This window comes from Lagopus muta, chromosome 15 (assembly GCF_023343835.1).
Source record: "Lagopus muta isolate bLagMut1 chromosome 15, bLagMut1 primary, whole genome shotgun sequence".
NCBI classification, from domain to species: Eukaryota; Metazoa; Chordata; class Aves; order Galliformes; family Phasianidae; genus Lagopus; species Lagopus muta.
The window spans coordinates 10,813,333-11,369,839 of NC_064447.1; the positions used below are offsets into that span (position 1 = coordinate 10,813,333).

General features: G+C 50.3%; 23 protein-coding genes and 3 long non-coding RNA genes across 69 annotated transcripts in view; 15 read left to right on the forward strand and 11 right to left on the reverse strand.

Moving 5' to 3' along the window:
- The first annotated feature begins 14,125 nt into the window (after window positions 1-14,125).
- Window positions 14,126-40,416, forward strand: LOC125700803 (ATP-sensitive inward rectifier potassium channel 12). 2 transcript variants are annotated; one of them, XM_048961988.1, is made up of 2 exons: window positions 14,126-14,837; window positions 36,669-40,416. In XM_048961988.1, the coding sequence occupies exon 2, from the start codon at window positions 36,827-36,829 to the stop codon at window positions 38,114-38,116; it is 1,290 nt and encodes a 429-aa protein (XP_048817945.1). In that variant the 5' UTR covers window positions 14,126-14,837; window positions 36,669-36,826; the 3' UTR covers window positions 38,117-40,416. The 2 variants fall into 2 exon arrangements, with proteins under 2 accessions (XP_048817945.1, XP_048817946.1); XM_048961989.1 differs by lacking the exon at window positions 14,126-14,837 and adding an exon at window positions 30,210-30,442.
- Window positions 40,417-57,802: 17,386 nt separating this feature from the next.
- On the forward strand, window positions 57,803-75,242 carry LOC125700815 (uncharacterized). The gene is made up of 4 exons (XR_007380066.1): window positions 57,803-57,858; window positions 60,668-60,780; window positions 67,380-67,635; window positions 74,464-75,242. It is a non-coding gene; the product is annotated as an uncharacterized LOC125700815 (long non-coding RNA).
- A 9,299-nt stretch (window positions 75,243-84,541) lies between these two features.
- Window positions 84,542-85,845, forward strand: ATP5MF (ATP synthase membrane subunit f). Its single transcript, XM_048962007.1, has 4 exons — window positions 84,542-84,656; window positions 84,733-84,840; window positions 85,211-85,327; window positions 85,671-85,845. Exons 1-4 carry the CDS (start codon window positions 84,542-84,544, stop codon window positions 85,697-85,699), a joined length of 369 nt encoding a protein of 122 aa, XP_048817964.1. The 3' UTR covers window positions 85,700-85,845.
- Window positions 85,846-86,976: 1,131 nt separating this feature from the next.
- CPSF4 (cleavage and polyadenylation specific factor 4) lies at window positions 86,977-93,344 on the reverse strand. Its single transcript, XM_048962002.1, has 8 exons — window positions 93,039-93,344; window positions 91,837-91,887; window positions 91,274-91,426; window positions 90,394-90,489; window positions 90,147-90,240; window positions 89,656-89,728; window positions 89,092-89,184; window positions 86,977-88,026 (listed from the first exon to the last, which is right to left on the reverse strand). Exons 1-8 carry the CDS (start codon window positions 93,139-93,141, stop codon window positions 87,958-87,960), a joined length of 732 nt encoding a protein of 243 aa, XP_048817959.1. The 5' UTR covers window positions 93,142-93,344; the 3' UTR covers window positions 86,977-87,957.
- Window positions 93,345-93,444: 100 nt separating this feature from the next.
- Window positions 93,445-98,588, forward strand: PTCD1 (pentatricopeptide repeat domain 1). The gene is made up of 8 exons (XM_048961985.1): window positions 93,445-93,941; window positions 94,877-95,017; window positions 95,217-95,435; window positions 95,694-95,795; window positions 96,168-96,926; window positions 97,105-97,221; window positions 97,498-97,680; window positions 97,884-98,588. Exons 1-8 carry the CDS (start codon window positions 93,498-93,500, stop codon window positions 98,076-98,078), a joined length of 2,160 nt encoding a protein of 719 aa, XP_048817942.1. The 5' UTR covers window positions 93,445-93,497; the 3' UTR covers window positions 98,079-98,588.
- Window positions 98,589-98,683: 95 nt separating this feature from the next.
- Window positions 98,684-100,870, reverse strand: BUD31 (BUD31 homolog). Of its 2 annotated transcripts, none has more exons than XM_048962005.1 (5): window positions 100,742-100,870; window positions 100,266-100,411; window positions 99,703-99,825; window positions 99,303-99,469; window positions 98,684-98,943 (listed from the first exon to the last, which is right to left on the reverse strand). In XM_048962005.1, the coding sequence occupies exons 2-5, from the start codon at window positions 100,357-100,359 to the stop codon at window positions 98,893-98,895; spliced, it is 435 nt and encodes a 144-aa protein (XP_048817962.1). In that variant the 5' UTR covers window positions 100,360-100,411; window positions 100,742-100,870; the 3' UTR covers window positions 98,684-98,892. The 2 variants fall into 2 exon arrangements, with proteins under 2 accessions (XP_048817962.1, XP_048817963.1); XM_048962006.1 differs by having other exon boundaries at window positions 100,632-100,747.
- A 112-nt stretch (window positions 100,871-100,982) lies between these two features.
- Window positions 100,983-108,804, forward strand: PDAP1 (PDGFA associated protein 1). Its single transcript, XM_048962003.1, has 6 exons — window positions 100,983-101,108; window positions 104,256-104,347; window positions 106,224-106,328; window positions 106,717-106,838; window positions 107,604-107,755; window positions 108,448-108,804. Exons 1-6 carry the CDS (start codon window positions 101,096-101,098, stop codon window positions 108,504-108,506), a joined length of 543 nt encoding a protein of 180 aa, XP_048817960.1. The 5' UTR covers window positions 100,983-101,095; the 3' UTR covers window positions 108,507-108,804.
- Window positions 108,805-109,248: 444 nt separating this feature from the next.
- Window positions 109,249-115,663, reverse strand: ARPC1B (actin related protein 2/3 complex subunit 1B). 2 transcript variants are annotated; one of them, XM_048962100.1, is made up of 10 exons: window positions 115,523-115,663; window positions 113,447-113,520; window positions 112,713-112,817; window positions 112,159-112,381; window positions 111,661-111,768; window positions 111,363-111,569; window positions 110,986-111,061; window positions 110,718-110,914; window positions 110,553-110,643; window positions 109,249-110,380 (listed from the first exon to the last, which is right to left on the reverse strand). In XM_048962100.1, exons 2-10 carry the CDS (start codon window positions 113,508-113,510, stop codon window positions 110,342-110,344), a joined length of 1,110 nt encoding a protein of 369 aa, XP_048818057.1. In that variant the 5' UTR covers window positions 113,511-113,520; window positions 115,523-115,663; the 3' UTR covers window positions 109,249-110,341. The 2 variants fall into 2 exon arrangements, with proteins under 2 accessions (XP_048818057.1, XP_048818055.1); XM_048962098.1 differs by having other exon boundaries at window positions 113,447-113,553; window positions 115,523-115,662.
- A 2,416-nt stretch (window positions 115,664-118,079) lies between these two features.
- On the reverse strand, window positions 118,080-133,287 carry ARPC1A (actin related protein 2/3 complex subunit 1A). The gene is made up of 10 exons (XM_048961908.1): window positions 133,193-133,287; window positions 129,925-130,001; window positions 129,255-129,359; window positions 126,424-126,646; window positions 124,359-124,466; window positions 121,296-121,508; window positions 120,445-120,520; window positions 120,065-120,258; window positions 119,273-119,363; window positions 118,080-118,477 (listed from the first exon to the last, which is right to left on the reverse strand). Exons 2-10 carry the CDS (start codon window positions 129,986-129,988, stop codon window positions 118,439-118,441), a joined length of 1,113 nt encoding a protein of 370 aa, XP_048817865.1. The 5' UTR covers window positions 129,989-130,001; window positions 133,193-133,287; the 3' UTR covers window positions 118,080-118,438.
- Window positions 133,288-133,543: 256 nt separating this feature from the next.
- LOC125700851 (uncharacterized) lies at window positions 133,544-151,962 on the forward strand. Its single transcript, XR_007380073.1, has 5 exons — window positions 133,544-137,981; window positions 138,459-138,520; window positions 141,077-141,176; window positions 150,165-150,319; window positions 151,562-151,962. It is a non-coding gene; the product is annotated as an uncharacterized LOC125700851 (long non-coding RNA).
- A 12,041-nt stretch (window positions 151,963-164,003) lies between these two features.
- Window positions 164,004-171,182, forward strand: KPNA7 (karyopherin subunit alpha 7). The gene is made up of 11 exons (XM_048962076.1): window positions 164,004-164,026; window positions 164,778-164,888; window positions 165,277-165,411; window positions 165,936-166,021; window positions 166,682-166,950; window positions 167,250-167,332; window positions 168,346-168,609; window positions 168,960-169,193; window positions 169,529-169,711; window positions 170,212-170,361; window positions 170,979-171,182. The coding sequence occupies exons 2-11, from the start codon at window positions 164,823-164,825 to the stop codon at window positions 171,057-171,059; spliced, it is 1,551 nt and encodes a 516-aa protein (XP_048818033.1). The 5' UTR covers window positions 164,004-164,026; window positions 164,778-164,822; the 3' UTR covers window positions 171,060-171,182.
- A 1,980-nt stretch (window positions 171,183-173,162) lies between these two features.
- SMURF1 (SMAD specific E3 ubiquitin protein ligase 1) lies at window positions 173,163-213,378 on the forward strand. Of its 4 annotated transcripts, none has more exons than XM_048962402.1 (18): window positions 173,163-173,376; window positions 197,627-197,665; window positions 198,314-198,422; window positions 199,029-199,162; window positions 199,282-199,347; window positions 200,233-200,308; window positions 200,627-200,880; window positions 201,673-201,757; window positions 203,973-204,119; window positions 205,150-205,354; window positions 206,049-206,152; window positions 206,462-206,576; window positions 207,233-207,411; window positions 208,239-208,376; window positions 208,726-208,846; window positions 210,310-210,511; window positions 211,288-211,372; window positions 212,099-213,378. In XM_048962402.1, the coding sequence occupies exons 1-18, from the start codon at window positions 173,322-173,324 to the stop codon at window positions 212,196-212,198; spliced, it is 2,214 nt and encodes a 737-aa protein (XP_048818359.1). In that variant the 5' UTR covers window positions 173,163-173,321; the 3' UTR covers window positions 212,199-213,378. The 4 variants fall into 4 exon arrangements, with proteins under 4 accessions (XP_048818359.1, XP_048818360.1, XP_048818361.1 ...); XM_048962403.1 differs by having other exon boundaries at window positions 211,297-211,372; XM_048962404.1 differs by having other exon boundaries at window positions 200,642-200,880.
- A 120-nt stretch (window positions 213,379-213,498) lies between these two features.
- Window positions 213,499-221,027, reverse strand: LOC125700996 (urotensin-2 receptor-like). Its single transcript, XM_048962407.1, has 3 exons — window positions 220,917-221,027; window positions 218,519-219,787; window positions 213,499-215,023 (listed from the first exon to the last, which is right to left on the reverse strand). The coding sequence occupies exons 2-3, from the start codon at window positions 219,459-219,461 to the stop codon at window positions 214,890-214,892; spliced, it is 1,077 nt and encodes a 358-aa protein (XP_048818364.1). The 5' UTR covers window positions 219,462-219,787; window positions 220,917-221,027; the 3' UTR covers window positions 213,499-214,889.
- On the forward strand, window positions 220,962-283,871 carry RNF216 (ring finger protein 216). Of its 9 annotated transcripts, none has more exons than XM_048962397.1 (20): window positions 221,057-221,165; window positions 224,320-224,431; window positions 224,527-224,580; window positions 225,510-225,612; window positions 229,060-229,188; window positions 230,252-230,385; window positions 231,302-232,153; window positions 233,445-233,521; window positions 237,013-237,115; window positions 237,733-237,897; window positions 238,955-239,069; window positions 239,347-239,486; window positions 240,140-240,190; window positions 241,206-241,343; window positions 242,347-242,495; window positions 242,926-243,004; window positions 271,681-271,778; window positions 274,208-274,430; window positions 280,686-280,755; window positions 281,168-283,871. In XM_048962397.1, exons 5-20 carry the CDS (start codon window positions 229,122-229,124, stop codon window positions 281,485-281,487), a joined length of 2,781 nt encoding a protein of 926 aa, XP_048818354.1. In that variant the 5' UTR covers window positions 221,057-221,165; window positions 224,320-224,431; window positions 224,527-224,580; window positions 225,510-225,612; window positions 229,060-229,121; the 3' UTR covers window positions 281,488-283,871. The 9 variants fall into 9 exon arrangements, with proteins under 9 accessions (XP_048818358.1, XP_048818354.1, XP_048818357.1 ...); XM_048962400.1 differs by having other exon boundaries at window positions 225,513-225,612; XM_048962396.1 differs by lacking the exon at window positions 224,527-224,580.
- Window positions 283,872-285,580: 1,709 nt separating this feature from the next.
- FSCN1 (fascin actin-bundling protein 1) lies at window positions 285,581-291,769 on the reverse strand. Its single transcript, XM_048962406.1, has 5 exons — window positions 290,914-291,769; window positions 287,133-287,289; window positions 286,523-286,644; window positions 286,267-286,434; window positions 285,581-286,152 (listed from the first exon to the last, which is right to left on the reverse strand). The coding sequence occupies exons 1-5, from the start codon at window positions 291,734-291,736 to the stop codon at window positions 285,950-285,952; spliced, it is 1,473 nt and encodes a 490-aa protein (XP_048818363.1). The 5' UTR covers window positions 291,737-291,769; the 3' UTR covers window positions 285,581-285,949.
- Window positions 291,770-303,048: 11,279 nt separating this feature from the next.
- On the forward strand, window positions 303,049-307,235 carry ACTB (actin beta). The gene is made up of 6 exons (XM_048961588.1): window positions 303,049-303,154; window positions 304,007-304,135; window positions 304,463-304,702; window positions 305,223-305,661; window positions 305,971-306,152; window positions 306,502-307,235. The coding sequence occupies exons 2-6, from the start codon at window positions 304,013-304,015 to the stop codon at window positions 306,643-306,645; spliced, it is 1,128 nt and encodes a 375-aa protein (XP_048817545.1). The 5' UTR covers window positions 303,049-303,154; window positions 304,007-304,012; the 3' UTR covers window positions 306,646-307,235.
- A 3,998-nt stretch (window positions 307,236-311,233) lies between these two features.
- On the forward strand, window positions 311,234-333,837 carry FBXL18 (F-box and leucine rich repeat protein 18). Of its 5 annotated transcripts, none has more exons than XR_007380027.1 (6): window positions 311,234-311,464; window positions 312,352-312,552; window positions 313,355-314,895; window positions 317,667-317,885; window positions 329,028-330,635; window positions 333,820-333,837. XR_007380027.1 is itself a non-coding variant. In XM_048961799.1 (6 exons), exons 1-5 carry the CDS (start codon window positions 311,258-311,260, stop codon window positions 329,182-329,184), a joined length of 2,325 nt encoding a protein of 774 aa, XP_048817756.1. In that variant the 5' UTR covers window positions 311,234-311,257; the 3' UTR covers window positions 329,185-329,214; window positions 329,298-333,722. The 5 variants fall into 5 exon arrangements, 4 of the variants coding, with proteins under 4 accessions (XP_048817756.1, XP_048817755.1, XP_048817757.1 ...); XM_048961799.1 differs by lacking the exon at window positions 333,820-333,837 and having other exon boundaries at window positions 329,028-329,214; window positions 329,298-333,722; XM_048961801.1 differs by lacking the exon at window positions 333,820-333,837 and adding an exon at window positions 311,632-311,780 and having other exon boundaries at window positions 311,364-311,464; window positions 329,028-333,722.
- Window positions 333,838-348,569: 14,732 nt separating this feature from the next.
- On the forward strand, window positions 348,570-393,071 carry TNRC18 (trinucleotide repeat containing 18). Its single transcript, XM_048962144.1, is given in 29 exon segments — window positions 348,570-348,620; window positions 348,623-348,785; window positions 357,379-357,504; window positions 358,234-360,039; window positions 362,196-362,298; window positions 362,391-362,596; window positions 362,775-362,921; window positions 363,359-363,543; window positions 364,313-364,736; window positions 365,245-366,192; window positions 366,796-366,968; window positions 367,655-367,791; window positions 368,269-368,397; window positions 370,144-370,318; window positions 371,379-371,742; window positions 374,213-374,494; window positions 381,406-381,645; window positions 383,440-383,882; window positions 384,408-384,569; window positions 385,415-385,556; window positions 385,958-386,075; window positions 386,359-386,434; window positions 386,728-386,836; window positions 387,678-387,794; window positions 388,070-388,234; window positions 388,425-389,713; window positions 390,068-390,304; window positions 390,751-390,825; window positions 391,339-393,071. Coding segments are annotated over 29 exon segments (8,787 nt in total). The 5' UTR covers window positions 348,570-348,581; the 3' UTR covers window positions 391,546-393,071.
- A 1,178-nt stretch (window positions 393,072-394,249) lies between these two features.
- Window positions 394,250-410,364, reverse strand: SLC29A4 (solute carrier family 29 member 4). 17 transcript variants are annotated; one of them, XM_048962162.1, is made up of 13 exons: window positions 406,781-410,364; window positions 406,213-406,468; window positions 402,421-402,487; window positions 399,757-402,072; window positions 398,366-398,562; window positions 397,751-397,882; window positions 397,563-397,676; window positions 397,357-397,485; window positions 397,155-397,229; window positions 396,464-396,729; window positions 396,253-396,388; window positions 395,832-396,019; window positions 394,250-395,566 (listed from the first exon to the last, which is right to left on the reverse strand). In XM_048962162.1, exons 5-13 carry the CDS (start codon window positions 398,523-398,525, stop codon window positions 395,159-395,161), a joined length of 1,608 nt encoding a protein of 535 aa, XP_048818119.1. In that variant the 5' UTR covers window positions 398,526-398,562; window positions 399,757-402,072; window positions 402,421-402,487; window positions 406,213-406,468; window positions 406,781-410,364; the 3' UTR covers window positions 394,250-395,158. The 17 variants fall into 17 exon arrangements, with proteins under 17 accessions (XP_048818119.1, XP_048818114.1, XP_048818120.1 ...); XM_048962157.1 differs by having other exon boundaries at window positions 405,497-406,468; XM_048962163.1 differs by lacking the exons at window positions 406,213-406,468; window positions 406,781-410,364 and adding an exon at window positions 402,789-403,152 and having other exon boundaries at window positions 399,757-400,609; window positions 401,934-402,072.
- Window positions 410,365-410,476: 112 nt separating this feature from the next.
- Window positions 410,477-431,672, reverse strand: WIPI2 (WD repeat domain, phosphoinositide interacting 2). Of its 4 annotated transcripts, none has more exons than XM_048962176.1 (12): window positions 431,424-431,672; window positions 423,760-423,842; window positions 419,200-419,369; window positions 417,881-417,977; window positions 417,338-417,435; window positions 416,825-416,917; window positions 415,977-416,047; window positions 414,933-415,040; window positions 414,025-414,189; window positions 412,990-413,097; window positions 412,068-412,165; window positions 410,477-411,215 (listed from the first exon to the last, which is right to left on the reverse strand). In XM_048962176.1, exons 1-12 carry the CDS (start codon window positions 431,495-431,497, stop codon window positions 411,103-411,105), a joined length of 1,278 nt encoding a protein of 425 aa, XP_048818133.1. In that variant the 5' UTR covers window positions 431,498-431,672; the 3' UTR covers window positions 410,477-411,102. The 4 variants fall into 4 exon arrangements, with proteins under 4 accessions (XP_048818133.1, XP_048818132.1, XP_048818131.1 ...); XM_048962175.1 differs by having other exon boundaries at window positions 412,035-412,165; XM_048962174.1 differs by lacking the exon at window positions 431,424-431,672 and adding an exon at window positions 431,034-431,245.
- LOC125700896 (uncharacterized) lies at window positions 426,244-431,018 on the reverse strand. The gene is made up of 3 exons (XR_007380081.1): window positions 429,533-431,018; window positions 426,743-426,846; window positions 426,244-426,369 (listed from the first exon to the last, which is right to left on the reverse strand). It is a non-coding gene; the product is annotated as an uncharacterized LOC125700896 (long non-coding RNA).
- Window positions 431,673-434,127: 2,455 nt separating the features above from the next.
- On the forward strand, window positions 434,128-445,426 carry MMD2 (monocyte to macrophage differentiation associated 2). The gene is made up of 7 exons (XM_048962177.1): window positions 434,128-434,634; window positions 441,210-441,291; window positions 441,769-441,929; window positions 442,119-442,193; window positions 442,479-442,580; window positions 442,991-443,060; window positions 443,389-445,426. The coding sequence occupies exons 1-7, from the start codon at window positions 434,588-434,590 to the stop codon at window positions 443,590-443,592; spliced, it is 741 nt and encodes a 246-aa protein (XP_048818134.1). The 5' UTR covers window positions 434,128-434,587; the 3' UTR covers window positions 443,593-445,426.
- A 483-nt stretch (window positions 445,427-445,909) lies between these two features.
- RADIL (Rap associating with DIL domain) lies at window positions 445,910-464,787 on the forward strand. Of its 5 annotated transcripts, none has more exons than XM_048962147.1 (16): window positions 445,910-445,994; window positions 449,693-449,787; window positions 451,427-451,979; window positions 455,236-455,498; window positions 456,394-457,053; window positions 457,171-457,208; window positions 457,845-458,005; window positions 458,311-458,423; window positions 458,846-459,083; window positions 459,975-460,147; window positions 460,226-460,376; window positions 460,632-460,822; window positions 461,138-461,519; window positions 461,789-461,928; window positions 462,263-462,402; window positions 462,641-464,787. In XM_048962147.1, exons 2-16 carry the CDS (start codon window positions 449,752-449,754, stop codon window positions 462,744-462,746), a joined length of 3,345 nt encoding a protein of 1,114 aa, XP_048818104.1. In that variant the 5' UTR covers window positions 445,910-445,994; window positions 449,693-449,751; the 3' UTR covers window positions 462,747-464,787. The 5 variants fall into 5 exon arrangements, with proteins under 5 accessions (XP_048818104.1, XP_048818103.1, XP_048818102.1 ...); XM_048962146.1 differs by having other exon boundaries at window positions 460,226-460,822; window positions 462,641-462,758; window positions 463,044-464,740; XM_048962145.1 differs by having other exon boundaries at window positions 460,226-460,822; window positions 462,641-464,740.
- A 65-nt stretch (window positions 464,788-464,852) lies between these two features.
- AP5Z1 (adaptor related protein complex 5 subunit zeta 1) lies at window positions 464,853-474,557 on the reverse strand. Of its 3 annotated transcripts, XM_048962150.1 has the most exons (17): window positions 474,428-474,557; window positions 474,215-474,352; window positions 473,699-473,885; window positions 471,754-471,898; window positions 471,231-471,343; window positions 470,595-470,763; window positions 470,040-470,180; window positions 469,683-469,720; window positions 469,440-469,602; window positions 469,003-469,181; window positions 468,360-468,502; window positions 467,478-467,627; window positions 467,128-467,239; window positions 466,633-466,730; window positions 466,301-466,433; window positions 465,907-466,121; window positions 464,853-465,584 (listed from the first exon to the last, which is right to left on the reverse strand). In XM_048962150.1, the coding sequence occupies exons 1-17, from the start codon at window positions 474,466-474,468 to the stop codon at window positions 465,314-465,316; spliced, it is 2,436 nt and encodes an 811-aa protein (XP_048818107.1). In that variant the 5' UTR covers window positions 474,469-474,557; the 3' UTR covers window positions 464,853-465,313. The 3 variants fall into 3 exon arrangements, with proteins under 3 accessions (XP_048818107.1, XP_048818109.1, XP_048818108.1); XM_048962152.1 differs by lacking the exon at window positions 474,428-474,557 and having other exon boundaries at window positions 473,699-474,068; window positions 474,215-474,303; XM_048962151.1 differs by lacking the exon at window positions 474,428-474,557 and having other exon boundaries at window positions 473,699-474,068; window positions 474,165-474,264.
- Window positions 474,558-476,879: 2,322 nt separating this feature from the next.
- On the reverse strand, window positions 476,880-525,862 carry FOXK1 (forkhead box K1). The gene is made up of 9 exons (XM_048962153.1): window positions 525,466-525,862; window positions 503,231-503,428; window positions 493,718-493,874; window positions 492,357-492,503; window positions 490,443-490,636; window positions 489,192-489,358; window positions 488,217-488,501; window positions 486,641-486,865; window positions 476,880-484,383 (listed from the first exon to the last, which is right to left on the reverse strand). The coding sequence occupies exons 1-9, from the start codon at window positions 525,840-525,842 to the stop codon at window positions 484,163-484,165; spliced, it is 1,971 nt and encodes a 656-aa protein (XP_048818110.1). The 5' UTR covers window positions 525,843-525,862; the 3' UTR covers window positions 476,880-484,162.
- A 21,250-nt stretch (window positions 525,863-547,112) lies between these two features.
- LOC125700893 (cytochrome P450 3A9-like) overlaps window positions 547,113-556,507 on the forward strand; it is a 9,833-nt gene continuing 438 nt past the window's right edge. The window contains exons 1-13 of the mRNA XM_048962171.1: window positions 547,113-547,276; window positions 549,844-549,937; window positions 550,243-550,295; window positions 551,388-551,487; window positions 551,975-552,088; window positions 552,344-552,432; window positions 552,905-553,053; window positions 553,545-553,672; window positions 554,368-554,440; window positions 554,773-554,933; window positions 555,356-555,582; window positions 556,036-556,198; window positions 556,316-556,507. The exon at window positions 556,316-556,507 is cut by the window's right edge and continues 438 nt beyond it. Coding sequence (XP_048818128.1) covers window positions 547,206-547,276; window positions 549,844-549,937; window positions 550,243-550,295; window positions 551,388-551,487; window positions 551,975-552,088; window positions 552,344-552,432; window positions 552,905-553,053; window positions 553,545-553,672; window positions 554,368-554,440; window positions 554,773-554,933; window positions 555,356-555,582; window positions 556,036-556,198; window positions 556,316-556,408 — 1,515 coding nt within the window. The 5' untranslated portion in view covers window positions 547,113-547,205 and the 3' untranslated portion in view covers window positions 556,409-556,507. The remainder of the gene's footprint in view (window positions 547,277-549,843; window positions 549,938-550,242; window positions 550,296-551,387; window positions 551,488-551,974; window positions 552,089-552,343; window positions 552,433-552,904; window positions 553,054-553,544; window positions 553,673-554,367; window positions 554,441-554,772; window positions 554,934-555,355; window positions 555,583-556,035; window positions 556,199-556,315) is intronic.

The following is a 556,507-nucleotide window of genomic DNA, read 5'->3' on the forward strand; positions in this document are numbered from 1 at the left end:
AACATTACGGGGGTCAACTGATCTGCTGCGGGACATGGGAGGGCTGGGAGGAGTTTTATCAAGGTGTTTTCCTTCAGGGTTGGGCCTCCAACAGGGAAGGAATAATGGCCTGGGGGTTATCTCAGTGTCTGTAGGGACATAGGGTGGTTTCTTGGCTCAGTCTCTGCGTGGGGATTTTATTTCTTGGCTGAGCAACAAGGCACCTGCTTCGGGGCAAGCATTTCTATGGAGGATTTCCCTTGCTCTGCTCTTTCCCCAGCTCACATGCAGCCCTGCTGTGCCCTTCTCCATACAACCCACGTATAGGGTTATTTCTGATGAGACCACCTGGACTTACAGTGGTCAACAGAGATTTTTGCTCTGTGTACGGGCAAGTCACCTTGCAGCTCCTCAAACCTGCAGGGCAGGTTGTCCCGGGGCCGGTGGATCTCTGTGGATCCCAACAACTGCGTCAATGCCAATGAGATGCTTGCATTGCTGGGGAGCTCAGATTGAGGTGTGCTGCTATGGGGATCTGACTCTGGGAAGGATCCATGGGGCTGTGTCCCATCTCCAGGACGCTCTTCTCAGCGTCCTTTCTGTCTCCTGTTTAAACTTTCATGACCAAATCAGCTTCTGCAGCAGAGCAAACATCCTCCTGTAAATAATCCGCGCAGATGGGGCTTTATTTGAACAAGCTGAGGTGTGCTGTGCAGCAGGGTGCTGGAGTGGGGGCACCTTGCTTGTCCCACAGCCGGGGGACACCTGGCACCTCACAGCCCATGCTCAGGGCTGAGAGGTCCATGGGCTTTGGCTCTGATGTGGCAAAATGGGTCTGGTGATGGTGTGACTCCAATGGAGCTGGGGAAGAAGGGAGGCTCCCGATCCTCTCCAGGTGCTTCTCACCTTCACGACCAGTTTCTAAATGGAAAATGGTAATACATGGCAGAGGTCTCACCTGGAAAATGTCAAAGCAAATGGGCACTTGTGCTTCCCAAGAAACATGAGCCTTTTAGAAGCACGGAAATGCTCCAACACCCTTGAATATTTTTGCCCTCTTTCTGATGATTTGTTTACTGTGTGCTGCATTGGCAAAGAGTTCCCCCTTCCCCAGAACCTCATTTTTTGGCTGCATCGCTGTTAGCTGACATTTCCCAGCTCTCTGACCTCACTGCATCCTGAGCCCATTCCCACCCTCCGGCCCAGCAGGGCCCTCCAGGACAGCATCTCCCCCCACCACGTGTGCTCCATGGGTGATGGATGTCACGGGCAGCTCCGTGTTTATAAATCACCGCAGAGCAGTGCTGCACTTATCAGCCATAAACCTCAGATCCTTTTCCATCCACCTGGCAGCCAGCCCTGAGCCTGAGCTGCCCTCAGCCCCTGGCCTGGGTTCTGCTGCGCTGCCGGCAGTCGAGGCCGGTGTTATTTTTAATAGAGCATTTCTAGACTACAGCAAGTGGCAGGAGAGTGATTTGTGATGTGTCAGGTTTCCTGCCCTTTCTCATATAGCCCCTGCTTACAGAAATATGCTCCCGCTGGGATTGCTCCGGTTACATCTTTGTTGGCCAGTGCAAATTCCTCTTCATTATTTGTACTGGGGATGTGCCTGGAGGGCTCAGGAAGGCTTCTGCCTCATGGTACCACTATGGGAGGGCTGCTTCCACCCCAGGAGAAGACAGGAGGTATTTTGAGCATACAGGAAGGCGTGAAGCCCTTTTTGGTGGTGCTAGGTGTGGGGCTGTGGGCACCAGAACCTCCACAGCACCCGGTGTGCTGTGGGACCAGGACTGATCTGCAGCACTGGGACCCAATGGCACCAAATCTCTGGAGTCCTTTGCAGCCATCACCAAATCAAGCTTTTAATGGGCAATCAAGGATGTCTTCGCTTCCCAGACAGGGAACCAGGAGGTTGTGGTGGAGCTGATCAGCCCTGTGGCAGAGCTGAGCCCAGCTGCAGCATGGCTGCAAATCCTCCTCTTAATCTCTGCTTTATTGAAGAGCACCGGGGGATTGTTAGTGGCTGTGTTTAGATTACTCATTCATTTCCCTCTCCTTAGTCCCTCTCCACCTCGGTGGAGTGGATTTCCTTTATTAGCTCTATTCTTCTGCTGCTGGAAGTCCCTTTCCTCTGCAGGCCAACCTCTTAAACACTAAGTAAAGCATAGTTTGCTCACGCAACTGCATTTCCTAGTGGCCAAGGTGCCAGCTCATCCCACTGAATGGGAGCACTTCTAGCACTGTAAGGGTTACAGACCTCATTGATAGCTGAGTATTTCAGGGACCTTCATTAGGAAATTAGTCCTGGCTGGGCTGGGCGTGCAGATCACTGGCTGTAGCCTCAGGTTGGCTGGAGGGTGGAGGCTGGAGCTGGATGGAGCCCAGTGCTTTCAGCAGAGGGAGAAAATTGCCTGGCAGATGAACCAGTGAGAAGCAAAGCGCTTCTTGCTTGGGCAGGAAATGACCATCTCTCTCTGATCTCCCATAAAGGTACGGGGCAGGCATCCCCTTGGGCAGGGCTATGTAGACTGCAATGCCCATCATTGCCCAAGGAGCTCATAGAGACACTGGGGAACACAACGTGAGGCCATTGCCAAACGCAAGAGAATGGCACTGTGGTGCTTGCAGTGAAGCAGCATCCATCCTCCCTCACTGGCTGGCACCAAGTGTGGCCACGCAGCAGCATTTTGGGTGGCTGAGGCAATTTTGCAATGGCAGGGCTTGAATTTGGGTCTGATCCTGGTCTGGCAAAGCTCTGCTAATGCAGCTCGTCTGGATGAGAGCCAGCTGAGCTGGGAGTGGAATTTCACCTTTATCCAGAGAGATGCTCAGAGCCTTGGATATGTGCACACAGCAGCTCTCTTCTGCTCAGAAACTGCTTTGGTTCTCCATGCCAATGGCTTGGGAATTGCTTGCCCAGCAGAAGCTGCAGGGTGGTGGTGGCCCATGGGCCAGAAGCTCAATCTGAGTGTCCAAGCTGCATAGTTTACGTCAGCCCCTTCTTTCTCCCTGCAGACAAAGGGGGTTAGCAGAAATGTTTGTGGGATGGAAGGGGTCTGGAGAGACTTTTCTCCAGGTTCGTGATGATGAATGACCCAGAAATGTCCCAAAACACCGTGATCAATCTAGGTGTCCCACAGCCTGTGGGGTGTGACACTGCAGTGGTGGGTGGCAGTGGCACAGGGGGAGCCTCTCTGATCCCTGTAGGAAGTCAGGACCCCAAAACAGCTTTCACTCCTGCTTAAGCGGAAGGAGAAAATAATAAAAGCACCGCGTTCCATCAAATATAATTAACAGAGCAAAAAGCAAAAAGAAGATTTTTCAAAGTTTGGGTCCTCAGAAGGGATGTTTTATTCATGGCCCAGCAGGGAAGTGCTCACAGTACCATTAATTATGGGAGCTGCTGGGTGCTGTGCCTGCTCCTGCCAGCTCAGCTCACCTTTGTCATCCTGACATGGGGAATGAGGCCGGGTGTGCAGGGTGAGGGCTGTGCACCCCCCAAGGTTCAGAGCTCCCCCAGAAGCATTGCAGATCTGAGTGTTTGCTGTGCTGGGAAATGGCCCCAGCAACTTTCCAGAGAGGTAATAAAATAGCTGGGATTAAGCAAATAAGAGCAGGTGCAGAAACAGCACTGGGGGGGAGACAGATGCAGGAGTGGTCCCGAAGGGAGAAAGCTGCAGCAGGGCTGGGCTGAACGGGGCCAAGGAGAGGGAACGGTCTGGACACCACATTTATAATATCATGGGAAAACAAACAAGAACTTATCCCAGACTCTTTTTTGTAAGAGGAAAATGCTGAAACAAGGCTGGGAAGAAGTGGGACGAGCACCTGGGTGAGAAGCAGAGGTGACCGATAGCATCGTTAGCTCTGCAGCAGGGGCACGGATATGCTCCCAGGCACCACACAGAGCAAAATAGCTTTTGTGTGTCTGCAGTGCCTGAAAAGGCAGCTGACAAAGAGGGAGATGCTTTGAAAGGGCAGGAGCATCCTCCATGGAGCGAATGCTGGATTAATGAGAGAAATGCCTGCTGGCTGCCCGGCAAGGAGGGCCGGTCCCCAGCAGCATCACCCCGCAGTGCTCAGCGGTGGCCAGGGGACCTGGTGCCCATGGGGAGCTGAATGCAACCCTGGGGATCTGCTCTGCTGGGCACTGAGCGCTGCATTAACGCATCGTTTTTAATCAAGGTAATGCTCCCTTGTGCCCGAGCCCAGGCGGTGTCGCGGGGGAGGATTAATTGCTGAGCCATCGTGCTCCAAACCCTGACCACGGCTCTGCTCAGACAGCCCCACCGTCTGCCTGCCCTGACGCAAACTGCACGGCTCTTTTGCTGGAGATGCAGCAACCAAAGGGAATTCAAATGGCTGCATGGAAAATCACGACTTTTCCACAGGAGTTCAATGTCTGTGCGTTGTTTTAGAGGTTTCGGGTTGCCAAGGTGTGCTGCAGCTTCCTCCTGCCACAGCACAGCTTCATAGAACAGAACCAGAGCGGGAAGGATCACTGAGTCCAACCCCTCATTCAGCCCCAGGCAGGAGGTGCCACAAGGCTAGTGATGGGGGTTCCATCCCCAGGTTGCTGAACCCCAATTGTTGCTGCTCCTCTCTGGAGCCCTCTCTGCTGCAGCAACATTCGAGAAGGAGCAAGGAGCAATAATGTGCCTAAAGGGTTTTAGCCTCATCCTGCACTCAACAGCCTCACAATCCTCTAAACTGCAAAGAAACCCAAAGCCTGCAGCATCGGAGAAGCAGCATCAGCTACCCAACGGGATGCAATTAGCTTAATTGCTGAGAGCACCTGGGGGAGATGGTGAGCTCTGCCCAGCTGGGTCTAATGAGAGCAGAGGCACTCTGCTGCCCAACGTGCGGGATGGGTGGGTTATAAATAGGGGAAACGAGGGGGGGATGAATACTGGAGTGTCGTTTGGGGGTGTGGTGGTTGATGTCCACCCAGGGGGCACCCACCAGTGGAATGAGTCGTGCCGGTGCTCAGCCCCTCAGCCGCTGCTCCTGTGCGGGGTCCCGGCGCGGTGCTGCGGGGGAGGCAGCGTGGGGCAGTCTGTCACCGCGCTGGGCTGGCTCCCAGGATCATCGGCTCCATCTGCTCCTGCAGAATAGCCCTCCTGTTCAGCGTCCCAGTCCAGCAAAGGTAACTCGTAACCCTTGCGCAGAGCCGGCTCTGTGCAGTGCTAGGCACTCTATAGAAAGCCGCTCTTCCTAGGGAGAAAATCTGCTCTGATTTTGAGAGGTAGCTAATACTGAGCGAGCATCCGCTGTGGTGTGGGATGGATGCTTGTGCAAAGCAGATCTGAAGAGTTCTGGGAACACATCTGTGGTGCTGAAAGGGTCTGTCCACGGGGATGGATGGGCAGAGACCTGCACTGTGCGGGGTTAATTAGTGGCACTGCTCCCTGAGCCTGCTGCCTCGCTCCTGACCTGTCAGCCCTGAAACTTTAATGTCTCCACGCTGGTGCTTCAATTATTAACCGGCATGGTAATGGAGATGCTGGGCTGGGAGAGGCTCAGGCGCTGTGCATGGCTCCGAGCATCCTGGGGCTGCTTAGTGCAGCTCAGCTGTCGATTTGGACCCTGGCCTGCTTTAGTTATAGCCTCGGTACTTTAGGGAATTTCCCCCCTGCAGGGACCGAGGGGAGCCCCGCTATCTCGTGCTCTCTGCCTGGATTGTGTTTTTCTTGTGAAATTTGCCGGAGGGGACTGCTGTCCTCAAGGGGCTGATGGCGATGTCTGTGAACCCTCTGCATTTAAATTGGTAACTGGGTTGTCTGCGACCTGGGGAACATCTGCAGCTTTTTCCAGGGTCCTCCCCCGTGACACAAACAGTCTGATGGAGGCAGTGGGGTATGAATTTGCTGGGCAGAAAGTGAACGTATTCAGCGCAGGGATGGGGCTTATCTGCTGTGGCTGTGCTGGGGAAGAGCCTCCCTCTGGCTATAAAATGTGTTTGCCAAAAAAGCCTAAAACCCCTGTGCTAACAGGCTAATTAATTAATTACAGCTCATTAACAGCATTACAATCCCATCAGTACCTCGGATGATGGCTGGGAGGGGGAAACTGATCCTGGGAGGATGCAAGCAGGGGCATGGCAGGCTGCTGAGCCTCACTGTGTACGCTGGGGTGCTTTGGGGCTGATCTGCAGGAAGAGGATCGTGCTTGGGCAGCCCCTCTTGGGAACCCCTAAATGACAGCTCTGCTTCTTGAGAAGCCTAAGTGGAAGTTGCTGCTGTCTTCCCAAAATGGAATGGCATTTCCTAGCCAACTGGGGTGTCATACAGTGCTCCACCCCATCTGGCTCTCCCAGGTCCTTTTTTGGGGTTGGGTCACAAAATGTGATGTAAATGGAGGGAGAACAGATGGTGGGGTCCTAGTGTTGGTCTCTCTTGGAGCAAGGTTCCCTCCTGCCCTACTTCTCCCCTTGAAATCTTATTAGCACTTCATTTATTCTTTGTTCTCATTGTTGTCACTCATCTCTTTAATCCCTTTCACTTATTATTTTTATTTCCTTTTTTTTTTTTTTCTTTCTTTTAAAATGGCTCCATCAGCAAGATGAGGTGAGCAGGGACCTCGGGGACTCAATATAGCAGAGAGATGTGCTGATCAAAGCACTGGTCTTAGGGGTGCATCTCTTAGGCCCCTTCTTCTGGCCCCCAGTGGCAGATAGGAGTGCTGGGTCCTGTCCCATCCAGATAGTTGCTCCAGACCTTAAGCCCTGGCTGGAACAAGCCCCAAGTTTTCCCCTAATTTCTGCTCCCTGATGCTTAGGATCTGGGCGTTTCTGTCACGCAGCAGCAACACACCTCATGAATAAAGATTAAGTTGATTAAAAAGGAAAACCCGGAGCAAGGCAGAATAAAAGTGATTTGCAGAGATTAGACGCTCTGGCACATCAGGAGTTCCCTGAAGGGCTGAGCTAACATGTTCAAGCATTTAAACTCTTCTCCCTGTTTTGTAACTAATGGCTCTGGGTTGGGATGTTGAACTCTAGTGTGATTGCCATCTCATGGGAGAGCAATGAGCCTGTGCTTTGAGCTACCAGCCCGGCCCAGGATGCTGGTGTGCCCTGCCACCTTCATGGGATGGGTTTTGTGGTTGCACAAACAGCTCTGCCAGTGGGATGTTCCCTATGGCAGCAGCCAGACGGAGCAGAGGAACCCTGTGCAGATAAGGGTGTGAACCTTGCACAGCCTCTTCCACCTTCCTGCATCCTGAACCCCAGTCATTCCTTGCTATCAGGTGTCCAAAGAGCAGATTTTCGTGAATCAGTGTAACGGGAGAAAGAAATTAAAGTTCTTCCTGTCTGCAAACGTGAAGCTGAGAATGGAAGCACCTCCAAAAGATACTCCAGTGAGCAGCGCCCTGTCCCGCCTCAGCATGATGCAACCTAAATGATTTGTGTGAAGCCTCAGGGGTGACAAGTGTTGCAACCACAAGGAAGCAAAGGAGAAAAAAACCAAATACACGTTTCTGTCCCTGGGGTCTCTTTCCCAGGAGAGCCCTGAGGCTGCTGCCTTGTTGGTGTGCCCCTGGGGGTGAGTTCCCCAACCTACAATGGGGAACAAGCGTGGTGTTTTATTTAATGAAGTGGCAGGGAAAGGAATGTGCACATGTAATCCAGAAAATCCTCTGGCTGGGATTTACAGGGATGGCTATACGGGCAAAATTCAGCCCACTTCAGTTTCAGTGACTCAACCTCTGTCTTCATCCAAATATCTTTGCTCTCCGGTCTACAGAAACATCTTTACTTTGGGCCAGGACCTTGTCTCATTAAGCCCTGTTTGTATGAGCAAAGACCATCCCTGTACCCAGGAGATTATAAAGTAATTGGCCTTTTAATTCCAGCCTGACAACACCGTGCTCTATGCTGCAGTTTTTGCTCTGTTTTTGTTCCTCTCTAGAAATGCTGTCATGGAGTCAGCCCTGAGGCCGTGTATGCCCCAAAATATGGGGTGAACGTGGCCTTCCTGGGGTGGGTCTGCCTGGAGCAGAGCATCCTTGTGCTGTCGGGAGGGGGCAGCTGTGGAGCAGCAGATGCTGGCAGTGGGAGGGCAGCAAACGGAGCTCATTTTAAGATTTCCATGATAGATTTCCGAATTGGATTACGCGACGTGGCTGCCGGTGATGGCTGGGTCTGCAGCTGATGATTGAGGGCCCCTCTTTCCTCCTGCCTGTCCCTGCGTGACCCACAGGGCCTCAACTCCCACTGTAGTGCTTTCTATGCAAGCCAGATTCCATCACGGATAATCGCACCCCGTGTCTTTGAACTCCCTGGGGAGCAGAGATGTGATTTGCTTGTTCTCTCCTCACCAGAGCTGCGGCCCCGGCAAGCAAAAAGTGTTCTGCTCTGAGTTCCTGGAAGCTGATGGGAGCTCTGAAGGATGCCTTTGGAGCATAATTGTGGCCACATGCATCAGGCTGTGCTTGGATGCTGGATGTTGTGTCAAGAAAATGGGAAAAGCTGTGAATCCACAACTGCAGTTGACAGAGCAGCTCCTCCCTGCAGTCACAGCCATCCGTCCCCAGCAGTTGTATCCAGTGTTTTGGCAGGAATGACCAATCCATCCAGACAGCTACTTCTTTTCACCCTGCAGTTCGGAAGGGAATAAGTATGAGCAATATAAATATTGAAATGCTGGGGGGGGAGGGAGTTAGCGACTTGGCAATGGAAGTGTTTGACCTACACCCTGTAGAGCACCAGCAAGGTCAGACAGAACCATCTTTCCTACCAAAGTTCTGCCCAATGGAATTTTGGTATTGTGGCTCTTTCTTGTTGAGCGTGCCACCTGTTTCCTATAGAATATGAAGAGACTGGGGCCATGGGGCTGTGGGGGGGCTGCACCCCCCCCCCCATCACTGTAGGGGTGCTGGGATGCTCAGGTAGACAATCTGCTCTACAGCCCTGAGTATTTCTGAATATATTTACAGGACTATTCCTGCAAACACGGCGGGGAACAAGCAACTCTTTTTGTTCTGAGCAGAGCTTGTACGTGCTGAGAATCCTCGTCGGAACAGATGAGCGCTTCTTTCTTCTTCCAACAAACATCACTGATATATATTTCCTCCCTCTCTCTTTTTCACGTGTTGTTCACTCTGTTCTACAAACAATGTTCCCTTCTGCTCGGGCAGAAAACTCTATCTGTCTTCAGAGCATGATGTGATAGCAGAACGCAGCAACGTCCACTTGGCAATGAGATTAAGTGGAAGTCATTCATAAAGGTCTTCTGATCCTGAAGCAAGGGAGGGGTGGAACAAAACAAACAAAAAAAAACTGTAAGAGCACTGTTTCATTTGGATGGCCAGACATGCAGCTGGGATTACAGGGATAGCTCATAGACACCCCAGATCTGCTTGCACAAACCTCTGTGGTTTTCTGCAGCAGTGAGTGGGTGTTGATGCAGGAGGATCAACCTAAATGGTTCCGTGTCTGTGCGATGTGGAGCTGTGCAAAATCATGGAATGGTTTGGGAAGGAAGAGAACTTCAGGATTATCTGGTTCCAACCTCCCAGATCCACCCAGCTGGGCTGGCAGGAGGCTGCTGACCTCCCTGTCCCTCCCTTTCCTGACCTCCAGGTGCTGTCTTGGAGGTGGAGCCCCAGGCCATCCTCATCCCCATTTCAATGCTCAAGCTGGAGCCCAATGTGAGTCTGACCCAGGTGGGATCACAGCTCCTGGTAAACACCCAACCCTGATGTTTCTGGGTCAGATGTAGGGCTCAGCCAGCAGGTTTATCCAATGGGAATGAGGTCCAGCTTTGGCAGAGGAGTTGCTGGCTGGGGAATCATTGGTTGCTGCTATGAGCTTGCTTTAGAGAGGTTCATCATTACTTTGTTTGCAATTTTGCTGCCTGTCGGAGTCCTGGTGGGCTGCCCTTGTCTCCCAAGGCTTTCTCCAGGTGGGCTTTGACAGCTCATTTTTATCAAGTATCCTTGGCATTGCAGCCCACAGCAAGCATCTCTTGCAAAGATATAAATGTCTTCAATTCTAGCAGCAGGGAGTGGGGAATTGCTGAGTTTGGGTAAATTTTTCGTTAGAGACAAAACAAATTCTCCAAGTTCTTCCCAGAGTAATGCATGACTTCAGAATAGCCAACACACACAACAGTCTGACTTGAAAGAAAAAGCGCAATTTTTCATTCAGCATATTTCCATGCTCTCTGGTTTTCTTTAGAAAATGAACTTCTGGCTAAACCTATTCAATCTTACAAAGCATTTCAGCTCTGATAGCAGTGCATATTCTGGAGGAACGTAGTTCCATCAGAGTTTCTTCAGCCAGCTCTAATCCCAAACACCTTGCTGTGACTAAACCTCATTTCTATGTTAAGTACCTTGGCTTGCCTGTAAGGACCAGGTAAAAACTCAATCAGTCAAGTAGCCTCCCTGCAGCTGTCTTGTTAAGCACTGGATTTTTAAAATGCTGTTTCCTCTCTTTCTTTAATGGAACAGTGGCAGAAGATCCCCAGGGAGAGGCACAGTTTGCTCCCTGACAAACAAACTCACAATTCTCCCTCACCATGGGGGAAGAGATGGATGTGCTGTGGGGAACAGCCACTTCTGCACACCCAGGGCACCCCCTGGGGGTCCAGGCTCTAGAAAGCCTTCTGCTGCTTTGTCTTTTCTTATCCAACATCCAGAATGGAGGAAAAGAGAGGGGAAGGTTCTGTTCTGTGCTTGGGCAGTGCTGGGCTCTGTAGGTTCTATCTCCACATCCCACCCAGCTATCGAGTTCTGGAGGACAGAAAAATATGGGATGGAAAGGATTTGTCGCTATGACCCTCTTTCATATTTTTGTGCCATTGTAGGCTTTTCTCCATACCCTTGATTATCTCCTTCAGCAGAGCAGTGGAGATGGGTCACCAGGAGGTCCCGTGGCCGTGCAGTGGGTCTGTGTAGGAAAAGCGGCTTTTCCTCCAGACCCTTTGTGTCTCCCTATGCAGGAGGACATCATGGGGCTGAACTGGATTCGACCCCATCCAGAGGTGGTTATATAAGATGCTTACTGTGTGTCCCAAGACCGCGTTGGTTGGAAGCCAACGTGCTGATTAGGTGACGTCTGCTCAGGACAGGGTGGATTTTGTCCTCACAGCAGCTGGTGGTCCATGGGGTGCTGTCCTGAGGCCGTTTATGTAAGGAAGCAGCTGCAGAGAGCCCTTTGGGAAAGCTTTTGGGTTGGTTTTGTTGGTTACTTTTTGGCTGCTGGCTCCCTGGGGTGCCCAGTCCTTGCTCTGCAATGAGCATCGTTGGTCACTGCAGCTCTTTGCTCCTCTCTGTCCTAAAATAATCTGTGCTGTGGGTGAGCAGAAGGGAGCTGAGCGATGGTGTTGTACAGCACTGAGGGGATGGAGGGCTTTGCTTTTTGGGGCATTTGACAGCACAGAGATGTGCTTGTCCCTGCTGGTCCAGGGCATGAGCTAGAACTGGACTTACGCATGAGGTCTGGTGATCACAGCTGCTGCCCCAAATCCTCGCCCCCAACCACAGAAGGTTATGATAGCTGCAGATAAGCCTCTTGCTTCCTCCTGTATTTGCTGGGCAGGATCGTGGTGTGGCAAGACCCTTGTCCAGATCTCAGGATGTTGGTATGCCAAATAGGGATGCTTTCCCCAGAACGGCTCTTTTTCTGCTGTATATCTGCAGGTGAGGAGTAGGTTACCACCTCTCTGGGGTCTTCTCAAGCACTTATCCCACAGATGTGGCCTGAGCCTCTTTACAGGCACTCTGAAACAAGCTCTGGTGGGTCAGAGGAAGCTGATCACACAAGAGGGCTCATATTGGAGTGCTGAGATCAGTTGGGGATGCTGTGTGATCCCACGGTGGGTGTAGGGGTGCAGAGAGAAGCAGCAGATCCCAGTGCCTGATTTGCAGAGCTTGAGCCCACAGCACAGGGCCAGCCCACCCTGGGGATGCCAGTGCTGCCTTTGGTGCTGGTGCTGGAGCTGGGGACAAATCCGACTGGGAGGTGGATGGAGCAGTGCTTCATTAGCAGAATCTGCAGAGTTTTGCTGGTTGCGAGCAGCACCCCGTTTTGTCAGCTGGTAGAAGGACTGATGTCTTTCTGCTGTGCTCAACATTGTGGGGTAGGAATGGTTTATCTGCTGCATGGCTCTTCATGGGACAGGCTCTTCACAATGACAGCTCCTGGATGCTCTGAACAGGGAGGCTGAATGTGAGCATCTGTCCATGTCCTCGTCTGCTCTCCCTGGATGACACCCCAGTAAGACCCCATCCTTATTACATACATAAGTCTTCTGCAGCAGGTCAGCCCCCTATTGGGTGCCCTCACAGTGTTTGGAATGCTTAAAGCATGTTAATAGCACGGGCAATGGCTGTATTTGGGGTGGGGAGGAACAGGGCTGGCACCCCATGGGGGCGTCCTGCAGCTCCTTGGTGCACTGGCACAACATCACTTTAAGGTTCCAGCCTGAATCTGGGGTGGATCCAGCAGATTGAGTTCCTCTGCAGCGTGTGTTTGGGTACTCCCAGCCCTGCCCTGTGACCCCGTGCCACCAGCAGGACGGGTGACTTAGCATGTTTCACAGCCCACTTCCCCCCCCCCTCCTCCTCCAGGAGCCCTGACACTAATGCAGTGCAAGCACGGGATTTATGGGCAGCAGCCCTCCAACCAGCCCATCCGTCTTGATTAAATTAGCCCTAATGGCTCTGTGCTGACTCGCTGCTCATCACCTTGAGCAGCTGCAGTGCTGGTGCTCTGGGGTGGTGGGAAGGGGCTTCCAGGGAGGAGGGAGCTGCAGGGACCCCACTAGGGCATGCTGCACCCCTTCTCTCTCCATCTCTTTCTTTGATGGCTGGGAAGCTGGCATGGTTGTATCTGACCCCATGGTGCAGGGTGCTTGGCCACTTCTAAGCTGACCCCAAGGGTTGCAGACCCCAAAGGTGCATGTGGTTCCCCTTGTCCCTACATCCAAAGCATGTCCTGCTGGCTTCCTTCCTGGAAAAATGTTCTGCCCCAAGTGATGCCAGAGCACTGTTTCAGGACATGGGGAACCTGCAGCCTATTCTAAGGATGATGCCTTGCCCACCTCCCTGAAGCCAGTTTCCAGGCTAGATAAACTGTATTTGTTGCTGAAGGGTGCAAGGAACAGCAGGGTTAGCATGTGGTTAGCTGAGCATCACTTGGGGTTTGGGTGTGCAACTGCCAGAGCACCTCTTCCCATCCAGGCATTTTCAAAGTATAGGTTAAAATTCAGTGTTTGTGGGGTTGGTGCAATAGGATGAGGTTAGAGCAGTGTGGGGTGGAAAAGGGAAAGGAGGCAGTGTGGCAAGGTCTGGCCTCACGTCTGAGCTTGGGGGTGTTGGAGAGAGAAAGAAACAGCAACAGGAAATGTGAATGTCCTTGGGGCATGTCCATGGAGAGATGGGACCTGGGCAGAGGAGCAAGGGGGTGTAATGCCCAAGGGAGGAGGAGGGGGGATTGGTGATCTCAAAATGTAGGGGAGAGGAAGAACTGGGAGGTGGTCTGGGTCTTGTGGGCAACCAAACATAGAGGCAAATACAGCAAATATTCCAGCTGGGGGCTGCAGTGCATCTCGTGCTGGCTGGGGGCCAGCCTGGGTTGGAGCCCACCCTCTGCCCTCCCAGGGGAAGAAGCCAGAACTTTGACTCTTTCTGCAAAGGCCTTGTTATTATAAGGACAGCGTGACCCAGAGACACCCACAGCCTCCCGTACGGCCTCAAATAATCACTCATCGCCATGAAATAAACTTGGATTCTGACCAGCCTTAAAATATATATATACAATAAAATAATCCCCACCTGCCCTAAAAAGAAGCATCCTTTCAGCCTTGCCCCTAAAGCAGCCAAAAGCCAAGCAAAGGCTGTGGGGCAGCCGTCCCTGCCATTGATTTTTCGTGGAAGGAGCCCAGAAAGGGCGGCGATGGAGTGTGGGGCTGTGAGCCCCCGGGGGGGGGGAGCTGAGCCGGGAGCATCGCTGCGGTGGGGCTGTGTTTAGTGAAAGCAAACGGAAGCATTGAGGTGTGGGAGAGGAAGAAGAAGGGCCGAAGGACTCGGGCGAAGCAGCCATTAGGAAAGTGCTGATGCAGAGGTTCACTTGTGTCTACGGGCTGAGTTGGAGGAGTTGCTGTTCGCGGACAAAGGCGGTAGGAGGGAGTGGAGCTTTGTAGAAGCCTGAGCCTGTCTCGCTGGGTGTCTGCGTTTCATTCCCTGTCAAGCTGCTGGGGAAAAGCAGGGGAGCGCCGAGCTGCAGCGCTGCTCAGGATCAGATAGCGAGGAAACCAATAGCAGAGGGGGAAAAGAAATAATTAAAAAAAAGAAATCAACAAACCACCAACCCAGCGAGCCACCCACCCCGCACACTGGGGCTGAGGCAGGCACATCCCTGCCAACTCCACAGCAGAGAAGTCGTCCCTCCATGGGCAGGAGCGGAGTTGAGCCCGAAGGATATTTGATGACACTTTGGCAGCGATGGGCCCCCCAGCATCTTCCAGAGCCCATCTGAGGGTGAAGGCTTTGAGAGCGCAGAGGGAGTTTGAAGCTAAATGCACCTGAGTCTGGATCTGTTGGCTGCTGGGATTTATCTCTTTCATTATTTTTCTCCGGGGGGGAACCAAAGCAACAAAAAAACGTGATATATTTTTTTCAAACTCCCTCTTTTTTTTTTTTTTTTTTTTTTCCTCCTCCTTTTGGAAGAAATTTTTTTTTTTTTTTTTTTTTTTTTTTTTGGATGATCGCAATGGAAGGGTTGGGTCTGTGCCTGAGGAGCAGCAGCCGAACGCCAGCATTGGGAGGACGCGGCGCGGACGTGGGGTCCCCGGCCAGCTAACTCTGCAGGACCTGCACCTCAGGGCCGGGGGGGCTGGATGCAGTGAGAGGTAAGTGCTGGCCGCAGGCTGCTGAGCTCCCAGAGCTCCGATCCCGACTCGGAGATGAAAACAGCAGTCTCATAGTGAGTCAATCACTTCCACCTCTCGCAGCCCTCACGGAGGAACAATAACACAGGGAAGTTTTGCGGCAGCAGCATCACTGATCAAGTTCTCACCTTCGCCCCCAACCCTGTGGATGGCCGTGCCCGAAATGCTACGATGGGTTTGGTTTGAGGGAAAGAAAGTGGTGTCTGTGTCAATGCTGCGACCCCCCCCCCCCCCCCCCCCCCCCCCAGTGCTGGAGGGTAAGGATTTCTGCTGCCTTTTGGGGAGCGCTGGTGCCACGTTCACCCCCCTGGGGGCAGCTCACCTTCTCAGCCCAAACTTTTGCACAGCGGTTGGGAGATGTCTGTGTGGGGTTGTGCCCTGTGCGTGCCCCTGTGTGATCCTCGTTCCTGGGGAGCTGGGGGGGACTCAAAGCAAACTGCAAAGCGCAGAGAGAAAGCGAAGCAATCCACCGGCAGCAGCAGGATTGCATCACTGTAACAGTATCGGCACCGAGCGAGCCAGGCTGCGAAAATCGTACAGAAAATGAGCTGTGCTGGAGTGCCTCAGTGAGCAGCACCTGCACGCCTTTCTGGGTGCATGAGGCTGTTTGTATTTTTAGAAGTCTCTCTTAATTATAGAGCAAGGGAGGGAGAAAATGGTGTGTATTTAGCAGCATTCATCCCCGGGCAGTTTTGCAGAGCACACAGTCACCAAATGGGGGTTCTTCTCCCCCCCGCCCCTGCAGTTCGGAACCACCTGTTTTGCAGTGGTGCTGGCGAATGAGGGTTTGATTTTTGCATTCCTGTTCTTAGAAAGCACAGCGGGGATTTGGTTTGCACGCGCCGTTCACCTCTGCTGTTGGGAAAGCTGTGGCACAATCCCTGAGCAGCGATTGCGGGGCAGCTTTACCCGTGGGGTCGATCCATCCCTGGGTGTTGCACCCGTGATGAGTGCTTGGCAGCGTGCGGAGTGATGGGAAGTGCTTCATGGCCCCAAATCGGAATGTGGGGACCTCATTGGGGTGGCCCCAATGGGGATAGGGACCCTGTGTGCCCCTCAGGCACTGAAGGACTGGGCTGTGGCACTGCTTGCTTCAAAATCAGCACCAGCTCCTCTGAGCTCCTTCCCCTTCATCCCCTGCTCTGCGCTGGAAAACTTTCCTGGTCCTTTTGTTCTGAGCAGCGGGTGAGATTCCCTTTGTGCATGCACAAAGCGTCAGAGCTGCCAGAAAATAATGAAAACAAGGCTGATATAATTATATATATATGTATATATATATATATAAAAGAAAAATCCCCGTCTGCTCCTTTCAGGCCTGGAATAACGCTGAGCGTTACCCTACGCGCCCAATAAACAGCAGCTGCTCTCCAGCGGACGCCTTAAGGGCCACTTTCCATCTCACCCCTCTGATCCATGACAGCCGGCGTTGTTTCTGCTGTTCTCTCCCCAAAAGGAGGCTTTCCCTATGAATGTAAGGTGGATTTTTTAGGAGCCCTGAGGTGACCCCACTGGAGCTGAATGCTGGTGGCACAGTGTGGGTGTACTGAGCAAGGGGCAGGCACAGCTGCAGCTTGGGGACAGCACGGAGGTCCCTGTCCTTCTGTAGGGGAACTTTGGAGGGACTCCGTAGGGAATGGCACCGTGAGCTTCAAAATGGTGTTTTCTCCTTGGAGGCAGACAGGATTGAGTGCCTCACCCATCCTCACCAGGGAGGAAATAGGACGTGTGAGTGGCTCTGTGTCTCTGGAAGGACTGGGGGAGCTGTCACTGTGTGTCACTGTGTGGAGAGAGGGGGAAGTATGGGTCTGGCCCCCTCTCCATTGTGCTGGGGCACGTGGCACACAGACACCTTATGTAAGCCCCATCCTGCTCCAGCACTGCTGTTCCTGCAGGGCCTTGGGCACCTCTCTGAGCTTTGAGTCCATTTTGGGGTCTTGATGGGTACAGGGTGCCATTGCATCACCATGAAGGTAGTGTAACCCCCTCAGAATTGGTCAGAAGGATGGAGAGAAGACAGGTGCAGCATGCTTAGGGCTTTTCACTGTCTTCTGCTGAGTTCATGCCTGCAGTTCTGCTGGGGTTTGCAGCCCCAGGAGGTGACGGAGGCTTCATTCCACTTCTCCTCTCTTCTGCCCCTCTCTGCTTGCAGCCAGCTGGGTTTGGACTCTCCACATGGGTGATGTGAGCTGACTCTCAGGGAGAAAGGAGAAAACAGCTCTGTTTCACCTATTCCCCATGTTGCGAAACCACTTTGAAGGAGCATCACCCAAGCATGGGGACAGCAGCTGGCAAAGGACTCGTTTCCCCATCTCACATCACGACCCTATCCATCTACCCTCCCCGTGGGTGAAACGCATCTCAGCACAGTGGGAGCTGTCTGCTCCACTGCAGCATCTGAGCTCAGGTGGGGGCAAGGAGAAAGGTGGGATCAGGGGCTGCAGGGAGCTGGGGTGGCCCCACAGCTCTGACTGTGTGCCTGTCACCCCATGGGGACATGCCCCGCTGTCACCGCTCCACTTCCCAGCTCACTCCCTCGCTCCCAGCTTGCAAAAGTGCCAGTGGGCGACGGATTTTTTTGCAGAGCTCTTTCAGATTCCCCCGTTGGACTTTTGAAGCATCTGGTATCACTATCTCAGCGTCATTATGAATTAATTAACATTAATTCCCCGTTCTGGTAGCTCCTATTGCCAGGAGCCTTAGCCTGAGATATTTTTTTTCCCTCCCCCTAAATGGAAGATCTAGACTGCTCCTGGTGGAAAGTCAGGAGGAGGACACACAGCTGGGGGCCATGGGGTCTCTTGTCACTGTCCCCATCCTTCATAACAAGTGCCACCGGGGTTGTGCCACAAGGGAAGAATTTCTTAGTTAGCTCTACGAAACCCTAATCCTGACTCCCCATACTGTGCTGGAAGTCCCAGGGATGCAGACCCCAGGGATGCCAAATGCCAAGAACAGTGTGGGGGTGCTCTCTGGGGGATGCTGACCCTAAGGATGTCCTCTGGAGTGTAGGCTGCAGGTATGCTGTGCCCACAGTTGCTGAACCAGGGATGCTGCACTCAGGGATGCTGGGATGCAGATGTGGCTGTAACAGGTGGAAACAGGCTGGGAGTGAGGCTGGGATCCTTTGTCCTGGCTGATGTTCATCCTGCTCCCTGAATCAGCTCGATGGACATGCAGCTCAGGAACTCCAGCGTGGCCACCAGCTCTGTCCCCTGCTATCACTTGTGTGCTCATGGCCAAGGGATTCAAAGGGGCTCAGTGGTATGTGGGCACAGTGCCCACCACCTGCCCCACTCCTTACCCCACAGTGACACAACTCTCGTGCACACCCGTCCCCCCACTGCTGTCCCCTGCCACCACTGTCCATCCCATGGCAGGGCCACAGCAACCCCAAGCCCACCCTTGCCCCTCCGCACCCTTTGCACCACAGGCAAAGTTGGCAGTGGTCTCCACAAGCCCTGGCTCTGAAGTGGGCTGATGGTGACACCCCCGGGTGGGCTGGGGGACAAACTCCTGTGTCCTACATCCCTGGAGCAGCTTGGGCTTACGTAACGGCCGTGCTGCAGTCTGCTCTGCTCAGCCGCCAGTGCCACCGGCAGAGCTGCAGCACAGCCTGCATCCCTGGATTGGTGCTTTTTGGGGAGGGAGGGGGATGCTCTGGGCCCTGAGGGGGGGCAGCAGCCATACGAGAGTGGTGGCAGGGCTGGGTGAGTGGGCAGCTTCATCTTCTGACCTAGGGAGGTGAAATCCATCCAGGTGGCAGCACCCTGAAGAAGGAGGGGACAGGGAGGGGGAGAGAGGAAAGACCCTGTCCTGGTGTGAAGTGTTGGGTCAGGGAGGGTGGGTGGGGGTCTGCTGGTATCTGTGCTCACTTTTCTGCCTTCCTCAGAGAGCAAATCCCCACTGTGCAGGTGGGGAAACTGAGGCAGTCTGTGAGCAGTGGGATGAGACTTCCCATAGTAAGAATGAGCAGGTACTGGCTTCCTCCTGGATGGGGACATGGGACATTGCCTGCCCCTTGCATACCTTGGGTTTGAGATGCCCTGCTGCAGGCTGAGCTCTGCTTGGGTCAGGGAGTCCGTGGCAGTGTTGTGCAGCATCTTTGCAGCAAGATGCAGACTTGAGGCTTGCTGTACGTGCTGTGACCTGGGGGCACAGGGACAGGAGGGTGGTGGGGACAGCAGATTGGTCACAGCTCATTTCTTGCCCTCAGCTTCTGTGAGCTGCCCTGGATGGTGGCCCTGGTGCTCACGGTAGCATTCACCCAGTGTTCCCTTCTGGCTCTGCTTTGGCAGAGCTTGTGGGAGATAGGAGCAGGGTTTGGCTGTGGGATGTGCAGGGTCCCTCACTCGGTTCTGAATGTATGGGGTCACTCAGTGCTGCAGGGATCTGGCAGGGCTCTGTCATGCCCCAGTGGTGGGGCAGGAGGCCACCACCCCTGGGTGCCACCTTTGGGGACAGCTGCCAGGGAGGACAGGAGATTGACTTAGGCTGGAAAAATGAGAGTGACACCAGTGCAAAAAACATGATGTCCCCCGCCAGTGTCCCCTCGGGGACCACCTGTGACACCCCACGGTGACTGAGTTCATGTGGTGACTGTCCCCCATCCCTTCTGGTGCATGTGTCAGTGTTTGGACAGGATGGAGCCCAGGCGTCATCTGGAGCTGCCACTCATTGTCCCTCTCAGCTGTGTGACACAGGGAGCCCGTGCCTTGAAGCAGCAGGAACAAGGGCTCCTGTGATCGAATCCCTTCTGCCTGGGCCGGGAAAATCATTGCTTTGTCCTCACTGCAAAGGCCTTTGGTTCCCTTTTAGGACGTGCCTGGAAATGAGCCACCAAAACAAATGCCAGGAAAAATAAGCCTTGGGTAGAAGCTACTCCCTTTGTGTTAGTCTAGGCCTTCCCAAATGTGGGTCCCTCATCTTTGGGGGCCCTTCTGGGACCCCCAGGTGCTCGGTGTGCTGGGCTGAGAATGCCTTCCAACTCATCACACTCGGGGCCAACTGATCTCCATCTGACAGCACGTCATCCTTCCCTCTGCACGGAGGGCTGCAATGACAACGTACTTAAAGGGCTGATGAATTAAGTGCGTCTTACAAATGCATCAGATATTAAAATTCCCATATAATTACAGTGCAATGGATTATGTGTGGTGCTGAAGGGGAAGCAATTCAGCGCGGCAATGGAATTACAGTTACAAAGGAGAGGCAGAGAAGCGTAATTGTGTGCAGCTCCACTGCCATGGTGGAGCAGGGCTGGCTGGGAACTGCTGCAGGAGTGATGCTGGTGCTGCCACTGAAGGCTTTTCTGGTTGGCCCTGAAGGGTTAAAGGAGGAAGGGGACTGAGCTCTGCAGTAGGACAGAGGGGACATTGCTTCCCTGGGCTGGCACAGACCAGTGAGGTGCTGGGGGCTGTATCTGCTGCCTTCCCCTATCTTGCTGCTCTCTCTGCTCTGCGTGCACACGCACATGGTCCTGAGTGATATGGAAGTCAGCAGCCAGAACCTGAGCCAGAGTCTGAAGAAGAGAGAAACTGATCTTTCCCTCCCCTACCCCTTCCCTTTCCCTTGACACTCCCATTGCCAGCCCTTCTTGGGGACTTTTCTCCCCAGGGGCCACCTCTGCATCACCAAGACCCAAAAATGTAGAGGAATGAACACGTGAGCAGCTGACTTCCAACCAGTGAAATGTGTGCAGTGTCATTACAGGTGGCATTACAGTTGACAATCCCTTCCTGGGATGGGGCATGCATGGATTCCAGGGGGCCAGGGACTTTGAATGTCTTGTGCCCACAACCCTGCTGTGCACTCCCTGTTATCCCAAAATCTCCTGTCCTCTGAGGGTCTCATCCTGCAGAGGGTTAGATATGATGGGCATCAGCCCCCTGCTCCCCGCTCTCCTTGCCACTGCTGTAGCTGGAGCAAAGCCTTTTGTGCAGCGAGCTGCTACTTTTTACTGTTAATTGTATGGAGCAGTGCCATCACCAGACAAATAAGCAGTGCTGACCCAGGCTGTAATAAGGGCACAGAACAAGCAGGGCATGGTGGCACACAGGAAGGCACGGGGATGTGTTAGGGGGTTACATGCTCCCTGCACCCACCTCGAGGCACCCACACATTGACACCCTTTGCAAACACCCACTAAAACCCTGAGAGCATCCCACAAGCTGTGAGCATCCCCCTCCTCCTCCCCAAAAGCACCGAGCCTCCCTGCTCGCTGTGGGGCTGCTGCCCGCGCTTTGTCGCTAATTAGTGAAAGCTGGCAATGTGCACCATTCTCCTAGTCATTAATTATTATTAATTAGTTGTTATGCAAATAAAGTTGAAGAGTGTAGCACTGGAAGCAGCACAAATGAAAACAGCCCCAGCTCTGCTTTATGTAACTGCTGCTGGGTGGGCACCGTGCAGCCCCTGGGGGCACATTGATGGCATCGGTGGTGATGGGCGCAATGGGGAAATGAGTGATTTCTGGGGATCCCAGCTGAGGAGGGAGATGGGGCACATGAGTGTGAAGGGGGAAAGGTGTCAGATGAAGGGGGTGGTGGAGGTGGAGGGGGCCACTGCTGAGGAACTGCCAAGGGAACTCAGAAAAATGGGAAATTAAAGAGAGGAAAGAATTAATAAGGATCCCGGCTCGACCACAATGGCTTTGTGTCAGGAGAGCCGATACCACACGCTCTCTAATGCCTGTCCTCTGAGGCCTTCGGGAAGAAGTGGGGTTTGGGAGCTGCTCAGGAGCAATTTTGGTGAATGTGAGCACATTTCAGAGCTGTGCTTGCTCTCTGTCCCAGCTGCCAGCAGCTCCATGCCGAGCTCTGGCCCTGGATGGGCTCCTATGCATCAGCAATGCACCCTTTATGTCCCTTCCTATTCCCTGGTGTCATATGATTCCCAGGAATGCCTGTATAAACTTCAGTTCTGTTCTTCCTCCATCCTGGGGTGCTTGTCCTGGATGTTTCCTTTGGGATATTACAAGGCAGGGAAGGCAGAGGCTTTGCCCAAGCCACACTCAGAGCTGTGACCAACATCCCAGCAGAGATAAGGATTCGCAGAGGTTCCCTACCTGCCTTCTGTGCACTGGTGTGTGCTTGCAGCACAGCCATACGCAGAGCTGAAGGATGCTCCCAGTATTGAACCAGAGCCTTTTGCCCGTGAGTGGGGCTGGGGATCAGACATGGCAGCAGAGCACAGCAGGAAGGAAGTACTTGATGAGGGCGCAGCCAGCAGCGTGTGCACGTCCTTACATATGTGCTATTTTCAGCATATGGGGAGCAGGCCAAGTTCTCCAACAGATTGAGTTGGGAACTGAAATCCTCCTTTCCTCCTCCCCCTGCCCAGCACCTGCTGCCCGCAGGCACGGCAAGTCCACGCCGGGCACCTCAACCACTAACTCATTATTCATGTCAGGAGTGCTCACAGCACTGCTTCTGCCAAACCCTGTGTTGCAACAAGGCTGAGGATGGGGCATCTGTCCTTGCTTCCCCATTCAGGCAGCAGCACGAGCATCCCCCAAGCTCTCCAACAGGGCCACGCATCACCTCTTGTCCTTACCTTTGCACACTTATGCATGCTTCCATCTGCCCACTTCTCCCTAGTTCCAAAGCAGAAAAAATCCCTCCTTCCACCCCACCTTATAACCCCATCATTCTCCCCAAACCTCCCTTCTTCTGACCCATCTCTCCCCATACTGCTGTGACCCTTCCCCAGCACAGCTGTTTTTGCGGCCGTGTCTTCACCCTGCTTGAAATGCAGGAAGAAGCCCATGTTCAACACACTGCCATGGCACCCTGTAATCATTTTGTCAGCCAAAAAGCACTGTTGTCAAACCCCCACAGGCAAACCGTGAGGGGACGGGTTATAGAGAGGCACCTGACACCAGCCTGTGCTTTTCTTCCCCTCTTTTAGTCCTGGAGTTTGCTTTACGAATGGGGTGAGCATTGGGTTTTCTTCTCCTTCCCACTTCTGGGTCCTTGGGTGGAGGGAAAGGGATAAGGAAAACTTGGCAGAATAGAGGCATGTGGAGAAGATGCATCACTGTGAGCTGGCTTTACGTAACAAAGTGCAATTACACAATGGGAGCAGAGTGTGGAGACTTTGGGAATTTCCCATGGGGCCCAATGGAGTGCCAGGCTCAGCCACCTTGTATGGCCCCAATGTGTTGCTGCCCCATTCTGATCTGTGGGGCATGAAGCATCCCCTCTGTGCCTCGTATGTGGCCTCCCTCAGGTCTCTCTCCACTGGGAGGTTCACAAGATCCTTCTGCTCTGTCCCCACAGCACATGAAGCAGGTGGCAGCGGAGACATGGGGACGAGGTGTTTCCAAAGGGCTGCTCCATAACCTTTCTGCTAATGGGGAAGGGAACACTGGGGTAGGCTGTGTTGCTGGAAGGTCATCCTGCTGGCATCTTCCTTCTGTTTTAGCAATGGTTTGGGGTGCAGATAGGCAGCGCACTGTCTGGGCATTGTGTCTGTGCTCTGTGCACATCTTGCGCCTGGGCTGGCAGCTCCGGCTGGGAATCGATCAGCCATAAGGAGAAGCAGTCATAGGTTAACGAAGCGGTGGTCATTAGCGAAGTCCTTGCATTTCACAGCCTTGTTCTCTCTGTCTTTATCATGTTTTTGGGTTTGCACCCTGAGAGCACTCCCAGGCAGGATTTGTGAAGGACGTGAGCACCGCCGTTCCCATAAAGCAGTGCTCGGACACAGAAAGACACCCAAAAGCCCACTTGTGACTCTTGTCTGCCTAATTAGTGCACCAGGAAAGACTCATCCATCCTTCCACATCCAGCTTGTCCTCAGCTGCCCACGTGAAATTTGGGCTATCAAACACCCGCAGCCACCATCGCAGCACGGCGCTCCTGGCCGGAGACAGGTCCTTAAATCATCCCCAAGCACCGGGGAAATTGCAGACAGCTCGAGAGCAGAAAATGAAAAGGCGAAATGTCGTTCCTGGAGTTTTCTCCCTGAATTATTTGCTCAGCTTTAATAATAAGTTACACATAAGCAGAGCTGGAGCGGCTCAGCTGACTTTGCTGGGGGAAAGCAGCCAAGGGGATGCTGCAGAGCAGTACCTGGCGCCTGGCTCTGCTGGAAGCCTTGGGGCCGGGGACTGAAGAGGGGACAAAAAGAAGAAATAACCCCTCTGCAGTGCGTTTGGGTTGCTTGAGTGTGGCAACCTGCAATGGAGTGGATGCGGGGGCTGGAACTGGAGCTTTCCATTCATTTTTCTGGAGGTGGAAGGGAAGGTAACTGTGGGGCTGGGCTCTTCTGGTCCCATCTCTCCAGGCAGCAACTCTGGGCTGTCCTCTCTGTGCTATTCCAGGCCGGTTTGGCTAAATCCAGCTTGGTCAGGATGAATCACACCAGCACAGCCGGTGGTGACCCGCTGGCCACCATGCTTGCTGAGCCTCTGCAATTCCCCGTTTATTGACAAAAAATGATAAGTTGCTTTTCTGCCTTTTTTTTTTTTTTCCCTCCAGGATCACAGATTGCAAATAATGACAGCCTGAAGCACAGGCTATTTCACAGCCCACTGGCACTTGGGGATGGGATTGCTGTGTGTTCGGGGATGGTGACACCATGAACCAAATCTTCATCGGCGCGATCCATTAATTTAAGACTCCTCTTTCTCTTCATTATCTCCTTAATGAAGCAGAGCTGAGGCTCTGCCATGTACCATGTGCACTGCCCGGGGGTCAGGCTCTGTGCTGCTCAGTGCTGGGCTGGATCCTTCTCACTGCTGCCATGATGGAGCCCATTATCTGTGGTGCACCATGCAAGGGAGCATGGAGTGCCCATAGCTCAACCCATCTCCTGGATGCGCTGCTTTCTGTATGCTGCTTTCCCTCCCAGTTCTGTGCCATGGGCTATGTATAGCCACTGCTCCTTGCCCTCCTCTCCCCCACCCTCCCCAGGAGCCTGCTACCTGCATTTCAGGAGCTCCTTTCCAGAGCAGGAGCCGACAGCACTCTGCCCGGGGGAAAACACAGGTGGAAAACTTCCAGGAGGAGCAATTTGCTGTGGAAATAGCACTGAGCTGGTCTGATGTGGTGGCTTTCTGGGCAGCAACTGGGAGCAGACTGTGGCGATCTCCCCTGCTTGCTTCTAGCTCCTCAATGAGGAGAGGTTGAACCGCTGATCCTTTATCCTCTGTACTGGAATGGGACCTGATTTGGGAATTTCTGGTGGTAGCCAAGCATCATTTTCCACCAATTTCTCTCTTGGGAGCTCTGAGAAGCGTGCTGGTTTTGACCCCACAGAAGACAGGGAGGTGTCTGGGCACTGCAAGAATATCAATGCATCTGCCTGGCTGCAGGACTGAGCAACCTTTCCCCCAAATTGGAAGCATGCTTTTTTTTCCTCGTTGTTTTTGTTTTAAAATAAAGTAAAAGCAACAACCCAAGTCAGTAGGTGCACTGCCATCTGTGCCTGCAGCATGGCACAGCGGGGGGAGCAGACAGCCCTCGGAGCAGCGAGGTGGATGGCTCAGATGGGTGCCACGAGCCTTCCTCCTCCTTCCTCCTCCTCAGGGAGGAATGTCCTGCTTCTCCTGGGGTCTCTCTCTTTGGAAGCTTTGATCTCCTTTCCAATGGCAGCTCTCCAGCCCCAGCAGCGTGGCTTGGATATTTTCCTTTCTTCTGATCTTGATGTGAAGGAGGGTTGGAAATCTGTCCTGCAGACCTACCCGGAGTGAATGGCCAGACAGATGGATGGGGATGGTGTGTTGCCAGTTCGTTTTCTACCATGGGGTTTCAGAAAGTGATGGGCTGATGGGTTTTGTGCCTCAGGGGGGCAATTTCCCTGGCAGCATCCAAGTTGTGTCACCTCTCTGCTTGGCTCTGTGACGACAGTGTTGATTTGAATTCTTCCAACTTAAGGCTGATTTAAATGATGGTGAAGCTGGGGGGGTGGCATGTGGGAGTAGAGCACTGAGCGCTATTCTTTTTCGGTTGTCATATGCCTCCATAAAGACTTCTGCCTTGGGGATTTGCATAGATCCACGGTCCAGATTGCGCTGCAAAGCCCACCAGTGGTCGGCAGAGCTATGGCAACGGCTCCTGAGTCGTGCAAAAAGTTGAAGGGTGTTTGTGAGTCTCGTGCCGCGGCCATTTCTCTCACCTGGGGGGGCAACAGGAGCCCGCTTCCCACTTGTGACCCATAGCACTCCCCGCTCTGCAGCCCCTGAGGGAAGCATGGTGTTCAAAAGCACTTTCTCTCTCTTTCAATTTGGCTTCATGAAATATCAGTGTTTGAGTGATAACCTCATGGAGAGGAGGCTGCAGAGCTGCCCTCCTACCAGCAAAACCGCAGGAGGCAGAAGGGGGAGAGCTTGCAAACGTCCCAGCCACGAGCAAAGCTTAATTTGGCAGTTGTAATCGCTGAGGACACGCACATCTGTAGGAAAGCAGGCTCCCTTCCTCGCAGTGTTCCCAGAAGGGCTTGTTTGTTTAATTTTATCTTGCAGAGAAAATTATAGAAGGGAAAAAAAAAACTCACCAGAAATTCACAACCAACCACTCTGTGGTTTTGCTCAGCTGCAGCACCAAATGCCTCAGCAGAGCATGGAGAGCGGCGGGGAGTGCAGCCCTCACCCAACGCAGGTATTTGTGTTGGGAAATTGGGCACCTGATGTGGCAGCAGCACAGGATGTCCTCAGTGCTGGACGTACACAGTGCTAGATGTCCCTGCTCCTGCTGGCACATGCTGCCCTCCCACATGGTACTGGGTGAGAAGAGCTGCCCATGGCCATCCCCAAAGCTGCTGAAGTCTGGGCATCATGCTCATCACTCTGCTTAGAAGGCACTGTGGACAGCAAGCAGCTGTCCTGTGCCACCCCACTGTGAGCCAGAGCCCCATACCTGGAGCATTGCATCCATAAAAAAAGGACATCTTCACCCTGCATCAGCTTTTGGGAAGATGGGGTTCACCAAGGAGCCCATCACAGCAGCTCATCCTGATGTGTAGCAAAAGTGAGCTTTGTGGTGGAACAGAAGTGGGCCATGTCTCATGTGGGGGTGAAACACTGGGGCTTTTTGAATGGTTGGTGCTTTGCAGGGCAAAACCCCCACCACAGGCATGGCTGGGCAGTGGTGGTGTAGCTGGGTGATATGGGAATGCCTGCGCTCTGGTTTCAACTCATTTTCTTTGTTGTCATTAGCTGTCATTAGCTTGAATTTCCAAGGGAGCCTGTGCTTGACATCAGATGATGACATCCTTTAATTTAGCAAATGCAAAAATGGGACCTTTTCCAACCAGAGCAATTAGAAAAGTCCTGCTCCGCTCCCATCCGCGGTGCAGGATGCCGGCCAGGCATCGCCCCAATCCCCTTCTGCAGCAGAGACCGCCCACAATCATCACACCGCTGTGCCCCCCCTTCTCACCATCCCCACTCACTCTTCCAGTGAGCCAGCAAATCACACCAGAAAGGGTTGGATGCAGGGCAGGACCTCACATGGGGGCAAAGGGGCTGTGCCCCCCTCTGCCACCCTCCGGCACTGCTGCAATCCCGTCCCTGCACGGATGCCCCTTTGCCCTGCCAAGGCCCTTCTCCACCTCCAGGTTTGCGTCTAACGGCGCGTGTCCCCCCTAAGCTGCTTAATGAGGGTTAAGAGGCTAACAGGCTTATTACCAGCAATTATTTCCATAGCCCTGCAGGTGTCCCTGAAAATGGCAGAGCCTGTGGCTGGGAGCAACCCACAGGCATCGCCACCAGCCTGTCGCGATGCTGAGCTTTTTTGTCCTTTTTTTTCGACCACAATCCAGGCTATATCTTTGGTTGGAGGGCAGAATTGGGGGGGGTGCATCCCTATAGAAAGCTCCCCCACCCCGTTCCTTTAGCTGTGCTTTGAGAGCAGCTCTGCAGCATCCCTGTGCTGGCAGTCGCCTGGAGACGGCCGCGGTGGGTTGCCACAGCGACGGAGCAGCGCTCAGCATCCTCCCTGCTCCGCTGCTGGGCCCAAGTTGGGTGAGGATCAGATACCCCAAGGAAGGGTACCTTGACAGCAGCGGGGCTGGGGAAACTGAGGCATGGCCGGTGGTGGTGGTGGAGGTGAAGGAGGAGGTTTTGGAAGATGTCATTGTCTGTGAAGGGGCAAAAAATAGTGGCAGTGGGGCTGGTATGGGTGTGTGGAGTTGTTGGGGGGGAGTATCAGTGTTCAGAGGGGGCTGATGCTGGTGCATCATCTCAGCACAAAGGTCACCCAGCTCCAAGCCAAAGTCTGGGCTCCCCACCCCACTGTCCCCAGCTGGCTGCAATGCCACGAACAGCCCACTGGAGTTGGAGACCAGCAAGGTCACGGTGATGGCAAAGGTTGATATGCTCCCCCCAAGCTCTGGAGATGTCCTACAGTGAAGGAGAGGAAGGTGAAGACCTTTTGGGTGGTGGTCCTGATGCCTTCTCCAGCACTGCCACAGAGGTCCCCCCAACCAAGGGAGCCTATAATTGTAAATGACAGCAGCGGAGGGCAAGAGGAGGTTATGTAACTTTGGCATTTGGAAAATTCTTTCTGCTCCCTTATCGGCTTTATAAATACCTCCAACTCGGCCCTGCCAGGCTGGGGGAAGGCGGTGGCATGGCCTGGTCCCTCTGCCATGCCCATCCAGCCCCTGTGCCTCAGTTTCCCTCTCCCTATGGACAGACACATCCCTGCTGCCGTGCTAGCAGAGGGCTCCTTGCTGCCAATGTGAATGCTGGGGGATTGATGCTTTTCAACCCCAGCAGCAAAGGAAGGTGGATTTTCTTCCACCCCTGGGAAAAACATGAAGATGTTCTTTGAGTAATGCCCATCATTGAGCTGTGGGTTCAAAGAACCGTTCTCCTCCTGCCACCACTGACACTTCCCACCTCTGCCTCCTTCAGGCAGATCCTTCACCTCCCCACTCCTGGGCCGTGCGTGTGCCTGCAGAAAGCTGGGTGTGACCATCCCCGTCCTCCTCCCCCAGACCCACTGACACAACCCACCCTGCTCAGCCCCAAGCTTCGCCACTGCCCCGTGGAGGTCGGGAGCCCTCTGCTCGTGGGCGTTTTGCATTTACGCCAATGCACAGTTACCTCCCCGCGGGTGATGGAGGGCAGCCGGGGCCACATCAATATGCTGTTGTATAACTGCGTGGCTGCTCGCCGGGGGCATGTCCCTGCATCCCACCCACCACGATGCCACCAGGCCGGCTGCTGCCCCAGCTGCAGGGCACCCACTGCATGACATCTTCAAAAGATGGGCACAGCCAGGACCTTGGGGGTTAGGTAGGCTGTTTTGATATGTCATTGCTTTCGTTCCTAAAATCTTCCCGTTTTGATTTCACTTGCTGGGGGAGCGATACCCTGCACCTTGCAGAGCCACGTGTGCATGAAGAGTAGTGTACAGTCTCACCAACATCAAACTTTGCCTTTGTTTATTGTAAGGATGCTGTTTTTTGTAGGATTGTCTGGAAGAGAAAAAAAAAGTACTCTGGCTTTCTGCTTATGTGATTGTGCTGATGTGATCATGCTGATGTGATCGTGCAGTGTGAGTGCCACCCAAATGGTGACCTGGGCTTGCGTGCTTCCAGTATGGCAGATGCTGACATTGGGCAGAGCTTTGACGTCGTGCTGCCGAGGCCACCAGGCTGGTACCCATGGGCAGGGAATGAGGGGGATTAATGCAGCTGCTGATCCCTGATGGCTCAGAGGCCGGGGAGCAGTGAGCCTCCCCAGCGTTATGCAACTCTTGCATTAAATCTTCCTCGCATCAGATGAAGATGCTCTGTTGTGCCCCAAATACCGTGCCTTGCCTGGGTATTGGGGTATAGGGTCCTTCCTGCAGTTTGGGGGTGCCCAGCAATGGGAAAGGCAAAAAGGTGGCCCTGCTCAGTATTGCACCCTGCCCAGGTCCATGGGAAGGAGAGCTCCTCTGATGGGAAGAGCACTATAAGGGGAACCCTCTGAGGATGTTAAGGAGACTGAGCAGGGGGAAAGACGGGAGTAGCCAAACTGTGCAAAGGCCTCTTTCATCTTGAAGATATCAGGCAACATCCTGTGTGTTTATCAGCCCCAGCGGAAGAGGAGGGTGATTTTCGTTCCTCTGAGAAAGCTTGGAGATGTTTTTTGGGGCATGGCAATCATTAAATCACAGATTCAAAGATCCACTGTCCCGCCTTGGGCCACTGATTGCCTTGCCCCAGTCTGGGGTCCGATTCCCCAGTCTTGAATTTGTTGCATCCTTCATGCTGCTCCTTCCCCTCCCGAAAACCTCCACAATCCCTTTCAAGCTGCTCCTCTCCTGCTCCCCTGAGACTCACTGCATCCTGGGCACATTCCTACTGAAATATCTCGGGCTTTCTACCACTGAAGTCTCCCACATCGCTTCGCTCCCTCCCGCTCACAGTCGCCCCGAAGGTGAGCGTCCCCTTCGCTGCCGCCGGCTCCCCACGGCCGCAGCCGAGGTGCCAGATCCTGGACATATAGGGAAGAGCAGCAGCTGTAATCTGAGCTCGCAGCAATTAGCTGGGAGCGCGGCGAAGTCCCCGCCGGCCGCCGCGTCGGGCTCAGCATCTGCGTCGTCCTCGGCCGCTCGTGCTGTAACCGTGGGGTAAGTAGGGCCTGGAGAGCCCAGCGCGGTGCGTCCTTGCCCATGTCCCCATCCTCCTGGGCTCGAGGAGTGTGGTTTGTGCTCTGGTGGCAATGTGATACTGAGAGGTGTTGGAAACGTGGTCGCTTCTTGGGTGGAAATTGCGGTTTTGTCCCGGCGTGGTAAAGGAGTCGGGAAAGGAGCTGTGCGGTGACGGAGATGCTCTGTGCTTCTAAACAGGGGGTGAGGGATTGCTGGTGCTTGGCTGGAGCAGGAGTGCTTGGGTGGAGGATGCTTATGGGAAAGTGGCGGTGCGTGGGTTGTGACAGTTCATAGCCACAACTTGCTCGTGTCTCCTCTCCATTTGCTCAAGTGATTTGAGCATCCCTGATCTGCTCTTGGAGCACAGAAAGGTAGAGATTTCCCACCAGGAACCCAATGCCAAGCAGCTCAAAGTTGTTCTCCCTGCAGTGGCAGCAGCTCTACCACTGTGGCTGACAGATCCATTGTGCCCAGTGGGATGGTCATGGCACCTTCCCTTGGCACATTCCAGTGGTGCCATCTTTCCCCATGGCACCTTCTTCAGTACTCTGTGTTCAGAATAAACGTTTCCTGGGCGTGGGTTCTGCCCACACTGATTTCCCTCAATCTGGAGATCGCTCCTGGAGTGATTCGCATTGGGTGAGAGCATGGGAAAATCCACCTTGGGCTTTCTCTTAATGGGATTTGAAAGAGACTTTGATGTGAGCCTGAGCTGGACCCTATGGCACAGGCAGTATCACACTGTGCAGTGGCTCTTAAGATAGTCTGTGCCCATGACAGCCTGCGTTGATAGAACCAGCAGCTCCTGCATGACCTCTAGATGAGCAGAGCCCATCAGCGCTGCATCCCATCTCCTTCTGCCAGTGATAGAAATCTGCTTGATGGCAGTTGTCCTTTTGGTCCCATTGCTCCCTATTTTCCCATGGTGCATTTTAGCAGCTGGGTGATCCTCCTGGGCCAGGGCAGGAGGGTCAGTGCTGTCCCTCTAAACCTCTTGGCACGGGCTGGATGAAAACACACCATCCTCCGATGGGAACTCATGTCACCAATGGGTCCCTGGGCAATGACACAACCGGGGCACGGGACAGGCAGAGTTGGGGCTGGATGATTTCACCCATGCCATTATCTGCCCCCAGTCCCACTGGTTTGGGGCACAGCCTGGCTCACACAATGCCCTGGCAAAGAGCCGGGCACGTATCTCGATTTGGGGACAGCGGCACGCGCTGGGCACGCGGGACTGATGGCTGCCACGTGGTAAAGGGGAGTGGATGGGGCGGCTGTGGAGACACCCCAAGGTCACCTATCCAAACACACCCTCTGGCTCATAATGTCCAGGGAGGATTTTTTGGGGGAGGATGGAGACCATTGTGGCTGGGGATTTGTACATCCCACCACGACCCCAAGCTGCCAGCACAGGTTGGATGGCTGCTATTGCATTTCATCTCCCAGTCATGAGTACCCAGAAAGGGGCTTGATCCAAAAGACACTGGGCAGAACCATCACCGCTGTCTCAGCTCCAGGGCTCTAGGGGCAATCCCAATGTGTTCTGCCTGCTGGATCAGATCCCTGAAATGGCTGAGCCCATCCTGCGGGATCAGATCCCTGTGAGACACATCATGCAGTATGCAGGGTGCTGAGTGGGGCTGGGGGCTCGGTGGGCACGAGCAAGCTGGGAAACCTCCCCTCCCCCTGACTAAATCCCTTCCCTGGCGCAGGACAGTAGGTTATGGGACTCAAGCAGAGGTTGGATTTAAGGAGATTACAACTTCTCCCCCAGGATAATCTAGAAATTCAATTAAAACTCTCTGTCTCTCTCCTGGGCTGCAGCAGGGCCACGGGGCACCCTGCACCCTGCAGCCATGGCTGGGGAGCACTGGAGAGACCCCCCTAGGCTCAAGCCAGGTAAGGGCTGACCCTTTACCCCGTGGCTTTCCTAGGGAAGATTTACCAGGGGGGAATTAATCCCAGGATGGAGTAAGGGGGGTAGGGGGAGGGGCTGTGGGACCCCAGGGGTTTGTGTGTGGGTGCAGCCATCTGGATGCATCCCTGGGGTTTCGTGTGTCCCTCAGTGCTTGTTGACCCTGCCAAAGCGTTCAGCACCCCCCACCACCACCACTTGCCCTCATCTTCACCCCTCATCATGCCCCTCGCTATCCAGCACTGCGGATGTGAGCAGACAGACAAACAGCTGAAATATCCGGGGAGATGGGATTTCAGACCCAGCAGGGTGGCTGCAAGCTGGGGGTCACCAAGGGTGATGTGGCATTTCCTGACCCTCCCCTCTTCCCCCCCCCCCCCCAGGGGGCCCCAGGGCCCCCCATTCTGAGTATGGGTACTGTTGTATGCCCCGGTCCCATAATGTCCTTGTGCCTCAGTTTCCCTTGTGTGTGCACCATTTAGGCTCATTGACTGCAACGTGAGGCTGTAGTGAGGTTGGTGAGAGAGGTATCATTTCCCCACCTTGTTCCTGCTGAAACCAAGCAGATATTTCTCATTAGGAATGCGCCGTTGTGGGAGATCCGCCCGTCCTCTCTGTCAGCACGGGGGATGCAGGGGGACATTTATCTTCGGGACTTTGTCAGGGCCTGGCTCGCCTCACATCAGCTCTTAATTAATTGGAAATGCGCAAAGATGGGATGGCAGCGAGGCGAATGATTCAGGCAGAATAATTCCCTCCCCCAGACTGACACCGGGCCCTGCAGGGGAGCCCTGTGACCCCACAGTTTTACAGATTCCCAGGGTTGGGTTTCCACATCGGGACTCTTGCTTCACACTGACATTGCCACCCTGCTGCTGGGGCATGAAGGGCATTGCTGTGGGAGATAAAGACGTTATCTCCTGCTGCAGGGCAGGCAGCAGTGCCCGGAGTGACCTCCTTGTGCCATCCCATCCGCTCATGGGCTGTCACCTCTGCTGTGCCACCTTCATGTCCTGGCTGCTCATCAGGGTAAGGTGTGATGCTAAATCTCAGCAGCTCACTCAGTTGCCTGTAGCCAACTTTTCCCCGCGCGCTCGCTGTCCGTTATTGTAACATTTAGGCCCCTTTTAAGAAAAATAAATAAAATTAGCAGTGCTGTCGGCGGGTTGCTCGAGACGCTCGGGCTCTGCGGGAAGCGGCTCTGCGGTGGGAGCTGGGTGGCTGCAGGCGTCGTTGCTCCTAATGTCAGCTAATGAGCTGGCGTCAGCCATTGCAGTACAGAGCCCATGGGGAGCTGGGGGCTGCCCCTCTTGCTATTAGGGTACAGGAATCCTGTCGGGGTCTTTCCGTGTTGATTCTCTGCGGTGTGTGTTGAGGATGGGGCTCGCGGGTTCTGTTAAGATGTGCGTTTCTTCCCAGGCTGGGATGCTCCAGCAGTCTCGATGCGGTTGCAGCACCAGCGTGGGTCTCAGTGTTCAAATTAAAAGCAAACTCAGCTTTCAGCGAACTCTGTGTTTCAAAACAAAACTGTGCTAAATAAAGTGAGAGCTGCGAGCGAGCGCGTGCTCCGGCACAGCCCCGCTGCGCTGCTCTGTGCAGCTGTGGTTTCCCCGGAGCTCTGCTGTTGTCCCCGGGGCTGGAGCTGCTCCCGGCTGTGGGTTTGTGTCCCCCCCCCTCTCCCCCCTCGATGCTTTGATCCCGCGTCGTTGTGGGGGGTTATGAGGGTTGGCAGTGCCACAAGAGCTGAGCCGGTCTGGGAAAAGTTGGGTGTCGTGGCATTGCTTGCTGCCACAGGGTGTCCCATAAACGGGTGGGGAGAAACACTGTGGGATGTGGGGGGGTGGGGGAGAGGAAAGGAAGGGAGGAAAAGGTGAGAGAGAAAGAAGGGGAGGGACGAAGAAAGGAATAAAAGAGAGAGGGAAAGAAAAGGAAGGAAGGAAGAAAGAAAAGAAGAAATGAGGGAGGGGGGGAGGGAAGGATGGAGGGAAGGAGTGAGGAAGGCAGGAAGGAAGGCAGGAAGGCAAAAGGCAGGAAGGCAGGAAGGCAGGAAGGCAGGAAGGAAGGAAGGAAGGAAGGAGGAGAGTAAAAGAGAAAAGTGAAAAAAAAAGGAAGCGAAAAAGGAAAAAAAAAGGTGAAGGAAGAAAAAGAAAAAAATAAGAAAAAAGAAATAAAGAAATAGAGAAGGAGGGACAGAAGAAAGAAAGATAGGAAGGAAAGGAGAGGACAGGAAGGAAGCAGGGACAAAGGATCAAAAGAGGAAGTAAGAAGGAGAGTGGAGGGGCTGAAGCAGTGCCTCCACACCACCCGGGCACATCTTCCCCCCAGCACTGCTAATCCAGCCCCAGCTAATCCTCTCACAGGTCACCGGGAGCTCATTGCATTTTGTCCACTGCTCAAATGCATCTAGAATTAATTAAAAAAAAAAAAAGCAACAGTAAATTCATCTGGTGACAAAAGCATGTGACATGCTACTTGGGGTGCTCGTACGAGGCTGTGGGGCGAGCTGGGGCGTGATGGAGGGCAGGCAGCCTGGTGTGTCTCCAAATGCTCAGTTCTGTGAAAAGGGAGGAGAGAAAGCCTATGTAGATGTAGGCAGTGTGGTCAGGAGGAGGACGTGAGCTGGGGACCAGGCTGTCTGAGCCACCTGCTCAGTCCTTTTAGCTTACAGTGTCCATGGGGTGGTTAATATTAATTGTCAATAGGAATTGCTAATGATAACCGTCAGTATTAACTCTTAATGTCTGTTTTTCTCTTTTCATGTCTGAGCATTCCCAGCAGCACAGCTGTGCTGAGTTTTACCTCCAGAGCCATCGCTCTGTTTGCTGATACCCCAAAGTGTGAGCAAGGTGCTTGAAAAATCAGCTTTGGGCATAAAACTGCTCATCTGGACAGCAGCAAGAGGAAATAAGGGACTTGGTGTACATGACGTAGGCGGGCATCAACCTTTTACCAGAACATAGGAAGTATGGGTAGTTTGTTGATTTTCCCGCTGGGCTTCTGCAGTTATCCTCAAGTTTCAGGATGGATTTGGGGAGAATTTATGTAAAAGGAAGCCCAGCAGATCGCTGCTATCCGGGCTGATGCAGCCCAAGGCAGGCAGTGCCTGGCAATGCTCCCTGCTGCTGGCAGTGATGCTGGGCTGGCCGCCCAGCCTGGCCTGTGTGTAATGGAAAGGGTATGCTTGTCCCTGCCTGTCCCCAGGGCTCTTGCTGATTGCAGGGATCGAGCGCATTGATCAGGCCAGCGGGTACAGAACAGAGAATGCAGCCATGAGCTGGGCACCTCTGGGCTGGGGGAGTGGGGGTCTCAGGGGGGTACTGCTGGCAGCAAGGTGTCATCTCCCTTGACACATCCCACATCGTTAAATAATAGTGTTCATGATGGCAGAGGCAGTTTGGGAGGATGCTTGGGATGAAGCTTCTTGCAGTTGCTTTTGTAGCATGATGTGCCTCCTGTTGCCACTCCAGAGGTGCTAAGGGATAGCAGGATATATTTGTCTTCCCACACCATGGGACAAGTGCAAGTCCTTAACCCTGCAGCTGGGCCATCCAGATGGGATCAAACTAGTTCCTTGTCCCCTAGCACCACTTCTCCCTTCATTAGACTTGGACATTAAAGCCTATCTGTGACCATAGATGGTTCCATGTCCCAGTGGACACGTTGGGAAAATTGCTCGCCAGGACATCTGCTCAGAGTGAGTGCCTTCCCGGGGCCATCTCCAACCAGCTGCACGTTGGCTGTGTCCTCTCCCACCCCCGGGCCAGGGAATGGAGGATATATCCACATCTCTCTGTGTTTTCCCTCGACCCTAGAAGAGCTGGTGCTCAGGAGGTCGGGTGACTGCTGCTGTGATGTGCTGGGCAGCGGTCCATCTGGCATGGGCAATGTGAACTGATGGAGCCGCTTTCAAGCGTACCTTTATTAATATCTCTGAGGAAGGAGAGCAGCTTGGCCTCTCTGCTCTCCTCTCCAGCAACCTGACCCTGCTCTGACAGCAGAACTCACAAGGAATGCGGAGGGGAACAGTTTTAAGAGAATCCAGTGCAGTCCAAGTTTTCTCATTTGCTGGTGTTGTTGTGGTTCTCAGAAATGCTATGTCTCCCTGCCGTACAAAAGAACAAAATTTAAGACGTCTTCCTTCCTCACATGTAATTCTGGGGAGCAGCCTTACTAGAGAAGCAAGGGAAAGGCAGTGAGGGAGATCTCCGGCCAGCATGCAGCCACCACTTGGTGGACCCCATTTTTGCCACGAGAGCTAATGGCCCTGTCTTTGTTTTCTCATTGCAGAGCCTCTCACGGGAAACTTGTGGTGACGTGGCTGCCAAGACGTGGAAGCCTGGGACTTCTCTTCCACCGCACCAGAATTTGGGGGGTGGGCAGGGGTGGGCCAGGGGGACACCGGGAGTCACAAGACCCTTCCCCTTCACTGTGGGCTTGGCTCAGGGATGACTGCAGGCAGGGTCAACCCTTACAGCATAGTGTCCTCCGAGGAAGACGGACTGAGGTTGACCACCATGCCAGGGATTAACGGCTTTGGCAATGGGAAAATCCACACCAGGAGGAAATGCAGGAACAGGTTTGTAAAGAAGAACGGTCAGTGCAATGTGGAGTTCACGAACATGGATGACAAGCCACAGAGGTACATTGCAGACATGTTCACCACGTGTGTTGACATCCGTTGGAGGTATATGCTCTTGCTCTTCTCCCTGGCATTTCTGGTATCCTGGTTATTGTTTGGGCTGATTTTCTGGCTAATTGCACTCATTCATGGAGATCTAGAAAACCCAGGTGGAGATGATACCTTCAAGCCTTGCGTTCTGCAGGTCAATGGCTTTGTGGCTGCTTTTCTGTTCTCCATCGAGACCCAAACGACTATTGGTTATGGCTTCCGCTGTGTGACAGAGGAGTGCCCGCTCGCGGTCTTCATGGTGGTGGTTCAGTCCATCGTGGGGTGTATAATCGACTCTTTCATGATTGGTGCAATAATGGCAAAGATGGCCAGGCCCAAAAAAAGGGCCCAGACGTTACTTTTCAGCCATAATGCAGTAGTGGCAATGAGAGATGGGAAACTCTGCCTGATGTGGAGAGTCGGGAATCTCCGGAAAAGCCACATAGTAGAAGCCCATGTACGAGCTCAATTAATTAAGCCCAGAATCACAGAAGAAGGGGAGTACATCCCACTCGACCAAATAGACATCGACGTGGGGTTTGATAAAGGCTTGGACCGTATCTTCTTGGTGTCCCCCATTACCATTCTCCATGAGATCAACGAAGACAGCCCGCTGTTTGGGATCAGCCGCCAGGATTTGGAGACGGACGACTTTGAGATTGTGGTCATCCTCGAAGGCATGGTAGAAGCCACTGCGATGACGACACAAGCTCGGAGCTCCTACCTGGCCAGCGAGATCCTGTGGGGCCACCGCTTCGAGCCTGTCTTGTTTGAGGAGAAAAACCAATACAAAGTAGACTATTCCCACTTCCACAAAACATACGAGGTCCCATCCACGCCCCGCTGCAGCGCCAAGGACTTGGTGGAGAACAAATTCCTGCTGCCCAGCACCAACTCCTTCTGCTACGAGAACGAGCTGGCCTTCATGAGCCGTGATGAGGATGAGGAGGATGATGACAGCAGGGGTTTGGACGACCTGAGCCCAGACAACAGGCATGAGTTCGACCGGCTTCAAGCAACGATAGCGTTGGATCAGAGGTCATACCGGAGGGAGTCAGAAATATGACTCTAGGTCCTCTCGTTGACTTTTCCGAGGGTATTTTTTTTCCTCCTCTAATCTCTTCCCCTACAACCCGCTCAAATTATGCAGAACAATGCAAGTGCCATAGGAATGCTTGAGAAATTAGTCTTGTTCCTAGTTTTCAGTTTCATCGCAATAACCACTGAGCGGTCTGCAGGAGGGGACGGGGCAGGCACAGCGCTCCCCACACCCTGGGGGGACGGGGGGGGTCCCGGGGCATGTGTGTCCCGTACTGGCTGTAGGGCTGGGCTCTCCCCATGGGGAAAGCGCGAGCGTCTTCTTGGAGCCGAGATCCAAATAGAGGAAATATCAGGAAACAAACCTTTATCTTTCTTTTTTTCCTTTTTTTTTTTAATATAACTGAGCTGCAACAAAACAAAAATCGCTCTTTCTGGCAGGCAGTATGATTCAGTTGCACAAGAACAACACTTGAAATACCATGCAACGTTAACGTACTTCTTTTTAATTTGGGGAAAGGGGAGGGAGGCAAGAAGGTTTTTAATTTTTTCAACATAACCTTTGGGAGACTGTTTACCAAAATAATAATAACAATAATATTAATATTAGTAATAATAATAATATTAAATCTGAAAGAAATGATTTGGTATTTTTTAAAAGCGAGCAAGGGAATGAATAAGCTGCAGGGGTCTCTTGAGTGGTGATTTGCTGGGTAGATGCAGGAGCTCAAAGCCAAGGCAGCATCTGATTTAGGGGTGGATTTTTTTTCTACTGGCACTGCTTCATAGGCAGAAAACAGATGTAAGTGGCTGCAGGTCCGTGGCAGTGAAAGCGAGTAGCGTAATTACCAGCAAAGTAGCTAATAAGGAAAAGCCAGACTGCTGTAGAGAGAACCCTTGTAAACACAATAATTAGCCACATTCTGGAAATATTGATCTTCAGGGTGGAAATTGGGCCTGGGGCGTCAGCTGCTGAAGTGCTGCGTCTCCAGTGGGGAATTCATAACTTCCACCAGAACTAGGATGAAAAAATGAAAAGCACAAAAGGCAGACTGGAAAGCTCTTGAATTTGGGTATTTTCCCATTCCACCCACCAGTGTGGTATTTTCTCCTTCAAAAAACCATTTGAAATGTGGAGATCGAGGTGAAATGTGTCTTGCTGGGTTGCATCTCATGTAGCCCAGAAGTAGGACGTGAGCATTGTCCGTGCCGCCTCTGCCGGGCTGGGATTTGTGAATTCCCCATTCACTGGAGGGTTCTGTTTGGAGGCGGATTCTTTTCCAAAACCAACAGATGCCAGTCGGGAAACCCACCATGTCCTGCACATCACCCTGTCCCCATGTCCCAGCCTTGAGGTGGATTGTGCCTTAGAGATGCAAACTCACACGCGCTCATCCCACGCCCATCCCACCCATTCCCATCGCTCTGTCCCATCTGCTGCCCTTTGGGCTGGTCTTGTTTGCACGCTGGTTTGCCTTTTACTAACATAGAATCACAGGATCATTAGTGTTGGAAAAGACCATTACGATCGCCAGTTCCAAACGCCAACCCATCTACCACCATGCCACCGAACCTTGTCCCTACTATGCCATGAGGCAAACCGTGCCGTGCATGGGAAGCCTTCTCTCCCTTTGCAAGGAGGGAAGTTGGGAAGATGTAGCTCACTGCTCCCCTCATGCTGGAGCTGAATATGGCTCTCTGTGCTGCAGGAAGGGCTAGGGTCCTGCACCCGGCTTCAGCCATAAGGGCTTGGGAGAGGGGTCTGCAGCAGTGCTTCAGCTCCGTGGGCTCCTGGCACTTTCCTCTCCCCATCCCACTACAGGCAAGCCATGTCCAGGCGTGATAGCCTAGTCTAAATGCCAGCAGCACAGGTAGGATTTGTCCTCAACCCTCATCCCTATCTCATTTTTGCAAAGAGTGTCCCAAATAGGGCTGTCCTTAAAATGGGGGACACACTGGGACTTGCCATTGGGCACCATCCACGACTTTCATCTTTCTGATGAAGTGACACATCGCCATCCCATCGCCGGTCCCTTTGCACCAACGGGGATGGTTTTGCCCCCCGTGTTTTGCCCCACAGCATCGAGGGGGGTGGGCAGGGCAACGGGGAGGGGGCAGAGAGATTTTGTGTGCGCACTACTTATTTATTTTTTTAAAGAAATGCTTTTAAGTGGTTTTAGGTTCTTTTGAATAAATAATAACTCTATTAAAAGGTGCACTTCTTGCTGCTGTAGGATTCTCAGAGGGTTAATTTCTTTATAAATATATATATCTCACAGTAAATATTTGTACAAAAAAAAAAAAAAGGGTGAAAAAAAAAAAGAGAAATAGAGATGTCTTTAAGTAAATTATTGCTTTTAAAGGAACTTATATGATTGTACAGTGTTACCTGAGAGAGTAGAATAATATATACAGAAGTATTTTTAAACTACTGCATAGGGAGGTGGGGGGGTGAGCCCACAGAGGCCAATTTGGGGCTCTCCTCTGCTCGTGTGGATGCGTCCCCTCCCCAAAGCCCACTGTGAGGCTCTAGCTCTGGCGAGTTGTTGCACCTGCACAGTACAGTCCTTGTTCTGGACATGGGTGTGCTGGTACATGGTGTACAGATGTTATTTTTGCCTGTTGTGAGTGCTCAGATCTCCTGGTTGCTTTATGACCACCACAGAGCACAGCGGAGGCTGCCTCAGTTGGTGGTTTTATTGCGTGCGTTGTGAAAGAGAATTGGGGAAAAAAGGCAACAAAAAGCCCCAACGTGGCAGGTGCTCCAAGGAGTGGCTGAAATGCTCTCAGGGTCTGGGTTCTGGTGTGGGAGCCCCCAGAAGGGCTGCTCAGAGCTGAAATGGTGGACTCCCCAATCAATCCTTGTCAAGACCACGGAGTACAGCTGGCATTACAGTGATCCTTGGAGGATGGGGGAGGTGAGGAAGGCACAGCCCCAGTCACCCTCCTGCAGCATTCTATGCTGCGTGCCCGTAGCCCCCAGCAGCCCTGGGTCGGAGTGAGCCTTGGGTCCTCATCACCCAACGGAGTGCACTTCTCTGTCGTTAGGGCTGGGACAATCATTGAGTGCTTCACCTCCCGCGATGCGGTGCCTGCTCAACCTTCAAACCTTTTGTAGGAAATGAATCCAGAGCCACCTTTTCTATCTTTAATAAGGCAGAACAGAAACATTTTATTTTTAAACCCTCCTGCTCTTTTCCTTTCTTTGTGTGCTGACAACCAAAAGAACCCCCTCCTCCCCCCCCCTCCAGCCCCACTCCATTGCCCCATTTCTGTGCTTGAGTGCGTGGCCAGATTCTGCTCTGCCACCCCCCCCCCCAATTCAGGGATGCTGCCACAGGGGGTGGGCGCAGGGCTGGGTCTGGATGCCCTCCAGCTGTGCACATCTGTCCCGCTGCCCCCATCCCCAGGGTGGGTACCACCTCAGAAAAGCCCCATCTTTCCTCTTTCACCCCTAAAACATGCACCTCAGGGCTCCCTCAGGCTCTGTCCCATGCAATGTGGGGACCGAGGCTGGCCCCCAGTTTGACAACTGGGAGCACTGGTTTCCCAGGGGTAAAAGGCAGCATCAGTTTGCTGGGGACACAGTGACGTGCAGCGGTAGCAAAGTGATGGATGCAATGAAAGTCTCTGTACCTTCTCCACCTCCAGAGTTTCTCTGTCTCATTGCACATATATTTGAGATATATGTGACAATGTATATATATATTTGTAAAATGTATTTCAAATGACAAAAAAAAAAAAAAAAAAAAGAAAGAAGGAAAAAAAAACTGGCCAATTTTATGTTATTTTAAATATATTATATATATATTATATATAAGAATCTCCAAAAAATATAAATAGAATAGAGAAAATAATATAAATATGTAATAAATGTATTTTGATCTATTTAAAATATCTCGCGTCATGCTGTGTATTTTAAAGACCATGGAGAACTGCCTGGCTGTAGAGCACTGGAAATGGGATTTGTAGGCTGTCTGTTGTTCTATCCTAAAGTATACGTAGATTTTATATGTGCAGCAAACATTAAGCATGCCTTGGGGCCAGTGGGACTGCACTGCCCCAGGAGCTGGTTTGGATAAAAATGGGAGGCTTGTAGGAGTTTCTCGGCAAACATCCCTCTTGCTGCATCTAGGTAGGAGAAAGAAGCCAAATTTGAGTCTCAGTTGTTGCCAAAGGGAGATGATGGCTTGGAAATGCACTGGGCTCTGGGGTTACTGGGATGGGAAGGATGCTGAGGTTGGGTGTGATTTGGGGGAATGGGAAAACAGGGCTCTGTGGTGTTAAATCAACACAGCCAAGCCCTAAAAGTGAGCTGTTCCGTGCATCCAGCACTGGATGCTGCCCATGCAACCTGAAATCAGCTGCTGACACAGCACAGGGAGCGGATGGCAGCAGCTCAGCCGTGTGGGGAGCCTGAAGATGGAAGCCATGACCAGGCAGAAGGAGCACAGCCATCTGAGGCCGACCCACAAATCTTTCCCAAGCAACCTTGTCTGCCCTTGGGCTGCATGAGGATCTGCTTCCTAAGGGCACTGCCTCCTCCAGAGACACCAAGTGGCTGTTTAAACACCTCTAATGGGACATCCTGGCTACAGGAAGGCAGAGTGAGCGTGCGGGATGCTCTGCTGGGGTTCGTGGCAGGTGGGCAGGATGGGCAATATGAAGAAATTGTTAATCCAGATTTCTCCGGCTGGTCACACAATGTGGGACGGACAACAATTGACCACCGGCTCCCAGCCACTGCTGCTTGGCTGGACAGACCCATTCCTTCCCTCACGGAGAGATTTTTGCTCATAATGTAGAAAAATCACTGCCAGCCACTCACTGCAATCAGCACAGGTAGGGTTGGCGCTGGGCGTGAGGTGGGAGCGCTGCACGTTTAATTTATCAGGGGGAGACTGAGAGGTGACTTGATTACAGCATTTGTCATGGGGAGAAAACATGAGTCCAAGGAGGTAACTTAATCTACCGGGGAAAGGCATAATAACAGCCTCTTCCTGGAAGCTGAAGCCAGACAAATCTGTCTTAGAAACAAGGAGCGATCTTTTAATAATGATTAGCTATTAGAACAAGCCACCAATCTCTGTCTCTTAATGCCTTTAAATCTGTACCAGATGCTTTTCTGGAATCTTTTTTCTCACTGAGGAGCAGAGAAGGAGCGGTTGGGGAAGGTAATGAGAAACCTCCCCAGAACACGGGCTGCAGATTGGCTGCAAATTGCCCCAGGAAGGGCACAGGGAGGCCCTGCAGGGCCCTGCTGGAGATGGGAACCTTGCTCCAGCTTCTGCTCTCATGCAGCGTTGACTCTTCCTGCAGCCGACAAACTCATGGTTTTAGTTGTGGAAGCATTTAATGATTCAGGAGTTGGCAGCTCCCCTAGGGACGGTTTGCACTGCCTTGGTAATTCCTCCCTCAGTGGCTGCTGGTGGCAGAAATCCCCAGGGAGCTGAGCTGAGGCTGCTGCCACAGGGAATTATCCCAGAGCGTTCAGTCCTTGCTTTGTTTCTTCTCTGGCAATCCTCACTGTCAGAGCAGGAGCAGGCAGGGATGTCAGCCATCCTGCAGGGATCCCCGGTGGGCTGGGAAGGATGCTGTGCAGCCAGCAGGAAGGATGGGGCTGGTTCTTAGATGGCAACCTCCACTTCTAATACTCAAGTTGTCTTTAATCGGTAAAACCCTCTCTTCTCTCACCACTGTACTGCCTTTCTGCATCTTTCCTTTAAGTTCTGGGCACTTAGGAAGTTCTCTATGCCGTGCAGAGATTTTTGGTCTTTCCATCTGTGCAGGCAGGAGTGTTGGTGAGGCTCTGCCAGCTCTGGGTTCACACTGGGATGGGACTGAAGTCAGTGCGCTGCGTGCAGGGAAGGACTAGGGGCGCAAGGTCAGCCCCATTGCTCCTTCTCCCAGGCAGAGATCTGTTGAATGGGCTCTGTTGTCTGGCAGCAGCATTACTGCAGCTGCTTGGCTCCTTTGAGTCAGGCCAGCACCAGCCACAAACTCTCTGAACCAAATCCTTGAATTCCCTATTGCATCCTTCCCAGCAGCGCTAAGACGCCACGTTTTGGAGAGCTTTGCCCTGACCCCACTACTAACACATCTCCTGCACACAGCCTGGATGCATCCTCCCTCCTGGCTGCCTTACAGAGCTCAGCCCCCCCAGACTCCTCTGCATTTGCTCCATCACCCACCCAAACTGCCCCTTCACCGGCGCAGGCAGCCAGGAGCAGCTCGGGTACCACAGGGCGATACCCAGGGATGCTCGCTTGTAACCATAGCAACGGAGCAGCATCTCTGCTCTCCTGCCAACAATTTGCTTTTTCATCCTGCATTAAGGTGGACCCTCTCTAACTCCTTCCTCCGGCACTGAAAGCTCTCCCAGTGAGGGGTGTGCTCTCTGTCTCCTTGCACCACGTTTCTCTCCATCCCATGCTGTTTTATCTCCCTGTATAACAGGGGGGAACAGCCCCCAGCATCCTGCAGGGAGACCAGAAGCACAGCACCCGGAGTTTCTCCTTAACACACATTTATGAGTGTCAGTGGGACAAAATAAAGCGTTTCCTTACACTTGTTGTTAAAAGGTCACTGTCAAGGTTAAAATCTTAAATACTGTTTTTTTATTATTATTTCTTAAATGGCCTCTTTTAGCAATAACACACTGGCTTCTTAATACAGCCTGAATGTAATTACCACCCATTAAGTACTTTGTTCACCTTTCACATTTCTCCCCGCTCGGGGAAGGCAAACACATGAGTCAGCGTCCCTTTTTCTGTCGGTTTTAGGCAGTTTCTGTGTGACAAGCTGTCGTGAATCAGCACAACTCTGCCAAGTTCAGGTCACAACCAACTCAGCTCCTGGAGGGACTGAAGGAGAGACCCCCAGCTTAGGGGAACAAACCCCACATGAGCACATTTGGAGGCAAATCAGGCACGGTGGTGCTGCTTTAAGGGAAGAAACGTGGAAAGGCTGCAGAAGGGATGCGAAGGGAAGAGGAGCTACGTCCGGAGCCCCTTCCCCAGACATTTCATGCTTTCCTCTTCTTCCGGCTGGCACATTTATTTTGGCAATATTAATCGGTGTGTAATGAAGCCCTCCCTTCCTTTGCTGCCTGATGACCTCGTGCAACTTGCTTGGGGCTGTCCCCTTCCAGAGCAGTACTCCTGCATGCTGGGCTGCACCACCCATCAGAGGACATTAGGGACAGCATCGGGGTGCCAGCAATGGGGTGACCCCACCACCCCACTCCCTGGGGGCTGCCCCCCACCTGGTGGGCTCGCTGTCCATTTGGGTTCGTGGCTGACTCAGCCCCAGATGGCTGCTGTGAGCTCTTATATAACGGCGTGTTTTGGTGGGGGACGTGGTGAGGAGGTGGGTGTGGGGGCGAGGGAGGGAACAGCGCTAAAGATAAGCCTGGCAATGCTGGCACTGCTTTGCCAGGGGAAAGGCACTGGGGATCAGCATCCCTCTGCCACCACCCCAAATCTGCTCCCAGGTGCCCACCGCCACCACCGCTCGCTCTGGTGCAGGGTTGCCTCCCTGAAGCCATCCTCAAACATCACAGAAACCAACACTCTTCCTTAAAATCTTGTATTCTTTTATTTATTTATTATTATCATCTTTTATTCCGTTGTTTCCTTACCAGGGAGCACAGGAAAATGGTTTTGACTGCAGGGCTGCACCAAACAGCATAGAACATCCTTCATCTCCACCTCACCCTTCATCCCCACCTTTCCCCTCCCTCACCCTCGGCTGTACTGCTGACCAGCACCACAGTGTGCGACTGTACCAGAAATACCATGTTTATTTTTCTTAAAGGGATGCTTTGGGTGACCTTTCACCTCTGTAGAAGTCTTCCTCTTTTGATCAGTTTATAAATTCAATGTAAATGCAGAGATGACCCTTTGGTTTGGTGGGGTTTTTTTGTTTGTTTGTTTGGTCTTTTTTCCTTTTTGAGGGGGGGAAATTTATTTTAGTGCTCTGGGCATTTGCTAAATAAAAAACAATTCTAACAGGAAGGATGTGCAGGGTGATGGCTTTTCTCATGCAGGTGCCTGGGGGGCTTGGGATGTGTAATCAATCTGCAGCCCAATGCACCATGCTGGGTGCAGGTCCCATCCCCCAGCACTGAGGCTGACTATCACCTAGGGGTGGTTCTGATCTGGGTGGAACTGCCCTTCCCCAATCCCAATGGGGACGGTCCTGTGTTTGTTCCCCAGGGCAGACCCTGAGATGGGTTCCCACTGCGAGAGGGTCCCCTGGAGCAGCCCTCTGCCAGACGCTGCCCACTGATCATCCATCAGCACCGCAGCGATGCTGTGCGGAGGCGACGGCGAGAACAGGCGCTGGGTATCAGCAGGAGGCAGTGCTCAGATGGTGGGGGGAAGTCCACTGCTCCTGATAATTAGGAGAAAGACTAAATAAATCTCATTGTGAAGACAATGTGGGGGGTGGGGGGAAGGAAGCTCAGAGCTGAGCTCCTGCCAGTGATGTGTTTGCAGCACGCTCCATCCCATTGATGGATAAGAAGAATAAGTTGAATAAGAAGAGAGGGGCCTTGTCCCCTGGCCAGGTCATGCTAACCAGGCTGTGGCATTGCTGGCCACGGCAGGGCACTCAGGCTGTGTGTTTGGTGTCCGAGTGCCCCCTTCCATGCTGGCCCCAGCATTGCTCCCCAGGGCAGGTATCTATCCCGCAGCCCCCAGCACAGATACAGTTTTACACAGAGCAAGAATCTGGGGATTATGCTGCCAGAGTCTGACCAGCCAAAAATTGTTAAAAATCAGAATATCCATCGCTGAAATCCAGCTTAAGAGTCAAACCAATCATCCATACCATCTGCCTCGCCATTGAAGATAATACTACTTTTATTGTTTCCATAAGCTGCTAAGCAGCTTTTCAGCAAGAAAAACCCTCTCTGCTGGGACATTGGCTGCTATGGGTTGGACCCACAGCCTGAGCAGGGCATTGTGCAGTGACATTGGGATGCAGTGCATAGCAGGGAGCCTGGAGTGGTGGTGGGCAATGGGGAACTTGCTCGGCTGCCGTCACCTTCCCAGAAAATGGACTGCAACACCAGCTTCCCTCCAAGACATCCCCAAATGTCTCCGGAGGCTCTGGCAGCCAAAGGTGATGTGTGCCAGCCCTGTAACAGGAGCTGCCCCACTGCTACCCACCTGACCTTCTCCCTGAGGTATTCTTAGCCCAGGCACAGCCACCGGCTTTCCATCTGCAAGCTGTCCTCAGCCTTGGGCCAGGGGCAGGGAGAAAAAGGGACCTGTGTGTGATCATCCTGCTTCCCAGCGTGCTGGAGGCTTCCATTGCTCTGCTCCTGGAACATGTCCATGCCCCACAGAGAGCAGCCTCTTCCATGGACGCAGCTGCTGCACAGGTTTCCCACTCCCAAACCCTTCCCCTTTCCCCAGGCCTCCCCTCCTGCAGCCTCTCAGGATGAGGGCTCTATTCCCATCATTGACACAAGCATCTTTTATTGTACCCTTAGCTGGCATCCTTCCTGGCGTAGAATTAATGCCCTCCTGGCCCCTGGATTTCAAAACAGGGCACGCATGTTGATGGAAAGGTCCAAGTCACGTTGTTGCCCCCTGTCTGTGTGAAGCGGGACACGTGCTTGGGTTGAAGACATGTCAGGGGTGACAAATCACTGCTGCCTGTGAGTCTGCTGTGAGCCGGATGGGCTCTGCTCTCCATCCTCCCCAAGGACCTTCCTGGCCCCTTGGCTGCTCTCTGTGCTCCCTGGTCCCACCCCTCCTCACTGCCCAGAGCTTGCCCCAGGGACCTGGCTTGCAGCCAGCATTGACTCCTAATTAGAGAAAGCTGCAATTAGTGGCACAGCCATGGAGAAGCCCCAGCCTGTCAGTCTTGACTGCCCCATGGCATTGCCCCACAAGGTCCCTGACACTTTCCTTAACAAGCCAGAAAGTTACAATGCTTTGAGGGGTGCACACCGTGCTCCCAGCCCCACCCCGCTGTGCATGCTCCATTAAATGGCTGCAGGATTTCATCCAGAAGAGCAGCAGAGTCGTTTTCTATATGGAAGGGCTGAAAGGAGGTATCTGCAGTTTCCCATGTGTGTGTTTGTGTACTTTCTGTGTGCAGAGATGTGACACTTGTGCTGGCAGAGCACAGGACAGTGCTTTGCACCCGCGTCCCTTCTGCTGTGTTTCCAATCCTACAGAAGAACAGAAGCCCTTTGATCTCAGCTTCACAGACATCCAAGCAGCTGAAAGGCACCACTAGGGTCAGTCCCTTGGCACTGTGTTAGGCTCAATGCAAGCATTGCCAGAGGGGTCCACAGATTTCCATATGCCACAAGCCATAACACAGAACCTGGAGCCACAGTGTCAACGTACATCATCTGCTGTGTGCATGACAGCACACCACACAACCACGCAGAGCAGCAGGGAGGGCAGGACGTGCACTGTGTTCCTGCTAGACATGGGAACTTGGTGCTGCTGGGCCAGCATTGCTCCCTGCTCCCACCTTCACCTCCCAGCCCCTGCTGCAGGGCGCTTGGCTCCCTCTGACCCATGTCACACCGCAGGGCTCAGGGCCACCCCAGCCCCACACATGGCCCTGGGGTCCTCGCACCCCAATGCAGCTCTGCTTCCCTGGGAGCTTCCTCTGAGTGCTCCCTAGGCTTTGATTAACTGCAGGCTCCGCTCTCTCTGCAGCCCCCTGGGAAATGAATGCCTCTGGTGATGTGCATCATTCCCAGCCACCGGAAGAAGCAGGGGGTGAACCTGATGGTGGCCACACTCATTGCTGAGGCTGTGGACGAGGCTGGGAAGGATTCTGGATGCAAGGTGCCCTGTGATGCTAAGGATACTGGATCCAGTGTGGTGTATGTGAGTTTCCCCAATATGTCCCAGGGATTCTAAACATTTCTTATATGTCTGAGCTAGCTGAGATTTGGCTGCTATGATAAAAGAGCTTGTTCAGGATTATATCAACCAGTAAGCTAATGGTGACAGCATGGGGAACTGGGAACAAACTGGCATCAAACACATCCCAGTATGGAAGCCACACTGGAAGGAGGCAACCTCAGTGATGGTCATTGGGAAGTTCTTTGCATGTCACCTTGGTCACCTCCCTTAACACCCATGATTCTATTTCACCATAAACAAGTTGCCAGGTTCTAATTCCAGTGTCAAAGCAACACTGCAGGTTTTGACCCCCAGATACACACGAGTGCAGGGGGGTGGGAGGATCCCATGAGTATGAGCTGAGCGGAGAGGAGCAAACCCAGGCAGCAGAGCATGGTGCCCAGCCTCCAGCCAGCCTGCTTGCTGCTCCATGAAAGTGCACACACGGCACCGGGACAAGCAGTGCCAAGCGCTCCTCAGGCACCGTCACCTGATCTCTGCATCCCGCTCCAAGCCTGGACAAAAATAAATCCGGCCGTGCTTCCGCGGAGCCACATTGGCAAGGTGTGGGCTGAGCCCACTGTCCCAGCAGTAGTGCTGGTTCCCAGCGAGCGATGGAGCAGTAATGCAGATATCCTCCTTGCCAGTCTCCTGCTGCAGAAAGACCAAGCTCAGCCTCTGGCTGGAGGTGTTCCTGCCCCGCAGCCCTCAGCCAAGCAGAAAATGACATGTTTTTTCCCCCCGTGTGCATTATCTTGTTGATGGAAGGTTCCTTCCTCGTGGGTGAGGCTGAAGTTTCCACATGGGTTGTTTTTTTCACTGCAAGGTTTTTGATTAAGTAGAAGGGAGAAAATGTCTTCACCTTCAGACTGGAAAGAAAAGGCCCAAATCCCAGCTGCTGGTTCTGGCTGGGCACGATGCCCCTCCCTGCTGTGCAGCATCCTCTTGCTTTGTAAAACTGGCACCTCCTTGCAGCTACCACATTGTTACCAAGCACACAAACAAATGGCCATGAAAGGTCATGCTGAGGCCGGCCAAACTTATTGCAGTTGCAACTTATGGTGACACTTGGTGCCAAGGATACAAAGCAATGAGCTGGTGATGGCTTAGGCAAGGACAACAAAGAGTCCCGTTGCAGTAAGGAAGACCGACAATTTGGGATCTTTTCATTCGTCAGCTGAGACATTCCTGCAGCAGGGAGATGCTGCACACTGGGCTGCCACATTCCTTTCTCCACCTGCAGCTCCCCAGGCATGGAGCCCAGCTGAGCCCAACCCATTCCCATCTCCTTTGTGAAGGGTTGGCCACCAAAGCCTCCCTCCAGCAGAATTTGGGATATTGGCTTCAGCTGTACCTCTGGTGCTCCAGGAGGCCGAGTGGCTTCCAGAATAGATGGAGACATCAAAGTCCCATGCAAACATTCTCCCTCCAAACAGCTCAGCGTGCTCACTGCATGGCATGGCAATTAAGCAGGAGACACAGATCTGAGCAGAAAACAAAGAGAGGAGGCTGCAGGGACACAGTCATGGAGAAGACAGGAGCCCAGCCCATTGGCATCCCTTCCCTACTGCTGCCCTTGCTCTTTAGTGTGCCTCCAGCTCCAAGTGGCTCAGCTCTACAAAACGCCCCTCTCCGGGTGCTCACTGAACCCATCCTGGTCACATGGATGATGATTTGAACTTTGGAACATCCATCATAGAGTCTCATGACTCCCATTGCAGCACACTGGGAAACCAGGAGGCAGCGGAGAAAGCAGCTCCCCTCATCCCACTGTGGTCAGGGGACAAAAATCCTACCCAACCCAAGGAGCTGGCTTTGATCCCTCTCTCTCCTAAGCCTGAATCCCCTCACCCTTCCCCAGGCCATACCTGGTTCTTCTGAAGGCGTCATGACTTCACTGCCTATTTATATCCAGCCCACTGCTAAGGAAAAGCAGAGTTGACACACACTGGGTTTAGTAGAGAAAAAAATATATGTATTAAAAAAAGCCCCCAAAATAAAATTAAAAAAAAAAAATTAAAAAAAAAAAAAAAAAAAAAAAGCATTTTTCTTATTGTGTGGGAAAAGATCCACGGGTTGGGTTTTCTTTTTCTTCCCCCTTTCACTTGGAGATCTCCCAAAGCAAACAAGTGCGGTTAACTGGAAAATAGGATGATTCACCAGTCCCCTGGGCAGATGGTACCCGGGTCTTCTATTCTCCAGCTCCTGGCAAGGGAAAATGCCCCCTATAAAACTTAAAATAGACGATCCTATATTCATCACGGGATCTGTTTTGCAAAGCCAGCATGTCTTGAGTGACCTCCTACACGCACCCACACTGCGTGGTGCTCAGTTCCAGTTTGGGGCACACAGGGACCGACTGGGGACAGGAGGATTCCACAGGCTGCACCCCACCCAGAGGTGCCCGAAGCCGGGCAGTGCACGGGGTCACAACCCCAAATAAAGAGATGGAATCGCTTTGAGCAGCCCCGGGATCTGCAGCAAAGCTGCTGCCGTGTGCCGAGGCGTCTCCTCCTCCAAGCATCTGCCATGCAGTGCCCTTGCTGTGGGGTGGTCGGAGGATGCTGACTCATGGAAATGCCGGTCAGGAGGTCCCTGTGGGTGAGTGAGCAGTGGGACCTGAGCAATGAAGCAACGTTTATCTTCCCTGCAGCCTCCAATGTGTGCTACTGGAAGACCATTTGCGTGGCGGTGTGATTCAGATCCCATCTGGACAGTGCAGGGATCAGTTGCCTTTCCCCAAGACAGGAGCGGCCCCCTCCTCCTCCCTCCCACAGGAATGGGACTGCTTGGGTTTATCCATCCTTATTGCATTCCCATTAGACATATCCACACGCTGCACTCTCACTTCAAGGCAGCCTCATCTCAGGGGCATTCTACGCCAGTGATGGGTTTCTGGGGATGTTGGGGCCCCAGAAGCACTTCACATGGGGATGAGTTGCCCATCTCCTGTGCCAGAGCCCTTACAAAGCAGAATCTGTGGTGATGGCAGTGGAATGGTGCTGGGAGGCGGAAAGGCTTAGGAGAGCTGTGTTCAGACTCTGCCTTTTCCTATCCGGGCATCAGGACACCACAGGAACCCACAGCACAGCCAAGAGGCCAAATTCCCAGCACTTGAAAAATTTCCCCTTGGAAGCTTTTTGGCTGTTTGAGGCCCAGGCTATTTCTGGCCATGCTCTGCAGGAGTGTTTTTCTCTTCCTTGGTAGCGAGACAGGGATGAGGAACACAGAGCTCAGCTCTGCCTCCTGGGGACAGCCCTGCTGCCCTGGCAGTGCCACCCCAGCTCTCCTTGCCATGGTCCTCCTTCTAAGAAGACCCTTAGCACAAGAGAAGAAGGATTTTTAAGCAAACCAGAGATTATAAGGCTCAAAACAAGTGGCAGAGGATAGCAGTGTCACCTCATCCACATTGCCACAGCTGCTCAGGGCAGACCAGAGTGGAGAACAGAGTGGGAAAAAAGAGGGGAAAAAAACCCAACAACCTCCCAGGTGTTTTGGTTTGGCAGAGATGTGGGCATCCTGAGGGCAGCTGGAGTTCATCTCTGTGGGATGGGGTGAGAAATGCTGCTCCTCTGACTCCTCAGCTCCCAGTGAGGGGCTGAGAAATGCTGGCTGTACAGCAGGTTCTGATTTTGCACAGATATTCTGCAGAGGCAGAACTGGGCTGGGAGGGTTAACCCTCTGCCCCCAGTCCACCCACTGGAGAGGTCCCTGGCACCTGGAGCAGGGTGGGTAGCCTCTGGTCCCCTGGAAAGGGATGGGATGTCCACTGGGAGCTGCTGCATGGGAAGTTGGCTGAGCTGCAAGCACCCAGGGATGGGACTGCCAGGATCCATGCTGGTCACAGACTTGCTGTGGCCTGGCTGTAGATCAGAGTACAGATCCCAAAGTGCCCTGAAATTCATTCCAAAGTCAGCCCAGGGACTCCTCACCCAGCTCCAGCTCCCAGCTGAACCACAGCAAACCTGGTGGGCATCAGTTAATGACTTTGCAGAGGTGTCAAGGCAAATGGAAGGCCCCTTTGGCCAAGCTGCCGGCTCAGACACTGCTTGAGATCACTGCTGCTGTGACCTCGTTGGAGATAAGGACCATCTTATGTTGCTGTTGTAGCCCTGCACCTCTAATGCAAGCCCCGAGCCTGGGAAATATGGGCATGCAGGACCACCCCACCAAACTGCATCCCCCCACTCCACCAAACTCCCACCTCTTCCCTCCATGGAAATTTGTTATTTTTCTCCCAGTAACAAAGCCAGGGTCTAACTGGAGCTGCCCTGCAGCGCTTCAGCCTCCCATCATCAATCCATCTCCCGGGCTCAGTGTCATGAGTGCATCATGGAAAACAGTATTGATCCAGCAAGGTGGTGACTTAATTTGAGGGATGTAATGAGGCAGTGATTTAACCTCATTACGCAAAGGTAAGGGGCCCTGTGCCGGGGGGAGCTTGGTGCTGCTGCTGCCCAACTCCTCATGCAGGAATGTGCCTCCAAGGGCACAGCAGTCCTAGGAAAGGTCTGGGGCTGTTGTGTCAGCACCACGTCGTAGCCACGGCTGGAACATGCAGACTCTTCATCACGCTCAGAGATGGAGCAGAGAGGAACTCAGATCCAGCATCAGACTTACTCTTCAGTGCTTCCTTCCAGCTCCTGGCTTCTTCATCCCACCTGCTTCTAGGAAGCCACTTAGTGTTGAGTTAATGCACGGTCTAAAAACAGCACATCCTGGCTTCACGAGAGGGTAGAAAACCCAGGGGACAGTGCCCATTAGGCAGACTGGAAGTCTCCACTGACTCCTCAGCATCCCTCATCCAACCCTTTAACTCGATTTCCCCACTAATGCACCACGCTAACAGGATCACCCCCAGCCCAGATGGATTTGCCTCCTTTCCTTCAGGCCACACAGCTTTGATCCACGGACATCTCCTTTGGGCCCCCAGGGCTCTCAGGATGCAGTAGGGCAGAAAGGAGTTTCCCTAGGAGCAGAGCCCTAGCTGGGTTCCAAAGCAGCAGGGAGGGAGATGAATGCTCCTTACTTGTGAGCAGCCGGAGAGCTGTTCTGTGGGCTGGGGACATATCCTTGGTGGCCTGAGGCTGCTCACATTTGCAATTCTTACACCAATGGCTCAGTACTACAGACCATCAGGATGATGACTTTCATTCTGCTGCTGATGACAATGATTTTCCATCCATCCTGGCCATGAGATCACAGTGTCCTTCTATCCCTCTACACCACGCTGAGCCCAGAGCTCTGATCAGGCACCATCACCACCCTCTGCCCCTCCAGAAGCGTGTTTTCTCCTCAGCTGCAGGCAGGTGCAGCCTCCTGATAACCTTTCTGTCCACAAAGGAAACGAGGCATGAGAGCAACTCTGGGCAGTAGCCCTGCTCCCACTGCTCTGAACTGAGACCTGCAAATGGTTCTCTGCTCTCTGCCTGGGAAAGCAAGACACCATGAACAGAAAACAGACACACATATCTCCCTAGTGCAAGTAGAAAGCATTCCCTTCTCCTCACCACTGATAAGTGCAGACACAGGCAGTAGGTACAATTGTTCCAGCCACCAGAGCAGTCCTGGCCAGCTGAAAGGGGCCTCAGCACATGCATGGTGAATTATTGCTCTTGCCAGTTGTGGTATGAGCAGGTGTTTTTGGGACATCACTGAGTTATGCCGTGCTGTGAGATCCTGGTGTAACCAAACTCAGCATCCTGTGCAGGTATTGCCTCTCAGGGCTGGAAGCAACATCGTTTCCAATCCCTACGATTCTGTGATCCCAATGTTTGTACACTTGCACAGGAGTGTATTTCTGGCTCTCCTGCTCCAGATGTGAGTGGTGAATTGTTCCCCAAAGGAGAAACGCAGATTGTGCAGCCACATGTGAAGAAAAAGCACACAGAAGGTTGGAAGGGACCTCTCAGGTCACCCATTATCAACCACGTGTCCCCCAACAGCTCAAGCTGCCCAGTGCCCACCCAGCCTGGCCTCGGGCACCCAGCCACCCAGCATCAGGACACAGACGAGGTCAGTTGTCCTTCTGTCCATAGACTGGAGCCGCTGTGCCCTCCGCTGGGTAACCCCAAGCCCATCCCACCCATCCCTGCACGCTGAAGCAGTCAGAGCTCCGCTTCAGACACGTTCTCCCCACGCCGTCCCCTCACCGCCTCCCCGTGCAGCCTCGAGCGTCACCGCGTGCGGAGGAGAAGGGTGGGCTGGCACCGAACAGCTCTGCGTGGGCAGCTCTGCACGCCGCAGGAGGGGTGAAGCTGACGGGGATGAAACCCCAGGATCTCTCCCACGGTGACTGGATGCTTTAATGCGGCGATAATTCGTTAGCTGCAGAGGAATGCCGAACGGAAAGCATGGGGGAAGCAGGGAGTAAAGGGGAAAAGTGGTTGGAGAGCTGCCGTCCCCTGCCCTTTTCCACTCTTTGACATGCAAATATGCTTTTCCCTTTCAAGGAGCAGAGAAAAACCTCAACACGTTGCCAGGGATGGAGGGAGCTGGCTAAGCCAGCCCCGAATTGTGTGCCCAAGACCCCAACAACCCCCATTCTAAACTCAGTGAGAGCTGGGATTTCTTTGCAGCAACAGGGATTGCAAATAGGTTGCTGGGAGAAACGGATGCCAAGGGAGAAAGGTTAAAGAGACATTGCACTCCGAGGGGAAAATGAAGGATCCAATTCAGCCTCGCAGTCTCATTAAATCCTGAGCAAAGTGCATGCAAGCAGTTCTGCAAGGAGAGACTGAAGTCTTGAGAGGAGTGAGGGGAAAGATGAAGGAACAAAAGACAGGAATGCTGTGCAGGTTTCAGTCCCTGACATTCACCTGCCCTTTCTCTTACTGCCCAAGCATTTTTCTTCACAATGCACCTTTGGGAAAGGTAGGGAATGGGGGTGGGATGTTTACTACTATCAGTTCTCTCAATAGATCCCATTAAATAAAAAGAATGGAAGCAACTAGAAATTCCCAAGGCGAGAAAAAAAATCCATCATTAATCGGTGGGTCCCCAGGGGGCTGGAACGGAGATGTTGAGCTGAATTCAATTACAGAGCCAGTCAGAATCGGGCAGGAGATGTGGCTTCTTTCACTGTGTCAATTAACGAGGTGACTGGGAATGATGGACTCTCTGCCCTGTGAGTCAAAGCGTGCCTCCATCCGGCACTGCCTGATGGCCCCGCTGTGAACAGATGGGCCACGGGCAGCACAGGACTGCCAGAAGGCATCCGTACAGCTTGGGCACTCACTGACACCGAGCCTTGTGCCCTCTGCTGAGATTGCTGTGCTCGGCAGGAAGGTGGCATCGTTAGCGGTAATTAATTTGCAGCCCCCCCATCCTTCCCTTTTGCGTTGCCTGAGCAGAGCCACACACACTGCCTAGCTGTATCCCTGGGCACGGCCTGCAGCTTGCTCCTGAGGTTTGGGTAAACTGCTGCTGGAGCATCTGTTCAGCATCTGCCTTAGGGAACTGGGAATTAGCTGGCCACAATTTCCCACACCCTGTGAAAGGATTCCGGGGGCTCAAGGTGCAGCATCACATCCCACTGATCTTCTTGGGAGGTGGAAGCGCATGCAGCCCCACTGCTTCCCTACTGAAAGCTGGAGGGGACAAGAGCAAAAAGCAGGTGCCAAAGAACAGCATGACCAATCTTTCCCTTCCTAACCCCAGCCCTGGGTTGGAGTATTCCCACTTTCCATGCTTTTATCATTTCCCTTGCAAGACCATCACAAAGCCTTGCAGAGCTGTCCTGACCAAGCCATTATCTCCTGCACCTTGATCCTGTCACTGCAGCCCAGTTTTAGCCTAGAGAGAAGCAGCACTGAGAGAACGTCATAAACCAGCTGCAATGTGCAGCTGGAGCAATGCAAAAGCAAAGCACAGGGATATGATCAGGGATGGGCAGAGAGGAGTCATTTCATGATGCTTTCTAGTGGAAAGCAGTGGACGTCTGTCAGAGCAAACAAACAGAGAAACCACAGAGAAAAGCTGCAAGGAAACTCCAGGCTCAGATGGGCAGGGCCCAGAGCATGGCCTTGCAGCACTGCTGCTCAGCACAGGGCAGAGGTGTGTGCCTGGCTGCAGCCCCTGCTGCCGGTTCCTGCTGTGCAGGTGGCAGGAACGTGTCCTTTGCTGCAGGGCCAGAACACATCAAAGGAACCTCCATAGCACTGCCACATCCTCCTCCTCCCTAGGAGAGCCCTCCAGCCCTCCCAGCACAGCCACCTGCTCTGATCAAAGCAGCAGGACTGTGTTCCTCCTTGCACTGTTATACACTTGAAAAGGATTGTTCTTTCTTCAGATTTCCCTTCAAGCACAGGAAACACCCTTTCTTCCAGTAGTTCCTGCTACTTTATTTTTCCTTTAGAAAACATTTATTTTATTGAACAGCCTCTGTTACAACACACACAGCTGATTTCTTCTTTATTTCTCATCCCTCGCACCTGACCTAGCCCCAGGATACTGCACATCCCCCAACAGAAGCAAGAAAACCAAAGCCACAATGCTCAGGTTCCCTTCTGTCAGCACAGGTCTCCCAGAAATAAGGATGGAGCTGACCCTGAGCAATGCATTTGCTAGCCTGAAGCAGAAGCACTGCAAAGTCAGCTGAAAAAGAGGTGCTGTAAGGGCCCGTGTATCTACCCATACATTTCCACATAGCTGGAGTCTCAATCTTTGCTGGTGCTTATAGTGGCAATGCTGAGTCAGGGCCTGAAGCAGTGATTGAGCACCTGGTGGGAAGGCAGGGCCAACCCAGGGGAGCTCAGGTGTGTGCAATGCATCTGAGTGACTGGAAGGGTAGAGCCAGGATCCACCCCTTCTCAGACCTCATTTAAGGGTTGGCAGTGAAGATGAGAGTATCACTTGCTGGAGATCCTTACCTATCTGAGGTCTTCTAAAGGTAAGCAACTATTTTTCTTTATTTCTGTTGTGGCTGTTGTATTTGGGCTTGTTCTCATTGCTGTAGCTGAAGGTTTGCTACCTTGCTATTAGCATCCCATTACAGTGCTGAAGTGGTATGGCTATCACCTGGGAAGGAGAGCCTCTGGAGGTGGCCTAATTAGTGGTGAATTAATGAATGGCTGCTCATCAGTGGATGGGGCTGAGCAGGGTGATGTGTTGTTAGAAGAACTTCTCTGAGGCTTTAGGAGGGAGGAAGGAGCCAAGAATAAAGGTTCTGTGTAATGTCAGGCGAGGCCTGGAGTGGGAGGAATTTCTGTTTCTCATGTTCTTGGCTCACTTACAAAGATTCCCAAAACTTCTGTAATGAATGGATGAGCAACTCTTCATTCCTTGTTCCCTGTCCTGGAGCATAGGCGCAGCATTAACAGTCAGCACTACCCAGCAGTGTGTGGGGACAGGAGCTCTTTGACTTTGGCACCAAGCGCTGTCCCCAGCCCCACCTTTTAGGCAGAGCCTTCAGGCAAGGCTGAAGCTCTGGGGACCACAACTTGAACTGTAACTCCATTGCTGTTGGATTGGAAATAAGAGGTCTGGCTGTAATGCGGGGATTGGAAACACTATGCTCTTTCTACCTGGAAAGCTTTTTGTTTCACAGATTGTTTTTCTACTCCATAGAGCATCCTCATGCTTCAAGGCACTTTCAGCATATTTCCCCTTTTTTTTCTTCCTGTGCCTTCCTTAAAGCTCAGAGTGTCCTGAAGCTGGAAGAACAGAGCCCCATCTAAGATGCTAAGAAATTCTCCTACTCCTCTCAATAGGCTCAGAGAAGTTCTGGGGCTGAGCAGCACCATGTGCTGGAGCTGTCAGTGGAAATAAAGGAGGGGAGAAAGGCACAGGCACGTGCTGTACCCGCTGGCTCTGACTAAACCCTCAAGCTTTGTTTGCTTGGTCTCTCCAGCCCTCATAAAAGTCAAATGAGCTTCGTGCTGGAGCCGGAGGGAACAGAGAAAGCTGGGATGAGCAAGGCAGAGTGGGCCATCATCTCCTGCCTGCATCCATCTGTGGACCCAGGGGAGCCCTTGCAGTCCTCTTACAGGAATTGGCTTGGGGCTCCTGCAATTTTACCCCTCTATGGCCATAAAAAGGCAGCCAGAATGGATTGGCTCTGAAGAGAGGTGATGCTGAGCAGAGTCTGACAGCCTCGTCATTCCCTTCAGCTCCTGCTCCCTTACCTTGCACCAGGATGCTATGCGTTATCAAAGGATGTTGAGATGAGGAGTGATGGGGCGGGTAGCACAGATCCCCAGAACTGTTCCTCCGCTCTGGCAATTGCAGCTGGAGCAGAAATTTTCCCCATCAGAAGGAAAGAGAGGGATGTGCTTAGCAGGGACATGTAAAGGAAGCCCTATGTTACCAAATCCTATTTTACAAGGCCCAGCTTGTCCTGCTTGCCCCAGGATTGTCACACATGCAGTGCCTGGTGGGTACCAACAGAGAGGTTGATGCCCCATTGGGTATTTGGGTGCTGGGACACAGCTCCCAGATAACATGTGGGGCCTTTTATTTGAAAATGGATTCATTTATTATCTTTCCTCCCACTCCAATAGGCAAAGAGACAGGGAGAGAGTTATTTGACAAGCTGGAAACTTTTTTGGGGGGGAAAATGAATAAGGGGGGAGAATTAAAAGTACAAGACGCTGTGTGAGGAAGGAAGAACAAAGTCAAAAGGCTGAGGGCTGAGTCAGTGTGGTGCAGGGTTTGTGTGGGATACTCTTTTGGAAATCAGTCATCCAAAGGGCTCTGTGCATGAAGTTATTGACTGGCTGCATTATCATAGAATGGCCTGGGATGAAAAGAACCACAATGATCATCTAGTTTCAACCCCCTGCTATGTGCAGGGTCGCCAAGCACCAGACCAGGCTGCCCAGAGCCACATCCAGCCTGGCCTTGAATGCCTCCAGGGATGGGGCATCCATTATACTCACTTATCCCTCATTAGGCAGCAAGCTTTGGTTTGATCCCAAACAACCTGGAATGAGAGTAACTCTACCCTGCTCTTATGGAAAGGTTTCCATCTTCAGGAAACCTGAAGTTCTCCATCAGCCCCTGGACTCAGGGCAGTGGTACAGGTGATGAGGGAGGTGGAGGAGAAACCTTCTAGTGGGCAAAGCCACAGGATGTATTATTATGTGAGCAGAGCAGGAAGGTTTTGCCTTCCAGCCTATCCCAGAACAAGAAGCAATTCCCTTCCCACTAAACTTCTCCCAGTCCAGCTTCAAACGAATCTTTTCTCCCCTTGCCCAAGTCCTGGCTTGTCTCAGAGAGATGCATGAGAACCAGAGGCTCTCCTGGTCAGAAGGGCTGAGCATGCCTGGGTCTCAGCAGAGCTCCAGGAAATTCTCTTGTAAAGAGCTGACTTGCAAAGTTTTTGTTCCTTTCTGCCCCCACTTTGGTTTCCCACCCCCTCAGCTGTGCTGATGCAATTGCTTGTGGATCTGTGGGGAAATCAGATCACACAAATGATCTTATTTCGTATATACACTTTTTTTTTTTTTTAAATACTTGCATCACTTCAGCAGAACAGGTTCCTCACAGCTCTCAGTCCCAGAGCAGCACCAAATTTGGAGATGAGATGGTAATAAACTCTCAGGGGTGAGAAAGAAAGGGGAGAGAGCATCACCACCACTTCCTGCTGCATTACCCTAATGATTCTGCAAGCCAGGCCAGCTCCATCCAGATGTTCCTGCAGCTGGTGTAGGAGACCCATATACTCCCTTGCTGTAGAGTTGCTTTTCTTTGCGTTCCAGGCCTCTCTGTCTGTGTCAGTTGACTTCCAGCACAGCAAAGCCACTTTGCGATGGATCCACTGAAACTGCTGCTTCTTGTGGAGCTAAAGAATGGGACTGCTCTGAAGCACAAGGTAACTGCAGCTTCCTCCAGGGGAAAATGTGCCAGTAGAAAGTATAGGGCTTCTAACTCAGGCCAGACTGGGAGCTGGGCTCATTGTGTTGGAAATAGCTGTGTCTCAACTCCAACTGCTCAAACAGCGATCTGCCAAACTTGCCTGCATATCTCCTGTGCCCTGTAAGCAGTGTATGTGAGAAGCACCTCTTTTATGGGCCTGGCACAAGGTGTGACTTAACCAGCTGTGACAGGAGTGATCCTATTTATAGGAGGAAGTCATCCTCTCTCTCATTCAGTGTGATGTTTGGGAAAAAGTTTCAAAAATGTAACAGAAATGACCCCTGAGTTCCTACATCCTGTAATGGAAATTTCAGCTGCTGACCTGGCCAGAATGGGCAGCATTTTGTTGTTTCCTCAGTGTCACCCAGAAGCTCACATAGCAGATCAGCTTCCTCCATTGGAACCTCCTTCTCTGCTTGGCACTCCTGGAGCATCTCAAGTCTGGACCCACGTCCCAGAAAGTTCAGTGCAGGCTTTAGAATCACAGAATCCTTTAGGTTGGAAAAGACCTCTCAGACCACCAAGTCCAACCTCAACCCATCCCACCATGGCGACAAACCATATCCCTCGGTGCCGCATCTCCACATTTCTTGAACGCTTTCAGGGACGGTGACCCCATCATCTCCCTGGGCAACCTGTGCTGATAAAAACTTCGGCAGAGGTCTGCAAATTAGTCTGTTGTTGTTGTAGTTTTCTCTCTCCCTGTATATTTTTTTTCTATCATCTTGAGGGTTGGCAAGCCACTGGACCACCATTTGGTCATCACCGTTTCAAAGACCTGTAGTCAACCCCTGCCAGAAGCCACCCAAGGTGTGGTTGCTCTGTGTTGAGCTGTGCTGGCAGGCAGCATGTGTGCCAGCCATCTCCATCTCCAGGTGGCTATGATGAGTCAGAGCCAGTCGCCTTTTTCCCTGTGGTGCAATTGTACCAGGCCTTGACAGCATCAGCTGGCTTTTATCACTGCTCCCCATCAGAGCTGTCAGTCCTGAAGACAATGGAAGGTGTGTGGAGGGGGAGGAATCGAGCATCTCTGTGCTCTGCTGGCTTCTGAGGATGATGCCAAAGTGGCAAGCAAAGAGTTTTGATGAGCAGCCTGCTCATGCTGCTGCAGGAGGATCAGTGAGAACATCAGTGAGTGTGGCAGCAGTGCGATTAAAAAGCAGGAGTTGTTGAGCTTCTCTGCTCCTGTTTTGTGGGGAAGGGCTTGGTTGAAGGTAGTGAGAGCTCTGCAGGACAGGTGGGTGCTGGAAGCATGCTCTGTGTGCATGAGGAGCACCAGAGCTGCTCCAGGTCTGCAGAGGGGCAGCACTGCTGCTGTTTGGGTCCCCTCCTCTGTGCAGAGTCACCCATTTGGGGTAGAAGAAACTCTTCTCCAGCTCACATGTTGCTGTGGCAGTGACAAAGAGAAAGAAGGAACAGCAATGTGCAAAGCACAGCTCGGAGACATTTAGAGAACAAACAGAACACGCGAGTGAATGAGAAGATCAAATGCTGCCAGCTGCGATCTCTCAGGGGGTGGCTGTGCCTCCCTCCGGCATATCACGGCTTCTCTGTCCCCTGGGCTCGATGGGGACAGCACCCACGGGTGTTCTCCTGCAGGTGCCCACGGGGTGCTCTGCTCCCTCCTTCCCATCCCTCCCCAGCACAATGCCAATGGAAATGCCAGCAGCATCCAGTGGGCAGTGCCTGGGTTCTCCTCATATTTGGATCTGCCTCATTTTATTGCTTCTTTCGTTCATTTATCCACTGCTCCTCAACAGGCTTGCATCTCTTGCACTGACCACCAAAACTCCCCATTGCAGGGGTCAGCATTCTGTTGTTTCTGCAATACATAGCACAAGGACTTCAGTGTGTTCTAGGCTCCTGTATTCAGCCCCTCCCCTTAAACCAGAGGTAGAGACCAGTCACTGTGTTGGTTATTTTCCAGATTACAGACGTTGGGTTCGAGGCAACCTAATTTGACAAAGGGCTCATGAAATCTGTGGGCACTGTCAGAGCAGGGTCTGCTCTTGCTGGATCTCAAATCAGTGCCTGAAGCAAGAGCTCAGCCCTCCCTCCAGCACACAATTGTGACAGCCTGTTTCCTTAAAGTGCATGGCGCTGAGGCATTATGCAAAATAAATTGGCTCGGGCTGTGCAGGACCGGGTACAATGGGTTTCTAAATTAAATCCTTCTAAATGGAAATGGTAAGACAGGTGTGAAAGGAGATACCTACAGGCTGGAAAGCTTCATCAGAAATGAACATTGCTGAGCAGGCCAGATAGAGTCATTTGGGCAAGAATAGCATTGTGTAGCTGCAAAACAGCAAGAAAATGGCTGTTGCCTTGATCTCCCCAGCAAGCTGCCATGCCCATGTTACAGATGTACTCTTGTGCTGTGTTACGATGTTCCTGGGGACCCACTGCAGTAACAGAAGAAGGTTCTGCATGGTCACAGCATTGGACTTTCCATCTAGCTCCGCCAAGTGATGGCATTTCATTTCCACAGTGCTCCTCTGGAAGTGACACATGGAGGAAAGAACGTGTCCAGCATCAGGGCAAAAGCCATGCAATCAGCAGAAAGGGAGGAAGTTTAAAAATTAATCAGGTTTAAAGTGCTGTCAAATTTTTCCTTTTCTCTCCCTGTACAGACACGCAGCTATCACCAGAGATTAAAACTGATTGACTGACCAGGTCAGGGTAGAGAACATGGGATAATAAGGCAGTTTCCTAGTAATTGGCATAGACTGAGAAAAATCCTCGTGCCAAGCATCCTGTGAAATGAAAAGTCACAGTACATCCATCACCTGTTGGGGTCAGAGGAGCTGAGAACAAACTGCCCTGCAGTCAGAGCACAGCTTGCCCTCCCCTTGGTAGGACCGTATAAACCAAACCTGCCCAGCTTTCAAGGCACGGCTCAGACTCTCCTAGAAAACAATTCACAGATCTCTCCCTCCACCCCCCCCTCCTCTGCAGCTAGTTCTTGTTCCCTCGCTATGAAAACTTTGGTTGTCTTCTCCTTTTTCTGGCTGAATCTTTCCACAGCAGTTAGCTACCATGGTGATAGAAGTTACAGAAATTAGTAAGAAGAAGAGTCATAATTAACAATTGACTGACAGTCCCATCTGACCTGAGACAGTAGCTGAAAGCTGCCTCCCACTTCAATCTGGTTGCCACAAAACAGCCAGGAACACACAGTTTTGCTAGCCAAGGTGGTTTGGCTACTTGGCTGTATTCCCACCATGGCTGTTCTCAGCTGATTTGGTGCTCAGAGCATCAGTGAGGATGTGTCACCATTGCCCTCTTCTGGATCCACAATCCCATCCGCTCCAAAGTTTGGGAGATGTCACCATTGTGAGATGACAATGCATGGGGACTCCATGGGGACAGCTCTGCAGGTCACTGCTGGTGCCTCATGCAGGTGTTTGGCAGGACTTCATCCAAAGGTCTCAAAGTTCTCCTGCATTTCACCTTCTAGCATGGTGACCATGCTGCAGTGTAGATTCACAGCAGCCAGTGGACTCGAATGGATTGTGAAGGCAGAGCTTTGTCACTTAGCCACTAAATGTGTTGCTAACTCAAGGTCTTAGTGAAGGTGTACCACTGCTAGGTAAGATGGTGGTGGTTCCAAACTTCCAGGAAACACAGACATTTCAGGATCTAACGAAAGGAGATGTGTGCTGAAGCTGAAGGACTCCTGGATGCAGGATGCTGCAGAAGCCAAAAGTGTCTGTAAACTTACAGAAGTCTGGGAAACTGTGTGAAGGAGAAGTCCACAGGGAGTTACTAATTACATTGAATTCTAACCATTTATATAAGCTATGCTTCCAAATGAAATGAATATTTATGGAAGAAGAGTCTTCCTGGTCCTTCCTGAGCACTTGCCATTGGGTTACATCTGACAGGATACTAAATCAGATGGCCCTTTGCTGACCCCATATAAGTACACTCCTGTTTTTATGAATATGGAAGAGCACACAGATCTAATCGGGGTCAGGTCTTGAGCTGCTGCTCCCAGGTTTTTTTGGCTTGAGGCAGGCAGAGACTCAGTAATTGCCCAGCAGCACGCTTGGGGCCTGGCCCACCATCAGGCTCTTGAGATCCGGTGTTTTTGTAATGCATAAAATTATGCAGAAACTGCCCTGCTTTATATGGGGAAGAAAATTAGCTGGACTCAATGAAGCATGCTACTCGTGGACTGAGCAAGGCAAATTTCTACATTCTGCTGGAAAGTGTTTCTCCCCTTGTCTGGAGTACTTGCAGTACCGCAACACGGAGCATCACAACTAATCGACACTGGAATTTTGGATGTTGTCAACATAAAAATACTGAAAGTAGGCAAAAATCGGGTACAGAGTTGAGGATCTACAGCAGCTTGACACAGCTCCATAACAGACTTTAGAGTCAAGAGCACGGAGTCTATGGGGACGTGGTGGGAGGACACGTACATCCCCTAGCCAAGGACAGAGGGATATAGTGGGCGTGATGTTGGTGTGTCGGTGGCTGGACTTGATGATCTTAGAGGTCTTTTCCAACCTTAATGATTCTATGAAAGGTGGCACACAGACTTCTCAGTTCAAGGGATGGCTCCGAAGGTTCTGAGGTGTCACTGATACTGAACCGACACGTGGGACTACTCAGAAAAATAAGAATGGAAAGCAAAGTATTCAATTCCAATGTAGTCAGCCCCAGCTGAACCCCTGAGTCTGAACAGTGGGTTAGAAGGAGCCAAGCCCACAACTGGGATATCCCAGTGTCATTTCCAATGTGTCATTGCCTGCCCCAGCAAAACTGCATTCTGCTTTCATGCTTGGGGAGCTCTTGGATAGCAGAAACTGTGCCAGTGCAGAGCATTACCTTGTCAGCATCCTGCAAGAGCACACCAGCACCGTTTAACCTTCCCTCGAATCCGGTGGCAGGTCGCAGCCATTGGTGGGTCTCGCCTGTGTGTGACTGTGAGTCACTGAGTATTACCCATCCTCATCTTCATCTATTGTTGTAAATGACTTGGAGCTGCCTACAGACAATCTTTCAGAATGCAGAACAATGAAGAGCCTGCACATCTGAAGAAAGCCTCCTCTGCATGGCAACTTATTGCCATCGTAACCAGCATAAACAAGAGCAATTAAGACAATTTCAGAGCATCACCTCCTCCCTCTGGGGTCTTAATGAGAGCACGCTCAGAAGGGGGCTGGAGCAGAAGCAGGCAAAGGCAGGGAGTTAGTTTGTGTGGGAAAGAAAGGTAGGAGAGCTTTCGATTCACAGGGCTGCTTCCTCTCCACTCTACTGCATCGTGCAAAGGGCAAGGAGGGGGAGATTAAAGCAGCTTTGTAGTAGATAGAAAAGGCTTAGAGAAGCAGAGGCTTTCTGCTGCCTGACCCTCACGTTGGGTATTAAGACCCTATTTGGGGAGATGGACATTTTTGCTGACATATCCAGCTAACAAGCAGGAGTCAGAATGGGTGAGTGCCACGCACATCACTCCCTGTAACATAAAGTATGTAAGTAGAACAGAGCTCAGAGCCATTGTTCTTGGTGGAAAACAGGCTTGGGTGGACTGATGGACTTTTAGAAGCAGAATGTTAAGGAAGAAACTCTTCTAAAGACAACGATCATCCCAGAAAATAAATGCAAGCCTCAACACTGTGCTGTTGGATGAACGTATTTGTTGCTTGCTGATGCTCCGTAAAGCTGTGCTGTATGCTGGAGGTCTACCAGCATTTCGATGACTGCAAAGCTGTTAGTGGGTGGCTGTGCAGTGAGGAGAGGAGGAAACTAACTAGGAAGCTCTCTTATGAGAAAACCAACAGCAGATGAGAGCTTGTGTATTAGAGGAACTAATAAATACTCCGGGGAAGGAGAAGAGATGGCTCCTATCAGCTTGGTGATAACACCTCTTGTTTTGGCAATCTGGCCCCTCGCAATGGAGAGCAAATGGATGAAGCTATAAAGCAGAGCTTCCATTAAGGTTTTCATATTATCTAATACTGCAGGAGCTTTATTATTTTCAATTGACTCTTTTCACAGAAGTCGGAAGCTAGGCTCCTACATTCTAACAGTACATAAATAGCTCTGATGGAAGCATAACAGGAGCTCAGTTAGGGTGTACAGCAAATGATATATCACAGACTCAAGTATTTCATGGCCGGATAGGATCAGCTATTCAGTCTGATAACCTGTACATAAAACAGCTGCAGGATTTCATCCAGTTACTCTGCAACAAGCTCACGAGTTCCTGTTCAATGTGTGTGGAATGACAGCCACCCATGCCCCAGCTGGATCACTAAACTTACCCCAGAGCCAGAATGGTTCTTTCCATTCTCTCCAGAGACAATCTTTTCCTTTTATCTCAAAATTTGCTATCATAGATTTGATTATCTGCTTAAAGAGAAAAGAAACAAAAGAGACAAGAAAGAACACCTGCTCGCAGAGAGAAGGAGCAAAGAGAGGGGCTACATCTGAGACCTCTTATCTGTACCTTCCCGATGCCTAAGTGCTGGATAATTGGAATTGCTGTCTGAACCATGAACACTGCTTTGCTAACCTCGTGCCGTTTTTCCCTTTCTGCTTTGCTAGCACATCAGAGCCATGGTTCTAAGATCTTAGGAGGTACCTGAAATCTTCTGACCTTCAATGGTGAGAGATTCTGCACAACATTCCTACAAGCCAGCAAGAAGTAAGTGCTTTGCAAGTGGAGAAAATCACTCACTCCGTGGTCAGGAACAGTCCAACAACACAGCTCCACTTGGCCAAGCAGCATGGACCGAATTTGGCTAAGATACGTGACAACTGTAACTGGAACCCTCTCAGCCGAAGGACTTTGTATCCTCAGGTGAGTCTTTAGGATGCACATGTGAAATAGTCACACCACTATGAACAGCAGTTCAGGAAACTGGAGCTACCTGATGTGGTCTTCCTTGTCTCGTGCTGGTCCTGACTGCATCAGGTTGGATGGGTGTGCAGGGATGGTGTCCACCTGCAAAAGTTACATGAGTGCACAAATAGAAATAAGTTTTAGAGGCTGCTGGTGTTCAGGACAAGGCAGTATTCCCCCATGGATATCTTATTTAGGTACTGCCTGGAGGGGAACTAGTGAGCACTCAGCAATTCTGAACATCAGGTTACATATTTAGGAACCTCGTTACAAATGCCTTCTAAAAAAAAAATATAGCAAAAAAGGCCATTTGGCAGAAAAACAGGGAGATGTGAACAGTGGAATCTGTTCCCTACCACTGACTCACCAAGGGACACAGAGCAAGTCCCCTTCTTTCTCTGTGACTCAAATTCTCCTTTGTAAAATAAGGCCACGGGAAAAGTGGGCGCAGTGTTTCTATAGCGCCCTGTTGGTACCTGCTGGTTTGTGCCTGCTGGGCCGAGCTGCACAGGAGTCCGCAGTTCAGCAAAAGGTCTGTAGAGAAACATCAGTGTTAATTAACCAGTGCCTTATAACGTTCTGATATCTGGAAGGGCAGAGCAGCATCATTATGGCTAGGACGATGACCATTGTTTTTCTTGTTAAGAGGAAATTAGAAATAGGAAGTGGTTATAATCATCATTTTGGACACCATTCCAGTGGCATTACTCTCAACGGGGTGTCAGGATTAAAATGTAATAGCCAAGAAAATGTCATCCTACAGTTCCTTTTGTGAGCCAACAAGATCCCTGCTATCTCCCTCATTTCCCAACATGGCTCAGCTCCCTCTTTCTGAGGTCCATTGTAACATGAACACAAGCAGCCAAACGGCACTGCTAGCATCCAAGTGATGGAAGGGGACATGGAAAACCCCATCCTCTTTAGAGATGATGACAATCTGTTTGCATTGTTTCAGTGGAGAAGAGAAAAATTTCCCAGATAAAGATTTATCCCTATCCTCATCTCCTGCTCTAAGGCCAAATGCTGTGGCTTGTTCCATGCCCATCAATTTTTGCTGCTCCAAACAAGGAGGATTTGATATCCACTTGCCTTTTTCTGCACCAAAAACCAAAGGAGCACACTTTGTTTGGGAACGGCTTGCAACGGGATTCATAAAAAGCCACCGTCGACGTGACAGACCTTGTTATTGAGCTGGAGCCAAATCTTGAGGTCCTTGCCTGAAGGATCAGGAGGATCGGAACCCAGGACTGTTATTAGCCTTGACATCATCAGCTCCTGACATGGGATAGTTTCCCAGTGAACTTGCTTGAGATTGTTTGGAAATGTCAAGTGGCCGAGCCACAAGGACACAAGAACGAGGTGTCAGATTCGCCCAATTGCACAGGAGAATTTCAGTCCTCCCCTCTGCTCTCGCTGGTGATGGCAGTGCTGCTGACAACGTATGTCAGGGTTACACGGCGCTATCAGTCCTCCTTCAGCACAACCACCGTTGTCAGCACAGTGCACGAGTGTGCTTCCTGCTAATCAGGAGCAATGGGGTCCCTACGTAACCTCAGAGACCCGTGATAACACTTTTTCAGCACTGTGTCGTGGTGGATGAATCAAACCTGTTGAAGTGGAGGACAGACAACGTGTCAGCTACTTGGCCTACAGAGGCAGCAATCCCTGCTCAGTTTCTCTTACTCCGCAGAGGCAAGACTTCAGCGTTTGAACACCAGCAGAGTGAGAACTGTGTTGAAACCTCTGGCCAAACTCTTCCTCTGCACTGGGGCCAGCTCCTGTGTTCTCCCTCATGCTTGCAGAGCATCTCAACTCACCAGGGTTTAACTCAACCTTCTCATCCTTCTCCTTTCTCCTCTGTCTTTCCTGTTCTCATTGCTGCCAGCTTTCCCCGGGTACACCCACAGCCTGAATTACACAGCCATCTTACTCCTGTGCTCATGAACTCAAACCTCTGTTCTGACATCAGTCAAAGTTTAACGAATAACAATTTATGCCTCCAAAAACCTTCCACCATGGAGATGCCATCATTCATCAATACTCACATTGTTTCATGCAGATAAACCAACGAAACAAGGGGTCAGAACACTTTCCTTACTGATCCTATATCCACCCATCGATCTTGCCATCTCTCCCCAGTTTCTGTAACTCTCAAGAGCACCACTCGTTACTGCATACAGGAACTCGTCCAAAATGCTTTAAGATCCCGAAACCAACCATGGACGGTTCACCTCCCTTTCCATTAGGGAAGACAAAAGTTTGAAATTCAAGGGGAGGGCTGCGTTCTCCCCCGCTGATTGGCTGCACGATGCCTTCTCACCCACACGTCCCTCTTGGTAACATTTCCAAATATTTTTGAGCAAGCTGAAAACAATTGTGTTGGAGGGGAAGAGAGGGCCTGCTAATACCCTATCGGTTTCACATTCTTAGGAGAGTTCCCAGCCCACCGATCTGCCGCCCTATATCAGGCAATCAACCTTCAGCTGGAAACTTTACCCTGGCTCTACCTATTGTCCAACGTTTTCCTTCCTGCCAGATGATTGGAACCGTACCAGCTGTTAATTTTACACCTGCTGTTTGTTAATATCCCTGGGTGACCTTTCCAAGCTAGTGGAGGGGATTTCTTGGTGGAGAGATGCACATACATGCATGCAGCAGCAGACAGAAAGGGAACAGGAAGGGGCCTCCTGATGAATGACGAGGGATTAAAATAGCTCTCGCTGGGGCCAATGTGGGATATTGGACAGCAGGAATGATGAAGTGGATGTTTAAAACAGATCGAGGTGTTGAGCTAAGCATGGAGGGCAAAATAGCGTTATCGGATCCCTTCCTCTTTCTAGCTCTCTCCTTGTGCCCAGAGTGCTGAGCAATGCAGCCACAGAACTCCTTACAAAAGAGGAATGTCTCCTCAAGATGCTGAAGTTAACGTCTGGAAAGTCAGAAAACTTTTCAATGCAAGAATTAGAAAGGCATGTCTGCCCCACGGCCCTGTTCATCTCCTCCTTACCTTGGTGTAACTGATCTTAATGCTATCTCTGCAAGTGATTAATCACCCCAAAGAGGGATGTGTCAGTACAGCATAAGCTGGAAAAACCATTGGCTTGGCAGGCCTGAATTCTAGCTGCTCTGAGGAAGTCGCAGGTGCTCAGATATCACCACAACCAGCTTCAATAGTCCGATTACGTTCAACTGATCTAGCTTACATTAGAACTGCACTCTAGTTATTAAAATTGATTTATCGGGCCAGAGGTGGATCAGTGGAGAAAATGGCCATGGGCCATGGCATCTCAAGATTTCATATGGCAACAGCCTCAGGTTTAGCTGGAACGGAGCTGCGGAGAGTGAAATTAAACAAATAGGAGCAAGAGATGGCACACTGCTCTCTGAAGGAACACTGAGTATGGAAAAAGTGTCAGAACACAGAGCTGCATGTCTGCTGAGCAGTAGGAGATGTTCAGGGACAGGCGGAGTAGAAAGCCTCACAGAGGGGAAATCTTGGCAAGATCACAAGAAAGGATGTTTTTGACTAATTGTTCTGCTATGGACTTCTTGTGATTCCTGGTCCCAAGACTTTCAGACCACCACTTTCCAAATGATGTTGGCCAGAAACTCACTGAAATGCAGAGGTAACTGCAACAGCATGGTGTGCCACAGGCAGTGTTGGAAGTGGTCTCCGTGTCAAGTTCTCCAAACCAGATATGGAAACCAGCTATCTGAAAAACAAACAAATAAATAGATAAGTAGATAGATAGATAGATAGATAGATAGATAGATAACCTCCCAAAACTATACTTCAACTAATGAAACACAGCTTTGAAGATCAAGGACGGCAGATGAGCTTCTCTCTGCAACCTCGCAAATATCCCTCTGCATTTGTGGATCCAGTTCTGTCCTTGGCCAACTCCATTTAGAAAAGGCTTTGTTTTTCTTGGGCTTTTTTTGTTTACAGCCACTTGGCCTAGGCAGAGTTCAGCAGCAGCTGAATGCAGCCCATGCTCTCCCAAGTGTAAGTTCTCCAGTGAAACATCTGGTTATGAGGCAAGGTCATGCAGGCCTGGAATGGAAGAGGGCCACAGAATCAGCCGAGATGCAGCCAGCTGGGAAAAAAACAGGCTTTTCTGGATAAACTTGAGCATTAGGCTGGGAAAAGTAGAAGAAAGAGAAAGGAACAGAAACTTCAAGAGAGCCAGGGATCAAGAGGTTGGCTCTTATGCTGGTTGGAAGTCAAGACCACCCTAGCTGCTACTTGAATTGCTGAGTCTGATTTAGCGAGAGTTGCTTCCAAATATGTAGAAGGTCTCTTCACGTCCCTCATTGCTAGTGTATGCATATTAATTTCTGTACTTCCCACTGTCCTGGAATTGCTGTGGACATGGACTTCAAGGAGAGACCTTCCTATTCTGTTCTCTCTATTATTTACCTCTCATGATTGTGCTAGAGTTGGAAGGATAAAGAAAGACCTGACCTGCAGTGCACTGTACATCTTGACCCTCTTTTCTTTTGATCATGAGTTCCTTAGGAGGACCACCCAGCTGCTCTGTGTTTGTACAGCACCTAAAACTACTTGTGCCTAAGTCAAGGTCTGGTTGCAATAACAACACAAATAAGCATTGTTCATGAGAGCATAAAAGCTACTGAGAAGAAAAGAACCCTTCAGGAAGCACGGAGAATGAATCCTTCCCCAGAGCCCCAGAGAATACTAATCCAAAATTTAGGATTTTCTTGCTTTTAAAAAGAGCCTCTTTCCTCTGAACAAGAATCAGGAAAACTTCCATGTGGACCCAACGAACTGCCAAGCACACAGAAGACCTAACAAGAGAAAGAGCTTATTGAACTGTGACTGATCCGTGGACCTCTAAAAAATAGTGGGAAAAGACTAAACTCACACTATAGCTTTTCTACTGAATAAAGTGACCATCTGTAATCCCTACTCATGATCAGAGAGAAACAGGTGGAGAATAATTGTCTGAGCATGGAACCAAGTACTATTTCTGAGCAGTGTTTCCCTCAGGTACCTTCAATAAATCTCTCAGCGTTTTTGTGCTTGAGCATCCTCCTCTACAAGGATAAGGACAATAGCAGACATTCACCTACTTCACTGGGTAATGAATGATTCAGATGGCTCTCATCGACCTCTTTAAGTTTCATACGCAATATCCGATGTGCCATGCAGCAGCTCACATCAGTCAGAAAGCTATCATCTCTTAATGGGGCTGAGTTCCAAGGGTGTGGACAGGGCAAAGCCTGTGAAAAGGCCTGGACTCGGAAACTGGGGCTTTTGTGCACCAGAAAGAAAGGACTTCAAATGTGAGCTTGGAACTCAACCAAAATACCAAAAAATTATTGCGTTTCTTGTGCACATAATCTGATGCCTAATTGGCATGCACCACTTGCTCATCCTAATCCCAGCTTTCCAGAGGATGTTATCCCATCCCTGATCCTATCAGCAGATGGACTGCATCTGCACAAATGAAAGGCGCAGTTTCGCTCCACACAGATTTTTCCCACCAAACTGCAGCTGTTGGATGCAGTTGGATGCTGGCCCCTAACTTGTAAAGCCTTTGCTCTAAATGCACAGATTTTCTATCACAAGAAGGAAACCACTCCAGTCACCCTTCGGGCTCCTTGGGCACAAGCAAGCTGTGAGCCGGAGCTTGTGCTCCAGAAAATGCAGTCGGGACTGAGCATAGAACTGGTCTGGAACTCACATACTTTGCAAAAACTCATGCAGAACTGTCAGGGATTAAGGCAGTAGGGCACATCTGGATTGGGGCTTCACCCAGACGCGTTTGGGCCTCACGGTGCAGGCCATTTCTCACTTCAACACACTTGGAAAACTTCTTTGTAACCCTACTAAAAACCAACCATGTGATTTTGCAGCTTTCTACACCCCTCATCCTATAGGTAGGATCCAGTGAGATGTTGCTCTACCCCTCTGCTATTTGCAGTAATACTGGTGGTACAATGAAACCTGATCCTGTGCTTTTTCCAGACAGTCTGGGGGTAACCCAAGAAGTGTATTCCATCCCCTAAATAACAGTAATGAGAGCATACAGAAATCCCCTAAATAACAATAACGAGAGCATAAACAATCACTCTCTGCTGCCATTCCTGAGCCAAGAAGAGGGGTACATGTGGGTACCTCTCCATTGCCTTCCCCTACCAATGGCTTCAGAGTGTTGACCAAAAGCACCCACTGCAGCTGGGCAGCTGCCCAATAAGTTGAACGTAAGCTCAGCCACCCTCCTACAGCCCCTCAATTGCAGAATCTTCAGCCAGGAAAACAGTCCCCGTGAGCTTGTTCCCTCTCTGGGTATTCACAGCAGGGATAAGTGAGGCCTCATCTATAATCACCTAAAAACATCACATGATTCATGCTCTCTCAGTACAACAGCTGAGCACGCTGCAGGATACACAGCAACATATATTGGTGATGCACCATTACCCACTTTCCCATTGCAAGCCCTGTTGAAATGTTGCCATCAAATTATTTCAACTGATCAAAGTAGGAAAAAAAATAGAATATTAAAGCCCCAGATAACAAATTAATAAGAATAAAAGCATGTAGGTGAGAATTAAGAAGGCATTAACATTCTGATGGCATCTGCTGCCTAAATTAAACGACAGGAAAAAAAAAAAAAAAACTGGGAAAAAAAAAAAACCGAGTTCAGCTGACGCTCAGGATCAGGACAAATAGTTCTCAAATGGAAATTACAGTTTTGAAAATGATGCACCAAAAAAGGATCCAATTTAGGACATTTCTGATTTGTGAAATTCTTTTTCCAGGTGGAGATCTCAGGCTTGGCTGGAGGGCTGGCAACATGGTTTGGGAAGATGCTGGAGTCACTCCATTCCTGCATCCGACAGCGGTCCCAAACTGGTCCACAGCCTGTCTGGCCCCTCTGTTTCCTCTGGGGATCTGTCCCCTCATGGAATTGGACCACGAGGATGAGATGTGGATCCCAACATGGAAAAAGAAGAGGAATTGGGCCTGCATTTTCAAAGTGCTGAATTATGTGGCTAAGTGCATCTGTAATTTACATGAGCAGTTACTGTGACAACTAATAGAGAACGTCATAAGCAGTCGGTTGAGCATGTAATGACCTGAGTTATGTGCACCATCGTGTCTCCTTGGCACATCAAATTAGGTGTGCACATTTCTCATGCCCTGAAGGACTCCTGCCTCAGCACAGAGCCCTGATTTCCCAGCACAAACCCAATCCCAGCAGCCCACCCCAGCCCAGCACAGTTTATACCATGCAAAGTGCTGGCACAAGCTCTGTGGCCCAGGTTGGAATGGATCCTCAGACAGCTAATTAATTTTTACTGCTCCTTTGTGAACTGTAAATTACCCTTCCTTTCCTAGATTTCTGTTCCATTTTTCCCTGCCTTTCTCTAGCGAAGCACTAAAAAGGGAAAAATGCCAATAATGGGCTGTCGTTGTGATAAAAGCAGCCACGACTCACTCACGCTTTGAACAGTGCTCTGCTTATGACCAGAATACAAAAGCAATTGGGTTTCAAGAAACCGTCCAGAGATAATGACTTTTCCTGGAGATGGGAGCATAGGAGGAATATTTAAAGCAAAAGGGGGGTGGGGGGGCTCAGGGTTTGTTTCTGCAGAACAAACACAGCCAAGTTCCCCTCCCGTACAGGGTTAAAACCAAGATAAATAAGCTTCACTTAGAGACCAAATTCATCAGTATTGCCTGCGCAAGAGCAAAGGGAAAGTGCTTACAAGGCTGAACACTTAACAGCCTCCCCTTCTCACTCAGATGGGAAAGAAAAGGCTCTGTGAGAAAGTGTGACCTTCAGGCCACACACACACTGCAGTGCTCGGAGAGAAGCCCCCTGAGCAAGCAGGGATGGAGCTTTACACTGCTGCTGTGGCCCCGTTCTGTGCCTAGAGAGTCACAGAATGGTTGGGTTGGAAGGGACCTTAAAGTTGATGGAATGGTTGGGTTGGAAGGGACCTTAAGGTTGATGGAATGGTTGGGTTGGAAGGGACCTTAAAGTTGATGGAATGGTTGGGTTGGAAGGGACCTCAGCCCCAGCCCCAGCCCTGCTGTGGGCTGGCTTCCCCTCACAGCTCAGGTGCCCCATGGCACCTCCAGGGATGGGGCACCCACCACTGTGGCCATCAATGCCAGCACCTCACTGCTCTCTGAGTGAACAATTCCCTCTTTATATCTAACTTGAGTATCTTCTCTTTTAGTTTAAAGCCATTCCCATTGTCCTGTCGCTATCAGCCCATGCAAAACTTTTGGCTTTCTCATTGGATCCAGATAGCAACACCAACTAGCACATACAGCATGTTGTTGCAGTATATTTTCTTTGGTGATGCATCTGGTATTGAAATATGTTACCCTCGTCCACAACACCCGCCAGGGGCACAGGGAACAGATCCTAACACACCTGAGATGAACTTTACACAGGCTCTGATGGAACTCAGCACGGTGAGAATCACTTCACCCTTGTGTTAGGACACCAGCATTTGCATTGAATCTGTGGATAACAGAAAGGTATTACAGGAATTTTCATGTGGTTTCATCTACCAAAAGCCTCTTGAAAGGCCATGACCGCAAGAACATATGGAAGATCTCTGGGTCCATGCTGCTGGGATGCTGTAAGAATGAGAACACAGCATTTCTGGGGTGCCTTTATGGGGCCTTCATCCCATTAGATCCCTATATTGCAAAACACCACATTCCTCGGCTCTGACAGAGCCTCTTTTATCTCAGCTACAGATTCCTGAGTCAAAATCGCTGCCAGATGACTGTGCACAGTGAGTTAATGGCCACAAACCTGAGCATCTCTTGCCTCGAGTCATTTATCCATGGCATCAATGACGTTATCCTGTTCAGCCCATATTTACTACAGCTACAAACTGATTCAGAGAAACCTGGAGTACAGGATTAATCATTACTCTTGGGATGTTGAAAATGGATACCAGAACGGACTTCCAAATTAGGTATCTAAAAGTCCTGCATCTCCCAGGAGAGCCCCATTACATCTCTCTCTTCGTTCTAATGGAATCTATAGCATGTGAGCACGGCTTGCCTCCCACAGGCCCTCCCCTGCAATTAGCCCCCAGCTCAGATTACTGTTCTCCGTAATGGCTGGAGAACCATTTTCTTCAGGCCAAGGAGATGTGCAGAGGAAATGCTTATTGCAAAATGCAAGTCAACCACAGCCAGTGGGTCTGGGCCATGGTGGAGGGATACAGAAATGGCTTCTTCTTTTTCTTTTTTTTTTCTTTTTTTTTTGCCTCAGAAATAGAACTCACTAAAAATAGCAGTTCCTCAGGAACAAGACTGCCTGAAAATAGCTGTTTCTCAGGAGCAGGGCTGGCTGCTTCTGAAAGAAGCAGCTATTAATGTATAATTGTCCCTGAGGCTGGTTTCTGAGAAAATGCTGTACATACAGAAGGGCTGTAATGAGATATGTTCACAGGCAGGAAACATAGGCACCCGCTCTTGTCACAGGTCCTGTACACTCCTCTAGCTCACACAAGTGCATGTGGCTCACTGAGCTCAGCACAGCACTGGGAGGTGTTTTCTCTGTACTGGTTAAAGCAGAGCTGTGGGAGGCTCTCATTATCTAGATCAATAAATGACAAAGCCTCCACCAGCTCTAACCAAAATGACAGCAGTTCTTCACCAGGACTTAGAAAGCTTTGCAGACAAGAGCTTTGAAACTCCACCGTTCTCTTTCCACAGCAGAGCTTCGTTGAGCTGCAGATCATGCAATATACTTCTAATTCCCTGCTCTACTCAGTGCTTAGTTTTCCCATGCAGTTGCTACAGGGCCATAAATCTTCCGGAGAACGGTCCTACATTTCCACCCCTCTAGTGCTGCCTAATAATAAGGAAAGAGAACTTCCTTTGGGGGCTGGTTGGTGGGTTGGTTATTCCCTAAAATGTCCCATTCCTCCCTCCCAACTCACTATGCCCGATCCCTGGAGGCATTCGAGGCCAGGCTGGATGTGGCTCTGGGCAGCCTGGTCTGGTGGCTGGCGATCCTGCACGTAGCAGGGGGGTTGGAACTAGATTACCATTGTGGTCCTTTTCAACCCAGGCCAATCTGTGATCCTATGGGTTCAACAGTGCACTTCTTGTGCCCTCCTTTTTTCTTCCAGGCACTGGCAGCCAACCCCTGCACAGAGACCATCTTTTTTTCTCCTTTCCTTATGGAAAACTCCAGATGAACAAAATAAACAGGGGTTACAAAAGGTCCAGGGCAGGCAAATTTTGCAAAGCAGCAGCTCTAATGAAACAGATGAATTACAGGGGGCTCTGGCTGATTGCTCTCATCATTTCACTCCTACAACACCAGTCCTAGAATCCATAGTCTCTTGTGTTGAAAGCATGCTTGAATCCCAAAGGCTGGGTGGGAGTGGGCTGCATCATCACTGGATGGAAATCTATAGACTGCTTCTTCCAGGCTGTGTTTTTAACGTTTCTTCAAGTTGTATCTCTCCTCAGTTCACTAATTATCCGATGCTCTAACATCCTGCTAACAGCAGAAGCAGCCTTGTGGAGGAATTGTAAGGCCACTGAGGAGCCCAAGGCAGTTCTTTCAACTCGTGAAATTACTCTTTGTCCTGACCAAATTCCAGCAAAAGTAATGGCACTCTGTCTGCAATTACAGCAGGCTGTGATTTTCGTTATGGTAACTACCTTTAGTGCTGTGAACTGATCTTCCCCTTTTCTGTTGCTGAGTGGCATTGTTGGTATTGTTATATAATCTAAACTGCAAACATAAAATGAAAAGTCTATAATCTACATGCATATATACACACATAGTCCTTGCCTTTTCACACTGTTAAAATTTCCAGAAATGCCTTGGGACCCTCAAAGCAAACAGCCCATGAAAGATGGAGTGCTTGGCATCATTTCTGCTTGATAGCAGCAGAGTGAGGATATTTTGCAGCTCAGATCGGTTTGATTAAGCGAGCATTTTGTTGTTGCTCATGCAGGGCTCATTAAAAAATACTCTACATTTGTATAACATTTATCATCCAAGAATCTCATCATGTTTTACACAATGTAATTAATTAAACTTTATGGCTCCCTTCGGAGAGGGATGAGGAAAAGGGAGAGTTGCCTTAATCCATCATTGAAATGCAGCAGACCCTGTGTTAGAGGAAAGCAGCTGTTCAACCAAGAGCACGCAGCAGCTCTAGGACAAGAAAAGATCTCTAGGCAAAGTCACCCAGGGAGTGTACTAAACACTTTATGTTTGCCTGCATTGTGTGATTTAACTTCAGGTTAAATCCCATCTCTTGCAGAAAAGAGGGGAATTTCAACACCACCACACTGAGAACCTCAGGTTTATATCTGCCATGAGGCACACCTTGTCTCTGTAAGCTGTATGCATCTAGTGAATCCCCAGCACTGCTGAAAACCAGGGGCACCACAGCCCTGCCCAGAGAGCCAAGGGAGGCAGGAGATACAAAACCATGCACCACAAATTGCATCTCGCAGTGCTGGAACGCTGCGCAAGCTGGTGCTTAAAGGGAGGGAGAGCAAAGTCCCCTTAATCCCTCGCTTACTTCCCTTTCCCCTCCCCACCAGTAAATCCACACCTGTTAAAGGTCACCCTGACATGAAATATTTTGCAGCTCCCTGTTCCAGCTCTGCTCCCCAACCCAGCCTTGCCATCCCATGATGTGCGCTGTGAAGCAGCAATGGGGCAGGGGTGCCTGTGTGACCTGTGTGAATGTCAGAGCCACGGATGAAATCCCACCCGACTTCTAGCTGATCTTTGCAGAGGAATCTTCTCCTCACCCTGGCTCTAAGCCCCTTTCCCACCACGTATACAGGATGACATGGCCGCTATTAGACAGAATTATGCCTCCTCCACCACCCTGCAAAAAACTGGAATCGGATCGGGTGCAAGCTGTGAAGGGGGTGTAAGGAGTTGTTTGGTTGGGAGTGAAGTATGACAACAAAATGCAGAGATACACGTGGGGAGAGAATAAGAAACATGTGTACGTCCACACTGCATCACAGAGCAGCACTGAGAAGAGAATGGTTTGACAAGCAGGTATTGCACTGACTCACCATTTATCCAACATAGCTGCAAATCCTGTAACGGTGACAACATCGTTTTCACTGGAGAATTAAGGGAGAAAGATGCATGGCCTAGCTCTCCAGATGTGCGAGTATCAAACTGAAAAGCTTGGCCTACAGATGCAGTGACAGTTTGATGGTGGGAGCTGAGCTGTGGCTCTCCCGACAACCCAACAAACCTCCCGATTTCTTCGGGTCTTCTAGGAAGATGCTTAGCTCACCCAGTGGTAAAAGAATGAGATGTAAATGAATCACCGTCCTTCTTGGCTCCTGAGTGCTTGTTTCGATCTGACATCTATCTCACTGCTGCTATCTCACTGTCATTAAGGGACCACAGCCATCAGGAAGAAGGAACCCCAGACAGGAGCACATCCAGGTGTGCTCAGTGGGAGACACACTGGGCTGAACTGGAGACTGGCTGTGTTCTGAGATCTGCAGAAGGCAACATCAGTGGGTATCTCTGTGGGGCTGTGGGACTGATAATGTCCCAAATACACGAGTGCTTTTGGTATGAATTAAAACTCAATGTCAGCAGCTAGCAGAGATGTCAATTAAATGTCAGGAAAAAAAAGTCAGTAGCCATTGAGTGCTTCAGCTGGGAAGGCCAGCCAGCCAATTTCCACACAAGGATGTGCAAGTGCTGTGGATTTTCGTCAGACATAGAGGTGGCAAACGGAGAAAGAAAGAAAAGGCACAGGGATTGTGCAGGAGCTACTGACAGTGGCTGCGATGATGGTAACAAGGTGATTATTCAGCCTCTGTCACATTATTTAATTGGTCTCCAAACTCTCTCCAGATAATAGGAGACCCATTTTTACAACTCTCCTGCTGGGCCACTCACACATATTCAAAAACAGGCACAGTGATAAGTTGGAATTCATCGCACTGACCTTCCCCATGCTCAGGAATGCAGGCACAGATGGGAGATGTATTCAGCCCTGCCCTTTGGGATTCATACCACCATCGTGTTCCCAGTGGGTACATGCCTTTCCTCTTTTCAGCATGAAGAAACTGATTTTGACTGGTCCCTGGGTTTATTTTCATGTTTGTCTATGGGAAGCAGGCAGTCTCAGATACAGCTGTCACTGCTGCGGATTTATCTTGGTGAAAATTCCTGCTTTGGTTTTGCAAGTGTTTTAATTAACGTAAATTATTTTACTACACTTTACTATTGATAGCATGTAATTATCTCCCCACAGGTATATGTTTAGTGAACCAGCAGGCTGATCAAGGGCCTACAAAATAAAGTGGTTTTGCAACTGACACGATGTACAAGCAAAGGCCGGCAAGATGGGCTCACAGGAGGTGGGCAGTCCTGAACACACGGCTTACATTTCCCCATTTGGAGAAGGAAATCATAACATTCAATTACACATTTCATCAAAGAAGTGTGAAGATGCCTCAATTCTTATGTGCTGAGAAAGAGAAAAGAGCGATGTACATGCTAAACTATTAATTATTGGTAAGCAGTCTCCTTTGTAAAGTGTTTTGAGGTTGACTACGGAAAATGGCTCTGCAATAACACACAGCAATCCTGTGTTCATTCTCTTAACTGCTTCTGCTGGGTCAGTCTTTAGGTACCGTTGTCAGTGCAAGGGAATTCATTTTCCTGAGGACTTGTGGCCATGGAAGAGTTCCCAAACTCCACACCCATCTCTCATCCTATTCCCCTCAGCAGCCAGCTTTCACTGCAGGCACTTCTTGAGATGAACCAGGTTGAGACCTATGAGACTATGCAGTGCAGCAGCACTGCTCTCACCACATCAAGCTGCTCATGCAGTTTGAAAACAAGATTGGATCAAGCTACTCTTCCCACAAGTTGCCAGTTGATAAAACATGCCGCTCTCCATTGAGCTGCCTGTGTTCCATGATTTCTTTTTCTCCTTGATGGCTGCAGCCACTCAGCCTGTGATAGTGGGAAGACATCGGCTCGAAATAACTGTTTGGGAGCCAAGAAGCATCCTATGCCAAACCGCGTGTGTCAGAACTTTATCTGTCCGCTTGTGTAGGTTTGATCCTTTATTAAAAGCACAGGGTGCTTTGTCATCAGTCTGAGTGGGCGCAGGATCAGGGAGGTAAATCCTCGTCTCTTGACCTTCCTGAAGGCCACTCTGTGCTACTTTGTATGGCTACAGACACTGCGTCTGCATCTGGCTTCTGCATCGCTGACCGTCCCTATCCGGTGAGACCCTGCATTTCAAAGGGTGAAATGCACCCAGGCTGAAAACATGACACAGCCCCTAAGATCTTACAGTCTGAGGGAGGTCGTGTTCTGCTTTATGCTTTGCCTTTTAATCAAGAGTGTTACTTAACTTTTCAATCCACAACTGCATCTTCGGAGTGAAAGCTGCAGTATTATGTGCTATGGTTGCTACAGGAGAAAGGAAACGTCTTTCGTATTTACTGACGTCCTTTGCAAAATACTCTGGGTTTTTTGAATGATGTACTCACTATTATTTCCATGCCATTACTTATAAACTTCAGAGCACTTTCTGGAGGGAACTTGAGCAAGATGAAAACCTCGGGGCAACAATCCATTAGGCTTTTATTTTTATAGGCTGGGTTAAATCTTCTTGAAACTGGTAGATTTAACTGCATTCCTTTATTTGGGGTCGCTGAAGGAGACATTAAATCTGTGTTTCTAACCACAGGCTCGTGCACCTGAAGGCTCAGAGGGGACAGTCTTGGGCAGGACATTAAAAGGAAAGAGATTTTGTGTAGATGGACAATCTGATTCAGGTGGAGAAGACAACAGAAAGAGAGCGTGTTGAAACAGGCAGGGAACGGAAGCTTTTAGCAGCCTGAACAATCACTGATACAAAACCTGGACTGAACGCAAGACACAGAGGGGCTTGGGGTCACAGTGCTGCCGGGAACAGGTGTGGAGCTGGAAGCAAGGAAGCTCTCAGCTGTGTGATTTCTTCTGCATTCAGGAAAGGAGGGCTGGGAGCATTCTTGTTAGCACACAGAAACACAACAGAAATACCTTTCTTCATCACTCCTCCTCCTCCAATCTGAATCAACCAGTGAGACCTTGAACGTTAGCCAGCAACACAGGTCAAAGGGAGGAAATGTGCTGCAAAACCTCCCACACATCTGCACCATTTAACTCTTCCTGCTTGGTTTGGGATTAAGATGGCACAAAGACAGCAGCTCTTCTCCCTCAGTTCACCAGAGCAGGCAGCTCAGGCCGAGGTTTAGGGCACTGCTGTCCCTAATTGCTTTGCAGATGGATCATTTTATGGCCTTCCTTTGCTATCGTAACAAATCAAACTTCCCCAGGCTTTGCTGTAAGCGGTTTGAACAGTGCTGTGTGCTCCGCAGGGAACTCTTTAAAATGAGGCACCTGCCATTGGCTTTTCTCCTGTAGGTGAATTAATTTGCCTTGCATGAGTAATCCTATTTAAAACTACAGGTTGCCTTGCAAGAATGAGGGAAGCAAGTCTAAAGCATGCTTTTATGCATGTGCAGCAAAAAGGCCACATAGCAGTTCATGAGGGGACACTTCTGCAATAAAACTGCAGTTGCCAGTAACTGCAATAATAGAATAAAGGATAATTTAATAAAGGCATTTTTAACTCATTTAACAGTGACTACATTCGGAACACTTTCTCCAAGTGATCAGGCACACTATGCTTTCCTAACTCTACTTTCTGTTAATAAGTCAGAGAAAAAAAGCAGGCGGTAGTCTCCTACTTTTATTGTTACATTGCAGGAGAGCGCTGTTCAATGTAAAGAAATTGATTTGGGTAAGATGAAGGACTGAGACACAAGCTGGACACCCAGGCCAGCCCTGGAGTAACATGAATCACACAGTGCCATCTCAAAACGACAGCAGTCAGCTCCTTGAGTACCAGGTAAGCCTAAGACTAAATGCAAAGATCCTGCAATGACTACAGGAAATCCTACGGGACTCCGCAACCTAAACAAAGTAAAAGGTGCAAAAATGGGTCACACGGTGCTCAGATAGGAGCTGTGCATCTTGAATTTAGTCTCCGCCATCTCTGCTCAGTTGAAGCAGTCCCTTTGCGGTGCAGGTTTAACACCTGGGAGATCTCGCGTACTGGCTGGCTCGCCGCTCCCTGCTGCATCAGTTCGCCGATGGAGCTCAGCACAGCGGAGAACCGAGCCTGACGCTGCCCTGGAGCTGAGCGATTCGATGGGAAACCTCTAGAGGTCGGGCGAGCTCCGAGCCTCGCTGCACAGCTCGCTGCCTGCCAGTGACACCTGCCGGGCTCCTGCGCGTCCCGGAGCCCTCACAGAGCCGTGGTGGCACGGGGCGAGCTGGGTGCCTCCCAGATATGGGCACAGCTGGGAGGGATTGTCCCCCTCTGCTCTGCCCTCGTGAGGTCCCACCAGGAGCACTGCGTCCAGGGGTCCCCAGCACAGGGATATGGAGCTGCTGGAGCGGGGTCTGCAGAGGGCACGGGGATGTCAGCGTGGAGCGCATCTGCAGTGGGCGCGGGCTGAGAGCTGCGGTGTGCAGCCTGGGGAAGAGAACCTCCAGGGAGACCTCGCTGCAGCCTTCCACTACCTAAAGGGAGCCGATAAACAGCAGGAGAGTGACTTTTTACACGGTCTGATAGTGATAGGACAATGGGGATGGTTTTAAACTAAAAGAGAGGAGATTTAGGTCGTATGCAATAGGGAAATGGTTCACTTGGAGGGCGGTGAGGCGCTGGCACTGCTTCCAGAGAGGTAGCTGCCCCATCCCTGCCGCTGCCCGAGGTCACGACTCCGTAATAGGCAGCATCAATGTACGCCCTCCAGCCCCGCCCCGCCCCACCCAACATGGCGGCGCCCCATGCCCACCCGCCGACCCTCCTCCCGTCAGCCCCTGCACCGCGCCCCCTTCCCGTCTCGCCCCGCGGTGGCGCACGGCACGACAAGATGGCGCAGCCGCCGGGTGAGTGCTGCGGGCCGCCAAGGTGACCGCGGCTCTTCGGCGCTCGCTGACCGCGCTCTGTTTCTTTATCCCGCAGTTCCTCTGAAGGACATGAAGCTGCTGGACGTCAAGCTGGGCCAGCTGCCCAGCTGGCTGGCTATGAGGGACTTCACCCCTGGCGGCATCGTGGGCGCCTTCCGCAGAGGTGAGCGAGGCGGGGCTGTGGCAGCAGCTCTGAGCAGTGCCCTGTGCTGTGCGTGCGGCTTGAAAACAACAAACGCAAGCGTATCCGTACTGTGTGTGTTAGCATTGAAGAGTCAGGTAATCCTGAAGTAGCATGAGCTTGTTAGGGCCGTGCTAACGTTTGGGGAAAAAGATCGCTTTTACCTTTTTTTTTTTGGCTTGCACTGACACTGTGCTTCACCAACACACGTTGCTTTCTCTCAGACTTGATTCTGAGACCCCGGGGTGTTTCATCAGAAGCACTTTCCGGAAGCCTTGTGCAATCAGCATCTTTCTTTCTGACAGAAAATCGTGCATCTGGCTGCTGTGCAAACCTCCTTTCTTCTCCGCAGGTTATGAGAGGTATTACAATAAATACATCAACGTGAAGAAAGGGGGCCTTGGTGGTATCAGTATGGTGCTTGCAGGGTATGTTGTCATGAGCTACATCTGGAGCTACAGTCACTTGAGTAAGTAAAAACTATGGCTGAATGTGGGTAGGGCGGCTTGGTGATTGCCTGGGGCAGTGAAAACAGTAAACTTTGTAACTGCTCTTAGAAATGAAGTCAAAGAGCATCTTAAGTGTTGTCACTTCAATCTGATGCTGTCTAGAGAAGCAAATTGAATTCTTCTAATTGTCAGATAACCCACACTTTCTTGGTATTGAAAGAAGTGTAGCTCTTATTGCCTCTTTAACCTGATGGTGCTTAAAACCTACACACTTAGATTTCCCCTGGAGTGCTTTCTTTGTGTGCGTGAAATCCATGGATTTTTTTTCTTCTTGCAACTTCTTGTTGTTTTACTTTGATACAGAGCATGACCGTCGCAGGAAGTATCACTGAAACATGGAATTCAGAAAGTGAAGGTGCAGCTTGTGGCCACTGGGACATTCATCCTGACAGGAGGCAACTGAACTGTCATTCATTAAAAAAAAACTACTGCTGTGACCAATAATAAAGTGCATACACTTTACACTTGCTGAACTGAACCTGTCATAAATGGCTTGTTAATTTGACTGTGTGGGTGAGGTTGTCTTCTCAATTTTGCACCTCACAAGGATAAGTTTGGGAAAAAGTTCCTGCTATCTAGGCTGCATTATGAATTGGGGAAGTTATTACAAATGGTTTACATTCAGCTCTTTGAAAGAAGCAAACAAATGCTTTTTACTTCTGCTGGTCTAACTGTCCAAAGGTTGGACAGCTAGATGAGAGGATATAATATTTTAAAGAATATCTTAGAGGCTTGGTGTGGCTGTGTAATTCTCCATCTGTCTGTCACCTGGGGCCCAGAGGCATTTGGACAGTTTTCCACCATCTGAGACAGGTTCAGGTTTGTTACCTGTTAAACCATTTCTGTCAAAACTATAGCTGTCTTCATTACTTACAGCAGCTGGGAGGGTTTTCTGAATGGGTATCAGCCTAAAGGAACTGTGATATAATGAAAGTCCATTAAAAATTGAAAACTGCTCATTGACTTAAATACAGAATTGCAATTTAAAGGTGCAGCTGTGGATTTGGCCCCACCTGATTAACTTCCTCATGCTTTCCACTGAGCAGGTGCATCTTAAGAAGCCTGTTGTACCTGGGTGCTGCAGGTACAGTCTGCAGTATTTATCTCGTAATAGGAGCAAGAATGAAAACCATGGGCTAAGGAATACAAATCTCTTGAGCTTTATCAGTAAGAGAAAGGCTTTTCAGTTGCAGAAAACATCTTTTCAGGGAGTGAAGACTTTAAGTCTCCCTGAACTACATGGGAATGGTAACTAGACACAAGGGTTTGTTCCCTTTCCACGCACCTAGTTACATGCAGGTGTCATTTAGTTTGGCTGCTGTTCAGCATGAAGGGACACAACATAGTAAGCAAATTCTTGACAGTTTGCTGTAATACAGTCACTTAGTCTCAGAACTTCTATTTTGACTGACTCTGAATGCACACAATGAAACAATGGCTGCCATTCAAACCAACATAGGCTCTGGTCACTTTTCCTAATTTAACCATGTTGACCTACTTAAAAAGAAAATAATCACAGACAGCTTTTTCCATCCGTACATTTCAATAAAAACAAGGTACAAAGGCAGTCAGCAAATGAGGGGGTTATAATCAATAAGGCTCACATAGGTGCAAGTTGTTGGTTTTTTTTTAATTCACATTTTATCATTGGCCCTTTTTGTCTCACAAAACAAATGGGTTTTGGCTTGCAGAGGTACGATCTCAGAAGAATGTTCTACCACTTTTAAAAAGCAGTGTTCCATAAAAATATACAGCTCCACTTCTTGGTCTTCTCTAGGCTACAGAAATACCTGTTTGGTGTGAGCTGAATGACAGGGGTGCTGAGAAAAGGCTCTTTTGTTCCTACACTTTAAACTGTGTTCATTTCCCTGTGATTTTTTGCAAATGGGAAATGAACGCAGATGTGAATTTCCCAAAATCATTTCTTCTCATTATTTGGCCAACTACAGAGATGCCAATTTATTCTTCCCAAATCAGTTCTCACCCAGAAGATTAATTTCTAACCTTCAGTATAGCAAGAAACACAGAAACAAAGTGGACAAGAGTTTTATAGCCTGGTGCATGTGAGGCATTAAGTCAATCACCAGGACAAGCTCACAAGACTGGATCTAGGAACACAACTTCACTTTGTAAGAGCAGGACAGCAGAATTCCTCACTGAAGGGAAGGCATTTCAAGGACTAATTTTCCCAGTCAGTCTTTCTGCTTCCACAGGGAGTGCTGAAATGCTGCAGGTTCTCCAAAGAGAAGTGGCAGGAGGAAAACATTTATAAAAAAAAAACCACCGGGGTCAGCTGCATTTACATGGAATGCTGCACCGGTGAGGGCTTTGCGTGTCTGTTTGCTTTTACATCTGCCTTTCAGCAGGGCTCAATGAAAGTAGACGGAGGCCAAAATCTATTTTAAAAAGGTTAAAACATAAAAAAAGTTGTGGACAATTACAAAAATGTTGCTTAGCAGCAGCCAGCCTCTGACCAGTTCTTTCAGTAATGGCATTAAAAAACCAACCTGATTAATAGTTCAAGAAATAGTGCAAGGCAGAAACCTTTTCTCAGTGTTAATAGCTCCCTTGCACTCTTCTTTCTGCTCTTTCACTGTCCACTGAGAAAGGCCAGATGTCCTTTGGTGCATCTGTTGGCATAATGACCTTTTTCACCACACTAAAAAAAAGAAGAGAGAGAGGAGTTTTTAGAGTTACAGATTTTTTCTCTTGCTGCCTTTAACAAGCAGCTTTTAACAGCTTTTCTGTGTATGGAAGGTGCAGCATTCAGTCAGTGGAGTCAGTGAACTGGTGTCAAAGAGCCACAACTTATGGACTATTTCCACTCCCTGGAGCAAAAGCTGCTTCTGTGCTGGGATCAACCAGTACCACGTTATTGTATGACAAAAGGGACAGGTCCCAGTGCACTGCTGCAAAGAGCTGTGACATACAATGTTAATTTCAGTATTTGAGGCTTCCAAGACTATTCCACTTAACATGTAAACTGCAATGGAGATTTATACTGGGGGCTCAGCTGATCCTGGATTGCACAGTTAAAAGTGCATCTAAACAAGAAATTTGTAACATTGCACCTTAGGGCTATTCAAAGCCAGAGGGAAACATCAGCCTCTGATATTACAGCATTCTCCACTGTAGTGGAAATTTAAGTCAGGGCCTGAAGCAGTGATTGAGCACCTGGTGGGAAGGCAGGGCCAACCCAGGGGAGCTCAGGTGTGTGCAATGCATCTGAGTGGCTGGAAGGGTAGAGCCAGGATCCACCCCTTCCCAGAGCTCATTTAAGGGCTGGCAGTGGAAGCAAGAGGATCTCACTGGAGATCCCTACCTACTGGAGGCCTTCTAAAGGTAAGTAGTTTTTCTTCCTTTCTGTCTGTGGCTTCTGTGTTTGAACTTGTTCTTTCTTATTACAGCCTAGGATTGTGTCTCTTTGTTATTACTGCTGTACTTTCCTTCACGTTATAGCACTACATCCACATATGTAGTTTACTTGCTTCCTTAATTCCTTGCTTATTTACTGGAGAGGAAGTAGCCTTAAACAGAGATATGGCTTCTGAAAGCTGTATTTGCAGAAGACTGGATTTGATTCAGCTTCTTAATATCCTTGTCCAGTCATAGTAACTGCTGCTCAAGCAAGCAACCAGCAGCAAAGCAGCATGAGATACTCCAGGTGATACGTGTTCTTAGTACTTAAATGTGGTACCCCTGCCTTTCCTCCCTTCTGAATTACCTTGTAACAGGTGACCTGTTCCAATGGCCGGGGTCCTCTGTTCCCAGTGTTGTTATTTTGAGATTGCATGACTCCAATAACTTGGGGTGTCCTCTGTTAGTTAAGAGAAGAGTTCTGATTCATTAAGTGCATCAAGGACAATGATTTTTACACCTCTTATTTTCTTAACAAGAGAAAAGAACACCCCACATATTGAACAATCCGTTTTCCTCCTAGTCTGTGTGGGTGATCTGCCAGCTGGAGCACCAGAGAGAAGAAACCAAAAACTAAGGATTACAAAACCCAGCAATCCTGCTTTTCTCTGAAGAGCAGCTTTAGAGAATTGGTTTGGGCTGCTAAAATATCATTGCCATGACTGAGATGTCATGCAGATTACAAAAACTGGCAGATGGTTGCATAACCACACGTGACACGCTTCTCTGCTCTACAGGAGCGTTCTGTGATTAGATCTTCATGTTATATTAGAGCAACTGCAAGACTTTCATTGCTATAATGGCCTCTTCTAAAGGACTGTGGAAAATGCTTTGAGAGTGGGTGTGTGCAGGAAGCAGGGGAGTTGTGTACCTTTTGCTGTGTTTGTGCTGGCTGAGGCAGTGGTGGTTGCTCTGTGGTTCCCATAGGTAGTTCAAATCGAGGGCTGTTTTAGGCAGAAATAAGGATTCTCAAATTATACACCAACATTTTTGCATCAGCTCAGTTTAAAAAAAAAAAAAAAACACCAAACAAAATGTTCAGCTAATTAAATTAGATTTATGGAAAACAGACCTTTGCCCAGTTATCATTCTGGTGCTCAGTATTTATGCTTGCTAAAACAATATGCCAGTAACCAAAAGTCTTATGTAATACAAGCTCATGCAATCCCACCATGGCATCTGAGCACCACTTCAGTGTCTTACTGGTAGCTCTCTGGGGAGGAAAAGCACCACGTCCTCCAAGTGAAAACAGACTGAGATACCAAGTGTTGGCTATCTCTACAGAACCACTGGGCACCCCCATATGACAACATCAGGTTAAGTGGAAGCATCATTAAAGAGCAAGCCTGCAAACATACTCACTGCATGAATTTACAGGTAGGCCCTTCTGGACAGAATCCTACTAGGTAATTCACACAAATGACTCTTCGAGTGTGCCGGTGTCTGCAGAGTGGACCTGCAACACAAAGCTCCATGGTTCATGTACCATACATGTGCACTGCAGTGTTAAATAGCAGCAGGCACACAAAGCAGATCGTGCAAAGAAATAATAGCAATGCCCTCCTCTTCACTTATAGCCATAGAAGCAGCAACTATATGATGTACATACCGTGTTTACAGAAGCCTCTGTCATACCAGGGACAGTCTTTGATCTTAGATTCCGGGTCGATGTGCAAGAATGGACATTCTTTGTTACTGCATTCCCCTGTACCAAAGGCAAATGCACTTCTTAGTAAATGATGCAGGCTCAAGATCAAATAACTCCTAAAATGTTACCTGGATCATGTAGCTCCCACAAAGCTGTTACCAGCATTCATAAGTTCAGGTACAACAGTCTTATTGCCTGACTTAACCTAGAGGATGAACACCAACCACTCACCACTAGTGAGTCCTACTAGACTGGATTATTTATGTGTGCTTTTAAAAACAATGTGGAAACTGATCTTGAGAGTCATGATAACAAAAAACCAACATTTAGTGTACCAAAAGTGTGGAGAAACTACAAATTGCACACTAACCTCAATCCAAGGAAACCTACAAGACTGTAGGTTTCTGACAGCAAGTTGCCTCATTATGTCCAGATCTCCAGAGCTGGAAAGCAAGTGCATAAAAGTTTTGCACCCCCATGCCCTCTGCTGCTCATCAACTCCCCAAAACAAGATTCATGCAAAGACCACCTGCTCATCCTACTTAACTCATGCTAAAAAGAGGAATATAAAGTACAAAACCCAGTAATCAATGTGAACTTCCTCCCTCTTCCCCACAGTGACAAGCTCTTGAGAGAGAAGACATCTACAACACGTGGTGGACTTAGGGGAATAAAAAGATAAAAGAGCTAAGCAGACCTGAAAACTACAACCAAACAGTGTCAGCAGACATGGAAGAACTGAAATATTCTGAAGATGGAATAAGAGGGATGCACCAGGATCTTCTTCACCAGACTCCCACACTTGCAAGGAACACTAAGTAGGAGCTACAACACTTCTTACCAAATTTGGAGTAGAAGTAACACTCAGGCATCTTGGTCATGTCATACTCGTGCAGAAACTCGCACTGGTCTCCCTTTTTGCATAGTCCTCGTAGCCAGTGTTTGCAAACAACAGTCTTTTCCCCACTGATGTGTCTGAATGGGCACATACCTCCTACATGAGGATGGGATAAGGAAAATGAGAAAGAACAATTAAAATCTGCAGCACAAGCAGGAACACAACAGCAGTGCTCCACTTGCCTCTACAAGAATTCAGTTTTTCTTATGACTTGCTTTTAATGCAATGACAAACAAGGACATCCAGACAAGTCCTGTTTTACCCTCAAACAAGCTGAGCACCGTAGTCTCCAGCTTTTAATCCCAGCAACCACAACCCACAGATATTATAGCAGTTACATCCACAGCAAACCCCACACGATTTGTGGAGTTAACCCAATATCCTTCATTTTGATCCTCTTCCTCAGCCCTCGGCTTAATAAAACCCATGATTATCATAGACAGCACTAGCAAATCTAATTCTCCTCCCTGCTACGTGAGTGTAAGTGTACTGGAAATACAACTTGCCTTTCCCACATGCCGCTTTTAAAAAAAATTCACAGACAGCTGCACCTGATTCTGTGGAGAGAAGAAAGATAATAAACATTAACAAACTTTTGTAGGAGCTTTCGAAGTATTTTCTTCCCGAAGAAATTATCAAGTCCTCAAATTCAAAAGAGAAATAGCATTTTGGTTTGAGAAATTTACGCTCCTGCATGGATTCTTTGTTCAGGTCTGGCCTTCACAAATATCTGTATTCTCCTCAATGAATACACAGCAGGGAAATTTGCAAAGTTCATTAGTTCTGTTTATAGACTTTCCGACTTAGGTTCTGCTGGCTGGGCAATTACTATTAAACTAATTGCTGGAGTGAAATGTGTTTAGAGCTCTGGCAACTCCGGTCTTGTACTTTCTCAGCAGAACAGCCTGAACCAATCATTGCTACGTTATCCCTCGCTGACCAACAGGAATCACAGCATTGAAGGGAGCGACATGAGGTCAGCAGCACTGACTCAGAACATCAACAGCAAACTATTGAGTCTCCCAGGACTATTTGTATTGGTTGACAAGTTGGAGAAGACCTCTACGATGACCAAGTCCAACCAGCCCATCCTCTCCATGCCCACCAACTGTGTCCTTCACTGCTACATCCCCACATTCTCCATACCTCCAGGGACTCCACCATCTCCCTGGGCAGCATGTTCCAATGCATTACATCTTTTTTGGAGATTAAATGTTTTCTAAATATCCAACCCAAACCACCCCTGGCACAACTTGAAGCCATCACCTCTCATCCTACCGCTGTTACCTGGGATCAGAGGCCGACCCTCACCTCACCACAACCTCCTTTAGGATCTGTAGGGGTGATGTGGTCTCCCTTGAGCCCCCCCCATCTCCAGACTATCCAGGAAAGCGTTCTGACACCAGACCACGAACCCACCTACAGCTTTCCTGCGGCCAAAACACCTCATCTACCAAAACGGAAATAAAACAACAGCTTGGGAGAGCAGTGTTTATTCACATGAATGCCTCAACTTTGCTTCCATCCCAGCTTGGCACAAACTACAAACTACAGACACGCAGCACCCGGCAGAACCTCGTGGGGCAGCAGGAGCTGAGGGGACACGAGGACGGGAGCCCGGCACAGGGCCCGGGAACCCCCCCACCACCCCGGGACAGGGACAGAGGCACCCCGGAGAGGAAAGGCCGCGCCCTGAGCCCACACGCACTGTCCATGCCGGGAAAGGGCAGCGGCTGCGCCCCCAGCTGCTGCTCCACCGCCAGCTCCAGGTCGAACTTGATGTGGTCCACGCTGGCGATGAGCTCCTGCATGGTGGCAGCCGGGGGGCGACGGCACCGGGAGGGAAGGGGGGGAATGGTGGGGGCCGGCTGCGGCCAGGCCCGGCCTGGCCTGGCCCGGCCCAGCCTGCTTCGTTTCGGCAGCGCCTCAAAGAGTAAAGGCGGCCGCGCGCGCCCCGCGCCGCGCCGCCCGCCTGTCCCGGAGGATGCCGGGAAACCACCTCCGCCTCCGGCCACCCGGCAGGCAGCGCGCCCGCGCGGCTCTCCGCCAATCAGATGGCGGCGTGGCGCTCTAGGCACGCCTCTTCCGGCCGCGCAGGCGCCGTGGCGCTACGGTGGCCGCGAGGGGGCGTTGCCACACGACCGGTGGGTTCCGCCGCGCTCCCGTTATGAGGCCCGCGCGGCTCCTCCTCCCTCTCTCGCCCCTCGCTTGGTGGTGCTGCCGCGCCGCTGCTCGGCTGCCCCTTGGCCCGCTCCGCTCCCCCAGGCCGAGCCTCCCGCCGCTGCGTGGCCTGAGGGCGCTGAGCTCGTCACAGTTGCCCCCTGAGGTGTGCGGTGCGGATGGGAAGGGAGGCGAAGCGGGAGGCCCCGCCAGAGCTGCGGGCGGTGAGGAGAAGAATGATGAGGATGAGGATGATGAGGGCGTGGAGTTCGGGACGCTGTCTACAAAGTTCTCTTCTAGAAAATATTACCGCAAAACCACGTCAGTGTTTCGGAACTTAAAGCTTGAAGAGGATGGGGAAGAAGAAGGGGAAAGGAGGCTGTGGCGCGGCCCCAGGAACACCCCGTACTGGTACTTCTTGAGGTGCAAGGCCCTCATTAAGGAGGACAAGGTTTGCTCTTTGCTTATTTGCGTTTTAATGACTTTTGATCCACGTGAATGAACACTTTTGTGTTAGGATTAGAGTGGCTCGCTTAGGAGGGGCTTGCAGAGATCATCAGGTTCCTCTACCTGACCATCTCGGGGCTGGACTGAAGTCTAAGTTGTAACTGGAAGATGTGGTCTGATGGTGTGCGTAGCAGCTGGGTTCTGGTGCTGGGCAGATCCTCCCCCCTTCCTACTCCTGGCTTCCCTTTACGGTTGACCCTCTGTGCTCAGCACAGTTGAGGCCACACCTCAAGTACTGTGTTCAATTTTGGACCAATCACTAAAAAAAAAATAAAAAAAAAATAAAAAAAAAAATGTGGATGCCCTGGAGTGTGTCCAGAGAAGGGCAATGAAGCTGTGAGGGGTTTAGAGCATGAGTCTTATGGGGAGCAGTTCAGAGAACTGGAATTGTTCAGTCCAGAGAAAAAGGGACCCTGAGGAGACCTCATTGCTTTCTGCTCCCTGAAAGGAGGTTGTAGTGAGATGGGGGTTAGCCTCTGATCCCAAGTAACTGATAGAATAAGAGGTGATGGCCTCAAGTTGTGCCAGGGGAGGTTCAGGTTGGGTATTAGGAAACATATCTTCTTGGAAAGAGTGGTAATGCATTGGAGCCAACTGCCAGGGAGGTGGTGGAGCCACCATCCCTGGAGGCGATTGAGAACTGTGGGAATGCAGCACTGAGGGACTGACAGATAGGACTGAATGATCTTAGAGGCCTTTTCCAACTCTAATGATTCTGTTGTGCTACGTGTTTCGTTATCATCTTTACAAAAAGAAGGAAAAAAAGAATTTATGAGGAATTCTGTGCTCCGTAGGATTTCTGACTGCAGCTGAGACTACTCGTATCCATTGTAACTGATTCTCTTGTTGCCTTATAATGGATTTTCCTTTTCTCTGTAGCTAGCAGAGGCCCTGGAGCTGTTTGAGGTGCAGATGCTGAAGGAGGAGCGAGTGAAGCCAGAAGAGAGCAATTACACTGTTCTAATCGGTGGCTGTGGCAGGGTTGGCTACGTGAAAAAGGCATTCAGACTCTACAATGATGTAGGTTTACGTTCTCTCTTCTCTTGAGCCTTCATTAGGTTTTCTCAGCTACTACATCTGTTTCTAGCATTTGGTCCTGTTTTTCTCTCCAAAATGCCTTTGAGCTAATGTTCACCTTTTCTCAGCCTCAAGCTCTTAAAACCAAAAGATGAAATAACTCTTTTCCTAAAAGCTACTTCCACGTCTTCTCTTCCCTTAGATGAAAAAGCGAGGCTTAACTCCTACTGAGCCCACATACACAGCACTGTTCAATGCCTGTGCAGAATCACCATGGAAAGACTCGGGCCTGCAGAGTGCGCTCAAACTACGGCAGCAGCTGAAGGACAAAAACCAGGAGTTGAACCTGATCACTTACCATGCATTACTGAAAGTCTGTGCGCTGTGCTCGGATCTCAGGATGTGTTTTGACATACTGAAGGTAAATACAGGACTTGTCTTGTGTTCTGCTCTAATTAAAGCTCTTGGAAGTTGCAGTATTGCATTATCACATTGCAGAAATTTTTGCAGTGATAATTACTGACCAGGTGTTTGTATTTCATTGACTTTGGTCTCATTCAATTAAATTATCTTGATACTTACCAAGGTCAAGTACATAAAATGATGCCACACACATCAACAGCTGCGACAGACTGTTTGAGTACCTGGGAAGTCTGATGCTCTCTCTCCTGTTCTTTAGGAAATGGTGCACAAGGGCCACGTTCCCACAGCTGAGACCTTCAGCTTCCTTCTGATGAGCTGCATAAAGGACAGTGAAAGTGGCTTCCGATATGCCTTACAGGTTTGTCTTTATGTGCTAAATGGCAAGAAAAAGGCACTTCTGTACTATAACTTGTCACCGAAATGTACAGAGGGCAGCAATTTCACGGAGCTGATGAAATGAGGTACTCAGCTCCTCCTGGGGCAAGGTCTACAAATCAGACACCCTTCAGGACATTGTGTAAGATGTTGGAGAACCCTGGAGGACCTCACAGGGCTGTACTGGCTTGAGGTGGCTGTTCACTGCCCACTGGCATCTCACCTTATCGTGCTATAAACTTCCTTTTCTGCAGGTAGATAATGTAAGAGTATGCACTGTAAGTATGCTTACAGTCTGCTGGAAATGCTCCTGTTATTTGCTGTTATGTATGTTTGTTCCTTTTTCCCTCTTCAGGTTTGGAAACAAATGACTAAGCTGGGCATAAAGGCCGATAGCCACAGTTACAATTTGATGCTGCGTGCTGCAAGAGACTGTGGAATAGGTGATCCAGCTGTGGCTTCTAAAGTATTGCTGAGACCCACCGATGAGAACTCACCTCAACTAAGGCTTACACCTGGCAGGCAGAAGGTGAAAAATCAGAGAAAGAAGGGAGAAGAGGCTGCACCAGTTGTCCAGCTGGATGTGGAAGCCATGGAAAAGCAGTTATTTCAGGAAAGTTCAATGCAGCCTGAAAAACTGATCGTGCAACAAAACAAAGATGTGAATCAGGCTGAAAATAAACCAGTACCAACTGGTCTTGACAGCCCTAATGTAAGTCACAGCAGGACGGGAGCACTGATGAGGAGAGGCCAAGATGAGGCACAGCAAAAACAAGTTTATCTAAGCCAGAAGCTGCATTTCTGCAACCTGCCCAACCTGCTGGATTCACAGATAGCTGATGCAGATGTGGTTTCCTTGGGGACAGTATCCACACCATCTGATAGACTGTCTTTGATGGGAGATGTGGAGGGTTTCTTGAATAAAATGAAAGAGGACAATGCAGAGCCTGACATCAAAACATTTACTTTACTGGCGGAGCTGGTGGAACCCCAGAGCCCATCAGAATCTTCTTTGCTGGCACTCCTTGATGAACATAAAGTGAAAGTAGATGTGACATTCTTTAACACTTTAATAAGGAAGAAAAGTAAACGTGGAGACCTAGAAGGAGCAAAGGTGAGGAACTCGGAACCAGCCATGTTGCTGTTTTCTTGTCCCAGGCCTCCAGTGGTGCCTGTGTTTCACTGTGAGACCTGTTTCTCTGTTCACGAGATAAACTGAGAATCCTACACTGTTTTTCACTAGCACTATGGTGGAACTTCTTGGGAATTGATGCCACATTTGTATCTTACAGAGCCTTCTGCCAGCTCTTGCAGAGAGGAGAATATCTCCTAACCTCCAGACATTTTGCAACTTAGCGATTGCTTGCCACCAAAAGGAAGATGGACTGCAGTTACTCTCAGATTTGAAGGTAATATAAATAACTAACAGATCCCCTGCTTAGGGAAGAGGCAAGGCCAGTGAAGCATTAATGTTTCCAAAAAGACCTGAGGTTTCTGTGGTGAATTCTCATTCCCTAAAAATGCAGCTGTAGAGCAGCTGCTGGCAGCTTAGGCTCTGTCCTGTAGCTATGCTGGGATAGGGAAAAGGTCATGGGAAGAGTTGGCTGGGACTGCAGGAAGCTGCTGTGCAGGTCATTCTTGAAGTCCTGTGCTAATGGGCAGCTTAACCACCCTTGTTGTTTCAGAGATCTGGAGTAACTCCCAACAAGTTCATCTACAGTGCCCTTATTTCTGCTGCTGTGAAGCAGCTGGATTACAGCTACCTGACTGAGATCCTGCGAGACATGAGGAACAGTGAGGTACCCCCCAATGAAGTTATCATACGCCAGCTGGAATTTGCAGCTCAGTACCCTCCAAAGTTTGACCGGGTGAGTAGCTGTGACTGGCTGCAGGGTGAAGAATGCCAGCATGGGAGGGGAAGTGTAAATGGCTGCCCTAATCTTTTTCCTGTGGTGTTGTCTGATGGTTTCTCCATAGCTATTTACTAAATAGCAGCTTGTAGCTACTGCACACTGGTATTACATGAACTCTGTTCTAACAGAAGCTTGTTTTGTTGGACTTCTATTTTCAGTATAAGTCAAAGAACCCATACTTGGAGAAAATTGATGGCTTCCGTGGCTACTACCACCGGTGGTTAAAAGTAATGGCAGGAGAGGAGACCCCCCACCCCTGGGAAAAATACAGAACAGCTAAACGTTGCACAGATGAAACTAAAGAAGAGGCTGTGCAGGGGCAGGTAGGGCACAATGCTCCAGCTGAGCGCTGAGTCCAGCATACTGCACTGGAAGAGCTTGGACTTTGCACCCTTAAACTGCTTCCTTGTAGTAAAGCTGTGTTGTAGTTTCAGGAACTCAAGTTCTTGTGATATCTACTAAATAAAATATTTGTCCTGTTGTAAGGAGAAGCAAATATACTGTCAGTGAATTTGCTTAAATGCAGAGAATTTAACTGCATAGGCTGTAGTTTAGCAAACTCTATGCTAAACAAGTCTTGTGACAAAAGAGAAACAATTCAAATTTATCAGTGGTTTAGTTCAGTGCTAGTTTTGTCTTTCCTGCGTTGTTATGCATTTGAACATCCAAATGTGTCCTGCAAGTCCATAGACTGCTGGCGTTCCTAACTAGATCTCTGCACTAATTCAAGGTTACAAAGCCTTAGTAGAGAACTGCAGTGAAGCTTACTGCTCATCAGAAGAGATCTTGCTGCAGAACTGTCCTATTTCCTTTCCCCATAAACCTTTAAATTCCCTTATTTGAGGAAAAGGATTTTGTTAAACAAGTTGCATATAAAATACCTCATGGGAGACAGAGTTGCCTTAAAAACCAAACACCTTCTCAACAGGGGTACAGATTTGCCAGAAGATTGGCCCACTCTGTCAGGAAGGCAGTCTTTATTTTAAAATAAGCGGCTACACAAAAAGCAACTCCAAAAGTACAGCCTTTGTGTGTATGACCCAGGTGAATTTGCCATTTTAATTGCAGTACAGAAATATCCAATCGCACAGAAGGTAGCTGTAATTGCACTCACAGTCCATTGTATTGGGTGATATCGCTCAGAGTTCAAAAGGTGGTCTGTCTCTTTCACCCAGAACAGCCTCTGCATCCACAGTGAGTGCATTCAATGATTCTCCCCTGGAAAAGAAACATGACAGGGATATTTCAGGCCAGCTGTTGGGAGCAGGCAGGCCAGCAGGCATAAACCTCAAAGCAGAGGCTGCCTTTTGGAAGAAGCCCCTTTAATGCAGAATCTACAGTCTAGTTTTTTGTTGTTTCCAGTACGTTAACAACTATAAACAACTGCATGCCAAAGCTGACAGTTACTTAAAAAGCAACTAGATGTTAACTACTAGCAAAAGGCAGGAAGCGTTGGAGCTGAAGATGCTCCCAGAAAGAAAAACAACACCTCCTCTGCTGTCCATCAGCTGTGTGAGGCTAGAGTGGCTACTGCAAAGGTCCAGACAGAAGGGCAGGAGCAAGCTGAAAATTCTTACCACTTCCAGCTTGCTTTTGGGCACTCTACAGATGCAGTTGGTTCCGAAGTTGGTGTCCCGCGTCTGGATGCACCGCAGGCAGCAAAGGTTCTCATAACCCTGTTTCTTCCACTTCGCAATCAGGTTTTTGTCAGCGTACCCTTCCTTGATGCAGTATTCATAAAGCTCTGTAGAAGAGCAAACACAAGTAGCTCCCATGAGATGTTAAGATGACTCACTATAAGGAATTTCTAGCTGTACTGACCAGCTGTTAGAGCTGCACAGATGTCAGCCTTCCCTCCACCCTCCCTACCCTGAATGCTAATCCTCCTCAGCACCCCAGTTCCCGTGCCTCTGCAGGCAGATGTCTCAGTATGTCCTGTTTTCCCTTATTCAGTGCCAACCAACTTGTGTTTCTCACCTCTGCTGATAGCTTTTCTTTTATAGAAGAGATCGAAGATGTAACGTGTTTTCTGATGGTGGATTCTGAAGATAGGCCAAAGGGATTCCACTTTCCTCTTCCCTTCGTGAGGCTCAGTCTCCGCTAGGAAGGAATACAAACATGACATTCCAGCTAATTCTCCTAGGCTGCCAAATTACTCCCTCAGTCACTTTGGAATAAACTGTTCTAAGAACATTCCTAACTTTAATAGATTATAGAGTTGAGAGCAGGATATCAGGGAGAAAAATGTGATGTGACTCCTTGAGGAAATGAAAACAGAAAAAAACCAAGGATGACGTGACCTCCCCTGGGATGGAAGGTGATTCTGTGTATGCCCTGACTTGTCAGACCAGTGTGGACAGGAACTACCAGCCCATCCACACATGCCACTGAGCTTCAGTCAGCTTGGCCACAGAGTGCCCCAGAACACCTGTACCCCATTGCTGCAGGCACAGATACAACAAATGCCACTTTATATTCATGGAGGTCCCAAAGCTCATTTGAGGTCTCCACCCCTGACAGCACCCAGCTCTGCTGTGTACCTTCTCTCATCTTCTGATCCAGCTCATCCAGCGTGGGCTCGATCAGCTCCCAGCCGTCTGGGGGCGGCTTCCTGCTGCGCTTCACTTTGGGCATTGCCTTGGAAATGAAGGAGCTTTACAGGGAGGAACCTGGAAGCCTCGAAGTCCTGGAAAACACCGGGACAAAGGAAGCGAAAAGAATTGTCAGGGACATTCTCTCCTAAGATTCCCGTGCCCCTTCACCATTCTCTTCTCAGATGCTTTATCGATGCCCAACCTCACCCAACGCAACCCTCAGGACGCGGGGAGCCGTGCAGCGAGCGCTGACCACCCTGCTCACCGCGTCCCACCACAGATGCCCCCCCGCCTTCCGCCAGCCCCAACCACCCCTGGCAGACGGCCGCGAGCCTTTGCAGAGCCCTCCCGAAAGGCCCGGAGCGGCTCAGCCCGTGCCGGCAGCAGCACAGCGGGGCTCGGAAGGCACCGGTCCCGCTCACCGGCCGAGCGCCGCCGCTCTCCGTCGCGCCGCCTCTGACGTCACGCGGGGCCTCACCGCTCGCCCCGCTGAGGTGTCCGCGATGCTGCCTGAGAAAAAAAAAACCCTCCCCGCCCTGCAGCCCTGACGTCCGCGGCGACAGAGCAGGAACGCGGCAGTGCGGGGAGACGTGCGGCCTCGCTCCGCGCTGTGGATGAGCGGAGGGGCGGCGGGGGCGGGGCAACCCCGCGAAGGGGCCTCGCGGGTGGCGGGGCCCGGGCGGGCGGAGAGCAGGGGGGCGGGGCGGCTTCCGCTTCCGGGTCGTGGCTGGGGCCGGGGGGGCCTCGCTGCAGCTGCCGCAACCGCCATCGCCGCGATGCCGAAAGGAGGTGGGGGCCGGGCGGGGGGGCGGCGCGGCGCTCGGTAGCGGGCGGGGGGAGAACGCGACCTTCCTTGCTTCAGGACGGGGCTCCGGTCCTCTTTATCGCACGGGGGAGAATCCCGCCCCTCGTCACCTCGTGGGGCGCAGAACCGGCCCTCGTTGCCTCTCGAAGGGCCTCGTCCCACCTCGCGTTGGCTGCGGATGGCCGGGAGGAATAGAGGTGTCCTTCCCCCCCCCAGCTTGGGCCTTGGGGGCCGTCTCTCCTCTCTCACCCCTGCCCCACGTTACTGGGGGTCCCGCTTCCCCACCCGGCTTTCAGGTCTTTATGGAGGAGGGATTTGTGCGGAGCTCCCCGCGTTGCAGCCACGCAGAGGCAGCTCCTGTGCTGCCTGGCCGAGCTTTGGGGCCCTGGCCGAGCCCTGGGGCTCCGCAGCCCGCCCGTCTCGGTGCTCTCACGGCAGCGGCCGGGCAGGAGCAGCCCTACGAGGCAGCGGGGCTGGGCCCGGCGTCGGGGGCTCCGAGCGCTCCTTTCTCTCCTTTCTTGTGGCTCCGCGGAGCGGGTACCGACTTGTTCTTGTGATTAAGGAGATGTAATGAGGGAATGACACCGTCAGGTCTGAGCTGGATCCACCCAGAACCTTCTCCAGATGCACCATCTGCATAATTGGCTCCTGTGTGAGCGTTTATGAAATCCCAGGCACGTTCATGAATGTAAGCCCGGCCTCATCATCTTCTCTGTAGTTTTCGCCAATTTATTTCATTAGCATTTCCCAAGCTTTAGTTTCATGAAATCTGCTTCCCAGTTTATATTTTCTTTAAGTTCTTTGTGCTGTATTCACTAGTATGACTTTAGGAGGTGGATCTGAAGCTTTCCTGTATTTTTGTGAAGGCAAATAGCTGTGGTGGGTTTTACTCCTGGTTACTTTATGTAAATACCATGTAGCTGAGCTCCCTCTGCTCTCTGTTTCGTTGTATGTTTCAAGGTGATTCTTTCCAACCTTTCTTTTCTTGGGAAAAGAGGGATCTTTGTGTTTTCTCACCCAAAAAATTAGGAGGAGTTATTGTAATTATATTGTTGGTAGCAGAGAAGTGGACTTCTGCAGTCCATTTAATATAAAATAAGGGGGGTTAGGTAGCTAGCAATACATTTTGTTACAGAATTACTTCTGGTTATTTTGTTCATTTGTTGAACACTTTGCTTCAAGATGAATGCAATTCCTTCACTGTTTTTTTTTTCCATTCTCTCCCATTAAAATTCCTTCACTGTGCTGTTTGAAGCTGAAGACATTTACTCCAACACACGTGCCTGAGACATCAGGCATTTGTACTGCATTGGAAATCTGCAGATTGTATTCAAATGGCACTTTGCAGGGGAGAATGAGAATCATCAGCCCTGTTTTACAAATGGGAAAGTGGGCACGGACCTGCACTGGCACACATGGGGTCTGTGCTCAGCTTGCCTGGAGTGGGGGCTGATTCTTCAACTTATTTCTTTTCAAGCGTTTGTTTTTAAGGTAATTTCTCTGGAGCTGCTTTTCTCTACTGCATGGACATTCACAGAAATAACACTGCTGCAATTCTTCACTTCTGAGCCCGGTGTAAAATCTTTCTGCTAAGCAAGGAGGGTGCCTGGTGTATGTTAACTTTGTAGCACAGCATTGCTTCGGTCTGTTTAGATTTGTGTGGTGCTGCCTGGTTTGTCAGGTACCTCACCGTTGTTGCTTTTAGAGTGATGTCATTTGCCAGGCAGTGATGTAATGTCTCCTGGCAGCTCTCATCCCCATCGTGTTGCTGGTGCCACGTGGGGTGGTTGGGAGCAGGGGAGCTGAAAGCACAGGTGTTGGGCTGCAGCAGAGCTTTGGTTGCATTTAAGGTTTGAGCACCCATGAGCTTCCAAAACAGTACAGAGAATTCTGTTTTCTACCTTTCCTCATTTCATGGAAGGAAAACGCCTGGGAATGTCTGCAAGGCTTTGTAGCAGGGTTTGGAGAGAATTTATTCCATGGCTCAGCTTTTACCGAGCTCAGTATATGAGAGTTTGCTGATTAGGAGAACTGATCAGAAAATGTTGGATTTCTAAAGCCTGCCAAGGCAGTCTGCTCTGATCCGTCCTGTCCTTCCAAGTCCAGCAAACACATCCAGGCTGACTGTGAGCAGCAGGGTGGCCATGGTGGATCTCTCCTGTGTGTCCTGCTCTCCTTTCTGCACCTCTTTGAGGTTTCCTTGTCCCTTGCAGGTGATGTGGGGAGGGAGAGGAGGGAGCACGTGGCTTTCGTGCTGCTTGGCAGATGAGGACCTGCAGGAACAGAGCTCCCTCATCTGAGCTGGTTGTTCTCTGCCGGTCCATGCTCCAGTTGTGCTTTGAGCTCTCCAGCTGGCTTTTACCAGCAGCTTTTTGAGCTGTAACATAAATGGAGCAGCAACCTGCAGGAAGCAATGATAGGGTTGGAAGCAGAGCTTAGCATGGCAGTCTGACCAGCTGAGCTGGCTCTCCTCTCTTCCCGATTTCTGGAGCTTGTTTTCATTTTTCCTTATAAAGCAGTAAAACGTGGAGGCTCCTTTTAGTAGTTCCTCAGTTCTCATTATCATTCCCGAAGCTTTTGTCCAATCGGCTTCCTATTTTCTCTTGGCACAGCCTCAGTGCAGGGGAGGGGCTGAGGAGGCGAGCTTGTTGGGGTAGCTGGCTGTAACAGCTGCTGCCACGGAGCACGCTGCAATTCCTGCTGTGTTGGAAATGCAGAGAGCAGGGCTGGGGCTGAGAGCAGGGCTGGGGCTGAGAGCTGCTCGCCAGCAATCCTTTGGGCAGCCCCTCCTGCCTTGCTCTCTGCAGGGCAAACTCACAGAGTTGAGGTGGTGTGTAGATGGGCTCCAGTGCCTCCAAATCCAACCCGAGTGAGAAGAAGGAATCGATTCTCTGAATGTCTTCCTGTGGAATAGTAATCCCTGTTCTCTATGTAATAGGTTCAAAATTCCTGGAGTATTTCATTGAGACAGGCAAGTCCCACGTGTCTTTGTTTGTTTCGTTGTCAGAGCAGCTGTTTTGGCTTGTCTTCTGTGCATCAGAAAGCTGGAGTGTGTGCTGCAGGAGGAGTTAAGCATCTGGAAAACTTATCACTAAACTATTTATTTTCCTTATTGATTTCTGTTTGTGCAGGTAGAAAAGGAGGCCATAAAGGCCGAGCGAGGCAGTACACAAGTCCTGAAGAGATTGATGCACAGCTCCAAGCAGAAAAACAAAAGGCAAGGGTATGTATCTGCCTTCATTCTGTACTCACTGCTATAAGCCCTGCCTTGTGCAGCACGCTTCATTTGCGGTTCGTGAGAAATGCCAGCTTAATCATTCAGTGCTTACAGCATGGATTCTGAATGCCTGTGGCTGGGGAGACCCCACAGAGTGGTTCAGCCCAGTTCTTCACAGAAGTGAGGCCAGGTTGGTCATCCAGTCAGAGCTGTGAAGGTTGCAGGGTAAGGAAGACAATCGCAGCAGCTCTAGGCATCCTTGCCCTCAGTAATTTGTCATTCTCTAGTGTAAGCTCACTTCTTTATTCCTGTTCTGCAGCTTGGCTGTGGAGAAAAGAGGCTCACACGTTGACTTCTTTTCATATACAGAAATTACCATGTTTGCTCTCTTTCTCTTCTAATCTTACCCAAGTTCCTCTGATTTCTTTTTGTACACACGGTTTTCTCCTGTGGCTCTGACTTGTGGGAAGATGTAAAAGCACTTTCTGGCTTGAGTTCCTTTTTTGTGCACTTCTGTGCCCCAGCACAGGATCGTAGTCCTCCCTCCCCTGCAGCTACTGGACTGGTGTTAGAAAAGGCATGACTACCTCTTGCAGAACTTGCTCTCTTGTGCTGCCAAATTATCTCTGCTATGATGGCACTCACTGCTATTTTACTGTGACTTTCTGAAAGTGCTGCCTAAGCCCGAATGCACTCTTCCAGCTGAAACCTCACAGCACTGACAGCAGCAGGATAATTATACCCTGTGTAGGAAACACTGATGAGTAAATCCCAGAAAAAGATCAGTCCTTGAAGCAGTTTTGAGCTATATTGCTGGCTCCTCTTGGATGCTTTAATTGTGTGGTTTGCTGCTTAGCCAGATACTCCAACTTTGATGTCTTCTTCCAAAGCACAGCTCCTCTTGGTTTGTTTTCTGATTGCATCCTCTTGGTTTCATGCCATCTTTCCAGCTGCAGAAGTCACTTATCATTCTGGCCCTGTTTCTAGAATGATTCCAGCTCCTGCTCATACTGTGTCATTCACAACTTTAAGTTCACTAACTTCTCTTTTTCCAAGCTATTAATAAAAAAGCCAACTGGGAACAGAACAGAACCAGCTCCCTGCAGGAACCCCCATGAGGTGTCTGTCTCATTGTAAATAAAAAACCCCTCAGAGCAGTGCTTTATGAGAAGGGTTTCTTGCTGTTTTCTTTGTGATCATCCATACCATGCAACGATGGTTACATCTAACCCAGTTTCATTGGGGGAAGCTTATAAACACTTTACAGAATTACTTCTCTTTCTGCCTGGAGTTGATCTGCTTTGGCAGTCCCTCTGTTGAGGGATATTTGGTAATGGTAAAGCAAGCCATTCACACCCTTGTTGGTTCTTCTAATCTTATCTTCTAGTGATTTACAAATTAATTCCTAGATTCTGCTTAGTAAAAGCCGTGCTAAAGAGGCTGCCTTCTTTGGGTAACACTCTTTTGGCTGCTGGCTGGCGATTTGCTCTTCCTTGGAGTCTTTATCTAGTGCATCTCTAAGCTCCATCCCTGCAGATTCCAGTCCTTGAGGTGCTGTTCACTGGAAACCCAGGCCAAAGTTATTCTTCATCTGGGGGAAGCAAAGAGCCTCTTCTGTCTTCCAACAACTTTCCAGTCTGGTGCACGGGGAGAACAGCAGAGCTGTTTAGAGATCTGCTGGGGCAGGTGATGCTGTGCTGAGAAGCAGTTCTCGTGCTGCAAGAGCAAGCAAGGCAGCCCTGGTGTTGGGAGGGCCACATCTGGAGCACCAGTGTTCCCAAAGCTGTGGGCCACTCCTCCAAAATTGAGGTTCAGTTAAAAGTCAGGGTGGGATTTGGGCTTTGTATTGACACGTTGTATCTCATTTCATGCCTTTCTGTAGGAAGAAGAGGAGCAAGAAGAAGGTGAAGGAGCAACAGGGGACCCAAAAAAGGACAAGAAGTCTTTAGATTCAGATGAGAGCGATGAAGATGATGAAGATTATCAGGTGATTCTCAGGACACTTAATGCATTTTCACTATCTGGTTTCTTGATGTGTGAGGTAGATGCATGTTCTTGAACTGGAGTTGTGTTTGAGAGCCATCTGTGGTAAATCTTTTATGGAAGAGCCATTGTTAGAAGCCAGAAAAACTTTCTTGACTGCATTTTGTTCTGAAAGTGACCCTTTGTGTATTCTGTAAGTAAAATGCAAAGGTGAGGTGATTTCAGAAGAGACTAAAGATACCTGGCAGCATAAATCTTGGTTTCTGTTTGGTAGTGAAGGCCCTTTGAATGCTACTTCTGGGGTGTGTTGCAGTGTATCTGGTGAGTTCCAGTGCAGGATAATTCTGGGTTTCTTTGAGTTTCTTAACCACCTTCTTTTTCTTGAATCATAGCAAAAGCGCAAAGGAGTGGAAGGGTTGATAGACATAGAGAATCCCAACCGTGTCATTCAGACAACCAAAAAAGTAACTCAGCTGGACCTGGATGGACCCAAGGAGCTCTCAAGACGAGAGCGGTGAGTTCTTCCTGCAGCAGCAGACAGGCAGGGCTCACTGCCACTCCAGCTGCCTCTCCTTACAAAGAAGCTGCCTGTTCTGTGTCACCACTGTGTCCATCCCGAAGGCAGGCAGCTCAGCCGCTTGTGCTGAGTGAGATTGGTTGCTGTGAAGTGGATGCTGTCCATTTCTTGCCTGAAGTTTTATGCCACAAAATGTGATATAACTAAAATCATTAACCTGAGGTCACACTTGGGTCATTTTTCATCCAGCTGCAGAAGGTGCCCCAGTGACAGGTGCTGATCTCCCAGGTTCCCGAGGTCGTAGTGCGATTTTTGTTTGAGCTGGTGAATAAGATGAGAAGCCCAAGTGTGATCTTGTAGTTTAATTTAGCACTCGAGAATTTCAGGGTGAAAAATGTAATGTTGCTTGTCTTAAACAGGTTGTTTAAGATGGATTATTTGGGATAGGCCTCAGCAGAACTACCTCGAGGTGTGGAAAAATGTTATAATGCTGTGCAGTCTGGGGGTAATTCCTTTGACCTCGTTGTGTCTCAGTGCTGTGATGTAGCTGAAGGTACAAAACCTTCTGCTTCTCTCCATCTCTCATCAAACACCACAGCAGGCACAACTTGTGCTTGAAAAGTGGTGGTGGGGTCCCACAGCCTTGGTAGGCAGTCTGTCTGCACTCGCCTTCCATCCCAGTCAGAAAGCCTCCCTTAGAGTACATCTGCACCTGCATGCTTCCCTGCATATTCTAACAACTGCTGTGTTTCACTCAAACAGAGAGGAAATAGAGAAACAAAAGGCAAAAGAAAGATACATGAAAATGCACCTAGCTGGTAAAACAGAGCAAGCCAAGGCAGATCTTGCCCGACTAGCCATCATTCGGAAGCAAAGGGAAGAAGCTGCCAGGAAGAAAGAAGAAGAAAGAAAAGGTTGGGGAGTAATTAATCACATCCTCTTACTTCTCTTTTGCAATAGCTGTACTGCCTGAAGGCACGACTTCTGATATCTGTGCTGTAATCCCTCACCTCCTGCGTGGTGGTGCTGAGTGTCATTGCAGCTCTGTTCATCAAAGCCAGGCTTGGCTGTTTCGTTCCTATAAAGCCATAGGATGTCTGAAGTGGGAGAAGGCAGGGACAGAAGGGAACTGCTCTGACATCTGTATCTGCAAGCTCAGCCTCCCAGGCAGTGCTTGCTGGTATTTGGGGATTTATTGAGTTCCTTGTGCTGGGTGTGATTTATCTGCATTGCCTGCTGGGGATACAAACTGCACAGGAAATTTGCAACAGTCTTCCCCTGCCTGGATTTCCTCTTTGGCTCTGATAAACGTGAGACAGAACTCTAATGAATGTGTTCTTAGTGACTTCCACAGGGAAATTTATGCAGCAGAATCAGGGTAATTTGCAGCAGCCTGAAGAGAGGCACAGAACATAAGGAAGGTGTAGGGAGGGCTGCTCCTGGAAGCCTGGAGGGACCCTACCACAGATGAGTGGGGAGGGTCAGAGTTTTTCCTCTGTTATTTCAGTGTAGGTAGCAAGATTTCAATCTCTGCAGCTATAAGGCTGCCAGCAGTCCCTGTCGTGCACTGTGAAACGATGACATCTCTGTTCTTTTCCTCCTGCAGCAAAAGATGAAGCGGCCATGGCAGGTAAAAGACTGCAGTCACTGTCCCTTAACAAGTAAGCACAGGACATGCAAGAGGAGGAAACGCCAGGGAACCGTGCCTGGTGCCTGCCAGGACCTCTGTCGTGTTGCATACCATAGGTGCCACGTAGGGTGTGCTGCGGCATCGAAGTCACCTTCACCTCCAAGAGACACTGACAATGTGTTTTGTCTTCATCCTGGCACAATTTCCATTTGGGGTTAGGGGCAGCTGCTATCCTCGGTGCAAAACTGTGCTGAACAGCAATTCTCTGTAACAGTTTGAAAACCTGAATGTTTTTGCTGTTTTTAGGTTTAAGAACTCATAGACCGGGGGGATGGGGGGGGGGGGGGGGGGGGGAGGGAGGGAGGGGAGCAGGGTGGGAGGGAGCTGTGTGGGAGGGGAGATGCTTCAAATATTAGATTGCAAGAAAATAGATGGTGGGGTCATTGTGGGGTGGGGCACGCGGGGTGGGGAGCTTTGACTTGCTCATGGAAACCCAAAGGATAACGTATGTGTGGAATTCTTTTGGGCAGACGGCCCTTCAACTTGTACTGCAGGCTGTTGCAGTGGAATCTGGGAGCCTGACTTCATGGACATCTGGAGCGTTCTGTTCCTTCCCATTTTCACCCCTCCTTTCTCACAGCCAGTCTCCCCCTTTTCCCTCCTCTTCATTATTATTTTTCTCTTCACCTGATTAGGGATAGTGCCAGTTTTTAACCACATTATCCTTTGTTTAAAGGAAGACAAAAATATATCATGAAATATATCAGACCCAGATGGAAAAAAAACAAACCCACCTCGATGAAGTTAATGAAAAAAGAAAAGGAAAAACAACAGAACTTGTATATTTGGCTGATTAAAATGTAAATTATCAGCATTGCCTCGTGTAAGTGAACTGCTGGAACACGCAGTGCAGCAGCAATGTGGTGTCGCAGTGATTTTTGTGTCTGCTGCCTTGCTGCTTCTCTCTGCTGTTTACGATGTTGGGTTTGGCTCAGGGTTCAGGAGCCCTAACAGCAGCTGCAGCCCCAAGGCAAAAAGCTTTCTTGCTGTTGTCTGATGGACATCTTGCACAATCTGGTTAGCAGAGAGGAGAAAACAGTTACCTTCAGGCTGCTGTTGAGCTCAGTGTGTCAGAAAGCCATCGCTGTGCTGCTGCCCTGGCAGGAGGTGCTGCAATCTGGTGCCTTGTGGTTGGGATCCCAGCAATTGTCAGCTTTATCAAGAACTGAGGTGGAGCCAGAGGGTCAGGTGGAAATTTGGGGTGAGCCTTGGAGCAAAAGGAGGTGGCTGGGGCCACGCATGGGAGGAAGGGAGAAAAGGGGGCTGGTTCAGGTGTGCTGCTGGGTCACACATCAACATCTCTTCCTGCATTTCCTAGAATGCAGCTCCACTATGGGAGAATGGACCAGAGCTCAGAATCACGGGGTGACTCGAAAGTCATCATCCCAGTGCTGCCAGCAAGGATCCCTCCTGGGGTTGTGGTCAGTGTAAGGGCTGCTTCGCATGGAGGAGCGCTGCCAGGAGCTGTGTTAACCTGAGCCCATGCAATTAAACCCTGCCAACATGCTGTAATCACACGTGTTCACATTAAAATGCTTTAAAAAAAAAAAAAGAGAAAAAAAAAGAAGAAAAATACTGAGTTTACATGGGAAAATCTCTACTTTATTATTGAGTTCATAAAGCGATGTATGACCAGCATCGGTTAGGATGGTAACAAAAACAGTAAAAAAGGAACCAAAAAACAGCCGCCTTTATCTCTGTGTCAGAACAGCCCAGGGCTGGCTGGCAGCCAGGAGCGTGGGGCAAAGGGGTGCAGCAGTGGAGCAGCAGAGCAGGGGCAGCTGCAGCCGGGACCTCCTGGCTGTGTCCTTCATTTGATCCTGAGATCCTTCAGCGCCGACTCCAGGCTCTGAAACAGAAATTGTTCACCGACTGCTTTTTTACTTCCCAAGGTGAGCAGAGCACTGCAGACCCCAGACTGGGGGACCCCAGGGCAGGATGAGCATCGTTCTGGGCATTGATTACACTGAGCTGGGGCTAAGGAGGGACTGATGTGGTTGGGGGGCTCGGGAGGGCCTCACCTTGACATCCCAGATGCTCATGCCGCCGTCCATCCCCGTGGTGCAGAACTGTGAGCAGTTGGCTTTGCCCCCTGCCAGCACGGAGATCTGGCTGTGGAGCACAGAGGTGGGAGGTCAGACTGCAGCCCCAGACCCCCCCATGTCCCCCGGACACCCTGTTAGCACCTGATGCTGTTCTTGTGCACTGTATCCAGCGCAGCGTTGGCCGTGTCGGAGCTCGCCTTCTTATCCAGGTTCTGGAAGCGCTCGCGGGCAGTGAGGCCGCGCTGGGAGCTCTGCTTGGGGACGTCCAGCTTCCCCCCAAAGCTCAGTGTGCCCGGGCCCTCTTCATAGGTGAACAGCATGGGGTAGCAGTCGTGGCCCTGGGGGGGAAGTGGTGGTCCTGCTCAGAATCACCCAGTGTGGTGCCCACCCTCAGCCCAGCCCAACTCACCGCGGCCACCAGGCTGCTCTCAGTGATGAAGGTGACGGCCAGGAGGGGAAGGGTCTCAGTGCACAGGGAGGCAACGCTGAAAGGGAGGGACAAAGCATGAGCAGTGAGCTGAGGCCCTGCTGAACGCGGCGCAGCTCATGACGTGGGAGTGGGGCTGTGATGCTGCAAGTGGGGCTGTGCCTCCTGCACCCAGCTCCACTCAGCCCTTCACCTCCACCCCAGCTCCACCCCTGCATCATTTTGGGGACCGTCCAGGCCACAAAAAAGCAGCTGCCCTCCCAAACCTGGGCAGCCACAAATCACTGTGTAGCTCACCCCATCCCAAAAGCTTTCCCAGGTTCCCCCCAAATCCTCCCTGCAGCCCCAGCCCTGCTTACGCCATCTTCTTGTTGGCATCGGCGAGGCAGAGGGTGCTGTCGTGGCTCACCCAGGCCACACGGTTGCCGCTGGCTGAGAAGCAGATGCTGTGCACCCACCCACAGCTGCTGCTCGACTCAAACATCAGCTCCCCAAAGGGCATCTTGGAGCCCCACGGCGTGGGGCTGGGCCGCTCCTCCACCTCCTTGATGTAGGCTGAGAAGATCCTGGGAAGGAGGAGACACCATGGAGCAAGCTCCATCGCTGCTCGCCCCATGCAGCCCTGTGTTACCCCTGGGGTTCCCCCTTTTCCCTCACCGGCACTTGAAGTCGCAGGAGCCGGCGGCCAGCAGCACGTTGTTGGGATGCCAGTCCAGGCTGAGCACTGTAGAGCGGATGGGCTTCTTGATGTGCTTGCACACCCACCTGCAGGGAGAGGAGTGTCAGTACCCCCAGAGACCTCAGGCACGCTGCAAGGCTCTCAGACTGCTGTGTGGGAGTGGTTGGGGCCTCCACGAACTGCCCTTGGCTACCAGCCTGTGTCAGCAGCCAGGCCATGGGGACAGTGCTGCATCCCCAGCTGTTGGGTCCTGCAGCACCTCTCTCCACCTCTCCATCAGGCTCCTCCTCTGCCTCTTCCTCCATCTCCTCTCTGACTCCCCTATCTCACCTCTACCTCCAGTCCATCATCCATCCACCCCCCTCCACCCTCTCCCCCACCTCCACCTCTCCATCCATCCAACCTTCCATCTCCCCACCCTCTTCCCCTCCATCCATCCCCACCCACTGCAGACTGGTGGCCCCAAGGCCGCTCACCAGTCATTCTCCTGCTCAAAGTAGCAGATGGAGATGAGCCGGGAGCCGCTGCCCACAGCAAACTTGTTCTCCTTGGGGGACCATTTAACGCAGCGGGCGGCCCTGTTGATCCTCAGGATGACCAGGGTGGGTTTCCAGACGTTGCCCTTCAGGGTCCACACGTAGGCATTGCGGTCGGTCCCGCACGTCACCAGCCGGTTGCTCTCAGGAGCCCAGTCAATGCCTGGAAGGCAGAGGGGGGTGGGCAGTGATGTGGGAGAAGCTGTGCGGATGGGGACAGGGCACGAGGGGATGGAGGCCATCTGAAGGTGGAGATGTGGCTGCCCTCTGCCCCCGAGTCCTTCTCTGCTACTCTCCCCCCATCTAATTAGTCCCAACCCTTCTACAATCTTCTCATCCCATCCCTGGGTGCCTCCCGACACACTGAATTAGGACAGGAACACTGGACACAACCCGCTCTTTCCCCTACAACCCCTGTCCTGAGGCCACCAGTGTCACCGAGTGGGGTTGGGACCGACCTCAGGGCACAGCCACCTGCATCCCCAGGCACTCACCTGTCACCTGCCCGTTGTGCTCCTTCAGCTCGTGCACCTTGCTCCACTTGGCCCCGTCCTTGCGGTAGATGTGCACCTCGTGGTTATTGGGGCACAGCGCGATCTCTGTGGGGTGAAAGCAGTTCTGATGACCCCACACTTGCAGGGTCAGCCAAGGCTCGATGCATCCCTGTCACACACACAGCCCTTCCCATGCCCAGGGTCCAGAGGGCACAGGAGGGAGCCATCCTCATGCTGGGCTCTGCTGCAAACGGTGCTTGGCAGAAAGGGCAAACCCCCAAACCCCACAGCTCAAATCCCCTGTGCCCCATTCCCAGGGCTCTGCTGGGAGGGATGGGTTGGGATGGCTGTGGGTGTTTGGCGCCCGCTGGCCCCATCCTGCCCTGCACAGCGGCCCCATCACAGAAAGCCCTTTTTGTTCTCTCCCACATCCCCCATACGTGGCCGGGAAATGCCATTGGCCATGAATCACCGGCTCTGCTCCGCTCCCTCCCCCTGCAGTGGGACTGAGGGGGTGTGAGCAAGGAAACGGGACATATCCTAAGCTGACCCCAAAACCCACCTGCACGGCAACACCCACTGCCCCAAACTGAGCTCTATGGCAGGACCTGCCCCATGCAGGGGACATCGCTGCAGTGGGGATGTTCAGTCCTGGCAGGGATGCGATGCCCACCCCCAAAATTATGCTGTCGGTGCTTTGGGCTGTCCACAGGGGTTTGGGGCGCAGTACTTACGGGTCCGGTCCTTATTCCAGGCATGGCAGCTGATGGGCTCCAGCAGGAAGCTGTGGTAGGCCATGGTGTGCGGGCTGGGAGGATGAGAACGTTGTTGGGACACGTGGCTGTGGGGACAAAAACCCCATGGAGGACCCCTTTTCCATCTCCACAAATCCCTTGTTGGTATCCCTGGGGGCTCCGAGCTCAGAGCCTGCCCCAGCGAAGCTGATGGCTGTTCTGAGGAGCTCAGATTTGGGGTGAGATGTTGGAGGGGACAGTGCTGCCTCAGGGCCAGGCACCCCACAGTGAGCATCCCACAGCCATGTGCCACATCCCGATGGGTGCCACGTCCCAAGAGCACCATCTATGCCCACCCTGATCCCCCCCAGCCCTGGGGCAGGGAGAGGCAGGAGGAAGCCGTGAGTGCACCAGTAACACCCCGATGCAGGAAGCTGCCGTGGGACGGCTTCCAGGGACTTCCTACCCACGTCGACACCCTGGGTGGGTGTCCCAGGACCCCACAGCCACCACCACCCATCGCACCCCCAAAGGCACATCCCTCCCTCCAGCTGTCCCTACAAACCATGCGGGGCCGGAGGCGCTCAGGGCTCGCTCCTTCCCAGCTCTCATTTAGGAAGAGCCAAAGCCTGGCGGCGGAGACGCCTCCATCCCATCCATGAGTAATCCCTTCCCCTGCTGCTGCCAGAGCGCTGCGGGACGGGGCGGCACCGCGGAGCTGGAAAGGGAGCTGTGGGGCTGGGGGAGGAGTGGATTGAAGGCCCCGGGCAGCCTGAACCGGTGGGGGGCAAGCAGCCCACGGCCGGGGGTGGGGTTGGGGGGCTTTGAGGTCCCTTCCAAGCCCAGCATGCTGTGACCCCACGATTGGGCAGCGCGGGGTAAAATCGATGCGTGGGGATGGACTGCAGAGATGTGGAGCGGAACAGTGCGCGCTGTGGGTACCGCTGCGGCCACCGCCAGCGGGGTGAGCGGCATCGATCTCCTGCTCAGACAATTCTGGGCCACGAAATGAGCCGCGGGGCAGCGGCGGTGCTTTTTGGGGTCGGGTTGGGAGCTGGGAGCTGTTTGCTTTCCCTCCCCACGCTCGGTGCTCACCGCCACCCCGGGGGGAAGGGCTCTGTCGCAGCCGTCAAAGCGGGAGCGGAAGCGTTCGGTACAAACAACACAAAAGAAAAAAGAACTTTTTTGGCTGCATTGGGAGCGGTCAGCACTGCGTGCTCCGTTCCGTCTGCCTGCAGCCCTCACGCTGCTGCTGCCCCGGGCACAGCGCTGCAGGGAGGGCACCGAGGCACCGCTCAGCCCCTGGCCCTGTGCCGAGGGTCTGAAAGAAGGGAGAGGGGTTTGGGAGGAGTAGGTGGGAGTGGGGCCGGGGCTGCTCGCTTATCTCCACCCCCAGCCCTGAGCTCAGAGCCATGGGAGCTCAGAGGGGATAACCGAACCCAGATAACTGAACCCAGATAACTGAACCCAGATAACCAAACCCAGATAACCGAACACAGATAACCGAACCCAGGCGGGGGCTGAGTGGAGCAGCACTGGGTTCACTTGTGCTGTGCCTTCTGTGCAGCCATCAGAGCACAGACCCCCCGGGACATCTCTGTCACCCCCAAGCCTCCATCCACCGCTGAGGCCAAAGCTCAGAGCCCGGCGTGCCCTCCTGCTCCCCGTGGTGCTGCGGGTTGTCACCAGCCTGCAGGGGACACCATCCCCATTGCACCCCTGTGTTGGTGCAGGTGCACCTAGAGCCAGCGTGGCCCTTGGGAAGGGTGGCCCATCACCACCCCTAAGAGCACGGGGCAGCCCTGACCTCTTCCTCATACAGAGCAATGCCCCGAGGAGACGGCCCACAGCTCCAGCTCCGTGGCACCACATCCCTGGGCATCGCCTGCAGCTCTTCAGCCTCAGGGCCACGAGAGTAACAGCCAGGCGTGGAAATAAGGACCCCAAACACAGCGACAAAGCCACGAGCGGTGAGCCCACCTCCATCCCAAACCCCATCCCAATGGGCTTTTGCCCCTTCCCAGCTTTTGGCAGCGGGGAGCTGAACGCCCCACAGCCCGCTCTCCCACTCCTTACCTGGCAGAGCAGGGCAGGGCAGTTCGTGGACTCTGGGCAGTCGACACGAACAGCCAAGCCCGGGCAGAGCGCAGTGAGCGCTGAGAGTTGCTGGCTGCCCTGCCGAGGCAGCTCCACTTCCCTTTTCCTCTCTGAGAAATGCAACCACTTCCTTACGTGGGCGTTGGGGGAGCGCAGAGCAGCTCGGCAGCCGCCCTGCCCTCGCGTGCTGCAGGCAGCAGGCCTCCCAGCACCGGGAAGCACCAGCGAAGCGGGGCCCATCCGTGGGGCAGCACCGCCTCCGTGGCCGTGGGACCCCGCTGTGCCCGGAGCTGAGCAGGGACGCCTGCTGCTTTCGCATCCCGCCGAGCCCACGCTCACCCCATGCGTCCCTCCTTCTTCCTCCTGCTCTGCAGCCATCTGGTTTGCATCCCTCTCCCTGCAGAAGCGCAGCTCCTGATGGCAAGCGCCGGGAGGGCTTCGGTTTCAAGGCAGCGAGCAGGGTGATGTCTGCACAGAAGGATGCATCACCCCTCGTGCTGATCACAGCCGTGCCCATGGAGAATAAGGTCCTGTGGGTTTCCCCGCTGCAGGAGGGCTGGAGCTGCCCCTGTGGGTATCTGTACTCTGCCTGCTGGAAGCACTGAGCACCCACTGCGTGGGTTTCTGCAGGGCTCAGCTGCCCATGGAGAAGGAACCCAGTGCCGGGGTGATGGACCAACCCAGCTCATGGCCTGGATCAATTCCCTGGCTGCTTTCCCTTCATTTCCTTACAGGGAAAGTTCCTCCTGCACCCACTGCTGCTCTCAGAGAGCTCGGGGGCTCTGAGAAAGGCTGGAGATGAACCTCAGTGCACCGATATGGGAGGCATCAGCTGTCAGTGCTGGAGGTGCACGGCTCCCCCCACCTGCACACGGTGCAGATTTGAGCTCCGTTTTTCTTTGAGTGGTGGTTGTTTATATTCCCCTCGCTCTGTCCTTCTTTGACATCAGTATCTCCAGCCTGGTTTTGATCTGATTGCTGGTGCACACGTTTCTCTCTCAGTAACCCAAGGCAGTTGCACCCCATGCCAGTGTCACTGCACGGAGCAAACGCTCCTTGTGCTTTCTCAGGCTCTTTCATGCAGAACAAGGCGACATTTAGAGGTCCATTTTCTCCACTCTCTCAGTAGATGCTTTTTTCCTCCCTCCTTTTATGTTGTTTGTGCCACGTATTTCAGAATGTAGATATTTCTTTTTAAACACCACACTTTCAAAAGCAACTTCAGAAGAAATGTGTCTGCAGAGACGAACAAAGCCAAAGCCAGGCTCCTCTGTTAATCCTCCACGGCTGGCAGCATCACTTTGATCCACAAGACATTTAACTCCATTCTAGCTGATAAACCCAGTGCCACCCAAGTCACTGCACACAGCAATCACCGGGCTGCGAGCTGAGTAAGCAGTTAGTCTACATTTATAAGGGAGAGGAAATTGCAAAGCTATGCTTGGCTGCCAGGGGAAAAGGTGGAAGACGAAAGAAAAGCAAAAGGAACTGACAAAAAGTGCTCTGAGTGCAACAAACATTGCACCTGAAAATGATGCACCCCCATAAGGCACAAAGTTGGCTTTCGGAACAGTTGCCAGCTCTGCGTTCTGCCCTTCCTTCTCAGTCGCTCAGAGCTGAGCTGTGAGCAGGGGATGATGCAGCACTCCTGTTGCAGAGGAAGTGGTGACATTTACTCACCGGGTCGTTGGTTTTTTTTAATGCACTTCTGCATTTTCGACAGAAATGACAAGGTCTCAGACCTTATAAAGCAATGCCTCGAGCCAGAAAATCCCCCTCCTAAGCACAGCCTGCACCAAGCTCCAGGCAGTGGTACAGTGAGCCTTAATTAGAGCGTATGAATAAAGGGAGTTATGTGCCAAGGCCTCAGCACGCTGCCCAGGCTCAGAACTGCACTTCAGATGGCTCACCTGGAGATCAGTGCAGCACAGTGTTTGCTGTTACTCCTGTTAAATGTGCTTTGTTACTCCACTGGTCACCACACAGAACTCCATGGGCTGAGCACTCAGCTCCCACACGACATGCAGACCTGTGTAATGTCACAGGCTCACCAAATGGTTTGCTTTTCATTTGCTGTCCCCAAGATCTGGATTTTTGCCTTCCTGTCCACACGTAACCTTCCACACTGCACCCTGTGCTGTGAAAAGGCTTTGTACAAATCCCAAAAGGCAACCACAGATAATTCTGGTCATCTAAAACTATGACCCACTACAATGGAAAAGGCATTCGGGTTAATTTGCTGTCACTACCATTCAGAATGCCAGGCAGACAGAACTCAGAGTCAGCAGGACAGAACTATTCCTCCTCCAACATCACCACCTCAAAGGATCAGCCCTCGAACGAAGCCCAGCTCAGTCTTCACATCCAGACCATCACAGCTCCAGGTCTTCATCTGCCAACTTCAAGCAGCACAGTTAAGATGAACTCTTCCTGTTCTGAGGCCATAAAACACCAGGTCAGGATTTTATGCTCTCTGAGATCATTCTTACAAAATCCCCTTTTTAATCACTCTTAATGGGCACCAAAACACAAAGGATCTGTTTTTCTTTTTTTTTATTATTATTATTATTTCTAGCAGACAATTTACATAAAATTCCCCTTTTAAGTTAGTGATTCATAACTTCCTGCAATAAACTACTTAAGGAGCAGCTTTGGTAAAGAATGGAATGAAACAACCAACCAAAAAATAAAAATAAAACAAAAAAAAAAGAACAATCACAGCTGATTTTGAAACCAACACAATTCACCAAATTTAGATTCAAAAGAAAATCTGCCAAGCCGTTCTTTCTCAGTGTTTCCAAGCATTCCACCTTTCTCCTCCCTCCTCAGGTTTGTGCAGACGTGGGAGCTGCGTTCTGTCAGCAGTTTGTCCTGCTAGATGCTGGCAATCCATCTTTACATGATTCGTAGACCTTGAATGGAGGACTCCAAGGTCTTGGAAGAGAGAAAACCGTAATGACAACGTGCTGAGTAAGCAGTGTTAAGCAACTCCTTGTAAAGGCTGATGTTAAGGAGGAAGGAGCCACACACAAGGCTTGAGATGACTCTGATTCAGGAGCCAGGCCGCACTAAAAGCATTCATTTCCAACTCTCACACGTGGACCAACAGCTCCACCCCCTTCCTGCTGAAGCAGCATTAAAACATTTCACACATGACCTCAGTTTCTCCTTTGGCCTCTACCCCCATCAAAGCGTTCTGGCATGATACAATGTAAATAACAACTGTCCTAAAAGCCAGTGTTGGAGGTTTTCAATACAGTGCTTACTGTATTTTTTAATTGTTTGAGGTAACTATGTACTACCCTGATGAGTTAATTAAGAGATGGCAGGAGCATGTTCTGCAGAAAGACAGTGAGCAGAGTCCAAAGGGATGGGAACAAGGAGAGACACTGAGCCTCACCATATTAAAAGCTGTTCTCCAGCCCCACTGTGGCTAAGCACAGGCTGGAGAAGCAAAGAACACGTGGGATGACTGCAGATACAGCAAGCAATTCATTAAAAAAATAAGTCTGGATCAGTACCATCTGCTAGGCAAAACACCTCTGCATTTAAGCTGGGTCCTGGCTCTGCCTTGCTCATGGAGTTCACTAATGCTCCTGGTATCCCAGCCTGGGTTTCCTATTTCCTGCTAGCAAAACTCAAACTAGGGCTGCGCCCCAGAAACTGATGCTAGAGATTGAAAAGGAATCACTGCAAGCAGTTCCCACCAGCGCAGCAGTAGGAGCATACCTTGAAGTCCCAGATGGTCATCGCTCCATCGATGCCCGTGGTGCAGAACTTCCGACAGTCCCGTTTGTCCACCTCATAAATGGACACCTGGCTGCAAGCAGAGAGCGAGAGCCGTAAGGCAGACACCCATCCCAGAGAGCCAGAAAGCTGGGGCTGAAATCAACTCCTACTCTTCCAAGGGGAGACGTCAGTATAGCAGAGCTTATGCTACATTTTTGGCACGGTGCTTCAGGAAAATAAGCAGAGAGAGGATGCTGAGAGCCCTTATCAGTCAGTGGCTGAAGACTAAACATTTTCCTTGGATAAAGACAGTTTGCTTCAGGAATGCTGCATCTTCTAGGCTCACACACTTTTAAGATATAAGAGTATTTTACTCAATTAGCTTGAATCGATCCTTTTTGATGAATAAATTTATAGAGAAATAACATCAGAAGTAAGAAGCTGAGATGTGAATTCCCATTCCAGGTGAATTCTCCTAACTGTGCTTTGCAGTACTACCAACCTCTTGTGAATTCTTCACATATTTGATAAGATAAACTGCATCCAAGTTGCAGAACACATTAAACACGAGCTAACAGGAATAGCATGCATGCAGTGTTAATAATTAACTTTACCAGCTTTCACAATTCCCAGAAACACACAGGTGTTACTGAAAGGCTGGAATGGATACGGGATACCAGCTGCACCCATCCGGTGTGGCAAATCCGAGCCCTCAAGGTCTGTGGTTCATGCTGTGAAACCAAAGCGATGAGGAGCCCTGCTTGCCCTCACCTCGACAGCCAAGACACTCACGTTATACTGTTCTGGTGCAGAGTCTCCAGGGTAGTGTTACGATCTTCTGTGGTGGCTCTTTTGTCCATATTTCGGAAGCGCTCCATGGCAGAGATGTTGCGCTGGATGCTCTGTTTTGGAATGTCCAGTTTCGAAACGAAGGTCAGCAAGCCACGCTCATCACAGTTAAAAAGCATGGGGCAGCAATCATGGCCCTGCAACCACACAGCGGGAGAGCATGTGAAGACCCAGAGTTTCTCTTGTTCTGCTGTTGTTAATTGCAGAACCGTAACGCTCAACACCATGGAGATGTTGCTTATTGCTAACTTGTCAACTCATGGTGCTTTTCTCACTCTCCAAAACACTACAACACTCTACTAGGAGAAAATAAAGACACTTACAGCTGCCACCACGCTGTTCTCAGAGACAAATGACACGCTCAGGAGTGGAAGGAATTCTGTTTTCAGCTGCGAAACCCTGAACACAAGAGTATTTGTTAAGGACTTCAGTGAAACCTCTCATCTTTGGTTCCAGCAAAAAGTAAGAGACAATTCCCAGACAAGCATTACTGGAATAGAATTCAGTGGAGCTCAGCTGTCCCAAGGTGACACCAGAAGGCTGAAATCCGTAATAATTCCCCTCCCCTTCCAAAAAGAAGGATCAAATTCAAGAGGCTATTAATTGGATCTACAGTATAAAACCACTCGATGTTTCAGTCCTCAGCATCAGCTCTTTAGAAGGAAAAGGTCTGGGTGTTAAATTAGGTCAGTTTTTGTGATTTTTGTAATAAATGGGAAAGGAATTGTAGAGCCATCTATACTTAGTGATATCCTTAGCCAGTTACTTACACAGCTAAGGCCATCAGAACCAAAACTCAAAGCTGAGCACAGCAGTACCTGGATGATCCACCCGTGCCAGCAAAATGCACACACAGTCTCTTCCTCAGTTAGAAAACCATGGAGACTGAGAAGTTCTTAAGATCAAGGAGGAGCTGTTAATTAAATACTTTGATGGACTGGAAGCAAGTGATTGTACCCACACTGAAGATGTCCTAAAAGCAACTTGAATTATACATAATATAGAATTGTAGGAGTCTACCTTATTTATGTAGGCCTCAAAGAGGCTGCTATGACATGCAGTAAAGTGGAAACAGCAGTCCCAGCTCTCCTCTTGCTGCTGCAAGCACAACACTGCACACACTGCTTCCTTCTAATGTCCAACACAGAATAGTTAACAGTAAGAGCAGACTTACATCATATTTTTTGAAGCATCAGCAACTGACACAGTGCTGTCATGGCTGACCCAGGCTAGGCGGTTACCACTGGCAGAAAAGCTGACACTGTGCACCCATCCACCACTGCCAGCACCCCCAAATTCTGACATCAGCTGCCCAAAAGGCATTTTGGAGCCCCACGGTGTACTGGCAGGCTTCTCATCCACTTCCTTGATGTAAGCAGAAAACACCCTGCAAATAAAAGATTTCTACATGAACAAAGACATTAGAAAAGAAACAGCTGGCAGCTGCACACACATTTCACATGGGAAACAACTGGATGCTTTCTAACTCTCCCAAAATAAAGTAGTACAGTGTCTTTTAACAGTAATCCACACAGGCTGGGAAGTGTCAGTACACAGAAGAAAGCAACAGCAGCAGGGTGTAATGCAGGTTGCTTTCTCACAAATGTTTCTCTCTATTCTAATCCACTTGTTTCCAGAAGATGGCACAAAAACACACAACGTCCTTACAGTTTTGCTGTGCTGATTTCCCTTTCATCCCTCTGCAGTGCTATTAGCTCTCAGAGTCAATTTCTCCAGTTAGAGAAAAACCCAGAGCTACCACACATAATAATTATGTTCTCACACAGACCAATAGAAAACCACCCACTTCTTAAGAACGTTCACTGTTTAGCAGGATTTCAAAGAAAGAAAATGGATGTTCAGCTCCGAGCACAGGGGCTCTGAACCACCTCAGTCTGGCTCCTTATGGAAGGAATGCCTTGAAAGCACAAAATACCACAGTGTTCTTATGTTGGTTGGTTGTTTTTTTTTGTTGGTTTTGTTTTTTTTCCCAGCACTACAATTTTCAAGATAGGTTTAAATAGGAAGCCCTCCTCCTTTCATCAGATTCCTTCTGCATGATTCAGACCTGCCACAGCATGGTGCTCCCAACTGTTGCCATGGAAGCTGCCAGCACGTCACACACACAGGATTGGAGTCCATTGAGCAGGAGAAGCAAGTGAGTGGTGCCATACTACAACCAGAGATGTTCCAGGAAGAAGGAAAAGCAGCAATCAAACATTCATGGCTGCAGCCAAACTAAATGAAATTGTTTTACAGTGAATTGAAGGAAAAGTTGCTTCCCATACCACCACCATCCAAAGTTCTACTTTTAATCTTGTCAGTGTGGAATGTGGACTTCAAAAGGTGTCTGTGTTCAGTTCATTCAAATAAAGCTGTTCATTTGGAATGAGAAGGGTTTAACTGCAGCTATTTTAGGTACAGATTTTCAGAGAATTAAGTAAGAATTTATGCTCAGCTCTATCAGTTTAAATATAATTTAACGATAATCCTCCCAGAAACTTAATATTATAGAGCCACCAGAAAGGCTGGCTCTCCTAATGTATGGAAATAGGACAAGATGTTTAAAGCAGCAGCCTTTGACACGAGGCAGAAAAAAATCATTCCTAAGTAGTAAGAGACCCTGAACAGAACTGCTGGCAAAAAAAAATCTTTCCACTTATTGAAGTCTCCCTCTCAGAACCACCTCAGCTTGAAGGCCCCAGCCTTCACAGAACACTGGGAAATGACTTTCATTCCCATAGCAACATTGTTCCAGCAAGAATATACAATTATCACCGATGCTATTCACTCTCTATATAATATACAAGTACGTATTCCTAAAGACAAATGTAAGAGGAGCTCATCTAGGGCCAGCCTCCAAAAAACTGCTGAATATCAACCTGGAGTCTCTTCTGCCCTCCATTTTTTTCCAAGCTCAGCTGCTTCCTAGCTGGCAGTGTCTCCAGCAGATCCATTTCCTAGTCTTCTCCATAACCACCTATCAGAACAGATGCATACTTCAGCCCACCTATGTTTCTTATCTTTAACTGCAGTGTAATTGCATGTTCCCTGGAAGTGGAATTCTGGAGATCTTTAGTCATCATCAAGCAAAGGCTACACTCTTCCTGAGCAAAGCCCAGAGACAAAAGAGCTGAAATCCAAATTACAGGACATACACAGATCAGCTGACATAACATCACAGTCCCAAGATGCTTTATGAACACATATGAAAAAATTTCCACATGTGAACAGCAGCTGCTTCTAGAAGATGAACAAGTCCTTTACACCACACTATTTTGGGAACGGAAGCGAACGCTCACAGTTCATGTAATTAAAACTGGAGATAAGGCAGGAAGGGGAGACAACTCTCCTCCTCTTGCCCAGCTGCCATTGAACATCTCTGCTTACATAGAAAGGTAACAAAGGATTGACTTCAGATGCACGTCTTTCATTCCGAAACCAGGAACGCCACGGTCAGCCCCTCCCCCCTCTCCCACTCCTTAGTTATTCTCAGTATACATTTTGAAGCTGCAAAATTGCACAATTACATAAAGAAATTAAGAAAATAAGCTTTCTTATTATTCAAGGACGAGTGATTAAGTAAAATATGAACTGAAGTCAATCACTGCATGCAGCTCCCATGCAAGTTTCAGTGCAGTGACTCCAGTTAAGTCAGCACAAAGCAACCTGCAGAACCCATCCCTCACGGTGTGCCTTCACAACCCATCCATCTCAAACGTCAGCCTGCTCTGCAAAAATGGTGCTTTGCTGCCCTGAGTTTCAGGTGCATCAATTCCTCATGAGGCCAGATGAGCACAGCCAGGTGAACGGCAGCTTGGAGAAGAGAAAGGTGAGACAGCTCCTCTGCAAGCTGCAGCACTAGGATACTGCTTCTGAAACTCTAATGAGCAGTGGTACATTCCTACCAGATAGCATCTGTAAATCTAATTTCAGACTAAAAGCCCAGTACTCATTACACCTATAACAGCAGCACTTCCATGCTCTGCTAGTAAAGAAACTCACCAGCTTATTAAACTCAGTTGAATCCCCCAGGAGATAAATGTTAGTAGCCCTAGGCATTCATGCAGCAGCTCCAAAGTCAATGTCTCTTAAGCTGGGCATTTTATTTTGGTAACAACATCGTTATGTGATGAGCTGCCTTCTATTCCGATAGCAATCGCACAGACATCAGGCTTCTGCTTCTCACTTGAACCAGTGAGCCAAACTCACTCAGAGATGCTTTATTTTCTCCCACCTGCACTTGAAGTCACAGGATCCAGCAGCCAGCAGAACATTGTTGGGGTGCCAGTCCAGGCTGAGGACAGTAGAACGAATGGGCTTTTTAATGTGCTTGCTCACCCACCTACATTAAAAAAGATGAGATTTTTATGTAAATATTTTACCCACTCCTCAAAACCCAAGAAATACACCTCAAAAGCATCACCTCTTATCAATGACTGAACACAAGCTTTGCTAGAAAACTCACATTATGCCCAAGCCCTGCATATTTTATGCCTTTGGTTGTGCCCATTTCCTTGCATATTTTTACTGTCTATGAACTTCATGTTGTTATCTTAATCAAAGTTTTAAATACTACAAAGTCACATTAAATATGCAACTCTTCCTCTGAATCTAATTCATCTTCTAATTTATTTTTATAATACATCAGACTGAATTCCTTGACATGAATTTTGCACAGTAATTGCTTGGTTCTTTCCTCCTGGTGAACAAGAACTGAGTTTTGGCCACAGCGTAGAGCTGAGCAGCATTATTTTGTTACATCACTGAGTACACTTCCTCTCCTGCTTCTTCCAACTTTTCTAGAGTACAACAGCTATAAAAGCCAACACATAAACGGGTGAACTGCCAACAATAAGGCCAAAGTCTGGATCTCAGTTATCTGTAAAAGTGGTCCTACTGTTGAATGCATGAGCACTAACTTAAACGTGTGCCAGCAGATCGAATTTGTTTGAACTGTTTACAAAGTAGTGGGGAAATCTGTTATTCACTGCATGGCCTTTGGCATGATGGTGGTTTTTCTTTGAGTTTACTTCCATCAGCAGTTCTAAGGATCACATTAAATTGTCTTTGACACAGGAGAATTTTGATTCTTCTACAGACAAGTGAGGCAGAGAAAACGTTAAGAACTGAATAAACTGGAAAGCAAAAAAGACCCAAACAGTCTTTAAAGTGAACTTTGCAGATGGTCTCTGTGTTTAGCATCCTCACATGGACACTGTACACAGAATGGTGGGAACACACACCTGTGTTTTCACAAATGTTAATGCAACCCAAACTAATGGATACCTAACATACCTATCATCACCTACAGGGGATATGGGAAAATGCAGCTCCAATACAGATAGCTACAAATGTAGATCTCTTAAAGATCAGAAGCTCCAACTTTCCAAAGATAATGGCAGAAATATTTATGATATTCCTGTCTCAGATCTATGAACTGTGTGAGAATAAATGACAGCATACAGAACAGGCAAATGACCACCTTGAACATCTGCTCTTGGACCAGCCTGGAGATATCTGACAGATTTGAATTTTTTATTGACAAGAAATGATCCAGTACAGAAGATGCAAGACCGAGTTCTTTATTCAGTCAGGAAGGAGCGTGGGGCAGGAGGAAACAAGTGGCAAAGAGCTATCTGCTCTGCAGAAATTCTTGTGCTTTTAGAAGAGCAACTTCAGTTTATGGCAGTCAACGATACACCTATGCCAACACATATAACCTGAAAACAGACTTAGTCAAAGGCCTTTACGTGCTACACTACAGTAAAGAGGTAAAAGAAAGAACCTTTTCCCTGAAATGTAGAATTCCATGAAAGAACTGTTGAAGCCTATTCCTCTTTATTGCCAGAAGATCTTAGAATTAGTAAAATAGTGTAGTTATGCTAAGTGCAGAAATGCTAAGTCAGGGCCTGAAGCAGTGATTGAGCACCTGGTGGGAAGGCAGGGCCAACCCAGGGGAGCTCAGGTGTGTGCAATGCATCTGAGTGACTGGAAGGGCAGAGCCAGGATCCACCCCTTCCCAGACCTCATTTAAGGGCTGGCAGTGAAGGCAAAGGGATCCTGCTGGAGATCTCTTCTTGCTGGAGGCCTTCCAAAGGTAAGCAAATTTTCTTCCTTTGTTTTTGTGGCTACTGCATTTGGGCTTGACTCCGTTTGCCATGGCCAAAGACTTTGCCATCCTGCTGTGACTGCTGTACATCACATTGTTACAAATAGTAACTTAGCTACTGCCACCAAACTCCAGGCTTTAAGCTTTCCCAGGCAGCCCTTAGAGTACAAACAAAAATCAAACAGCTCACCAGTCGTTTTCAGACTCAAAGTAGCACACAGATATAAGCCGAGCTCCGCTTCCTACAGCAAATTTATTCTCCAAGGGAGACCATTTCACAAAGGTGGCCGCACGGTTGATTCTCAGGATCACGAGTGTTGGTTTCCACACGCCATCCTTCTGACTCCACACGTAGGCGTTGCGGTCTGCGCCGCACGTCACAATGCGGTCGCTTTTGGGAGCCCAGTCAATACCTGCAATCCAGACTTTGTGTTAACAATATTGCCCGTTTGCTTTATAGTAATTCAACACAGTCTCGCAGCCTTCTTTCCCCCAGAGACAGTTGTTAGTCTTATGTTGGCATTCCCCTTGTTCTCCAGGCACCGTTTTAAACTGTTATGGCTATCAGTTCTTCCATCCAGCCTTCACCAAAACTGCAGATTCCAAACTTTGAGGTTCTGAACAGAGAATCTGCTCACTGAGCAAGCTAGCTAACAGCTCACCAACAGGTGGAGCTCTGCAGGCTGGCTGAAATGCAGCCACAAATCACTGACTTCTGCACAAGGCTCATTATGGACAGCAGAAACCCAGCAATACTGAAGCACAAACATCTAACATCTGTTTGATCTAAATGTTCAGCTAACAAGATGTTGAGTTTTTGTCACTTAGCAGGGATTGATCCTTATGTACCATTACAAACCTTTGGGTTATTGCATGCTTATTTATTAAGCTGTGCCATGAGAAAGTCTATCAAGCAAAAGCAGAATTCAAAAAAATCACAGAATGCAACAAATCAAAACTTTGATAAGCTTGCCATTGCTTCTTTCCCTTTCCTATGCAAAGCTTGTTCTCAACTGGAAGCTCTCCTGGCGATGTTATTTTTCATCCCTTCTTTAGAATCCTTCTTTGAGATGCATAGTGCAATCCTTAACTCTCCCACAAAACTGTACTTCAATTATTTTCCCCGTGTTCTGTATTAAAAACATCCCCTAAGTGCACAAACTGAAAAAAAGGATTAAGGGTATCTGCACTAATTTGTATCACTTTGTTCATATACTGCTTCAAAATAGGGTTATGCTTAAGAAGCTCAGTTCTGAAGTGGTTGGTAATCTGAAACCAGAGTTACAAGTCAATCTTGCACTGCTTTTGAAAGGCAGATTACTGTGCCCTTTACTGTCTCTGTCATTCCCACATCTCCCTTGCATTAGCACCAGCATTCTGATTCTGAACTTGCCTCAGATCTTAATTCACTTCTCTTGCGAAGTTTTCTGCTAATCTTCAAGACACCAGAAGGCAACACTAAGAACCTCAGCCCTTATGATGAGAATTTAGAGTGGCAGTGGCCTCCTGTCAGCAACAAGTGGTTTGATAAGTCTATCTCCTGTGTGTAACCACAATTCATGTCCACTCTGTAAGACAGCTGCAGCATTTAGTATTCCAAAGGTATCAGCTATGCTGGAAAGCAGCACAAGCTCTATTGCCAAGTTATGAATATTTGGCTTCTCTCTAACATCAGTAGGTAAAAAGTAAAATGTAGAGAAAAGCCTCTGGTGGAATGGAACATCGCTTGTAAATTCAACCCAAATGATTCCTCACAAAAGAACAAGTACAGTTGTTCTCTGAATGTAAAAACCACATCAACTGAATAAAGTTCCAGCAAAATGCTGTTAGGCAGACAGTTCTGCCATTAGAGAGCTGAGGACAGAATTTTGCTGTTCTGGGGCAAGCTCTTTGATTAATTACTTCCATTTCCTTAGAGGGTAAAGTTCCTCATCGAAGCACCACGTGCACAAAAAAGACTAAACAGGACAATTTCATTTTTAAAACTAACACCTTTTGACTTGTGGAAGCTCTCACGCTTTTGTTGTGGATCCACAGATGGGTCTGCAGTAAAAATGCTCACTGTCTGCCCTCAGTTCAAGGCTGGGCACATCAAATGCAGTTGTACCTCAGAACTGTCCTTTCTCTGTGTGTGGGAACTGTTGAGTCATGGCCTGAACCACTGACTGAGCACCTGGGGAAAGGACCTGGGTCAGCTCTGGGAGCACAGGTGAAGGCAATTCAGCTGTGTGACAGGAAAGGGTGGAGCCTGGCTGCACCTCTCTTAGATCTCATTTAAGGGCTGACTGCCACAGGGAAAGGATCTCTGGTTGGAGATCCCTCCCCTATGGAGTTTCCCTTGTGAGCCCAGATCTTCAGAGACAGGTGAGCACCTTTTGTTTTCCTTTTCCACACTGTATTTGTGGTAGTGCATTTGTTGTTCCATTCCTGTATCACCCTTTCACTCTTTTGATCTTTTGGACTGTAGCATCTTGTAAGACCGAACTACAGCCACCAGTGAAGAAATGTTAAAATATCAGGAATTCAATCTCCTCCTGAGGGTGGCCAAAGTTAAGTTTCTGCTGTCTTGCTTTTTACTTTGCAGTCAAGTCAGTTCTTAAAGCTTTCCTCCTGCATCTGGCTTGAAAGAACTGCTCTTCCTGCTCACTGAGGATGCTACACAAACACTTCTCTGCATTAGCACTGAGAAAGGGAAGGGCTGTTTCCATCAGCATCTGTGGCAACTTAAAACACTTACCAACCTAAAGCCAGAGTACTGTAGGAAAGGGAAAGGAGAAATGTATCAACACAAACTTGGCGAAATGAATCCCTAAAAAAAGATTTACTACTGTCAGAAGCCATGAACCAACAGTTCACTGCATGCAGGCCAGGAAAATGCCACAAGGTTCTCCATAAAGAGGGAATACCTACCTATAAAGAGATCTATTTACTGCAGGTTTCCTGTTCAGATGCTAAGCTGAGGAAAAAAGGGTGCAGGGAAAATTGCTGCACAATGTCTGGCACAGCTTGCTCTTCACTTACCTGTAATGTGGCCATTGTGTTCCTTTAGCTCGTGAGCTTTTACCCACTGGCTCCCATTCTTCTTGTAAATGTGGACTTCATGATTATTAGGGCTAATGGCAATTTCTTGAAGAAGAAAAGAAACAGTCCCTTAGTACAGAAAGCTTCTTTAATACCCTTTTACTTGAAAGAACTTCCCAGTCTAAAGCTTGTACTCTTAAGTTTCAGAGCATTACATAGGTTTTGTAAACCAAAGGCTACCATCCCTGCTGGGTAATATCAAAAAATGATGGCCATAACATGATTGTGAGTACACTGAACAGAAAGACAGCACAGCTGGAATGTAACAATCCAGCTGCAGTAGAAGACTATATAAAAAGAAAAGGCTGGGCTTGGGGCAGGGAAATAAAAGGTTAAAGAGTATGAGAAGGACATGTTCTGAGGGGGTACAGACCAAGAGGCAAAACTTTCTGGGACCCCACTAAGACTGGATTTGCTTAAATGTCCAAGTTTCAAAAAAGGGTCTCAAATCCAAACAGATTTAGGACTGCAGCACGCTTCTTGGATTCTAAGTGTAGTCCTGTGTACTTGACCACATCCTCCTTAAACGTGGTCCAGAACACTTCAGGGTGAACCAATTGACAGCACAGAGAAAAGAGCAGCTGAGAAAGTAAATGAAAACGTCACTTACGAGTACGGTCTCTGTTCCATGCATGGCAGGTGATTGGCTCCAATAAGAACTGATGTAGAGACATTCCGAGTTAATTCCTATGTTGGAAAAGTTGGGGGGGGGGGGAAAACTGAAAGGTGTGAAAATGACAACAAAACACTTCCAAGTTCAGTGGTTGTTAAAACAAATCAGTCCTCAACATCTACAAAGGCTGCTCCAGCTCAGCATGACAATTTATTCAGACAGTGACAGATGCTCAGCAGGTTACGACCTTTTCCCCTGTGCCCCAACATCTTTGGTAGGTCAATGAATTTTGACTGTCCTGCTCACTACAGCTAATTGCAATTGCTCTAAAAGGTTTATGCTCTTGTTTCTTACTGTATCCTCATATGAGGAAACACTGTTATGAAATCTAACACCTAACACTTTAACTGTGGAATTAGAATACTTAAACAAGAAACTTAGTGACAGCTCAGTGAATTGATTTGAAATTCTGGTGTGTACTGAGGCTCACTGCACTACAATGAAATCTTTTTTTCCATCTATCGGGAGGCTAAACTGATGTGCACAGATATGTAACTGTAATCTGCTGATGTATCATTTGATGTAACTGTTTGTAAGTATCCTAGGGAAAAACCCCTAACATCAGTAATGAACTAAGTACTAATTTCTTCAAGTTAATCCTAACACTTACCTGCTTTATGGCTTTCATGCTTGTGAGATTCAAACAGTGGAAGAACAAACTGAATTCTTTGGGTTTGTGAATACTTTTCTTACAAGGCTAGACACTGAGTTTTTCTTCTAACTTACTGCTGAACGTTTGCAGGTGATTGAAAGCTCTTTAAAATATCAGATCATACCTCTGTGTCCTGTGTTAATCAAGGACAGTATAAATGGATGGCAGGTAGCACTGTAACAACTCAAGGTCACCTGTAAGAGCTGAAATGTGCACAGCTCAGCACACACCACTGGGATTTCTTCATGTCTTCCTCCTTTCACGTATTCCACATGTTTTGTAGCAATTTATCCTCGGCTGATAGCAGTGTCTGCCTGCCCCTCCACGTACATCTAACAAGCACCATCTCTGTGATGTCACTCCAAGACATCCACACCCATTGCAGCCTGAAATTACAACATAGCCAAGTATGGCCATGTTAGCAGAGGGTGGAGACTTCAGGACAAGGTAGGAATTTGGAAGCAAACAGGAAATGAATGGCGGTCCCACAGAAACTCAGGAGTGAATGAGAGCTGAGTAACCCCTTTCAGAGCCGAGCAACTGTAGCAGCCCACTAGTTCAAGAAGTATCTCTCCTCAGGACTCTGTGCATGACACAGTACTTCACCAATGCAAATAATTGGACAGATTTTTTCTTTAAAAAATCAAGCCCTGTTGTTATAAAGAGACACGATTTGCAGTTTCATTAAATGTACTTAAAATAGAAACTTGGGCTAAATAAGCTTTAAGTCCAGTTCATAATTTTAACTGCCATAATTTTCTTAGTTCTTCTAGTAATCTTATCCTAAAGATCAAATAAAGCCACTACATGCGTGCAGCCCTAAGAAAAACAATTACTTATTTTTACTGATGTGAGAACATTGACACAATCCAAGTTACCTTTGACCTTGGACAGCTATGGTTTGAGATTCCATGTGTTAACATAAGCAAAACATGACTGCAAATTGCTTTGTCCAGTCTTGCTTTAGTGCATGCCAACAGTTCAGTAGCAGTGCATTTCCATATACAGGAAAAGCTGAAGAGCTCTACTACCAACAGGGAACGCTCAGCCTTTTTGACTCTTTCCAAATAAAATGTGAAACTATCCAATCTCTGCTGCCCAAGGAACGCAGCTATTTCCGAACACTTTCTAACACAGTCCTCATGCTCTCTCCACAGGTTGGCACTCTGCAGAGCACTGCTGTCCCATCCTAACAACTCCTAGTTCAGAGATTTTTGCTCACTACCCTACAGGCTTTTCCCAAAGCTTGCATCTGCACAAGGGACGTGATGCGTTCTCATCTGCTGAGCTTCTCAAGTGCCACAACTGGCAGCAAGCAGCTGGCTTGGGTTTGGTAATGCTCATTAAGAAACAAGTGATGACAATCTCAAAAAGCACAAATATTTCTCATCTGATCACTGCAATGTTATTTCCTTTGGGGAGATAAATATTGTTTGTAAGATCTTATTAAGATTTATTCCTTCTCAGAGACCAGCTGAATGACTTGATACAACCACTGCATTGTAACCCGTCAGCATTCTCCTGTCTGCCAACCTCAGCACCTCACATAGGAAAGGCACTGTTGTGATAACTGTTACAGAATCACAGAATGGCCAGGGTTGGAAGGGACCTCAAGGCTCACGAATCTCCAATCCCCTTCCACATGCAGGGCCACCAACCTCCACATTTAGGACCCAGGGCCCCATCCAACCTGGCCTTGAACACATTCAGGGATGGGGCATCCACAGTCTCTCTGGGCAGCTGTTCCAGCACCTCACCACTCTCTTTGTAAAGAATTTCCCCCTGACATCCAACCTAAATCTGCCTCCCTCAACTTCAAACCATTTCCCCTTGTCCTGCAGTTATCAGCACTTTCAAAGAGTTGATTCCCCTCCTGTTTGTAGGCTCCCCTTAGGTACTGAAAGGCTGCAATGAGGTCACCCCACAGCCTTCTTTTCTCCAGGCTGAACAAGCACAGCTCCCTCAGCCTGTCCTCATAGGGGAGGTCTCCAGCCTCCTGATCATCTTCGTGGCTCTTTCCTTTATTTTTCTTTCAAATGCAAACTAACTGTCCTTGAGCTTCGAAATACAACTTCAGGGCTGGGTGAAAAAAGGACTCCAGCGCGCTCAGCCCGAGCTTTCAGAGCACATCTACAGCAAACACCCCTGAGCTGCTGTCACCTCTCGAGAAGCACGAGGCCACCCAGGATGAACAGCGAGGAGATGCGTCCGAATCAGAGACAGCGAGTGAGGGCGAGAGCCGCCGTTAATCTCTGCCTATCTCCACACCCCGTGGAGCAGCCGGCTGAGCGCCGCCTCCCATCGCTGTCATCCCCTCCGGACCCCCAGCGCTCCGTTCCGTCGGGGCGGCGGCAGCTCGGCACGAAGCGGGCGGTGCCGGCCGGCCCGCACAGGTGAGCGCTGCCTGAAGGACGGAGCCGCCCCGCCCGCTGAGCCGAGCGCAGGGCCGGGCGAGGGGCCCGCAGGCCGCGGTCGAGAGCCGGGGAGCCGCCATCCCTTCAGCACCTGGGCCTGCGGGTGGGCGGATGGCCGCTCCTCGGGGCCGGGACTCACCTGAGGCGGCGGGGGCGGAGCGGGGCTCGCGGACTCTGGGCAGTCGACGCGACTCCGCTCCGGGCGGCGGCGGCGTAGGGGAGGGGTGGGGGGGGCGGCCCGGCACTGACAAGGGAGCCAGGAAACGCGCACTGCGCCTGCGCGCCGCCCGCCGGCCAGCCTCCCGCCGCGGGTTACGCATGCGCCGTGCTGCGGGGGCGGGAGGACGCTCTGCGCCTGCGCGGAAGGAGGGAGGGCGGGAGGGAGGAATGTGGGGTGCGCGCGCGCCGTGCCCGCGCCTCACACAAAGGAAGCGGTTGGGCGGGAGGCGCGTGCGCGGTGAGGGGTTGGCGGAGTCACGTGGCGCCGGGGTGTTGGGCGTGGGAGAGCGTTGTGTGTGCGGGGCTTCGACGGTGTGCGAGGGGAAGCGATGGAAGCTGCTGTGCCTCGGGGGCAGCTGTGGAGGAGCTGCTCCTGAGCGTGCTGAGCCATGCTGGCCTTGGGAGGTGTTCAGCTGGGGGCTGTAAGGCAGGAGCTGCTGTCTGTTGGCTGAGTGAAGGGCCTTCCTGAGCTGCACCGAGTGCTGCCCCTTCCCTCCTGCTGCATGGGGAGCCTTGCCCTGCTCCTCATCCCTGTGAGGACCTCTTGGGGTCTTGTGCTTTGGCTCCTGTAACACTCAGCTTATAAACTTTACTGGCCACGAGGCTTCGTGAGCTGAAGCATGCCAAGTCAGGCATGTGTCTCATGGGGAGATGAGCTTTGAGGTACGGCTCTGCTGCTCCTCGTTGTGAGTTTAATTTCTGGTCTGAAAAAAATCTGTAAGCAACTGCAGGGGAAAAAGGTGAGCTGTGTCCAGGATGGCTTTGTAGTGAATGAATGGAGCTAATCCCATCTCCGTCTCTGGCAGTGTAACAGCTTGCAGATAAGGATAAGGCAACGTGTGTCATATGCCTTGATTTTTAGTGGAACTTCTGATGTTGTTTTGCGGGATTTTCTAATAATAAACTGAAAAACCAGTCTACGTGATACTGCTTTAGCAGGGTTGCAGATCTAGTTGTGGAAAAATGTACTTGGTATCAGCACTTGTCTGGGGAACTACCTTCAGTCCATTACTCATCCACAACGAAACAGGCCTTGTAATTACTGTGTTTGAAGATGAGGTCAAGTTTGAGCTTGTATGAATGCACTGCCAGAGAACTGGAATGCAAAACGGGGAGCTCTATGGATAAAAGTAACAGGTGTAGTACTGTATACTTCATAATTGTGGAGCTGATTGTATTGCAGGAAAGGATGGAGGGGCTGCTGTGGGCTGTAAGCTGAATGAGTATCAACGGCTTGCTGTTGGAGAGGTGAATGCCATGAAGGTCTCTGTGAGTAAGAAAACTGCTAATAAGGCACAGGCATCCTGCTATGCTGAGCTGTGCTACAACAGTGTGTCCAGTACTGGGCTCCACGTGAGAGAAATTTGTATGATTTAGAGAAAGAGGTAGAAGTAACGATCCGTCTTTGAACACATGACTTTTACAGAGCCAGAGAGAACAGAAAGCCGCAGACGTGGTTAGTCTTCAAATAGATGAAAGGATGCTGCCATGAAGAAAGGGACAGTTTGTTCTCTCGTGTCCACTGGGGGTAGGGTGAGGAGCCATAAGCTAAAATAACAGCAAGGCAGATCTAGGTTACAGTGAAAAAATGTTCCGTGATTCTTCTGAACCAGTCGAGCAGTGTTAGACTGACTAGGCAAGGTATGGGCTGTTCTTAGAGGTTTTAAGAATAGATCAGACAAATATTTCTCACGGTGGGTGAAGTACAGTATAAGAGCTTGCATTCAGGAAGGAGACTTTGCTTAATGGGCTCCTAACCCAGTGTTACTGTGGTTCTGTAGCCCTGAGATATGTAATCGTTGCAGCCCTTGTTGGCTTAACGATAAAACTAGTTCAGCTGCACAGATTAAAGATGCTCAGCTGGGCCAAGTGACATTACGTAACGGGAATGAAATGGCGTTTAAGCATGGCTTTATGTTTTCAAAATGATTTTCACCAGATGGGGTGAAAGTATCTAAATGAGGAGCTCTGCAGAGCTTTTAAGCATTAAAGGCTAAGGCCTCATCTTCAGCATAGCTTTCCAGAGAGTGTCCCACCTTTGTTCCTGTGGTATGGCTGATGCAATTAAACTCTGGTAATCCAGAAAGGATGCCAGTGTTTTTGAGATTTAAGGCCTTGCAAGCCAAATCAAAATGATTTTAATAAAAGTAGTTTAGGTCAATACGACCTTAAGATATATCTGGGGGGAACAAAAAAAAAAAAGAGCTGGGACATTGTTTTCATTCTTTTTTTTAACAGCAAGGGCACACAGTTGGTAACAGCTGCTCAAAAAGTGGGTTGCAATATATACAAAGAGGTATTTGCAGATCATAGTGCTTAGTTTGAGAAGCCTTCTAGAAGTGTGTTATTCACCCCAGTATCTGAAAGCAGCAATTTCTGGCACTGAATGTTATATTGCATCTGATGCTTAACAGGGGGATGAGAAAGGCCATTTTTTCCTAATTGAATGCTCTGCCTTTCTAGACCTGCCATTTAGATCACAGTTTATCAAGATCGATTTTTATCAGGAATACTCTTGAATTATGAGGAGTGCTTTCCTTTAGGTCAAATGGAGTCACCAACTGAAATAACTGCAAATTCGGCAATTTTAAGCTTGAAAAGTCAATGTATCTGATTGTCCTATTTTGTTTTTGTTGTGTTTTTTTTTGGGGGGGTTGTTTGTTTGTTTGTTGCAACTTAATACAATGTTATGTGTGACAACTGTTAGAACTTCACATAATTTGTGCAACTGTTGTAATACAAAATAAGAAGGAAGGCAGACTGCTTGCATATTGATCAGACTCACTGAGTGGTCTTCTTGCATACTGGCTTTCTAGATGATGATAAGCTCAATGCTAACTGCTTTCTGCTCCTTGTGTTGGGAGCCTCCATGCTCAAGCTGGTAGGTCTGGGGCTCCAAGTGCCCACCTTTAGAGCTAAGTGTCCAGGTGTGCAATGCTCAGCTGTGCCTGCCCTGCTGTTAGCCTGCCTTCCAGAGATTCTATGCTTGAATGCACTTGTTGCAGTTGTCCAAGCAGTGCTGGTGAATAACAGCAATGATGGTGATGGTGTTTGGATGGTGGTAGTGTTTTACGCTGGCTGCTGCAGAAAATTGGCTCCACTAGAAAAGAAATAGTGGCAGTATTTGTTGCTTTTTCTTTTTAGGTTGACAGTGAAATTGTACACAGGTGTTTTAAACACTCTCATTCGAGACATTCACTAGGAGCCAGTCCTGCTATTTCCTGAGCATGTCTTCACAACCAGCAAAATCTCACGTCCTGCAGCCTGTGCTCTGCTGCCACAGGAGCTGTGCCCACCTCCCAGGCTGTCAGTTTGCTTCTGTGCTTCTCCATCATCCTGTTGCAGCACCTCCTGACATCAGGTTTGAGCACCATCCTGGTACACTGTTTTGCTGTCACACTGTGAACAATCTCAATATTTTTTTTTTCTGTACAATAACCTTTATTAAGACTTTGCATTGCAACTATTATCAAGAGGAATTATTTTCAAGAGAGAGCCCAGATCCCACTTTCTATCTTACAGTCCCAGACCTGTCAGTGCAGGTATTTCTCAAGTACTGATGGTGTCTTCTGTCACTCAGGGTATACTTGAGAACCATACTTTCAGTTGCTGAGATCTCATACAGATAGTTCTTCCATCTGCATGTTGTTGCGTGCTTTCTGTCCTCTAGTTTCTTTCCTGTGTAGCCGTCTTTGTTATCTCAAGCCTGTTAGTGCAGTTTTGCTATGTACCATGCCCCCCAGATTAGATAGGCTTTTCCTTAAGAGAGATTCTTCCTGTACAATTGTGGTGCCCTTGAGAAGATGCCCTTATTGATCATCCCTTTTGGAAGCATTAGGGTGCTGCTTATTAGCCCTTTCTGTTTTACATTGGTGGAAACCCCCCTGTAGCAACCAATTGCCATTTCAGAATTTATCTCCGTGTACAAACAGGTTTGTGGAGTACCTACGTTGAGAACACACCTGTTTTCCTCATCTCTTTTCCACACCCTTTTCTGCTCTAGTAAGTTCATGGCAGATGGCTTCAAACACGAGCTTCAACTTCCGTAGCTGTTCCTGAGCCACTGACATGGTGGAAGAGAAGTTTGGCACTTGGGTATCTCTCCAGAAGCGAGCCCTTTGCTGGCTGAGGATTCCTGGTGTGCAGTTAGAGCTGATTTGGCCGTTCCACCCCTTTCTTCTGCCATCTAGTTTGTGTATGGTCTTCCTGTACTTGGACAGGCTTTGGTCATCCTCCTATTCCTGGACCAGCAAATATTTAACAAGAGAAATGTTTGCACTGGAAAAAAGTGTCTTAGGATATGTCTGATGTGATCCTTCAGCAGATTCACAAGATACAGTTATGTGATGAAGCATTGAGCAGGAGATATAAACAGCTGCTTCAATTCTCAATGTTTTCAGTTCTGCAGCTTCTCCAGCCGTTCTAGTTCTGCACACTGGTTGGTTTTGTTGTCATCTTTTATGGAAGATCACCTCCTTTAGAGGCTTCTTGTGCAGACTGAAAATTCTGCAGAAGAACGTCGTGTTTCTATTTGGAGGATAGCTCTGTATCCATTACTTAATCTGAAAAGGAACAGCAGGATACACAATCACAGAAGGGATTTGAAATGTTGATATGAGGATCAGAAAAAGAAATAGGAAGATGGTATCTACCCCAGGAGTTTGGAGATGCTCATGCTCTTGAGTTTTGTTGCAACACAAAAATAAAGGGTAAGTCCTGCCACTGCTGATAGTTCACTTTGCAAGTTCTCCTTTGTGGGTGTAGATCAGCTGCTGATACCAGTAGCTTGTTACTGCTGTATTCAAGCACCGTGAGGGTTGATTGATATGTTTTGCTCAGGGTGCAGAGAGCTGGAATTCCCTTGTGCTCCAGTGGACTGGGAGCATCCTACAAGCATCTTTTCTGCCCAGTCTGGTTTTCCTCAAGTTAGTACATTTCTTTTGGTACATGTTAACTGTTATCTGAAATGGGATGTTTTCATTTAGTTTTGTTGAATGTGGAAGATCAGGTGCAGGAAGGAGTTTTGTAGTTGCACAAGTCTACTAGAAAGCTCATTCCAACCAAGCACGTTTTTTCTTATCCTGGAGTTTCATGGTAGTTTTTTGTCTTTCCAGGGCTGACTACTCAGCCTATTCAATTTTGATTTACAGATCTTTACAATTTACTATTTCCTTAATATTTGCCAGGTGCGTGTTGTGGTTCTGCTCCTGACGCAGCTCTTTTGCCACGCAGGAGGCTTCTGAGGAAGGTATGGAACAGATTGACAGTGCAGCTATTTGTACAGGGTATTGAAAAGTAGGATGTGTAGACCTGGATGCTGCCCTCTGAGAAAATTTGCCTTATCTTTAATGTTTCTTTATCATTGGCTGCCTTTCTAAAGATTGGATCCAAACTGATGGAGGTAATCCCAGCTGACTTGGGCAGCGCTAGGTCAGACCATAAACCAGGTGGTGGTGTGCTTGCTTAATACTTTCAGAATACTCAAAGGTATTATCCCTATCTGTTAAGTCAATAACTTTGTTCTAGTAACATTTCAGGCTTTGATGTCCACCCTTCAGTGGAAAAATGTGACTTGGGGGCGTGCAGTGGATGGAAGGTGAAGATATTGTCTGAAGGTGAGGTAGCCTTAAACAGAAAGGCAGGACACTTATCCTTACTTGAGGAGGAAATGCTATGCATTAAACCCACATCTAGCTTTGATACTTGAAGTGTCAGCTGTCAGCACAGTGCCAATGGAGCAATCTGCTCAGTACTGGCAACTTTTCTCTCCTCTGTGCCAATGACGAATGTCATTGACTATCTAGAGAGGGAAACTAGCCTCCTCTTGTGTTGGAGACCTGGTAAGTGTGATGGGTGGAGCTGTGGGATAAGTGGAAGAAAGGGTAAAGAGAGAGGAAATGGAGGAATTCCTCAGGGTGCCATCTGTCGTGTAAATTACCAAAGAGACAGAGGGAAAGTAGATTCCTTCTTCTGTGGATTAATTTTGCCAGACTGCAGTCGGTGAGCTAACAAGCATGCTGCTTTTCAGGATTGTAAAAAGCAAAGCAAGTGCTAACATGTTATTAACAGTGTTCTTCCAATAGATGCAGGAGGGAAATGCTGGAAGCCTTAGGGTGTATTTTCCATTTACCAATATAAAGGGCAGAAGGGTGGAGAGGTAACTTGGATCAGCCACAACTTTCTTTCCTTTCTCATCAGCGTTTCAGTGCTCAGGGATGATTTCCTCATGCTTGTTAGTAGTGTGGTAAAAATCAAGGCAGATTCTTTCTAGAAAATAAAGGAGTCCTGGATTCCCAGAATGTTAAATGCTCACCTCTGGGGCTTCTGTTTGTCTCATTAAGTGATTTGTGGATTAATTTTCAGTAGCTTATTTTTCTCTATAAAATTGTGCACTACTAAGTCAACTGGGATTCACCCCCACTGTATCTGTGTTGTGGAACATTAGGACCTCTGTATTTACCTTAATGCTAAATGAAAGCTAAAATGATGATGCACCTCTGAGGCAGAAATAGACCCTGTTGTTTACAAAGTCCTCGAGTCCGAGTCTGTTTTGCTGGATATCTGTGTACATGGATTTGAGTATATAAACCAATATTATTTATTTCAAAGTTAAGCTGCAGTAGCAGCAGCTGGCTTTAGACCTGACTGAAAATGTGTTTGATTGCAATCTCAACAAACAAATATAGTCTCTGCTCCAGAATTTACAATGTGTGTCTTTTTATCTCATGGAAAGTGTGAGCTCCATGGCTTGTTTAGTGCTTACTGATATGAATCACTGGAGGACTCTTGTTGCTGTAAAAAAAAAAAAAATAATAATAATAATAATAAAAAATAAGCCCCACTCTAAGGAAGAAGAACTACAAGGGCTTTAATAGGAAGACTGCATTCTAACAGCACACTGCTCTTCAGCAGGACATCAACTAAATGTACTGTTGTGTTCTACAATGCTGCATAACTTCTGTGCTATATAGGTTTTGTATTAACAAAGCTTAAAACTCCAAATTTGGTATGGAGGTTGCAGTTTACCTGCTAAAAATGCATCTTTAGTCACCAGTCAGTTGCAGGTAAATGTATTGTTTGAGTTTCTAACCTATTTGAATAACAGCTGCGTTTATGACTCAGTTCTTGTAACTGATGTCCCAGAATTGCAGCTGAGAAATGCTTCTCGTGGTGCCAGTCCATTCCAGAACTCGTATTCTTTTCCTTGCAGATGTTTGTATGTGTGGTCTATCCTTCATGGAAATGAACTGCAGACTGTGGTGAATTAACATAAACAGCTCCTTAGGTCTGTGCACGGAATGAAATGGCAGCTATGATATTTCATACAACGCAAAGATGCCTAAAATTTCACTGAAGTAGATGTGGCTGTGGGCTGCATTCCATGGAGAAGTCCCAGCACCATGGAAACAACTGACAAAACTATAGTTTCAGTGCAGGCAGAATTTAATACTGCACTTTTTAAGGCAGGTTTTCAGGAGTGCTCAGCACTGTCTTACGTCTTCCACCAAATCTGCTAGGCCTTGCTAGGAGCAAAGCTGAGCCAAGATAGTCCAGACTTTGTTTAAAATAGATAAAAGTCTTGCCATCCATCAGTATAATTATTCTAACGACTGAGCCCTTCAGGTTCCACAGAATTTCCTTATAGAGCAGTGTTACATTTGTCCATTATTGGCCTAATCCTGCCCTTCCTACTCAAAGTTAAGGTTGAGTGTTAAACCACCTGCATGTAAACTGTCACAATAGCTCTTGCATAAATAACCTCTGTGCATAGCCATTGTTTTCACTATGTCTCTCCACTCTGCAGGAGTTTGGGAAAGCACCCACTGCTCTCTGGGCATTCTGTGCTCCTTCCAGTTCTGTCAGTAGTGTTCTGAGGAGTTGTTCCTGCAGCTTTGCTCATGCTGGTAAGCATCTTCATCCATTTGAATCCAAACATCTCAAAAGCAGGTGAAAGAGAAAATAATGAGCAGAGAAGAAGCTGAAAGATGTAGGAGGTCTCTTTGCAAGGCTTTTCTTTCAGGTGTTGCCAGATTAAAACAAAACAAAAAACAGAACAGAAAAACAGTGCTTTATCCAGCTATCATTTGTGCCTGTGTGCAGTCATTGTAGCCACGTGCTCTGTGAGAGGCTCTCCTGACTGAGACAGATGTAACAGAGGACAGTTAGGCTGGTGTATGTGTATGCACACACGAGGGGGGAGAGTCTTGTTATTCTTTCAGTTACTGAAATTGTATTTTTGGCAGCAATGTATTACTGTTCCAGCAGAGTTTAGCTTTGTCACTCTTTTTCTGAGTTTTCCCTTCTGGAAGAAGTGCCAAAGGAAGCTCTGTGCTTTTACTCTCAGTGAGGTCCTGGTCAGTTTTGTGGCTGTGCTGATGCAAACAGCCCTTGTATGTGATCAGAACAAAAATGTGATTCTAATTTGAGAAAAGCTGATAGTAATGCTTATCTTGTGTAAGGTTTGTTGGAACTGCTGCAGATTGAAATTGGTGTGAGTGGGAGAGCTGGGACTAATGAATATAAATTCTCAATTTATTCAAGTTGTCTAAACAAGAGTGCATAATTTATTACTTTGTTGCTTAAGGTGTAGGATAGAACTGGCACGCTTTTTTATTCAGGGTCCTGCTTGCACCTTCTGCAGTTTAGCTTGACATTCTGTTGCAGTTGATTCAGCATCTTGACAAGCTCATTATTGTCACTGTTGGCACAATCCCCTCAGATTTCCATTTTGTCTGAGTCTGTTTCACCTCAAGCTTGGGAGTTTCAGCATGTCCTGTTGATTCAGTTTCCAGACTCACCTGTGGAGACTCAATTGCATGCTGGTGATTTTCCTGCAGAGTGCAGTGAAGCATATGGCACAACATTCTGTTATGTTGAATCTAATCCAGCCTTTGTATCAAATTATTGCTCACCAAGTAATAAAAACAGTCAATTTCTAAGCCTGTTTTAAACTGAGGTACTAAGATTTTGCACCAAACTATGACTACTTTATTGTAAAACATAGGGCTAGGAGAGCTTTCAAGAAGTCATCTTAAAAATCTATTTAAAGTGGGGGTTATCTCTGTTAAACCAGGGCGTGTTACCAGACTGTACTTAACTTCCAGTAATGGAGGCTTCATGATCTCCAGACCATCTTGTCCCAGGAGTGATTCCCCCTACAATTGAAAACTTACCAAGTGTTTACCTTAAATCTTGCTGCAGTTTTGGCGTATAACTTAATGTCATATTGCTACACCTGATTATTTCAGATTCTTCCTTCTTCTGATCTCTATCTAGTTTCAGCTCTAACCTGAAGCAGTTCAAGCTGAGTGCAAACCTGTAAGGAGAGGTGCAGCAGAAGAACAAACAAAGGTGCTCTGTGGGATTTAAAGCACAGAATCTACCCGGTGCAATGTGGGCAAGCAGGCATCAGGCCTGCATGCAGCACTCACATCTGTGGCACTGGTGCTTCTAGGGAAGGCCGTTTCCTCCAGTGCCACCTGCAGTTCATCCTGATCAGTCTTCAATCTTCTTCTGCAGCTCGTGAACGCGGTGCCCTCTGTTCCTCAGCTGATTGATTAGATCCTTAATTTCCTCCAGGGAAGAAAACGGATATTTCATGTGGTAGGTTTATTTCAGGACTGTGAACTTTACCGAGTGTGCCAAACAAATTCTTTGAATAGGAATGGTGTGAAATGGCTCCATTCACTTCACATTAGCTGCCCTTTTTCTCACTGCTAAATATTATCCTGGATTTCTGAATGAGCCCTGCTGGCTCTATGTGATCATGGAGGCAGAAGAGTGAAGCCCATTAAATCACGAGAAATTTTTTCCAGTTTTTAGCCTAGTCTTTTCCTCTCCTATTTTCAGATGGTTGCTCATACAAAATGAAAATAGGATTCCACATTGTCTCTATGCAACAGAATGAGGCACTTTGCCAGGTGATGTAGGCCAGAGTAAAGGGCTGGGGGAGACAGCCCAGGAAGTGCTGGGTCTCTGCCAGGGACTCCATCACCATTTTCTCTTGGCTGCAGGGACAGCAGATTCTAAATCTGCATCTTCTAAATATTGACAGTGTCATCTTTCAGCCTCTTGGAGGAGATCAATTTTTACAATTTACAGAATATTTTTATTTATTAAAAAAAAAAAAAGCCAAGGCAGCTTGTCTCCCTGTATAGCAAGTAAGGGAGACTCAGGGAGTTCAAGTGACATCCTTGCAACTGATGCCTGGAGATGCCTCATTCAGTCATGTACACTGCTTCTGGAAATATTCACTTCCACCTGTAGCTCTTTTCGTGTTGCCATTCTGCCAGCATCTTCTCAAAGGCTCTCTCCTTCTTCCAGAAGCAGCATTGGCCTGGAAAGATAAAGCCAAGCATTCAGTGGACACAAGTTTTCTTTACACTTCACTTCTCTGTGTCCTGCCAGCTAGTCACAGTTAAATTGGCACCCACTGTAGTGACTGGCAGAGTTTCTCTTGGTTGCTCTGAATGGGTGATTAAAATGTTTACAAGGCTTTCTTTCCTCACCATTAGGAATTTAACAAGCTCCCCCAGTTCCCATCAGTGTGATAGTCCTCCTTGCTCCTGCTGTTATAATGATGCTGCTGTGGAGCACATGTTTTCCACTTCAGATATTCGTGGTGCAGATGTGCTGTTAGTAATTGCCTGGGTTGATTAGTGTGACTTTCTGCTTCAAAGAAGATTCAGTTAGAAACAAGATGTTATTCAAGGCTATTCCAGACTGTTTAATGGCTTGTCATGAAGGGAACGAAGGAACATTTTTTCTTTCCTGGGAGCTTTTAATCACAAATATTCTACGTATTTTTATGATCAGTACATGCAGTCAGGTACCATGGTGATAAGCACGCCACAAACTGAAGAGTAAAGAGCTGCTTCATTAAAGGCAGTGATGGTGAAACAACCCACTGGTACTGCAACGCTGGAGAGTTCAAAGCAGGATCTCATTATCCTTAAAAAGACAATGAATACCTTGCCTTGCTGCTGAGGAGGGCTTTTACTTCAGTTGCACTATTGTTTCTGGAAGACAGCTAATGAGTTTGAGGAGCATGCTGCGTGCTCCTAAGAATTAGCTGTGGCTCAGCTTTGCCTGTCTTCTCTTGGTCATACAGATTACAGTGACATTTGATAGAGAGTCTTAAAGTATTGAGAAATAAGGGATCAGCCCATAGCTGGCTCCTGGGGCTTCCACCACCAAGTCTTGCTGCTCAGGCTTGTGGTAGATGTGTTCTTGAATGGCTGAATTTCTTGCCTTTCCAGGTCAAGAGTGAGGTGCTTCACTTTGGTCTGAAGCCTCTGCTTAGAGCTGCCTGTGCAGACTTGGACTGATTCAGCTGTCTGCTTCGCTTCTTGGAACCTCCCAGCCAACTTTGTCCCTAAGGAATGGGGGCAGGAATAACCCAGTAGTTCATGGAGTGAGGAGTTCTGGGAGTCAGCAGCAGTCATCTCCTTGAGCACTATTGCTGTTTTCACCAGTAATCCCGAAAGCAATCTCAGAAAAGTGACTGTAAAATCATGACTAGGATGTGGCTGGCTCTTCCCCTCCCCAGATACAAACACCGTTCTGGACTGCAGCTCAGTTCCTCATTGCTGGGTTGTTACCTGGTGTTAGACCCTTCCACTTTCTGTTTAGGAATCTCCAGGACAGCGATAATGTCAGTGTAGCTCCACTCCCTGTGACTGACTATGGGACTCAGGCAGAGATAGAACAGCTTATTTTGTCTCGACTTGTTTCAGGCACATGGTTAAAGCCCTCCAGGTGCCTTAACTTCTCTTTCTGCTATGTGAAAGCACCTCTGTTAGCTCTGCTAGAAAGATAATGTTAAAAGACTGCCTTAACTTCTTGCCCACACCAGATCTCAAGGAGCAGATTTCAAGGGGTTTTAATCTGATTCGGGTGCATTCTTTTTTCTCAGGAAATGCTAGTGGCTTTTGTAAGGCTGCTGGAAGAGTAAAGTTCCTGTTGGAGTAAGGAAAGGCTGTCCAACTTCAAGCCTTTACTGGAAAGGTGCAGCATTGGTTTGCTGTTGCCAGCATAAAAGAGTTAGGTCTCAGTAGTCCCTATTATTGCAGGTGTTCTTCTTGGTGGGAGTATTCTCTTTTCTTTGTCTTACAAAAATGAGTCTTAACAGATCACATCTACAAACTGTGATCCAGCAGCCAAAATGAATAACAGAGTACCCTAAGTCTTCTCCCTGAAAGCTGTGATTTCAGTACTGAGTTCAGACCAGACGCCAAACTTCAATTTTGTTCTCTTCCTCCTCTTCCAACTGCTCTTTCATCACCTCCAAATGATTCCTGGTGTTAGCCAGTCTTACCCCAGCAGCAGTACAGATGAATTTGATTGATGTGGATGAATGGTAATGGCTGCACTGTTCTCCTGTTGGAAGTATGAAGGCACTGACCTCACTCCCCCAAGCTGCAGTGCTCCTCTTGAGCAACTTAGCTCTGGACTAGCTAGAAACATTTCAGAATGTCTTCCTGGTCAGGAGCCAAGTGCCTGCTCTCCTTACCTGTTTTGCTGCTGGGTTGTTTTGTTTTGTTGTTTTTTTTGCTGTACTGCAGTGAATTGAATTGAGCTCATATAACTGAAAGCAGAACTTGGCTTGTCATCATCACTGTTTTCTCTGAAAGTGTTTCAAAAGAATTACAGCAGTAAACCCATTTTGTGATTGCTCTGAACGTGGAGAATTCTTGCCAGGCTTTTGATATGCAGGTGCAGCTCTAGAATTATTCTTTGGAGATAAGAAAAATTTCCAGGACAGGCATGTCAGACAGAGACATGAAATGCTGATACATTTTGAGTCAGACATGTGTGACCTATGCAAATAAACTGCAGTGCAATCCACTGAGCAGTGGACTGAGAATGAGGAGGTGTACACACCTCTGCTCTTTGCTTCTGGCTCATGAGAGGTTATCTTCGTATCCTCCATAAGAATCTCATGATGCTCACGCCCTGTGTGCCCTTACCAAGATTAGCTGGTAACAACCCAGAGATTTAGATGAGGAAAACTTTCCCTTGTGAGAGCTGAAAGAATAAGAGATTTGTTGAAGTGGACAGTGAGCAAAGAGCAGGCAGAGCATATCCTACTCCAGCAGCAAGCTGTGAAGGTGCTTAGTGGTCCCCAGTACCCTTAACTTTTCATCTACTTGCCTCTTGGGGTCATATACTTCATGTGGACAACCTAATTAATCTCCATCAGACCTTGTGCTCTGTGCTCAGCTGGCTGCTTTCAGCTGCAGGAGAAAAAGTGCACAGAGAGGCAGGAGAGGAACTAATTCCACCTGATTGAAGAAAGAAGAGAAGACTAGAAGGATTGGGCAGTATTGGTAAAGGAGGCAGAGCTGCCAGAGTTCTGTGGAACACAGGGGAAGAGAAGGATCAGAGGGCTGGTGATGTTGCATGCAGCTATCAGGGAATTTACCTTGGAGCCCAATGGCATTCATTTCAGCTGGGCTTTTCTCCACCTCAACCAGCTGGGCATTGGCTTCAGACAGGTTATCTTCCAGCTCGTGAGCATAAGCAACGGAGTTCAACTGTTAGAATGGTTAGTCATAGGATGCTGAGTAAGGCTTGAAGTGCTACAGTATCCTCCCTCCCCTGCACACTGAGTTTATTCCCGTTGGTTGTAGGTATAATGAGATGACTGTAGCAGGCAGGGACAGTGCAAATTGTTCTGATCTATAGAGAGGAGAGATGCCTGTTTCATTAGCTACTGTGGGCAGTGTTTGGCATCAGCCTGCAAATGGCTGCTCTGCGGTATCAGCTGGCTCACATCTGCCTGGTGCTGTGGATCTTGGTGCTTTATAAGAAAGGCTTCTGCAAGGCTTTTATTTAGCCTTCTAGGCTCTTTATCTGACTCATATCCATCTTTGGTGCTACTGTGCTGCAGGGTTAGCATCTTTCAGAACAGTTAACCGTCTCCACACCTCATTGCTAAAACTCACAGTTGTTCTTTGGACTGAAGATCATGTATTTCCCTTGCAAAACAGCAGAAAATAGACTGAACAGTTCTGCTTTATTTTTAACTGTCTGTGTCTGAATTGGCAACTTTCTAACAAACCTCTGATCAGTTCTGCTCAACCTTAGAGGAATGGCAGAGCCCCCAGCCGATTCGTGGAGCCTTGTGGGTTTCGTGTTTTTGTTGTTTTGGTTTGTTATTTATTTATTTTTAACTCCTTCCAAGGTCCACAGCGTGAGGGGAAGATTGGGTCAGGTCTGCCCTGCTTAGGAGCCTAGAGAAGCTGCTGAAGAAACTTCTATGGAGAGTCCCAGTGATGCCTCATTCTCTGAAGAAAGAACCAAGATGTTCAGGTGTAGCTGAAGGTCTCTGGCCTGGGTGCAGCTGTTGTAACACCGGTGTCTTTCCAAGGAGTCGAGATCCATAAGATCACGAGGCAGATCCCTTCCCTGATTCTCCACCTAGTGGGAAAGAGGGAAAGAAATTCTTATTCCCTATGAGGAGCCCGTGAGTGCTTTAAGGAGCACTGCTACTTCTTGTCACTCTAGCTGTTTTCCTGGCTGCATGAGGTGTCCAACACTGACCTAGCTCCTGATGTGGTTGAGAATTGGCTAGCTAGCATTTGTAGACTGAAATGGAAATGTTAGTTATTATTAAATTATATTAGTCATTAGATTGCGTTCAGAGCATTCTATTAAAATATTAACTTTTTGGATCTCAATTACCTTCAGGACTTCCCGTTGTTAAAAGATCAGATTATATACCTAACATCCGCATCCCGGCAATTTGCAGAGGATTTATTAGAGTAAATCTACCACCGTAGAACTGGACCAGTGGGTGGGGTGGCCTAATGGGTGAAACACAGAGGGCTGCCAGCTCTCACCAGCCTGCTGCACCCTGGCTCTGCATAGGGCTGCCCCTATGGCTGCTTCTGAGGTTTCTGTGAAAGGAGCAGCGCTCCCAGTTTGTAGCACTAAGTCTGCATGGGCTGAAACTAGAGCTCGAGTGTCTATCTTCCAACTCTTCCATGGGGAGTTTTGTTTTTCATTAGCAGTTGAACGCCTTTAGGTCTTTTCAGAAGTAAAATCACTCCCCAGAGAAGCTCTTTGTTTCTTAGAAAGACTCTGTTATCTGTGCTCTCACAGCATTCCTAGCTTCTATCTTTCCTTCCAGCCCTTCAGTATAAGGGCCTGGAGGGTGCAGCAGAAACACAGCAGTGTCTCTGACTGAGAGATGCAGGATAAACTTGTGTGGATACAAACGAGCCTCTATTTCTTCACTCCCTCCTACGTGCTTGCCAGGTCTACAGGATTATTTTTTCCTGGGAAAGGCCTACAGCTGGGAATACTTAGCCAAGGAAACAGGAAAGGTGTGGCCATGTGTCTCAGTAGTCAACTGGTGTTATGTGCAGCATCAGTAGCTTGCTCTGTTGTGTTGGAATCTGGCAGTTGGGGAAATAATGAAGCTGATTTGGTTACTTGAGGGAAATAGGTGCTTGTTCATAGAAACAGCTGCAGACCCAGGTTTGTGGGTCATGATGTTGTTGTAGAAATACTGAGGCTTTGATTAAGTATTCAGGCACCGAAATATGCCAGCTGAAAAACATTTGCTTTCAGAATGGCAGCACTTTGAGCTGTGCTCCCATTTTTGGTTTTATTTACCACCTTCCCTTCTGTGGTGAGTGGAGCAGTACCTTGCAGGAGCTGCTATAGGGGGAGACAAAAAGGCCAAGTTCTACATAGGGAAAGACAAATCCCATATCTCAACTGGTTCTGTTGCTTAAAAGTGTAAAGAGAGATTGGCTCCAGAATCCATTTTATCAGGGTAGGTTTAAAAGGTCTGCGTTGTTCTTCTATGCACCTCAATCTTATCAAAAGATAAAGCTGCATGAGCAGGCTGCTGTGTGTTAAGGAAAGGAAAGTTACCTGACGTGTTGCCTCTCTGTAGCAAACTGGTTAATCTTTGTTCAGAGCAAAGCAGAACCTGGTGTCCTGTCTCTGGCCCTAGAATCCATTTGCCCTTTGTTGGAGCTCTTTGTTGCCCCATCATCAGCTTGTCTGTAAGTAGAGGTGCTGGCACCCCGAGGAGCTGGATGGTCTGAAGCACAAACATCAGCACTTCATGCTTTTGTTTCTATCTGTGTTTAAGACTTCCAATGGCTCTGCTCTAAAGCACAGGTAACCTGTACTCACTAAAAGCTTCCTGTTAGGATTTGTGTTAGCAAATCATGCCAGTGTTTATTCATGGTTTTACATGTTGTGTTAGGCAACCAGATAGATCAGCAGTTTGGATAATATAGAGCTGTAAATATGTATTCTGCAAGGCTTATTTCTATGGGGAGGTTTGTCAGAAGTGCTGGCAGACCCATCACAAAAGTAATTGATGATGACACTAAAATAAATTTAATTTGTGATAATATTCTGCATTTCTAAAGCAGTTTTTATCTGAGGATCATAAGGCCTTGCATAAACACAGAATCAGTTAATCCTCATCACTTCCCAGTGATCATACACGCTTTATACGTGGGTGACTGTGGAAGATGAGTGACAAATATCAGACAATGAGTCAGAGAAAAACTTGGGAACAGAACCATGTATTTCTGATTTGGTTTACCTGAGCAGCTGAACTGCACTTGTGCTTGTCATTGTGTTACTCCTGACAAGGCCAAGGCATGACTGTGGATTTTCCTTTGTGATTTCTAGTTCAGCAACTTTACAGGTGTAGCTGATGCTGTCAGAGCTGTGATGTAGCACAACTGCCCTCAGTAGGATTCTGTACCCTGGAGAATTCCCTTAATGTTGCCACTTCTTTGCAGTGCCTGCCAAGATCAGTTTGGTTCCATCTCATGGAGGTCATCAATTGTAATTTTGGGGTCATCTCTGCTTTATGACAACGCTTCTCTGCCTTACCATGGATGTTTTCTCATTCCCAGTTGCCCTCCAGCTAACTGAAAAGCGTGGAATCAATGTTATCAATAACTCTGAAGCACACAAATCAGCAGTGGGTGTCAGAAGGGCCTGAAGTTTCAAAAGCAGACTGCATGGGACCATTGAAGAAACAGTCAGTTGTAAATACACCCCATGTGTGGTAAGTTTGCTGCTGTTCCTGGCAGTGTGGTTTACCGCCTCTTCCTTCCCTTGCAGTTTTCTAGGAGGGGAGACACCAAGGCTGGTGCATAGAAGTGGATAAGAAACCAACACTGTCCTTAATAAACTGAAAATGAACAGAAAAATACATTCATCTGAGGTGCCTCCTGAAAGCAACGCGAGCTTTGAATGTGCATTTTTCAATAGATCTCAGGGGACTGAGTCCAACACGGAGTGTTTCAGAAGAATGTAGCTCACTCTCAGCAATTCACATCGCTCTCTGGGCAGGGGTACAAATTGGCAGCACTTCACTGTGCTGCCATAAGTTAATACCTAGAAAAACACAGCCGCCTTCCTGTTTGTGGAGCAAACTGTAGTCTCGCAGTATCTAAGCAAGCAGACAATGATTTTTTTCTTTCTCCCAGACTGGGAGAATGGGAGAGAGCAAAGAAAAATGGAGTAGTTATTTCTGCCTGATGAACTTCCTCCAAAGCTCTCCTTTCCTTTTGGAGTTGAGGGACTGAGTCATTCTGAGCAGAGAGATCTGAAGTCAGAGTTTGAACTCTGTGGTCTAATGCCTGCAGACAGGAAAGCAAACATCACACAAGTTCTATGGATCACACAACCAGTTTGCAGCATCAGGACAAAATGTCAGTGGCAACGTCTGTTACTTTAGAGAGAATCTGAGATTCAGTTAATAAATTCTAAAATCTGTGAGTTTGATATCCTGTGGATGTTAATGCTGACTTTAGGAAAGCAGCAGGCAGCCATGTGGCTGCTACAGCGCAGATTGAAAACTTCTCTAGTTACGTTAAATAAAAACCTGCTTAAGTGCAGGAGAGGGAGAAGCATTCCTCAGAGCTGGATGGAGAGGAGCTGTGTAGCTGTAGAGGAGGCATTTTGTAAGTAGACCTATCAGTATTGCCATGTAGCGGTGGGTGTAATTAATAAAGAATTAATAAAGAGGTGTTGCTGTCTTTACGTAGAGGGATCCCTAGAAATTACTGTGAAATTAATATTACTGCCAGGGTAGAAATAAAAAAGTGAAGCATAGAATTAAATCCACCTCAGGTTGTATCAAATATTGGAAAACAGTATCAGAAAGTGGAGAAATGAACTGAGTGAATCTGAGCATCCCAAAGGGTGCTCTGGCAGGAGCTGTAATGGTTGTCAGGGCTCGTTTCCTTGGAGAATGAGTAAGAAAGAACTTCTGTCGTGCCTCATATCTGCTTTTCTTTCTCAGTTTTAGGCAAAGGTGGTCTCCAGCCCTTTCAAGCAGAATTTCAAGTTGCTGAGCTCGTCCTCCAACACCCCTTGGCACTGCTCAGGGCAATGCTTCCATCACCAGGCTCTGGCTCAGTAGAACTGTCCATCTTTGCTCTCATCATTTGGCCTGGGCACAGCTCAGCACCCAGCAAGTTCTCTCATTCCTACTGAAGAGATGGGAATCCAGTGTTCATCCTGCATACCTGCTACACCTTCTGCCTCTGGGAGCAGCAGGCCTCCATTTGCAAGAAGTGGGTTTGCTGCTTTTGTGCAGTTTATTAAAGATTTGGGGTTGGATTAAAGATTTATTAAAGATTTATTAAAGATTTGGGGGCTTGGAGATTCATGATCCTTGAGCTCCCTTCCAACCTCGGCCATTCAGTGATTCTGTGATTTCTTTAATAAAACTGTTGTTGTAATTGATCTGAATCTCCAGGTCACCCAATGTTAAGTCTCCAGCCTCCCAGTGTTAAGCACAAAGCAGTGAGTTTTGTTTAGATACACATACATCTCCTTACCATAAGAACTCACTCTTCAGCAAGTTGACACCTGATTTGCATTACTCCTAGCTGGGCATCAGTGGTTGACCAGAAAGAGAGCTCAGGACTCATGAGAGCAGCTCTGCTTCTTTAGCCATGGAGCCTCTCATTCTCCTGTGTTCTAAGAACTTAACTGCATTTAAGGGAGTCAGGCTGCCTGTGAATCTTATGCATCATCCCCATATGCTCTTTTTGCTTTCCAAATGAGGCTCTTATGAAACCTGATGCTCTGCCTAACTCAGTGCTAAGCCTTTAACCATCCGCTGTTTGTAGCTGTCAGCGTGCAGCTGGATGGTGAGGTCATTCTCCTGGGTGAGGATGCCTGTCAGCTCCTCTGCTCTTTGATGTGTTCTTTGCACCCCTGACTCTGTGGCATGATGTTACTTAGCTCTTCAATTGCAGCTCTTTCTGCTGGGCCACATTCAGCAAAGATTTCACCTGGAAGTAAGGAGTTCAAGCAGTGAGGTTCCTAAAACAAGCTTTTCCTGCTGTGATGCTCCACAAAAGCTGAAGGTGTGCCTTTTCTTTCCAGATTCTAATATTTTTTTGCACACCAGTGAGTGGTGTTGTGGCATTTCCTGAAATGCCTCTTTAGAACAGAGGATTTCATATCTATAGTGTGAGTCAAGAACTGGGAAAGGTTATTTTGGTGCATCGTAGGAGATCTGAGTGCCAGCATAGAAACTGGGACTGTATTCCAGATTCTGAGCTGATATAGATGTAGCATCATTCTCAGAACATTCTAGATTCAGAAGTTCTAATCCCATTTGAACCAGTATGAAAGTTCTTCTAATGTATGGGAGTTCATTTGGTTTGCTCTGGAGCTGGAAAGATGTGTCCCCAGGTAAAAAGGCAGAACTTACGTGTGGAAAATTGCCTTCAACATGAATTTATTTCCCTTAAACTTGAGCCTCTTGGTCAACACTTCCTTTCCTCTCAGCAGAAACCCATCTGAATTACTCATCCTGGGATTCAGTGAGGAGAGGCAGAGCTGGAACTGCTCCTTCATACTGGCAGTGTGGATCTGCTCCATACAAGTGAACCAATGGCTCTGTTTCAGCTTTTAAAAGTCAATGAATAGCATAGGGTTGTATTCCCATGCTCACAACATCACCATCTCTTTCTGTGTTGTTTTAGAAGTGGGAAGTCCAGCTCCTGAATTCCTAAGTTGTTCCTTTTCCGCTCCCCAAGGCTCAGATTTCAGGGCTTTCTCCATTTACTCATTTATTTATTTCTGCATTGATTTGGAGAGAAATCATTCAGCCCTCCTGCCCTGTTAATAATTCACAAGGAATCCGCTGTCTGCCAATGTCTTTACTCAAGTGAACGTGGCCATTGGTTTTCTCCCACTGCTTATCTTCCCTACCCAGTAATCCCAAGTTTCTCACTCTCTGTAATGGCCACTGTTTAATTCTGCAGAACCAGACAACCTGAGATATTTTCCTCACCTTACTGCACAATTTCCACCTGCCTCGGAAATGCAGCTGCAGAAACTTCTGGACATTCCTCTGGCTTGCCAGAATATGCATGCCTTGCAAACAGCTCTGTTTCCAGGCAGTGTGTGAGAGGAGCTCCGTGTCCATCCCTAATCATGCACTACAGCACGCTGCAGTCAGCGTAGTCTAAATAAAAGGGAGTTGGCTCTGATGCCCCTCTGTTCTTTGGCCATGCAGGAGTCACTGCAGTTTGTGGACATAGGGAAAGGGATGGCAGAACTGAAGCTGTGCTGCTGTGAATGTAGAAATGGAGATTTTCATGCACTGGAAGAAGCAGCTACTGCTGACAAAGAGGAAACTGGTGGAAAAGGTGCTTTTTTGCACCCCACTGTCAAGCTGTGGCATTGCTCTGCTGCAGGGACCCACGGTGTGAAAGCAGGGAAGATTCGTGCCTTGCTATTTACTGGAATGGAGAACTGGGAAGTCCTGGTTTCATTTCATGGTTCTTGCTAGTCAATGAATGCCACGAGTGCTTGGTCTGTAATACTGCTGTAGTTTCACAGAATAGGCTCTGATTTATTCCACAGGAATGCCTTCTTTCCAGCATCCTTTTTCTCCTCAGTGCTCATCAGGAAACCATAGGAATGACTTACAGTGTGGCCATGACCTTTTCTTGGGGATCATCTCTTGTGTCTTCCAGCATGGCCAGCTTACCAGCACGGAACATTGCCTTGGCTGACAGCACTCTGCATACATTTACAAACAGGATACATTCTGGGGAGGATAAGGGAGCGTATAGACAGGAGGGGGAATGGCTGTTTGTGAGGGTGGATAGTGATAAGACAAGGGGGAATGGTTTTAAGTTGAGACAGGGGAGCTTTAGGTTGGATATGAGGAGGAAGTTTTTCACACAGGGTGCTGAGGCACTGGCACAGGTTGCCCAAGGAGGCTGTGGATGCCCCATCCCTGCAGGCATTCAGGGCCAGGCTGGATGTGGCTCTGGGCAGCCTGGGCTGCTGGTTGGCGACCTGCACACAGCAGGGAGTTGGAACTGATGAGCATTGTGCTCCTTTTCAACCCAGGCCGTTCTGTGATTCTATGATTTAGGAGTTGGATTGGGCCTTTTCTGTTCCCAAACTTTCTAGCTATGAAAAAATACCAGTGGTTAGATGATAAGAGCAAGCCAGCATCCAGCAAAGCAGGACCAGTGACCTTTTTGGTGATGAAACCCAAATACACCTTGTGCTCTGTTGTGGCAGGAAACATGCTGGTTTCAGTAGTGATGGGAAAAAAGCAACCTGGTGGCTGCTTAAGAATAAGATGAGGGGTTGTCTGTCCCACTTTAATCTCAATTTGTAAGTTAAAAGTTAGGGATGAAACAGTCTGAAGGCGTGATGGATATTGCATAATAATTGTAGAACACAGGAAATGCCGATTTCAGGTCCTTTCAAAGAGCAGGATGCTTCCTTTGCTGGCTGTTGCAATAGATATTCTCATTATGTTGTGACAAAAGCATATGTGCAAATTGGTGATATATGCTGCTAACATCAGACAGCTCCAGCAATCTCTCCCCATTTTCCTTTCCAGTCTTAAATTGGATCAGTGATCAGTTAGTGGGATTTTTGCCTGACTAAGGAATAGGAAAGAGCAAGTGAGATTCATCACATAGCTCAAGGTGCACTTCATTTGCACTATATTAGCTGTACTGTCTGATTAAAAGCCAGGGTTGGGAACACGTGTAAGAGAGAGCATCGTATGCATGAGGAAGCGGGTTGCTGTAGAAACTCTTAACTCGGCAGCTCTGCACCAAAGACGTGCTGAATCATAACTGCCAGCAATTTGCTTGGCCCTGTCTGATAGGAGCGAATGGTGTCGTGTCCAGTTCTGTGCTCCTTCTGCCCCGGGTCAGCAGAGCCAAGCAGCAGCCCTGATGGCTTTTACTGCTCACCGACCCCACAGGGGTTATGCTGGGATTCAATCTCTGACATCTAAAATGAGAACAAGGGGTACGAAGATGAAGGAGCTGCAGTTAGCAGCGGCCCAGAGGGGCATTTTGGGTCTCACAGGCACCCAAGGGTGTTTACAATGATGCCAGTGACATCAGGTGGTGAAGTTTCGATCAGAGCACAGCACCCTTCAGTCAGTTCTGTAGTGCTGAGCTCGGGCAGCAGCACCAGCCAGCCCTGGGGGCTGTGGGAAGCCGGGCAGGCAGAGCTGCTGCTGGCTGTGGGACACTGGGGGCAGGGTGCATGCAAAGGATGGATGGTTGCTAACCCTGCACGAGTTGGAGGTGGTCACAGAGAGGATCCCATCTCTTGCTGCCAGCAGCTAAAATCAGTTCCATCCCACAGAAGATGGGAGGGAGGCTCCTGAAGAGGAGTCACACTGCAGCGGTGTGCTGCAGCCTCCAACATCCGTCTGTCTCATTGGACTTATGTTAGCAGCCCAGTCCTGCCCAGGCAAACTGCTCAGCCAGCAACAACCATGCATCATTTCACTTGCATCCTGCTTGGAATCTGAGGTTGGTTGGTTGTTTTTTAGGAAATTCTCAAAGCAGAATTGAACTCACTCCTTGGAAAATATAACAGGAGAGAAGAGCAGCTGCATTCACAGCCATGTGTTGGCACACACAGGTTTTGTGCTGAGCCCACCTCCTTGCTGGGAAGCTGGTGCTGCTTTCTGCATTTCGAACGGACTGAGATGGAGATGTGCAAAGTAGGAATGGGATCTGACCGTATCTCTTTGATGGCTTTCTCCTACACCGTTTCCTATTCACCTTCCAACCACAGAGCCCTGAGTTGAGCTGATGGCAATCCTCATAAGCAGTAGGTTTTTTTTCAGGCTGGTGGAAAGTTGACATTTTTCTGGGCAGCAAACGGACACTGACTGCCGGGGGTGATGCAGCTTGTTGCTAAGCCAGGACGGCACTCTGCTCCCATCTGTGCACACAGGTCTCTGCAGCAGCACTTGGTGGAGCCTTCACTGAGCCAAGCGAGCGGCGTGCCTTCCTTTGTGCTGGAGGGGCACGTTTGCAAGGACAGGGCTGGAAGCACACACAGGCTGTGAGCTGGGCATGAGCAGCGTCACACTGACAGCCTCACGCCTTGGGACCTTTGCCCCAAGAGAGGGATTGTCAGAGGAAGGAATGTCACAAGATTCTGTTTTCACCTTTTAGGCTCAGGCTTTGGTACTCTGACAGGGGACAACATGGCTTATAAGCTGGTGCAACCAAGTGCAATCAGGGTGTGCCAGCATAACAACACTTTCCAAAACCTGCTTGGAAGCAGGAGAAAATAGCTGCTAAGTGTAAAAAAGATAGAGCAAAGGGCCACGATCCATGCTCCGATCGCGCTCTGTGTGTCTGTGCAGTGGAGTGGTATGAATAGCTGGTGGAGATTGATAATATGCTTAAATACTGCTCCTGCTGCTGGGCATTAGCATGGCTGCTTGGCAGCACGGCAGAGGCAAGTCATGCACACTGGGTAAGGCTCGACAGGCCATGGGGAGCTGCAGGGCTCTGGCTCCTCCAGCAATGTGTCAGCAGCAGAAGCAAAAACGCATTTAATCCTTTGGCTGCTGTGCCTTTGGGGGAGTTTTCCTGCGGCTTTGTGTTACAGGAAACAAGCTGTGGCTTGAGTCTGGGGGGTTTTGTTCCTTTTCAGGCTATCTGGAAGGATTATATTTTTAACAAAGGCGGTGGTAGTGCTGAGGAGTCACGAAGCTGCCTCGCTGTTCTTTGTACATTCAAATGCCCAACAGTTGTGTCACCATCAGGCGATTTGACAATCAGTGTTTTCTGTTGATTGTTACTGAAAAGGATCTCTGAGATGCACATTTCTGGGCGGCAGAGCCAACCTCTGGCTGTGCTGCTTCCTTAAGGCACAGAGATACATCCATCTGCAGCAGGGAAGCACTGCTCCCAGCACCACTGCAGGTGTGAGGGGCTTTGGGTCTCAGCTCTGTCCGGCCCAACCAGCTGTGATGGCAGCTCTGCCTCTCCAAAGCACATCTGTTAGTCTTGTGTTGTTTAAGGTCATTTTATATTCCCTGGAAACAGTCTGGTTTTAGCAGCCTCTGCATTCCTAGCGAAGTGGCTTTGTGCTGGGTTGCCATCAGCAGTGTGAGAGCACAGCTCCCTTCCTGATGTCCACCTCCAGCTGCTCCTCTCTTGGCTTCAGCTGAAACTTCATAGCACCAAGGAGCCCCATATCCCCAGCAGCTCATAAGCACAGAGCTTCTCATTGGGCTCCAGCCCAATACACCAGGGGGTGCCTGGCAGAAGGACATGGTTCCGCACAGGGGAATTCCTCACCTGCTCCATAAGCTGGAGCCAGTCCATCGTGCTACACATCTAAAGCCATTTTCCAGCCCACTGCGATTTGATGGGCTGACATGGGACAGAGCACCTTAGATGCAGTGCAAACCAGCACTGATTTCTGCCAGCCAAGGGCTGTGCGCTCTGACAGCAGTTGTCCCAAGCGTCCCCATGGCAGCACAGGGAAAACGTGCCCTGAGAAGGGAGCATCCAGAGGGGAGCAGTGCCTGCAGACAGCGTGATGCTCACCAGCCACAAGTTGGGACTGCCTGTGGCGGTGGCTGTGCAAGTCAGAGCTGCTGGTGTGCAAGGAGCAGATCGCAGGAGCTGCACAATACCGACAGCTGCTGAAAGGGCACTGTGAGTTCAGCAGCTGGAGAGTGTTTGATCTTTCTGCAGCTCGAGTCCTGCTTACAATAACCGTCTCAGGAGCCAGCAGATATTCCCCATAAGCCCTTTTCGGTAACAGATACTCTTCAAAATGATATTAAAAAGGAAAATGTGCATCATACTCAGACAAAGGGTCGGGTCTTCCTCTTTCAAAAGCTCCTCCTGGAGATACAGCTGTCTGTGGGACGAGCAGGCTCCAACCTACATCACTGCTGCAGCTTTTGCTAAAGCACTGCAGCCGCTCTGTCTGAAACCACACACAGCCTTGGCCAGTGGCTGTTAATCAGAAATGCCAATGCCACACTCAGGAGCTGTGCAGAGCATATTCACATCTAGCCTTCAGCTTTCAGAGGGCAGAATGCATCTCTGGGTTATCTGGGCTTTGGCTGAGGCTGGGAGCTCTTAGGGGCTTGTGTTCCTGAGCAGGTTTGGACAGTGTTCCTTTGGGTTGAGTTGCTCAGGATGCCTGTAAGATTTTGACACAGCAGCTGCACTGAAGCAAATGGGATTGAGCACTCAAACCTTCTCATCGTGTATTGCAGAAGTTGTCCTGGCTGTCTTCCCTGCCTGGGGGAGATGTAGGCAATGGGCGTGAGGCAGCTCACCATTGCTGTCTGAAAATGATCTGTGTTATTTTAGTGGCAGTGCTGCCAGATCGAGTGGGACCTCAGTGAGCACTGAGCGGGATATGGGAAGACAGCTTTCTTCTCCCCGAGCTGCCTACAGAGAAGCTGCTGGTCATACTCCCCAGATAAAAAGCAATGACCCCCTGTTGCACATAACCTATCCCAACCCCTGGCCCAGGACAGCTCCAGTGAGCAGGCTTCTTATTCTAGAAAGAGAGGATGGAGCAGGGCAGCAGCATCATCAGAGGGAGTGAGTAACTACGAGTGCCGTATCAGTAAGGTCAGGTTTCTTCTTGGAGAGGATCTGGTAGAAGATTATAGGATCAGCAGAATCACAGAATCACTGGAAAAGCCATCTCAGATCCCCAGGTCCAACCCCTGCCCTTCCCCACCGTGGCACCAAACCACATCCCTCAGTGCCACATCCCCATGGTTCTGGAACACCTCCAGGGCCAGTGACCCCACCAGGAACCTCTCCGGGCATAAAGACATGAGAACCTCTTTCATCTGCTTGCTGAGAAATGACCTGACTTCTCTAGCTCTATGGGAGAAATGCACCCAGGTGTAAGCACAGTGCAGCCTTGTGTCGGTGGGAAGCAGGTTGGAAGCAGCCCAGCTGCTGCCCACAGCCTGCAGCTTGCCTTGGCCCTCCATCCACAGAGGCAAAGCCACCATATGGCCGCTTGGTGGGATGCAAATCTGGGATGAGTTGAAAGTAGGAGGGATGCAGACAACCCCACATTAAAGAATAACCGATCCGTATGTTTCCTCTCTGCTCTTTCTGCAGGCTCAGAGGTCAGGAAACACAAGCAGTCTTTTTGCCTCTGGAGCTGGGACTCGAGGTTCTCCACTGGGCTTTGGGTGCATGTGTGCAAACAAAGAGCAGCGCCCACTCCCTGATCAGCTGTTCTTAGGATCCTGATTGGAAGACAATCACAGTGTTGTGCTGATGGATGTGAGTAATGGTTGCATGATAATCGTAGAAGGAAAAGCCTGCAGATTTTGGAGGAGGTGGTTATGTGCTCCCAAAGAGCCTCAGAGGCAGCTACAGAAAGAAGAAACACATTTGTCCTCCTCTAAAGTAGTGACTGCGTGTGGAAGTGGGGCCAGACTTTGGTTCCATCCACAGCAATGCAGATCCCTTTGATGAACAAATCAGCTTCAGCTTTTCACGTGCCCAACATCACCAGAACAGGGCTCATCTGACACCAAATGTGAGGAGTTCTGTGGCTCCCTCCTTTCTGGGTGCCAGCCCTGGGTGGGAAGAGCAAAGGGAGCCTGGCAATAGGATTGCAGTACCTGTAGGAAAACAAGCCATGGCTGGGAGGCTCTTTGGGAACAGACAGCAGTGCCTGTAGGGGTGAATTTGCAAGTCAGGGAGAGGAAATTTCATCTTTTCAAAGATCAGATCTGTGAAAAAACCCTCTTTCTTCCTGGATTCTGTGTTAGAGCTTAGAGAAGTCTGCCTTTCTCTGTAGCATATGGCAGCAGGATGGAGCACACAGAGGAATGAGGCTGTGGTGTTTTCCATTTTCACTGTCCATTTCATCATTAGAAATAATGATCTGAAGAGAATATAAAATAAAAATCAAGGCATTGTGAGTCTTTGCAGAGGTAAGATACTGAAAGGGCACCAATTTGGGGTTAGTAGAACTGTTTTATTTTCTTCTGTTGTAGAAGGGATCTTTAAAGACCATCTGGTCCCATTCTATGCACTGAACAGGGAGGTCTGCAGGTGTTCAGAGCCCCCCAGCCAGACTGCAGGGAGACCCTGGGGAAAAGGAAAGGGAAAAAGGGAGGGGAAGGGAAGGGAAGGGAAGGGAAGGGAAGGGAAGGGAAGGGAAGGGAAGGGAAGGGAAGGGAAGGGAAGGGAAGGGAAGGGAAGGGAAGGGAAGAGAAGGGAAGGGAAGGGAAGGGAAGGTTTCCATGAAGCTTTCCATCAGTTTGGTTGACAGTGCCATGGACAAGGAAACATGTCACTGATGATGGGTGACAACACACTGTGGCCCTTGGTCCAAGTGCTGTGTCCCTGCAGGGTGATGGGCTGGCACCTGGAGGAAGGCAACCTGCCTTAGAGGTGGCTCGATTTGCTCACAAATACATGGAAATTTGGCTCTGTTTGATAAAGACCAACTGTGCCATGGGCACCAGCTGCGCCATGGGACATCTCAGCCTGATGTTTTCCTTGGGTGAGCAAATACAGTGTTCACATCTGACACCACCATGACCAAAACATTGGTCATTGCAGGGGGTGCTTCCCAAGGCAAAGGGCACTCAGCAAATACAGCTGTGGATGTCCAGAAGAAGCAGATGCCTCAGCAAACCAGCACGGCCCCGGAGGCTGGAACTGCACTCCGGGCTGAAGGCAAGGGAACTAATTTTAACTGCTGAGCAGCATCCTTCCTGCCAACCACGGAGGGATTAGAGTAACAGTTCTTGAAATTATTTAAAAATAACATCAGACTTAATCATAGCTATTTATTATTAAATCCATTATCCTCTGTCAGCTAGGGGACACTGATTGATTCAGCTGTGGAAGTTCTTAAACCTCTTATGGCCAAAAATCTTACGGCACTTTTTTTTCCTAATGGGGTCCCAATAGCCATTATTCCTTCAGCCCCTGAATCTGTAACTGCAGGAATTGAGACAGAAAATCTGACAGTGAATATGGGGGTGGGGAACGACGGAGCAATGGAGAAACATATGTACCCAAGTTCTGCATGCTGCTCCAGGTGGGCAGGATATCTGCACGCCGCTTCTTTGCCCCATTTCCTGAGGCTCTATGGTAAGAAAGGAAAGGAGGAGAGGTGGAATCTCAGAGCTTCCTATTGCCCCACTATGGGTGTTCCAGCAGATTGTCCTCCGGACACACAGAGGGATAAATGCCTGCAGACAATGGAGCTGCTGACTGCCCATGCCCAGACCTTCCTCCTCTGGGGCCTTTCTGCAAGTGGGGGCTGATCCAGCCTAGAGTTATAGGATCACAGGATCATAGCATTGTGAAGGCTGGAGAAGACCACTAAGCCCAACCTAAGCACTGCTGCACGTTGCACACCAGAGCACAGGGCAGTGCCCACGAGTGAATCAATGCATCCCATGACCGTCTCTAAGAGAACTGCTGGCAATCCTCACTCCCAGATGCAAGGCTTGCAGTAATTGCTTACAAAAGCCCCAAACCACAACGTGCTGTGGATGCTCTGCTTCCAAATGAATTCCCTGCATTTCTGTTTTGTTTTGTTTTTTTTTCTTTTCCCCCATTCATTAAACAGAAGGGGATATTGATCTGTGGCTGCCACAAATCTGCCCTCACACAGAGCTCAGGGGGCCTGCAGGTGCTCTGGAAACTGCAATAAATAGTGGTGGGAGGATTACTGGCGGCGGTTGCAGAGAGCACAGTGATTCTCAGAGAACAGTGCAGCCACCCGGGGACCTTCAGCCAGGTGGGGTTTCCCAGCACAGTGCTTCCTGCCAGCTGCAAAACCAACACAGAGCAGGACGTGCTTCATCTGAGCAAAGCGAGTTGTCCAAGTAACAAGAGAGGTACATGCATCCATAGGCAGGGAGGGAAAGCCTGTCTTTTTTTCACTATAGCAATATTTGCTGTAGAAAGGAGCCTTCTGTGCTGCTTCAGCACACACAGACATTGCAGCTTCTAGGGCTGAAAGCAACAGTCCCCTTTCCCTCCCATTCCCTCCCCACCCCTGCCTTCCCTTCCCCTTCCTTTCGCTTCCCTTCCCTCTCCTCCCCTCCCCAAACCCAGCTGCAGTGCTCAGCTCTGTCATAGCTCAGCAGCAAGGCAGGGATAACAATAAATCCCTTCTCCCACCTTCTTGCTGCATGTCCCCATCAGGCAGACCGTAACGGACAGGGGCTGTCACTTATTATGTGCTCACTTTGTGCTGAACACAACGCAGCTCTGATCGCAGCTCCGATGGGGGCTGCAATGAATCCCCAGGGCTGCAGTGGGGATGATGGTACCGGCATGCAGGGATGGGTGTGGGCTGTGCCAGAAGGGCTCATCCCAACCCACCCAGAGAATTTCCAGCCTCTATCCTACACGAGGCCCTGGGCATGGCGTGCACGGATTCACTGGATTCACATGGATGCAGGGATGCCAGTGCTGGCTTCTTTCCAACCTCAGGGCTAGGCTTATTAAAGAGACATGACAATAACACACGAAAAGTCAGTCCTTTTTGGGGGGGGGCTTCAAAGAGCTGCCACTGGTTGCCATCCCATTGCTGTGCAGTGTTACACTGGGAGCAACTGGGCAAAGGCTTGCGGGCTGCGAAGGAGCAGCAAAGCTCTGTGCCAGAACCACAGCTTCCCTACCTGTCACCACGTGGATTTTCAGCCTGAGCACACACAGCTGAGTTCAGGGGACACTGTCGTGCCGATTTAGGGTTTTATCTCCTTTCCTCTCCATTAGCTCTGATACCCTCTTATTATGCTGCAGAGAGAACCGTTTTCTCCTCCAGCGGTTGTCCCCTTTCCCACTCGGCAAATATTGATCTGCCCGTGTCCTCAGCATGGGGTGAGCTCAGCACAGCCGTGTCACCTTGCATGCCATCACCCATGGGGCCAAGGATGGAGAGGAAAGGACAGCAAGTGATTGCCATGTATTTTTCTCCCCCGTCCTCTCTCTCCGTACAGCAGCAGTGCATGGGGCTGGGAGCTGCAAATGCAAACCAGCTCTGGGGTGAGGCTGCTGGGGACTGGTAATGGAATGATTTCAGCCCCAGCTCAAATCTGAGGGACTTGGGAAAACTGTAGGACCCAGCTGGGTTCTCCATGCTGCCCCAGCCCAGACAGTGTAAGAATATCCCCAGAAAGTCCACTGTAATAATGCCAAAGTGGGCAAAGTGCAGTGCATGGAGAAGATGGAAGATATAGAGGTGATGATGGAGGGGAGAGGAGGAGTTGGAGGAGGTGTCAGGGTGGCCCAGGTAGGAAAGCAACTCAGAGAACGAAGAATGACTGCTGCTCCAGGTGCACCCAAATTGCAGTGGCAGGAGCAGCTGGGGCTAATGAGGAGGTGTGGGGAGAGCCAATGGTTGGGACCAGGCTGGGATGTGTGGCTCCACTGGGGCAATAAATAGGCAGCTGAGGGTTCTGGGAGCAAGAGAGGGAGGGTTGGGGGTAAGTGGTTTTTTTCCTGTTATGGGTGGTGGGGTTCTGTTGTATGTGTTTCAATGTGTGCTCTTAGGGGTATGTGGCTACTGTGGAAGTATTCTGGGTGAAGTCATGCTTTGCTGCCTGCTTGGAGGGCTGCCTTGGTCTCATTTGGGTGCATGTTTTATGTGTGCCTATGGGGTTGGTTTTTTTTGGTTGTTTATGTTATGATGAACTTAGGAGCAATGTTGCCTGTCTTGCTTATGCCTCTCACCTGGGGTTATATTAGATGTGTTTGAAGGGGGTCTGTTTCAGCTTGGTCACACTGTCAGCGCATGACCTGATGCCTCTGCTATGGGGATCTCTGGGCTGTGAGGTGGGATTTGGGCTGGGATGTGACTGCCTCCCTTCAGATGGGGCCTGAGCTGATGCTTCTAGGAGCCCTTGGTGGCCCTGCCAGGCTTAGGCTGTCTAAATCAGTTGGACCTGGAGCTGGGGGAAGGTGTTCTTATCTCCACAAGGAGAGGCATGCCCTGCTTTCTCATGGGGTCATAGCTGCAGCTGTGACTTTCCCAGCCTGGTATTAAGTGGTGGTTTGTGCCCTTACTTAGTTTAGAGGCTGAGGTGTGTGTGGATCTGTCTGAGCTCTGCTGAGGGCAGAGGAGTTGACATCCCTTCTCTGGGGGCAGCAGATGTGTGGGGCTGTTGTGGGGTCCCAGATGCTCAGGGGTGGAGGTAGTGTGGCTGTGAAGCTCACTCTGCCCTGTGCTGCCCCCAGAGCACGTGGAAGCTTTCAGCTGGCAGAAATCCTTGACCTGCCAAGATGCCAGTCGTGCACAAGCATGGTGAGAGGATGAAGAGTTTCAAGAACAAGGGCAAGGACACTGCAGTAAGTACAAACCTCACTATCTGTGGCACCTCCTTCAAGAAACAGTGGAGCCAGCTGGAGCTTATGTGAGGGCTTCTGAATGCTATTTACCCACAGATCTTAGTACAGACTGTCAGGGGTGCTTCCATAGCTTCAGAGATATGGTGTGGAGCTGCTGGGATGTGGTAGGAGTGGGATACAGGCTTTGGGTGAGTGGCTCTGGGCTGTCACTTCTGGCAGCATCCTTGGGGAGAGTGGACAGAGATGCTTTGTTGTTGCCCTCCTGGCCGTGGCAAGGAGCTGGCTCTACTGCCTGTAGTAATCCTGGGGTTGCAGAGTTGGATCTGGCATGGGGATGAGCTGTTGGGGGGGAGCTGGGCAGTGCTGACGTGGTGTCCTGTGCCCCCAGGCCCTGCGCAGGCAGCGGGTGGAGGTGAACATTGAGCTGCGGAAGGCCAAGAAGGATGAGCAGATCCTGAAGCGCAGGAACATTTCCATTGTGTCTCTGGAGAAGAGCCCCTCACCAGGAGAAGAGAAAAACGTGGTGAGTGCTGGGTGTTTGCTCCTGGGTGGGTCAGTGCTGCAGCACATGGCTGATGCAGAGCATTCCATCTGCTTTGGGACTTGGGCCACCACCACATCCAGCTCCAGTGACCTGGGTTAACAGCCAGGGCTGAATGCAGGGACTGGGGAGGGATTTGGGTGCTGCCCAGCCCTCCTCTGTGCTTTTTTGCATGGAAATGTGTATTGCAGCTTCCCTTGATGGCAGGTAGAACTGGGTGCAGCTCCAGGCACTGGAGCAGGGTAATTACTGTGCTCATGGCCCCATTATGGTGCCAGGGACTCCCCTGTATTTGATTACAAGGCTCAGCTGCCTGGAAGGCATTTGTGGGATTCTCTTCCTCTGTCTCATCCTGAAACTACATTGCATAAAGAGCAGACAGCACCTTAGATATGGAGCATTGATTGCCTTGGGTCTAGACAGCTGATTGAGTGTGAGATTACACCTGAGGGAGTCCTGGCTTGGAGTTCTGACTTGCTATCTGACTCTGAATCATCCCAACACAGATTGTTCCACTGTCTCTGGAGGAAATAGTGGAAGCTGTGAATGGGAGCAATACTTCGCTCCAGCTGCAGGCAACACAGGCAGCCAGGTATGCTGCTTGATGGGAGGGATGGGACTGCTGTGGGGTTTGGGGGCCAGATGGCATCGTTCCTGCTTGGGGGGCACTGAAAGCACAATAAGCTGCAATGGGGAAGGAGCCTCCTAGGCCAGGGGACTGGGGTCCTACAGAGTGCCATGCTGGGCTTGGGCAAAGCCAACTGAAGGGTTGGTGGTGCCTTCTGGGCTGTGCTGGTTGCAGACACCTGAGGTGGATGGGAAGGAACCAGGTGTTGGAGGCTGGGTCAGAGGAAGGGCTGCTCTACAGCGGGACGTGGCTGAGCAGGGCTGTCCCCATGTGAATCACCATCAGCAGGGATCTATCCCCAGGGTCCAGGAGAGGCTGCATTGCAGCTGGGGCTTTCCTGGGATCCCTGCTTTGCAGTACAGCTGGCTTTCTGCTTGCTCCAGCTGAGCCTGCCCGTGCCTGGGATGGCATGGCAGCACCCTGAGCTTGCACCATGGTGAGATCTGGTGGCAGCACAACTCTAAACCATGGATTCCCTCCTCTGCCAGCACAGGTGTTGTGGCTGGAATTCAGATCTGGCTGGAAGTGCTCCCTCTTCTAGCTGTTCTTGGCTAGATGAGGACCTTGATAGTATCTTATGCAGGTGGAGCCCAATGGCTATAAAGGTGCTGTGCCCTCTTGCAGGAGGATCCTGTCCAGGCAGAAGGACCCCCCTCTCAATCAAATCATCGAGCTGGGGATCATCCCTAGGCTGGTTGAGTTCCTGTCCCGTACTGACAATGCTGCTCTGCAGTTTGAAGCAGCCTGGGCACTGACCAACATCGCGTCCGGCACCTCGGAGCACACCAGGGCGGTGGTGGAGGGGGGGGCCATCCCTGCCTTCATCTCCCTCCTGTCCTCCCCCCACATGCACATCAGTGAGCAGTCCGTGTGGGCGCTGGGCAACATCGCAGGTGAGTGGGGTCCCCGGGCAGAGCTGGGTTAGGATGTGGTCACTGTCCCAGCTGTGATAAACAGTGCTGGTCCTTGATGGGCCCATCTCCCTGCAGCTCTGCCTCCATTCTGTGATTCTCATGGCCTGGCAGGCTTTCTGTCCCTGTTGGTCCTGCAGGAGGGTTTTGTCCAAAGCCAAACGCAGGAGTGCATCTTGCTAAAGACCAGTGTCATTTAAGGGGGGTCTCTGGCTGCTGTTGGTTGTTGCCTGTCTTGTGACTTAAATACATATCATAAATAACCCTTTTTATCTGTGCAGGTGATGGTCCTCTGTACAGAGATGCTCTTATCAATTGCAATGTGATTCCTCCCTTGCTGGCTCTGGTGTCTCCTGTAACTCCAGTAAATAACTTTCTTGCTCTTGACTTGGCACTCCCAATCACTTGGGTAATGGGTGAATGGTGATGTGATTCTCAAAACAGCTGGATGGGACCCTTGTCTGAACTGCTTTTAATGAACCTAACCCTCAACAAGATGCCAGGCAGATGCATTTCAAGTCAATGCAAAGATCTGGTCGAAGCTTTCCCATCCAGCTTTGACCATCTCAAGCTAGGAGTACGTTGCAATTGGCGTGCAGCAGACCTGCATATGCGTGCAGAGGGCAGAACTTGTCCTTCCTGCTTTCTCCTGCTGTGCCCTGCCTTTCTGCAGCAATGCCTGCCCCACAGCTTTCAGGAGAAGAGGGACCTTTTCAGAGTGGTGTGAGGTAGGCTGCAGCTCTGAGAGATCCAGCAGTGGGATGGATGCACCCAGGTGTCCCACCCTGTGTGTGTGCTCTCTGTAGGCAGAAATTCAGCCTTTCAGGGTAGGGCTGAGGAAAAATGCCCTCTGGGCCTTATTTGAATTTATATTGCAAAATCTGTAGAAGAATTCTCTGGCCACTCCTGACTCAGCTTTGTCTCTTCTTGGGGAGCACTGTGAAATGTCACAAAATGATGGTCCCATCCCCTGCACACCTTGGTGGCTGTGATGCTGTGCATGAAGCTCTACTGCTCTCCTGACTGGGATGAGAAAATTCAAACCCTCCTCTATGATGATGGGCTGCTAATATTGAAGTAACACACCCTTGATCTTGTCCAAAGAATGCTCTGTAATTTGTTCTGGGGACCTGGCAGTGAGCTGTTTGGTGCCTTTGTTAGTCATAGTGGCTTGTCATCCCACCGGATCTGAGGTTATTGGAACTTAATATTGGAGAAGGAGGAGGGGAGGTCTGCTCTTTCATCTCCCTGCTTCAAACAAGCCTCAGCCCTTATTAAAGAGGTTCCTCCTGGCTGATAACATCTGCTGCTGTGGAGCAGTGCTGGTTGCACCAGAGGGCTCTGCAAGGAGGATCTCACAGCTCCCTTGTCTTCCAGGTTGGGTTCCTGAGGAACATCACATGGACTCTGTCAAACCTGTGCAGGAATAAGAACCCATACCCACCTCTGGAGGCCGTGAGGCAACTGCTGCCTGTCATCACCTGCCTGCTGCAGCATGAGGACAAGGATATCGTCTCTGACTCCTGCTGGGCTGTGTCCTACCTGACCGATGGCTCCAATGACCGCATCCAGATTGTGGTGGATACGGGGATTCTGCCACGGCTGGTGGAGCTCATGAGCAGCCCTGAGATGATCGTCATGGTAGGGAACAACTGATTGATCCTGGCCTCTGGCCCTTTAATATAGGGGCATGTGGGGAGAGGGAAGGAGCAGCTCCTTGCTGTCTGTGGTCTGCTGTCACCTCACTCTGCAGTTCTACTTGTTGCTGGTCAAGCCAGTGCTCTGTTCCTTCTTGCTGTGGCTGGGAAGAGCCTGTAAAGCTGCTTAGATCAGAACAGGAGGCTGGTAGGTAGGTCTGTAACCACAGCAGTAATAGTCCATGGGACTTCGTTTGAAGGATCAGGCACTTAGTGAGGGCTCTTGCTGGTCTTTCTGGTGTGTATCCCTTCAGATAAGATTTCTCATCTCCATCTGCTCTAATCTCTGTCTAGACTCCAGCTCTGCGTGCCATTGGGAATGTGGTTACAGGGACTGATGAGCAGACCCAGGCAGCTATTGATGCTGGTGTCCTGGCTGTCCTGCCCCTTCTGCTGCGACACACGAAGCCAGCTATACAGAAGGAGGCAGCATGGGCACTCAGCAACATTGCAGCCGGGCCGTGCCAGCAGATCCAGCAGCTGATCACCTGTGGACTGTTGCCACCTCTGGTGGAGCTGCTCGATAAGGTAAGGGGATGGGGACAGCTCTGTGCACATGGGGCAGTGCTCAGCTTCCGTCTGTGCTGCTTTGTTATGAGGTGCTGTGCCCAAGAGCCACCTGATCAGTGTTCTGTGAAGCTGCTGGTTCAGAGGAACAGTGTGAGCACTGTACTTAGTACATCTGTGTGGGGAAAAAAATCAGCTTGGAGCTGGTCTTGACTGCCCTGCCTTGTGTCCATCCAGTGTGAGGAAAGCAGGCCGGTCCAAATTGCGTGCAGAGACTGGCTGTTCCCACCTGGCATCTCAGTCTGCTCTGAGGGATGCTGAAGTCTGGGAATGTGTTTTCTGTGCTGCTTTTCCAGGGGGATTTCAAGGCCCAGAAGGAGGCGGTGTGGGCAGTGGCCAACCTGACAACTGGCGGCACTGTGGAGCAGGTGGTGGAGCTCGTCCAGTCTGGGGTCCTCAAGCCTCTGCTCAACCTGCTTTTGTCCAAAGACAGCAAAACTATCCTGGTCATCCTGGATTCCATTTCGAATCTCTTCCTGGTAAGATCTTTTGTTGTATCCCCTCACCAAAGGAGCAGTGAGGTGTGAGAGATGCTTGCATGGTGCAGCTGGAACAGATCCTCCCCAGCAGTTAGTCTTGCAGGAGTGAGACTTCATGCCTGCCTTGTTCTTGGGTCCTTCTGGGTTGCCCAAAAGGCTTAGCATGATGAAGTTCCTGAGTGTTTCTCCTTCTGGAAAGGAGAGGATGCAGTATGCTAATCACTAAGCCATATAGAAATGAAGGTCTTGGAGAAGTCAGATGGTCCTGGAATCTTCCAAGGGTCCAGGAGCTGTTTCAGTTGGCAGCAAAACCACAGCACAGTGACCCCAGAGGAGCAGTTCAAAATATACTGCAGCCATATTCCGACATCTCTCCTGAACGCAATGCAGACCCTTGCGTTTCTACTGCAGTCACTTGATCCTTAGGTTCAGGGCCCTGCAGCACAGACCACCTTGGCCCTATTTCTGACGTGGATTATACTTGCCTCCTTTGTTTGCAGGCAGCTGAGAAGCTGGGAGAAACAGAGAGGCTGTGCCTGTTGGTGGAAGAACTTGATGGTCTGGAGAAAATTGAAGCCTTGCAAACCCACGAGAACAACATGGTCTACCGAGCTGCTCTGAATATCATAGAGAAGTACTTCTCTGGTGAGGTATGTGAGCTCTTGTTGCTGCGTATTTGAAAATGAGCTGCTGTGTGCTGAAGTGAAGCACATCCTCTAAAGATGCTGAGATAAGGCCTTAGGTCTCTGCTTGAATGGGGTAGTTCTTATAGCTTACTCCCTTTACCTTCCAAAGTTCTGTAGCTTTGGAGGAGAACCCCAATCTGTCAGCTGACTGTTGTGCAATAGAGATGTTTTGATAGCATCTTGCTGCTCAAATTTCCAATGGCATCAGCTAGCATCACTGCAGTTGCTGATATGCATTCCAAATGTGGGGAGGCTTCCTCTTTCCTGCCTGGCTTGTTGCTAGGAAGGGCAGCCTCCTACTCACTGATAACTGTGCTCAGGTTCCTTCTGGATTACTTGACTCTTCTCATGTTAAGCTTGTGGAAAAAGTACAGGACCTCAGCTAGGAGTCACAAGGGAATTCCATAACTGTCACAGGTCCATATTTGGATCCAGCCTTGTTATCACAGATTGGGGAACACCAGAGTAGAAGCTTACAGTGGTGTGGGAGACCTCAGAGCTGAGGTCTGAGCTTCGCCTGCAGTGTTTTAAACAAGTAAAGATGCAGACTCATTAACTGATGGCTGCTAACTTCCTCTTAGGAGACTTCTGATCTGCAGCCTGGGACCGATGAGGAGGGGCTGTATAACTTCTCAGTGGAGAAGCAAGACTTCAACTTCTGAAGACGAAGCATTGCACAGCTCTGACTTGGTGGGTGGAGGCTGGGTGTCCTGACCAAGAGGAGCAGAGGTGTACAGTCCTTTTACATTTGAAACTTAACAATAAATTGCACTTGTGAATTTGTACTTATTGCCTCTATTCTTCTTGTCCCTCATACTCTGAGATCATAGCTCTCTGGGCCTTAAACATATGGCAGAATATGTATTGGAGTTCTTGGATGTGTTTTGTTTTTCATGTGAGACATTGCCTGCCTGCAGGAGCACAAGGTGTGTAACTTATTAACTGTTTGAGCCAAAAAAATGCTAATAAGCAGAGTGTACCACCAAACCCTGCTTGGCCTTTATGTTTGTGCTGTGGCTCCTGGGCCTCCCTGCAGGATACAGGGCATTTCTCCTCCAGGCTGCCTAGAAAGAAGGAAGCAGAGCCTGTGCTCTGTACAAGGTAACAGCCCTAAGCTTGCAGGGTGTAGCTGATTGAAGTGCTGGAGTTGCTGAACTGTGGAGCGATGCCAGGATTTATTTCCTGGATCTGACATTATGAAGTGAAAATCAGAATAGCACAAAACCTTGATGTGCTCTGGAGGTGAGTGCTTGTGTGGATCCTTCCTTTGCCCTGTGGGTTTGCACAAAGGGCTCTGCTGCCAGCACCACCTTGCAGTGTGCTGCTGATGCAGCATCTGGAACTGATTGGATTTCGGTGGGTAAAAGGAGCCTGAGGTACATGCTTCCTCAGTGTAAATGGAGCTGTGGACCGGAGCTGGCCTCTTGCTGCTGCCCTGCTCTTCCTGTGCTTGGACGCAGGGCTGCTGTGTGCTGATGCTCTGCTACTTATAGCAAGCTAAAAAGGGGAAGGTCAGAGCTTTGGGGCTCCTCTCCTGCTCACCTGTGTGGCTGCTGTAGATAAGTTGCATGCTTTCACCTTTGCAACACAAGATTGAAAGAGATGTGTCCATGGATGTGATGCTGGGTTCATGATGCTCCATTTTCCAAATCCAGAGCATTGAGATGAACTAAAAAAAAAAAAAAAGTATTGCTGTTTGGAGCTCAGTGATAACTGCTGTACTGGAGATGTGGGAAAGATGCTGCTGGAGCTCATGTAGGCTTGTGTGTACTGCATTAGGATCTGATTAGGGAGAAGGAGTTTGTAGAGGGAAAGCAGGTTCTCTTCTAAAGCTTTACTCTTTGTTTCGCACTGCCAGAGGAGCACCCAGGAACTTCTCCAGCACTGTGCAGCTGTGTTCTGCAGGTCTGGCCTTACAGGAGAAGTCAAAGGGGGGTTTTGGTGGAGGGGAGCGGTGTGGCCCTCTGCTTTCAGGGCTAAAGGGTGAGCGCTGGCTACCTGGCAGCATTTGCTGCCCTGTCTGGCTCCGTGTGCCCTGCAGAGTCCTGCCATGGACAGGGTTGGCTCATGGCTTTGCCTCGTGCTGAGTTCAGAGGCTGCTCTATGTTTGGTGGGGTGCAGATTTAATGGGGTTTGGCCTTTGGTGGTTTCATTTCTGGTAGCAAACCAGGAAGGGTGGCTTATGGGATGCTTTTGGGCTTACGCTTTTGTGGCTTATAAATAAAGCGGTGGGCTGGTTCACATCTTATTGTACCCCATTTCCCTCCATTGACTTCCATGCTGCTGTGCATCTGCGTCCACTGCACCACATCCATGTCCTCCTAAATCCCCCCTGTACCCAACAAAGGCTATTCTTTACTTTGCTTCCTCAGCAAACAAACTTTCGCAGGCAAGAATACAGGAAATGAGATAATTCTGGAGACATCCATGTCAGTGAATGTCACTTAAAGCAGCTGTGCATTAATTTGGCATATTTTCAGATCGGTAGGTGGGAAAAGTGTACAGAGAAGCCACATTCGTATATTTTATCCAAAGTAATCCACGGGAGGAGTCCCGGATTTCAGTGAGGTGAAGGTTAAAACGGCGATGTTTTCAGCGCGAGGTTAACGCGCTGCGTGGTCTGCGGGGTCGCGGTCCTCCCGCACGCCAGGGGGCGCCGCACTCCTCCCTCAGAGCCGACCTCCTCAAGATGGCGGCGCCGCGCCGCCTCTCCGCCCGCGCGCTGACGTCACGCCCCGAGACGCGGGGCGGGGCCGAGGCGGAGCGGAGGCGCTGTCCGGGCCGGGTCGGGCTGGCGGCGGCGGCTGAAGCGGGCGGGCGGCGGCGGGTCCGACCGCGGGCGGAACGCGGAGAGAGCGGCCGGAGGTTGAGCGGGCCCGCATGGGGTTGCGCGGGGCCGCGGGTTGATCTCGCCGCGGGGCGCGATGTCGAATCCCGGGACGCGTCGGAACGGCTCCAGCATCAAGATCCGCCTCACAGGTAATAGCGGGGCCCGCCGCTCACGGGCGCTCCTCGGGGCGGAGGGGCCGGAGGGGGGAGGGGCCGCGGGCCGCTGCGTGCCGCCGTGCCGGGCCGTGTGCCGCCGTGTGCCGGGCCGTGGCGGCAGCGCGGTGAGGCCGGGCCGTGGCGGCGGGCCCAGCCGTTACCGCTGCTGCTCTCCGTGCCCCCGCTCCCAGCCCGGCGTGCTGCTGCGTTTCCGAGTTATTTCCGTTTATTTCCCTTATTTATTGTTATTGTTTATTTCTCCTCGCTGCCCACCCCGCCGTTCCCTCGGGTTCCCCCTTCGCTGCCGGCAGACTGTGAACGAGCCCTGAGCTCCTGAGCTCGTCTCGTTTGCCTGATGGACTCCATCAGCTTTGTTGAGAGCCCCGTTGTGCTCTGTGCGTCTCGTTGCTCCGAGTGCTTTCGCTGTGGGTTGGTTGTTTTGTTTCGTGTTTTTGCTTTGTTTCCCTTTTTGCTCTCCTCCTCGCTTGCTTCCTCCCCCAAACCCAACTTCTGCAGTCTTTGCCCTGAGCCAGATGAGCTCCGTGTCTCCTCACGAGGTCTGCGTGCACGCATGGACAAACCAATTTATGTTGCAACCTCCGAGGTCTGCATTAGATCTTCTGAAGGCTGCTCTGGCTGATGCTGAGCTGCACTTCCAATGGGAAGAAGTGCAAGTTCTGCTTCTCGAAGCTGTGGGGTGAATTGTTAATAAATAAGGCCCCGTCCGACCTTTCAAAGGCAACAGGTGGATGCTTGGAAATCTCGGTGCTGTGGTTCATTCAGACCCAGGCGCTGGCATTGATCTCTACGGAGCTGCGGCTGTGGGAGGGTGAGATATTGCCAAACAATGAGACAAATGGCACGAGGTAATCTTCAGTTCCAGGTTAGCTTGCTCCTGGCGTGTGCTGCGATCAGTCAGAAGCCACTCTTCAAAAAAACCCGGTTTGCTTTTAATCCTTTCTTGATCCCGTGCTGCTCGTGCGTTGCAAGGCTGCAGTTGGCGAGGAAAATGTCAGTCTGGAAATCCTTTCGGACACGAGAAGGCTGGAAATATTTGTAGGGCATATAGATGATGTTTGATCTGAAATTAGTTTTGTGGTGCCGTGTGCTAAATGTCAGATCAGTCACTGATGTGCCTTGTTTTTATGCTAGCCAGTCAATAAAACGCTGGGAGTTGAGTAACTCGTGCCGTGGCTGTAGCCCTGCCGTGGCTGTAGCCCTGCCGTGGTTGTAGCCCTGCCGTGGTTGTAGCCCTCCAGAGCGGGCGGGGGTCATTTCAATAACAGATAGAAGCTGTTGGTTTTAGTTTTAAGGAGTGAATGCAGCATCAAAGTGCTTTTTGCCTTTTAGCACGCACTATTCCCTCCTAGCTGAGAGCATTTTGTGCAAGAGGCTGAAGTTTCAGTTTATTGAGCAACTTGGTGGATTTTCTCACTCATCTTTTTTTTTTTTTTTAATTAATTAATTGTATTGGAGAACTCTGCTTGCTCAAACACATTTTTGGTTTTTACAAGCACGCAACCTGGGTGGTATGACAAAAATTGCTGCATTTAATCAAAAATAAATTGCTCTGGGAGAGGTTTCCCTTTGGAGTTGTTAGGAAATGCTGTATCCTCAGCGTGGCTGGGGATTGCTGGCCTGCCTTACCTGCTCCAAAGCACTGCAGCTAGCGTGGCTGCTGTTTCCTCCTCTGTTCTGCTGCCCAGAGAACGTCTTCTGTTACGATTTACTACCTGCATTGTGTTTCCTGTGATTAGAGACCATTTCTGTTTTGCACCCCCAAGGAGGCTGTGGATGCCCCATCCCTGCAGGCATTCAAGGCCAGGCTGCATGTGGCTCTGGGCAGCCTGGGCTGCTGGTTGGTGACCCTGCACACAGCAGGGGGTTGAACTGGATGAGCATTGTGGGCCTTTGCAACCCGGGCCATTCTGTAAAATGCCACTTAGTCTGAAGATGACTGCTAGGAAGCAAATGGTGGTTGAATCTTTCTGCTTTTTTGTAAAGGCATCTTTTTTCCTTTTTCCTTGTTTATTGGCACGGTGTTTGTATGAGAAATGCACTGAAAGTATTTTACTTACGTGAACGTATTAGAAACTGTCATCCAGCTCCTGCAGAGTGGTGTCAGTCCTGTCCCAATGCAAATTGCAATGAAGTAACACGTTCTGCTCAGGGATGAAAAAACAAACCGACACCTGCAACTGCACGTAACTTGGATGATGGATTAAAATGGCTGCGGCCTCAAACGCGCTCATCTCTCCTTGTACCTCCATAAGTATGAGCTGAGCTCCTTTTGGAGCTTTCCCCACTGCTGGTGATGCAGCAGCCAAGGGTGTTTGTGGCCTTGTCTCTCTGCAGTCCTGGGCAAAGTAAGGTAGAACTTGTCACTCTGTGGTCTCTTTGCGTTGGCGCTGTCAGCAGGGCAGCGCAGCCGTGTCAGATGTCTCAAAACAGGGATGGGAATAATGAAATGGCATTGTGAGTGCTTGGGAGTCTGCTCGGGATCTTCTGGGTCAGGGAGGAATGGTCCAAAGTCAAAGGGGCCTTTGTGGAGCATGGCCCTTTTTTTAGCTGCTGTCCTCCTCTGAAACCTTTGTTTGCTGCTGCACCCGCTGCTCCCTGGGGGAAGTTCCAAAGGGTTTATCAACTCCAAAGCTTACAGGCTTCTTCCTCATACTGTTCTATCACCCAGAAGTACACGTGAAAACTGCAGTCTCATTGTGCTGGATCTCAGAGATACTCTTGTTCCAGGTAACTTGTGTGTGGAATTGGGAAGGTTGTGGAGAAGTGGCCTAAGAGTGCAGTTTTCCTAGCAGAAAACCTCGCCGTTGTGTTCTGACTTCACCAGTACGGCTTTTTCATCAGCCTCGCAGCAGAGGTGCTCACAGCAGTCTGGCTTCTGGTGCCGGAGAGGAGCTGAGAAAAGATGGGGAAGGAAAAAGCATTCGTTCAAATGTTACAGATTGCTTCGGAGTGGGAGCAGGAAGGGGAGAGGACCTCGTGTGGAAGTTCAGCCCAGGGAAATGAGTAGGTGACAAAAGCAGTTCATTTAGCAGGGGAGCCGCAGTTGGCATCGCAGGAGAGCGCAGTCATCCCTCAGTTTAAAAGGGCATTCCTCCTTGGCAGTTTGTTATTGTATGTGTGGAGGTCTTAAACCGAGGGCGAGAGGAAGGAGAGCTCGGTGTCAGAAATGCCGAGGAGGAATGAGGAAGGTGATGAGGAGGTGGCCGGTTTGTGTGAGGTGAGCGCATTCACAGGCAGTGTTTGATGGCTGTAGGAAGCGTTGTGCTTAGCAGAGGCAAAGGGCACAGAGGTGGTTTCATTTCCCTGTCCTCAGAGCAGCTTAGGGAAGTCCCATCTGCAAAGTGCTTGTAAATGGCCGGCTTGGGCTCGTTTTGCAGCCATTCACTGGTAATTTAAGGAAAGCATGAAAGGATACAATGGCTTCAAGTACCAAGTAAAATGCTACTTTCTTTAAAAGCAATACGCTTCAGCTTGTTATGAAGGCATACGTTAGGAAGTGTCACAAACGCTTCCCTTTCATGACTAATGTAGTATTGATCGAGTCAGCAGAGTTAACCGACTGATCAATAGCAGCGCTAATATCGGCCACCCAGACAGTTTTACGTCCTGCGCTCAGAAACAATGCCTGTCTGTGCAGGGATCTCTATACCAAAAAGTAGCGAATACCTGGTGGGCTGTTTGTCGTTTGATGTTTTTACGTTAGAAACTGAGTCCTGGCTGCAGTCTGATGGTGCGAGAGGCGGCTAGGCTGGCCGGCCGGCCATTTTAGTCTGCCCTCACATTTGTGGCTGCTCGGGGGCTCGTTGATGGGAATGGCATGGAGCAAGGGAAACTTCATATAAAAATGTAAAAAAATCTCGCTTTCGTGGGGAGAGCAGCCTCTGCAACGGGCAGCTGGCGTCCTGCAGCCGCTGGGGTGGGAACACAGCAGACGGGTGGGCTGCGAGCCGCTGCCTTTGTCCCTCCCAGTGCGCCCAGGCCGTGCCAGCACCATTGTCCCGATGGAGGCAAATTGTCTCCAAAACGTTCCCTCAGGCAGCGAAAGTAGAAACAATAACTACTTTATTCCCAACTCGAAACTTCCCTTTCTCAAACCGGGCGCCTTGCTATGAAGGAACGTAATTTGGAATGTTGTCGTGGAGCTGCTTAATGATTTCTTATTTAATTCCTTACGGCGTTCTCACCCTCTTCCCTAAAAGGCTTTGTCGCGTTGTAACGTTCTGTAGCATTACGCCGTGCTGTCAAACGGAGCCTGCCATCTCGCAGCGAGGAGCTGAGCATCGCGCCGGGCTGCTGGCTGCTGCTCCCGAGCCCAGGGCAGCCGCCGGTGCCCTGCAGGTAGAGGAGGGGCTGCGCTGCCCCCGGTTCCTGCTGCCGGCCCTGGCGCTGTGTGTGCTGGAGGTTTGTCTGGATCGCCGCCCGACTTTAAGCAAGTCCAGTTGACATGTTTAAAGTTGGATTAGTCTGGTTAGATTACTTGCTGCTATTTATGGTCCCAGACTTAAATACTCGCTCGGCTGCCCTGTTCGTTTGGTTGAAATAGCGTGATAGGGGAGATTGGTGTGAAAAGATAAGGTTAGATCAGAATGTTTGTGAAGCTGAGGTGTGTATGCTTCAGAGGAACCCGTTTAAGGTTTGAGTGCAGGGAATATTAAAGAAGGTTTTAAAAAAAGAGGCTGCTCTCTGTGCCAGTGTTTTCTGTGGGTGAGCAGGGAGACCTTTTGATGGTTTTTTCCATCTCCCAAACCGATACAAATGGGACTGTGAAAAGGACCAGATTCTGCAATATCACGGAAAGCTTTTATCTGTATTACTGCCTTGATAATTTGCATTTGGGAGCCAAACACTGATGCTGATTTATGCTCTCAAAGTGAAACAAAGCTGTATTGCCACGATATGAAAACGCTTTGTTCTTTCCTGCACCGTGAGTTGGTTTGGGTGGGCAACCAGGAGTTGGTTTGGGAATGAGTCAGTGAGATGTGAAGTCTCAGGATGTTTGCAGACCCACTGTGTCCTTTCTCCTGCTGTGACCTGTTTCACCATCATGGTACGTGCTGAGGACTCAAGCGCAGCCCTCACTGCTCCGGCCAACAGCAGGGCATCAGTGATGAGAGCAGCACTACAGCTGATTGACTGCCAGCAGTTTTACCTCAATTCCATCTCCCCTTCCTTAGCATGCACATTAGAAAGCCTGCAGTTGGCCATGCAGCTGGTTAATGCAAGCACTCGTGTTACTGCTGGTCACGGGGAAGTTGTGCTGCTTTCAGATAATGATGTTTCAGGTGCTTACAGATGAGTTCCTGCAGGCACTGCTGCAGTAACTTAAGATGTTATCTCCTTGCTTGTCTGCTGACCCCCCTTTGCCAGGAATTTGTCACTCACTGCAGGGAACTGGTGGAGGAAAACCCGGAGATGAATTATGAGCACATCTGTGCAACTTCAGCTGCTGAAATTGAGTCTTTATCAAGAGTTTAAACGGAGAGGCTGGGCTTTGAGAAGCTGGGGTATGAGCGTGTTTGTCTTCTGTTGGGAGGGGGTGAGTTTGGAAAAGAAAAACAGAAGAAAGAGAGCAGTGAGCCCTGCAGCAGGCTTTGCTGGAGGTATTTATTGGTATATATCCATTTGTAAATGATTTATCTAAGTATTTGTGATGGCAGGAGGAACCTGCCTGTTGGTTGGCAAAAGGTGAGCCAGTGGGTGACAGGTTAAGATGTTACGCTGCTTATAAACATTGTTGCACGTCCCTTGGAAAGGAATGGTGCCGTTTTTGAAGGGGATCCCAGGCATGTTCCTCTCCCATTGCCATCCGTCATCCTTGTGGAAGCTGTAAAGTGCAAGGAGAGGATGGTGGGAAAGTGTTGGAAGTTTTTCTTTCGATCAGTCTCATGAACTGGCAACTACACTGGGAATATCAGGGGATCCTGGAGCTGGGTGATAAATGTGACGATGCTCTAGTTGAATTGGCAGAATAAGCTCGCATGCTGTTTGAGAAAGAATCTCTCCACGGGGCTGTAATAGCTTGATGCCTTCCTCTTCACTAAGTCATTTTTGTCAAGTGAAAGGCCAAAATTCAAACTGGCTTGTTGTCAAGGACACTAAGCACAGCAGGCAGAAATCCCCAAGGCTACCCAGTTCATGGCGCAGAGAGGCAGAGCCGGCAGAGCACCATTTGCTCACTCTCCCCTCCCCCATGAAAAATCCTTTATTATTTTTTTTTTTCCCCTTTTTTTTTTTGCAGGATATGGACACTGTTATGCATACTAATAGAACGCAATGGCGAGTATTTAAATGGGGAGTTTGTTCATCTCTCTGGGGGTGAAACAATGTTGGATTGTTGGGGAGCTGCGTTGTGGTGACCGCGCCGCTCGCCCCGCCGGCTGTGCGCACCTCCTGCAGCTGCACCTTGCCTCTGTGCACCTCGCTCCGGGAGGCTCCTAATCTCAAACTGTGCCATTAAAGCTGTAAGAAATGCTGGGAAGCCCTGGGGAATCAGGTGTGCCTTACAGCTTTCTGTTTCGTGCTTTGTTTCCTTATTGTCACTTCAGAATACGCAGCTACGTGTTGGGCGGCGTTAAACCACGTGATTCCCTACTGGTGTTGGTGACCACAGGGATGCTTCAGGAAGGAGCGTTCAGGTTCAGGTTTAGCCATGATTGTTATTTCCTTTCAAACAGTAGATGCTTCTTTCCCAGGAGGTCAAGAGGAAGCCCCACATGAAGCTGATGAGGTGGCTCTATTGCAGAGATGCCCTGACGTTTCTGATCTTGCAGTCATCTTCACTTCTGCATTAACTCCTAGTGGATAGTGATATTTTTGAAGAAGTTGCAGTTCTTTTCCTTCAAGTTGATGAAGTCTGCCTCAGTACATTTTAGTATTTGGAAGAAAATAGCATTTCTTAATGAGTGAATTAGAAGGAATAGCATTTTCTTTGTCCTTTCTATATGTTTGCGTTTCAGCCTTCCATAAAAATCTGCTTATTTCCTCTAATCATTGGACTACAATAAAATACATCTCTTCTTATCAATTCAAAGTTTCCCTTTCTTGTTTATTTTGCAAAATTAAATTTGGGTGTGTTAAAGAAAACCAGTTCTTCTAATTAACCTCCTTCATTTCCAAGACACTCCATCAAAAGCTCTCCATTGTGATTTTTCTCTTCAAAAGCCAGAAGTCCTTTAAGACAGTTGTCTTTCCCTTTATTTTGACTTGAAGACAACTGCTAGCATCACTCTGATCGCATTTCCTCCAGCCCCAACTGCAGGCAGTGTCGCAACTCCAGCATGGGATGGACCTCAGTGCCTCGATCTGTGTGCTCAGTGGATGCATCCTTTAAATGTGTGTGCTCCATTTAGTGCAGAGCATGAACAGTCAGAAAAGTCACTGACTGTATGGGTAGTGCTGTTGCTTGTTTGTTTTTTTGCTTATACTAAGTGCAGTATTAAGAAGAGTGGAGTTTCAATCTGATTTTGCAGTGGTTGATATACTTCCAGTGGACGCTTTGTTCTTTATTCTTGCAGCTGATGTGTTTGGGGTTTTCCCATGTATTTTTGTAAAAGTGTGGGAACTTGGATTTAAACTGAGGAGCAAAAGGCATAGATATTGTACTGAGCAAGTGTGAGCCTGGTGAATGGATACGGCGTTGTGGAACGAGGCTTCTTGGAACTTCTAGCATGAGTGGCAGAGAAGCCATCAGAATTGGGAATCTCAGAGTTGAGCAGCTCAGTGTAAGCTGGAGGTGTGCTGTCAGCCTTTGAAAGAAGAACTTGGCCGATATCTTGAGATGATATTTACCTCCATATTATTATAACAGTAGAAATTACAGGCAGTTTCTTTTACAGCTTTCTTAAAAGTAACTGCAGAGAGGAACGTGTCAAGGTGTGATGAGCACCTTGCATCTCGTATGTGTGTAAATACCCTGTTAGCAGCAGGTCAGAGGGAACAGAAACGGTTTGGTGGCCAAACCAAACCAAAAAGCCTGCAGTGCTGGGGATTTTGAAAATCTGACTTTCAGAAAACCGATTTTTCATCTCTTCTCTTTTTTATATGGCCAGTTCTAATGCTGTAGGGGCTGTGATGTGTTTAACCAATTCCTGAAATATTTTGAGCAGAGAGGAAAATTGTCCATTTGTGTTCCCACCATCGTACAGATGAGCACTGAAGCACGCTGTGGTTCAGCTGCAGGAGGATCCATGGAGCTGGCAGGGAGCAGAGGGGTCTGAGGCACAAAAGGTGCGACTGCAAAGCGTCATGGCTTTGCTCAGCTTGGTGCTCGTGTGATGCAACCAAGGTAAATTTGGTTTTAACAGGGTGCTCGCAATTCATCACAGACCGTAACGTTCATCTTTCCAATGTTTTTAGGGGACAGAACGCTAACAGACTTTTTTCCCAATGCATATCAATGAGAAGCAGCTGTTACAGGTCATTAGCACAGTGCAGGTAGGCAGCCGGCCCTGACTGCTGCACAGCGAGCACAGAGCATCACAGCAGTGCTGCTGCCACCAGCTGCCTTAGCAGTGCTTTTCCCTGGGCCAGGACAAGGCTCAGACAGACAAAAGGAACGTGTACATGGGTGTTCTGCATGTGTCACGTTCTTCAGTCTAAAATTAACTACCTTCTCGGAATTAGACAAGTCTGTTTGCTAACAGAATAAATAATTCTTCTGTGCAATCCAACAGCGTGGCTTCAGCTCGGGCACAAGTGATCTTTTTGCTGCCGTTCAATCACAGAGGTAATTTGACTTGTCTGCAAATACTGTTTTGATAAACTTCCATAGGAATTAGCGCAGCGCCCATCAAATGGGGTTTATAAAAAGTTGCTTGGGAAAATGTGCCGTAAGTAGTCTGCAATTCGAGGCATTTCCTTCGCGGGATGCTTATCAAGTCTGCGTGTGCTACTTCCAAACTGAACTAGGGCATAGATGAGAGCTATTTTTGATGGAAGGGGGGAGAAAAGGAAATAAAGCTGAGCTGAGAAATAGTAGCGGCTTTCCCTTTTTTTTCTGATCGTCGCCTCGGGATGTAAATCGTACACATGTGCAGAGGGAAAACAGACTTTGAAACAGCAGAAGGAATCAGAGTAATCTGCGATGCTCGAGATGATGCTGGCAGCGTAAACGTGACTGAAATAGTCATCGTAGAGCTGGTGGGTAAATATGTTAGAAGCCTTGGGATAAAGTGGCTTCTCTCACATAGCCGCTATAGCAAGGAAAACCAAAACGCCCTGTTTGTTCCTGGGCTGCTTCTGTGCTGCAGAGCAGCTGCCGGTTGTTCAGACAGCCGTGCTTCCAGATGCCTCTGTGGAGCTGTAAAGCTCTTCTTTTTTTTCTTTTATTTAATGATAGCAGCAAAGAATCGTAGCATAGATGAAAATAGATGAAAAGGACGCAGGAAAAATTTCTGTGGGGATTTCTTCTGGATGAGAAGGCTGATACTGCTCTGTTTCCTAAGCGGTTGGTGGTTCCTTAATTCAGCAGTGAAACCTGGCACGCCGAGCTGCCCGTGCATCTCAGAGCCAGGGCACTGCTGCCTCCTCCATCAGGCTGATGAATGAAATGAAGGGACAAGCTTAAGCTTCTTTCCATCCTGGAAGAGGTATAACGAGGCTGCAGAGGGCATCGCACCTGCCAGTGTCCTCTAAATGAGTTTTGGTACTTTATTTGAAGATCTGGAGGGAGTCAGCAGGAGTGGGAGAGCAGCTTTGGGGTGGGACAGGAGGGACGTGTGTGTATCCAATCCACCACTTTTCTCCAGTAAGTTTATCTTCATTCATTTGTCTCGTAATTGAACAAGCAGAGTTGTTCTCCCAGCATTGTCTCTTTTGGTTCTGTTTGTTTCTTAGAGCATAATATTCCCTGGCAGAAACATGTGGATGACTGTATCAATCATTTGTGCTAACCCCTTGCCTACTTTTGTTTTGACTTGGGGGTTTTGTTTTGCTTTTAATCCAGATGAAATTGTGTGTTAATTCCTTGCACAGAGATCCATCTGCGTCCTGTGAGCGTGTTGCTTGCAGCATCAGACAATGCATCAACCTCCTACTGGCATTTTTTAATTAAAAGTACAGCGCTATCACTTCAAATTAATGCCACATAGCTTATTTTAGCGAGGAAGAGAAATGTTGTTTATAGGTTTTTCTTATGAAAATTGTTTATTAAATCTTGCTCTCCTTTGTTTCTCCCTAGCAGTTTGTCATTCAGCGCCTGGACAGCATCAGATTCCTGGTGTGCGAGTTGTGTTAGTGATATGAGTGGAAATAAAGGTTTGCATTTAATATCTTGACTCCTTGATAAATAGGAATCACCTTCTTGATAAAAGAAATAAAATGATGTTCTACAGCTGCTGTAAACAAAGTGTCAGCCTATCTCCTGCTGCATTCCCTGCACTGAGTCCATAGCGGAGAAATAGGTATTTCTAGGAGCTTCTGTGTTATGAGCTGTGAAGAGATGGCTTTTGTAATGCTGTTCAGTGAAATTGCTAGGCCCTGTTATACTAAATTACTGTGAGAGCAAGTAATGCATCTAGTGAGAGCCAGCCCTAGTGAGAGTGTTCCTCACAGAGCATTTCATTTTATCTAGAGTGTTAGCACTGCTAACCATCCATGCGAAATGTAATGTATTGAATCTATTTAATCAATTTAAAATGGAGAGCAAACTTGGTAGGGTTTGTCAGAACCGACTGTCTCTACGTGTTGCTTTTCTAAGCATTACATTTTAGACTTCAGTTGTGTTTTTGTAGTGGTTTGAGAACCTTTTGTCCAGGAGAACTTCATGTTTTTATTGGTATGTGATCCAGCAACCGAGTGTTGTCACTGGAGGAGGATCGTGTCGGAGTACAAAAGGCGTACACGAAGGCTGGAGAGGAAGAAGCATGGCATCTTTTCATCCGTGCTCCATCTTACTTATGTAAGGCCTTTGATCTTAGCAGCAATGGTTTGTCATTTATTGATGTAATGGATGCTGATGTTCTGTACGAGGCAAATGGCGAGCCGTGTCGCAGGCGAAGTGATGAAAGTATGGAACTGAGAAGATGGTAAACATCCTGGCCAGAGTCGTGCAGTGAAGTGTTTTCATCACAATCACAGCCTGCAGATTCAGGTTGGGATTAGCAAGGGAGTTTCCTTTATTGAATAGTTTAAAAGGTATTCTTTAAAAATTGCTGGAGGGTTTCCACATAATGTTGCTGTTAAGCCGCTGTTGAGAAACTGAATTGCAACGCTTTTCTTTTTCATTTAAAGATGTCTTTGCTAGAGCGCTGTGTGCATGCTGTATGCTATCTGTTTCCATTCTAACTCTATTTTTATTTTGCTCTCTGAAGCCAGTCTGTAACTAAAACATTCTTAGCGTCTTTTGGCAGAGGATTTAGTCAAGGACATTTGTCATCCTGCTCTCAAGGCGCTGGTTCCGGCCTTTCTCCAAGCCACTCCAAAGCAAATTTCCTTCAGCGGTGTGCATGGTGACAGTGAGGGGAGTTCCTGCGTGCACTCCAAAGCCTTACTGCTTTCCTCTTGTTGTCATGTGCTACCATTGCTTAATCTGAAAACAAATGTGAAATATTTAACATAGCTAGATGGTACAAGATAAGGCTTGGATTTGTTCTGTGTCCGTGATGTTAGTTATGCTTGAGCTCACAGCTCACCACTCGGTCCTTAGCAGAATGATATGGATAAATGTCATATGGCCACAAAGGGATTGGGCTGTCTCGATGTGTTCAGAGGGAAGGTCCTTCCCTCCCCACCTCACAGCTAAATCAAAGGATATTTGCTATTGTGGATTGCTTTTTCTTACCCCGCCTTGGCCATGGATTTGCCCCAGCCAGGCTGTTTGTTTTGCTGTTCATCCCCGGTGACTGTCAGTGGTGCTGGGCTGAATAAACAGAGACTATTGATCAAATTTGAAGTCATTAGCTTGGCAATTTAAATAGATTCTGTCCTATATAATTAGAACAAGGGAGTAACACATAGGCTGATACGGCTTTATTCTGAATAAAAGCCTCCTTTTCATGAAATCCTGTTTGGTGCTATTCAGTTTTGTGCCTCCCATGGGTCACACAAGAATTACACATTCTGTTTAAAATACCAAAAGTGAAGAAGCTTGCTTTGCTTGTGCAAGAGAGGGCTGATACTGATACAGTGTGGATGTGCTGAACCTTGATACTGATTGGAAATGCCGTTTGGCAGAAGGGCTCGCTAACCCACGTGCCACGTGAAGTTATTGGTTAACCAATCCAGCTCAACCATTCGTGGGGCAAACAGAGGTAAGGGGGCCGGGTAGCAGCAGACCAGCTGTGGCTGTGAGCGTTACCTGAGCTCGAAAGCAGCAGGATGGGATTGTCCATCTTGCTGCTGCTCAGCTGAGCGAAACGCCCGCCTGCCAGCTCTGGATGTTTATACTCAAACACAACGGGTGATTAATTATTTTGGAAGGAAGACGTTTCCTTCTAATGGCTGCTGTTTTGTGATGTGTCTGTCAGCCTTCTACATGAATTTAACATTTTCGGTGCCGTTCAGCGTGGCGGTAAGACACAGAGCTTTCTGTGCCGGACTCCATGGCGATCTGCAAGGGAGGGCTCTTGGTGTGAGCATGGAGTTCAAACACGTGGGCCGTGTGCCTGCAGACAGCCCTGTGCTCCACGTCATGCTGCTGCCAGCCCCTGGAGAGCATGCAACCCCAGCAGCCGGGTGCGTGCTCACTGACCCACATTGTCTCAGGCAGAGTGCAGTCATTTGCCTGCCAGCACCGGGAAGAGCATCTCCTCACCTGCAGATCGGATGAGAACTGATGGAGTTTGGTTCATCCAACCAAAAGGCTTGTAGGGAATTACCACTGGGTGACTAATAGGTGGTTAGGTAGGTTTGGAGTGTGCATGTGTGCTTCCTGCGGACAGGGCTGACTGCAGAACAGCAGCACAAAAAAGTCTCTTATACATTGTTCTCATCTCCTATTGTGATTCCTGGATATGACTGATTGTTAAATCAGATCCTTGGTTGGTTTTTTTTTTCTGCATAGAAAAGCTTTTATTGTAATTCCTAGGCAAGAGCATTACAATGCAGGGGATGTTTTTCCTGCAACATGCAGACGTGTCATACAGAACAAAACAGTGATTCTGTGTGAGGGTTAATAGAGCAAAAGTAGGTGAATGAATGAAAATTTGGCTTCAGCCAGCTATTTATATCTCTATAATTACAGTCTTTTTATGGAACAAGCCTGACTTCTGTCCCATCCTCTTCCTTTCCCCCACTTCCACAGCTTCCTTATTGCTGTCCTCCCTCCCTCTCTCCCTCCCTGCAGCTGAGGGTGCAGCCGCTGTCACCTCCTGCTGTCTGTCCCCACCTCCTGCTGTCTGTCCCCATGCAGCCCTGCAGCCCAAACCACTGCTGAGCTCTGGGTGCTGCTGCTGCCCTCTGCCAGCTGGGACAGACACAGCCGTGGCTCTGGGACTTGCTATGTTTTTGCAATTGTAAACAAGAAGGGTTGAAGCCGAGCTCTCAAAACGTGACAAAATGCAGAAGGACAGTAAAGAGCACTTGGGAGCATCTTGGGCGGATGTTGAAAGGATTATAACAGACTGAATAATATAGGAAACAAACCTAAGATTTTAGAGTTCACTTTTTCCAGGGGCTGATACCAATATCCTGAAACAGCCAATGTACTTTCTTCAAAATCAGAAGCATTGCCAGGAATTTAACTTGAGCAAACAAAATGTTTCTTTCCTTTTCCTGAATTTAAACTTTGCACCTTTATTCATGGTATATATATCACATGATGTGAATGTGAGCTGTTAATGAAGGCAAAGAGAGGGGCTGGGAGGTGATCTCCTGCTTGTGGCTCAGCTGCGTGCAATGGAACAGGCCAGGAGGGCATGGCATGGGGCTCATGGGATGCCTGCTTCGTTCATGGCATGCAGTGTCACTTGTGTGTAACAAATAAAAGTGCTCACTTTGTTTTTCTGGTATAGATTTCCTACAGCAAAGTATCCAAGTAGTATTTTGAACTAATCTGGTGCGCTTTTTGCAGTAATGGCTTTTCTCGGCGAAGTGCTTTAAAGCAAATGCAGTCTTCCCACTTCAGTGCTTCAAACTGGTTTGTATTGACAGCATCTGAAACCAGCAAAAGAGTTGAGGTTAGAATTGCTTGCTGTACATACAAGAACTGGTAATGAGATTATCATGAAAGAGAGAAGTCAGTATAATGCTTGAACTCTATCTATCTTGGGCAAACCCTACAGGTTTTTTCCCCATGGGACACGAGGATGGTTTATAACCCAGTACCAAGGTCCAGGTTAGGATCAAAGCATCATTTATCACGGGCCATTAGGCCGTGCCACTTCTTTCAAGTACCAGCTCCATCCTGATGATCTGCATGCTTGCTATCCTCAGGTTGATAACTGCAGCCCGGGGAGCCATGGGAAGAAAGAAGTTGTTCTGAATGAGTTCCAGCTGGTTCAGTTTTCGGCTGTCCCTTTGCTAAGTAGCCCAGAACAAAACGAACTCATTGCTCGTGGCCTTTGCACGCTCTTGACTCTTCACCGAATATTGACTTTCAGCATCCCAGTTTTAAATCCAACCTCACTCTTGGGTCTGTTCAGAAAGTGCTCCTCCATCTCATCTGGTTGTTATCATGCTTACTGCAAAGCGAGCAGCAGATTTGCCAATAAGGAAGGCAAAGCTGCAAGGACATGAAGCTGTTTCTTTGGCGGTGTGGGGCCTTCAGCTTTGAAAAGCTTTACGTAAGCCTGGAGACTTTTTATCTTCCTTTCCAAACATGCCAAAAAGCACTCAGCATACCTCAGTTAAAACACGAACACGGAGAACGACTGTATGTGTTAGAAGCTGGGGACAATTATAAGTCATCTGTTACCTGAGGTATGTGGTTTTAAAGCGGTGATGCAGTGCCGATGCCTCTCCTGGTACAAATATAAAGAATGCTTTTCATTTCCTTACCAAAAAAATAATAGCGGGATGGTTTGATGGTTTCTATTGAGAAGTCATCCAGTATCCCTCAGAATTTGTTCTGGTGATAGCGAGTGAAGGTGCAGCAGTGCTGGGAGCAGTGCTGGGTAGGTGCTGCTGTTTGCTGAGGATTTCCAGCAACTGCTTGTTGCAAGAGTTATTGAAGAAATACAAAATGAGCTCGAGCAAATCAGCTTTAACCCACTGCATAGTTTTTCCCAAGGTTTGTTCTTTTGGTATTCCGAGTATTAGGTCGGCTAAACTTATCTTTCTGCCAAAATTCTATACTGGAATTGCTCTGATGTTTTAGAAAGAGTGAAGAAATGTGGATTCTTGAATGGTTTGAATGCGGTGGTCACGTTTGAGACTTAAAAGTGCTAAAAAATAGCTAGTGACGTTTGTTGTTTCTTACTTTCAGTGCCTTTAAAGACTTTTTTCTTGCTGTTCATTTTGCTGGCCATTAACGTCAGCATTGGAGGTGTCCTGGGTCACCACAGCCACTCTCTCACCTGCAGCCTTTCCTCAGTTCCCCGTGCAGCTTTATTTCAGTATGGATGCAAGCAGTCCTGCTTTGCTAGGAGCCCAGCTCACAGGTAAAGCTTTAACACAGCTTCCCAACTGAATTAACTGAAATTGCTCTCCTGATGCATTTGAGCCTACATGACTAATAGTTTACGTAGTCTACGACTTACTCATGACTTAGCACCATTCATTTTTGAAACAACAGTGCTGTTGCTTGCAAGCAATCTACTTAGTGTTTGATGAGAACCAGGCGTGAGTTTTGTACTGTTTATTAAAACAAACTAATTAGAAAATTTGGTTCCTATTGAGTTGATTTTGTACCTTATTTAATTGCTGTAAGATATCAAAAATGCTCAATATTGGCTCTGTATACAGAAACAAATCTCAGTTTTCAAATTGAGATTAAGTACGCGTGAAATTGTATTCATTTCTCCTCCCACAGAATAGTGTTTTATGTTCAAACTGTTACGTTCAAGTCTTGATGCTACCTGCGTATGAGGGACTATAAATACCAACTGCTTTTTGGAGACAGAAAATGTGTTTTAGGCTAGAAGTTTAGTGTTCCCATTGAAACGACACGTGTCTATAGACCTCCAGCACGGTGCTTCCTGCTGACACAGGTTCTGCAATGGAAGGGCAAACTTCTTCCTCCTGCACTGCAGGAAGATGGTTTGAAGCAGGCCAGTGAGTGAGCAGAGAGCTGGAGGTGATGCTGGGCTGCAAAATACAGCCATTGCTGTTCCCCATATCCTCAGGTGTAGCAGCTGACCCAGGGTTTGGTGCCTATCATTATTCCAGCAGTGTTTTGCACCACAGACAGAAACCCAAGGCTGTGGCTGTTTGAATTGGTGCAGTTGCTTGGTCCCTTGGCTCGTTTTAGACACGTGGTAGACATCCTCAAACATATTACTTCTGGTTTTGGTCCTTTGTTTTCTGCTTTTCCCTCCTTAATAAAGCAGCAGAGAGCAGTTGTGCTGCTTTTCCTATCGGACTTAGGAAATGCATGTCTTGTAAAAACTCCAAGTCCATTATTGGGTGGTGTTTTGTGGGAGGAAAAAAGCTGCTAATCGTATATAAACGTGCTCATAAGTGGAGTCTCACAAACTGCTTATAAACAACATAGCTGGGCTAATGGTGTGGGTAGCCCCACAGAGAATGTCTGGGAAGAGGGGGGATCTAAATTTCTGTGTTTTATAGTGCACAGAATGTTTATTGGAAAAGACTTTCATGTACTGAATTAGCAAGCAAGTGATCAACTGCAAGGGCGAATCTTTGCGAGCTTCTGTTTGATAATGAAGATGCAGTGCTTAACACTTCATACATTTAACTTAGGAAAGTGGAGATCAGAGAAATTAAATTAAACACACCTAAATTAAATGATGACTTAGCCGTAGGATGCGCTGCAAAGGGCTCCCGTTCTCATGAAGGAGCTGGAAGGTCGTTTCTGCCCAGGCAGTAGTGAAAACCAGCATAGTTTCGGACTCATTTCTAGAGTGCTCGTTGGCTTTTCTCTTGAATTTGATTCATAATTCATTGCTGTTCACCCGGTGCTTTCCAGAGGAACAATTCTGTATTTGTGAAGACTTGGCCAGCCTTTCCAGGACAGACCTGTTGTTTACTGAGGTCCTGGGATCAGGGCTGCTTTGAGCTCGGTCCTCAGCTCCACCTGTTGTGAGCAGCATGGGTTGAGCGTTCCGTTCTCGTGGGTACTTGTGTGCTTTGACAAAGGTGCTTTGAAAGCTCCAAGTGTTAAAAGTGCAAAATATTTTTGGCCATCTTAGTAAAATTCAGTTTGGAATCTGAGTTATGAGCGCATGTGGGTGGAGGAACATGTTTTTCATGCTTTAGGAATTTTTTTCCAGATGCTTTTTCAGCACTTGGGTAACTATAAAAGTGAAGTATTAAGACTTCAGCACAGTTTTTATTTAAATGTAATTTAAGGAAATGGAGCCACATAGCTTTGTGGCAAGCCTTCAACTTCAGAGCAATGCTCTTGCACAATGCATGTTGGTGTCTGTTTCAAAATGCGAGCACAAGTATGTGCAAGCTGTGCAGATAAGCCTGTCTTGATAAATGCTCTTTGCTTGAAAACAGAAATTATTCAAGTGCGTGTGGTTGGAGACACGAGATGTGGAAGGGAAGAAATGCAGAACAGTGTTGTTCCCAGTAACTGCAGCTTGCACAATCAAGTGTGGAGTAAATGTAAAATGCTGGGTTTGGTTCCAGTATGAATCTTGTCATTTGGATTGTTTTAGTTAGCTGTCAGCTACGAGACAGAACAGTATTCTGATCTTGGGGCAAATTAGTGATATTTTAACGGGAATTTTTTGTTCTTTCCAGGTACTTCTGTTTCTCTCAAGCGTATGCAGAAGCTGACACTATAGCTGAAGCCTGAGCATATGGGCTGTTTTCAGGGAGCTGGGAGACCATTTGTGGACGCTCTAGCAAAGCAAAACTTGACTGAGTTTGATGAGTCTTGGCGGCAGAGGACCGAGTTTTAAAAACCATGGAGTGGTTATATATAACTTCATGTTCTGTGAATGTTTTCTCTGGTTAAAGGGTGGTCAATTGAGTGTTTTTTGAGAATGGCTCTCTTTGAGAACGAGCCTTCCAGCTGCCGTGAAATGGGGGTAGCAGTAGCTAACTTAGCTCTTACTTCCAGTTTGCAAAGAACGTGGTTGTGTTCTGAATGTGGTGCCAGATGGCCTGCAAGGAAAAGGTCCAAGGGCGTGAAGGAGGCTCGTGCTGCAAGGGTACTTCTTGATGGCAGAATTACTGTGTTCTTGCCCCAGTGTTCCTGGTTGTGTTCCCTACAACTAAGAAATCAAGGGCAAGGGAAATGGTAAGCTGAAGGTGCTGAAGTCACTTTGAGAGGTTTGCCCTCTATAGCAGCAACAAAAAGGCCCTGGAACTAGTTTGAGTGAGAGGTGGGAGTTCACTGTAGCTGGAGTTTGCCCCATTGTATAAGGGCTAAAGAAATTCTTTGGGTGACCTCTGTTTCAGATCTGGGGCTGGCTGAGGACAGCAGTAACAAACACTGCGGTGGTCGGGGTTACTTGGGTTTTACATCTGAGTAGAAACTGAGTATCAATAGGAGATTGCAGAGAGAGTATGAGAAAGTTCTTGGCCTGCACTGGAGGAAGGCATAGCAGTCTTACAAGAAAACTGATGCAATAATAGGATTTAATGAAAAATGTAATCTGGGAGTTAGCCTTTGTATCAGGCATTTGTTATGGGTGAACAAAGGGGAAAGAAGAGAAAGAAGAGTTAGTATGAGAGATAATTGGATATGCTTATTTCTACTTGTCTAATTTGTGTGCCTTTCTCTGATTCAGCATCGGCATTAATTCAGCTTCCTATTGATCTCTTCATTTAATCCCTGCAAAGTTCTGCAGCTAATTCCATAACTCTTAGTGTTTCTCCAAGGTTTGTATCTCGGTTCACTCTAAAACTTGCTTTACTGGTCGTGATGCACGCAGTCTCAGCTAACTGGAAATGAGCGGTGTTTGTTCTTCCAATAGTCCTGCACTGATTTTTGAGTGATTCACTTTATGGAGGGTTAATCAGACCTGCTGCTGTACACATGCAGGATGTGAAGACCTGCAGCCAGTCAGTGCCCAGGAGGATTTTTTCAGTTTGAGTAAGTTTTAGGAATCTTGGAGATGAAACTGTTGGGTTTTGTCCACTTGCTGTTGTTTGTGCTGCGAGGGCTTCTCTCTCATGCATGACATTTTTATGCTTAGGTAGGATGGAAATCTGATTCTTGGCAAAGTGGATACTTTAATGACATGTTAATGGACTAATAAAAATGGCTTTTTCTGGGTGTGTGGTTTTTTGAAGAGCTCTTCAAAGTTGTCTAGTGTTTGCAACTGGCTGCATGAAGCCAAGTTCCAGCCCACGAGGAAAGCATGCCTTGAAAAGAGGCTTTGATTCTCACTGCAGCCTACACAAAAGGGCCACAAAAAGGCTTCGTGCATCAAATCCAGCAACTCTTTGAGAACTGAGGTTTTCTAATGAAGCATTGCTTTAATCTGGCAGTTAGGTTTGGTTCCAGCTTCAGTACGGGCAGTCTTCAAATGCCGGGGTGTGATGTGTGGCAGCCCCAAAGTCTGAGGGATTGGGCTGGTTTGTAGAGGACTGCAGGTCTGGTTGGCACCGTGGTGCTGAGAGCATTCATGAAGGTCACTCAGTGTGCACATCAGTGGCTGCACGCGGGAAATTAGTTCTGTACAGAGAATTGGTTTCTTTGGCAGAGGTAAGACTCAGTTTGGTTTCTTTTCTGCATTAAGCACTGCAGTGATTCACTTACTGTGAAGCTAAAGCAGTCTGTGGATTTATGCATTGCAGTCTGAAGCAGACAGAGGAAGACTACAAGTATTCTTAAAGCAAACAAGAAAAGGACTGGAATAGAAACCATGGCCTTTGTGGTGACAGCTTAAGCTTCGATTTGTGAATAAAACGGTACCTTTCAGTTCAGTGATGTGGTTTACTGCAGAGAAGCCACATTTTGACACTCGCTGCCTTTACCCGCCTTTCCTTTTCCATTCAACTTGCTCTTGTGCCCTATCAAACATAAATGATTGTCAGCCTTAAAAAAAACAAAGCACTTAAAAACCTTCACGGGTTGCCTGGTAGTAGAAATGGAAACAAACGTTTGATCTGCAGCAAAGTCTCATTTAAGGTTATGTGCACAGAAGAGGGGCGATAAGCAGAGTCCTGCTTCAGGGCGCTGGGGGGAGATGGCTGGGGGCATTTCTCAGCACTTTGCACACAAACTGTGTAGAAGCATTCGGTCAGGAAGTGATTTCCCATCACAGGGCCAGCAAAGGTTTTAACTGTGGGCTGTGGTGCTTTGGGCTGTTAGAGCAGCATGTGGTAAATAGCTGATGCTTGTGCTTTTTCTTTTTTGTGTGAGTCTTTGTTTGTTTGTGGAAGATTTTCTACACTTGGAGCTCATTATTTTTCTGTGCTGTCTTCTGCAGACTTTTTCAAGATGGAAGGGTCAGACAACTTGCAGTGCTTGTAATGCTTATGCTGTGTATCTCCATGATTAAAGATGGTCTGCTCAGTAGTAAATACTAAGTGAAGTCCTTTTTACGTCATTAGCCTGCTGGCCTTGTGTTTACCTTCTGTCAGAAAGTAAAATGAATATATCCTGGAATCTAGCAGCGTGTTTGCACAAGCACAAATGATTAACCTGGAATATCAAAGGGAAGGCCAGAGATGGCTGAGAGGTTTGTTTGCCAGCATCCCTCAGCACGACCTTCCCCCTTTCCCAAGGAAGACGTGGCTGTGCTGCTGGGTGGCCTTGTCTCCCAGTCTAACTGGAGTGCTCAGCTGAATGCTGCTGGCTCAGATCGTAGCCACGTGTAAAAGTCCTTCATTTCAGCAAGGAGGTGCTTACCTTTCACTCAGAGCACGGAGCAAAGTGTGAATTATTGCAGTCCCTAACGCAGATGCTGCTTTGCATTGGTACAGGCTGGCGTCTGCTGAATCTCTGCGTGCTGCAAAACTCATCTACCTGAAAACAACGATAGCAGCATAGCGCTGTGCTGAGGGAGTGTTATGTTAGGTGTGAGCAAATGCAGAGAAACAGCAGAGTGAAAGACCTCCCTGCAGACCAGCAGCTATCCCTCGAGCCCAGTGTGAAGGAGGAACTTGGCACCTGAGCACATTTGTAGGCAGCTCTGTTTACTTGGGGCCGTTTCATTGTCCCTCACCCGGGCTCTCCTCCTTCCCAGGAAGGCCGGTCACGCTCCAGAGGCCGCTCGCTGGTGAAGCAGCAGCTTTCTGATGCAATGCTCAGCCTGGCTCAGCGCAGGCAGCAGAGCTGTGCCGTGCTTCCCTTCCTACACCTGCTGCAGCTCCTACAGATGATTCACTTCTGCTTTGGGAGCGGGCGAACAGCCGGGGGCTGGCACGGAACTGCTTGCCTCCCCCGGGCTGCGCTGAATCCGCAGGGTGAATCCTGACTTTGTCTAAGCCTCATCCTTTCTTCACCCTCTGCCAAATATGCTTTCACATTAATGCTTCACCCAGCTGGCTAATTTGGCCTTTGAAATTATCTCAGTAATGTCAGGTGCTTAAAAAAACATTCCCATCCCTTTATAAATATTATAATAGGGATGTGAAGACATTGCTTCAGTGTTCCTTGGGATCTACAGTATAAAAAGAAGTTCTTGAGTGCTGCATAGCAATCCGGAGTGCAGCATAAACAAATAGTGTGTCAAGCTGGAACAAGTCGGTTGGCTTTCAGAAGGCTTTCAGAAGGCAGAATGCAAATGTCCGAGACAGGAGAATTAGTGCCTTCTGTAACTCTGCAACAAATGTGAGCAGATTTCTCCTGCTGATGGGCCATAAGCCTCGTTTGAAGAAAGGAAAAGCATTTTGCAAAGGCTGGATGCTGGGTTTTGTGCAAAGCCTGAGCAGAGCGGCCGGTTTGCAGATCAGCATCCATCCCTTTCCCTGCACCTCATCCGGGCAGCAACCTCCATGCAGGGGTAACTTCAGTAACTTCTTAAGCTTTTGTAGGTAAACCCAGCTGAGTTCAGGGCTTTCAGTCTGAGGTGGCAGCAGCCAGATCCCAGAGCAGATTCACTGAGGTCCTGTTGGAGGCTGGACATTTGAGAAGCAAATTGGGCACGGCTTTACGGATCTGGGGGTGCTGTGTGCCCACTGCTGGTGTGGTTTCATGTCCAAGCATCCCAGTGCTGACTTTTGTTGCTTTTTGCTTTCCTGGAATTTAGAAACGTATCCCCTCAAAGTGATAGGGCACTTGATTTTCTTAGTGAGTTTCATATGCAAATAGTGGAGCAAAGCCAGAGGTCCCTCTCAGGCAGCCTGTTCCTACAGGTTGCTCCACAAGAGTTTGTCTGCCGCTAGCTGTTATGCCAGTGTTCTTACTAGAAAGAATCATGGTTTTTTGCAACCTAAAATTGAGGGTTTCACAGGCTGCAACTGGCAAATTGGCAACCATGCTCCTCTGCTATGGACTGAAAGCCTGTGGCAGAAAGAAAAGAATGAACTGAAGAATAGAATTCTTTGGTAGCAGCTTTAGAAGCTGCGGCTGCCGGTGAGCTCTAGAAAGCACACCTGAAATGTAAAATAAATGTGATAATTATATAGCCAGAGAATATGCAGATTGTTACAGATGGAGTACTTGTCCAACTTAATAACGTGTTCTTCGCATTGGGGAAGGAAAGTGGGATGAGTTATTTGATTTAGAAAAGAAAAAGCTCCACCACTCAGAGGAACTTCAAAATTCATTTTGGCGAGTGCTGGAACGTTCCGGCTCTGGTTCTGCCTGTACTCATTGCCTGCTCTGCTGGTTCTTTTTCCTGGCTGGGAGGAGGAAATTAAGCTTTGCCCTGTTGTTCTTCCATAGAGCTTCTGTCACCCTGCTCTATTTCAAACCGAATTGCCACGGTCCTGCAGACTTCTCCTTTTTGGTCAGCTCTTAAAATGCCCAAGAGGAGCTCTCTCTGAACATGCAGTTTACCAATCTCAGAAGCACATAATTTTTAATCCATTCTAAAAATAGTTGCATGCAGTGGCTGCTTTAATTATTAATAAAACGGAAGGATTTGTGTATTTTTTTTTTCTGTGTACCTCTGTGTTAAGCTGGGGTGGCTGTGGGCTGTTGGCTTGTCGTGTGAGATGAGACAGTCCTTATTCTGCGGGATGTTTCAGCTGATGGGCCGTTGCTGTGGAATTCCAATGGAAGTGCAAAAGAAATATATATTTATGCACATCTTCACTGCGCCCAGCATAGAGCTACTGTGTGCAAATGCTGCTGGGGCTGCTGGAAGTGCAGGGCCTGGCAGATGAGAAGCATCTGTGCCGGGGGAAAAGACCATCTTGAGTTATCTGTGAGCGTTCATCCTCGTGCTGAAGGATAGAACTTGGTGGGGAAGAGGCTCCCTCAAAGGCTCAGTCTTATAAATACTTTTCTTGGTTGTTTTTTTCTCCTGGTGCTGGGCGAGTCAGAGCTCTCATGTTTTCACGTTTGGCTCTGTAGTTACTTTTTCTGGCCTAAGAGTTTAATGGATACTGAGCTACTTGAATTATTGAGGCTGTGCTGAGCAGCCCTTACTAAACAGCAAAATTTAGGCTTGTAGCTGGTAATAGACCAAGTAGAAATGGAGATTGGTGCAAGTTTCTTGATCTCATTTTTGCCTTAACCTCTCTGTTATTGAGTGGAATTGGAGAGAGGGAAATGATGTCTCAATTGTGGTCCTTGCAAAGGAACAATTCTTGATGCTGTCTTTCCCCTCAGTATTTCTATTTTCTCCTCAATGAAGTCGTGTTCATCTCCAAACCTTTCTGTTTTGGCGAGGTGTTGAGGCTGTTGGAGCAGCACCTCCAAGAGTTGGCTGTACTGCTGCTCTGAAAAGCAGGAGGCTGCACAGTGTCTGCTAGGACCTGGTGCTGAGGTCACCTCCAGGAGCCCTGAACCATTCTTGGTTCAAAACCTGCATTGTAAGATGAGTGAAACAAGTGCAGCAAAATCTTGTTGAAGCACATAAGCATGTAGCATAGAAAACAAGGGGGCTTTGGCACAAAGAGACGTGCAATAAATCTGTACTTTGCAACAACGGAACAAACCAGCAAAGTGCATTTCCAATCACAGATAAAGATGCTCGTGTTTAACATTTGGGTTTCTTACAGGAATTAAGACCAGGCAGTATTGTAAGGGGTGTGATTGCTGCAAGGCTTTATTTCTTCTGAAGATTTCTTACTGTGATATTTTGTTTTGCAGTATTATGTGCCAAGAATCTTGCAAAGAAAGATTTCTTCAGTAAGTATGCCTTAATTGTATAACCTTCTGCTCTTGCTTAATGAGGTTTATCTCTAGACTGTGCTTTACTGTCCTGGCTCATTTTTGTATGTGATTTGTTCTGCGGTTCATGCTTGCATTACTACACAAACACACGTTGCCCTGAACTGTATTTGGGTGATACAGGCTCCAGTGTTGGAAAGACCAAGGATCTCAGATTCTTGTTGAAAGTCTGGCCAGTGACACCACAAGCAGGTTGCTGCTTGCACTTCTCTCTGTGGGTTACCAGTAGCATCCATCTCTTGTGGAAGTATTTGCAAAACATGCCAGTGGTGCAAATAAAGTATCCCAGAGCTGCAGTCTCAATGTTGTGTTAAGGATTGAATAAAAATGCCTACTTTCCAGTATGCTTATAGCATTTAAGCACTGTTAAATTAAGCAGGTTTCGCCTGTTTCCTAAATCGTTTTACTATTTATGGCAGATACAAATGTGTAGGGCAGAAGTACCTCGTTCTTTAAATAGGAACTGCTTTCTCTATTTTCAGTTTGGGGATGATGGCACCTTTCCTTTCTTGAGGGGAGAAAACGTGCAGGACTTGATGATATCATTATCTGGGCAGAAACAAAACAAAAAGCATGAAGTGTAACAGCCCCTTTTCCCTTCCACAGGACTTCCTGACCCGTTTGCAAAAATAGTTGTTGATGGGTCAGGTCAGTGCCACTCAACTGACACTGTGAAGAACACATTGGACCCCAAATGGAACCAGCATTATGATCTGTGAGTTGTTCATTAGCTCATAAGTAAACTCGTGTGTGTGTATAGATATATATATGTATTCCAGGCATTTATCTGATAGATGAAAGGGAAGAATGGCCACTGGTGCTTCATCACGTGTTACCAAGAAGAATCATATTTGCTGAGGAGGACTAATGTTTGCAATGACAGAAAACTGCCTGCTAGTAAAGGTTTGCTTCTGTTGCCTGCAGGTGTTTGAATTTGGAGATATGTGTATGTTAGGTACAGAGCACCACGGCGTGGAGTGAGCAGTTCAGCTTTTAGAACAGATTGTCCTTGCAGTGATTCATTGTCTTCAAAATATTACAAATATAAATTTTAAGAAAGTTTTCTACATCAATTAGTCTGATGCTGAGGTTTTAATGGGGCTGCCTGTGGTTAATTTGTGCTGCAGCAATATCAATTAAATGTGCTGTGTAACTGCAGTAACTCATTAATAACACCATTCCAGGCTTAAGCACTTCTGTGTTTATAATAAAGGAGCGTGACCAACGTACTCCAAGGTATCAGAAGTTGTACCACAGAAATGCTGTGGAGTGAGGTGGTATTTTCTTCTGAAATGACTCTTCTGATATGTATTTTTTGTAGATATGTTGGGAAGACAGATTCCATAACCATCAGTGTATGGAACCATAAAAAAATCCACAAGAAACAGGGAGCTGGCTTCCTGGGGTGTGTGCGACTCCTCTCCAATGCCATCAGCAGGCTAAAAGACACCGGATGTAAGAGCAGCTCCTGCCTGGCACAGCCCAGAACCTTCAGTGCCTTGTGTCTGAGTAGTGAGTAGTGTTCTCTCCCAGCCCCTCCATGTTTTGTTGATGTTTCCAATTCTTGTTTGCAGACCAGCGTTTGGATCTATGCAAACTAAATCCCACGGATACTGATGCTGTGCGAGGCCAAATAGTGGGTAAGAATACTCTTAGTTAAACATTTATCTTCTTAAATACACCATCAGGGCAAATGATGAATTGAAAAAGACACCCGTGGTTACTGCTTCAGAGCCTTTTCTGTGTTGTTTCTTCAGGTTTTAATGGGATTAGGTTACATAACAGCAATTGTTCTGTTGTACTCCTGCAAACGAGTTGATTTGCTCTTATTTAATAATGGCAAACAATATTAAGAAGAGGGAGTGCATTTGGCAAGGTTCCTATTGCAGCTCTGGAAGGGTGAAATGTTACTGTAAAACTAATAGCTTTTGGACCAAGATGGCAGGCAAAAGGGACATCACCTGGATAGGAGGGACCTAAAGAAGGTAAAAGAAATTCTGCAAATTGCTGTTTCGATGCCATCCTTGATTTTTGACTGTTTCTTTCCACTGCTGTCAATGCTAGTTTTGCATCCAACTTAACAACCATGTCACCACACTGCTCTGCCTCCCCCTGCCCTGCCCTGAGCCCAAGCTTTTCAATAGCTGTACATCAATATGTTCAGCACAATCAGAATTCTCACCGTAACGATGACATCTAGTGGTGAGCAATTTCCTCCCAGCTCACCTTCCCGAAACCCCATGAAATGCAGATGTGGGGCCTGATATTTGATATCCACAGGAACAGAATCAGCTTCAGTTTTGATGATGTGATGCCTCTCACGTCTTTCCACCCTTTTTAAAAAGTCAGTAGTGTGTCAGTAGTGTGTCAGGGTTGTGGAGGGAGCTGGGGCGAGTGATGTGCTCTCATGTGTGCTGTATGGTTTTAGTGTTCTGCAGTGTTTTACCCTGTGTAAACGTGGGTTGTCTGGTGTTTTTTTGTTGTTTAGGGAACAATTATTAACTTGCATTTGCTTTTTGTTTCAGTCAGTTTACAGACACGGGACAGAATAGGCACCGGAGGTTCTGTGGTAGATTGCAGAGGGCTTTTGGAGAATGAAGGGTAAGGATTCCTTTCTTTACATTTCCTCAGAAAACAGGTTTATATGTGGGAAGAATATAATGACTGTTCACTTCTCTGGGAATACGTAACAGGTAGTAAAGCTGTAGCTGAATGCTTGCTCAAAGAAGATCAGCTAAACTGACAAGGACTTGATAGTTCTTGTTACCTGTGCTTCTGGCACTTCTGTTTGGCTAAGAAATTTGGTGTAAGGAAATGGCATATCTTGGGCTGGAAGTTACTTGAAATAATGGAGAGAGAAAGGGAGAGAGAGAAAGACATTTGTTTCTGCATTCACTTCTGTGATGGAAAATCTTGAAGTTTCCCCATTTTCAGAACGGTTTATGAAGATTCTGGACCAGGGAGGCCACTGAGCTGTTTTATGGAAGAACCAGCACCCTACACAGACACGACAGGGGCTGCAGGTGGAGGCAATTGTCGCTTTGTAGAGTCTCCTAGTCAAGATCAGAGGCTTCAGGCACAGCGCCTTCGGACTCCTGAAGTCAGAGGTCATGTACAGACACCTCAGAACAGACCTCATGGTCACCAGTCTCCTGACCTACCTGAAGGCTATGGTAAGAATTTTCCAGAACCATTCCATTTAAGTTTTCAAAAGGTTTCAGAGGACATTCTCCCATTTTACCATCCTGATGTGGTTTACCTGTTAGGACGTGCAGTATCCGTGAGCATCTGATGGTCTGCATTTTGGAAAAGGAACTAAGCAGTGCAGCTGCAAGTTTGAGATTGTCTAATTAGCAGTTGTCTACTCCAGGATACACTGAGGGGTTGATGGTAAATTAAACATGAGGTTGTGGTGTGATGCTGTTACAGAAAATTCACTGCTAATCTTGGCATTGTATCTAGGGAGAAACGAATGTAAAGAGCTCTTTAAACTAGAGCAGTAATGCTATTTTTTCCTTCCCCCTTGGCGTATCGTGTAGGTTTGAGCCCACATTTGAGAAGAGATCAGGAAAATATAAAAGCAAAGAAGCCAGTAGTACAGAAGATTAGGAAGGATAAGATTAAGGAGAATTTAAAGCTTGGAAAAGAGCACGCCAAATCTAGGAGGAAAGAAATCCAGTTTGGGGGTTTGAGATGTCTCAAGATCTAAAAATAAAAATACAAACTGAGACATGCTGGATTTTTGAGTTTGAAAAGGATTGCTGAACTGCAGTCAAGTAAACTTGTGAGGACTGTGTTTAAGGGCAAAGCAGTCCGTGCTGCAAGAGATCAGGTGGGGTGGCTCAAATACTGTCTCCAAGCTCTGACAGAAAGGCAGTGTGCTCTAATGGCTTCAAACAAACTGTTTATTCAGGTTGGTTTTTTTAGAGTTGTGCTTTACCATAATCTTCCATCCATCTTCACAGAACAAAGAACAACGGTACAGGGACAGGTTTATTTTTTGCACACGCAGACTGGAGTTAGCACGTGGCATGACCCTAGGATACCAAGGTATGTATTTCTAGCTACAAACTTGGGGCCATGGGGGGGATTCTGTGAATGTACAGATGTAAGCTGGGTCTTTCAGAGCAAAAATCTGTGAAATCTTTAAGAATAATAATTATGAAGTGGACTATCTAAACTTAAAGGAGAGACATGAGCAGAGGGTGATTTTGGATCTCTCCAGTTAGCTTTTTGCCATACATTCAATATGACTTTTTGAAAGGGAGAATTACCTACCAGTGAATCATGTAAAACAAGCAAAGAAAAGTGTGTAGTCTTTTAGGAAACACCATCTGACAAACCCTTCCAAAAATGTCAATGTGACTTCATTATTGGTTTTGTGAAGTTGGATTTCTGAATCAAATATTTTTTGTTTAAAACCAGTTTGGACTACAAATGAAATAAAAAAGTGACTGCTTCCTGGGTGTTGGATTAGTAATTTCTGCTGTAGTAGTGCCCATTCTTGTACAACCCAAGCAGAGAGATTACTTGTTATCTTTAAACTTGAAGTAGTGTTGGGGTTTTTATGCTTCAGACCAATGATTTGCAGCTAGGAAATACGAATCCTCCACATGATTAATTTAGAAAAGCCTCTTTAAAACTTAACCTGCAGTTAATCCAGGTCTTTGTGACTAAGGTCTGTCTGTCTTCCTTGAGGAGCTCTGAATCTGGGCTGTTTCACTGCACACCCAATTCTGTAGTAAAGCACGGCGTTTGTAACTCTTCAGCTGCTGTGTTCATTGTGTGATAGACCAGTGTGGTACAGGATATTAGAAATGTTATATGCAGTAGTGTAAGCAAAAGTGTTGATATAGCCACAGGATATGGGAGGATATGAAAAAATGAGGTTTAGAGAGAGATAAAATAGCTGATGTTAGATTAGCTGGTGGTGTTGGAAGAAGAAATGACAATACTCATTCTTCGTGTCATTCAAGTCTGGCTTGGATGCCCAAAGCCTTATTTCTTCTTCAAGTGATCCTGATTTACTTAATGAAAGCTACTGCTTCTTTTTGCTACAGATCTGAGCCAGATTTTTTTTACCAGCAATGTAAGTGGACACGTTCCACCTACAAAGTGGAGATGGCTTTGCTTTACCACCAAGTTACAGTGCAAAAATGTAACCTTGGCATTTAGCACAGATGTAGGTTAAAACTTGATGTAATCAAATCTTAAAGCACTTTCAGATGCACAGCTGATTGAAACAAATGGCTACAGCTATAATCTTCTTTCAAGGAGCCTAACAAAGGCTCGTCTGTCTCCCTGTGTACCCCATGCTGGCTTATGCCATCCCTTGACAGTAATGAAGCCTTTGATGTACAAAGTGTTCCACCTTTTCTAAAGCCTCTCATACCCTTATGCTGACGTTGGATTGTTAGGTTTAGGTAAGGAAATCTACAGTGATGTCTTCAACCCTGCATAATAGATAAACTCACCTCAGCTGTCCACAGAATCCCTCCCTGCACAGCATCTCTGCCAAAACAAGTCTCCAGATTCCCCTCCTTCTTTTTCTTGCCACTGTTGTATTTTACTGCACGGGGTGGTAGCTCTAAAGCATTTTAAATTCTCGAGTTGTAAATACATCCTGAGTGTTGGATTTCACTGCTATTGTGCTACCTGAAGGTGAGTGATTGCCTTTAGCAGCGCTTACAAAGAACGGCACCTTGAAGCTATCAGGAATGAAAGGGACCAACGGTCAGTGAAGCCTTCCTGGGAGCGATTTCTCATGCTTAAGTTTCTAACCTTGCTAATTAAAGAGATGGATTTTTCTTTTTAGGTGATCTTAGTGTTGGCTGCCTCGGCTTCTTAACCCCCTGCTTATTTGGAGGCAGTGGTTGCTTTGGAGGCCTTTCATTTGTAGGTTTCCTGCGCACGGCTGGCATTAATGTTAATAGGATTTCTCTTTTTGTGTGTGTGTGAATTTTTTTGCTACAAGGAAGATCTCCCTCTCCTTTTGCAGCTCTGCCTAAATGATGATGTTGCGTGTTGAGGTTACTCTTAAGCTGCGTGGCTTTGTTACTTCCAAGGACAGCTTACAAAGTTGCACTGCGTAGATGGAGGATTCTAAAAAGGCAACATTAAAGTAGCTATCGTGTGCTTCTTTGCTGAGACCTTCGTAGCCTGGAGTCTCTGAGAGCCAACTTCACTCCCCCTCCCTGTCCCCTGAATGTAATTGTTTCCACCTTCCCTTCGGCAGTGCTTTAACTTTGTTTGCTTTCCTCCTTAGAGACCTTAACAGTGTGAATTGCGATGAGCTGGGACCTCTGCCTCCAGGTTGGGAAGTTAGGAGCACGGTTTCAGGAAGAATATATTTTGTAGATCATAACAACAGAACCACGCAATTCACAGATCCACGACTACATCACATCATGAAGTAAGAAGCTTGCAGGATAAATAATTCAATCTAAAGTTTGGATTCTTAAACCATTTATTTTTGTACAGTTTTAACTACAGTCTGGGAGTCATGAGGGACTGGAAAAAAAATCAGTGTGTAATGATATTAGGCAACAGATGCAAGGAGGTGGATTTCTGTGTGGGTCTAATCAGGGTCTGAATGTTAGTTGTCAGCCCCAGTTTTGTCTAAACTTCATGCAAAGTCTCTACAAAACTGCTTTTATTATGCTTTGCAGTCCCCAGGGAGGGCTTGCATATTTCTGCACAATGCTGATCTTTTAAGTTGGTTTGATAAAACTGCACCAAATTGTGTTGGAGAAAATAGGCAGTTCTAGAAATGCTGGGGTGTGGGGTGGAGGATCTGCCAGGCATTTCCACAGCACTCCACTCATGTCTCTCTGGCTTAGCAGTTCAGTTCTGTGGTGGACATAAGCTGGCTTTGTGCTCCCTTGAGCTCCAGACAACAGGAATATAAAGCCAACTGGAGTCGGGTCGCCTGGTGCTGTGCACAGCCAGCTCAGGTTTAGCAGGATTTAATCAGTTCAAGCTCTGCATCATGCAAAAGCAGCTGCACTGTTACAGAACTGACCCTGGAAGAAGCCTGATTGTGTGCATCGTGCCTGAGTTCAGAATTTGCCTTGGATCCAATTTGGCTGTGCTTGAAACCCACTGCAGAATCTGTTACCTAAAAAATAAAATGGATCCTCAGCCCAAATAAAGGCATGACCAGTGAGGATGTTTGAAGCTTCATCTATGTGGCACACGTACATATATCTCTTCCAATAACTGTAGAGGCAGTTCTGTTCTACTGTGTTATCTCTACTTTGGGTGGAGCTGGAAAACAAAATTCACTGCAGTTGTTAGATGGTTCCATTTATAAAGCTGTTGTTTCATTAGAGATCTTTTCATGCTCTTCAAGATGTATGGGAGAAGCACCAGAAAGTTTTATTGTTTTCACATCTTCCTTGTTGTAATGCTTCTAGAGTGAATATTTTGCTTTCCTTTCAAAGTCATCAATGCCAGCTAAAAGAGCCCAGCCAGCAGCCTCTGCCAGCTCCAAACGAGGGGTCTGTGGAAGAGGGTGAAGAGTTGCCTGCACAGAGATATGAAAGAGACTTGGTGCAAAAGCTGAAAGTTCTTAGACATGAGCTCTCCCTTCAGCAACCACAGGCAGGTCACTGCCGAATTGAGGTATCCAGAGAGGAAATATTTGAGGTATTTGATGGGCTCTGTACTACTAATATCAGCTTCCCTTACTCAAGTTTAACAAAACTGGTCTTATATCAAGTCTGTTTAATGAGAGAGGTGGTGAACCCAGCGGTATCACATGGATTATCAGAACTCTGATTAAATTAAAGAAAAAGCATTCTTTTAGTTTCGTGTTTTAACGTGGACATTGGTAAGAAGAGATTCTGAGTAGTTTGGGGTTCTTTTGCCAATAGGAATGTTTAGTTGCTGAAAGTCTTTCACCTTACATGAGGAAAGCTAGATTATGTAAACTTCACATGGGTTTTGCTGACAAATTTGAGCATTCTTTTTCATTTAGAAATGACAGCAGTTGAAAACTGCTGAAAGCAGTTGAGAAGGAATGGCATCTGCTTGCTATTACCACTTGTGTATGTAGTGTGCAAGAGGTAACTCTAATTGGGCATTCTTCTATTCTTAGATTGGATTATTTTTAAGTACCTTTGTAGCAAAAGGGAATTAAGCTTTCTGTGGACTTTACACCAACAAATATTAGTGCTGCCATTGAAATGTGCTTTAGATTAGCTCTTTAGCAGAATGTTTTCTGTAGCTGAGTAAAAAATCTGTGTTATACAAATTCTTAGAGCTAATTATAGAAAAGAAATGAAATGTCTAATCTGTTAAAAAAACCCCAACCTATAAATATATGTGTACACGTGTACAGGAATCCTACCGTCAGATAATGAAGATGAGGCCAAAGGATTTGAAAAAGAGGCTCATGGTAAAATTTCGAGGCGAGGAAGGCCTGGATTATGGAGGAGTAGCAAGGTGGGATTTCAGTTTTTCTGACACTTTGTAGCTGTGAAATTGGTGTTTCTTTGTGTGTGTGTTTCAGTGAGTCTTGTTCAGACTTGATTTGTTTAAATATGTCTCTGACAGTGTTCAGGGAATGGCTGAGGAATAGATGGCATTGTCTCATGGCTTACTAGCTATGTTAATTCATGGTAATTTCTTCACTACTTACAAACTAAAACCAAGCTAGAAAACTGATAACTGTGTTAATGGCTCACAATAACTGTGTTGTCTGAAGTTTAAATGCAAGTTGCTTTCTTCTAAAATAACACTTTTTCTTGGCAGAGAATGGTTGTATTTGCTGTGCCATGAAATGTTGAATCCATACTATGGACTCTTCCAGTACTCTACAGATAATATTTACATGCTGCAAATCAATCCAGATTCCTCTATCAACCCTGTAAGTATTGCCTTCTGAGCAATATGTGTACTTCAAGAGCTTGTCTCCTGCAGTTGATCATTGCAGCTGTTTTTTTCATGATGAGAACATCAGTGAAGGGGGGTAAAAACATGTTAACAAGTCTTGTGTTGTTATGGTACAGAGGAGCAGGGTTTGCACAGAAGTAACATGAGAGTTCTCTTTTGATAAGTACCTGAAATCTTTTGGCTGTCATTTGAGACTCCTTGGTGCTGGCTGGGGTGCATGTTGATTCTGGGATAGGTAAAAGTGCTCTTCATTTTAACTACAGGTGTGGTGCAGACACTGCATGGTCTCTGTGACTGCAGGGGCTTGTAAGCCTTGCTTTCCCTTTCTTAATAAGCTCCTGTGTCGTTTGGGTGTTTTCTTCCTCACTATTGGAGGCCTTGTATTGATGTAAGCCCTAAAAGGAGCAGCAATTCTGTTTGCAAGATCTAAAGCACTTGTACATAATTTATTAGGTAAAGTGCAGAGACTTGTTTGATGTGTTTAATCATTAAATGCTTCTTGGTTATGTTATGAGGAAAAAATTGTGGTTCCTTTTGCCCGGAGGGCTGCAGATGACTTATACTTAAATAGCCACCAGATGTCAGTGTTAGAATGCCTTTGTGCTGCCTGATGTTCTCCTCTCTCTGCAGGACCACTTGTCTTATTTCCATTTTGTTGGTCGGATAATGGGTTTGGCTGTGTTCCATGGACACTATATCAATGGGGGGTTCACGGTGCCCTTTTATAAACAGCTCCTGGGGAAACCCATTCAGCTCTCTGATCTGGAATCTGTTGACCCAGAACTGCACAAAAGTTTAGTCTGGATTCTGTAAGTACTGTATTTATAAGTTGTCTTGCTGTGGAGAAGATCGTGCTTTACAGAAAATAGAAGCGTCAGTAATGGGGGAGATGGGTACAGGATTCCTGAGTAGCAATTTCTGTGCCAAAAAGCTCAGGGTATTGGAGGAAAAAATGCTCATGTGAGCTGTGTTAGGCCTCCCTGTAGTAAATTAGGTTCTAATTTAAGTGTTGCATGAGTGTGGTAGAATACTATAGAATCAAAATCCTCAGAACTCTCCTGAGTTTGGAAGTACAACCTTTGGCCATAAGAAAACGTGGATTTAAAATTAAAAAAAAAGAAGGGAAACTAATTTTGATTAAAAAGAAAATAAATTGAATTAATTTGAACTTTGTGCATGTACAATTTAGAACAAAATCCATCAGCACTAGGTGTAGCTTTGGGATTCTTTAGCATTGCTTTGCACTGTCACTTTTTCATAAAGACTGTTTTGAATTTATGTTTAAAGCTATTGGTGTGTTATTGAAAACAAAATAATTGATTTCTTCTGTGCTTCACTGAGTACATGACAGCAAATGGGATCATTGTGTGTGTGTGTTTAGGGTTTAATTACTTATTCATTATCCCAAATACTGCTACAGTCGTAGTGGTGAGAACGACACCTCTGATGGGCTCTGATGAGCAGGCAATAAGCCATACAGAAATCAGTGGTTGTGGCAGCTTCCTCTGGTGGTGTGGAATGCAGGTAGATGGTTACTGGGTTTATCCTGAAGACTGTGTTCAAATAACAAGCTGTCAGCATCGCCCCTGCAAGTGATCAGAAATACAAAGTTTCCCTTCTGTCTTTCATTTGTTAGAGAGAACGATATCACCCCGGTTCTGGACCATACTTTCTGTGTGGAACACAATGCTTTCGGAAGGATTTTACAGCACGAACTCAAACCAAACGGCAGGAACATTCCAGTGACAGAAGAGAACAAGAAAGAATATGTCAGGTATTGCAGAACAAACACATATCCTGCAGTGACAGGAAGGCAGCGAACGCGTTGTGTTTTTTATATGGTGGAACTGATGATATTGGGTATTTCAGAGGGAAATAGCTGAGTCATAAACGACCTGTTCTCATGCCACCTAACATGGTAGAGCCTGGGAAGAAGTTGTAAATTGTACTTTGTGTTGTCTGTTAACGGTGTAAAAATTAAATGCTGATAGCAAAAGGAATTAATAATGACTTCTTTCATACAACAAACTGTCTTTTAAAACTTGCTCTGTAAACTTTTGCAGCCTTGCTCTAAAAAGCCCAGTCTTATCCAGCTTATCACCCTGACTTTTTTCCTCCCCCAGGCTGTATGTGAACTGGCGATTTATGAGGGGCATAGAAGCACAGTTCTTGGCTCTGCAGAAAGGTTTTAACGAACTCATTCCCCAACACCTCCTCAAGCCTTTTGACCAGAAGGAACTTGAGGTACGCGTTTTATCCGCTTGGAGTATCAGTTCCTAACTCGTACGTTCCGTGCCCAAGCACTGATTGGAAAATAAGTAACAACACCATTTATCACCATTTATTTACCAGCAGGCTGTGCATTTGTTTAACCAAACGCTTTCTGTTTTATTCTAGACTTGCTTTGGGTTAATGTTAGTGAGAGGACTGCTTGAACAGGGAAGACAAACACACCGTGTTGTGTAAGCAGGCATAATGCTCAAAGCAGGTGGTCTGGGCAGAGACAGGGAGCATTGCAAGCCTGAAGAGCTGCTGGCAAGACCTAACCTGTTGTTTGCCCCACTGCTTGTTTTCTTCAATGACTGTTTTAATACGTCTGTTTCTATAGACACAGAAGTCATGGTTTACAGCAGCTAAAGTAGAAGTGAGAGAGCACATAGAAAATTAATTTGTCTTTGCGTTTAATCCTGAGCTATAGAGTTCTACACCATTTTTCTTCCTGCTTTTTGTTTATTATTTTAAAGAAGGTAGTAGACTGTTTGAGGTACTGGAAGAAATAGTTTAATGGTAGTAGTTTGTGCACACAGTTGTTCAGGTGAAGTTACTGTGTTCCATGAGTTGGTTGTTTGAAAAGGCAGATTGTAAATCCAATTAATATTTCAATACTGTCCAAATTAGGATGGTCACAACTGCCCTGATACTGTAAATTAGTCTAAGTGGGTTCCATCTTGGTGGCACAAAAAGACAGCTGCTAAATGGCAGCTCTTAGAATGAAATACTCACTGTGGAATATTATGGGAAATTTAGAATATGACACACATTTTGTTTTGAGTGATGATGTCTCCCGTATGCCATTTGTTTGTCGTTGCCAGGGTAGCTGGTTAGATTCATGGCCAATAATGACTTCCTCTTTCAATATTTTGCAACCTGGGTTCATCTGGAAAAGAGATTGAAGCAATCTGTCTAGTCTGTGTCAGACACTCCCATAAACAACATCAAAAAACAGCTGCCAAGTTTTTGTAGTGAGCGGTCAGCTGTGGACAACGGACCCTTAGGATGTAACCATAAGCTGGGCAGCACTTCCCTGTAGTGGGTTATTAGCAACTCTAGGACAAAGCAGATCAGGAAAACGGTTTCTGTGTCAACTCAGTAGATGGCACGCCTTCATCCAAGTCTGTGCTGCATCCTCATGAAGATATACTGTACTTTTCAGGTAGCTAGATTTAAAAAGCAGGTCTTGAATGGGCATTTGACTCTGACTTCTGAAAATTCCAGTTCTGGTGTAATCCTGGGCTTCAGTTTCATTGCAGATTAACTGGGGAGATTTACTTCCTGTTCTAAACTGTTTTGGAGCGTTACTGTGTACCAGGAAGGTGGCTCGAGTGCATAAAGAATGCGGGGCTTTGTGAAATGACTCCATGTATGTTTTCATAGCTGCAAACCTGAAATGACTTTGAATGTTAAAGCATTTTCTGATGCATTAACAGCTAATCATAGGAGGCCTGGATAAGATAGACCTGAATGACTGGAAGTCAAACACACGTCTGAAGCACTGCATGGCAGATAGCAATATTGTGAAGTGGTTCTGGCAAGCGGTGGAAACATTTGATGAAGAAAGAAGGGCAAGGCTTTTGCAGTTTGTGACGGGTTCGACGCGTGTCCCACTTCAAGGTTTCAAGGCTTTACAAGGTGACTGATGTGGAGGCTGAGTTAACATGCAGTGGGAGGAAGATGGTGTGGAATTTGCTGGGCCCTTCTGGAATATCAGCATGTTACTGGATAGCTCGATCACTTGCAAACTTTTCATCCCAAGAGCAGTTCTGCATTTATCAGTGGCTGCTGGTGACCACTTTAGTTGTTGCTGACAAGTCATGCAAGCTGAGCAGTCTGTCCTCATGTAGCACTTAGGCTGGTGTCAATACTGGCTTATCAGTCTCTTACAGTTCTGTGGACTGACATTAGTATCACTGCATGAAAGCACGTACATGATTATAGAGCAGCCTGAACAATTCTTTTTCATGAGAAGTGTATTCCTATTGATGGTTGGCAACAAACCATCAGGCTTTAAAGCAACTTCCTGAAAGTTGCACTTCTTGTCATCAGAAAAGGTAGCAGTGTCCCAGACTGTTGTAAGCTGACAGCAGGCTGATCTTCAGAATTCAAATACAGAGTTCTGTTTTGCAAGGAAAGTCTTCTTACTTCTGAGCCTTTTCATTTTTGAAAGTATGACTATGTGAAGTTTAACTGCTTTCCAAAATACTGGTCTGCAAGTTTGTTGTCATTAAGAGACCCATATTTGTGTTATCTCTTCACCAGCTGCAAGTCTGACCCACAGGCTTTGCCCATAGCATACTCATATCTGCATCTGGAACTGTAGTTTTCTCTTGCCTTTTTATAAATAGCAACATATGTGTGCACTAATGCTGTTTTGTTGAAGTGCATTAACTAGAATGTCTGTTTGTAAGGTTCTACAGGCGCTGCAGGACCCAGATTGTTTACCATCCATTTAATAGATGCAAACACAGACAACCTTCCAAAAGCCCACACTTGGTAAGATGAAACATTTCTGCTTTGTCTTAAAAGAAGCCATCTCAGTCCTGGCTATGGATAAATCCGTGTGACATGCTTAGATGAATCCAAGTCTGTTCTGCTAACTCGGAAATACCTGTACTCTGCAGCCTGCAAAATAATTGACTTAAGTTCTTATTGCTTGATTTATGTCTTCTATACCATCTGTGGTTTTTCTCTGCCCCAGAATTGATTATTGTGAATAGTGAGATGTTAATTTCCACATATTCAGCAAAAGTATTCACTGATAAATTGCTCATAGCAATGAATCTTCATTCAGGATTAGAAAGAGTAGTTTTTAGATGTAAAATGTAAGAAAAGAATGCTATTTGATACAGAACTGAGCTCTCGTATGGAAGCCTCACTCTATCAGGGAAAGGAAATCATTTGACTGGAAGCACAGACTGCCTTCAGGCAGAGCAAGGAGCAGGCCTGCCTGGTGTCTTGCTTTCTATGCAGCCTCCTGCATCTCCTCCTCCCAGACCCAGCCCAAGTAAGAGATTCCTGCTGCAGCAGTACAGTTATTTCTTTGATGTTCCTCCTTTGGCCATTGAAGGGGCTGAGGCTTTGATGTTGATTTTACAAATGCTATCTTTCTGTAGCTAATCTGGGGTTTGTATGTGAGGGTTTTTGTTTTTTTGTTTGTTTTTTTATTGCAGTGGATGTGTTAGATTCACGACCTGCAATGTGTTGTTACTTTATCCCCAGCTTTAACCGGATTGACATTCCGCCTTATGAGTCATATGAGAAGCTTTACGAGAAGCTGTTGACAGCTGTGGAAGAGACATGTGGCTTTGCTGTGGAGTGAAAAAGCAACCAAAGGAAACAGATGCTAGCTCATGGACCACCAAATCAAAAGCTAGAAGAAGCTTGCTGTGACCTTCCTGCTAAGCTGTCTGAAGCACCGGAACTCTGGACAACTTGGAGATGGGTTGTTTCCCTTCCACTCTTGGTGGATGATGGTGGGGGCAGGGGCTTTTGTTGGTGGTTTCCAACTCTTTTTCTCCTTTGTTACAATAAGCCCTTCCCTCTTCTTCCATCCCCCATAAAATGAAATGCAGCCAAGTCCAGCATTTGGCTTTGGATGCACAGGATATTCTGCTAGATTTGTAACACATATTGTGATAGGGTCGATGCCCTGTGGGTTTTGTTTTTTTGAACAGGAGAGTCGCAGTGTAATTCAGAATGAGCTTGATTTGCTGAGGACATGCAGATGGTTCGGTGTGCCTGGTTAGTTTGTCTAAAATCAAGCTTGAACCCCGTAGAGTCCAGTGGGTGCAGAGTGTCTGATGGGCACAAGAATTTGCATTGCACATTCTGAACACCTGATTAAAAAGCGAACTTCTAGCAGAAATTACCTCCATATGAGCATTTAACTGAAAGGCAAAGAAATTCAAGTTCTGCCTTAGCAGGAAGCTCCCAGTGGAAGCTGCGGCTTACCTTGAGAAAAGCAAAAGAATTGGGGACAGCTCAAATGGTATTGTATGATTTCTTTTTGGTTGTCCTGGCTGAAACCTAATTGTTTTGCACATGAAAGCAGTTATTTCCTCCTGCAGAATTACTTTCCGTAGTTTGCTCAGATATAATTACCTTGCAGAGAAGCTTTGTGAGGAGGAGACAGAGGACAAAATTTATTCAATTTCAAAGCTGTGATTTCTGTGCCACTGTTTTACCTGAAACGTTGTTGTGACTTCGTGTTGGAAGACTCAAAGTGGAAGCGGCCGAACGCTCAGTCGACAGAGCTGACTTCTGTTCTGAAGTTCTTGGCCTTGCAAAAGGTTTATTTGGAGGCTGTGGTAAAAGGGTAACTATACAGTGAATGCATTTTAAATGTTATGGAAAGCTATGGAAAGGATTTACGACTTCAGTTCTGTAAGGATAAGGATTTCCCCAGAGAGCCATAGGAGGCTATTTTTTCAAATACCTGAAACTAATATTCAAAGGTTGGTTCTCTAACACATGGCTAAGATAACTTCCCGAGGGAAACAAAAGCAAATCAAATACCTGAATCACTAACATTTTTTCCAGTTTGCACTCCGAGATGAGACAGTATTTTAACAAATAACACGGCTTCAGAAAGACCCAGTTATCTGTCAAACATGTCTAAACTTCACTAAAGCAGGCTTGCTTGTATAGGATTTTTTTTTTTTCTTTGGCAAGCCTGATTTTTAGAGAAATTCATTACTGAAACATTTAACAGATGTTTTTGTTTATGGAATAGTGCGTTGAAATTCAGCTGTGGGTAAGAGATTGTTCTTAGAAGATGTCTACTGGAATACTTCTATTTTGTCTTTTTAAAATTGAATTTGATAATAGCTTTAAACTGTGCTAGGACAGAAAGTAGGCACCCGTCAAAAATTCTGGCATCGTTCTCAGTTTTGTTTGTTTGTTTCCATTCACCATCATTCTTGTGATTTGTGGGTGGGAGTGAGGATTGCATTGGAGGTGTGAAGTTGTTTTGTAGTGTGACATTTGCACAGGGTCGCTCCGGGCGCTCATCCAGCGAGACTCTACAGGACAGAGGATGTTTACACCCGTGTTCTTGTTGCAAATCGGGACCAGTTTCTGCAGTACTGATTGCTGGGACACGAGTGAAATTCTGTGTGTGTTCTGCAGAAGAGAAGGGAAGTAGAAGTGTCTGTAGATGAACGTCTGTGCAGTCTTGGGCTGAGCAGCAGAATCCCCGTGGCCCTGGCTTTTCAAAATGGCTGTGAAGTCGTACCTGTCCATAGAGTGTATTTAATCCTTTCAGTACATTTGGATGTGCAATAAACCAGTCAGATAGGAAAAACACAACGTGGATTATTGCCCAAAAGCTTTGCATGGAGTCTCATGTGGATTTTTCACTAAAAGAGTTGAAAAAACAGATGCTGAAGCCCACCGCTAACAGAAATCCCATCACGCAAGCTCTAAAACTGGCTTGGTAAAAACCAAGTGAGGTGCAGGTAAAGGCCCTTGATTTGGAAACCTGTAGGTCAAGTAGCTTTATGTCAGCGACACAGTTGACATATGATAGTTCCTAATGTCTTTCCTAGGTCAGTGTTTTATGGAATGCACAGAATAAGAATAGGCAAGGATTGTTGTTTGCTGTGTTTAAAAGCCCTCGTCAAGGTACCTCCTCCTTGCTGACAGTAATGAGAATAGGGCACCGTCTTTGTAATTGTTTTAGTTCTTCTTTATGCAGCTTCACCACCTCTCCCATCGTGTTGTCTTCGCAACTTCGTGCCACTTCAGTGATGATAAAGACCTTCTTTTTGTGTTGTTCTGTACACGCGTTTGAGGCAGGCCTTAAAGCTGGATGGATGGATGGTGGATGGGTGGAGGAAATAAAGAAGCAAGGCAGTATGGGTTTTAAGCGATGATTTCTTCTTCCAGTGGCTGGTTTCAAGGCCAGGGAAGGATGAAACGCAAACAAGAGTTTGCGTGGCTCAAGCTGTTGACTCTATGAGCTCTTGGAGGCTGTTCGTATAACCTCAGCTGTCTGAATCTGTGAGTGTGTTCATTCCCACTTGGTCTGCCAGCACTTGAACTGGTTGCTCCTCCTCAAAACTTGCCCAAAGAATAACATGAAGTCCGGTGTTCGTTCAGTCATTCCACGTTCCACCTTGTGCACACACGCGTCTTGGATCAGACCTGAAGGAAACACAAGGGACGATGTGTCCTTCGTTCCTGTCCTAAAGGCAAACCTAAAAGCTGGTCCGTTGGCACAGACCTTCAGTGCTTGCCCTGATACTGCTCATCAGCCTATACTATATGCTCAGGGATGTAGGAAACCACCACTTTGCTCGTGCTTTAAATCGGGAAGAAATGAGGCTGTTGTATGAATGTTGGCATTAACTTGGGCATTATGTGAGACAGGACCCTGCTTCAGAAAGGCTGCTTGAAGCTCCAGGGGGTGAAATCAACGTTTGCTCAGCAGTATGTACTCTGTTCAAGTTGAGGTGGTTGTGAAATCCAATAGGTTTTGTAAATTAGTGATCTGGCCACCAGGGCCCTCTGTAGCTCAGGTTCAGGGCCGCGTGGCACAGCAAGTTCCCAGAAACACAGTATGGATCTGTTTTTAATTTGTTGATTTTTGTTCCTCGACCACTTTATAATGTATTTTTTTAATTTATTATTTTGTAATGTCATGTTTAAGTATTGCTGCTATCCTTGTTATTCTTCCCACTGTTTTTATTGCAGATTTATTTTGTGAAAGTTGTACACTAATGTTTCATTTTATGTCTAAATCAAAGTATTTAAAGAAATACCAGTTCTATTTAATGTGGTTATGGAACCAGCTGGAATAAACAGTGATTGTATAGTAGGCTGGACCCAGGAGGTCATGTTCATTTTTGTTACATATGCAATAAACTCACAACTTTAAACACTTGGTATCCACTGCTTCGTTAACGTATTTATGGAAGCCACAGGGAACTGCTACCCTCATCATGAAATGTGAGGGAGCTCAGCAGGAGATGAGGGTGGGGGACGGAGTCACGGTGTTGAAGGAGGCAACAACAAGAAACTCTGTAGGGTTAATAAATAATGCTGTTTGTTTTACAGACCCGGAGTGCAGCGTGATGAGGCTTTGCTGCTGTTGGCAGTGGCCAGACTTGTGACGGTGAGCGTCGGCGTTGTCTGACAGAACTGCCTCATCCTGTGCTGAGTTCAGGTACCTGCAGGGGGAAGCTGGGGTGGCTCAGTGGACAAGCTGTGAGAATGCAGCTGATTTCACAGCCTACATAGATGGCTCAGCTAAAACTCATCCTTTCAAGAGAGTGTGTTCATCTTATTCCTTCTCTGACTGTTTACCAGCTTTCAGCCATTTCTCCTCTTTCATGTTCTGTTACTTTTCCAAAATTTCAGTTTTCAGGGGGGAAAAAAAAAAAATCTCCTCTTTATGAGAGCTGGGGAAAGATTAATTAATGCTGATGAATCTTTGCTTTCCTGTACTTCTGTGAGCGGAGAAACAGTGGTATGAGTCTGCATGCAGACAGCGCTGGCAGTCAGCACGCATGATTCAGTGCTGCAGCACAGCCTTCCCTCCCAAAGCTGAAAGCTGGGGTTTCCTTCATCTGTGTAGATTCTGTTTTTCTTCATGTTTAAAATATATATTCTGTGAGCAACTTCACAGCATGGCCAAACGCACCATCGCAGTGATCCTCCAGACTAACCTAGCGGTTGGAGAGGGGCTGCTGTGGGACTCCTGCACTACATCAGCTTTTGGGAAACTGATGAACAAATCACCATTTCTCTTAAGAAATGTTACTGAACTTAAGTAATTCACTCTTTTGCAGAAGCTTGGCAGGTCGATTAAATTCCTCAGGTTAAATTTTCCAGTCTCTGCCTCCTTCTTCAGGATGTACAAAAACAGTCTGTGAGGAGTTCTGGTCTAGGAGTGGCGATCTGTGTTCTGATTTATGATGATGCTCCCGTGTCCTCGGCTCCCCGCCTGCCTGGGGGAAGGCAGCCCCTGCTGTACACTGAGAGATGCTTGACCAAGGTACAGCAGAATGTATTTTAATTGATGAATGCTTTCTGCTGACAAACCTCTTTATATTTTCTGTTGGTGGTTTGCAGCTTGATTCCTAGCTATAAACCCTCCCCATCATTTACTTTTTCAGGCATTTTTTTCACACGTGACTTAGGGTAATGCTAAAATCCTACAGCTTTGCCAACGAACACTTACAGACAAAATCCCTTTAGGTGCGGTGGGGCAGGAAGGGATAATGCCTCTCTTCCTGATTTGGCTGACTTGAAATAACATCAAGCCTAAATGTATAACCCCTGTCTGCAATCTTGCAGTTAGTGGCTGAGTGAATAATGCAAACAGTGCCCACGTGTCCTGCGGATCCCCTTCCAGCCTTAACTGGAGCATTATTTCATGGCTTCGATCCCCCCCTCCTGGAGAGCAGGAGACCCTTAACCTGGGACCTGTGCTCTGCTTGACATGAAATGAAAGAGAATCTGCCTGGAGCCCTCGGGGGCTGGCTGTGAGATGACAGAAGGGGGGCTGAGACATCAACAGGTTAAGAATGACTTCTTTTTTCCTTCCACCACAACCTGGCTTTTATGGACCGCAGAAGAGGAGTGTTTAAAGGCAGGGTAAGTGTGGCTTTGCAGACAGCTGCTGCAGTGCCCTGCCAAGTCTGTGGAGCTCTGTCCCAGATTCAGAAGCAGCTGGCAAACTGACCGGGGGTTGGGCTGTGCCTGGAAACCGTATGGCTGAGCTGTGGTGGTTCTGGTACAGAGAGGGGATGGAGGGAGACGTTCCTGGAGGACCCAGGGGACCCTGGCATCACTCTTGGTATTTGGTTGGGTTCTAGAACAAGATCTGCAAGAGAAACCTGGATTTGGTGGTGAGGAGAGAATGAGAAAGCAACGTGAACTTAACCTGGTCTCTTCTACAGAGCTAACTTTGGTCCAAGAAAGCTACAGACATTGAATTGTTCCGGGCAAGTATTTGGTCTGGGAGACTTTGGAGTGGAATGTTAATCGGATGCTGACTAAATGAGTCCAGACAGATGGGACTGACTGAGGACACTGCTCAGAGTCCCCCATAAGGAGCCTAGGGCTCCTTGTGCCTTTGCTCTATTGGATTTCAAAGGGGAGATTTAACCCTTCCCCGGGAACCCGTGGATAACAGAGATACTGTCCCCTGGTGCAGGGAGCGTGGGCTCATCTGAAAGTCTGCCTGACCAACTGGGAGCAGTGCTTCCAGAGCACCTGACGTGGGAGGGGGGCTGGGGCTCCGGCTTCCTCCAGCAAAATGGTTCCTCTAACAAATCTGGTGATAGATTATTTTCAGTAGAACTACTGGTGGAAATGCAACGACAAGGAGCACGTTTATCAAAAGGCTCAGAGTGAGTTCAGTGATCAGAGCCACCCCGCTTTTATCCTTTATTGCTATAACCAGTGTCTTACCAACCTCACCCGGGTAGCAACGACGTGTCACAGCCCTCAGCAAAAGGGCTGAGCCACTGAACCACAACGGAGAAAAAAGCATCCACATCTCTGCCCCGTGGGCACCCACCTCTCACAGACCACAGTCATCCTCTCCGGAGCCCCCCAGAGGTGGGACGGGGGCTGGTGGCTGTGCGGAGGAGCCCCGCTGGGCAGCCCGGTGGTGTCTCCGCAGGTACTCACTGTAGTTCTTGGAGAGCAGTGTGTAGAGGAAGGGGTTGACGCAGCTGTTGCTGTAGGCCAAGCAGGTCACCAGGAAGTTGATGGGGACGACGGTGGAGCTGCCCCGCTCCCCACGCTCGTGCCAGTAGAGGCTGAAGAGCTGCCACAGCCAGAAGGGAACAAAGCAAGCCCAGTAGGCGAGCACGATGCTGAAGATCATGTACAGCACCTTCTGCTTGGGACAGTGGCTGGCGTGCTTGGCGTGAGCAACAAGAGCCCTTTGGGACCTCCAGTAGGTCCTGGCCAGCTTGGCGTACACGCAGCAGATGGTGACGCCCGGGGCAAGGATGCAGGTGTTGAAGAGGACAGTGAGGTACACCTTGTAAGGCCCCATCCGCCACGTGGGGTGGCACATACGCTTGGTCACCCCGTGGCGGTGGCTGGTGCGCAGGTCGATGAGGATCATGCTGGGCAGGGCAAGGAGGAAGGCCACCAGCCATGCCAGGAAGGCGAGCGCCCGCCGACGGTCCCTTGATCCACGCAGCGTGGCCAGAGGGCGGGCAACGGCCAGGTAGCGCTCAGTGCTCATGATGGTCAGGATGAAGATGCTGGCGTGCATGGTGAGGAGGTCGAGGCTGAAGAGGATCCTGCAGCCCAGGTCTCCGAAGTACCAATCCCGCACGAAGTAGGTGCACACCACGAAAGGGATGGTGGACAGGTAGAGGAGGTCGGCCAGGGCCAAGTTGATGATGTAAATGTACATGGAGCCGCTGCGCCTCATGGAGACGGTGGTGACCACCAGCGTGTAGATGTTCCCCGCCGTGCCCACCACGCACATGGTGCCCAGGATGCAGCCTAGGAAGGAGGTGGCCAGGAGGTCGCTGGCACTATCGGACGTGGCGTTGAGGGGGGTGCTGCCATTCTTTGGGTAGCACGGCTCCAGGGAGCATGCGCCCGGCTCCATCCTCACTGCCCCTCTTGCAGCTGGGACGGGACCTCACCAGCAGCCACCCCTGAGGTCACCGCCCTGGAGGGAATCCCAAACTGCAGAACTGCAGCTCCTGGTCGTGTTGTCCCAGTTGCAGCACCGCAGCAGTGGTTGCGCTCAGCTTCAATGTGTGGCTCTCTGTTGCACAGCCTGGAAAAGCCATCCTCCATGCACCCGCCTTCCTGCGGCCGAGGGAGGGCCGAGGCAGGAGTGGAGGTGGGATTTGTCCCTCTGCCCTCAGCGGGGTGGAACACGGCGGCTGCTCCCACTGCCACCCACTGGGATGCTGGCACAGCTCCTCACTGGGAGGGAATTGGGAAAAAAACACTGATTTCTCCATGTCAGAAACTTTTCTCCCTCTTAGAGGATGGAAAGGAGAAAAGAGTGAACAGAGCATCACCTCAACCCCTCCCAGAGCTGATGGCAATGGGAACCTTGCGCTGGCACCCACCCCTGTGGGACCTCCCTTCCCTGTAGCTCCAGCATTAAGGCAGAAGCAAAAAAGCTGCTTTGAGCAGAGACAAAATGAGTGACGCTGCCAGGAAAATGCAGCAGGCTCCTCTGGAGTCACATTAGAAACTTCTGCATCCTTCCAGGTCTGTGCTGCCAGCTGTGCACCCAGGCTGGTTGACTTTGTGCTATGGACTGCACAGAGCAAAAGGGCTCTCCATGGGGCCACGCTCCTTGCAAGAAGGCATTGGGTATCAAAGGGAAATCAGCACTGTGGAATGCTCACAGTGTCCTCCTGCCCCCAGAGCTGCTCCGTCCCCTGGGTACAAAAAGCACAGTGATGGGATAAACGAGAGAGGTGCAGGACTGGGGGGTTTAGGAGTGTGTTGGTTTGGGGAGGGGGGACTAGGTGGGATTCTAAAGTGGGGTAATGTGGGAGTGCTGAGGGCTGGAGAGTGCTTGGGAACACTGTGGTAGCGCTGGAAATAGGAAGGGGGGAGGAGGGAGGCTAAAATGGGTCTAGATTAGGAGGAAAAAAGTCTTGAAAAGGCTCTAAATCAAGGGGGAGGAAATCCTAGAAAGGGTCTAAATCTGGGAGAGCGAAGGAAATCCTGGAAGGGTTCTAATTGGAATGGTGTGACGAGAGAGATGTCCTGCAAAGTCTCAGAAATGGGGGAAGAAGGGGAATCCCAGAGAGACCCGAATGGGGCAGGGGGGCTTGGGGCTGCAGCCTCACTTGGCAGGTCACCCCCACAAGGGACACGGGACCTCCATGAGGGACTTGGTGCCCCCCTACGTCAGGGCATCTCCGAGCATTTCACGGGACGTTCCTCCCTCCAGAGTTTATGGGTCCCCATACAGATCACAGCCCTCCCAACGGTGCGGCCGTTCTATAGGATTTTCCGCGAGCCGGCGCCCCGCCGGGCACCACGTGCGCTCCCGCTAGCCCCGCCCCTCCGCGTTGGCCCCGCCCCCTCTCACCTCCACGCAGCGCCCGGATGGGGGCGGAGCGCTGCTGCCCGGAGGACCGCCCCCCGCGCACTCTATGGTACGTTCTCCGCGACGGGATCGCCGGTCCGCCCTTCTGTCCCTCTCCTCTCATCCCCTTCTCCAGTTTCCGCCGCTCCGCTCTATGGTGCGGGGCGGGGCGGTCACGTGCCGCGCGCAGGCCGGAAGGAGCGGGGCAGCGGCGGCTAAATGGAGCGGGGCCGGCGGGAGGGTGGCGGCCCGGTGAGTAGCGCCCGAGGGAGCGCTCGTGCGGGGCGCCCCGGGAGGCGGCAGAGCGGCGGCGGGCCGGGCGGAGAGGGCTCGTGGCTGCCTCGGCCCCGGCTCCTCGCAGCCTCCGCCGCGCCGGGGCCGTGCTCGGCGCTGCGTGCCCGCTGGGCTGCGGCCCTGTCCCGGGCCCTGTTCCCCGGGCCGGGTTCGGCGCCTCTCTCGTCCCTCCGTGCGGTCGTGAGGACGGCTGTGAGAGGGGAACCCGACCTCCTCAGGGCGGTGTCGCTGAGACCTTTTTGCCCCCGTGCTCTGCGGTCGCGGTGCCGGCCTAGCTCGCAGACGCGCAGTGCTGCTGTGATGGGGGGCTCTGGAGCCGCGCTTCTATGGGGCGGCTGGGGGGAGGCTGGAGGTCCTGGAGGAAGCACGAGTGGGCCCGGCAGGTTGACCCGTGGCTGTGTGGCTGAGCCTCGGCTGCTTCTGCGTGGCTGCTGGCAGCAGCTGCTCCCACTCAGAAACTCAGCTGTGTGCTTCGCAGTTTGCATTCCGTTGTGACCAGAAGCATCATCGTCTTTGTGTCCTCTGACAACTTATCTGGGATCTCACTGAAGTGCTTTCATACCGGGAGCAGAACGCACATGGAGCGTGGAGTCCAGCTGTCCCCATTCCCTTCAGCTCCCCAGTGCTCGCCAGGCAGCGCTCAGCCCCTCTGTGAAGCGTTGTCGTGCAGCCCCTGCTTTGGGGCTGATGGTGTTTCGCATTAAAAAAGCTGATATGGTGCTGCCGTGCACCTGTACTTCTGTTACAACTGCAGTCTCTTCTTGCGTTTGTTTTAAAGCATGCTGAGTGCTGTGCCACGATCCTGAAGGCAATAGCTGCTTGGCTCTGTCTGTTGGAGCAACTGCAGGAGGTTCCTAACAGCAGCAGCGTGAGATGGGCACCCAGACCAGGGCTGGGTTACAGTGTGCTCCTCCTGCTGCTGGGGAGCACAGAGGGAGGTGTGCACTGCCTGCAACCTGCTGGGGAGAAAGGGGCTGTGTGAAACCATTGCTCTGTGCATGCGAGTCTGCAGTGGTTCCTGGTGTGTTCCTGCACAGCACTGTGCTTTAACAGTGCACAGTGCAAACTGTATGGTGAGCCCCGTGTGTGCATTTACCGTTCTTACCTGGCCTCCTCATTTCTAGGGCCGATGCTGCACAAAGCTCTGTTGCCCCTCCTCAGGCCTGTTGTTACAGTGAGCATCTTAATAGGCATCGTGTGCTGGGTGTCTGCGTAGTGGCTAATAAATGGTCATCGCGATGGGAGCTTGTGCCTGGTCTCCTGGGGCTGGAAGGAGGCTCCCCCACTTCCCGCAGCGTTGCAGCAGCATTCAATGCTGTTTCAGTAACAAGCTCCCCTCTGCCTTTTACTTTCCCTTCCTCAAGCGCTTTCATGTCAGCCTGCCTGCAGGCATCCTTCTTGGGCAGCTGTCCCCAGCGCAGTGGCTGGGCCGGGCTCTGCTGATGACTAGGTATGTTTTGGTTTACAACAAGGTGCTGGCAGTCTGTTGCAGCTGCCCCAGAACTCCAAATTCCACGGCAGGCCGATGCTTTGTCTGCTGGGAATGCAGTGGGCATTGCTGCCAGCAGTGTGGAACCAGCACTGCCTCTGACAGCTGGGCTCTTAGCGGCCGTGCCTTGTGCTTTGAAGTTGGTCACAAATTCTAAAAAGTCCCGTGGCAAAACTAGGCGGAGTGCATCTCCAGCACAGCTGGGGAGAGGCAGGAAGTGTGACTGGGGGCTAATTAGCAGCACCTGAGCAGCACAGGCCCCAGTGAGAGGGAAGCAGAGCCCTCTGGGTGCTGCCAGTTGCTGCTGGAGGAGGCTCCCATTCATCCATTCATTTGCAGTGGGTGCCTTTGGGTTTGTTTTTTGGGAGCCATAGTGAGTGGTTTGCTGGAGCGGTGTGGGCAGGTTGGCTCAGCTGTGGTGTCAGTGCTTGCTAGAGCCACATTCTTTTTGGGATGGTCAGAGCTGCACCACTAGTTCTTCGTGTCAGGAGCTTGATTTTTTGCACGTGGGTTCGGTCTGGGGATAAAAGTTAAGTCTGTGTTTTAGAGTATTTGAATTCAGACGTTGGCCCCTGTTCCTAAAGGAAAGGCTCTGATAGCCTCAGTAGTCTGTATGCACGCTGGAGCTTTGTGCACAACACGCCTTGGTCGATGGATAGATGTGTTTTGAGCTGCCCTGTGTGATATCAACTGCTCTCAGCAGGATCTCTCCCCGCTGTGGCCAGCAGCAAGAAGCATGCAGCTGATTTAGGATACCAGCAGCAGCCCAGAAAAGGAGTTCATTGCTGTTCTGCTGTGGCAGTTCCTGCACTGGGATGCAGGGAGAGGAGGGGCACTTAGCATCCTGGTAGCTGGAGTGGGTTCTGCTCTCCGAAGCGTGGAGATGGCAGCTGTGTCTCACTGGTGGACATCATTGTGCCCCCGCTGCTTTCCTGTCACTTGTACAGAACCTCAAGTTTAGTTTGGAAACAACTCGAGAGCGATGTCGTTTCCTCAGAGTTGGTGCTGAAGAGCTTATGGTGAATTCAGATTTGTACTGATTCTCAGGAAAGCTGAATTGCTGAGGAGTAGGAAATGCTGCTGCTGCTGCTGAGTGACGCCGTTCTCCCGATAGCAGCACTGCTGTGGTTCCCTGCTGTGTTACAGAGGCACTGAAAGGACCCGATAGAGCTGGGCTGGAAGCAAAGTGGCCGAGCTGAAATAAACCCAGGGGTGTTTGTTGGTGTCAGCATGCCAGGCTCCTGGCTGACCTCCGTGTGAGTGCTCAGAAAAGGGCACTGCTGTAGTAAACAAGGTGTGAGCTGTGAGGCTGTTCCTTTCAGAAGCCCCCAGTCCTGGGATGTTTGATGCCTGCAGAAGGATGGCTGGAGGTGAGCGTCCAAGTCGATGCACCACCATGGAGCCTGTGGTGGTTTTGAAGCCCTCTGGCTGCTCCCACAGCTCAGGGTGCCTCGGTGCCTTGCAGCCCCCTGCTCTGTGCTGCTCAGTCCCTCGTTACTCATCGAGCAGCGCTGAACCCTTTGAATTCTCTGCTTGCAATAGAAAACCAGGCTGGGCTGGGAACCTGAAGGCATGCGACCCGGCTACTGAGAGTTGCACTTCACTTTCTTTCTTATCTTATAGCTTTTAAAGGTGACATTTGGATTTCCTTAAAAAAGAAAAGAGAAAAGAAAAGCACTACTGAGGATCTGGAGAGGAAATGCTGCATCCTTTCTCCCAGAGAGCTCTGTGAGGTGTAAGTAGCAGAGAATACAGAGCAGAGAAGCGCTCTCACATGCATCCCAGGGCACAGAGGTTGCTAATTTTGTTCTTTTCTGCGTGGCCCCATAGGCTGATAGGGAGGAGGAGGAGGCAGTGCCATCACCACCAGCTGGGCACACACGGGTGCGTGTCACGCCTGCACAGTGTGTCTCTTTCAGATACCAGCACCTCAGTAATGGTGCTGCTCAGAGGGAAGGGCCTTTGGTTGGCATATGTGGGAGGTCAAGGCTTAAAGAAAGAATTGAAACTTGTTCTGGAAGTGACAAAGCTGCAGTTCTCGTGGTGCTGTGTGCTCTGTCCCCGCTCTCAGACCATAAAGGTGTAACGATGTGGTTCTTTAAAGCAATGGCTTGGGAGATGGATGGGCTGTGAGCCTGAGATGTTGGTTCCGTGCAAGTGCTGCCATTGCAAACTTCTTGGAGCTGCCAGGTGTGCGCCGTCACAGCTTGGGAAATAAAAGCACCTGTTTTAAAACCAGCTCACCTTCCTTAGGAAAGCCCACAGGGAAATCTGCTGCCGTTGTAGGTGGATAAAATAAAGCTAGACAGGTTCCTTTCTATTTGTACTTGGTGATAACAGATGAACTGATGGCAGTGGAGCACTTCCCAGGGTTGTGCCTGAGTGATCCTCTCACCGAATGGCTCAGCCACAGGACTGGGGCTGACTGGGAGCCTGGTAAGCAGGGGAAGCAGTAGTGATGTGAGCAGCTCTGGCTGCATTCTTTTGCCAGGTGTACCCAGTGTCTGTGGTTTCCTCACACACAGCAAACAGAGGCTTTTAGCATTTCTGACCAGCCTTGTTTCAGTTGGGATGAGGCTGCTTGGCATGATAAGCACTGCTAAGCTCTCCCTGCTTCTGCTGGGCAGCTGTTACAAGGAGCAGCTCCCAGCAGATTGAACCTTTTGAAATGTTTCACTGAAAGCTTAGCAGTAGGTCAGGCGGAGTTTATTTTGCAGTGCTGTTTTTTTTTTTCTTAAGGGCTGAGTTTTAGCTTTTCGGTTTGCTGCTTGTCACGAGCCATGCATTATTTAAGCAGCTTCTCTTTGTTTTAGCAGCTTGAGAGGAGCCAGAACCTCACCTTGCTCGCAGGCGACCAGAAGCCACGGTGCTGCCTGCAGGCAGAAAGCAGGAATTGATGCTCTTCTGTCAACATAGGTGAGCAGCAGTGGTGTTGCTGTATGGGGGGAGAGGCTGAACACACTTAATGCTGCTGACATCTCTTCCAAGTTGCTCTTTCCCCCCCCCCCCCCCCCCTCCATTTGGTCGGGGTTTCAATTCCAACCTCCCCTGCAGTGCTTCCTGCACATCCTGCTGCCTTGAGCTAGAGCCAGAAAAGAGCACTTTGTGTCTGCTCCCGTCTTGGGTATGTGGGAGTTCAAGATTTCAAATGCTCTAAGTGGGAAAAAGTAGGCTATGCTGTGTCAGGGAGGAGAGATCCCCCTCGACTGTTGCTTTAAATCCCAGCACCATCTGAAGATGCTTTTTACAGCACAAACAGAAGGTGGAGGGAGCCTGCTCGGGTTCTGCTCCAATTCCTGCAAGCCAGAAACTTCTGCCTGTGCTGGGAGTTGGAATAGATGCACCGTGCTGCTGCCTGCTATTTTTAGGTTAGGCTAAAAATACGAAACGTGGTGGTTGTGGGGATTTTGAGTGGGATTGGGGACTCATGTGTAAGCAATCAGCCTGCACCTGTGACCTGCTTTTACATCCCAGCAGCAGAACTGTCTGCTTGGGGTGGCTGGGAGCAGCGCCTTTGGAGAGGGCACATCTGTGTGTGTGTGTGCCTGGGAGGTGTGCATGCCTTCAGCTGTCAGGCCTTGCTTTTAAAATAGTTCTTGTATCCTGCCCTTGTGTTGTGAGGCTGATGGTTGTGCTGGGACTCTGTGATAGGTAGCTTTATAAACAGGCATAAAAGTCACAGAGGTGGTGTGAGATAGCTTCTTCCCATGTGCCTTGCTTGCCTTCGTTGTGTTGTTTACATAGGGCAGCCCCCTGGCTTGGCTTTGATCTTGTTAGCTCACTTTCTTTGCAGCCTGATGCCATACAAGTGAAAAAGTTGTGATTGTGTCACTGGGCAGAAGTGGCCGTGCCAGTGAGTGCTGTTCTGTGGACCTTTGGGTGATGTGCAGGGGGCACTCAGCCTGTGATCCTGAGCTTCTTTACGGAGCATTTCCTGCACCTCTTCTTTGATGCTGAAGGAACCAGTTGCTCTCTGGATGAACCTGAGCTGCCGATGGAGAACGGTGTCTGAGTGCCAAGTGGGAAGGGCAGTGGGTTAGCTCAGCACCTCCCAGTCCTTTGCTCCCTCCCCTTTCACTGGGGTGGGGGAGAGAATTGAAGGGAAAAAAGGGTAAACGCATGGGTTGAGATAAAGACAGTTTAATGGAACAAAAAAAGGAAAGAAAAATAATGATGGGATGTGCAGAACAAATAGCACACAACGTGGCTGCCCCCACCTGCGGAGCGGTGCCCAGCTGGTGCCCAGGTTCCTCAGCTCAGTGTAAGCACTGAGCAGCAAGAGCCAAAATATGGGTGTTGTCAGCTCTGTGCTCAGCCTCAGCCCACAGCACAGAGCTGCTGGGAAGGAAGATAACAGCCCCAGCTGGAGCCAGGACAGCGCGGGGCAGTTGGTGTTGGCCGACCCACGAGCTGAGCTCTGATGCTGCGTGCTGTATGGGGAGAGGATCTGTGCCACTGAGCTCTGCAGAGCAGATCTGAGCAGACACCTGTCTAGCCTCTGTCTGCACATTGGATGCTGCAGGGCTGATTTGTGGCTTTTCCCTCCCCAGCCAGCCTCAGAGCAATCCCTTGCTGTGTGATGACTCGAGCAGTGGCTTTGCCCTGTGCAGTGCATTGCTCCCAGCGTGGTGGGGCTGAGGTGAGCTCTGCAAGGAGTGCTGTGCAGGACCTGCCTGCAGGACTGGTGGGCATGGCTGTGCCTGGCTGGCTGCAGGGGCCTGGGTGCTATTCCTGACGCTGCCTCTCGCCTGCTGGCTGACCTTGGCTGTGCTGCTCCTTTCAGTGCTTCCATTTCTCTATCTTGTAAGTGGTGAGAACAACATTGATCTTGTTTTTCTAAAGCACTTGGAGGGCTGAGGATGGGAAAGTGGCAAGGCAAAGTGATAGATATTCACAAGTGCCAGGCAAATGGAACTGGAATAATGTGGATGTGACCTTTTAAAAAGGACAGTGCTTTCAGCAGGTGTGCTTACTGATAGCACGTGGGAGTGGGGCAGCACTTCTGCACCTCTCTGACCATCAAAGTGCCACTCAGAGCAAGGCTTGCTTCTCCTTGCACATAACGCAGAGGCTGAGGAGCCTTGTGGAAATAACCCCAAGGTCTTGGTTCTGCAGGAGATGTGTGTTCCTGTTTTTTCAGAATGGGGATGAACAGTTCCTGGGGGGGAATACGTATGTTTAAGTTCATAGCGTGCATCTGAACAGGTTTTGTCATGCTGTGCCAGCTGCAAATCCTGCTCCCTGCAGGGGAAGCTAAGCAGAATGATGAGGAGGGATTTACACTGCTTTTGTGTACCAGCAAAAGGATTTTAGAGCAAACCCACCATTTTCTTCCAACGTATGCAGCAGTAAATATTTAATAATACAGATTCCTCAGTGCTTTAACAATGAGATGAATACTTCTCAATACAAAGTGTTTGTGTTCCAGTGACCAAATATTGCTCCAACTTCAGTCTGTAACAACTGGAGCTGAGAGCTGTGGGCTGTCAGAGCACAGAGTGGAAACGTGCTGTTCAGGTTACAGTGATGCATCCCATCCTGGAGCCCTGCATGGCGCCGGGCTGCGAGCGGGTGGCTGGCAGAGCTCAGTCCCAAAAGCTCTGTCCTGGGAAGGAGTCACATCCCTTGTGTGTCTCTCTGGTTTGGGAGCAGGTGGTGTGTCCTGGAACCTCCAGCAGATTGTAATAGAGGAGGGGCTGTGTCATAAAGCAGGCAAGGCTGTTCTTCAGAACAGCAGATGATGGTGGTGCAGTGTTTCCTGTAAGTGCTGCCTTCCCTGGGCCTGGTCACACGCTGCCCTTGGGGTGCAGCTTCTTTCCAAGGGTCAGTGCCTGAATGGCATAAGATGAGCATCCCTGATTGCTCTGCAGCCCCAGTTCAGCCTTCACACAGGGTACTGAGGCTTTGGGGTGATTGTCTCCATTCCAGCAGCACCTTGCTTTGCATTCGCCTTCTTTGCAGCCCAGCTTTCAGATCTGCTGGGGCTCTGATGCCCACTGGGGCTCTGATGGCCACGTTTCCTGGGTTCGTGCTGTGGCACGGTCTGTTCCCTGCACTGGTGCTGGCTGTGGAGGCCGCAGAGCCCGAGACACACAGCTCTGCTCCGAAGCTTTCACTCCTCTTACCAGCAGGTGGTGGCAGAAACACTGCTCTGAGTTTTTGACTTCTTGGAAACAGAAAACAGTCTTTGAGGGTCTGAGTGTTGGCTGGGCAGAGCTGCGTTGCCCTCCTGCAGCTGCACAGCTCTGAGCATCTCTATGCTCTCCTCCCCTGTGGGTCTGGTTGTGCTCTGCAGCCGTGCTGTACTGAAAGTCAGAACTGAAACTGAAACACGCTTTACTCTCCTCTGTTTTTGTCTTCTAGTTCCTCATACTTGCCTGAGTGCCATGCCTGGGCCTTGATGCTTCTAAGAACAGCTGTTGAAAATGGCAGAGAGAGCTGGGAATGAAGAAGCAGTTCACCTAAGCAGCTTCCATAGCCACAGAGGGAAAGGTGAGCATTGGTACTTCCTGGAGTCACAGTTGTACAGCCCTGCTTACCAGCAGCAGGAATAATAGGTATTAAATGTGCAGGGGTGTTGTTAATAGAGAACTGCTAGTGATTTGTCTCCTCTTGACACACCCTGCTGTTTTATTTAATTTTCTGTAGATAGTTGCAAAGCCTCTCAATTTCTGCTGGCATGCAACATGTTTGGCTCTTGCCTCTCTGGTGTTGCCCTGCCTTAAGGCAGAGTGCTGACTGCTTGGCTCTGCAGAGGAGCTCCAGCAGATCTGAGGGGCTCGTGGTGTTCCACCCTTTCACAATCTGATAGGAAAGAGGTGAGCTTTCAGATCAGCACTTTGGGTGCAGTTCAGAACGGCTCTTTCTCGGTATGGCTGAAAGGTGAGGTGGTTCTGTATTGATTTCCTGCAGAGTTTCAGAAGTGTAAACCAAAGCGTTGTGTCAAGTCATAGGGAAAGTGTGGGTGCGTGCTGCTCAGGCACTGCAGAAACCCTTTGCTTCTGGCTGGTGCTTCCCTCCCTGGTCCCAGCAGCTTTGCTCAGTAGCACCTTTACACTTGTGACAAACCTTGAGGGCTGTCATCTAATAGCAGGATATCATCTGCACTCTCAGGCAGGAGCCCTATCTCAGGCTCTCATACGGTGCTCCCACAAAGTCACTCTTTGAGAAGATGTCACATTGCACACGGAACGTTATCTGTCCTCTAGAATGTACTGCACATTAATAAAAGAAAACGTGTGGTGCCCGAGATACTGAGAGTTCAGGGTATCTCTCTAAAAATTACTCTGTACATGAATTACTGGGGACAGTTTTTGCAGCAGCTTGACTCATGCTAATGCTTAGGATGGAAGAATCTCTGCATAGAAGCGTTTCAGGCATATGGCAGTGTGATCTCTTGACCTACAGTTTTTTTGCAAGGCTTTGCTCTGAGGATCATAGGAGTGGCTGTGACCTCAAAGTGCTTTTTTCTTGTTGCTGCAAAGCAAATGTGAGGATTGCTTTTGCAGATGTCTTGGTAATTTGCAAGCAGCTAACATGACTTACCTTGCTACAGACCGAGTAAACCGCAGGGATGAAGGTCTTATCACAATATCAGATTCCTCGGATGAAGAATTACCTTTGCAGGAAACACCAGCAGAGCAGCAGCGTGAGGATGATGATGATGAAGATGTGGTCATCTTGGCAGAGGTAATTTGTCATTTTTCTATGTGTTGCTGCTTGATTCATAGCCTTTATAACCAACTCACGTGCAGATACCTAATGTAGTCCTGTGGGAGTCCTGCCTAGCTGAAGTGGCTGCATTGGGATCTCTGAAATGAGTGTTGATATGAGAACATTTTGCTGGGTTTGAGTTTTTAATCATGTTTTGGGCACAAGAGAGGAGAACTAGATTGTTAACAGCATAGTACTTGAAGTTCTACTTAACTTTTGGAAACAAGAGCCTCCTTAATCCAGGAAGGTAAGTGGAGAAGTGAATTTGTGCCTTAGAATGCAGGTGTTCAAAACCTGCACCTGGCTTAACCTTGTGTCCTTCAGCTGCGCAGTTCAGAGCACATCCCACTTTTCTGTTAGGGTAACCAGAGGCATTGAGGAAAACAAAGACACTTTTCTGTTTCTTACTTGAAAACAGTGGCAAAGAATCTTCAAACAAATCTTCAAACTCTACTTGTATTCAGTAGTCTTGCCAGAGGCAGGAGCAAGGCCAGAGATGAACGTTTTGAGCTTCGGTTCCTGCTGCCTGTACAAACGATTTGCTGAGGTGCAAACGCCATCAGTTTGCTTTTACTTCTCAGACCATGTGGGAATGAAGTGGGGATTGGAGTGAGCTCTGGGAGTTATTCCAGCGCTGAGAGCCCCGTGTATCTCCAGTTCTGCTGAGTGTTCTCTTATAACTGGTGCGCTCCTAGCACCTGGGGGCAGACCATAGAGTGCAGTGAAACAAAGATATCTGGGTGGTAGTTTTATGCTTTATTACACTCGCTGCTTAACTGCCTTTTCATCAGTTTCCTGTCAGAAATCTGGAGAGATGCAAAAGATCATTTGGAACAAGGATTCCGATGAGTAGAGAAGAACTTCTACTTATTCTCCTCTGTCTTCTTTTTAGACCTCCAAGCATCAGCAGCTCGTGCGTCCCAACGTCATCAGACCTGCTGCTCGGTGGCAGGGTGCAAACGCTGTGGGAGAAGGAGGATCTAAAAGCGCTGTAGGGCCTTTGGGGAGCGTGTGTGTGCAGGATGACATCTCAGCTCTGCTGTGCCAGAAAGACGCGGCGCTGAGCAGTGCTGGACCAAGCAAGGAGGAGAGTGTGAACTTTGCCTTGCAGCAGCCGGGGCCACCTGAGCTGAACAGCCCCAGGTCTGAACTTACGAGCGACCCTGAGCCTGGCCTGAGTTTGTTTCCAGCAGTAATAACGAGTCCGCAGCTTGTTAACAGGGAATTTGTTAGTCTGGGGAAAGCAGACTTTCCACCACCACAAGGGGAAAAGGTGGAAGCCCAGGGCTGGCAAGGGGAGGACTTAAAGGCAGAGCTCTCACAGAGCATCGACGGAACAGCTGCTGCAACCACCACAGAGCAGGAGGTCCAGGACAGCAGCCCGCCGGGTCCCCCCTGCCTGCAGCCTCTGGACACGGAGCCGCGCGCTGTGCTCAATGGCTGTGCTCCACAGCAGGGGCAGCCCGAGGCAGGCTCAGCATCTCTGAGGGCCTATGGAGAGGAGGCTCCAGGGCCAGCCTTTCCCAGACCGGAGCCACAGCAGGATGGCATTCCGGGTCCTGCTTCACCACAGCCGGCACATCCACCAGAGGAGACCAGGGGACAGCAGGCGACAGACAACGAGCGGCCCGGCCCTGCCTTCCCAGCGCAGGGCTCACATGAACTCGGGTCCAGCAGCGTGCCAGAACAAGGGGCTGCGGGGCAGGAGGACCAGGACTTCACTGCCCTGCTCATCAGAGAGACAGTAAGTTGTCCCATTTTGCATTCGTGTTGCTTTCAGATGGTTTTGTCAAGGCGTGCGGCGTTGCGTGTGCTCAAAGCACGACTCCTGCTTACTTCAGCTGCAGGTCCTCCTCGCTCTGGCTGAGGCTCAGCGACATGCAATGTGAGTGTGCAGTGAGCAGTCTTGGAAAACTTTGGTTTAAAGAGATTAATCCCATTGCTGTGGCAGTAGTGATGAATGGATGTGAATCCCGATGGTGTTTGCTTTGGGGTGGGCTGTTGGTTGGCCAGGAAAATGGAGCAGAACTGCATGGAGTGCGTTGGGGTGCAGTGAGGCAAAGTGACACAGGGCCATTCTCCATCCCTGTGGTATGTTTAGCTTGGGCAGCACGGTGAGCATTACAAAAACAGCAGGAAACAGTGCTTGGTGATGCTTCGCATCTGGTGGTTCCCCTCTCCTCTGGCATACAGTCATTGCACTGCCTGCTAGGCAGAAAGGCTCTCTTTTGATACTTTATGGATTATTTTTTTTAATGTTTTTTATTTCTTTTACGACTCTGTTGCATCTTACTGTATGTTAATTTCATCTGGGGAAACCAAGACTGAGAAAATACTGTTACTCTCCAAGTAGCATGCTATCAGCACTCACTTTTCAGAGTAAGACCTTGGTGACTGCTGACCTGCTCTAAGAGAAGGATGAGTACATACTTGTTACAGTTACATTGATCAGGTTGCTTCACAACCCTGACCAGTTCAGTTTTGCAAAGCCAAGTACCCTCTGGTGCAACCAATTGCAATACCATGTGGAAACCCAATGAGAGAGCACTAAAGGGCTCTTGGCTACATGATGCCAGTAAAGGTTTGTTGTCTGCTCTGCTCTCGTCGGGAGTCTGTGTGTGGTTTCATTTCCCTCTTGCTTTGGAATGTGTTCCAGCACACAAGGTCAAAACCCCTTATCTTCCATCTGGGGGGTATGTGTTAACTTTGCTCATGTTGTAGTTTGTACCCGTGTGCCTCTCCTCTTTCCATCCACCCTGCACACTCATAAGGCCAGGCACTCACAGCCACTCACACCACTACCTGTGCTCACATAAAAAAGAGCTATTAGTTCTCCTGTGGAGCCAGGAGAGCCAGCAGCTTGCAGTATCCAGGCTGTATGAATATAATCAGTCTCTTGGATCCCATTTTAGCCCTCATTTCGGGAGCATGCTAGATAACTACCCATGCATTTATCTCTGCCTCTGGTGCTGTTGCAAGGTTGTGCTATGCAGCTCCTCCAATACCTGTGTAACCCTTAGCTTTTCCTACTGTAGGAAGCGAGATTTCCAGATGTGAGGAAGGAATATATTGAAGAGCTAATCAGCATCAAGGACTGCTATGACTTAAACGTGTAAGTATGGATCAGAGAGCTGGGGTGCACCATAAAGCAGCTTGGCTGCAGTCACACTTCCATTTCCTTCCTGCTAATAATGCTGTTGAGTGTATCCAGGCTGGGAGTCAGCACTATGCTGGTAGTGCCAAAAAGCATGGATTTCTTTTTTAAATGTGTAATAGAGCTATTCTTAAAGCCTGTTTGATTCTGGCATCATGCTGCAGCTTTGCTTTTTAAGATAATTTGCATGTTCTGTTAACTAGTTATTTGAAGATTTAAAGCTATGACATATCATCTCTTCCTGTTACCAGACTTGTTAGAGATGAGTGTCAGAAATAGGGGTTGGCTTCTGTAGAACATAGCTCAGAGGTGAGTTGGTGAATTTTGAATTGTATGAATCAATTTCCTACTTAATTTCCTGCCTTCTTCCAGATAAAAACTGACACTGGTCTGGACTTCTTCATTTGATGCCGTGATGTTGGTTTTTATCCCCTTGAGTAGCAGTTGGTATCATTTGAGTTCCTCTCAAACCACCTTTTGCAGATAAACACATTTGAGGACTAGTAGGATTTATTCCAGGTGTCTGCTGATGGACAGATTTTGGTCAAATTGAGCAGAAATATGAGCCAAGGAGGGAAGTAAAAGCAATGAGAAATCACCCCGAGGTCTGCTGCTTGTACCAGCAACTCCAGGCTCCTTGTTAAGAAATGCTTTTGGTATCTCTGAGAGTCACGCTAGAATCAAAAGACTAAAACAAGTCCTTTACCTTGTTGATAAGTTACAACATCTCCCCACCCTGGTGAGTAAAGCTTTGCAGCTGAAGAGTGAGAGATTGTGTGTGTTGGCACCAGAAGCTCAGGGGAAGGGCAGTGTGGGGTAAATGATGGCTGACGTTGGGTGGCCCCACTCTTCTCTCTGTAACTGTCACTGAAACACTTTCAGTGTAGTTATTACATGACCAAAATGAAGAACAGGTGTTGGTTGCCATAGGATTCACTCTATCTTGTATGGATCTGATGCCTTTAGCATCGGAACCATAGTTAGCAGTATTCAAGTATGTGAGGCTTACTGGATGTAAATGAGTGGCAAGGAGCTAAGCCCAATTAATGGAATCATGCTTAGATTTCTTATCCCTTTACCTGTGTTGTGAAATCATGCCTTGGGAGAAACGCTGCTTGGTTAGGAAATGATCAGGTTGCAGCTCTTCTCCTTTTCTGGAAGTGCTTTCCCTGCAGCAGAGACGTGCTGAGCACAGGAAGCTCTCAGGTGCCTGCGCTGGGCACTTGGCAGTGGGTGGCTGTGCTGGAAGTGCAGGAGGCACACAGCACTCATCCCTGGGCTGTTGAAGTTAGGTGTGTGGCTGCAGGACCCTCTCAGGGATTGTGTGCAAAACCCGTTCTTGTATCCTGCAGGGATTTAGTGAAGCCTGGTGGAATTAAATCCCGGCTTCTGTAAGTCTTAATGCGTTCCTTCCCTTTTTGCTCCCGGAATGTCTTCTCTGCTATTGTGTGCTGCAGAACCAGGGAGATGAAAAGGTGCTTACAGGCTGCCCTGCAGGCTGCCCACAGTGTCTGCTCAGTGGCGCGTGGCGGACTTACTGGATGATAAAGATTTCTTCCCCATATTTTTATTCCTTTAACCAAACTGTCTTTTGAATTGTCACCGTGTCTTTTGTATCGGAACAAATGGGTCGTGGCACTGGGCAGCCTTGCTGGCAGGGGCTCTTTGATCTCCACGGCGTGTCAAGCTGAATCAGGCTTGAGGTATATAATAACTGGGGGTGGCTGGGTTTGGCCAGAGATGAGGCTTTTAGCTGGCTCTGTGTCCTGGGGTGCAGATATTACAGAGCAGTGCCACAAATGTGTGTGTGTGTGCTGGGACCCACTTAACTCATTGTTGGATGCTGAGGGTTAACATCTTTGAAAATCTCAAGCACCAAAAGGCAGGAGAGCTCAACAAATGCACCGTGCTGCAGCTGAGGCCCTCGCTTTGAGCTCCTTGTGGTTTGTTTCACTGGATTAGAACAGTTATCTTTTACAAAAGCAAGGAGATGGAAGCTATTAAATTTCTTCAGCGTCAGGATGTTGTGTTGTTTTCCAATAGGATGGTCTTCAAACTTCCAGCTGATGTGGAATATATGAGAGCTGCTCCCAGCTGGGTATCGTCCATTCAGCTTTTGTGTGCAGAAGCCTTCAGCTTGGCCAGGGGCTCCTGGCTCGAAATGTCAATACCTGGTTGAACAGAAAGCAATGCCTCTGCTTTGAATGTGAACACAGAGCTGAAGAAATGGTGCCTTGATGGGGGGTTAATTCTGGATGCCGGTTCAGATTTCTTAATTAGGGACTATTTCTGACATTGGGAATGTAAATTAGCAGCAGTTTTGTCTTTGCTGCAACCTAGCACCTTCTTATTCAAACAGTTTTATGAATGTTAATTGCTCCTCATAGCTCTTTCCAGAATGATGTTGTTCTGCAGCAGGGGAAACTGAGGACCAGGGTGAGTTCCTTGGCCCAGCCAAGAGGGGCTGAGGACAAGCAGGAGAGGCTGAGAGCCCCTTGGCAGGGCTGTCTGCAGTGGGTGTGGATCTCAGCAGTGGGGTATTCCAAAACCACTTGCTGGAGGGTTTCCGGAGCTGAAATGCTCTGTTCAGCTAAATTGGCCTGACAGAGTTACAATTGTTTGCAGCAGGACCTCGGGCACGCAGCAGTTTGTCTGGGATGTCATTTGCCAGCTATTTTTAGGGATCATTTTCTGAATGCTGCTCCCTCTTATAGCAGTTTGCAGTGTCACTTGGACAGTGCCACTGTGACTTCAGGCTCCGTGACAATGAGAGCTGTGTTTGCAGTATGTATCTGATGCAAGCAATTTTAAGCATGTTTCTGCCTTTGCCCTTATGGGAAAGTAGTTAAAGACCGGAGGCTTTAATTAAAATTTGATTCAGTAATCTTCTGACCAGGAAGACCTCAGCCTATTGCAGTTGTTACAGGGATTTGTGTGCTTGTTTTTCCATAGCTGTGTGTGGTGTGGTAGATGTCAGCTGTCTCAGTTAATGCTGCTGTGCTGCAGTTGCTCCTTTTTGTGCAGTCTTCACAGTGTTTCCTCCCAGCAGAACGTGAGCACTCCTCCACTTGCAGTGGTGCAGGATGGAGTCACGTAGCCCAAGGAGGTGTTGCTCACATGTGTGCCTGTGGGTGGGAGGCAAGCCTGATTTTCCCCCTGCGTGGAGCTTTATGTTGATGAGTAGCTGACCTGTATGAGCTCCACGTAGGCACATGGAATTGATGAAAGACATTCTGTTTGCTTTCCCTTCTGCACTCATGCAACTGATAACTCTTTGCTTAATTTTCAGTCATTTATTTTCAATCTGTTCCAGCCTGAGGCCTCTCTTGGTTTCACAGGGCAGGCTGTGGCTTGCCTGCCCATCCTCTGTTAGAGGATGCTAACAATTGTACCAGTGAGGAATGAGCCTGGACTCCCCAAACCTGAACTAACTATAGTTTTCTTTCCAGACTTTGTAACTTCCTTCTGGAAAACCCAGATTACCCAAAGAAGGAAGGCAGGATGGTTTTAAATCCCACCAGCAGCCTGCTTGCCAGCCAAGATGAGACAAAGGCAAGTGAGAATACCCTCATCTACAGCACACCTCCAGCCTGTCCAACATGAAGTGAGCGTGGGGCGTGTGGTTCTGTGTTTACTTGCAGAGCTCCTTGTTGAGCCATGCTTTGTTAGGAGGCCTCTAGGTGCAATTCAGGTGGTGGTTAATAGCAATATTGCAAGATGACTTCAAGACTCTTGTTTTGCTGTTGCACAGCTGCCTCTTGTCTGCTTTGTGCCCTCAGCAGGCCCCTTGGGCTTGCCTGCCTGTCAGCCACCCACTGTGACATCTATTGTAGGAATTCTTGGTCATTCTGTCACATGAAGTGCTTTGGCCTGAGGACTGTTTTGTGTGACCTTGACACATTGCTTTTCAGCCTCTTAAGTGCAAGTCTCCCTACTTGATGCACACAGTAGCTTTAAGCTGCTTGTCTTGTGTCCTGCCAGGAGCACAGCGTGCACCTTCACGTCCACGTTGTCCTCCCAGCTGCTGCTTAGGTGTGTGCTCAGAACAGGGTGCCACAGTTTGGGGAGGTCCTGCAGAAGGCTGCTATCCTGCGAGAGTACTTGAGATGTGTGTCTGTGTGTAGCAAGTCTTTTTATATCCTCTCTCATCTTTTGCATTTCCTCCTCAGGTGCCTAAAGTGGACTACTTTGACTTCTCCAAGCTTGCCCCGCTCGATCAGCGGTGCTTTATTCAGGCAGCTGACCTTCTCATGGCAGACTTCAAGATGCTGAGCAGCCAGGACATTAAGTGGGCACTACATGAACTCAAGGGACACTATGCAATCACACGAAAGGTTGTCCTGTTCGAGTCTGTTGTCTTTCCCAGGGTTACCTGTGCTGCCTGTGGGGAGCAGTGTGATGTCTTTCAGCCTTACTGTGCCACTTGCTCCTCTGGATGTGTGGTTACGTGGGGTTTCTCTGTGGGTTTTTTGTTTTAATCATCCTCCTTTCCTTTCAAGAAGTCTTTGCTTGGTAGACTCTTGCAAAACTCATCAGCCAGATAGAATGCTGCAGGAAGCTTTTACTTTTCTGTGACAGAATAATTGATGAAACGGTGGCTAGTTTATGATAAGTGATGCATTAAACTCAAAGGCACTCCTGTACTTTGCGGAAGTGGGGTGTAATTGCCAATAAAACCAAGACATTTAGCCAAGTCTTAAAACATTTAACTCAACTGCTGTTACTAGTTTGTAAGTGACAGCATGTAACTGAGGAGAAGGCCAAGCCTCACTGCCCTATTTCTTACAATTATGACTTATGAAATGAATCATTAAATTCTTTGAAGAAGTTTTCACAGTAATGGAACTGCAAAGAAATTTGTTCTGGAGTATCAGCAGGCTAAATGTGAATACAGCTGCAAGCTTGTGACTGGATGTGTTTTTGATACGCTTCTCTTGCTTGAGCTTCTCTCTCTACCCTTTCAGTACTTGACTGCAGCTAAAAGCACTGTTCCTCTTCATTTGATTGAGCGCTGAGTGCTTGAATTGAACAAAACCAGGTTCTAACTGTAGACCTTCAGAAGAGGAATTCAATTTAAAGAAAAAAAGATCAGCTCTGCGTCAATGTGGACAGCAGCTGTATTAGTGTTAATAGCTGAGGCAGTGCAAGCTTCCATTCAGCTCTGCCTGGTGGCTACGTTGTTGTAATGGAACGATTGCTTTATGAGTACATAAAGCAGCAAAGTGGACAAAGGGAAGAGATGTGCGTGCCTCTGTGTTGCCTGACTTTCCTGTTTTAGTTCAGTCCTGTGCACTGTTTGTACGGTGCTTTGATTTGAGCTGTGTGCTGCTGCTTTCTCCTGGAGAACAGAAGGGACTTAAATCTGCATGTTGTTTTTTGTTTTGTTTTCAGGCCTTTTCAGATGCCATCAAAAAATGGCAGGAGCTGTCTCCGGAAACCAGTGGGAAACGAAAAAGGAGAAAAGAAATGAATCAGTATTCATATATAGATTTCAAATTTGAGCAAGGTAAATAACAAGCAGTGTGTATTGTGCTCTCTGCATGACTATGGTAAGCAGAACTGGCTTACACTAGAAAGCACCGTCCTTGAAAGGGGATATGTTCCCAAAACAGCAGTGTTTCTGTCTCTGTCTGCTACCTGTTTTGGAATGTTCTTTGTTAGCACATCTGCTCGGTACAGTGAGGTTTTGAAGTTGTGTAGCTGGAGGTGTGTAGAGGAGGAAGGATTTGAGCTTTGTTCTTGCTGCTCTGTCCTGCTTCATGGTGTCTGTAACTCTGGTTTAGGTGATGTGAAGATTGAGAAGCGGATGTTCTTTCTGGAGAACAAGAGGCGGCACTGGAGGTCCTATGACAGGCTCTCACTTCTCCCACCGGTGCTACTGGAGCAGGAATTCTATGAGCAAAAAGTTAAAGAGATGGCAGAGGTGAGTGGTAGGAACTGCTTTGGCTTGGTGGTGCAGATGGCTGCAGAGCTCTTTGCCCTGAACGTGGAGATCTGCCTCTTACTGAAACCCAAACACTGAACAAAACTTTGAGTAACTCACTGCACTGACCTCTCTGCTGCCAGGCCCGAGGCAGTCTGCTCGTTCACTGCCTTGCAGAGCTTGGCACTCCAGGCTCCAGAACATCTCCTCCCTTGCTGAGGTCTGTGTCTTTCAAAGCAGAACCCTGCAACACCTGCTGCTGTGTTGTCTTTCACCTTTCTGCACATACGGTCCTTTCTGAAGTAGCTTCTTAAAGATCAGCTTCTCCTAAGCAGATGGTTTGTGCCTCCTTTTAAAAGCAATAATAATGTTCCTTGGGGCTTCTGCTGGATCTCTGCCCGTAGGGATGTGAAGGGGCAGCCCTTCATAATGTAGAATTTGGTTCTTTGTTCTTGCTGCCTTTGCCTTCCCCCTGTCTGTTTTAGCTGAATCGTAAATATCTTAATGGACTGGAGGGATGGGCTGAGTGATGTTGTGAGCAGACAGTGTGCCTTTTGTGGTGGGCTGTAAATCTTGAGGTAATGTAAATGGGTGTAGAGGCTGGAAAACTGCTTTATCTATTCTGTAAATAAAGATGCACGTCTCTTTTACAGCATGCAGACTTTCTCCTTGCTCTGCAGATGAATGAGGAACAGTATCAGAAGGTCAGTATATCTAACATGATCCCTTGAGGTCAGCTCACACATAGGTGCTGTTCTGCACATAGCACTTCAGAATTTCCTGGCTTCTGGAGGGGAGAACTACTGCATTTGCACTGTGCTGCTTTTGCTGAGCTGGCAAAACCTGCACAGTGTGTGTTGGCTGGCTTTTGGATGAGGTAGATGAGCTGAGTCCAGCAAGACAGTATTGATGCACATAATGATCTGCTACTGCTTGTATCTTTACTGGCCAGAACAAACACTGCAATGGAATCGCACCAGGCTCGCTCTTGCTACTGATGTTAGGCTGTTTGAGACTTCGAAGCAGATTTGCTGTTGTTCTTGGAGCTCTGCCAGCAGGAAGGCCTTTCTCCTTTGCAGCACGGGCTCTTTAAAAACCTGAAAATGGGGCTTCTCCTTTTGGATGGAGAAAAGTTTGAGATAGGTTCAGTTGCTTTGGATTGCTTTTTCTTTTGCAATTGCCGCTTCTCTTCAGACTTCACAGAAGGCACTGGAGGTTTCAATAAGTGGGCACACGCTCACAGCTGTGGTGAGGAGGCCGAGGCAGGGTAACTGCAGGCAGCTGGGTGGCTGTTCCTTTAGAGGGCAGCAGATTTGAAGCTTGCTTTTCCCCATGCGAATGGCGTGTGTGCTCTGTTGCTTCTCTGCAATCACAGCTTCCCCAGCTCAAGATGCTTGTACGCCTGTGGGCTCAGAATTACTAAAACACCATGTGTTCTTTGGCTGTTTGGAATCTGCCAAACCGGACGTGTGGGTATTAAGTTACTTAAAACTGAGTTTCTGGTTTTGCTTAGTGGATTCTGACCGCTGAGCAGGATATCTGATGGAATGGTGTGCAACTGTGGCTCCTCCTCATAATTAATGTTGTCCCTGTTTGTAGCTTGCAGTTGTACGTACTCATGTCACGGGGTGTTTACTTGCAGCACTGTGTTGATATGTTGCTATAGCTATTGATTCCTATTTATTTCTTGCTGTTGCTAATACTTCTGTTGTGTTGCAGGATGGTCAGATGATAGAGTGCCGCTGTTGTTATGGGGAGTTTGCTTTTGAAGAGCTAACTCAGTGTGCAGATGGTCACTTGTTCTGCAAGGAGTGCCTAATTAAATATGCTCAGGAGGCAGTCTTTGGCTCTGGGAAGGTAAGAATTTCCCAACTGGACAAAGGGAAAATGGATAAATTGCTGTTTGGTGATCACGTTGCTGTTTGCATAGTTTTGTAGCTTAAACCAGATGTAGCCACGCTCCCTGAGAAGTATTTGATCAGAACTGTCTTGAAATGCCAATCCAATGAGTCAACCTCACCATTAGCAACTTTCCAATGGGGTTTGGGTTGTAAGGTTTTAGTTTGTTGACCTCCATCTTGTGTGCTTTGTGCTGAACAAATTGAAATGGATCGTTAGGAGAACTTTCTACAGCATTCATAGTAACAATAACTTGAACTCATCTGGTTCTGATTCCCTACTTAATGAACCAGTGGTATCTGCATGATGTGGTGTCATCTCTGACTTGGCCAGTCCCTTCCTAGCTAAAAATACTTGTCCTTCATCACTTCCTTGTGACCCCAGCTTAATTTGGGGGCTGTTTCCTCAATGGTGCTACCAACAACAGTGCCACGAATGCTGCTGTTCCTGGGACAGTTGCCAGAGTTGATCCAGAGTTGGTAAGGGAGCAGTTAGCAGTATCCTGATGCCCAGCTGAGCTGTATGTGAATTATTACCTGCTCTGAAGTGTACACTGTGCTGGGTACAATAATTGGACTGCAGGGTACTTTGGTACTCTGGGATCTCTGTTACATGTGAACATAGCTGTATTTTCTATGACTGTATTGCCAAGAGTGTAACATGTTGGTCACAAACACGTGCAGAAATAACGGGCTGCCTTGAGGTCACGGTGGATTTGGTGCTTGTGGACTGTGACCCAACCTATCAGCCAGCATCTTCGTGTCCAATACATGTTTTGAGTTCTGATCCGTTTGATGAACCAGCCACGTTCTTGCCATAGTAAGCTTGCTTTCTGGCAGTCACTTGCTGATTATCTGTTCATCTCTAAGCACGGCTCTGCTCTGGTTTACGTGGGATGTTCCAAGCACTGACTGGTTTGACACTAGCATCATACTGAGACTGAGCTCTTTTCCGCCCGCAGTCAGAGCTCAGCTGCATGGAAGGCAGTTGCACGTGTTCGTTCCCCACCAGCGAGCTGGAGAAGGTGCTTCCAGAAACCATCCTGTGTAAATACTACGAGCGGAAAGCCGAGGAGGAGGTGGCTGCTGCCTGTGCAGATGAGCTTGTCAGGTCAGTGCCCAGTGCGAGGTGCAAACTGATCAAACTGGTGTTAAAAAAGAGTTCCCCAAGCCCCTAAATGTGTGTCAGCTATGGGACAGAGCTGCATTGCTATTTCAGGCTCCTGCCTGCCAGGCTGTTTTTACTCAGGTTGGCCTGCCTTTGGCTGGGAGCAGATTAAAGCTCAATACAGCTGTCTCCCTTAAGACTCGCTTGCAAACTCTTTGCTGATCCTCTATATCATACAGTCTAAAGTAGTGCTGAGTATATGACATTTTGATTGCAAACAGGGAAGTGATCGAAGAAATATGAGGAAAAGGACAGCAGTCAGCATATCCTTGCAGCAGGCATTTGCTTGGCAGCACTGTTAAGCACCACAGAGCTTTTTGACTAAATCCACTGTTGGCACCGTGCATTAATAGCCTCTTATTTTGGGCTGCAGGTGTCCCTTCTGTAACTTCCCAGCTCTACTGGACAGCGATGTGAAGAGGTTCAGCTGCCCTAATCCCCGCTGCAGAAAGGTAACTGAGTGACATTTGCCACTGGGTCTCTTCTGGAGTGCTTGGTGCAGAGCTGAGCACAGCTCGTGCTTTGCAGCCTCAGCTGAGCTGATGGTCTCGAGTGGCTGCATGGAGCAGCAGTCAAGGTATTTGTTGGCTCCTGCTGATGTTCTGTGTGTTTGGAGAGATGTATTCAGGGTACTGTTGATACAGACAACAGAATCCCTTTCATGTGGCAGGCTTGAAAGATGTTGGCTACAAAAGCTTGTACAAAACCCTAGGATGCTGTCTTGCGTATACAGAAATGTTTTAAGTGAGCAGGGAGCCAGGTGTTTGAAAGGCAAATTGTAATCCTTTGTCTAAGAAGCCTATACAAACTATCCTTAACATCTTACCTTTGTCTTTCATGCTGTCACTTGAATACAGGTTTGATTGGAAGGGTCAGAAACTTGTCTGAATAAGTCAATTCAAAGGGCAGAAAATCATTGTGCTCTTCCTAAAGCTTGCTAATAGCCATAAAAGAAGAATCATAGGGTCCAATGGGGGAAAACTGGCTGCTGTGCTTCTGCACTGTCTGTTCTAGGGAAAAATAGAAGTGTAAAAACTGCTTGTCAGTCTCCTCAACATAAGCAGAGCCCTGCACACATCTGGTGGCCAATGCACTATTGGTGTTTGTCACAAAGGTACAAGGCAGCATGTGTGCTGTTAACCACTACACTTATGCTTAAATCGCGTGCTGTGCTCTCAGAGCTGCATACTCCTGCAGCAGAGTTTGTGGGTGCTTTGGACTTAGGCTTGTAGCTGCTGTAGTGTTGGGCTCTTGTAAGCAGTATGGCTGTTGGCCTGTGCTGGGAAAGCAAGAGAAAGTCAAATTCTGTCATTTGCAGAGACTGAAGTTGCCAGCAGTGAAGTTTGCTTTCTTGAGGAGGGGAAGAACGCTCTTTAGTGTTGCACAAATCCATCTCAGGTGTCTGATATCCGGGTTGGTTTTGCTAGTGCCCACCTCCACCTTCAGTTTGGGAAGAAGTTCAGGGAGGAGCTGTGCAGGGCACTAGGTGGCACTGTCGATTCGTGTTCAACTCAGCTTTCCTTGTTTTGTTTTGTTTTAAATCTGTTTTTGCAAAACCCAAGCTGTCTTCAAAATGTGTGTGTCAGCAGCGCAGAGCGGAATTCAGCCTCGAGAAACACAAACGTTCCAAATGTGCAAAAAAATATTTTTTTTGAAGGTTTTTTTCCCCCCCCCCCCCCCCAAAATGTGTAGAGTGGCACAGAAACTGTGATAAGAGGTCGGTGCTGAAATGTTCCTTTGCTTCTGGTTTGCTGTTTCCTTTCCTTCCTATGCTGGGAATGATGCTGCTTGTCCATTCCCCTCCCCCTGCTCTGGGGTTGCAGCATTCCAGTGGGCTGGATTCCTGGTTTCCTGGACAGCTTGTGTTGATTCATTAGCTGAAAATCTGCTGAGTAGCTTAGAGCTCTTCTAAGAAGTCTGAACAACTTTAGGATTTGAAGGCAAGGATGAAGAATAGGGACAGCAGGATGTGGTGTTGTCTCATAGCAGCAACTTTGGTGATTCTTCTCATTCCCTGCTATCTTGTCTCTTTCCAGTATGAGGAATTTAAGTTAATGCTCTTGCTCGCAGGAAACCATTGCCTTCAGGGAGGAAAGGGCTAGATTATCCCTTTCCTCTATGGGAACTCTGCAGAGGTTGGAGAGGATGCATTGGCTTTACTAGCAGTGCCTCTGGCAGACTCTGGGGTGGTGATGACTGATCCTGGAAGGAGTCCCTCTCTGGTTGGAAGGGCTGCATTTGCACAGCTGAACCTACAGCGAGGGGAGGTACAGAAAGCAAAAGGTCAGAAGGTGCCTCTGGAAACATCCAGGCTTTTACAGGGTGGGGAGAGGGGGACCAGGTGGTGGTCCTGTTGTGTTTCTGTGCTCCATCACCTGGATCCTTCATCTTGCTTGGAGAGTTTGTGTTCGTGCTCTGGCTTTCCTTTACATCTTGCATGGGGTGTTTGGGCCAGATATGGATGCACTGTAAAATAAGTGATGGAAACCAGCTGGAAGCACTCCTGGCTGAATGTGGGTTGGGCTTAACAGAGGAAGATCTGTAGGCATGCAGAGGTTGTGCATCACACCTACATCTCCTGTAGTTTGACCCGCTGGCACCTTGCAAGAACCAGAACTCAGCTGTTAGAACCTCAGCCATGGGCAGAGCTGCTGGTCGCTGTCTGTAGCTCAGTGGGTGCCCATGGATGCATGCAGATGAGCCCATGCCATCTGCTGAGGCCGCTGAGGCTCCAGCTGTGCCGGGGGAAGTTGGGCTCTTTCTGAGGTGGCCAGGGCTTGAATCTTAATATTACTATAACTGCAGGTTGGAGGAGAAGCTTAGTGAGTCGAGGAGAGCTGTTGCCCCAGCTACCCGAGAATAAAACCTACTGTGTGTTTGTCTGAGCTGTGGTGGGAGGGAGGGAGGCAGCTGTCACTCAGCAAGCTGGCACGAGGGCCTGTTGGAGCTTTGAGGTTTTGCTCAGTGCCCCTCTGTTCCCAGAAGGGCTTTGTGCACTGAGCAGGTTCCCGGCAGCAGCAGGCTTGCTGGCCAGTTTGGTCAGCCTCCATCTTACCCTGAATTTCTCATTGCTAACCATGCGTGTTTCTCCTCCCTGCATTCCGACGTAGCAAAGCTGGCACTTGGGTAAAACCACGGAGGACATGAATTGCTTGCTGACTTCCGAAGCACTGGGAAGTGAGCGTGCACTTCTGCACAATGGGAAAAGTTCTGTTTCCCACCAGGAAAGGAAACCCTTTAGTTCTGCTCTGCCTCCCTCCTCCCAACGTCCTGTATTGTCCAGGAAGACAAAGCTTTTGTTCCCAGCTGCTCGCTGCCATCCCAGTGCAGTGCTGTGGCCTGGGAAGGGCTCTCCCCTCTTTGCAGTCTCAGCACAAAGCACTGCAGGGCTTTCAGCCAGCCTAGATGGAGAGGTGAGAGCTGCTGTTGCCATGGAAATTGTGTGTGCATGAAGCAGTGCTGGCCCTCTGGGTGCTGGAGAGCTCAAAACCCGAAGCTGAAACCTACAGCCGCATCACAAGGACTTGCATTTCCAGCACTTTCCCTTAAAACTCCTTTGTGTGCCTTAGGATTTTTGCTAATTTGAACCGAGTTGTCTGCTGACTGGATGCAAAGAGGCGATTACACATGGCTGCAGAGTGTTAAATTGCATTGCTCTGGGATGGGGCAGCTGCCTCTCCTGTTCTCAGGGCTCTGCATTGCATCCTGCTAATGAGGCGGTGCTTAGGGAATGAGTTTGCCTGCTGGGTGTCCCAACTGCTGTGCTGGAGATGTGGGTGTCAGTGGAGATGTGGGATGGATCCCTGCCATCAGCTCTGTGTCTCTGGCTTGGGCTCTCTGAGCACAGCAGTCTTTGTGTGCGCTTTTAATTTGCGGAACAGAGGAGTGATGTTTTAAGGACTTATTTTCAAGCTGCTGGTATTTCTCAGAATTGAGTGCAAGGTGCTGGCTAGGAGCAGATGCATCCAGCTGCTCTTCACCTTCATTTTCTGCTGGGAGTGAGGCAGGTTTAAGCTTGTATGGAGCTCTGCCTAGCAAGCTGTGTCTGAACATGGCTTTTCTTAGCAGGGTGCTAACGCTGCATCCACAGCCCATGCTAATAAGTCACATTGTATGGTTCTCAGTGACTTCAGTGAGAGCAGCATTTCTTGCTGAAATAAGAAATCATGGCAAAACAGATCTAAGGTTACAAAAGCAGCTAATGGGGTGTGCTGTAGGCTCTGTGATCTCTCTACCTGTTGCAATGACGAGGCACGCGGCTGTGCCTCATCCAGAGGCACAAAACAAGGCAACCCCTGCCACCTAGGATCCAGCTACAGGTGTGTTATGGGGCAACTGAGCTTGTCCCAAATGCCTCAGAGTAGGATTTGCATGTGGAGAATCACTTGGTTCTCCTTGCTTTGCAACATGTTTTCCCTGCTGTTAGGAGTCTGCTGTCTCATTCTGCTTCCTGACGGCGCTGCAAACATTTCAGAGGCCCCCTGGTCCTGTCTCACTCTCCGTTCAGCCATTTTGATCACTACTGTCTGTAGTGCCTGGTTGAAGCCTGGTTGGTTGGATTTGCTTGTTGCTGACGGCTTAGCCCTGCAGCTTTAGTGCAGAGCAGAGCTGACGATGGCATTTGTTTATGGCAAACCCCTGTCACTTCTTCCTGGTGGCAGTGACCTTAGGGCCCATCTCCTGTGTTTAACTTCCCCTCCTCCCCTGTCTGTGTGAATGTGGTTCAGCAGAATTTGTGGGGATGGGGGAGAAATGGAAGCATGGTGTTGCTGCTGCTTTTACTGGCGGGATTTGGGAATGGAGCGCTCACGCCTGCGTGTGCCTTTGCCTGTAAGCCCATCCCCAGCTTGTGTGATCCAGCAGAAAGCTCAGGGCTCTTTTCAGGACTCTTCCATCCTCCCCCTCAGCTCCGCATGCCTGGAAACCCACAGCTCTACAGCTCCCAGCTTTCTCCTCCAGCTCAGTGCCTCTGCTGCGCCCTTTTTAAATGAGCGCCGCGCATGGGAACGCGCTCTGCTCGCTCACTGCCAAAACCACAACAAATGGCAACTTTCCGTCTGTCATCTCGGCTCGGAGGCACTCGTGGCTGGGCAGGCGATTCATTTTTCTTCCATAAAAGGACATTGAAAGCCATCAGCAGGAGCCCTGCAGGGCGAGCGGCGATGCTATCGGCGGCTGTGCTGCGGTGGGAGCGCCCGTCATCTCCGTATCTCTTCCCAAAGGGATGGGCAAGAGGCAGAGACCGAGGCCGAAGGTGATTGAGTGTGCTGAGGTGATTGCAGGCGGCAGGTAACGCCCTGTCAGACCTCATTGCCAAGTCCTAAAGGAAGGTAGATAACAGGAGGCTGCTCCTGATGCAGCAAAGCCTTAAAAGTACAGTCCCGCTCAGGAAGCGTGCGCGTGCCTGACCACGTGTTTCGTCCCATTGGGGTGTGCAGGGTCAAAGTTGCATGGGGAGTGCTGAGAATCAGGAGATCTCCTCATCCCAAGCCTCGTGCTGGGCTGTGCCCTACCCTTGTAGGGGGCTGCAGGGGAAGCTGTGTGCTGAGGGCTCTTGCTGCTTTCCAGCATCATGGTGCATGCCTGCTTGCTGCATTAGCAGCTGTCCCCTGCCCTAAAGGGAGCCTCTAGGGAAAGAAACAGCACCCAAGTTGTCTCCTGAACCCGAGACAGTCCTTGCCTTGTCTGTATCCCTGCTACCATCCTTTGGGATGCGTGCCAGTGGGCTGCAGGTGCTGTGCCAGCAGTTCACCTGGAAGGTTCCACCACGGGAGTTCAGGTGCTGCTGCTTTTACAAGGTCAGGTCTGTTTATGCAGCAATATCTGGAAATGCTTCATGTGATAAATGGGTCTGACAGAGGAGAGGGCAAAGCCCCACTTGAAAGTGGACCTGACAAAGAGGTCAGTGTAAATGGGTATCTATTTCTTAAAGGAGACAAAGAAAAGAGCTGCTGAAAGCAAGAACTCAAAGTGGTCTCTTAAAAATAGACTGCGTAAGTCAGTGCAATTTCAAGCAACAAAGCTTACTCCTGTGCTTCATTTCTGCCTTATATAGCAATATCCATTCAGGGAAAAGGCAATTCTGCTGCTGTTTCCTGGCCAGTGAGTACCTCGTCCAGGTCCGTAAGAGGCACTGCTGTTCTCCTTCACAGCCTTATTCCTTCTCCAAGGAAAGGGCCAGAGGTAACAGGCTGGACTTGGCTTTGTGTAGGTTAGGAACTTCAGCTTGGCTGTATAATGGCACCTGGCAGCATCTCACCCCTCTCCCACAGCCCTGTTTGCCCCTTGTTTAGGTGAGAATATGGCAGATGTGAAGCTGCCCCATGGCTGCCCCCACCTGCAGACTGTGCTGGGGGCAGAGCAGGGCCCAGGGACCCGCTGCCAGAGCTGTGAACTTGGCCTTTGTCTCCTGGTTCCTTTGAAAGAGAAAGGGAGGTCGACACAAAGCAGAACAACAAGAAGAGAGGGAGTAGTGTAAGATGATCACTAACAGGGAGAAACCCTAAACCTCTGTACGGAGCAGAGCGCTCGGGTTGCTCGGTTGGTTTGATTTTTAAGCATGAAGTAACCTGGCCTCTTGTGTCACAGCAGGTAGCAGTGGTGCTGAGCTGCCCTGGGTCTGCGGGGTCAGCTTAGGACAGGGCATAGAATATCCAGAGTTGGAAGGGACCCACAAGGCTCATCGAGTCCATCTCCAGGGGAGCTGCCCTCCCCAGTGCCGCTTACAAAAGCAGGGGTGAGTTTGGGGTGAGAACCTGCGCGGTGCTACCTGTGTTTGCAGAGCATCGCAGTGGGGTCAGCATTTTGCTGCTGTGGTGAAATGGAGGTTGGAGGGGATGGAAAAAGGCTGTTCTCAAAGCCAATTTAAAAACATTGTTCTGACCTTACTCGAAATGCTGCATCTTTCGTCTCTCTTTCCTCCCCCTCACATTCCTCTCATAGTAATCACTGATCTCTAACCTCAGCTTCATCTGCTTCAGCTAACCACTAAAAACAACAACAAAAAAAGGAAAATACCAATCCAACAGAAACAAGGCTTTCTGCACACACCTTGTCCTGTACTGTAGTGCTTCGAGGGCAGAGTAATCTTTGGAGGGCCATGAGTCAGCAGCAGAGGTTTTGCATAGCTCCGTGGCAGGGTGGCTGAATGATTGCCTCTTCCTTGGGGCCAGAGCACCCAGATGCCATAGCCTGAGCTATGCAGCATGAGGAAATGTTTTGCTTCTCCTTTCTGTTTGCACATAAACAGGTTTCAGCAGATGACACAGTCATCAGACTTCCTGGGCTAGCTCAGTGCTGCTGCAGCTGATGTCCATTTTGGAGGCTGTCAATTGAGTTTGTTTCCTAATTTGGTCACAGCATGCTCAGGGCTGGCCTGCTTTCCTCTTTTTTCAAACACTGGTCCCTTTTATATCATTGTCGTGGAGGGGAAGCTGGCTGTGTCGAAGGACCTCCAGCCCTTCTCACTTCCTCCCTGCAGAGGAAGTGATACTTGAATGGGCTCTTTGACAAAGCCATGCAGCTCTGAAGCTGATCTTTTCAGCCTTCTCCTTCTTTGCCCCTCTTTCATGAGCTCATCCCAATAAGCCTGCTGGCATTCCATCCTCCTGGGCAGTCCTTTGAGCTGGAGGGCTGGCAGATAATTCTCTGAGCTGAAAGAGAGAGCTGTACTGATGAGAAGTAATAACTGATATACGTGGATGCATGGGAAGAACGATGTGATTCCAGCCTCAGCTAATGGGAGCAGCACCTGTTGTTTTGTTTCAGACATACTAACAGGAGGCCTGGCACTAAGGGAAGTGGAAATGCCAAACACTGGGGGAGAAATGGCATGGCTGGTCAGTCCTGCTGAATGACCTTTAAGTTAGTGTGCAAATCCTCAAGAAAACTGCAGCTTGCAGTGCCCTTCCGAAGAGGCTGCTGTTCTGAGCTGGAGCAGAACGAGCCCCAGATGAGCTGCTGGATGCCTGGCATGCAGTAGGCAATGCAGCCTCTGTGGCCCGCTTCCACTCAGCATGAACAGCTGAGGAATCAATACCAGATACAGAGCTTTCTTGTATTTCTATGCTGTGTGTAGGTGGGGAGCAGCTTCCAGCTGAGCCAGTGGAAGACAGCTTCATTTGGTGCCTTATGGGGACGGAGCCATTGCTGTTGGGGGAGTTGCCCCCTGTGTTGCAAGAGAGTCCCTGGCTTTAGAAGCAGGAGGGGATGCTGGCTTGTCTACCACTATCCAGCACCTATTTCAGGTCCAGAGCACATGAGATAAAAAGCTTCAGCAGAGCCACAGGGTGAAGGTGCATCACGAGCAGTGCGACTGTGGGCACTAAAGGTCTGGCAGTGAGTGGGCAGATATGGGCTGATGTCTGCAGAACGCCCTCAGAGAGGTGAAACGTCAGTGCGTGTCATCAGTGGCTGCCCAGAGCCTCTGGCTTTGGAATGGTGAGTAACGGAGAAATGCAGACAGCAAGTGGTGAGGCAGCATTGCTGCCAGGGGAAAGGGAAGGTGAAACACAAGGTTTCTTCTCCTTTAGTAGAAATCTCCTCGGTGTGTCATTTGGCATTTCACATGTTATCTCCTAGTTAGGCATGACTGACTCACCCAGTGTTTCCACCTGAAAGGAATGGTAGGTTTGGAGGTATGCAGCTGATAATCTCAGGAGGCTGTCACTCCTCTTCCTCCTCCTCCCTCCCTTCTGCTGCCCCCCAGAATGCATTCTCTTATTGCTTTTAACCTTCAAGCCTCTTTTCTTCTTCTCTCTCCCTTACTACTCCTGCATTATTAATGGAGCTGTAGCAATCCAGCCAGAACGCTGGCATTACTAATTACTACATGGAGCAGAGGAATGTGGAACAAGATAGAAACTGGGTTGGGAAATACTGTCATTGTAAAATGATAGTATCAGGAGTGCAGAGCAGAACTCCATGCGTGTGCAGGTTTGCATTGGAAACAGCCTCCCTTGGCTGCAGCACACCCGTGTGTGCTCACCATGTGTCCTCCTCACTCCTCTGCTACGTGCACTTGAGGTGACCATCTTGCACACAGCAAAGGGTTTGCAGAGCTGAGATTTCCAGGGCTGTGTTGTGCTGGGAACGCTTCAAGCACCACAGCATCCGTGTGCTCTTTGTTGGCAGGGCTGCAGTATGAAGCCCCTTCTGTTGGTGTCAAAGGCTGAGGAAGCATAAGTGATGTTTTATTTTCACATTCAGCAAGAGCCTGTCACGCTCGATGCATTGAAATTGTCCTTGGTAGTACCAAGGGCATCCTACAGCAGCAAGCAGCTCTCCATGCTCCATATAAAAGAATATGGCTGCTATGAAATCAGAACGAGAACATTATTTTGGATGTGCAGCAATTAACCTGCAAATAACGGGCTGCTGTAAGCATAAGGAATTGCCTGTCCGTCCTGCTGCTGGTTAATGGGGCTGTGCTTTTTCACTCCATTGGGCAGAGCGTCGGCTCAGGGCTGTGGCATCCCTTGGAGGCATTGCTGCAAATGTTTGTGTGTCATGGGGTGCACGTGGAAAGGGAAGTGTCACAGGCTGCACGATGTATGGCTGTTATGGAATGTGATGGTTTTGAAGAAAGCAATCTCTTCAAATGCTTGCTTTCATTGCTGTCCTCTCTGAAACAGTTAAAAGAGCTGAAATACGAAGGTCAGCACTAAAATGCAGATACAAGCAGTGTGTGCTGGCAAAAGAAGGCAGTTCCTCTTCCCCAAAAGGTGCTTTAAAAAAAAGAGAAGGGGGAAAAGACAAACAGTTGAAGTCTGATCTATTACTGTTGCCTGTGCTCACATGTGGGGGGAGTGTATAAGCATACCCAGTGGGCATGAGGTGCGTGGCTTGGCAAGGCAGCCAGCATAAGGTGGCAAGCTCCTTTCAGAGCCACTTGGAGACCAGGGAGGGGATTTCATATTGCTTCCTTCTCCATGGCTCTGGTCTTGCTGGACATGGCTGTAGACTGGAAGAGGGAAAATTTAGGTTGGATGTTAAGAAGAAATCCTTCGCTCAGAGGGCGGTGAGGCGCTGGCTCTGCTCCCAGCGCAGTGGATGCCCATCCCTGGAGCTGCCCGAGGCCACGGATGGGCTGTCGGCAGCCTGGTGGGGGGCAGCCAGCCCACAGTTGGAGCTGGATGATCTTTAAGGTCCCTCCCAACCTGAAGCATCTCCCTTGATGGGGCTGGCCAACTTTATTTTTCTCCCAGATGAACCGACACGTAGGGTTGGATCCTGGTTCGTGGTTCAGGTGGTGGGGCTGCGCTCCGTTCCAGTAATTCCTAGCACGTTTTTAATGTAACTGTTGTGGAGCTGGAGAGGTCCAAAGTTTGCGACCCCAGTTCTTCTGTAGGAGGTGAGTACTGACTTGCCTTTAAAATTGAGCAGTGTCAGGAAGGCAAATGCTTCCTCTACCCAAAATTTCATGCTCACGTATTTAATTAAAAGGTGATGGGGTTAATGAAGCTTTGAGTGCATAAAGCCTCATTCCTTGAATTTAATTTCCTTTAATTGCTCCAGAGACTGAAATTCCCAGCTATGGCAGCCCCCTAACAGGTGAATTGAGGAACTGGAAAGGAGCAATTTGAATCATCTCACTCTGTGCCAGCTTCTTCCTCTTCTGCTCATTTTTCTCATCTTTGGTTGAAAGGGGATTAGATGAGAAAACGCTTTAAGTCAGTGTTTGAACTTGGTGATGGAATTGGCTGATCTGAGAGCTGCTGCCACCTTGGAGGGTTTCTGCAAATTGTGTCACTCATCCCCAGCGTGTTACAGAAGGCTGAGTGCATGCAAGTGTTTTCTCTTCCCACCCTAATAGCTGCCGCTGCAGTCACCACCAGTGGGGTTGAGTTGGGGTTAATTTAATGCACATCTAATGCTGGAACAAAGGGAGTAACGTGTAATGGGAGTTCTGCCACAGCTTAGCTCCTTTTGGAGGTGTAAGCTGCCAAAGGTTGGCTGCTAGGAAAGATGTCTTCTCAGAAAGGGTGTTCAGGCACTGGCACTGCTGCCTGGGGAGTGGGGGTTCCCTGGAGGTGTTCCAGACGTGGCACTGAGGGACGTGGTTTGGTGTCATGGTGGGGATGAGTTGACAGTTGGACTTGGTGATTTCAGTGGTGCTTTCCAACCTTAATGGTGCTGTGATTCTTTAAAAACATTTGGGATTTTTATAGCAGCACCTCCTTGAGGTGGTGGGAACTCACTGTGAGCAGCTGGTACATGGCAGTGCCAAGAGAGCAGCCCCTACACAAAGAGGTATTTAAGAGCTTTTGGGCTTCCCCAGTAAGAATCCTGGGATGCTAGAATGGTTGGAAGGGACCTCAAAGATCATTCGCCCCCAGCCAGATCAGGCTTACCCAGAGCCCATCCAGCCTGGCCTTGGAAACCTCCAGCCACAGCCAGTAACTGCAGGCTGGGTTTTGGAGCAGAGGTGATGCTTAATGGTGTCTTTGCCCCTGCCGGTGCGAGCAGAGCAGCTGCTGGTCCTGAGCTGGGGGAGCATTAATGGAATGTGCTGGGCTGATGTAAAACATCACTGCGTGTTTTGGGGCTGAGGTCAGCAGGACTGAAAGCTGATGGGAGTTTAATGCCGAGTCCGCCTCTCGAAGCAGAGGGGTCAAACAAGAGAGCTGCAGTTAATGGAAACGTGAGTCCACTTGTCATAAATCAGTGCTGAAATACGAGGTGGGGGGAGCTGCATCCTGCAGCCAGCCCTGCGCCTGCAACCACCCATTAGCTGCTCAGCTGCCTCACAGCAGCTTTAAAAGGGGCAAATAGGGGGTGGGAGGCTTAGGGAGGGTTTTCATCTGAGAGCTGGGAGGGCACTGCCTCTGCCATCCCCACAGGTCTGTGGGTCTGACCATTGGGATGTGGCAGGAGGGCGGATGAGATATAAATGGGGAGATGGCATCGGTCAGGTTTTGGCTGCTGGGACCTCCCAGGGCACACAGGGAAGCAGTGAGAGGTCAGAAGCAAAGCACACTTGGCACTGTTTTGAGATCCTACAGCTTTTAAAAACAAATCTTGTATTAAAAACAATACAAAAAAGTAAAGAGCAGCATTTTTCTAGACAGTGAGAAGTCAGTTTGCCTTCCAACCCCACTGACTGACTTCCCGTAAAGCCGAATGCTGTAACCTGTTTTTTGCCAACAAGATAATGCTTTTATTGCTCTATTTATTTTTATTCAAAAGGGGCTGCTTTGACTTCCTTTTTCTGTTGGAAGTATGCATGTCTTGAAGCTACATCTCAAAGCCCTGTTGAAATTGGGGTCTGTCTTTGGGGCTGCTGCTGAAAACGCAGCGCTGTGAGCCGCTAGTGGCAGAGGTGCCATTCAGACATGGAGGTGAGCATCTCTCCCCAAGGCCTCTTCTGTACTGAAAGCCTCCCCGTGATGCCCAGCCCCACACAAACCAGCAGATCCTGCTGCAGCTGGAAGCTGTTCCCTTTCTGGGCCCTCCTTGAAGGGCGGAGGTTAAAGCAAAGCAGATGCTCTTGGACATGTCTCTGCTCTTCTGCTGAGAATACTGGAGGCTGTCCTTGGCTCCCAGCATGTGAAGTGAGGATGCTTCTACCTATATGCGAGCAGATGTCAAAGTGGGGGGAAAAATACAAACGGCCTGAAAGAGCTGATCCCCTGGTGAGCCTTTGGTGTTACTGTGATAGCTCCATCCTAAGGTTTGTGTGTGCAGTTATCCCTCCGAGTGCAGTCCCAGAGCTCTCCCCAAACAAGGGAACGGGTTGCGGCAGTCGGAGCAGGACGGAGTTCAGGTAGCTGCATCCCGTGCCCCTTTGTTTGCCAGCAGTTGGCTCCTGCTGCTATATTTAGTTTCCCTTGGCCTCCCGGAATGAGCACATAGAACCTTTCTAGATATGGAGATAGGCACCACACCAACTCGCTCGGAGCAGCAGCTTGCCAACTTCTGCAGCTCTGCTGTTGTTTTGAGCCCTGGCTTTCACCCTTCCCGTGTTTGGGGCTGTGCAGAGGGCGGTGAGATGAGGTTATGTGAATGGGACTTGTTTTTGTGCTGTGCCTGCACTCGAGACCTGGGCTGTTTTTCAAGGAAGGCTCCTGGAGAGTGTTTTGCTGGGCCCTCTGCGGTGTGGTTTATGTGTGCAGAGCAAAGAGTACCACAGCCAACCCGTTCAGATGCTCCCAGAGGTAACTTTGTCTTTCTGTGAGATCCCCATCTCGATCAACTCTGACCTGTGTAATTAAATGAAGCTTTATTTTTTTTTCCTTCCTGGAACTTGGTTCTGGTTGCAGCTGTTGTACGAGCTATAGATTTGGAGATCTGTGTCAGAAAACCATGACTTCAGACCACTGGGATTTTTGTGGGTGGGTGAAAGTGATAACAGATTAATGAGTTTTGCTGAGCATCTCCATCTGCCAGACTAAACCCTGCTCTGCGCTGGAGACCGAGTGCAGCTGTCTGAGCCGCTCCTCTGAAAGCAAAGCTCTGCTCATAGAGGCACAACTGACCCAGAGCTCAGAAACTGGCACTCAGAAACTGCTCTCAAGGTGGCCTTTCCTGCTCCAATCACTGATTACATGGGGAAATGCAGGTGATGCTCTTGGGGGCTGGGTGGGAGCCCCAGGTGCTCCCCAGATGTGTGAACTGGGTTCATCATCTTCTGCATCTGCATTTGGAGCTCTTATCGCAGTGACACTTGAGTTGCCTTCGTTATGCGTTACCTCTGTAAGTAGATAAATTAAAAGGTGCTGTGTGAAATCAGATATCTCACTCCCAGCGTGTGCAACTCAAAAAGGAGGAATACGACTGGGCTTCAGTAGCTGTGCATGGCCATGTGTGAGTGCACACACGTGCTCTCCAATTGCAGCTGGCTCAGATCCATCACGAGGGCAGCTGGAGCATCCTGTTGGGATAGGGCTGGGGTGAGCAGTGGGATGGCCAGAGCTGCAGAAGCTGCTGTGCATTAGTTGGGGCTCTGAGCTCTGCCATTCCCTCCTGTGAGCCCTGAAAGCTGAATGATGTGGCTGTTAGATAGGGGATGTTGTCCTTCACCTGGATCCTGTCATACGTGGGGAGTTGCTGTGGCCAGACACGGTTCAGATGTTGTTACTGTGATACTGAGTGTTGTTCTTCACTTTGTTTTGTTGTAGCAGTGGTATCTGTTGGTGCCCAGAAACTAGCAGTGGAAGGACTGTGACTATCAGTGTGCCCATACCACGTGCTGCCCTGCTGCTCTGCACCGTTCCTCATGTTCTGGTTGTTTTTCAGGCTGGATATGCAGCCCCTGTGCCACAGAGTCCAAAGGCACTGGGGAGCTGCAGGGGGGAAGCTGGCTTCACTGGTCTGGGTATGCAGAACTGAAAGGTATTTATTCAATGCTCTGGTTGGAGGTGCTTGTATGCAGCAAGTTGTGCAGTGCACCAGAACAGACCCGCATTCTCTCACTTGTCTCCCACATGGGCTCATTACAAATATTTGTTGGGAAGATGCAGAATTCCCACGATCTGTGTGTCTGCTTTCCTCCAGGCTGCTTTTTGTTCAGAGCGCCTGCCTGGTTATGCCTGGAGTACCTCAGGCCCTGTGCTCTGCCTTCTAAGGTCTCTTTAAGGTGCTGTCCTTAAAATCTAGCTGGGCAGCCACACTGAAGCACAGCACATCACCATGGAGAAGTGGAAGAAAGCAGCTTAATTAGCAGGAAAGCTGCTGGAGCCCTTGGTCTTGCATGCTGGGGTTATGGAGCCAGAGGAAGCAGATCTTTCTTTCTTTGTGTAGTGGCTTTAATTACACCTCTTTGTTCAGATTCTTAGTTAAGAATGACAGGAAGCTAGAAGACTCTTAAACTATAGAAAGCATTCTGTGAGATGTAGAAATGCTGCCTGCCAGTAAGTTGCTGAAGCCAAGTGTTTCAAGAGAAATACTGTGAGGTCACTGGTGAGGCTGTGCATGAGCACCATCAGAGATGTACACAGCAGGTAGCAGTGAGGCAGCACTGAGTTGGGGTGAACCTGTGCTTGGAGCCAGCCAGTTGTCTTTGGATCGAGTTGGATACCTTGGTTAGGGAGGAAAAAGGGAAATGTTAAACTTAGCTGTAAATGGAACTTTTGATAAGGGAGAAAATGGTGTTATATGATGCCCTGGTTTGATGCTCACTCTTGGTTTTGTTCTGGATTGAAACCAATGGCTTTAGCACCATTAAAATCTGTAGCCTCACTCCTTCTAGCTGCTTCTCAGGTTGTCCAAGCTGAGGCAGCCTAGCTGTGAACAGACGAGGCTGGGTGACAGCCAAGGACTGCAGAAGGTGGGAGCCTGGATTCCATAGGCAGTGCTCTCCTGGGGACCTTACAGCATGTTAATTAGTGCTGCCACAGGAGAGGTCTTGGAACCTGTGTGATGGAAGAGCGTCGGGACAAACTCAGGGAGAAGGTGTGTGGGGAGCTCTGAGACCAAGTGCCACCAGTGGTGCAGAATGCCTGCCCTGTCCATGGGGTCTTGCTTGTGTCCTTTGCTGTGCTGGAAACAATACAGTCTCAGCAGCTTCTAGCAGAAGACACTGCGCTCTCAGTCACAGTCATTTTGCTGCTAAAAAGCCAGCAGCGTGTTGATGCTCAGAAATCAGAGATCTCTATGAAAAGGGCTGTAGATAATGGCTGTGCCTCCACTTCAGGCTTGAACTCTGCAGAACAGCCTTCTTTTGAGCGTGTTGCTTTAAGCAGCTGTTGTTACATGCCACGGGTAGTCATTTCTGCATGTATATACGTGGGGAAAGGTTATGGCTTTAGCTGGGGTCTGTTGTTTTCCTGCTATGAGCTGGTGCAGGGAGGTCCCGTGCTGGGTTCTGCTCTGTACTTTTGTTTGCAGCTTTCCACTTAGCATCACCTACAGATGCCTGTGCACATAGCAGCACTCCACCTTCTGCTTTGTATTTTAAGAATCTCTTTTTTCCCTCCCAGTAACTTTTCCAAGCGGATTAGTGGGGGTCACCAAGGCATCCACATCAGTGAAATGTCGCCATCATCCCCTGCTCCACGCCAGCACCACACTCCACTGCTTATCAACCAGCGCTTCAGTGATCCTAATAGCTGTGTCACAGTGTGATTAACAGGAAATCGAGGCAGATATTTGTGGTTACTTTCAAGTACTTTGTTCATCCAGGAGTGTGAAGCCTGCAGACCTGGCTCGTGTGGGCCCAGAGGGATCTTGCCAGGCTGGTTGTTTCGGTGCTGTGCCAGCATCCAACTGCAGCTTGGTTGTAAAGGGATCATAGAATCATGGAGGTTGGAAAAGCCCTCTCAGATCCTAATCCCACCCCATCCCACCGTGCCCACTGGTCACATCCTCACTTCTCTCAAACACCTCCAGGGACGGTGACCCCACCGCTCCCTGGGCAGCAGTGCCAGTGCATCTCTGCTCTCTCTGAGAAGAAATGTTTCCTGATAGCCAACCTCAACCTCCCTTGATGCAACTTAAGGCCATTCTATCATCCAGTCATTGTTACCTGGGGAATAAATACAAAGGCAAAGCAAAGAAGTCGAGGCTGAAAGGCTGGAGAGGAATGTATGAGGTGTCTTTTTAGCATTAAATGCCTGGGGAGGCAGCGTGAGCTGGGAGGCGATGGTTTTAGTTGCAGTGAAGACTGGTTTCTTTATTTCTCTGGGGCTCTGTGGGTTTCTGGACCTCAGGGAGTGATGCAAGTGGACCAACGAGGTGGGGCTTTCTTCTCCCGGGACAGCACAGCTGGTAACAAGGCTGGGGTGCCCAAAGGGAGGGTTCCTTGTAGTTCTGTTTGGTTTTGTTCTGAATGGGCTGCTGAGCTGTGACAGCAGAGGGAGCAAGTGAGCCTCCAGGCGTTGCTGTCAAGAAAAAGCAGCAGCAAATAATCACAGCCTTTGCAAGAGGTAAATTAAAACCATCTCCTGCCTGGAAACATGCACAGCTCAGCATCTTCCCTCCATAAATATTTCCTTGCTGTTGAATTGCTGTAACCCTTTCAGTGCTGTGCTCAGCTTCCAGCCGCTGCTGGCAGCTCTGTGGCTCTGCTGAGATGGAGTTGGTGCAAAACCAGTCCATTAAGCAGCCTGAGGTGGTCAGCACTGCAGCAGGAGGTGTTGGAATTGCCTCAGTGCTGCTCATGTGTAGCTTTTTTGCTTTCTGTATCTCTCTTAGACATGAGGATTGCCTTCATGCACGCATCAGGAGCAGTGAGGCAGCTGGGAGCGTGCTCTGGCTCTCCTTTAAACACTTGTGTTATCAAAATTCAGCCACAGCTAGATTATATCCTTTCCCAGCCTGTCCTAACAGCACTACACCCTCGTCTACAAAGGGCTGCTATGGGTGTGTGCGTGGGGTTCTGTCAGGGAAGCTGACAGCAAGCTGCCATTAGAGGGCTCCAGAGCCCTGCTCTTCCATCTGCTCTTCCTCAAGAAATCTTCCTTTTTCTTAAGCTGTCTTTCCAAAAAACAAAATAAAAACAAAAAAAACCCCTAACCACCAACAATAACCCTACACCTGCTGTAATCTTTCTTGCATTGCTCAGACTTGTTGCAAACCAGTCTCTTTATTTCAACAGGTATCACTGAAAATAGTACAAAAATGCCTTGTAAGCTCTCTTGTTTGCCTGAATGGAGAAACTTGACATAATTGCAATGGTAGAAAGGAGGGGATCTGGCTGTATGCATGTCCCAGGAGCCGTCTGCGTGGCCACAGGCAGGTGGTGCCCAGGAGAGGTGGGAGGCAGCATCATCCCAGCACCCAGATGTGCGTATTGCCACAGCATCCATCACAAGGGGTGGCTCCCTGAGTGCAGCATCAGGGTTTTCAAAGGAGAAGGGTGGTGTGAAATGGCAGCATTGGAAATAGGGTGAGTTCCATCTGCGGGCTTAGGAGAAGGATGTGGGGCTGCAGGGATCAGTTCTGGAAATGTTCTTCCCTTTGGGGCATTGGGAGCATTAGGGATATTGTGCAGGAGCCACCCATCATATGAGTAAGCATCCAGCAAGTTTTCCATGCAAATTTCTGGACATGTAGTAATGAGTTGCAGTAATAATTCTCTGCTGACTTACAACATCAGTGATACTGTGAGAATGTGCACATTCTGATAGCATGTTTACCAGCAAGGCTCCAGCTGCCAGGCTGGTACACCAGCACAGTGCAGATGGTTTGCTATTTATACTGCTGTTGTGCCTGGAGCAGATTCCTCCATGTTGCCACTGTCTGGAGGGAAAGTCAGTGTCTGTGGGAAGCTGCTGGGCTGTTATGTATGGGAAGGACAGGCAACACCAACGGACCCAGTTCTGCTCTGGGGGCTCTTTAGGAATCTCCTCGTTGATCCTGTGTAGGTGGAGTGCGTTCTTATTAAGAATCATAGAATATCCTGAGTTGGAAGGGACCCATGAGGATCACTGAGTCCAGCTCCAGCTGTATTTTTTATCATGGCTGCTACAAGGCATGTTTCCACTTAGCTCTGGCACCTGGCTGTAAGCTTGTCCCTCTGTAACATGGACCCCAAGGAACACGTTAGCACTGGCTGCTTGTAGCTGTTGTTCTCCCCAGATTGTTCACGAGGAGAGACTAAAGTTATCCAGCTGCCTGTAATCAAGAAGCTGATTGCACTGGTGAGGCAGCCTGTTGTGTCTTGTTAAGCACAAATAGAAATTCCGAGGAAGGATGGGATAATTAGAAGCAATCCAGTGATTCTTGTGACTGTGTAAAAATAACAGGGCTTTTTAAGGGCTTATTTTTAGCAGGCCCAGGTGACAAAAGTTTTGTGGAGTTTTGGGGCAGAAGACGATGAGAGGAGATGCAGCACCTGCTGTGGGAGGCTGTGCTGCCCCTCAGTCATGGGAACCACGGTAGGGAAGAAGCTCTGAGGCACTGAGAATGAAGCAGTGCTGCTTTCCCTTTCTCTCCAAATGCCTTTCTCATACAAAGCTTCAGCTGTGTTGTTCTTGCAATGCTGGCAGCCTCCCCCACAAAGTGTGGATGTCTTGGAGTCTTCTCACTGCTTTTTCTCCCCGAATGCCATCATGTTGATATTAGCTCAGCTAATAGGACTTGACAAACTGAAGCTTGGGCTCCTTTTTTCTTCTGGATTCAGAATCAGTTTTTTGGCTTTCACCCAACTCCTGCTGCATTGTTTGAGACGATTCTGAAAGTGAAACCAGTGCTGAACAAAACGTGGAATTGTGCCGTCAGCTTCTGGGTATGTCTGAAATGCAGTGCACAGCCCAGCCATGTAGCCTTCATTTTGTGTAGGCAGGTTAACACGTGCTTGTCTTGCATGGTGTAAAGGTAAGAAGATGCTGCTTTGCCTTCTTATTTAAAAAAAAAAAAAACCAAAACCCCAAACTATTTCTAAATCAAATCCCCTTTAAGCTCAGGAATTCAGGCCGATATCAGGTGGAAGAAACGTGGGCTTGCAAAGCAAACACAAACATGCCCTAACTAAGAGGGCAAACATGTTCCTGATTTGGATGAAATTCTCAGCTTGTTCAATGTTGTTTTCCAGAGATGCACAATCAGGAAGGAGGTGTTCAGTGCTCTCCTGATGTGCATCCTAAGTGTCCTTGTTGTGCATCCCAGGTGTCCTCACTGCCTCTTTGCTGCTGTTCCTTTTGTTTTCCTGCTCTTTTGTCTCCCTTCGAGCAGCCAGCTGTGCTTCTCTGCTGTCCTTGTCCGTGTGCATCCCTGTGGGAAGTGGGGAAAACCCTTCAATCCTTGCAGTGACGGTGGTGGCCTGTGGTGTTTCCGTTGTTTTAAGGAAGTGGCTGAAGTTCCTCCTCGCTGACTCTCCTCTGTAGATATGTGACAGATTGGGTCTTTTCCTTTTATGGCCAGCAGTGCTGGTTTCCCCTCCCGGTACAATCCTGGGTCAGAGGGGGATACGGGCAGGGAAGGGGATGGCTTTGCCCGCTCCCGCTGGGTGGAGATGGGATTTGCAACACAGCACATTCTGGGCTAAAATAAACCCAGTTACGACATCTACCCAGAGGTGCTGGGTTTGTTTGCTTGAGGAGTGCACTTAAGCTTTGGCCTGGTTGCTCAAGACAGCAATTAGGAATCCTGACTACCCTCAGTTTCATGGGGTAAAGTTTATCTGCCCAGCCACAGTGGTCTGATTGAGCCTAGGTAACTCTGATTGAATCTAGATATGAAGACAATACCCTCTTTGTGACAGTTACAAGCAGTGTTTTGCACCAAATGAGGTGTCTTGGCCTTCTATGGACATCTCAATAGTTTTATTCCTGGCCTCTGAGGAGCTGTTTCATACCAAATTTAATGTGGTCTTTGTGCAGGCCGTGGGCATTGGCTTCACTCCTTAGCTGAGAGGTGACGTCCCTCTGGGTGGTAATCGCAGATGGTGCTGGTGAGCCAAAAGCCAACTTTCTCAGCCAATAATGTCTTTTACAAATCATCTGTGGCCATGAACGGTTTGATAAATTTGAGCCTTGAAAGTATTTCTCTAATGAAGTGAATCTCCTGTTTCTCGCTACAAAGTGCCTCGTATCCCATTTCACGACTCAAATGCAAATGGTTTATTTGGCAGTTGTTTCAACTGCTCCATTTTAAAGTGGTGCAGCTCTTGTTTCTTCTCAGTGAAACACCTTGGCTGCTGCTGTAGTTTCAGTTCTTATTCAACCCCTGAACTCTGAAGCCGGGAGACAAAAGGCTACCTGGCTGGGAGAGCCAGTTCCCAGGGCTGTTGATGAGCTCCTTCTCTTCCAGTGGCTGCAGACCTAAGCAAGATGGAACCTGGTAAGTGAACTCATTCCCCCAGCAGGCAGCAGGAGGGCTGTTCTCACCTGGCCCAACAGGTTGTGTCATCCCTATGTGCATCTCTGAACAAGTGAGGTGGGTATCCAAGGCAGCAGCAGCGGATGTGGGCTCACGTATCTCAGCACATTGCAGGTCCCACGTTGAATGGCAGATAACAGCTCCCAGAAAGGTGTCTCGGGGCTGGATGCCTTCCCAGCTGGCTGCAGGAAGGGTTGTTCACATGGAAAACCTCATCCTTGTGGTTGCCAGCTGGTCTGTAGGAGCTAAATGCTTCCCCCTGTGATGGTGAAGCAACTTGGAAATGGTTTTCAGTAGCAAATGTACATTCTTTGGCTCTGTTTTAACAATGGTGTGTTTGTGAGTGCATTTTTTTTTCCCCTTAACTATACAATAGGGATCCAAGGAAAAAGAGAACAGAATCTGTAAACTGCTCTGGGGCTGTAGGGAGATGGTCACAACCAGTCCTGTTTCTAAATACTTCATTTGTGCTGCCAAATGCATTGATTTCATCTCTCAGTGTCCCACGCTGTGGTTGTGTCGGTGCTGGGTTACCCTCTGAGGGCACAGCACAGCAGAGCCCATCCCAGCAGCAGCAGCAGTGGTGCTCAGTCCATCTGCAGGGCAGTGGGAGCTGCTTTCCTGCTGGACAAGCCAGGACCCTTCCATGGAAACCTGACCTAGAGTGATGGTGCAATGTGAAATATGCTGGTTGATTTTGCTGGTGTGGTTGGGTTGTGGCAGAAATTGCCACTGCTGCTGCTCGGGATTTACTGCTGTTTCTCAAGCAGATCCCTGGAGATGAGGCAGCTTGCACATTTTTTTGTCTTTAACAGAAAGCAGGCTTGCAACATCTCTGCTTCATGGAGCAGTCGGGCCGTGCAAATAATCAATCAGTGCATTTAATTAAACTGCTGCAGTGGTGCAGTGAAGCAGGGGAGAAGAGGGGAACCGGTGTTTCTGATCAGTGTTTGTAAGCATACAGAAAGGGAAGTGCTTTACTTGGGATTTCACAACAAGGAGTGCTGCAGCTCTCTCTTCCCTTCTCACTTCTGTTCAGCTGAGTCTTCCTCAGAGTGACACTGAACTCTGCACGTGTTGGGGTTGCAGAGCTCAGTCTTGGGCTCATTTTCCCAACTCTTCCCTGGTCTCACATGGCTGTGGGGAAGCATTACCAGCTTTTCTTTTAGCTAACTCAGCTTAGCGTTACTTTATGCAGGCCCAAGGCAGTCCCCCTATTATTCCAAACCCAGGGATTTTTCCTTGACTATTAAAAAATGTGAGTCCAAAGAGATGATCAGATTTAAATATCCTTGGCAGCAGCTCCTGTCCAGTGCCCTGCTCCCGCAGGTGAGGCATGCTGCATCTCCCAAAGCCCTGGAGCAGCACATGGCTGTCACAGAGACTGGAAAGCCATGCTGAGGCTTTAGTTCTGGGGCTTCCTTACCACCTCTGCACCAATGGGGAACAAGCCCAGCTGTTTGGGGTGGGCGCTTTAGGCACAAGGGCAAGTGAAAATGACATCTGAAGGCTCTGAAAGAGGAACTGGTCAGCTGCTTGCACATCCATTTCCCTGATTAGACCTTAATGCTTTGCTGGGCTTTGTTGTGGTGCATGCTCATTTGCTTGACGTCTGTTTTTCTCATTTAGCAGGCATTTGCATAGTGCTGTGGAGGCAGCCTGGTATGGCCTGTCCCTGTGCTGCTCTGCTCTGTGCTTTGGGTTTTACGAAGCCTTGCAGGCTGTGCTGGGTTCAGCCTTTGCTTTTACCACCAATTTATTGTAGCGTGGCAGATGGGCTGCGGGTGATTCGCTGCCATGGTGAAGAAGTTGGAAGATGGAGTTGTGCAGGTCAGAAGGCTGCTCTGCTTCACTGCTGTGAGTGCTATGGCTGCCAGTGCTGTAGGGCTGTCTGTTATGCCCTGTGTGTCGTACCACCTAAATTCAGGGCCTGTGTGTCCTCCTCTGTTAGTGCCAGCATGCAGCTTGTATGGAAAGGAATGGATCAGAGAGAGCTCTGTGCCATGCAGACATGAAAGCAAAAAAAAAAAAGTCACCCAAACTTCTGAGACATCAGGGAGCATTTTGCTCTTGTTTTCCTGTAGTTCTTTATCCTTGCTGGTTCTCTGTATCGTCTTATTATTTTTCTTATTATTATTATGACTAGCTTAAAGCTAGGAGCGCCGTACTGGTGGGGCTTTCTCTCCTTCAAGGTTAATTTCCCTGGTAAAACGAGCTGGCCTTGCAGTTCTTGAGGCTCCATTTTGAAACATGGTGGGGGAGAGCAGCGAGGAAGACGGGCAGCAGGGCTGGGAGAGGTGGTCTGTGCAGTGCTGGGTGGGGATGTGCATGGGGCAAGGTGGGGGATTGCTTTGTCATGGGGTGCTGGAAGAGGGAAGTTTCAAAATTAACTTCAGTGATTGTTCCTCCTTGCAGTGTTACAATGCTTCGTTAGCAGATAGCACTGCAAGTAAGATAAGGTGCTACCATCCTAACGCCTTAACCATGGTATTATCTTTGGGTGCAACCCCTGGAGTTGTCCTTTTCAGCCAGCTGTTTGTCTGCACAGCTGAATGCATCCCTGTCCCATTGTTCCACCAACCCCACAGCTACTCTCCCTGCTATTACTTAGCCCTGCTAGATTTCGTGATTTAGAGCACAAGCTGTTGGAAGCAGCATCCCATTATGTGCAAGGCCGTGTATAGGATTAAACAGATAACCTCTGAGATCTCCTCTGCCAAATGGAGAGAGGCAATCTGCAGCAGGGGCGATGCAGGAGGGTCAGCACTGAGAGCTTTGAACCCATCCGCTGGTATTTAATTATTGACTGTGGCCAGGAAGGGGGTATGGCTGTTATCTGCAGTCAGTCCTGCAGGTCTACAACCTGTGGTGAACAGCTACACACAGGGCTCCAATCACATGGGCTGAGTTTCTCTACCTTCCTGCCCTAGGACAGAGCGGTGTGCATTCAGGTATGCTGATTTCAACACCATCTTCAGCATGAGGTTTGTGTTTAACCCACCTTCATAAAGCGACCGAGGGCTTGGCTCCCCTACCTGCACTGCCAGAATTCTTCCAGATTTTTTAAAGATGAAATGAAAACACCAACAGAAGGGCTGTTCCTCTTGTCCTGAGTGTGTTCTGGTAGGCAAGCAGGTTCTCGTGTAGCTGTTTCCCCTGTGACCAGCACTGTGATGCTGGTGCAGAACAGCACGTCCTGTGTGAAGCTGCAGATATTTCTGTTCTGAGTGCCTGACCACCACAGCTAAACCGCTGCTAATCTGGCCTTTGAAGCTGAGCTCTGGGGGAGACAAAGCTTGCTTGGGTTTCCGATGGATGTTTTGGGAAATGTAGGATGAGAGGGAATGGCCTTGAGTTGCACCGACAAAGGTTCAGGTTGGATGTTAGGGACACGTTTCTTTTCTGGATGAGTGTTCAGGCACTGGCATTGCTGCCCAGGGAGTGGTGGGGCACCAGAGGTGTTCCAAAGGGAACTGGCTTGGTGTCATGGTGGGATGGGTTGGGGTTGGCCATCCTGGGTAGATCTTTTCCAACCATTATGATTCTAAATTGTAGATAAGGCAGATGTGAGTGTGCCGCCGCCTCAGGCAGGTGCAGGGCAGGAGTTGCCAAGCACTGACTTGGATGGCACCGACCTCAGAAGCTGCCTGCGTCCTACAGGCATCCTCACCCTCCGTGTGCATTGCTGGAAGCAGGAAGGCACCACGTGTCTGCAGTGTCTCGAAGGTGGGGGTTTGACATGCTCAGTTTAACAAGAATATTGGCTGGATCTGTCACTTCTGGTAGCGTCGTTTGATATGTGGCTGTAAGAGCTTTATGCAACACAGCTGACGTGTGTAGGGTATAAATGTGGATTTTCCTTATCCAGCTTTGGACTCCCCATCACCCACAGCGCTCCGTTTATGTCTGCCCTCTGGCACATTCGTAGAGACTAGTAGACTAGTGCAAGGCTTGCATCTCTGCTGTATTTCTCGTGCTGCAATAAACCAGGGCTGTGCAAGGCAGGCAGACCTGCGTCCCTGGGCTTCTCCCAGTGCTGCCGTGTGAGCAGCAGCCACTGAGCGGCAGCGCTGCCCGAGGAACGGTGCTTTGGGGGGAGGAGGAGGAGAAGGAAACCACCCCGCATTGATTTCCTCTAACAACTGCTTCATCACTGCTCGCCCATCCTGCCACACCGCACGGCTTTTGTACATTTGGGAGCAGTGCCAGCACTGCCTGCAGAGCTGCGGTCCCTTCTCTTTGTACACCCATAAAGCTGGCTCTCTCCTCAGTGGATCATCTTGGGCTGGGTTGTATCCTCTCTATCCCAGCCTAATGTATAGGAAATCCCTGGAAGAGCCCTGCAGGAGCTTGCTCACAACAGCTTATTAGTGCCTGCTGTGCTCTCGTTTAGCCACTTCTGCACCCGTTTTCAGATGAGGGCAGTGCAGTGGGCACTCAGTGGGGAGGAAGGCTGTGTGCTTCTCCATGCTTTCCCATTAGCTTGTCTGGTTGGGAGCTGCTGCCCTTTAATTAAACCAGCACAGTATGGAGTTGCTATTCTGAGCCTATTGCATTCACATCTGGTTTGGAGTAAAACTTGGCTGGTTTGAGGTTAGCCCTGCTCCATTGTGTCTCTAAGAGAAGGAAGGAGCGGGGAATCGATCTGGGTCTCAGCGAGCGTCGAGGGGCTGCGATGCACTTCGCCTCCCCTTGGCTCGCAGCAGGGAGCCCAGCCAGCAGCATCCCCTGTGTCCATCCATGGGGGCTGGGAGGGACCCTGCAGGGCAGCAGCAGGAGGATTTAATTAGCAGCATATGGAGAGTTAAGGAAGTACTGGGCTCTGCTCAGAGACACCGCTGCGAGCTGCAGGGCGGCGATGACAGCCCCGTGTGCTGCCTGTTGGTTACACTGAGATGTTCTCGTGTTTTTATTTCTTAGCCGCCCCTCTTTGCATTTTGCTCAGTCAGTAAATGGTTTCGTGTGAACTCCTCCAGGAGCAGCAGGCACTCAGGAATGCTGTGGGCCGTGCAAACAGCCCCTGATCTGTTTGCATCCTCTGTTTCCATCCATGCAGCACGGCCAGGTTGGCAGCAGTGTGGGTCTGGGGGGATGCTGAGGGCTCAAGGCTTTCTTCCCCCATACGTGGGCTGGAGCTCACAGGGTTATTTTTAGCGGAGGGTGGAGTCATAAAGAAAATAAGTTTGGGCTGTGTTTTAAAACTGCAGCGTCTGCGGTGCGAGGAGCCGTGGAAGTGCTGAGGAAGGTCCATTCCTACAAGGCGCTTCCTTCCGCCTTCATGAGGTGCAGGGGGAATTAAGAAGGGCCTTCAAAGGTTGCAATGCCCGAAGCTCGTGCTGCCCCGAGCACAGAAAGCTGCTGACCCAGAGAACAAAGGATGCTCCTGAACCCAAACGTGTTTGTGTTAATCCCGGCTGCTTCCTGGCGGCCGGCAAGAGGAAATGGAGCTCTGCCTCTAACAGCTGCACAGTGAGGAGATTACAGAGCCACGGAACACCCCCTCCATCACATCCCCCCCTTTGCTGTCCCGGCCCAGTGCCCTGTGGGCTGTCCCAGGCTGCCTGCCAGGCTGGGGCAGATGCAGCAGGCAGGAGATGCTTAATCTCCTGCATCCGTGCATGGTTCCCAGTGCCAAGGCTCCTCCAAACCTGAAGCATGGGCTGTATATCTGTATATATATCTGTATATCTGCTGTATATCTGTACCTGGGAACTGCAGGAGAAATGCAGTGGATTCACGAGGAATTGAACTGAAACACTGCTAAAACCCAAGTAAAATGGGCTTTCCAGCATTGCATGCTGCTCTCCAGGCACTGAAGGAGAAGCGGGGCGGCCTTTTGGGTTTGGGGTGGGTGTGGAAGCTGCAGGGGCTGGGAAGGATGCATTCCCCCTCTGTGTGGGCTTAGAGCTGTCTTGTTGTGTGGTAGCCTGTCTTGGTGCCAAGGTTATACAATAGAGATAACGTAGGGCGGCTGCAGAAAATCAGCCATCCTACTGTGTGTTTAGGTTCATTAATATGGAAATGGCGGAGTACGTTTCCTTATCGAGCAAAAAGCTGCTTCTGAAATAAAAGAACCCTCTGTGCAAGTTCTGTCGAGATCGGAATTGTTACTGCGTGAGAGGTGCAAAACCTTCCATCGGCCAAGCAGGTTTGATTCAAGGAAGCATAAAAATGCAGGAGGTTGTTCTGCTGCTCTCAGGCGACGGCTGTGACTGTGGTTATGGCGTTTGAGCAGCTCCCTCTGCCTGAACCACGGGCTTTTGTGCACAGGGATCCAATGGGATCTGCTGTACCCACAAACAATGGGCCATTGTGCTGGGCGAGCAGGGAGGGGAGTTGTGTGGAGCTCCGGTAGCAACTCGTGCATCCTCACATCTGTCCCATCTCAAACTGGGAGGAGACAGCGGGGTCGGGAGCTGTACCTGGCATGGGGGTGCCCAGCTGGGGTCGGGACTCAAAGTGCTGTGCCTGTTCCCTTCCTCTTTGTCTGTCAAGGAATCCTTTTTCCCAGGTGTAGGAGACGACTGTTGGGCAAACAGCAGCAGCTCGAGGGAAGGCGTTGTTTTTAAATAACCACGGCATTGGAAGGGAGAGTGGTGGTAATGGCAAAAGGCAAAGGGGAGGGCTTGGTACCAAACCCCGAGCAGCACCATCTGCTGTGGGCAGACATCTAATTCGGCAGCGAAAGAGGCTCCTGGAGTTAAGTAGTTGAGAATTGCAGGCTCCTGGCTGGAGAGCCTGCCAACCCTTCTGGCAAAAAGCTGTTAAATCTTTGTTGCTGGCATGTGAAAGTGGCTCTGTAGCAGGGCTGCAGCAGCTGCTTTTAACCCTTGGTGTGCACAGCCATCCAGCATTTTTGATCTTGGAACAACCTGAGTGGTGAATGAAAAGGGAGGGAGGGTCTGTGACACTTTGGGGTGCTTGGCTCTCCCCTTCCTACAGCCCCGTGCCCTGCAACGTGCAGAAGTATCCTGTCTGGTAAGCTGCACGAGAGGCCCTTAATTCCTGAGATGAAAGCACAAGCTGTGGGGCATCTCCAGTGAGCACAAACACAAACAAGTCAACATTTGGCACCCTCCTAGGGGCAGCTTCCTTGGAAGCTTTGGTCTCCATCCTGTTTGTCTGATAGGTGATCAAAAGCACTCTGCTGCCTACGTGTGTCTCTGAGCAGAGAAAAGGCGGAGAGCTGAGGAGAACTCAATCAGACAGCGGCTAATTGTGGTGTATATTCATTGATTGTCCATTTCTTTGTTAAAAGAAGGTAACGCACCCTAAAGGATGTCTCAGTGCTCTGGTTGTGCAACTGGAGCAGGGCAAGGCTGGTGGGGCCGTGTGGCAGAGGGAGGGAGGATGCTGTGCAGCCAGATGGTTTTCCTGCCAGGGGAGAAGGTTGGATTTAAAGGCTGGGTCGCAGCCATCCTGAAGATGAAACGGTTGGATCGCAAAACATGTGCTTCTTCCAAGTTTGATTTGGATGTTTTTTAATCTTCCTCAAATTAAAGGAAAATCTCTTGTTTGACCCAAAACAAAATTATGTTTTCTTTGGATGGCCAATGAAAAAAATCAACTGTCTCCCAGTGTTAGTCCAAGCTGTGTTGCCAGCAGTGCCTCCACAGCTCCTGCGCCGTGCAGCTCTGCCAGCCAGGCTGAGCCTTTTAGCTGAAGGTTTATAAGAAGAAGAGAGTTTGGTCACTTGCTTTAAATTTAATTCAGCTGTTCTGGTTAAATTCGTAAATATTTGTTCATATGCCACTCTGTTCTGTGGATGTGTGTCCACATCCTGCTTTTAAGCTGTTCACTCACGTAAGCCATTCTAACTTTATTTAGTGAGGTTTCACAGAGCTGAATATAGACCCTCATGCCTGTGAGGTGAAGGAGTTTTCGATGCAGCCACGAAACACCGGCAAGCTTTGCAGTGTGCTGAACTGAAAGCCGCCTCCGTGAAGGTGAAAGGTTTGGGTCAGGAAACCCACAGGAAACCCACTGCTGACCTTTAGCATCGTGCTTTTGTTTCTGCAGCCTGTTGCTGGGAGTTTGCAGCTGACCTGTTGGCTGTTCCATGAGTCTTAGGTGGACTGCTATGGATGGACTCTTTAAAATGTTGTAGATAGCTCCAGCTGTGTTTTGTGCCTGGATTCTTGTGCCTTGGAGACCCCATTGCTCCTGTTATTGATGGCTCACTGTGGTCTCTAGTGGAGGACAGACCCTCTGAGGCCTCATATTTCTACACAGAAATATCCAACCCCATCCTCAAGCAAGAATCTGCAATGTACTGGGGAAAGAGATGGGAATTCTTCCAATCCCTAATGCTCTCAGTAGTGTGCTGGGTCTTCTCATCCTTTAATGCTTGTTCTCTTCTTTTTTTCTTCAGGAAACATGTCGGAAGTGCCAGGGGCTGTGGAAGGAGCACATGAACCTCACCTGCGAGCAGCTGGCTGAGAAGGATGACATCAAGTATAGGACATCCATGTAAGTAAGCCCCATGAGCTGGCACAAACGAGGAATGGATAAAATTGTAACAGCAGTATGCCAGGCACAGAACTGGTACGTAGGAAGGTAGGATAAATCCTACCCTTATCAGCTGTTCTTGTAAATGTTGGAAGCCCTGAAGCTTTGCTGGGTGTCTGTGCCTTCCATTGTGTCCTGAAGACTTCAAGCTGGAGGATGCAGACAGCCCCTGGGAGGGGATTTCATTCTGTGGAAGGTAATTGGCAGCGGATCCAGGTGGTAACCTGGGAATGTGGGAGACTTGTTGGCAGCCTGGCCTGTTGCTCTGGCTGGCCCGGTGTCTCACAGGCCAGCACCTGGAGAGCCTCATAGAGGTGAGAAAGCCTGCTGAGTCTTGCTTCCATTCACCTGGGGCAGAAGGGAGGTGTTGTGGGAGGCAGAGATGTGTATTGAGTCAGAGTAGCTCAGGACCGTTTGAAAATCTCAGCTGGTGACAACATGCTGAAATGTGGCTTACTCAGCCACTGCTTTCTGGCCTTATGGAAACGGACGTGCTCGTGTGTTTCTAACTGGTTGGTAGGAATCTCTACCAAATAGACTGGCTTTCTGAAGTACTCAAATGTTTCCCTAATGTCTTTGGAAGCCTTGTTTCTCTCCTTGCTGCAGTACGTGACAAAATCCACTGGCTTTAGGAAACAAGTGAGGGCTGAGCCTTGGGGCTGCATGCTTGGCGCAGTCTGAGGGGAACTGCCTGTGTTGCCCAATCCTTTCCTCTCTGATTCAGTCTGTCTGGTATGAGTAGAGCTTGGAAAGCTCCACCGCTGGGAAGCTGAATGACTGTTAGTTGCTCATCCCGCAGCCTGTACTCGAGAGCAAGATGTTACAGATTTTATATGGCTTCTTTCTCTTGCCACTCCTTTCCCTATAGGAAAGAGGGGTGAGAAGGAGGAGAAACAAGTTGTCGTGTCCCTAATATGGAAAAAAATCAGTTTCAAAACCTTTGGCAGGTCACTGCAGCAGATAGGTGAGTCGCAGTGCATGATACAATGAAAGCTTCCTTTTGAAGCCCTGCGTAAGGAAAGGGAAGCACAGCTGGAGCTCGGGCCAAGCTTCCTGCCTCGCTCAGAGTTTCCAAAAAAAGTCTGAATCAGCAGCATCCTGTTGAGCAGAGGAGGGAAGAGCAGCTGCCGTTCGGAGCAGTGAGCCTCAAGTTGATTTTTTTCCTTCCTGTCTATTCTTAGCCCATTTCCAACAGCCTGGGCACGCATCGTGCTGGATATAGCTGCAGGGGAGCTTGGTGTAGCTGCAAGGCAGCTGAAATTCCCACTTCTGGCTGCCTTTTTTTCCACTTGGCCGTTCACCGCTCCTCTGGCTTTGCAGATGGAGCAGTTTGAGGGGCTGTGTTGTGGCCTGCTCTGTTGCTGGGATCCTCCTTAAAAATCCTTCCCTGTCATCTCCCAAACACATGTTGGCTTTGCAGATCCCCTGGAGCAGCTGGGTGGAGATGCTGGCTGCTGGTTCTGTGCTGCAGGGTCAGTGCAGCCAAGGGGCCGTGCCTCCCTCCGTCCAAATGCAGTCCCTTCCTTCTGCTGTCATCAAATTTCACTTCTCAACTGTGAATTAAATTGTAACGTGATCCCCAGCAGTCATAAAATTGGCCCTCAGGCTGACAACTTGTATTCTTAAGTCTTTTAATTAAGTGACCGGTGCTTTCCTCCATTTCTGTGCCAAAACAGCACTGCCATGAGCCAAACCTTTGCTCAGAGCACGTCCCTGCCAGGCTGCCTGCTGGGGACAGGGACTGTGCCCTGCCTTGCCTTCCCACTTCTCCCTGTCTTCCATACCTAAAGCAATAACCTCTGGAAGACTTATGCAGAGAATCTTCCTGAAAAAGCTGAGTTTCTTTGGGGAAAATTGTGATTATTTTTCAGCGACTGATTGAAATTTAATAAAAGCCAAATAAATCTGTAGCACAGCAGCCAGGATTGAAAGCAGTCTACGTGGTCGTGGCATCTTTGTAGCCGCAGCAACAGCCGGACACAAAACTAGCTGGCAGATGACCACAGCTGTTTGCTTTTCCCCAGCTTTATCTCCTTGGCTGTATTTCTTTGCAGCCGAGTCAGGAATCTGTGCGCCCTTTGGTCTCCTGACTTATGGTGTGAATTCCTCCCGATCCGGAGCCCGGCACTGCTGTGTTTTGGCTCGCATGGAAACCAGAATCAGGGCTGTAGCACGCAGGCTGCCATTGACTTTCTTTCACTTAATTTGTTCTCGAGTTGTCGTGGGCTGACTCCAAGTGGAACTGAGCCCAGACCTCCTTGGAACAGCAGCCGACCGTGGAGATGGTGTAGGAGGGAAGAGGTGGGAGCGGGGCTGCCGGGATGGTGTGGCAGGGACGGTACTGCAGACACCCCTTCTCTGATCCTCTTCCCTCTCCCCTCGTGTTGCAGAGAAGAGAAAATGACAGCGGCCCGAATCAGAAAATGCCACAAGTGTGGGACCGGCCTGATCAAATCGGAGGGCTGCAACCGCATGTCGTGCCGCTGCGGAGCGCAGATGTGCTACCTGTGCCGGGCCGCCATCAACGGCTACGACCACTTCTGCCAGCACCCCCGCTCACCTGGAGCTCCCTGCCAGGACTGCGCCAAGTGCTCCCTCTGGACGGATCCCACAGTAAGTGAGGGAGGATGCTGGGGAGCAGTTTGCACTCTCGTTTCAGTTATCATTCAGTGCCGTTGAAATGCATGCTTTGCAATAGAGGGAAATGAGCGTTTTTAGGCAGTGCAACATTTTTCCTCTCCCAAAGCAGCTAGAAAACACTCTAGCATGTGTCAAGCAAGCCCACATCAGCACGGAGTCCCGTCTGACCACAACTTGTTCCTAGCTTTGCATCCAGGTTGCTGTTTGCTGTGGCTCTGCACCTGCTGTCTTCCTGGTGCCCCACAGCTCTGCTTATCTGCTCGGCTCACTCTGCCAATCCCTGTGAGCCAAAGCTGCAGTTGTGTCCGTTCTCACGGCTGTTGTCAACAGCTGCAAAGGAAGAACTGAAATACCACTGTGCTGTGAGGGAAGCTGTAGTGAGTAACTTGAAACTTTGCTCTGTTATACTCTTGTAGCTGTGGGATGGAGTGATTTCATGCAGCAGCTCTATGAGTAGAGGTTGCCCGTACCACAGATCCAAAGGCAGGAGCTGAGTTTCCTGATTTCAGCAGAGTAGCAGAGCGGTGTGAATGTGGATCTGCCTTCTCAGAGCTTCTTTGAGCTTTGGTTGTTCCAATGCTTCTTTGTCTCAGGATGCTGCAGCTTGTCAGCCTGCTCCCAGCATCTCTTGCTGGGAACGTGCACAGTGCTGCACAGGCATGGTGCAAAAAGCAGAGCCACTGCATCTCTCCCTTCTACCAGTGTAAGCTTCCTAGTGCTTTGCTTGCCTGCCTGTATTCTGTTATCTGCAGCAAGAGGTGTTACACTAAACACAGGCACTTGCTTCCAGGCTCTCCCATTTCGGGCACATGGCTGTGCCATCCCTCAGCCCTGCACCTCCTCCCTGTTTCCCACTGGGACACAACGTGGTGGTGCTGAGTCCTTTGTTCCCATCAGGATGCTGATTGTGCTCAGTAATGGCATTTGTTCCGAGCCAGAGAAAACACGGGGCCTCTCAAAAAAGCTCATACTGTACTTTAAAATAAATAAATAAGCAGGCAGCACAAAGAAAGCACTGTCACCGGGCCCTTTCCAGCTCTCTAATTAACCAATACTGTGGCAGAGAAAGATTTCCCACCGTCAGCAGAGAGCTGGCACTGCCTGCTTTGTTTTTGGTGTTGTGGGGAGTTGAAGCAGGGTGACTGTCCTTGCTGCAGTGCAGAAAATAACTTGAAACTCTGCTGCTGGCTTCTCAGGGTGAATGATGAGTACCAGTTTGCATTGCCCCCCTGTGCGAGTGATGCTGTTAGAGACAGCAGTGCGGTCCCTCCTGCTGATCTGCTTTCTGTGAGCAGGAGGTGATGTGGGAAATTTGAGCAGTGGGGAGTGAGTGTGGATCTGCACGTTAGATGTGAACCTGCAAAATGCCATTGCAGTGTCCTGTCCTTTGTCAGGGGTGATGCTGTTCCACCCCAGCCCTGTTGGCATGGCATCTTCTTGGGCCTTTCTTGCTTCCATTTCCTCTTTTTCTTCCACCTCTTTCATTCTGTAGTGGTCAGTGGGTGCCTAGTGCTGTCCGTATGGGAAGAGAGCATCTGCTGTAGCTGCAGCCCTGTTCTGTGTGCACTCAAGAGCAGAGAAGACAGGTCTGTGTCTGGTGGGCTTTGCAGCCCATTGCCCAGGAGTCCTTGGGACAGACTGCTGCAAAATGGGGAGGGCACACGTGTGCCACCAAAATGTGGCTTTTAGGGGGTGATGGGACGTGTTTGTTCTGCAGGGCTGTGCTCACAGCAGACCGGTGGTGCAGCCATAGGGCCACTGTCTGTTTTTATTTCACGGCCACAGACTGCAGCTTTGTTAGACCTGGGGAGCTTCACACTTTGGTGAAAAATCTGCCTTGGGTTAATCCCTCGTTATTTAAGGCAGATTTGGGGTTTCTTTCAAGTAGGGAAGCTTTGTTCTTCAGCGGGCGTTTAACGTTCTCCGAGTCTGAAACGATTCTTGAGAAAGGGTAAATCGACCTCTTCACGGCTCGGCTTCGGGATGAAAGACTCGGTAGAGGCAGCATCTGTGCGTCTTTGTCTGCGGTGATCTTGGGAGAATAAAGCAGACCCTTCTGACTGCTCCTGAGAGGCTGCTGCCAGTGCTGTAGTTCACAAGCATGGGGCGATGCCTGCCGGCTCAGAGATGAGCTGCAGCCGGGCTGCGGCCAGCACTCCTCCATCGCACCAGAGCGGGGTTCTGCTGCAGCCGTGCAGCTCTGCAGGGTACCGGCACGTGCTGCCCTGGCTCGGCTGCTCCTTGAGGCTGCGTGAAGTCTGATGTGCAGCAGGACGAAGCAGGGAGAGCTGATTCTGCAGGCAAACGGCAGATCTGGGGCTCAGGGCTGAGCGTTGGCTGCTGAGCGTCTGCAGCAAAGCCGAGGCTGATGACCCGCTGGAGGTGGTGTGCTCTGATCCCGTGCTGCAGTTTGACTGCTTTGGGTAAGCTGGGTTCTGCTCTCCTGTGCATCACCTTGAATTCAATGCCCGTTTTTAAATCACAGACTCACGGAGTGGCAAAGGTTGGAAGGGATCTCAAGGATCATGAATCTCCAACCCCCCTGCCACGTGCAGGGCCACCAACCTCCCCATTTAATACCAGACCAGGCTGCCCTTAAACTCGTGATAAAACCATGTTGCAGCTTTTCTTGGCTTTAAAGTTGATCATATACTTCTCAGTAACCCTTAAAACACTCGTGAACAGCCATTGTTGAAGTTGGAAGTAGAAGGCTGATTGCTGTGAGCTGTTTGCGGTTATCCCTCTTTCTAGCACTGCTACCAGGAGCTGCTGAGCAAAGACTGCAGAAATTCAGCTGCGTTGAGAAAATGCATGAAATGCACTGAGTTCAGTGTCTGAAGGGAAGTCTGCAATGGTGGGGGAACATCCCCCCAAACTCAGTTTCTTTCCAGCATGCTCTGTAATGCCTTAATCAGAAGCATATGGTGAACTCATGGCATCCCCAGAAAGCCATCAAGGCACACCAATAGCAATGGCTGTTGCTAAAAGGTTTCTGTGCTCCCCCTCCCCTGCAGCACTGCTCCCATCCCTGCTCTGCACTGCATGAGCAGCCCCCAGCAGCCCCCCACCGTCCTGCAGCTGATCTGGGAATGATTTGAAACAAAACCCTGCAGTCCTTTGGCCTGAAAATCACTGCGAGTTGATTGGGAACGGCTGTGGCCACACGTATGTGGAAAAAGAAAGCGGTGGAAGGGCAAAAAGGAGGGGGGAGGTAATGGTGGCAAACACACCCCCAGCCCCTTGCTGAAGGCTGGGCAGGGAGTGCAGCTCACAGCAGCCCCAGTCCTGGTCTCTCCCCTCATGAGGCAGCAGCCCTTTTCTCCCAGCAGTTAATAACTAAAGAAGGCAGCTAAAACCAGAGCTCTCCAAAGCTCTGTAGGTATGCTGTTCTGGGCAGGGGGTTCTGTTTGGGGCTGGGTTCTGTTTGGGGCTCGGTTCTGCTTGAGGCTTGGCCCTGCGTTGCTGGCAGTGCTCTCAGTATCTCTCACCGCTGCATTTCCTTCCTCCCGTGTTTCCCAGCAGCTCTGTGGCCATGCCCAGCTCTGCACTGGGTGCAGCCCCAGCACAGGGCCGTGCCCGGCTCACTGCCATGTGATGCTGCACACAGTGTGGGCACATCTCACCCTGTTGTGTCAGCCAGCCCTGTGGCAGGTGCTGCAAATAACCTCACTTGCTTTCTGCAGCACTCACAGATAGGGAGGGGGTTGCAGCTCCCAGCTCTCGCCTTTCCCTTCCTCCCATGCTGCAGCATTGCTCTGCACGTTGTCCCTCACAGTCAAGGGGTCCCTCCTTGCTCCAACACCGTACCCCAGCCCCCTCAGTGCTTGGGCCTCTGCTTTTTTTCCCTTTCCCATTTCTTTTTGCTGTAGGCGAGGCAGCTGACGGGAAGATGACTGCTAACTCGATGGGATCAATGCCTCCTTGCACGCAGCCTGCGAGCGGGCGATGAAAATCATAATCCAGCCCTTATGAAGGGTTGGGAACCCGCTCAGCAAACAGACACAAGAGGCTTTTGAAGCAGTGCCTCCAAGCCATGTGACATCAGCACCAAACCAGCCCGAGCGTGGCAAAGAAAACCTTATTTTTGGTGTGGATGCTTTGCCCCTGAATGAATCCCTGCAATTGCAGTGGGGTCAGGCTGATTTCTTGCTCCTGACAGTGCAGCATGCAACAACCAGGTCTCGTGGCATCAGCAGTCCTTCCAAATAGCCCCCAGTTTCCTCACTGCATGCACCCCCCTCTGTTTTGTTCCAGCTGGAATGTGGGTCTTCCCAAAATACCACAGCTACTGAACCCAATGCATTGTGCCAAACCCCATGTCAGCTTCTGTCTTTAAGCAGGAAGGTGCATGTTGTGCGGTGTATTTCTCTTCCCCTGATATTAATGGGTACCAGCCTGTGAGGTCTGCTCCTTTCTGCAGATGGGCTCTGCACTTAGGGTGATGTGGTTTATGTCATCCCTGCGGACTGGCCTCGCTTTGCAGCTCTGGCAGATGGGGGTTTGCTGCTTTGTGCCTTTGCTCCTCTCTGGGAGCTGCAGTGATTGGAGCAGCATCCCAGGGGTGCGTGAAGCCGGAGGGCAGATGGCTCTGTGGGGCTGGAGGTAGTGCAGGGGTCAGCTGCAGGGTAACCCGGGGTCAGGTGGCCCCTGCTGCAGGAGGATCCTAGGGAGCTGTGCTGTTGCTGGGAGAGCCCAGATTTCTGCAGCATCGATGGGGCCAGCAGCCATGGGATGGGATGGGATGGGATGGGATGGGATGGGATGGGATGGGATGGGATGGGATGGGATGGGATGGGATGGGATGGGATGGATCGGATCCGTGGCTGGTAGCAGTCCGATGGCAGTAGGATGGCAGCATCTGGAAAGCAGTACTTTAGGAAGCTAATTCTGGACTCTAACAAACTTTAAGCAGAAGGGAACCTGAACATTTCTAGGCTTTAAGGTGAGATTTTACCTTTGTGTGAGGGAAGGGAGTTGGAGAACAGTGTTCCGTTGGGTTTGTTGCCTTCTTACCGTATAGCTAAAGAAACAAACAAACCCACAGGTGCACGTTTGCAGTGAGGGCAGTGGGGTGGGAGAGGCAGCTATCTGGTTTCCAATGGCATTGAAAAGCAGTATTCTTGAGACAAAAATGAACGGATCCTGAAGCTTTGGGGCCACCCCTGCACTGCCCAGACAGCGAGGAGCTGTGCTGTCCAGCTCAGCTGCTTCCCAGCTGCAATCTGATGCTCTTGGGGCTATCAGAAGCTCTGTGCAGGCTCACGAGAGCCATTCTTCAGCGCTTTTTATGGAGATGGATAGGCTGTAATTAACGGGCCGTGGAAGCATCCCGCTCAGATGAAATACCACGTGCTGGAAAGGCTTCATTTTAACCATTGACTCAAGGAGCAATCCAAGGCTGGGAGGTGCCGAGCTGGGGGGCTTTGTACAGATGAAGATAACTTGTGTCTCCTGGGGAAACCTTGTCTGTGGTGGGAGCAGAGCACGGGCAACAAGGTTCTGGTGCTGCTGGATGTGTGTGGGGCTGTGGGGTGGGCTGGGAAGCTGGCTGTGCCAAAGGCACCCGCAGCGTGTTTTGAATGTGACACTGGGTCTGACTGCTGCAATGTTGGGTTGAGAAAAAGGAGGAAGGTGAGGGGCAGAGGGATGCTTCCAGTTTCTCACTGAGCAGCGGGTCTGAATATTCCAGCTGTGACGTCTGGATAGATATTACAGCAACGCACTGTGATTTATGTCCTCCTCACAGTTACAGATAAGATCTAAATGGCCTCGTTACGGCACCGTTTAGCTACTAGAGCCAGGATTTAAGTTGTGTTAATTCCAGCTGTTGGGCCAAAAACTCAAGAAGTGCTCGCACAGTGTAAATATTTAATAGGCAATTGCCATTGAGAAGATTAACAGCTCTCCAGCAACTCTTTGGATGGGCGGAGCTGGGTTGCAGCTCTCTGGTTTCCATCAAGGCAATGAATTTTAGCACTCATCTCCCTGGAAAGCTGATCTAAGCCTCTTAGGTGTACTCCATAGAACCAGCTTGGCTCTGTGCACATTGCTCATATGGCGATCCCCTGTCACAGCCTTGCTTTTGGTTGACCGTGGGGCATCCTGGACAAAGACAAGCCAGCTGAATTTGTCTCTTTTCCTGTACACACTTATGCCAAAAGCTGTGCTGAGAGAATAGAAAGCAGCTGCAGCAGGAATTATTCTGATTCTTTATGCTCTGATTCCTAGGAAGATGACGAGAAGATAATTCAGGAGATTCAGAAAGAGGCTGAAGAGGAGCAGAGGAAGAAAAACGGAGGTAAGTTTCTGTGCTTTGAGGTCAGACCAGGAATGACTGCAGAGCGTAGAGCTCCCAGCTCTGGGTTTGCTGCCATCTTTCCATGCTGCCATCGTGCTGTTCCTGCTGGGAACCTGCCTAGCTTTGAAGCAGTGTTGCTTGCAGCTGTTGGTGGGACAGTGGGGAGGAAAGGGAGCAGAGGCACGCAAGGGGCAGCCCCACACATCTGCAAGCAGAGTGTGCTTGTGCTGTGCTGCTGATGGAAGGAGCCAACCTTCCAACCTCGTGCCTGTGCTCCAAGCAGGGAGCAAGGAGGTTCTGGGAGGAGAAGGGGCAAGGCTGCTTAAGGATGGTGGTGGGGATGGTGGGTGCCACATTGCAGACCAAGCTTGGTGAGCGGCATGACTGGTTCCTCCCCTTCCTCCCTCTGCAGAGAACAGCTTCAAGCGGATCGGCCCTCCGGTGGAAAAGCCCATGGAGAAAATGCAGAGAATTGAAGTCATCCCCAGACCCGTTCCTCAGAACCTCCATCAGCCACGGATGCCTCCTTACCCCTTCGTTCACCCTCCCTTCCCGCTGCCCCCCGTCCGTCCCATCTACAATAACATCCCCCTCAACATCGGCCCCATCCCCGCCCCCTACGTGCCCCCGCTGCCTAACATGAGGGTGAACTATGATTTTCCCCAGATCAACGTTCAGCTGGAGCACAACTTGCCTATGCACTTCGGCCCTCAGCCTCGGCACCGCTTCTGACGCCGTTCGGATGGCGTCGGTCCCTGCAGGACGAAGCCCCTGGTAGCATCACCCCGTCCTGCTGCAGCCCCCACACAGCCAGCTGCAGGGGAGCTGCTGTGCCTGGCACACGCCTGCACTACACCCTTATCTATAGCTTCTCCGGACCTTTACAATCAAACATTTCAACCTGTGCTGCAACAGGGCTTGGTGCTGCATTTCCAAGGTCTCTTCCTATGTTGGGAGTCCTTTTTTTGTTTTTTTTTTGTTTGTTTGTTTGTTTGTTTTAATTTTTATTTGGCAAAGACTATTCAGACAGCTGCTGAGAGGGAAAATGAGACTTGTGGAGCACAGGGGATGCAAAAGATCCTTGGGAGTCTTCCAAAACTCCAACCTTCCTGCTGGCCAGAGCAGCTGCAACAGCCTGAGTCCTGTGGGAAGGGAGGAGGGACTTGGCACCTGAGTAAGACCTTCAGGAACAAGGTAATGGGACTCGGCTGCCCTAAGCCCAAGGTTTGGGGTTCCCATGTTCTCCAGCATCCCTGTAACCTGCTAACACCTCCCAGCAGAAATAAATTGTTCCAAACCAAGTTAATGTAGTGTATTTAGCATTTCTCGCTCTGCACGGAGTGAGGGGATGCAGCAGCCACTTCATTGCTCAGTTCTTGTTCAGCAGCCCAGAGCCACATCCCATCTCAGGGCTCCAGGAAGCAGAAAACTCGGCCATCTCGATCCTTGAGAGCACAGTTTGCCCCTTCTACAGGCTCAGGTGTTCATTCCCAGCAGGAAGCTGCCCTCCAGCTTCCAGCACATGGCCTTTCTTTTGCTGTTCTCATACGGGCCTCCCAAATCCCCACCAGCAGTCAGGGGTAGGTAATGGACAGCTGTGTGTGCCGGGTGCTGTGGTGTCAGTGCTGGTAACCACCAGCATGTTCTGCACTCAGGGGCTGTGCTTTGTGTCTGGGACAGCCTCCCCCAAAGCAGCAAAGCGTTTGGAGGGGCAAACCCAGCAGGAGCTCTGGGCTGGCTCTTACCCACCCCCTGTGCAGTGGATCCCAGGTTGTTTGGGCTGTGCTGCATCCTGCTTTCCCCCATGTTCCAGCATCCAGGTGTCCTTGGGCTGTGTTTGTTTTTCAGGTAGCACTTCCTTGCCTTTCAGAGTCCATTCTCTGCTCTCAGACATTTCCTGTGGGTTGGATGCATCCTACCAAGCGTTCCCACCCCTCAGTGCCGTGGTCTCTAGCATTAATAACCCAGTGGCATTCACTTGCTGCTATTACTTATTATTTTTTCTTTTTAATGCTGGTTTTTTTTTAATTGTTATTTTCCCTCCTTAGTCTGTACCTGAAGACAGCCCTGGGGCCAATGTGCTTGAGTTGCTGAGATCTGCCCACCTCTCTGACAGGTGGGTGATGGGTGCTCAGGGCCTGTCCTGGGGATGGAGGTGGCACTCAGTGCTGTGCTGCAGCTCTCATCTGGCTGCATTTGCTCTGCCTTGGTGCAGCACTGCAGGATCTCTCGCAGGCACAGCTGCACCCTTTGCTGCTCTCCTGCAGCAGCCGTGTGCTCGGCACAGGCAGTGCTGTGATAGCAGAAGTCAGGCTCCCGTTCCCTCTTTTGATGCTTTGCAAAGATGCACGGCCATATTGGGATCTCAGCGTGAGCAGGGAGAAGTTTGGGGATGGAGAAAAAGGGACACAAGTGGTGAGGTGGCATTGGAGATGGCATGGGGTGGGTGGTGCCGGGGGTCTGACCCCATGTCTGTGGGTCAGCACCAGCACCTCCCTGGGCACGGGGCTCATCCTGCTGCCCCACAGCCACGTCACACTGCAGAAGAGGCCTGGAGGATTCAAGAGAAGGGCAGGGATAGGGCTGTTCTCCCTCACAACCATGGTGCTGTGTGCCTGGGCTGCTCCTTCCCTCTGGCCTGGGAGATGCCCAGCAGTGGTTCCTGGTCATGTTTGAGTCCATTGCTGGTTTGGGTCGTTCTGTTACAAAAGCAAAGCTCTGCACAGCCAGCAGAGCCACTGGCTGTGTCCCCTCATGTCCTGGAGGAGCCGTGGCTGCATCCTCTACCAGGTACTCATTACGGTTAATTGCGGTGTCCCGTTTAACTTGCCTTAAAGGTGGGGAGAGAAACTTAGTATTTGCACTTAGCAAAAACGTCCTATTAAAAGAAAGAAACCCTGTAAAGATGTGCATGTTCTGCAACTTTGTATAACGATAGCCGAAAGCAAATAGGTTGGTTTATTGAAATAAAAGAAATAAATATTTTTCTTTACCTTCCGGTAGTAAAACCGTTCTCCTATTCCGTGTGTACAGAGTTTCCCTGTATCATATTGTAATTTTTGAATTCTTTTTTTCTTTTTTGGCGTTGTTTTTGTAAATAAATCTGTGCACTCTGGCTTCCAGCTCCAGGCTGTGCTTATGGGATGGGGGCAGCAGACGCGTCCTCCCCCAGCTTAATGCTCTCCAACCACCGCAGGGAGAAATGGAATAGAAAATGGTTTCCAGTCGCTCCTGTAAATGGAAACCAGGAGGTGTGAGCGCGGCTCGGTGGGGCGCGGGGCCGAAGGCGACAAGTGCTGACGTTTCCTGCACAGCTTTAGTTTTTGCTTTGTTTATAGCAGCGGAATGGCATCCTTCCTCTGCTCGGCCCTTGTTTGCAGGATGGGGTCCCACCCCCGCTCTGTGATGTGCTGCGCACAGAGATCTGCTTTTTTTTCCCCCCTTTTTTATCTCCCCATCAGCCAGAAGGAGCAGCTCTGACCCACGCTGGCTCTGGAGCATCCTGGGGGCTGCTGGGCATCACAGAACGAGCCCCAGCCTCCATCCAGCGATGGCTTTGAGGTGGGAGGAAGGAGCCAATGGGTGCCGTGCTGCCCCCAGAGCCCTGGGCTGTGCTGCCTGACCCCAAACCCACAGCTGCAGCTGCCAGGCTGTGCCCCATGGATGCCAATGGGGCGAGGACCCCCTGAGCCCCAACAGACCACGCGTCGCCACTCGTATCCGAATGCAGGTCTAGGTCTTGGTTTTTTTTTTTATTATTCATCTTTCTCCAGTTTGAAGCTATTTCTGTCGTTGTTTAAGTTATACAAATGGCACTTACAAAAAAAAAATAATAATAATAATTAGGAAAAAAAAAAAAAAAAAAAAGGTACTAAAACCAACACCCCGAAACGAACAAAACCCCCCCAGACTTAAATTTCAGAGTGAGATGCTTACGGAGGGTCACAACACCCGAGGAGAGGAGACAGGAGGTGAGGACCTAAAGTCACACAGAGCCGGAGCGGGGCGGGGGGACACGAAGGAGACACGGCGGGTGCGAAGGCAGCAGTGTGCGCCAGGGCACGGGGCCACTGGGGCTCCATCAGGACACTTCTTCCTTGGGAGGCAGCGGGTGCTGGGGACGGGGCGGTGGGAGCGTAGCACCAAGCCCTGCTGGAGGGATGGCAGGGCTTTAAGGCTGCGGAGCCCCGGCTTATGGCACGGCGGTGGCACCGCCAGCAGCCTCAGGTTGGGGCTGGGGGGTGAAAGGCGCTGCGGTGTCCGCAGGGAGGCCGAAGGATGAAGCGCCCCAACGCCACGAGGAACAGCCAGGCATCACCAGCATCGTTGCACCAAGTGCAGAACACAGTGCTGCCCACAGCATACATAAATAGAGGCTCACAAAAATACTGTTTTGGTCATTATTTGTTTTCTGTTTCCAGTCAGGAGGTGGCACGCGGCCGCAGCTCAGGAGGAGCCCACAGGAGCCCCCCCAGCCCAGCAATGGGCGCTCAGTGATTGGCATCACCGTTCCAGTATTCAATGAGGAAAGAAAAAATAAACCAAACCAACAAAATCCCAAAACAACAACAACAAAAAAAAAAAGTACTGAGCAAATCTCACTGTGCAAAGTTTGCGAAGGAATTTGTCCGCTCTGCAAACCCACGGCTGCAGGTTTGCTGCCAGCTGGTGCCCACACCCAGCAATGGGGGAGGAAGGGGGGCTGCGTGCCCCCACCCTGTCCTCCTGTCACCAATGTGGGGCACAGACCTGCTGCTGGGGACAGGAACAGGGGCACAGCCCCACGGGGACCTCGGGGCACAGAGTGAGGGTATGGCAGAGGGGAGCTCAGAGGCGACCCTATTCCTTCTTTTTTTGTTTCTTTTGAGGGGGAAGGGGAAATAGAAGGGCTGAGGTGATGCTCGGGGCCAGGGTGGGCACGGCAGCCCCCGAGCAGAGATGGGGGGGGAAAAAACCCCTTTGGAATGATAGGCTGCACCGCACCGCTGGGCGACTGATCCAGTTTCTAATGAGATGAAGGGAGACCACCTCCAACACCACGCACTGGGCTCTAAGGGGAGGGCAAGCCAGGCTGGAAATCCTTGTACAGAGAGGAGAAATTAAACCAAAAAAAAAAACAAGAAACAAAAGAAAAACAAAACCAAACACGGACAGGGGAAAGAGAGGTTGGCAATGGGAGGCTCGCTAAAGTGCATCAATATTCCCAGAGGGTGGAGGCGTCAATGGTGTCGGCGGATGCCTTGAGGACCCCGGCGTGGTCACCCTTCAGGTATTTGCCATTGATTTTGATGGCCACTTTGTTATAGTCGCAGAACTCAAAAAAGAAGTCCACGGGCGTATCGCTGCTGCTGGTGACGGACGACTCGCTGCCCACCATCCAGTACTTCCCAGTGGTATCTGTGGGCACAGGGGAGCCGTGAGCCGCCACGAGGGCCCAGATGGGACATCCGACCCCTCAAACCCCCCCAAAGCAGTGATGGTCACACACATCACCCCAAGGCGCAGGCTCACCCTTGATGTTGTAGGCTCCGTCGTTGAACTCCAACTGGAAGACGTCATAGGAGGAGCGGTTGGAGTCCAGGGTGCCGGTCACCTTCCGGCAGCCGATGAAGCCGTGCTCGCCGCGCAGCACGATGATGGGTCTGTTGATCAGCTTCATCACAAAGTGCTCCGTCTCACCTGCACCAGGGGACGGCGGCTGTGAGCGTGGGGACCCTGTTTGGAACCCACCTGCCCCCAGGGCGCCTCACAGCCCCCGATCCCTTACCTGCTGTCTCCATGGAGGCTGCCAGCTGCCCGTTCTTCTTTGCTGTCACGTATTTGCCGTTGGCAGCCCGCAGGGTGATGCGCTTGTCACACCACTCGATGTCAAAGTAGCAGCTGGCGTTCCTATGGGCAGAGCGCGGCTCTGTGACCCCCAGGGGCTGGGGACAGCCCAGGTCAGCTGGGATTTTGGTGGATGAAGGAAGCCATAAGGGTAAAGACCCCCCACCCCAAGGACCACAGGTAATAACAGCAATATGAGACGCGATGGCCTTCAGCTGCACCAGGGGAGGCTCAGGTGGGGTATTAGGCAAGGTTTGTTCTCCCAAAGAGCAGCTGGGAGCTGGCACTGCATGCCCTGACACCTCCAGGGACATGGAGACGAATGGTGTCATGGTGGGGGTGGGTTGGGGTTGGACTTGATGATCTTAGAGCCCTTTTCCAACCTGAATGATTTTATGTTTTTGACAGCGCCTGTCTTCCCCAGGGAGCTGGGAATTCTCATTTTGGGCTGAGCGCCTGGGTTCCTCCCTGCTGCCTGAATCTCTGCACCCATGGAGAAGGCAAAGGGGTCCCAAAGCAGTGGGGGGGGGGGGGACGAGGTGAGGACTCACTTCGTGGAGGCGGTGGACTGGATGCCCCCGTTGGAGGTGAGGGTCCAGTACTTGCCCGTGTAGGTGCGGAAGGCGCATTTCTTGGTGTCCTTGTTGATCTCCAGCTGGTAGGTCTCCTGGTCGCCCTCCTCGTCCTGGTTGGCCGACAGGTCCATCCCTGCAGCCACACGCACACAGGTTGGTCTCCCTCTGGCATTTGGGTCTAACCCCAACTTTCCATTCAGATGCTCAAGCACAGGGCCAGCCCCCAGCTCAGGGCTCCATCACCCATCCAATGGAGACAAACTTGGCTATCTCACAATGCAAATGGGCCCTGGTTTTTTTTTTTGTGGGAGGCGACAGCAGGGTGACTCAATCCATTAACGCAGTGCCACCCATGAATCCCCATCTCAGGGCTGTGTTTAAGGACAATTTTTTCCACCAAATCCTTCAGACTGGGGCAGGAGATGGAACAGCTGCTCTGCGTGTCTGCTGCAGGACAGGCCTTGTGCTTTGCGGACACTGCGTGCAGGAGCTGCCTGTTGGAAGGGAACATTTGCTTTCCATGCTGGGAAAGCAGCGCCAAACCCACTGCCTTTGTTCTGCACCGAGAGCAAAACCTCGCTGCCCCCCCAGCCCACAGCAGGACGCTGGGACAGCGCCATCCCCCTGCACAACCCTCTGCTTTGCACACCTCTGTGCTCCATCCGTGCCGTGCGTTTTGCTGGCTCCTGGGCCTGCAGACGCAGTGCACAGCCTGGAGCTGCTTTGCACTGCAAGGGAGGAGCAGGAGGTGCCCCCGAGCTCCCACCTGGGCTGGGTTTGGGGAGGGTTTTTGCTTTATCCGCTGCCAGGCGGGGGAGCAGCCGCAGGGCCCGCAGAGAAGCTGGGGGGGGGGGTATCTCCCACCACCCCCAGCCCAACCATGGGGTTGGGTTACTGCGCGTCAGCGGAAAGGAATGCAATTAGGGCTGCAGGGAGGGAGGCTTCAAAGGGCTGAGAGGGAGCAGGAGGGCTGGGGTCGGGGCTGCAGGGGTTGGAGGCCACCCGGCTGTGTCCCTCTGTTTCCCCCCCCCTGCCCCAGCCACGTGTCCCCATTTGCTGCCCCCCAGCAGAACTGCTCTGCTCCCCGCTGCGGGCGTCCTTTAATTACTGCTGTTGGTAAATGCAGAGTCTGGAGCCAGCACGACGCTCCCTGACCTTGACGAAGCTGCTAATTACAGCTGGAGGCAAAGAGGGGGGCGGGCCCCGAAAAATTCCCTGCGTGGGCACCCGATGGCTGGGGAGGAACCCGAGGGGTGGCTGCAGGGCCCCTGCATGTATGACCATGGATGGAGCCTGGCTGGAGGCAAAGGCAGAGCGCGTTCTGTTAAGTCCCCAGCAAAGGCAGCTGGGAAGAGCCTGGATGGTTCCAGCACCTCAGGACTGATGCCCAAGCCCTCACCCAACCACCTTCCTGGCATCTCCCAAAGCAACCCAAATCCCAGTGCTGCCCCATGGGAAGAACAGCACAGCATGGCACCCCACGCTGCAAGGAAGGGCAGCACACACAGGGTCCTCGCTTCTGGATGAAGCTACATTTGCTTAGGGGATGCCCTGGGATGCTGGTGGGGTGACTCAGATCCCCCTGCAGAGCCCTGCGCGTCCCCTCCCCATCCTTCCAGCAGAAATACACCGCACCAGGAAACAAATCCCAAAACCCAACCAATGTTCATCCAGGAGAAAGCAGCACTGGGGGGGATACAGCCCTGTGAGGGGTGATGGGAAAGCAGCCAGGGAAACATTCCATCCCCTCCCCAACCCTATGCACACCTCTGGGGTGGGGGAGGGGGGCAGGGCAGGAGGATGGCAGAGCTCTGCCCTCGGGGACCCTCCATCCCACAAAGGGCTCTTTGTTGCCGCAGCCACCAGCAGCCATTCGGCAGGGAAGGAAGCCGCACGCTGCTCCGCTGCTTTCATGAATGCAGTGGGGCCGGTGTGGAGCTCAGCACCACTCTGAGCACGGCCAGGGGTTCTGCATCAATCCGGACACAGGGAGAGACCCCCCAGCAGCCCCCGGCCCCAGCGCCGAGCAGGACCCCATAAGGAATGGCTGCAGCTCCGTTGCCGGGCACGCTGAGCCCCATTCTGTCACAGATCCCTCCCTGCAGTATTTTTCTCAGCACTTTCCCCTCGCACTGCAGGGACCCCCCCCCCGTTGCTGGGGAGATCTGCACCCCCCTGCTCCTCCCCGCCCCCATCGCCCAGCACAAAGCCATGGGGCCGGGTTGCTTCCCCCCCTCCCTGCATCCCAGCGCGGGGCCCCCAGCCCACACCTCGCCCCACATCTGGTTTTCCCATCTCCGTGACAAAGGGCTGCAGCGGCCCTTCCCCCTGCGCTGCGGCAGCGCCCGCCTGCCTCCATCATCTCCCCCGTCCTCCATCCATCCATCCATCCAGCTCAGCCCCCCACCGCCGCCATCCTCAACCTCCTCCATCCATCCTCCTCCTCCTGCTCAGCCTTCCACCATCCTCCTCTCCTTCCACCCTCCTCTTCCTCCGGCCACCGCCATCCTCCTCCTGCCTCCATCCCCCCTCCTTCCTCCAACCTCCTCCAGCTCAGCCTCCCATCACCGCCATCCTGCCTCCATCCTCCCCATCCTCCCCCTCCCCATCCTGCCTCCATCCTCCCCCCGTCCTTCACCTCCTTCCTCTATACCCCCTCCCCCCTCAACCTCCCGCCATTTCCACCCCCCATCCCCCATCCTCTATCCCCCAATCCCGGGATCGGTCTCCCCGCAGCCAAACCCCTTTATCTCAGGGGCTGCTCTGCACTCAGCATTCGCTCTCCCGCAGCAAAGCGCCGAGCTCCCCGCGTGCAGACAAGGGTTAAGCTGCAAGCTCGAAATATTACATAATTAAGGATATATATAAGAAAATTCCCGCTCTGTTCAGGCGCAGGCTGTGCAGCAGCAGCGTGCCCGCACCCATCCCAGCCCGCTGTGCCCCGCGGCTCCCGGCGCTGTCCCCCCCCACCCCCCAACTCCTTGCTTGTGGCTCAGTGCCCGGGGAGCGGTGCTGCCACGCGGCCGTGGGGCGCTCAGCACATGGCGGTGGCCTCGAGGGGACGGAGGTGACAGCGGTGGCACCGCGCCTTTGTGCGGGGGGTCCTACGCGGCGCTCACAGCGCAGCGCGGACGCTCGGGCAGAGCCTTTCCTTTCCCCGTGTAACGACGCCAGCGCTGGGGATGGGGATGGCACTGCGGCCCGCATTTATGTGGGAGCTCAGCCCCCTGCAGCTCTACGGGACGAACGATGCTCGGGGGGGGGGGGCGGGGAGCGGCGGCTTGGGAGAGGCTTTGTTAGTGAATGAACAATGAGCGGCTCTGCCTCCGCCACGACGATGGGAGACTCCACAGAGACCCCCCCCATACCCTCAGGAGCGCCCTCCCCGCGCCTCTCGCCCCGTCCGGGGTGCTCTGCTGTAAGGATGGGGGCCGCGAAATGCGGGGGGCGGGGGGAGGGTGAAAACCAGAGGGCCATACTGGAAGTGAATGGGGAAAGGGGGGGAGTCATGGAGAGACGGGGGCTTCGGAGGGAGCAGAGATCCAAAGGAAGCGTCTGTGGAGAGAAGCGGGGATCCTGCGGGAAAGGAGCGGGGGAGGCCGCCGTGCCGCGGGGATGCGGGGGGGCACCGGGAGCAGCGATGTCCGCAGGGCGGCGATGCCCGACGGATGCGGGCGCAGCCGAGAGCACCGCGGGGCCGCGACGCTCCTCGTCCCCGGGTCACCCGCGCGCGTCCCGCTCTCCCCACGGCCCTCACCTTGCCGGGTGGACACGTTCCGGTCGTTCCCAGCGCGCAGCACGACCTGCGGGCAGCTCTGCTCCAGCGCGAACAGCTCATCCTTCCCCACCTTACTGCTCTTCCCTGCCTTCAGCGTCCCGCTGGGCCCCGACGGCGCCAGGTAGCGGCCCTCCCCGTCGCGGAACGCCACTTTCCCGCAGCGGAACTCCAGCGTGAAGGCGGTGCCGGGCTCGGCGGAGGGCACCAGGCGGCCGTCGGCCCGCAGCAGGCGGTGGTCGCAGCTCTGCAGGCTGTAGCGCTGCTCCACGAAGAGCAGCGTGATGAGCGCGTCCACTCCCCACGGCACGTCGCGGTCCACGGCCAGCTCGTCGCGGCGCGGCCCCAGGTGCGCGTAGCGCTTGCGGGCCAGGCTGTAGAGGTTGGCCTGTGGGTGCATGGCCAGGTGCACGCTCCACTTCTCGGCGGGGGACACGGACGGGGCGAAGCACGACAGGCGGTCCTCGGTGCCGCCGAAGAAGCGGCGGTGCGGTTCGGACTGCAGCGACCACCGCCCGTCGCCGTGGGCCACCACCAGGAAGCGGCAGTCGGGGCCCGGCTCCTCGCTGTCGCAGCTCACGCGGCCGTCTTTGTCGGCTGCCAGGTAGCGGCCCAGGTGGCTCTTGAGCAGCACCGCGCTGGAATCCTCCCCGTCCTGCTCCAGCGTCCAGATCTGCTTCTTCTTCATGCTGGCGGCCGACGCGTTCACCTTGAAGCCGAACGCCTCCGCCGTCAGGTACTTGTTGCCGCAGTTGATCAGTCCGAACTGGATCTGCACCGGCTCCGCCGTTCCGTTCGCCGTCATCGTGGCACTTCGGCTCCGCTCCGCGCTGCCGCCGCCGCCGCGCCCGCCCCCTCCGCTGCCTTTATAGCACCGCGCGGCGCCGCCCCCCGCGACCCCTCCCCGCCCCGCGCGGTCCCCGGCGCCGCCGGAGCCCCCCCGCGGTACCCCGTCGCGATACCCGTCGCCGCGATAGCCCCGCACCGCGATACATCGCCCGCAGTGCCTCCGTCGCGACGCCCCCCCGACTGCGACGGCCTTTTGCTGCGTTACCCTCTTCCCCGCAGCTGCCCCCCCCACTGTTAGAGCAGGAGCCCGCTCAGATCGCAGTACACCCCCACGCTGGCGGACTCCCCCCTGCACGGCAATGCCCACCCTGCGTGGCAAGGATTCCTCGGCACTGCATCCCCTCCCCGTGCATTTTAAGGTTGCCCTCTCCTGCAGTGCGTGACCCCTCTGCTCATCTCCAGACTCATTTCTATGCTGCAAGGACCCCTCAGCATCACAAGGACCCCTCGGCATCCTATGGCCACAATACTTTCAAGGCCCCCCTGCACCACGTCCTGCAGTGTGTGACCCCCTTTTTGCAAGGCAAAGCCCTCTCTGCACTGCAAGGACCCCCTGGCATTGTGAGACCCCTCCTTGCAAAGCAAGGCTCTCCTTGAATTGTGGGACCAGCCCACAGTGCATTGCAAGCTTCACTCTATTAACACCAAACCCTGCAGTACAAGACTCCCTGTTGAATTGCAAGCCCCCCTCCCCTTGCAGGACTCCTCTACATTGCAAGCCCCCCTTCCACCTCTCTGCACCCCCCAGCCATGCCACAGGGCTGAAGCAGAGAAGCGTGAGCCCTGAACACCCAGAGCCACCCCAGTGCCCCGTTCCAGGCACCACTGGAGTGGGGGGACCCAAATCAACCCCCTCCACAGTCAGCCACATGCTAGCTGGTCCCCAGATCCTCAGCATCCATGCTGAAGCAAAGCATGGGGGTATTGCAGGACGAGTGGGGCAGCACCGGCAATGGAAAACCAAAGGTTGGATCAGGGAGCTGAGCTGCCTGGAGGGGAACAGGGGATGGGCTGCAGGGGGGCACACCCCCAGCCACCTCCCAACCTCCTCAGCCCACACTGGTTCTGCACTGGGAGCACTGGTTCTGCCCCAGGAGCACTGCTTCCAGCTGCCCCCCCAGCTGCACCCATGGGTTGTGTGGGCAGGCCCAGATGGGTTTGCTTGGCTTTGCCCTGCTCTGCTCCTGCAAGTCCGGCTCGCTCCCAGCCCTGCGGGTGGTTGGAAGCAAACCCCACTGCTGGGATCTGTGAGCATTTCTGCTCCTCTCCCTGGGAGCAGCAGGGCAATAGGACCCGGCCACAGGGCTGTGCAGCTGTGGGATCTCCTCCTGCTACTGCAGAGGGCAGATGGTGAGGATGGGAAAGAAACGGCTTTTCTGCTCACCAAAAGAAGAAAAAAAAAAAAGCAATTATGCACGGGGGAAAAAAAAAAGAGTTTTCTCCCCAGCAGCAGGGCGGGTGGCAGTGCCTGGCCGAGCGCGCAGAGAGATGTCCCCACATGTCACCGCAGTGCCCTCAGCACTGGGGATGAAGCAATGCGTGGGGCAATGGCTGCTTCACTGCTGGGAGCTGCGGAGCCCTTTGCATTCCCCCCCAGCCCCAAAACGTGACCCAGAGCTGAGCAGCAGGGTTAGAGGGTGAGGAGCACCGCTGGGTGATAGTGCATGGGGGTACCTCACTCCTGTGTCCCACTGAGATAAAGGGGTGTTCCCACAGTCTCCTCAGGCTCAGAAACTGTGTCCTCTGGCAGTGCCTACACTACTGGGAAGGGACAGTGATGGGGACACCCATCCTGCTGCCATATGCCCCCAGCAGAGGCTCTCCCGACAGTTGGCAGGCGCCCGGCCTCATTAAACTTGTATTAGGCAGAATCAAAACAAAACAACATAATAATAATAAAAAAAAAGCAGTGGCAATAGGAAAACAAAGGGCGGCCCCAGAGTGGGGGGTCCTGGAGCAGGGGGTGGCATTGTGCTGTGGGGGTCCCCTGGGGATGCAGCCCCATCGGGATCGCTCAGCCCCACGAGGTATCAAAGGGGCAGTGGGGGTTCAGGCAGTGCCCCCTCCCAGCTGTGATGCAACCGGGGCTCTGCTCACACTTTATTAATTGGGTTTATTCCATTATCCTAATGGAATTGCATCCAGTAAGGGAAATGCTGGGAGCATCGGGGCCGATGCAGTTTGGTGGGGAGAGGCATGCCTCAAATGAGGGAAGGAAGATGGGGCAGTGCTGCATGGCTGCATCCCTTGCTCCTGAAGATCCCAGGTGGGTTGGAGCTGTGCATCCCCTGGGGTAGGGTTGGGTCCCCCCAGTCCCATGGGAGAACACATTCTGCTGGGGACACAAAGGCAGGAAAGAGCTCCATTTCTGCTGCCAGGTGGCCAGGGAAGGGTTTCACACAGCTCCCATCACTCTGTGCACGTCTCCCAATGCACTGCAGCAGCGAGGAGTCAGCACAGAAGAATTTGCAGTGTGTGCTCAGCGCTTGCCCACGCAGCGCCCCAAAGCAGGCAGCTCTGCAGGCAGGTGGCTCAGCTCCTCCTGGCCACAGCTCACAGCACCCAGCCCCCCTGGATGGGGATTGGTGGCAGAGCTGCCGTGCCCCAAATCCATTCCTCTGGGACTCATGGGGTGGTTGAAATCACGGCCAGGATTGGGGACCCCATCCCAGGCATCAATCTCCATCCCAGGACGCCGGTCCCCATCACAGCCTTGTCACTGCTCATGGAAAGGTGCTCCCATCCTCACGGTGTGTTGTATCCCAAAAGGGAGCTGAGAGGAACGGAGGAGACTGAAAGCAGTTGAAGATGAGTCAGGGCTGCAGGAGGATGTCAGCGCTTCCTGCACGGCTGGAGGAAGCTGCTGGGTTTGAAGAGGAGGAGGAGGAAAAGGATGGGGCTGATACCTGCATCTCACCGGCAGATCCAGCTTTGGGGCTGGGGCACATTCTGTAGGTTGCTGCTGCAGGGGTGGGAACAGAGACCCTCCTTTATTTTAAGGATCCTGCACCTAGGGGATGTGTGGGTTTGTGTGCAAACCTCTCCTGCAGCAGGGCTGCAGCACGGGGAGAAACCAAGCAAGGCCAAACCCCAGCACGACCAAGGCAACCCCATCCCCAAGACCCCTCCCCAAGATCCCCTCCTTGGAACCCTATCTCCAGCATCCCACCCCCAGGACCCCATCCCTGGGATCCCATTTCTTTAAGGTCTCAGCCCTGTGTTGTGCCAGGACCCAACTGGGAGCTTCCTATCAAGGGCTGGGAGGAGCTGGTATCACTTCACAGCCTGGAACTGGGTAGGGGCAGAGGCAGATTTGGCTTCTTGTTGGGGTGGGTGTGGAAGGGCTGGGGTCTGTCTCACTACTGTCCATCCCTAAGCACAGAGGGGTGGGATTTGAGCTCAGCTTTGAGGCTGGAGGCCACCAGCTGTGACTTCCTGGACCAGGAGATCCCCTTCCAGATGGATAACCCCATTGTGGCGGTGACAAGGATCCATTAGGCAGGATTAGGAGCGGGGCCACGGGGATTAGCGCTGTGCCTTCCCCCAGCACCTCCCTCTGTTGTGGGATGAGTCGGGGGATGCGGCCCTGGGGAGCTGTGGGGCTGCGAAGTGGGGGAGCTGGTGGCGATGGCTGGATGGGAAGGGCACCTCCATCTGCTCCCTGCTTTGTCCCTGGGCCAGCAGCCGTGGGGACACGTCAGCAATGGGGCACGAGCACAGGGAGGGGGGTTCCCTGCCTCTGGCTGCAAGGAGGCCTTTAGGAAAGCAGGAATGCAGAGCAGGGGGGCCGCAATGAAACCCAAAACCGCCTCGCCGGGGCCCTGGGTCTCCACATCCGGCCCCGTGCTGGCTGCAGCTGGAGGCCCCCGGGACGGCCCCATCTCTGCTGCTGCAGCCCCACTGCTGTTGCTCTGCCCGACATCCCCAGGTTGTATCCTGTCCCCGTGGGTGCTGGGGGTGCGTTGTGCATCCTGGCTTGCAACTTCTCAGTGCAACGTGCATGTTGGTGAGTGCAACCCCTGGTGCAGCATGCACCTGAGTGTGCAGGGCCGTGGGTGTTGTGCACCCTGGAGGGTGCAAGTCCCTGGTGCAGCACGCTGCTACTTCTTCACATCAGTGCACTTCGGAGCATGCAATTCCTTATGCAACGTGCATCTGAGTGCGTGCAATCCCTGCTGCAGCGCGCACCTCGCAGCACGCAATTCTTTGCACGGCGCATACCTTCGAGTGTGCAAGGCCTTGGGAAGCGTGCATGTTGGGGTGCAGCGCCCTGTACAGATGCACCTGGACACGTGAGATCTGCGTGCGCTGCGCCCTTCGCTGCGCGCTTGCTCCTGAGCAGCACAGTGTGCATCCCAACAGTGCCACCCAGCAGCACGGCCGCGCTCTGCAGCGCATCGGGCTGAGGTTCAGTTTCTGGAAACGCTGACAACATGGAGCCGAACAAAGCAGCCTGGGGAGGCAGCAGGGGGGGTTTCGCTGCTCGCTCGGCTGCCTGCAGGGCTGGGTGGGCTCCTCTCGAGGAGCAGATCCCTCGTGGTTGTACCCAGCACAGGGAGCTGTGTCACCCCATAGGGGCACCAGCCGTGCTGGCAGCGTTGTCCCGAGGACCCCTGCAGGACCCGGCACCGCGTGGATGCGGTGAGCACATGGGATGCTGCTCGGGATGCTGTGCCCCCCCACGGCCCCACACGTGCCTTCAAAGCTGCTTCCCTTGAAAAAATCCCAAAGCCTTTTATCGCTCTGGTGAATCACGGATGGGGGCCGGGCAGGCTGTGTACAAAAGCCCCATCACACCCGGTGCCAGCTGAGTATGGAACTCACTGAGTATGGCACTCAGTTCTCTGAGCTGCTGTGAGCACAGCTGGCTGTTCCCCTGACCCTGCATGAAGTGGGTTGAAAAACGAGGATTTAGGGCAGGGCCAGGTGCTGGTCCCCGTGGTGGCAATCCCTTATTTCCAATGGGACCTGAGTCCATCCTGTGGACAATGCCCTTCACCCCCAGCCCCAGGTGCACTGAGGTGCTCCCAGGTGCACTCACACTTCCAAACCTCTCCAGCAGATTTTTGGCAAAAAGTGACATTTTAGAACCCAGAAGCGACATTTGAGGACACGGCATCACCGCGCCGTGCATCTACCCTCCTTCCCTCTGAGCATATGTTTTATTTGTTGCCAGCACTGACATCTGAGCACCCAAACCACCGCAGCTCCGCTGTGCCCCGTGCCGAGCTCAGTGCTTTTCCGAGGGGATGCGCTCCCTGCCGATCCTTGGCTCATCAACACCGGTGACACGGGCCGTGCTGGGTGCTCGGCGTGGCTCCGGGGCAGCACCGCTCCTCCCCGTCCCGTCCCCCCCGCGTGTGCAGGAAATGGCAGTGACGGAGCCGGCGGGCTGGGGATGACTAAGTTTGGCAGTGCTACCTGCCGCCTGTTTTTCCTTTTATGGAGGACTCGCGCGGACGGACGGAGCCATTCTGCACAACCCAGAAGGGATCCACCCTGACCTTGGGGACGGCCACCGCCGGCTTGGGGACGGAGGGCACGGAGGTGGCAGGACGTGGCAGGGCAATGGGGTGGCGGTGGGATGGAGGTTTGCCCCCCTTTCCCCATCCGGATGGCACACCCGTGTGTTTTCACTTTCTGTTTTAAGGAGCTGGATGCAGCCCCAAGCGGAGGCTTGGCCCCTCGGTGCCACCCCTGCATCCCCGTGTGGCTGCACTGAAAGGAGAGAACCCCATCTGTGTCTCATCCCTTTGCTCAGCCCCTAGGGATGCGGGGAGGTTGAGGGGTGACAGCTCAGGCTGTGCTCTCCGTGCCTCAGTTTCCCCATTGCGGTGCTTTGCAGATGGTTGGGCACCCGGGTCTGCTGGGCATGAGGAAGCCAGCTGTGCTCGTCCTGCCCGTGGCCACATCTGAGCTGGGGGGCTCTTGGGGGGGCTCCAATGGAAGCATCCCACTGGGCACCCATTCCTGGGTGGGGACACATCATTGCAAGAGGGCAGTGCTGCAGGGTGGGGATGGGGTTGGCGAAGCAATGTGCCGTGTGTGCAGACAACACGGCAGGGGACCCATAAAGTGCCTGGTTGGTGAGAAAAGCAAAGAGAAAGGAAAAAAACAACCGTTCTGCTCCTAGCCGCCCCGATGGTTTGCAGGAATGGAGACAGCACTGGGGACAGGCGGTGCTCTGCAGCACCCAGCCCATGCCGGGGGGCGGCAGAACTCCCCGCTCTGTCCTGCATTCTTGGCATTATTCTCCTTTTTTTCTCCTCCTCCTCCTCCTCCACCCCGGGACGCGCTCTCAAACCTCTCCATTTATGGCCAGGAGGTTAGGTCAAGTGGGAGGCTGAGGGGATGCCCGGGTCCCTGGGGAGAGGGGTGGGGGGACAGGGCAACCCCAAGGGAAATGGCAGCAGTGACACTTTGGGCATCGCCCCCTGGGACCCTCACTGTGATGCTGTGTGCCGGTGGGGTGGTGGCGGGTACCCAGAGCCGCTGGGAGGGGGTGGGCAGAAATCAGCCCTCAGAGAAGGAGGGGCTCTCTTTGTGCTGCTGGGTGTTTTTTTTGTTTGTTTGTTTGGTTGGTGGTTTTTTTTTTTCCCCATTCATTTCAATGAATTTTGACTTTTGGGGAGGGCTGTCTGTGTCCCCGTCCAGTGAGGTGTCAGCGGGACGGGCTGGGATGACTCCGGATGATGACATGCCCTGATTCATTGGAATCATTAATATTAAATAAATAAAAAAAGCAACGGGTGACTCAGCGTCGGTCTCTGCCATTCAGCAGAGCTGGAGCTGCTCGGGGTGAGGCTCTTGCGATGGTTTTCTCCTCGTCTGTAACAACACCTCGAGGTGTTGCTGTTGGGAAGGCGCTGGGCTGGAAGCGGTGCCCCAGGAATGCTGGCAGCATGCAGGGGGGGGCACATCAACCCCCACCCCAGGACATGGGGTGAGGAAGGGCTTCAGCACCTTGTCCAAAGGCACAGCGCAGACGAGCAGGGGGCATCTTCTGTGACCTTACCCTAAAGTGAGTTGCCCTGCATCCATCCCTGAGGGGGGACCCCTCTGTCCATCCCCATGCCCTACAGAAAGCTGCTGGTCCCCCCCAGCTGACTCAGCCTGATGGGATTCCCACAGTTTCCGTCGGGTTCTGCCTGGAGTAAACTGGGGAAAAGATTTCACAAGCACCAGTAATTAATGCTAATTACAGAGCAGCGACATGAGAATCATTTCTTCCCCCGGTGTCCTTCCAAAAATGGCTCTCCGCAGGTGTGGCACAGCTTGTCATTAGGCACTGCTCCGCCTCAGGGGAGGTGAAGCCTTGGGCAGCCAGGGCTGTGGGAACGGAGTGATGGGGGACGGGTCCCCTGTGTCCCCAATGTCCCTGACATCCCTGAGGTCCCCAATGAGCTTCAGAGTGATGGGCTGTGCTTTATGGTGTGGGGCACATGGGAACACCTCCCTGGAGGTGGGTGAGCACCTGGAGATAAGTCAGCAGGAAGTGGTGTTTCCTTTTTTTTTGTTTTTAATTTTTGTGCAGAGCTGAGGTCTGGGTTTGGCTCTGTAGCAGTGCCCCCAGGCAGAGCACTGCGTGCTTCAGGACCCACAGTCACTCCCACCTTCCTCTGGCTCAGGTCCTTTGCAGACACACCAAGGGAAGCACAGGTGGGCCGATGTCCTCCCTGGGGACAGCAGTGCACAAACCCAGCGCTCCTTCTGCGTCTGCATGGGATGGAGTGCACTTGGAGCAGTCCCCGTGCCAAAGGGAGTGACAATCAGTGCGTGGCACTGACGGCTTTTGTTTGACTTTCTCCTGAGATCTTATCTGCTGCCAGCAGGAATGCACAGCGCGGGCCAAAGCACACAGCAAAATATGGTCCAGAGGGTGAAGTGGAAATCTGGGGGGCAATGGGCTGAGAGGGGAATGAAATGCAATGGGGATCGATGGTCTCCTCGAGTCCTGAATTCAGTGGGTCCCAGGAAGTGGGCCGGGTGCTGGCCCCAATGGGTGTTCACCAATGGGCTTTGGTTTCCAGCACGGCGTGGTGCTGCTGGACCCTCAGAGCATCCCTTAGGGGACGGTCTCCCAGGGCTGCACCATGCTGGGCCCCCTGAAGTCTGAGCAGGGCTGAGACCTGTGGAGAAACCCAGAGAGAGTCAGCTCTTTCTCTTCCCCTTCTGCTTTTAGCAGGAGGAAATTCCCCCCAGGGCTGTGCAGGGGCTGTGCCAGCACAGGGCGCAGCTTGACCCCATAATACTGCCGTGAGAGAGCAAACCCCAGAGATGTGCAGAGCAGCTGAGTATGGTCTGGCTGTGCCAGTGCGATTGCTCTGAGCTGGGGAACGGCCTTGGGGGGAAAACAACACCGCACCACAACTGCCAAGGCTGAGCACAGCAGCAGGGGGGGAAGATTCATGCCATGCCTTCTCCAGCAGCCCCAGCGAAATCCATCCCTAGTTGGCTATCAGAGGAAAATGATGGGTTTGTGCCGCTTTGCAGCGTGATGCAAAATAATAGTTTGTCTCTGCTGCAGGTGGGGAGATGCTCAATGTAACATCAGCCCATGTGGATGAGTGCATGCAGGGCCTGGTGCATGGAGCTCTGCGAAGGAAAGCCTCTGCCCTTCTGCAGGAGGCGCTGATGGATGCATGGGAGAGAGCTCAGGGAGTTTGTGGAGGGGAGCAGAGAGTGATGCTGAAAGGAGGAGAGGGAGAGGGGACAGCAGTGCAAGGCAGTGAGTGAGGAAGATGCAGAGTGTTTGCTTCCAAGAGGAGGTGTGCACCACAGCCATCCCTGGGAAGGTGAGGTGGGAGCTGTGGTGTTGGCGTGGAGCCGGGCACAGCCTCTGGGCTCTGCACTGGGCTCTGGGCTCTGCACTGGGCTCTGGGCTCTGCCTTGGGCTCTCACCTCCAGCGCATCCCCAATAGAGCCAACATGGCCAGGGCTGAATCGAAAAAGAGGAAGGGGCCGGGATGGTCCCGCCCACACCGTGAAGATGTGGCCTTTCCCTCTTCCCTTTGGGGAATGGGAAGGGGTGGGAGAGGCACTCCCAGAAACCCCCCAACATTTGGGATGAAGGAAAAAATTGGCCCCAAAGTGCAGAAATCAGAACAAAACACAGGCGGGGGGTTGGGGCTGGAGGCAGCCTGGCCGTGTCCGAGCCTCCTCCACATGCTTTCATTCAGCCCAAGGACAGCAGGGAGAGGAGAACAAAACAGGGGCACGGGGGGGCTGCGGTGCACATGGCATCTTTGCATCGGCCCATGGCTCTCAGGATGGGGATGCTCCCCTGCAGTGCCCGGTTCCCCTTGGAAAGCAGCAGTCCTGGCTCGGTGGCATCACGGTGGCACTATGGGGAGTCCCCTACCAGCAGCACACAGTGCAGTTGGCACTGCCACACTCCGGATGCTGCGCTCTGATCCAACCCCATAATCAAGGGAATCCGAATGGCCCCATCATTGCCCCCACCACCCCTGTCCTGCTGGGCTCTCACACCCCGCGCTGCCTTCTGGTGACATTTCCCAGCCCAAACCCACAGCCACACGGCTACCACGGGGCATTTCCCATTGCTACCCCATTATCAGCGCTGCACACCTCCCGCGGTACCCATGCCTTGTGGCTGCCCTTCTTTGACGTATAATCTTCTAATTAATACCCGGCCTTGTCAAAGCGGAGCACAAACGTTAATTAATTCCCCAGCAGGCAGGTAATTAACAGTGTGACTCCCATTTTGCCGTGAGTGGGGCTGATATACAGAGATGTGGCACCACGGAACCCATGGGATCCTTGCACTTGGTGCCCAAAGAGGTCCCCACGTGCCATCACCACCTCAGAGGGGATAAAGTTGTCCCTGTGGTGTCCCTGCAGCTCAGCTCTGTCCACCTCCAGTTTGAAGGGGACACAGTGCAGCCCCAGCGCAACTCGTCCTTGCAGCATCCCAGTGACAAAGACCTCACTGCTAGACCCTACACAGGGCTGGATCCCGCTCCCCTAATATCCACAGCATTGCACGGCCCCTTAATCAATGCAATTAATCAGCGTGCACTCATGCAAAGCTCCGGAGCTGCAAAGCCTCGTGCAGCGCTGCTCACCGACACCACGCACCGCCCCGGCCAACCCTGCAGCACGCGCTGCAAACAGGAAAGAAACAAAATATTGCCCATATGTAGGCAAGGGCCTTCAGCTGCCCTGACCTCCGCCGGGCCGGGCCCTGCCTGACTCAGCGCCTTACTCAGCGCTGGTTTCCTCCCTCCGGCTGCCGTCGCTGCAGCGCACACCCTAACGAAGCGTGGCCCTTAACGGGCTCCGAGGTGCACCCAGCAATGCACCGGCAGTCCAAGGGCCAGCCGGGAGGTTTGCACCGCTACTTGCTGACATTAGCACTGAACTTGGCCCTGGGTAGTGCTGCAGGCCGGGCGGGGTGGCTGCAGACAATGCAGTGCATGCTGCACCCGGTGCCCCTTCCCCTCCTTTGCAGCAAGCAGGCTGCACCCCAGCACCGGGCCCGTGCATGCATGCTCCTGGTGTTATTGCTGCTCGGTGCATGCATGCTCCTCGATGTTGTTGCAGCACTGTGCATGCACGTTCCTTGGTGCTGTAGCACCCAGTGCACACACACCCCCTGTTGTTACTGCTGCTTTGTGCGTGCACACTCATTCTATCACTTCATCCCAGCGCACGCACTCACATTGGAGCTATTGCTGCTCGGTGCTCGCACACTCATTGTATCGCCGCAGCTCGGTGCACGCACACCGGTGCTATTGCTGCTCGGTGTGTGCATGCACATCAGTGTCGCTGCAGCTCAGTGCATGCACGCTCATTGCTCGTCGCTATCGCTGGCGCTCCCCGGGAGGTGACTTCAAGGGGACCGCAGGACCACCTCGGGGATGGGGGGAGGGCTGCACACGCGGACCCCGCTCCCCCTCCCCAACAAAGGGCTGTGGAATCAGAAAGGGGGGGGGATGGAGTGGCACGTCACACCCCCGCCCCACACCCTGGCCTCGAGCCGAGCCCCCACGTTTTGCTTCACTCTCCCCATCTCCCCCCTCCCCCCCCGCCCCCAATTTTGTATTTATTTATTTTTTTTAATTATTTTGTGCAGCGATGGGGGCGAGAAGGGGGGGGGGGGGGGGGCGCGCCAGGCGGGGCGGGGCGGGGCGAGGGGCGGGGCGGGGCGAGGCGGAGAGGTGCGGCTGCAGCCAATCAAAGCGGCGCGCTCCGAAAGTTTCCTTTTATGGCGAGGCGGCGGCGGCGGCGGCCCTATAAAAGGCGGAGCGCGCGGCGGGCGGGAGTCGCTGCGCGCTGCCTTCGCCCCGTGCCCCGCTCCGCCGCCGCCTCGCGCCGCCCGCCCCGGCTCTGACCGACCGCGTTACTCCCACAGGTGAGCGGGCGGCACGGCCCCGATCCTCCGGGCTGCGATCATCGCTTGGTTTAATGATCGCTCGTTTCTTTTCTCTGGCTGCGTGGAAGCCTTGAGGGGCTCCGGGACGGATCTTTGTACGGGTTGTGCGTGCATGCGGGGAGCGCCGCGTGCGGTTCCGCGCCGCCCGGTGCCTGCGGGCGCGGCTCGGGGCTTGGTGCGCCCCGCTGTGTGCGGGCGGCGCGGCCGGAGGCGGCGCCCTTCGGTGCGGGGGGCCGCGAGGGGAACAAAGGCTGCGTGCGGGGGGGCGGTGGGCGAGGGCTGCGGTGCTCGGGCTGTGGTGCTTGGGCTGTACCCCCCCCTCCCTTCCCCCGCCATCCGCCCGGTCGCCGAGCGCAGCCCGGCTCTCCGTCCGCGGCCGGGTGCGGGGCGTGGCGCGGAGCTCGCCGTGCCGGGCGGGGGGCGGCGGCAAGTGGGGGTGCGGGGCGGGGCGGCTGTGGCCGGGGAGGGCTCGGGGGCGGGGCGGGGCGGCCCCCGGAGCGCCGGCGGCTGTCGAGGCGCGGCTCGCCGCAGCCATTGCCTTTTATGGTAATCGTGCGAGAGGGCGCAGGGACTTCCTTTGTCCCAAATCTGTGCGGCGCCGAAATCTGGGAGGTGCCGCCGCACCCCCTCTAGCGGGCGCGGGGAGAAGCGGTGCGGCGGCGGCAGGAAGGAAATGGGTGGGGAACGGAACGGCCTCCCCGCTCCCCGCTGTGTCTTCGGCCTCGGGGCTGCCCGTGGGGGTACGGCCGCCTTCGGGGGAACGGGGCGAGGTTGGGCTTCTGCTGTGCGACCGGCGGCGCTCATGTCTTTCTCTGCTTTCTTCCTCCGCAGCCAGCCATGGATGATGATATTGCAGCGCTCGTTGTTGACAATGGCTCCGGTATGTGCAAGGCCGGTTTCGCCGGGGACGATGCTCCCCGTGCTGTGTTCCCATCCATCGTGGGTCGCCCCAGACATCAGGTACGGCAACGACAACTGGGTGCTGCGTCCAGGCAATGGAGAGGAGCGTTCGGTGGGAGTGGTTCTGCTGAGGGCATTAAGCCTCAGGGAGCCCTTTTAATTTTATGCGTGGCATGAGAGGCTGCTGCCCTGCAACAGTAACTGGTTGAGTGCACAGCCTGCTGCAGAGCATCCTGTGTTGAAGCGGTTGGCACAGTCCCTTCGCTGGTGTCGTAGGGGCAGTAGGGGGTTAGTAGTAATTAAAGGTGTGGCTTTTGGAAGAAAACTTTATTCATCCGTTACAGCTTGCCTGTCAGTTAAACTTAATGCTTTTTCTTTGTTGTGCAGGGTGTGATGGTTGGTATGGGCCAGAAAGACAGCTATGTTGGTGATGAAGCCCAGAGCAAAAGAGGTATCCTGACCCTGAAGTATCCCATTGAACACGGTATTGTCACCAACTGGGATGATATGGAGAAGATCTGGCACCACACCTTCTACAATGAGCTGAGAGTAGCCCCTGAGGAGCACCCTGTGCTGCTCACAGAGGCTCCCCTGAACCCCAAAGCCAACAGAGAGAAGATGACACAGGTGTGTAAAATGCTTGAGCCTGGAGCTACAGCAGGCACTGCTGCAGGCCGGCTTTCCTCTTCCATGTTGTCCTCTATCTGCCTTCACCACTTCTCCCTTTTTGCCATCTTTACAGGGTTTTCCTTTCCTGACCTGAGTCTCCCCTTTGCTGGACCTTGACAGGTTTTGTTTGCTCTAAGCTGACTTTCTCTGAAACTGAACTAGCAACTTGTCTAACTGCTGTTTCTGACTAGGCACTAATCCATTTACCATCTTCGAGTGACTATACTGTAGTTTCTTGGCCTTTGTTTTGTTCCTTGCTGTGTCATGTGGATGGGCCTGTGGTAGCAGTGTCCTTGCTCGGGCTCTGACCTGGCAGGTGTGGGTGGAGACCAAGTGAGATAAGTGCTGATATCTCCTAGAGGAGCAAAGAAGCCTCTTATCTAGGGACAAATGTAAAACCACATGCATGGACTGATGGAGGCATGCAGTGAGAACCTCGGTTTATTCTGCTTGACTCAGTGCTTTCTTATCTTTCTAGATCATGTTTGAGACCTTCAACACCCCAGCCATGTATGTAGCCATCCAGGCTGTGCTGTCCCTGTATGCCTCTGGTCGTACCACTGGTATTGTGATGGACTCTGGTGATGGTGTTACCCACACTGTGCCCATCTATGAAGGCTATGCCCTCCCCCATGCCATCCTCCGTCTGGATCTGGCTGGCCGTGACCTGACGGACTACCTCATGAAGATCCTGACAGAGAGAGGCTACAGCTTCACCACCACAGCCGAGAGAGAAATTGTGCGTGACATCAAGGAGAAGCTGTGCTACGTCGCGCTGGATTTCGAGCAGGAGATGGCCACAGCTGCCTCTAGCTCCTCCCTGGAGAAGAGCTACGAACTCCCTGATGGTCAAGTCATCACCATTGGCAATGAGAGGTTCAGGTGCCCTGAGGCCCTCTTCCAGCCATCTTTCTTGGGTAAGTCTGACTCCTTTCAGGAGGCTCCGTGCCCCTTCTGCCTAGAGTGACTTACAGACTGGTCAGCTTCTGTAATACTGCTGGCCCTTAGCAGGTCTGTCCCATTCCACCCCAGTCTTTTTGTTCCTCAGTCTGAGGACAATTGAGGTACCTAGGTCAGTAGAACATGGCCTGTCAGCCATGGCTTTGTTGGGCCGAGTTGTTTCCTACTATGAGGTCTTTGATTCTCTTGTTTTCCCATAGTAGTAAGTCCTCTGGCTTCCTTGTCTCTGAACTGTTCACTGACCTGACGCTGCTTTTTGCTCACAGGTATGGAGTCCTGTGGTATCCATGAAACTACCTTCAACTCAATCATGAAGTGTGATGTGGATATCCGTAAGGACCTGTATGCCAACACAGTGCTGTCTGGTGGTACCACAATGTACCCTGGCATTGCTGACAGGATGCAGAAGGAGATCACAGCCCTGGCACCTAGCACAATGAAAATCAAGGTAGGCTGGAGCCCTGGGCTCTTTCTCACACACCTCTTAATGCTGTGTGGGTGGAAGAGGCTAAACTAAACTACTACAGAAGATGGGAACTGCTTTGTCTTAGCGGTGGAGCCTTATGGCCTCCCTCTGGGCAGGGTGGCAGCCACTCAGCTGTGTGAGTAATTAGATTAAGTGCTGGCTGTGAGTGGGGGAGGAGGGTGTTCTGTGTGAGGCTGTGCCTTAAGCCTGCTCAGACCAGAGAGCGCCTTGGCCAAGGCCAGATAAAGCAATTGGGTAGCAGGGTGCCACAGGGCTGTGCATAGGGGTGTGTGCCATCACACTGCATCTGACCAGTTGTTCTCTCCTGCAGATCATTGCCCCACCTGAGCGCAAGTACTCTGTCTGGATTGGAGGCTCTATCCTGGCCTCTCTGTCCACCTTCCAGCAGATGTGGATCAGCAAGCAGGAGTACGATGAATCCGGACCCTCCATTGTCCACCGCAAATGCTTCTAAACCGGACTGTTACCAACACCCACACCCTTGTGATGAAACAAAACCCATAAATGCGCATAAAACAAGACGAGATTGGCATGGCTTTATTTGTTTTTTCTTTTGGCGCTTGACTCAGGATTAAAAAACTGGAATGGTGAAGGTGTCAGCAGCAGTCTTAAAATGAAACATGTTGGAGCGAACGCCCCCAAAGTTCTACAATGCATCTGAGGACTTTGATTGTACATTTGTTTCTTTTTTAATAGTCATTCCAAATATTGTTATAATGCATTGTTACAGGAAGTTACTCGCCTCTGTGAAGGCAACAGCCCAGCTGGGAGGAGCCGGTACCCATTACTGGTGTTAGATGATAATTGCTTGTCTGTAAATTATGTAACCCAACAAGTGTCTTTTTGTATCTTCCGCCTTAAAAACAAAACACACTTGATCCTTTTTGATTTGTCAAGCAAGCGGGCTGTGTTCCCCAGTGATAGATGTGAATGAAGGCTTTACAGTCCCCCACAGTCTAGGAGTAAAGTGCCAGTATGTGGGGGAGGGAGGGGCTACCTGTACACTGACTTAAGACCAGTTCAAATAAAAGTGCACACAATAGAGGCTTGACTGGTGTTGGTTTTTATTTCTGTGATGTTTCTTGACAGTTGGTTCCTGCTGTTACCCAGCCTGTGTGGATCAGCTATCTGGGGGGTGCATACTGGTGCTGTCTGGTGCACAGGCTGGATAAGCCATGATGGTACTTCAGCAAGGAGTTTGGCTCCAGTTCTGTCCTGAGCTGCCATCAGTGCCATCTGTAGGGGACCGTTGGATGAGGGTGGGCTGAGCTCTGGGAGAGAGCTGGGCTCAGTGGGGCTGCAGCTGTGCTGCTTCCTGTGACCCTCATTCTGTGTGTGACCTGATGGTGGTGGGGTGGTGGTGGTAACAAGGAGCAGCTGGCTCCTGACATGGGGTGATTTATTCTTCCTCCAAGAAGTGTCTCGCTTGTGGCCTGTGTCCTCCAGTTTCAGGTATCTCCAGGCAAGCAGCTTGCTCTGCCTTTGCTTCAGCTGGGGAAAGTGGGAGGCCTGGGCTCAGGCAAGCTGCCTGCTGGGTGGAGCAGCTCCTCAGGTGGAGGCAGGAGAAAGCCTTCAGCGAAGTGGATGAAATGGATTTTGAGAGCAGGGCTGTTAGACATCACTGCAGGGGTGGGGCTGGGAAAGGGTGTGGAGAGGAAGCTCTCACTGGTGCGGTGACATGGCTGCAGGGTCAGGGCCTAGGGAGAGCAAAGCCAGGTGACGCTTTGCATTGCTAGCCTAAGCAGACAAGTCCTCGCAGCCTTGCTTGTGGGCACGCTGGCTTCCCGAGGCTCCTCCAACCTGCCTGGCTTTGAAGAGCTAAATGGCTGTGACTGTGTCATGCTCACAGCAGATGAAAGGCAGGGAACAAGCTCCATGGGTTCTTTTAATCCTCTGCCTGGCCTCATCATTCCCCAGCGTCACGCTGTGCTCAGGGTGGACCTGCTGGTTTCTTCCTTTTGTCTCCTCAGCCTCCCTTCTGGCTGCGCTAATGTGGCAGGAGACTGGCAGGGCTGCGGGTGCAGACGCTGGGCCAGGCAGATGAGTTACTGGAAGCACTGGTTTGCAAGGAGCAAGGTGTAACTGGTTGGGGAGGGGCCCAAACTGGGCTAATAACCCGGGGTCTTGGGGAAGCAGGGTGAGGAGGAGGCGGCAGCAGCCGCTGGGGAGGGAGCTGGTGGGAGTGGAGCAGGAAAAAGGCCAGGAGGAGAGAGGAGATGGCGGCAGGGAAATGGGGCATGTCTGCTCTTCTGCCTTCAGTCCTCCCTGAAACAACCACTGATTGCTGTGAAAAATGTGCTGAGGCACAAAGAACTGCGGAGAGGATGGTGGCAGCAAGGCAAGGAGCTGCAAAGTGCCTGGGGTCGAGAGCAGAGGGTGCAGGGAGAGTAATGGGCCGGGGAGCTGAGCTGATTTTGTATGCTTCAAAGAGCAGAAAGCAAAGCTTTCAGTTAACACTTCACGGGGTTTTCGTTTTTCCTTTCTTCCTATCTTTCTTGCTGCTCCAGGCGTTCAGCCCCCCAATAAAATGAGGCTGAGCGTTTTGCAGCCCTTCCCACCCCTTCTCCAGCGTGAGGCCATGGCGTGCACAGCTACTCCGCAGGCTGCTCCAGCAAGGCTCACTTTATGCCTCCTTTGGGCCATTACATGCTGGAGAAAAGAATGTGGTGCTGGGCAGGGAAGCCTGCAAGCATTACTCACTGCTCCCAACTCCAACAAGCGGAGGGGAGCCAGGTGGTTTCCTCTCAGAAATGATGGGCATTGGAGATGGGGGATTTTTTTTTTAACCATAGCTTCTCCATCTCTGTGTTTAGGCTGTGATGTGCTGGGAGTTCTGCGGCTGCGGGGACAGCAGGGATCAGCCACAGACTGTTGCAGGCCACCCAGCCCTTTCTCACCTCCCTTTAACTGCCCAGGGGGAACTGGCTCAACTGAACGGAGCTGAGCAAACGTTTTATTCCTTTTCTTCCCTCAGAGCTCCCAACTTTCGCTCCTGCTGGAGACAGTGGCTGGCACTTCACCTGCAATTAGCTGGTGACCTGGAAAGTCACCTCGCTGAGCTGCTTACGGAATCAAGCCACTGCCAGGAATTAGTGATGTCCTTGGCAAAGGAGACGGCTGCAGCTCTCAGGATTTAGCCCTGAAGGGCCTCCTTGTGTGGCTGCCTCAAGCTTTGTCAGGGAGCGCTGACCAAAAATGGCCCCTGGCTGGGGGGGATTCTGTCCTCTTGTTAGAGCACACTGGCAGCCTGCAAATGTCCCATTTCCCAGGACGTTCAAACACAACTGGCTTCCTCGTGGAAGTCCCCTCTGAGGGCACAAAGTGACGGTTTCAGAAAATGGGCTTTTCTTGGTGTCAGTTCATGGATGAGACAGCGGCTGGAGGAGGAGCCCTGCTCTTTGAAGTTGGTCTCTGCAGAGAGAATGCTGACCTCAAGCCTGTCCTGGCTTGTATTATACCCATCCGTAATCTACTTTAGCAGGCCTTACTGTATTAAATCGTATCAAGCACCGAAAACCATTTACAGCAGTGGAGACAGCAGTTTGCCCAAGCATACAAAGCGCTCTGACCACCAAGCTTTCATTATGCTGACAGAAAGTTGAGATGTTCAAACTTTATCAGTGTTAAGAAGAACCACAGGAGAGAAATGACTCAAGAGTTTCCCAGGGGAAAAAATAAATAAATAAATCACCAGGTCTGTCCAGCCATGAACTGTGAAGAGATGCTGTACAGAACACAATATCTTGATACCAGCACCAGATTTGTTTGTTTGCCCTCCTGGACCGGGACAGCACGGTATGCGCCTGCCTTCTTTGGGCTAGGAAAACTGTATGAGTCACACCATGATCAAAGTCTGCCTGGAGACAGACCAGCACTGAACTGATGCCATTTTCACAGGAGGTTCCCATGTGCCAGCGGTGGGAAGAGCGTTCCTGAACTAAAGAGCAGCAGGGAAGGTTTCTGCACTCACCCACTGACAGCTTCCCAGCAACCATCAAGGGAAATGCCAGTGCTCAGAGTAGCTGTTTGCTTCCTTCCTCCTTTACAGCCCATCTGATGTCCTGCTGCTGCCTTGAATTCAGCCTCATGTCTTATCTACACTGCTCATTTGCTCAGAGGGCCGTCAGACCGAGCTCAGCTCCTCTTACAAATGCTGTGAGCGTGGTTTCTCCTGGAGAGGTTCTTTAACCTGTCTCAGCTCCCAGCTTTTATCTGGGGTTGGCAACTGCTGCCTGGCACACAGACAGCCCAGGGCTGCAGGGAACCATGGCTAGTCCTCACACCAGCTGCTCCAGCTGACCTGGCACTGGGCAGGGCTTTGACTCTGCTTGTGGGCTCTGCTTATGATCTTATTTACATTTGCACTGGAAATGCAAGTTTTCTCCACCTTGGTCTCAGCTTTCCCCGCTGACTACAAGTACTGTAGGTTGGTGTTCTGTTTAAATGTCAGACAAGCCAGCCCTGACTGAGGGGCCTCTGTGCTGAATTTGTCGTTATCTTCTGTTTAACTGAAACGTGACAGAAAAGTGAGTTTTGGTACTCGTACTGAAGTTGTCCCACAGCTCAGGGCTGAGGAGGGTGTGCTTCTGCACGCCAGGATCCTGCTCACAGGCCTGGAAGCAAAACAGGCCCGTGCACTCGATATTTCCTAAACCCTAATCCCGCCGATCCCCAGTCTTGTTCATGGCCTTAAACGGCAGCAAGCAAAGAGGAAGAAAGCAGCCACCTAGTCATCTTCCTCCATGGCTCATGTTTGTAACATATTTTCTATGAACAATATTCCCAAAGCACACACTGGGAATCCCAGCTCTGCCGTCCTGTCTGTTCTCGAGGCCGGGAGCTGACAGTGGGCTGAGCCCACTGCTACACGAATGGCTGCATCTACAGCAGCTGCGGATGTCTTCCGCATGGCCCTCAGCACACGTCAAGCTCACTTCCCACAGGGAAATGCAGCCACAGGGGGAAGATTCAGCTCATTAAAGTCCGGGTTAATTATATAAATGTCCAGTGACTCTCCTTTCGGAGGAGAGAGCTACCACCCCCAACATGGCGGCGCCGCTCTCAAGATGGCGTCGCGTAGAGGCCGCCCCCTCGCTTCCGCTTCACGTGGCCACGCTCAAGATGGCGGTGGCGGAAGTGTGGCGGGCTGCGGAAGCCGGGTCATGGCAGCGCCGGAAGAGCCGTGCGGCGGTGCGGAGCGGGGCCGGGAGGCGGCTGGCTTGAGCCGGGCGCGGCGGGACCCCGCGGCTGCCGTCATGTCGCGCCGTGCAGAGGTGAGCCGTGGGGCCGTCAGCGCTCGGGGGAGACGGAGCCCCTCGGGGAGGAGCCGGCGCGGCGAGCGGCTGGGTTGGCGGTGGGCTCAGCCCCGCGGGTCCGGGGGCGGGCTGCCCGGCCGGCGGGTGGCCGGCGTTCCTTTGGGGAACCGCGGGCCGTTGTGTAGGGCCGTGCCGTGGGACAGGAGCAGCCCAGCCCTTCGGGGATGGCGCGGCGTTAACGGACGGTGATTCATCTTCGTTGAAGATGGAGCTGAAGGCCCGGCTGCCCCCAGAGCCACCGGCGGGCTGCGGGCCTCCGAGCCCCAGGGTAAAGGTAGGAGCAGAGGGGCGTCGGGTGCTTCGCTGCTGGGGGACTGCAGCCATCCCGAGCGGCCCTGGGGCCCGCGGCCGTGTTGTGAGCTTCTGGGATGGCTATGGGCAGCGTGATGCTGGCTGCAGAGGGATTTTTTTAGCCTGTAAACGGTTACATAACCGGTGAGGTTATCGGGATGGGCTTCTCTTAGAGGAAAAACGTGGAAGGAACTGCCTGCTGCACTGAGGGCTGCCACTGCCAATTGCAAAGCGAGTGGCAGGAGGGGAATGAGTATAAACACTTTTATTCGTGTTCTGAAGCAGCTCAAAGCAGAGAGCGAGTGAAGCTGCCATGGCTTTGTGTGAGGTTTTGCAGTACCTCCCTGCTGTGTCCTGAGGGAAGGGCAGCGGTTTCTCAAGGCAGGTGGTTTGTGTTCTGCTTTTGCTTTGTCTCACTCTGCAAATCTCTCTGAAATCCCTCTGAAGCTCAGAGTGTCTCTTTTCTCATAAGATTTGCTGAAGTCTGTGAGCTGGTTGCTTTTCTTTTTTGTCTTTTTTCCTCTTTTTTTTCCCCCCCCTCTTATTTCTTTTAGGATCTTGTGAGTGGGGAGAGTGAGGAGGAAAGTAATGGTATCAACTTGATGGAGTTCTCGGATGAGATCCTTCTGCACATCCTAAGCTACGTCCCTTGCACAGACCTGGTCCTGAACGTCAGGAAGACCTGCAGGAAGCTCTCAACGCTTTGCCTTGATAAGAGCCTAACCCATACAGTTTTACTTCAGAAAGACTATAAGGTGGGGAGAGTAGCTTGCTTCTATTAGCTATGAAGAGAAACCTGACTTGAAAAAATGTCAAGAAGTAGAGCTTCTCAGTGTGTCTGCATGTATGTCCTGCTTTTGAACTCTGAAACTGAACGAACAATAAACAGTTTTATAAAAGCATTTGTTTTCCAGAAGGCTTTGTTAGGGCAGCTCTGTGCTCCCTTAGTTTTCACTGATGGTATTTTATGCAACTTCTCTGGGTTTATGGAAACTAAAATGAAAGTAAATATTTTCTGTGTTGTGCAAATAAATTTGTCAGATGCGCAGTCAGCTAATTCAGAAAATGTATACTTTTAGTAACACAAACTTAGGGATGAAGCATAATATGTTTTATGAAGACTGCATCACCAAGCTGTAGGCAAAGAGAAGCCTCTCTTATTTGTTTCCAAAAGAAAGTGGATGAAGGAGAATGAGTGTATTCTTTTAATTTGTGCTGCTATCAACCAGTTCAGCTGGTTTCAGCTATTTCTGCTGAAATAGTTTAGCTGTTGGGAAATGGATGTTGTTCAGCAGCTGACAGTGGGGTGGAGGACAGGTTTAGCCTCTCAGTTGGTAATGCAGAACTGCACAGACTAAGAAGGTGAAGGAATTCTAATCTTAAGAGTCCAAAGCGTGGCTGACAAAGCCACAAAGGCATGTGCTTGTGATCCAAAACCCTCGGATGAGTTGCATACGGTGAGAGCTAACCAGTGCTGTCCCCATCTTCAGATGGGAAACTGACCCACTGCGTGCGACTGTCTCGTGTCTCATTGCATCTGGTTTTGTTTGAGCCCAGGTGAACAAGGACAAAGTGAAGCAACTGATGAGGGATATTGGAAAAGAGATTCACCAGCTGAACATGGCTGGGTGCTATTGGCTGCCCAGCTCCACTACTGATCACGTAACACGGTGCAAGAACCTGGTCAAGCTGAACCTGTCCGGGTGCCGTGTCACCTCTCTCCGTCTCTCCAAGATGCTGTCCACGCTTCAGCACCTGCGCTCCCTGGCGATCGATGTGAACCCGGGCTTTGATGCCAGTCAGCTCAGCAGCGAGTGCAAAGCCACCCTCAGCCGCGTGTCAGAGCTGAAGCAGACCCTCTACACTCCATCGTACGGCGTTGTTCCTTGCTGCACCAGCCTTGAGAAACTGCTGCTTTATTTTGAGATCCTCGATCGCTCGCGAGAAGGTTTTATGCTGTCTGGGCAGCTGATGGTGGGCGAGAGCAATGTGCCCCACTACCAGAACCTTCGTGTCTTCTACGCCAGGCTGGCCCCTGGCTATGTTAACCAGGAGGTGGTGAGGCTGTACTTGGCTGTGCTGAGCGATCGGACTCCTGAGAACCTTCACGCCTTCCTTATTTCTGCCCCTGGTAGTTTTGCTGAGACGGGAGCCACTAAAAACCTTCTGGACTCGATGGCTCGAAATGTACGCCTGGATGCTTTACAGCTGCCCAAAGCCTGGCTTAATGGTTCCGGGCTCCTGCAACACTTGAAGTTCAACAACCCTTTCTACTTCAGCTTTAGCCGATGCACCTTATCTGGTGGCCACCTGATCCAGAGAGTTATTAATGGTGGGAAGGACCTTAAAAGCTTGACCAGTTTGAATCTCAGTGGCTGTGTTCACTGCCTGGCTCCGGAGTCTTTGTTTCGAAGAGCAGAAGATGACATTGACAGTAGCATTCTGGAAAGCCTGGTAGTCTCTTGCTGCAACCTCAGACACCTCAACCTCTCCGCAGCTCACCACCACAGCTCAGAAAGCATAGGGAACCATTTGTGCCAGCTCCTGTCCAGGCTAAAGCACCTACTCTCGCTAGCACTGCCAGTTTGTTCCATCACAGATGTTGCTGTGAACGTGGAAAAGCCCCCCACGCAGCCTAACGCAGCGCCCCAAACGTTTGGAAAGAAAACCCGTGTGGGGGTGCAGACGTATCCGAGGAACTCAGCAGACCAGGCGTGTCAGAAGCTGGAGTCTTCAGTGTTCTGGACGCTGATGAGAAGCCTCAGGTTTTTGGAAACCTTAGAAATAATTGGGTCCAGTTTTTCCTCTGCCATGCCCCGCAATGAGCCAGCAATTCGGAACTCTCTGCCTCCTTGTGTCCGAGCACAAAGTGTGGGGGATTCGGAGGTGGCTGCCATTAGCCAGCTGACTTATTTGCAGAGCCTCACCTTAGCACAGCTGCCAAATATTGTTACTGGTTCTGGGCTTGTTAGCATTGGATTGCAGTGCCAGCATTTGCGGACTCTTTCGTTGTCCAACCTGGGCATGATGGGGAAAATGGTGTATATGTCTGCTCTCATGGACATGCTGAAGCACTGCAAGTGTTTGAGAGATCTCAGGTGAGGGGCTGCCACTGAATATCTGCACTGTTTGTGAAGCTGTGGTGATGGAGTGCTTGTTTTGTGGTGGTTGGTGTAAAAACTGCCAGCGGTCCTCTGCTCCTCTGCTGGTCTTCCTCTGCTCAGGCAGCAGGTCAGAAGTGGCCGCAATGGCTTGAGAGTTATTTTTCCTCTGGACTTGTGGAAAACAGGAAGGCATCTTGTGCTGTTTTCGAGGGCTCAGGATATGCCTTTCAACCACTGTTTAAGAGCTTAAAGTCTCTGTGCTGCAACTGTCTTCCTTTTAGATAAGGAAAAGCAGACCCAGCGTATCTGGGAGGTGTTGGGCTCTGAGGGCTAGGTGAAATGCTATGTTGTGTGTGTGTGTGTGTGTGTGCACTTATTGAACATCCAGGAAGGAAAGGACTCCTACAGTGTCTAGTTAACATAGTGTTTGGTTTCCCACTGGGATATTTTTCTACCTTTGGCTTACATTTAAGACTTTGCCTCCTTATTTTTTGCATGTATTTTTCCTTTCTTGGTAATAAGTTGAAAGCATTCTGTAGAATTTGTCGTGTCGGTGTTCACTTCTCAGACCATTGATCTGACCTTGAAGGATGCATACAGGAGCTTCACTGCTGCCAAAGAACTTATGAACCCATCTCACAGTGGTGCTTTCCTTGCCCTGGTAAACACGATGTCTGTAAATCACAGAATCATTTAGGTTGGTGAAGACCTCTAAGGTCGCCAAGACCGACCCCAGAGTTACTGCTTTGAAAAGTCTTGTTTTGTTTCCTCTTCCCCCTCCCCAAAGCAGTTTCTGTGGGTGGGAATGCTGGTCCTGTTGGGTCAGTGGCCATTCTCTATTCACAGGAACATGTCTAAAATGCACAAGAGTAGTAAAAGCGAGGTCATCCTCACATGGTGGATAGCTATGATTGCAAAGATTGTTGCAGCATGACCAAAACTGTTCTTCATCAGCTGAGGCTGATGTTTGTGTGCATGTTCCTAAGCCATTGCAGCAGTGAAAGGAGCTGGGGCAGCTAAAACATCTCGAGGCTTTTTGTTTCCCACTGCCTCCCGTTTGCAAGGGGTGAGGAGCGTGCTGCTGCCATCCGGGGGGAGCAGCTGGTGGAGATCCGACTGCTTAATGGCCTGGGTCGTGTGAATGGATCTCTAACCTTGAAGGACTGAATCCCCTTGGAACCACCGAGGTCTGGGTGGAGCCTTTGGTGTGCAGTGCTGCTTTGCTTTGCCTTGGCTCTGTATTTCCCAGAGCCTTAGAAATGGAGGCTGTGCGTGCCTCCTGTTGTTACAGCTCACAGCCTTGGGTGGAGGATGAGCAGGGCCGTCTCCTTGCAGCAGCCAGGCGTGTTGGCGTAAGCTGTCATCGCACCTCGAGTGAAGCCTGAGGTTTGATATAGGTTTGAAAGGTTTTTAATGCTTAGCACTCACTCCTGATAGCGTAGTTTCCTTTTCGTTTCCCTGATTCTCTGGCTCTTCTCCCCTTTTTCCTCTGCCCGTTTTCCAGGCTGAGAAACCGATTTGAGGCGCTATTCCAAAGCAACGCTGCCATCTAGCGGGCAGAAGCGGTACTGCAAGTATGGCTGTGCTACCGAGGGTCACTTAGAAACCTTCGGAGAGGTTGCGGGGCTTCCCTGCTTTGTCCTTAGCTGGCAGTTGGCCAATCGCACTGCTGAGAGATGGGAGAAGCTTCCTATTTCCTTCACCTTCATTTTGAGCTATTGCCTGAAGAGATGGTAGGATCTTTTCGGGCAGTCTCGAACTGAGACTTGAAAACAGAATCTATCAACTAATGAGATTAAGTTGCCAAGATACCCCTCCCAGACTACAAAGACCTACACAGAGATTATCCGGAGGTCAGCTTGGGGCTGACAGCTTGTTCTCACCTCCTGGATTAACCTTCTGGAGCTCTTGGCCTTGCTGACCCAATGACTGCCAGTCCCACGTGCTCTGAGGTCCTGTAGTAAATCTGTGCAAAGCAGGCGTGCTTCTGCTGGCATCAGCCCCAGGCAGCTCTTGTGTCCTGCAAACTGTTTTCTGCAAGGAAGTCATCCGGATGGGCTGCTAGTTAAAACACAGAGCCCTTGTTGGTCAAGCATGGCTTCGCTGTGCCTTTTTTGTCACTTTGCTCAGGGCTGGGAGGTGAGGCTGTGAAGTGCTGGGGTAGAAAATCCCTGTTCTCCTGGCCAAGTGTTTAAGATGGATGTTGGCTCAATGTATTTGTTGCTGAGGGAGAGAAGAGCTTTGATTCTTTTCCATCCTATGGGCAGGGCTGGTGGTGGCTGCTGTTGGCTCAGAGGCACGAGGTCACCACGTGTGTGCTGTGAATTTTTCACGCCTGCCTTCTCTCTAAAGCTGACCAGTTTGACCCGTGCTTGGTGCACTGGAGCAACGAGTCCCTAAATCCACAGTAGCTGCTCAGTTCTGTCAGGTAGCAAAAGCTGGGCGGAGTTCATCTGGCTCCAAAGCCCCTCTTAGCCAACATGTTTTGTGGAAATCTTGCTAAGCCAGAGCCTCTCCACGGGGTTCTGCAGCGCAGGGCCTTTCCTTGTGCTTGTGCCCCTTCCTTCAGATTGCAACATTTGGGGGCAAGAGGCCTGAGTTTGCAAAGCCAAACTTGTAATGCCCAAGCAGACAGTTCTCGTGTGTGTGGGTGAGATGGCGGGAGGCTGGTTGGCCAAACCCCCATGGATGTGTTTTCTTCTCCCTTGTCTGAAAGCGACCCAAGGCTGAGCTGCCCGCTGACTTGCTTTTGTTGGTCTCTGCAGGCTGGAGCAGCCGTACTTCAGCGCAGGCTCCCAGTTCTTCCAGGCCCTCAGTCACTGCTCCTCTCTCCAGCGGCTCTGCATCGTCTCCAGGAGCGGGACTCTGCAGTCTGATGCAGTGATGTCATTCATGGCCAGCTGCCTTGAGGTCATCATGTGCCACATGTTTATGGGAGAATCTCTCACTGTCTGCAGAAATCTCCAGCAGTCCATTGTCCGGAGGTGAGTGCGGGAGGGGATTCGTGTGGGATTTCTGGAGCTGTTGAGGATTTATCTCCTTTTCCTTTCTTGCCAAGGCTTCTATGGCTTGCAGCACTTGTTCCAAGAAGCTAAAAGGTAGTGTGTGACTGCTTGGCATGTGAAACGGCCTCTTAGTTTAATAAGAGCTGATCCGTGGAATATTTGAAGGTATGATATGCGTTTTTGATTCCGTTCCCACTCGTGTTCTCTGTAGTTCTAAGCTGAAGCCCTGGAAGCTCCATCATAAATCAAACGTCACTTTTTGTGTAAACAAAACATCTGCCGACATTTTAAGTACTGAGAGGTCTGACCTTGAAGCTTTCCTCCTTTCCCACAAGTGACTAAGATAATTCTTGGTCCTCTAATCACTTGTAAATGTCACTTACTGATAATCCCCTGGCAGCGCAATTCAAAGCCTTTCAAGGGTTTGTTGTGAAGGGTTTTTCTTTGGGGGGAGCGCTGGGGGAGGCTGGCTACAAACTGCCTTTGCAGTCTGACAGTTCTTAAATGCATTTTGCTGGGCCCCTCGCAGCGATCTGAGGCTCACGTGGTGGGAAACGTTGGTGCCTGAGCCGTGAACTGCATCTGAAAAGAGAGCTTTTAATTACGCCTGGCATTTTGAAGTCCTCTGGTGGCGGCAGTCCTTACAGAATATCTCCCATGCAGCAGACTTTGCACGATGTTTGTTCTCTATAAAGCGTTTTCTCCGCCTTCGATCTGTTTTCTTTGTCACCTACAGTTGCTTTGCCCTGTTAAGCTCTAGCAAATTTGGAATCGCTCGGTGTTGTTACTGCATCCTAACGGGTGCTCCTCCCCCCAGCCTTTCTCCAGCTTCAGAATGACTTATTACACTTGGCTCGTCTCTGAGGATCAAATCCAAAGAGCCTATGACTATATTAGCCACCTATCAAACGGCACACAGGATTGCTTGTTGCAGCCTCTGGAAGGCTCTGCATTCTTTTGGGATGGCTTTGTATCTGTCCAGCCAGTCCTTGGTTGATTCTGGGAGCACTCTGAGGATCTTCTTAGGAGGAAGTTTTTCACACAGGGTGCTGAGGCACTGGCACAGGTTGCCCAAGGAGGCTGTGGATGCCCCATCCCTGCAGGCATTCAAGGCCAGGCTGGATGTGGCTCTGGGCAGCCTGGGCTGCTGGTTGGTGACCTGCACACAGCAGGGGGTTGGAACTGGATGAGCATTGTGCTCCTTTGCAACCCGTTCTATGATCCTTAAAAAGATCCAAGGATCCAGATTTTGTGGGGTTTTTTTTGTTCTGCCTTCCTCCTGAAGATACCAATGCAGCATTGGCCAAAATTCCATTGTCTGCTTACTGAGCTGCATCATGCTATTCTGCAGTGCTTCCCTTCTCTCTTTCTTTATCATGTATGAATTCTTACTACGTTCTGTACCTCCTGGGAGCTCTGCAGAGAGCAGCCGATGCCCCACGAAAATGTCAATAACCATTTATATTTTTAGCAACAATTGTTGCTGCCATGCTACTTTTCTTCTTTTGTGTTTTATTAATAGAGACATTTGTATGGAAACAATTTTTGAAGTATTTTTTTTTTCCTGAGCACAGCATCTGCTCCCACTGCAAGTTCTGCACCTGAAGTCATAATCCTCGATGGCGTTGTAACTGGTGGCTCTGGAAATGATTTTGATGTCACATAAGATTATGAGTTCAGGAGCAGGGTAAGCAGTGGGAGCAGATATGCTCCTAAGCAACAGAGATCCCATTCTGGTGGAACTGTCTGAAGTAATAACGTGGAAAGGACAGAATACAGAGAAGGATGTGTAAGCACAGCCTGGACTCTTCCGTGAGCCATCAGTGAGCCTTGAGCCACGTTCCTTTCCCAGCAATATTGGCCTTGTGCAAATCTGCCTTCAGATGGGGATCAGGAATTGGCTTTCTCTTGTCTGTGCTTTGTCTGCTGCTCCAAGGGCAGTTCAGTGCTTGTGTGATTGAGTTTGGAGCTCGGATCTGTGGGAAAGGCTGTGCTTCACACAGCAGGGCTTCCTGTCAGTGTGCTGCTCGTGTGCCTTTAATCCAGACTTGAATTTGGAAGGGGAAGTGTGACGTTAGGTACCCTGTGCCAGAATGGAAGAAGGTGAGAGCTGGAAGGCTGTGAGCCTGTCTTTGTTTGCTCCCCTTCCTTGGAGCTGTATTTCTTGGATCCTGCAATGGATTAGAGCTGTTGTAGAGCTGTGCAGAGGATCTTGGTTAGGCTGCGGCCCCATGATCCCGGTTTGTGAATGGGGTTGGTGGGGCTGAAGTGCCTCCTGTTCTCCCAACCTCTGTAAAGAGTGTAAACACAGTGCTTGCCTAGGGCTGAGCACAGCAACAGCCTGCAGGGGTGGATCTGGGAGGGCAGTGCCTGTACAGGCTGAAGTGATGGGAGCTCAGGTGTTAACGTCCTGCTTTGCACCCTTGGTAGGTGTGTGCATGGTACAAAGCCCAAGGATCCTCAAACCCTTTCCTTTGCCTCTCAAAAGGACAGCACTCTGTATTGCTGCTGTAATGGCCTGCAAAGAAAGTTGTTGTCACATCTTTCAGTCTTGTGACAGCTCCAACCCGGACCCTGTGATCTTCAGCTTCCTCGTGGGCAGCTTTCTGGTGGAAGTTTGCTGCTATTTCAGAGAGATTAGTGTATGCATTTCTCTGTGAAAAGCCTCTGATTCAGTTCTGCCTCTTTTTCAGTGGAACGTGGTAAGCAGAAGAGAATTCATCTGGAGACCTCATCAGCAAACCAGGCTTGCGAGGGCAAGGTCTCCTCTGAGCTTTGGAGAAGCCTGTTTCCCTCTGGGCAGATAAATCATGGCAGTGTTCTTCTTTATTCTTCTTTCCTCTGTGTAGGGGAGGGCTGGTCTCCTTTATGGTTCAGGGACATGAGAAGGGCCCGGTGCTTACAGGGGGCTGCGGCTCGAGTGATCCTCATCCAGTTCCCTGATCTTCCCAGCCTTCACATGTGACACCGCTCTGGGCTCGCCGTTTCTCTGTAAAATGACATTTTCTTCTCCTATCACATGGTGCTCAGCTGCTGCCACACTTCACATAGCAGCAGAGCCAAGAAACAGTGCTTTCCATTTAGGGCTTGCACCCTAACTGAGCCACGATGCTGAGCTGTGAGCGTTTGCTGTCTCCTGCTAAAACCACTGCAATGGCAATTCTGAAAACCCTGGAAACCTCAATCTCAAGGCCTGCAGTTCTGTGTTCAGATGCAGTCCCACATCTATTGCTGTGCAGAGAGGCCTTCGTGGAGCAAAGGGATTCGTGTCCTCCTTTTGGGCAGGGACTCTTTCTCACTCACCTCCAAGAGCCAAAATGCCCTGAGCCATCCGAGAGGATGGGGCTCTCTTCAAGCGATTCTTCCCCAGGGTTTTCACTCTGTTCTTTTAGGAAATAGTCAGTAGATGGAGCTGTGACCCATGGAAGGCATCCCGCTGCTCGTCGGTGTGCTGCATGCTAACTAATGCTATTTACATGTGTCTTTACCCCAAAAATCTTGCAGGAAGAGGGATGTGGGTAAGTTAGGTACTGCTGTGCTCTGTGGTGTGGGTGGTGGGCATGCAGATGGAGAGAGAAGGTGCTCTCCTGGTCAAGCACACTAGCAGCAATACTTGGAAGGGGAGGGGAGATAGGAAATGCTTTGGCAAACGTCCTCTTGGCCTCAAGGACAGATTTCGTTTTCCAGTGTGTTCCTTTTAGATTTTTTTTTTTCTCCTGGTTTTAGCTTAAGGGTTTAGATAGCTTCTATCATCACAGTGATTTCAAGGACTCTGCAGTAGCAGACAATGGCGCCTGTGAGAAGTCCTTGAGAAAACACCTTGAAAAAGATCAAGAAAGCAACAGGAAAGAACAAATATCACAAAAACAACCTGAAAGCAAAACAAAAAGGCTCTGAGTGGGGTCCTTAGGGACTCTTCATGGGTAGGGGGGAAGTGTCAAGGTGGCGAGGTGAGCTGTGATTGATAGAAACGCAATCCTAGGTAAGCCGTGGCACGGAGCATGGTCAGCATTGGTGCAGCTGGGGGGGTTGGGGTGGCTCTGCTCAGCTGCTCGTGTCTCCCAAAAGCAGGGAGGAAGCTCCTGGGGGCTGCAGCTGTTGGGGGTGGAGGGGTGAAGGGTCTTGGTGCAGCATCTCTGAAGGCTGCAGGAGGTGCAGGGCAGTCCTTGCTCTGTCTCGGTGCCTCGCTTTCTCTGTCTGCCTGCCTGTAGCATGCAGCTCTGCCGCCTGACTGTAAGGTTGTGCTGCAGGGCTCTGATGGCCAAATGCTGCTGGAAGGACAGGAAGTTCTAATGGCTCAGGACAGTCTGCCTGTTCTGAGAGTCCAAGGCATGGAGAAAAAGGAGCGCTTAGCCTTCGTGTTTGTGCTGGGTGCTTGCTGCAGCTGGTTTGCCATGACTCCCACAACAAGGTTCCTGCCACTTCCCAGGGACAACTGTTTCAGTCTGAATTGTGTCTTGCTGTTCAAGCATTTGTTGCATTTGCTAAATCTCCCCCTGCTTATTACTGTTCAAATACGGGGCTCTTGTTCAGATCTTTTCTCAGCCTTCTGGCTCTGGTGTCCCTCTATGGCTGCGAGAGCCACAGTGCTCACTGTAGGGGTGCAGCCCTCGTGGCATTCAGCTGCAGCAATGGGGCTTCCAAGAAGGGGCTTAGAGGTGAACCTGAGGATGATTCGGACAGAGCCAAGTGCTCCCATCCCTTTGCTGGCACAGGACTGAACTATTGCTGATGGATTTTTGCTCACTTCACATCTAAGCATCCCCGCTCCCTTGCTGCCTTTCCCCTAAAAGTCCCCGTGTTTCTTTCTGGCCAACCGATTCATTCCTGCTGTTTGGCTTCTCGCTGTGAGCTCTGCCTTGGAAGAGTGTTGTAGGATGGGGTGGGAGGGGGATGTTAGGGCAGAAAGCGAGTGCACCATCATCTGTGGATTCTGCAGAGTCCTCCACCGCCGTGCTGCAATTATCAGCACTGCACAAAGCTGGTGTTACCACCTGGGGCTTACTGGATATTTTCAAGCTGTTTTTGCTTCCCTCCATCACCTACTCATCCATCTGACCTTGAAAAAGTCCCTTTCAGTGCAGAGCTGTTTTCCTGGCTCTCTCAGCCGGCGCAGTAGCTGCCAATCCCACTCCGCTAGCCTAAGCATGTTGTGGGCTCTGTCCCTGCATCTGATTGCAGAAGACTTAATGCATCGCTCGGCTGGTGTAGTGAATCATTAGCATCCTGCTCCAGCTTTCATTGTCTGTTTCATTTCCTGCTCTTAGAAACCCCTGAATCATTCTGTCACGGACTGAATAACAAACTGCATCCTTGTCAGCTCGTGTTACCCAAGAATTCGTCGGCAGGCTTGGCGAAGGCTGGCTGCTTGGGGTGCGGCCCTGACACCTCTGCTGCTGCCAGGGATGTTGTTTCAGGGTGGGTTCAAATAGTTTGCAAGCCAGCAGAGCCTGTGGGACCATCCCCAGTTTGGTATATTTATGTACCTTCTTCTGGGGGCACGGACATACCCCCTTCTTAAGTGCATTCCTGTGGCTAACCCAAATGACTGGTTCCTGCTCCTAGCTGGTGTGCCTCGAAAGGAATTCAGCCCTGAAACCTTCCTTACAGGGAAGATGGGTTTGTGCACAAGTAGGTTTCAAGCGACGTCCTCCTCCCTCTCTTGGCTGAGAAATAATATTGGAATAGTACAGCCACGCTTTCTCTTCACGAGGGTGTAAAAGGCTGAACGGAAGCATTAACTGCAGCTTTAAAGCATTTCCATGGTAAAATAAATCTAATTGAGCCGTTATTGCAGTTGCTTTTTAATTTGTGGAAGAGATTAGGAAATAACTTTCAGCTTGCTCTGGCAGAGCACTCCCTGAGGACGTGTCCTGGGCACTCTGGCAGCACGCCTTGGGTTCTCGTTCCCTCCCTCTTTAATTGTCCGGTCACATCTGAGGGACGTGGAGTTCAGCTGGCAAAATAATGGAGGAGCCTCAGTCTGGAAGCTGCAGGTCTTGGTAGAGGTAATGGAGCATCATTCATGTCTTACAGAGAGAACCCACCGTGCAGATGGATGGAATTCCACCCTTAGGGTGCACCTGATGTGCTGATGTTTGGGCTTGACATGATGCGGTGGCAGAGGATGCTGCAGTGAAGGCAGTGGGTGATGGAAGTGCTGTATGTGACCTCCTTCCAGAGTGCCATCCGTGTCCTTTGCCAGAGCGGAGGCTGAAGTGATGGGACTCAAAGTGAGGGGAGATGCTTTATGAAGGGATTTCCTTGTGTGGAGGTGAAAGCGATCTGTAGAATCCTGCTATCATGGAGGTTGGGAAGAGCTCTGAGTCTCCAAGTCCAACCCCAACCCACCCCCACCATGACATCAAACCACGTCCCAGTCTCTGTGGTTCTGGGACACCTCCAGGGGTGGTGACCCCACCACTCCCTTGGTAGCAGTGCCAGTGTCTGAGCACTCTTGCAGAGTTTTTCCTAATATCCAACCTGAACCTCTCCTGGTGCAGCTTGAGGCCATTACACAGCTGCTCTCCTGGGGAACTTCAGAAGTCTATTTCTGAGGTAGGATGATGAAGCCTGCTCAACACCAGCCGTGCCAGAGTATTGGAAGCAATACTGGTGTTAGGATCTGGGTCTGCTGCAGAGACTCAGTGTGTTGGCTTTGGATCCCTTGAGAGCCTTCTGGGGGCTGTGTGGGGGCAGGGGTCCTCCTGGAAGGTGCCTGTGTGGCTGGAAGCAGCTCTGGAGCGGCTCCACGTCACGCTCTTGGCAGTCCCTGTCAACAAACAGAGCTCTGGCAGTTCCCTGAGGTCTGTGCACAACCAGTGGAACAAACCTGAGGTGTACGCCTGGCCTTCCTGAAAAGATGAGGACAGTGTGTGTATGCAGTTGGATGGTGCCACTCGTCAGCTGCCCCAGCGTGTCCTGGCGCTTCCTCTGTTCCACTGAGCTGTGCTCCGGGCACGGGAGTTTCCAGGCTGGCTCAGGTACGTTGGCTGAAGCTTACAAGTCAGATGCCACATCTGAACTCTCAGACGTGAGCAAGTCTTCCAGTAAAAACAAGCTGACGCTGTGCCTGGCAGAGGATTAACGGGGTTTTTGTGCGTGTGGGTGAGAGCTGTGTGCGGTGTGAGATGCGAGGCGGGCCGCTGCTGCTGCTCTCTGCAAGCAGCTCACCAGGCTGAGTGCAAGGTCTGCATGAAGCAGGGCAGGGTATGTGGCTGCAGCGGGGGCTGAGCTGCTGCTGAGATCACACCTACAGGAGTCCACATCTGCTCTGTCTCTACCATGTCTCGTTCCCCCACCTCGAGCGTCTCCTGGCTTTCTTTCATTCCTTTCCTAGAGCCTCCTTTCCCATAAGCTTATCTGTGTTTGTGGAGTTTAAAAGCTGGCCTTGATCCGCTCCTGATACGCTGTATTTCCTTGTTTTATCTGGCGTGTGCTTCTTGCCTTGCCAGTGCTCAGTGATACCACCTCTGTGCCCTCCGCTGCCTGCCAGCATCTGGGGGGTGGGATGTGCTGCAACATCCCCACTTGGCACAGCACCTCTCTCAGGCGTCTCTGCAAATCTCTGGAGGAAACACATTGCTCAGTACCAGATGCTGCCTCATCCTGTCTGCCTAAGGTGAGTCTGAGCCACCCCAGCACAGCTGCTGTGTGGCTGTGCAGAGCAGGCACCGCAGGGCTCACCTGCAGCTTTGGGCTGCCCTGTGGCTGGATGGGCAGCTGGGGTTCTGCAGACCGGTCGGCCCCCTGGCATGTCAGGAAGCACAGGCTGGGAGTGTTTGCTGGGAGATAACTGCATTCCAGGCAGTGACTCTTTTATCTTGCTAAAATCAAGGAGATCTGATTAAAGTGCAGACCTTGCTTTAAGAATTTTTCCCTTTCTTTTTGACTTTGTCCCTGACCTACATATTGCATCCCGCCACGCTGGTTGGAAGCAATTGAGACCGTGGCGTTAAGCTATTTACCAAGCTGTTGGCTTGAAAATAACCTTACTGTCCACACCTGCTCTGGGATAATTTTGGAGTCAAACGACAAAGCACCGTTAACCCTTGCAGCCACGTGCAGCCCGTTCAAGGTCTGAGCACACAACAAGGTTATACCCCCGCTGACGCAGGGAGGAATTGGTGATAACACTTTGCTACCCATTTTTCAGCTCCACGGTTGTTCCCAGCCAGCTGCTGCAGCCAGCCCTGCTGAACATTGCCATCCGAACGGGGACGGATCAGGGAGCTGCTTGTGAGAGCTCCTGCTGGGTGGTTGCTGGGTTGGCGTTGAGTCTGCTGGACCAGAGGCTATTCTGGAAAATGCATGCATGTGTATTTTCTTTGTTAGCCCAGTGGTTGTTTCTGATTAAAGGATCTGTTTTGAAGGGGCTGCTAGTCAGTTGCCTAGAAAACTTGCTTTCATTTAATTAATCGTGATGAGTTTAGTCTGGAGGTTTTGTAGGAAGCGAGCGTATCCTTGGCTCCTTTCCCTTGGAAAAAAGCAGGGTTTCATGTCTGGAACTGCAGCTCCTTTGTCTCCCCAGGTCGACATCCCTCTCTGTCCTTGGAGTTTTCATTTTACAAGCCGTGTGCTTGCGGAGGTAGATCCAGTTTGAAGTCCATCCAGGTGCAGAATGAGGAAAGAACCATCAAGAAGATTACAGGAGCTATTCTGCAACTGATTAACTCAATCTCTTCCCCTTCTTGTTATCTCCTCCCCGTGCCTAGGGCCTTTCGAACTGCTGCTTTCAGAGCTTCTCACTTAATCTAGCCCACCTGGACAGGTGTATGAAGAAAGGAATTGCCTTCCGGGGATGAACTAAAGGAGCATAGGTTGCAAAGGGAGTCTGCTTTTGGGAACTGCTAATCCCAGTGTAACATTATGACAGCTGCTCGTTAAAATCAGGGTGTTTTTTAACAGGCAGTTAAGGGAGAGGCTTTGCACGCACGTTTAGCTGAGGATAATGGTGAGCCATGTGCATTTGATTTTTTTTTCTTAGCTCACACAAATTGTACATGGAAAGAATTCTTCAGTGTCAACTTGCTGCAGTATGGAATTTACAAGGCTTGCAGTAACTTACAGTTTCCTGTTGGGGGGCGGGGAGGAGAGAAAATTACAAAGCTTTCTTTTTCTTTTTTCTTTCTGTGAGATCGAGTTCAAACTTATTCTACAAACCCAGCCTCTCTGGAAGGTGTTCTGGCTGTGTTGGGCTTTCTCAGTTGTCTTGGTGGCAGATTGTCATGTGAACCTGTCTGGGCTCTTGTTTTTATAGTCGCAAGGCTGCTTATAAGCTACAGTTTTGTATCTGGTGAGATGGCAGCCTGTATGCAAAGAGAAAAGAGAGGTTTGGGGAGTTCACAGTCAGGAGAGCTGTATTCCAATGAAGACAGCTGCTTCTTCCTGCAGCAAACTTGGTCTATGAGCACAATTTCCTCTGCAGGGCTGTGGGTAAGGAGCACGGGGAGCTGAGGAGGGGCTGTCAAAGACTGCCTTGCTCCCGAGCCTCCAGCTGCACTCAGGAGCTCTGTCCTTCCCTGCAGCCCTCAGGCGTGAGGCATGAAGGGCGCTCTGTGATGCAGAAAGGCAGGACGTTGCCCCAGGTCGTTTTGTTGCTGGAAATCCTCGCTCCTGCAGCTGCTCAGATTCAGACCAATTAATTTAACCCGCCAGGACCAAGCAACTGAACTTGGTGTGGGAGTTTGTGCTACAAACTGTACTGCAAATCATTTGTGGATGGGAGCATCCTTTCTCTCCCCCAGGAAATACCATCTCTTGTTGCCTTTTCTCGGCCGTAATGCTAGCACTGGTTACCTGGGATTTCACAGCATCCAGCAGCAAATCTCCTTCTGTTCCTCTGTGCTGGAGAGGAATCTGGCTGTATCAGTGCTAAGGATGAGCTGGGAATTTTCCAGGCACATCTGCATGTGAGAAGCCTGTTTAGCAGTGATCTCTTCTCCAGCCTCAGCACAACTTGGTTCGGCCTCAGGGGACTGATGCTGCCAGTTCCACTCTGCCTGCTTAGAGTGACGAGGAGCTGGCCCCTGTCACACAGCTCAGAGGGAGCATCTCAGTGGCACGGTGCTAATAGGCAAAGTGTTTTAATCTCAAGGGTGTCACCTTAAGCTACGGCGTAACTTCCTTTACCCCCTGGCTTTAAAAAGCTGAACTCATCTCATTTGGCTACACTGAGCAAATTCTCTTCCCCCGTGCTCTCCTGTTAGGCTGCTGTCATGCAGAATACTTGCTGATGGGGACTTGGGCTCTTTTCATATAGTATAAATGGCTTTAATGCTTGCTGCTCTCAAGGTCTGGGACTTTAAGTGTGTGCTGGAAAGCAGAGCCAGCTGAGCAGTGCTGGCAAGTGGAGCTGGGAGGGCAGGAGGAGACTGCAGATTTCTCTAAGAGGGCATGAAAACAGCAAGGCTGTGAATTCAGAGGCTGGAGCCCAGAATTACAGAGAGGGATGCTTGCATGCGTGAGGACAAACTCACGTGGTGCCAAGGCAGGTTTTCTGTGACTTGTGTGAAAGAGGAGGCTGCAGTGTGTGTGTGAGCGCACTGAAATGCTGATCTGCAGATCTGAGCTTTCTAGACCTGCCTTGCTCTAATTGCACAGGATAGGTTCTGCATGCACAACAACTGGGCCTGAAGTGGATCCGGGGCTCAGCCCTCAGGGATTGCCCAGCACTGCTCTGCCCTGATTTCTCTAATGGTGCTGCATCTTGCTGCTGGTTTGCAGGTGGTTTGAGCTGTTATCTCTGAGCACACCGCTCGGCTTGGGCAGCGCTGCTGCCATCTCTGCTCCTCTCAGGATATCTTTAAGCTGTGATTTCTTTTTAATGTTTTTTTTTTTTCCTTTTTTTCTTTTCCCCCCCCTCCTTTCCTGCAGCAGGCTGGAATTGGGCTTGTGTGTCAGCTCAGCAGACGTGCTGAAGTGGGGTGTGCTGAAAAGCCTGGCTGTGCTCCGTGCAGGGGCACGAGGAGGAGGGGGAGTGGGAGCCCTGACTCGCAGCTGCCCCTTCTGAACATCCCCTCCTGCCCTCACTGCCACAGGATGTACAGCCATCCAATCCCCGTGCTGTTTGCATGGAGTAATTAGTGCTTCTCCTCTGCTAATAACCTGTGTCTGATTTAGTTTCCAGGCGGACCGCCCGGCGTTAAACGTCGTCATTTTCCCTCTGCTTCACGAGGACTTGACAGAGGTCATCAGAGACGTCCCCATGAGGCACTTGGATGAGATCACCTTGTTTAAGAGCAGAGTGGCCGAGGAGCCCCCCAACCTGTGGTGGTGACAGCACGGAGGGGACAGGCGGTGTGAATGTGTAGGGTTGCTTCTCTTTGGTCTGGATTCCCCTCCTGCAGCTCCCGGCCGCCTCCCCGGGTGCTGCACAATCACTTTCAATAGGTGCAGTTGCAAAATAAAAAGCTGCCCATCTGAAGTGGGGAAACGTCTCCTCGGATGATGCTTGCATCTGAGCAGCCTGTCTCAAAGGCTTCTGGAACACGATGAGTATTTCCTTGCGGTTAATAATGAATTGCTTTGTTCCTTTACTGAAGTTGAAGGTAAGAGAACCTGACTTAACGACTCTCCTTCCCCCGTGTCGCCTGGTGTATTTCCCAAGGGCCCCCGTGTACTTTGGCAGTGTGCTTTGTGATATTGGTGGAAATCATTCTTTGCTTTGGTCTGTTTTTGGCAAAGTAGAAGCCTCGGGCAGCTAAGAGGCACAGCAGTGTGTCGCTCCGTTGAGATGCATCCCATCTTTCCTGTGTTACAGGCACACATTGGTAGCCGCACACGTGCAGTCACAGATACTTCATGATCTGTAGATTGAGGAGTACCACAAGGACTAGCTTTTATTTTTTAAATAACAAATCGTGGTTATGAGCACCTTGGCTGTGTGTGTCCTTGCTGATGCTCGGTTGGCGTGGTGGAAGATGTTCTCAGCTGTTTTGGAAGTCCTTGTCCTGGGGAGGTGGAGCCTACACTGACTGAGCTAAGGCTCAGCTCTGATTTAAGTACAGTCTGTCTTGCCTTTTCGATGGGGATGTAGTGTTCTGGCTCTGTCTTTAGGTCCCATGCTCTGAGTTGATGCTAATCTTAGAGGCGTAGTGAAGCATCTTCACAGCATGACTTCGGTCAGCTTCTCTGCTCCAGAGATCCTCAGGCATCGGTAGTGGTCTGGATCACTTTCATATTGCCTTATTTACTGAGCACTTTGAAAGCATCAGACAGCTGTACCAAAAGCTGTGTCGTGAATTCCTGGAGCGCCGTTGCTGAGTGGCAGTCGGGTTTCCCTTTTGCTGGAGCATCCTGTGGCAGAACAGTGGCTCTGCCTTCTGCAGAGCAGCCGTCAGCTGGAGCTGGTAAACTCTGCACCTGCTATCTCCTATCCGTGCTCTCGTGTTGAGCAGTGCTTTAATGGGATGTGGCTCAGCAGCCTGGTCTGGTGGTTGGCAGCCCTGCCCAGGGGGTTTGGAACTAAATGATCTTTGAGGTCTTTTTCAACCCGGGCCGTTCTACAATTCTGTCCTATGAGCCTACACTCAGGTAGGTGATGGTGAGCGGCTCAGTGTCTGTGCATTGCTCAAACCAACCCTTGCACGCGTTTGCTGTCTGCCTCTCCCTTCCCTGCTCAGGTCTGGGTCCAGCAGCAGCCGTGCTGAGGCCTCTGGAAGCAACCACATCCTCCCCATCCTCAGAGTGGAGCTGGGAGCCCTCCTGGAGCGCTGCAGACCGCCGCAGGTCAGGCACGGCGCTGGCACCCCGCTGTTGGCATCCTGCTGCTGTTTGCTCTCCCCGTGAGGTTGTTCTTTCTACCTCGTGCCATATTGCTTGCCTGTTCGAATCCCTCTCTCCCTCTCCAACAACTTTTTTCTCTCCTCCTCCCACGCTCTAGCAAAGCCCAAGAGCTTGTTGGCAGGAAAGCGAGCCTCTGCTCCGTCCAGTTCAATCCACTCCAGCTCTGCCTGGTGTGTGTCCAGGTTTCTTTCCTGGAGTAATTGATGGGGGTCAGGCAGCGAGTTGCTGGAAGCAGTGCCAGTGCTGTGCTGCTCTCCTTCTGCCTCTCAGGCAGGGTGAAGGGAAGGCTGAGGGTACGGAGCCCACACCAACGCTTAAGGAAACCTGTCCTGTCCCATGGAGGAATCCCAACAGCAGGAGGAAGGCCATTCTCATCCCAACCAGGCATTTCTCCTCCACCAACGCACAGCAGCACCAGCAGGATTTGGCAGAGCTGGCAGTTAATCCTTTGGTCCTGGGGGTCAGAGCAGCCCCACAAAGCAGGCCATGCCTTCCTCTTGGCAAAGTGGAACCCACCTGCCTTTTGTTGCTGGGTCGGGGCAGGCAGTCAGGCCTGGTTTGTAACACCATTATTCTGTTGGCCAGAGTGTGATGCTCAGACATCTGTATTCATGCAAGCTGGTCAGAAGTCCTGATGCAAACGCTAGCAGTTATGATCAGGGCTGGGGAAGGTCGCCCACAGGTAGTAAAGACAGCACTACAAAATGGTGACAACAAGGGGAAGATGCCTTCTGCCCACCCCGGCCATGGTCTGGAGCTCCTATCTCTGCCACAAATCCTCTTATGGTGAGTGAGAATTTCCGCTGCTTCTGCACTGCAGGCAGGATTCACCAGATGTTAATAATGTGCTTATTTTCTCTAAGTGCTATTTTGGCATCGGTGTTAATTACAATTTATATTCTGCAACATTTACACTGGGAAAAGAACCCACCCTAATAGTCCCCAATTGGCAGAGCTGGGCTATTAAGCATCGCACCATATGTTCTGAGCAGAGCAGTGCATGGGACTCGGAGCCCACTCAGTGCTGAGACTCCAGCCTGCAGCGTTGGAGCAGGAGAGAATGGAGGCATTGGCGTTCTGTTGCTAGCTTTTATTTAATACAGAATCCCTCCCCCTTCCTCTGGTCTCTGTCCCCATCTCTCCAGAAATATCCCCCCGCTCCCTATAGGCGCCCAGTGAGGTGATCTCAGCCTGCTGATGCTGCTGTCCGTGGGCTGGAATGAATGGATTCCATTACAGAAGGAGCACTCCTTGCAGGCACTGCCTCTCTGGGCTGCCCAGTTCCTGCTGGTGTGTTTTGTGCTGCTCCCTAAATCTGACCCACCGTCTCCGGGGCTGTGGGAGAAACCTGTGTGCTGACCACTGATGTGTCTGTGCACCTTTGGGAGGAGGAGATCCTGGGGACAAGCAATAGTGGGGAAAGCAACAGTTGTCTGTGTTTTGTTTGTGCTTCCTTTGGGCAGCGTGCAGGGCTGGGAGGTCCCCTTCCTGGGAGGAGAGCGCAGGTCTGGGCTGCTGATGCAAGCTGCTGGGTAGCAGAGCAGAAGCTCTGCTTGCATTAATCCCCAGGGCTGTCTCTGCAGCAGGGTCTGTCCTCTCACCTCTTTGGTGGCTCTTTGGGACTCGGGGCAGGGAGCCCCAAGCCCTGGCTGGGCGCTGCAGGGTGAAGCACCATCCACGTGGCTCTGTGGCTCCGCAGGGATGCGCAGGCAGCCGGGCGTGCTGGCAGGAGACCCATTTCCATAGAAACCAGTTGGGATGCTGTACAGGGAATAGTGATGAGCAGTGAAGGGACGTCGCCTTGGACGCAGCCCCCAGACTCACGGATACTTCTAGGGAGCTTCCCCCCCTCCCTCCCACCTCCGCTCCTCAGCTTTCATCACGTTTTCAAAATGGCCAACCTGGTTAGGAATAACCATCATCGTAAAAAAGGATGGATGGGGTCTGACTACGAACACTGTTGCTGTTAGCAGCAGGATGTCGGCCATAAAACACGAAGCAAGGGAGGCATTGACCTTTCTGCTGTTTGAAATGAATGGAGACATCAATATCCATTGTTTCGTGGCATTGACCTCTGCTGTGCTCCGTTCTCCCTCCCCTTTACTTATTTATTATTTTTAGCTTTCCCCCCTGCTCTGCAGGGTCACCTGGTTCCATCTACAGCTTCCTCTCTCGCTCAGCGACAGGGGACCAGCGTTGTGCAGAGGCTCCCTGCGCTGTGCCGGTGCTGTGGGTGCGTGCTGAGCCCCACTCCTGCAGTGCATTCCCCCCTTCCCCGTGCCAAGTCAGAGCTGCGAGCTCTGGAGGAAGGCAGATCAATGCACGTTTAATTACGGCGGGGTTCTTATTTCGGTTTTTAAGCAGTGAAGTGTAACGTTTTATGTGAGCACCATCGGAGCCTGGTTGCCCGGTTCCTTGTTTTATTTATTGCTTTAAAGGAGCCCCTTCTTTTGTGGACTTCATCTCCGCGCGGCGAACCTGAAATCAGGCATTGCTAATGAGCTGCGTGACAATTAAGTAATGTAGCACAAAACCATTAGGACGCTGGATTTGGTTTTGAAGTTGGTCCTTTGAAGCGGAGCTGCAGCTCCCTGCCCAAGGCTGCTGGGGAAAATGTTGCTCTTTCAAAACTTTCTTTGAAAATAAAATGTCAGCATAAGAGTCCCTGCTTGTGTCGCCCCTCGCTATGAGCAGCGGGGGGGAAATGGGCGCTCGCTGTGCTGGCAGGCGTGGGAAGGGAGTTGGGAGAGCAGGAAACGGGTGCTTGGTGTGCAGAGCTGCCACCAAAGCTGCTGGTTGGGGAACAGAGGCGCCCTGGGAGGGCAGGAGCTGACCCACAGCTGGGGGGGTTGGGCTGTGGCGCTGCCAGGCTCCTGGGCTCGGACCTCTCCATCCGCGCGCTCATCTGATGCTTGTGTTTGCACCCAGCCCCGTGTTTTCGTGGTGAGTCCAATTCTGAATGTGCAGCTTTCCTGTACGCAGCGGCATGTAAAACTTCTAATAAAGAGTGAATCTGCTCTGAACCAGGTCTCTCGCTGCCTCCTGCCTTGTATTTCCCTTGCAAAGTGCAGCCCGAAGCCGTCCGTTCCCCCGTGGGACGCACTGCGGGGTTCTGTTCTATCTGCAGAACGTGAGCTCACGTGCTGGAGGAGCTGCGTTGCCTTTGTGGACATCCAGACAGCAACTGAGCCTCACTGCTGCAGGACGAAGCTCTGTGATGTGCAGCTGGGTGAGTGGTGCAGGTGGGCAGTGAGGGCTGCACTCGCCAGCCTTGGAGGTGTTGCAGATCCATGGAGGATCCACTGGGGGACGTGGTTTGGTGTGATTTGGTGTGGCTTGGGGTTGGTGAACCTGGCTGCCCTGCAGCTGCTGTGGGCACCCAGCTCTGCCTGGAGGCTCTATCTGATGGTGCCCGTGGGCTCCACTGCTCTGTGTGCTCTGGCAGGGGCCATCCCTGGTGCTCGTGTTTAAGTTATGGATTTTATTGCTCCAATAACCGTTATCTAACTGTGGTTTTGAGGAGGGAGGAGAGAGATAAGGAGGGAGGAGGCTGAGGAAGGAATGTGCTTTCGGGCTCTGCTGGGCCTCCAGCTTATTACAGGGGCTCCCTGTACTGTTTGGGCATTAATCATCCCCGAGGAGGGCTGGGGAGCAGCAGTTGGTGCCACGACTGAGGATGGAGCAGCTCGTCCTGGAGCCGTGCTGTGCCCCTGCAGCACATCTGCTGGCACAGGGCTGTGAATGTTCCCAGGAGGGGTCTGTGGGGGAGCTGGGAGACAGCAGGGTGAGAGCTCTGCAGCCTTTTAGTTTTCTTGCTGTTCCACACTGCCCTGTTTTCTTGGATAATGGCAATGCAAAAGGGATGGCAGCCATCTCCCTGCTTCCCAAAACGATGCTGTGCAGCAGAAGACCTGGCTGCTCTCATGTGACACGAGAAGAGCTGTTCTCTCTGGTTTTATCCCCAGCTTTTGACCTCACAGAGATGGCATTGATCTCTGCCAGGTGGGCTGGTGGGGGGGGCTGGTGGTGTTCCTGGAGGGTGAATGGCTTTAAAGTGGGAGAGGGGAGGTGTGGGTTGGATGTAAGGGCGGTGAGATGCTGGAGCAGTGGGTGCCCCATCCCTGGAGGTGCCTGAGGTCATGGATGGGCCCTGGGCAGCCTGAGCTGGGGGAGGCAATGAGCCCAAAGCAGGGTTGAGGCTGAGGGGCTGTGAGGTCCCTTTCAACCCAACCATTCCACGGTCTTTAAGGTCCCTTCCAACCCAACCTTTCTGTGGTTCTACAAATAGATGGGAAGCTTTAGGAGGGACCAGAAGGAGAGAAGTGCTGCTGTTAGGGCAGGGATGAGCTGTGGCTGTGGTTTGGTCTCTGTGGGACACGTGGTGGCTCCGGCGATGCTGCAGTGCCACCGGTTGGGGCTGGGCCCAGTGCTCTGGGTGGCACCAGCGTTGCCCCCAGCATCTCCTCCCCGTTTTGCTGTGCTCCCATTTGCTGCTGTGGGGCACCGAAGGGCTGTGTGGAGTTGGAGATCCACAGTGTGCTGAGAAGAGGGAAAAGAGGATGAGCTGCATCCCTCCCACAGAGCGCAGGTGGGTGGAGGAAGGACTTCTGAGCTGCTCTCCCATAAGCAGCATTGTTGGAGCACCGCTGCTGTCCTCTCCATCCCCTCTGTAATCAGGAATTAAAAGTACAGCTCATAAAATCCTTTTGCTTTCTCCAGAAGGAGGGAAGAAAAGAGAGGGGAGAAGAAAAAAAGAGAAAAAAAAGCCTTGAAAATGCTAAAGGACATAAAGGGCGTTCATGAAAGGGCTGGATGGTGGTTATTGCAGCAGGGGGAAAAACAACATTATTTCAGTGTGCAGATAAAAGGAAGGGGAAAAGCAGCGTATTTATAGCTGGGGAGCCTGGATTCCTTGTTAAGCCGCTATTATCAAATTAATGTCAAAATGCATCAAACAGGCATGAGTGTTCTGGGCCCCTTATGCAAAGTGCTTGCAAATTGGTTACAAATACATTTGTTTACAGGGTACGAGGCAGGAGCGAGCTAATTAGTCATTGTAGCGGGTTGTTTTGTCTTTTTTTTAATAATTTTTTTTGGCAATTACAGACAGGCTTGTTTTGAAGTACAAACAGAACCCCTTTAAAAACACATCGAGTGCATCCCCAACCCGGGAAGGGATTCCAGCCCTCCCCCCCCTTGGCTGTGCAGGCCGTGCCCTGCTGCCTCCTTGCTGCCTGAGCTCTGCCCTTCTCCACATTTGCTCCCCATGCGGTATTTGCCTTCACCCCGTGCCCAATGCAGGTTGTATTCCTCTGCCTTTACCAGAACTCCTCCAATTTACGATCAGCTCTCTCATCCCATCCATCAGTGGCCCTCAGGTAGTCCCAGAGCCTCCGATGCTGTGTTCCTATGGTGCTGCAGGCAGCCATGTGCCAGGCTCTGCTCCTCACCCTGCGCTGCTGATGGACTCCTTGTGCCAGACTGAGCCCAGGACAGCCCTTCTCTGCTCAAGGAATTCAAAGCACACGAGGACGCCCGGCGTGAGCTGATCTTCAGGTGTGGCTCAGTGCCCCTGTCTGCGTTTGCCTTCCGAATTCTATTTCTGAACGGGTCGCCACGGGATCACCACGGCAGCCCCAGTTTGGGGGACGGAGCTGCGCTGCTTTATGCCGCGTTGTGGCACTGCAGCCCCGTGTGCCGCCCTCGGGGCTGAGGGCTGCGACCCCGACCGCAGGGGATGCGGTGCCACGATGTCACCTGGAGGACGGAGGGCTCCTCCCGGTCGGTCCCTTCCCGGGGCACTTGTGGGAGCCCTGCTGGGGTCGGTCCCTGCTGTGGGGCTCCACCAAAGGCTCTGCTATCGGCTCCCCGTGGTTGGGGTGAGGTGGCTGCAGCCCGGGGCCGTTGTCATTCCCCTCATGTAGCAGGAAGGATTTCTGCGAGTGCCATAAAGCATCACGTGGGCAGAGCCTGGGTGAGCTCTAATTGCTTCTATTTGCATAATGAGGCGCAGCACGGCATCCTGCTGGTATCGGAAAGGGGAAAATCAAAATCGGCTTCAGATAAACAGCCTGCCCCCAGCCCTACCCGCTCCTCATCGCATCCTTTCCCCCGTACAGATGGGTGCGGGGTTTCTCCAGCTCCAGGGTCCCTCCTGCCCCCCGGGAGCACCGTGCCACCCCCTGCCCTCTCCGTGGGGGCTGTGATCGCAGCCCCCCCCCTCCATCGCCCATCTGTCCCTGCAGCACCGCTCCCGGCGGAGCCCCGTGCGGGCAATGGATCCCAGTTTGGTTTTGTCACCACGGAAGGACAGCGACGTTCTCGCAGCAACGGTGGCACCCAGCGCAGCCATCAGGTCCTGGAGGCCGTCGTTTATCACAGGACGAAGGGAGGCGCTGCCACGCGAGTTCGTGGGGCGCCGGAGGGTCAGCGCCGTGCGGGTTCCATGGCACTTCCCCAGTGAGAGCCCAGCAGGTGTCACTACAGCCTGTGTGATGGGGACAGGAGAGGGGACAGTCCCATCCGGGGGTCACACGCTGTGCGCTACGCACTGCGCTGCTCCGGACCCGTTCTCCTCGGCAGAGTGCCCAAAGGCAGCAGGAAGGGCACCCGGAGGAGGGCATGGTGTCCCCTGACGGCACTGTCAGCAGCCCGTGTCCCCAGCCCCCAAGGGACGAGGACCATCTTTACCCCATCCATCCCAGCGGACGGATCCGGGCGCTGGCACAGATTCGGGAGCGCTGCTGGGACCTTCCTGGTGTCCCTGCCCCGGCAGCACGCCGAAACGCGCCTCACCATCCAGCCCTCCTCCTCCTCCTCCCCTGATTCCTCCGAGCACTCCGCTGCCCTTTGGGGGAGAAGTGCTGACTCCAGATGTTTCCCTAATGAGAACCTTCTGCAAACAGCTCTGCTTTATTTTCCTACGGAAAGCAAACCGAAGGGCCGTGCTGGTGATGCTAAATCCCCCGCAGCCGGCGCTGGGATGCGGGCAGAGCCCCCAGCTGCCTTCTGCAGAGCGGTGCCGGTGCAGCACCATGTGCCCAACGGGGTGGGTTTGGGCTCTGCACTTTCCTAGCTCAGGCTCATGCCATCGTGTTCGGGATCCCATCTGAGCCGTTGTTGCCCATCCCTGGGTCTGTCCGTTGCTCCTACAGATCCACGGAGCGCTGCGGGTCGGCGCTGAAAGATGGCAAAGCGTTCATTTGAACGCACCCCGTGCTGCCTCGGGGTCAGTTCGGGGGATTAACTGCAGTGGATGGCATTTAGCAAACAGCCTCATCCCTCCCCCACCCTGCTGTCATCTCAGAAGGGTTAAAAAGAAACCGCATGTGGGCGCGGGGGGGGGAATAAAATGGAGATGGGGCGGTGAGCGCTGTGGGGTTTTCTGCCCCATCCCAAAGGACGCAACGCACGTGACCCCCAGCCACGGGCGGTCAATGGGGTCAGGGGGCCCTGGGGAGCCCCTGCGGTGCCACTGCAGAGGAAGGGATGATATCCCACACCACAGCTCCGGGTTTGCTCCCATTGCCATGCATGGGGCGCTGCGGCGGGGCTGAGCCTCCATCACCGCGTCACTCCTCAGCCTTTCCTCATTTCTTCGGGATTTCAGGCAGCTTCCAAATTCCTGCGCAGCCAAATCCTCCGTGGGGCTGCCAGGAGCCCCGGCCAGCAGTGGGGACGTGCAGTTTCTGTACCCACAGAGCAGCCAGGATCGCTGGCGTTCCGCAGGCGATGAGGATGGGATGGAGCCCCGCTGCTCCGCATCCTGACACGGCCACGTCACAGCAGGGCGTCCTGCAGGATCCCTTTGCTGGCACCTGGGCTTGACCCCAAAACTCGAGGTGATGAGGAGAGCTCTCCCAGCTCTGCACCCCTCTGCTTCGGGGTCCCACCCCAAACTCCCCACACTTCGCCCTCCCGCTGTCTCCACAACCCCGCCGTGTTCCCGAATGTGGAATCGTGTTGGTTCCTCTGCCCTCGTGCAGGATTTATTGTCCGCAGGACTTCCTGTGCTTGCTTTCAACATGCACTATTTCTTCTCGTGAGCCATAAATCAAAACTGTTTGTTTGTTTCCAGTGGCTTTTTTTTTTTTTTTTTAACAGTTATGATTATGATTATTATTGTTCTTTACTCCTCAGGGCCTCCCAGAGCTCTGGGAAGCACCTTGGGGGCAGATGGAGGCGGGGAGGAGATGTGGAGAAGCTCTGAGTCCGCAGTGATGGCACACATTGGGCGTCCATGAGAAATGCTCACAGGAATCGAGCTGGGAAAGGTGGGAAATCCTGCCCTGATGCTGTGGACCTCCAGCACTTCTCCATAACACTGCTCCATGTCCAACACTGCTCCATAGCACTGCTCCATGTCCAACACTGCTCCATAACACTGCTCCACCTCCAGCACTGCTCCATAGCACTGCTCCATAGCACTGCTCCATAACACTGCTCCACCTCCAGCGCTTCTCCATAACACTGCTCCATAGCACTGCTCCATAACACTGCTCCACCTCCAGCACTGCTCCATCTCCAGCCACAGCAGGATGCAACCCCATGGCCTGGACACCCTTTGTGTGTTGGGTTTCTCCATTGAAGCCTCACAGACATGAACCCAATTTGGTTTTCCTGCCTCATCCCGTGCAGAGCGGAGCCTTGCAGTGAGCTGCATGCACCGAGCCCCTCCTCTACCCTTTGGGCTCCTGTCAGAGACCCCAGGGCTGGGGACCCACCTTGAGCCAATCCCACCTGCAGGATGCAGCTCTCTGCTCCGCTCTGCTCTTTCCACCAGCGACTCATGGAAATCCATTTGTGCTGCAGCCGCAGCTCGGCACGCCGGCTGTTCCTCCTTACTCTCCTCTTTCTTTTGTTTTTGTTTTGGAGTTCTTTGGCCCAAAGAAAACACCTGGGATGCCGACCTTCCCACAGCGCTTTCCTCACCTCGAAGGCTTTTTCTTTTCACCACCCCACTCTGGCTGCACAAACCGCACCAGGACGCGGCCCGATGGCGCTCCCAGGGCTGAATCTTATTTGGGAGGGGATTGTGATTTTCCAGCAGCTCTCACACAGCGGCGGAGGCACCCGCGGGGTTCCCACCACCCCTCTGCTGCTCCCCGGGCCAGCGTCAGCACGCCCGCATCGCGTCCCCTGGGGATGCAACAGCCAACCGGATCCGCCGGGAGATGTTGGCGAAAACACCCCCGAAATGATAAATGGTGCCGAGCTGTGCTTTATGCTCTATATTTAACAGCATTGTCTTCTTTTAATTTATTTTATTTTTCTTGGAAACGGGTGTGGGGGAGCAGCACTCGCTTTTCCCGCGACTTTTCGCGCTCCCGCAGCGCGCTGACCCCTCCGTGGCGCTCTGGAAAGCAAATTTCTTTTTTGGTTTTCGTTTGGAAGCCGGGATGGAAAATGATTTCCAAACTCCCCAAATTAGAAACAGTGCTTTGTTTTGGTGGTGGGGGTGGGGAGAGGGGGGGGGGGAGGAGCGGAGTGTGTCATCCCACAGCAATGAGGAGCGCGCCCAGGGAGCGCGGCACTGTGATTGATTTCTGCAGCGCTGCCCCGTAGCACTGCCCTGTAGCACTGCCCTGTAGGACTGCCCCGTAGTGCTGCCCCATAGCAGTACCCCATAGTTCCACCCCACAGCACTGCCCCACGACTCTGCCCTGAGGGTTTGCACACTGAGGGTTTGGCTTTGAGCTGTCGATAAGTGATTGGAACGAATGCTGTGTGGTGCTGGGGCACAAGCAGGAGGCGGTTTCTTGCTGGGATTTTGTTTCAGTGTGTCCTCGTTGTGATTTCACTGTGGGTTATTTTGTTCCTCACAAAAAAACATCGGGTCCTATGGGAGCTGGGTTGGACTCACACAAAAAGGAGCCAGTCCTGCCCGGGACAAGCTCGTCCCCATCCCTGCAGTTAGAGGTTCTATTGACAAACCACCACGGCAGAGGCTTCCTGGTGCCTTCTGCAGCTCCAAATGGGCCCTCAGCCTCGGGCTGTAGGGGTGCCAGGCCGTTTCTGCGGGTGCAGCAGCAGGCATTGCCAGAAATCCCAGACAAACAGTGCATTTTAAGAAATCACAGCGGGTGCTGCGTGCGTCCATTGGCAGCAGCTGCACAGGGTGGAGAAACCTTCACCCTCTGCGTTTTTCCCCTGTGGGACACCTCAGCTCATGCACCCATAGGCACAGGGGGGTGGCCGTGGGCTGGCTGCCCCCCCAGCTCAGGCTGCCCAGTGCCCAGTGTGGCCTGGGGCACCTGCAGGAAGGTGATCCCACGTCCTGGTGATGCTGGAGCCACATGGGCTGGGTTTGCTCCCTGCCAGCTGACGCTCGAAGAACAGAGCAGCGTTACACCTCGGTCCCTCTGCTCTCATTCTTCCTCTCTTCCACCTTTTCCCCTTCTTCATTTATTATATTTTTTATTTTTCCCAGGCCCCATTTTTCCCCCCATCGAGGGAAAAACGCTTCGCCTAATTAGCAAAACACGTCAAAGAAAAATGATTAATGTCCCAGGGAGGAGATTGAGCCGCCTTTGTGCCCGGGTTGCCTGACTTCTGCTCCTCAAGGTTTTATTAAAAGATAAGGCAGCTCGTGACGGGCAAGCAAAGCAAAGCATGCGCTCTGCCCGGTGCCGTGGGGTGGGAGGAGGGGGGGCTGCAGATCGGGGTCACTGGGGCTCGTGTTTCTGTGCCTCTGCATGTGACCGTCACCGTGGTGTCGGGCCTTGGCAGGGGGAAAGGCGTAAGCTCTGGCTGAATGCCTCCTTTATTCTTCCAAGGCAGGTAACTCAATCCTGCCGGCCGGGCTCTGAGCGGCGCTGCGATTGAGGGCGTTTGCATGGGGTGATGCTGAGGGGGAGAGCGGTTTGGGGAGGAGATGCTGGGGGTGGGTGCCTCAAATTGGGGTCAGGTCCAGCAGCAGGGTGGTGAGGGGACAGCCGGGTTCCCATCCCAGCGCTCTGCCACAAACCGCAGCACTTCTGCCCCACATCCTTTGCGACGAGCTCTCGCAAAACTCCGTGCCTGCTGTGGGGCGGTTGTTGCAGACACCCGTGGGCTGGAGCATCGCCGCACCCCAGGATGTGCCCAGCTCTCAGCACAGCTCTAGGAGATCCCAGCGCAGCATTCTTTGCCATTATCACCACGTGAAACCACGAGAAACTCCCAAACCAGCAAACTGGAGGCATCTGCGTGTCGGTGGGTGCGTGGGGAGCTGCGGCGCGGGCCGCTCTGTGCCGCTCTGTGCTCAGAGGGCTTCTCCTCTAGCACCAGCCCCGCGCTCGGCTCTGCTCCACATAAACAAGGGCTGCGTGTCGGCTGGAGGCGGCCTTCTGGGCTGTGCGCCGCTGGGTGGGACCTCAGCACAGAAATATTTTCAAGATAAACAGAGGAAAACGAGTCCTGGAGGAGGACGGAGCCGCTGGCAGCGCTCCTCGCCATTTCGGGGCAGGAACTTGGAGCTCCGCGGGCTGGGGTGGAAAGATGGCTTTTGTAAATTCCTTCTTCTCCTAAGGGAACTCGGAGGGCTGAAGATAAACACAAAGGGCAACGGGCGGCGAAACCCACTGGGGGAGAGCGGGGACGGCACGGGGCAGAAGCGCCTTGGGGAGGGCGATGAGTGCCGTGGGGCACAGCGCCCCCCCTGCAGCATCGCCGCATCCCGAATGTCGCTGATGGCGGAGCTGAGCAGCGCCCAGCACCAACCAGGACCTGCTGGCAATGCCGAGTGCTGGCAGCGGCGCCCTGGGGGACGCGGCCCCGTCTGCTGGGCTCCGGGGTGCTGGGATGCCGGCGTCTCCCCTCCCCCCCCTCCTCCTTCCCACCCTCAGCAAATTTAATTAAAAGTCATCCAGATTCCTTTGAAAGAAAATGTCATCCGTCGACACAATTACACTTTAACTAACCAAAGCTGTTACAGTTCCTATATATATTGGAATCAGGCTGTCGTTATTAGTTCTAAGTAAGTAATTTATTCCCATTATTGTGTTCAAATTACAGGATATTACCCCCCGGGGAAATAATCCTGTTATTTGAAATGTAAAAAAGAACTCTGCATGGACAACAATAGGTTCCTAAACGAACCTCAGCGGTCCCAAACGGAGCACAGCATCGCTTTGCTTGGATAGAAAAACACACAAAGTTGTGTTTAAAGGATGGTTTTCCTCCTCCAGCCCCAAGAGAGGGAAAAGGGGCTCCTCCTCTTCACCCGGAGCTGTGGGAACTTGGGGGGCAGGGGGGGGGTTGGGGGTCCAGGTGCCGTGCGGCCCAACGCTGCTACAGCTCTGCGACACGGAGCTCATGGACCGCTTTGGACTGCCGAGAGGAAAAAGGGAGAGGGGGAAAAAGAAAGAGGAGGAAGAGGGAGGAAAACGAGCTACACTTGTAACCTGATTACAGCAGCCAGCTATGTGTGCGAAATCACAATGCGGCTCTATAATTAAATCTCCCTTTCCCCCCTCCTGCCGCGCTCTTTCCTCCAGCAGGCGCGGTACAAAAGCCGTCGTTAGGACACGGCATTCCAGCTCCGACCAGAAGGGAAGGTTTTGTCTATCGCTGCTGGGATCGTCTTGAAGGAAATCGTCGTTAGGAGCCGGGTGCCGCCGGCTGGAAGGCTTTGTTGGGTGCAGGGCTCTGCTGGAGGAGCTGTGGGTGCTGTGGGGCTGTGCAGGGCGAGTGGGGGGGGGAAACGGCCCCGGGAGAGCTGTGGGGCGGCCAGGAGCCGGGGGGGGGCTGCATTGGGCATGGGGACCCTCCTGCAGCCCCTGGTGCCTGGGTCAGATGGTGTCTGCCCCAGCAGGTGTTGTTTTAGCATCACCTCGGTACCCAGCGGTGCTTTGGTGGGCGCCGTGGGGATAAGGGAGCCAGAAGAACTGCTGGGTGTGGGGAATGCTCCTGCAGTGTGCTTTTCCCAAAGGTTTCAAGGCACTTGGTTTCTGGACCCAGTGGCCCCACAGCTGGCCATGTGGAGACGCCAAGGATGGGCTCAGCTCGGGGACCCTGCGGTCACCGCCTTGCCATTAGGGACACTGGTTTGCTGGGTGCTCTGTCCCCACCTGTGTGACACCTGAGCTGGGTGGCAGCTGTAGGTTCAGCCCCAGCGGCCCATTGCCCCGCAGGCAGGTCTGTGCTTGTTGCTCTGGGATATTTTTGGGGACAGGTTTTGTTTCCCATCTCTTTCCCTCCGGTCAGCAGAGGCATTTACGAGCTGGAAGAACGCAACGTGGGGAGGCAGATGGTTTCACCGTGCTTTCAGATGGCGATGGCAAAGTTTGGGGTGCACGCGCAGCAGCGAGAGCCACGCAGGGACAATCTGCAGGGGAAGGGACAGCTCTGAGCATCAGCGCCATCGGTGCCCACATCTCTTCATTTGGGGACATCGCCCTCGGTATGGCACAAAGCCAGACCCCACGCTTGTCCCCATCCCCTGCAGCCCTGCATTTCCAGCTCCCCAGGGCTCAGTGGGTTGCGGTGTGCGGCAGCGAGGTGAATTTTAAGAAGGACGGAGCAAAGGTGACCAGCTCCATGTCCAACTGCTCAACTTCCCCCCCCCTGCATCTCCTCACCGAGTCGATGCTTCAGGACCTCCAAACCTGAGCTGTTCCTATCTCCCCACCATTCCTTCCCCACCGGAGAGGCTGCAGATGTTTCCCGTGCTCAGATATTTGGTGTGCACACAGGAGCCGCGCTCAGCTCGCTGCGCTGCTGCGGATTGCTGCTCACAGCTCTGCATTCCCCACTGCTTGGACACAGCCTGCGTTAGAGCCACACAGCAGGCTGTGGGTTTGGGGCATCTCCCATGCGTTTCTCTCCTAAACCATCACATCTGGCCCTCCAAAAACTGGGGGCTGCCTTCTCCTCGCCCCGCAGCCCAGTTCTGGTTAGGACCAGCGGGCACAAATCACAGCCCCGGGACTCACGTTCAGCTCAGAGCATCCCTGTGCCAGCATGTGTGTTTTTCTCATGATTTTGCACTTTAAAAAAAGAAAAAAAGCTTTTTATTGGATAAAAGGGTAACGAAAAAAAAAAGAAAAAAAAAAAGGAGAATCAAACAGCCCCGCAGCTGGGATTGATGGAGAACGCCATCCCACACTGCTGGGAATCCCACATCCCGGCTGTCCCCCACACCGGGCTGCCCAGGACCCCCCTCCGTCCGTAGGGCTGCGTCACAGATCCCATTTTGCCTTCCAGCCCCTCTCTGGTGTTTTATATGGGGGAAAGGGCCTCCAGCGCCGCGCCGGGGATGAGGAAATGGGGCAGAGCCGTGCCAGCTCCGTCCGTGCGTCCGGCTGATTTATGGCTGCATTGCTAAATCCGGGCGCTGACTGCACGCGTTAAATATAGCTGCAAACAGCCTGCAAACGTGCGGGCAGCGCGGCACGGCTCGGCACCGCTGTGCTGTGTGTGCGGGGGGGGGGGGGGGCAGCCCCAAAGGTGAGCGGCTCCCCGTGATTTGGGGGTGGGGGGCGGGGGGAAGGATGGTGGTTGTGTTCCCATCCCACCCCAAAGTCCTACCTGTGTGTGCTGGGGGGGTCAGGGCTGTGATGCGTCCTGCCTGCTCCGCTCTGCTTCCATTGGGGGGGGTAAAAGGGGGAGAAAAAAGGGGAAAAAAAGGGAAAATAGGGGGAAAAAATGGGGAGAGGATAATGGGGGGGGGGGGGGAAGGGGAAATGAAGGGAAAAAATGAAGGGGGGGAAAAGGGGAAGAGGGGAAATGGAAGGGGGGGAAAAAATAGGAAAATAGAAGGGGAATAAAAAAGAGGAGAAAAAGGGAAAAAATAAGGGAAAAGGGGAATAAAATGAGGGGGGAGAAAAAAAAAAAAGGAAAAATGGGGGAAAAAATCGAGAATAATGGAGTATGAACGGGGAAAATGGGGAATAAAGTGCTAAAAAATAAAATACGGATTTTTTTTTTTTCCTTTTAAAAGTAAATTAAGCGGCGTAAAACGAAAGGGGGGAGGGGGGCGGTCCGTCCGGGCGGCGGCGACAGAACGAAATGAAACGGGGGGGGCGAACGGGGGGCGCTGGGCGCTGCTGGCGGCGCGGGCGCGGGGCGGCACAAAATGGCGGCGGAGGAGGAGGAGGGGACGGGGGGGGGCGGGTTTTATTTTCCTCGGATTTTTAATTATTATTTTTATTATCCGCCATTTTTAACGAGCGCAGCCACCCCCCCTTCCCCTCCCCCCCCCCCCCCTCCAACCCTCCCCTTCTTTTTAATAAAGGCGACGCGCTCGCGTGTTCCTAATGACAAAAGGAATCCCGCGCACAACGCAGCACTCCGTCCTCCCGGCGCTTCTGCCCTCAGCGCGCCGCTTTCGGGCTGAAAAAACTCCGCTTCGGTGACCGGCGCCCCCCGCTTCGCCCCTCATTTCTATGTTTGAAAGCGGGGGGGGCACGGAGGGTTCGCCCCCCACAGCCGCTCCCCCTCAAAGGGCGCTTTGTGCGCGGCGGGGCCGTGGGAGAGGGCCGGCCGCCCGTTCCCTCCTCAGCGCCCGGGGGGGTGGGGGGACGTTCTTCTCTCCCCCTGCGCGGGGGCGGGCCGCGGGGGGCCTGGAAACGGCGGACAGCGGCGGTGGACTGAGAGCAGAAGGCGGCGGTGGGGGGGCCTGGAAACGGCCGCCTGTTTACCCACGGCTGAGCGGGCGTGCCGGACGGCCAATGGGACGGCGGAAAGCAGCTCGGATCCCGCCCCCTCGGGGGGGGGCGCGGCTCGCGGAGAACAATGCGTGTTTCACGGCCCCGGCGCCGCGCTTTCCCCCCCCCTTTCCCTCCCTCTCCCCGTTCTCCCTTTATTTTCCTCCCCCTCCCCCTCCCCCCTCCGCCGCCGCTTTTTTTTTTCCCTCCCCTAAGCGCCGCCGATTGCCGCGCGCGCGCGGGGCCGCTCTCCGTCTGCGCCGCCGCGGTTGCGGATCGCGCCCGATGCCGCTCGGCGGGGCCGTCCCGGCGCTCCATGGCGCGGCCGCCGCGCCGCCGCCCCCCCGCCCCTGAGCCCCGGCCGCCCGCACCCCCCGCCGGGCCCCGGCCCGCCGCGCCGCCGCCATGGGCCGCGAGCAGGCGGCCTGAGCGCCAGGTAGGATCCGCGGCGGCTCCGCGCCCCGCTCGCTTTCCTCCCCGGTTCCCGTTTTCTCCCCCCGGTTGTTATTTGCGGGACGTTTCCCGCCGCCGTTCCTCTCCTCCCGCTCTGTCCCGGCTCCCGTTCGTAGCGCTGTGTTTTCCGCCTCCCGCGGGTTCCGTTCCGCCGCTCTTTTTCAGCGCTCGTTTTTGCTCCCCTGCCCTTTTTGCTCTCTCCCTTCTTCTTTTCCTCATCTTTCTTATTTTCCCCGTTTCAGTTTTTTTTTTTCCCCCCGTTTTATTTCCTTTTTTCCCCCTTTTCTTCGCATTTCTCCCCCGTACTTTCAGTCTTTTTTTACATCCGCTTCTTTTATTCCTTTTTCTCCTTTCATTTCCATTTTCTTTCCCTTTCTCTCATTTTCCCACATTCTTTTCCTTATTTTTCGCCTCCTCTCTCATTCACCTTCCATTTTTCTGCTTTTCTTCTCCCCGTCTTCTTTCCGTTGCTCTAAATCGACTTTTTTCCTCTTTCCCATTTTCCTCCCATTTCTTCCCATCTTGTCCCCCTTTTTTTCTTTTCCTTCTTTTTTTTCCCCTTTTTTCTTTCCTTCGTTTTTTTACCCTCTTTTCTACTTTCTTTTTCCTTTCATTTTGTTCCGTTTCTTCCTTTTTCCCCCCCTTTCTCCTTTTTTTCCCCTTTCCTGTTTTCCCCCTTTTTTCTCCTTCCCCCCTTTTTTTCCTCTTTTTCTCTTCTTTTCGTACACTTCCCCCTTATTCTTCCCCCGTTTCTCCCCTTTTTCCCTCTCCCTTTTTTTCTTCTCCCGTTTCTCCCCTTTTTTTTTCTTCCCCCGTTTCTCCCTCTTTTTCTCCCCTTTCCTCCCTCTTTGCCTCGTTTTTTTTCCGTTCGCTCCCCACATTTTTTTTCGCCTTTTTTCCTTCCCGCTTTTTCTCCTTTTTTCTTAACCTTCTTTCACCTTTTTCCCCTTTTTTTTTTCTTCGCCTTTTTTCCTTCTCGTTTTTTCGTCTTTTTTTCCTCCCCCCGCCTTTTTTTTTCTTTTTTTTTTTTTTCTTCGATCTCTTTCCTTCTCCCCCCCGATTTTTTCCCCTTTTTTTCCCCTCCTTTTCCCTCTTCCAACCCTCCCCCCGCTTTTCTCTCCATTTCCCCCCGCTTTGTTTCCCTACGAACCCCCTCGGATCCCGGCGGAGCCGCCTCCGTGTGCCCGCAATGGTGCAAACAGGTCGGAGCGCTGCGGCCGCTCTGCTCCCGTCCCGGCTGCTGCGGCCCCGCAACGGAGCCGTTCGTACGGAACGATCCGAAAGAGAGAAAAAGATTTAAGGAGGATATTTCTGTATCTTCTCCTTTTTTTTCGCTCCCCGGCGGTGCCGCGCTGTTCCGCTCCGCGGGGCGGCTCCGCTGCGCGCCATTATTGCCGTTATTTTTTTCTCCCCTTTTTTTTTTTTCTCCTTTACTCTTCCATCCCTCTCCATAATTCCTGCCTTACATTCCCGTCGTCTCTTCCCCCGCCTTTAAACCCCCCTTCCTCTACTCTCCGTTCCCCGGGCGGCTCTGGCGGCCGCTCTCCCGTTCTCACCGCCGCCCGCTCTCTCTCCGCAGGCAGCACCGAGCCGGGGGCTGGCACCCTGCACCGCGCCATGGCACGCTCGGACGCCTTGTTCTTGAAAACCGTCTGATTTTTTGGGGGGGAGAAGAGGCAGAAGAAGAAAGAGAGGAAAAAAAAAGAAAAAAAAAAAAAAAAAAAAGGAGGGGGGGGGGGGCGGCGGGAGGAGAAAAATCGGCGGAGAGCACCGAGAGCGATCCGGGAGACTCCTGGAAGCCGGCGAGCGGATGATGGATGGCCGAGACTTCGGGCCCCCCCCCCCGCTCGGCGCACGGCCCCCCCCCCGCCGCTGCTTTCGGGGCTGCCCATGGACGGGCACCGCCTGGCCGCCGGCCGCCTGCCCCCCTCCGCGCCCCTGGCCGCGGGGCTGCCCGCAGCGCTGCAACCCGGCAAGTTCCTGGCGTCCGGCATCGGCCTCCACGCGCACCCCGGTAAGAGCGCCGGGCGGATCCGCGAGCTGTGCGAGCCGAGCCTTTGGCCGTGCTGTAGAGCCGACTCGTAGCGAGAGCCGTGCTTTAAAGCCCGGAGAGCCGTGCATTGCGGTGCCGGGATCCGCGCGTTGAGACCCCGAATGCGCTTGGTCCCGAGCCCCAGCATTCCGTGCTTTAGAGCCCCGAATAGAGGCTCCTCCAGCCCCAAATGCCCGTGTTGTGGAGCCCGTGTGTGCGCGCTCTCCATTCCCTGACACTTGTGTTTTAAAGCCCCAAATTCCGTGCTTTAAACCCCAGATACCCAAGTCCCAAATATTCACGGGTCGCAGCCCTGCATATCCGTGCTTTGAATCCCATTTTATCTGTATTTTAGACCCTAAAAATCGGTGCTTTAGAGCCCCGATCGCTGGGCTTTAAACCCCAGACAGATGTGCTTTAAAGCCCCAACGCCCGCAATGCTGCACTGCTGCTCCCAGTGTTTGGGAGCCACGAATAGATGAGCTTTAGACCCCAAATAGCTGAGCTACTTGAGCCTGTGTGCGTGCTCCAGAGTCCCAAATATTCATGCATTAAATCCCACACGGGCGCTGTTTAAACCCCAGATACCCGTGCTTTCAAGCCCCAAATATCTGCATTTTTAACTCCAAAAATTCATGCTTCTGAGTCCCAGGGATCCGTGCTTTATATCCCAAATGCACGCACTCTGGAGTCCCAAATCCTGATGGTTTAATCCATAAATATCTGTGCTTGAAACCCCAAACGTGCATGCTTTAGAGCCCCAAATAGCCGTGCTTTGGAGCCTGAAGATCTGTGTTGAGAGCCCAGATCCGCGCGCTCCCCAGCCCCAAGCACATACGTGCCTGCAAGCCCAGATTTGTGTGCTTTGGAGTCCCAAAAATGCATGTTTTAGAGCCCCAAATATCTGTGCTTTGGAGCCCAAAGACCCACGCTGTTAATCTTACACACGAGTGCTCCAGAATGTCAAGGATTTGCGTTTTAAGCCCCACGTATTGCTGGTTTAAAGCCCAGACATCCGTGCTCCACCATCCCGAATATCGGTGCTGTAAACCCCAGGTTTGTGCTCTGCAGCCCCAACTCCGTGTGGTTCTGAGCCCCAAATCCATGCCCTGTGCGTTGTTTCGGGCTCTGCTCTGTGCACGGCATTTCCCGAAGGCTTTGCTTGGGGAGGAGGGGGATAAAAAAAAAACAACCCAACAAACAGGGAATGCAAAAAAATGAAAACGATGGGGGAAAATCGCAGCCGGCCGTTTGTGCACAGCGAGTTATGGCACGGGTTTGGGAAATCTCAGCCGGGTGGAAAATCCCTGCCTGGCTGTGGGGCCGTCCCTTAGAGAGCAGGGAATGCAGGGCGGATTCGGGGGAAGCGGAGAGGGAAGAGGAAACGGCTGCCCTTATTACCTCCTATTATTATTTTTATGTTCTCGTATTTTCGTCCTCCATCTGCGGGCACCCGACCCACCGATCCATTTAAAGAAAAAAAAATCCTCTTTCCCCTCCTTTTTATTTTTTTTTATATTTTTTTTTGCCTTTTTTCCCCAGCACTCTGCTTTCTGTGCTGTTGCCCCGTGGGCTGTTGGCTCCATCTCCTACTTTCCCCCTTCTGAGCCGCCGCTCTGCGGTGCACTGGGACTTTGCCCTATGGATTTGCTTTGCTTTTTTTTTGTTCTTTTTTTTTTTTTTTTTTCCCCTTTTCCTCCCTCTTTTTTCCTGTCCCCCTTCCCTTTTCTTTCTCCCCACCTTTTTTCCTTTTTTCCTCTCCCTTCCCCCCTGCTTTTTCCCCGTTTCCCTCCCATTTTTGCCCCTTTCTCCCCCCTCCCCACCATGGGGTGGTTGCTGTGAGCTGCTGAGCAGAGCAGCACGTTTCCCCACCGCAGCCCTCTGCTTTTCTCCCGTAGCCCAGACCGATCAGCTCGGCGCCCTGAGCGCAGTGCTGGGCGGCGGTGCCCAGATCTGCAGTGGAATTACCCAACCAAGGGCTGCACTCCAACACCCCTGCCTGCTTCCTCTCTTTTGCCTTTCATTTTAACTCCTTTTTAATCTGTTTTTATCGGTATTTTAGCTGCCTTCTCGCACCGTGTTTCCCCCCCACCTCCTATACAGCAGAAGGCAATCTGCGGTGTTCCATATGCATGCTGTGCACGTTGGGTCAGTTTGCCGTTGGGCAGATTGTTTCTGTAGCATTTATTTTTGTTATTCCCCCCCCCCAGTCCCTATTTCTGCCCTTCCCCTCCATCCCTCCGCTTGCACAGCTGCAGTTTTGTCACCGAAGGAAAGCGCCGAGCCCCCATCCCGCTCCCATTGTGCCGCAGGGATTTATCTTTATTTCAGCACAGCGCAGCATCCCGGACCCATCGGTTCGGTGTTGGTGTCTGTGTGTGTTTCTCCTTATTCTTTGCCGCTGTTGTTGTGCCGTTTGGGTTGTTGTTTTTGGAACAGAGCCTTGCGCAAGGGACGAAGGGCGGCGGGCAGCAGCCAGAGCCTTTAAATAGAGCAGCTCCGGCCCCAGCTGTGACCCCCCTCCCCCCCCCCCCCCCCCCCCCATCCGTGGCTGTTGGAGCCGTCCCAGCTCCCTCCTAAAATAAATACCTGCAGAAATGTTTTGTTTAGGCAATCCCCAGCCTGGGGCTCGGGGCTGAGGGGGACATTGCTGGGGGTATTTTCCCATGGATGGGCTGAGGGCAGGGCGATGGCAGCAGTGGGATTTGGGCTGCGGATGGAGGAGGATGCGGTGTATGGAGCAGGGGGAGGGGGTCGGTCCCCGGTCCTCGTAGGGGGTGGTGTCACCTCCGTCCCTTCCCCACCCCACCTCCGTGCTGTTCTTGGCAGCTGCTGTGTCCGGGGGAGGTGGAGGCTGGTGGGGATGGGGTTGTGGATGGTTGGCTGCAGTCAGGAGGGTGGTGATAACAATAAAAACCCACGTTCCCCGTGGACTCAGGGTGCTCTTTCTTGGGTTTGTGGCTGCGCTGTGTTGGTGTTTGTGTGCTTCCCTGGCTGCGCAGGCAGTGAAACACGGAGCTGTATTGGGGTCTGTACAGTGAAACACAGAGATTTATCGGTGCATTCCTGCTTCTCTGGTCGGACTCTGCCATGAGTATTTCCAGCGTAGAGGGGATACCCTCCCCTCCCCCCGACCTCATCCTGCAAGGGAACATTGCTGTGCCAGCAAAGCCCTCCTGCAGCCGTCCTGAGAATGGCAGCAGAGCCCTGCTGGGGGTGTGGGTCCCTGCGGTGCTTCTGGGGAGTTCTGCTGTGGTTTATGGCCCTGAAATGGGGTGCTCGCCCCGGGGTGTGGGAGGTGCTTGGTGATGCTGCTGTGGGTCTGTGGGGTTTGGAGAGAGGCGGGAATGATCTCTTGGGGTTTGCACTGGGGGATAGGAATTTTGTTGTTGTTTTTTGTGTCTTCCTGCAACCTTGTGTTCTGTGTTGGTGAAGGGAGCCTGTCTGCCAAGGTGGGGTGGATTTCTGTCCTGTAGGAGCTGCGTGCCGCCCTCAGCTCCATCTCGAGTGGGTTGGTGTAGGGCTGCAGAGGGCACAAGGGCTCTCCTGGAGCCAGGTCCTGCAGTGTCCTCCTGTATTTTCGGGTTCTGACTCCTGAAACTGTGCATGGCTCTGCTTCTGACCCACTGCGTTTGCTGAGGTGTGCTTTGTTAACACAGCTTCCTTAGCCCAGCTCCTAGCAGCTGTTCTCTGCTGCAGAGCCATGCCTTCAGCCCTGAGCTCCTTGGCAGAGCCCCAGTGACCTGGTGCCGGGGAAGCCCTGCCCCAGGATGAGGTGTGGGAAGGTCCCGGTGCTGCTCCCGACACAGCAGCAGCTGGAGGAATGGAAATGGCCGGGAATTAATCTTGCTGCAGACGTGGTGAGCAGATCTGCATCCCCTGCTCCTGCCCCTATCCATCTTCCCCCGCCGCCGAACCTGGATGGCGGTTCGCTCCATCCATCGCTGCCCTCCCCGCTGCCGTTCCTTCCAGCACCACCCCCTGTGGTTTTGAATATACTTTTAATACATTTGGTTTAATTGCTTTTAATTACCAAAAAAAAAAAAAAAAATCCAATAAAATTAAGCGGCTGGTGTGCTCAGGAGGAAGGGTTTCGGAGGGATTCGGCTCTGGCTGGCTGCAGTGCCATGGATCGGCTGTGTGGATGGAGCAGTGCCTGTGCTGTGCTGCCCGGTGTCCTGTGTGTGCAGGGCTTGAGGGCTCGGTGCTCTGCCCTGCCCAGGCTGGATGGTGTTGAGAGACAGGAGAAAAAGGTGCTCGTGGGCTGTGTGGTTGTTTCATTGTATACACATAGATGGAAACCCACGTAGTGCTTCTGCAGCATCGGGACCAGGCTGGAAATCTGTCCAAAGGCTTTGAGTATGGATTAGCACCGTTGTTCATTGGGAATTAAATCACAGCGCCGTGGCGTTTGCCTCTGCGCTTCTCTCCTGGTGTTGGGATGGGGAGCAGGAAGGTGGCGTGGGCGATGCTCGGGGAATGTGGGCAAGGAAAAGGGGCTGAACAAGGGAGAAGGGGGAGAGCATGGGCACAGACGGCGCGTTTCAGCCCGGGTTCCTAAGGAAAAGCAGCTTAGGGGATTGCAGTCTGCCTGCAGGAGCAGCAGCGCTGTGCAGCACGGCGCTCCGTCTTGTCCACAGCAGCGTGCGGGTGGCACTCACCCAGCTTAGGGCTGGCTGCTGCCCGGCTCGCAGCGGTGTTGGGTTTCTCGGTGGGAAGGAGGGGCGGATAACGTGGCACGGTCCCATTTAACCTGCTGGTGACCTGGACTGAAGTCATTGTGGCTGAAAATAGGCTGCGCTGCCTGCGGGGCATGGCTCGTGGCTCTGGGAGCTCTCTGAAGCTGCTGGAATTGCTGCTGGCAGGTGATGTGGGGCCGGTGCTGTGCAGTGCTGCAGTAATGGCCCCCGTCGGGTGCCCGGGGCTCTCCTGGTGCTGCCTAATGAGCTTTCCTGTAACGAACATGTGGGTGTTGCTGGGTTAATTGTGCAGGAGCCCAGACTCGATGGTTTGCTTCTTGTGCACTGGTTTTGAGTAATCAAAACAAAATGAGGATAACAGGAAGGAATTGGGTGAAATTTCTTTGCTTAGCAGGGACGCAAATAATGCGTGCACATCCTCGGTGGGACCAGTGCTGGCCTTGGGTCCCCTGTACAAGACAGCTCCGTCCCCAGGGCTCGTGGGACAGTGGTGGCAGCCGGGTGGCTGGGAGGTATCCTGGGCAGGGCAGCTTTCTAGCATCCAGTTGCTTCATTCTTGAGGATTCTGAAGAGGAATCTGAGTTTGGTGCTATTTTTTAATTTCCATCCAGTGCCTCGCAGAACGTGGAGCTGGAGGGTGGATTTGGGGAGGTGCCCATCAGGGTGTTGGGTTTAATTCAGCAGGAGATAGGAGGCGTGTGGGGCAGCTGGGGTTTCAGGCAGGGGGCTGCTGTCACCGGCGGTGGTGACACAGGAGTGTTGACACCGCCTGGACTGTTTTCATGCTTTGGGATTAACATGGGGTGTGTGGGACCGGGCTGGCTGTGCGTGTCCCAGGCTGCATGGCCCTGCCTGCATGCACCCGAGCACACCAGGGCTGCCAGCCCCGGCGGGCAGAGAGCCGCAGCAGCACGTCGTGCTGCCCAGGAACTCACTGCTGCTTCCCTATAGAGCTGCTCTCGTAAAACTCACGGCCAGAAAGAACCCAGCCAGCAGCCTGGCTCACGCCTCCTGCCCTCTACGTCCTCCGGGCTGGGTGGGACGTGTGCTGGGAGCACTGGGTACTGGTGGGAGGGGGGGTCTGCCTGGTGCTGCGGTGCTGACGCTGCTGCCAGCAGTAGTAAATATTGAGCAAGAGCTGCTTCAAAATAAAACAGCCTGGACAGCGGGGTTCCTTCACGGAGTAAAGCAAAGTGAAAAGAAACAATAGATGTGGGTGCCAAGCTGGTGGCGAGCTTGTGTTTGATTTAAAGGGGTGGTTTTGCAGCTGGAGGGAAGCGGCGTGGTGGTGGGAGAGATGCGGGGGTCAGACTGAGGGAGCGAGCCCCAAGTCCTTCAGGGGACGGGCAGAGTAGAGGCTGTAAATGTGTCTTAGGAGCAGCTGGCACGATGGGGCTGGGGTTTGGGGCGTTGGGGATGGATTCAGTGGCACAGTGCGGCGATCCGGGTGCATCTGATGCAAGGCTTTGATGTCAGCGCCTGGGGGCTCGCAGCACTGCTATCTCGTGTGTGGCACGGAGTCGGACCAGCTCTGGTGCCTCGGGTGTCACCGCAGGGAGGAGGTGGCTGAGATTGATGCCGTCAGCGCTGCCGGCTCTCAGCTGTTGGCGAGCTGCAGATGTGTGTGTGAGAAACAGCCCCTGCCGTGCTGCTGTGGGATGCAGCAGGGAGGTGGGGCAGAGAGTTCCCCAAAGGGCTTCCCCCAGCAGGGTGCTGCTGCTGGCAGTGGGACTGGGGATGTGCAGCGATCGTAGGCTCAGATCTGAGGGGTCCTGGGGAGTGCATTGGGCTCAGGGCCCTTATGGCCTGCAGCTCCTTGCATCACAGCACGGTGCTGGGGGAAGGGGCGACGTGTTGGTGGTTAGCAATATTTCATCACTGGCAGAAACCCATAACGGACGGATGGGCCCATGGGGGAGAATTACTTCACCTCTTCCAGAGCCTTCCGATGGTGAGGCTGCGGCTTCTCGGGCAGAGAGGACTTTCACTCCTGATCCCCCCTGCTCAGGGCTGCTGCTTCTCTCCCAGCTGACAGTGGGGATCGGAGAGCTTTGTACTGGTGCTTTGGGGATGCAGCTTCTTGGTGCTGCTGCCGGGTGGTTGGAGTCTGAGCAGCGTGGGGCTGAACTCCCCACAGAGCTGCACCCCGCCGGTGCTCCCCCGAGTGAGGCTCTTGCGTGTGGTTGCTGCGGTCGCTGCTATCTCAGCTCCCCATCGCCCTGTGCCCGCTTGGTGGTGACTCACAGGGCTCTGCCTCTTCCCCTCCGCCGCTGTTTTCAGCAGGGTTGACACATCTGTACCGGCCAAGTTCCTCCAACAGCAGCCCTCGGTGATAGTGATCGATGGCTTCGTTGGCGGCTCCTGTGCAACGTGGGGACGTTGTACCACTGGGGAGATGGGCTGCGTGTAGAGGCATCGGATACCCAAGGGTGCTGTTCCCACCTCCCCGTGGCTTCCTCGCCCCACGCCTGCCTTGCATTCCATCAGCAGGCTGCAGGAGCGTGGCTCAGCCTGCCGAGCCCCTGGGCTCATCCCTGGGCAATAAGCATCTTGTGCCGGTTCAGCGACTGCCCCGTCCCCGGGCACACGGCTGTGGTTTCCCCTTCTCCCCTCCCTTCCCTTTGGCAGGAACCCATGGTTGGGGTGAGCTGTGCGTTGCTCACTGCGGTCGAGTTTCTCCCCTTGGCATTGCTTTCTGGCACAGAGATGCAAGGAGGAAGCGGCTTGCCCGTGGCCACCGCTGCGTGCCTGCTGCTGCAGGACGTGCCTGGGGCTGCCAGGCAGCAGGTTTTGGGTGTGTGTGAGGCTTAGAGCAGCCAGAGGGCTGTGCAGAGGAAGGGCTGCTCAGGTGTTTGTCCGGGGGTTGTGTTCGCATTGGGTTCATCTCCTGGAAGGCTTTGGCAGGGAATGGATGGGCAAATGCAGCCCAGCAGCTTTTCCTCTTGCACTTAGCAAGGGCAAATGGTGTTGCTGGTACAGATGAGGCTGTCTAAATAATGTGCAGTATTGACTGGCTCTCGCAGATGGTGCCCCACATGAAGCTTCAGGGGCTGAACTTCTCTCTCCTGGTTTTGGTGTGGTTTTGTTTGGATCCAGCTGAATCCCCGAAGCTTTCTCAGGTCATTATTGCCTGTTTGCTTTCAGTGAGATTGTAGGACTTTGGGGTGGTTTGTTGATGATGGGATCTGAAGGGAAGCTTCCAGAGGGCTCCACTGGCTCCTTCAGACTCTCCTGATGGGTTATATGCAGTTTGTAAATGTTGACACCAACTGGGGAGCTGCTTCCCCTTCTGCCCGTTCTCGGGGCGGCATGCAGTGCTGGATTTGCAGCCTTGCCGGGTGCCGTTTGGTGGCAGTGTTGCAGAAGAATTGCTTCCTGCAGCCAAGAGCTCGCTTGATTCCCAATTTTATTATGACTATTCATTTATGAAATGCTGCTGCTTATGATTTCCATGAAGATGCTGGGGGCTCTCTTGGTGTCCAGGACAAAAGCCATACCTGGGAGCACGCTGTTCTCTTACCAGCTGATGGGTGGTCTGGCAGCTTTCAGCTCAGGATTGCCGTCCCCTAGGATAAGGTGCTGTTTTGGATAGGTGTGGTGCTGTTTTGTGCCAGCTGATGGGGGTGGTGTGCTCATGCTTCTCCCAAAAGCTGGTACCCAGTGTTGGGATGGGCTGTGTGGGCACAGTGTGGGTTTGCAGCTCACCAGTGGGTGCTCTGTGGGGTACTGCTGTGCATGGGAGACCTGAGTGGTGCTCAGTGCCATGCACTGCCACGTGTCCCCACTGCTGCCATGCAGGGGACCAACAGCTTCAACAGACTGCACTCTGCTTGGGCTGAAACATGTTTCCCTCTTCTGTTTCCATCTTCCTGCAGGCTTTTCCCATCTGCCTAATGGGCTCTACCCATCCTACATTCCCCTGAGCCACCTTGAGCCCCCCAGTGCTGGCAGCCCGCTGCTGGCCCAGCTGGGTCAGCACAGCCTCTTCGAGTCGCAGAAAGGTGAGAGCATCCCCGCATGTCCTTCCCCCCAGCCCCTCCTTTGGAGATGGCTCAGCAACTGGAGCTGTTGGGCGTTGTGGCATTCCTGAATGATAACATCCCTCAGTCTAAGCAATACCGAAGTCTGGAATGTGGCACTGCTGTGGGGAACCTGGCCAGGTCCCTCCTTGCAGCCCCCGTTTGTTGTTGCATCAGTGTGAATTTGGGGTTGTTTCACAACCTGGAGATCCCCGCCTGGTCATCCTCACAACCTGGTCTCCTCATTAAATAAAGACTTGAGGCCCTGGACTGTGTCCAGTGAGGGTCTGGAGCATAAGTGTTACGGGAGGTGGATGGAGGAGCTGAAATTGTTCAGACCACAGAAGAGGGGCTCAGAGGGGACTTCAGTGCTCTTTCCAGCTCCCTGAAAAGAGGTTGTGGAGAGGTGGGACTTCACCTCTGTTCCCAGGTAACAGTGATAGGATAAGAGGTGATGGCCTCGAGCTGTTTCAGGGGAGGGTCAGGTTGGGTATTAGGAACCATTTCATCTCTGAAGGAGCGGTGATGCGCTGACATTGCTGCCCAGGAGTGGTGGGGTCGGTGTCTCTGGAGGTGCTGGATGTGGCACTGGGGGATGCGGTTTGGTGTCACGGAGGATCTTAGAAGTAACCGTAATGATTCTACGGTTGTGCCTGTGTAGGACTGAAGGGGTGGGAGGCTGCTGTCATCCTGTTTGCTTTTGCTTTGCAGATGGATTCTACCTATCCAGCCACGCAGCTCAGTCGGCCTTGCACCCGCAGCCGCCCCTCGCGAGGAGTGCAGGCGGCCACACGGCGAGCTCCCTGCTGAGAGAGAAGGAGCTGGGGCAGCTGCACAAGAGCTCGAAGGAGAGCCTGAAAGACCCCGGCGGGAAGGAGAGGGGCTGCAGGACTGAGCTCTCCCTGCCCTTCACCAAGAAGGAGGGCAGGCCGAAGGAGGAGCCGCGGCCCCGCAGCGTGGTAGACCTGACGCAGGACACCAAGCCCGACGGCGAGCGGAAAGTGAGCGTGGTGGAGAAGGCGGCGAAGGCGGGCGAGCGCCTGTCGCCCTTTCTGGCTGAGCACGTGCCAAGTCGGGGCGGGGGCGGCGGGGAGGCGAAATCCAAGAACCCGCTGCAGAGCTCGTCCCTCAGCAACTGCAACGGCGGCGGGGATCCCGTGCTGAAGGTGCTGGGCGCCGAGCAGGACCGCTGCGCCAAGGACCCTGCGCGGCACGACGAGAACGTGAGGCCTTCCGCGCACGCCCATGCCGAGCGGCTGAAGCGGGGCGAGACCCTGCTGCCCTCCGTGGGTGCTCTGCACGTCTCCTGCAGCTGTCCCTCCCCGCATCCCTCGCAGCCGGGCAAAATGGCGCCCGCCGCCACCTTCCCCCCTCAGCCCGTCCATTCCAGCGTGTACACCATCTTCCCGCCGGCCAAGGAGCTGGGAAGGGAGCACAAAGTCATCGCCCCCACCTTCGTGCCTTCGGTCGAGGCCTACGACGAGAGGAGCGGGCCCATCCAGATCGCCTCGCAGGCCCGCGACAACAAGGCCAAGGAGAAGGAGCTGGGCAAGGCCGGCGTGCTGCAGTCGCCCCCGGAGCGCTGCCTTGCCGACGCCTCCCGCGCGCTCCTCTCCCAGGACTTCTCTTGCCACGGCGATGCCAAAAGGATGGAGGTCCTGAGGGAGAAGGGTTCAGTGATCAGGGCCAACTCCATGGCTCTGAAGAGACAGGTTGCGTCGGAGCCCTTCCTCAACCGGCCGGGGCTGGGCTCTCCGGAGAGCAGGGAGTTCCTGGCCTCCAAGGACTTGCTGAAGTCGAGTCCGGAAGCGGAACATCGTCCCTGCGAGCGAGAGCGCTTCCAGAGATCCAGCTCCAAAGAAGCGACAAAGGTTTACGGCACTTTGGACTCCTCTCGGCAGCACCTGGACCACAGCCAGCTGAAGCCCCCCGAGCAGAAGTGGAAACCCTTCGAGATGGGCAACTTCGCCACCACGCAGATGGCGGTGCTGGCCGCACAGCACAACCACGTCACCCGGGTGGAGGAGGAAGCCAAGAAGGTCTACCTGGACCCCAGCGGCTTGCCGCGTTCTTCGGTGGTGGGCTCGCGGGGGGCTGCCGACGTCCTGCACCCCACCTCCCACAGCGAAGGCTCAGCCATGCAGAGCCTCATCAAGTACAGCGGCAGCTTTGCCAAGGAGACCGCGTCGCGGCAGAGCTGTGGCAAGAAGAGCCCCTTCGGCGGCTTGGGCAACATGAAGTTGGACTCATCGCAGCTGGGCACCTCCAAAGTGCAGCAGCTGCTGACGCAGCAGCCGGCCAAGCAGCTGAAGAGGGACCCCGAGAGACCCGAGAGTGCCAAATCCTTCGGCCGTGAGAGCATCGGCTCACAGGGGGAGGTGGAGGTGAGGCACCTGCCCGTCGGCATCGCTGTGGCCGTGGCCCGGCAGAAGGATAACAGCAGCAGCAGTAGCAGCAGCAAGCTGGCGCCCAGCCTGGCGGACCGGGATCGCTCGCTGTCTCTCAGCAGCATCAAAGGTGGGTTCTCCACGCCTGTCCTGGGGCTTTCTGTGCGGATCTGCGGCAGGTAGAGCTGCCGTGTGGCGTGGGCTGCGTTGGTTGTTCTCAGCTCCCTTTGCCTCACGTTCCCAGCCAAGTTGTTGTCGTAAACATTGGCAAAGTGAGGATTCTTCCTTGCAGTCCTGTGCTCGCGCTGGGGGTGTGGTTGCAGCTGCACTGCTCCGACTCTGGTGGGACTGTGCTCTGTGCAGTTTTGCTCTGCCACGGGCCATCAGCTGCAGCCACACTGAGCCAAAGCCCAGAGCCTCTCAGGGGCTCCCAGAGGGCTTGGGAGCTCAGCCACCCATGTGAGCAGTGAGGAGGAAGGGAACCCATTGCCAGCACCCCATTTCCCTTCTCTGTTCACCTCCCAGCACAGCTCCTTTCCACTGCTTCGACCCCCATTAGTGCAGGGAGCATCAGAAACCCCAAATCTCCCCGTTCCTGTCACCTCCCTTCGCCCTTGGGAGCCGCCTGGGGATGTGGTGGGCAGCACAGGGCTCTGCTTGTTCTGCCTTTCCATCGCCCAGACCCTCCCAACTCATGTTAAATGTAATTTACTGAGCCCAACTAAAAGGCTGCAAACAAGGGCTGAATTCTGGCCTGTTGCTAAGCAATGCAGTTGGCTTTCAGACAGAAAACAAGACTGCTTTTCTCCTCCTCTCGCCCCCCAAATGCTGCCCCCCCCTTTGTGTGCAGGGAGATCTTCGTCTAATAACATTAGCTTGCTCGCGCTGAGTGGACAGTGCTTGAATGTTTAGACCTTTTAAGAAGGAGAAAGCAGGCTTTAGTGGGCTAATCTGTAGTATTTGGCAAGTAAAATGCAAGTATTTAGTGCCGGGCATTGGTTGTCAGGGAAACGGACCTGAGCCTTTCCTCTGTGCATAACTGATTGAATTTTTCTATGCGGTCTGTGCGTCATGTTCGTATATATGGACAGAATGATCATTCACCATCCGAACAATCGTCGGTCTGTGCTGAAGGAGCGTCCCATTAGCAGGGCTGGGGAGGAACGGCACAAATTAGAAAGTGTGTGTGTGTGTGGGGATGAGAAGAGGATGGTGGAGCTGGCTGGGAGTAGCAGCTCGCAGGTAGTGGGGACAGGGGGGAGATGAGGGGCAGCTGCTGACCTTGGAAGGCCCTCTGGGAGGGAGAGGTGTGTGCCAGTGTTGAGAGCATCTTTGCTTGCTGCCTGCAGCCCTTGGAAGGAGCCCAGGGAGAGGAGCTGGGAGAGTTGTTGTCTTGTTGCTGCATTCCTTCTGACAGTAGAGGCTGAGGGAATTGGAGACCTGACAGCATAAAAACCACGGGCTGTCTGGGTTTGAGGAAATACACAGTGGGGCCCTCCTTCAAAAAGCTGCTTGTCAGCTGGGTGGACTGGCTGTTAGGGGGTGTCCTTGTGCCCAAGCCTTGCCCAGACGCCAGGGCTGGGGTTTAGGGATCACCCACACAATAACATGGATGAGGACAGCAGGGGAATGTGGGGAAAAATGCATGTGTAAAAAGGTAGTTAGGGATAAAGCTGCAGAAAACCATATCTAAAGTCAGATATCTGGAGGTTTTAGATAAATAAAAGTGGCAGGGCTGGCAAGGGTAAGTGTCTCAGTGTTTGCTGCTGTGCAGGTTGTTGCCTCCCCTGCCAGGCTGTGCTTGTGGGAGCTGTTGTGATCTGGAGGAGCTGTCTCTCAGCCCAACAGCCAGCCCTTGTTTTGGATCCCTGCCCTCATCTGCCATATGTACCCTCGCTTCACCAGACCCTTTCCTGTTGCATGGTTTGGCATGAGAGTGCAGATTCCCTCTAAGAGACTGGATGGCAGAATGGAGCCTGATGTTCTTGTGAGCGTCTGCAGGAGGACAGGAGTTCAGAGTGCACCCAGTGCTCCCAGTTTGTGAGGGCGTAAGGAGCCTCCTCAGGTGGCTCAGATCTCCCCTGGGATGCACTGAGCACAGCCGTGTGGTTTGGTGCAGAGGTTTAGCTGGCTCCTTCCAAGAGGGTGATGCTTCCAGGAACCCCTCTTAGCAAGAATGGGGCCGTGCAGACAGCCCTGCTCTGTCCTCCGCGCCTTGAACTCGATGCTTAGGGCAGGCAGCTTTTCCAAGCTTCTCCTCTGTGACAGCGCTGGTTTGTGTCTTAGGGCACAGCCGCTCTGAAGATGACTGCGGGGACGAGAGGAGCCGTCACCGGGACAGCCACCTCCTGGCAGGGCGGCTGGAGCGGGACCAGGAGAAGCTGCTCAGGTGAGGGTTGTGCCTGCCCCGTGCGCTTGTGTTCCCGTCCTCCTGCAGCACTCAGACCCTCTCATTCTCTCCCTTGCCTCCCTCATGACCAGAGAGAGCAAAGAGCTGGTGGATTTCGCTCGGATCCACCCCTCCAGCTGCGCCACGAACGGTTTGAACTCCAACCTGATGGTGACGGGAGGTCCGGCCTTGGCGGGCTCCGGGCGCTGGTCCACAGACCCGGCTTCGCACTTGGCAGCGCACCCCTGGCTCCCCCGAACTGGCAGCCCCTCCATGTGGCTGGCCGGCCACCCCTACGGTGAGTGCCCTAGAGGCACCCCAGGGCGCCCACAGCAATGCAACCCACTGCTGAGTGCCCAGGGAGGCTGCTCTCTGACCACATGGGAACGGGAGCGCGGTTGTTTTGGAGCCAGCAAACAGCAGATGACTTGTTGCGTGCATCCCCTCGGTTGTGATCGTGGTGTTTCTTCTTCCAGGACTTGGCCACCCATCCCTGCACCAGGGCATGACTCCAGGCTTCCCCCCTGCCATGGGAGGCGCCCTCCCTTCTGCCTACCAGTTTGCCAGAGACCCGCAGTCGGGGCAACTTGTCGTTATCCCCAGTGAGCACTTGCCGCACTTTGGTAAGGACACGAGCATATCCCTGAGGAGGGGAAGTGGCTTTTGGAGTTGGCTCAGTGTGAATGTCGTATCCAGGGGGAGCAGAAACCACAGCTCTAGGTGGCCGTGGGCTCGCTTCTTGTTACGCTACATTTTGGAAATGAAGATGTGTTGACTTCAGCACTGGTTTCTCACCCTGTAGAGAACCCCGCAGAGTTTGCTGCCATGGTTAGGAGAATTTGCCCTTGGCATCAACCAAGGGTGGGCAAGCCAAGGCTGAGGGAGAGCACAGCAAGTCAGATGGCCCCAGAAGTGGGGGAGAAAGACAGCATGCTTTCCCCTTTGCATTTCTGGTAGCGTTTTTGCCTGGCTTGATGTTTGGCGTCCCCTCACCGTGGAATTGGGTTAGAGACCCTTGCCCTGAGCAGGCCTTAATCCTCTAACCGTGCTTGTTTTGCAGCGGAGCTGATGGACCGGGCTCCCCCGCTGTGGCCTGCCATGTACCCCCCGACCCGGAGCTCCCTGCAGCACGCTCACCAGCTCCAGCTCCTCTCCCATCAGCAGCTGCTGCGGCAGCACGAGCTGTACATCCTGCAGCAGCAAGCAGCACACGCCATGGAGCTCCAGCGGAGCGCTCAGCTCGTGGTACGTCCTGGAGAGCATCTGGCTTAGAGGTGAAAGCCCAAAGTTGGGCTGTCTGGGGGGTTTGTTGTAGAAGGGCCTGAGTGGTGTCAGGAGAGGTGCTCCATGGCATGGCTGTGATTCCTTCCCTAGGGATGGCTCTGCTTGTTGAGTGCTTTCATCCACGCTCACCTCCAGGCAGACCTCCTGCAGTGCTGGCAGTGATTGCTCTGGGTCCTTAAAGCCAGCTCCCGTTCACCAGAAGGTTTTGGCAACCGTTAGGTTTCATTTGGGTGTGTTTTGCACCCAGTTAATTTTTGTAGTGGTCATCTGTTTTTAGGCCTTAGCTTTATATTTGTGCTTGCCAAGCTGAAGGCTTAGAAATAGAAACCACTTTTTTTTTGGGTTGCATTTGAAAGCTGAGACACCCTTCCCATGACTCCTGGATCTGGAACTTCATAAAAAAGGCTATTATAAGCCTATGATGAGTCCCAGAGGAATCTACATCTGTTTCTGCCAGTGCTTCCTATCAGGTCTTCATTCAGGTCTGGGAGACCTTTCCTACCTCTGAGCACTTTAACCCTTCTCTGTCCCAGCACACATCTGCCTGGGAGGTGTTAGTTTGGGATCAGCATCCCACGCTGTCACATTGGCCTTAAAATGGTGTTGCAGTTGGTAGCATGTTTAATTCCAGTGGGTTTGGATAAAGATTTGGTTTCACTTGGTGGTAGATGTGTGCTGCTCTCCAGGAGCAGGTGGGGATGTACTGAGTTTTGCTCTGTTCTTATCGCAGGAGAGGTTGAAGGCAAACGAGCAGCGTGCAGATATGGAAGAGAAGGTGACGAAAAGGAGCCTGGACAGCGCCAAATCGGGCCTGTCCTCCTCTGCCCCAGGACTGGTACACCGAAAGCCGCCCGTGCTGTCGCCCAGCGCCTCCACGTCCTACAGCAAGGCTGTGAGTCCACCTCCCCTCTCTCCCAGGGCCTCACCCGTGTCTGTGCTCAAAGCTGAGGTGATCCAAAAGATGGAGGAGCCACCTTCGCAGCCAGCCTACTCCTACCCTGCCACCCCCAGCTCCCACCCCTCCAGCCCGCCCCCTGCCTCTCCACCCCCTGCCCCTGCCATCCCTCCAAAGGAAGAGGCACCCGAGTCTGTGGAGAAGAAAGACCTGGAATTGGAAAAAGAGGCTGCTGGTCCGTTTCAGGCCTTGTTCCAAGGTAAGAAAGCCCTGCTTTGACAGAGTCCCATTGTGTTTGTGCCTGCCTCCCTTTTTCTCCTCAGCTCTTTCCTGCTTCCATCCCTTTCCCTAAAGAAAACCACGTCGCGCCTCTGTAAAAGGCAGGGGAGAGGCAGGCAGCAGAGTGCTGTGGTTGGCTGGGATCGTTGCCTGGGTTCTAGGGGCACCTGGTGCTGTGGGCTCTGTTCTTCCCTTGGGTTGAGCCTGGGTTGGTTCCTCCGGAGCTGAAATCTTCATGGGAAGATGAATGCAGGATGCAGATCCCACTGTAGTTGCTGGAGATATGCAGAAGGGACATTTCTGGTGCTGCAGCCTGAGACACAGGCTGGTGGCTTGGCCAGAAGAGGGATGCTCAGGTAGCCACTCTGTGAGAGTAGGAAGGGCTATGAACTGACGGAAGCAAAGGGAACCCATCCCTGTGCCTCCATAAGGGAAGACACATTGGAGACCTTGCCGTTACACAGCCTGTCCTTTCCGATGTCTTGCAGAGATCCCCCCAGGATATCCATTCCAGTCCTTGCCTCCCTCCTTCGGCAGACACTACCCCTACCTCCTCCAGCCCACCGCGGCGGCTGATGCAGACGGCTTGGCTCCTGATGTCCCGCTGCCTGCCGAAGGCTCTGAGCACATGGAGCTTTCCCCTGAAGTCAAACCCATCCACCTGTCTCCGTCCAAAATGCTGGAACCCATCCCAACAGCAGCAGAAGAGGAGTCATTGGAAGAGAGGGTGAAATCGGAAGTGCAGATGGAGGAAAGCCAAGAGAGCATCTGCGAGCAGGACATGGGGGCTCTGAACATCGCCACCACTGCGGCTGTCCCAGTGCAGAATGTGGACAGCTGCAATTTGCTGTTGCATCAAGGGGAAGCCTTGGGTGCTATGGAACAGGACCAGGAAGACCTCCAGAGCTGCCCACCTCCTTACCAGGTTGTGGCTTGCCAGGTGGAAGATGAGGCTCAGGCAGAGGCTGAGGGCGGAGCAGAAACCTGCTCAGTGCACATGGACTACGACAGCTCGCTAGTGCGCACAGAGGGCGAGACACCAGAGATGGACTTGACTCCCCAGCAGGAAGAGGCCTCTGTAGCCATGGATCTGCAGGGGTCTGATGTGCCCCGGGGCAGGGAGTTTCCCAGCCTGCCCTCTGAGGAGGGTGAGCAGGGGCCAGAGATGCCCTCGTACCCAGATGAGGCAATCTCTTGCCAAATCCCGACTCTGGACATCAAGCCGGGCGACCCGCTGGCGGGGATGAACGCTTTGGTGGCTGCCACGGAAATGCCTCAGGCTTGTTCTTTGTTGACTACTGCCAGCGTCGCTCCGTCCCAGATGCAGATGGAGGTGTTACCTGACCAGGCCTTGGAGCACTCCTTCCTGCAAGGGATCACTTTGCTGAGTGAAATTGCGGAGATGGAGCTTGAGAAACGGAAGCAAGAAATGCAAAGTAAGTGATGGGAGCGAGGTCTGGCAGGCCTTGGGTTGAGTCAGGTCTGCTTGTGTTCTGCGTGGACAGAGGAGCAGAGACCCAGCTGAGGTCTCTTGCAGCCCCAAACTTCAGGAGTGATGCCCCAAACTTCAGGCACTTTGGAGGGGCTTGAGGAAGAGTTTTTGTTGTAGCAGGCTGAGCTGCACGTGGCACCTGGACTGCTCCCCTCTTCCAAAGGCCCTCCCCATGTCTAGACAGTTCGTGGTATGCATAGTGGAAATGGAGCCCCACTTGCTGAGAGCTGCCAGGGTAACACCCTTCTGGCAGGGGCTGAGCCTGCAGTCTGTCAGGGCTTGGCGCAGGAGGCCCCGGGAGCTCCGGATGATGCTTTCCAAGAGCTTGGCAGGTCCTGAAAGGATCTCACCTTCAGTAACTTCCTGAGATGAGACGTGGTGGGAGCTGCAAGCTGCAGCGTGGCGGGGTACAACGGGAGATCTCAAGTGGGGGTTGGGATATCCCAGAGACTGCTTGAGCTGTCATGGATCGAGAAGGGATGAGTGCCCACCAGAGGGATAGTATCACAGGATCAACCTCTAGCTTTTTTAATGTCCTTCCCAGCAGGTTCAGAGAGTTTCCCTGTCCGGCCAACGCTGGAGAGTTTGCTGGCTGCCAGCACCCACATGCTCATGGAAGTACTTTCCACCCCCTTTATGGAAAGTCTGAAAACCATCCGGCTGCCTCGAGAGCTGAATCCCAACAAAAAGTACAGCTGGATGCAGAAGAAAGATGAGCCTGTAAGTAGCTCTCAGTGTGGCTGGGCCTGAAAAGCCACGGTGCATCCGCTCACCACTGCTTGCCCTCCCAGTCACTGTTTGCCACCCTTTTGCATTGGGCAGAACTTCCCTCCGTGTTCCTAACGGCACATGAGTTGGCATGATGCGTTTCAGCTCTCTCTCTTGTTTGTGAATCAACACCATTGATCTCAGTGGGACTCTCCCTAGCCCTGGAAGTGGTGCTTGTAATACAAAGCCAGCAGGAACTCGTATGTTACTGCTTTGGTGGGGAGAATAAGTAAAGATAGTGGCAGCAGGGTTTTTCCTTTCTTTTTCTTTCCTGACTCTTCCCCATAGGAGACACTGAGAAGTTATTTTGTACCCAGCAAGTAAGTGTTCCAGGAATATTTTGATCTGTGTTTTTAAATAAGGGAGAGGAGACTCCATGGATGTATTTCACTCCGCAGGTTACTTAGGGAGGTTGCTCTTTCTCAGAGATGAAGCTGTGCCCAGCCATCAAGCATCTTTGCTTGGCTGGTTTTGTTCCCATGTCACTCCTGGGCCGTGCTTAGTGGGGACAAGAGTGCTCTGCTCCAGTATCAGCACACAGGGTGTCGTGCCAGGATGCACTGCAAAGGCTCCGCAGTCTAGAATGGGGAGCAGGACGTGCCCTGACCTTCTCCACCCCTCTTGTCTCCTCCCCCCAGATGTACTCCATCAAATCAGCCATCGAGAACATGGATGCAATGGAGCTGGACTACAGGATGAGGCTGGCGGAGCTGCAGCGGCGCTACAAGGAGAAGCAGCGGGAGCTGGTGAAGCTGCAGAGGCGCAGGGACTCCGAGTAAGTGGCAGGCTGTGCACTTGGTCTTCTCTTTTCCAGCTGGGCACCTACCACTGCCTCTCGGTCCAGGAGAGAAAACAGCCTTCCATCTCTCCCTGTCTCCTCTCCTCGTGGTACGGCTCGCCAGAGCTTTGCACAACACACTCCTAGGCTATGTGACACACCCCCCATCACTGGTGAACTCAGCTGGGAGACCATTGTTAGAGACATCCTTGGCTTCAGCAGCTCAGTTTAGCAGTTCGGTGACAGGCGAAGGTTCTGGGTTGGCTCCCGTTCTTGCTTGCTTTCTTTTCTTTTTTTTTTTTTCCTTTTTTCTTCTTTTTGGATTTATTTGCTTTGTTATTTTTTCCCTGTTTGGTTTGCTTTTTGGTTGCAAAATTTGATTTTTTTTTCTTTGCTATTTTTTTTTCCTTTTTTTTTTGTTTTTGTTTTGTTTTGTTGCCTTGGTTAACAGTGAAGCGTGTGGTTTTTTTAAAGGGAAAAGCATGACGAGAAAAGTAGAAGCTTGGCGAGAAGAGGCCCTGGAAGGCCCAGGAAGAGGAAACTTGGATCAAGCGCTCTGTCGCCCATTAAGGAGAGAGGGAAGAGTGACAGCAAGAGTGGAAAGTAAGGCTGGAATTTGGGGAAGATGGGAAAATGGCAGGGTCGCTGCACAGGGTCGTACTTGGGGAAAGCATCTCGGATGCAGCGGGGTCTCGCCGCGGCGATGGTCAGGGAGGATGGTCTCACATCAGTGGTGTGGAAGCGTTCGACATCAGCACGGCCTCACGGTGGGAAGGCGATGCCAGCCCATGTGTCTGCATGTTGGCTGTGGGTAGGACAGGCTGAGTGGAGTGGTGTTGAGCGCTCGGTGTCAGGAGCGTGTCCTTGTGCCCGTTCAGGAGGACAGAGCAGGAGGGTGCCGTGGAGCTCATGGCAGGGATGCTGGTGTCAGAAGCTGGAAGGATAGGGCTGGTCCAGGTTTTCCGTTTTCTCGGGCCTTTCTGCCGCAGTTCTTGTCTTCACCTCCTGTTCCTCTCATCAGTGGGAGTTGGTTTGGCCTGGCCTCTCTCTTTCCAGTGTCTGGGTCATTCTCTTTTCTCCTTTTTTTCTCTTGTGCGAGTCCAGCCGATCTTGTTTGGATACCTGGATCTCAATTGGCCATCTGACCATCCTTAGATGGCTAAGCCTCTCCAAAGGGAGGGCATCTCCAAGCTGCCTCCCCATTCAATGTATATTTTGTGCAAATATCCTTCTCAGTCAGATTCAGGTGCCCAGCTCCCACTGACTGCGTGCTTCTGAAGATCTGTCCTCTTGGTGGCTCTGTTTTGCTCCTCGTGTTCGGATGGCTGAGCAGGCTGGAGGCATCCAGAGGTGGCTGAAGCTGTGCATGTGTGCATGCATTGAGCGTGTTGGTATGCACATCCTTGTGTTGTAGGAATGGCAGGAGTGACCTGGTCTGAGAGGTGGAGGTGCACCTTCAGTGTCCGGGGCAGGAGTTGTTGTTTTAGCTGAGTACAGCGGTCATCAGGGAGGACAGAGGGGAGGGGAAGTGCCTAGAGACTGTCATTGGCTTTGTGGTAGCAGTGTGATATGGGCCAGCAGGCTTAGTGTGAAGGAGGTGGCAGTGAGAGCTTTCAGTGGAGGCTTGGTAGAGGTCTTTAGGTGTTGAATGATCTCAGCATCCATCAAATAGTTAATGGAGGCAGCTGGGGAGCAGTGAAAGACATGCATCTAGTCTCATGTTATTATTATTTTATTGTTACGTATTTACCCTTTCCTTTCCCCACAAATCCTGGAGAGAGACCCAAAACACAGTCTGCAAATGTCACTTGCAGTGGGCCGGGCTTGTAAAGCGGATGGCCTGCCCTCTGTGCAAGCTGGTCCCCACGGTGCCACGTCCCTCCATGTGGCCCCTACACCCTCCTTGATCAGACTGAGCATCCTGGTGCCAGGCATGGCAGCACATCCCTGGGCCTCAGGACTCCCTCTGCACCTAGTGACCGTGAAAGAAGGGGGATAAAACCACCGCAGCCAGCTCAACTGCCTAACCTTCCTCCTGCTGAGCTGTACCGAGTTGGGTGCTTTTTCGGTGGCTGTTACTCAAGACCCCAAACAACTTCCTTTCAGAGACCATCCTGTGGGTCTCTGATTTGTGTGCTGGTATCCAAGAAGGGCTCCCTGCCTCTCCTCTTTGGTGGAAAACGAGAGTCAGGCCCTCACTGTGTGCAAACTGCTGTTGCTTCACAGTGGACTTGGCTCCCATTGAGGATCCCCACTGTTCTAGGAGGCATTTTACCTCACTTTTGAGCTTGATGGGGATCACAGGGAGGAAAGCCCCCCACCTTGACCCATCCTGTGCTTGGCTTGCAGACTAAGCAAGTCCTTGTTGCTCTCTGAAGACTCTGAGACTGGCGAGGGCATGAAGAAGAGGCACAAAGGGGCCCTGCCAGAGGAGGATGACGATGTGGAGAGCAGCAGTGGCAAGATGAAAGGGAGGAACCAGAGCTGGGAAGAACACGATGCTGCTCCCAGCTTCTCAAACGAGGTCAGTGCCCTCGTGGGGAATGCGGAGCCACAGGCCAAAAGCAGATCTTTTTCCCACTTTGCCTGGTGTTGGCTTACTTTGAATAACTCCTCCTCATCTTTCAGCATCTGTTCTCAGTTCACGTGTGTTCAGCAGCTCCTCATGGAAGGGCTCTGTGCAGCAGAGGGGTGTTTGCAGAAGCTAATGTTGGCTGATGGAGGTTGGGCCTTTCTGGTAATCAGCAGAGGGGCGAGCACCTTTGAGCCAGCCAGAGCATTGCAGTGTTGTACTAGCTCAGAATCCACAGCAGTGGTTGTATTACTGCCCTGGCTGCTGAGGCAGAGGTGGGTGACTGACTTTTCGAGGCGAGAGAAGAACAGAGTGCAGTCTCAGTGTTTTAAATGCAGGGTCTTCCTTTGCTCCTAATGAAGCAGTGAGATAATTACTGGAGCTTTAAGCTGCTGATGAAATCCAAAATGCATACAGGCAAAGCACTGAGTTACAGCTGCTGTTATCTAGTTTTAACACATGTAAAGTAAATTTACTTTTTTTCATAGTGCAAGAAAATATGGAAAAAGAATGTAACAGCCCTGGCTGTAATGCAGTGGTGCTAATGCTCTCGCTGAGCGGTATTTGGGTGTTTTTGGCATCTCTGCCAGTGTAGCTGGTTGCTTGTATGGAAATATGTATTTATTTGGCTGGAATTTGGGGTAAAGATTTACAATCCCTGTGATGTAGAGAACAGCTTGTAAACCAAACCCAAACAAATCCTAAAAAACAGGAAATGTTGAGAAGAAAAGAATTCCAAGCTACGTTAATTTGTGAATATATTTCTTTTGGAAGAAAGCTCAGTTCTTCTGAGTTATCTTTGAGATTATATATTACTTTATGAGGATGAAGCTGCACCATTTGCTACTGCCTTTCTCCCTAGCCTAGCACCACGATGGGAGCGAGGATCTTCCTGTTGAGGCGTTATTAATTGACAAGCACAAGAGACTGAAGTGAGGGTAGTTAAAAATCCTGGGGTCTGCTGTGATACCTGCTTTGTATTCACCTGCATCCCTTCCTTTCACATTGACAGTTAAAACTTAAGAAAAAGAAAGTACCATCGGATCAGGAGCAGCTGGCCAGCAAGCTCGACAAGGCCCTGTCGCTCACCAAACAAGACAAACTCAAATCCCCCTTCAAGTTTGCTGACAGCTCTGGGGGGAAGCTGAAAGCTGGTGGAGGTGGCAGCAGGTACCTCCCTTCTCATGAGGCTCTGCCAAGTAAGGAGGAGAAGAAGAGCTTGTCCAAAAACCTGGGCCTGTCCTTGAAATCCACCAAGGAAGGTAAAAACAAAGTGGCTGCCAAAATGAAGAAGATGGAGGTGGGATTAAAAGTCAAAAATCAGCTGAAGGTTTCCCATTCACCAGCAATATCTGAAGTTAGCAGCTACTCCTATAGTAAGTAATCCCTCATTTATCTCTTGTGGTGGTGAAACCTGTTGTGTGGGCTTGTGGCAGGGGGTTTCTGACCTCTTGTCTTGGAGATGGGTCTGGTTTTGCTCATGGGCTGAAGGTGACTTCTTGGCTAATCCATGCTGCTGCATTTTGGGCTGAGCGTAAGATGTCCACCCAACTTGCCCCATCGGAGAGGGAGCAGATGTTGCTGTGTGCCTTCCTGGCCTGTGCTGTTCTGATTGTCCCTGGGGGAGAAGAAGTAAAATCATGTCCTGGCTTTCAGTGCGAGTAGACACTCTCCATCTAGCTGCCAGATGAGTTCTCACTGCCTCTCCGTAGGAAGTGGTCAGTAGAGACAACTTGGTGAGTTGGGTGGGGTTAAGCTGTGGAGGCAGGTAGGAAAGGCATAGTCTGCAGGGAAAATTGATGTCTGAAGGATCGTGCTGCCTTTCTGCAGTATTGTGGCTTGATTGCTGGGGGGCTGTGTACAGCTTCCCATTGGAATTAGTCTGCTTCGTGGCATCCTGCTTACTGGTGTGCCCAAAGCGCACCCAAGATAGAGATTCCTGCAGACACCATTACAGAAAGAAAAATCTGAATTGCAGATAGCATTAGGAAGATGTAGGACCGGGCACAGAAGAGTCTTTAATGGCGCAGGCAGACAGTGGAGCAGAAAAGCATGTGCAGGACTTGAAGTTTTATGGTCTGAGGCCTGGTAGCTCACTTACTTACACATCTTGTCCTTTGTTGCAGCTAATTAAGTCCAATGTTAAAGATCTTATGGGGTATTCATATGCATAACGAATGTATGTGGCAGCAGTACAAGACCAGTTTAGAAATCTCTCTAATGGGGAAGATGATGAGGTAGTGACTCCACACAAACAGATGTTTGGCATGAAAACAACCATTTACGTGGCAAAATAGGAGCCATTGTGTTCACTGGACTTGAACACAGCTTTTGACTGGTTGTGCTTTACAAACCACCCCGTAGCGCTGCTCTTCAGTGTACTTCAGTCCCAGGAAAAGACCCAGGCCTCCTCAGCTGGGAGCTGTGGAGCTGCTGGGGAGGTGAGCAGGGTTAGAGAGGAGGCACAGCCCCTTGCTGGGAGGAGCTTTCAGCGTATTCCTGCACTTGGTGCTGTGATTTCAAGATGAAAATCTCCTTCCTGGACCCAAAGGAGCAAGGGAGCTGCTTGTCCAAGTCCTCTTAGGAAGTCTCCTAATGTAGGACTGTGCCCGTGTCACCGCATGTATCTCAGAGCAGGAGGGTTATTGTTACTGAGGAGCCGGCTCTGGAATGGCTCAGCTTTGATCCGTGTTCTTTCAGCTGTGTGCCAAGTTCAAGGAGAGGGGCCTCAGGCAGTCATTTGGTCACTCAAGCGTGGTGGATTTGGAGAGGCAGGTTGAGCATATGGCAGCACCTCCTGTGACGGGTGGGCTGCTCTTGTGGAGGAGAGTGGGACCGGTGCCAAATGCTTGCGCCTCCTCCTGACCTCACGGTTCTCTGGCTGGTGTCCTGAAAACCTCGGGCACGGATCCGGAGGGTGAGCTGAGTACCCTGTTCCCATCCATGCTAATGGAAGCGAGGTTCATCCGATCTTCTGTGTATTTGGACTTTGGGCCTCCTAAGCTGCCACCCCTTGTTCCTTCCTCTCCACAACTGACACAGTGGAGATGGGCAGTGATGTGCTACTGGGGCTGACGCTGGAGAGCATCTGCTGCTGCCTGCGTGCTAGAAAGGTCCGTGTCCATAATGTTACGGAGTTCATGTGCATTTGTGAGTGGGATGTGACACTTCAAACCTGCTTCTATCACATCCAGGGGCACCATAGGTTTCTGCTGCACTCATCTGACACTGGAGAGGATTGTTGTATAAAACTCACTGCCTGCAGCTTGGTAAAATGGGTTTGTGGGCCAAGGAGCTTGGTCACTGTTCTGTTTCGGTGCACTCTGTACTGCTGAGTGTCAGGGGTGGTGTGTTTGGAGTTGGACATGTTGCCCCTTAGCAGCTGTGGTTGCTCTGGCTGTGTCAGAAACCGCTCAAGAGAGCCAGTTTGTGTAGAAATGGGATGAAGTCAGAGGACAGAGCTGAGGCCGACTCGGGTTGATCGGCCGGTCGTTGGCATCGCTGCACCGTTGGTGGCTGTCTTCACGGCGGAAAGGCCTGTCTCAGCTTTCCGTTCCTGAGCTGAGAACAGATCTTGGGTCCTGCCGCAAGGCAGAAAGGATCGCTGGATCTAGATGGAGAGTGTTTATTTCCAACAGAAAAAAGGAGGTGTGTATGTCTGTGTTCATTCGGCCCCCAGCTGAGCCTCGTGACGGAGGCCTGGCAGGAAGGACAGGGTGACGCGCAGCCCCTGTGGGTGCAAAGCCCCTTCACCCACAGACACACAGAACAGCCCTCTGTCCCCTCTGAAACCCAGCCAAACCCCGTTCCCTGAGGTAATGCTGTTCCCACCCGCTCTGACTGCAGATACGGACTCGGAGGAGGAGGAGGAGGGATCCCTGAGGGACGAGTGGCCGGCGCAGCCCCCCTCCGCCCCCAAGCCGCGGCCGCCCGGCCTCTACAGCACAGCGGCCAGGAAGGGCGGCCGGGCGGCCGGCGGCCCCAAGGCGGCCCCGCGCGGTGTGGCGGCCGGGCGGCCGCTGAAAGCCAAGGCGGCGGCGGGCCGCAAGCAGCCCTTCTGCCTGCTGCTGCGGGAGGCCGAGGCGGGATCTTCCTTCAGCGACTCCTCGGAGGACTCGTTCGATCAAGGTTACTAGCTTATAGCAAACGCACCCCTGCACCGTGTCTGCGCGGGGCGGGCGGGGGGCGAGCGGGGCCCCTCAGGCCGGGGTCAGCCATTTTGATGGTCGCAGCCAGGGCGGCCATCTTTGTTCTTGGCAGCGTAGCCTGCTGTATCAGCCCGACGGTTATTTTTTATCTTTTTGTACCTGTATCGTTGTGATATTATGACCGACTGGCTCTTTTAGAGCTTTTATACCGACTGGGTTTTAGAGTTCACCTCTCCCTACTTTCCTGTTCCCTTCCTCCCTTCAGTTTCTCCCTCGCTTTCTTCCTTGCTGCCACCACCACCATTATATTCTTTTTATTACTATTATTATTATTTTATCTCTCGTTATTTTATTTTGGCATGGGCCTTGAACAGGCTTGGAAGGAGCTTTTTTTTTTTCGCTTTTCCTCCCCTTTTTCAGTTGCATTCCTCTACTTTTCATTATTATCCTTTTTTTACTGCCGGGATACTGTTGTGTGGCCGTGTGACTTGATGTTTGTACTGCGATTTGGTATACCAAGCTTTATTAAACATATCGAGTTCATTTTTAACTAAACCTGTGTACTTGTCTCTCTTGCTGTGTCTCTTAGCAGGCGATTAGGTTGCCGCTTCACTCCATCCTGCTCTGCATCCCTCTCCTGCTCCCACTCCCCATGAGTAGAACTGGAATTAACCTAGTCTGGGTACTCTCTATTATTCAAATATCCCTGCTAGCAGTTGTCACTCGCTGCCTTTGTCCAAATCAAGGCCTCTCTCCCACCTCCACTCCTTTTAGTTTGGTTTTATTTTGCTCATCCGTTTTTATGTTTTATTCTTTTTTACAGCTGTTTTCTTGTGTTGTTAGGCTCTCAAGGCAGGCAGGTAAATCGTGAAGGCTCTCTGTCCTCGTTGCTGCTGTGCGTAAGGTCCCCATTATTTGACAGACAGGCGTTTTTTCTTTTCAGAATACACTCAGCAAGTTTTTATGTCCCTTTTGGGTGGTAGTGTTTTTCAGATGCCCGCACATAATCCGTAGTGCTCAAGGATGTGATAATTACTGCATTAAATTTGACTGCAGTTTCCCTCCCCCACCCTCACCCCAGTTTTTTTTTTCCTTACAGCTTCTTTTTGTCAGCCTGTCATTAGTACTTCAGTGGGAAAAGAGATTACTTGAGACTTTTCCTCCAGAGGCACAAGGGGTTTCTGTTTTAGAGCGCGCTCATTAAATAATAATCATGGGGAAAGGTCATTTTAATGAGCCCTCAGCTCCCAAAAGAAAGTAGCTCGTCTGGGCTGAATGCTAAGCAAGAGCATCCCCAGTTGTTACCATCTACGTTGCACAGCAGAGCTGCATGCAGCACAGCAAAAGCCTTTTAGCATTTCACACTGCTCAGACAGTTGTTAATTGAAAACGGGGCTGGATAATTTTGCTTCGGTTTTGTTATTCTTAGTTTTTGATCTTAATCTCCTCCACACACCTGTTTTTCTTCCCTCCAAACCCATCCTCCAAAGAAAGGCTATTTGAGCTAAAAAAAAAAGAAACAAACCCATCTATTTCAAACAGCAGAAAGATACAGAATAGTGAAGTAGTTTGATGTGACTCTGGGCTGGGTCCACCAGCACATCTAAAAGAAAACTAAAAAGTCTGTTTCAGAGAAATCACATTTATTGCTCAGAGAACCCAACCTGTCCTGGGGACAGTGGATTTCACATAAGGGAGAGTTGGCCACATCTCCATGAAGAGTCTGTGTTACTTCCGTTCAGCTTGACATCTCTTCCCTTCCCTGTTTCTTTCTGCATCTTTTCTTTGTTTATTTTGCTGCTGTTGGAAATTTTGAGGATGTCGATCCCTTTTTGATGCGAAGCTCTTGAGTTTTGGGGCCTTGCTTTTTGGTTTTGCTCCAGATAGCAGATAGGTAACTTGTCCCTAGATGAGCTTTGTCGATTTTTCAAGTGACCTGTTTTGCTTTTTTAAACCACAGCTATCCCGGTTTGATGGGATAAAGCCTGGGGAAGGGAGGGGGATACGGGAGGGGAGGCTGGGGAGTCTGGAACAAATGGGGAAAGGCGTTGTAAATCCCTCAGAGGTGTCACGTAATGGTGGGGAAAGCAGAGATGCGAAACCTCTGTGGGTGGGAGGTGGGCACGGAGGGGCGGCTGGGAGGGATCACGGCTTGCAGTTCTGTTTTTCCTTCAAATGGTTTTTGATTTTCTTTATTTATTTGCTTGTTCTGTTTGGTTCTTTGTCAGAAACATTTCGTGAAGGGATATTTGGGTAATAGGGTTTCTGACGGCTTTCCCTGATACTAAACCGATTAATAACCTCAGCTTTTCTAGAAGTGCTCGCTTTCTCCTTGCAGCTGCTTGGCCAACCCTTTCACCCCTGCCCCTATCCATGATGCTTTGAATGTCTGTGTCGGTCTCTTGCATTTGCTCTCACGCTGCACTAAAGAAGCAAAGTGGTTGGCTGGTTGTAGGGCAGACACTTCTCAGCGAGGGTCACTAACCATGAACCTGAACCTTGACCATTGTTATGTAGGTAGGCAAAATAATTTTCTTTATGTCATCTGTCAGCCTCAGATGTTTCGATGTTACCTCCGTGAATAATGACACGTACATCTTTGCACTCTCTTGCTTTTTTCTGTTATAATTCTCAAGATGATCGCTGTCCACTTTGACTTTCCTCTGTCCATGTGGAGTTTTGCATGGAAGATTTGCTTGAGTGTCTGTGTTTGAGGACTCCAGAAATGCTTTACTGTTAGCTGTTTGATTTTTCTCTTGGAGAACCCCTTATCCTAGCAAAAAAAAAAAAAAGGAGTATTTGTTTTTTTGATAGATACAAGATGAGAAGCCACAGAATTGCCTGCAAAGGCTCTGCCACCCTGCAGCTGGAAGATTTCCTGGGCCACGATGCAGACTGCTTGCTGCTAGGGCAGTGGCTGTCATGGCCCTGCCACTGTGTGTCACATGTAGGACTGGCTGCAGGAGAGCTTGCTTTTGTCTGCCTTGAGATAGTTGGAGGGACGTGCAGATTTCTTGTCGACCAAACAGCACTGCTGTGAATGACAGTGAGCAAAGCCTGAGGTGTTTCATGCAGTGACCTTGGAGAGGAAACTGCCAGTGGAGCTAAAGTAGGGCCTTCAGAGGCTATCAGCATAGGGAATGGCAGGAAGTTTCCATGACCGAAGGCCCATGCTTTTCCTCTCAGTGGACTGTTCCCCTGGAGACATGAATGCCTTCTTCCCTGCTCTCCCTACCTTGGAGGATGATTTTCCCCCCTTGAAAGAAACAATGGCATATTTTCCTGCCCTGTTTTCCAAGCAGTGTGGATACCTGCTTCCCCGTCCAACCAATCCCATGCAGTCATCGTAATATTTTTGTAATAGTTCTTATATTGTAATCGTTTTTAATAAGCACTTCTGGAGCCAGCAGCACAGCACTGTGGAGGAAAAATCTACAACTGATGAGAATTGGTTTGTTTGGCATTAAAAAAAAAAAGGACAATCTTAAATTGGAGATTGAAAATAGGCAACCTGCAGAGCTTGGACCGATCACACAAATCAGATGTCAATGACCCAGGAGCTGTCTAAAGTCTGCCTGTACTTAGCCTGCTTTGTATGCTGTAGGCCTGCTTGGTGTTATGAAAAGATCATGCTATTTTTTTTTACAGTGTGAAATGACTCTTCTAAGCGTGTGCTTTTATCCCCCCCCCCTTCCCAGACCTTTCCTCCCCCCGCCCTCCTCAGTCCATCCTGTTACATCAGTCTGTTAAAACCAAACTGCTTAACTGGTCTCCATTCATCTTCATTCATTCCTCTCCTACAATAAAATGCCATTAAAAAAAACAAAACAAAACAGTGAGAAAGTTCAGTATTTTCAATTGGTTTTGGTTCTGAATTGAATGCAGATAAACATTTTGGAAAAGAAAGAAAACCTCTGACTTGAGCTGATCTGGCTTCAGCAGCATTTCAGTACGACTTCTTGTTTGTTCTGGCTGCAGGATTGTATGCGTACGGTGTGACTGTGGGTGTGCACACACATATACATGCTCTTAATGGTGGCAGAAATGTCTCACTTGAGATGTTTTCTCCTCAGCCTCGCTCAGTGTTTGCAGAATTACAGCTGGAAGAGGGGGAAGAAAAAAAAAAAAAGGGTATTTCAGAATGTTTCTTGTCCCAGTGTTAAGTATTGGCAGGTGAAAAGATGGAGGCTTTGGTTGTGCAAAAGCAGCTGTGCGTGCTTGGTTTTAAGCCCACAGATAGGTTGGGTACAGCAGGAGTCAGCCTCAGGCTTCAGATTCTGTACAGCCCTTGCAGCGAGCTGCAGAGAACCAGCAGGAATGTCTTTGCCATCAGGGCTGTGAACGTGGGGACTCGGTTTAGAGGTGGGTCTGCAGGGGAGCCCCAGGTGTGCTGCTTTGGTTTCGTTCTGTCACTTTTAGCTCTTGGCACAGCGGGAGGAAGAGGAGCAGAGTGAGCAAGAGCTGCCCTTGTGGTGGGGAAGGATGGAGCTGTGAGCGAAGGCTGTGAACGTGCTCCAGTGTGGTGGGTTTTTCAGGCTGCGGGTTGAATCTCCTGCAGGTAGAAATATAAGTGTTTTGCTAATAATGCTGACAAGAGACTGTCTCTGGTTGTCTCCCCGTAGCGTGACACCGTATATTTGAAGGAGGTTAGAATAACTGCTGGCTGCATTATTGCATCGTACGTTTTCCGTGGCGTGAGTAATGGCTGCTTTCAGCGTGCCTTTTAAATCTGTTTCACCTCGGTGCCTTTGAAATACGGAGCTGCTCGGTGCCCTCGTGCCCTTGTGGCTGCAGAGCCCACGTTGGCTGGGGTGGAAGAGGAGTCTTTGAGCACTGAGCGAGAGGTGTGCTCAGGGCTGCATGCTGTGCACCTGGGACAGGTTGGGAAGGGGGTTTCCTGCCAAACATCCCCTTTTCTTGCCTGCTTTCTTCGCTGCTCTCGGCTCACCTGGCTCTCTGGGTCTGGCAGGAAGGGCTGCAGGGGCTCATCTGCCTGATTTTGCAGAGAAGAACTGAGTTCAGAGCGTGATGGAGTGCATGGATGGAGTCTCAAGAAGGGGCACTTGTTGGAGTAGGGCATCCCACTTTGGAGTAGAACAGAGCTGCTGTAGGAACTCAGGCGCTGTTTTGCTGCTTGCAGGCAGGTGGCTTCTGCAGCTCAGAGTAGGCAAGTTCATGGGGATGTGTTTTCTTGGCAAAACATGGTAGAAAAGCAGCCATTGTGCCCCTTGTTGTGTTAGGGGAAGGAATCTGATCCTAATTTGGTGCGGATTTTTTTTTGCATGTGGTTTTTTGTGCAAGGAGTGAACAGGGCTGTGGATGTCTTGGTGTTCACTGCAAGACTGTTGGGTTAGCAGCAGTTTTCTATCAGAAGGATCGTGTGAGCCACTGAGGTGTGGAAGGGCTTTCTGGGCAGTCAACAAATAGTATTCTGTGGCCATCTGATGTATGTTTAAGAAAACAAAAGTGCCACTCATTGGATAAAATGCAAGGATGAGGGCACTGCTGTTTGATATCCCCGCCATTTCTGAAGTCATGGAAAAAAACAACCCAAAGTGGAAAAACAACACTTGTGTTATTGCATTTCTTTATAACAACCGAGTGTCAGGAACATTTTTATCTTTCCCCGAGGGCACCAGTGGAAAGAAAAGGATTTTCGTGTTGGTTGCAGCTGATGTTGAAGGGATCTGGTTTCCCATTTGGCCAGCTGGCAGGCGCTGGTGGGCAGCAGAGGCTCAGGGAGCAGAGCAGGGCTCCTGCTAGTGGTGGGAATCTCTCAGCAGCCTCGGTGATCCTATTTAAGCCTTCATGTTTTCCAGACCTAGATTTTGCAGTTAGAAAGACCCCAAACATATATATATGTGTGTATATATATATGTATACATGTATATGTGCTCATATGTGTGGCTGTGTGTGTGCGTGGCGTTTGTGCAGTGGCTTTCACCAGCACTGACTGTGGATGAGACGTGTTTCAAATTAATTGCCTTTGGGCTGATGGGCAGACCCTTGGGAAGTGCTGTCGGGGTGGCAGCGATACCCCTGTCAGAGCATCTGCCCCACATGCCTGCTGTGCACACATTGCAAAGAAAACCCCAGCCCAGTGCTCCCTGTGTGCCAGCCCAGGCTGATTTCTTGGCCGGAGTTCCTCCTGGGGCTGTGGGCAGCTCGCTCTGCCTTTTCTGAGCTGTAGAGAGGGAAGCAAAAGGCACAGAGAGTTTTGAGACAGGCAGGTACTCTCCTTGCCATCTCTAGTGCTAACTTTTGAAGCCTGCTCCCTGTGAATGTCACTTTCTCCCTTTGTGTCCTTTCATCTGCAGATACAATTTTCCTCCTTCTGCATTCCAAATCCATCACTTTCAAATTATGATTTCCCTCCTTCCCCCTCTCTTTGCATTTTTGCCTCCTGCCCCTTCTCCATGTCCCACTCGCCTCCTGCCGCAATGCAGGCTGATCTCTGGTATTCCCCTTCTGTCCTGAGCCCTGGTTCTGATTACACTAATGGATTTTGTTACGGAGGAAGAAGTGGTGGGTGGGAGGGGAATCCCACAGCTCCAGGGTTGGGATTTTTTAATTCCTCCTTGAAAGCTGCAGGGAAGGGGTGCGTGGCTTCCTTTTCAACACGTTGCTTTTCCCTCTCCTGCCTAGGACGAGTCCTCTGCCATACCTTGTGTTGCCATGTCTCCCACGGGTGGTGGTAGGCAGGGTGATACCAGCTGTATGACCACAGAGATGTGCTTGCCTGCAGCTGATGCCTTCTGGCTTAGCTCAGGGGTGGCTCAACGCTGCTTAGGGGAGCCCAGAGCAGAGGAGAGCTGTCGGTTCGGGGTGGAAATGTGGCTGATGCACAGCTCTGCAAGATTTATAACAGGCTGCTTCTTTTCTGCGTGCTAGATTCCAGCTCAGAGGAAGATGAGGAAGAGGACGAAGAAGAGGAGGAAGAGGTGGAGGACTATGGGACAGACAGCACTGACAGGCTTTCCTCACCTGCTCTTGATGAGAGCGGCCTGGGCCTGCTAGCGAGGTTTGCTGCCAGCGCGATGCCCAGCCCCATCGTTCCTCCTCCGCTTTCCATCATCCAGCTGGAGGCCAAACAGAAGGCGAAGAAGAAGGAGGAGCGACAGAGCCTGATGGGTGAGTCGTGTGCTCAGGGCTCGTGCCGGGGAGAAGGTGGAAGGTTCAGGATTGGCTGTGCTGCAGGAAAGCAGATTCTTATCCGGAGGTGTCCTTGCTTTTGGCTACTTAATACTGAAGGCAAGTTCACTGTCTGGCAAGAAAAGAAGAAACAGTCATGAGAATGGCAGTTGTAGCAGCTGCAGCTGTGGCTTCCCTAGGGGCAGTTGCCTGCAGCTTCCTCGAAGTTTCCTCTTTTCCTGCCTGGCAAACCCTTAACAGTCACGCTAGCAGTGGGATGCGGTGCCCCCTTGGACAGTGCTGCTGCATTTTGGGGTAGGAAGCATGTGCTAAATGCAGCTGATTTTCAGCACCCAAGAAAAGCAGAGGCATCAAAACAGAAGAAAACCTCTTCAATTCGCTCATCCCAGCCGTGTCCCCATAAAAACTGGGCAGAGGGACTGAAAGCAAGAATTCCTTTGCTAACCTGTTTGCTGTGCCAGGCCCCGTGCCTCTGTCCCTGTCCCTCAGTTTCACTGTTAGAAGTAATTGGAGTTTTATTTCTTCTCCTTCCCATGCCCTGCTGCACAAATGCCCCTGGGTGACATCGTTCCCAGTCAGACAGATCTATATGGACTCCATTTATAAATTCTCTATTAATATTTATTAAGTGATAATGGAATTTATAGCATGCCTCAGAATGGAAAATGATGTCTTCTTTGGGAGCCCAGCTTGTTTTAGCACCATTTCCATGCTATATTAGGCTTTTGCCAACTTGTTCCAACAGCCTCTCTTAAGAATTTATCGCCTTGTAACCTGCCCTCCTTGAAACTGGAAACATCTAGAAATTGTCTCGGGCCGCAGTGACGGAGGAGAACGGGTGCTGTAATTTCCAAAGGGCTTTTCATCTTGAGCATTGCCAGCTTTGATTTTGACAGACTGGCTCTTGTCGTGCTGGGGCTGTCTCAGGGGAGACTGTTTGGGTAGAAGAGGTGAGCAGGATCCTGCAGGCCGCATTTAACCCAGGAAAGTGAGCATATTTAAAAGAGAAGGACTGCAAGAAGGTGTCGGCTCTATGCTTATGCCTTGCACGTTTTCTTCTACCCATGTGAATGTTGTTGTGTAAGCCCTTCCTTAAGAACCTCCTGCACGTGCTAGCTATCTTAGGGGAGCTGCTCGCTGGTGGGCTTCAGAATAATTTCTGTCAGCCTCAGCCAAAGTCACACCAACGGTTGGGTGCTGCCTCAGTTTCCCTTCTGTCCCTGTAGGCGTATGGTATTACTCTCCATTATCAGGTTTTGAAGAGGGGAAATGCACTGTAGGTGGTGAACATCTTGGTGTTACTGCAGTATTTCAGGATGCTGAGTACTGCTGTGCTGAGCAGTGGCCGGTATGAGGGGATTTCCATCTTCCACAAAGGATCATTTACCTGTTTTGACTGAGAGGCAGTTGTTTGAGCCAACAGATAGCTCTGTGGTGTCTGTTGGCCAATAGGAAAAAAGTAAGCTTGAAATCTGGGTTGATTCAGTTCATTAAAGAGATCCTTCTCCAGAAACGAAGGTGAGGCTGGAGAGAACCCCTCCTGGGAAGGTAGGAAAGTTCAGTGTGTGGGGCTTGTGCTTTCCTTCAAGCAAGGAGCTCCTTTTTGTGGAGGGCTAGAGAATGTTGTAAGGGTGTTAGGGTTTGAAAGTGGGACGCCAGGGCTCTGCTGAACAGGCTTGACATCTCCCATGGATTCCAAAAGCTTCTAGCCATGCTTGGCTCCTCTTGTGCTCAGCCAGAGCATTGACTGATGATTGAATCTTTTGCATCTAGGGACAGAGTTTGAATACACTGACTCAGAGAGTGAGATCAAGATCAGGAAGAAGTCACCCTCGGGATTGCTGCGGGGGAAGAAGGGGTCTCTGGAAACAAGCAGCATTCCATCAAGCCAGACCCCAAGCGGCCTCGAGCCCGGATCTGGAAGTGCTGACAAAGCCAAGCTTGGGTCTGAGAAAGGCCGCAAGCTAAAGAAGTTCAAGTCCCCCAAGGACTTGAGCTTTGAGTTTGGGCTGGAGGCCAGCGACGATGACCTGTGGAACCGGCGCAGGAGCGAACGGATCTTCCTCCACGATGCCACCTCATCGTCAGCCATGCTGACCCCCACGGCACCTGCCAGCTCCACTCCTGTCTCCAAGTCTGGGCGCTGTGGGAAGGGGGCTCCCATGAGTCCCAAGAAGGAGGGCGGCAAGGGGAAGGACAGGAAGGAGCTGAGCAAGGTGAGGAACGTGTTGGCAGCATTGATGTGGGACGCTTGGGAGCTCAGGATGAAGGGAAGGTGATGAGCTCCACTAGGCAGATGGCTCCACTGGACGAGTCCACATTCTGTTCAGCTGCTCATGTCCCCTCTGACGTCTTTGTGGTGCCTTTGGAGGGCCATCCTTGGCTGGTAGTGGCACTGGTCTTCTCCCGACTCTTCCTTTTGGCTGAAAGCTCAACTGCTTTTGGCTCCAGTTCATTTAATGATGGATCAGTGATAGTGGGAAGAGTTAGACAAGTTGGTTGTGGCATGAAGCCAGCCGGGATCTTCTCTGAGCTCCTTGAGGGAAGGACTGATGGGCAGGAATTGCTCTCTGGGGTAATGAGAAACTCTCACTGAAATTTGTGAAGCTTGAATGCAGAGCTGGGAGGCAGAGGATGTCAGTGAATTGCTGGCTGACTGTGCATGGCCTGCTTTGCTCTGCCCTTCCTCTGTGTAGGCCTGGATCTTCAATGATGGTGGTGTTTACTTTTATTTTTGGCAGCGGAAAAAGGGTAAAGAAGCTCCCTGCTGCTCCTCTTCCTCGTCCATGTCTCCTCCTGGCATCCCGAGCTCCCCATCTGACGTTCGGGTCAGCCTGGCCAGTGCCCTGGGTTCCACCAAGAAGAGCAAAGCCAAGGTGAAAGCCAAGGAGGTTAAAAAAGAGGTGAGTGACTGATTCTAGGCTGCATGAGGTGGAAGATGGTTGGCAGAGCTGTGCTCTTTCCTTGGACTGCTTCAGTATGAGGGAGGGAGAGCACTGAACGCTACCTCTCTTGATGCGTTACAGGCAAAATTGGAGAAGCCTAAATTCCCAGGAAGGCTAGCAGGTAGAACAGGGCCTGCTGCTACCATCTAGTGTTCAGTTCAATCCGTGCCCCAAATTAATGAGCAGACAGAACTTTGCCTAAGGCATAGAGATGGGGCGGAGGGAGAGCTTTGAGAAAAAGCAAAGACTGGAGAGATGGTGATGGAGTTGTGCTCAGCACTGGGTGAGCCAGGCCACCGTTGGTTGCCGCTCACTGCGGGCTGTCATAGCGCACAGTACTGCGTTTTCTCACATCATTTCTGAGTTTAATGCTTATGGTCTGTGTGCAACACCAAGAAATGAATCGTGAGGCTTTGAGAAGAAGTGGGAATGGCGTCTGCTGTGTGTTTAGTGAAAACAGGCTCTTTGCAGAGGGGTGGTGAGCACAGAGCAGTGCTACAGCTGTCTGCTCTTTGGCATCTCTCCCAGCCTGCAGGAGTGAGATGTGGCTAGGAGATGTGAAATGGCTTTTGCTCAGCTGTCAGTGATGCTTGGCAGGAAACCCAGTAAAGCAAAGATAGTTTTTTTTTTAGTCAAAAAACAATTTTGGGTATACCTACTTGGCTCTGTGTGTTCTAACATCACTGAGGATGGAGACGAGTTTGTCCCAATATCCTCAGGTTGTTTGTTGCTGGAGGAAGGTGAGATGGGATGGGATTGTTGCCTGTTGGCATCCAGCTGACGTGGTGCTTGCTCTTCTGCAGAACCGAGGGAAAGGAGGAGCTGTCAGCAAGCTCATGGAGAGCATGGCAGCGGAGGAGGATTTTGAACCCAACCAAGATAGCAGCTTCTCGGAGGATGAGAACATCCCACTGAGCATGCTTGTCGAGCGGCCACCCACACCAGGTGAGGGCTGGCAGGGCTAATTGTGCAAGTAGCAGAGCTGAATGAGTTTCCCAGGGCTGCTTCGGGGAGGGCTGTGCTGCTTTCGCACATTCCTTTTCCAAAGCCATGAATCCTTCCTTGGGGTGGAGAAACCACATTTACAGTCAAGTTGGCTTGCCAGGTACAAGCCTCTTCAGAGCTGCCAACTCTGTTTGACACCTAGATGAAGCCCAGTCTCTGAGCTGCCCTATTTTCATTTGCTGACGTATTGTTGTTACCAAGAAGGGTACCTTTCTGCAGAGGGCTTGCTGGTCCTTTCTTAGGGGGGATCATGCTGGTGGAATGACATTTCTCTCTCCGTTTGCGGTTGCTTTTTGCTCTGTGGCATTCTCTAATCCCTGCCTTGCTTCAACACCTCCCAGCTCCCCGCTCCTGCATAATTGACAAGGATGAGCTGAAGGATGGCCTGCGTGTCCTCATCCCCATGGATGACAAGCTGCTCTATGCTGGACATGTCAAGACGGTGCACTCACCTGACATGTGAGTTGTGGGGCTGCTGTGCCTGCCCAGGCTCTGCTGATGAAAGGGGGGGTAACTGATGCAGGGATGGATTTCGGTGCTTTGCAGAGATGTCTGGAGAGCAGCTGAGAGAGTCTGCTAGGGAGGGATGGAGAGTTCACTCTGTTTTATCTGTGCTCAGGAAAATCTAATTACTTTTCATTAAGTCTTCTCGACTGACTGGTGGCAGGGCTCGGAGGGAGGTGTTTTCTGATCCGGGTGATCTCTTCCATGTGCTGTGTCTGATCGGGTCTCTACGTTCCAGATACCGCGTGGTGGTAGAAGGCGAGAGGGGAAACAGACCCCACATCTACTGCCTGGAGCAGCTCTTGCAGGAAGCGGTACGTGAGGCCATTGGATGCCTGTTCTTGGTGCCTGGGTGATCTGGGGTGGAAGTGGCTAACTGTCTTGGGCTGCAGGGATGCCCTGTTTCTGCCCACACAGTCTGGGCAGAGCTCCCACTGGTGTGGAGGTCCCCACTACCAGAAATAGTCCCTCACGCTGCCCTGTGTGCGGGCAGGAGGCCGTCTCCCTCTCTTGTCTTCAGATCTGGTTTGCTGCATGCTGAATGTGATGGGCTGGTCTGTGCTGGTGCCAAGAGTGTCAGTAATGGCTTGTCTTTCACTCTGAGCAGATCATTGACGTGAAGCCACCTTCAGTGCGATTCCTGCCCGAGGGCACAAGGATTGCTGCCTACTGGAGCCAGCAGTACCGCTGCCTCTACCCAGGGACAGTTGTCCGAGGTAAGGCTGCCCAGGTGCTGCGAGCCAGGGATGTCTCTGTCCTGCATGTCCTGAGGGATGTCAGGCTTGTCTGGGATAGTCCTGAGGTCTGCTGTGAGTGTCAGCGGTTGGCTCATTCCTTCAGGTCATGCCCAACTTGATTGAGATGCTGATTTAGCAGCATCTTATGATCCAGGAGCCATGCTTTGGTGGGAAGGGATCTGAGTGATTCAGGAGCTTAAAATACTGGGGAAACTTACCGCCTTTCAGAAAGTCAGCATTATCTCCAGCCCAGGCACCAATTACTGTTACTGTTACTGGAGGTTTTCCACCACCTTGTCTCTGACACATTCCTTCCTGATGTCTCCCCCATCTGGCCTGACAGGCCAGTGGAGAAGCCTGGACAATTGTGCCATGACTGGTCTTGCTTGCAGGCTCTTAGTCATGCTTTGTGTGTATAAAAGAAGGATTACTTATCAGATATATAGAATGTTGATGTTGTTACCAGAACTCTGCTGTTTGCTGAGAGTAGTTGCAAAATGCAGGTCATAAAGGATACTGCAGTGAAAACAGAAGATATTTCAGGGAGAGGAGGAAACAAGGAGGTGATGTGGGATGTCACACTGCAGTAGTTTTTTTTCTGTGCTTTTGACAGAGCGATTCTGCACTAGGTGGGCTGGTTTAGTCTTAGGAGGGATCTTTTATTGTGGTCTAGATCTTCTGTGCTCTCCCTGGACAGCCATATAGGAAAGGTGGGAAATGGAGTTTTGGAGTTAGAGGAAGGCAGTCCCTGCTTTCCCAGCAAGTGTTTTGTGCTCTTAAGTTTGTCTGTGACACCTTCTTCTACTCCCCCAACCCACAGGAGCCCTGGATCTGGAGGAAGATGGCGATCTCATCACAGTAGAGTTCGACGATGGGGACACAGGACGCATCCCACTGTCTCACATCCGGCTTCTCCCACCTGACTACAAGATCCAGTGTGAGTCTTCCTTCTCCGTTTCTTTCTTGACAATTCCCACTAGGAAATGTAGGCAGTTTAGAGCCACCTTCCTCACATTTTAGGGCTGATTCACAGACTTTCAATCACAAAGGTTGCACCATCAATTACAGGTGTGCATACTGGGCTGGGACATGATCCACTGGGCAAAAAGGCCCAATCTCTAGTGCAGAATTAGGAGGGACAGGTTTCCCATGTCTTGTCTCGATCGTGTATGATTTTTTACTGCTTTTCAACATCTCTTTGATCTATTCCAGGTGCTGAGCCTTCCCCAGCCCTTTTGGTGCCCAGCACCAAGCGCCGCAGCCGTAAATCCAGCAAAGATGCTGGAGAAGGAAAAGAAGGGGCTACACTGGGGTCAGAGGAGCCTGCATCAAAGGGCAAAGGGCGAGGGAGGAAGCCAAGCATCAAGGCAAAAGCTGGTAGGTTGTCACCACTGCTAGGCCTGGAGTTGAGAGAGTCCTTGCACAGTGAGGACCTGTGTGCCTCTGCAGGGAGCCTGAAGCACTCAGGAACAATCCAGAGACTAATTGGGATTGCTGTCTGTGTCTGAGCTAATAGTGCCAGTCTCAGTGGCTAATACCATGCCTATGTTTTTCTTCCCCTTTGCAGAAGAGGCTTCCCTGCCTGAAGAGAAGGATCAGGTGGAGCCTTCACCTGGTGCTTCTTCAGTCCCTGAGAAGCCAGCCTGCCTGGGCAAATCAAGTGTGAAGGGGTCACGAAAATCCCAGCCACTGCCTGCTGGAGGGTCTCCTGCCCCCACAGAGGAAAAACGGTCAAAAGCCAGTAAAATGAAGATCTCCACTAAGCTGCATAGCCCCCCACAACCCACTTACCAGCCTGCTGTGTTTGGCAGCATTCTCACCACAGAGCCCTACAGCGACCTCCCAGGGACGCTGACAGCCTTCGGCTCCAGTGATGCTTCAGCGTCGAAAGCCAAGGCCAAGAAGGGGAGGCCCACAGAAGAGGCACAGGAATTTGGTACCATGGTTAAGGCTCAGAGGAAGCATGACAGTGAAATCCTGATCAAGCTGGATCACGAGGGTGTGATGTCTCCAAAGACAAAGAAGATGAAGGAGGCGATGAGGATGCTGGAGGACTCGAGTCTGGCTGGTCGCAGAGATGGCAAAAGCCTCCTGGGGCTGGGCTATTCACCTGCAGTGGGTGCAGAGGGCAAGCAGAAATCCTCCCGAGCCAAAGCAGCTGAGGGGGACCCTGCCAGCTTTGGGGGAAAGTTTGATGGCTCGGCAGAAAGCCTCAGTGCCTCAAAGGACCAGGAAGACAAGGCATCAGCGCCAGCAGCTGTAGAGGAATCTGAGAGCAACAGCAGTGACAGCAGCTCAGAGTCAGAGGGAGAAGAGGAGACTGAGAAGAACCGAGGGGAGGCTCAGGACAGCAGCTCGACCAGCTCAAGAGCATCCACTCCTCTCTCTTCCTCCAACTCCTCCTCCTCTTCCTCTTCTAGCAGCAGCTCCTCTTCCTCCTCCTCTTCTTCCTCTTCCTCTGCCTCATCGACTTCCTCCTCCTCAAGTTCCAGCTCCTCTTCCTCCTCCACTACAGATGAAGACTCCTCCTGTAGCTCTGACGACGAAGTAGCTGAGGCCCAGCCAAGTTCCTCAGTGCAGCAAACCCTCCCTCCCAAGCAAACCAAACAGACAGGGAAATCCCGGGCATCCTCCCACCCCCAGAGCCAGAAGCAGCCGGCGCAGCAGCCGGCGCAGCAGCCGGCACCACAGCAGAGCGGCAACAAGAGCAGGCCCAAAAAACGTGAGGGCATCCACCTGCCCACCACCAAGGAGCTGGCCAAGCGGCAGCGGCTGCCGTCGGTGGAGAACAGACCCAAGATCGCCGCCTTCCTGCCCGCACGGCAGCTGTGGAAGTGGTTCGGGAAGCCCACGCAGGTAAGCACAGCCTTTCCCATTTGCCTGGGAAAGGGAGCCTTTCCATCTGGGCTTGGCGATGCTCTGCTGGTGTAATGTCCTCTGCTGAGGCCGTGAGGAGGTTGGGGTCGGCCTTGGCTGCGCTGTGGGGAGCTGTCCCACACGGCCTGCCTCTCTGTCTTTTTTGTCGTGGAAATGTCTGTTGACCATCACCACATCTTTGAGTCTCCATCAGCAGTGCTCAGGCTGTGGTGTGTCCTGGCCGGGCGGTGGCTGTGTCATTACCAGGCTGGGTCTGGCTTTGCCAACAGAACAGGGCAGGATGTGGGATGAGGGAAACCTGAGCTGCTCACCTGTGTGATCCTCTCTTGGCAGAGACGAGGAATGAAGGGGAAGGCCAGGAAGCTGTTCTACAAGGCCATCGTCCGGGGCAAGGAGATCATCCGCATTGGAGACTGCGCGGTCTTCCTGTCAGCTGGCCGCCCCAACCTGCCCTACATTGGCCGCATCCAGAGCATGTGGGAGTCGTGGGGGAACAACATGGTGGTCCGAGTCAAGTGGTTTTATCACCCAGAGGAAACCAACCCTGGGAAGAAGCTCAACGAAGGCAAGGTGGGCTACTCGCCTTTGCTGACAGGGCTGCAAAGCTGCATGGCTGTGTTCCTCTCCTGAGGACAGGGAGAATTATGGCCCAGGTCATTGCTGGTACTGTTACGGGGTGAAACCATCATCTCGTGCTGTGGCTGTGGACAAGCCTGATACCTCTTGATCCAGGGAAGAGTATCTGCTAGGAAATAGCTGTGTATGTCAGTCCAACAAGAGTTTATTAAGAGTCAGACCAAGACTTTGTGCAGTGTAAAACTGCTAGCCTGCTGCTCAGGAATGCTGAGCTCTGCATCTTTGCACAGTGTGGTTTACAGTAGGCTGTGAGTTTGTATTGCCTTGGGGTGGGGCTGAGGTAATAAAGGCACGTGTGGTGGGCGGGGGATGATAACATGGAAAATCCAATTAATTTGCTTTCTTTTTATTTCTGTCTTCTCTTTTTCTCCTGGGTGCAGCGCTGGGATCAGAAATCAGGCAGGAGTCTGTCCACAGCTCTGCAGGCATCCAACCAGAGGAAGGACTTCATGGAGGTTGGTGCTGCAACTGCTTAACTGATGCTGCTGGGGAAAAGCCTCTGAGCTTCTCTGGCTTTTACTTTTTGCCTCAGTTGTTGAGGCTGCAGTTCCCAGGACTTTGGATGGGTGTATCTGGGAGGATGGGAATTGCTGCTGGTGCTGGGTGTTGGGAGGAGCGATGGGTCCCCAGCCAGCACCTGTCTTTGCATTTGCATCCTTGAAATGGAGATGACAAACTCTAGGCCTCTGCATTTCCCCGTCGGCACGCACTGCAGCTGTGGTTCCCTTCTGTGGGAGCTGGCTGTGCACAAGGGCTCAGGTTTGGTGGAAGGACTGATCACGTCCACGCTGCCCCTGGTGTTCCAAGTGTCCCTGCCTGGGCTTGCAGTGGGGATGGCTGGGGAGTTCTGTGTGAGCTCAAGCCCTGGACAGGCTGGTGGATGTTCTTGTGTATTACAGATGATGCTTTAATTGCTGAGAGTTCTAATTGCTCCTTTCTGTCTGCCTTCTTCCCTTCCTGTAACGCAGCGAGCTCTCTATCAGTCCTCTCACGTGGATGAGAACGATGTCCAGACCATCTCACACAAGTGTCTCGTTGTTGGTCTGGATCAGTATGAGCAGATGCTAAAGACTAAGAAATACCAAGACAGTGAGGACCTCTACTACCTTGCAGGGACCTACGAGCCCACCACGGGCATGATCTTCAACACCGACGGGGTCCCTGTCATCTGCTGACCGCCCAGGGAGCACGAGCCAGCCCTGGGAAGGGACAGGACAAACTTGAGGACGTGCCTGTTCAGACGACATGATTGTTTCTTTCAAAGCTCATGACTTCCGTGTCACACTACAGACAGGAGAGTGCGAGAGACATGGGGAGGAAGGAGAGGGCTGAAGAAAGGGGCTGGGAAAGCAGTTACAGCAATCACAGAAGGTGCCGAGGGTGGTGGCGGAGGTGTATGAGCCTCAAGAATCCTTGGGAAGTGGATTTAGTTACAGTGACCAACTTCTCCCTTCCTCCTTTTGGTCCTGGAAAGCACATGGCTCTCACGATCATTTCACCAGCGGGATCCCCAGCAGGAGGGATCCCTTCTGTGTCATTTGCCCCCATCAGAAGCCGCCTGTATGTGGAAGGACACCTGCTGACCTTCTGCGTACGCTCCTCTCCGTCCTTATATCCCCTTTCCTGCTTGTTTCGCATGACCCTTTAGGAAGGACAGGGTGAAAGAGAAAGGAGATGAGTCTCTCTCGGCGCCTCGCCTCCATCCTCCCGGCGCCTTTTTGCGGTTCCCCTTCCCCTGCCTGGCAGTGGAGCACGGAAGGGCAGTGCTGGCCCCAGCATGGAGACGGCAGGAGAGGTCCTCCAGGCTGGAGGTGCCAGGTGAGCCCCTGTCACACCTGGGCTGCTGCCTTCCCATTGCCCCACATGGGCTGAGCCCACCTTCCCACTCTCCTGTCTCACAAAGGAGATGGAGGAGGAGGAGCAGGGGGAGAAGAGGGTGAGGCTTGCCGAACAACGGTGCGAGTGTGCAGAGAAGCAGGGAAGGAAACGACTGGGAGACACTGCTGCGCTGCTCGGAGCAGAGGAGGCTGCAGTGAGGGGTGCCTCCCGTGGTGGAATGGATTTCAGCACAGCCCACTCAGCTTTACCTCTCTTGCCCTCGTGGAGCAGTCAGCTGCCCGGCAGCCCTCCGCCTCATTTGAAGGAACAGGGCTGGCACGTGGAGCCCAGCCGTGCCCTGCTGCTGCATTTCCACAGCCGCCAGGCCAGGGGAGCGCTCAGCTGGCCAGCCCAGCCAGGGGGGGATGTGGGAGGAGAACAGAACCACGCAACATCCTTGCACTTACACAACAACTCCCAGGAGACGCACTGATCTTTGCAACTGTCGACTCGCACTGCGTGGCTGCGACGCGGAGCGGGGCTCAGCTCGGCCAGGAGCAGCAGCCCAGGCTCCGGTGGGGAGAGCTTGGACACATTGCCAACCATCAGCCCGGTGCTGCTGCATGCCGGGGGGCCTGGCTGGGCCTGCAGTCACCCCTCGCCTTCAGCTGGAACCACAACGGTGCTGCGCCGTCCCCCCTCTGCCCCGGGCGCCGCGCATGGTGACGGTTCGAACCTGTACAGTTTTAATGTACCAAAAGACTCCTTTAGCCCCTCCTGTATTATAAATCTTTAAATGGATTCAACTTTTTAATTATAAATATAAATATAAATATATATATATAAATATAAGCTTTTTAAAACTGTGAGGAGAAGAAAAAAAGGAAAAAAAAAAAAGAAAAAAAAAGGAAAAAAAAGAAAAGGAAAAAAAAAAACCCCAAAATAATCCAACCAACCACCACCAAACCCCAGCAAAACCCACGGCAGAAAACGAACACAGTCTGACGTTCAGAATATTATTTTTTATTTCCTGTTGGATTGTGATTGTAAATGATCTGGGAACAGGCACCCCCCGCTGTACTGTACCTGTAGAAGCAAATGGTGTGAGCATATTTTAACAGAGCGAGAGAGCGCGCGAGAGAGAGAGATTTTATGCTAATGTTAAATAGAAAGCACTTAAAACCCACTGCCTTCTATGGAACACGAGGATATTTCAGACAATCGAGAGGAAAGGAGAGCCAGGTTTTTTTTGTCTTTTGTTTTTGTTTTCTGTTCTGTTCCAAGCGGTTTCCTTTTGGCATTCTGTTGGTCGCAGGACTCTGTGAGCTGTTTTCATAAAAAAATGAATTGAGGAAAAAAAAAAAAACCAACGACAAAAAAAAAAAACAAAACCAACAAAAGCAACCCAGCGAAGCATTGGTTCTTTGTGTCGCCTTTCCTGACTGAGGGTTTCTCTCCTGCCCAGCCCTGCTGCTGGGCACGGCCCAACCTGGGCGCCTCGTGGCACTCTGGGGGTCCCTGGGTGCCCGACCCACTGTGGATGGGGGCCCAGGGGGGGCGGCCCTGAGATGTGGGATGGAACCTCAGGGTGGACGATGAGGCTGCGTGCAGCAGAGGGGGCAGAAGGAGGCGAGCCCCCCCTGCGGTCCCCCGAGCCCTGAAGGATGGATGGGGCACTGATGAACTGCTGGCTTTTCTTGTTCTCTTGCCCGGTGCCGCGCTGGGGGCTCAGCGTGGCGTTGAGGGGCGTTTTGAGGTTCACGGCCTGCAGCCCTTGGGAGATGCACCCACACTGGGTGCAGGCAGCCCCCCAGCATCGCCCCCAAGGCGATTCCTGCTCCAGTCAGCCACAGTCCTGTTGCCGCCCTCAGCAGGGCTCTGCAGGCTGCCAGAGCTCCCTTGTGCTGTGCTGCAGCCCCTCACCAGCTGCTAGGGACCTCCCCCCTCCACCTGGCCCTAAGGAGCACAGGGCGGCTGGCACACAGCTCCAGTGCTGACCCCCAGCCCCTCTCCCAGCAGCACAACCAGCAGAAGGGCTGAGCCTTGGAGCACACAGAAGTATAAAGGCAAAACCAAAAAGCTTTTATTGATCAGGAAATGCGAAGCCCGGTGTGCTGGCAAGGAAAGGAGGGGGAACCCTTCAGCAGTGCCTGGCTGGCAGTGGGGCTGTAGGTGCCCTGCAGCCCATGGCTCTCAGTTTTGGGAGATGGGAGGACTGCTGCTTCTGTAGCCCCAAGCCTTTCCCTCATGCACCTGCCGGGGTTCCCGGCCCACAGAAGAGATCATTGCCAAGTGAGACACACGATCTGTGTTCAGTTTGATTTACAGGATAGAAGTTGAAGCCCAGCAGTGGCCCTGGGCAGCACCCAGGTCATTGCATTTCCCCCCAGCCCCCCCCAGCCTGCAGGCAGACCCACAGCACAGCACAGATCACAGGACAAGAGGAGAGGGCAAAAAACCTTTTTTTTTTTCTTTGTTCCCCCCCTTTCCAGGCAGCAGAAGTGGTTTGGGGCTCTTACACAGCAATTGGAGTACAGGGGAAGGTTGGGGTCATGATTTCAAGCTGTCCTCAGGGGAAAGCTGCAGCACCATCACTAAGAGCCCAGCCCAGAGCCACCTTCCTCCCCTCCTCCTCTTCCTCAACAGCCCTCGACTGCTCTCTTCCCCAGTGCCATCCCCATTCCCTTTGGGATTCTGCCATATTTCCCTCCTTGGCAAGGGCTCAAACAGGAGAAGATCCCTCCCACCACCACCTGCCCAGGGGGAGACCCCAGGAACATTGGGACCAACGACACTGGGGGCCATCAGCCCAAGAATTGGCTCCACACAGCGCCCAGAGACCAGCAGGGTGGGCAGTGAGGGCCTTTGGGGACAGCAGCAGGGCCTGGTGCCATCCTGGCCCCATTGCCCGGTCCTGGGGCTCAGTACCCCCCCAGGAAGGAGCCGTTGGAGGTTTCAGTGTAGAAACAGCTACTGTGGGACGTACTGGTGAGGCTGTAGGCAAAATAAGCCACGGCTGAGCCCAGCGTCAAGCCCGTCATGTAGGACACGGTCATGGTGTTCCCTGCAGAGAGGGACAGAGGGTGTCACCCTGCGTGGCTGCCCCGCATGGCAGCCCATGGATGGTGCAGCCCTACCTGCCAGCTCCCGTTGCTCGGGGCTCACTTTGCCAGCAGCCAGGATCATGGGGACGCTGCCAAAGTAGCCGTTGGTGATGCCCATGAGGAGGGAGAAGACGCAGGGCCAGGCAGGGTGGCCGAAGGCGGGCTGACCGTTGGGGTAGACGCACATGATGAAGAGGGGGATGAAGACGACGCGGAGGCAGGAGTAGACGAGGAGGTGCGTTCCTCTCCAGTCGTAAGGCAGGGCAGCCAGGATCTGCAGGAGGGGCAGAGACCGTGCTGAGGGGAGAAGAGGGCGATGCGGCACCCAAAATGGGGCAGCGGGGAGGAGACAGGATGAGGGAAGGCCTGCATGTGGGAACCCAACGTCGGCCATGGTGGTGAACAACCTCGTGCTGGTTGGAAACCACAAAGCGTGGATGGCCCACGGCTCACTCACGCCCTCCTCCTCCTGAGGACACGCACACGCAGTGGGGATGGAGGGGGCGAGCCCCCGGTGCGGCGGCAGCGATGCCTCCTACCTTGCCAACGAAGTCGGAGAGGTTGAAGATGGCCATGATGAGGATGGGCAGCCATTCCCCCAGCGTGCAGTTGTGGATCTCCGACTCCAGCCCGGGGAAGAGGCACAGTGTGATGAAGTAGGTCATGGCGATGGACAGCATGTAGGCCCAGATGAGCCGCGACACGACGTAGCGGTGGAGCAGCATGGCTGGTGGAGATGGGCAGTGAGGCTGAAACCCTGCCACTGCACAGCCCGCAGTGCTCAGCTGCGGCTGAACAACGCTGAAAGCGGGAAGGGCTCCCAAAGAAGCGTCCCCGTATTTTTCAACATGTATTTCCTCCCTACGTTTTTGTGCACAAAGCCCACAGGTCGCTCCTCCCGCCCCAGGAAACACCCCATGACAGCCATCAGCGCGGCTCACCCCCGAGCCCAGCACCCACCTCTGAAGCTGGGCCAGCTCCTCTTGATTTTGGGTGTGGGCACATCAAAACGCATGTAGGTACCGCTGCCGGCCAGCTCAGCTTCAGGGCCCGGGCTGCCATGGGGAGATGCCAGCTGTCCCTGCGGCCGGTCCTCCTGCACGGGGACAGGAGTGCTGAGTCCCAGGGAGGGAGGGATATGCGGGATCAGAAGGAGTCCCCCCCTGCTTACAAATCTGATGTCCTCGGCAGTGACGTCGTGGTGGACGCGGTAGCCCGTCCCGTGGTCGCTGGCCCTGCGGGGCTCGGGGCGGCCCTTGCGGGGACAGGAGGTGTAATAGCGGACAAAGCGAGTGCGCTTCACCAGGAGGTGAAGGATGAAGCACGTCAGCTCCATGCCGATGGAGATGAAGAAGAAGATGACGGTGTTCTCCTTCTCATCCGACAGCAGCAGCTTGGTGAAGATGCGGCTGAGTGAGATGATGACCCCGGCGGTGCCTGGAGGCACAGGAGGGTGTTGGTGCAAGGGCCCACTGAGCCCTGTGGCTTAGGGACCTCCCAGCAGCCTCCCCCTGCTTTGGGTAGGGTGCTCCATGTGTAGAGGAGGTGTTCAAGAGCCACGGCATGAGGGACACGGTTAGTGGGCACGGGACGTGTTGGTGTCTCCTCCAACCTCAATGGTTCCATGCACATGATTAGACACCATTGGCCATCCTGCTTTGCTCAGGATCAGCCTGAGATGTTCCCAAGTTGCTGGCAACCCCAGAGCCACCAGGACGGGGACCGGGGCAACCTTCTCCAGGTGACCAGGGAGGCGGGACCAGATGGACACAAAGGTCCCATCCAACATCAGCCATGCAGGGGCTCTGTGGTTGGGTGCTGGGGGCAGTGGGTTGCTGCACACGGGGGATGGCAATACTCACTCTCTCCTGTCATCACCCCCTGCGTGTAGCGCTTGGGCAGCAGCCCTGTGTAGCCATAGAAGCTGGATTGCTGCACTTCAGGAGAGAGGGGCAGAGGGGAGAAGGAGGAGAATTATGGCAGCAGCTGAAACACTGGGATTGGGGAGGGGGAACGGGATGTGAGGGCTGGCTGGTAGGTCGTCCCCAGGCGACCACAGCATACCTGTGCAGCCAAAGGCCACCACCCCAACAGCCACCAGGTTGATGGCGTAGGCTTGCCGTCGGGTGAAGAGCTCCAGCCAGACGTCACAGATACTGACGAAGAGCAGGGGGCCCAGGGCAAAGAGGTAGCCTGGGGGGGGGAGATGGAGGTGGGTAGGGGGCAGCAGGGAGGCAGTGCTGCCCAGGGACACGGAGAGCCCAGCTCACCCACGGAGATGCGGGTGTGCAGGCTCAGCAGCTCCACCAGCGCGTTGTTGAGGATGACGGCCACCAAGGCCACCAGGATGTAGGTGAGGCTCATGTCAAAGACTATGGAGGTCCCTGCAGAGAGGAAGGAGGTGGGGGCTCTGCCTGGGTTTGGGGAGCAGGAAGGGCTGCAGCTGCCGGAGCCCTACCTGGGTATTTGTGGTGCAGGTAGTCCACATCCGTGATGAAGCTGTTGTATGGAAGGAGAAATCCAACGCCAGCCAGCAGCATGGCAAAGTAGATCCCGTGGTATCGGTCCTGTGGCTCGGGGTCTTCAGAAACTGACACAAAAGGGAAAGAAAGAGAGAGAACTTGAGTGGCACTGCCCCACTGGACTGCATCGGATGAAGCTGTGGGGCAATGAGCGCAGCTTTCACGTCAGTGGGGACATCAGGGCTCAACGTGTCCTGCAAGCAGCCCTGCAGCTCTCGGGAACAAACACCCTCAGCCTGGAGAAAGTCCCCCCAGAAATGAAAGTGTTTAAGAGGGAGGCAGAAAAACCACCAGAGCTGAGGGCTCTGAGTGCTGATGGGTTTCTAAAGCAGCCCCAAAACTGCCGGTGTGGGGAGAGACCTGGTGAGTACCAACCACAGAGCTCAGTACTACAGGATGCTGTGGTGACAACAGCAAGCCCCAAAGAGACATTAGTTGACGTCACAGCATTTCAGCCCATTTGTGGCTACAAAACCATCCCAGGATCTCTTTAATGGGTGGGAAAAGCACGGGGAGAGGCAGCTCCCTCCCATCCCATCCCCATCCCTCACCTGGCTCCATGAAGGTGAGCACGCCCTTGGCCTGGCTGCCCCGCTGCAGCTCGTCCTCCTCCAGCTGGTAGCTGTCGAAGCTGAAGCTCATCACCACGTTGCCTTCAGGTGTCCCCATGGGGCTCAGCTCCTTGAGGTGCTCTGTTCCCACTGATCCCATCGTGGACGGTCTGGGGAGGGACAGGGGAGACCCCAGGCTGTGGGTCACAGATGAGCGACGGTCCTTGTGAGTTTTGGTTCAGACCCCAGGGGTGGAGACCACACCAAACGCGTCCTAAACCCAGCTTCACCACCGGGCATCCTGCGGCACCACCCGAAATGCCCTCCATCCCCCGGGCCCCGCTCTGCATTACCGGTGCCAGTCGCTAGATGCCAGCCTGCCCCGTGCCCGCTGCCCACCGACCGCCCTGCAGAGACGAAGCTCCGAGGAGGCGGCAGGACGAGGCAGGCAAGGGAGGAGAAAAAAATAAATCAATTCAAGTGATTTGTCTGATCTCTTTGCAGGGGCACGGAGGTTTTGCAGCCTTTCCCTGCTGCCAGGATGGGGCGGGCTGCAAAAACAGAGCCTGCAAGTGCAAGCCTAAATGCTAAAACGCATCAGGCAGAGCGGTGATGCTGTGGCCCTGAGGCCATGCAGAAGTCAGAGTGCTGGGGGGGCAGGTCAGGGTCCCCAGCATACCCAGGCTGAAGGCAGCATGCATCCTGGAGCCCCACCAGGGCTCATTTCAAGTGGGAGCATCGCTCCGTCTCATGGCTCACAGGGGGTCTGGATGACCCCATCCACCGGTGCCACCCCAGGAGATAAACCCAACAGAAAGCACCTCCCAGGGTGCTGGCAGAGCCCAGCGTGGGGCTTTTATCCTCTAAGAACCCCCAGTCTGGAGACGGTTGGGAGCACCCCATAGATAGCAGTGCTGCCCCAAACTTCTCCGTGGTACGGGATGAGCTGCACAGCCACCCCTGCATCCCCACCCCGGGATCAATCTGCCTTATTTTCCCTTTTGGATTTACAGGGAGGAGGGCCGGGGCCTGTCACCTCTCCGGGTGGGCGCAGAGTGCGGGAAAGAGCAGAGGATGCTTCCATTGGGGATGAGATGATGATGATTATAATCGGGAAAAGGGTCCTTGCCAAAAGGAGGCGCTTCCACGGGGGATGATTTTATCACCGTGATTATTTTGTTCTGGCAAAAAAAAGGCTTCCCATCTTGGGGATTCATCAAACCCCACCGGAGGAGATGCGCGGCCGAGGCGAGGATGCCGGGGAGGAGAGGTGGGTCTGAGGCAGAGGTTCGTCTCCCTCCCTTCCCTCCCCTCCGCCCAGCCCCGTTTCCCCCCCCAGCCCCAGACAAAGCCGGTCCCGTTCTCGCCCAACAGGTCGGCACCGCTCTTACCTCCCTCCTCCTCGCCAGCTCTGCGGCACCGGCCCTTCAGCCGCCTCAGCCCCCGGCGGATCCCCCCGGCCCCTCCATCGCGGAGCTCCGTTCTCGGGGTGGGGGCACCGGCGAACGCGGCGGCGGCGGCTCCGATCGGGGGCGGCTCCGTCCCCACCTCCCGCCCCTCCCCAGCCCTCCGCCGCCCCTCCCCAGCAGCGATGGCCCCGAGGCGCACAAATGGCTTTTCTGCCGAACGGAGCGCCTTCACGGCCCTGCCTACAGACGCGGCCCCATAGGGACCGCCCCTAGGGACCGCCCGTAGGTGCGGGGCTGCAAACAGAGCGTTCAGCGACATGAAAAACCGTTCCTCGTTTCATTAAGGACACTCGAGCTTTGCTCCCGTTGCAGGGAGCTTTCTCTTCCCCTCCGAACATGAGATGGGGTGAGGGGTCCAGCATTGGCAGGTCCAAAGATGGATGGATGGATGATCATAGAATCAACAAGGCTGGAAAAGACCTCCAAGATCAGCCAATCCCACAGTCCACACATCACCAGTATTTCCCACCAAACCACCTCCCTTGGCACAACATCTACACGTTTCTTGAACAGCTCCAGCAAAAATTCTGCGTGCTGAACAGAGGGATGGATGGACAAATGGATGGGCATACAGACAGGATGGATGGACAGAAGTACGGAGAGGATGGATGGGTGTACAGTTATGGTGGACGGCTGGAGAGGTGGGCAGACGGATGGAGAGAACAGACTGATGGACAAACGCATCACAGAGGTTGGGGAGACATCAAAAATCACTGTTCCAACTCCCTGCAGTGTGGTGGTTGCCGCCCCTTCGGTCCAACCTGGCCATAAATGCCTGCAAAGATGGGCAAGATGGAGGCGATGCAGCATGCAGAAAACTGAAGGGTTGTAGGGTCAGCGAATGGGGAAGCCCGTTCTCCTCCTCATCACTGGGAGTGGAAGTGGGGAACCAGCAGCCTGGAGTGGTGGGGACACGTGGCAGGGGAGAGGATGCACGTTCCCAAGCAGGGGCTGCATGCAGGGACAGCAAGAGCATCCCACCCTCCTGAGCAGGGCAGGAGCCCTCAGCCCCAATTGGGTTGTAAAGATGGGGGACCCCCATGACCCCACCCCCAGGGCAGGGATGGAGCAGCACAGGCCTACGAGGCACCAAAGAATCCCAGCTTGGCATCAGCACGGTGTGAGTGCTGCACAAAAAGAGCAGGGCGAGCTGCAGCATCTGTGCACGGCTTTCCCCTGCTGCCACCGCACTGCCGGCAGCGTTACTCACCCAGCAGCAATCCCAGCTCTTCTGCCACACAGCTAAGGCAGGGGTCCTACAGAAGCTGCGGGGCCTATAGAAGCCCCCGCGCTCACGTCAGCATCCTCACCACCTTAGAGTGGATCTGGGGCTCTGGGAGATGCTGTGAGCACACACCTCGAGGCAGCAGCCACTGATTTTACTCTAAAATCACACAACCCCATAATCTCCAATCCTGGGCAGGAGGAGTTCGCCAACTCCCTTCAGCTCAGTGCTGCCGGAGGTGCAAATCCCAAAAGTGATCCCAAAAGTGACCCCAGGATATGCACACAGGGCTGAAGTGAGGCCACAAAGCCTTGCTGTTTGCAACACAGAGACAGGGCTGGAAGCAGGCATGGAGCCAAAGATGCGCTCCCAACCCCAGCAACAACACAGAAACCTCTGCAGCTCAGGGCAGCCCTGCCACAAATCCCTTCTGAGCACTCTCTCCTCGCTTCACCCTCCCAAAAGGCAGCACCAGACCCTGCTGCCCTCCCACTGTGCCCCGTGCTGCTATGGGGCTCAGTGCTATAGCCTTGAGCTGGGTGTTCCCACTGAGCTTTGCCACTCTTCAATTTTTCAGCCGGACCTGAATAATTCAGCTGTGATGGAGCTGGCACAAGGGCTGTGAGCTTGGATGCTCCCCGGGTTTCCGCTTGACCCACTTTAAAGGCTCAAAATCCCACCAGCTGCAGTGCTCTGCATGCAGGGGGGGCGATGCTGGACCAGTCCCAGTGGCACTGGGGATGTCCCACAGCTCAGATCCGGGGCCTCCCCTGGGCCATCAAACAGCAGAGCATCCCTCACCACATGTCAGTGCTTTGGGCTGCAGAGCACAGCGGTTTGGAGGCATTTCCTCCCTTTTCCATCAGGGCCTCACCTCACTGCTCCGAGCGCCGATTAATTCCACAGGGAGGAATGAGGTGATGCCATCTCATTTGGCCGGGAGATGCTGGATGGGGGCAGCCTCCAGAAATGCTCTTCCTTCCAGCAGAGTTGGGTTTCGTTACTTGTCATCACTGCAGACGTGAGAGAAAAGAGAGCCCTTTCAGGAGCATCCCAGCACGCTGCCAAAGCCATCCCACAAACCCACTGACCCCCCTGAGCCCACAGCCCAGCTCAGTGCTCCCAGGAGCACCACGCTTCCATCTCTTCCACTTCACAGACCATGATATGGTGCTTTCCCCATTCAATCCCCTCCTGGAAACCCTTCTTTAACCAACACTGCAGCTCCCCCCATCCTTCCCCCAGGGCTGCACTGAAATGCACACCGACCCCCGGCATTGCCTTTGCACAGAGATATTGGGGATTGAAGGACAGCACTTCAATTTAGGGGTTGCCCCATTACGGCACATCACTCTGCTCACCGCTGCGCTGTGAGGGCTGCAGGAACCAGGGGGGACCTCAGCCTTGTTCCCCTCCTTTCCTCTTTTCCTGTTGGAACAAATTTGCATCCCTCGCTAATTAATCCAAGATGAGCTGCTAATTCAGCTCCTTGATTGCAACTTTGCATAATCACTGCACACACAGCACGGGGTGGGGGGGGGGATGTGAAGGAGACAATCAGCACTGGGTGCACAGGGGGGCCCCCCAGCAGCTCCCACTCATCTTTACAGGGCAGGTGGAAAGCAGAGATTTTCCTCTAGCAGGAGAAAATGGTGACACCCCCCAGGATCCACCTTCGAGTTGCTTTTTCCCCCCATGCTGGGGGGCTCCAAAGGACCCCCAGAACAACCTGAGCTCCTCTGGATGTGGTGAAACCACAGAGCTGGAGCACAGCACAGCCCGGGGGCCATTCCTGGAGATCAGCACATCCCGTCCTCCCATCTCCACGCTGCTCCAGAGTGAACCCTCTGCTGGAAGGACCTGCCAATCGCACCCCACGGGCGCTCAGCCACACACAGACTGCATCCAACCCCAACCCAAAGCCCCCCCAGCCCAAGCACCATGGGCTATCGCAGCAGACCCGAGCCCCAGTGGCACTGTTTTGGGGGGGGGAAATCTTCTTTTCCTGTCACCAATGCCCACAGCCCACCCAGGCTGCACAGCCGTGCTGTTGTTGACACGCAGGTTGTGCCCCGCTCCACCTCTCCCATCCCAACACAGACCCCCACAAACCACCCCCCCTCCAAATCTGGCACTGCACCCCCCAGGCTCCCCATAGAGCATCAGAGCCACTTCCAGCCCCACAACCAAGGCACCCACCCCCCACAAACCGCAGCACACGTGAAGGGTTGGCCTCCATTGGCACACACTGCACGTTACCACCGCACAGGGGGGAGGATTTGCATCAGCTTTGGGGAGGGGGAGCGCTGCAAACAGCGGGGACAATGGGGAAGTCAATGCATTAAAGTGCTTAGGGGGAAAAAAAATCTGATAAAGGAATAAACCGGTTAAGGGAATACATAATTCACAGCCCAGTTATTCAAATCCTGCCTTAGAGGAAATCCTCTTAGAGCAATCACCTGATTGTGTGCTAAAATCCTAATTGAATAAGAACAGAATTATGTATTTATGCCATCAACTGCACAACCAGCAGCACATGCAGCTGTTTGCAGCCAGACCTGGGGGGGGCTGCAGGGCCAGCACTGCTGGGGGGGGAGAGGGACCCCCCCAAAAAACATATTAGGTCCCCCTCTCCCTAGAATCATATTGGGGGTAAAGGAGCTGCTGGGGGAGGAGGGGGAAGAAGAGTGTTTTTCTTCCCCTCCATCACATCCCCTATAAACACAGCCATTTTTATCTGCCTCCCCCCCCTCTTTTCTCACACTGTGGCACTGCTCTACCCAGGTCCAGCTCCATTTAAAAGCTATTTAAGGAACAAACAAAGCACAAATCCCAGCCTCCCAGATCCCCAGCCCCACACCCCCCCATCCCCATTGCTCCAACACAAGCTGACACGGCTGCAGCACTCCGGAGGTAATTGAGTATCTCAGAGTGCAGCAGCTCCCGCGGCACCAACACAAACAAGCAGACACTGAGCAGGGGGCCGTGCCCTGCAAACAGCTGAGACAACAGCACGAGAGCACAGCACACCCCCGAAAGCAGGCAGGCAATGGGCTGCAGGTTGCTTTTCTTCCTTTTTTTTTTTTTGGTAATATTTGATTTACAGGGCCTTGATGTGCTGCAGCCTGATGGCAACGCGGAGCTGCAGGGAGGTGGGGATGTTTTCCCTCCTGGTGTGAGGGGGGGGGGGCCTCGAGGATTGGAGATGGGCTCAGGGTGTGCAGCTGCAGCAGGGCTGGCAGTGGCTGCTCTTTGGGGCTGCAGAGGCCATCTTTCCCCGCGCATCGCTTGGCTTCCAACTCCACCCTCTGAAATGAGTTACTGAAAGAGAAATCGCCACCCAACTGCTTGAAATGCAAATGGCCTCGGGAGACATGAAAGGCTGCTCGGCACCTGAATGGTGAAGAAGGAAAGGGATGAGGCTCCCACCTCTGCCTCCCTGCTCTGGGTTTTGAAGTGGTTTTGGGGTGATAGGGAGAGGAGGTGCTCAGTGCCACCTGATGGGGTCACGAGGTGATGAGGGGCTGCAGGGCAGAGACCTCCACACTGCCTGGGGGGAGGGAAGGGCTCACAGGCCCCAGCAGTGCTGGACATGCAGCATCCTGCACTGTTTGCCAGCCCTTTGCAGCTCTGGGGCTGGGCTGAACACGGGGCAATTTCCCCCATCCTGTTCGTGGCACGCAGCTGGGGTGCTGGGAAGGGGATCCGAGCAGCAGATCTGAGCTCTGGGATGGATGGGGAGCAGAGAAGGGCTGCAGGGAGGGGAAGGGATGAAAGAAGTAGGGATGGATGCGATGGAGGCTCACTAAGGAAGGAGCAGGGCTGCTCCGGGCCGGGCAGCACACCCCATCTAGCGGCTGCTGGGCGGCAGAGCCCGGCTCCCCCCGACCCCCAGCACAGCTCCGTGTTCATGGTACTGAGCTAGGGGTGGGGGGCACCCAACGGTGGCAGCCTCCATGCCGTGCAGAGCTGCTGTTCTGCATCGCTCAGCACTCCTTAGCACACCTCACTGCAGCCCATGCCAGCCTGTGGCTCTCTCAGGGCTTTTTGCCCCTGGAAAAGCACTCAGAACATCACAGTACTGTCAAAACCCTCTGGCTTAACATCATGGGCTTACCTGGATTTTACAAATCTGAAATCCTTTATTATGACCTCACTGTGCAGCCTTCTAAAAACTTACTGCTAAGAAAAGAAAGCGCACCCAGGTGCTGGAACAGCCAGCATCAGATTTCCTCACCTCCAGCAGGTTGGGCAGGAAGCCCTCATTAGCTCACAGCACACCCTTAATTAGCTGAAGAAGTCTGTGCTCAGGGCCTGGCAGAGCCGTGCAGGACAGAAGCAGCACATGAGAGGTGTGTGCTCAGGGCTGCATAAGCACACAAATGCAAGACCACCGGTCTGAACACAACTGCAGCTGCTTGCTTCAATGGTACAAACCCATCATCAGGATTTCCACACCAGGCAGCATTCTGGCCCAAAGGTTCACCTCTGATGATGCTTTGCAGTGATCCACATGCAGGGCAGCAGAGCAGCAGCCGCACCTCCTGTGTCACCAATGGGTCCAGGAGAGCACTCCCACCTTGGGCACGGGGACAAAGGTGCCACCACCTCACCTGGAAGTCACTGCCTCTCACTGAATGCAAACAGCCTCCTCTGATCCGCAGCTTGCTCCAGGCAGAAGGAGGGAAACGTCATTAGCAGCTGAATGAACAGTTTAGAATCACTCATCCGTGCTAACACAGCTGATTCTGCCTGCAGCAAGGGGCGGCACATAAATGGCACCAGCAGGAAAACATTGCTCTCCACAGCCAGATCAGGAAAGGAGACGTCTGCAGCTTCACTGAGTTCACTGCACAACAGCTGTGCACAAGAATGAAGACCTTCCATCACCGTGTGCTCCTCCACCACCAGACAGCAGGCTCCCTCTGTCACCCACCCTGCTGGGAGGGTTTGGTCACAGTTTTGCAAAGGAAAGGAGGCACGCAGGAGATGTCGCCTCACCCACCTGCATGGCTCACTCCAGAACTCCCCCCTGGGCTGAAGGTGAGCAGCAGCAAGCTCTGAGTGACAGCACAGCAAACAGAACGTATGTGGAAGCACTGCTACAGATGCAACCCACAGAATGAAGTACAAAGGAAGTCACTTAAACTCACCTGAGGAACAGGAGAAAAACGCAAACTCAGGTCCCTCAAGAAGAGCATTAAGGAGGAGGAGGGGCAAAATCCTGGTTTCCAGCACAATATACCAGAAGCAGCTCAGCTGGTCCTTCCCCAGTCTCAGCAAAAGCCAAGCTGAGTTTCTTTGGGAGCTGCTACACAGCAAAGACTGAAGGCTTACTACTGCTGGCAGCTGGGTTCGGGCCACATCATCCAGAACACACAGCATCACCTTCAGCTCATCCAGCCCCAACTTCAAGCAGCACACAGAAGGAAGAAGACACCAAATACTTATCACAACACATTTAATTGCTTATGCAGTTATAAAATTACAAAGAGCGATGGGCCAGCAGTGAGAGCCACACACCTGGGGAGGCGGAATGTCAGGCAGATTTTTCCACTTATCAACAGAGATATTGAACAGCAGGTGAGAACTGCAGGATGCAGTGTGGTTTTTCATTTGGGGGGGGGGTGCAGAAGCAAAAGCAAACAGATCCAAGTAGAGAAAGGGTTGAGCTGATGCCCCATAGGAACCCGGAGAGGTGCAGGTTTGGGAGCAACTCACCACTCCTGAGAAACGAGTTGGACACATGCAAAGGCAGCAGGGAAGGCAGCACACAACTGCTGCAGCAACAGCACCAGCACACCTGCAACGAGCACAGCTGCAGCTGTTTGCAAGCCAGGATGACAACTTCTCGCCCATTACTTTCAAGGCAGTGGAAGGTGGGGTTGGCCAATCTGAAGTGTGGTAAAAACAAAGGCATGTTACAGTTTGAAATAATTGGAATTTGCTCAATTCCTCTCGTTGTGCAACTGGAATCTGAAAGGATTCGTTTACAGTCTGAGCCACGCTTTCTTCATTGCAAGCCTTCCTTTGTGCAGCACAGACACCAGAAAGACTGCTCTGCACATGTGCAGATGCCATTCTGCCTTGCTCTCAGATGTTCACATGTTAAACCAAGGAGACTGTTAGCCAGGACATCTGGAGCACAGAACAGGACCTTCCAAACCTCTGCAGTGGTTAATCCCCACCACTGCCTTGGACAAAGCCTCCTGTTGCTCTGCAAACACCAGCAGAACGCCTGCATGGCTGAGTGGTGCACTGAGCAGCTCAGCAAGCTACAAGGAAGGAAATTCTACAGTCTTAGTGCACGCTGCTTTGGTGCTAATGCCATTATCAGAGCCAAGAGAGCACAGCACAGGACGTAAAGCTTTCTGCTCATCAGCTCCTCAGGTCTCTGTGCTAACATACCCAGACCTGGGGGCTCCTCACTCCATCCCTCCCTTTTTCTATTACACTCAGGTCAGACACACCTTTCCTTCATGGTGACACCCGTCCCTGTGTTCAGAGCTCTCAGAGATCTGCACTGAGGCCCACGTGGACAACCCCCTCCCCTCTGCTCCCAACCAATCTCCATAGAAATAGGTGTAAGGAACTCACCCAGGACCCAGGGTGCCAGAGGGAGAACTCACACAACTGGTCTTGCTGAACAGAGTCTCTGAACATACAGCCTTTGCTAATCTCATTGCACTTCTCACTTCCTGCTCCTCTGCCAGGCCCAGCCTTGTAACTGCTAGATGTGTATCTATCGCTCGTGTTTTGGAAACTCTGACATAAGAAGAGTCCAGAGCAGATAAAAGCTGTCTGCCTCAGCACATGAAAGATGAAATAGGGTAAACACACAGCTGTCGAGACAGCAGCAAAGCATGCACACTTGCTGCCTATTTGCACATCAAGTGAAACAGCTCTTTCCCTACAGTACTCACTGGGAACAGATCCCACCGCAATTTAAGACCTGAGTTTCAGATTCCAAGTTTTAAAAGCATTTCCCTCCTCCCCTCTCCCCCAGCTTTGGTTGTTTCTGTTGTCCATTTCTGCCCCTAACACTTGATGAGGGTCAAGAGGTACAGCCCATATCCAGAGATGCTCACTGACACAAAACAAGCACTGTCCTTCCAAGGAAGGTCAGCCCCAAATGAGAGGCTGTACAGTTGAAACACAGCCACCTGCAGGCTGCCCTGGGGAATCTGGGGCTGAAACACTTGGCACCACCTGATCCATGGAGCAGCAGAGTTCAGCTCCACACTCAGCTGCAAACAGCATTTCTGGTATGTTTAAAGGGAGGAAAAAAACCAAGTATGAACTCGTGTCATTGGGATGAAACCCCATCCTGAAGGGATGGAAACTTCGGCAGCATACTACAGCAGGGCAGTTACTGAGGGAAATGAGATTAGTTGTGTTTATCCAAGGAAATAAATATGTCCTCATATAATGAACTTGAACACCACCATCAGCTGGGACCACACACCTCCTGCTCCATCCTAGCTCCACGTTGCTCACTCACCTCAGAACACTTCTACTTTTGCTCTCTAAGGAGACCTTCCTTATTAAAACAGGAAAAAACCCCCACAACTTGAACAGGCTTCCAATTAGGAGCAAAGCAAACAGGGCTCACAGTGTCACCAGTCAGTCCGTGGCACAGCACACAGCACACAGCAGCACACAGAAGAAAACTACAGTGAATACAGGATCTCCCAACTCACCAATGCAAAATACCCAGGTGTAAAAACTAAGAAAGGAGAAACATCTGTATAAGTACCTCAGTTTTTGGCAGTAAAGGATAGTAAACATATTAGAGGTGATAGCAGTATCTTGCTATGTAATATGGCCTTTGTTACAACCCAGAAGTTTTAAAACTTGTGCTTAGCATACCTGCCTTGCTCATGAGTGCTGACTGCTGAGCTCTGTTTGTAGTCTGTGCCAAGCCTCCAGGTGCATCATCAGCAATGTCACCAACTTAGTCTGGAGCAAGCAGACATCTGACAGCTCCTGTGGGGTTCAGTCTGCCAGCAAAGCTCACATTTAAGACTTGTGTTTTACTCTGCAGTGAGGTGCTTCACAGAAAAGCTGATAGCACTAGTAAAAAAAAAAGAAAAGAAAGTAATTCCAGATCATGGAATTTAGCTGTCAGCCAGAGCTTAAAGTTAGGAGACCGTGTGAGATTCCAGCACGGCTCAGCAGCTTGCTTTGGATGTGCTGAATCGTGGAGAGGATGCCACAAACTGATCAACTGTTCAGGACAGCCAAGGGTTTTCAGAATACACAAGCCTGATCCCTTACTTCCCAGAAGTTTTATAAGAATGGTAACAGCAGCCTTGCTGATACAGGTAGCTCCCTTAGGCAGGAGGCATCATTGTTCAGAAATGGAATGGAAGCCCACCTCACCACAGAGCTCTGGGAAGAACAGCCACAACCGACTGCTTGACAGAAGACCTGCCAGTGGTACCCAACCCTAACAGCACCTAACAGTCACCATTCAGCAGTGGCAGGAAGTTCACACACACAGTGAAGTCAGGGTTCTGCCCTCAAGATCTGCAGTTTCCCTGCCTACTTCTATTTTCACTTCTTTGCAAACAGGCAGCAGAGCCAAGGGAAGCATCCCACATCGCTGCACAAAAGGCAAACCAGGTTCATTTTGGCAAAGGAAAGTCACACTCACCAAGTGCTTTGCTAATCGTTTGTTCACTAACTGTTATCCACTTAAGAGAAGGCACATTACAACCCTAAAAACAGACTGCAGCACTGCTCAGCCTTGGGCAGCCCCAGGCAGGGTCAGGGCTGTTAAGGATTTATTCCAAAGTTGCCAGAGACAGCCAGTCCTTGGGGAGTAACACAGGAGGTGCTCTGACAGAAAGGGAAATGAAAACAAGAGCAAGGTTATCCAACAGAAGAGAACCCAGAAGAAAATGAACCTTTAAAAATCATTTCTATTTACACCAGCATCTGGAAAATAGCCCCAAACCTTCACTATCAGAGCAGTGCAGTCAGCCCCAAGCTGAAGAGAAGAAAGGACTGAGAGTTATGCCTTCCAGCTGAAAACCTTAAGGCTGTTTAAATAATAGGGCTGCCACACCCTGCAGGAGCTTCCATCTAGTCTGATAGAATCATTGCTTTGGATAATTAATAAAGGTATTAAAAAAAAAAAAAGTTATTGCTACTCTGCCAAAGAAACAGAACAACCTACAGGAGAGAAAGTGCATCCCTAAAAACCAAACCAAAACAAACATCAGCCACCGTGGGCTACAGATGCCCAAGTACCAGAGGTGTACACAAAGCTCTAGCAATTCCTCCTTCCTTCCAGCTTTCTTCCTGCAGCAACTCTATTCCTCCCTGTAAAGGCACTTCCTAGATTCTATATCCTCACGCAGGGAAACATTTCCAGTTTTCAGTCCCAACAAACAGAACACTCCCACAAACACACAACATTCAGAAGGAATTTTAATTAACAAAATGGTCCAGGAAAGGGGAGGGAGAACCCAAAAAAAACAAAACAAAAACAAAAAACAAAAAAACCAGGCCATTGCATTTGAAAGATTGCATGTCAGTCACTAGGTATGCCTGCAAGCCCATGCACAGGAAACCATTTGGACCTTTGTCAGTGCAGAACTAGTCTCAGCTTCCAAAACCACTTCTCTGCTCCTTCCTCATATAAGCTAAGTATTATATACATATATAAAAAAAATACAAACTTGAGTTTGTTATAAAGTGGCTTCTCTCTCTCTCCCCTCCTATGCTTGCTTGGCACATGAACGCATGCAAAGCTAGTAGGCCCCGAGGGCTGCACAAACAGCAGGTTTTGGCAATGAAAAAAAACAACAAAAAACACAGCTAAAATAGATAAGCAAGATTAAAAGCCACTGAATTGAAAACCATATATTTTTTTTCCAATGGTATAGAATTAGAACTACAGCTACGACTTAAAACTGTAAGAGTCTGTCATCCTCTCTCCCAGCTCATGTCAAAGTTCATAGCAGCATAACACGAGATTCCTCAAGAAACATCAAGCCAGTGTTCTCTGCTTCAGGAGTGAGTTCACAGGTCAAAGTTCAGTCTGTCCGGAGGATCATGGGGGGATGCTCACTGTCTTCATCCAATCTGAGCGAGTTGGTTTCGTCTTCCAGGCAAGCTCCACCCACAGCTCCCAGGTCATCTGGATAAGCTGCAAAGAAAGGGAGCAGGAGTTTGATGATCAGCAGCACAAACCGAGGCGTGGATCCAACAAAGCAGCCATTCCAGCTGAAGTACCAGACGTTATTTGCAACAGTTTCACTGCCACCCTATGTTTGCCTTCATTATGACCACATTTCTCCAAGCCAAGAGCAGTTTGTGATTACTCTGCATGTGTGCAATGCATATTGTTGCTTCGGGGCAGTTATGTTTTTGTACTCTCTACCCATCCATTACAGCTGCAACTGCAGAATTGATGCTGTATGTGCAGACTATGCTTCCTCCACAGCTGAAACATTAGCCCAAGTGCTATACAAAGATGCTAAGAGACATATACACAAGCTCTACTCACTTGGGAACTCCAGCATAAACTAAGTTCTCATCCTCTCAACTTAACAGAGCAGCAAAATCAGGCTAAAAGGTCACAACTGCCGTAAGGAACTACAGGAACACAACATCACAGACAAAAAAAAAAAAGTGCTACAAATTCAGATGCTTTGCTGGAGGTCTGGGTTCAGAACTCCTTCATAAAATAATTACAGCACCTCAAGAACCATTTGGCAAGTACTGCAACTATTACTGAAGTAAGTGAACACAGTTCAAGACAACACTGTGCCCACAAAGCAGCACAGATGAGTGGTTCACCTGCAGAAAGCTGCGTACATGGCAGTGCTCTCCTACCACTCACCAGGGCCTCACATCACTCTCACAGCTATGAAAAGCTCAGCGCTGAAGCAGACGAGCTCACGCAGCCATCTGGAAGGCAGCAACATGCAGAGGCACCCTGCCCCGTCCCCAGCCTTCTCCTTACCATGCCTTGTGGGTGAGGAAGGCACGTATGTACCTTTAGTCCCAGCAGCGCTGTACGGCTGCGCCACCAGCGGCCGGTCGTGGGATGCAGACTCCAGGATCTCGTTGGCCGGCTCCATGCTGCCATCGAGCCTGCCGAGAAGTGTTAGATGGAGAGGTGAGCTGCCTGGATGTAACACAGCCTTAGCTGACAGCTACACAAGAATATCTCATTAGATGTGCGAGAATACAACGGGAAGAGTGTGGTCTCTTCAGGGAAGGCAGTCATTGCTTCCAATTCCATGTGCTTCTGTCATCGTGCAGGGGATATGTAACATCACACCAGGGTTTGATGGTATGATCGATCATGTAAGTAAGGCAATTGTATTATCCTATCTGTTCCCTTCAAATCTTAGAAAAAATAACAAGGCCCTGTCATATCTCCTTAAGTATTCTACAGTACTGCTACAAAACATTGTTTGGCTGCTCTACATGCAAGGAATCTTAATAAGGGCACCGAGAGAGAGAGAATACAGATACAATTTCATAGGCCAGATTTCCCCCCCATGAAGTTAGAGTAACACTTTCTCGTTCCTCTAACTGCTTGATTTATTGATGAAGGGAACGGTGTCAGATGCTTCAGGTTCTTGTCAAAGTAACTGAACTCAAACTGCAGAGAAAGAGGAAATGGGATCACACAGCTAACAGCAATTGGTTCTTCACTGCAGTTGGGCAGCATTAAGTTTCTGCTGGTAAAGCAGTGCTTAGTGTAGATGGTACAAGGAAGGGTGGCACACAGGGATTCTAAAGTTACACTTTCATGTCAGAGGTCTGATAAAAAGCCAGTTTAAAGAAACGAGCTGTTCTAAGTCAGACCTCTGCAGCACGGAACTAAGATTAAGAACAAACTGAATTTTGTGAAGCAATAAAAGAAATGAAAAAATAAAAGCAACAGACCTCAACTAACGTGAACTTACTTGTGCTGCTTCATTAGCGTGCACTCTCCTCCTTCTTGGGGGTCTAGGTTGTACATGTAGAGATACCCATCAGCAGCTCCCACCAATAAACGAGGGATCTTCTGAATTCTAGGAACGGTCAGAGGAAATTAATGAGAGCTTAAGTTTCATATCAGCACCCTCTCCTCTTCTCCTGTGATTTCAAGCTGTTATTTTCTACACTTGCTTCTCCTAGATAGGCAATACTGCTACCAGCTGCACAGACAGAACACCTAGGAAGCAGCTACATGCAAAAATAAGGTGTAACTACAATGGGGCTGATAGGATGCCCTGGGAGTTGAGCAGTTCACACATAACCCAGGAAAGCAAACTGAGAAGTTACCATCCTGATATCAGCTTTGCACAACAGGTTACAGTATTTGTCTCTGGAGAAGTATTTCCTTTCTTCAGAAATGCTACAAAGCTTAATTATTGCTTAAAGGGTGCTTTGAGATCAGAGGAGAGAGACGCAGACATGAAGCAAATGAAGCACACAAACTCCAGAACCTCCATAAAATACATTTACTACTGCTCAGCTCATTGCTTTGGTAGATGTGCCAAACGGGTCCTGCCTTTGGAGATGACAAAGAAGGTTACACTGAGTTCTCAAAATTAACTCCAATGAATGCTATGCAGTTTTAGAGACAAGAACAACACGGATTTGCTTTCAAGGACTTCTTTAACCACTAGTCCAAATTGCTTTACTTTGCAGCAAAGTAAATGCCTTAAGCCCACAGATCTGTTCTCAACAGACTTCTCTGCTAATCAGAAGACATCTTCAAACAACTCTTCAATAGTCAACTGCTTATCCAAACACCGTGCTTTCTGCCTCTCACAGGACCATGAGCTCCAACACAGCTCTTAAGCCAGAAGAGGCTCTGAAAGCACGACAGCAACCCATTCCTCTGAGTGCTATCCACTCAGCTGGAGATGAAGTAACCCTCCAGTGCCTGCTTTGCTGTAGCTCTATGTGGCAACCCAGAGGGTGGTGAATGCAAGTACCATTGCTTTACTCACGTGGCAAGTGCACAGATATTTCTGTGCCCACAGAACGGCAGGCGGACCGTAGCAAAGGCTCTGCCCTGGTTGAACATCTCTGTTACTTGAGAGGGCAGATAGCTTGTTGAGGCCATCAGTACTTTTCCAAAGTAACCTGTCCAGGTTGTAGGCTCTTCCTGAGGTCTACAATTCGGAAGAAACAAGAGAGATGTGTCGAACTTCGACCTCAAAATGGAGAAAGAGGCGGGTCAACACTGCAAAACCTCTTTTCATTTTGAAAGAGATTAAACAGTTATTTGTTTGTCTTCAGGGATTACTGACAGCCCTGAGATCTCAATGCACTCAATTTACACTGCAGGGCACAGTATGTCCTATAATACCCTCGGCCTGTTGCTAAAGCATGTCCTATTGTAAACGGATACTTCTGTTTATACAGCTGCATTTCGTAACGGTTATTATACAAAAATAAGACCTACTGTAAAGAGCTGCACTTCCAGATATTATTCACCTGTTTAATCAATAACCAAACCACCGTCTCCAACAAAAGTTATAAATAAGACTGCCTTCTCAAACCGTAAATAGAAACATTTTACAACACGGTGCTTTTTAGAACCATGAAGGCAGCTGGAAGGTTCTGCTGAGACAGATCTTCCATAATGGATGTCAGAGGTGAAAAAATATAAATAAAAACAAATTGCCCTCACATTCCTCTGCCAAGGATGCCCAATTCCTCTTTGGCAGCAATACTTATCCTATTAATTACAAGAACAATAGGTAGATGAGGAACAGCTGCTGATTCATGACTGATTTGTCGTGTCCTTTATTTTAAAGCGTTCAAATGAAGTCTGTTCACTCTTTGAAGAGCTCATCCTATTTTTTTTTTTTTTCCATTTCCTTGAAAAGCCCAAGGCATCTCTGAGACTTACTTTTCTTTCACAGTCTCAAGTTTGAAGATATGCACTGTCTCTGTGTTGCTGGATGCAGACAGAAACATGCCATCCATGCTGAAAGCCAAGGAGCAGATGCTCACACACCTAGTGGGAAGGCACAGAGAGGAAAGAAACAACAAAGCGTTATTTTTGACCTTCTAATGCAAAAGCATCTGGTATTAGAAAAAGCCAGGGTTAAGTGACTCGTGGGAACTGACTTAAATGGGGATATTTCTTCTTCTTGGTAGGTAGGTAGAAGTCTTCCCAGACAGTCACCACTAAGAAACTCCAGAGCACTCACACGAGATGTGCTGGGATAGCAGGAAGGAACTGTGGCTGCACAGTAAAATCACAAGCTCCTTTTCTTCTGTCAGAGATTACAGGTGAGCTGCAGTTTACCCAAAGTGACTGGCTTGAACAGATTTCTCAGTCAATGCTGCTTTGTAAATAATAAGAAAAAACCCATTTCCACAGTAAAGCATTCTGAATCTCCCAATATCTTCCTAAAGCTGTTCAAGAGCAAGAGCCCCCTTAACAACATTTTAATTGACAGTTAACTCTGACAAATACCAGATATGGGGGGCCCAACCAGGAACAATCTGAACTCAGCCTTACCTCTACATGAAGTAGAGTACAGCTAGAGTTACCACCACCACAAACTGCAGAACAATGTCAAAATGACTTTCAATGGCTACGTTACAAGCAGGGTTTAAAAGATGGAGAAAATTAGATGTATTGCTTCCATTTGCCTTAAAAATATAATATATCTTACAAGACTTGATCCACTTTGAACAAGTTTCCCTGCCAATGAATTTTTAAAATGCGAGAGGAAGTAAAATCCTGACAGGATTGATTTGTAGAATAGTCAAGTCTTAAGAAGAGAAGTTGGAAGACATTCAAACTGAAAATGTGGTAAGCATACAGGCAGGGTTGGAGGAATACAGCAACAGGCAATAATTAGGAAGCTAGCTCAGCCACAGAGCACACTGGAGATCTATTGTAAGGAATGAGCTTCAGATAACCAGTGTGGATCAGCTTTACCTCTTCACTCCCCTCCGGAATTCAAACAGTTTCTGTCCCTCTGGAATGGAAAACACTCTTATCACTGTCCCCTGCAAAGGAAAAAAAAGTCATCTTCCATTATCATTTCAAGTTCTCCCACTGTACATTAGCACTAGTGAGCAGAGTACAACAAACCATTTTGCTGTTAACTTAGCACTTAGCACAGCTGATGCACACCACATACTAGCATGAAATATTTATGGAGCTTGTTTGTAAGACGTGTTTGAAGAATGGGGAAACAACAAGGTGGGAGCTACTCATGTAGAGTACAAGCTGTGCATCAAGAACAGCTCCTCTCATTACATTTGATCATGAAAACAACCATGCTTGTTATCTGTAAGCACACTCATCTGGATGCCTTTTTGCCTTTATCAGGTGCAATCACACTACACCTTTATATTCCAAGCTTATTAGCCAGACAGCAAAGGCTTCATGCTTTTGGATTTCTACAGTTCAGACCATTTGTCATCATGTGCCAAAGCAAGACAACTCTCTGACTTTAACTGTGTGGCTTTCATTAGAAAGATAGCATCAAAGCAATACCATCTGATTTCTAGTAAGTACCTGCACTGACAGCAGCAACACTGAGAGGACTGCCCTGATTACAGCCTGATTACAACGTACTTATTCAAATAACCTTATTATCCAACACTTTGCAGCTTGGAAGTTTAGTCAAATATAACTAACAGTTCTGAACTTTAGACTTGTTACAACTCCAGGCCTTCTTTTTTGGTACTTGTGGGCACAACTGCGCACGCTTAAAAACAAAATTTGTTTCAGACCACTTCAGTTTATCATTGCAGGCAGATCAATAAAAGACACCTTACCTTCTCTGATGCAGTGGCAAGTTTCGAACCGCTTGCATCAAAAGCCAAAGCAGCCAAGGGACTGTCATGAGCTGGGATCATATTAGCAGCTCTCTGCAGGAGTGAATCAATCAAACAGAACCTTAGTGCAGCACACCACACGTTCACAGCTTAAATCTGTGTGTGCAAGAGCACTCAATGTAAATATGAGCCTTATTTATGGACAACAATTTCATTAACTGCTATGTGAAAGTACACAAACTACTGAAGCACATGCACAGACAATACAAGCACAAGAAAGCTACTTAAAGACAACTCTACTAGAAGCAACTGCACTTCTACTCCATCTCTCTGCCAGCTCTATTCGATGGCCTTACTTCTCTTTGTCAATGTTCTATAATGCCTAAGTATAAAGGATACTGCAGTTTTTTTGTGGTTGGACCTGAATGTCTAGTAATTCTTCTTTGAGCACTTCGAGTCATTTCCAAGAACTGCATCTTTAGAAAGGAAAACAGTCTTCACAAAGACCCTTACCAGATTGATGGTGTCAAAGACCTGTACTTCTCCAATAGTTGCACTCCCTGGATAGGCCAGATAGCAGTTGTCATTGTTTATTGACAAAGCACACAACCCTAGAATGTATTCAGAAGTAAAAACAACAACATAAGAAAAAAAATAATGAAAACAACAAAGCACAGTCAGAAAGAAGCAAATTCTAAACCTTAAAAGGTGAAGCTTTCTGACCTACGTTCAAACCTCGCAAACATCAACTCAATCATTCCCACAAGGTATCAACAGACACAGAACAGGGATAAGAAATCTCAAGAGCCAATCTGCAAGAACACTTGTTAACATAATTACTAATAAGGTTTAGAACAAAGTAAAAATACTGTCAGACCGACACTAACTGACCAAGTAGAAGAAATCCCTCAAGCATTAGCTTTACATAGCTTTTATTTGTGCCAAGTGCTTGTAAGCATCTCTATTGCTTCCTTCTGACCTAACATTCCAGCACATCTGCACGAGCAGACCAGAACACGGAGGAGGCAGCTTAAGGCAGTTTAACAGCACACTCACCTGCTGGATTGGGTGGCGTCTCCCTGATTGTATGCAATACCTTCATGTCTCGTATATTGTGTATATAAAGAGACTCTTCCAGACATACTATCAGCCTCTAGACATGGGACAGATTAAATGGTGATATGAAAAGAGAATCTGTATGAAGTTATCGATTCTAAAAAATAGCATCCAAGCGCAGCTGGTGCCTTCCAATTCAGGAAGCTTGTACCAACCTGATGGGAAGATGAGTCTGACATGAGACACATGAGAGACCTCTTGACGAGGCTTCAGTGCTGCAGTAGTGCTCTCAGGCACTTGAACTGCCCAGCATACCTGACTTCTCTCAACCACACCATTGTAAATTGATTTAAATGAAAACGATTTACTCTACTAGATTGAGTAAGCAAGCCAGAACCTTCCTCTGTACCTATTTCACCCTTACTCTGCCTGCCCATGTGTATTTCTCTCCCTCTAGAGGCCAATTCACATGTGGGCCCCACTTCCTGCTTTGGCTAGAAAGAAAAACATACAAGACTTTTAAAAACTGTTTATAGAGCCTATTACTTATTCATACTCATTTGTGAGGTACTTCAAAAACAAACAAACAATTAAAGTTCTTCAACGCCTCATCTGCCCTTTGGTGACTGCATCTGGACAGCTGTTTAACGAGACCTGACCCACTTACTGCTACCTCATGGTGTCAGAAACAACAGCAGTCACTGCCTCCTTACAATTTTAAGCAGGAATCCCATTACCTCACACCTGATTCTGAGGGCAGAGACGGGCACTAAGAAGAGTTCATCATTCAGATGCTATTTTCTCCACTTCAAATGAACTGGTTGAAGACAAAACCGTATGTGCAGAAGAACCTGCCAATGCCTCAGTACTACAAGCACCCCACTTAAAAACTACATCAGATCAGTGACTGCATCTCAAGGATTCAAACTGTTTTTAAAAATGATAAAAACAATTTGAGGTTTAAGTTTTGGCCCATTAGAAATTGTTGCCCCCACGTATTTTCAGTTGGAATTGTCCTGTGATCCTAAACATGCAAGGGGCCATGGCAGGCCTCCAGTGCAACCACCCCCTCAAAGCAGGGTCAGCAACGTGGTCAGACCAGCCTGCTGAAGGCATTCTGGCAAAACATGTAAACACAGAACCAGAAGTTCTTCACCAAACAGGGTTACTCAGATGCCATAAAATATTCCATCTACAGCTGGAAACATAGAAATTAATTTCAAGTAGCAGTTCTGTCACCAAAGGAAAAGCCACCCACCAGAGAAACTGCTGGAATAAGCCCTACAAGCCCTCTTGCTTTCACTACAATTATTACTCACCTGCCTATTGAGTTTGACAGCCAGGATGGTGTTGGAGTAACTGTAGTTGCAAATCTCTGTCCCCTTCTTAAAGTGACAAACCTTCAGCTTGCGTGGAGCTTTAAGGCTGACGATGGCCACCAGACTGCTGGAGAACAGCCTCTCCACAATGCACACATCTTCAGTGTCAGCTGAGGAACCACAGCAAGGGAGGGGAAACAAAACACAGAGGGAGATTTCAGGGAAAGAGAACCATGTGTATTAACAGGGAATGCAGAGCAAGGCAATACAATCTAAGAACACAGACATTCTGGCACAATGGCCGAGTTAAGGCAGGATGGATAGTGAAGATCCAGAAACTTAGCACTCTGTTTTCTTTCCTCTAAAGCAATGCCATGAGCCTGCACCCCATATTTCCCCATAAAGTAAAAGAAGAAGATTATGTAAAGAAGCTGCTAAACACACTTGTCTTAAAACTGTTTCAGCCCCTGACGTTATTCATGTATTTTTTAAATACACAACGGATCACATTGATACTACCTAAAACCAATTTAAACAGCAATCCCTGAATCACAGTCTGCATGCATAGCCACAAGACAGCTTTAATTTTACGTTCTGCTACAAGAGCACTGGGATACAGAGGAGGAGCCCAAGCCATCATTCAAAACCTGGGGACGACAGCAGGAGCAGAGCCTGGGATCTGCAGCAGAGAAATACTTCCAGAGCATCTGCTGTACTGGACCAAACTGGTAGGAGCCCAAACCCCACCAGTGGCACCCTGGCACTTTTGTTTCTCCTTCTCATGAGGTTTTGACTCACCCTCCAGGCACTGCCTTCATAGCAGCTTTTAAGCAACCCACAGAAACACACTTCAAAACAATATGGGGGCACTTAACACTCTCAGCAGACAGCCTACTCCCTTGCTGGATAAACTGCACTCAGAAACAAAGCCAGCTGTACACAGGCTTCTGACACTAGAGCAGAATGAACGAAAAGCTATTGCACGTCAAGAAAAAGCAGGAGTTCCCCCATCCTGCAGCTCTCCCACGGCTGCTGGCTACATCTGCCCTTCCCTTAGAGGAAGGAATCAAGACATGAGCCTGTGGCACTGATCTGTGGAAACGGCCACACTCCTCAGAAATGGGAATCTGGACTGGGTCAGTGCTTAACGTGTCTGAAATGACAGAACTGCCAGAAGACAAAAGAAAACAGCCAGCTTATTTCTGAAGGCTTCTGTTTTGACCCAGAGGCTTACCAAACAATTGGCACCAAACAATTGGCACCGTTCTCATCACTGATGACAGGAATTCCATGAGGAAAAAAACAGAACCTTCTAACATTCTCAGTGCACTACAATGCCATCGCTGTGTAACACACCAGCTTTGAAAGTACTTTCTTTGGGCAGTTATTTCAAGAAAAAGAACAGAAAATATTTAATTCTGTACACAAGAGCAAGAAAGCAAGAGCCTCCCTGCAGAAAAGAAGGGGGGTTTATAATGAGCATTTTCAGTCTTCATGCAACATAATTGACTTTTATCCAAATCTAATAAGCAAGATTGTATTTTTCCAGAGAAGACAAAACTGCTCACAGAGGCTTTGAAAATTCAATTTCCTCACTTTTGCAAAAGGGATAATGTGTTTTAGAAACGAGTTTGTTTTCAAGGAATTTCTCTCCATTTTCCAGATGCCACACACAGCACAACGCTTGAAGAAGATGAACACAAAAATCTGTTTCAATAACCTCATGCATAGACTTCAAGATGCAGAAAAGTAACATAAAAGATTCCCAATCTTTTGACAGTACAGGTTATCAGCCTTCCATCCCAGCCCAGAGCCCTCCACAATAACAGCATCCTTTCAGAAGAGCCAGAGAGGAGTGGTGCACGGAGACCCCAGACCACAGCCTGATTGCCCCCTGATCCTTGAGGCTGGGGAGGGAATACTCAGCTTCTTTCCCCATCCAGGGGCAGCTGCTGGGACTTGTTTTGCTCCCAAGAAGGCAGGAGAACTGGTATTTCAGAGCTGGAACAGCAGCAGAGAACCAGTGAAGAAGTGCTGTCCTATCCTGTGCTGATGCAGATTAGCCAGCAGGGAAGGACACCATCAGGAACCCAACTGCTATGGGCATGGGGAAGAAATAAAACAACAAACCTCCAAAACTGAAAGCACCTAAGAGGTATAAACATTCTCAGATTGTTACCACGAGGAGACTTCCTATACTACGACACAGCGACTTTCCAGAGAAAAGCTCTGTGCCTGTCCTGTAATTCAATTCACTTTAAAAATACAGGATGCACCTCTGTTCCTTTGTCTTCTCCTAACAGGAAGAAATGATAAAAGTCCCTTCACAGCTGCCAAGTCATTTATGCTTCCTAATGAGCAACCATTCAGAAGCACCAGGATAGACTGCACATCCTACAGCCAGCTGACCCGAATTAATCATATCTTTAATGGAACCTGTTAAGTCCTATAGCAATGCTGTTTGGCTTCTTTTCCTATTTGTATTTGTTTTACAAACTATATCTATATGCATGTATTTGTATTTTCTATCCACTGTGAGCACCACCAGCAAGTCAGACTGAAAATACAGTAAAAACAAAGAGCTGCAAAACAGTGTAAGCATCAACAGGGAGAGAAGAACGGGCAACCGTAACAAAGTTACAGTTTCATGAACACAACATGCACCAGAGCTGGTCAGAAGCAGCTCGATTACAGTCAGATGTGCTTCTATTCCATTTTTAATCCAGGTGCATGAATAAGTTCTAAATATTCATTAGGCCTCCAAAAACCCTCCAATCCAAAACTCATTTTTATCAACTGAGCAGGGAGTCGGGTGATCTGCATCACGGTGATGTCTGTAACAGGGACAAAGAAACCTCCCATTCTTCTTAGTTGTTCTGTCAAATAAGTGACAGCCAGAGCATATGTTGTAATTTACCTCGGGCATCCACATTAAGAACTTGCAGATCACCCAAAGAACAAGGTCCTGACCAGTGCTCACCCAAAGCAGTCTTCAGAACCACGCAGCCCTGGGGTTCTATGATTCTATGTACAAACTGAACTGGAGGCAGGGGCCTCAAAATACTTTTCCTTCCTAGGAGGTACCAGAAAAGCCCACCACCCCCATGCTGAGGTTACAGTTTTAAACATGCATTGGTGGCAAGCCCAAGACTAGAAACTATTTAACTATATATACAAAAAACTCAAGCATTTAGATGAGCAGAGGCCAAGTCAGATGGCTTACACAGGTCAAACCACCAGGTTTTCTATTAAAAGTCATCTTGCATTCCGTGCTCCATGTCTACAGACTTAAGGGTCACAGAGGAAAATTTCTAATATGAAAGGTTAAGCTAATGCAGGCAGCCCAGAATAGACAGGACCTGAATCAGCAGCTCTAGCTTCCAATCCCAGCTGCTCCACTGCAATATTCTGAATGAAGTACTTTATCCTACCTATACTTTGTGTTTCAAGGACTACCTTGAAAGTTCAGCTCAACCTCTCCCAGTACGTTTCTTCAGTGTCTCATGTAACAGGAGTCCTCTTCACTGGGTCTCTTCGGGTCACACCAGGGCAGATACTGCAAGTGCCTAACATACTACAGAAGTCAGGTACCCGATTTCAACAGCATCAAATGGAATTCAAGTCACCCATTAACCAGTACAACCAGACCATGACTCAGTGGGGCAGATGGAGCTGCAACACAATTCACCCGACCACAAGGGCCTCATTTAAACGTCACAGTTACTCCTTTCCACTGACTGTACACCAGAGCAGGCTGTAACCACAGATAATAGCTGATCTGAATCACACACCACATCCAAACTTCTGATGACACAAGGTCGGGTCACTTTGGGAATGGAGTCCAAAGACAATTCTGCTGTGATACACCAGGACTCTTGTGTGCAGGCTGATGTGGTGGCTACTGGTTGCCTCTGCCTTATAAGAAAGGGAGGGCTGCTTGCTCTCAGCTTTCACTGAACCACCAAACCATCTTAAAAAAGAGGAAGAAAGTTGGGAAAGCAGGGTTACTGCTTCTTCTCCAGGCGTACCTCCATTTTATCTCATATCCTGCTTAACTGTGACCCATACTTGAAAAGTCACCAGAATTTAGATTATCCAGCCTTTTGAATGGGTGAAGCTGCAGCTATTGTGTTTCACTGCAGAGATTAGGATTCAAAAATGATGACCAGGGCTTTGGATTTTTTGATAAGACTATAGGAGTGGTGACCTGCCCCAAAAAAGCCAGTACAGAGACCCCAAAGACACTCTCAAACAGTGTTGTTTTTTTGTTATACCCAGGTGCTACATTACTTGGCTGCTGGTCATAAAACTAGAAAAGCAAAGAGGTTCTCTTGGCTATTACCAAATTCCACAGCCTACCTTCTAAATTTAAATATGTAACACTGACACAGGCTTACCATGATAGCAATCAATTGTTTTGTATTTGTGTGTTATTTCACCATACACTTGAGGTTCTGCTCACATGACATTCAAACAACCAGTGAAAAAACAGAACAGTCTTATTCTTCCTGAATTCAACCAATGGAATAAAAAAACACAAATAATAAAAAGGATACTCACTGCATTCATAGATCTGCTCTAATTTGTCCACAGAAGAGAGAGAGAAGAACTTGTAGCCTGATTTACTGCCAACTGCAAGGGATCTGAAAAAGAAACCGAGTCCATCAAGAACATAAACGACACTGGCTGCGAATCCCCCTTGGAGAGACTCCTACCCCATCTCACACCTCGGGTAACCCAGTAAGAAGAGAAAGTTTGACCAAGAAAAGCCATCACACACAGATAATTTCCTGAACTCTTTAAAGAGTTTGAGAATTACCCCAGCTGTGCAGTCCTGATCACATCTGATGAGATTACTGGTCCCAGCTTACAGCCCAATGGAGGCCGATCATTTCCCCAGTTCCACAGAAACCAAAAGCTTCAGTGTGGAGGAAAGATGACTTGAATAATGCAACATAAACCACTGCCATCATTTCCTCATCCTGAGAGGTGACCTACAAGACCTTTTAAACTGAGGCTGTCCGGGGATTTTTTGCCTTTTATACTGTAACCTTCCCCAAGCACCCCAGGAGAGCTTTCATATATATATAAAAAAGGAATTAAATACTGCCAAATTGAATTTTCTCTGCTTTTACTTGATGACACTCCAGCATCCCCAAAGAACACCGTTAGGTCTCAGTAGTGCAAACACTCGTGCTGAATCTCTGATCAGAGGTGCTCCCAAAAATGCTCCTCGCTGATGTTAAACAGATTTTAACAGCAGCAGAACATTAAAGATGAACGACCAGCCATTCTTTCCACCATTACTCCATTTTCACACTCTGCCCACAGCCCGATGCCTTTTCCAGTAAAGAAAGGTATTACATTCTGAGCTCAAAAAAACCTTTAGGCTCAACTGGCAGCTCCTCACACACCAAAGCAGCTATAGAAAATTAACAGTAAACACAGCAGTATGGAAGTGCATCACTGTACTTACAGCTCATATTTATTACTGTTGGGACACACGAAGCTGATAGATAAACACAGAGCATTTCAACGTGCCAAGCCGTGGAAGCCTTTCAATAAGAGGCTCAGCCCCAATCCTGTCAACCCCCAAACTGCCCTCCTGAACCCTGCAGGATGCCTCACTTCCACTCACGCACTGACAATTCGTTCTGTGCTCAGAATACAACACATCCCTGGATTCCTTTTTCCTCTCCTGTATTCTCTCTCACGTTTCCAATGCCAATCCTTCTTAGACTTCAAGGCCCCCAGAAAATCAAAACCTGTTCCTAAACTGCTCATCCTCCTGAATTAAGGTTCCAAGCAGCCAAAGCGACTTCTGCACGATAGCATGGCGTCCTCTGCTAGGAAAAAAGACACAGCTGGAACAGCCTGCTTAAGGAATTACATTTAAGAAGTCTGAAACGCTCAAATTAAAAGATTCGCCATCTAGGCAAGAGAAATAAACCTCTCCAGATGCAATAACCATGATATTAAAAAAGGAAAAAAGATATTAGGCTCGGAGACAGAGAAGCTATAAAACCAAATTTCGTTGCTGCTCTTCTAAGCCACTCTAGAAATACCAGGTTTAATTTCATTTCAGGAGGAGTTGCTATGCTCAGCAGAACGCCTCTGATTATTTGCTGAAGACTCCTCATTGTTTTTCCTGACTTTTGGACAACTCAATGAAAATCCCAATGTCACAGAAACACGAAATTATTATTTGGTCTAAGAGAAGCTACAGATCACCTTTTTCATTGTTTCCCTCAAAGGAAAGGGCAATGCAGAATGACATGGAAACCGTCGCATCACAAAGGCAGGCGAGCATTCAATTCAACTGAAAATAAAGGAGTCACAAGATGCCTTGCAATATGAAAGAAATCCACCTAAGACATAGGATGAGCACCTCAGTGAGAACTCCATTTTGCCAAAGAGCATGCTAATACTGCTGTGTCACTGACACCACAAAGTAAACCCATTTCCCTTGCCCTGCTGACCACCCATTCTTCATCGAAGTAAGCCCTAAGCAATGGCTGAAGAGAGCTGCATCCATGCCAAAAACCATTCCATCGAGTAGAAGCCAAAAGAAAGGCAGCATAGAAGAGATCTTTCCATCCATTGGCAACTGCTTTTTGTTACTTCTTCCTGGATCAAAGTCATGATGAACTCACAAAACATTTGCACACAAAAAGTTTCAGCTCACGTCAGCATAACTGAACTCATCACCATCATACCCACACAAGGGTAGCCAAGAAAATCAACCATTTTTCCTCTTGGTTTTGGAGGGTTTGTTTCTTTCTTCAAGTCACTCCTGAATTACTTGTTATGAAACCACTGGAAAAAGGCTTTTTAAAATGTAACAAGAGAATCCAGGAGGCTAATTTGTATCAGTACCATCCTAACGACTTGAAATCCCATCTTCCATGACACCACCGTTACACTTAAGCCCTGCAGACACTCGATAGCTTCCTAAATGACCAAATCCCACAGAACGAGGCTCTTGGCAAAATTACCTCACCTCCTGAAAACGTGCTGCCAGATGGGAAGAAATGTGATCAATAAGCCATTCAACCAGTGCTCAGACGGGCAGTGGCCAACACGAAGACACTGCGATTCATCAACAGAAGCTCCTTTAACATCATGGCTGTTATGCTTTATTATCACCAATTTTCAAAAGCCGGTGAGAGGCTGGAATTGAAAAGAGATCAATATCCCCCAAACTGCCATTTTTTTTTCCTACCATCACACCACACAGGTGTTCTTTCAGTGCAGCCCCTATCACAAGCCTTACATTGCACCCTTGGAGCTATTCCACCATCAAGGTTTTTCCCCAGTACAAAACTACCAACGCAGCTGTGATTTATGGAACTGCATTTACCCACTTATTTTTTTTTCCTCCCAAGATAATGCTGCAGTTTGATTCAAGACTACGTAAATCTTGAAAGCATTTTCAAGAGCAGCTGTCATAAATAATTCAAATTAACCTCATCAAGCAACCGGTGCTTAGAAATATTTCACGTGCTCCCCTGGAGATGCTGACATTCCCTGTGAGGGCACCCACCTGCAGTGGGAAATCAGCTGGGTCCATCAGCACAAGCCTTTTCAGATGGGTTAGGAACTGGTACAGGTTTTCTTTTGCTCCCTTAATATGAATTATTTTCCCCCCTAATATGAATGTAGAAGAGAGAAAACCGGTTTCACCATTTTCATTATCATAGAGGACTTGCAGGACAAACACGACTCCAGAAGTCATTACTATTTTAAATAACTGGTTAATTAAACCTCCTTTCATTATGATACAGTCTCATTATACTAATGTTCCAATTCATTTAAGATCCAATGTAAATTTCTAAGGAGAAAACATTTTGTGAACAAATCTTATGATGAAGAGGGGAAAAATAATAAACAGTGAAATGGAATACTGATAGAATTACTGGAAATGCTCACTTGGCTCTGTTTTCACCTCCCAGCTGTCTGCCAAAATCCAAGCTGTAACATCTTCTAGACACATCTTAATAGGAAGGTCAGCAATGTTGGTATTTCAGTAACAGATAATGCAGAGAACTCATACACAAAAGATTTATCAGCAGCACCAAGAACTAAAATGCTTTTCACATTGCCTCTTACATTAGGAAAGGAATTACTGCAAATTTAAACCTGCTACAGCAGAAGAAAACCTCCCCTGCCCATCACTTAGCATGCAGCAATAGCCCAGGACAACAGAAGGTTCAGAATCCAAGCACACATCGCTGCTCTCAGGCCAAACTCCTGTGCAAACTCACACACTGTGGAACAGCCTCTCTCATCCAGAATCATTAAGCAAGCCACCTCAGCTGCCACCTCCACTGCAGTCAGAGCAACAAGTGACTGCTTCTCTCAGCTCTCTCCTGAATGAGAGCTACCTGATCGCCTCCTCCTTCCTTCTTTCCTTTTCAATTCAGCTTTAAAGCCTTCTTAGCATAAAGATCTCTCCTGTCCTCCAGCACCATAAGTGACACCCGAACCTATGAGAACGAGGCAGAGAAGTGAACGCTCAGTGCCCAGCACTCCGTGCTCTTTGCACAAGCAGTTCAACAGCAAAATCAAGAGAAGACAGCTTTAATACAGAGATTCCAGCATCACCAGGTAATTACAACACAACTCCCCTAACAAGAAACATATTCTACAGCTTCAGAACTATGAACATTTACTCAGAACATAGAATCAGGATGGACTGACACCTGCCTCCTGCAGCTCCATACGTAATGAAGGCAGAGGCCTTGCAAACCAGGCTTCCTGATGTTTCCATCAGAAATCCAAATGCAAGGCTCTGTTTTGTCCTCTCATTAGCACTGTATTCAAAACTACTGCAACTATTTGGTTTTCAAGTGTCATTACTTAATTACTTATTCTTAAAATGCAATTAAAGCTTTTCTGAAGTTTGCTGACTTCTGTTATTTCCTAAGTTACTGACATACAATTTGTAAACGGAACCCAAAGATCATTTAAGCTAAAAACTATGCTCTTTCAAAGGCATTTCTTTAGGAATATTTGTGTAACAATTCAGAGACCAAGAGCTTTACCTATTTTACAGGTGCATATCAACTTTGAGACCTTCAAGCCTTGCTTTACAAGCTACTCACCTTTACCAAGAGCGGGCACGGATGCTTCTACAAAATATTGAGCTCCTCTCACAAGCTTTAAACCTCAGGATGGAAACGTGCCATACAGCACCTCTCCCAGAGGGAACACAAGCAGTGCTCAAGAGCTCTTACATGGTGCTCTTACTAAGCATCTGTCATTACAGATTTGCAGTGCTGAAACACACCTGGCACCACCATCACCGAGAGCCTCTGCGGCTCCGTTCTGACTTCTGCTCCGTCAGCTTGCTTATCTGTAAGCCAGAGCTTCTGCCAGGCCAAGTTGTGCAATGATTGATTTACAGGGGGAGAAGGGCCAGGGCCAAACAAGCGTGCCAACATCATCTGAAAGTGACCTCCTCTGTTCTTCCTTGATGAAAATATATCGTATCAAAGAGAAGCCACAAACAACCTGCTTCTGTTGCTTCATAGGTGGAGCGTTCTCTGGCAGTTCCACTCCCTGCCAATACCTCCAAACCCCGATGTAAACAAAGCTTAGGGAAATAAGGAATAAATAAGCAAGACAGCCTATGTAATAATGCAGATGCAATTTCAAGAGACAAGACAGCATCACTGCGCATAGCATCTACAAATGAACATCAAAAAAAGTTAAAAACTGAAGGAAAAAAGCTAGAATCAAGTTAGAGAAAACATCTCAGTGGTCAGGAATTGGGACAACTGGAAAAAGCTGTAGCAACATTTACACTGACAATGTTCCTTTAAGCACCAGCAGTCCAAACTCCCAAGGATAAAAACCATCAGTAAGCACATCCCTTTCCTACAGGAGGCAGTCACTGATCACCAAACCTTCCACACAGACTACAAAAACACCTGTTCTTACCACCTACTCCTAAGTGTCTTTTTCTGATGCGCAGCAATCGGCTTTGCTATCCAGGTAAGCCAGAGAAATTAGAGCACGCATGGAACTGGCACTCTGCTGAAGCTTTAACACACAGACAATGCACTCACATAATTTACTTTTCAGTTTTGTCTGCCGGCAGTTTTTCTAATTATAAAGCACACCTTAAAATATGATGTGAGCTTTGCTGACTGGAAGGATATAAACAAAGCTTGTCTTTCACATGCTGGCTGAAAGAACTGCATTTGCTCACTCTGCCTGTCTCAAAAAGGACTTACTACTTAGAATGCAAGTTTTAAACAAGCAAGCTTTTGAAGGCCCAGCATGGGAAAGTGTAATTCATCCCTAATAAGAGCTCTTCATCTCTCCTCACCTGGTAAATGGTAATCTTCTAGATGTCTAGAGGAGCATACCAATAAACCCAGACAGCTGACCTCTTGTTTCTCTATTCAAACAAGAAATTAACACATATCATAAGCAGAAAAAAATATGGAGGAAAAAAAAACCAATAAAACCTTCTTAAGTTCTCAAGTTAAGGCACTCACAATCACTAAGTCATACTCAGTTTAAGAACTAGAATACAAGTTGGCTATCTGTGTCACACAGCAAGTCAAACAAGTGTTTTAGCTACAAACTACTCCCAGAGGTGTTGCAGAGCTTTACTGTTTTGTACTTTTTCTTAAATAGATTTCTTCACAGATACTAGCAGAATTTTTATTTTTTTGTTACAGCCCAGCAATCTGTAAATATATACAGCTAAAATGCAGCTAAAAACTGGCAGCTCCTTTAAAGGAGGAGAAATAGTAAAGCTTTTATTTTACAGCTCAGATCATCAACCTGGACAGCAGGTTAACTTCAAGAACTTATATAAGGACCCTTACAAATTACAACAGAAACAGGTGACAGATCTCCCACTTACTATGACTTATCCAGTAATGAGTAAAAAATGGTACCTGAGCACAACATAGGCATGTTTTATACGCACAACGACAGAGCAAGCTCTGCATTGCAATTGATGAAAAACAGCTGCAGAAGTCTTCAGTGTGAATCAACACACTGAATGGATAACTATTTACTTGCAAACGCACTGGAGGCTCTCTCCCACCACTCAGTCACTTGTAAGTTCTCCTGCCTCAGGTCTCCACTTCTTCATCTCCACCCCAGAACCCCCACCATAACCTACAAAAGCAAACAGAGCATCTCCTTCACGGATGTGACCCTTCTCCTCAGTCCTGGCAGCTGTCATAAGCAATCTTCTTGCCTTCAAAATGCCCACATGCTACAATATATGAGGAAAAGTGTTAAAGTTGCTGTGAGAGAGCCAAGCAAGCTGTTTAGAAAAAAAGAAAACCAACAACAAAACCTCACGACACACGGATTACATTCAGTGATGCCAACCTGAAGTCATTTCCTCTTACTCACTTCCTAAAATAAAACTCCTCCTTTCACATGCTCTTTCAGCTATTTCCCACTAGTTTCATTTCCTAAGTATTTCAAACAGGCAGATCCTTCCTCACTGCTACAACTATCAGCATTTCTTCAAATGAAAGACACTGCTCTTCAACACCCCATATAACATCAATGTCTCCTAGCCAAAGAATGCCTCAATTATCAATAATTATGGGATGTGCAGCACGAACTACCTGACCCTTTTCAGAATTTAAATCAACCACAGAAGACAAAGGGAAGTTCAAGGACCACGCAAGAAGCCTTTTTTCCAAACCCGAGGTAATCTGCTTCACAGAGCTGGATGGAAAGAGCCACAGTGAGCACCTGAGCTACAATCCCCTGGAAGACCTGGGTCTCTCCTAAAGATTTGGGTCTCCCTCGATGATCTGGGTGGCATTGAGGAGCACACAGCCCTGCCTCCTCACCCCAAAGAAGCGAAGGCTGAGCTGCCCAGGTCAGTGTCCCAGAGATAGATGAGACAAGAGGCCTGGATGGTCCCTATGAGATGTACCCTGCAGCCCAGGGGGTGGATAGACGACCCTTCCCACACCTCCTCTGAAACAACGAGAGGAAGCCAAGCCCCACACGGCGGTAAGGAGGAGAGAGGTTGCAATGGAAGCATTTATAGGAACAGGGGCGGAAGGAGGAATGGGGGGAGGGGAGCCCCTAAAACAGCAGGGATGAAGGTCCCACTTCAGGGCTCCCCTTCACCTCAGAGCCCCCCCCCCCCAAAGCCCAGCTCCCCCAAATCCCCTCAGACCCCTTCAGATCCCCCCACACCTCCCAGCCCTCCCATACCGGCGCCGCCCCCTTACGTGTTGTCCTGGTTGAAGTTAGCGAAGAGCAGATGGCCGCTGCCGGCGTCACCGCTCTGCCCGGCCAAGTTCATGGCGGGACAACCCTCAACCACCCCCGTCCGGCGGGGGGACGCCTCCAAAAGGCAGCGCAACTCAAGCCCGGCCGCCCCGGCCCGCTCCACACGCCCGCGGCCTCCTCATCGCCGCCAGCGCCTTGTTTACGCTGCGGGCGGCACAGAGGCCCCGCGCAGGCGCTGCCCCGCCCCCGCCCCGTGGTTGCGCATGCGCTCATCGGCGCCGCCCGCTCTCGCGGTCACCGTCCCGCCGCCGCGCATGCGCCGCCTCCCAGAGTGGGAGGAGCCGCGCATGCGCTATGGAGGTGGCGCCGAGCACGGTTGGGCGAAGGGCGGGGAGATGGGGGTGTTGTAGCGTTGCAAAGCTTAGCGGGGAGCGAGAGGGCCGGCGAGCGGATGGGAGGCTGCCGGTTGGAGGTGGCGCTGTCCGCGCGGTCACGTGACTGTCACCGCGCCGCGGGGTGCGGGTGGCGCTGCCCGAGCCCTGCAGTTCCACTCCGTGCCGCGAGAGGTCCTCAGCGCTCAGCTATGGGTCCGTGCGCTGAGCGTTGGGGGGGGGGTGGCAGCGGATCGGGGTTACACGAGGATCCCCCCCCTCCGTGTCCGTCAGTCCTTCTGTCCCTGCACAGCGACTGTCCCATGAGGGCGGTAGAACCTCCTGGGAACTGTTGGAGTGAGCGCGGTGCCGCCATGGTGATGCTCGGTGTGCGGCTACTCCCATCACTTCTGGGTTATTTCCGTTAAATATGGGTTATTCCCATCACATGTAGGTTGTTATTCCCATCACATATGGCTGATTGCCATGAATAAAGCTGTGATCCTACCAGGACCCGGCCCAGGGGAGTCCCCAGCTGCAGGACCTGCACAATCTGAGGCCTCATGTGTATTTGGGGAGGCTTCCTGACCTCCGTCTTGATGAGACGACCAAAAATCACTGCTTTTGGGGCACCCCAGCATCTCAGAAACCCTCCTTGTGAGCGATCATTCAGTCTAAGTTTTACACACTATTTTAAAATTATTTTCAGTAGTGGTTTTTTTCCCCCAGTATTAGAAGCAAGGCGTTCTCCGCATGGTTTATGCCTTTCTTCGGCCTGAAGAGGGTTTGCTTTCAGCTGCCTGTAGTGCTTCGTTAGTCCATGCAAGATCTAAATAGCAAAAAAGCAATGCGTTGTGCAAGATAATTTGCTAATTGGTAGGAAACCTCGATTAAAACTATAAAGCAGCATGTAAAGATCTGTGGGCTCGGGGCATGGGGTTGGAGCCGTTCCCCTGCAGGATTTCGTGAGGCTTTCGTTGCCATAACAACTGCAGCCAGGCTTCAAAAATAGTAACTTATTTTTCATTCCATTCGCCTTTTGCCCTCTGAGACGGATCTATTTTGGGAGTGATGGTTCAATTTTGGTGCCCTCCACCACTGCTCCTGGCTGGGGGCTTTGGGTGAGGTTATGTGGGTAAAGGGGATTTGTTGCTGTTTTCTCTTCCATCTAAGTGCAGAGAAAGGTAAAGCGGGGAGCAGGCATCACAAAACAGCCTTTGCCAAAGCCTTGTCATCCTGAAGCTGGGGAAGGAACTTGGAAAAACAAACCCCAAAGCGTTGGAGAGGGCTTGGGAGTGATCTCATTGCATGGCAGCATGAACCCATCACCCACAGCAAGGGCCCAGATACAGTGGGAAGGTCTCCCTGGAGCAGGGACATATCTATTCTCTTGTCCCCTCCTTGGTTCCAGCGCTGGAAATCATGCAAAGAAGCTGAGCCCAATGGATCCCATCACATGGAGCATCCCCCTCCCATGCGTCCCATGGAGGGAATGAAGCTGCACTTGGAGGGGCTTGCACAGAATTGGTGCTTTGAATTACATAGCACACAGATGCCCCTCTGCTGCAGAGATGTAGCGTTCACTTGGATGCAAAAAGGAGCTTCAAAGCATGATTTGGAACTGATGGAAAATGATGTTCTCAAGGAAATTTTTAACTGCTTTGGCTCTGTGGAGCCGTGTGCGATTGATTGGAAACAACCATACGAGTATACCCTGCTCAAGGAGACGCCTGTGGCACATGGAGATGTTCCCCCTTCGTCCCACCACCCTTGTTACAGCATCAGTAAGGACAAACTGTGTTTGGGGACATTAGGGCTCTCCTCCTCCAGGTGCTGCTATCCCTATGGCCCCTTCCTTGTCCCTCACCTGCTAGCCTGAAGGCACCCTCGTCACAGAACCACAAAGGTTGGAGAAGACCTCCAAGGTAACCGGGTCCAGCTCAAACCCGTTCCCACCATGACACCAAACCATGTCCCTCAGCACCACATCTCCATGGCTCTTGAACACCTGCAGGGACAGTGACCCTGCTGCCTCCTGCAGGTGCATATCAGCGCCTCAACAACCAACCAGGAACTGGGAGGGGATGGAGAGGATGGAGGCTCGTGGGTCCGCACCCCTGCACACCCCTCTGTGACAGCTGGAGCAGAACCATCAGCTCACAGAAAGCCGTGGGACAGAATGAACAAAATCCTCCCGATAAAATAAAGAAAAGCAAAATCAAAGCCGAATGTCTCCCTTCGGGGGGCTGGAGGGGAGGGGGGGGGCAGGCAGGGGCTCCTCAAAAGGCACCCACAGTCTCCACCAGGCTCGCTGCTCCCTCCATCCCTCGCTTTAATTACATTTTCAATTCAAATCTGCTGCTATTTGATCCGCCGGGGGTGTGTGTCTATGAGCGGGGGGTATTTTTAGCTGTGCTTAAAGCTGCCTGGGTGGATAAGAGAGATTGTGCAGGTTGCCGCGACCAGGCGGAGCGGGACGGGATTTGTCCCCCCTCCTCTTCTCCTCCCCATCTTTGCCCATTTGCTGGCTGTGAGCGGGGCTGGCTGCCTCTCCAGCTGCCTCCCTTTCGGTCGCCTTTGTTTTTCCCCGGATTCTTCTCTTGTGCAACAGGGGGGCGAGGCTGCCCTCTTCTTCTCCTCCTCCGCGGCATTTCGGACCCGACGGAACCCATGAAGTCGCTGCGGGTCCGCAGGGCATCGCCACCCTCGTGGGGTTCGGGGATCCCCGGGCTCCTCACCCCACACTGAGCCGCCCGTGGCCGCGTCCCGGGACGCCCCATGGCACCGCCGCGATGCTGGCGTCCGGAGCCCTGGATTTCCAGAAGACGCGCTACGCCAGGTAAAGCCCTCGGCGCGGGGATTGCTTTGCTTTGTGCCCCGGCCCCTTGAATCAAGCCAGAACCCAAATCGAACCCTGAGAGACCTTCAAAAGGTGCTGAGTGCCTCAAAGCGCAGGGCAGGTGCAGGCTGTTCCCCTCACCTGCAGGCACACGTTGTCTTTCAGGATAAGGATGTCTGTTCCTTTTTGCAACCATAAGGGATTCAGAGCATCGCTCCATGTAGCAGGGATGGGGTTTGCTGCCATTCAGACCTACCGACCCCATATGCCACCAGCCTAAGGCACGTGGACCAAATAGGTGGTCGAGGGGGTGCTGGGTCTAAGGACTGGTCCTGGAATTCCCCACTGGGTTTAACTCTGTTCTCCTCCCACTGCTAGGGCACTGGCAGCTCAGTTCTCAGCTGCCACAGACCTACTGCTGGGTGCTGACCCCCATGGGGGTTACCAGCTTATGGGGAACCTAAGGGCTGTGTGATGTCTGGCCGTAAGATGCTAGGGAGGTCCTGGGACAGGCTTTGTCCTCAGCTCCCTGCCTGGGGATGTTTCCATCTTTGCACAGAGCTCTGTAGATAGTGCAGTCTTGGGGGGCACCAATGTCTGTTTCTGCCCCAGCAAAGTCCTGGTGCTGCTGTCAGGGTCAGATACCCCTCCCAGAAAGAAATGAAAAGGAAGGGTGGTGGTGTTCTTGCTCCAAGCATGAGAACCCCTGACTGCCTTCACTGGGGGGAGACGCAGAGGCAGCACCTGGCCCAAAACTCCTCCCGAGAACAGAATTCAAACATTTTTTTCCCAGCCAGCTTGCAAAGGGCCATTGGAAAATGGAGCCAAGCCAAGTTCAGTGCACCCAGAACAGGGAGAAAACAGTGCATTTGTTCCATGGCAGCTGTGCTTTGAGGGATAGAAGCAAAGCAGAGCTGTTCCCCATCACAGTCCATCTGCTATCCTGGTCCCTTGATCTCCCCCAAAATCAGCATCCTTAAAGCTTGCTGTGGTCCTTATGGAAACAGCTTGTTAAATGAGTGTGTTGGAGAGGACACTGCACAAGAATGGGAGTACAGGGCGTGGGAAGGGTCAGACCTTCAGGGTGTTCTTGATCCATCACTGGGTGCAAGAGTCTGGATGGGGAGCAGGGCGACATAAACGCTCCCCCAGCTCTCACCCCATGACGTACTGATGTGGTCACCAGCACGTGATGCTCACCCAGAGCTCCCTATGTCTCCACAGAGATCCTCTTACCCCAGTGCTTAAAAATAACCATTCACTAATCCCTATCCCCCTGGGCTCCACATAGCAGCTCTCCTCTCTTTCTGAACGCTCTTCCATACCACACCTCAAAAGAGACCCTAAAACCACTCTTTCTCTCATGTGAGCAGCTCCCCCAGCTCCGTTGGGCTATAGGTGATGGGGACAAGCATGAGTGGGAGCTGCAGCAACATCAGCACTGCTCCTTCAGGGCATCATCAGCATCTTGTCATATCTTTCCAGAGGGTAAAGAACTCTCAATTCCTCAGAAAATAAAGCAAAAAGTTTCCTTTGTGGTGGAAAGGCCTGGAACAGCTCCATTTTTAATGTCTTTTATCTAATTTCAAGTGAGGACCAAGAAAGGAGGAACTTGGCCATCAATACACCTGCCAGCAGGAATAAATAAAACACAACGACCTGTTGGGTAGGAGCTGCAGTGGTTTCAACAGAGATGAAAGGCAATGGGATCAATGCAGGAGCAGCCTGAAAACCACAGGGAGAAACCCAGGGCTGGAGGGCACTGAGTGCTCTCAGGTGGGCTTTGGGGATGGAGCACTGCTCTTGAAAGAAGGAAGGCAGAGGGGGTGTCCCCATTTCCCACTATAGCAGTGGATCAGTGTGGTCACATCATCCCTGGAACCCATTGGGGCCAGGTCACAGGCCAGTAAACGATCCCTCCCTTACCCTGTGCTGCTTTGGCTCGCTTTTCACTGTGGGCTCTCTATTGGGTGCCTGTGTGCAACAGCAGTTCAGCTCAGGTCTCCCTGCAGGCACATAAATGCTTCTCAGCATTGGGCCATCAGGAACTGTAATTGAAAGGAAACAAGATTACATGGGGAGCGGCTGCATCTGGCCAGGTCCTGCAGCTCTGGAGTAGAGCAGCCAGGGTGAGGGCACTGCTGGGAGCTGCAGCCTGCACTGAATCACTATAATTAAGTGGTACAGGCTCAGGATTTGATTTGCCCACAGAAGAGGCTCCACGTCTTATTGCATTTGCTTGTCTTGCCCTGCACAGAGGAACAGCAGCCAGGATAGTCTTCATGACAGGACTGTCTATAGGTGCCTGCTCCAGCCCTTGTCTGCATGGCATGTAGAATGTGAGCGAGCACTGCCACATCCACCAGCACTGAGGGATGGAGTGAAAGGTCGGGGAAGAACTTCACTGCTCCCTGCTAAGCAAGGAGACACAGACTGGTCCCATCCTGTGCACCTCTGGGAGCCATCAGTGCAGAAGGCAGCAAAAGCATTGGGGTGTTCAGACTCCAAATGCATGAAGACTCAGCCTAGGCAGAGCAATTGCACTGGGAGCATTTTCTCCCTGTTTGCTTTGTAAAGGAAGCACAAGCAGCCCTCATCTGCTCCCACACACACAGAGCTGTTTTCCAAGATCTCTGCTTCCCCCGCAGCCCGTATGATGAAGCAGTGAGAAGGGGAATGCTTTCAGCATTAGGATGGCAGCTCTGGAGGGGCAGGGGCTGCTCATGGGTCACACCGTGCCCATTGGGACCTGCGGCGCTGACTGGGGACCCCTGAGAGAGACCCCATGAAAAATAGGATCACCACATCTCACCAAAATATTGGCTCAGCTTAGAAGCAGTTTGACTCACCCTCTGAAGTCAGCACTGCTAGAACTCATGCATGAAGTTTGTCCAGATTGCAGTTGTTGCATCCAGGTACTGGGAAGGCAATGAGTGCTCACAGCATCCTCAGCACAGTTGGTTGGAGATGGGGACATCCCCCCCAAACCACCCATCTCCTCCCTTTGGGATGGGTCGGGGGAGCAGGCAGAAATCACTGCATGGGCAGCAGCAAGCCCCATGGGCAGCCAAGCCGAATGCTGCTGGGGAAGGGCAGTCTCTTTTCCAGCTGGGAAATGGATGCACCACGTCCATCCTCCAGCTGGTGTTAGATATCAGCCTGATGTGATTCCTTGGCACAGCTCACCCTGGCCCATTCCATGAGATAGCAGTCAGTGCATACATGGAACGTGAGGCACTGCCCAGTGTAGCTGACTGGTGCACAGGAGATGCGGGCTCTGCAGGACTCAGGCACCCTTTGGAACTTTCCAGGTGAAACTGAACCTTAAGCCACAAACATTTTCATGTAGTGCTCGTAATCCTGAGTTAGGGGAGCTCTATGGGATATCTCCTGATGAGGCCAAATACCACCAACATCACAGTGCTTGCTTCAGTCACCAATGAGCTGAGCAGTCCTGAGTTCCAGGAAAGTTGGGGTCCAAAGCTGTGCTCCTACACTGCACGTTGATGCAGATGATATTGCTTGAAACCATTCCATCTGCTTCCTGGCTGGTGAAATGGTTCAGCCAGGGAGGGAATGCTCAGGAACCGTACCACTGACCTCTGTGCTCACAGTGATGCAGGCTAGGCAGTGAGAAGCATGCCCAGTGCCTTCCCCAGCAAACAAATAGCAAATAAGGGGAGTTTTCAGCCCTGGAAGCAGCCCTGCAAACATCCACTGAGCACCTGGGGGATCAGAGTCATGTTGTGACTAATCAGAGCTCGCCAGGACCAAATGAAACAATAAGTCCCAGCTCAGAAAGTTATTTGGGAAACACTCACAGATCCCATCTGCTGTGAATAAACAACAGCTCTGCTGTGGCTGAGGGGTCACGAGTTGCCTCAGAAGAGCTGGAGATGCTGTCTGTACAGAGAGCAGAAAGCTGCCGGAGGGAAAAATAAGTATCCATACCTAAAGGAGCACCATATGTTCTGTAGGAGCACACATGGGAGCAGAGGCTCCAATGGGGCACATGCCTGCGTGGGCAGCTCCACAGATGGCAGTGCCAGGCAGCATCAGCTTCTGCATTTTTGCTTCCCCATGGAGAATGTAAGCCCTCCTCTGCACCTTCACGTGCAGCACACTGAGCTGCAAAGGAGCTCAAGAGGATGGAGCCTCTTACAGGAGCTGCAGTTGGAGCTTTATCAGATTATGGGAAAGAAGCAGTGCACACCAAGTCCCAGATTAGAGGGGTGCTGTAGCAGCATGTGCACAACCACAAGCCCAAAGACCAAGCCCTGGCATCAGCACAAGGTATTCTGCCTCCAGGCTCATTAGGGCAAACAACAGGCCATGTGCAGAGAGGGTGTGGGGTGGTCAGCCCTGCAGGGCCGCATCTGCTCCATCTCTGCACTGCACACATCACAGCACACACATGCTCCCAAGCCTTGCTCTATCAAGGAACACCCAGAAGGATCTTACCACCACATCAGCATCCAGTAAAGGCTGTTGCTTTCTCCATCCATCCTCTCTGCAATATGCCACTACCAGGGTGCAATCCTGTTTCTCCTCGAGCAGGAGGCACAACAAAGCAGCTCTCACTTCCAAAAGCATAAAACCAAACTCTGAGTCAGCTCTGCCCTTTTATAAGCCATTCACAGGTGAAACCCAAAGCAGTCAGCTGCTCCGGGTCATTCCCTGCACCTGCCAGCACCCAGCATTGACTGTTGGTGGGCAGAGGATGTGCTGGCTGTGCCCAACTCCTTGATGCAGAGATGGATGAGATGTGGAATGTATACAGCTCGACACAGAGCAATGTCAGACACTCCAATACACCCCCATGAGCCATCCCAAGGATTCATTTAACTGATCCCTGTTTTCACTTTCTTCTCTCCCAGCACTGGCAAAGCCAGGCAGAGCTGGCTGATTTTTTGAGGTCAGAACTCTGTTCCTGGACAGAAGTCTTTAAAAAAAAAAAAAAAAAAAAAAAAAACCAAACCCACAAAAACACAAAAACCCACAACTACAAAACAAGAAGAAGAAAAAAAACCAACAACAACAACAAAAAAAACAGAGTGGGAGAAAGAGAAGGAGAAAGAAGCAAGCCTGGGAAGCTGTCTCTGTGCTCTGGCCTGGCTGCTGGAGACAAGGGGCTCTTTGTTCCTCCGGGCTGAGCCGGGTGCTTGGGCCCTTTTCAGTCTCCCTTGCTGGGCAAGGGGCCCGGGGAGGGCAGGCACAGCTCTGGGGCTGCAGCAGTGACCCACGTTTGGTCCCCACCAATTCTGGGAGCAAAACGATTCTGGGAGCCCTGAGGGCTGTGCTAAACCCTGGGGTGCTCTGCTTCTCATGCGCTGTCCCAAAGAAGAGAATAGGCTCGTGCTCCCATCACGGAGGTTTTAAACTTTTCTGTGCCTTTTGGGCTTTGCAGTCACGCAATGTTTGCTGAAATGCTCTGCCCAAAGGGCTGGGAGGGCTGTGGGAACAGACCTCCCCTCTGTGCCCCTCACAGCCACCGCCAGGGGGTTAGGATGGAGCAGCAGCAGGCGCGGGGCTCTGTTAAAAAAATAAATGCAAGGAAAGGCTGTGTGCATGTTGCCCCAGCAACTGCAACGTCACGAGGGACGTCTGGGCCTGCAGCCCCACTTCTCCTGGTTATGAAAAGGGAAAAGAGAAAGAGAAGCAGAAAGCGAGGGGGACCTGGGGACAGTCTCCTGGCAACGTGGGGCAGCGGTGGCCTCCAGCAGGGGGGGACGTGGCTGGGGCATGGGGAGTGCAGCCAGCCCTGGTGGCCCTGGTGGAATGGGGGGAATCCAGTGTCCCCATGATGGAGGTGGCATCTCCAGGGGTGGAGGGGGCAGTCCCAGGGATACTCACTTGCATCCTGGCTGTGGGCAGCACTGGTTTCCTTAAGGTCTAACGTACATTGTAAGCAACATCCCTTCTATTTGCAGAGCACAGGGAGCTGAACCCCTCTGTTTCTCTCCCTCAGGGTCACCCTCAGCCCTGCAGCAAGGTCCAGCCAACCCCCAGCTCCTGGCTGTGCACAGCTGTGCTGTGAAACATGCTGCAGATGGTGCAGAGCAAACAGGGTCAGGGAGCAATTAGACCATCTCCTGCCCCTGCACCCGGCTGTCCTGGTCTGATCTGCAGCAAAAAGCATCTTCAAATCACTCTTTATGAGAGGCAGACAGGGAAGGATGGCCCATTATTCCCTTTCTCTACGCTCACCCTGTTGGAGAAGGCAGTGGGGCATGGCTGCTTTCAGGGATGCACATTGAATTTGCTCCCAGTACAGCACCACCTACCCGGCAGTGGGCTGCTGGCACAGCTCTTTATTGCTCCGTGTGCATTGATCTGATGGGGGAAATCGATACGTTCCTCTGCACGCCAGGAGCAATCCGATACTTCAGGCAAAGAGAACCAGAATAAAAAAAGAAGAAAGTTTCCTAGGGAGCATGGCATGGCTTCCCCAGCAGCGATCAGCCCTGGGACACTTGCTGGGGCTATGGGGTGGGTGCAGGTGGTACCCTGCCCTCCAAAAGGGCTTTCCCAGTCCTCCCATTCCTTGATGTGTTTCCCTCCCTGCTCCATTGCAGGTTCATGAACCACCGTGTTCCCTCCAACCGCAGGTACCAGCCGACAGATTACGAGCATGCGGCCAACTGTGCCACACACGCGGTGAGTCTGTGTCCCCTCCTGGGGTATGGGACAGTGCCCGGCCCCGGGGGTCACCTAAAAACATCAGCAATCAGCCCTGCAGCCCTTGAGGGTCTCAGGGTTGGGATGAGCAGCTCTGCCTGGTGCTCCGGGAATGCTCTCCTTCCTGCTCCAGCCCTGGTGTGAGATGGTCCTTTTTGGATGGCCCTCAGCAGAGTAGGAATATTTGGCAAAACATGGCTCCCCCTAAGAAGGAGAATTTTCACACCAGGAGCAGCAATGGGGCTGTCTGTACGGTGATGGGAGTGAGCTCCCTGAGGAGCTTCTGGCTCCTGCTCCAAGCCCATGGCATGGCCAAGAGATGCTGTTGCTCCTCGTGCCCTCCTCCTCCCCCATGCCCCTGCTTGCCTGCACTTCTCTGTGGTGAAGTGCGGGGACCATAGATCAACTGCTCAGTGGGCATGCAAGTTGTGACCAGCAGGCTCCTTCTCCTCCCAGTTCTGGATCCTGCCCAGCATCCTCGGCAGCTCCATCCTCTACGTCCTCTCTGATGACCGGTGGGAGACCATCTCAGCCTGGATCTATGGTTTTGGCTTGTCCAGCCTCTTCATCGTCTCCACCATCTTCCACACCATCTCCTGGAAGAAGAGGCATCTCAGGTACCAGCTCTGCCCACTGGGGGCTCAATCTCGTGTTTGTAATTGTAGCACAGCCCAAATCCTCTTGGTCAAAGTTTTTCCAAGCTATGCCAATGGGAAAAAGCATTTTCTTTTCTTTTTGCAAACGTATCTGGTTTTACAGAGCACAGTGCCACGGGCTCTGACTCCATCTGTATGTCCATCCTGCAGGACCGTGGAGCACTGCTTGCACATGTTTGACAGGATGGTGATTTACTTCTTCATTGCAGCATCATATGCTCCATGGTGAGTGCCTGGCGTGCTCAGTCCTAATAGAAGGCAGAAACCAGCCCAGAAGTAATGGTCAGAGATTGCACGTTTTCATTAGAACTTCCCATTCTCTGCATTTCAACCACTTTCAGCTGATGTTATGGGTGGGAAGGGCAAGGGCACCATTGCTCCAGCACCTCCTGCCTGCAGGAGGGCTGGGGCACAGCAGAAGGTTGGGATGCAGAAAGATGGGGCACAGCAGCAGGTTGGGGTGCAGCAAAAGATTTGGGGTGCCCCTCACCGCAGCCCTGGGTCTTGCAGGCTGAACCTAAGGGAGCTGGGACCCTGGGCCTCCCACATGCGCTGGATCATCTGGATCATGGCATCTGTCGGCACCGTCTATGTGTTCTTCTTCCACGAGAGGTCAGTGCCTTTACCCAGCCCAGCTCTGCCTTTCCTTCCCCGAAAGCCCCCGTGCAACAGTCCAGCTGTGAGAGAGGCCATAGACGGAGACGTGAGGATAGACAGACAGACGTGGGGTCCCTGGGCAGCCTCCTGGGCAGGAGGATCGCATCCTTACCGTATACGCTGTGTTTTTAAGAGGCTGCAGCTCTGTGGCAGGGATGTGGGTGAGGATGTGCTGTCATGAGTGTGTTCTTCCACGGGGTGGCACCAGATGGAAAGCTAAAGCCCTCAAAGCCTTCCCAAAACCCTCTGTACGAGCTGCCAGCTCACGCCTGGACATGGGAACTCCTGTGGTGACACCCGTAGATGGATGAGATATAAATGTAAAATCCGACCCTGCCTCCAAGCACCTTCTCCATTGGCTGCAGGTACAAGCTGGTGGAGCTGGTGTGCTACGTGATCATGGGCTTCTTCCCTGCCTTGGTCATCCTCTCCATGGTAAGCCATGCTGGGAGGCACGTGGGCTCAGCACGAGGGCATGTCCAGTGGGGTTGGGATGCTCCAGGAGGTTGGCACGGTCCAACCTGCAGGCAGTTGGTGATGGATGAGGTGATCATCAAAGATGATGTGGTTCGATTGCGATTCGGGTGCCCTGCACGTACCGCATGTGCCCGTGGCCGTCTCCAAAGGAGCTGCTCTCCATGCTCCATTGTATTGAGAGCATCTGAGCAAAGCTGAGCTGCTGGCCATAAGGAGGGGTTGGTGTAGGACGAGGCTCTGACACATTGCTGGTGGTGACCATACTGTCCCTGTGCTTTTCTCTCAGCCCAACAGGGATGGCCTCCCAGAGCTGGTGGCCGGCGGGATTTTCTACTGCCTGGGCATGATCTTCTTCAAAAGTGATGGCCGCATCCCCTTCGCCCACGCCATCTGGCACCTCTTTGTGGCCATTGGAGCTGGCATCCATTACTATGCCATTTGGAGGTACCTCTACCGGCCCGATGCACTGGAGGCCAAAACGTCCCGATAGACGCCTTAAGGACACTTCACATCCATGGGGACATGGAAGGGGAGCAGGGAGGGGAGCCCGGGCCGTGGGCTCACCCCGAAGCCTCCTGCTGCCCCCTGCATGATTTTGATTTTAAACAGATTTTTCTTTTTTAACCTTGAGAACTGTTTATTTTTTTAGGCAATGTTTTCATAACATGGTGACCACCTGAAGGGCTGCAGGCAATAGGGGAGCTTCGCTCACCCTGCTAACCCCAAGCATCCCACTGGGGCCGTGTCCCCACACTTCCTTGGCTGGTGACACCCTGGGGACCTGCAGCAAGCTCACAGCCATCCCAGCCTGCAGAGGCAGAGTGGAGCCCCCTAAAAAAGGCCTGAGTGGAGCTCTCATTGGCACACCTGCTTGGTCCACAAATGGTCAGAAATCATTTCAGCATCAGCCTTCTCCTCCCATGCTCTTGACAGGAAGGTCCTGAATCAACAAAGCCTTACTTGCCATTGAAACTTGAATCTCTTCCAGCGTTCCCCAGACTCCAATGCACCAGAAAACCCTTTCTCCAAACCAGTATTAAGCACCCGTCTCGGTGTGTTCCCCCTGGACAGGCCCTCAGAGCCCTCCCAGCTGTTTTCTCCTAGGGTCTCTTGGTTTCCTTGCTGCTCTCGGTGTCACCTGGCTGCATTTGGGCTGTCCTGACCCTGGAGCTTGAAGTGCTCAGGCTCGGCCTTGGTTTCATTATCCCGGGAGAAGGCCTTGGTAGTGGCTCCACACAGCCGTGCCATTTTGCAGCAAATTACCAAAGAGAAGTTCCCCAGATGCTCTTCCCCTCTTGACATGGTGGCTGTAGTCTTCATGTGGGCAAAAAAAAAACCCCTTTTCTATAGGCAAAGGGTTCCAAGAAGGGGCTGTGCCCTGCGTCCAGCCTGGCACAAGGCTGCTGGGGCTCTGCCCTGGGTGTCCCAGAGCAGCCTTCAGCCTGGAGGGCTCTCAGGGTGACAGGAGGTCTTGGGGACAGGAGGGGATGGACCTGGTGAGGTCTCTGTCATCACTTCCCCCAAGTCCCCAGGATGAGGCCTTCTCAGCCCTGTGGGAGGGAGAAGAGGGAAGAACTGAGCACTGAGTGATGGGCAGTTTGTGGGGTGAATTTGGGGTCAGAATAGAAGGTCGAAGACTTCAAGCTGCCATTTTTGCTATCTGGCAAGTCATTACTCTACTCCGTGCCTCAGTTTCCCCAGCTGTAAATTGGGGGTGCAGACAGTGACCAATCTCACAGGGCTCAGTTTGGGCTCTGTGGAGCAGCTGGAGGATGGCTGGTCATTCACAGGCACCGTGCTCCGTCTGTCACTGAGTTTGTCACCAGTGGTACATGGTGGCACTGGGTTGAGTGCACCCAGCTCTCCTCCCCCACACCAAGGATCAGCCCCATTGCAACATCCCCTGGCAGAGGCTGCCCGTGGGGTTTTGTCCCTGGGCTTTGTCCCACACCATTAATCTCAGAAGCGTGCTGGGGACGTGCAGCCCAGAAGGACCTTTCTGAGGCCACCACAGAGCACACTGAGGACATCACCACTTGCCTATCCCCATGCTGAGCCTCTCCTTTATGTGCCCTTTCCTTGTACAGCGGGGCAGGATGCACAACATGCTATCTGTTTGTCAGCCTGTTTCGTACTAATTTTAAACAATTCGTAACGTCTGTGAAGGAGCTCCCTTTTTAGCATCTTGTATTTTTCACCATCCGTTCTTGGTCAAGCAGTATTTTATATTTAACACAGTACTGGATCAAATTAAAAGCAAAACTGAGGAAGATAACACTAGCGAATGATGTTTCCTGTGGAGTAGGGTTGAAATAAAAACTCAAGATACCTCACTATTGCTTGTGTGTTAAGTCAGAACGAGTTTCCCAAAACATAAGGAAATGAACTCATTTTTGGTCCGACTTGCCCTAAATAGCATCACTCGGTGGTGAAAGCAGAGAGCGCAGCGATGGAGCGCTGAGCACCGACACACTTCACTGCACGGATGGCCCCGGCATCCCCTCAGCTCAGCCCACTTGGGAAAGGAGAAAGGGAGAAAGGTCTCAGTTGAGTCGGGACCCCGAAATCGGGACCCCCCCTGCATCACGGCCAGCTGCTTCAGGCACAGTCCGGCCCCATCCCGCAGTGGCCCCGCGCGCCCACACGCTTCCTTCTCCCTCGCACCGCCCCGCTGTCCCCACGCTCCCCTGAGGCCGTGACGCCGCCGAACTTGTCCCGAAGCCCGACCCCATCACCCCACCCGCCCGGGGCCGCTGCTCGGGGCGCTGTTGGGGCAGCGGAGGCCGCGGGGTGGCGCCGCGGGGTCGCTCAGCTCCGCTCCGTTCCGCTCCGTTCCGCTCCGCCCCGGCCCCGCACGCAGCGCACCGCACCGCACCGCCGGGGCTGCGCCGGGTGAGTACCTTCCGAGGGGGGCAGCGGGACGGCGGGGCGCCTTGCTTCTTTATGATCATTATTTGTCATTTATTTCATCGGTGTTTTTGGAGTGGGGGGTTTAGCATCGCCGGGACATCCTACCCCCAATTCCTCCGCGCAAACGCGGGTCCCTCGCTAGTCCCCGCTGTTGTCTCCGGGATGGAGTCTTCGGGACCCCGTTGCGATAGGGACGTTTAGACGCCGTCTTCGGGAGAGGAGGGCAGGCGAGAGTCTAGGCTTGCCTGGTTGCCACTGGAGACCAAACCTGCCCTGCGAGCCGCGCCGGGCACAGGAGGGCTGCACCATGGGACGCAGCACCTTGGCACCATCATCCTAACGTGCACTCTTGGGACCCCTCTGCCCTTCGAGCCCTCTGTCCCACTTCCTGCCCGGCTGGATCCGTCCTCCACCCACCACTTGGGTGCTTTGTGCTTTCACCATGCCCTTTGGGATCCTGCCCCTGTTGGGGTTGTGCTCATTGGTGCTGCACTCACATTACTGTGTCTGCATGCAGCTGCTTGGCACCGTGGTGGCATCCCTAAGCCTTGGCAGATAATCTGGGGACACTGCGCTTCGCGGCAGGCTGGTGAGGTTTCTTGCTGAGTTATAACTTTAGCAGAGAAAACTCAGGGGAGGTTTCTACTTGCCGGGGAAGTGCTTATTTTCTGTGCTCTCCAGGATCAGTTAATTATCACTAGAAAAAAATATATATTGCCAAGGTCTCATAATTAGGCTGCCTGCTGTGACTCGGCTGCTTGGAAGGCAGTGGAAAGCAAGCTCTCTTTGTGAAATGTTTTTTGGATGTGTGAATAGAGCTGCACAGGCAGAAGGCGGTCACTGGGACTTGGTACTGGAGAGCTGGAGCACGTCTGTGGCTCAAAAGACCCTGCAAAAGGAGGATAAAAATAAAAAGCAAGGAAAAAAAGGGAGCTGCTTCAAGGCCTCCTCCTGCAGGTCCCAAATCATTGTGATCTGGTTGTGAAGTTGTTGTTGCCTATAGGAATGGCTGGCTGTTTGCTGTCCCATTGGAGCAGCCCTGGGTTGGGCTCCGGGTGCCATCGTGGAGAGGTGCTGCTAATAATAACACCATAAGGAGTTTACCCACACTGATCCGGCTCAGGACAGCAGTGGGCTGGAGCTGACATTACCAGCCTGGCCCCAGATTAGACAGATAAAAACTCACACAATAACGAGCCGTGCTGCAAAGCAGAGATTGGGTGCTGCCTTTTGGGGAGGGGGTGCAGGGGTTCTCCATGGAGGGTGTGGGCAGCGGCGCTGGGCTGCAGGGAGGGGATCTGCAGAGGTTTGCAGCCAGGCTGAGTGTGCCAGCACCGGGCTGTTCTCATTTCCTCTGCTCTCTGAGTTCTAATTTGTTCCACATTGCAGTGCTGGGGCGGCCTCTCCCTCCCCACAGCATCCAGGCTGCAGCCGTTCTCGCTGTACTGAGGCTGTGAGTCTGCGTGGTTTCCATTAGAAAAAAAAAACAAAAAAACAAAAAAAAAAACATTTAAAAACAAAAGGGAAATTTTTCAAACAGGGCTCTGTGCAAATAACCTTTCTGGGATGGTCACAGCTGGAACCTCGCTGGCCATCCATGATGTGCACACGTGGGCAGCGCCGTGCAGAGCTGAGATGGGATGAGCCCTGGGGACGTCGCTATAATAGCGACCAAGTGCTGTAATAGCAGTGGTGACCTGGTGGCTACAGATGGATGGGTCCAATCCCATCCCCCAGGCGGGAGGAGGGATCCAGTTTGGGCCTGGGCTGATTAAAGAGCTCAGCACCAGGAAGACATTCCTGCCACCGACGTGGCGGGTGGAAAATAGAGCCTGATGAGCAGAAGTGGTTCCACCCCCTGACATGCAGAGAGCCAGCCCCCTTGGAGTATGGCTTGGTGAGGGGTTTGAGTTAGGAGAGGTGATACTCCTGCCAAAATCTGCACTCCGTGGTATTAAAAAAGTCACTCCAGTCCGGTGTTTAGAGGTGGCATTACCCAGCATCAAGAAAGCCCACACGAAATACACCCGATCTATTTGAAAGGCTGTTATCAGAGCAGATCTCACTGCTGGGCACTGCTGCCTACCGCCCTGCCTCAAAGCATTTCGGTGCTTTGATCGCTTGTTTGGGAGCAGATAGAAATGGTTTTTGGGAAATCTATGGCTCACACAGTGCTCATAGCTTGGACAAAGCTGGGCAAACAAAACGCATCCCAACGACGGCAGGCTGCGAAAGGGAAATCTTTCTGCTCCCAAAAATAACAAGAGGAGCTTGGAGTGTTTTCCTGTCCCTGACGTGTTGGGGTGAGCACAGCCTGTGTCCTGCAGGAGCTGCTGGGGCTGTGTGTCTGTCTGCCTTTCTGAGAACTGGGAGTTTTCACATTAATGACAATTTGCTCGGGAAAAACAGACAGAAAGTTCATTAGCTGTATGAATACGTTGTATCTCATTGTAGAAAGGCTTTGGTTGGAAGGGACCAGTCCTTGCCCCATGGTGTGGCACTGTCAGATCTGGATTTGGGCTGGCAGCAACCAAAAGGAGCTCCTACATCTGGCTGGGAGAGGGGTGCAGAAAGCACCCTACAGCCGAGGATGAGAGCAACCCCTGCTCTGCCCACTTCTCATCAGTTCAGGATAGATGGGGCTCAATTAAGGCATCCAAACACTCTCGCAGGGAAGAAAATAGGTGGTAGCCAACAGCTCATTAATTGCACGGAGCAAAGCATGACAGGAATCAATGTCTGGCAGCCGAAGCCAGACACGCTGGAAAGAAGGCATAAATATTTAAGCAGCGGGAGTGATTAATCACAGCAGCAAAGGAAGGTGGGGGGGTGCCCAGGCCCTCTTGGTGTTGTGCATCCCAACCAGCACCTGGCAGAGGGCTCTCCCATAGCCCACTGCTGGGCTGAATTGAACCCACTCCCAGCTCCTGGCTGGGGAATTTAATGGAGTGGTGCTTTAGTCTTGAATTGCCATGGGCTCTTTTCTGCTGCTTTATCTCATGCCCTCCTGTCTACTTCTGATAACACCCATGAAATCACACTGCAGGTGCAGCTTCTCCCTCGCGTATTTGGTTCCTGCTGGTCCCACTCCTGCATATCTGCACTAAGGAAAGTGAGGGGATGCTGTTTGGTGGCACTCCTCAATCTTCAGCAAAACACACCAAGATCCTGGGCCAAGGTCCAGGAGAAATAAATCCTGATTGGCGTATGATTGGGCTCTGGCTGCAGAACCCATTGTGTATCCATGGGTGTCTCCAGGGATGCACGGGCTTGGGGAAAGCAGTGAGATCAGCAGCAAGCCTGTAACCTCCATTTCCTCTACACTATCCCTTTCTGATCTCATTTCTCCTCCTTGCACTATTCTCTCCCTGCCCTCTTTGCTGTCCATGCCTGGGTTTCCTCCAGCACTCTTCCTGCTGAGATGGGTCCTGAGCTTGGAGCTGGGCTGAGATATCCCACCCATGGGTGATGGGTATCTGCCACACTGTGGATGCTGCATCCTTCCTGCAGCCCTCACCAGTTGCTTTGAAGGAAGGAGGAATAAAACTGTTGCGGCTCCAGGTGGGTCAGCAGTGCTGCACATCATTGGTGGTGCATGGCATCTCTGAGCCCCCAAAGCAGAAGAGGGCACTGCAGTGGCTCTGAGCAGCCCGTAACCTCTCCTCCTCTTCCTCCTACAGACAGATGTGTGCTGGGACCATGTGTGCTGGGGGAATGCCCATGCTGAGGAAGAGGACGGATGGAAGGACGGCGAGCCCGTGAGAAGGATGGCGAGGTAAGGGCAGCAGGAGGAGCAGGACCACTGCGATGTCTGCCTGGTGGATGGACCATGTGTTTGTCACAGCACTGTAGAATGAGCACAGAATGAGCTGGCTTGAGTGTGATGTCCCACGAGAGCAGGGAGACGTGCAGCCACCCCAGGCTGGGGGCAGGCAGGGGTTGTGCAGGTGGGCTGGTCTTGATGGGGCTCACCTCACTGCTGCTCCGGCTGCTGAGCAGATGAGCAACCAAAGGGTTTGTCTCAGTCTGGGCTTTGTGTTTTTCCAAGCACTTGCTCTGTGAAAAGCCTCTGCCGCTGCTCTCTGCAGGTGCTGTGTCTGATAGAAAGAAAATAGCAGTGCTATAAATACCGAATTGAAAGAAGCAGCAACCTGCCTGCCATGTGGGCATGGAGGAGTGACCTCACGGCAGCAGATGTTGCAAGGTTTCCCTCTGTGCCGTGGGTAATGCAGAGCAGAGGAGATTAAATCTGCCCACCTGACCCAGTGGCTCAGTGGCAAAGATTTATCTCCTGCATCCTTGTTCGCAGCGGTTTCTGCATGCAGCAGTTGGGGTTTTGGGGGTACCCTGTCCTGCTCCCAAGTGGGATCTGCCTCAGCACCCATTGACATGAAGGGGCAACCCAGGCAGGAGCAGCCTCTGACACAAAGGAGCTGCAGCTCCAGCCTTGTCCCTGCTTAGTTTCCCCAGTTACAAGGGGGGGCAGAAGGTTGTGAGATGTCCCTGGGGTGAGAGGGGTGACCAGAGGTGCAGCAGCCTCCCAGGCTCGTCCTGCAGCCGTGGAACTCACTGGTGCCTCAGTTTCCCCATCTGCAGCATTCCAGGCTCTCCTGGCCCCGGGAGATCCCCGCCCTGCAGAAATCCTTTGTGCACAGAAGCGAGGCTGTTCCCAGTGGGAAGGTGACCTCTTCCATTAGCAGCAGGGACGCTTTTTCTTCCCGAATTAGATGGCAGCGTGGAGGCTGTCCAGGGTTGGCATCACTGCTGACAGTGCTGGAGCTGCACCGAGCTGGGTCCTGCTGAGCACACACAGAGCCACCCACATCCCCAGCCATGTGCTTTTCCCAGTGGAGGTGGACAACAAACACACATTTCAGGCACTGTGCTTGGCGATGCCGCCGTGTGCTTTAACGTCCTCTGCAAACCGGCAGCAGGATTTGCCAGAGCAAGGACGTTTATGGAAAGGCCAATTAGAGCCTGTTTTCACCCTGTGCCTCTCAGTGAGCAGAAGCGTTTAGCAGCGACCTCCGAGTAATTCAATTTGCACTCGAGCTTTCTGTTTCACCTCTAAAAAATGGGATTGCTCCACCAACTCGTTAGAGAAAGTGGCTCCGAGGCGCTGGCTCCCACCCAGGCTGGGCTCTGCAGGTCCCACTTTGCTGCTGGGCTCTGCTCTCCTCCCAGCGCAGATGTGCTTAGGCAGGAGGGACCTCACAGTGCACACGGCAGAAATCAACCTCCCCGGGACAAATCCGTGCTGCAGTGTCTGTGTGGTGCAGAGGAGCTGCACCAGGGGAACCTCCATCCCGTGCTGCTGCCTCTGGAAGCCTCAGCATCACCTCCCCGGCTCATCCCTGTCCCTCGGGGGGTGGCTGCCACACTCACCCCTGATCTCTCCCTATCCCTGTTCCCAGCTGCCACCCGTGACGACGTCCCACGCGATGTTCTATGGGTCCTCCTCCACCATGGCTCCACCATCCAAGAGCCGGCTGAAGCGCCAGAGCCGCCTCTTCTCCCAGGTCCTGTACAGGACGCTGAGCTACAAGGACCGCAGCTCCACCTCCGCCTTCCCAGACGGGGATGACCCAGCTGAGCTCTCCACTCAACTTTCGGCTCCCGGCATCCTGAAGATTTTTGGAGGCAACATCTGTGTGGGCACCAACTACAAGAGCGTTCTGGCCACAGGCAGCTCGGGGGCACTGGAGCTGGTGAAGGAGGCTCTGGAGCGCTATGGGCTGAGCCAGCTGAATGCTGGGCAGTACGCACTGTGCGACGTCATCGGGAGGTTCGAGGGACCCGAGAAGCGGTGGCAGACTGAGGGGCTGAGGGTTCTTGGGGACCATGAGAAGCCGCTGCTCATCCAGGACCTTTGGAAGCCCCGGGAGGGATTCTCAAGGCGGCTGGAGCTGCGGCGGCGGGCGGAGGTGGAGGAGATGGCAGCCAGGGATGTGGATACCACCACTGCAGGTCAGGGGCAGCGGTTTGGGGGTGTTTGTGTTGGGGTGGTGGTGGGGGCAGGAGCTGTGTTTTGGTTGCAGTGCTCTTAGCGCTTCCCTCCATGGGGAATTTGGGACCCCAGCTGGATGCCCACTTGCGGCATAGAATCTTTAAGGCTGGAAAAGAGCTTCAAGATCACCAACCCCAATCCATCCCAGCATGACACCAAACCACATCCCTCAGTGCCACATCTCTGTGGTTCTGGAACACCTCCAGTGATCCCAGTGACCCCACCACTCCCAGGGCAGCAGTGCCAGTGCTCCTTGAGAGAAGAAATTTTTCCCTGTTATCCAACCTGAGCATCCCCTGGCACAACTTGAGGCCATCACTCCTCATCCTTTTAGGTGCAAGGAGCTGCTGCAGTGCTCCTGGGGGTCAGGGATGAGGCACAGAGGTGGGTGCCCCTCTCCTCTCCAGTAGGGATCAGGGCAATGCTAAGTGCTTTGCAAGGGCGCTGGCTCTAAAGAAAGAAAAAAACAGTTTTTAAATAGAAAACAGGGCAAGACCTAAGTGCTAAACTCACAGTCAGATGTGGCTGCATGTGGTGGGAGAGCTGTGCCACGGCTCTTCAGAGGCTGCCAGCATGAGCCCAAGGTGACATCAGCTCCGGATGACACCAACCATTGTCCCAGCTGGGACAGGGCCGGCAGCACTCACACCTCAACCCAGGCACTGTGAGAAGGGCACTGCCCTCATTTCTCATGTTTTTATTTTTTTAAAACCTTTTCTGCAGCCAGTCAGGCTTTTCTGAGACGAAGACCCCCAGCCACAATTATTCATGCTATCTGCTTGGCAGATGTACTACTAAAACCTCACTTCTGCTGCTGTCCCATTCAGCTGGGCCCATCCCCAGCCTCCCCACCCCATGCTGGTGGTGCTGCTCCAAGCACACAAAGCATCTGCTCCCCTCTCCTCAGCAGCACCTCAAAGAGAAATGTGGCTCCTGGTGCAGTGGGGACCATGAGTGCTACCAGCAGGGTCACCCTGCCACCACTCCTGTGTCCCTTTGCCATGAGCTGAGCATCAGCTGTGTGCCTGGGGCAGCAGGGCGCTGGCATGGAAAATGTGGCTTCTGTGCAAAACTAAAAGGAGAGGCAGCTGGAGGCTGTCTGGGAGGAAAGCAGATTGGGAGCCACAGGGAAATAGCTGTAGGTAACTGCCCCCACGCAGGGCATCGCAATGGGACACTGCTGCTAAGCCAGGGGAAAGGCCCCACAACCACAAGCCCACAAGTGAGGAAGCAAATGGCTTAAGAGTTTTATCTGCTCGGTTACCCATTATCCTAATTAGTTTATTAGCTGCTTCCCAGGGGGGAGGGAGGTGTGCGCTCCTGGCACCACTCCTCAGCAGTGCAGGTGGAGCAGCTCTGTGGGAAACGAGGCTTCACTCAGCCCTGCTCCTTTTGAGGAGCGATGTGGGGCAGCTGGGGGCAGAGCACCACAAAGTAGGGATGCATTCAGCTCCTCCCAGGCACCCCATTGCGTGCTGTTCCCTGTGCTGGTTGGGTTTCCCTGTGAAGCTGCAGACCGAACCATGTGCTGTGCAAACCATGGGAGTGAAACCTCTTCCCTTCCAACACGCTCTGTTGGTACCACTGAGGCACACCTTGGCACAGCTGCAGCCAGGGAATGTTCCCTACAGGGGCTGCTCAGCAATTCACATCAGAAAGGGCGTTTGCCCCAAATTAGAAACAAATCTCTCCTGCATCCCTTGCAGTTATTTATGAGCTGATTCATTTCCCAACCAGGAGCAGGGCACCTCTTCCCTGGGCTGAAAAAAGAGGCAGAACCCGTGGAGATCCCATGCAGCAAACCCAGCAGGTTTACCCCAGGATGTGGGGTGGGTTTGGGGACAGCCAGGCAGGAGAAGGCACTGCTAAAGGACTGGAGGCATACCTTGGCTAATGGATGGACTTTGTTTCATTCAGGAAAAGAACTGTTTATATTTCCAGCACAGCTCTGGGTTTGCGGGGGAGTCGGTGACGGAGGCTCTATGGGCAGTGAAAACACAGCTTTTTCCTCAGTGGGTTTCCTATGCAAAGCTAACACAGTACAGACTGCCCTCAGATAAGGGAGCAGTGATGGCAGGGGGACCCCGAGCACCCTGGCTTGAGGAGCTGCACCAGAGCTGCCCCGTTTCCCTGTTTGGGGCCAGGCAGTGGGGTGACACGGTGCGCCCTCAGAGCTCTGCTCCCACACTCGTGGCATCCCTGCATTTCACATCTGCGGTGCAGTGTGATGGACCCCACTGCCTTTTAAAGGGGGCGTGGGGAGGGTCTGTCCCCCTCTTGGCAGTGGCTGCAGGCCGTGCTGTGCCCTAATCCCACAGCAAGCCAACACCGGGTGCTATTTTCTCCTCCCCCCCTCCCCATCCCTACCATTTTCCCACCAAAGGAGCGCTCGATTTAAAACAAACAAAAATGTATTTTGGTGCATGCAGCCCATTCCTCACCAAATAAGGCAGACGACAGGTTTGTTTTTGGGCTCTGGCTTACATGTGTCCCTTTAAGCAGCCCCAGACTCTGTGCATTGCCGTCCCCAAATCCCTCTGGCTGTCCCCAGGCCCTCCATTCTGCCGTTCTGTAATGCAGAGGTACGAGCTCCGACTCTACAACTTCATCCTATCGCTGCTGCAGAGCCAGAGCGCTGTGGGGGGGATCCCATAGGAACTCCCCTATGGGTTTGGGGACGCTGCTGCCTTAGGGCTCTCTGCTCATTCGCTCCAAATCCCATTCGTCTTGCAGCCAGCGCTGCTCGGGGGAAGGTGCTGAGCGCTGGGTCCTGCGGCGGCTCTGCGGCTCGCAGCTCCCTGCCTGCCTCCCTGGGGGCTGGGGGGCCTCTCAGCGCCGCTCGCCGCCAGCAGGCAGCATCCAGGCTCTTATTTTTCCGTGTTTTTTTTTCCTTTTTTCTTCCCCCCCCCCTCCTCTAAAAAATTCAGCTTGTTTTCTCTCCAGCCCCGCTTTCCACCGGCAGCGCAGGGGATGCTGTGGATGCGGAGCTCCCCGGTTGCCCCGCGGTCAGTGGGGACATGGGGGAGGGGGGAAGGGACGGGCTGCGGGTCCCTCTTTTTGCTATCGAAGGGGCACAAAACTCCCCTCTCTTGGGGGACATCGCCCCGGGGGATGGGGGTTCGCTCCGACGCCGCCTCCCATTCCCCACCGCGGCGGGTTTCGGGATGCTGCCGGTCCAGCATCGGAGCTGAGCGCAGCGCATCTCTCCCCCCGCAGGCATCAACGCCCAAGCGAGGAAGCTGCAGCGGCACCGGGCGCGGGGGGCCATGCGGGTGCTGGCGGGCGCTAAGCGGCTCGGCACCCCCCCGGCCCTGCGGCGCAGCCTCAGCGAGAGCAGCCTGGGCCGCCCCCGGGACGAGGAGCTCCGGCGGCACTGCCCCGCGCTGCGCGGCCCCGAGGAGCGGAGCGGGAGCAGCATGCGGTATTCCCTCTACCACTCCCCGCACCTCCTGCTCCTGCAGGGCTACAGCCAGCAGCATGTAAGCACCGCGCAGCTCTCGCCGCCCCGCCAACCTTTCTTCTTTTCTTTTTTTTTTGTTGCTCCTAAAGCTTATGGGGATGGGGAGCTTTATGCATGGCCGGTGTTTCCTGGGGGAGGGGCGGGGTTGGGGTGAAAGAGCATCCTTAGGAAAATGAGTTTGTGTGGGGTTGGAGTGTGCAATCCGTCCTGCCCGGCTGCGGTGCAGGCTGGGGATGTGGCTGCAGGGCTGGAGGAGAGACGCCTCAGAAAAGCCCCACGGCAGAGTCCCTGCCCCGGTGCAATGCAGAGCCTGTTCTGCAGGATGGTGCCGAGCGCTGCCCCGTCCCCGTCTGGCTGCCTCCGGTAAATGTAATGGGAGGTGGTACGAGACAGCGCGTCTGGGAGCGCTGGCACTGGGAGAACTGGAAAGGACTGGGACGGCTCTTTTGGTTAATGGTTGCTTTGTCCAGGTGGAATATCTGGCTGGTCCGAGATTTCCAGCTCTGTCCCAAAGTGACACCAGCACTGCAGCTCTCCTCTGTCTGTGCTAATGCAGCTGGGGAAACTGAGGCACCGGCGTGCAGGCAGACAGGGGCAGCCCCCCCAGCCTGCTTGGTGGCCATCGCTGCAGCTGGGAGGAGGGCTCCTTCTGCCCAGAGCAGCCCCATCTGTTACATGCCTGGAGTTACGGTGCCCATTTGCTGGGCTCGCTGCTCTGCCCGTTTGCACATCTGGGTGCAGAAGCAGCAGGGTGCACACGGGTCCTGGCTGCACTGCCCGTGCTTTTTGTGCTGCGTGAGCTCCCCATCTGTGCAAGGAAAAAAAGAAGAGAGAACCATGGTTCTGCCAAGGCCATGCGTGGGGGTGGCAGGGGGCTGTAGACCCCACTGATTCTGCATGCCCCCCCCTCACAGGACAGCCTGGTGTACCTGCTGAACCGCGAGCAGCACACGGTGGGCCAGAGGACGCAGGCGAGCAAACCCAGCATCAGCCTTTCGGCACCGGATGTCTTACCCCTGCACTGCACCATCAGGAGGCTGCGAGCATCGTGGCACTGCTCGGAGGAGAAGTTGGTGCTGGAGCCCATCGCCGGTGCCAGCGTCTCCGTTAACTTCTCCGCGGTGACCCGGACCGTTGTGCTGCGGCACGGGGACCTGCTGTCCCTCGGGCTCTATTACCTGCTGCTCTACAAGGACCCCACGAAGGCACAACCGCTGCCGGCACAGACCCTGCTGAGGCTGCGGGCCCTGCACCCTGATGGCCCCTCTGTATGTGGGACGTGCGGCAGCCTGCTGAAAGAGCAGGGGGGGCTCGATGCCAACCGACAGAGCCCTGAGCCCAGCGACGGTCCCAGGGCTCCCCGCAGGAGGCTGCAGCTGGAGTTTGAGCCAGAGGTCGAGGATGTGCTGCTGCGGCGCATCATGACGCTGATCGAGCCGGGGGGAGATGACCACAAGCTGACGCCTGCCTTTCTGCTGTGCCTCTGCATCCAGCACTCGGCCACCAGCTTCCAGCCTGGGGACTTCGGGCAGCTGCTGCTCAAAGCGGCCAAAATGATCCAGAGGATGGTGTGGGTCAGTTGGCACTGGGGGGGTGGGGACAGCGGGGATCCCCTCGGCTCCCACCCTGGTCCCCATGTGCAGCAATGCCAGCAGTCACCATCTGTGCTCTCTCTTTCTCTCCCTGCCCAGGAGCGCACACGGGAGCTGGCTGAGAAGCAATCCCAGCAGTAAGTGCCACCCTTCTTTCTTTGCCCCAAAACTGGGAGAATCCAGCCCAATTCTCCCTCCCACCCAGCTGTGCCCACCCAGCTGCCAGCACAGATGCACATGGCATTTCCCTGCTAAATCCCATGAATTTTTATCTATCCTCATTTTGCCACTGGCCCCACTGCCAGTCCCAAATTCCAGGCTCCAAAGCAGCATCTGGAGAAACCATCAGTGCTTTTGCTGAGGTCTCCTTAAGGGCAACCTCCCAGCCCTTCGCTACAGCGGGAAAAAGTGCTTCAGCCATTAAGAAACCTCCCAGCTGCTTTCTATTTGTTTTGTTTTATTTTGGAATGGCCCAGTGCTGGGCAGGCTGAGTTTAACCACCAGACCTGGCAGCAACAGCAGCACAGATCTGTTGGGGAGATCTGCTCTGCAGCAATTCCTGCAGATGGGTTGGATCCATCATTGGGGTACCTCAGTGGTGCCAACAAAACCTATCCTGCAGAGCAGGATCTCCCAGCTTGCTGCTTGCACAGGGCTTTCCTAAAGCTCAGCAGTGGGATGCAAAAGCTCTCTGCTGCTTTTTAGGTTGGTTTCACCCCAAATCCCTCAGTGATGAGCAGTGATGCTGCAATGTCTGCTCTGTCCCCCCCCAGCCAGGACCCTGCTGCCCTGTCGTGTTTCACCATTGCGGACCTGCTGCCAGACCTGCAGCACATCCTCTTCTGGATGTCCAACGCCATTGAGGTGCTCTACTTCGTCCAGCAGAAGTCCCCCACCTACATCCAGAGCATGGAGGAGGAGATGGATGTCAAAGGTAGTGGCTTGGGGCTGCTGCTCGCTCCATGGCTCCCCTCGACCCTGCTGATCCCTGCCTGCATGCAGTGCTTGGTGCCCTTGAGATGAAAGGGAAAAAGGGGAAAAGGAGGAAATCAGCTTCCAAGTCCAATTTCATCCTGTTTGGGGATGTCATGCTGCTGAAGTCAACCTGGGAGAGTCAGTAACCCCACCTTAGGGGAACATGGGGTGCGGTGACCTGCAGGGTCTGGGGCTGCATGGGTACCCGCAGCCATTAGATGGCCCCGCCAGGTTTGCTGCCTGATTTCTCCCTCCATCCCTTAGGCTCCAAGGAGTCTCTGTTCTCCTCGACCATCACAGCCAGCGAGGAGGCGATGACGGTGCTGGAGGAGGTGATCATGTACACATTCCAGCAGTGTGTCTATTACATCTCCAAGGTACGCAGTGCCCAGGGGCACCGCCGCCAACGTGAGCATCCCCAGCAGTTCTGCAGGAGTTGTTCAGCTTCTGCAACACCGAGATGTTTTCCTTCGGGCTGAAGTGCCTCGCTTTTGGGCGCAGCCCAGGAAAAGTATTGGATGACCGTGGTGTGCTTCCCTGCTTGGGAGGAGGTGTTGGGGAGAACATAATGCTGCGATTCAGGGCACGATGGAAAGCAGCCCCAGGGCTGGTGGGGAACAGAGCAGGCAGTGTGTGGCCAGAGAAAGGTGTCTGTGTGCAGGGATGCTCCGTGCTCGCCTCTCCCTCATCCTCACCCCAGCAGTGATGGGTGTAAGGTGCTGCTCTCCTACCCAGGCTCCTGCACAAGTAAACAAACGGGCCGGGTTCTGTTCAGCTCAGCTCCTTCTGCTTCCTGCAGTGTCTGTACATCTCGCTGCCAGCCCTGCTGGAGTGCAACCCCTTCCAGAATGAGAGCCATGAGGGCTGGCGGGCGGCCCCACCGCTGCCCGAGGAGCTGCGCCGCGTGGTGCTCATCTACCAGGCAGCCCTGGACCTGCTCCGGCAGTATGAGGTGCACCCTGAGATCACCTCCCAGATGTTTGCCTACCTCTTCTTCTTCTCCAACACGCTACTCTTCAACCAGCTCCTGGATAAGGGTCAGTCCCTGTCCTCCTCTTGGTTCTCCCTCATTGGGCTGATGCTGGGAATAGACCTTCTGAGACCCCCCCGTCCTTCCCGGTGCCCCCCTGGGGAGAGGGGCTTTGAGCAGCTGGAGGTGGGCAGGTTCCACACTGGTATGGGGAAGCCAAGCACAAACCTGGCTGCTGAGCCCATGTCTTTTCTTTCCCAAGTGCTCCATCCCCAGCATCCTGCTTGTTTCACATCTCATGGCTTTGGCTTTTGCTGTGCCAATTTGCTACCAGGCTCTTATTGAGCTGTTTCCAAGCACAGTTCCCCTGTACCCATAGAGCAGACACAGGTGCTCCCTCCAAGGTTCCCATTTCCAGGAGGGTTTTAATCCCAAACCCAAATCCAAACACATCTCCAACCCCAACCCCATCCTCATCTTCAACTCTAACCCCATTCTCATTCTCATACCCAAACCCATCTTCAACCCCATTCTCATTCTCATCCTCATCCCCAAACCTAAACTCATAATCAACTCCAGCTGTATCTGCATCCCCATCTCCAAACCCATCCTTGAACCCACCCCTACCCTCATTGTCAACCCCAACCCCAACCCTTTTCAGTCTGAAAGCAGTTTGCTCCACAGAGAGCTTCTCACTAATGAACCATTGCATCCTGCCTTGTAATTGAGGAGCAGGATGGTGCTCGTTAACCCTAATTATCACTAACATCCCTGCCTCATGGCAGTCTCCTTGCCCCAGCCACAATTACTGCCAGGCAAGGTTCTGCCACTGAGTCACAGCCACTGGGGACATTAATGTGGGGACATATGTGGGGATTTGTTCTGTAGGGCAGCCCTATCCTACGCTCTCTGGCTGAATGTGGGGGTTCCATTGCCCAACCTGTGCTGTGCCCCACAGGCTCCTCTCTTGGCTGCTTCCATTGGTCGCAGGGCGTGAAGCTGCGAGCCAGCATGCGGCTGCTGCTGGAGTGGCTGCGTGGAGCCGGCTTTGAGCAGCTCTCCCAGCAGTTCTTTGCTAAACTCACCAGCGTGGCCAACCTGGTGGCCATGCCCGGCTCCCAGCTGCTGCAGGTGAGGTGCTGGCCGTGTTGGGTTTGGGATGGAGGTGATGGGATGGTATTCAGCCCCCTGTGCTGTCTCTTTGCCCAGATGACGTGGCCAACCCTGAGAGCTGAGTTCCCAGCGCTGAGCCCTGCGCAGCTGCATCGGGTGCTGAGCCAGTGCCAGGTGGCCATGGAGGTGGGCAATGTGGCAGCATGGCAGCCCTGGGGTGAGGAGAGCACGGCCGCCTTCCAGCCTGGTGAGCCCCCTGCCTTGCATGCTGCTGTCACCCAAAAGCTTTTATGGATCAACCAAACGGGCAGCGCCCTTCAAACTGCAAGGGTCTTGTGGGTAACTGCGGTCATCAGGGGTAACCGTAGTTGTATGGCACTGGGATGTGAAGGATGCAAGTGTGCTCAGTGCCCTGCGTACCCAAGTGATGCTGCTTGGAGGCACAGTGGGGCTGTGGGGCAGGATCTGCCTGCCCTGCCATCTCCCTTTCTCTGCCCTGCAGACGCAGTGCTGGAGTCTTTTGACAACCACCCTCCCATCGTCCTGCCCAGCGCGGGCTTCAAGGTGGACCTGGAGGTGGAGACGTTGGATGACAACATCTACCGGCACCTCCTCTATGTCCGCCACTTCCTCTGGAGCCTGCAGAGCAAGAGCCCCCAGGGCAGCGAGGGGCCATGCTCAGCCCCTCCAAAGGTCAGGGAACCTTTCTTTTCACAAGGAGCAGTCAGGTGTTGCAACAAGGGAGTGGTGGGGTCACCATCCTTGGTGGTGTTCCGGAACCGCGTGGATGTGGCACTGAATTGGTTTGGTGTCATGGTCGGGTTGGTCTTGGGGATCTTGGAGGTCTTTTCCCACCAGGAGTCTCCTCCTGTGCTGGGGATGCTCAAAGCCACCACAGCCACCAACCTGAGCAGCGCACAAACTGCTCAGGTTTCGATGGCAGGGTGATGGGGGGCACCTATGGGGTGGCAGCTGCTTACCTAGGTTCCCACTTTTCTCCTTTCTAAGAGCGAGCCACCAATCGTGCCAGAAGTGCTGGAAGTGACTCCAAGCCTGGTTATGACCCCAGGGAGCACTGTTCCCCCATCGGGCCGCTGCACCCCTGGGGGCTGCCCCAACCTGGAGGCGGATGAGCCCCCCCCGCTCACCTCCACCACCAATGGGTGCCCCTGCCAGCACACCGCTGGCGAGCAGCAGCTCCAGGAGAAGCTCCAGCAGCTGCAGCTGGGCAGAGGCCCGGCCCCCCCGGCCCCCTCCTGCCTGCTTACACCCCCCACCACACCCCTGAACTTCGACTCTGCCTGCCCCGAGTCCCCACAGGGCACAACCAAGGGGCTGCAGGACCCGCGGAGGAACGGGATGAGCAGCACCAAAGGCGGCAGCCCTGAAGGTAAGGAGGGCTGACACTGCCTGAAAGGGTGCGGGAAGGGGGGACAGAGCCTGCACGGCCACACTGGGTGCCCATTTCCAGCACACGTGGCTCTTGTGAGGATTTTCAGTGCTTGGGCTCGGGGGGAGCACGTAGAGCGTCTCACCGTTCGCGGTCCCAGAAGGGAAGCAGCCCTAGGGAGAGCCCAGGTTGGCTTTGGTGGGAATTCCTCGATAGAGCTGATGAGGGGCGGTGATGGAGCAGTAACCCGGTGGTCCCCCTGCTGGCAGGCTGCTCGCCGACCCCCTACGACTTCCCCACGCCGGAGTCCTCCAGCCGCAGCTCGGCCACCGACGACTTCTGCTACGTCTTCGTGGTGGAGCTGGAGAGGGGAGCGCTGGGGCTGGGGATGGGGCTGATCGACGGCCTGGTGAGTGCGCAGCAATGGCTCTGCCAGGAGCTGTGGGGGCACGTGTGGCATGGAACGCATAATTACCAAAGCTGATGGCTGTGCATGGAACTGAACAGCTTTAACTGGGGCCAGTGAGGCGCGGAGCAATCTCTAGCAGCTCTGCTGCAGGGTCGCTGCCTGCTATGTCCAGCACAGCTGCCTGCAGCTGGAGGCAGCCAACGGGGGGAGGAAGATGACTCAAGTGAGGGATTTCCTCCATCCTTTGGTGCGTGGCAAAGCCAAGCAGGGCAGCGGGGAGGGATCACAGGTTTCCTGTGTTCTCTCTGCTCGCTCACTGCCTCCTTCCCAGCAGCACACACCGCTGGGCTCCCCGGGCATTTACATCCGCACGCTGATTGAGGGCAGCCCCGCGGCGGCTGATGGCAGGCTGGCCATCGGGGACCGCATCCTGGCCGTCAATGGCACCAGTCTCATCGGGGCCGATTACCAAAGGTGGGTGACACCCTGCTGCTGGGGCTGGGATGTCAGAGATGGGGAAGGCAGGTGCTTGGGGTGGGGTGAAAGAGGGAGCGGGGAGAAAAAGCATAGGAGCGCATTTCAGAGCTGAAGATGAGCCCGGTGTGGCTGCTGCTGTCATCAAGGGGATGATGGAGGTGGAGATGTGTGGATTCAGGATGTGGTCCTTGGTGCACAGATGTAGCACTCATCTCTTCCTGTTGTCGCTCTGCAGTGCTGTGGACCTCATCTGCTCTGGAGGGAAGAAGCTGAGGTTTCTGGTTGCCAAATCAGACATGGAAATAGCCAAAAAAATCATCTCCAGCTCTGCATCCTCTTAACTCTCGCACGAGGTATCAGGGTCTGTCAGCAGGTGCAGCTCTGGTTAGGGTCGAGCTGATGGAGCCCAGGGTGCACAAGGGAGGGCCAGGACTGCACAGCTGCCCTCAATTTGCTTCCCAGCACCTTGCCCTGCACTGCAGCAGATGGAAGGACACACCGGGGTGCTGCACGCTTCTCTCCAGCAGCATAGAGCTCCTCGTACCTCCCCAGCTGATGGCCCCGCATGGCCCTCCTTGCTCAGTCACGAGCGTTCAGGATGCCGTTCCAGTTCTCCTGTTACACTTTCACATTTGCAGGTCAGGTTCAAGACAGCACTGGGATATCAAGGTTGCAGAGCCAGGCCCTGACAGCAGCAGAGTGGGCTGGAAAAGACGCAGGTGCAGGAGCCCACCTCTGTGATGGTAAACACAGCACAAGCACCCAGAGCAGGATCCCAAGCAGGACGCCTTGCCGGGAGCTCCGGTGCCATACCTGACATCAGGTGCCTTTCTGCTGCTGGGTTCCAATCTCACTGCCCCCAGCCGTGCTGCAGGAGGGGATGCAGCTTCAGCCAAGGGCTGACACCACCAGCAGTTCCCTGAGACAGCCTGAGCCCTGAAGAATAGAGCTCTCATCCTTGCACTGGCACTACAGCCCTGGCAGATCCCCAGCCCGGCCCCCAGAGCTGGCCCAGCGGAGTGGGGCATTCACTTTCCCCATGCAGGAGGTGTTGGCACCGTGTCCTGTCCACTCCCTCCTCTTCAGGGCCATTGCAAGGCTGCCCTGTATCCCGCCCAGCTCAGAGCATCTCAGAAGTGCTGCTGCTGCTGGGCTACCAGGTGACGGGATGCAGCACAGGCTGGAAGAAAGTCAGGCTTCAGAGTCCCAGCAGCAGTTCTTTGACCCGCAGCCTGCAGCACGGTGTGGCAGGGCTGCACTGGCAGCTCCACCAGGCGACTGCTTGGTCCCTGCATGCACAGCTTCTAAGTCTTCTGCGTGCTTTTAGCAACATTAAAGGGATAAACCCGACCTGATTTCCGCATATAGAGATATTGAGATCTTGTTTAGCTGAACCCTATTAAAACAGTCTGCCATGAAGCCCTGCATCAAGCCCTGAACTTACAGCAGCATGGTCTAAGCTCCGGCAGCAAATCAGATATTACCATTGCATCTCACAACAACAGCTCTCCGAGGATTGCGATGCTAAAAAGGGGATGCTTAACAGGGTTGGCCTTAATTAAACCTCAGATATTTCACTGCTACAGTTTGCTTTCTGGGCTCAGTCTTGCAGTTGGCAGGAGAGAGATGTCAGAATAATCTGTGCAGGAGAAACACTTCACACACCAGATTTGAGTGCAGCCTGGCCTGACTTCCCTAAGGCAAGACGGACAAAGAACCTTTACTGAGACAGTGCCTTGCTTTTCTGCTGGGCCATGCTCATACCAACCAGCCTCCAGCAGGGACTGGAAGCAGTGTGTCACTCAGCCACTGACTCAGCTCTACTGGGTGAGCAGAGGCTCAGGGCTCCTGGTGACGCTGGTGATTCACTTGACTTTGACTCAGGAGGTGAGCTGGTTCCTGAGCTCTGTAGAGCAGGAAAGGGGCTGCTCAGAGCCCCTGGTAAAATTGCATGCACTCCTTCCTTCTCTCTCTGCCCAAGAACCAGGGCTTCGTGGTGGCCTGGTGTACACTAGCCTGAACTGGAGCTGCACTCTGGCCAATTCAGTCATACCAGAGCAAAATCCTTTGCTCTCTCTGGGGCCTGACTCCCTAAGCACACCTGGAGGCACTGTACGGCCCCAGAGCTTTATGTTACAGTGCAGTGAGGTATTGAAACAAATTGTAAACAAACCCTAGTATTTACTGGTTTGCATGAGGGCTTGCTTTTCCTGGGAGGAGTGGGATGTATTTACTTTTCTGTTTGTTAATACTGTACAGCTCAGATATGTATAATAAACTTCTTGTGCAGATAAAGAGCACAGCATGGCACCTGCTTGACAGGGGGCAGATGAGAAATGCTCTTGGTGTCAACAATAAACTGGATTGATCAATCTCTCTAGGCTCCTGTCTGGTAAATGTCCCTCAGATCTCAATGTGTTTGCTGTGAAAGTAAGACAAAAGAGCAGTGAAGGCTCACAACAAATTTAATGGAGCCACTTCTGCTTTCTCTGCCTCAGAAAGGACTTTGCTTGGCAAGCAGAGGTGACGGGAATCACGTGTGTAGCCAGGGTGCAGCCAGGGGAAAGGAGGGAAGAGGATGCATGTCAACAAAGGGATGTGATGGGCTGGCAGGGTGGTAATGCAGGCACTCACTCACTCATTCACACAAACCCACTTATTTTCAATCCATACTGGCTTGGAAGAGGTAGGACAGGAATAGGAGGCAGAAAAAGCAACAGATGCTACCAGAGAGATGCACAAAAACAGGCTGCAATCCAAAGAGCAGCCTCAGCTCTACTTATTCCTGTTTTCTGTTTCGTTCACAATCATTTGTTCCTCGTTTCCAGTTCAGAGCACTCAGCCTTGAGTGCTGGCTGTGTCAGATCAGTTACAGTAGAAGCTGGAGCCTCCCACAAACCCCACACCCTCACCCCGGCACAAAGCCAGGAGCTGGCTCTAGGAGACGGGTCACTATCCTCAGAGCAGAAGGCAGGGTGTCATACACCTCCTTCTGAAACCGTGTGCGGGCCACGTCCACAGATGGTGTGAACACAAACTGAGCCACACTTGGCATTTTTAGGAGGTTCATGAGCTCGGTTGCCCGGGTAAGGATCTCCTCACGGTCCTCCTCGCAGTACACAGAGGTGACAGCAGGGCTCTGCACAAATGTCCTCATCTTGGACAGGAACAAGGACACCCTGCAGGAGAGAACGACACAAACTTCAGCTGGTAGAGCCTCGCACCCGGCAGGGTCACTATGCAATCATGTGGACCACAGAAGACTGTTGCAAGCAAACACCAGACGCCAATTGTCCTTTGCCCTGATGCACAGAGAGTCTGTCAGCAGATGAAGCCCACTTCCTCAAGCTGCCTCCCTACAGTTTGCTTCCTCTGTTCTCTTTCACTTCCAGGTTCCATCAGTTGCCAAGTATCATCATCTAACACTGCAAACATCTGTGTTTGGATCCATCAGATCTGCAAGTTTCTGCCATTTTGCCCTTGCCTGCCATCAGTCCTTACCTGGGGATCAAGTCCTGGCTGCGAGCTGCCAGCTTGGTCAAGGCAGTCATAAGGACAGCGATGGCACGGGGTGCACAGCTGGGGACACTGGCCTGTGGTCGGACCTGGGTGACTTCAAACAGCACAGCCTCCAGAGCCTCAAAGAAGCGGTTGATCTGTTCCACAGTGCAGCGCTTGTCATAGGACACAGACATGTACTCTCCAATAGCCCAGACCTGAAACAAAGGCAGATGTACTCAGGGCAACCAGAAGGAAAGGGGATCTTATCGCAGTTTAGGCAATGGCAAATCAGATGATGTCATGCTAAGACAGGATAAAGGAGGAAAGAGAAGCTGACCAACAGATGGCACTGCAGCCGGGACATACTTGGCAGAAGCAGGCAGTCCCCGCTTACCACGTGGGTGAAGATGGGCTCCTTGTTCTGGATGTTGCTGACGGTTCCCGAGAACTCCAGCAGCTCTTTGGACAGTTCCACAACGAGCGCAGGGCGCAGCTTGCAGAGCATCACCAGCTGTGAGCTCAGCACCCTGCAGGAGAGATGGAGAGAGCTCAGAGCCAAGGCACTTGTCACCAAACCGAGGAGGTGCTGGCAGCATCCAACTATTAGCACAGCAGCTGCACGCTCGGGAAGGTCACAACTACAGCAGCTGCTGTGCTGTCCTGGGAAGCCAGGCTGCAGGCAGCAGAAGGGCTGAGAGCTTGGCCAGGCCTTCTGTTCTGTCTCACCTATGCACGTCATCTTTAAACGCTGGGATCTCGTAGAGCTGGTCGCTTCTCTGCAGCACCAGCACCACCAGCTGGTTTATTAGAGATGCATCTGCAAACTGAGAAACAACCTCTGCTTCAGCAACACTGGTGACTTCCAGCAACCAAAACTCAAACTGATCAGCCAGAGAGGACTATGCCAGCACAGAGACTGCCTGGTACAGCAGCAGAGCAGTGCATAAAGCTGGTACCAGGCACTCGTCTTGCACTCACTCACAGCTGCCTGGCAAAACAACTGTGAACACTGATACTGCACCACAGAGCTCTCTTCCTTCTTTGGATGAAGCGGGCAGCTCAGTGCAGCTCTCTGCCAGTACTGGACCACCCCATTCTCTCACTTCATACACCCTTCTGCTGAAGTTGCACTGTGTTAACACTCCTTGCTGTGATTGTTCTTCACCTAACAAGAAATCCCCACAGGACGTGTGGAAGTCAAACTGCCCAAAAAGCACTTACCTCAGCCACCACACTGAAAAAGAGCTCCAGCAAGACAGGGACAGTGTCTGCACACTGCATGACCCTTGGGCTGCTGGCCAGGGATCCCAGCAGCTGTCGGAGTGGAATCAGCCTGCAGGCAGTAAAGAAGCTACTGATAAAGGTGTGCTCCCAACTACTCCCTTGTCTTCCCTTCCCTACAGCCCACAGAGCCTTAGAGCACTTGGCAGAACTCATGCAGGCAGGGAAGGTCAAGCCCACCTCAGCCCAGATGAACACAGCTATGCCTTTCCTAGCAATCCCAGTGCTGCCTCCCAGACTTGGCAGGCCGAATCAAACCCTCATGGCAGTCTCCTAAAGCAACTTCCTACCTCTCCTGGAAGTCTTCAGAAACAGATTCGACACGGAGAAGGTACTGGAATGCACTCCTGTAGAGGGGATTGCGAAAGGCCTCCAGGCAGGCAGCTGGCTTCACAGCAGGATCACAGGCAGCCCTCTCAGCAGATGGGAGAGAGGAAGACCTAGAAGGAGGGACACACAGAATGTGCTGAACTGTGAGAATGGGCCAGGCTACGGCTGGAATCCTGAGCAATGGAGTAACACATTTGCTGCTGAAACAGGGACATTAACTTGGTCTAACCCGAGCGCCCTGAAATCCAGAGAACCAGAATGCCTGAAGTGGTGAGAAACAGACCTCAACCAACTTCTTGTATCTAGGATGGTTTCCTTTTCTGAGCGCTCCAAAAAGAGCTGCTAATGTCAGAGAACAAAAGGAAGAGCAGAGTACAGCAGTGAGTACAGCCAGCTCCAATGCTTTCCCATCTCCCTGGACACTCTTCCAGTCCCCTTTTTCCCAGCTTGGAAAAAAACTTCTGTCTGCTTCCAAAACACAGCCAGCAAAGGGGAGCAAGAGCAGGGAAGGGAGGGACGACCCACTAATCCACATCTCTGTGGAGGCAGTGGCTGATGGCAGACACTCCAGCACAAGGCAATAGTTTGGATCTGTATGCAGGTGATGAAATGACAACAACTCTGAGCTTCAAAGACAGCCCATTACTGAGGTGTAACAGCTCTCTTTCTGTGCACATCACATTACCAGGAAAATTGGGCTGATGTCTGTGCAGCTTTGTGCTAACCTGACTGCAGCCTCTCACTCTGACAGCAGCAGCCAGAGGGCAGCTGAAGCTCAGGGAAGTGTGCAGTCAACACCAAAACCCTGATAAGCAAGTGAGAGGAAGGGCAGTTAGCATTACCTCATCTGCACGTCCAGAGCTGCTGTCAGACAGGGCAGGTCAAGCAACAAATGGAAAATCTCAATGGCTGTTCCTGCATCCAGCAGAAATGGAAGAATATCCACAAACTCAGCAATAAGGGGCGGGCTGTTCCATGCCAGAAACTGTAAGAAAGCAGTACAGACTGCTGCACTATCCCCAGGGTTCCACCACATGGCCAAGACAATTCTCACACTGTGACCAAAAGGGATCAGGAATGGAAAGTCACTTCTGAAAAGCAGAAACAAAGACTAAGAGTTCAGCCAAGAACCGGGGAGGCTGCTGGTGGCTCAACACACCCACTTAGAAGCTGATTTAATGGTGAGCAAGTTGAAATGTTTCAAGTTTCCCAAAGTCAAACTGCTGTGTCCTAACTGTGCACCCTGCACTACGCACTGACGTAATACCAACCCACACTCCCCTCTCCTGGTAGAGCTAATCACACCCAGAACCCTCTTTCCACCTCAAACTCACTATTTTCTAAGTCTTTCTTACCCATCCCTCTTGCCTGTGCCCTGCCACAGAGGTATAATGGTGGGCTGTGGGGTGTGCTGAAAGCAAGGATTTGGAGGCATAGAAAAGAAGCACAGCAGGCTGTCTCCTGTGCTGCTCCGGCAAGATGTACCTTGAAGAGATTTGGGAAACTCTGCCTGAATATGCTGGAGGTCTCAGTGAAGAGCCGGCTGTTGTCCTTGCAGAATAGGACAAATTCAAAAGCCAGAGATGAGTTGTGGAAGAGCTGAGCTGGGATATCAGTGAATAAGTGCTTGTAGATTGCATCAGAGTCCGCAGCAGCCATCTCGCCTGGGAGGATACAGCACATTCCTGAGCACAGCTCACCCAGCAGTCCTGTCAACAGGGGCTCCAAGGGATATGTAAAAACTAAATCTGAGTGTGTTTTTCTACAAAACACAGGACAGCCCAGCTTCTGACTCTCCAGGAGTGGGATCATGAATCCTGGAGTACAGCCAAGGCTGAATTATAAACTCCAGCAGCCAGCAAACTGCCAGGACAAAAGCTGTGCTGTGAGTATGCCAGACTGATTTGTGCAGGATGACTTACCATGATTTAGGAAGAACTGGGCAATGGGCAGCAGTGCCCTGGCATAAGTGGCATCCCCGCTGATCCTGCCATGCAAGATCTTCAGGAAGGATGCTGCACGGTACACATAGGAGGAGTCCTGTTTGCAGATGATGTCCATGATTGTCACTGCCTCAATGAGACACTGCAGAAGGGCAGAGAGCCAGATCACAGTGGGAGGAAGTCACAGCACTGAGAGCTTCAGCCCCATCCCCGTGTACTTACAGCTTTCTGCAGGTCTCCATCAGCTTTCTTCAGGGCCTCTGCCAGAGAAATGTGCATAAGTTAAATCTGGAGTCCAAACAGGAGGCTGTCAGTATGAGCACTAGTCCAGATTTCAGGACAGGTGGGAACACATACTGATCCAAATTCCAGGCTAGTAAGAATCACACTCCACAGCATCCCTACAAATCAAAGTCAGGAGGCAGGCTTAAGGCGTACAAGACAAACACCGGCAGCTGCAGCCAGTCCTGTGCCTCCAGCCTCATTGTGGATGCCAGGGAGTGAGACCTCAGCCCAAAGCAGCAGCAAAGCAGAAGCATTTTCAAGAACACTACAAGGAGGGCTCATGGCAGGACTCACGGCGATTGCTCTGCTCCATCAGCCGCTGGCAGTACTCAAAAGCTTTCTCCCGCAGCCGCTCCCTTGGGGGAAGCAGGCGACTCGACGTGGATGAAGTCGAGACCACAGACATAACAGACCTGTCCATTTCTGATTTGTCACCTGGAGAATAAAGGTTATCATGTATCAGCTCGCATCACAGGCATTGCAGCCCACTTGCTGCTGAGCAACAGAGGGGGAGGGGTCTGTCCCCAGGCACACTGAGAAGTAAAGAAGGCTGGGAAGAAGGCAGTCACACAGGAATACTAAGGAAATGCCATCTCCCACAACCTACATCCTCTTCCTCAGGGACACGTGGCATTTTGCCTGAAACCAGGGAACACTGAATGAATAAATCCTTGCAGAAGTGTCAGAAAGCATCAGCCAGGAGGTTTTGTCTTAGTCCAAGAGCTCTACATTCTTGCCCACCCTCCAGCCGCTTGCTGGATTTCTGGCACAGCCACCTCATGAAGTCAGAACACATCTACCTCTTGGGGGGTGCAAACCCACCCTTGTCTGCAGCCCTTTGATTCAAACCTGAATTTGGTGTGTTCATCTCCTTGCCCCCATAGCACAGCAGCCATTTCTGCAGCATGGAGAAGGTTTGCATGTTGAGCCACTGATCCTCTGTGTAGTGCTGACCCAGCGAGAGCACCGTGAAGAAGTCCGTGGCAATGGCACCATCCACCTCTGTGACAGGGCCAGGCTGGGAGGAAAGATGCAGCAGGTAAGGCCCCCAAAAACAGGTGAGGTGAGAGGGCAAGGAAAACTCCCCTGAGCCCGTGGAGACCAGCAGTCCTTGTTTGCATGCACTGTGCACTGCAGTGGGGCAGTCTTCTACAGCCAGAGAAGCCAGCAGCATTGCATCCTCCTCCCCACCCGAAATACCTCTAACTTTTCCCTCCCACTCACAAGGCTTTTACTCCAAGGTATGTGGCCAACTAATGATTCTTACCCAAAAACTATTTCATAAGTTCTTTCTCTACAGCAGGACTCCTAAATTTTGAAGCTACAAATACCCTTACTTTGATTTCTTATGCCTTTTGTCTACATATTGCCCAAGAAAGCGACCAAATAGAGCAGCACTTCCAGATTTATCAGAAGTTGATTATAACAGCAGGCTGCTGACAAGCAAACACCCCTGTGAGATAACCACAGCAATTCAACACTGACCTGCCTGGTTCTGGGATTGGAGAAGAAGCCTCCAGAGGGCTGAGCGACTCCTTGCTGAGTACTTGCATACCTCAGCCAGTCAGCCATCTTCTTGCTGACTACATTGATCTGCTCTGTACAAAGAAAATCACAAGCTCACAGCTAGATCAGAGAAGCAGTCTCTGCAGCACACCTCTACTGCTCTTCAGCTGTCTTTCTATTTCTCTTTGCCCAATACTCTTCAGAATATCTGCAGTTTCACATTCCACTGCATCTAGAGACCCATACCTAGGCTAAGGGATGTGTTAATTTGATACAGATCTGTACTGAACTCTGTCCCCTGGAAGGAACCCAAGCAGCTGATGGCCCAATCTGTTCTTTAAGTGGCACAATGTACCTCAGCCAAGCTCACTTTCCTTACGGTAGAGATGTCACTTTTAAGAACACTTTCCAAGTCCTTCTCCCATCCAAAGTCTTCAAGGACCTCTCTGATCACTATGCAGATCAAAGCCAGATGGTAATCCCAGGTCTCCTACACACTTACCTTCAGTTAGAGCTTCTGGTGACAGACTGATGACATTTGAGAGGATGGGAAGAAGATACCGAGAGCTCTGACCCTCAGGCAATCTTCCTTCCAGGGCCTTCACAACACGCTGTCCCACAGCAGACACTGCAGCCTTCTCTTCTCCCTTCAAAATAAAGCAGAGGTAAAGCCAGGCAGATAATCTCTTAACAGCACTACAGACCAATACCACACAAAACTCCTCCACCAGGCATCAATTCCAGTGTCAAGGACAGAAACAACTGACAGCACAGGCTATTTTACCATGTCTAACAGAGTTCTTCAGCAATGTGAATTCATAGATCTCAGGAGGGGAAAGTTCTCTGATGGAGCAACACGTTTGTGGACAAACATCACCAGAGCTGGGAATCAGAAGCTGCAGTGGCTGTCCTCAAATTAAACACTATGATCCATCAATTCCAGAGCAGTGAGTACAAGCATTAACTGCTCCCCTTGCGGTCAGCTTTCTAGCTGCTAAATAAGAAATTTATGAACAGAAAATGGAGCGTTGCAACATGTTAGAGGACTCTCTGCTTAGTCCATATCCTCACAGTGAGGAAAATAAAGCCTTACAGCTGTGGTTCTGAGATGCCAAGAAACCCTTCTGTCCAAAATATTTTCTTTTTAACAATAACAGGTGGAAGCAGCCTTTGGAGAGATTTTCCTTCCTCATGAGCATTATCATGCCAACAAGAACTAAACCTTCTCTGCTGCTTGGGGTCCTGGACAGCTGTTTATTGAAGGTGGGGAACAAATATTAATTTCTGACAGTCTCCATCTAATGTCAGCTTTGTACCTGATAGCTGGAAGCAATTAGGAAACAACAGGCAAGTTTCCAATGAGAAACGTCATATTAGAACCTCACCCACGACTGGTTACTTTCTGTGCTCCTCTAGCAAACAGATGGGGGCAAACTGATCAAAGGAAAGAAAGACCCTGTTAAAAAGGAAGCTTAAAGTTTGGGGATCCTTACGGTGAAGGAAAAAGGAGAGAGACCCTCATCCTGTCCCACAGATACGTCGCTGCTGCCTACTGCAAACAACGGTGCTGCTTATGTGCATTACTGATGTGTTTCCTCCTGCTGCTCAGAGGAAAATCTGGCTGGACTAAAATCAATGGCAGGTTTCCAGCTCCTAATGCAACCCCAGAGGCTGTGCCTTCTGGTAAGCCAAAAGTTTTACCAGAAGAATATCAGTTTTACAGAACCAAGGGGGACAGGCAGGTAGGCAGAGAGAAGAAAGACGATTTCCATCCAAAACAGCAACAAATACAGACCATATTTTTAAAGGTTCTGCCTAAGCAGGGCTGTGTTCATGGCAGGGGCTGCCACTCACTGCTCCATTTTTAGCCACAGAAGTGATTCTGAAACAGCTAAAATGCAGCACGTTTTAGTAGTGTAAAGAATTAGGAAAACCTCTTTCTAGTTTTAGTTAGAATCTAAGAAAAATTAAAACACAAGCTACGTTTTTATCCTGTAGAAGTGCAAAACAAAAATGTAGGAGACGTTGCTGAGCATACAGTGAGACTCAAAGTGAAAAACTTCAGATGGATTAAGAAAAATGCTTTATCTTTAGCAGGCACATGTAAGAGAAGCAATGGGAGAAGGAAAAAAGCAAGGTGAGGTTTCAGTTTATTTCTCAGAGAGCAATCAACGTGGATGGAACACAAAAAAGTGAGTTCTCACGTTTCCTTCTCCGTGGAGAATCCAGGTCTTTGAATCAGCATCCAAATTTGTATTTAAAAAGTTCCCAGCTTTTCCTACGCAAAACAGACTAATAACATTCCTTGAATGGACAGGGAAATAACTCTGTTTTCTCCTGGATATCAGCAGCTGATTTTCACTACCCATGAGCTCAACAAACACAGAGAAGAATCAGAAAACAAATCCATATTAACAAGGGGACACCCGCCTTGTGAGGCAGCTCACCTGGGCCAGCAGGACGGACGAGACCAGGCTCAGCAGCTTTGTGTCATGGATCCTATGGCAGGAGAGGCGCAGCCCATCGCAGGGTGCCATCTCTCTCAGGAGGGCAGCGCACAGCAGCTGGATCTGCTCGGGGCACTTGGCTGAGCACAGCACGGCCTGCAGCAGTTCCACAAGTTGAGCATCCAGCCTGCGGGGTCAGCAAAGCGTTAGGAGCGGAGCTGCGTGCCTACAGCCTGCACGTCTGTGCCGCTGGCATCATCTCGCTTCACAGCGACCCTAATTAATGCCTTAATTATCATCCGAATTCCGCCCCTTCGCACGGCTTGTGACACGGCGCCCGCTACACTCGCTGAGAAGGGACGGTGGCCCTCTGCAAGGGGAAAACGGCACAAACAGGGCTTTAACTCATACGTCGAACGCACTGTTTACAAAAAGGAGAGCTTCCTCAAAGCTCCAGCCCTCCCACCTTCTCAGCTCAAACAACGCACGCTTTGCCTTCACCCAGCCGGCACTCACCGACGGGGGCTTTTGCTGGCGGCCAGGACGAGGTGCAGCCGCTGCAGGCAGTCCGCGGCCTCGGCGCCCGGCTCCGGGCCCTGCAGCTGGGCAGCGACGCGGGCGGCGAACCTGCTCAGCTCGTCCTCCTGCACCTCCCTGCGAGGGACGAGAGGACGTGAGGACGTGAGGACCCGGCCCCCGCACACCCCGAGCCGCCCCGCATCCCGTTACCTGGCTTGCTTCAGGAAGCTCTCAGCCGCCGCCGTGCCCATCCCGCCTGCGCTCCCTGCACGCTGTCCCCCTCCCGGTCCGTCGCCAACGCGCTCCCCCTGAGCGATCAGCAGCGCCGGGCCCGGGGCACGCGGCGGCCTTGCGCGAAGGTTCCGCCCTAGGGACGTTCCGAGGGGGGAGCACAGCCGTGGTTGGTGCGGAAGAAAGCGCTGTCACAGAGCGGGTGTCTGAGCGCTGGGAGGAGGAGCGCAGGCCAATTCCGCTTTGTTAATTAGTTGGCGGTTACAACGTTGTTATTCGGCACCAGGGAGCGAAGCAACGCCGGGCTCCGCCGCGTGATACCAGCGCAGGTTCGGGAACCTCAGCGGCCCGCATAGAGCAAAGGACGTTCTGAACAGCTGCTTAGCAGGAGGGGCTGCAGCTCCCTGACACATCCTCCCCTGATGCTGACAGCCCTGGGGCTCCGCGCAGCCTGATGGACTCCTCAGCACTCATTAACAGCGTGCCTTGGCAATTAGCCACCGAAGCACCGGCTCCCTTTCACCCTCAGAGGCAGCAGCATCCCTGAGCCCAGCTATCAACAGCACGGCCAGTGCAGGGAGCAGGGCAGAGAGGAGCAGCAGAGCTCTGGTTTTCTCCCATGCCTTCTCCTCTGGCTGCATGCTTGGTGGGCACAGGGATACAGGGATGCCTCCACAACCATAAGCAGCCAAAAAAACAAAAGGCTCTGGATGAACGTCTGTGCTGAACAACACACTTTTTAAAATATTTTTTATTATTTTTTTTTTAAATAATATTTTAAACGTGGAAGCATTAATCACATGTAGATAACTTTGTGTCAGCTGTGGTTTCGAAAACACTCCTATTCAATTTTGGAGCTCAGAATTAGTCAAAATAAATCAAGAATTTAAATTCTAGCTCCTTTATGAGGACGAGGAATGCCAAAAGTAATTGTGTAACTTGGGTACAGTGAATACAGAAGTAATTTCTGTCACCATACACATCTATGAAACAGTGATTCTAAGTCACAGGCAAAGCTTCTGCTGTAGCTCACCTCTCAAAATGACATTTTGTTTCACTCCTTGATGGAATGAAAACTAAAGCTTGAGAAGTGCCTGGTAACCCTCACAGGGGGCATTACGGGTCTCAAACACATGCACAGCTACCTGTAGACTCTGAAACAGAGCATCCAAACCTCTTATCTTCTTCCATATGAAAAGGAAAAAAAAGGCAAAAATACTTACCCAACCAAGTTTACCACAGGAAAAAAACACCTTCTTGGTCAGTCAGAGTCAAAAATCATCGGCTCTGTGTGAGCACAAAGTTCTGCATCTCATCTGATGCCAGCCACAACTTGCTGAGACAGTGCTGCATCCAGAGGGATCAGCTGCCAGGGTGGGTGGGAGGCTCAGCCTGGTTTTAAGCCCCCTCAGTGCCACCCGGGGAGCGTGCAGGTCTGTCACTGGAAAGCAGCAAGCGATTTCAGGGCATCTTCTCTTTCATATATAATTTTATTTCTGGTTATAGAAACAAATGCTAAGAGGAGAAGCAACACTCCCCATCCACATACATCAAATTAAGGTAACAGAACAGTTGAAGTAAATGAAAAAAAAAATTGTAGAAATTTAAAACTTTGTTATAGCTTTAAAATATTACTGTTCTTGGTACATTAGAAATCACATTCAGATCTCAAATCAGTTAAAAAAAAAATTATGGCTCCATATTTGAAAAACAACACAACCCACTGTATCCCATTTGATGCAGAAATGCAGGCTCTGCTCCTCAGGTGCTGGTTGTGCTGTCAGCACTGCTGGGATGCAGAGCTGCAATGCGGCCTGGTGAGATGATGGACTTCCCAACTGCTGCCCCAAACGGAGCTCTTCCACTTGGGATACACAAACACCTTGCTTTTTAAAAAGCACTGACTGTGAAAACAAGTCACAAAAAAAAGTAGTTTTGATATCAGTCTTACAAAAGAAAACCCCAAACATCTTGCTGGAGCTCATACAGGCAAAACCAGGAACTGACATGCAGGCATGGCTTTCTCCCCCTTCACAATTCCTTAAATTAAGTGCTGAATCCAGGCGAGAGGGGTAAGGCTGCTCGTAACAGAGTCAGTTCTGCTTCTGTCCCAGCACTGCAGTATCCTGGTCCTCGTCCCACTGCAGCTTTCCCACATGACTTGGTGTGAATGCAATCACAGAATGGAGGGAGACTCCAACTGCCTTTTTTTTTTTTTCTTTTAAAGAAAATATTCAGAATCTGACCAGGGCTTCCAGCTTCACCACCCACTGCTCACACAGCTTCTGATTTATCCCAGGACAGCTTCAGACAGTTCTTTGGATAGCAGTCTGGACAAGGCCATCCCATCGTGGTACAAATGGCACACATGGAACCCAAGACCACCTTGTAAAGCTGTTATACTTTAAAACCATTTTCCATAATGTTACAATTGAACACTTTTTTTTTTTTTTTTCAAACATTGCTTTCTTTTCCATTAAAAAAGCTCTTACAAAGTACAATACTCTGATTCTCTCTGCTTTAAGACCATCTTGTGGGCTGGAATACAGTGAATTTAGCCTTACAGCAATCCCCTAAACCCTAACCCTGCTGTGAAACCAACCTGCCTTCTTAGCCTGCCCAAATCTAAGGAGCAGCACTCAGCACAGCAAAGCATCAGCATCTCCTGCACTGGACTTTTAGCAGCAAGGCAGCGAAACAGAAGGAAACATCACTTTTTCTGCTCCAATTAAATCACATTTTACTTGAGCTAACAGGCTTTTCTCCTCAACCCCTAGCTTTACGGAAGGCTCTGTTTCAGATTGCTTTCAGTGAAACTGAGTGGGATAGAAGTGAGACTGAATGGTCTGGATCAAGGATGCCAAGGTATGAGATGCTGCATGTGTTGCTTAACCCAGCAGCAGACATGAAGTAGTAATCAAATAATACCAAATAACAGGGAAGGCTGGTTGTCACAAGGGCTTTTTTTTCTCCTCTTCTTTTCTTTTTACTTTCTTTCTATTGAGAAGGAAAGCTGTTTCCTTTCACTGCTCCTATTCTTGTATATATACAAAGTTCCTCCTTGTAACACCTTCAAACCCTGTTTTGCCTCAAAATCAAAGCCCAACCAGCAGACAGTAAGCAGAAACCGAGGCAAAGCACTTGCTCAGGTCCTCACAAAGGAATTGCAGCTCTGGTAAGAGCTCTTCAGATTAGGAAGCCCAGTATCACGTGCTTTTAAGAATAGTTCTCACAGCCCCAAGTAGGTCAAAAATGCATGTTTCTGAATTTAGCATCCTGGAGTTAAACCAGGACTGAAATTTGACAGGTTAGGGAAAATTTACTCTCTGTGAATAGACACCTCATACCCCATAAAGAGAGGGAAGTGTAAAAGGAGAAAAATCCCACCATGAAGAAACTGTTTCTCTGTGCCCCAATGATAGTTCACCCCCCGACAGACAGACAGAGGAGCTCCTCAGCCTCACAGCATCCTCACAGACCCTCCATCCGTTCCCTCTGTTAGCAAGAGGGTCCCATTACTTACACAGCAGAAGCGTAAAGAACTCCCCAATACCACATCTAGAGATAACTGGAGACAAGAAAGGCTTCCAGCTTTCATTAGTGCCAGTTGGGGGTTTTCTTGCCAGGAAAGCAGCACGGGCTGTGGGTGCTGAGTGCACGACAAAGCCAGGAGCTCCTACACAAGGCAGATGCAAGCACTGCAGCGCCTCATCTGCTCTGCGAGAGGGATACAGCAATCAGTGGAGGAAAGCTGCTTCTGCAGGCTGCCCACATCTGCCACACAAACAGGTACGTTGTTCTTTCCAAATCAGTGCCCGGTGCAGGAATTTGTGGACATACGGCATAAAAGTCTGTGTAAAGTACCACTGAAGAGAAAGAAATAGTCACGGACCGTTTATATATCTATATTTACACACTCACACACATTAATAAATATAAAATTTATGTTTACACAGATCTAACTTAATATTCTCTGGAAAAAAAAAAAAATTATTTAAAGAGTTTCTACCTTAGCTGCCACCCATGAATTGTCAGTGGGTTCTTCTATCTTGAGAGCAAAGGGGGAGACTTGGCACAAGTTCTTTCTGAAGCGTAAAGTGACACACGAGGAGAGGACCAGCCAGACCTTCTGAAGGGTTTAATTCAGGGTTGGTAAATCAGAAAGGTATCAAAAAAGCACAGGTACCAAACTCGATTACAAATCTGGAATTTAAACAACAGTGTTCCAAGAAAACCCCAGTATTGTTCAAAATGCTTTGCTTAGAACAAAGTAAAACGCTCTCTGCTCTATTACTGCCCTGTGAAAGCCATCTAACAGAGCAAGCCCACCATCTCAGCTAGGTGCATTCACTGCTGCTTACTACACATGCACAGTCCTGCAAACAATCCGGCCAGCAGCGTGTGCTGCTCTAACCCTGTCAGCCAGTTGTTGGGCTCAGAGATGTTCCAGCACAAAGCTACCTTCTGGGCAGGTCCAGACCAACATGCAAGCACTGCTTCAGCCTCATCAGCTCCAGCCAGCCAGATGACATCGTAGTGATTGTTTTTCCCAGCACAGCTGGCTCCACTGCGAGCTACACTTCATGACAGTAGTGTATGCTACAGTAATAGCAGCTTTGGCATAATTTTTACCCAGAAGGAAACAAGAAGCTACATGATTGAACCATCTGTTGTGTAACTGCAACCTAATGTACAGATTCTCACCAGATGCAAACCTTCAAGCAATTGCATTGAGTTAGGAGCTGGATTAAAGGACTCCAGAGTCAATAGAAATAGCTACAAATATAAGGGAAAAATTGTGGCAGAGAGAGGAAATGAGAACTTGACCAAGAGCCTGTCTGACGAGGGAAAAGATCATCTGCTGCAGGATGGCATCTGTAACCTCAAAAGCCCAAAGTAAGGACAAAGCTGTGAAGCCAAGTCACACACCTTTAGAGCTTCCTGCTTAATGCCAGAGTCCAACCTATGAGCAGCAGGACGGGCAAACCTGTGAGATTTTGCTCCAGCACAGAAGCTCAAGGTAAAATCCCACTGGATGAATTCAGCATTTGATACTGCATCTGGAGTACTGAGTGCAGCTTTGGGCTCACCAGTGCACAACAGGGAGGGATCTTCTGTCAGAATTCTACCTTGGAGGCTTGAGCACCCAAAGTGCAGAAGAGGTGGAGATAACCAGGCTGCTGCCTTCAGAGGAAGCAGCAAAGCAGGAGGTAAATCTTACCCATGCCTTCAGCTGCCTGGTTGGGAGATGCAGAGTAAGGCTCTCCTTGGAGGTGTGTAGTGATGGGAAGGAGGCATTGACATGCAGGGATGCAAAAACCTTTCACCTCGTGGTCAGACATGAGAAGAACGACCAGAGTTGTGGAAGCTCCATCTAAAGGCATTTATAACTCAGCTGCACGTGACCATGGTGGTTGGACCAGATGATCTTGCAGGTCATTTCCAACCTTGCGATTCTGTGATTCTATGGTGACCTGATCTCATCAGACCTTCTCTGAACGCCAGGCTGTAGCAGAGACATCCAGAGGCCTCTTCCAGCCCAAATTATTCTGCATTTCTAGGCAGCTACTGGCCAGTAACAGACACAGAAATCTAGACCTGAGATCTGATCTTCCCTTACATTGCAGTGTTACATGATTTACGTTCATGACAGCGATAAACTATGATTTAGGAGACACAGTTTAAATCTGAAAGACAAGGAAGATGGAAACAAGCAACCAGTTTGAGTTTAGAGATTAAATGCAGTAAGACTAAGGAAACAGCTTTTGATCCAGCAGGAAAAGTCCTGAGCTATTCCTGAATTAGACCCTTGTATTAAAGACTCCAAATCCAAGTGCAGCAGGGAAGTGCTTCTCCTTTCACCCAGCATTCTGGCTGTCACCTAGACACTAGTGGACATCAGAGCATCACTGAACACCTTGCTAGGAAACCCTATTACTAACAGAGACAAAAGGCCCTGTCAGTCAGTGCAAAGTGCTCCACATCACCCCACAGGAAGGCTCCGGTCAGCCACTCTCACTGGCTTAGATACAGCTGCATAATCTTTTGTTCTTTGAACTGTGCTTTACTGCTGGCGTTTCCCTACTGAAAAAGGGGAAAAATGTGGAAGTTAACTGTAAATGACAGTTACAAGTACACAAGATGTCTGAAACATGTGCAAACCAAGTTTATTCCTTCCCAGTATCTGGAGCCAGATCACAGCACTGATTGCAGGAGCACTGCAAAAGCATCAGGTGTTATTTAACTACTTCTCTCCCAAAGCTTTCACGTGGTTCTCACGGCACTCTCCTAAGCAGACTGCGTCCAGCAGTAACATTTCTAACACACAGAATGAAAGTTACAAAAACTGACCTTTTTCATCAAGCTCTGGAGCTACATGCATCCCACAGGTATTTGCATCCTTGTGTCCCTGGATAGAAGTTAAGCAAGGTGCTGCTTCAGGCAGCAGATATCAGGGAGAGTGTGTGCTACAAGGGGCAGAATTAATGGCACAGGGGAAGGAGGGAGACAGAGAGAATAAGTTGTCGAGAAGAATTTATGAGCTAATCATGAACTCCATTTCTGTGTTCAGCACAGCGTTGTTATCACTACATCAGATTAAATGATCTCACTGTAAAAAAAGCTTCCTGTCTCACATGAACCACAGTCAAGACAAAACAATAACTGAGGAATTCAGACGAAAAAAACCCAAAACAACTGCATCCAGCGTTTGCAAACGGAGGCAACAAAAGTTGCTATAAACTGACCACAGTTAAAGCAAAATTAGTCTGTCGGAGGCACAGTGAAAAGAGAACTCACGTGTTATGAAGTCAGTTTGAAAATCTTCTTAGGTCCAAGTGAGAGGAGGTTAACTAATCAGCGTGCCTTGACCTTTGTTATACAGACAGCAGCAGATGCAGCAAAATGCCTTACTCCTCTCCCCACCAAAGCTCTCTCAGCAGCATTGTAACACAGAAATCCCAATGGGCTGGAGCATGAGATCCAGGCACCTCCAGCAGATGGCTGAACAGATCAGAGAGATTTGCTTGTGGCCAACTTGCACTTAAGCCACAAGGCGCTCTGAGCCACACAAGGAAGACTGAGAAAGCATTGTTCTGTTCCAAATGCAGAGGAGGCAAATCTATGGAGTCGACCTGAGGACAGACTTAGAGGTATCACTAAAATAGCAGCTGGTTTACAAGACCACCACAGTTCAGCTGATGTATTGCTACGGTGCTGGACTAGCATAGAGAAGTCTCAGTCCCAATGACTTAGAACTTCTAAAAGGAAAGGAGCAATAAAGAAACATTTTGCCACAGAAATTTGGCAGCTTCAGACAGTGCTCTGCTGGTTGTTCATCTTGAGCTGACTCACCCAACGTGCTGGAAAATCAAAGACTGCTTCAGGACAGCTCTCTAGTCTCAGGGCTGTTTCAGAGGTGTGCCTGGACCTAAACAGCATTCATCTGAATGTGACAATTAATTACGGACGCACTATGCTGCACTCTCCCTCGTAGCTTCTTCCTTGAAGCCCATTTTATTGAATTCTGCCTTGAAAAGGCTACAGAGAAAACAGAGCTGATGTGTCTCTTTTCCAGTCTGCTGCACCTAGTCCTCCTGACAGGAAACATAACGGCTAGAGGTTGGCCTGCTTCAATTACTTTGTGGGCTGGAACAATCCTCCACAAGAATAATTTCCAAGTACTAAAACACAGCCTAATAACTTGGCACTGAAGGCACACAAATTACGAAGGCCTAGCTGTATAGAAATGAACTGTCCCAAATACTTTTGCAGGCCCATGACTGTAGACCGTGACCACAAATCATGAGACCACAACATTCTTTCTTACTTTCAGAAATATTTCTCACAAAACAATTGGCTTGAGAATAAAATGCACTTGGGTTTTATTCAAGTGGTGGGACAGAGCTATTGAATAGGATTTGGCAAACAGAAAGGAAACCTAGAAGGGAACAAGTGATGCTAGATGCTACTGCGTGGATTTTCTCTCCCTCTTCAAATTTCATCAGACATAAATTGCTGTGGTTTAACCTTCCAAAGCCATCAACCCCATCCCCGTTAAGTCACTCTTGCCATTAATAAAGCCATAACATTTTGTAAGTTACAGAGTCTCTGCTGTGCTGCCAGAAGACAAATTAACCAAGGGGATCACACACAAGTGTAAAGCTGAAAGGGTCAGCTGGAGCTGTGCAGAAGCTGATTCCTTTGCCAGTCACAGGTTCCACACACAGCCACTTCTCCACTCAAGTCTGCTTTGCTTGTAAGATGTACTACATGAAGAGCCTGGAATACAGTTTAAATAATTCCTCCTTCTACTGGCCAACTCAAACAGTCTAAAAGGTAGGGCAGACAGGAGATGGAGCTGAAGAATGAAAGGAAGCCTCCGAATTCCTTTTGGAAAACCTGTTTAATACCTCCAGTGACTCTTAAACATGGAAAATAAAAGGTCTCTTTTGCCTTGGTCTCTACACACAGAATTTCTACTAAATGCTGTGTGAGCTCTGGTGCCTCTCACACTTGCCCTTAATCTTTCTCTCAGAAAAATAACAAAGGAGCATTGCTATCAGCCTCTTCCACCCATGGGAGAGAGTTGGAGACAGATTCCTACCCAGCTCTGGCATCCTGAACATCACCCATCTAGCTGAGGATGCCACTGCCAGTCAAGATGAAGGCAGACCACTTCAGTGCAGGAGACCAGGCAACATTTTCTTAGGTTTATGGGGACCAGTGGCTTTGATACCTTTGATGTGCAGTGCTAATTTGAACAGACCCTGGTGCTGGAGAGCACAGTATGTGATCACAAAAATAATACCAAAAACACATACAACCTCTGAGACACCCTTCCCCACACAATCCTCAGACGTTAAGATACTTGGGATGCTGTCCAAAGCAAGTGATGAATAACTGTAAGAAGTCACTGAAGGTACAAAACCTTTTAATATCTTTACAGGAACCAAATTAACACAGTTCCTCTGTCATCTCATTCTCCCTCAGAGGAAATGGAGAGAAATTGCATCTGGAAATCCAGGAGGTTGAGCTCTGCAACTCTTCCTCCTGAATCTCCTCATAAATAAACATTCATTAATACTCAGATTTTTTCTGTTTTAGAAAAAAAATTAATCTGCCTTTTTCTTTAAGCTTGGTACCATGTTTCTTTAATGCTGCTGTTGTGAGATACTGCACCCATTTTTCAGTATTTGACTGCCTTAGCTGGCCTTTTAAAAATGGTCCTACATTTCAAAGCTCGGAGAAGCGCAGTATTAAGGCATTTCCAGGGAGCAGAATGTATTTGTGTTACATTCCTTTAGATGCTGAACTGCAAATCCCATCCCCTTGGAGCCAAAAGGGGAAAATACAGTTAAAAAAAAAATCCCAGCAGTCATACAATCAGTTGTCTGTATTTTTTTTTTTTTCTTTTTTTTTTGGAATCTTTAAAAAACAAAGAAGAAAAAAAAGGAAAAAATATCCATAGGTAAAGACAGAACAGAGTTCCAGGTACGGGTGCTCGGGAGGGGTTTTCCATTCTTGTCTTTTTGGCACCTTGTGATTCTAACAGCTGTTGACCTCCCATTTTAAAAAAAATCTGCCTTTAAAAAGAGCTCTGTTGGCTATGTTTAGAGCTGTTACAGTTGTGGTTTGTTTTCTTTCAAAGCTGCGTTAGGGGCTGCTGCCATCCCATGCCCACCCCACACCACTCCAGCTCCTCCCACCGGTTCTTCATTCACTGGTTGCCTGTCCTTGTGGCACTGTAGATGTGATGACTCCAGTCGGGGCCTGGACTGCTCCGCTGGACTCTTCTATCCGGGGTCTTTTGACTTCAGGTTCACTGGAGGAGGCTGCTGCTGTCTCTTCAGTCCCTGTCTCACATACCCGGCTGACTACAACAGGAGTGGATGAGCTGGCCTGGGCTGCGAGAAGCTGCAAAGGATTTGTAAGAGCTGGGAAGTGAAAGAAAAGAGAATCAGTGTGGTAAGCAATGCAAGTGTTTGTCATTCCAGAAAACAAAACCACCACAGTCAAATGCAGCACCTCGGCACGCATTCAGACTGTGCCATTTTGTAAGGCTTGTTGGCCTCCTTTCTCTCTCCCCCCCACAACAATCCCAGTTTTATGCAAGTTCACCAAACTGGTAATAACCTCTTTCAACAGTGAACTTCCTTTTTGTTTTTTCTTCCACTCCATTGTCAAACACAGCATTAACACTGGAATATTCACCTCCAGAAAATCAATTCTCTGCCACAATCACAGCACACCTCTTGGAGAGGCAGTTCTCTAGCTACCTAAAATCATACCTTCTTGCAAGCTACAACATGAGTGTTGCACCTCTGGTATTGAGGGTTCTCCTTATCCCATCTGAGACTGGCAAAAAGACAGCTGGGGCACAGCTTGCACAGTAAGAGCAACCAGTCTGCTGGGACACTGGATTACAATCCAAATATTGACTGCATTGATGTCCTGCTCGTCAAAGGGGCAGGAAGGTTTTACAGCTTACACCAAACAATCTAATGTACTCCCACTAGAACTGGACTCCAAACTTTGGAATTGCTGGCTCCCCTATATTGTACTTCAGTACTGACTAAAGTCTCCTATCCTCCCATTAATAAAAGTGGTGAGAAATAAAAGACTATATAAATAGCAGCTCTGCGTAAAAACGTCTACAATTCCTAGTTCCAGACAAAGAGTGTGCTCACACACTGCCTTTGGCACACATCACCACTTGGAAAACAAAACAAACGCAGGTTTTGGACTCTGCATCAATAAGAAAAGCAGCCAAAGGGGACTCAGGAGACAGCACATCCTCTGCCCTGCAGACTGACTTGCAAAGGATGGAATAACAGAACATTATGGTGCGCTCACTGCTACGTGCATCAAAAAGAAGCCTTAAGATAAATAAACAAAGGAAACAGAACAAAGGTCCTCAAAACCCAGAGATTTCTGCCAAGGCATGGGAAGAAAGCTACACAGTACCAAGAGGATGAAAGAGAGAAATAGGATAAGGATGTGGGCAGAGACTACAACTTAGTGACTGACAAAGTACCTAAGCCCTGCAGCTGAAGAGAAGCTGACTTTGTACAGATGAGTCAAGAGATTGAGGCTCCATTTTGTTAACTAGAAAACTCACTATGTATTACAAAAAACCTAAACCCTTAGACACAACTGGAATACTTCTGTCATAATGAGAGAGCTAGAAAAATAACTTGCTGAGATCAGAATACCTTGACATAAATGCAAAATAAAAACTGACTCTACATTATACAACACTACTGCAGGGTAGTAAGAACTGCCACCTGCTTTATTCAATCTTTGCTGCATAAAAATCTTATTGCTATTAATTTCTCATTACTCCAATAAGATTCTGGCAATTCCAAGTGCAAGCCACACTTTCTGCCTTAGAAAATTCCGTAAAAGATTCCTATTCTGCTTTAAAGAAGTCACCAAAACTTCACCAGTGCCCTTCATTTCCAACTCCCTGGAAACATCAGCTTGGGCCAGCAGAGATACTTAGCATCTCATTGACAGGGGCAGCAAGAAGCCTGGATGCTACCACCCTCAGTCATCATCCTTAACTGCACAAAACCTGAGGTGCTGAGCAAGCACAAAAAGAAACTGCCAAGACACAGCTAGCAAGAAATTTTAAAAATCAGGGTTGACAAATGACTACAACACATCCTGTATACAAATAGCCCTACGTTCATTCACCTGATGAAATGCATCTTATTTCTCCCAGTCTCTAAGACCCGAAGAAGGGAAAGTATGTTATTTTCTTAATGCTCTACGGAGCCATATTTCACAAGATCTAAAGAGCACCGCTGAAATTTTATTATTTGGCATGCTGAAAGCAAAGGCTATTTGTCAGAGGAAAATAAATGAAAAAGCAGAGGCTTAATGAAAGAATCACTAACACTTTCAACTAGGAACCCCCAAAAGTGTAAGTAGCAATACGTGCATAGGCAAGGGCAAAGAGAAATTGGACTTCCCTCAAACAGAATTAGGTAGCAAAACTTATCCATCAAGGAGACCTGAGCAAACACAGGCAGACTGTATCTATCACTGACATTTACAACCACAGAAGTTGCCAAATTTATAACCTTTGGCACCGACCACGTGGAATAACTTGCATAACTAAGAAGAGAAAAACCTCCTCGCTTGACAACTGAACTGCAAAGCTTGGAGAGCAATCAAAACAAAGCCTACCATAAGCACTGCCGGTGATGCTGTTGGTGGGGACAGCATGCTTGCCGTTCTGGGTGACCGCCCGCACGGGGAGCTGATGCTGCCCAATGGTCACTGGAGCTGCCTGCTGAAGGATCGTGACGGTCTGTCCTGGAACACCCTGTGCCATTTGGCTGGCAACTGTCTGAATAACACGGCTGGCGGTGGGTATTGTGGCAAACGCGATCGTTGGCTTTTCATCCATACCTGCTTGGAGAGCAGAACAGACAGCAATTATGTAGCACCCAGCTGGTCTAGGAGCAGGCTTTCTTCTCATTAACGCTGTCGCAGTAATGCATACCCTGGGCTTACAAATGTTTAAATACCTCAGCACCACAAAGTCACTTGCCTTTGATGTGTCTTATAATGTTTATACGGTGGAAATGGAAAGCACTGCTTCACAGGTTTGCAGCTTAGTCACAATAGTAACATATTTGGGCTCCAAGGAGCTCAGGATTCCTGGAGGCCTAACCCTGTGAGAATTGCTTTAGGCAAGATCAGGCTCTATATACACATTTTCTGTGGGTTGCCTCATACCATGTAGTCAGCTCTGAGAAGGTAATGACTCACTTACCTGCTCACTGCAAACAGGGACATAAGAACAGGGCATATCAGTCCCTCTGAAATGCTCTTTTTGAAGCTTATCAGAAGCCAGGGATGAATATTTGAAAACATTAAGTTATGCATAATTACTCTAAACATATTAAGAACTTTTTTTTTTAAACAGCATAAGCCACCCAGCCAAAAAAAAAAATCAGGACTGTAAATCAGATGGACCATAAGCATTAAGCAGAGAGTCACAGAAAGAATGACTGGAAGCAAGAGCAGAAAAGGCAAGGAAAGCTTGGGGATTAGGAAGGAAGAGGTTACAAGTGGAAATAAAATGGACAAATAGGGAAAGAACAAACGACAGCAAGAACTAGTGAATGAAAGAAGGGAGCAGGTGACAGGCAGCTGCAACTGTGCTTCAGCAACATGAACGGGATATAGATAGGAATTTCCAGAAAATGTGAATGAGATTCAAACATAATAACCAGTGCTAAAACAAAAAAAGCCAATGATCCTGGTACTGCTGTAGAGGAGGCCTTTGTTGTAACTGGTATTTGAAAGTTGCTTTCATGACGTACCACCTACAAGTTCCAGCTTTCCCCTAGGAAACTGAGCTGGCAGAATAGAAACACTGTCATTTACTGACGAGGCCATCCTGAAGCTTCAGCCCATCTCTCATGCCATCAAGCAGCATACATTCCCATGCCATGCCCAGGGGAATAATACACACGCATAATATTGATACAGGGGCTAACAAATATTTAAAGCACTTCATGTTTTTTCAATCTTCACAGCCTGTTAGATTTGCTCTCCAAAGATGACAAGGGAACACAGTACTCCTGCTCAGTAGTGGAAACATCAGCCTGATGAACTCCTACTCACGTTTATCTAGACAAGCACCTTTCATTAAGGGCTAAGCACCCAGTGAGTGAAACTGATGTCTGATTCTCCCCCACACTCCAAGCCTGCTTGATTTATTAGTGAAGTAGCAAGAGAAGTGACAAGCTACCTCGGTGGTCACCAGCTAAGTCCAACACTGCTCCTGCAGCTTCATGAGCTCCTCCTGCTGTGCCCTGATTTGTGAGGATGTATCCGTTTGCAGAGTTTGCAGAGGAGGTCACAACTCGAACCATTGTAACAGTGGGAGCTTGTTGAACGACGTGAATTGCATGACATGAAGGCTGTTGAGAAGTCACTATTGATGCTGGCATGTATGCAACTGGTTTTGCCACCAGAGTAGATGGCCGAGGAGGAGGAACAGCCATAATCACTGGCTGGGCACTGACTGGAGATCCTACAGAGAAAACAGAAACATGCACAAATAGAAGACGTTAAAAAACACGGAAAAAAGCTTCTACATGTTTTACCTGTACACTTCCTGTATCTGCAGTATTTAATCCTTCAACAGAGGCAAGATGTGAGGGAAGGTAAAAAAAATTTTGAAAACGTCACCTCCAGTCTTTTATTTACTAACATACAAAGACCAAAATTGACATTTTAGCACTGCTTTGTGAACAAATAACATGATAGACCCCCCCAGACATGAGGCTTTACATAATGAGCTTTGCCTTCCAACTAACTTCAACAGGAACACCAAGGCCAATTACAGCTGACAAGCAGGTACTTACCTGGGCTAGTATTATCAAGGCTCTGGCCGTAGCACCGTGGAGCTCTGCACAGGCAAGATGATCTTACCATGGAGCCTTGAAAATTACTGAGTCAGCTATGCACTGCCATGGCTACTCTGCTATGAGTTCCTTAGAGACACGTAGATTAAGGTTTGCTCATGTGTTTCTATACATTCCTTTACCTCCTGCCCCTTCGTACAAAGGCTAATTAGAAGTTGCATATGCGTCACCAGTCTCTAACAAAGTCCAAGACTTAAATCCTCCTCCAACAGACTGGCAGGAACATTCCTGCAGCATTCCCAGCATAGCACTCAGCACAGTGGAAAGTCACCTGCTGTGAAACAAGAGCTACTCACCAGGTGCACTCTGTGAATACCGATACTCCGGAACTGAGGCTAATTTTGACCCAAAGTCGTGATCGTGTGGAATGGGTGAGCCTTCCCTTGACAGGCACTCTGGAGTCTGTAGGCCACTAGAGTGAGGGGACAGCAGGCCAGGGTGAGTTGGGGAGGCTGGAGCACTCCTGGAACACCAGAACACAGTGTTGGCAGGTGTAGACGTATTTTGACCACAAGACAGCAGCAGAGACCAAGCTTTGTCTCCATCAGAAGAAAGATAGCTATTCTCCCACATTACTTACCCATTGTAGTCTTGCTGGGAAAAGCTGAAAGGCGCACAGTAACCCCACTAACACTCTAGCACCAAATACAGTCACATTATTCCTGGCTTATGGCAACTGGACACTTCAGAGTGTGGTTACCGTTTCAGGACTAACTGCTGACAGAGAAGCTGGATGTGCCTCACATTCAGACCAGTTTTGCAGTTTCAGGCCATTCTCAAAGGATGTTTGTCAGTGTTTGAGAGAGTAGAAGAAAAATGCACAGTAGATGCAAGTGGCCAGACCCATACGCACTCAGCTGAGCTGTTGCTACTCCTTTCTCAACCACTTTGTTCCCACTTCGGGTCCCACACGGCCACTAAATGCATAAGGAACTCAAACATGGATCTGCTAATCAGCTGAAAAATCTCTCCTTGTTTTCCTCCATCTTAGACAGAAGAAATGTGAGGAGGAGTGCTATACGATGCTGCTCCAGCTAGAGCTACACTGCATTAAGCCCACAGGGACAGGGCTCAGAGAAAGCTGTTGCTGCACACAGCTCCTCTCAGCAGCCCCACCACTGGCTGGAGCACTTACACAGAACAGCCCCCACTGCTTAAAGCCACAGTCAGCATGATGTTCCCTATAAGAGAGAGCTTTAAATACCACAAAAGTTATTCCCACTGTGATCTAATCCACATATAAACACAGCTTTCCCAAAATTAAAGACTGGCATCTGGAAACATTTACTGTTTTGAATTTCTTTGAAATGCTACCAAAGCAGATACGTTATTTGATGCATTTGTACTTGGGTTCAGTTTTTTTTTCTTCTTTTTTTTAAACACTTAAAGTCAGAACAATTTTCAGATTATGCCCCAGGACTACTTAATTATATTACCATTCCAAAAGCTATAAGCAGAATCAAAGTTTGCTCACTGTACTTCAGGAGAAGGTTGGTTGTTCTCTTTGTAATGAGTTCAGCATGGAGATTAGAGGGCAGTGATGTTACCTGGAGGAGAGAGGCCCAAAAGGTGTTCGGAAGCAGGACACTCCTCTTTGCCTTCTTTTTCTAAATGCTTGCTCTACAAGTTTAGCTTCAGAGGCGGGGTCAATCCGCCAAAAGGAGCCCTTTCCAGGTTCCTCCTGGGAGCGTGGGACTTTAATAAAGTAACGGTTCAAGGAGAGGTTGTGCCGAATGGAATTCTGCAGGAAGCACAAGAATGAGGTGATTATTTCACCGTGAGGAAGCCGGTAACAAAGGCAAACTGATTTTGCCACACAACTTGGAAAAATAAGATCTATGCTGCCCGAAACAGTGCTGAAGATAGAAACAAGTCACTTAACTCATGGAGCTCCGAAATCACAGGAGAAATGCAAGAGAAAACCTGGGGAAATTAGTGAGACACGGAGCTCCTACTAGCCATACAGAAATGTGGGTTTGCTCAGTACTATACAATCACTTGAATATACCTGGAGTCAGCAAGTACAGCAACTTTTGCTATGGAAAAGAATGAAAGCAGAGCTTTTGCTGAGGCAGGGGGAAAGCAGTGTAAACCACATCAGAATTCTCTCAAGGCAGGTTGTATTCAAGGCAAGGCGAAGAAACTGTTTGAGCTTGTGCTAACTGCTTACCTGCAAATGATCACTGGGATGCCCAAACATGCCCTAAAGGACACTGCATCTCATGGTAATTGTAATGTAGGCCAGACAGCTATCTGAGAAGAATCCATTATTGATGCAGCACTAGTCTAGCACCATAAGCTCTCCAGATGTTGGCAGGACTAATTATCCTTGTCATTGACAAAGCCCACCTGAGCAGGTTTAACACTGCCTTTTGGACCAGGGAAAGGCTCAGCGAGCCCAAGTATTCATAAGCTCTTTTCTCTTCCACTTTCATGACAGAACAGGAGCTTCTGCAGCTGCCTTAGACAAGCCCTTCACGAGAAAAGCCTTAAAGTGGTACCGGTCAGCTAGAAAAAGGCAACTTCACCCTCTTCTGAAATGCAGCTGTCTTTAAGGCAGGATGCAGCAACTGCTTCAAGGAGCACAGCTCTGCTGAGCAGGTTAAGGCAGGAAGTGAATACCACAATTAATTAGAGCTGTGGGGAAAATCCAGGGAGGCTGCACATATCAATTCCAAATGTACTCAAAGAGCACCAAGCCGTGCTGCTCCTGCCAGCAGAACACAATGAAATCAGCAGCTGCAAGAGTCTTTCCAGCTGCATTGGTGTGTTATATTCAAATGACAACACCCATTTCAGAGGTGTGATGCCAAGAACAAGCCTGAAAGCAGGTGGAGCTGTGGTTTCTGAGACTTTGAAAGCAGCCCTCAAGTTGAACATTTAAGTCTGATTTAGCATGTGTTAACTACATGCAAGCTCTCCTGCGAAGCTGGTCAGATTTCCTTTCATACCACATGAGGAGCTTTGAGCCTGTGCTTTCCAAGTTCCTATTCTGAGATTCAACCCTGGAAACTCTGATTTAGGCAATGTAGTAGAATAAACTGGGAAAAGAAAACACCTGTGATGATTTAAGGCTGTATTATGATTTAAAAACAGGATTTCAGTGTTTGGGCATTTGTTTGGACAGATCACTCCAGAGAAAGACACAGGTAACTATCTGAGCAAGGGTGTTACTGAGAGTAAGGACGTGGAAAAATAAAGAAACAAACAAAAGTGAAAGACAGATGATTGGAATCAAAATTGTTTCAGAAAACAACCCACTGGTAACACTACATCACCCCAGAAAGTATTTACAAAAGATAATTGCCCACAAGCAAATTAGCTAGCTTATGTTACACAAATTCATTCTGGGAACAGTCAAAGCAGCTCCATTCTCAGTGCCCCAAAACTTTATTAAATGTATTTCAAAGCAGATAAGACCTGTCAAAGTAGTTTAAAAACTTGTCATATCAAGAACTCACCTGCCAGCCTTTGTCAGCAGTCCTGTAGTATGGATAATGCTTGGTAATGTGGGCATAGATTCCACTTAGTGTTAATTGCCTGTCTGGTGCTGAAGATATAGCCTGCACAATTAGCTGAGCATAAGAGTAGGGTGGCTTGGACTCATCCTAAGAAAAAATACGAAAGTTTAGTTATTTCCTACACTAGAATTCATCAACAACCCCAAGTAATAAAAGCACGTTAGGCAGTAGTTTCACAGATGCAAACAGAGCACAAGGATGGGCAATTAAAAGCATCATCTCTTTCATCCCCCCACCACAGCACAAGTATCTGTGTACAAACAGAACTAGAGAACTAAACCAGATCAAGGTATCTTGGCATCCTGTACCCTCCACCCCCCCAACACACACAAAAAGGGTAACTTTAACCTGCCTCCATTCTCCACTGGATTTGTGATGTGCTTATATTGGCACAAGGAACAGAACAAGGATGAGTAATTGTAAGCAAAGAGTTACAGGGTGTAGGACACATTCACTGCTCTCAGTGTTCATGAAATTGAAGCCTTCAATCCCACTCAGCTACAACTAAAGCTTTGCCAGGCTCATGCAAGTATGCTAACCAGCTCCCCTCCTAGCAACAAGCCCAATATGAAACTTAATTCTGTTCCTTCTATCTCCAGCAGGTTTAGTTTCATTCTAGGAACTTTAATTCATTTGCAGATCTCGTATTCCTACATTAGTCCATCAACAACAGCCTTTCTTGTCTCAAGGGAGAATCAAATACACAAGTCGTCATCTAGTGTTGTGCTTCTCCACCCAATCTCAAATGAGGTGGTTTTGAATCTACACCTTTAACTTTGATCTGAAGATCAGCTCACCAACATGAAAAGTTATCAATTTAACTCAGTTATTTTTTAATCTAAATTTCATTGCTGCTCTCCTCGTTTAATGCTTGTTTGACAGGCATGTGTTTGTTTTGAAAGCTGACTGCACATTTCTCATAGCAAGGATCCAGTTTCTCCCCCTGCTTCCCTTTTCCTCAGATGTGTTTTGCAAAATACCATTAATTAAAAGGAGAAATCAAGACTGAATTCTAATGCTCCTCTATATGGGTTCTTGATTTATCAAACAAGCAAGACAGAGTATTCCTGCTCAACCCTTTTAATGAATGGCTTGCATGCATTTCAGACAGCCAAGCAAGCAGATTCATCATCTAGCACAAGATGCTGCTGCTTTGAAGCCATGGTCTCCAAACCCTGGAGGATAACACACACGACACCCTCATGGCAGAGGATATTCTTAGACCCGTTTAACTACACTCAACACTTCCAGGTCTTAAGCTTCCCAACAAGCACGGCTGGGTAAGTAATGTTTCTCTGAACCTTTGGGCTGTCCCCGCCAGATGCATCTGCCTGCTGTTCTGATGCTGCTTTTGCTGCATACTCTGCTGCCAGCTGCAGATCCGAGGTAATGTTGTGAACAAAACGATATCCTGAGGATCCAGCACCGCGTGGACTGGCCGGGCAAGAGTTGGGTACACTGAAAAGGCAAAGAGAAAGTAAATTTGTTTATTTATTCACAAGATGCCCAGTTCTTAATTCCCAGATACCAAAAGGATCTCGAGCCACAGAGAAGCATCACTCGCTGGACTCATTTTTGCCCTTGGGGCTTATCCAAGGCACAGAAAGATGGAAAATAAATACAAATCACACGTAATCGAAGATGAAACTGAAATTCCTACAAGTCCTCATACACAAACACACACCTGCACTTTCTACAATCACAAGAGAACAGTCTCAAAGCACTGAATGGTTTTTCTGTATGCAGGACTTAGAAAAACACATGCACTGTAATGGGAAGGAGTAACGACAGAAATAACTGGCTGGAGAAACCTATCAGAACACCATCACTCTCCTTTTGATGTAGGCAATGTTTACTCCATTTCCCTTACGGACAGGGGCTATGCACTTGTATTGTATTGTAGCTAAAATACTCAGCTCAGACACCTGCCATGAGGGCCCCTGTGGAACACAAACCATCTTTAGAAGATCAGACACAATGCCACAATTAGTGCTCCATGGCAGGAGGCAGCTATTTCCCTGATTCACAAGCACACAAGTGTAGCTATCAGTAGAGAGCTGCAATCACTTCTATACAGTTTGAAGGCAACTCATCAGCTTTGGCAAGCATGGGGAAGGGACATTTAGAACCTGAGGATTACCACGAGATGGCATTACAGGAACACCTACAGAGATGGAAAACCATGCTGAAGCTGATAAAAAGCTACAAACAAGTAAAAGATCAGTGTAATTTACAGCACCGCTCAGACACACAGAAGTGAGTGCTCCAAGATGAGAACTAATCAGAGAGATATGTCTGAGGATCACACATCTGTGATTGGTAGCACACAGAGACCAGGAGGAAAGGGATGAGGTGGAAACCCGAAGGTCTGAAGTTTCCCTTTTCCATCTCTCCATTGTTCTGTGTTGTCTTGCATGGAGGGAAAGGCAGAGGGGTGGCTAAATTCCAGGTTTACACAGTGTCTGCTGCATAAGAGCAGAGAAACAACGAACAAAACAATACACAGGAGATGTACACAGCAAAACAAGCAGATCAAATTGTATGAAAAGATGCAAAACGAAGCCCGTTGCTGGGAATCAGAGGGTGGTAGAACTGGCATCAACAATCCTCTTTCCAGGAAATGCCCAACAGCAGTGTGAGCCCTGACAGAAATAAAAGCAGTAACTGATACTCACCCAGCACTGGGCTCAGTGCTGTAAGGAAAACAGAACACAATCCATTCCTCAATAAGGCGATGCTATCTAAAGAGCATTCCCACGCACGTGTGTGGATGGATAGGACATGGTGAGACACCCCTTGTTTGCTCAATGGGCAACACCTCCAGAGCAAAAGCAAGCTGACAGGAAAGAATGAGTGTTCCCTAACACAGCCCACTCTGTAAGCTGAGAAGTGCTGCTTCTCGTCGCAATATCTTCGCAAACGGTTGCAATGCTGAGCTCAGCACAACCAAGACTGCTTCTTTCTAAAAGTGGATCACAGGGTTGGAGGGGAAAGCAGGGGGAAAGGGAAAAGAAAACAAAACATCCCAACCACAACGAATCCCTGTAACAGGGAACACAGATTCACTCCTCTCCCAGCCAGGACTGAGCCATACAAACCACTGCACAGGGCTCAGTAATGCCTCCAGCGCCCGCTGACAACCTTTATTGATGGGCCCAAACATAAATCTGTCTTTGCAAGAGATAAAGGCACTTTTTACCTAGTTCTGAGAGAAGCAGAGAGCTGTTTGTGCAGGAAAATGAATCCAAAATTTGCTCTTCTTTGCTCTGAGCCCACTCTGTAAGTGGATAATGCTTCAGCACAGAAGTACTCCTGATGCCTCAGTCTACATGCACAGAGCTGGTTTGAATTTAATTATTCTGCTGTCACTTCTCAAAAGCTTCTCCATGCACACGCTGCTTCTATTGTGCAGATAATTACAAATGAAAGTAATTTTCATACATGAAGCAACGACAAATCAAAAACACAGCAATTCTTTTTATCTTGGTGTTTGGCACACGAGCAATTATTGTAACACACAGACTAAGATGGGAATAGGATGAAACAGTTTGCTGGTTTGTTCTTCATTTGCAGAATTACATTAACAGCAAGCCACAAACAGCAGCTAAAGCTTAGGTCAAGGATATGGAAGAAAGAAGTCCTCCAGAAAATCACACACCTCAGGGCCGTATGCCTGCCCTCCTCATCAGCTCTCTTTTCCTTTTAAACTACTGAAGGTTCAAAAACTGTCCCATGCAGTTCAGATGCAGGAATTGATTCAATTCTTCAAGATAGTAAAGAAAATAGTCCCAATTTTTACTATTCACATTTGGGCTGCTGCAGCTGATAATGAGCTTTAAGCACAACTTGTTGCTTTAAATAAATATGTGAATGAAAAACCTCTCCCCTTGCAGGGCTATCATTCTAATGAGTGCTGACAAAGCCCCTCCAACCAAAGTGCTGTTAACTTTCTGAGCCTGGTAGGTCCCTGATGAAGCAGCCACGGCAGTATCTGAAGATTTGGGAGAAGCACTGTTCTTTCACCACAACAGAACTTCCATCCAGGTAGAGCTGCCTCCTTTCAGCCTGGGTCTGTTATCAATTCAAGAGACGTGGATAGAGAACAAACAACATGAACCTTAAGCCCCTTCACTCAAGGCAGGGTGAAACATTGCTGAGTGTTCAAGCTCTCAGTCAATCATCAGTGAGCTCTTAAAGGGGAAAAAAAAAAGAGCTGACAACTGAAATGACAACAAGGTGACAGTCTGCTCCCCCCATACAAACACAGGACAGAAGGAGTGGAGAAACAGTTTTACTAAAAATACCCCTTCTGAGGATTAAGTTCAAATTAAACTTCAGTGCAGGTGAAAGAAAACAAGCAAACACAATGCAGTGACATCATTTGCCTGGAGTTCCTGGAATTCTGCTCACCACCCAGAGCAGGAGCTGCCCAGGGACATTTGCCTGCATTCACACCTCCTTATAACAAATATGAAGCAAAGAAAGATGAAAAGCTTTTCCCTACAAATATCTGTTTGTGCTATACAATCAAGTGTGGGGAAAGTGGTTATGATTTGCTGGATATTAATACTGCATCAATACTTGAAGAGATGGAATCCGTTTTAATACTATAGACTTCTACTGGGTAAAGCTACAGCTGGGTATGCACCCCAGCTTACTGCTGTGACCCAGGCACACTGTCCATGCAAACACTCTTTAGCTTGCAAGCAATATAATATAATATAATATAATATAATAACTTGGTTTAAGCTTGTATGTTACAGAAGAGGGCGTTTTGGAGAGGAAGCACGTGTCTCTCAATGGCATACAAAACAACATGTAAGCACACCAGCTGCATTTGCTCAGTGTGATCCCTGTGACACCATGGTTAATGCCTCTACACTCAGATTCACCAAGGATTCAGGGTCTTGAAACTGTTACTGCAGGCAGTCAGTGGGCTTGAGCTCCCAAAGCACTGCGCTGAGACCCAGCTTTAGACCACACTACAGCCACATGCTGAATCACAGTGGTCCTTTGCAGCATGTTTTCCATTTAAAACTTGACCTTTGGTTTGTAAGGTCAGGAAGACGAGGGTTGAACACAGTCTCTGTGATAAACTCACCCGTGTAACAGGCAAGTGTGCCTTTTAAACTCAGAGCTTACAGCTGGCTATAGAGAATGTGGCATCTTACAGCATCATGATTCACTTCTGACTCCTGCCAACAAGAATCTAGCCTCTAAAGTTCATAGCACTCTTCAGCAATGAAAAAGCCTTCAGATAGATACCAGCTACTGGAGAAGTACAACTCACTGCACTGCTGCTGGAATGCTCAGATTGGTGTGCTTTAACTAAAGAATAAAGGAGTGCAAAACTAGGGTGTACTGTTGTGCACATGGTGTGACGACAGCATGCTGCTCTCTCATCTCCTTACAAACAAACCCACAATACAACAGGATCAGAAAAGGTACTGACTGGAGTAGGCAGGATGATCAAAGACAGGGAACTGATTCTGAGCACGAGTTAGCATCATTGCATGCTTTCTTACATCACCCCAAAGAGGCAGAATCCTGGGCTAGGTGGTCTGTTACCTGAATGCATGCAATGACTTATGTAGAGATCTCCAGCTTGTCCCAGTTTAACAATATTTCTCAGACAGGGGGTGGGCAATAAACGGTTAAATGATTTATTTATAGTCACACAAGTCCACAAGCAAGCTGGGAACAGAAACACTCCCAAATTCCAGTGCCAATTTCCCCAGAAGGAGAGGCAGTAAGAGAATGCGGGAAAACTGCCCTGTTACTTCATTCCATTCTCCCTCAAGAAAGGTGTCTGTAGGGCTCAAGGTACAGGAGCTCAACTGAAGCCAGGTGTGTGCATAAAGCACTCCCTGCCTGTGACCAGGAGGAAGCGTTACCTGCGAGTGCACGTGAAGCTGTTCACCTGAGCAGGAGGTGCCTTGCTAAAGAGCAGGGAAAACCTCCCGTGGTTTAGGATATGGCACATGGCAGTCTTTGCAAAATGCCCAAATAAACACTTCTGAAGCACGTACAGATGTAGTAGCAGTGCTAAGAGTAACCACCAATATAAAGATCGCCATCTGAACAAATGTTTTCCTTTTCTTAAGTCCCATTTCCACTACAAAGGAAGAATCCCCATTTCTTAACAAGATCTTCTCCAGTCTCCTCCCCAAATGCAAAGGGAGGGCATTTTCCTGCACACATAGACTACAGTTAGAGAAATGCCACATATCTCAGCCTATTCCTATATTCCATTTCAAGCACACGGGATACCAAAAGACACAGGGATTTTTTCCTCTCCACGTGTACCAGGCAGGAATCAGGTCAAAGTACAGCACTGCAGCTTGCGAAACGAGCATTTCCACCAGACACCAATCAGAACCCATGGGTGCAAATCCTCTGCCGCTCTCCTTCCCCAGCCCAGCCCCAAAAATGTAACTCAAAGAACAGCAAGTCCTTGCATGTTGCCTGTTTCAAACAGGTTTCAGAAACAATCCCCGGTGGTGAGGCTGCCAAACAGAGTTGGATTTTGATGTGAAAGGAGAAATCTGAGAGCTACTCTACCTCATGCTGGAAATAAAAAACGACCCAAAGCTGTTGAACAAGCCACAGCGAGAAAGTTATCTATCCACAGAAGTTCAAATTGTTTATACTTGTCTCTGCTCCAGTGGTCCCCCCGTTAGCAAGGAAGTGAGCTCACTCCATCTGTGGATTCAGTGCACGTTTCACAGCAGCGTCGAGCAGGGGAAGGGAAAAGGAAGTGCTCGTGTAGCTGTGACATACGCACCCTTTCCTCCAGCACATGGCTTGGCACTGCTCCACCAGCACATGGTCCATTATCTGAAATAAACATGCGTAGGAGCTCCCAAGCCTGCTATAGATTGTTGTGTTGCTTCTGGGATGTACATGCAGCATGCTAGCTGGCCTGTGGCTGGGAGACGAGGGCGATTAAAAATAATCACCGTTCTGTCCAACAGTGGGAGGGACCAGAGCCTGAATCCAGGAAGCAATGGATAACCAAGACAATGCAAAGAGCCTGCAAAAAGCCTGCCTTGGAGCTCTTCACTTACGTGGCTCACAATGCTGCAGACAGGAGGAAAGGCCAATATTTACGCATCCTGCTCCACAGCAGGTATATAACCACTGAAATCAGGGTTCATCCAGCTCATCTCATGCCTTTAGAGAACCATGCAAGTCCCTATCAAAACCCAAGTGTTCTGAAATGGTGTTGTCATGTAACACAGCACACAGGACTACACGTGAGTGTTCCCTCCTACCACCTTACCCTCCCATGCTGCTTTACAGAATAAAAGCCCAATACATAATTTACCTACTACATGCTCTTGGAAAGTAGTTATGACACCACATGTGCATAAAAAGCAGGCAATGAATTTAAATGACCTGTTAAAGACCACAACACACATTGGTGGCTTAGCTGACAGAACTGCAGCTCCTCTGAATAACCCACAAGCAGAGCATGCAGCTGAACTGATTGCCTAGTGGAAAGGGGGAAAAAAGCAGTAAGGTTGAAAAATGTGCAACTTCTAGAACTGTAACAGTTCAGCTGACACCTTCTGCTTTGCTAATCAAACCTACAAAAAAAGCACAGAAGGATGGCAACTGCTCGATCTATTGGTCTCATTCATTTCACTGCAGACCAGGTATTGATCACTCTAGCAGTGCCTGACCGTGGGTGGCACATTAAGTATCAACAGTTCTCTAAAACAGAAGGCTGGGGTCAGTCCACACACAGATGTACCAGGCACTTCTCAAGCAGCAGTTGGAGGAAGAGCCCTGTGAGAAACGTCAAAGGGCTTTTTTATGATTTATTTTTTTACTGATGAAGACTGTATATGTAAGTGAGATAGCCATGCCCTTCCAGTGAAGTACAAGACAAAGTGTTCAACCCCACAGCCACCCCTGTATAGAGATAAGCCAGCAGAAGCAGCAGCTGTGAAACGTGAATAACGATGCTGAGCTCCGCAGTGCAGCAGCTTGAATTTCCTTGTTGTAGCACTACTTTCTCAGATGCTTGCTGCACAGGTGAAGAGCTTCAAGTCATCAGTAAGGGTGTCACCAAAAGAGGGTTTTCCAAATGCAAGCACAGAATCTTTAAGCTGTGCACTGAAAGGACTTTCAGTCCTTGACTTCTGAAACTCATAATAAGCATCAGATATATTTCCCAGCATGCAGAGGTGAATTTAGCCAAGCTACAGAAGGCTTTCAGACAGCTTTTCAGAGCCTTGAATCTACTGAGAAGAGAACTGTGCCTGAATCCAGGTGCTCTGCCCTTTCCTATGATGCCTGAAGTGGACAAACTGCTTCTACTTGGTTCTCACAGCCACAGCAGCCTTTCTTTTTCAGAGTAAGTTTGTGTTTGTTTGCTTGTTTTTCCAACAGATTTTTGAACTCAGAGCAGGAAGAAATAAGCCATGTCTGCGTGTCAGCCTCACCGAGTGTGCTGCCAGCCAATATTTTCCCTTAAAGCTGTACAACAGCATCGAAAACATCTGCAAGCAGCCTCTCCTGGAGATAAACTGCCTTGCTAAGGAAACAGTGGAAACATGTCTCCCCAGGAGTGAGCAAGAATCTTGCTTTGCAAAGCTGCTGAGGGTGGCAGGTTGGGTTTTGTTTAACTAAAGCTCACTCCCTCTCTAGGCGGTGCGCTCTGCAAAGGGAAAATAAATAGGCTGGAAAAAAACAGAGCGGCTCGCAGGGGGGGAATCTGCAGGGAAGCAAAGCTGCAATGTAAACAGGGAACAGAACGGCGGTCAGGAGGGCAGGGCTGGTGCTGGGAGCACAGTGCCTGGTGCAGGAGTGCAGTACGGCCCTGGCCACACAGGGTGGAGGCAGGAAGAGGGGCTGGGAGCTGTTTTCCAAAAAGGAAATTTCACCCAGCCAACGATTTCCAAACTGCAATAATTTTCCACGGGCCAATCAGGGAGGAGCAAGGCAAACACACCAAATTAGGAAAGTAAATACTAGAAGAGGGAAAGGGAGGAGGAGGAGGAGGAAAGCAGAGCCGGTGGAAACGCCTCCAGACACTGTCAGGGAATGGGGTCCTAGGCTGAGCCCCTGTGGCCCTGGGGAAGGAGCAGAGGGCACTGTGTGAAGGCTGTGTGCTGATACAAGGATACCAAGAGAGCAGTTTGCTGCTCTGGGAGACCGATGGCAGAGCTCACACTGATGTGCTGCACCAACAGTGCTCCCTTTCTGAGAGCCAAGAATCCAAATCCTGTCCCAGAGCGTGGCTGCAGGGCAAGAAAGCTGCAAGACCCCGCAGAGGGAGAGGAGAAGGCTGCAGGGGCCCAATGAGGATGTTTACAAACGTGTCAGTCCCTCCTCTGTAAGAGGAACTCAGAAATGAAAAGGAATTTGGCAAGCGAAACCTCAGATGTCTTTTGAGGTTTTCTGAAGCCTCTGCTGGGTTTGCTTCTGCTCAAGACAAACGGATGCAATCATTAATCATCCTCAGTAAACACTCCGTTAGGGGCCGAGCACAATTCAACACCACTATTTCCACTTTCTCCTTATGCAAAAGAAACATTCTCCAGGAGTCAAATATCAGTCGCAGGCATATGCCAGAGTCAAAGATACAGCCCCTGCGAGTAACAGAAACCACACCATGCTGCACACGATGACTGAATGGAAACTAACTCCCATATGCTGGCAGAGAAACCATCCCCCTCCCCTCCCAGCAACAAGCTTCATCTAAAAAGAGAAGGTTAAATATAAACCCAAAGCAATGCCTGAACAGAGGGCTGAAACCACAGCCACCTCCAGCTCCCTCTTTCTAGAGTATCTGCAGTGCACATCTGTGCAGCTCTGCAAGCGGGGAAAAACCCAAACAAGCAAATGCCTCCAGACCCATGCAAAACCTGCCTGGCTCTATTGTGACACTGAAGTCATTCTCAGCAGTATAAATTTGAATACTACTTGCTGAATGAGTGCTAGCTGACAGGAGATGTTTGTGTACTGCAGCTTGTTACAAAGCTATGGACAAGAAAACAAAGCGAAGGCTGTCTGTCACTATTCCCAGGTGCACTCTGATATTCGGAGGCTACACTTTAAAAACTGTAACACATCACCCTGTAACATGAACACACCTTACTATAGTTAGCAAGTAAGTTTCACTACATTTATCACTGCAAGAACATAACATCAACTCCTTACTGAGAAAGAAGTAGGGAATTCAAGTCAGTAACATGACATTCAGGTTATTTCTCTCACACATTCTTGAATCAGATGATTTACCAAACAGGATACTTGCACAGATGAACACTGAAATTGCTACAGCCCCTCAGCACGTGGTCAGCATCCTTCCCATTTCCTTCTATTGCCGGGAAAGCACATGCCAGTGGCCACCCTTGTCCCCAGCTCCAGATAACACGGCACCACCCAGCAACAACGGAATATTATGGAGATAAAAATAAAACCAGCCGTCCTAACAGAGACCATTTGCTTGCTTTCTTTTCTCCATATATATCAGTAGTTCTGGAGAGATCGTTCTAATTCCATAGCCAAAGATAGACTAACAGCTCCATGCTGTGAAACCAATGCTCGAGGGCAGCCCCCCACCCTTCGAGCTCTCAGACAAAACCACGCATCCAGGCTGTGAAGATTTTAACCATCCTTCATAATGCTCAACTTCAGATATTTAACCAGTTGTTTTTAATGGGGCACACCACGCATTGGGGATATCAGATAAGCAGCATAAAGCTGATAGACACTGGTAGGAGAAGAGAGACAGAGCTTCCAGAAAGCACAAAGCAAAACAAAAAGAACCACAGCATCACTGGGGATAATTATCATCTCACCTGATTGTGCCAGTGGGGGATGGGAGGGGGCTGACCACACTGCGGAGATCCGGCTCCGGGATGTGGATCTTCAGAGGAGAAATTTGAGGGTAAAGAGGCCGAAGGGGAGGCGACGAAGCTTCCTCTTTTACTTCTTCTTTGTGGTATAAAGATGTGAACTGGATCTTTATAACCGTGCTAGGGAATCGAAAAGTACATCTGTGCAGGAGAAAAAGAAAAAGGGAAAGCCACTGTCACACAAGATGTTGAACATTCTAAGTGTTTTTATATGCAATTACTGAAAAATTACTCCATTCACAGCACAAAAACCCACCGCTCTCTCTCCAGCATCTCTCAGTTCTGAGCCCCAAGCAGGAATTGCTCATCCTTCACAAATCACTGCATAGGTATCACTGGGATTTCAGGTGCGGGCTGGAGGTTTGGGCAGACTGAATGATTTCCCCAAGGTCACGTATCCCATCAATGACTACACATGATGTAGAAATAAAATGACATACTTCTGGGCTCCTGCTATATCGAGGACTAGAAATCATCTTCTATTAGCTCAATGCACGTACCTCAGAAAGGTACGAGCTACTTGAAAGTATGAAGACCATAAGCAACAGGGAGCATTAAGCCATAAAGACCAGAGAGCAACAGACAGCATCCTCTACATACTGTACAGCCAAAACACACTGTTATCTCTGCACATGATGCTGAAGGATCATCTAGCAGGTTTCAGATTGAACACCACATATTCAGGAGCACCCCCCTTTAGGCAGCATGGTTTATAACTAAAAGTCAGAACAGGGCCTTTGCAAGCCTATGGGGTCTCATTTCCTTACAAAGAACATTGATTTCTGAATTGTTTCTTTTAAAAAATAAAAAGAAGTTGCACATTTACATGAGGCTACATCCAGCCTTCAAGAAACAATGTGGAAATTCAAAAGCCAACAAGGACTGACGTTTCCCATACTCGAACAGAAAGCTTTCCAATTCATAGTGCCTACAATAGGCTCAGGGCTGTAAAAGCGAGCGCGCTGCAATTCTACTCACCGTGCTTCAATTAAACAATGATGTGCAATCAATAGAAGCCTTCCAGGGATCATTTCACTGATACTAAGGTTAAAGAAGCAGGAAATAAAAACCAGGTTTTATCCTGGGAAAGGCCAGCAGAGCACAGCAGCTGTGCTGGCCTCCAGCATCACGTCTGTAGAAGGAAATGAAGGGACTCGGGTGGTGCTGCTCCAGCACTGAGTGCTGCTGTGAGCTGAACATTAATTCTTTTCACCCGTTCGTTATTAGATCCTGAATGGTGACAGAAGCAGGTGGTAGGCAAGCAGGTCAGTAGGTGTGACTCAGTCATCTCAACACTGCTACTGATAGAAATGCAGGGCAACAACCCCACTGCTGCTCTACAAACGCTCCCTGCTCTTCGCGCCACATAATCCAGCTCTGCTGTAAGGTAATGTTCAGAAGCCTGCTACAAAATGTGCAAAATTATCATTCTGGCATAGGAAGCTCATTCCCATCTCATCCCAAAGAAGCTGGCTCAGCATTTTGCAACACGGAATCATGACAGCTTTGCTGCATCCAGTGGGAGTTTACACTGCCTCTCATTCATTTCAAAGGTCCCACCACCTGTGCTCGTTAATACATTAAATGAGAACATCATTGCTGGCAATGCAGTCTCATCATGTTTATCCAGCTCTTCTAACCACTGTTCCCAGCAGGCTCCATACACGAGTGCAATTCAGAGCGGCAGTGGCCCTGCAGTGCACACCAGCAGCACGCACACAGCTACTGAGATGAGCCTGAATCAGGCCCAGGGAAACACCAGACTGGATTTTAAGCTTTTGTTCTGTTGCAGGGATTTGCTTGTAGAAAGAGCAAGGAGTACATACATTTGCACTGAGCAACTCATGGACTAAGGCTCAGTACAAAGCTTCCTTGTTCCTCAAGTGTTCACTAGGAAAAGCCAAGCTTTCTCTGGGGGGGGTTCTGTGCTGCAGTGCCAGGTACCCAGCATTTGAGCCCAGGATGGATCAGGCCTTGTGTAACAGTGCTCCACACAGCCCTGGCCTGCTGCTGATCTCAGTGCAGAGCCTCCAGGTAGCTGTGCAGCACTGCCCAGGCTGCCAGTTCATAAGCACAGGCAATCTGCACAGAGCTAACATTTAGTTTTTCTAAACTCATAAGCCAAGCTGAAATTGGAAGCCTGAACTAACGCAGTAAACATGTGCCAAGAGGCTGGCCTGCCTCGCTGCGCTGTTCCTCAGGTCCTCCCAACACGACTGGATTCAGACACGTGATTTACCCGCACTGCAATGGGGGGGGGGGGGGGGGGGGGGGGGGGGGGGAAGGAACAGAGGGGCTGGGCTGGCTGCAATCACATTGCTACAGATAGGGACTGGAGCAGAACCCAGCACACACTGCTAGCTGTAAGGCATTCTGCTAGCAAGCTAGCATGCATGTGGCCACTATGCAAGGACCGTTACAGCAACCATGGCCATGCAACAAGCAGGGACAGCCTCTGCACGGCCCCTGAGCTGCCTCCATCAGCACATCCTCACCAGTGCTGGGGAACTGCAGCAGTGAGAAATCAGGGAAGTGTGATTTCTGCATCGTGGCAAAGCTTACTTTTCATTACACTAAAGCAGAATGCGGTTTTAATGAGCTTTTCTAATTGTTTCCTTCATTAACCTCTTTCATTCCAAAGAGGATAAATGCAAATTGCATTAGTCCTATTCAGAAAGGAGGCACAGGAGTTAAGCCTGTGGGAGTTATGCACCTACAGAAGATAAGCAGGACAAGGCTGACAGCCCAGACAGAGCTGAGCATGCATTCCTTCAGACTGCTGTATATACTGGAGGTCATTTAAGCAGAATTTTACTACTTGATCCATGTTGCATGATTCCTATCAAAGAGACATAGCAATTACTACTGCTGCTTAACATTTCCACCATGAGAATAGCTCAATCTGGAAGCACTCATCAGACAACATAAAAGGCATGATGAAGATCCAAAGGTGTCTGAGATGCAGCTCTGAAGCACCTCAGAAATTCCCGGCTGATCACAAGGGGATAAATGAAGGTCTGCAAAAGCCTCCTAGTTGGCTGCAGGCAGGGAGCAGCTTGCTTCTATTGCAGCAGCACAGAGCTCCATAGATAATGCGCTGCAGTCAGCTGCAGCCTGCAGTTCTAGCCCTATAAAGCAATCTGCTCTACTCAATACGATTATATCACGTTATATACATCTTAATTTCTTGTGGGAAAAGGGAAATGGGAAATTCCCATTTCTCTCAGATATCATGCAAGGCAGTGGGTGCATTTGTCTTCAAACCAAGAGCACGCACACATAGCAAGCTCCATCAATTGCAAAGAAACAATTTGTGCCTTGTGGGATTTCAGGCAGGAGAAAGTCAAAGAGAGTGGACTGCTGGATCCCTGCTGGGCACAGGCTATGTGTACACACTGCAGACTGAGGAGAGAAGGAGAGCATATGCCACGCGTGGCTGCAGTGATACAAAGGATGTTGCTACAAGTTCTGCTTTGCTTTCACTAAGACAGAATGTCAGAAGTTTCCTGGCCGCGCTCCTGGCGCTGACACGCAGCGCTGTGCTATTGGGCTCCTTCATGTGGCAAACCAGCGCCAGCGACCGCAAGCATTTCACCTATGTGAGGTCTGAAAATAAAATGCTGGGAAACACCAGGCTTTACATAAACATCCACCCTAAAGCAGCCCTTGCTGAGAATGGGTAGGGGAAAAAACAACAAAAGCAACAAACCCCACCACGACAACTCCATACCCCATGTGACATCATACATAATATACCCAGGAATGCTCTCCCCCTCCTCAAAGCACATTTTACTGATGCAAAGGAAACTGAGATGCGTTTGCCAAAACACAGTACCACCACAAACAGAAGCTACGACATGCACTGTTCCTTTGTTAGAGCACCCTGTGTGCTGCTCAACACCAAATGGCTGCTGCTAAGGACAAGAAAAGGGACTTGGAAGGGAGACAGGAAACTGTGCTGGATTTACACCGTAGAAAAGCACTGCGACAAAGTGGAGAAAACATATCTGTATACACACATTAATAAATATATAAAACACCATTCCAGTCCATTATGCAAAAGGCAGTAACCAGAGCAGAAAGCTGCAGAGTGCTACATGAGGTGCCATCAGCAGGTCAGCCCACCTCAGCTGACCTCACTGTCCCACGATGCCCCCAACCTTGCTGTCCTGAGCGCTGCGAGCATTAAATACAACAGTAGCATTGCTACGTTCATCCCTGCTACTAGCAGTCTTGAGATGCAGGTTGAACAAGAAACACTTTATGAAATGCTTCATTGAAAAATAACACTTTTTGCAATTTGCATCAGACCAGAAAGGCAGGTCTGGGTTTCCCATTCACAAAATAAAAAGAGAGCTCACCATAATCCCTTCACTGCAGCTGCCACCTTTTCCTATGAAACTTGCAGCCCCTGTTACTACACTGCTGACTCTCAATACCTACATCTTTCCCGCTGCCTCATCATGCAAAGGGACACAGCTGTATCCCAAGCGTGCAGTTAGCTCCAGAATCAGTGAATTGCTCAGGTTCAAACATGGACAACCAGTTCTTTAAGTACAGCAGCAAGAGTTGTGATGGAACTGAACTACGCCATTACTAGCTAAAATTTGACCAAGGATTCCCCCAAAAAGTCCTCTTAAAAGAGATATTAAATCCTCCCATAACTTCTCTGAAACCAATTTCTTGTTCCTACCAAGTGCATATAGTTCACCCTGAATAATATCATGTTTATTTCCATGCATGAAGTCCCAGAGACACGCTGTGTTTCCCAGCTCAAGTGAGGATCTGCCTTCAGCCATCACCACTGCCAGTTATTGCAAAGGACTCCATTTCACCAGTGGGCAAGACAGACACATCTCACCCTTTGGGCAATGCGTGGGGTAAAGATGAACAGTTCAGGTCATGATCAACGCACAGCAGTGCACGGGCAGTCCCTACAGAGATGTGCCCGTTAGCTCCCATTACAGCTCCCTTCTGTTGTCAGTTAAGGGAGGAGCAAATTGGTTGCAACTAGGAAAAGGAAGTTCCCACTAAGTCATATAAACACACTCCCTATTTGTGTGATGCTTTGAAAGAGCCTGAAATGAGGAGCCTTGGACAACATGAAAGACTCACTGGGAAAGTTTACCCAATATCAAACTAAATTTAGTTAGAAGGGGTTAAAGGTTTACTTCGCTAACCTAACCAGGTACCTGAGCCCCAGAGGTCTGCCCATGGACAGAGAGGCAAACTACCAAACATAAGAACTGCAAGATGCTCTAATTGCTGTGAGTGCTGCACAACAGCAGAGCTGTGAGCTCCCGGCTGAGGACTGCTGCTTTGTGATGCTCTGGGACCACGCAGAGCCCAGCCCAGTGCTGAGCAGAGCTGCAGCGTTTCCAAAGCCAACAGTGGTACCCAGCCCAAAACAAAACCTAACTGTGAAGTGCTCAGAGCGATTCCTATCCCTGTTTACATTTTAGTTTGCAGAACAAGCAAAAATCAGTTTTCTCCATCTTTCTAAGAATAAGCTAACTCTGTGTTCTCTGATAGGAATAACCATGGGAAGGACTGTGCTCCAGATGATTACTTTGCTGAACTGCAGCTATCTGAAGCAGCAAGGTAGGCAAAAGTGAGAGCAATAAAATCTCCTTCCAATTGAAAGTGAATGACTATGAATGTTTGGAAGGTTTGGAAGGAACGTCATGAAACCAAACAAGCAGCTCTGTAAAGCTGTCTAAGCTGTCACAGGAGATTATGCACTACTCACCCCTCCTTTATAATAAAACAATACTAAAATCATCCAGCATTTCCTGTTCCCCTCCCTTCCCCAGATTTTATATTTTAAGTAACACTTTGTAAACAAGACCTGTAAGAATCCTGCTGTAACATCTTGGGTAGCACTGCCTGCATTCCAAACGAACAAGTTAATTGCACTGAGGCTACAGGAGGAGTTCTGGAAGAGTGAAAACAAATCCATTTTATTCTCTTAAGTCTAAATACACGTCACAGAGCAGGCATGTACCTGTCACCGTGGCAATTTAAAGTCATTCTATTTGTTTTCTTTACACATCTCTTTAGGCAGAGGGACAGGAGCAGCACAGCTGCTGGGTTTTTAAGAGTGCTTCATTCATTCTGAAGGTTACTGCAGTCCTAAAGTAATAGGATTTTCAGCATTTGCTATTTCTCTTTCAATCACACTCCTGATCTGAACAGACTTAACACAGAAATCCCACTCAAGTCTAACCCATAAAGTCCAGAGAAATATCTGTGATTCTCAGTAAAATAATCTGCTGCTTTTAGGAAGAGATGAGAGAAGGGTCTGTGAGTCAATGGTGAAGCTCAGAATCCTCAGCTCCCTGATGAAGGCCATGTGGACACTTCAGTGTATTTGCTCCTCCTGGAACAAAGCAACTCAGTGCAGACAGGAGGCGAGGCAGCACTGCAGAGCTCCCTGCAAACACACCTCTACTACTGCTGGCCACTGCCACTTAATGAGAGGAAAAGCTGAGAACCAGTAACGGTGACTTTTAAACACATCCAAAGGAAACTGAGGCCAGAAAGCACGGAGCTTACCTGCAACCTCTGTAACCACCACAAAGATGGAACAATCCAAAGTACTCATTCTCAGCTATTCCATAGGGCACAATACGAGCTTACATTCAGGAAGGCTGGTTTCCAGCTAAGCAGCCACCTGAGCTTTCCACTCACTCACCTTGCATGCTCCAACAAAATCCCTTTATATTTATTTTATATCCATCATGCTGAGCATTGCAGATACACCCATCAAGCCACTCAATCTCATGCAGTTTTACTTTAACACGATCTAATCTGCACCTATGCTGTGAGAGGCACTTTCTTCTCCCTCTCTGCCTTTCTTTCCCATCAACCATTTCCTCTTAGCATCACCCCATGTGCCAACAGCGCAGTGCACACAACTGCTGAACTGATGTAATGAGTTGCTCTTTTGCTTGGAGAACACTGTCAGGCAGCCCAGTGCTGCTCTGGCCTCACCTACCACATGGCAGCACGAGCCCAGCAAAAGAGAGGCATGAAAACATGGATGGAAATTCCAAGGAGGAATGAAAGAAGGAAGCACCAGCAGAACTGCTGTAGATTTGTGTCAGGCTACTAAGGAAAGCATATGCGACCACAGGCTCTGATTGAAGCATCACATGATCCAAACTTTGCCTTCTCCTTTCTGAAAAGAAAATACAATTCATTATGAGAAAAGCTCTGCTCTTTATCAGGGAAGTCCTACCAGCCATCTTGCTGATGGCTTTGAGGCTGGAAATTTTCAAAAGATTCTGAAACTGAGAAGTCACAGTTCTTGAGAGAAGCAAGAACAGTGAGACAGATAGCTAAGAAGGGACAGTGCATAAAAATTAGTTAGGGTTGACAATTGTCACAGACATGGCACTGTGCTTCTTGCCAACTCCTAGCTGGAACTGCACACACAGTAAAGGATTTGTTCCTTAATGAGAGCTGCCACAGGTCACACTGGGATTTGCCTAACACTGCATATCATCATACCTGGAATGAGGCTTCAACACAGCTAGACAAGATTTCAAGTGAGCAAAGAGCGTGTACAGGCAAGTGCATCTATTTAAAACAAACACTACCAGCAGCATCAGGCAAAACCACAACTGATGCATAGCTACGTCTCTTAGAAGCACCAAGCAAAGGAGCTGCCATGAGTGTTTCTATCGAGCTCAGCTGCACAGGGCTTCCCTTCATGCACCAAGGCTCCCTGCCATGCACAGACAGATGCTCCACTTGGGATTTCACCCATTTCTTTTGAAGAATGCAGTGTTCACAGAAAGTTGGGGCCAACTCTGGGATTCCTGTCTGTGCAGCAGCACTCGCAGCCTCACACACAGATTCCTCCTCTCCTGGTCCTGCAGACATCCCATCCCACCTGGGGCACTGCACAGCTCGGGGCAGCAGCGCATGGAGAGCAGCCAGGCAGGTGGGGGAGAACACAGCACCCCAGGGCTGAGCAGGAAAGCTGAAAAGGAAGAGATAGCAGGAGCCCAGCCCAGTGAACATCAAAATGCTGCTTGGGTTCACATACATTTTCTTTAAAAGCATGCAGAAAATAGATTGCTTTTTTTTTTTTTTTTGTGAGGTTCAAACAGCTTGATGTTGTCAGGAGAGCTTCCACCAAAGCACCATGCTGTGCAACTTGAAAAAACAATCACTTATTCTGCACAGCTTCTCCACAATCTCTTAGAGACTCTCTAGCAAATCTTTTAATTGCTGTCACAGAGCAAACTGACAAAACGAGCATCGACACTGTCCAAACAATAGCAGCTAATTTTTCAAGTGAGAACGTGCTAAATTGTTCCGCACTGCAGAGTTCCTAGTGAAGAATCTAGAGCTATATTTTTATTTTCACATTCCTTACAGCTCTTTAATAACATTCAGATTTTACTATTTGAAAATTATTTGAGATGTCAGGCACAGCTTTACTTCAAGATTCACAGAATCCTGTAATTGAAGAATATCTGGAGTTGGAAAGGACCAAAATCTCCTGTTTCTGCACAAGGCAGAAAAGGAAAAAAACCTTAAGGTATTGCTGTTGCCTTTTCTTGTTTGTGTGTGTAATTAAATACCACAGCATTGTCAGGGAGTAAATTCAGTAAGAAAACAAGATCTCTTAGGGAAGAACATCATGGTGATTGCTGAGAAGGGTACATCAATCAGGGAACAGAGGGCAGCAGAGGGGTTCCTCTGGAGCCACCACCCTGCCTGGGGAGCTCACCTTATGGATGGGTCTTTTCCAGATCCAACCATCCCCAACACTGCAGCACAGGTCTCACAGTAAAGCTGCTGACTCCAGTACCAAAAATATCTACCTGAAGCAGCTGCCATCTCCTCCACAAGGCTATTAGAGCACAAAGGAGGAGTCTGCAGTTTCAAGACGCAACCTTTCCAAAAATCCTTCAGCAGAAGCCCCTATAAGTCAGCTGGGAATGGCTTTTCATGCACTTCAATACCTGCAAAAGAGCTGAAGGATATTCCTGAGAAACAGTCACTACCACTTCTCTTTGAACTCAGTGGAGCACCAGTCAACCCTCACCTGGCGGGGGATGAATTCACGTTTTTACAAACAGAACAGAAATAACAACTAAATATGAACGCTTAAATAAAGCTTAATCCAAACGTGGATTAAGTTTAACAAAAGTGGTTGTTAATAATCAGATTAAGATATGTAGGATGATCTCACAAATGAAGCCTTGGTACAGTCTGAAGAGTATAATTAACAGGCTTTAATAACAAATCGCATTAAGGCAGATTTTCGGTACCTGGGTCAGTGACACAGTGAAAGCCCACCACACAGCCAGCCACGTTAAGCACCCATCATACAACAGCAGCTCCTGGGTGCCTAACAATCAGGAACAGAGAAACAGAGGTGATGTTATAGTTGTACCTCACTCAGTTTCACATTTCAAAACATTGGAGTCAGCTTCAAAATATGCCATTCACTCCAAATGGGCAGCACCGGGCACAGGGCTTGCTATCAGAAGATGAATTCCTCTTCACCTCCCACTCCTCTGCAAAGAGCAGGCTGCAGCTCAGCAGCACAGACTGGAGATGAGCTGCGTGCAGTCAGCCTGCAGCATCAGAAGGGCTGACTGCTCTGCCAGTGCTAACATGTGGGCATAACCATCTTACCTGCACCCACAAATACTGGATGTGACATTACACCAATTTAAATGAGTCCACAGCGCTAACAGTTACAGCTGTCTTTTTATCAGTGTAGGTGGCAGGTTTTATTTTTTATTATTTTTAAGCTCTCTGGAAGGTGAATTCTGGCCCCACTTCTCCCAGCTCTGTTCCTGTGAACTCCTCACTGTAAACAACCTCACGTCTGAGCAAACTGCTAAGGTAGAGCAAACTCCTTTCCTTGCATGTCATACGGTCAGCCATGTCCTACCCCAGCACCGCCACACTCGTCAGCTAACGTCTCCCACGGGTGGTGCCTCCCAGTGCAAAAACAGTGGAGAGAAATAAGCAGCAGCACCACTTTGCAATGTATGAACTCTTCCCACCAAGGCTGGCTGGCAGCAGCAGCACTTGTGTTTAGATAGGGCTGGCTGCCAGCACCAGAAAGTTTCGCTATCAGCACTGCAGATGACTGATACGATCTGTAACACACAGCAAACCTATTATGTTGTTTTGTTGTGTGTGTGGTTGTATACATAAAAATAAGGAGTAGTTAAGGAGCTGCATGTCACACAAGGGCTCTACACACTGCTGCTGCCATCACCATTGAAACCGTTCCTTCACCAACTAATAAATGTGTGATCTTCAGAGAAAATGTAAGTTATGTGCAACATCGTGGGGGGAGGGACAACATCTCTTTCCTCATCCAGCCTCCTAACTGCAGAAATCCCTTCCCACGTTCAGCAGATCATGCTGAGAGTACTACCAATATTGCACTTCAGTATCTGCGATAGCAAAGAGGCTAAGAAACACCATTTCAGCTCCAAAGAAAGATGATAGCTTTCATGAACTTACCTCTAACTTTGTCATTTCTAAATTTTCACTATAAATATTTTCCTAACGATTGGTCGCCTATCAGCCTTGTGTTTTGAGCCACTTGTACACCAGCATTAGCTTTTAAAAGGGTATGCCCAGAATAAGTCTTACACTTAAAACTCCCATGGGTCATAACCCCACTGGCATGTTTTAAAGCCTTGGATCTTTGAAAGCCTCTCCCACCCAGAGACAGCTCACGGTTCCTAAAGCAGCAGGGTGACCTCAGAGCCACAAGCTCAAGAGGAAAGAGGCCACCAGCAGCATGCAGAGCTGCATTGGAGCTTTGGATGCACCCTACACAGAAGGCAATGCCCATGGGTATCAGTCCTGTGTCACCACACAGCAGCCAGTCTGATCCACCGCCGCCAGCAGACACGTGTGCCGCAGCAATAACATCACCTGCAGCTGGAAATAAACACAGATGACCAACCAACCACTCCCTCCTCCCAGCCTCCTTCACGCCAATAAATCTCAACCTGCCTGTTTGAGCAATGTTTAATCATAAACAGTTTTGAACATGCTCCAGCACATAAACAAAGGTGAGTAGGAGAAAAGCGAGGAGCCCAATCCATGCTGCTGAACCAGGGAGCAGCGCCAAGCAGGAAACTGCTGAGGAATGGGATGCAAGCACCTGGCATTCATTTAAACAACCACCATGCAACATTAAAGCACACAGAACTGCAACCACAGGAGGTTTTCAAGGACTAAATGCATTAACATTCTTGGTTCTCTTAAAAAGAAATAAAAAAAAAAAAAGAAAAACCAAGTTGCTGAGAACACCCACTTAGATGTATTAAAAGTGAACTGCCATCATTGATCTCATCCCACTGCCATCTCCAAAGCAGTCATCTTGATTCCCTTCTGTGCTGCTAATCAAGCTAAAATTAACTCCTCTCCTCCTGCTCACTGCACGTGCCAGCAGCAGCACAACCAACATGGGCAGAATCAATTATTCTTCGATGCTGGGGCATCTTCTGGGGACAAAAATTCATTTCAAAGGGATTTTGCTCTGACAGCAGGTATCACAGATAAATATCAGAGATATTTATCTTGCCTTAGCATTCAGTTTTGAGCTCGTCTATTTTAGATTCTGGTGTGATTTTTCAATGGAAAGAGAAAAGCCAAAGCAAAAACAAACCCCCAACTCTATCAGATAACATCCATTAAACAAAGCTAAGCACAGATCAATTGGCAGAATGACAGAAGCAGAAAAAAAAATCCCTCACAGTCTGAAGATACACATTCTTTAAAAGTGCTTGACAGCAGCTGGGGTTATGCAATTAAAAACAAAAAAGAAAAACTGATGCGCAGCACAGTGGCAAATAGGGTTATTTCACCCATCCTTATTGTAACGCACTGTCCCACTGGGTTAACTCCAGGCATGAAGGACAACTTGTATGGCACAGGGCAGGACAGCAGCTCTTTATGTTCTGCTGTCACATCCCCAGCCCATCTCCATCCTTCATGCGGTGCTCACAAACCCTCTGCCATCAGGCTTCCACGTCAGACACTACACCAGGTCTCGAGTTGTGCTTTCCAAGGTCTCGGAGGCATTCCTGTAGGAATACTGAGCCCCACCGAATCCCCCAGACCCACAGCACAGCTCCCAGCCCTGATGGCTGAGGACACCCAGACGCAGCACAGGGCAGCTGTGGGCTCCCAGAGTGCAGTTGCTGTTGGTGAGCACCCAGACTGACAGCGGTTGGTTCTCTGGAGACATTACAGCCACGGCAAGCACCCTGCAGCACATGCTCACCCACACGCCGTTTCTGCTACTCCCCATTCATCATGGGCTGTTTTCCCCATCTACGACAGCCCTGAAGAGGAGTCTGGCTTCAATTGTACCACATCAGAGACCACAAGAAGTGACTCAGCAAAGCATGGCCACTACCAGCATCCCTCACTTCTTCCTTGCTTCTGTGAAACTGGAGAGCCCTTCTGAGCAACCTTCCAAGCCTGATCTTGGTTAAAATTGAAAAGGTCAATATTCACTATTTTCCTCCTTCGCTCATCTTGGCAGAAACACTCAACTAAGTACGTTTCTCCCCCAGTCATAAACCACAATTAACACCTACCCCCGCGCCAAAAAAAGCCCCACCTGCACCCACGCTTTGGGGAACTTCCCCCCCAACAGCCTCTACAAAAAGTTCTGATTTCAATAAGTAGCAATCACGGAGCTAAACGTGCAGTGACACATGGAACAGGCAGCAGTTCCCTGGACCCTGCAGCCGGGCCGTTATTCATTTCCATACCTAACCCAAAACCAAGCATCTTAAGGCTTGGCTCAATGCTGGGGAATTTCCAGCTTGCCACAGAAATGTGGCCACACGCAGCTCTGTCCCAACCCATTTTCCTACTTCCCAGCTTCTTCGTTATTACTATACGAATTCAAGTATTTCTATACCCTAGAGAAGGAGAAATTGGCCACCTATAACGATCAGGGCATTAGATCTCTTAATAACCACCAGAGAAAGAGACACTTGTTTCAGCATCTTTGTTGGATCCACTACAGCAGTTTGATTCTCATGTAAATCTCATTTGCAATGCCATCAACTCAGTTCTAATGGGCCATTCATCACAGAGGGCTCTCCTTCAAGCAGCCAGCTGGTCTCCTTGAAAGGTCTCCCAAGCCACCGAGGAGACTTGCTTCCAAAGCTAAGAGCTACCTACAAACATGTTAGCCAAGGCTGTGCAACACAAAATAACCTCCGTAAAGCTCAAAGATCTTAATTCCCACACATATACTCCAGAAAAAAAACTTGTGTGGGATGCTGCTAACCTTTGAATTCAATCAGTCTCTAAGAGGGCTTAACACAGAGCGTGACTGTGATGTATTTTCCTTCGAGGCTGGTTCAGCTCATTTAGAAAGTGATTTGGAGGGAGCCAATGTGCTATTTATGTACGTTATAAAAAACGACCCATATGGACTCAGACTCTGCAAAATGCTCGCTCCAGTCCGTTCCACTCCCTCTGAAGACATTTCACAACTCATTCAATGCCCAGCAGAGGATGCCAGGATCAGGGTTTTAAAAGCTGCTCTGGGGTAATTCAGATGTTTTAAAAGCTGGCATCTTTTGGACTCAGAGCCAAAGGAGCATCTGGGGCGACACAGAGCATCTCTCACATGTGTCTACTAAGTGACACCCACCTGCAGTCTCCATGATGCTGACACTGAAACTGAAGGTTAGAAGAGGATCCCAAGCACAATTTAGTACGACAAAGTCTTCCTATTAAAGAAGCAGGAAAGAAATTCACCTTGCTGTGATTTCATCCTAAGGCAAAGGTGCACCAGACTGCCTTAGGACAGACACCCAGCAGGACATGGCTAAGAGGGTAAACATTTTAAAATATCCCCCAAATTCAAGTATTTTAAATCCTACCAGAATACACGACTGTGCTGAGGAGTTTCTTCCATGCAAAGAACTCCACCAAGTAAAATGACAATGGCACACACACAGTGACAGCCCACATGCCAGCTGCCTCCACAATGGTGCCATTACCTTAAAATTAGGACATTTCTGAGAGTTAATTTCCCATATTGCTGCCATACCCTAACGTCCCTACCTCCTTCACTTCCATACAGCATACAGACCTAGGGAAACATTTCAATTCAGTGCACTCATCTTACCTCAGATTTGGAATCACTGTGCAAGAAAGATATGTTTCCCAGGTTCATTCTGAGGGTCAGCTGGCAGCAAATTGCTGATCTGGGACACGCTGGTGTAAACAGCCCACATGCAAGTCCAGACTAAGTGACTGCACCCATTTCTAACAGCTGGTTTGCATACACCTCTGTTATAAGAAAACACATTAGCAATGTTTTTATTGAACCAGTGCACATAAGGAATATTCTCTTAAGAACTCCTACACTTGAAGGAAACATTAGAGCGTGCCTTAATATTCCAATCAGAAAAGCATTAGCAGCACAGCTTGCTTTAGCCTTTTGACTTCCTCTGCAGGCATTACCGGGGCAATACAGCTTCATTATGGCTTGTCTCACCTTGCTGAGCTGATAGTCCCACAGCCAAAGGGACAGAAGGTGGCAAAGCCGCCCAATTGCCTGCCTTGTTGACAGCCAACACCCCTGTACACATGGCAGGCAGGCAGCCAAGCTAAGGGACAGCATCTTATGCAAGCCATGAAATAATTAAAAAAAAAATAAAAAAAAAAATCAATAACTACCCAGCAGTTGGCATATCTCCCACACCAAGAGCTGACACTTTAGTTTGGGCTACACCTCAAACTGAATATGAAAAACAAAACCATTCCTGGTCTACCCATCGGGTGGAAGCCAAATTTGCCTTGTATGTCTTGTCCTTTCCTCCTCCCACACGCTCCAGAGTTAGTGCATTTCAGAGTCCCTGGTTCTTATGCCCCGGAGAGAGGAAAGGCCTTCAGTTGCTCAAGAGCAATTCCTTCAGCAAGTGCACGAACTGGCTCTGCAGGGAGTCCAGTCGTGCTCACTGGTGCCTTCTGTACGTGGCCTTAAGGGAGACAGAAGATTAAACCAGTTTGTGTGGGAAGACTTCCCAAGCCTCTCTTCAAAGCCGCACAAAGCAGGAAAAAAAAAAAGGCCTTAGCTACAATGTTGTATTTCAGGGGAGGGGAAGGATGCCTTTTCCATTGTGCCTATGGCACTCTGGAGGCTTATTTTGTCTCTTCGCTCTGTTCTAGAAGATGGAGCAGATTTTTACCTGTACATGGAAAGATACAGACTTACACACTGTTTCAAGAGTGTTCTAGCAAGCGATAATGATGTGCTTTCTTCCATCTATCCTCCTATTCTAATCACCCAGCATGTATAACAACCAAAGGCTGTCCATCTTCGCTCCCTCTGCTAAGGTACAATTCCCAGCTCATTGCTGCTTTCTCTCTCCCCAGCTGTCAACATGTCATCAGGCAACAGGAAAATTACCTACCCAGTATGCTGAAAGGAGGGAGAAAAACACCGAAACAAATTGGAGCCTGCACATACACAACAAGTGACAGCCCGAGAAATTAAGCTCCTTTTTGAACTACTAAAAATAGACTGGGAAGGGAGAGAAGGGACTATCAATCAAATCTTACTTAGAGTTGCTGAATATTCAAAGAACAGGCTTCTAACAGAGTGCTCTCTCAAGATTACTTGAGATTTTCATGATAAAAAATGCACGAGGACAAGAAGGACGGAGTAGAATGAGGAGCAAAATACACAAGACAGAAGTGGATACAGAGTATTAATTAGGCCATTAAGACCCTTAAATGTTTTACCGTCCAATAAAATATGCATTTCATAAAAATTAAGTGTCATGCAAAAGTAATGCACACACGAATTTTATTGAGCTGCTCTAAAGGAACCGAAGATGTAAATCACCAGCAGGAAACATCTATGGACAAGAGAGAGCAGGCATTAAGTGCATCTGCATTAGGAAAACAAAGGAATAACAGTTTCTTTCCAGCTGTACATTCTTTAGCTATGGGATATTGGTGCTGCACCTAACGACAAGCAGCCTGCAGTACACTGCAGTGGGAAGAGGCACAAATACTTGAAAAAAGCCATTCCATGGTTAATACTGGATTATTCACTGGAATGAGCAAATGCGTTTAGACTGTACAGTAATTTGCACTCACAATTAGTCAATTAACCAAATAATCTGGAAGTACATGAAGATGTCTTTTCACAGCCCGCATTTAGAAGACAAAACACTGCTTCAGCCTCTTCACCCTACAGGCTGGCACAAAATATCCCCACAAAGGATCCTTACTTCCCCAGACCCTCACCTGCCCTGTTTCTCAGGGTGAATCTGCACTCTGCTGTACCAGAACAGTGACATCTGCGCTAAATCTCCCCTAGTTTTGTTTAAAACCATTCCCTAATTGTCCATCACTATCAGACCGTGTAAAAAGTTGCTCTCCCACTGTTTATCAGCTCCCTTTAGGCATAGGAAGGCTGCAATGAGGTCTCCTTGGAGCCTTCTCTTCCCTAGGCTGCACACCCCCAGCTCTCAGCCTGCCCCCACTGCAGGGATGCTCCAACCTCTGAGCATCCCCATGCTCTCCTCTGCACCCACCCCACCAGCCACATGATGTCCTTGTGCTGGAGGCCCCACAGTGGCTTTTTGGGCACCCAACAACCCCCGTCCTCAGAGCACACCAACACTCCAGCTGCAGAAACTTCAGGCCACGCCAGAAAGCAGCCACTGCTGCACAAGGGCCAGTCATAAGCCTTTATTTGTATGGCATGAGCGGTGAATTCAAGTAGTTTCCTGTTCTTTACCAACATCCTGTTGCCACATCTACTCCTCCAGGAAACTGTAACACCGAGCAAGAGAATTTGGCATCCCACAGAACAGCCCCGATGACAAATGGCAATCAGAGCAGTTGCTAAGAGCTTTCTTGCAAAGAACACAACCACATCAATCCGGCTGTCGTTTATACACTTGGTTATTCTGCAGAAGACCGCGTGGCCCATCTTCTGAAAGAAAACAAAATAGATGCTCTTTTGATCACAACGCACATGATTTGTTACCTCGAGTCAAAACCGGAACTCTGCACCGAGGATGTTCACCCCGAAATAACCGAGATGTGAATTACTACAGATCTCATGATTTTTCTTCCAGTTTCTGTAAAAGCAAAACCTCTCAGACTCATTCATCCCCTGGAGTTCTATATACAGCAACAGAGCTCACTGGAAGAATCCTGCAGTCAGCTGAGCATGCATGCCATGACCAAGAGGCTGCTAGCACAACGTTCCCCCAGCACAACGTGAATCCACATTTAAGCCTTCAGAGCTGAGGCTCTGCACAAGAGAAGCATGGCACACTCTGCTTAGATCCATCTTCTCATAGTCAACATGTCAGCTAAGCCGAACTGAGCTTGGTTTAAAGGAATACATAAGGGAGCTATGCAGTGAGCTTTGCATAGCGCTGGTTTATACTCACAGCCTGACTTACAGCACTGCTATTTTTGAATCAACAAATCGAGTGCCGGTTTCATGTAATGAGAAGCTTTCCTTAAACGTTTAACATAAGCCGTGACAAATTGAGTTGCGTAGCTAAGAGTTATTGCTCGACATAAATTCCATAATTAAAATAAAGTAAGCCTTTATCGCAGTCTTGCTGTGCAACAAAAAACCCATTCAGGTCTTTGAAATCAGAGCATGAAAAATGTAAGATAAAGAACTAAGATAGCAAACCTTTAAAGAGTTCCTAGCAGGAGTAAAACCACCATCCACCACAGCTGCAGCACAGCAAATGATGCGCTTCGAACAAAGAACCACCGCCACGCTGCAAACACAGGTTATGCAATGTTTAAGAAGTAGAACTGCACGAGGAGCTGTCGGAGTGCTTCAGAAACAACGGCACAGCGCTCGTGGTTACGTGGTCAGAGCAGCTCCTGGGCACGCACTGCGACAGCATCGGCCTCGCTGCAAGAACAGGGGCTGAGCAGCTCGTGAGCTCATCAGACAACGCGTACATCTCCACTTTCCTGGAGTATGGCAGCTTTTCTGTTAAGCTGTGCCCTGAGCTACGGGCCAGCAATGCCCAACCTCCCTGAGGAAGGGAACGGAGCACTGCTGAGCTCAGCTCTCTGTTCCTGTTTGGGTGCAGAACCCAAAGGCAGTGACAGCCGTGCTGCCCCAGCACGACGTGAGCTGTGCACTGCTACAGAGATGAACACACGCATAGGATTTCTTCAGATGAGCACCCTCAGATGTGCTCTGAACACTGGACTACTTATTTATGCCAAGTGTTAGTACCTATGAAAATCCCTTTATAAATAAGGCAGCGGGTTCATAATAAAATGCCACATGTACATTACATTGCCAGTTTATAACGGGGCCTATACACAGAGATAAATACACATGCATTTGACTCTGCAGTTTAACTCCACATAGCCATACATCTCCTTTCCATGCATTTTACACTTCAAGAACTACTCCGTTCATTGCTTCCATTTCCTAAATCCCAAGAAGAACTTCAGGCTTAAGAACTGTTTAACGCTTATAAATCTCGCGCTGAAAATATCAATTTACACTGAAAAAAAGAAAGTTTCAGCTCCATTAATAGTTCTACTGCAAAGCCACAGAACAGGCACAAAGGCCACAAGCAAATATGCCATGAAATATTCACAGGCAAGCACCATTTTCCAGCCATTGAGCCCCCAGTTCAGAAAGCTCAAGTGCCATTATCAGGCTGCGCTCAATCAACATTTGCAGTTTTTAGTCAATAGGACTTTTGTACTTAGGAGCATTTGAAAACCTGACCCGTAGCTGCTTAAAATTCAGGTTAGCAAGCTCAGCTTCCAGCTTCTGTCTCAGATCCTTCACTTCCAGGGGTGGAAAATGCTCAGTTTAATTATTGGAAGCCTCCAGCTCATTACCGTTGCTTCTAAAAACCGAGTTTATTTCTGAAGATTGCAAAGGAAAGATTAAAAATCCTGTGTTGGAATGATGCTGTAAACACTTGATTACATGGTAAGTCTGAAGCAATTATTGTCTTAAATGGGAATAATTACTTCGGGTAATGACTCCCACATTATCTTCAGCTTTAACTTGTATCGATAGTTTCAAATAAGACCACAGCACAGCCTACCAACAGTCTGGAGGTTTCTAATACAAGCCCAGATATTTCTCCCCAGATTTCCACTAGCACAGCTAAGAACAGCTTCTAGCAATCCTTAATTTTATTTAAGCACTTAATGTAAGTGCTTCCATGATTTCATCTTGATTTATCTGAGCGCTTGCTGCAGTGCGACACTCGCGTTAATTAAACAGATTAAGGGGCGTTCGGCTGCACTGCGGCCCTCCGCTTTTCCACCCACTTTGTTTCTAACTGTCATTAACCTCGAGGAAATGCCCTCCTTGTTGGTCATTACTGCTTAATTATACTCCACAGTTATGTCATCACATCTGTGAAATATAATCTTCCATAACACAGCTGTGAAAGGCGATCTGCCCAGCCGGCAGCGAGATCCTGCTCCCAGCAGATGACAGAACGCGTGATGGGGATGGAGGAAGCGGTGCAGAGCTCCTCTCCGAGGCCCTTGGTTCAGAGCAGGGCTGCTGTTTTGGGAGGCACGGGGAATCTTCAGAATGAAACACCTCCAGCTCATCCTATTCCTCCCATCCCCGCCCCTCCCAACGAAGCCTTCTGTAGGTTTGAGGGATGTTTGCTTCCAAACTCAGCAGAGGGCTTACAGCACACAAGTTTTGTAAGAGTGAAACGAGAGGAAACCTCAGAAATGGAATGTGCGAGTCGAAGATTTATGTTTTAGCATGAATTACACATGGAAGATGCATTTTTTCCTGGAACCCTCTCATGATCTCATGATGCACAATCACTCCTTCACTTGTAATAGCGGAATACAGAAGCAACTGCATTGACACAAAGGAAATAGGACTTGGCAGATTTTTTGCTATCCTTTACAAACAACAGATAGCAAAAAGAAAAGGGATGGCTATTCAAATGAGCAGCTCTAAGACCGTCACAAGGGCATCCACCTAAATCATCAAATGGAGCAGCCATGAATTTCTAAATCTTAATACCAGCCATGCATTTTACTGGCAGATAGAGATGATGTGGCTGTTCCAAACAGGGCTGTGATGTTACCACAACATAGTACTCAGGAAAAAAAAAAAGTACAGCTGGAATTGTAAAGCCTGTGTACCAAGACTTATTTCTACTCCCCCCCCCCCCCCCCATATTTTGGCAATATTAGCTGGCTAGCAACAAGCACACAGACTGCTCTGCAGAAGAGAAATGGCACTGAGCGACGCTTTGTTTGCTCACTCAGTGGGCACGTGTGGGGCTGAGGGTGCAACGGGGAAGGGAGCTGGCTGATGTTCCACGCCTGGGGACAAAAGCAAGCAGAAAAAGCCTCACTCAATTCTGTGCTTCAACAGGGCTTATTTTTTCCCCCTCTTGTCTGGGTTACAAAGCGTTGCCTGGCCAGAAGAAGGCGAGGAGTTGTTTACCTGCTTGAAGTATGGGGGCAAATTCCTTTAGATCGGTGCAAAACATTTTTCTGCTCCAGAACTCAGAAAGGGAGGAGCACACCAAGTTCCTTTATGTAGCTCAAACAGTGGCCGAGCAAGGAGGATGCCTTACTGTGCAGAGCTCACAACTGCATTAAACACTTCCCTGCACAGCAAAGGAGAAGGAAGATTGCTGTTCCCACTCCAGAAGTGAAGAGCAAATGGAAGGGGGTGGCGGGGGGGGGTGTACAGGCAACCAACTCCCTGCTTGAGAGGGAGCACAATGCTTATGATTAACCAAGTGAAGAAATAGGACGGCAGGGAGGGGAGAGCTTGGACAAATAAACCAAGAACCAGAGGGAGCGACGCAACAGAGCTGCCCTGGGCTTTGGGTGGTCTTGTTTTACAAAGCAAGATTAATTAAACTGACATTGAAGGAGATCTCTTTCAGAAAATGAAACACGTTACAAACTAAAATGCCTCGGAGAGCGAGTAGCTAGGGAGTTATAACCAAATTACTAAGTACAAAATGAAGCAGCCTGCAGAGGAAATGAGTAATTAAAAAACCCTCCCCTGAGCAACAGGCTGGCTAGAGAGGGATAACTGCAGGACCCTTGTGCTGGAGGTGTGCGGTACCAGAGCCAAGAGCTGCTGGATGGAAACAGATGTTTCATACAAACAGCCAACAGCGTCGTAGAACACAATAAAACATCACCCCTGCCCTTATAGAGTGCATCAGCCACAGCCTGCCCAGCGTGGCCTGAAGGATGCATGCAGGAATTACATCACCCACTGCCACCACACTGCCACCTCCGGGGCGAAGCTCCGCAGTAGTTGGACAGTGCTCAGCAACCATAAACAATATTTTCAGAGGAAGAACACGATTAACGGCGACCTCATCGTTCTTTCTGGGCCTTCCTCAAACAAGAAAGCTTATTTAGAATAGAAAGATGTCTCTGCAGCCTTCGGCGCTTTGTGAGTGGAACAAAAGTACGCAGGGCACTGCTCTGCAGGGGTCCTGGTGGGCAGCACCACCTCTGCTCCATAGAGAGTCAACACACAATTGGCCAACCCTGAAACACGCACTCAGACAAAAGTGGTTCTCCAACTTTTTCCACTAAAACTTTTCCAAGGCAGACAAACCCTGGGCGTAGCAAGCTTCGGCCCGCTGGGGAAAGCCTTCCTTCTCATTCATCTTCTGGGAATCCCTGAAGGGCCACCAGTTGGACACCAGCCTGTTGGCAGCAGCGTGCGGGAGAAGCACCACAGAGGAGGAGCACCCTACGGTGAGGAGCTCACGTTTCTTCCCCAGATGTGGCTCAACCAGCCGCCAACCCAGCCCTGCTAACACCCCCCGTTATGGTCACGGGCTGCTGGAAGGCGACATCCTCTGCAGACGCTGAGGTGGATCCGCTGCCTTCAAGGAGCAGAACCCCCTCCCCACCGCCACCGCAGCCTCCAGCAGACACACAGCCACCCTTCTTCCACCTCCACGCCAGGCATCCCTCAATTCTCCTCCGCGAGCCGGGGGAGGCCCCAAAGCCCCGTCCTCAACAGCGGCCCCTCGGAGGAACCACCGTCGCTCCCTTCTTGGCTCTCCGTGGACTCTCCCCGTCCCTCTCAGTCCCTCTCCCGGCCCACAGCCCCGCAGTGCCGCGTCCCCCCCCGGCCCAGCCCGACCCGCACCGGCGGCACTCACTGCGGCGGGAGCTGCAGGGCCGGGCCGCCGCGGCGCTGGAAGGCGCCGTCCACGAAGACTCCGTTCTTGCCGAGGCAGCGCAGGTAGAAATGCGGCTCCTGGAAGCTGAGCTGCAGGTGCCGCCTGGAGATGAAGCTGGAGTGGCCCATGTTGACGTCCACCGAGCCCTGCGAGGAGTTGCGGCCTATGGTGACGGCCGGCTGCCGCATGAGGAACTCGAACTCGCGGCCCTGCAGCCGAGCCAGCACCGGGCCGGGGGCGGGCGGCGCGGCCGGGGGCGGCGGCCCGGGAGGGGGCGCGGCGGCGGGGCTGCAGGGCGCAGAGCGCAGCGCCAGCAGAGCCCGCGCCCCGCTGCTGTCCTCCCCGACTTCGGCCATGTTCCCAGGCAGGGAGCGAGCCAGCGTGCCGGCCTCCGGGGCGGAGCCGGCGGGGCGGGAGGGGGGAAGGACGGGGCGGAGCGGGAGCCGGGCCGGGCCCCGCCGACGCCGCCGCTGCCGCTTTCCCCGGCCTCTCCCTCCAGCCCCGCCGGCCGGGCCGGGCCGGGCACCGCCGCGGTTTATAGCGCGGGGCGGGGGCGAGCCGGGCTGCGGGCTCAGGGCAGCGCCGGGGGCGCGGCGCCGCCTGCAGGCACCGAGCGGTCACCGCCGGGCGCGGAGCGCCGTTACTCGGGCAGGTGCCGAGGATCCGTGCGAGCCGCTTCGTGCGGGATCCGCGCGTCGAGTCGCTCCGCAGGGCTGGCGAGGCGCTGCCGGGAGCCCCGCTTCCGACCGAGCCGCCCCGCAGCTCCGAGCCCGCCCGGCATTGCTCCTTCGGGCACTCGCGCCAAGCCCGCGGCCGCCGTTTTAATCGCCGCTCGGTGCTGATAGCTGCAGCCTTCTGCAGAGCCTTCTGCCTTCCTAAGCGCATCCCGCGTACGCTGAGACAAGAGATTAAAAACCAATCTTTAAATGCGTTCTTTAGTGCGAGGGGGTGCGCGTGTTTACCTTGCATCGCATCACTTCGTACTTCCATACGTATCACAGAATCACCAAGGTTGGAGAAGACCTGCAAGATCATCCAGTCCAACCATCACCAATAGCTCTCAATGAACCATAACCCTCAACACAACGTCCAAACAATTGTGTTCACAAATAGTTATTGGTATTATCTATCTAATAAAGATCTCGTTCTTTGCAGCAATAACGTGTGCATGGATACTGTATACGCTTCTAGTTACATTATCCGGATTAAAATGCTACAACTCTTCAGATCAGCCAAGCCACTGATACTTTGTATAATCCCAGAAAATAATACCAGTTCGAAAATCCTAAGAGAAGGAGCAGCCATAATTGCTGATTGCTTTGGCTCTGCAGCTCTTAGCAAAGCTGCTTCAGAGCTGAAAGATGGAGAAGAAAATCCCATAACTGGTCAATAGTGCAGAGCAAATTTCAGATAGAAGGCTGTAATTAAACGTGCTGGAGTCAGCCCAGGACTGCAGGGTTAATAACTCTGTTCCTGGAATTGAGCTGTTCAATGACTGCTGAGCTTTCAGGACCTGGGTCAAACATCTCACCTCAACTTCAGTGAGAGCAATTTGTGCCACTACCAATGGAGGGGAAGAAAGACCAACACTACCCAACAGAACTCCAGCATTGCTGCTATACAGCAGTGCTTGCTCTCAGTGGGACACGGTGTGGCACAGCAAAAGTCTGCAGTCTGCAGGGCAGGAGAGGGAAGAAAGGCATCCCTGGAGGTGCATCAGCGAATGCTCAGGGCTGGAAAATAAGGTGTGGTCATCTGGTAGGTGAGAGCGAGCTCATGCCATTTGTTCATTCACATTGGGGTGAGAGAACTGCTCGGTGTGCTTCAAAATGGCCCCAGGTAGCAAGTGTGTGTGTGAGAGCAGGCAAAGTGAAATGGGCATTGTTTTGGAAGTGCCTAAAGAAGAGAAAGCAGCACTGGAGGAGTGTGAGGTTCACAGCGCATGGCTTTGGCTCTTCCAGATCCCTGCACTGAGCCATACACCCTGTAGGGCCAGGTAGGATCGGTGCTGGGGTGAGGCATCCCAGGTGATGGCAGGGAGTGTTTCTGTGGTTGCATAGGAAAACAGGCTGTGGGGTTGTACCCAGCCCAGCTACGTACAAAACAGGATCAGGTGGAATAAAGAAAAAGGATTGCTCCTAGCTGCTATGTATGTATGTTCGTATCATGCCTCAGCTGCCCATCCTCCTGCAGGATTAATTCCCAGAGCTCACTGTGGAGGCCCAGAGCTCAGCTCTAATCCACCTGCAAACAGCACCGAGGCTCCTGCAGACAAGGAACCTCTCTGCACTCCTCCAATCTCCTAATCCTGCTTAAAGTCAAAACTGCAGTCCTAAAGTAAATGGCCAATGTAAATGCATTTGGAATTGTTTGAATTAAATTAATCTCATTCCATATGGCTGGATTGACTTTAGAGTGGTTCATTGTCCTCGGCAGGTTTTAGATGGATGTGTCTGCAGGTGTGGCCAAACTTCCTGACTCTACACGTTGCATACCAAAATATTCAGGTGGCTGGGAGCCAGCAAACTGCAGGGAGCCGGGGGAGCAGCAGTGCTGAGAGCTGGCAGGGCCCTGGGGACAGAGGGGACAATGCAGACCCTGCGTTACCTCCTCAGTGTGCCCAGGAGTTGGTGCCATGCAAGAATTTGCCACCCTGGCCTTCTCATATGCTCCAAATATGGGGTGTATACCCTGCCTGTGCAGCCATGCTGTGCCCTGGCAGAAATAGCCCACTGGGGAAAATCCTTCATAGAATCATTGAATCACAGAACCATAAATGTTGAAAAAATAAAACCTTCTGAGATCATCAGCTTCAATCCCAACCCATCCCACTATGACACCAAACCACATCCTTCAGTGCCACATCCACCATCCAGGGATGTTGACTCCATCACCTCCCTGGGCAGCAGTGTCAGTGCATCACCACTCTTTCAGAGAAAAAAATTTTCCTAATATCCAACTTGAATGTTCCCTGGTGCAACTTGAGTCCCTCACCTTGCTTCATTGCTCCTGTGCAATAAGCCAGCCTTACCAGGTCAGGAGATTAGACACCCAAAAAAGCATCTTGAGATGAGGGCAGAGAAAACAGCAAGGACAGACTCAGCATTGTGCAGAGAATGGCACAGAACCTGTCTTTCCTTTGTCAAATATTTGTTTGGCAGTGTGTCACTGCTGACGATCTTAGTGTAGCAATATACAGCAGGAATCTGCTCGGTGTTATCAGCTGTGGGCAAATGAATGTAATGGGTTGTTATGGTCACCCAGATACCACTGCACTAGGCAAACAGAAATCTTGCAAAAACAGTGATAAAAGGGGACATCTCTACATTTATCTGCTGGATGGCATCTGCTTAAAAACAATTTCTGGAAGTTAAATGCTGCATTTCTCCAGCACTTCATGTGGCCATTCCCCATTATTGTGATGCATGCAGGCCGAATGCAGATTTATCCAGTCCCTACTCTACAAAGAATCTGCCTGACTTCAGCAGCACAGGAAATCTCTTCTACCCCCAAACCGCAGTAAACTGAACAGCAGCTATGACAGAGGAGATGTGAGCTGCACACCCGGCATGAGCTGCTCACTGTTTTTATCCAGCAGCTTGATGATGCACTGCTGCTAACAATGAAAACCAGTTTAGCCCTGACCTGGGGAAGGAGGAGGAGAGCAACGAAGGAAAGCAATTACTCCAAGGAAGAGAGGCTCTGCTGCTTCCGTGCAAGCCCAGTCCTGCATTTCTCAGCCTGATTGGGCTCAGGATGAAGCAGCTTCCACTGGCATAAAGCAGGCATCCTTAGCAAGAGGGCAGATGTTTCACACGCAAACCTAAGGGAGAAATACAAAAGGAGAAAGCAGTGTTCTCCCCAGTCCAGCTGCTCCTGCACAGCTCCCTGCAACCCTTTCCCCATTCCCTTTCCCCTTGCCCTCCCCTCAGCCACTCAGCAGGCTTTAAACACTTTCATGCTTTCTGCTGATGTGAAGCAGATGCAGGCTGAGCAGCCTGTAGCTGTGGGGATGCTTTCCCTGCACACCTGCATGCAGGGCAGCCTCACTCCTTCCTCTAGCAGTGTGGGTTCAAATTCCCCTTTTCTGCTTTTAGGAAATCACAGGCTGTGACATGGGAGCAGAGGGCTCTTATGCTCCTCTTTTAGGATTTTCCTTTTAACTGAGCCAATACAAGAAATAAAAAAAAATCTGGGCTGCTGTTTCGTTCTGAAACACATCCAGGTGAACAAGGGCACCTGTCCCATGTGTGAGCACAGTCCTCCTCCCCTGCTCCCATTCACACCCATTTTTCCCAGTTCTGTTGAACAATCTGTGCTGCTGATCTGTGCTCCTTCCCAGCAGTGTCCCTCTGCCCTGCCCTGGGACAGCCCATACACAGCAGCACGGATCCAACTCACTGCTGGGGGTCAAGGGGAGAAACAGAGCCCTGATCCAGATGGGCTGATATGAAGGGGCTCGCAGTGGAGGAGGTGAAGCATTGATCCGGGGATTCTTTATTTTCCTGCACTGCTTTTAACCAGCAGAAGGCTGAAGCAAACAACATCAGGAACATGGTAGAAGCACTCTCAGTCCCCAAAGCTCCCAGAGATGCCAAACACCATTTTTCCTAAAGCCAATGGGCTGCTGTGCTGGAATGGCTCTGGTGCTGGGAGATGGGGCTCAGTGAGATGCTGCATCTTTCTGTCACAAGGAGTATTTTTGCATTTCTCCATCAGCTGTGCTCCTGTTTACTGTAAGCTCCAGCACGCTGCAAATGTTTCCATCACAGTTTATTTCACTTTGATTTTTTTTTTCCTTCAAATCACACTTATCAGGACTGTATTTTCACAGCAAATTCTCAGAAATACAATAAAGACCCAGGAACATCTGATGCCCAGACTCTGCCTTTCCCTAAGACATTATGTGATCTGCTCATTTCCAATGCAGATCTGCTGTCAACTGCATTCGAATCCGTGCCAGGGAGTGCCTGATGTACGAGCGCCCATTTTGGAAAGCCTTGAACAAGACCATTTGTTGTCGAGATAATTTTACAAAACCAATACCATTTCATGGGCTGCACTTAAAATAATTCATAAACTTTACACTGTGAAGTGCTATTAAAGCCTTAAACCCACTCAGCTAACTTTCTTTCGATTTGGCTTGAAACTCGGGCCTTGGTGAGATATATGGCACACACCAGCTCTGAATTATTTGCTGTAGTCCTTTCTGAATGATCCCACTTTCTCACTTTCTGTCGATATGAACAGAGAGAAAAGCACACAAGCACGCAAACTTTTCAACAGCGAAAAACAACTGAACCAATAAATACAAAAGCTGATATCAAACATGACGCTGCTCAGACTGAAATGATATGGTTTTGGACTTTTATGAGCATCCTGAGCCTACACTGCCTGTCTGCTGCTGCAGTGAGGTCTGTGTGGTGTCTGGAGGGCTGGGAGCAGCTGATCTGAAATATCTTACTTTACAACCTGCCTGAGAAGCTGGAAAGCTGGTAAAGCTGCAGTTTGCCCAGTGTGATTACATGAGGTTTAAGCAGAAAACCCATAGCCTGGATGCTGGCTGTCCCAAATGCAGCGATCCCAGCTGATCCAATCTGCCCTCTTCTCTGCAGGTACAAACCTCACACAGAGCTCAGGGCGATGTGGAATCACCTCTGTCCTGTGAGCATCTCCCTCTGCAGCCCCCACCCTGTGTCATCCCAGTGCTGCTCACAGCTGCATTGAGGTCTTCTTTACTGAACCCCCCTCCCAGCAATGCACGACCTCCCCATCACCCTGCAGGTGAAACGCTGTGCTTCAAAAGGAAATGAGCAGCACTGTGCAAAGCCATGCTGGAAGGAAAGGAAAAGCTCTGGGTTCAGCTGCTGTCACCCAGTCCATGGCTCTGAGCATCTCAAGTTGGGTTAAACCACAGGTAGGATGCAGCCTGCACATGGTTCTGCTTCCCTCCCATAGGGGTTGGGGGTGGGGGCAGAGGCACAGTGTGCAGGGCCCATCACAGTGCTGGCTGTGGTGGCAAATGCTCTCATCCAGCAGCTGCACTGCATCCCACAGAGATGTGAAGCCACTGTGGCCTGGCCTTGGGTTGGCTCTCTATGGGTTATCCTTGGAAGACAGACCAGCAAAGGCACCCATAAAACACACTTTTGTTTCTATGGGCCCTGAGCATCCTTTGGGATCGCTGGCACATCTCAGCAGAGAGCAGATGCTGGGAAGAGCCTGATGAACAAATCCCATTACTTAACAGAGACCTCCACTGAGCAAACCTGGCCTTCAGTTACACCCCAGCACTGACCCCACCACCCAGTAAAATCCTGCTTTAGGTGTGGAGCTCCCTCATTTTCCCATTCAACCCTGCCCTTTGCACCCAGCTGCATTAGCAGGGTCTGTCCATGCGATGAGGGCATTTGCTCCAAGTGCTGGAGAGCACGAGATTTACAAGCAGTGCGCGTCACTCTGAGGGCACACCGTCAACTTTAGAAAAACATCTGCTATAAACAGTTTTACTTACTCACATTACTAATAATACCTTACAGTATGAAAGGTGGAAGGATTTGAAAAATCCAATTTACTTGTCCTTCATCTCGGCCAGTGAAAAAATCAATGAAATACTTCTCACTTTTGTCTGGAGTAATTTTCACTTACCAGTACCCTCATGCTAATGTGCTTTTTTACAGGCAGGAGGGGACATGTTTGTTTGCACCCTGGAAATTGAGAGCAAAAAATAAACCACTCCAAAAATAGGGGGAGAGAAATGAGAAGGCAGGAAAACATTTCTATTGATTTTTGTTCTGCTACGAATACATGTTTTGCAGAAATGAGGTAGTTGGTGAATGTAACCGAAGGTCATTCTTCATCAACAAAATAATGATCATGTAAGAGTTTAATGACTGAATCTAATTCGGTTTATGTTAGCAAGAGATTGCTGTTACGGAGTGATCTTTGATAAAATTAAAGGTGCTATTTTTCTTTTTAAAGCCAGGGTTAAAAGAAAAAGAATGACACCATTAAACGTAATGACACAACCTATGGGAAGGTTGTGTGTCTCAAAGTTTGTGTTAACTGGGCTAAAAGATAGAAGTAGGAACTCTGAAAAAAGGAACCGAACCCCAGGGGTTCATTTATTCCCAGGTAATGTGCTGGACTGGGGCTAAGGAGGGGCAAAGCAAGGGGTTGTGATCTGACACAGGTTTCTGCCCTTTGGAGCCTTTCTCTCGGCGTGGCCCAAGGCAGAAGGAGCTGCGGGCATCGGCCTTCCTGGAGCCACTGCTGGAAGAGCCCTGGCCCCCACTGAGTGCAGATACAAACACATCTGGGATGAATCCCTCGGTCTCCATCTCCCATCACCGCCATTTGGTGTTTAATATTTCCCCCCAGCCCGGCCGTGGTCCATTGCTGTGATGGCATCCCCACCTCCTCCATGCTTCTCCTGGAGCTCCTCACTGAAATTCAGCATTAGCACAGCGTGCCCCTGGAATAAAGCCTCGTAAAATATTGTTCGGATCGCTAGGCAACCGGGAGGCACGCTGCGAGCAGGGAGCAGCACACGGGCCGTTCTCTTTGTCTCTCCGTGCCGGCAACGCTTTGCCTTTGATTTGCTTTTGGAAAGAAGGTTGAGGCATGCTGCTGCCGTGCACATCTGCTCCAACCTCAGGTTAATCAGCTGCATGAGAAATGCACCTAGCCTCAGTTTTCTACAGCAATAAAAGCGAAATGAAGTTTTTACTATCATGAAATCACCCTTATTCTAGCTGCTTCCTTCTTCCAAAGGCTGCTCACCCAAGGAGAGGCCATGCTCCATGGTAGCGGCCTCAATAGTGCTGGGCTCTGTGTGGCCTCAGCCCCTCTGCAGGCTGCACAGCGCTCAGCGCCGCCCGGCTCGGATGGAAAGGAAACAAATAAAAGCACACGATTTATTGGCAGGGTCTAACAGCAGTAATTGGCTATTTACAGACACATACATGAGGACATAAAGAAAATTGAACTTGGCTTGCAAGAACAAGAAGAGGAATTACTGTAGGTGTAAACAGGTGAAGTTTACTGCTAATTTCGTTAGCTAAAATGATAAAGTGCTGCTGGTTTACCTCCTCCTGTCTGCTCTGCTCTGCTCCCCTGCAGCCCAGACGCCAGCCCTGTGGCTATGCCAAGTGTGTGCGTTGTTTCCCAGTGCTCAATTTAGCACTGTAATTCCTGTTACAACAGCCACGCTGCTGAGCACATCGGTCTGCACAGAGCTCGTCTGGGCTGTCTGCTCTCACCAAATCATTTCCAGATGCTACGGATTGCTTTCCTTCCATCTCCAAACTCTTGGGTGGCTGAAATCCATCACACGGACACCTGCAAAGTCCCGCTGTCCTCCCATACTGACACCAGGCTTCGTCTGCCCCACATCCACATCAGTGGTACTCACTGATGGAAGATGTCCTGTCAGCATAAATGGGGGTCACTGGTGAGGAAGCTGAGGGCTTTGATCCATCTCTTGTCACTGAGAGCATTTCTTCAGAGCACAAATCTCCTATGAGGGCTGCTCCAAAACGCACCCCATCAGAGGCAGATGTTGATGGGATGGCAGCAGAGGTTGAATCTTCCCACCAATATTCCATTGTATTTTGTTGTTACGAGACAGATGGCATCAGAGCGGCAGTCTGGCATGGAAGAGCATATGAAGCAAAGGTGTGCCATTGGGTTCCTCCACGTGGAAAACCAGCTACCCATTGACTTTCACCAACGCTTGCTGAACATTTTTGGAGACTGAACAGTGGATGTGAGCACAGTGAGGCAGTTGGGTGGTGCATTGCAGCTGTGGTGGCTGTGGGTCACCTCCGCTGGTGCAGATGTTGATGAATGCAGGCTTTTGTTCATTACTGTGAAATTGTAAAAGATAATGGTGCTGACAGTGTAGAAAACCGTTTGTTTTTCTTCTTTTTTTTCTTTTTTTTTCTTTTTTTTCTTTTTTTGGTAGCTGTGAATTTGCTCTATCCAACGGCGTTATTGTGCTCTTTCTATCCACCATAGTTACCATGGAAATAAATAGGAGGCATTATTTATGGAGGAACCTACTAGATATTCCCACGTGGTGGCAACAGTGCTGAACTAGATACTCATTTCCCCAAACTGTTAGTGAGTATGGGGGTGAGGCTGCAGCTGGGATGGGGCGTCCTGCTGCTCTGGTCTTCCAGGTTCCTGCCATCGCCATCCTCCCTTTTCTGCATTGGTTCTGGAGTGATGTGAAATGAGGCCAAACCTGGGCTGTCCCCGCTCCATCTCAGGAGCTCCTTCTTCACGTGGCATTGGCAAGAGCTGTTCTTTGGTTATTTTAATGCAAAATGGGGCAGCTGGAAGTGTAAGAGGGATGGTAACCTTAAGAAATGATAATTGCAGGCTTGGAGCAGTGTTGGAGTTAATAAAGGGACGTTTAATCCAATTCTCAGCTTCTATTTTAGGATCCTTTCAACTTTCCAAATCAAAAAAAAAAAAAAAAAAAAAAAAAAAGGAAGAAGGGAGGAACAAAAATCTCCATTGCAGTGCAATTTCTTAAGCTCGTTCACAGCCCAAAGGTGAATTTCTGCGTGTGTGAGGAGTTTGAAGAAAATCCACTCGGCTGTTTCAGAGGTTTCAGAGCATGAAAGCAACATCTGCTTTAAAAATCAAAAAATAAAAGAAATTCCCTTTGCTCATCAGAGTCAAAATGGGTTTTGGTTTCACGCCTCTGATTTGGTGTATCTTGAGCTGTCCCCTGGAGAAAGCTGGCCGTTCCTGTGTTGATTCGGAGAGGATGAAATTGTGGTGCAAACCAAAAGCAGACGAGGGGCAGGGAAAGAGGGGGGCAGGCAGGTGGGATCCAACCCAGGCTCGCTCGCATCTCATCCATGGCTGTGGCTCCCTACTTTTCCCGTTTAATTCATTGCACGGAAGCTGCTGGCAGCCTGCTGCCTCGGGTTGGGGTTTGTTGGGTCCTGGTTTGCTTTTGCCGTTTGCTGTGCACTGCGCTGCGCTATAGATGGCAGTGCAGGATGCAGATTTGCACACCCTGTGTGAAGAGTGCAGGCTGCACCTGCAGCTCATCCCAAGGCTTTGTGCAGATCTGTGCAAAACACGCCGTGGTTTTGCCTGGTCCTTTACAACAACATGGCTGTGACCCCCTGGATTTGCTATGGCTGCTGTATCATTGAGGGTAGTAATGAGGAGGAAGGTCTCTACAATTCAACTGCTGCTCTAACAGAGCATTTGGGTGCTCAGAATTCATGGGCACGATGTTGCAACTTGGGCACAGTTTGCTTTTCAAAGGGACCAAGAAGTTATTTCTCTGTGTGTTCCTCAGTGCAAGTCACTGCACTGAATGCCTGTTCATACTGGGTTTGTGCTGTAAGTGAAGGTATGTGCCTTTTCAGCATCCCATCTATATATGTATAAGGACAATAAACCTCCCCAGGTTTCACCACCCGCAGCAGATTTTGCCCATTTTGTTCTCTCTTTGTACAGTTTCCTGGAGTTCTGGGGCCAGAAAGAAGCAAAGAAGCAAAATTCATCTCCAACTACAATAGAAAATGCAGTGCTGGCAGGAATGGAAATGCTACCAGAGAGATCATGGTGGGAGTGCAGAATATCATAAACAATTACAGCAAGATGCTTCTGAAAAATCCCTCCAGGTACACAGCTGCAGCTGTTCTGCTTAAACACCTTTAGAAATCTGGCCACCAGCCCACTGCTTGAGGTGCTAAAAGAAGTCAGAGAACAGCAACAGGCGTAGGAAAGCAGATCTCCTTTCCACCAGCAAGACAAAGAGAAAAACCCAACTTTTCTCTTCAATCAGGGTTGAGAAAATTGCAAGAAGTAAACACGGTGATAGTTTGCACCTGTGTGCATGGCAGCTGGGAACTGTCCTTCCTTTTGCTCGGGGGTGGCATGGGGCCAGCAGCCTGTTTTGTTTCACCTTCAGCAACACACCATCCTGGGCTCCGATGCAGAGGGCTGCAGCACTTTTCTCTCTTGGGATTTTAATGTCATCTAACACATCAAGAGGATTCAAATGACAAGAATGAATGGCAGTAGCCAACCTCACGGCTTGATATTCTGATGAAATGATGCCCTGGCACATCCATCATGCTGTTTTGCTGTCAAGAGAGCTCCCATCTCTACAAGATGAGTGTGTTTTTCTTTTACAGTGTTTAAAAAAATAAAAAAAAAAAGAGCAGGAAGAAGAGGCAAGCATCTGTTCTCAAGTCTTACTACCACACAAACGTAACTTTGGTACAAGGCACAGCTCCAAGCAGAGGACATGGATGAGCTCACTTAGATGGAGGTCACACCCGTTAGTGGGAGCAAAGCACGAAGGGTGAGTGTACAGCAGAGCAATGCAGTGAGGACATTTGCAAACCACAGGGCTGCACGATGTGGGGATGCAGATGCTGTGCCAGTTGCCTGGGCAACACTCCCTTCTGCAAGGTGCCCCTTTGTCTTTCCTGAGTTTTAAGGTAGGTGCCTCACTCTAAAATGCAGAATCTCCAAGCTGTAAATAAGACTCACCTCCTAATGCTGTAAATAAGACTTCTCCCCTGATACTCTTCCCTCTGATCCTTCCAGTGCTTGCTACCAGCAGCACTGCTGGTGGTTATCAAGACATGAAATCGAGAGCAGCTCCATGGGTGTTGCTTGCTTGGGGTGAGACAGGAGGTCCCTAGCAATAAGCACAGACCCCATAATGAGAGATTGTGCCCTCTCTCCTCATTTTTGCTCCTACCGAGAGCTAGGTTGCTCCATTTTGCTGCCTTCCCTTTGATGCACAGAGCCTGCAGGGAATAAAGCCCGGTGGGAGATTGCTGACGTGGTTTCTTTCCTGTTAGTTTCTTTTATGGGCTGAAAATAAAGACAACGAAGAAGAAAATCTGGGAAAAGTAGTTCAAGGAGTGAAGAATTCATACGGCAGGAAAATACATAAAGGGTTATCGACTCTGTCCTCCTTGGCTTCAGTCTCAGTTGGTTCACCATGCTGTGTGTTTGTTCCTCTATTATTACACATAACAACGGGGAAATGTTAGGGAGCTCAATCTCAGCCAGCCTATCCCTGCCCCCAGCAAGCAAAGACCACGCTGGCTCCAGCTCACACCGCCTGGCATCTGATTGCAGCCTAGCAGAGTGTTTCAATACCAATAAACATCTTGTTTCCATGAGCAGAGCTGTTTCAGAGACATTCTTTCCCCTTCTTTTGTGAGCACCCAAACGTTTCATCTATCCCATAAACAGCAGTTCAGCTTCTCCAAGGGTTTGGTATCCAGGGGATGAGAGGTTCAATAGAAAACTCACCCTTTTACCCACCATGGGCTGGGGACCCGAAGCTGTAAAACTGCAAAGGGGAGCACTGAACCGTGTAGCATGGAGTAGGAGATTGAAGCCCAGAGAAGGTCTCTCCGATGCCAGTTCCTGTCTGGAACCCACAGCACCATTACTTTTTGTGCAAGTGAGCAAGAGCAAACCCAAAACTTCTGCAGCCATGCAGAGCTGGTGGGGAATAAGATTAATGGGAGCTACCGGGAGCCTCATCAGTCTTTGTTCAGGGCTCAGAAATCCTGATCGAAACCCGCTGTGACTCACAGTATGTGCTGGCACCAACTTGACCTCGTAGGCATAACGAAGGGCAGATCCTGTTCTGAGCCGTGCTGTGTAACTGTCGTGATTGTGTTATTGCAGAGGGCTGAAAGGGCAGGGCAGACTGTGCTGACTCTGCTGCTAGCAGGGTGTCACTGCACCCATGGCATCGTCACGGCAGTGAAGCTGTTGTCCTTCTTCTCAGGGTCCAAGCAATGGGAACAGCATTGAGTTCCTCATGAGATGGACGGCAGCATCCTATGTAGATGTCAATTTCCTCTGCAAGTGCTGTGCTCACACTGATGAGAGCTGTTCTGATATGGAGACATCCCGACACCCATCAGTCCTGGGGGAAGAGATGCCTGGAGCCATCTGTGTTTCATCTCCTGGGAACTAAGGATGGGTTTGCCTCTTCCTTGAGGTCCTGCCAGCCATGGACCTATCAATAAGTAGCTCTTGTCCACAAGCACAAGGGAACAGAAACAGGTGGAGTTTGGTGGCCAAGCCGAAAATCAACACTATTTCAAGTGTGTGATCCTGAATGCTCAGACATCTCACAGAACCACAGAATATCCCAAGTTGGAAGGGACCCATAAGGATCATCGTGTCCATTCAATCAAAATTGGCTCTTCGGTACCTCATCTAGAAGAAGTGGCGGTGCTGGGTTAGAGGTTGTTGGGTTTTTTGTTATTGTTTGCTTCATTTTCTGTTAGTAATTTTTGAGAATTTCCGTAGTTTTTTGTTTGTTTGTTGGTTGTATTTTTTTTTAAGAGAGACAGATCCACTCATAAACATAAAGGCAAAGGCTGTTTTCACACTTATGTTTTCCTTCCTCTGCTTCTCATACAGCTTTATTTGTAGGTGGGTGATAATGAGAACTCTGCTGCTATTGATTTTTCAAAGAAACATATGTAACTTGGAAACACTGCAGATATTGCATGGACTTTGGAACAAGATAAGAAGAAAAGGTAATCACATTTGCAGCCTCTCCAGCTAATTAATCTGGACAGCAAACTCGAGCTGCTGTTTTGGGTCTTGGAACAAACCGAGTGCTTCCCCTGTAAGTTCTCGTTTTCTGCAAGAATGTATAAATATCTGATGTAAATCAGCCAGACCCCCCAGGGATCTCACTTCTTACACAATATTTTTCTAATGGATAGGAGAACTGCTTCTTAGAGACTGAATGTTGCACAGCGAGAAAACAGAAATATTTGCTTGAATTCTTCTAAAATAACAAACGTTCTCCCTTGCTTGGTATAAACCAGAGATGGAATGAGACAGTTAAATAAGTTGTAAGAAGGTACTGCAGGGGAAGAAGGACAGAAATCGGGGAAGGTCCAGCGTCCCGGTGACTTGGTGCAGGGAGGAATTTTCCCTTCTGGATGTGCCAGTGCTGTCCACAGACAGCCCTGCTGCCCTCCTCACCCGTGCTCTGTGGGATCAATGGGATTAAATGAGCACAAATGAGCCGGGAGCTGGGTTCCTTTGCTGCTGTGGGAAGGCGGCGTGGAAGCTGGCCCTGGTACATCCATCTCCAGTTCTGTATTGAATCTCAGCTGACAGCTTCTATAATGATAACAGATTTGGCCAAAGCCACTTCGTGTTTCCTCTACAGGAGAACAGGGTCCTCTTCTTCCCTCGCTCAGGATGCATTTTGGGTGTTTGATAAGCCATCCTGCCACGGCCCAGAGACACAAAGAAATACGACCTGGCCATTAGCCCAGACCATTTCTGGGCCCTCAGCATCATCACACCACCAGGAATCCCTCTGCGCTCAGTGCTCACTAGCACTGAAAGCCAGCCCAGGCTTCACCTTTCATTTTACCTGAGACTCACCTGACAAGTTAGACTGCTGGGATGCCCCAAATGCATTCTGTGAGTCTATTCCTCAGGCAGAGGCTGGATGTCAGCCAGCTCCCAACACACAGAGAGGAGGGCTGAAATGCTGAGGATGCAGTGGCATGTGGCTATGTCTGAACCCCAGTGCTACCCTGAAGCTCAGCAGCATAAAGTCAAGCCCTGTTAAGAACTCATAGAATCATAAAGAATGGAGAAAGCACTAAAATCATCTGGTCCAACCATCAAGATCATACCATTAACCACATCACTCCATGCCACATCTGCCCTTTTCCTGAACGCCTCCAGGGACGGTGACTCCACCACTTCCCTGGGCTGCCTGTTCTAATACCTCACCACTCTTTCTGAAAACAATCATTTCCTAATATCCAAGGTGAAAGGCCTCAAGGAAACTAATAAATCATGCAGGAAAGTTAGAGTAGCTGCACTTCGTTATCTGTGTGTGCATCCCAAAAATCCTTCCTGATGTTCAGCCTCTGCAGCCAGCTGCAACGAGTTATGGGTGAAGGAGCACCATGGCTCAAGGGTGCTGAGATTTACCCTCATCTCACACCCATCTCACACAGAGAGTAGCTCAGGGATGTTTATGAAATCAAGGGAAATGAACCCAAAAAGCAGAGGGCATCCCATGCTAAGAAAGCAGGGAGCAATTGGGCTGCGCAAATTGGGGAGGATGGGGGGGTTGGCACTGCAGTGAACCACTGGCATGCTCTGCTGTCCCCGTGTTTTTGCTGGTGATGGTGAGCTCTCCAAGGCATCATTGGGTTTTACGGCTTGTGCGCATTATTAGTGCTTCACGAGTAAATAATGTCATATTTCATTGTTTATTGCTGAAAATGCACAGTAAAAAGGCTAAAGCCTGAAAAGTGCAGAAAATAATTTATGTGGGAGGAATGAATTTCCTATCATGTCAAACCACAGCTGGAATTTATCACAGTGCCCTTCAATTTGAGTCTCTGTCCAACATCGTTAAAGGTCTTTGTCATGCATTTAGGCTCAGAAATTGAAGGTGAACAAAGACCCCTGGCAAACCCCATGGTCCACACACAGATCTCCCTTATGTGCTAAGCTCTGCGTCCCATAAATAGGGCACAGCCTCATTCCTCACATGGGATCTCAGCCCATGACTGAGGTGGACTGCAGCTGTACGGATTTCTGGGCGGTTTTAGGATTGCAGGATGAAACCATGGGATTTCAGAACAAGGTTTTGAACTTTCTGTTCCCACTTCTGCTTTTTCCTTGAGAACCTGGCATGCTGCTGGGCGCATGGGCAGCACAGTCAACCAGAGGGAATAATTGTGCTCTAATGCTGCTATTTCTGTCTGTGCCATTTATATAAATTCACATCCATACACGTCTTGTCAGATTTGCACCTGAAATCCTCTCCCAGGCCCAGAACCAACTCCTTTCCCTTACATCCTAATTTGGAGAGAAATACATTCTCTGAATGTACAGAGAATGTACAGAGATTGAAGCCATAGGCAGCATGAGCGTCCATGCTGCTCTGCTCCTCCAGCTGCTCAGATTTGGGGCTTTGGGGCTTGAGAACCCTCATTGGTGGAGCATCACTCATCCCTGCATGCAGCCAGGGTGCCTCTTGTCAGTATGTTGGGTTGGCTAAAATGTGGAGGGACATTTGACAGCACTCCAACCAAGAAGCTCAAATCATAGAAGTGTAGAATTGCTCGAGTTGGAAGGGACCATTAAAGGTCACCTAGTCCAACAGTAAATGGCCCCTACTTCAGAGAAATCTCATCTCTGGATTCTTGGCAGTGGTTGAAAGGTTTTTGATGGGACACCACCTCTCCCACACCTCCTATTGCACATTTACAGGCTCAGAGATTTGAAATACTATCACATCCAACTGTATCTGGTTAAATATTCAACTAAGTAAACAGCACGGGCAAATCAGGCAGCAAGGGATGCATTTACACACAGACCACAATCAGAATCTGACATTCCTGGGTCTGGTTCACCTGAGCGAATGAGGTTACATAAGTGTTGGGGACTCTGTCCTAGGTGCATAAAGCTCAGCCTAACACAAGTCTAAAAAGGACTTCTCACAGAATGATCCAAACAACATCCTGTGCTGCTGATATGACTGGCATGCCCGTGTAAGTCTTCCGTAGGAGTGGGGATGGCAAAGCAGCATTTTGGAAACACTTACAATTAGAGGAAACACATTAAAAAAGCAACAGTGTTTGTTACTGCATACAGTCCTTTCCACAGCCTTCAGGCACAACATCCCTGACATCCACCACTTTTGAGCACTGTGAGAGGCTGCCTGGCCCATCAGGGAGCAGTGAAGGAGCAAACCCCATATTCACATGGTGGAGAGGTCAGTCACCTGTAATCCAGAAGTTCACTTTGACAGCATTCTTGTTTTTCCTTCAGTCTCACGATCCTTGCTGACCAGCACAGCCCCAGCTGTGGCAGAGCTGAGTTACAGCCCATGCAGGTCACAATGCAGGATGCAGAGTTGGTGGCAGGGAAAATGCAAGAAGTTACACTATCTTTGCTTCGGGAACAATTTTGTGCAGCACTTTGCATGACAAAATCCTTATGCAGTGGGTGAACAAGTTGTTTTGTTGCCCTTTAAAAGATCCATCACTTTGAATGAGTCACACTCTGTGATTTCACTGGGCTTTGACATCCCAGTGCAGAAGACCTCTTGTGCAACAATTTGCACTGACCCCTCTTGCCATGCCATTGCCAAAATCATGGCATAACAAAGCAGCTCTTACATGTGGTGCCCCATCAAGGGACCCTCCCTGCATCTACCAGAGCAGAGCATATTCTCACACTTCGTGTTGGAAATACATCTCTCTTCCTCTATATTTTCTCAGGACTGCTGCTGCTTATTTCTGGGGCATAACCTTGTATTTCAATTCATCACAGGTAAATAGTCACATATGGAGCTAGCAGAGTATTTATTTCTTAACTCATTTTACAAGGTTAAACTCAGAGAACCTCAAACACACACTGTATTTGATTGGGAGAGAAATGCAGCGCTTAGAGTTAATTAGCTATCCCGACACGCTATAGCTTTTATAGCTATCATTTCTTAGAATGAGAAGGTATATAAAGATATATTAGAAAGATTATGAAGGAAGACTGATATGTATCAGAGATATTACTTTAACTGAAAAACATCAGGAAAATGTCCTATTTTCTGTGTTGTTCCAAAGCTCAGTATATGGAACAAAACATCCAGGGGAATTAATTACTTTTTTTGTTGAGGTTTCTTGTGAGCTTTTCAAATCCCAAGGAAATCTATGTACAGGAGGGTATCAGTCATCCACGCACAGAACTACATAAAGTACCATTAGAGACCCCTGTAAATACATTGATTTTTTTATCCAGCAGCAGCGTATCGATATTTTAACCACTGACAACAAGATGTAGCCTTCATTATGAAGCATTTTCCTTTGGGTAGCTAAACCACCACGTATCAGGGAAAATAAATAGGTTACCTCCCCACAGCTTCTGCCTATGCAGGAAGTGAGCTCCTCACACTGCTCTGGCAGAAGAGCGTCGATAAGAAATTTAATGTATTACTCCCTTCTCCACCAGCAGCTGTCTTATCTAGTCCCACTTTGCATTATCTGAGCTTTGCTTTTCCACCCCCAAACCATGATGGGCAAAATCCTGAGCTTTCCAGGCCAGGACTGTGCTCATTTCCAGCCCAGCACTTATTCATGGCTGGGTTACATCCATTTGTCTCTATGCCAAAGTCATAATGTGATGAAATAGCTCTTCTACCTGGCATTTATCTCCCACAAATCCCCTTCCAGCCCAGCTATTCCTTCGCCAAACTAAACATACAAAGCTTTGTGGGGCACCTCTCCAAGGAGTGAGGGATGCCACCCTCATTTGACCCCAGTGAACCGCTACATTCAGACAAGGGCTGCTCCAAGCTTGGCACAGAAATGAGTTCCACTCCCTGAAGACCTTCGGATGGTTTATCTTGATCTACAGAGTCATTCTTTTTCTCCCCTTCCTATCTGGCTGGCTTATTCCTTGCATCCTTTTTAGTGCAGATGTTCATCCAACTGGGTGTAGAGTCCATTCCTACAAGGCTCTTGGCATACAGCTGGCTGAGAATACTGGCATCTCTGACTTAAAAAGCAGTCTTGGCATGGCCTACATTAAAGGCCCACACCTTCCACTAGTTCATTTCATTAATTTGTTCTCTTAGCTTATGCTTCCATTTATGGCAAACTAAATGAACGCACTTTGTTCAGCCCGAGGTAATTTTGCTCCTAAGTGCTCGTCTAGAATATCTTTAATGAGTTACCAACATGGAAGCTGAACCAGTTCCACTGCTTGCCAATTTTGGTGTGTCTTGAGAGCAAATATCTGCCGTCTCCCATATAGGGATTATCTGAGCTCTATCACAATCAGTAGCAGTTTTCTGATCTTTATCAAGAGAGACTGATGTGCTCCATAACGAGATAACACCTCAACAATATTTATTTTGCTGGCAGTACCACCAAGTCCCTGCTGCAACCAGTGCAATCCAGGAATCAAAATCAAACTCTCTAAAGCATCTCAGGAGATGCTTTCAGGATCACACTCAAAAGTGGGTTGAACCTAAAGATTCAGGCTCATTCAGCCTGGCCCTCCCTATTCCCATGCAGTCCTTTCTGTCATCAACACAAAACACTACTCACTGTGGGCTTTGTTTTCCTTTCTATTTTTTTATTCACGTTTGCCAATAGCTCTTTCTCTTCCTCGCAATTCTTTCTCCTCCACACCTGTGTCCCAATTATAATTGTATTCCACAGTGCTTTTCTTACCCTACATCATTTGGTTTCATGGACTGTGAAAGAAATACACGCTCTCCCATGCTACTGTGCTGGCCCCTGTTATTGCACAAGAAAACCTTCTTGCTCATCACACCTTGTTCACAACCTGGATTAGGAGCACTCTTTCATTACACCGCAAATAAAAACTTGGTGTTATCTTACTTTCCTGAAAGCCATTAATCCATTAATCTGAGCTACTTAGTGGCATTAGAAGCGGAAAAGCAGCTCAGTTCTCCTTGGAATTTACCGCAGTATTTGGTTTTTTAAACCTCTTCCTCTTGGCCCATGGCAACACTCAAATTCTCCAACCAGACAGAGAGAGGAGAGATAGGAAATGGGGCACTGATCACATACCCACTGAGGTTGGGATCAACCTTGGCTAGAGATGATACCAAAAGCCAGCATTTCTCCTCCTTTCCAGAGAGCAGAACCCTCCCGCCCTGTCCTCCCCTTTGAAGACACAAAGGCACCCCTGAAACGTGACCTGCTCTGAGCATCACTCAGCCTGTGTGCCCAGCAGCTTGGGGCAGTGTGCGCTTCTGCAAGAGGCATATGGGTTCAAGAGAGGGCGAGAGCTGGGAGATAAGCCAAGCTCTGAACTGGACTAAAAACATGACATGAAAACTGGTCATTACTTCCTGGGTCACTGACTTTCACCTGCCATGGATTAGTCCTAGACTTATTTTTCTATCAACTTCCTCAAAGAAAGTTTGGTTCTTGTCGTTAGGTGTGGGTTTTTTGTTTGTTTGTTTGCTTGTTTTTTTTTTTAATATCATTGGTTCAAAGGACAAAAAGCTCACTTGGCAGTGGCTACATAAGATCCCAACTCAAAACCAGACGCAAAACCCTATACCTATTATTTCATTCAAGTTTTTCCAGAGACTATTCTCACCCTTAGGAGATACACACAGGGCAATGACTAAGGGTTATTCCTAGTGAGTGCAGGGAGCCCTGCAGCAACCCTCTTCTGTGGATAAACGGTATGAAGTGGTTTCCCAATACAGCGAGTCCAGTAAATTCAGACGTCAAGGAAATGACAAAGCATGCAAAAGAGAATCCTGAGAAAACAGACGCTGCTGTGACAAATGCCTGAATGGGAAAACACCCATTTAACCACATGCACTTGAAGCACCTTTGAATCAAGAGAGGCAAGACCCAACGCAGGCATGTGTAGCAATGGCGCAAGCTTGTCTGTTCATGTCACACTGGTGCAGGCTGCTTATTGCAGAACAAACTGTTCCTGAAGGTCAGAACAGGAGTCAGGCAAGGGTGAAATGATAAAGAAATGTTCCTGTGATAAATCAGAGGGTGCCTCTCCAAATATCCCATGTCACCACATGAACTGTGATGCACTTATTGGTCAACCCAACATCAATAGCAGCAGCATTCTAGGAGACAAATGCATCCCTAGTATGTACAATAGCACCCAGTGTGTTCAGTCAACCTCCCTCCAACCACAGCAATTCTGTCATTAGGAAGTGAATTGCTCATTCTGAGGCTCTGAAAGAAGACCTAAAGTTTCTTCATCACACATCAGGGCAAACCACATGTCTTCTGCCCTGATGCTACGACCATTAACATCAAACATCCTCCAAACGGCCAAACTTTCTCACCATTGTAATCTTCTCTTACCCCTCCCATGAGCCAAGATCTTATTAACTCCATACCATTCTTATGGGGCAACCACTGCAAAATTAGTGTTTTCCCTTTACTTGAATCTTTCTGTCAACTGCTGCAGACGATCTTTCCTGAGCTGCAGGCTGCAATTTTGGAACTGGGAGTGCTTTAACTGAGGTCTGCTCATCACTGTGAAATAACAGCATTTCATTTTCAAGATGCCCAGCAAGAAAAGTTGACTTGTAAAGCCTTCGTAGTCTATTGGAGCAAATCAGATGCTGACCCACTATGGAGGGAAGTGGGCAGTAGTTGCTCTTCACAACACACACAAAAATACAGATATTTAAAACAAAATCCTAGACTTTGCCAAAGTTAATTCAGCTGCCAGAAAAGACCTTGTCATGCAGCGTACCAATAACCTTTTCAGTTTTCTTTCCCTTAGCCTTTTGTAAACCAGCTCTGACACCTGCTTTGGGATTTACCTTTTCTTTGTAACTCGGTTCTATTTATTTTGGTGTTGGAGCCCAGGAGCATGACTCAATAAGAAGTCAGTCATGACTATCACGACAGATAGACTAGCTGAAGTGCTTGGCAATGCACATGTGAATAATCTGAATCATAGATATTTCAACGAGGTGTTTATCTGTCACATGGATTACAGTTCAGAGATTACTGTGTTTGTAACATTTGCCTTTTTACCCTCCTCCTTCAGGACACGAGGCCAGCCCCCACAACACGTGATTGCACATCAAATACTACTGATCACAAAACACTCCTGGTTCCTGCAGCCTGGGACAGATGGACAGAGACATACAGACAGACTTCCAAGCCAACTAGAGGAGAGCCACGATGAACCTTCTTCCTTTCTTCTCCATCGAAACCTGGATCCTCTTGCTTCTTTTTGTAGCCCTCCTGATAGTGTGAGTAAAATAGACTGCATTGGTTCTGTGTGTGTGTGACATTTTCCTATTCTTGCTGCTGTTCATTCTCATGCAAATCATCTACTGCAGAGCAAGCAGGTAGGTGTGATTTTCAGTCTCTAAAATGTTCTGAAAACCAGGATAGAAGCCTGAAGACCATACGGATGAGTGATTTTACGCCAAGGTTTGGAATGTGTGCAGATACTTTAGCGATGTTTTTACTAAGCATCAAGACAATAATCAAATCATAATGGTGTCAAGCATTTGTTACCATGGATTGTATTTGCTGGCATAGCTCACTGTCCACAGAAACAGCCTGAAGAAGGCTGTGCTCCTCTAAGTGAGGCTGCTCTCAGAGGAGAGCAGGCAGTAAATGATGCTACTGACAACCTTCAAAGGTAGAGAGCAAGAGGAAAGCACCAGTAGAGCAGCTATAGGACCAGCTCTCTCCTAGTAACAAGGTGCTGCATGCAGGAGCACAGCACAGTCATTCTTGTGTATGTACTCAGGGGAACATCACCCACACCTGCTCCCCATCAGCCCTTCACAGGAAGAAGGAAGCAAGCCCAGAGCAAGCTCAGTTTCCTGCTCCTGGCTTTCCAGACAAATGCATCAGGCAGTTCCTGTGGAGGCAGCTGTGCCAGCAAGAAAATGCTGTTGTTCACCCAGCTGGTGCTGCTCATCTCTGCAGTGCAGCGGGGTTGGCTGAAAATCCCCCTCTGCTGGGATGCGCATCATCTCCCCTGGAAGTCCCTGCTTACAAGGCTGGACTGACAAACTTTGTAGCGCTGACAAGCCCTTAGGCAAGACAGCATGTTGCTAGCCATAAACCTTAATGATTAATGTGGTGCACAGGAGCACAACCCATTTATTTGTCCTGGCAGTGCTCCAGCTGTGGTGGTTCAGTAAACTGCAACTTCTGGCCACGTCTTTTTTTGAACCCATTCCTGTGATTTGGAACCCTCACAAACTCGCTGGGGGCAAATTCTTAAATTAAAAAAAAAAAAAATCAAAAAAAAAATCAGCCACCGTCATTATTGACCCAAACCTTCCTATCCCAATAACACAGGCAGTGTAGGACTGCTGGCTGCCACAATCCCACCTCCTGCAGCGATTTGCAATTCTGCTGCGGCTAAAAGGACAAAACTCAGATGTTTGTGCTCCGATATCTGAGCTAAAATAGATCTTCAGGGCCCATCAGCACCAAGAGGCTGCCTACAGACCTTGTGTCTGTCCAGGGAAATGCTGTCCCAGTTCACACATGAGTGGTGACCGGGCATTTCTGGTTCACTTCCGTGGTAAGAAGATGTGATGATTATTCTCTGGCTTCATAATGAACGTCTCTTTTCTGCCTGCCAAAAATTGTGTCACGTTTTAACCATAAGAGCATTAGATTGCATTTCCCTGGCTACGTTTCAAGTAGATTAAGCCTCGCCTATGTTCCTATAGCATTGCGGGCCTTTGCAACCAGCCAAGTTCAGCATTCCCTGCTCCTCCCGCAGCCCCAGCTGCCCGTGAGCATTACGAGTGAGAATCCATAAACATTTTATACTTTGCACTGAATTAACATTTGACAGAAATGTTAAAAACTGACAAACTGAGTACCGACAAGCATCCATTGCCCTGTTTTTGCCCACTCTGTTTGGACCACAGGATGAGGTCCAGGTATGTGCTCCAGCAGAACCCCTGCTGGACACCCGTTGCATTTGGGGCCTCTATGTTTGGCATAGTAACCATCTCCATCAAAACTCCTCTATTTCCCCAGCTTTACAGCAAAGCTGCCCCAGGGCACAGCTGTGCTGCCATCATCTCTAAGCCCAAACAGGATCTCTGATAACATCCCTCTGCCAAACCTTTGCAGCTTTACATCCCTTCTGCAATGAACTGCTCGCTTGGGGAGCTGCAGATCCCAACCAAAAGCAAATATTTTGAAGAGCTCTTTCAACACAGCCAAAGACAAGCTTCAAAGGGCTGCAGCCCAGGCCCTTGTTGAGAAACAGAAGGCCCCGAGGTAGAAGTAATAACTTTACAGCTGCCAAAAAAGGGTGCTTCAGAGGGAAGAAATCTGCAAAGCCGTCAATAAAATCTAAAGAGAACGCTATCAAGAGGAGAGCTCCTGATGCACCGCTGCGCTGGTGCAGGAAGGGAGAACAATAAATGAAATTAAAGTGCAGCTTGACAAAAGCCCTGTTTGGGACATCTTTTCTGGCACAGTTTTGATTTCCTTTCAATGAAAACATGTGAGCTTGGTGTTCCTTCTCCCAGCTTTCTTTTCTGCCTTTCCTTCAGCTGGCAATGAGCTCCTCTTTTGCATGTTGCTGAAGACTTCGAGGTGTTGTTCCCACCAGAGCTCCCACACTCTTACAAGGCACTTGCTTTAACCCCACGCCATCTTTCTGAGGATGCATGGCAGCAGTGAGCCCTATGTTTATTTTACCAGGCAATAATCCTTTGGGCCACTTATATCCAGCTCCTGATTCAACCTCCTCTACACAGAGATAAGGTGACATTGCCATAGCCCCAAGGCCATGGTGATGCAGCACCCTGTCGTGCTTTCTGCCCCACAGATATGGAACATGGCCATTTGGGCTGTTCAAGAAGCTGGGCATTCCTGGGCCAAGACCTCTGCCTTTCTTTGGGACGTGCCTGGAATACCGCAAAGTAAGTGACTGCAGCCTCCCTGCCTTGAGAAATGCCTACAGCTGTAGCTGAGCAGATACACAGCGATGATAGGTTATCTCCAAACACTGAGCTCTGCTCCAACACACAGGCTGTGCAAAGATCATGCAGGATGAAGGCTCAGTACCATAAGCATGGTACACATTCACGTGCCCCCTGCAGTTCTTCCAAAGAGGGGGGAACACTGGAGGAGCCCTCAGCATCACTTTGGAGACAACTCCTCCCAACCACCATCAGCATCATCTCCTCATTATGCCCTGAATTCATTCTTAAATCGTTTCCCACAGGGCTTCTTGGAATTTGACACTGAGTGCTTCAAGAAGTATGGGAAAATCTGGGGGTGAGTATTTGCATGAACCAACCATCTCTTCTTAAGCTAAAAGCACAATCCATACAAAGGGGAGAAAGAAATCCCTGTGGAAAGCCCTCTTTCCTTACAGCCCTGATCCCAGCTCAATGAGCACGGCACTGGTTGGGTGCACACAGGGCTCATGTTAAAGCATGCCATGCACAGGGCTGTGCTGCTGTCATTCTACGAGGAAATTGCTTTGACCCATACTATAAAGGCTGCTCCAAAGCCAATAACAAAAGGTCCTAACCCCTAAAAAAAAAAAAAATAAAATCAATAGCAATGCCTCTCAAGGGAGAGTCTAGAACTGGGAACTCAAGTTCCTCTGGTTCCAAACAGAAAAATCACTGCAGCTCTTCCTCGTGCCATTGACCCAGCCCTGTGAGCTTCAGCAGCTCTTGCCACTCTCCTGCAGACATCTCCTATGGCTTTTACAGCTGCTGCTATGGCTTGGGCTGCAAACACACGTATCTTCTGCAGTGCACCTATTGCCCCTATAGGAACTTGCAACTTTGAGTCTGAGAAAGATGTCTCGGCATGAAAGTGGAAGATGCATGAAAGTGGAAGATGCATAAATCTGCTTACATCTATATCTGTTCCAGGAGAGCATTCGGAATTTGCAGCTTAAAAAGACAAAAACAAGGCTCAAGCTTTATCTCCAAGGGTATTTCAGTGCTGGCAGCCCAAGTCTCCAGACACCAAATTCATGAGGCTGGACGGGGTCGAACAAGTTTCCTTCTAATACTCTAACGTGTTTAAGTGTCTGGAAAAACACAGAGAACCAAGGGAGAAAGCGAAGACACTTACTTCATTTAGTATCTGGTCCTCCGAGGGACTGATCCCTGCTCACTTCCTGGTGAATCTGGAAGGGGCTAAGGCCCCTTTATCATCAACAAAAACAGATGGGAGATAGAAGGGGACTACCAGGCCAGTTTCTACATTTCTGCACTTAGGCATTTGCAGAACAGTGAGGCTAGAGATGGAAAAGGGTTTGTTTAACACATTCTCTTTCACAGGCATCAACAAAACAACACAGCAAAACTATTTGGGGTTGTTCACTTCTCTCCTCTGTCCCCCCACCAGGATTTATGATGGCAGGCAGCCTGCAGTTGCTGTCATGGACCCCCAGATCATCAAAACCGTGCTGGTGAAAGAGTGCTACTCCACTTTCACCAACCGCAGGGTAAGAGGGCAGCACTGCCGATTACCACACAGCCCAGAAAACAAAGTGCAGGAGGAGAACATCACGCTAAGTGTGCACAGGGCTTCCCAGAGGGGCTGTGACTGCACTGTAGGGATTACTGTAAGCAGCCACTGTATGTCACTGTTCCCCTGCCTCAGAGCCTGGGGACTGCATAACCAGGCTGCATGCCAGCACTCCAAATACTGCTCACCCCTGTCTCTGTGTATATATAGGCACACAGAGGATGAATTTGAGAGGCTGTGTGACCCAAGCTGGGGTGCAGGCTCTGGCCAACACTACCAGGTGTGGGCACACACATACACTTGGGCACTGGACATGTTTGGATGCTTGTGCTGTTTATGGAGATGCCACCTCAGTTTGCTTACTGGAGGAAAGTGCATGATGTATATGCATGTGTATACATCCCCATTCCTGCCAGGAAGCTGCAAACTTCCCTGGGGTTAACACCTCACCTTCTTCCTTTCAGCACATGGATCTAGCAGGGGTGCTGAGAAATGCTGTCTCATTAGCTGAAGACGATCAGTGGAAAAGGCTCCGTACTGTGCTCTCTCCAACCTTCACCAGTGGGAAGCTAAAGGAGGTAAAACACAGAGGATGGAGCTCAGGCTAAATCAGAAAGACAGAAGGCTGTTTTCAGGCTGAGATAGTCACAGGGGTCTGACTTCTTCGACCTCTTTAATCTATGCCTAATGCAAAAAGGATAAAACAGACATGACATAAAAACGTAGCAGAGAAATCGTGTTTGCAAATATTCCTGAAAATCCCTGGGGCCTCTGTAAGCCTGCCTTCAAGGAGTAGAATGTTCTGTAGCATCCATCTCTGCTTTATGTTGCAGATGTTTCCTACAATGACACACTTTGGCGAGATGTTGGTGAAAAATGTTCAAAAGAGGGTGGAAAAGAACAGCTCTGTCCCTGTGAAGGAGTAAGTAGCTGCTGGGAGCAGCAGGCTAAGCAGCAACCTTTGGCAGCAGATGCTGGGGCTCTGCCATTAGCAGAACACAGATTGCTTGCTAGCAAACCCCACCTCTGACACAAGGTGTGGGGCTGGCTGGGAATGCTAAGGGGAAAATTGAACTGGGATGTTAGAGAATTCCTAAAGGCAGAGACCCACAGGGAGACTTCTACAGGGAATTAGAAGGGGAAAAATGTGTTCCAGCCTCATCCTGTGTGCACACAGGTCCAAGATGACTAAATTCCACAGGAAAATCCACTTTCCCCCACATATACATCCACCTTTTTTTTACCCTAAGTACCTCCCAGTTGCCATATGCCCAACTTCCACCTCAACACAGTAAGTCTTAACAAGAATTTAGACTGGAATATGGCATGGGCGCTAGGAAAAATACACTCACGTCAAATATTTAACCACAGTGCCTTTTTCCATCTTTTCTCAGCTTCTTTGGAAGCTACAGCATGGACGTAGTCACCAGCACTTCCTTCGGTGTGAACATCGACTCCATGAACAACCCCAAAAGCCCCTTCGTCAGAGAGATGCAGAAACTGACCAAGTTTGAATTTTTTGATCCAGTCTTCATCTTGTCATGTAAATGACTTTGTGTAAAAACCTTAATTCAAGTGTTGAGCTTAGCAAGCATACCAGATACCCGTGCATCTTATAGATTAGCTAACCAAGCAGTTACCTAGATAACCTCACTAGCTAACACAGAAGAACTGATGGCTCTTGCCTTATTGTTTCCTCACTGATAGCTCAACAGTACAACTCCAGGAAAGAGATAGGCAAGAAAATTAATGGTGGCAGGTGCCATAGTGAAAGGTGGCACGTTCTTTGTTCATCTTTCAAAGGAAATATTATATCCAGCTCAGTTATGCCCAGTTCACAGGAAGATGGAATAGGGCTGGGTATAGAGGCTATGCCAGAAGGAAAAAAACAACAACAAAGCTCAGGCAAAGAAAGAAAGGAAGGGAAATAATTTGTCATTAACGTGGCTACTTCCTTATTAACTCTTGTAGCTTATTTTATATGAGGTAGGGTTTATTTACACTATGAAATTTTATTCTCAAATTGTTTTTCAGTTGTATGCCCATTCCTTACCCCTCTTATGGCCAAGATGAACATCAGCCTTTTCCCCAGTGATGCTGTAGATTTCTTCCTGAGGTCTATTGACAAAATTAAGAAGGATCGTGAAAGGGAGACTCACAAGGTAAGCAGGCATGAACTTGTTATCAGTTGTGGCAGCAAACTTCCTTTTCTCACTACACTTGTATGAAATGTCATCACTTAAGGATATTGATACCAAAGATGAAGCCAAAGTCCAGTAACTCAGCATGGATTCCAGAGCTACTAAATTGTAAAAGTGCTTTTAATGCCTTGGGAAAAGTCTCATTTCAACAGTGTTGGCAGAGAAGCACAGTGGACTTTGTACATCCATGATCTGAGGCGGAATCCAGATAAAGGCAGAATGAGATTAAGCCTGGGTTTGCAAAACTTGTGATAAAACAGCAGACTAAGCCACTTGTCTTCTTTGAAGATTAGGAAGGGGATAAGAGGAAGCAGAGTAGGCAGAACAGGGGCACTGGACGGCAGCGCTGCCTCTTGGAATTGTGCCCTCCCCTCTCCCTTTTCAAACTCAGAAAAGGTTTCCCAGCAATTTTCTCCCTTTTAGAAGTTTGGATCCCCTTTCTGAAATGCCTTTTGAGACACTGCTTTCCTACCCAGTGCCTTCATGAAAAGGGTAGAGCGGTTTTGAAATAGAATACAAGGACCATGTTTTACAACAAGGATACCACAAGCACTGTGGAGACGCTTCCAGTTTCAGAGCAGCACCCAGGCTGTGAGGGCTTTGGCTGAGCCCTCCCAGTGGACCTGTCACCAAAGAAATTCTGCTCCTCTTTGCAGGGCAGGGTAGATTTTCTGCAGATGATGATTGAATCCCAGAAATCAGACAGCAACGGGAAGAACTCACATAAAGGTAACAGCATCCACATGCTGGGGGAGCAGGGTCTGTGGAAGCAAGGAGAACATGGGGAGATGTTTCCCAGAAGAAGGCTCCAAGGATCCCCACTGCCCAGCTCCAAGCTGGGGCTTGTCTCCTGCTGCCAGCACCATAAGGTTCCTTGGCAGGCAGGCAACCATTCTTACCCAGGAAATTACCCGGCTCCTCTCATCAAATGATATATTTCACACTAAGTAGCTATATGGTGAAAACCACAACAAATCTGCCCCAGCTCCACCCATTGCTCCTCGTTCTTCCCTGGGATCATCAGCACCATTTCTCATCTCTCCACATCCTTTCTCCTCCAGCCCTGAGTGACATAGAGGTCCTGTCACAAGCATTCATCTTCATTTTTGCTGGGTATGAGCCCACCAGTAACACACTTTGTTACTTGGCTTACCTACTGGCCTTACATCCTGACGTACAGCAGAAGGTGGTGAATGAAATAGATACTGTTCTACCCAACAAGGTAAGGGGATGCCAAACGATGGCCTGAACCTTCTGTCCCTTCTGTCTTCCTAACTCAGTCAGGACAATGACCTTAGCTCTGAAACATCTTCCTCTGGGATATTCCAAGAACTCCAAGGCACCAGCTCAGCCCTGTAGGGGTTTTCTTTTTGCAGCTGAAGCTTTACAGACCAGTGCTCTGCACAAACCTGTTTGCCATACTTTGCACCCACGAATGGATGGATGTGACTTGACAGGCATTTTCACAACTCTAGGATAGAAAACTCAACCAACAAAGCAATTTCTACCTTGCATTTTGCTCTTCAACGAATTTGAGACATAGCTGGGGCAGAAGGGGATGGAGACACTGGTTCCAACACTCATTTTAGGAAAATCCAGTCCTCATGCTGACATACCTGATCACCTTTCACCCACTGTCCACAGGCTCCGCTCACATATGAAGCGATAATGCAGCTGGATTACCTTGACATGGCCGTGAATGAAACCCTCCGGCTCTACCCCCTCGGAGGACGGATTGAGAGAAACTGCAAGAAAGATGTGGAAATAAACGGGGTGACCATTCCAAAAGACACCATTGTTTTCATCCCACCTCACACCCTGCACCGCAACTCTGAGTACTGGCCAAACCCAGATGAATTCAGACCAGAAAGGTACAAAACTGCAAAACATGTCATGAAAGAGAAGAGAGATCCTGCTGCTTTTTCCTAACATAGTAATTAAGTATTAATCTGATTAGCTTCCTAATGGTGTTCTTCCTATCTTTTCACTAACAATACAAAACAGAAATCGCAGGCTCATGGAAATGTCATTTTTAGAAGAAAATGAGCTTTGCAGTTAAAGCAGGGTTTCAAGCAATGTAATCTCATTGGGAGAATGTTACTGACACCTCATAAGATCCTGTATATGGTCTTTAGATTTGCTAAAGGAATGTGTGTAGATAACTACAAGTCCATCTTTGCGTACCTTCATTGCTGAGACATAATAGCATAAAAATGAGCGAGTTTGTGTAGGGCACCAATGAGAGATCTCCAAATAAGTAAAGAGATTTATTTTTTTGCTTTCTTGCTCCCTTCATTTTATCCCCAATGTGTGTCATTATCCAGGTTCAGTAAGGAAAACAAGGACAACATAGACCCATACACATACCTGCCTTTTGGAGCTGGTCCCAGGAACTGCATTGGGATGCGATTTGCTCTTCTGACTCTGAAAGTTGCCATCACTGCCATATTGCAGCACTTCACCTTCCAGGTCTGCAAAGAAACTCAGGTGAGGCATAGAGACAATCAACTGGTACCCAGTTAACAGCTGAGTTTCCTTCCTTTCATCTCTACTCATTTCATTTCCCTACCTTGAAGTGCTCTTTTTCCCCTCTCCCTGCTGCAGATCCCTCTCAAGCTGCTCTCGATGGGACTCATGACCCCAGAGAAGCCCATTGTTCTCAAGTTAGTCCCTCGGACCAACAATGCTAAGGCATAGAACCCAACTGCGTCCTGCTGCAGTCTCATGAGCCCTATGCTAACAAAGGGGTCACACATCGCAGGAAAACTCTCATACGTGTGCAGACACAGAAGTGCA

Bases quoted from the DNA above. Each gene is read 5' to 3' on its own strand.
- LOC125700803 (XM_048961988.1), top strand. From the start codon at position 36,827: ATGACTGCAGGCAGGGTCAACCCTTACAGCATAGTGTCCTCCGAGGAA.
- ATP5MF (XM_048962007.1), top strand. From the start codon at position 84,542: ATGGCGGCGCCCCATGCCCACCCGCCGACCCTCCTCCCGTCAGCCCCT. The intron at 84,657-84,732 runs GTGAGTGCTGCG...TTTATCCCGCAG, and splicing joins CAAGATGGCGCAGCCGCCGG to TTCCTCTGAAGGACATGAAG. The intron at 84,841-85,210 runs GTGAGCGAGGCG...TCTTCTCCGCAG, and splicing joins CGTGGGCGCCTTCCGCAGAG to GTTATGAGAGGTATTACAAT.
- CPSF4 (XM_048962002.1), bottom strand. From the start codon at position 93,141: ATGCAGGAGCTCATCGCCAGCGTGGACCACATCAAGTTCGACCTGGAG. The intron at 91,888-93,038 runs GTGCGTGTGGGC...TTCTCTCCACAG, and splicing joins GCCCTTTCCCGGCATGGACA to AATCAGGTGCAGCTGTCTGT. The intron at 91,427-91,836 runs GCAAGTTGTATT...ATCCTCATGTAG, and splicing joins AAAAGCGGCATGTGGGAAAG to GAGGTATGTGCCCATTCAGA.
- PTCD1 (XM_048961985.1), top strand. From the start codon at position 93,498: ATGAGGCCCGCGCGGCTCCTCCTCCCTCTCTCGCCCCTCGCTTGGTGG. The intron at 96,927-97,104 runs GTGAGGAACTCG...TGTATCTTACAG, and splicing joins GAGACCTAGAAGGAGCAAAG to AGCCTTCTGCCAGCTCTTGC. The intron at 97,681-97,883 runs GTGAGTAGCTGT...TTCTATTTTCAG, and splicing joins ACCCTCCAAAGTTTGACCGG to TATAAGTCAAAGAACCCATA.
- BUD31 (XM_048962005.1), bottom strand. From the start codon at position 100,359: ATGCCCAAAGTGAAGCGCAGCAGGAAGCCGCCCCCAGACGGCTGGGAG. The intron at 99,826-100,265 runs GTACACAGCAGA...ATTCCTTCCTAG, and splicing joins GGATCAGAAGATGAGAGAAG to CGGAGACTGAGCCTCACGAA. The intron at 98,944-99,302 runs GTAAGAATTTTC...TTTCTTTTCCAG, and splicing joins CCAAAAGCAAGCTGGAAGTG to GGGAGAATCATTGAATGCAC.
- PDAP1 (XM_048962003.1), top strand. The intron at 104,348-106,223 runs GTATGTATCTGC...GCCTTTCTGTAG, and splicing joins CAGAAAAACAAAAGGCAAGG to GAAGAAGAGGAGCAAGAAGA. The intron at 106,839-107,603 runs GTGAGTTCTTCC...TCACTCAAACAG, and splicing joins GAGCTCTCAAGACGAGAGCG to AGAGGAAATAGAGAAACAAA.
- ARPC1B (XM_048962100.1), bottom strand. From the start codon at position 113,510: ATGGCCTACCACAGCTTCCTGCTGGAGCCCATCAGCTGCCATGCCTGG. The intron at 111,062-111,362 runs GTAAGCAGGGCT...CCTCCCTTTCAG, and splicing joins GATGCCAACAAGAAGATGGC to CGTTGCCTCCCTGTGCACTG. The intron at 110,644-110,717 runs GTGCTAACAGGG...TGTGCTCCACAG, and splicing joins GTGCACAAGAACAGCATCAG to CCAGATCTCCGTGCTGGCAG.
- ARPC1A (XM_048961908.1), bottom strand. From the start codon at position 129,988: ATGTCTCTACATCAGTTCTTATTGGAGCCAATCACCTGCCATGCATGG. The intron at 119,364-120,064 runs GTGAGTGTCTTG...CTCTGCTTGCAG, and splicing joins CTGCACCAGAACAGTATAAC to CCAGGTGTCCATTTATGAGG. The intron at 118,478-119,272 runs GTATGCTCCTAC...CTCTCTTCCAAG, and splicing joins TGACCATCTGGGACTTCAAG to ACCTTGGAGTCCTCCATTCA.
- KPNA7 (XM_048962076.1), top strand. From the start codon at position 164,823: ATGCCAGTCGTGCACAAGCATGGTGAGAGGATGAAGAGTTTCAAGAAC. The intron at 168,610-168,959 runs GTAGGGAACAAC...ATCTCTGTCTAG, and splicing joins GCCCTGAGATGATCGTCATG to ACTCCAGCTCTGCGTGCCAT. The intron at 169,712-170,211 runs GTAAGATCTTTT...CTTTGTTTGCAG, and splicing joins CCATTTCGAATCTCTTCCTG to GCAGCTGAGAAGCTGGGAGA.
- SMURF1 (XM_048962402.1), top strand. From the start codon at position 173,322: ATGTCGAATCCCGGGACGCGTCGGAACGGCTCCAGCATCAAGATCCGC. The intron at 198,423-199,028 runs GTGAGTTGTTCA...TATTTTTTGTAG, and splicing joins TGGAACCAGCATTATGATCT to ATATGTTGGGAAGACAGATT. The intron at 200,881-201,672 runs GTAAGAATTTTC...CCATCTTCACAG, and splicing joins TGACCTACCTGAAGGCTATG to AACAAAGAACAACGGTACAG.
- LOC125700996 (XM_048962407.1), bottom strand. From the start codon at position 219,461: ATGGAGCCGGGCGCATGCTCCCTGGAGCCGTGCTACCCAAAGAATGGC. The intron at 215,024-218,518 runs GTGAGTACCTGC...TGTTTCCTTCAG, and splicing joins ACTGCTCTCCAAGAACTACA to GTCTGATCCAAGACGCGTGT.
- RNF216 (XM_048962401.1), top strand. From the start codon at position 229,122: ATGGCAGAGAGAGCTGGGAATGAAGAAGCAGTTCACCTAAGCAGCTTC. The intron at 233,522-237,012 runs GTAAGTATGGAT...TTTTCTTTCCAG, and splicing joins GACTGCTATGACTTAAACGT to ACTTTGTAACTTCCTTCTGG. The intron at 239,070-239,346 runs GTAAATAACAAG...ACTCTGGTTTAG, and splicing joins AGATTTCAAATTTGAGCAAG to GTGATGTGAAGATTGAGAAG.
- FSCN1 (XM_048962406.1), bottom strand. From the start codon at position 291,736: ATGACGGCGAACGGAACGGCGGAGCCGGTGCAGATCCAGTTCGGACTG. The intron at 287,290-290,913 runs GTGAGGGCCGTG...GTGTGGCTGCAG, and splicing joins GAACGTGTCCACCCGGCAAG to GGATGGACCTGTCGGCCAAC. The intron at 286,153-286,266 runs GTGAGCCTGCGC...CTGTGCCCACAG, and splicing joins CGGAGCCTACAACATCAAGG to ATACCACTGGGAAGTACTGG.
- ACTB (XM_048961588.1), top strand. From the start codon at position 304,013: ATGGATGATGATATTGCAGCGCTCGTTGTTGACAATGGCTCCGGTATG. The intron at 304,136-304,462 runs GTACGGCAACGA...TTTGTTGTGCAG, and splicing joins TGGGTCGCCCCAGACATCAG to GGTGTGATGGTTGGTATGGG. The intron at 305,662-305,970 runs GTAAGTCTGACT...TTTTGCTCACAG, and splicing joins CTTCCAGCCATCTTTCTTGG to GTATGGAGTCCTGTGGTATC.
- FBXL18 (XM_048961798.1), top strand. From the start codon at position 311,258: ATGGCGTCGCGTAGAGGCCGCCCCCTCGCTTCCGCTTCACGTGGCCAC. The intron at 312,553-313,354 runs GTGGGGAGAGTA...GTTTGAGCCCAG, and splicing joins TACTTCAGAAAGACTATAAG to GTGAACAAGGACAAAGTGAA. The intron at 317,886-329,027 runs GTGAGTGCGGGA...TGTCTGATTTAG, and splicing joins CAGCAGTCCATTGTCCGGAG to TTTCCAGGCGGACCGCCCGG.
- SLC29A4 (XM_048962154.1), bottom strand. From the start codon at position 399,582: ATGAATCCCCAAGATGGGAAGCCTTTTTTTTGCCAGAACAAAATAATC. The intron at 398,536-399,376 runs GTAAATCCAAAA...GTCCCTCCCCAG, and splicing joins AGGCCCCGGCCCTCCTCCCT to ACCGTCCACGATGGGATCAG. The intron at 396,730-397,154 runs GTGAGTATTGCC...CTGTGCCTCCAG, and splicing joins GGGGGTGATGACAGGAGAGA to GCACCGCCGGGGTCATCATC.
- WIPI2 (XM_048962173.1), bottom strand. From the start codon at position 431,230: ATGCTTCCATTGCAACCTCTCTCCTCCTTACCGCCGTGTGGGGCTTGG. The intron at 414,190-414,932 runs GTAAGTCTCAGA...TCCGAATTGTAG, and splicing joins CTTGAGACTGTGAAAGAAAA to ACCTCAGGAAGAGCCTACAA. The intron at 413,098-414,024 runs GTGAGTAAAGCA...GACCGTTCCTAG, and splicing joins AATATCTGTGCACTTGCCAC to AATTCAGAAGATCCCTCGTT.
- MMD2 (XM_048962177.1), top strand. From the start codon at position 434,588: ATGCTGGCGTCCGGAGCCCTGGATTTCCAGAAGACGCGCTACGCCAG. The intron at 441,292-441,768 runs GTGAGTCTGTGT...TTCTCCTCCCAG, and splicing joins CCAACTGTGCCACACACGCG to TTCTGGATCCTGCCCAGCAT. The intron at 443,061-443,388 runs GTAAGCCATGCT...CTTTTCTCTCAG, and splicing joins CCTTGGTCATCCTCTCCATG to CCCAACAGGGATGGCCTCCC.
- RADIL (XM_048962145.1), top strand. From the start codon at position 449,752: ATGGAAGGACGGCGAGCCCGTGAGAAGGATGGCGAG. The intron at 457,209-457,844 runs GTAAGTGCCACC...GTCCCCCCCCAG, and splicing joins GCTGAGAAGCAATCCCAGCA to CCAGGACCCTGCTGCCCTGT. The intron at 460,148-460,225 runs GTGAGGTGCTGG...CTCTTTGCCCAG, and splicing joins CCGGCTCCCAGCTGCTGCAG to ATGACGTGGCCAACCCTGAG.
- AP5Z1 (XM_048962150.1), bottom strand. From the start codon at position 474,468: ATGGGCACGGCGGCGGCTGAGAGCTTCCTGAAGCAAGCCAG. The intron at 469,182-469,439 runs GTAAGTCATCCT...GTATCCTCCCAG, and splicing joins CCAGTTCTTCCTAAATCATG to GCGAGATGGCTGCTGCGGAC. The intron at 468,503-469,002 runs GTACATCTTGCC...GCTTTCTTACAG, and splicing joins GTTTCCCAAATCTCTTCAAG to TTTCTGGCATGGAACAGCCC.
- FOXK1 (XM_048962153.1), bottom strand. From the start codon at position 525,842: ATGGCCGAAGTCGGGGAGGACAGCAGCGGGGCGCGGGCTCTGCTGGCG. The intron at 492,504-493,717 runs GTTCAGAGAAAC...ATTTTTTCTTAG, and splicing joins CTGGCGGGGACAGCCCAAAG to GATGAGTCCAAGCCACCCTA. The intron at 486,866-488,216 runs GTAGCTTGTCAC...CTCTCCAAGCAG, and splicing joins CTTAGCTGGTGACCACCGAG to GTATGGATGAAAAGCCAACG.